Genomic DNA, 576,716 nt, shown 5'->3' with positions numbered 1-576,716 from the left:
TGAACGTAAAATCCTAGGAATTCACCTGGAATTCATTAGGTCACCTGAACCAAATCTGGTGTCAACCGTAAGAACGGTGGTTGCATAGCATGGTCAAAGACAAGACCTTGTGCCAGACCGAAAAATTATAAGGGTGAGCTTTACTATTGCTCCTACCAAGGATAGTAATTGCGTCCGACACGTTATAAACCATAATTAAAAGCATGTCAGGGGACATTGCCTTAACAATTGCTTGTTCAACGCTTTCCTTTACAACCGGACGGTAGTTTACCAAAAGGTAATATACGGAGCAAGTATACTGGACGTGTTGCTTTCCCAATACAAGGTTAGCAAGTGGGTGACACAAAACCACAAATTTTGAGCTAAAATTTTCAAATCTAAAACCCACCAAACCCACAAAAAGAATTTGCAAACACCGGTGAAGGGTTATTCCGGAAAACTTATCTAGGGTAAAAGCTAGATTTAATTTTCAAAAGATCAAATGTTTTCATAAAGATCCAATTTCCTTAAAGGATCTAAATTTTTATAGTCATGTGGGACTGTAAACCACATCGTTACTACCATTGTTTATACTGCCGTAAAGAAATCACTGATGTACAAAGTGTGAAGAATAAAGAAGTGATTCTAGTATATTTCAAGACAATATTGCTTGAGGACAAGCAACGCTCAAGTGTGGGAATATTTGATAATGCTAAAAATGAACATATATTTCCCACACTTATAGGCAGTGTACCTATGAAATATATGTTCGTTTTTAGCATTATCATATATTCCCACACTTGAGCGTTGCTTGTCCTCAAGCAATATAGTCTTGAAATATACTAGAATCACTTCTTTATTCTTCACACTTTGTACATCAGTGATTTCTTTACGGCGGTATAAACAATGGTAGTAACGATGTGGTTTACCGTCCCACATGACTATAAAAATTTAGATCCTTTAAGGAAATTGGATCTTTATGAAAACATTTGATCTTTTGAAAATTAAATCTAGCTTTTACCCTAGATAAGTTTTCCGGAATAACCCTTCACCGGTGTTTGCAAATTCTTTTTGTGGGTTTGGTGGGTTTTAGATTTGAAAATTTTAGCTCAAAACTTGTGGTTTTGTGTCACCCACTTGCTAACCTTGTATTGGGAAAGCAACATGTGACGATCGCTCCAAATCCATATGGACGAACACGTCATTCATCGATTTCATTGCGAGGTATTTGACCTCTATATGATACGTTTTGTAAACATTGCATTCTTTTGAAAAGGCACACCATAAATGAATATTTAAATCAAAGGTTTTCGACATCTGATGATTTCTACATATAGACAATCACCGTAAATAATAGTTTACAATAGTACTTCCATTGACAATGCAGTCAAAATAAGATACATGGTGATGATTTGGTGAATGCAACGTTTCCTTGATAAATATGCCATGTAAGACTCCATGCACATAGCTTGTCTAACATATAAGCAAACAGCGAAAGACTTCTAGGAACCTGAGAATAAACATGCTAACAAGTGTCAACACAAAGGTTGGTGAGTTCATAGTTTTAGTGTTTCACATAATCTGTATATAAAGGTGGATCAGAAGATTTCAATTGTTTAATCCAGAAACGTTTATCAAAATATTCTACGAAATTGAGCACCCTGGTAACTAAACTTAACGTATATATAATTTGTACCCTTTGTATAATCATCTTAATAATACACGCAAACCAACGTGTACGCTTCTCAAATAGCATACGTCCGTTAAAAGGCTAGTGCTCTAGCTCGGACGGGGATATCAAGCCCTATGGATCCATATACTACTACTCGCGCCCACCAGTTCTTATAACTGGCAGTTACTAGTTACCAAAGCTAAGGGATTTTCGGTTCAAACTCAGTATAGAATTTAGTATGTACTTGTGTCCATTGTTTAAAATAAAGTGCATGTATTCTCAGCCCAAAAATATATTGAGAAAAAGGGATCATATGAAACTCACACATATAAATATTGTATATCGGTTAATAAAGCATTTGCATGTATTCTCAGCCCAAAAATGTAGAGAGTAAAAGGGATCTTATGAAACTCACCTTAGCCGCATAAAAAGTCGTTCATCAAAATGTGACCGAAACTCGGATTACCAAATAACCGTAGATCTCAACCTAGAGAACATATGTTGGTCAATAATTGTTTATCAAGCTAGGTCAGGTCATAGTGTATCACAATCCTAATGCTCGAGATCGACATACAATAGTTATCAAAAGTTATTTCAAAAAGTCAATCTGACTCCATACAATAGTTGAATGATCATGGCAATCGAATCATTTTAATATTTCACATAGTTTTCCAATTCTTGTAAAATTAAACTATAGTTTTTATAAGGCTTTAAAATATGATAAAACAATCAGTTTTGACAATTGTTCAATAAAACGAGACGTGCCTTATATAAGATTTCAGTTACTCGGTTGGTAATATTTAAAAAATCCATTTTATCAATCTCGTAAACAAGTTGTTTATATCTTAATTGCAGATTCAAAAGCAATTTCAATTAACGTCAATCATAATTCAGTTGATCATATCTTTTAATCCGTTCATCGAAGCTATTCGATATCTAAATGAAAAGTTATTGATTTTTCGCCAGCTTTCCAAAAACATGTATATCATATACCTTTTACCAGTAATATATGTATTTAATTCGTGATTCATTATAACTGTTTAACGACGAAATTTAACTTACAAGCATGTATAAATATATATACTCGAGCACTGGACATGGATACACAATTAATATATAAAAGATAAAATATGAGTGCTTACGTATCAATATTGAGATTCAATATTGTAGGAAAGTACGTAAACGTAACGGAGATGATAAACACTAGGTTTGACTTTACGAGCATAATCCCCAAATCATACCCATAACCTCCACAGCTATAACTCATAATTTCCTTAGCTCTATCCCGCTCGAAAAACCATTTTGAAAGTGACAAGCTCATGACCTCGTCGTAGTATTTTATGTATAATATTACTAAAAATATTAAGATTAATAATAATAATAATAATAATCTTAATAATATAATAATAATAATAATAATAATAATAATAATAATAATAATAATAATAATTAATATAAATAATAATAATATTACACATGGAGTAATATATGTGTAAGAACTCGAGCAGAAACTGGACTTTTATAGGCAACTTTTTGAAATCTGATGCCCATGCGATCGCATGGGTTTTTAGTGTATTTGCCATGCGATCGCATGGCCGCCTGATCCAGCTCAAAATGTTTTTGTTTTCTTGTTTGTCGACATATTATTATATAATATATATAATATATATAATTTAAATAATTAATAATATATTATATTAAATTCATGTGCATAGTTGACTTGTAATTTTTGTTCCGATGACCCGTACGTTGTCACTCGACTTATGTCCCGGTTTCGGTTTCTCGAACGCATTTTTGTACGCTTAGAAAACTCGCAATTTACGTTTTGTGACTCGTACCTTTGTCAAAATATAGTCTTAAATTATCAATAAACTATATCATTCAAAGTGTATCTTAAACTTTCGAGTGTTTTGGTCATTTACTTCTATAAATCATTGTCTCGCTATTTGTTGATATATATATAATAACAAAGCATTTTATGACCAAGTTAATATATATTTTCAACATTCATAAACACGTTTTAAATATACGTCGCAAGTTATTCATACAATTAATATTCCAACTTATCATATATATTCAAATAAATATTTAAACCAATAAGTTTAATGTACGGTATTAAAAAATTAAAACTTTATTACGTTTTCAAGTTATAGTATATATATGTATCTATTTACATGTAATGGTTCGCGAATCATTGAGAACAACCGAAGGGTACTTGAATAGTTCAAAAATGTTGAGATTCGGTTTTACAGACTTTGCTTATCGTGTCGGAAATGTTAAATCATTTAAAGATAAAGTTTAAATTTGGTCAGAAATTTCTGGGTCATCACAGTACCTACCCGTTAAAGAAATTTCGTCCCGAAATTTGAGTGAGGTTGTCATGGCTAACAATAAAAATGTTTTTATGACGAATTTGAGTCAATAAATAGAGTTTTATCACCGTTGAATAATATGGATAAAACAATCCAATTACTTGAAGCGTATGAGAGAAGCCGTCGTAATAAAGTGAAATGGAGAATAGAGATTCATCTTAACTTTTGACGTATTAACGATTGATTTCCGGAATTTAAGGAATAGAAAATCTTCATAATCTATATAAGATTTGATTCTTAATTTGTGGAAATTAGGATTTTCTTTGATTAAATGCGTAATCTGCCTCGATTGCTATGTCTGATATTTCGCTATAAATTGACCTCTTCCGTTTCATTTCTTTCACCACTCCTACATCTTCTTTCTTATTTCATACATCCCAATAGATTGTGAAAATGCTTAATCCAGTTCTGATTCTTGATATTTTCTTGGCTATCGTATCCTTCATTCTTCTTTTTCATCTGCCACCAGAGGAGGTTATTTTCTTCTACTATTACCTTGGGGTTATAGTGTTTTTCATTCTCCCTTGTCTTTATATTGCTATACGCATTGATATACACGGTTTGTAATTTCATGTTTGTTATCGGGCTTTATATCTCCCCTTATATTTCAATGTCCCTACTTCTGTCTTCTATAATCATTGTCATTCACGGTTAATACTCCCTCTTATTTGCTGCGATTTATACTCCAATTTCTATTTCGGAGCTTTGTCCCTTCGTTTCTTCTTCTTGCGATTAGGCATCTCTTGTAATGGTCCATAATTCGTAGTTATGGAGTTTTGGATAAACATAGTTAATGTTCTAAGAAAGAAACGGTAATGGCACAATCTGACTTGTCAAATTACCAGAATATCCGGAAAAGACCGAATCATCAAGAAATATATTTTCTTGATATATTTAGAGATTATATGGAATGAAAGAGTTATGTAACATGGTTTATGATGAGGGTGGGATCTGTGAACCTTTATCAAGTTCCATTAGAAACTCAGCATGACTTACTGTAATATAATCACGTTGATCAAGTGTCATTATATTATACTAACTCATGCTTCAATTCCCAACATTACTTTAAAACATCTATTTTTCGAATTTTTTAGATTTTAGAAACTAAAATAGTTTCTTTTATGATGTAACAAAGATAGCGCGAAGAGATGAATGATTTCAGATAAGAATGGTTATAAAAAAAATATCTTCAGAAATATGGAGGATATTTATAATGGAAGATACGATGATATCTTAGAATATTTAAGATAAGATGATGATGAAGAATATTGTCCGCAAAGGTTTTAGAGTAAGGAGCAAGGTATTTGCGAAGGATTTCAGCAGACACTGAATCATTTGTATTCTTTGAAGGTAGATTTCGTTTTTGTGATTTGTCCACAGCCTCCTTCATGGTCTGCTCAATCCGTTTTCCAGTTCCAAACCTTCTCTTTTCTCAGCTTTACCACCATACTATTCTTTATCATCAAACTTTTGACTGTTAAGGTCGTTTACAGTTTTTGCTGCTTCATCAGCATTTTTCCAATATAAGGAGAACTAGTTTCGTAGTTTGGGGTGTTTTTCAGAAACTTCACATTCGAAGTATGTAAGTCTAGAAGACAGATGTTATCTATATATAACTGTTGTCGTAGAAAATGCTGCGAGATTCAAAATACTGATTGCTAATTCTCGGTGGTTGGTATGGCATTTATTGTTACAAGATGTGGATGAGTACATGATAGGGTTTCAATGAGTATAAGGATTTTTCGAAAGGTCAAGGATTAATAAAGTTATTGATAAATTTACTGCTAATGTGGTGGAACATGAAAGGTTCCCCGGTAACAAGAACGTATATGTCAAGGTTATAATAAGGCTAATCTGAAAAGTCGAAGTTGACTAGTTGGAAGTGTGATAAAACTGGATACTTAAAAAAGGGATTGCAAGATTATTTTCGGTAAAAACAACGCTAAAGGATCTTGCAAAGTTTTGAAGTCAAAGTATAGCTTTGAAAGATGTAGAGATCTAAGAATGATGTTACTAGTTCAGAGTTATGACTTGGATTCTGTTCTGTCAGAATATGTAATCAAATTTGGATGAGGATGGTTACTTTGATTTTTATAAAAGAATATATATTGTTGTGAAAGTAGTGAGTATAGTTGATGATTTGTTGAATCAGAATCGAAGAATGTAACATATTAATTGTGAATTTATATATCTCTCGGGTATTACCTACCCGTTAAAATATTCTCACCATTAACAGTTTGTATAAAAGAATTTTCTTAATTACAATCTTCATGAAAATATACCTACATATATATTTTCCTTAGATGTAATCATGGATTTAATGAGTTAACATAATATTAATCTCATCTGGTTTTTGACTAGGACTAGAATATATAATCTCTAAAACTTTTAGAAACTACATATTCTCTGCAAAATATTTCTTCGATGAAGTTATGAATCAATACTTCATCGTTTGTTGTTGTTGGTATTCCTTGGTATCTATGGTGCGTATGACGTTGATGTTCAAGGTACATATTGTGATGTTGAGGTTTGCGGTGCGGATGTTGTTGGTGGTGGTAATGGTACTGTTGGTGTTGTTGTCGGTGGTATTGTTGATGCCGGTGATTCTGCTGGTGCTTATAACCTTTGCACCATATTCTCCAAAGCCACTACCCGAGTGCGAAGCTCGTTGACTTCTTCTACTACACCGAGATAATTGTCGGTTCGGACGAGCGGATGAATAAGATTCAGAATTTGAGATAGTATATTATCGTGACGAGATACTCTGGAAATGAGAGAGAAAATAGTGCCTCGAACAGTTTCGCCAGTAAGTGCTTCAGGTTCTTCGCCAAGAGGGAAATGTGGTGAATGGAAGGGATCACCTTCTTCTTGTCTCCAATGACTAAGCAGGCTACGAACCCATCCCCAATTCATCCAGAATAGGTGATGGCTGATTGGTTGATCCAGTCCGGTTACACTGTCTTCGGAATTCAGGTGAATATCCATATCGGAATAGCTGTCAAAGTTTAAGGAATTTGAACTAGATACGGGATCCATCTTGTATAATTAGGGAGATGATTTTTGATATGAATTATATTATAGAATTTAATTTGGTATTCTTCAATACATAATTTACATATGTATATATAATACCAAATTCCATAAATCACGGAGAAATTTTCGGAAGGTGTCAGGAAAAGATTACAGTAACAGATACGCTAAGATATGAATTTTTGTCTATACATTATTTATGCAATAAATGCAGGAAAACGTGTCTAGACTTAAGAATGATAAGCATGTAATATCCGACAAGAAATGATAAGCAAAACTTTTAACATGCAGACACGGTCGAAGTCCAGACTTACTAATGCATCCTAACAACTATCAGTTAGACACACTCGTGCAAGACCTGGTTCACTAGGACCAATGCTCTGATACCAACTGTGATGATCGCTCCAAATCCATATGGACGAACACGTCATTCATCGATTTCATTGCGAGGTATTTGACCTCTATATGATACGTTTTGTAAACATTGCATTCTTTTGAAAAGGCACACCATAAATGAATATTTAAATCAAAGGTTTTCGACATCTGATGATTTCTACATATAGACAATCACCGTAAATAATAGTTTACAATAGTACTTCCATTGACAATGCAGTCAAAATAAGATACATGGTGATGATTTAGTGAATGCAACGTTTCCTTGATAAATATGCCATGTAAGACTCCATGCACATAGCTTGTCTAAAATATAAGCAAACAGCGGAAGACTTCTAGGAACCTGAGAATAAACATGCTAACAAGTGTCAACACAAAGGTTGGTGAGTTCATACTTTTAGTGTTTCACATAATCTGTATATAAAGGTGGATCACAAGATTTTAGTTGTTTAATCCAGAAACGTTTATCAAAATATTCTACGAAATTGAGCACCCTGGTAACTAAACTTAACGTATATATAATTTGTACCCTTTGTATAATCATCTTAATAATACACGCAAACCAACATGTACGCTTCTCAAATAGCATACGTCCGTTAAAAGGCTAGTGCTCTAGCTCGGATGGGGATATCAAGCCCTATGGATCCATATACTACTACTCGCGCCCACCAGTTCTTATAACTGGCAGTTACTAGTTACCAAAGCTAAGGGATTTTCGGTTCAAACTCAGTATAGAATTTAGTATGTACTTGTGTCCATTGTTTAAAATAAAGTGCATGTATTCTCAGCCCAAAAATATATTGAGAAAAAGGGATCATATGAAACTCACACATATAAATATTGTATATCGGTTAATAAAGCATTTGCATGTATTCTCAGCCCAAAAATGTAGAGAGTAAAAGGGATCTTATGAAACTCACCTTAGCCGCATAAAAAGTCGTTCACCAAAATGTGACCGAAACTCGGATTACCAAATAACCGTAGATCTCAACCTAGAGAACATATGTTGGTCAATAATTGTTTATCAAGCTAGGTCAGGTCATAGTGTATCACAATCCTAATGCTCGAGATCGACATACAATAGTTATCAAAAGTTATTTCAAAAAGTCAATCTGACTCCATACAATAGTTGAATGATCATGGCAATCGAATCATTTTAATATTTCACATAGTTTTCCAATTCTTGTAAAATTAAACTATAGTTTTTATAAGGCTTTAAAATATGATAAAACAATCAGTTTTGACAATTGTTCAATAAAATGAGACGTGCCTTATATAAGATTTCAGTTACTCGGTTGGTAATATTTAAAAAATCCATTTTATCAATCTCGTAAACAAGTTGTTTATATCTTAATTGCAGATTCAAAAGCAATTTCAATTAACGTCAATCATAATTCAGTTGATCATATCTTTTAATCCGTTCATCGAAGCTATTCGATATCTAAATGAAAAGTTATTGATTTTTCGCTAGCTTTCCAAAAACATGTATATCATATACCTTTTACCAGTAATATATGTATTTAATTCGTGATTCATTATAACTGTTTAACGACGAAATTTAACATACAAGCATGTATAAATATATATACTCGAGCACTGGACATGGATACACAATTAATATATAAAAGATAAAATATGAGTGCTTACGTATCAATATTGAGATTCAATATTGTAGGAAAGTACGTAAACGTGACGAAGATGATAAACACTAGGTTTGACTTTACGAGCATAATCCCCAAATCATACCCATAACCTCCATAGCTATAACTCATAATTTCCTTAGCTCTATCCCGCTCGAAAAACCATTTTGAAAGTGACAAGCTCATGACCTCGTCGTAGTATTTTATGTATAATATTACTAAAAATATTAAGATTAATAATAATAATAATAATAATCTTAATATAATAATAATAATAATAATAATAATAATAATAATAATAATAATAATAATAATAATAATAATAATAATAATAATAATAATTAATATGAATAATAAATAATAATAATATTACACATGGAGTAATATATGTGTAAGAACTCGAGCAGAAACTGGACTTTTATAGGCAACTTTTTGAAATCTGATGCCCATGCGATCGCATGGGTTTTTAATGTATTTGCCATGCGATCGCATGGCCGCCTGATCCAGCTCAAAATGTTTTTGTTTTCTTGTTTGTCGACATATTATTATATAATATATATAATATATATAATTTAAATAATTAATTATATATTATATTAAATTCATGTGCATAGTTGACTTGTATTTTTCGTTCCGATGACCCGAACGTTGTCACTCGACTTATGTCCCGGTTTCGGTTTCTCGAACGCATTTTTGTACGCTTAGAAAACTCGCAATTTACGTTTTGTGACTCGTACCTTTGTCAAAATATAGTCTTAAATTATCAATAAACTATATCATTCAAAGTGTATCTTAAACTTTCGAGTGTTTTGGTCATTTACTTCTATAAATCATTGTCTCGCTATTTGTTGATATATATATAATAACAAAGCGTTTTATGACCAAGTTAATATATATTTTCAACATTCATAAACACGTTTTAAATATACGTCGCAAGTTATTCATACAATTAATATTCTAACTTATCATATATATTTAAATAAATATTTAAACCAATAAGTTTAATGTACGGTATTAAACAATTAAAACTTTATTACGTTTTCAAGTTATAGTATATATATGTATCTATTTACATGTAATGGTTCGCGAATCGTTGAGAACAACCGAAGGGTACTTGAATAGTTCAAAAATTTTGAGATTCGGTTTTACAGACTTTGCTTATCGTGTCGGAAACGTTAAATCCTTTAAAGATAAAGTTTAAATTTGGTCAGAAATTTCTGGGTCATCACACAACACGTCCAGTATACTTGCTCCGTATATTACCTTTTGGTAAACTACCGTCCGGTTGTAAAGGAAAGCGTTGAACAAGCAATTGTTAAGGCAATGTCCCCTGACATGCTTTTAATTATGGTCTATAACCTGTCGGACGCAATTACTATCCTTGGTTGGAGCAATAGTAAAGCTCACCCTTATAATTTTTCGGTCTGGCACAAGGTCCCATCTTTGACCATGCTATGCAACCACCGTTCTTACGGTTGACACCTGATTTGGTTCAGGTGACCTAATGAATTCCAGGTGAATTCCTAGGATTTTACGTTCAATGGTAATGAACGCATTGAAAATGGGTTTTCAGAAAACAAATCGGTTTGTAATTTTGATCAAAATATTTTCTCGTTCAAGCTCGAGTTTAGATATCATTGAATTCCATGAATTTGTAATTCTCAATCTTTAAGGTCAATCTCTAGGATTGAGTAATATCAGGCTTAAAAGCATATTTTTGATCTTTAAAGAGATTATCCTTTCTGGAAATTTGATTCATTAGTCTTATCCAGCTAATTTGCACGGCGTCCTCCCCATTTTACAAGACAGATCCTCTCATGGTTAGGATAAATCTGACCACTTGGCGACACTGTTTAATGCTGAGGTCCGTTGATTTCCTACTGATTTTAGAGATGACTTTTCAAGATTTTTTGTCAATCTACAGCTGGTCTGGACGACAACTTCATGACCTAAATCAAGAAGCGCATTTCTTTTTCGGAAGACTTTACTTCCTTTTAATGATGGAATTGATTCATCGTGTAGATCCATCTTTCTTACAGTAAATCGGGTAAAACTTTTTAGAAATTGTCCAAAACATAAGTATCTTCAGTTATTTGTACAAAAATATGTGATATATGTTTTAAATAACTTGGTAATTTTTCCCACACTTGGCTTTTTATTTTCCTTTTTATTGTCCTCTATTCCATTTTAAATGAATTCTAACATTTTGGTTTGTTTCTCAATTTATGTCCTTTCCGAGGTAACAATAATTTCGGTGTTAACACCTAGTTTTATCGTTCATAAATATGTATAAACATGATTTTGAGTTCATTTAATTGAAAATTTTGAAAAATTTTACTAGAATTGGGTAGTCAGTATATAAGACTAGGGCTGTTCTTTATTATCAGAGAGCACTAGATTCTAATACAACTACTGCGTTACTAGTATTTTTAATGGTAACCAAGTGTTTAAATCAAAAAAATTTTTAAAATCCGAAAGAATTTAACCCCTTCCCACACTTAAGATCTTGCAATGCCCTCATTTGCAAGAAATCAGTAACAATTTAAATTATTGAGGGTGATTAGCGTAGAAAAATAATTAAATTTTACCAAAGTTTCCAAACATATTGGCGTTTGTTTGCTGAATGATAAATGGTGCACATCATTTGTTCATTCCGTCTTGTTGTTTCATAACATTTGTTTTTCGTTTTGTCGTCAAAAGTACTAGCTTTTGCTGAACTTAATGCCAGTCTTTGAAAATGCGCTGTTTTACCCTGTTTTGTACAATTGACAATATACATTCAATACAAATATAAACATGCATGACAATTTGAAATGGGACTTAAAATCCCACTTTCAAATCCTAAATGTGAAATATTAGTACACAATAATAATAAAAATGATAAAAATTACATAAATATATCCAATAACATAAGTTTAAACATGAGAAAGTAGAAAGATAAAAACTTAAAAATCATAAAAATAACCAATGGAACTAAATCACTCTGGATAGGGGTTCCAGTTCATCTCGTCAGGTGGGTTCCATTATTGGTTATAGGTGTCCTGATAGGCTTGGTTATAGTCATACCGGTTAAAGGGTGGTCGGATGTCAGGGTTGTGTGGCGGAAAATGAGCAGGTCGAGTAGGCACATAATTATTTGGTACCTGATATGATAGCTGGCTCATGATTTGGTGCTGATGAACTAACCAGCTATCGTGTTGGCGTTGCCTATAATCCTCGTATACTCGCTCGGAGTTCCACTGCTCATACATACTATGTCTGGCCGCGCTAGTCATTGCTTCCTCATCTATACGAACGTGGACGTCAAGAATAGCATCTCGAATGACATCCCTAATTTCTTCCGCTTCCTCCATTTCTTCGTCTGAACCCCTTTCTACCTGTGGATGATTACCTTCATAGGGTAATGCCTGGTTGCGTCTACTCTTCAATACCTTAGCACCCACATAAACTCGCAATCCTATGGTCTCATCCTGTTCTCTACAAATCTGCAATTGATCCCCTTGGTTCCTATCAACACCTAAATACTCTCCAATGAGAGTAACAAAAATACCTCCTCCTATTATACTCCCGTCCTGCATTCTTTCTACCATTTTAGATAAATAAAAACCAACACAGTAAGGGATATTAACAAAGCTTCTCGGGTCTCGAATACACTTTAGGTAAAATAAATAATGTAAGGTCATTTTCTCCTTATTGTGACCTCTCTGTGTAATCGAGTTAGCCAAAAATCTATGAATTACACGAAGCTAGGCTTTGTAAATATGTAAGTAGGAGTGTTTTCCTCCCAGTGTAAAAACATTATAGTTTGACATACGCCTCCAAACGGCGTTCGCGTCAAATTTCCTATCTACCCTTTCACCACGATAAATGAAACTCATACAATCGGGTAGTAGCAATTCACTAGGAGTGTAAATCTTTAATGCCCTGGCCATGTCCATCATGGACATTCTGTACATCCTACCACCAAGGATAAATCTAAGAAAACTTCTATCATCTAACCTATCTACATCTACATTTAACGCTATAGTACTTATCAACTCAACACACCATTCCTTATATACAGGTCTATGAATAGTGAAAAGACGTTCCCAATCTGTAAAAGAAGAACTGCCATACCTTTGAATCATTTTCTGTCTAACACGGTCAGCCAGATGGACCGTTTCCAAAGGATTCTAATCAATTACTCTCGGCACCTCTATCTCTTTTGTTACCAATTTAAATTCATTACTTTGATATGCCGGGTAATCTCTCCATCGTATATCGAATCTCATATTAGGATGTAACGTGTGTTTCGGAATTGTTGGGTATTCGACAAGCGGATGCGGGGGAAATACTGTGAATTCATTAGGTAACTGTAGCGGATCATAATAAGGTACGTGTTGACCAGGCTGATGTTGTGGTTCCTGTTGTGGTTGTGGTTCAGGTTCATATTGCATTTCTGGTTCTGGTTCTGGAGCTGGAGCAGGCTGTCTAGATGATGATGATCCTGAACCTCCAGTATCGGCTTTCTGCAAAACACATTAAACACAAAATTTGTGCATCCAAATATGCATTAGTGTTAACAAAATAACAACTTAAAACAATCACAATAACATGTTAAATCAAAATTAAACTTATACACACATTTTCACAATTTTTCACAATTCTACACTTTTCCAAATAAGCACATATGAAAATGTATACAAAGTTCATAAGCATTTAACTCAAATAACATGTCAAAATAGTAATTACTAACAATTAAACAAGTCTCAATTGGAAATTATATCAAATTAATCAAGTTCATGAATTTTGTACCTAAAAAGTCCACTTTAATCTTTAAAAATCATGTTTAGGATCAATGTTTAGATCATTTAACTACCTAAACATGTTACACTACTCAATTTAGCAATAATTCATGACAAAAATTGGCCATAACCTATTTATATCAAAAAGCCCAAAATTGCTCAAGAACACAAACCCTAGATTTCTAAAATTTTTGAAGTTTTTGGCTTCAAATCATGTTAAATAGCATCAATCTAGGTTATACATGCATAAAATACTAACAATTTAACACTAATTACACTAGAAATTAACAAAATTGCATTAGGTAAAATATTGGTAATTATCACAAAAACTTGGAATTTATAGAGTTTAAGGGTGTAATTTTTACCTTTTTGCTGAAGAATGAGAATCTAGGCATGATTAGAACAAAAAATTTGACGAACTACGGTGAATTTTGGCGAATTTTAGAGGTGATTTGGGAGTATTTTCGTATATGTGTGTGTGTTTATGGAGAAGACAGAACAGGCGACTGCCTTGTATCAGGCTTGATTTTTGCCTCCATGCGATCGCATGGAGGTATAATGAGAATCCCATGCGATCGTATGGGTGTCCGGCTACAGTACTTTCAGGTTTTTTTTTTTATTTTTATTTTTATTTTTATAAAACCTTATACTTAATAAAACATAAAATTAATAAAATTTTAAAAATTTGTTTCTTTTTAGGATGAGGGCGTTTCGGATCGTTGTCCTAGTCCGTCCCTCGACAAAATTTTAAAATTTGTCAATTTAAAGCGCGATTTTAAAACTAAAGATTTTTGGGTTTTTTAATGTTTTTGGCATACTTTAATTCAATAAGATTAAAAATAATGATAATAAAAGTTCCGTCCCTCCCTCGGGTAAAGTAATTTCGGTTCAATGACCTAGTCTTAAACTCACGACGAATTTTAAAAATCAAATTTTTAACTTAACGAAATAAAGTAAATTTTTTTTTAAATTCATACCAAACTTAAATTCAAAATGCATAAAATTAAAAATTCATATTAAAAATTCACACCAAACTTAAATTATATTTTTGTTTTTATACATACAAACTTATATTAAAAATATTAATTTTTCAAATATTTACAATTTTAAATATATATTAATTTTAACAAGTTTATAATATTATTTTAATATTAAATTTAAAAACAAAATAAAAATAAAATTAAAAATCTTTTTGGCTTTTATCCCACTTTAATCAATCAAATATTATCAAAAATATGCGTCCCTCTTTTCGGTAAAGTAATTTCGGTCCAATAACCTAATTTAACTCATGACGAATTTTTGAAATATTTTGGGTTGATTGATTAAAGATATTTATACCTTAAGAATAAACGTTAAATTTCGCAGTGATGTAATAAATTTTTGAATGATAACAATAATTTCGGTCGCAAGACCTAATTTTATCGAATACCAATTTAATACTTTATAGCGAACAAATTAGCGTTTATTATCAAAAGGTTAAAAATTAAAATAAAAAATGAAAACTGTACAAAATTACCTGTGAAATAGATTTCTTAGTGATATGCTCTAGCCCACTCATAAGATAGTCGAACTAATTGGTTTTCCATGGCTACATAGGCGTAACCTCAAGCATTTAACGTTTTTTCTTCTAAACATATGAACGGTCCGTCTCTGCATAAAGTAACAAATTCAGTGTTTGAATAGGTTTGATTATTTGAACATTTACCTTCGTGTGACCATTTTCCGCATTTGTGACATTTTTCAAGGTGTCGTGATCTTCTTTTCGCTGCGGATTTTGATTTTCCTTTACCAAATTGTAACTTATTATCTTCGCATCTGGATTCTTTTCTTACTCCGTCCAATTTACCTCTTATTAATGATACCAATTCACTTGAAAGTGTGTCATTATTATGTTTAGTAATCAAAGCGTGTAGCATTAGACCATGGTTTAATTCACAGGAAGTCTTCATTTCGAAAATCTAAAAAAAATAAAAATTCAGAATGGGGAGAGAAGACTAGTTCTTTAGGGTCTGCTAGGGAAAGACCATTCGGGTTCTATTTTCGAGAACTACACGAAAACAGAAAATCTAACTCTAACAGAAATACATATTATCCTTTAAAAGACTTGATTCTCCCCACACTTAGTTAGCTGTGGTGTCGCAATTGTGATTAACTTCGTTGTCAACTTCCATCGGACTATCTATGTAATGTTTAACTCTGTGACCATTAACCTTAAATTCAATCCCATTTGAATTTATTAATTCTACTGTTCCGTATGGGAAAACTCTTTTGACTATGAATGGTCCAGACCATCTTGATTTCAATTTTCCAGGAAATAGCTTGAATTGTGAATTGAAAAGAAGAACTCTGTCGCCTTCTTTAAATTCTTTTGAACTTCTGATTCTTTTATCATGCCATTTCTTCGTTCTTTCCTTATAGATTAACGAATTTTCGTATGCTTCATGTCTTAATTCTTCTAATTCATTTAATTGACTTAACCGTAGACGTCCGGCTTCATGTAAATCAAGATTACATGTCTTCAAAGCCCAAAATGCTTTGTGTTCAATTTCTACTGGAAGATGACATGCTTTTCCATAAACGAGTTTAAAAGGTGTGGTTCCAATTGGAGTTTTATAGGCTGTTCTAAAAGCCCAGAGTGCATCCTCCAATTTAATGGACCATTCCTTCGGATTTGATCCTACGGTTTTCTCCAGAATACGTTTTAAAGCTCGGTTGGTATTTTCAACTTGTCCACTTGTCTGTGGATGATATGCGGTGGAGATTTTATGAGTTACTCCATATCTTTTAAGAACTTTCTCAAGTTGATTATTCCAGAAATGAGTACCCCGATCACTTATTAAAGCTTTCGGTGTTTTAAACCTTGGAAAAAGACGTTTTAAAAAGTTGACTATAACTCGTGCATCATTAGTCGGGAGAGCTTGTGCTTCCGCCCATTTAGATACATAATCAATGGCAACGAGAATGTATAGATTATTATGAGATTTTGGAAATGGACCTATAAAGTCAATACCCCAGATGTCAAATACTTCACATACTTGAATGACATTTTGTGGTATTTCATCATGTTGACTTATTTTTCCTGCCCTTTAACAAGCATCACAGGATTTGCAAAGAAGGTGTGCGTCTTTGTAAATTGTAGGCCAATAGAATCCAGCATCATAAACTTTTCTTGCTGTTAGTTGAGGCCCATAATGCCCTCCTGTTGGTCCTGTGTGACAATGGTTTAAGATTTTACTAGCTTCCTCCCCGAATACACATGGGCGTATTATTCTATCGGGACAACTTTTAAACAAATGTGGATCTTCCCAGAAATAGTGTTTTATATCACTAAAGAATTTCTTTCGTTTTTGGTACGACAATCCTTTTTCAAGGAATCCACATACTAAATAGATTGCATATTCTGCAAACCATGAAATTTTATTATAATCTATCTTCAATAGATATTCATCAGGAAAGTTGTCTTGTATGGCCGATTCATTTAGAACTTCTAATTCGGGATTTTCAAGACGAGAAAGATGATCAGCGGCGAGATTTTCTGCTCCTCTTTTATCTCGAATTTCAATATCGAACTCTTGTAAGAGTAAGATCCAACGGATTAATCTTGGTTTAGCATCTTGTTTCGAAAATAGGTATCTAAGGGCAGAATGGTCAGTATAGACCACCATTTTAGCTAGAACGAGATATGAACGAAATTTGTCAAAAGCAAAGACAATAGCAAGGAGTTCTTTTTCAGTAGTTGTGTAATTTGTTTGTGCTCCTTGTAACGTCTTACTAGCATAATAAATAGGTTGAAATCGTTTTTCAATCCTTTGTCCTAAAACGGCTCCCATTGCAAAATCACTTGCATCGCACATTAGTTCAAATGGTAGATTCCAATTTGGAGTTATCATAATCGGCGCATTAGTGAGTTTTTCTTTAAGAATATTAAAAGATTTGATACAGTTATCTGAAAAGATGAATGGAGCATCCTTTTCTAGGAGTTTATTCATAGGAGTGGCAATTTTAGAAAAATCTTTTATGAAACGTCGGTAAAAACCGGCATGCCCTAGAAAACTCCTAACTCCTCTAACATTGGTGGGATGTGGAAGTTTAGCAATTACATCTACTTTAGCTCTATCCACTTCAATTCCTTCCTTTGAAATTTTATGTCCAAGAACGATGCCTTCTTTAACCATGAAATGGCATTTTTCCCAATTAAGTACTAGATTTGATTGTTCACATCTAATAAGCATTCATTCAAGATTAACTAGACATGATTCAAAAGTATCACCGAAGACTGAAAAGTCATCCATGAAAACTTCCATGCATTCTTCTATCATGTCGTGAAAAATCGCCATTATGCACCTTTGAAAGGTTGCAGGGGCGTTGCAAAGTCCAAATGGCATGCGTTTGTAAGCAAAAGTACCATAAGGGCACGTGAATGTGGTTTTCTCTTGGTCTTCGGGTGCTATTAGAATTTGAAAATATTCTGAAAAACCAACAAGAAAATAATAGTAACTATTTCCAGCTAATCTTTCCAACATTTGATCAATGAAAGGTAAGGGAAAGTGATCTTTTCTGGTGGCGTCATTTAATTTTCTATAATCAATACATACACGCCATCCTGTTACAGTCCTAGTAGGAATAAGCTCATTTTTCTCATTTGTGATAACAGTCATGCCACCCTTCTTAGGCACGCATTGAACTGGGCTTACCCATGGACTATCAGAGATTGGATAAATTAAACCTGCATCAAGCAGTTTAATAATTTCTTTTTTAACAACATCTTGCATATTAGGATTTAGTCTTCGTTGGCGTTGCACATACGTTTTATGACCTTCTTCCATAAGGATTTTATGTGTGCCATACGAAGGACTTATTCCTTTAATATCATGAATCTTCCATGCAATAGCTGGTTTATGAGCTTTTAGCACAGAAATGAGTTGAGATTTTTCATTTTTAGTAAGAGAAGACGATATTATTATAGGTAATTCAGATTCACCATGTAAATAAGCGTATTCCAAATGGTTTGGAAGTGGCTTTAACTCTAATGTCGGTGGTTCTTCTATCGATGATTTATATCGATATCTGTCTTCCTCTTTTAGCATTTGAATTTCTTCTGTTGTTGGTTCGTATCCATTAGCCATAAGTGTAGCTAACATTTCAGTTTCATCAATTGGTTCAGTACCTTCTCCTAAAGAACATTCTCCTGTTCCTTGTAATTCTGGAAATTCTTATAACTATTCTGCATGCGATTCTATAGTTTGAATATAGTAACATGTATCATCTGCAGATTGCGGTTGTTGCATTGCTCTATCAACTGAAAAGGTAACACTCTCTTCCTCTATACTTAGGGTCAGTTTCTTACCGAACACGTCTATCATTGCTTTAGCCGTGTTTAAAAATGGTCTTCCTAATATGAGAGGAACTTGAGAGTCTTCTTCCATGTCCAGAACAACAAAATCTACTGGAAATACTAAAGTACCAACTTTAACTTGCATGTTCTCCATTATCCCTCTAGGATATTTTACTGATCTATCGGCTAGTTGTATGCTTATTCGTGTTGGTTTCAATTCTCCAAGGTATAGTTTAGTGTATAGTGAATACGGCATTAAATTTATACTAGCACCTAAGTCTGCCAATGCTTCTATTGAACTAAGACTACCCAGAAAACATGGAATTGTAAAACTTCCTGGATCAGATAGTTTTTCTGGTATCTTATTTAACAGCACTGCTGAACAATTAGCATTCATAGTAACAGCCGAGAGTTCTTCCATTTTCTTTCTATTTGAGATTAGATCTTTCAGAAATTTAGCATATCTAGGCATTCCTGAAATCACATCAATGAAAGGAAGATTTACATTTATCTGTTTAAACATATCCAAGAATTTGGATTGCTCGCTTCAAGTCTCTCTTTTCTCATTTTACTTGGGTAAGGAAGTGGTGGTTGGTATGGTTTAACATAAGGTTTTGCCTTAACTGTGTTATCTTCATTAACCTTTTCAACTACCGGTTCTTTTTCCTTATCTTGTTCAGGTTGTGGTTCTTGTGGAGTAGGAATAGCTTCCTCAGAAATTACAGGTATTTCAGGTGGTTTAAGTGTAATACCACTTCTTGTGGTAATGGCTTTAGTTGTTTCATTCCGGGGGTTAGCATTTGTATCACTAGGTAGACTTCCCGGTTTTCTTTCACCTATTAACCTTGCTAGGTTGCTCACTTCTTGTTCCAGATTTTGAATAGAAGCTTGTTGATTTCTAAATGCTTGTGCATTTTGTTCATTCGTTTGTTTCTGAGATGTGAAAAACTGTATTTGAGATTCAACTAGCTTCGTCATCATATCTTCTAAATTCGGCTTTTTATCATCGGTTTGTGGTGGTTTGTTTTGAAAATTAGGTCTTTGCTGGTTGTAAGTATTGTTGGATACTTGTTGATTGTTACGAGCTTGTTGGTTGTTGTATGGAACATTGTGATTATAATTCTGGTTTTGATTGTAAATCGGTCTTGGCGGTTGATAATTATTCTGATAATTATTTCCAGGCCTTTGGTTTAGATATGAAACATTCTCTCTTTGTTCCATTGTTAGTTCAATACTATGACAATCTTTTGTCAAATGTGGTCCTCCACACTGCTCACAACTAATTCGTATTGAGTGAATATCTTTGGTCATCTTTTCCATTCGTCTCTCGACAGCATCTATCTTTGCAGAAATGGAATCTAAGTCATGGCTAGAATCGGCTCTAGCTGCTTTAGATGATCTAACGATATGTTTTTCTTGGTGCCACTCATGTGAGTGGGAAGCAGTGTTATCAATAATTTTATAAGCATCAGTTTCTGTTTTCTTCATAATAGAACCACCAGCTGCTATGTCGATGTCTTTCCTTGTAGTGATGTCGCATCCTTGGTAGAATATTTGTACTATTTGATAGGTGTCTAAACCATGTTGCGGACATCCTCTCAATAACTTTCCAAATCTGGTCCATGCCTCATATAGAGTTTCATTTGGTTTCTGTGTGAATGTAACAATTTCTCCTTGAAGTCTCACGGCTTTAGATGCCGGAAAGAATTGTTTAAGAAATTTTTCAACTAAAACGTCCCATGTATCAATCGCCCCTTCAGGTAACGATTTCAACCAATCTTTGGCTTCTCCCTTTAAAGTCCAGGGAAATAATATGAGATATATCTGTTCATCCTCAACTTCTCTTATTTTAAATAGAGTGCAGATCTTATTAAAGGTACGAAGATGTTCATTTGGATCTTCCTTCGGCGCACCACTAAATTGGCATTGATTAGTCACCATGTGTAGGATTTTTCCTTTGATTTCATAATCTGGCGCATTAATGTCAGGTTGAGTAATTGCGTGACCTTGGCCAGTGCATTTAGCTCTCATTCGGTCTTCCATACTTAGAGGTTCCAAATTTTCCATGATTGAATTTGTTGAATCTGAATCACTAGAGGATTCTGATTTAATGGTTCGTTCTTCAACAATCTCTATTTGAATGATTAGTGGTTCCGGAGGAAAAATTAATGGTTCAGGATCTCGAAATCGTCCCTGAATATTCTCCGGATTCTCAATTGTGAGGTCGGGTTCAAAAAATAGATTATCGGAAATTTGAATTGGAGTACTTGGTCGACTTGATGACGATTCTAAAGAAAAATCAACGGCGACAATATTTGCTAGATGTCTTGATCGAGTTACAGGTGGTGAACGTACAAAAGGTGGTGAACGTTTTGCTCGGTGCATTCACTGAATATCTTATTAGTTTTTAAAAAGAAAGAAAAATTATATAAGTTATCCAATTAATAGACTTTTCTGATTTTTCCCACGTTTCGAATAGCCAAAAGATGCAGCAGAGGGGCAGGATTCGTTTGGTCTCAATATAATTGAGTACTGTTTGGCTCCAATAACCCGGTTCACGTACAAATCTAACTATTACTACGAACCAGAAAATTTTGATGTCTATCAATTTAACCACTTAAAATAAATTTTCGTAATTTAAAGAAATATTAGATAAGAAATAGAGAAAATCCTAAGTCCTAAAAACTAGAATGGCGAGAAATAAGAAAGAAAAAGAGCGCGTCGAAAAACGTCGAAAAATAAAAGATTGAAAAATAATAGGCGTCGAAAAATAAAAATAAGAAAGTAGCGCGTCGAAACTTAAAAAGGAACTAAAAACTCAGAATTAAAAGTTGCGTCTAAAAATATTAAAGCTTACAAGGAATTCTATATCCCAAATGGCAATATCTTAAAAAGGTACTAAAAACTTAGAACCGCATCGCAAAATTCTAATGCATCTAAATCTTAGTCTAAAGAAAAAGCACTTAAGGGATTTTACGGCAAAGCCTAAAAATCTAGAAGTAAACACAAAATAACTATGGCAAAAACTATGACTTAAAACTAAATACGAGCGAAAAATACAAATATTACGCTAAAAACAAATAAAAAGGAACAAAATATAAAAATATACTTAAAGTTATAAAAAGTATAATTTTTATAAAAATATTATTTTTATATTATTTATTTTATAAAACTATTAATTTTATAAATTATTAAAACTAAATTAACAAAAAATACAAATTAAAGAATTAAAACTAAATATTATAATAATAATAACCTAGTTAGGGTTTAATTAATAATAATAATAATAATAACCCGTAATTAATATTGTTTAGGGTTTTACTGTGGCGTGTCAGGTGCCTTCATGCGATCGCATGAAGTTATGCCTTCGGGCTCATGCGATCGCATGAGATTTGATTTTGGGCCAGGTTACGGGCTGCTACAGTACGGGCCGAGAGTTTTTATTATTTTTTTTTCTGTTTTCTGTTTAATATATTTATATATATATATAAAAACTTATATATTTTTTTTACAAACTAAAATAAAATTAAAGAAACTTTATAAAACTTATATGTTTAACAAACTCTTAAACATATTTATATTTTTGTTTTCCTTTTTATATTTTCGAATTTTTAAAACGTATTTTTACAAAAGCGTAATTTTTATAAAAGTAGACTTAAAATTAATAAAAATCTTTTTTTTTTATATATTAGCGTTGCGCTTCCAGCTTTTTAGCAGAATTGTTCCCCGGCAGCGGCGCCAAAAATACTTGATGTTATGCGAGGTGTATATGAAATAGCTTATATTTTACAACGAAATACTATTAAATACGACACAATTTTACACAAGATATTTATTTATTTATAGAATGGATATACATAAACCTTGCTACAACACTTATAGGCAGTGTACCTAATCGTACAGTAGTGTAGTTTTTAGTAAGTCCGGTTTGTTCCACAGGGAATCTTTTAAACAAAGCTTAACGCTATATTAGTTTTAATTTATAAAAATACAAATATATATAAGTAATATTATTATTATAAAAGGGGAATTTTACCGTTTAATGACCGGTTTGTCGATTTTTAAAACTTTAGTCGCAGTTAAAACCTAATGTAAAATATTAAATAAATAAAAGACTTAATTTAAAGCGTAAAGTAAATAACGATAATGAAATTGCGATAAATAATAGTGCGATAAAATAAACTTGCGATAATTAAAGAGTACGATAATTAAAAGTGCAATTAAATACAATGACAATAAATAAAAATGTAATAATTAGAAGTGCAATTAAATATGAAAATAAAGGAATTATGCTTATTTAAACTTCCGTAATCATGATGTTTGACGTGTTGATTTTTAGTTTTATGCCCATGGGTTAATTGTAATTTGTCTTGGATTATTTAATATGTCCGTCTGGTTTTTGTCCATAACAGTCCATCAGTCATAAATATAAAGTGCGAGTGTCCTCGTCAAATTATTCTTATACCCGAAGTCAAATATTCCAACTAATTGGGGACTTAAACTGTAACAAGGTTTTAATACTTTGTTTAATAATTACATCAGGTTATCGACTGCGTGTAACCCAAGGTTTTAATACTTTGTTATCAATTATGCCAAGTGTCCTTGTACATAATTTCACCACTGTTTTAATAATTCTAGTGACTATTAATCCATTCCCGTGTCCGGTTAAATGAACGATTATTCGTACATATAAATATCCCGCCCATCGTGTCCGATCGAGTGTATGTGGTTATTTATAGGCACGTCCAATTGTAAATCTTTATATTAAATTAACAAACTATCATTTAATTAAACAAATATAAAGCCCATTAATAGCCCATAGTCTAATTTCCACAAGTGTCGTTCTTTTGTTCAAACTCCAATTATGGTACAAAGCTCAATTACCCAATTTTAGTAATTAGCCCAACATCATGATTACTTCGTTTTAAATAAGCATAATAATAACTTAGCTACGAGACATTAAATTAAAAAGGTTGAACATAACTTACAATGATTAAAAATAACGTAGCGTTACACGGACAGAATTTTGACTTACACCCTTACAACATTCGCTAACATATCCTTATTATTAGAATTAAAATTAAAATTATAAATATAAATATATATATATATATATATATATATATATATATATATATATATATATATATATATATATATATATATATATATATATATATATATATATATATATATATATATATACGTAAGAGGTAGATTAGAAAAATATGTGTTTTATGTTCACCAAAAATGCGAGTTGTATAGGCCTGTGACCAGAAACAGGGGCTCACGCGATCGTATGAGCTTTGCCCTTCAAGGCTATGCGATCACATGGCCAGCTGGGGAGGCTCACATGTGGTTGTTTTCTTCTGCCGACGGTTTATTAATATATTATATAATATATAAATAATTATAAGAATTATTTAAATATTATATTATATTTATGTGCATAGTTGACTTTTAATTTTTAGTCCGTTGCGTAGAGCGTTGAGAGTTGACTCTGGTCCCTGTTCCGGATTTTTGAACGTCCTTGCGTATAATTTAATATCTTGTACTTTGCGTTTCGCTTCTTGTACTCTTGTAATTTCGAGACGTTTCTTATCAATAATTGGAACCTCTTTGATTGTACTTTGTACTTTTGAGCTTTTTGGTCGTTTGCATCTTCAATTCGTCGAGTCTGTCTTTTGTCTTCACCTTTTATTATTTAAACGAATATTACTTGTAAATAGAACAATTGCAACTAAAAGCTTTTCTTTCTTGAGGGATAATGCTATGAAATATATGTTCGTTTTTAGCATTATCAAATATTCCCACACTTGAGCGTTGCTTGTCCTCAAGCAATATAGTCTTGAAATATACTAGAATCACTTCTTTATTCTTCACACTTTGTACATCAGTGATTTCTTTACGGCAGTATAAACAATGGTAGTAACGATGTGGTTTACAGTCCCACATGACTATAAAAATTTAGATCCTTTAAGGAAATTGGATCTTTATGAAAACATTTGATCTTTTGAAAATTAAATCTAGCTTTTACCCTAGATAAGTTTTCCGGAATAACCCTTCACCGGTGTTTGCAAATTCTTTTTGTAGGTTTGGTGGGTTTTAGATTTGAAAATTTTAGCTCAAAACTTGTGGTTTTGTGTCACCCACTTGCTAATCTTGTATTGGGAAAGCAACACGTCCAGTATACTTGCTCCGTATATTACCTTTTGGTAAATTACCGTCCGGTTGTAAAGGAAAGCGTTGAACAAGCAATTGTTAAGGCAATGTCCCCCTGACATGCTTTTAATTATGGTCTATAACGTATCGGACGCAATTACTATCCTTGGTAGGAGCAATAGTAAAGCTCACCCTTATAATTTTTCGGTCTGGCAAAAGGTCCTGTCTTTGACCATGCTATGCAACCACCGTTCTTACGGTTGACACCCGATTTGGTTCAGGTGACCTAATGAATTCCAGGTGAATTCCTAGGATTTTACGTTCAATGGTAATGAACGCATTGAAAATGGGTTTTCAGAAAACAAATCGGTTTGTAATTTTGATCAAAATATTTTCTCGTTCAAGCTCGAGTTTAGATATCATTGAATTCCATGAGTTTGTAATTTTCAATCTTTAAGGTCAATCTCTAGGATTGAGTAATATCAGGCTTAAAAGCTGATTTTTGATCTTTAAAGAGATTATCCTTTCTGGGGATCTGATTCATTAGTCTTATCCAGCTAATTTGCACGGCGTCCTCCCCATTTTACAAGACAGATCCTCTCATGATTAGGATAAATCTGACCACTTGGCGACCCTGTTTAATGCTGAGGTCCGTGGATTTCCTGCTGATTTTAGAAATGACTTTTCTAGATTTTTCGTCAACCTACAGCTGGTCTGGACGACAACTTCATGACCTAAATCAAGAAGCGCGTTTCTTTTTCAGAAGACATTACTTCCTTTTAATGATGAAATTGATTCATCGTGTAGATCCATCTTTCTTACAGTAAATCGGGTAAAACTTTTTAGAAATTGTCCAAAACAAAAGTATCTTCAGTTATTTGTACAAAAATATGTGATATATGTTTTAAATAACTTGGTAGTTTTTCCCACACTTGGCTTTTTATTTTCCTTTTTATTGTCCTCTATTCCATTTTAAATGAATTCTAACATTTTGGTTTGTTTCTCAATTTATGTCCTTTCCGAGGTAACAATAATTTCGGTGTTAACACCTAGTTTTATCGTTCATAAATATGTATAAACATGATTTTGTGTTCATTTAATTGAAAATTTTGAAAATTTTACTAGAATTGGGTAGTCAGTATATAAGACTAGGGCTGTTCTTTATTATCAGAGAGCACTAGATTCTAATACAACTACTGCGTTAGTAGTATTTTTAATGGTAACCAAGTGTTTAAATCAAAAAAAAATTTTAAAATCCGAAAGAATTTAACCCCTTCCCACACTTAAGATCTTGCAATGCCCCCATTTGCAAGAAATCAGTAACAATTTAAATTATTGAGGGTGATTAGCGTAGAAAAATAATTAAATTTTACCAAAGTTTCCAAACATATTGGCGTTTGTTTGCTGAATGATAAATGGTGCACATCATTTGTTCATTCCGTCTTGTTGTTTCATCACATTTGTTTTTCGTTTTGTCGTCAAAAGTACTAGCTTTTGCTGAACATAATGCCAGTCTTTGAAAATGCGCTGTTTTACCCTGTTTTGTACAATTGACAATATACATACAATACAAATATAAACATGCATGACAATTTGAAATGGGACTTAAAATCCCACTTTCAAATCCTAAATGTGAAATATTAGTACACAATAATAATAAAAATGATAGAAATTACATAAATATATCCAATAACATAAGTTTAAACATGAGAAAGTAGAAAGATAAAAACATAAAAATCATAAAAATAACCAATGGAACTAAATCAGTCTGGATAGGGGTTCCAGTTCATCTCGTCAGGTGGGTTCCATTGTTGGTTATAGGTGTCCTGATAGGCTTGGTTATAGTCATACCGGTTAAAGGGTGGTCGGATGTCGGGGTTGTGTGGCGGAAAATGAGCAGGTCGAGTAGGCCCATAATTATTTGGTACCTGATATGATAGCTGGCTCATGATTTGGTGCTGATGAACTAACCAGCTATCGTGTTGGCGTCGCCAATAATCCTCGTATACTAGCTCGGAGTTCCACTGCTCATACATACTATGTCTGACCGCACTCGTCATTGCTTCCTCATCTATACGAACGTGGACGTCAAGAATAGCATCTCGAATGACATCCCTAATGTCTTCTGATTCCTCCATTTCTTCGTCTGAACCCCTTTCTACCTGTGGATGATTACCTTCATAGGGTAATGCCTGGTTGCGTCTACTCTTCAATACCTTAGCACCCACATAAACTCGCAATCCTATGGTCTCATCTTGTTTCTACAAATCTGTAATTGACCCCCTTGGTTCCTATCAACACCTAAATACACTCCAATGAGAGTAACAAAAATACCTCTTTCTATTATACTCCCGTCCTGCATTCTTTCTACCATTTTAGATAAATAAAAACCAACACAGTAAGGGATATTAACAAAGCTTCTCTGGTCTCGAATACACTTTAGGTAAAATAAATCATGTAAGGTCATTTTCTCCTTATTGTGACCTCTCTGTGTAATCGAGTTAGCCAAAAATCTAGGAATTACACGAAGCTCGACTTTGTTAATATGTAAGTAGGAGTGTTTTCCTCCCAGTGTAAAAACATTATAGTTTGACATACGCCTCCAAACGGCGTTCGCGTCAAAGTTCCTATCTACCCTTTCACCACGATAAATCAAACTCATACAATCGGGTAGTAGCAATTCACTAGGAGTGTAAATCTGTAATGCCCTGGCCATGTCCATCATGGACATTTTGTACATCCTACCGCCAAGGATAAATCTAAGAAAACTTCTATCATCTAACCTATCTACATCTACATTTAACGCTATAGTACTCATCAACTCAACACACCATTCCTTATATACATGTCTACGAATGGTGAAAAGACGTTCCCAATCTGTAAAAGAAGAACTGCCATACCTTTGAATCATTTGCTGTCTAACACGGTCAGCCAGATGGACCGTTTCCAAAGGATTCCAATCAATTACCCTCGGCACCTCTACCTATTTTGTTACCAATTTAAATTTATTACTTTGATATGCCGGGTAATCTCTCCATCATCTATCGAATCTCAGATAGGATGTAACGTGCGTTCCAGAATTGTTGGGTATTCGACAGGCGGATGCGGGGGAAATACTGTGAATTCATTAGGTAACTGTAGCAGATCATAATAAGGTACATGCTGATCAGGCTGATGTTGTGGTTCCTGTTGTGGTTGTTGTTCAGGTTCATATTGCATTTCTGGTTCTGGTTCTGGAGCTGGAGCAGGCTGTCTAGATGATGATGATCCTGAACCTCCGGTATCGGCTTTCTGCAAAACACATTAAACACAAAATTTGTGCATCCAAATATGCATTAGTGTTAGCAAAATAACAACTTAAACCAATCACAATAACATGTTAAATCAAAATTAAACTTATACACATTTTCACAATTTTTCACAATTCTACACTTTTCCAAATAAGCACATATGAAAATGTATACAAAGTTCATAAGCATTTAACTCAAATAACATATCAAAATAGTCATTACTAACAATTAAACAATTCTCAATTGGTAATTATATCAAATTAATCAAGTTCATGAATTTTGTACCTAAAAAGTCCACTTTAATCTTTAAAAATCATGTTTAGGATCAATGTTTGGATCATTTAACTACCTAAACATGTTACACTACTCAATTTAGCAATAATTCATGAAAAAAATCAGTCATAACCTGTTTATATCAAAAATCCCCAAATTGCTCAAGAACACAAACCCTAGATTTCTAAAAATTTTGAAGTTTTTGGCTTCAAATCATGTTAAATAGCATCAATCTAGGTTATACATGCATAAAATACTAACAATTTAACACTAATTACACTAGAAATTAACAAAATTGCATTAGGTAAAATATTGGTAATTATCACAAAAACTAGGAATTTATAGAGTTTAAGGGTGTAATTTTTACCTTTTTGCTGAAGAATGAGAATCTAGGCATGATTAGAACAAAAAATTTGACGAACTACGCTGAATTTTGGCGAATTTTAGAGGTGATTTGGGAGTATTTTCGTATATGTGTGTGTGTTTATGGAGAAGACAGAACAGGCGACTGCCTTGTATCAGGCCTGATTTTTGCCTCCATGCGATCGCATGGAGGTATAATGAGAATCCCATGCGATCGCATGGGTGTCCGGCTACAGTACTTTCAGCTTTTTTTTTATTTTATAAAACCTTATACTTAATAAAACATAATATTAATAAAATTTTAAAAATTTGTTTCTTTTTAGGATGAAGGCGTTTCGATCGTTGTCCTAGTCCGTCCCTCGACAAAATTTTAAAATTTGTCAATTTAAAGCTCGATTTTAAAAGTAAAGATTTTTGAGTTTTTTTAATGTTTTTGGCATACTTTAATTCAATAAGATTAAAAATAATGATAATAAAAGTTTTCGTCCCTCCCTCGGGTAAAGCAATTTTGATTCAATGACCTAGTCTTCAACTCACGACGAATTTTAAAAATCAAATTTTTAACTTAACGAAATAAAGTAATTTTTTTTAAATTCACACCAAACTTAAATTCAAAATGCATAAAATTAAAAATTCATATTAAAAATTCAAACCAAACTTAAATTATATTTTTGTTTTTATACATACAAACTTATATTAAAAATATTAATTTTTCAAATATTTACAATTTTAAATATATATTAATTTTAACAAGTTTACAATATTATTTTAATATTAAATTTAAAAACAAAATAAAAATAAAATTAAAAATCTTTTTGGCTTTTATCCCACTTTAATCAATCAAATATTATCAAAAATATGCGCCCCTCTTTTTGGTAAAGTAATTTCGATTCAATAACCTAATTTAACTCATGACGAATTTTTGAAATATTTTGGGTTGATTGATTAAAGATATTTATACCTTAAGAATAAACGTTAAATTTTGCAGTGATGTAATAAATTTTTGAATGAAAACAATAATTTCGGTCGCAAGACCTAATTTTATCGAATACCAATTTAATACTTTATAGCGAACAAATTAGCGTTTATTATCAAAAGGTTAAAATTTAAAATAAAAATGAAAACTGTACAAACTTACCTGTGAAATAGATTTCTTAGTGATATGCTCTAGCCCACTCATAAGATAGTCGGACTAATTGGTTTTCCATGGCTACATAGGCGTAACCTCGAGCATTTAACATTTTTTCTTATAAACATATGAACGGTCCGTCTCTGCATAAAGTAACAAATTCGGTGTTTGAATAGGTTTGATTATTTGAACATTTACCTTCGTGTGACCATTTTCCGCATTTGTGACATTTTTCAAGGTGTCGTGCTCTTCTTTTCGCTGCGGATTTTGATTTTCCTTTACCAAATTGTAACTTATTATCTTCGCATCTGGATTCTTTTCTTACTCCGTCCAATTTACCTCTTATTAATGATACCAATTCACTTGGAAGTGTGTCATTATTACGTTTAGTGATCAAAGCGTGTAGCATTAGACCATGGTTTAATTCACAGGAAGTCTTCATTTCGAAAAACCTAAAAATAATAAAAATTCAGAATGGGGGGAGAAGACTAGTTCTTTAGGGTCTGCTAGGGAAAGACCATTCGGGTTCCATTTTCGAGAACTACACGAAAACAGAAAATCTAACTCTAACAGAAATACATATTATCCTTTAAAAGACTTGATTCTCCCCACACTTAGTTAGCTGTGGTGTCGAAATTGTGATTAACTTCGTTGTCAACTTCCATCGTACTATCTATGTAATGTTTTACTCTGTGATCATTAACCTTAAATTCAATCCCATTTAAATTTATTAATTCTACTGTTCCGTATGGGAAAACTCTTTTGACTATGAATGGTCCAGACCATCTTGATTTCAATTTTCCAGGAAATAGCTTTGAATCGTGAATTGAAAAGAAGAACTCTGTCGCCTTCTTTAAATTCTTTTGAACTTCTGATTCTTTTATCATGCCATTTCTTCGTTCTTTCCTTATAGATTAACGAATTTTCGTATGCTTCATGTCTTAATTCTTCTAATTCGTTTAATTGACTTAACCGTAGACGTCCAGCTTCATGTAAATCAAGATTACATGTCTTCAAAACCCAAAATGCTTTGTGTTCAATTTCTACTGAAAGATGACATGCTTTTCCGTAAACGAGTTTAAAAGGTGTGGTTCCAATTGGAGTTTTATAGGCTGTTCTAAAAGCCCCGAGTGCATCCTCCAATTTAATGGACCATTCCTTCGGATTTGATCCTACGGTTTTCTCTAGAATACGTTTTAAAGCTCGGTTGGTATTTTCAACTTGTCCACTTGTCTGTGGATGATATGCGGTGGAGATTTTATGAGTTACTCCATATCTTTTAAGAACTTTCTCAAGTTGATTATTACAGAAATGAGTATCCCGATCACTTATTAAAGTTAACTACAACTCGTGCATCATTAGTCGGGAGAGCTTGTGCTTCCGCCCATTTAGATACATAATCAATGGCAACGAGAATGTATAGATTATTATGAGATTTTGGAAATGGACCCATAAAGTCAATACCCCAGATGTCAAATACTTCACATACTTGAATGACATTTTGTGGCATTTCATCACGTTGACTTATTTTTCCGGCCCTTTGACAAGCATCACAGGATTTGCAAAGAAGGTGTGCGTCTTTGTAAATTGTAGGCTAATAGAATCCAGCATCATAAACTTTTCTTGCTGTTAGTTGAGGCCCATAATGCCCTCCTGTTGGTCCTGTGTGACAATGGTTTAAGATTTTACTAGCTTCCTCCCTGAATACACATCGGCGTATTATTCCATCGGGACAACTTTTAAACAAATGTGGATCTTCCCAGAAATAGTGTTTTATATCACTAAAGAATTTCTTTCGTTTTTGGTACGATAATCCTTTTTCAAGGAATCCGCATACTAAATAGTTTGCATAGTCTACAAACCATGGAATTTCATTATAATCTATCTTCAATAGTATTCATCAGAAAAGTTGTCTTGTATGGCCGATTCATTTAGAACTTCTAATTCGGGATTTTCAAGACGAGAAAGATGATCAGCGGCGAGATTTTCTGCTCCTCTTTTATCTCGGATTTCAATATCGAACTCTTGTAAGAGTAAGATCCAACGGATTAATCTTGGTTTAGCATCTTGTTTCGAAAATAGGTATCTAAGAGCAGAATGGTCAGTATAGACCACCGTTTTAGCTAGAACGAGATATGAACGAAATTTGTCAAAAGCAAAGACAATAGCAAGGAGTTTTTTTTCAGTAGTTGTGTAATTTGTTTGTGCTCCTTGTAACGTCTTACTAGCATAATAAATAGGTTGAAATCATTTTTCAATCCTTTGTCCTAAAACGGCTCCCATTGCAAAATCACTTGCATCGCACATTAGTTCAAATGGTAGATTCCAATTTGGAGTTATCATAATCGGCGCATTAGTGAGTTTTTCTTTAAGAATATTAAAAGATTTGATACAGTCATCTGAAAAGATGAATGGAGCATCCTTTTCTAGTAGTTTATTCATAGGAGTGGCAATTTTAGAAAAATCTTTTATGAAACGTCGGTAAAAACCGGCATGCCCTAGAAAACTCCTAACTCCTCTAACATTGGTGGGATGTGGAAGTTTAGCAATTACATCTACTTTAGCTCTATCCACTTCAATTCCTTCCTTTGAAATTTTATGTCCAAGAACGATGCCTTCTTTAACCATGAAATGGCATTTTTCCCAATTAAGTACTAGATTTGATTGTTCACATCTAATAAGCATTTGTTCAAGATTAACTAGACATGATTCAAAAGTATCACGGAAGACTGAAAAGTCATCCATGAAAACTTCCATGCATTCTTCTATCATGTGGTGAAAAATGCCATCATGCACCTTTGAAAGGTTGCAGGGGCGTTGCAAAGTCCAAATGGCATGCGTTTGTAAGCAAAAGTACCATAAGGGCACGTGAATGTGGTTTTCTCTTGGTCTTCAAGTGCTATTAGAATTTGAAAATATCCGGAAAAACCATCAAGAAAACAATAGTAACTATTTCCAGCTAATCTTTCCAACATTTGATCAATGAAAGGTAAGGGAAAGTGATCTTTTCTGGTGGCGTCATTTAATTTTCTATAATCAATACATACACGCCATCCTGTTACAGTCCTAGTAGGAATAAGCTCATTTTTCTCATTTGCGATAACAGTCATGCCACCCTTCTTAGGCACGCATTGAACTGGGCTTACCCATGGACTATCAGAGATTGGATAAATTAAACCTGCATCAAGCAGTTTAATAATTTCTTTTTTAACAACATCTTGCATATTAGGATTTAGTCTTCGTTGGCGTTGCACATACGTTTTATGACCTTCTTCCATAAGGATTTTATGTGTGCAATACGAAGGACTTATTCCTTTAATATCATGAATCTTCCATGCAATAGCTGGTTTATGAGCTTTTAGCACAGAAATGAGTTGAGATTTTTCATTTTTAGTAAGAGAAGACGATATTATTACAGGTAATTCAGATTCACCATGTAAATAAGCGTATTCCAAATGGTTTGGAAGTGGCTTTAACTCTAATGTCGGTGGTTCTTCTATCGATGATTTATATCGATATCTGTCTTCCTCTTTTAGCATTTGAATTTCTTCTGTTGTTGGTTCGTATCCATTAGACATAAGTGTAGCTAACATTTCAGTTTCATCAATTGGTTCAGTACCTTCTCCTAAAGAACATTCTCCTGTTCCTTGTAATTCTGGAAATTCTTCTAATAATTCTGCATGTGATTCTATAGTTTGAATATAGTAACATGTATCATCTGCAGATTGCGGTTGTTGCATTGCTCTATCAACTGAAAAGGTAACACTCTCTTCCTCTATACTTAGGGTCAGTTTCTTACAGAACACGTCTATCATTGCTTTAGCCGTGTTTAAAAATGGTCTTCCTAATATGAGAGGAACTTGAGAGTCTTCTTCCATGTCCAGAACACCAAAATCTACTGAAAATACTAAAGTACCAACTTTAACTAGCATGTTCTCCATTATCCCTATAGGATATTTTACTGATCTATCGACTAGTTGTATGCTTATTCGTGTTGGTTTCAATTCTCCAACGTCTAGTTTAGTGTATAGTGAATACGGCATTAAATTTATACTAGCACCTAAGTCTGCCAATGCTTCTATTGAACTAAGACTACCCAGAAAACATGGAATTGTGAACTTCCTGGATCAGATAGTTTTTCTGGTATCTTATTCAACAGCACTACTGAACAATTAGCATTCATAGTAACAGTCGAGAGTTCTTCCATTTTCTTTCTATTTGAGATTAGATCTTTTAGAAATTTAGCATATCTAGGCATTCCTGAAATCACATCAATGAAAGGAAGATTTACATTTATCTATTTAAACATATCCAAGAATTTGGATTGCTCGGCTTCAAGTCTCTCTTTTCTCATTTTACTTGCGTAAGGAAGTGGTGGTTGGTATGGTTTAACATAAGGTTTTGCCTTAACTATGTTATCTTCATTAACCTTTTAAACTACCGGTTCTTTTTCCTTATCTTGTTCAGGTTGTGGTTCTTGTGGAGTAGGAATAGCTTCCTCAGAAATTATAGGTATTTCAGGTGGTTTAAGTGTAATACCACTTCTTGTGGTAACGGCTTTAGCTGTTTAATTCCGGGGGTTAGCATTTGTATCACTAGGTAGAATTTCTGGTTTTCTTTCACCTATTAACCTTGCTAGGTTGCTCACTTCTTGTTCCAGATTTTGAATAGAAGCTTGTTGATTTCTAAATGCTTAAGCATTTTGTTCATTCGTTTGTTTCTGAGATGTGAAAAACTGTGTTTGAGATTTAACTAGCTTCGTCATCATATCTTCTAAATTCGGCTTTTTATCATCGATTTGTGGTGGTTTGTTTTGAAAATTAGGTCTTTGCTGGTTGTAAGTATTGATGGATACTAGTTGATTGTTAGGACCTTGTTGGTTGTTGTATGGAACATTGCGATTATAATTCTGGTTTTGATTGTAAATCGGTCTTGGCGGTTGATAATTATTCTGATAATTATTTCCAGGCCTTTGGTTTAGATATGAAACATTCTCTCTTTGTTCCATTGTTAGTTCAATACTGAGACAATCTTTTGTCAAATGTGGTCCTCCACACTGCTCACAACTAATTCGTATTGAGTGAATATCTTTGGTCATCTTTTCCATTCGACTCTCGACAGCATCTATCTTTGCAGAAATGGAATCTAAGTCATGGCTAGAATCGGCTCTAGCTGCTTTAGATGATCTAACGATATCTTTTTCTTGGTGCCACTCATGTGAGTGGGAAGCAGTGTTATCAATAATTTTATAAGCATCAGTTTCTGTTTTCTTCATAATAGAACCACCAGCTGCTATGTCGATGTCTTTCCTTGTAGTGATGTCGCATCCTTGGTAGAATATTTATACTATTTGACAGGTGTCTAAACCATGTTGCGGACATCCTCTCAATAACTTTCCAAATCTGGTCCATGCCTCATATAGAGTTTCATTTGGTTTCTGTGTGAATGTAACAATTTCTCCTTGAAGTCTCACGGCTTTAGATGCCGGAAAGAATTGTTTAAGAAATTTTTCAACTAAAACGTCCCATGTATCAATCGCCCCTTCAGGTAACAATTCCAACCAATCTTTGGCTTCTCCCTTTAAAGTCCAGGGAAATAACATGATATATATCTGTTCATCCTCAACTTCTCTTATTTTAAATAGAGTGCAGATCCTATTAAAGGTACGAAGATGTTCATTTGGATCTTCCTTCGGCGCACCACTAAATTGGCATTGATTAGTCACCATGTGTAGGATTTGTCCTTTGATTTCATAATCTGGCGCATTAATGTCAGGTTGAGTAATTGCGTGACCTTGGCCAGTGCGTTTAGCTCTCATTCGGTCTTCCATACTTAGAGGTTCCAAATTTTCCATGATTAAAATTGTTGAATCTGAATCACTAGAGGATTCTGATTTAATGGTTCGTTCTTCAACAATCTCTGTTTGAATGATTGGTGGTTCCGGAGAAAAAATTAATGGTTCAGGATCTCGGAATCGTCCCTGAATATTCTCCGGATTCTCAATTGTGAGGTCGGGTTCAAAAAATGGATTATCGAAAATTTGAATTGGAGTACTTGGTCGACTGGATGACGATTCTAAAGAAAAATCAACGGCGACAATATTTGCTAGATGTCTTAATCGAGTTACAGGTGGTGAACGTACAAAAGGTGGTGAACGTTTTGCTCGGTGCATTCACTGAATATCTTATTAGTTTTTAAAAAGAAAGAAAAATTATATAAGTTATCCAATTAATAGACTTTTCTGATTTTGCCCACGTTTCGAATAGCCAAAAGATGCAGCAGAGGGGCAGGATTCGTTTGGTCTCAATATAATTGAGTACTGTTTGGCTCCAATAACCCGGTCCACGTACAAATCCAACTATTACTACGAACCAGAAAATTTTGATGTCTATCAATTTAACCACTTAAAATAAATTTTCGTAATTTAAAGAAATATTAGATAAGAAATAGAGAAAATTCTAAGTCCTAAAAACTAGAATGGCGAGAAATAAGAAAGAAAAAGAGCGCGTCGAAAAATAAAAGATTGAAAAATAATATGCGTCGAAAAATAAAAATAAGAAAGTAGCGCGTCGAAACTTAAAAAGGAACTAAAAACTAAGAATTAAAAGTTGCGTCTAAAAATATTAAATCTTACAAGGAATTCTATATCCCAAATGGCAATATCTTAAAAAGGTACTAAAAACTTAGAACAGCGTCGCAAAATTCTAAAGCACCTAAATCTTAGTCTAAAGAAAAAGCACTTAAGGGATTTTACGGCAAAGCCTAAAAATATAGAAGTAAACACAAAATAACTATGGCAAAAACTATGACTTAAAACTAAATACGAGCGAAAAATACAAATATTACGCTAAAAACAAATAAAAAGGAACAAAATATAAAAATATACTTAAAGTTGTAAAAAGTATAATTTTTATAAAAATATAATTTTTATATTATTTATTTTATAAAACTATTAATTTTATAAATTATTAAAACTAAATTAACTAAAAATACAAATTAAAGAATTAAAACTAAATATTATAATAATAATAACCTAGTTAGGGTTTAATTAATAATAATAATAATAATAATAACCCGTAATTAATGCTGTTTAGGGTTTTACTGTGGCGTGTCAGGTGCATTCATCCGATCGCATGAAGTTATGCCTTCGGGCTCATGCGATCGCATGAGATTTGATTTTGGGCCAGGTTACGGGCTGCTACAGTACGGGCCGAGAGTTTTTATTATTTTTTTTTCTGTTTTCTGTTTTATATATTTATATATATGTAAATAAAGCTTATATATATTTTTTTACAAACTAAAATAAAATTAAAGAAACTTTATAAAACTTATATGTTTAACAAACTCTTAAAAATATTTATATTTTTCTTTTTCTTTTTATATTTTTGAATTTTTAAAACGTATTTTTACAAAAACGTAATTTTTATAAAAGTAGACTTAAAAATTAATAAAAATCTTTTTTTTATATATATATATTAGCGTTGCGCTTCCGGCGTTTTAGCATAATTGTTCCCCGGTAGCGGCGCCAAAAATATTTGATGTTATGCGAGGTGTATATGAAATAGCTTATATTTTACAACGAAATACTATTAAATACGATACAATTTTACACAAGATATTTATTTATTTATAGAATGGATATACTTAAACCTTGCTACAATACTTATAGGCAGTGTACCTAATCGTACAGTAGTGTAGTTTTCAGTAAGTCCTGTTCGTTCCACAGGGAATCTTTTAAACAAAGCTTAACGCTATATTAGTTTTAATTTATAAAAATACAAATATATATAAGTAATATTATTATTATAAAAGGGGGTTTTTACCATTTAATGACCGGTTTGTCGTTTTTAAAACTTTAGTCGCAGTTAAAACCTAATGTAAAATATTAAATAAATAAAAGACTTAATTTAAAGCGTAAAGTAAATAACGATAATGAAATTGCGATAAATAAAAGTGCGATAAAATAAACTTGCGATAATTAAAGAGTACGATAATTAAAAGTGCAATTAAATACAATGATAATAAATAAAAATGTAATAATTAGAAGTGCAATTAAATATGAAAATAAAGGAATTATGCTTATTTAAACTTCCGTAATCATGATGTTTGACGTGTTGATTTTTAGTTTTATGCACATGGTTTAATTGTCCTTTGTCTTGGATTATTTAATATGTCCGTCTGGTTTTTGTCCATAACAGTCCATCAGTCATAAATATAAAGTGCGAGTGTCCTCGTCAAATTATCCTTATACCCGAAGTCAAATATTCCAACTAATTGGGGACTTAAACTGTAACAAGGTTTTAATACTTTGTTTAATAATTACACCAGGTTATCGACTACGTGTAACCCAAGGTTTTAATACTTTGTTATCAATTATACCAAGTGTCCTTGTACATAATTTCACCCCTGTTTTAATAATTCTAGTGACTATTAATCCATTCCCGTGTCCGGTTAAATGAACGATTATTCGTACATATAAATATCCCGCCCATCGTGTCCGATCGAGTGTATGTGGTTATTTATAGGCACGTCCAATTGTAAATCTTCATATTAAATTAACAAACTATCATTTAATTAAAAAAATATAAAGCCCATTAATAGCCCATAGTCTAATTTCCACAAGTGTCGTTCTTTTGTTCAAACCCCAATTATGGTACAAAGCCCAATTACCCAATTTTAGTAATTAGCCCAACATCATGACTACTTCGTTTTAAATAAGCATAATAATAACTTAGCTACGAGACATTAAATTAAAAAAGTTGAACATAACTTACAATGATTAAAAATAGCGTAGCGTTACACGGACAGAATTTCGACTTACACCCTTACAACATTCGCTAACATACCCTTATTATTAGAATTAAAATTAAAATTAAAATTAAAATTATAAATATATATATATATATATATATATATATATATATATATATATATATATATATATATATATATATATATATATATATATATATATATATATATATACGTAAGAGATAGATTAGAAAAAGATGTGTTTTATGATCACCAAAAACGCAAGTTTTATAGGCCTGTGACCAGAAAAAGGGGCTCATGCGATCGCATGAGCTTTGCCCTTCAAGGCCATGCGATCGCATGGCCAGCTGGGGAGGCTCACATGTGGTTGTTTTCTTCTGCCGACGGTTTATTAATATATTATATAATATATAAATAGTTATAAGAATTATTTAAATATTATATTATATTTATGTGCATAGTTGACTTGTAATTTTTAGTCCGTTGCGTCGAGCGTTGAGAGTTGACTCTGGTCCCGGTTCCGGATTTTTGAACGTCCTTGCGTATAATTTAATATCTTGTACTTTGCGTTTCGCTTCTTGTACTCTTGTAATTTCGAGACGTTTCTTATCAATAATTGGAACCTCTTTGATTGTACTTTGTACTTTTGAGCTTTTTGGTCGTTTGCATCTTCAATTCGTCGAGTCTGTCTTTTGTCTTCACCTTTTATTATTTAAACGAATATTACTTGTAAATAGAACAATTGCAACTAAAAGCTTGTCTTTCTTGAGGGATAATGCTATGAAATATATGTTCGTTTTTAGCATTATCAAATATATTTGATAATGCTAAAAACGAGTACTTAAACTGAAATGTCCCGTTCTTATTGATTAAAAACGTTCCATAATAATTGATTTCGTTGCGAGGTTTTGACCTCTATATGAGACGTTTTGCAAAGACTGCATTCATTTTAAAACAAACCATAACCTTTATTTCATCAATAAAGGTTTAAAAAGCTTTACGTAGATTATCAAATAATGATAATCTAAAATATCCTGTTTACACACGACCATTACATAATGGTTTACAATACAAATATGTTACAACAAAATAAGTTTCTTGAATGCAGTTTTTACACAATATCATACAAGCATGGACTCCAAATCTCGTCCTTATTTAAGTATGCGACAGCGGAAGCTCTTAATAATCACTTGAGAATAAACATGCTTAAAACGTCAACAAAAATGTTGGTGAGTTATAGGTTTAACCTATATATATCAAATCATAATAATAGACCACAAGATTTCATATTTCAATACACATCCCATACATAGAGATAAAAATCATTCATATGTTGAACACCTGGTAACCGACATTACAAAGATGCATATATAAGAATATCCCCATCATTCTGGGACACCCTTCGGATATGATATAAATTTCGAAGTACTAAAGCATCCGGTACTTTGGATGGGGTTTGTTAGGCCCAATAGATCTATCTTTAGGATTCGCGTCAATTAGGGTGTCTGTTCCCTAATTCTTAGATTACCAGACTTAATAAAAAGGGGCATATTCGATTTCGATAATTCAACCATAGAATGTAGTTTCACGTACTTGTGTCTATTTTGTAAATCACTTATAAAACCTGCATGTATTCTCATCCCAAAAATATTAGATTTTAAAAGTGGGACTATAACTCACTTTCACAGATTTTTACTTCGTCGGGAAGTAAGACTTGGCCACTGGTTGATTCACGAACCTATAACAATATATACATATATATCAAAGTATGTTCAAAATATATTTACAACACTTTTAATATATTTTGATGTTTTAAGTTTATTAAGTCAGCTGTCCTCATTAGTAACCTACAACTAGTTGTCCACAGTTAGATGTACAGAAATAAATCGATAAATATTATCTTGAATCAATCCACGATCCAGTGTATACGTATCTCAGTATTGATCACAACTCAAACTATATATATTTTGGAATCAACCTCAACCCTGTATAGCTAACTCCAACATTCACATATAGAGTGTCTATGGTTGTTCCGAAATATATATAGATGTGTCGACATGATAGGTCGAAACATTGTATACGTGTCTATGGTATCTCAAGATTATATAATATACAATACAAGTTGATTAAGTTATGGTTGGAATAGATTTGTTACCAATTTTCACGTAGCTAAAATGAGAAAAATTATCCAATCTTGTTTTACCCATAACTTCTTCATTTTAAATCCGTTTTGAGTGAATCAAATTGCTATGGTTTCATATTGAACTCTATTTTATGAATATAAACAGAAAAAGTATAGGTTTATAGTGGGAAAAATAAGTTACAAGTTGTTTTTGTAAAGGTAGTCATTTCAGTCGAAAGAACGACGTCTAGATGACCATTTTAGAAAACATACTTCCACTTTGAGTTTAACCATAATTTTTGGATATAGTTTCATGTTCATAATAAAAATCATTTTCTCAGAATAACAACTTTTAAATCAAATTTTATCATAGTTTTTAATTAACTAGCCCAAAACAGCCCGCGGTGTTACTACGACGGCGTAAATCCGGTTTTACGGTGTTTTTCGTGTTTCCAGGTTTTAAATCATTAAGTTAGCATATCATATAGATATAGAACATGTGTTTAGTTGATTTTAAAAGTCAAGTTAGAAGGATTAACTTTTGTTTGCGAACAAGTTTAGAATTAACTAAACTATATTCTAGTGATTACAAGTTTAAACCTTCAAATAAGATAGCTTTATATGTATGAATCAAATGATGTTATGAACATCATTACTACCTTAAGTTCCTTGGATAAACCTACTGGAAAAGAGAAAAATGGATCTAGCTTCAACGGATCCTTGGATGGCTCGAAGTTCTTGAAGCAGAATCATGGCACGAAAACAAGTTCAAGTAAGATCATCACTTGAAATAAGATTGTTATAGTTATAGAAATTGAACCAAAGTTTGAATATGATTATTACCTTGTATTAGAATGATAACCTACTGTAAGAAACAAAGATTTCTTGAGGTTGGATGATCACCTTACAAGATTGGAAGTGAGCTAGCAAACTTGAAAGTATTCTTGATTTTATGAAACTAGAACTTTTGGAATTTATGAAGAACACTTAGAACTTGAAGATAGAACTTGAGAGAGATCAATTAGATGAATAAAATTGAAGAATTAAAGTGTTTGTAGGTGTTTTTGGTCGTTGGTGTATGGATTAGATATAAAGGATATGTAATTTTGTTTTCATGTAAATAAGTCATGAATGATTACTCATATTTTTGTAATTTTATGAGATATTTCATGCTAGTTGCCAAATGATGGTTCCCACATGTGTTAGGTGACTCACATGGGCTGCTAAGAGCTGATAATTGGAGTGTATATACCAATAGTACATACATCTAAAAGCTGTGTATTGTACGAGTACGAATACGGGTGCATACGAGTAGAATTGTTGATGAAAGTGAACGAGGATGTAATTGTAAGCATTTTTGTTAAGTAGAAGTATTTTGATAAGTGTATTGAAGTCTTTCAAAAGTGTATAAATACATATTAAAACACTACATGTATATACATTTTAACTGAGTCGTTAAATCATCGTTAGTCGTTACATGTAAGTGTTGTTTTGAAACCTTTAGGTTAACGACCTTGTTAAATGTTGTTAACCCAATGTTTATAATATCAAATGAGATTTTAAATTATTATATTATCATGATATTATCATGCATGAATATCTCTTAATATGATATATATATACATTAAATGTCTTTACAACGATATTCGTTACATATATGTCTCGTTTAAAAATCATTAAGTTAGTAGTCTTGTTTTTACATATGTAGTTCATTGTTAATATACTTAATGATATGTTTACTTATCATAGTATCATGTTAACTATATATATATATCCATATATATGTCATCATATAGTTTTTACAAGTTTTAACGTTCATGAATCACCGGTCAACTTGGGTGGTCAATTGTCTATATGAAACATATTTCAATTAATCAAGTCTTAACAAGTTTGATTGCTTAACATGTTGGAAAAATTTAATCATGTAAATATGAATCTCAATTAATATATATAAACATGGAAAAGTTCGGGTCACTACAGTACCTACCCGTTAAATAAATTTCGTCCCGAAATTTTAAGCTGTTGAAGGTGTTGACGAATCTTCTGGAAATAGATGCGAGTATTTCTTCTTCATCTGATCTTCACGCTCCCAGGTGAACTCGGGTCCTCTACAAGCATTCCATCAAACCTTAACAATTGGTATCTTGTTTTGCTTAAGTCTTTTAACCTCACGATCCATTATTTCGACGGGTTCTTCGATGAATTGAAGTTTTTCGTTGATTTGGATTTCATCTAACGGAATAGTGAGATCTTCTTTAGCAAAACATTTCTTCAAATTCGAGACGTGGAAAGTGTTATGTATAGCCGCGAGTTGTTGAGGTAACTCAAGTCGGTAAACTACTGGTCCGACACGATCAATAATCTTGAATGGTCCAATATACCTTGGATTTAATTTCCCTCGTTTACCAAATCGAACAACGCCTTTCCAAGGTGCAACTTTAAGCATGACCATCTCTCCAATTTCAAATTCTATATCTTTTCTTTTAATGTCAGCGTAGCTCTTTTGTCGACTTTAGGCGGTTTTCAACCGTTGTTGAATTTGGATGATCTTCTCGGTAGTTTCTTGGATAATCTCTGGACCCGTAATCTGTCTATCCCCCACTTCACTCCAACAAATCGGAGACCTGCACTTTCTACCATAAAGTGCTTCAAACGGCGCCATCTCAATGCTTGAATGGTAGCTGTTGTTATAGGAAAATTCTGCTAACGATAGATGTCGATCCCAACTGTTTCCGAAATCAATAACACATGCTCGTAGCATGTCTTCAAGCATTTGTATCGTCCTTTCGCTCTGCCCATGAGTTTGTGGATGATAGGCAGTAATCATGTCTAGACGAGTTCCTAATGCTTGCTGTAATGTCTGCCAGAATCTTGAAATAAATCTGCCATCCCTATCAGAGATAATAGAGATTGGTATTCCATGTCTGGAGACGACTTCCTTCAAATACAGTCGTGCTAACTTCTCCATCTTGTCATCTTCTCTTATTGGCTGGAAGTGTGCTGATTTGGTGAGACGATCAACTATTACCCAAATAGTATTAAAACCACTTGCAGTCCTTGGCAATTTAGTAACGAAATCCATGGTAATGTTTTCCCATTTCCATTCCGGGATTTCGGGTTGTTGAAGTAGACCTGATGGTTTCTGATGCTCAGCTTTGACCTTAGAACACGTCAAACATTCTCCTACGTATTTAGCAACATCGGCTTTCATACCCGGCCACCAAAAATATTTCTTGAGATCCTTGTACATCTTCCCCGTTCCAGGATGTATTGAGTATCTGGTTTTATGAGCTTCTCTAAGTACCATTTCTCTCATATCTCCAAATTTTGGTACCCAAATCCTTTCAGCCCTATACCGGGTTCCGTGTTCCCGAATATTAAGATGCTTCTCCGATCCTTTGGGTATTTCATCCTTTAAATTTCCCTCTTTTAAAACTCCTTGTTGCGCCTCCTTTATTTGAGTAATAAGGTTATTATGAATCATTATATTCATAGATTTTACTCGAATGGGTTCTCTATCCTTCCTGCTCAAGGCATCGGCTACCACATTTGCCTTCCCCGAGTGGTAACGAATCTCAAAGTCGTAATCATTCAATAATTCAATCCACCTACGCTGCCTCATATTCAGTTGTTTCTGATTAAATATGTGTTGAAGACTTTTGTGGTCGGTATATATAATACTTTTGACCCCATATAAGTTGTGCCTCCAAGTCTTTAATGCAAAAACAACCGTGCCTAATTCCAAATCATGCGTCGTATAATTTTGTTCGTGAATCTTCAATTGTCTAGATGTATAAGCAATCACCTTCGTTCGTTGTATTAATACACAACTGATACCTTGCTTTGATGCGTCACAATAAATCACAAAATCATCATTCCCTTCAGGCAATGACAATATAGGTGCCGTAGTTAGCTTTTTTTTCAATAACTGAAACGCTTTCTCTTGTTCATCATTCCATTCAAATTTCTTCCCTTTATGCGTTAATGCAGTCAAGGGTTTTGCTATTCTGGAAAAGTCTTGGATGAACCTTCTGTAGTAACCAGCTAGTCCTAAAAACTGGCGTATGTGTTTCGGAGTTTTCGGGGTTTCCCACTTTTCAACAGTTTCTATCTTTGCCGGATCCACCTTAATACCTTCTTTGTTCACTATGTGACCGAGGAATTGAACTTCTTCCAACCAAAATGCACACTTTGAAAACTTAGCATACAATTCTTCCTTCCTCAATACTTCTAACACCTTTCTCAAATGTTCACCGTGTTCTTGGTCATTCTTTGAGTAAATAAGTATGTCATCAATGAAAACAATGACAAACCTGTCAAGGTATGGTCTACACACTCGGTTCATAAGGTCCATGAACATAGCTGGTGCATTAGTTAAACCAAACGGCATGACCATAAACTCGTAATGACCGTAACGTGTTCTGAAAGCAGTCTTTAGAATATCATCTTCTTTCACCCGCATTTGATGATACCCGGAACGTAAGTCAATCTTTGAATAAACAGACGAGCCTTGTAGTTGATCAAATAAGTCGTCGATTCTCGGTAGTGGGTAGCGGTTCTTGATGGTAAGTTTGTTCAACTCTCGGTAGTCGATACACAACCTGAATGTACCATCTTTCTTCTTGATAAACAAAACAGGAGCTCCCCACGGTGATGTGCTTGGTCGAATGAAACCACGCTCTAAAATTTCTTGTAATTGGCTTTGCAGTTCTTTCATCTCGCTGGGTGCGAGTCTGTAAGGAGCACGAGCTATTGGTGCAGCTCCTGGTACAAGATCTATTTGAAATTCAACGGATCGATGTGGGGGTAATCCCGGTAATTCTTTCGGAAATACATCGGGAAATTCTTTTGCAATGGGAACATCATTGATGCTCTTTTGTTCAGTTTGTACTTTCTCGACGTGTGCTAGAACAGCATAGCAACCTTTTCTTATTAGTTTTTGTGCCTTCAAATTACTAATAAGATGTAGCTTCGTGTTGCCCTTTTCTCCGTACACCATTAAGGGTTTTCCTTTTTCTCGTATAATGCGAATTGCATTTTTGTAACAAACGATCTCTGCTTTCACTTCTTTCAACCAGTCCATACCGATTATCACATCAAAACTCCCTAACTCTACTGGTATCAAATCAATCTTAAATGTTTTGCTAACCAGTTTAATTTCTCGATTCCGACATATATTATCTGCTGAAATTAATTTACCATTTGCTAATTCGAGTAAAAATTTACTATCCAAAGGCGTCAATGGACAACTTAATTTAGCACAAAAATCTCTACTCATATAGCTTCTATCCGCACCCGAATCAAATAAAACGTAAGCAGATTTATTGTCAATAAGAAACGTACCCGTAACAAGCTCCGGGTCTTCCTGTGCCTCTGCCGCATTAATATTGAAAACTCTTCCGCGGCCTTTTCCATTCGTGTTCTCCTGGTTCAGGCAATTTCTAATAATGTGGCCCGGTTTTCCACATTTATAACAAACTACATTGGCATAACTTGCTCCGACACTACTTGCTCCGCCATTACTCATTCCGACACCATTTGTTCCTTTCGTTCTATTAACCCCTGGTTCGTAGACCTCACACTTCGCCACGCTATGACCATTTCTTTTACACTTGTTGCAAAATTTGGTGCAGAACCCCGAGTGATACTTTTCACACCTTTGGCATAGCTGCTTCTGATTGTTTTTGTTGTTGCGGTTATTATTGTTGTTGGGATGACTGTTGTAGTTGCTGTTGTTATTGTTGTTGTTGTTGTTGGGCCGTTTGTTGTAGTTGCGATTGATGTTGCGATTGTTGGGATAATTGTTGCGATTATTGTTGTAATTGCTGTTGTTGTTGTATTGGTGATTCTTATCACCGTTTTCCTCCCACTTTCTTTTGACTTGCTTCACATTGGCCTCTTCAGCAGTCTGTCTTTAATTCTTTCTTCAATCTGGTTCACTAGTTTGTGAGCCATTCTACATGTCTATTGTATGGAGGCGGGCTCGGGTGAACTTATATCTTCTTGGATTCTTTTCGGTAATCCTTTCACAAACGCGTCTATCTTCTCTTCCTCATCTTCGAATGCTCCCGGACACAATAGGCACAATTCTGTGAATCTTCTTTCGTACGTGGTAATATCAAATCCTTGGGTTCGTAACCCTCTAAGTTCTGTCTTGAGTTTATTGACCTCGGTTCTGGGACGGTACTTCTCGTTCATCAAGTACTTGAATGCTGACCACGGTAGTGCATACGCATCGTCTTGTCCCACTTGCTCTAGATAGGTATTCCACCATGTTAACGCAGAACCTGTGAAGGTATGCGTAGCGTACTTCACTTTGTCCTCTTCAGTACACTTACTTATGGCAAACACCTTCTCGGTCCACCGTTTCAATCCGATCGGTCCTTCGGTTCCATCAAATTCCAAAGGTTTGCAGGCAGTGAATTCTTTGTAGGTGCATCCTACACGATTTCCTGTACTGCTAGATTCAAGGTTATTGTTGGTATGTAGCGCAGCCTGTACTGCGGCTATGTTTGAAGCTAGAAAAGTACGGAATTCCTCTTCATTCATATTCACGGTGTGTCGAGTAGTCGGTGCCATTTCCTTCAAAATAGTCAAATGGAACAAGTTAATCATACAGAATATTAAGAGTAGTTAATAGTATTTTGTAGCATAATATGAACTCATTTATAAAAGCTTTTTCTTCATGTTAGCGTTTTATAAGTTTAAATTCGGGAAGTACCTACCCGTTAAGTTCATACTTAGTAGCTAATATACAATTCAACTACTACAATTCTATATGAAAAACTGATTATAATAATATTTCGCGTTTAAACTTTGACACAATATTTTACAAACTTACAATACCGCTTATTTTACATATAGCATGAAATATAGCACACAATAAATTTGATACAAGATGGTTGTGAAGATAATTCTAGCTAGTACACAAGTCGTTCAGCAAAGGCAATAAAGACACGTAATTCATACGTCCAGAAACAAGTCATGCATTCTGGTTTTACTAGGATTACTTCCCATCCTTGGTCTTGTGGAACATAACCGTTATGGCCGTTGATAAGACAGCGTGTTGTAACGTCGTCAAAGGGACGAGGGTTACGTAATGTCCAACAATCCCGTAACAATCTAAAAACCTCATTTCTTACCCCAATTACCGACTCCGTCACTTGTGGGAACGTTTTGTTTAATAGTTGTAGCCCGATGTTCTTGTTCTCACTTTGGTGAGAAGCGAACATTACTAATCCGTAAGCATAACATGCTTCTTTATGTTGCATGTTAGCCGCTTTTTCTAAATCACGAAGTCCAATATTCGGATATATTGAGTCAAAATAATTTCTTAACCCGTTGCGTAAAATAGCATTTGGGTTCCCCGCAATATATGCGTCAAAGTAAAACATCGTAACTTATGGGTTTCCCAATGTGATATCCCCCATCTTTCGAACGAAAGCCTTTTATAAACCAAGGAATTCTTGGAACGTTCTTCGAATGTCTTACAAACTGATCTCGCCTTAAATAGTTGTGTCGAAGAATTCTGACCGACTCTAGACAAGATTTCATCAATCATGTCTCCGGGTAGGTCTCTTAAAATATTGGGTTGTCTATCCATTTTGTGTTTTTATACTGTAAAATAGACAAGAGTTAGATTCATAAAAAAAATACTTATTAATACAAGCAATTTTTACATATATCATAAAGCATAAGCACACTATATTACATATATTACACCACACGAATAAAACTATCTTATTCCGACTCATTTGTTTCTTCTTCTTCGGTTTTGGTTCGTTTTGCCAAGTTTCTAGGGATATATGATGTTCCCCTAATACGAGCCATCGTTTTCCACATTAGTTTAGAAAAACCTGGTGGTTTAGAGGTTCCCGGGTCATTGTTACAACCTAAGGACTTCGGGGGTTGACGATACATATAAAGTTCATCGGGGTTGGAATTAGATTTCTCTATTTTTATGCCCTTTCCCTTATTATTTTCTTTTGCCTTTTTAAATTCAGTTGGGGTAATTTCTATAACATCATCTGAATTCTCGTCGGAATCCGATTCATCGAAGAATTGGTAATCCTCCCAATATTTTGCTTCCTTGGCGGAAACACCATTGACCATAATTAACCTTGGTCGGTTGGTTGAGGATTTTCTTTTACTTAACCGTTTTATTATTTCCCCCACCGGTTCTATTTCTTCATCCGGTTCCGATTCTTCTTCCGGTTCTGACTCTTCTTCCGGTTCCTCTTCGGGAACTTGTGAATCAGTCCACGAATCATTTCAATTTACATTTGACTCTTCATTATTATTAGGTGAGTCAATGGGACTTGTTCTAGAGGTAGACATCTATCACATAATATTAAACGCGTTAAGAGATTAATATATCACATAATATTCACATGTTAAAAATATATAGTTTCCAACAAAATTTGTTAAGCAATCATTTTTCAAGTAAACACGGTCGAAGTCCAGACTCACTAATGCATCCTAACAAACTCGATAAGACACACAAATGCAAAATTCTGGTTCTCTAAGACCAACGCTCGGATACCAACTGAAATGTCCCGTTCTTATTTATTAAAAACGTTCCATAATAATTGATTTTGTTGCGAGGTTTTGACCTCTATATGAGACGTTTTGCAAAGACTGCATTCATTTTAAAACAAACCATAACCTTTATTTCATCAATAAAGGTTTAAAAAGCTTTACATAGATTATCAAATAATGATAATCTAAAATATCCTGTTTACACACGACCATTACATAATGGTTTACAATACAAATATGTTACAACAAAATAAGTTTCTTGAAAGCAGTTTTTACACAATATCATACAAGCATGGACTCCAAATCTCGTCCTTATTTAAGTATGCGACAGCGGAAGCTCTTAATAATCACCTGAGAATAAACATGCTTAAAACGTCAACAAAAATGTTGGTGAGTTATAGGTTTAACCTATATATATCAAATCATAATAATAGACCACAAGATTTCATATTTCAATACACATCCCATACATAGAGATAAAAATCATTCATATGGTGAACACCTGGTAACCGACATTACAAAGATGCATATATAAGAATATCCCCATCATTCCGGGACACCCTTCGGATATGATATAAATTTCGAAGTACTAAAGCATCCGGTACTTTGGATGGGGTTTGTTAGGCCCAATAGATCTATCTTTAGGATTCGCGTCAATTAGGGTGTCTGTTCCCTAATTCTTAGATTACCAGACTTAATAAAAGGGGGCATATTCGATTTCGATAATTCAACCATAGAATGTAGTTTCACGTACTTGTGTCTATTTTGTAAATCATTTATAAAACCTGCATGTATTCTCATCCCAAAAATATTAGATTTTAAAAGTGGGACTATAACTCACTTTCACAGATTTTTACTTCGTCGGGAAGTAAGACTTGGCCACTGGTTGATTCACGAACCTATAACAATATATACATATATATCAAAGTATGTTCAAAATATATTTACAACACTTTTAATATATTTTGATATTTTAAGTTTATTAAGTCAGCTGTCCTCGTTAGTAACCTACAACTAGTTGTCCACAGTTAGATGTACAGAAATAAATCGATAAATATTATCTTGAATCAATCCACGACCCAGTGTATACGTATCTCAGTATTGATCACAACTCAAACTATATATATTTTGGAATCAACCTCAACCCTGTATAGCTAACTCCAACATTCACATATAGAGTGTCTATGGTTGTTCCGAAATATATATAGATGTGTCGACATGATAGGTCAAAACATTGTATACGTGTCTATGGTATCTCAAGATTATATAATATACAATACAAGTTGATTAAGTTATGGTTGGAATAGATTTGTTACCAATTTTCACGTAGCTAAAATGAGAAAAATTATCCAATCTTGTTTTACCCATAACTTCTTCATTTTAAATCCGTTTTGAGTGAATCAAATTGCTATGGTTTCATATTGAACTCTATTTTATGAATCTAAACAGAAAAACTATAGATTTATAGTCGGAAAAATAAGTTACAAGTCGTTTTTGTAAAGGTAGTCATTTCAGTCGAAAGAACGACGTCTAGATGACCATTTTAGAAAACATACTTCCACTTTGAGTTTAACCATAATTTTTGGATATAGTTTCATGTTCATAATAAAAATAATTTTCTCAGAATAACAACTTTTAAATCAAAGTTTATCATAGTTTTTAATTAACTAGCCCAAAACAGCCCGCGGTGTTACTACGACGGCGTAAATCCGGTTTTACGGTGTTTTTCGTGTTTCCAGGTTTTAAATCATTAAGTTAGCATATCATATAGATATAGAACATGTTTTTAGTTGATTTTAAAAGTCAAGTTAGAAGGATTAACTTTTGTTTGCGAACAAGTTTAGAATTAACTAAACTATGTTCTAGTGATTACAAGTTTAAACCTTCGAATAAGATAGCTTTATATGTATGAATCAAATGATGTTATGAACATCATTACTACCTTAAGTTCCTTGGATAAACCTATTGGAAAAGAGAAAAATGGATCTAGCTTCAACGGATCCTTGGATGGCTCGAAGTTCTTGAAGCAGAATCATGACACGAAAACAAGTTCAAGTAAGATCATCACTTGAAATAAGATTGTTATAGTTATAGAAATTGAAACAAATTTTGAATATGATTATTACCTTGTATTAGAATGATAACCTACTGTAAGAAACAAAGATTTCTTGAGGTTGGATGATCACCTTACAAGATTGGAAGTGAGCTAGCAAACTTGAAAGTATTCTTGATTTTATGTAACTAGAACTTGTAGAATATATGAAGAACACTTAGAACTTGAAGATAGAACTTGAGAGAGATCAATTAGATGAAGAAAATTAAAGAATGAAAGTGTTTGTAGGTATTTTTGGTCGTTGGTGTATGGATTAGATATAAAGGATATGTAATTTTGTTTTCATGTAAAAAAGTCATGAATGATTACTCATATTTTTGTAATTTTATGAGATATTTCATGCTAGTTGCCAAATGATGGTTCCCACATTTGTTAGGTGACTCACATGGGCTGCTAAGAGCTAATCATTGGAGTGTATATACGAATAGTACATACATCTAAAAGTTGTGTATTGTACGAGTACGAATACGGGTGCATACGAGTAGAATTGTTGATGAAACTGAACGAGGATGTAATTGTAAGCATTTTTGTTAAGTAGAAGTATTTTGATAAGTGTATTGAAGTCTTTCAAAAGTGTATAAATACATATTAAAACACTACATGTATATACATTTTAACTGAGTCGTTAAGTCATCGTTAGTCGTTACATGTAAGTGTTGTTTTGAAACCTTTAGGTTAACGACCTTGTTAAATGTTGTTAACCCAATGTTTATAATATCAAATGAGATTTTAAATTATTATATTATCATGATATTATCATGCATGAATATCTCTTAATATGATATATATACATTAAATGTCTTTACAACGATATTCGTTACATATATGTCTCGTTTAAAAATCATTAAGTTAGTAGTCTTGTTTTTACATATGTAGTTCATTGTTAATATACTTAATGATATGTTTACTTATCATAGTATCATGTTAACTATATATATATCCATATATATGTCATCATATAGTTTTTACAAGTTTTAACGTTCGTGAATCACCGGTCAACTTGGGTGGTCAATTGTCTATATGAAACATATTTCAATTAATCAAGTCTTAACAAGTTTGATTGCTTAACATGTTGGAAACATTTAATCATGTAAATACGAATCTCAATTAATATATATAAACATGGAAAAGTTCGGGTCACTACATAAACCTTGCTACAACACTTATAGGCAGTGTACCTAATCGTACAGTAGTTTAGTTTTTAGTAAGTCCGGTTCGTTCCACAGGGAATCTTTTAAACAAAGCTTAACGCTATATTAGTTTTAATTTATAAAAATACAAATATATATAAGTAATATTATTATTATAAAAGGGGGTTTTTACCGTTTAATGACCGGTTTGTCGATTTTTAAAACTTTAGTCGCAGTTAAAACCTAATGTAAAATATTAAATAAATAAAAGACTTAATTTAAAGTGTAAAGTAAATAACGATAATGAAATTGCGATAAATAAAAGTGCGATAAAATAAACTTGCGATAATTAAAGAGTACGATAATTAAAAGTGCAATTAAATACAATGACAATAAATAAAAATGTAATAATTAGAAGTGTAATTAAATATGAAAATAAAGGAATTATGCTTATTTAAACTTCCGTAATCATGATGTTTGACGTGTTGATTTTTAGTTTTATGCCCATGGGTTAATTGTCCTTTGTCTTGGATTATTTAATATGTCCGTCTGGTTTTTGTCCATAACAGTCCATCAGTCATAAATATAAAGTGCGAGTGTCCTCGTCAAATTATCCTTATACCCGAAGTCAAATATTCCAACTAATTGGGGACTTAAACTGTAACAAGGTTTTAATACTTTGTTTAATAATTACACCAGGTTATCGACTGCGTGTAACCCAAGGTTTTAATACTTTGTTATCAATTATGCCAAGTGTCCTTGTACATAATTTCACCCCTGTTTTAATAATTCTAGTGACTATTAATCCATTCCCGTGTCCGGTTAAATGAATGATTATTCGTACATATAAATATCCCGCCCATCGTGTCCGATCGAGTGTATGTGGTTATTTATAGGAACGTCCAATTGTAAATCTTCATATTAAATTAACAAACTATCATTTAATTAAACAAATATAAAGCACATTAATAGCCCATAGTCTAATTTTTACAAGTGTCGTTCTTTTGTTCAAACCCCAATTATGGTACAAAGCCCAATTACCCAATTTTAGTAATTAGCCCAACATCATGATTACTTCGTTTTAAATAAGCATAATAATAGCTTAGCTACGAGACATTAAATTAAAAAGGTTGAACATAACTTACAATGATTAAAAATAGCGTAGCGTTACACGGATAGAATTTCGACTTACACCCTTACAACATTCGCTAACATACCCTTATTATTAGAATTAAAATTAAAATTAAAATTAAAATTATAAAAATATATATATATACATATATATACATATATATATATATATATATATATATATATATATATATATATATATATATATATATATATATATATATATATATATATATATATATATACGTAAGAGATAGATTAGAAAAGGATGTGTTTTATGATCACCAAAAACGCGAGTTTTATAGGCCTGTGACCAGAAAAAGGGGCTCATGCGATCGCATGAGCTTTGCCCTTCAAGGCCATGCGATCGCATGGCCAGCTGGGAGGCTCACATGTGGTTGTTTTCTTCTGCCGACGGTTTATTAATATATTATATAATATATAAATAATTATAAGAATTATTTAAATATTATATTATATTTATGTGCATAGTTGACTTGTAATTTTTAGTCCGTTGCGTCGAGCGTTGAGAGTTGACTCTGGTCCCGGTTCCGAATTTTTGAACGTCCTTGCGTATAATTTAATATCTTGTACTTTGCGTTTCGCTTCTTGTACTCTTGTAATTTCGAGACGTTTCTTATCAATAATTGGAACCTCTTTGATTGTACTTTGTACTTTTGAGCTTTTTGGTCGTTTGCGTCTTCAATTCTTCGAGTCTGTCTTTTGTTTTCACCTTTTATTATTTAAATGAATATTACTTGTAAATAGAACAATTGCAACTAAAAGCTTGTTTTTCTTAAGGGATAATGCTATGAAATATATGTTCATTTTTAGCATTATCAAATATTCCCACACTTGAGCGTTGCTTGTCCTCAAGCAATATAGTCTTGAAATATACTAGAATCACTTCTTTATTCTTCACACTTTGTACATCAGTGATTTCTTTACGGCGGTATAAACAATGGTAGTAACGCTGTGGTTTACAGTCCCACATGACTATAAAAATTTAGATCCTTTAAGGAAATTGGATCTTTATGAAAACATTTGATCTTTTGAAAATTAAATCTAGCTTTTACCCTAGATAAGTTTTTCGGAATAACCCTTCACCGGTGTTTGCAAATTCTTTTTGTGGGTTTGGTGGGTTTTAGATTTGAAAATTTTAGCTCAAAATTTGTGGTTTTGTGTCACCCACTTGCTAACCTTGTATTGGGAAAGCAACACGTCCAGTATACTTGCTCCGTATATTACCTTTTGGTAAACTACCGTCCGGTTGTAAAGGAAAGCGTTGAACAAGCAATTGTTAAGGCAATGTCCCCTGACATGCTTTTAATTATGGTCTATAACGTGTCGGAAGCAATTACTATCCTTGGTAGGAGCAATAGTAAAGCTCACCCTTATAATTTTTCGGTCTGGCACAAGGTCCTGTCTTTGACCATGCTATGTAACCACCGTTCTTACGGTTGACACCCGATTTGGTTCAGGTGGCCTAATGAATTCCAGGTGAATTCCTAGGATTTTACGTTCAATGGTAATGAACGCATTGAAAATGGGTTTTCAGAAAACAAATCGGTTTGTAATTTTAATCAAAATATTTTCTCGTTCAAGCTCGAGTTTAGATATCATTGAATTCCATGAGTTTGTAATTCTCAATCTTTAAGGTCAATCTCTAGGATTGAGTAATATCAGGCTTAAAAGCTGATTTTTGATCTTTAAAGAGATTATCCTTTCTGGGGATCTGATTCATTAGTCTTTTCCAGCTAATTTGCACGGCGTCCTCCCCATTTTATAAGACAGATCCTCTCATGGTTAGGATAAATCTGACCACTTGGCGACCCTGTTTAATGCTGAGGTCCGTGGATTTCCTGCTGATTTTAGAGATAACTTTTCTAGATTTTTCGTCAACCTACAGCTGGTCTGGACGACAACTTCATGACCTAAATCAAGAAGCGCGTTTCTCTTTCGAAAGAGTTTACTTCCTTTTAATGATGGAATTGATTCATCGTGTAGATCCATCTTTCTTACAGTAAATCGGGTAAAACTTTTTAGAAATTGTCCAAAACAAAAGTATCTTCAGTTATTTGTACAAAAATATGTGATATATGTTTTAAATAACTTGGTAGTTTTTCCCACACTTGGCTTTTTATTTTCCTTTTTATTGTCCTCTATTCCATTTTAAATGAATTCTAACATTTTGGTTTGTTTCTCAATTTATGTCCTTTCCGAGGTAACAATAATTTCGGTGTTAACACCTAGTTTTATCGTTCATAAATATGTATAAACATGATTTTGAGTTCATTTAATTGAAAATTTTGAAAATTTTTACTAGAATTGGGTAGTCAGTATATAAGACTAGGGCTGTTCTTTATTATCAGAGAGCACTAGATTCTAATACAACTACTGCGTTACTAGTATTTTTAATGGTAACCAAGTGTTAAAATCAAAAAAAAAAATTTAAAATCCGAAAGAATTTAACCCCTTCCCACACTTAAGATCTTGCAATGCCCTCATTTGCAAGAAATCAGTAACAATTTAAATTATTGAGGGTGATTAGCGTAGAAAAATAATTAAATTTTACCAAAGTTTCCAAACATATTGGCGTTTTTTTGCTGAATGATAAATGGTGCACATCATTTGTTCATTCCGTCTTGTTGTTTCATCATATTTGTTTTTCGTTTTGTCGTCAAAAGTACTAGCTTTTATTGAACTTAATGCCAGTCTTTGAAAATGTGCTGTTTTACTCTGTTTTGTACAATTGACAATATACATACAATACAAATATAAACATGCATGACAATTTGAAATGGGACTTAAAATCCCACTTTCAAATCCTAAATGTGAAATATTATTACACAATAATAATAAAAATGATAAAAATTACATAAATATATCCAATAACATAAGTTTAAACATGAGAAAGTAGAAAGATAAAAACATAAAAATCATAAAAATAACCAATGGAACTAAATCAGTCTGGATAGGGGTTCCAGTTCATCTCGTCAAGTGGGTTCCATTGTTGGTTATAGGTGTCCTGATAGGCTTGGTTATAGTCATACCGGTTAAAGGGTGGTTGGATGTCGGGGTTGTGTGGCGGAAAATGAGCAGGTCGAGTAGGCACATAATTATTTGGTACCTGATATGATAGCTGGCTCATGATTTGGTGCTGATGAACTAACCAGCTATCGTGTTGGCGTCGCCTATAATCCTCGTATACTCGCTTGGAGTTCCACTGCTCATACATACTATGTCTGGCCGCTCTCGTCATTGCTTCCTCATCTATATGAACGTGGACGTCAAGAATAGCATCTCGAATGACAACCCTAATGTCTTCTGCTTCCTCCATTTCTTCGTCTGAACCCCTTTCTACCTGTGGATGATTACTTTCATAGGGTAATGCCTGGTTGCGTCTACTCTTCAATACCTTAGCACCCACATAAACTCGCAATCCTATGGTCTCATCCTGTTCTCTACAAATCTGTAATTGACCCCCTTGGTTCCTATTAACACCTAAATACTCTCCAATGAGAGTAACAAAAATACCTCCTCCTATTATACTCCCGTCCTGCATTCCTTCTACCATTTTAGATAAATAAAAACCAACACAGTAAGGGATATTAACAAAGCTTCTCGGGTCTCGAATACACTTTAGGTAAAATAAATCATGTAAGGTCATTTTCTCCTTATTGTGACCTCTCTGTGTAATCGATTTAGCCAAAAATCTATGAATTACACGAAGCTTGGCTTTGTTAATATGTAAGTAGGAGTGTTTTCCTCCCAGTGTAAAAACATTATAGTTTGACATACGCCTCCAAACGGCGTTCGCGTCAAAGTTCCTATCTACCCTTTCACCATGATAAATCAAACTCATACAATCGGGTAGTAGCAATTCACTAGGAGTGTAAATCTGTAATGCCCTGGCCATGTCCATCATGGACATTCTGTACATCCTACCGCCAAGGATAAATCGAAGAAAACTTCTATCATCTAACCTATCTACATCTACATTTAACGCTATAGTACTCATCAACTCAACACACCATTCCTTATATACAGGTCTACGAATGGTGAAAAGACGTTCCCAATCTGTAAAAGAAGAACTGCCATACCTTTGAATCATTTGCTGTCTAACACAGTCAGCCAGATGGACCGTTTCCAAAGGATTCCAATCAATCACCCTCGGCACCTCTACCTCTTTTGTTACCAATTTAAATTTATTACTTTGATATGCCGGGAAATCTCTCCATCGTCTATCGAATCTCAGATTAGGATGTAACGTGTCTTCCGAAATTGTTGGGTATTCGACAGGCGGATGCGGGGGAAATACTGTGAATTCATTAGGTAACTGTAGCGGATCATAATAAGGTACGTGCTGATCAGGCTGATGTTATAGTTCCTGTTGTGGTTGTTGTTCAGGTTCATATTGCATTTCTGGTTCTGGTTCTGGAGCTGGAGCAGGCTGTCTAGATGATGATGATCCTGAACCTCCAGTATCGGCTTTCTGCAAAACACATTAAACACAAAATTTGTGCATCTAAATATCCATTAGTGTTAGCAAAATAACAACTTAAAACAATCACAATAACATGTTAAATCAAAATTAAACTTATACACATTTTCACAATTTTTCACAATTCTACACTTTTCCAAATAAGCACATATGAAAATGTATACAAAGTTCATAAGCATTTAACTCAAATAACATGTCAAAATAGTCATTACTAACAATTAAACAAGTCTCAATTGGCAATTATATCAAATTAATCAAGTTCATGAATTTTGTACCTAAAAAGTCCACTTTAATCTTTAAAAATCATGTTTAGGATCAATGTTTGGATCATTTACCTACCTAAACATGTTACACTACTCAATTTAGCAATAATTCATGACAAAAATCGGCCATAACCTGTTTATATCAAAAAGCCCCAAATTGCTCAAGAACACAAACCCTAGATTTCTAAAATTTTTGAAGTTTTTGGCTTCAAATCATGTTAAATAGCATCAATCTAGGTTATACATGCATAGAATACTAACAATTTAATACTAATTACACTAGAAATTAACAAAATTGCATTAGGTAAAATATTGGTAATTATCACAAAAACTAGGAATTTATAGAGTTTAAGGGTGTAATTTTTACCTTTTTGCTGAAGAATGAGAATCTAGGCATGATTAGAACAAAAAATTTGACTAACTACGGTGAATTTTGGCGAATTTTAGAGGTTATTTGGGAGTATTTTCGTATATGTGTGTGTGTTTATGGAGAAGACAGAACAGGCGACTGCCTTGTATCAGGCCTGATTTTTGCCTCCATGCGATCGCATGGAGGTATAATGAGAATCCCATGCGATCTCATGGGTGTCCGGCTACAGTACTTTCAGCTCTTTTTTTTTTTTTTTTTTTTTTTTTTTTTTTTATAAAACCTTATACTTAATAAAACATAAAATTAATAAAATTTTAAAAATTTGTTTCTTTTTAGGATGAGGGCGTTTCGGATCGTTGTCCTAGTCCGTCTCTCGACAAAATTTTAAAATTTGTCAATATAAAGCACGATTTTAAAAGTACAGATTTTTGAGTTTTTAAATGTTTTTGGCATACTTTAATTCAATAAGATTAAAAATAATGATAATAAAAGTTCTCGTCCCTCCCTCGGGTAAAGCAATTTCGGTTCAATGACCTAGTCTTAAACACACGACGAATTTTAAAAATCAAATTTTTAACTTAACGAAATAAAGTAAATTTATTTTTATTTTTTTTTAAATTCACACCAAACTTAAATTCAAAATGCATAAAATTAAAAATTCATATTAAAAATTCACACCAAACTTAAATTATATTTTTGTTTTTATACATACAAACTTATATTAAAAATATTAATTTTTCAAATATTTACAATTTTAAATATATATTAATTTTAACAAGTTTACAATATTATTTTAATATTAAATTTAAAAACAAAATAAAAATAAAATTAAAAATCTTTTTGGCTTTTATCCCACTTTAATCAATCAAATATTATCAAAAATATGCGCCCCTCTTTTCGGTAACGTAATTTCGGTTCAATAACTTAATTTAACTCATGATGAATTTTTAAAATATTTTGGGTTGATTGATTAAAGATATTTATACCTTAAGAATAAACGTTAAATTTCGCAGTGATGTAATAAATTTTTGAATGATAACAATAATTTCGGTCGCAAGACCTAATTTTATCGAATACCAATTTAATACTTTATAGCGAACAAATTAGCATTTATTATCAAAAGGTTAAAAATTAAAATAAAAAATGAAAACTGTACAAACTTACCTGTGAAATAGATTTCTTAGTGATATGCTCTAGCCCACTTATAAGATAATCGGACTAATTGGTTTTCCATGGCTACATAGGCGTAACCTCGAGCATTTAACGTTTTTTCTTCTAAACATATGAACGGTCCGTCTCTGTATAAAGTAACAAATTCGGTGTTTGAATAGGTTTGATTATTTGAACATTTACCTTCGTGTGACCATTTTCCGCATTTGTGACATTTTTCAAGGTGTCGTGCTCTTCTTTTCGCTGCGAATTTTGATTTTCCTTTACCAAATTGTAACTTATTATCTTCGCATCTGGATTCTTTTCTTACTCCGTCCAATTTACCTCTTATTAATGATACCAATTCACTTGGAAGTGTGTCATTATTACTTTAAGTGATCAAAGTGTGTAGCATTAGACCATGGTTTAATTCACAGGAAGTCTTCATTTCGAAAAACCTAAAAAAAATAAAAATTCAGAATGGGGGGAGAAGACTAGTTCTTTAGGGTCTGCTAGGAAAGACCATTCGGGTTCCATTTTCGAGAACTACACGAAAATAGAAAATCTAACTCTAACAGAAATACATATTATCCTTTAAAAGACTTGATTCTCCCCACACTTAGTTAGCTGTGGTGTCGAAATTGTGATTAACTTCGTTGTCAACTTCCATCGGACTATCTATGTAATGTTTAACTCTGTGACCATTAACCTTAAATTCAATCCCATTTGAATTTATTAATTCTACTGTTCCGTATGGGAAAACTCTTTTGACTATGAATGGTCCAGACCATCTTGATTTCAATTTTCCAGGAAATAGCTTGAATCGTGAATTGAAAAGAAGAACTCTGTCGCCTTCTTTAAATTCTTTTAAACTTCTGATTCTTTTATCATGCCATTTCTTCATTCTTTCCTTATAGATTAACGAATTTTCGTATGCTTCATGTCTTAATTCTTTTAATTCGTTTAATTGACTTAACCGTAGACGTCCGGCTTCATGTAAATCAAGATTACATGTCTTCAAAGCCCAAAATGCTTTGTGTTCAATTTCTATTGGAAGATAACATGCTTTTCCATAAACGAGTTTAAAAGGTGTGGTTCCAATTGGAGTTTTATAGGCTGTTCTAAAAGCCCAGAGTGCATCCTCTAATTTAATGGACCATTCCTTCGGATTTGATCCTACGGTTTTCTCTAGATTACGTTTTAAAGCTCGGTTGGTATTTTCAACTTGTCCACTTGTCTGTGGATGATATGCGGTGGAGATTTTATGAGTTACTCCATATCTTTTAAGAACTTTCTCAAGTTGATTATTACAGAAATGAGTACCTGATAGTGCTCCAAATGAACATATATTTAGTAGCAATATCGTTCCAATATGTAAAGTTTTTAAATGTAATTTCCTTATTTTTAGTTGTAATAGTTAAATAAATAAGTGCGAAGACGAAAGACGCAAATCGCTCGAAAATGAAGATTTAAAGACAAAAACGAAGATTTGAAAGACCAAAACATCCAAAAAGCTCAAATGTACAAGATACAATTCAAAAGGTTCAATTTATTGATGAGAAACGTCTAAAAATGACAAGAGTACAAGTTACGAAACGCAAAGTACAAAATATCTCAGCGTACGCAAGGACGTTCGAAAATCCGGAACTGGGACATGAACCAACTCTCAACGCTCGACGCAACGGTGTAAAAATTACAAGTCAACTATGCACAAGAATAAAATATAATATTTAAATAATTCATAATAAGAATAATATTAAATAATAAAAAGTTGTTAATTGAGCATAGTTCAGGGGTCGTAAATGAAAATTTGAATTCTAATTTCCCTATAAAACGAACGATATGTTCGATGAATTAGGGAGGAAGAGAGATTTTTTACGATCTTTTTTTTTCTTTCTATCTTTTTCTTATTTATCTATATCAAATATTAATATCTATATTTATAATTCTCTATCATAATGTTAATGTAATCAGATATAACAATAATCTTAATTTTAATTTTAAATTATGATAATAATAAGATTTATGATAGAGATCGTTTGAGTGTGTAAGTCGAAATTCTGTCCGTGTAACGCTACGCTATTTTTAATCACTGTAAGTTATGTTCAACCTTTTTAATTTAATGTCTCGTAGCTAAGTTATTATTATGCTTATTTAAAACGAAGTAATCATGATGTTGGGCTAATTACTAAAATTGGGTAATTGGGCTTTGTACCATAATTAAGGTTTGGGCAAAAGACCGACACTTGTGGAAATTGAACTATTGACTATTAATAGATGGGGGGTATTGTCTAATTGAGTGACAACTCATTGGAGTCTGTCGAACCTATCTTCAAATTAATTAACCTAATAATTAATAATGATTATGGTTGTCCTATTTAGTGATGTTCATATGGAATCTGTTATAATCATTTAATTAATCAATTGGGTTGGGTAATTGATTATTCATTCTGATCAAGTGGATGAATTAATATTCATAAACTAATTAAAACAGGGGTGGATTACATACAGTGATAACTGGTGTAATTGTTGACAGAAGTGATAACTGCGCCACAGTTTAAATCCTTAATCAGTTGGAATATTTGACTTCGGGTATAAGGGTAATTTGACGAGGATACTCGCACTTTATATTTATGACCGATGGACTATTATGGACAAAAACCAGATAGACGTATCAAATAAACCAGGACAAAGGACAATTAACCCATGGTAATAAATTAAAATCAACACGTCAAACATCATGATTACGGAAGTTTAAATAAGCATAATTCTTTTATTATATTTCTCATCGTATCTTTATTTACTGTCATTTTATTACTCGCAATTTTATTTTCTGTCATTTTATTTATCGCAATTTATTTTACGCACTTTAATTTTTGTCATTTATTTTTACGCTTAAAATCGACAAACCGGTCATTAAACGGTAAAACCCCCATTTTATAATAATACTACTACTTATTTATATATATATTTTTACAAATAAACTTAATAATATAGCGTTAACTTCACCAGCTCCCTGTGGAACGAACCGGACTTACTAAAAACTACACTACTCTACGATTAGGTACACTGCCTATAGTGTTGTAGCAAGGTTTAGGTATATCCCATCCGTAAATTAATAAAACTTGTATCATATTTTGTATTAAAAATTTAATACTATTTCGTACCCTCACGCTACATCATCAAGTTTTTGGCGCCGCTGCCGGGGAGCGCTAAAACGCTATATTTTTAATTATAATAATATTGAAATAAAATATAATAATATAATAATATTGAAATAGAATATAATAATATAATAATATTGAAATAGAATATAATAATATAAAAATATTTAAGAATAAAAGTTTACGTAAAATTTAAAAAAAAAAGTCGTATTTATTAAATACTTCAGGGGTATATTATGTAACTTATAATTAATAATTGCTATCATGTCGCTTTCATGTGAATAGTAAATTAATTAATTTATTTTCATTTACTATTCATGAATAGTAAATGAATTAAAAAAAAAAAAAAAAAAAAAAATTTAAAAAAAAATTATAATTATAAAAAAATTATTAATTTTTTTAAAAGAAAAAAAAAATCGTTTTTTTTTTAAAAAAAAAAAAAAAAAAAAAAAAAAAAAAAAATTTCGTTTTTAAAAAAAAAAAAAAAAAAAAAAAAAAAAATTTGTGTAAAAAAAAAAAAAAAAATCGTTTTTTAAAAAAAAAAAAAAAAAAAAAAAAAAAGCGTTTTAAAAAAAAAAAAAATTTGTAAAAAAAAAAATCGTTTTTTTTAAAAAATTTAAAAAAAAGAAAAAAAAAAAAAAAAAAAAAAAAAAAAAAAAAAAAAAAACGTAAAAAAAAAAAAACGTAAAAAAAAAAAAAAAAAAAAAAAAAAAATTTATTAAAAAAAAAAAATATATATATATTTTTAAAATTTTGTCTATAAAAAAAAAATGTTTTTTTTTTAGTTTTATTACCTTTAGATTTTTAGACTATAGTCGCAACTTTTAGTATTAAGTTTAGTTTTGCCATAGTTATTTTTACTTCTAGAATTTTTAGGCTTTGCCGTAAAATCCCTTAAGTGCTTATTCCTTAGACTAAGTTTTAGGTGCTTTAGAATTTTACGACGCCGTATTTCGCACTACTTTCTTATTTTTATTTTTCGACGCCTATTTTTCGACCTTTTATTTTTCGACATTTTTCGACGCGCAATCTTTTTCTCTCTTATTTCTCGCCATTCTAGTTTTTAGGACTTAGAATTTTTTCTACTTCTTCTCTAAATTTCTTAAAATTACGAAAATTTATTTTAAGTGGTTAAATTGATAGACATCAAAATTTTCTGGTTCGTAGTAATAGTTGGATTTGTACGTGGACCGGGTTATTGGAGCCAAACAGTCCTCAATTATATTGAGACCAAACGAATCCTGCCCCTCTGCTGCATCTTTTGGCTATTCGAAACGTGGGCAAAATCAGAAAAGTCTATTAATTGGATAACTTATTATAATTTTTCTTTCCTTTTTAAAAACTAATAGGATATTCAGTGAATGCACCGAGCAAAACGTTCACCACCTTTCATACGTTCACCACCTGTAACTCGATCAAGACATCTAGCAAATATTGTCGCCGTTGATTTTTCTTTAGAATCGTCATCTAGTCGAACAAGAACTCCAACTCAAATTTCCGATAATCCATCTTTTGAACCCGACTTCACAATTAAGAACCCGGAGCATATTCAAGGACAATTCCAAGATCCTGAACCACTAATTATTCCTCCTGAGCCACAAACCATTAAATCAGAATCCTCTAGTGATTCGTATTCAACAAATTCAATTATGGAAGTAACGGAACCTCTAAGTATGGAAGATCGAATGAGAGCCACACGCACGGGCCAAGGTCACGCCATTATTAAGCCAGAAGTTAATGCGCCAGATTATGAAATCAAAGGACAAATTCTACACATGGTAACTAACCAATGCCAATTCAGTGGTGCACCGAATGAAGATCCTAACGAACACCTTCGTACGTTTAAAAGAATTTGTACACTATTCAAAATCCGAGAAGTGGAAGATGAGCAGATCTATCTCATGTTGTTTCCCTGGACTTTAAAGGGAGAAGCCAAAGATTGGTTAGAATCGTTACCTGAAGGGGCGATTGACACATGGGATGTTTTAGTTGAAAAATTTCTTAAACGATTCTTTCCGGCATCCAAAGCCGTGAGACTTCAAGGAGAAATTGTTACGTTCGCGCAAAATCCAAATGAAACATTATATGAGGCGTGGACAAGATTCGGAAGGATGTTGAGAGGATGTCCTCAACACGGATTAGATACTTTTCAAATAGTACAAATCTTCTATAAAGGCGTAGACATCGCCACACGAAAAGACATCGACATAACCGCTGGTGGATCCATTATGAAGAAAACCGCAACTGAAGCTTACAAGATCATTGATAGCACAGCCTCCCACTCACATGAGTGGCATCAAGAAAAAGATATCTTTCGATCATCTAAAGTGGCTAGAGCCGATTCTAGCCATGACTTTGATTCCGTTTCCGCAAAAATAGATGCTTTCGAAAGACGAATGGAAAAGATGAATAAAGATATTCACGCAATACGAATCAGTTGTGAGCAATGCGGTGGACCACACTTATTGAAAGATTGTCACATTGAACCAACGATGGAACAACGAGAGAATGTTTCCTATATGAACCAAAGGCCGGGAAATAATTATCAAAATAATTATCAACCGCCAAGGCTAAACTTAAATCGAAATCAAAACATTCTTTACAATCCAAAAGGACCCGAAAATAACTGGTATAACCAACAAGGTCCGAATAACCAACCAACTCAAAACAACACTTTCAATCAACAAAGACCTAGCTTGTATAAACCACCACAACAACCCGAAGAGAAAAAGCCAAATCTAGAAGAAATGATGGCAAAGCTGATTGAATCTCAAACACAATTCATTACATCTCAAACCCAAACGAACGAGAGGTTTGATCAGTCATTAAGAACTCAACAAGCTTCCATTTTGAATCTAGAAAAACACGTAGGTACTCTTGCTAGCATGATGAGTGAGAGGGAACAAGGAAAGCTACCGAGTAATACTGAAGTAAATCCTCGGAATGAGAATGTTAATATGGTGTCAACGAATTCTGAAAAACCAGCATCAGAAGATGGGAAGGTTTTAGATGAGAGTAACAATGAAGAAGTTACACCACCACCACCCGAGTATGTAAAGCCAGTGGTGGCACCATACAAACCACCCATCCCGTTTCCAAGAAAAGGAGTTGAGTATGAGCAAGTGATAGGTAATAAAGATTGTGATACCTCTGGAAAGAAGAAGAAGAAAAAGAATAAGAAAGTGCAAGAAACAAAAGCCGTAAATATAAACCCGGTGAAGACAGTTCCACCAAAACCTCCACCTAGGGTAGGTGATCCGGGTGAATTTATTGTTCCTTGTCTACTTAGTGATTGTGTCATGTATGATGCACTAGCAGATTTAGGTGCAAGTGTAAGTGTTATGCCTCTTTCCTTATATAAGAGATTAGGTGTAGGTAAGTTAAGTCCAACGGATATGAGTGTTCGACTCTTTGATCAAACCATTAAGCACCCAGTTGGAATTGCTGACAATCTACCCGTTCAAGTAGGCAATTTAACCTTTCTAGTCGAATTCATTGTCATTGACATAGAAGAGGACCCAAACATTCCTCTAATTTTAGGTCGACCATTCTTAGCGTCCACCGGGGCGTTATTTGATGTAGGAAATGGAAGAATGACACTTAAAAGTGGTGACAAATCGATCACCTTTATGATTCGAAAGTCTAAATCTCCACCAACCAAAACCGTTGAACCGGTAAAAACGATTGGTAAGAACCATGTGGTTTTACCAACTCCAACGGTAATACTTAGCAATAATGAAACGCCTAAGTGTGGGGAAAATGAAGTAACACCTAATGATGACATGATAACAAAGAACCCCGTTGTTGATACGAAATTAAATGATCCCGTTATTAATAGTTCAATGAAGAAACTTATTAAACGGATTCGCGATGCTAAAACCAAGGGGAACTTTAAGTTATGTAACCGGTTAGTATCCAATCTATCACCTAAAGAAAAGGAGAAACTAGTTGAAATTGTGGATATTACACAGGAATCCGACCAATGGCTTAAAGAAAAAGTCACGAATATGCAAGTTGATTATGGACCAAGAGAAATTGACGATGAAGTTAATCACAATTTTGACACCACAGCTACCTAAGTGTGGGGAGATTCAAGTGTTCTAAAAAGAAAATGCTATCTAGAGTTAGTTGTTCTGTTCTCATGTAGTTCTGAGAATGGAATCCGAGTGGTCTTTTCCACTAGCAGACACTAAAGAACTAGTTTCCCTCCATTCTGAATTTTTATTTTTTTTAGGTTTTATTTGAAATTAATATGCATTTTAATTTATGTTTTATTGTGATTTAAAAAAAAAAACAAAATTTACTTTAATTCATTAAGTTGAAAAAAATGATTTCTAAAATTCGTCGTGAGTTGAAGACTAGGTCATTAAGCCGAAATTGCTTTACCCGAGGGTGGGACGGCAAATTTTGTTATCATTATTTTTAATTTTATTGATCTAAAGTATGCCAAAAAGATATTAGACTTTATAAATTTTTGAACGTGGGGTAATATACCCAACTTCAAAAATATGTATATATATGTTTGTATTTTATATTATGTACAAAACAGGGTAGAACAAAGCACTTTCAAAGACTAACATTAAGTTCAGCAATAGCTACTGATTTTGACGACAAGAAGCAAAATATCAAATGTGAAATAACAATATGTTTGCAAACTCGGTATTTTTAATCACTTTTCTACACTAATCACCCTCATGAATTTATAATTATAGTCTGATTTCATGCAAATGAGGGCATTGCATGATCTCAAGTGTGGGGAAGGGTTATAAATTCTCTCGGGTTTGCACTTAGTTTATTTGCCAAATTTTGTGAAAATTTGAAAAATTTTCAACTAAATGAATTTAAAATCATGTTTATACATATTTATGAACGGTGAAAACTAGGTGATAATACCGAAATTATCGTTACCTCGGAAAGGACATAAATTGAGAAACACCCTAAAATGCTTGAATTCATTTAAAATGAAATAAAAGAAAATAAAAAGGCAAAGAAAGAAACTAAGTGTGGGAAGAATGTACCAAGTTATTCAATTTAAAACAAATATCACATATTTTTGTACAAGATTATTGCAGGTACTTTTGCTTTGGACGATACTAATCAGTTTTACCCGGTTTACTGTAATACATTTGAAAGAAAGATGGATCTACACGATGAATCAATTCCATCATTTGAAGGAAGTAAAGTCTTCCGAAAAAGACACGCGCTTCTTGATTTAAGTCATGAAGTTGTCGTCCAGACCAGCTGTAGGTTGACGAAAAATCTAGAAAAGTCATCTCTAAAATCAGCAGGAAATCCACGGACCTCAGCATCAAACAGGGTTGCCAAGTGGTCAGATTTATCCTAACCATGAGAAGGATTTATCTCGTATAATGGGGGGGCACCGTGCAAATTAGCTTGATAAGACTAATGAATCAGATCCCCAGAAAGGATAATCTCCTTAAAGATTAAAAATCAGCTTTTAAGACTGATATTACTCAATCCTAGAGATTGACCTTAAAGATTGAGAATTCAAACTCATGGAATTCAATGATATCTAAACTCGAGCTTGAACGAGAAAATATTTTGATCAAAATTGCAAACCGATTTGTTTTCTGAAAATCCATTTTCAATGCGTTCATTACCATTGAACGTAAAATCCTAGGAATTCACCTGGAATTCATTAGGTCACCTGAACCAAATCGGGTGTCAACCGTAAGAACGGTGGTTGCATAGCATGGTCAGAGACAGGACCTTGTGCCAAACCGAAAAATCATAGGATGATCTTTACTATCGCTCCTACCAAGGATAGTTCTAGCATCCGACACGTTAAAAGACCATAATCATCTGCATGTCACGGGACATTGCCTTAACAGTTTCTTGTTCATCGCTTTCCTTTACAACCGGACGGTAGTTTGCCGAAAGGTAATATACGGAACAAGTAAACTGGATGTGTGCTTTCCGATACCGGGATAGCAGTGGATTACACGAACCTAAATGTTTTTAGCCAAAATATTGATCCACAAATATATTTTGCAACACCAATGGTGGATCAAATCAGAAAACTTGTCTAGGGTAAAATCTAGCTTGAATTTTCAAAAGATCAAATGTTTTCATAAAGATCCAATTTCCTTAAAGGATCTAAATTTTTATAGTCATGTGGGACTGTAAACCGCCTTTCAAATGTGCACTTTGCTTTGGAAACCGAAAGTAAATCGGCTATTTGATTGCCAGTGTCGTTGACCTAAACCCGAGGCAACTGTGGATGACACACCCACCTTTAACCATCATTACTGTCATTGTTTATACCGCTATATCAAAATCACTGATGTACAAAATGTGATGAATAAAAAAGTGATTCATGTATGTTTTTATTTCAAGTTCTGTATTGCTTGAGGACAAGCAACGCACAAGTGTGGGGATATTTGATAGTGCTCCAAATGAACATATATTTAGTAGCAATATCGTTCCAATATGTAAAGTTTTTAAATGTAATTTCCTTATTTTTAGTTGTAATAGTTAAATAAATAAGTGCGAAGACGAAAGACGCAAATCGCTCGAAAATGAAGATTTAAAGACAAAAACGAAGATTTGAAAGACCAAAACATCCAAAAAGCTCAAATGTACAAGATACAATTCAAAAGGTTCAATTTATTGATGAGAAACGTCTAAAAATGACAAGAGTACAAGTTACGAAACGCAAAGTACAAAATATCTCAGCGTACGCAAGGACGTTCGAAAATCCGGAACTGGGACATGAACCAACTCTCAACGCTCGACGCAACGGTGTAAAAATTACAAGTCAACTATGCACAAGAATAAAATATAATATTTAAATAATTCATAATAAGAATAATATTAAATAATAAAAAGTTGTTAATTGAGCATAGTTCAGGGGTCGTAAATGAAAATTTGAATTCTAATTTCCCTATAAAACGAACGATATGTTCGATGAATTAGGGAGGAAGAGAGATTTTTTACGATCTTTTTTTTTCTTTCTATCTTTTTCTTATTTATCTATATCAAATATTAATATCTATATTTATAATTCTCTATCATAATGTTAATGTAATCAGATATAACAATAATCTTAATTTTAATTTTAAATTATGATAATAATAAGATTTATGATAGAGATCGTTTGAGTGTGTAAGTCGAAATTCTGTCCGTGTAACGCTACGCTATTTTTAATCACTGTAAGTTATGTTCAACCTTTTTAATTTAATGTCTCGTAGCTAAGTTATTATTATGCTTATTTAAAACGAAGTAATCATGATGTTGGGCTAATTACTAAAATTGGGTAATTGGGCTTTGTACCATAATTAAGGTTTGGGCAAAAGACCGACACTTGTGGAAATTGAACTATTGACTATTAATAGATGGGGGGTATTGTCTAATTGAGTGACAACTCATTGGAGTCTGTCGAACCTATCTTCAAATTAATTAACCTAATAATTAATAATGATTATGGTTGTCCTATTTAGTGATGTTCATATGGAATCTGTTATAATCATTTAATTAATCAATTGGGTTGGGTAATTGATTATTCATTCTGATCAAGTGGATGAATTAATATTCATAAACTAATTAAAACAGGGGTGGATTACATACAGTGATAACTGGTGTAATTGTTGACAGAAGTGATAACTGCGCCACAGTTTAAATCCTTAATCAGTTGGAATATTTGACTTCGGGTATAAGGGTAATTTGACGAGGATACTCGCACTTTATATTTATGACCGATGGACTATTATGGACAAAAACCAGATAGACGTATCAAATAAACCAGGACAAAGGACAATTAACCCATGGTAATAAATTAAAATCAACACGTCAAACATCATGATTACGGAAGTTTAAATAAGCATAATTCTTTTATTATATTTCTCATCGTATCTTTATTTACTGTCATTTTATTACTCGCAATTTTATTTTCTGTCATTTTATTTATCGCAATTTATTTTACGCACTTTAATTTTTGTCATTTATTTTTACGCTTAAAATCGACAAACCGGTCATTAAACGGTAAAACCCCCATTTTATAATAATACTACTACTTATTTATATATATATTTTTACAAATAAACTTAATAATATAGCGTTAACTTCACCAGCTCCCTGTGGAACGAACCGGACTTACTAAAAACTACACTACTCTACGATTAGGTACACTGCCTATAGTGTTGTAGCAAGGTTTAGGTATATCCCATCCGTAAATTAATAAAACTTGTATCATATTTTGTATTAAAAATTTAATACTATTTCGTACCCTCACGCTACATCATCAGTACCCCGATCACTTATTAAAGATTTCAGTGTTCCAAACCTTGCAAAAAGACGTTTTTAAAAGTTGACTACAACTCGTGCATCATTAGTCGGGAGAGCTTGTGCTTCTGCCCATTTAGATACATAATCAATGGCAACGAGAATGTACAGATTATTATGAGATTTTGGAAATGGACCCATAAAGGCAATACCCCAGATGTCAAATACTTCACATACTTGAATGACATTTTGTGGCATTTCATCACATTGACTTATTTTTCCGGCCCTTTGACAAGCATCACAGGATTTTCAAAGAAGGTGTGCGTCTTTGTAAATTGTAGGCCAATAGAATTCAGCATCATAAACTTTTCTTGCTATTAGTTGAGACCCATAATGCCCTCCTGTTGGTCCTGTGTGACAATGGTTTAAGATTTTACTAGCTTCCTCCCCGAATACACATCGGCGTATTATTCCATCGGGACAAATTTTAAACAAATGTGGATCTTCCCAGAAATAGTGTTTTATATCACTAAAGAATTTCTTTCGTTTTTGGTACGACAATCCTTTTTCAAGGAATCTACATACTAAATAGTTTGCATAGTCTGCAAACCATGGAATTTCATTATAATCTATCTTCAATAGATATTCATCAAGAAAGTTGTCTTGTATGGCCGATTCATTTAGAACTTCTATTTCGGGATTTTCAAGACGAGAAAGATGATCAGCGGCGAGATTTTCTTCTCCTTTTTTATCTCAGATTTCAATATCGAACTCTTGTAAGAGTAAGATCCAACGGATTAATCTTGGTTTAGCATCTTGTTTCGAAAATAGGTATCTAAGAGCAGAATAGTCAGTATAGACCACCGTTTTTGCTAGAACGAGATATGAACGAAATTTGTCAAAAGCAAAGACAATAGCAAGGAGTTCTTTTTCAGTAGTTGTGTAATTTTTTTGTGCTCCTTGTAACGTCTTACTAGCATAATAAATAGATTGAAATCGTTTTTCAATCCTTTGTCCTAAAACGGCTCCCATTGCAAAATCACTTGCATCGCACATTAGTTCAAATGGTAGATTCCAATTTGGAGTTATCATAATCGGCGCATTAGTGAGTTTTTCTTTAAGAATATTAAAAGATTTGATACAGTCATCTGAAAAGATGAATGGAGCATCCTTTTCTAGGAGTTTATTCATAGGAGTGGCAATTTTAGAAAAATCTTTTATGAAACGTCGGTAAAAACCGGCATGCCCTAGAAAACTCCTAACTCCTCTAACATTGGTGGGATGTGGAAGTTTAGCAATTACATCTACTTTAGCTCTATCCACTTCAATTCCTTCCTTTAAAATTTTATGTCCAAGAACGATGCCTTCTTTAACCATGAAATGACATTTTTCCCAATTAAGTACTAGATTTGATTGTTCGCATCTAATAAGCTTTCGTTCAAGATTAACTAGAAATGATTCAAAAGTATCACCGAAGACTGAAAAGTCATCCATGAAAAGTTCCATGCATTCTTCTATCATGTCGTGAAAAATTGCCATAATGCACCTTTGAAAGGTTGCAGGGTCGTTGCAAAGTCCAAATGGCATGCGTTTGTAAGCAAAAGTACCATAAGGGCACGTGAATGTGGTTTTCTCTTGGTCTTCAGGTGCTATTAGAATTTGAAAATATCTGGAAAAACCATCAAGAAAACAATAGTAACTATTTCCGGCTAATCTTTCCAACATTTGATCAATGAAAGGTAAAGGGAAGTGATCTTTTCTGGTGGCGTCATTTAATTTTCTATAATCAATACATCACGCCATCCTGTTACAGTCCTAGTAGGAATAAGCTCATTTTTCTCATTTGTAATAACAGTCATGCCACCCTTCTTAGGCACGCATTGAAATGGGCTTACCCATAGACTATCAGAGATTGGATTAATTAAACCTGCATTAAGCAGTTTAATAATTTCTTTTTTAACAACATCTTGCATATTAGGATTTAGTCTTCGTTGGCGTTGCACATACGTTTTATGACCTTCTTCCATAAGGATTTTATGTGTGCAATACGAAGGACTTATTCCTTTAATATCATGAATCTTCCATGCAATAGCTGGTTTATGAGCTTTTAGCACAGAAATGAGTTGAGATTTTTCATTTTTAGTAAGAGAAGACGATATTATTAAGGTAATTCAGATTCACCATGTAAATAAGCGCATTTCAAATGGTTTGGAAGTGGCTTTAACTCTAATGTCGGTGGTTCTTCTATCGATGATTTATATCGATATCTGTCTTCCTCTTTTAGCATTTGAATTTATTCTGTTTTTGGTTCGTATCCATTAGCCGTAAGTGTAGCTAACATTTCAGTTTCATCAATTGGTTCAGTACCTTCTCCTAAAGAACATTCTCCTGTTCCTTGTAATTCTGGAAATTCTTCTAACAGTTCTGCATGTGATTCTATAGTTTGAATATAGTAACATGTATCATCTGCAGATTGCGGTTGTTGCATTGCTCTATCAACTGAAAAGGTAACACTCTTTTCCTCTATACTTACGGTCAGTTTCTTACCGAACACGTCTATCATTGCTTTAGCCGTGTTTAAAAATGGTCTTCCTAATATGAGAGGAACTTGAGAGTCTTCTTCCATGTCCAGAACAACAAAATCTACTGAAAATACTAAAGTACTAACTTTAACTAGCATGTTCTCCATTATCCCTCTAGGATATTTTACTGATCTATCGGCTAGTTGTATGCTTATTCGTGTTGGTTTCTGTAGAGACCCGACCTAATCCATCCGGACGAAGTCCATATCGATTATAAACGATTCACAACAGTTGATTACATCGCGAGGTACTTGACCTCTATATGATACATTTTACAAACATTGCATTTGTTTTTGAAAAGACAATCTTTCATTACATCGAAAGTTGACAGGCTTGCATACCATTTCATAATATATCCAACTATAATTGACTTGATAATAATCTTGATGAACTCGAATGCAACATCTTTTGAAATATGCCATGAATGACTCCAAGTAATATCTATAAAATGAGCAAATGCACAGCGGAAGATTTCTTTCGTACCTGAGAATAAACATGCTTTAATGTGTCAACCAAAAGGTTGGTGAGTTCATTAGTTTAACATAAATAATCATTCCATAATTTTAATAGACCACAAGATTTCATATTTCCACTTCTCATAAACATACGTCCCATGCATAGAGACAAAAATATCATTCATATGGATTGAACACCTGGTAACCGACATTCACAATATGTATATAAGAATATCCCCATCATTCCGGAATCCTCCTTCGGACATGATATAAATTTCGAAGTACTAAAGCATCCGGTACTTTGGATGGGGCTTGTTGGGCCCGATAGATCTATCTTTAGAGTTCGCGTCAATTAGGGTGTCTGTTCCCTAATTCTTAGATTACCAGACTTAATAAAAAGGGGCATATTCGATTTCGATAATTCAACCATATAATGTAGTTTCGATTACTTGTGTCTATTTCGTAAAACATTTATAAAAATTGCGCATGTATTCGCAGTCCAAAAATATAAAGAGTAAAAGGGAGCAAATGAAACTCACCATACTGTATTTTGTAGTAAAAATACATATGACGACATTGAATAATGCAGGGTTGGCCTCGAATTCACGAACCTATATTAATTATATATATTTATGTGTTGGTCAATATTTGTTTAAAAAAATTAGGTCAAGTCATAGTGTACCACAATTCTAATGCTCGAGACTAATATACAACAGTCAACAAAAGTTAATTTGACTCAAAATGATTTCCAAAATTTGTACATTATTATTATTTATTATATAATTTAAATATCATCGTTTTATATTTAAATATTTTTAAAAGATTTATTATAATAATTCATTTATTAATAAGTAAAATTTTATATTAACATTTATATAATAAAATATACTTTTATATTAAGTAATAAAATTTATAAAGTTTATTTAATATTATAAAATAATACGATAGGTATTATTAATGTAATTTTATTACACGTAGTAAAATATGTTTGTATCACATATTTATTTAATAAGTAAAAGTTGTATTATTTTGTAATAATAATTATTATTATCTTATTAATAAAATATTAATATTTAAATTTACTAAAAAATGATAATATGATAAAATGATAATTTTAATTAGGATAACTTTAATATTTACAATACTTTTTAATAATAATAGTAATGATAAAGATAATAAAAATGATAATTTTATCTAATTTAATATCTTACAATATTTTAATTTCATCATGATACTCATACCCATTATTTCCTAATCGATTCATTTAATAGCTTTTAAATCGTCTTTTATATCGCGTTCATATTAATGATAATAATAATATTTATATTAATTAAGTGCTACTAATATTAATTCTAATTATAGTAATATTAATAATAATAATATTATGATGATAATACTAATAACTATTTTTAATGATTATAATAATAATAATACTAAATATACTTTTAACAAATATAACGATAGTAGTAATATTAAAAATAACAATTGTTAATGATATTGTTTTTTATTGAAAATGATAACAATAATAATAATAATAATAATAATAATAATAATAATAATAATAATAATAATAATAATAATAATAATAATAATAATAATAATAATAATAATAATAATAATAATAATAATAATAATAATAATAATAATAAAAATAAAAATAAAAATAATAATAATAATAATAATAATAATAATAATAATAATAATAATAATAATAATAATAATAAGATAAAAACTAAAACGACGATAATAACGACGATAATAATAATCATAATAAAAAATTTAATTGACAATAACTTCTAATCCATTCATCGAATTCATTCGATATCTAAATGAAAAGTTTATAGTTTTTCGCTAGCTTTCCAACGACATGCATATCTTATATCTTATCTCAATCGCATATGTAACTAATTTAAGACTCAACATATTCTATCTAAGGGCAATTTCAATAGTACAAGCATGCATAATCCTATATTCTCGAGCACTAGTCAGGGTTACACTATTAATATGTAAAAATTTATTTACGAGTACTCACGTATCAATATTGAGATTCAATATTGCAGGAACGATACGTAGACACAACGGAGATGATAAACACTAGATTGACCTCACGAGCAAAACCCCCGAACATTACCCATAACCTCCTTAGCTATAACCCATAATTTCCTTAGCCCTATCCTCCTTGAAAATTCAACTTTGAAAACTCGTTTTAGATCACTCGAGCAGCACTCCGTCGTAGTATTTTATGTATAATACTAATACTAATAATAATAATACTACTAATATTAATATCATAATAATCTTTAATAATAAAATTAATAAATAAATAAGATAAATAAGTAAATGATACAAAGTGAGATAGTTAGATGGATAATAAAATGAGAATGAAACCAGCGAACTTTAAAGACTTCATCTCACCAACTCATATTCACTACCTACTCGCTGCCGACACTCTTCATACACATATGATTTATATATTTATATTATTTAATAAATAATATATTTAATCTTTAGAATTAATTAAATATTATATTATATTTACGTGCGTAGTAAAAATATAATTTTTACAAAAATGACTCGTACGTTGTCACTCGACTCATGTACCACTTTCGGTTTTTCGAGCGCACTTTCGTACGTTTAGAAAACTAGCCTTTTACGTTACGCGACGTGTACCTTTAGTAATAGTTTGATTTATTCATCAATAAATTACTTTATAAAAATGTATCTTATAAAATTTGAGCGTCGTGGTCATTTGCTTCTATAAATCAGTGACTCTTTGTTTACCAAAATATTTTATTTTAAATTGAGACGTTTTATGACGAGGTTAAAATATATAAATACATTTTTAGAAATATAACTTTGTATCCAAAATCTTTTATCTAACAATATAACATTTAGTTTTTCAAAACTAATTATTTTCCAAAGTTTATTTTTATTTCGTTTAGAAAAATAGTTTATCGCGTAACGCTTTCATTTTACGAATTTAAGTAGATATAATTAATTTATGTTCTAATCGTTTTAAATACCAGTTGCGTCACTAGGCGAGTGTTACTACCGTATGCTTGATTTGAAAACATATATATATTTAATGAGCATGTTTTAAATACGTTACAACCAATATTCCAACTTACGTTTATTTAATCAACCGCAGTTAAGATAGCCAAGTCCTATTATATCAACCATTGGTTTCGTACAGTTGAAAATTACATTAATTGATTACCATGAAGTTCCACCGATAAACATATGAACCAATTACTATTATGTAAAGTATTTATATTAAATACTTTGTTAACGTTATCGAGCTATAATATATACACATATTCATATAGAATCATTTACGTTTGTTTAATGGTTCGTGAATCACCGAAATTTGGTCGAGGTTAAATGATTGTATGAACACAGTTTAAAACTCTTAAGATTTAACTTATCAAACTTTTATTATCGTGTCGGAATGATATAAAGATAATGTTTAAGTTCGGTCAGAAATTCCCGGGTCGTTACAGTACCTACCCGTTAAAGAAATTTCGTCCCGAAATTTGATCGTGGTCGTCATGGCTAATCATAAAAATGTTTTTATGTCGAATATGAGTTGATATATAGAGTTTTATAATTATTGAGTAATATAGATAAACAATTCGATTTCTTGAAGAGTACGAGTGAAGTTTTCTCAAAAAGATTGGAATGAAAAATAGGGCTCCGTCTTAACTTTTGACGTGGCATTGGTTGAATTCCGGAATTCAAGGGATTTAAAGAAAGTCTACGAAATCTAAAAGATTTGATTCTTCGGTGAATAAGGAAATTATGATTTCTTTAGTTAAATGCGGAGATCTGCCTTAATTTCTCTATCAAATATTTCACTATAAATTAACTTCTTACGTTCCATTATTTTTATCATTTCTATACTCAATTCCTAAATTCTAAAGATTATGAAAATGCTTAATCCAGTTCTAATCCTTGTCCTTATCCTTACTATCACAACAATTATTCTCCTTTTTCAACTTCCACCAAAGGAATCTGCTTATTTCTACTTTTCCCTTGGGGTTATAGTACTTATAGTTCTCCCGTGTCTTTATGTTGCGATAAACATTGATATACACGGTTTGTAATTTATGTGTTGTTATCGGGCTTTATATCTCCCCTTATATTTCAATGTCCCTATTTCTGTTTCCTATAATCAATGTCATTCACAGTTAATACTCCCTCCTTTTTGCTGCGATTTATACTCTAATTTCTATTTCGGAGCTTTGTCCCTCCGTTTCTTCTTCTTGCGATTAGGCATATCTTGTAATAGTCTAGAATTCGCAGATATAAGTTTCAGAATGAACATTGTTAATGTTCTAAGAAGGGAATGGTAATGGCACGATTTTGATTTGTTAAATTACCAGAATACCCTGGAAAAGACCGAATCATCAAGAAATATTTTCTTGATATTTTAGAGGTTAAAATAGAATACAAGAGTCGTGTAACATAGCGCATGATGATGTTAAGATCTGTGAATCATCACGTTCCATTAGAAACTCAGCATGACTTACTGTAATATAATCATGTTGATCAAGTGTCATTATATTATACTAACTCATGCTTCAGTTCCCAACACTACTTCAAAAACATTCATAATTCAAACTCGAATTTTAAATAAATTTAGAAACCAAGGTAGTTTCCTTTATGATGTAATATGGATAGCACGAAGAGATAAATAATTTCGGACGAGAATATTTATGAAAATATCTTTAGAAATATCGAAGATATTTATAATGATATTTTGGAATCTCTAAGTTCGATGGTTGATGAAGAAAGATTTTCCGTAAGATTTTAACATGACTTCAGAGCAGGATATTCTCTAAAGATTTTCATCGAATCCAGAACTACCTGGATTCTTTGAATATAGGATATGGTCCTTGTATTTGTCCTTGGTCTCCTTCGTGGTTAGCTCAATCCGTTTTCCAGTTCCAACTTTTCTGAGCTTTTCCAACCTAATATTCTTTATCATCACTTCCGATGATTGAGGTTGTTTACGGTTGTCTACGATTTCTGCTGCTTCATTCAGCTTTTTCAACATTCAGAGTATTGATTTATAGACTGAGTGCTTTTCAGAATTTCAGAATGAAAGATCATAATTCTAAGTGATAAATGTTATACATATAACAGTTGATGTAGCTATGCTGTGAGTTTTTAAAGTACCGATTGCTGATTCCCGATAATTGGTATAGCAATTATTGTTACAAGATGTAGATGAGTACATGATACAGTTTCAACGAACAATAATGATTTTTCGGAAAGTCAAAGATCAATGAAGTTACTGGTAAGTTTACCGCTAATGTGGTGGAGTATAAATGGTTCTTCGGTAACGATGACGAAAGGTAAACTTATATATCAAAGTTATAGTAGAGTTTACTCGAATGAAAAGTCGAAATTCATTTGCTGAAGCTGTGACAAATTTGGCTAATTTGAAAAGGAATTGCAATGTTATTTTCGGTAATAACAATGCTAAGGAGTTAGCACAGATACGTGTTAAACATTTACTCAGGTTCCGAGTGTTTTCGGAGGCATAACTATATGTATCAATCTTTTCTTCCGTAGATGTAGTGCGGTTGGTTTATCCTCTCAATTGAGGTGTTTTCAAGAATCATGAAAGGTTTGAATGCAGATTGTAATCGTCAAGTTACAAATGAGGTTTAATGATGAAATCAAGTGGCAAACTTGAAGAAATGTTTAGTTTCATATGTTATAATCAATATTTTAATTCATTTTAATTTGTCCAATATTATTAGTCCACAGTCGATAGTCCACAGTTAACAGTCCAATAATTCATATATAGTTTAATATATAATATTCGAATTAATTAATACGTGTCGTGACCCGTATACGTCTCAGACTCAATCACAACTCAATGTATATATATTATTATAGAATCAAACTCAACCCTGTATAGAGAACTCGAGCATTACTGCATATAGAGTGTCTATGGTTATTTCAAATAATATATATAGATGCGTCGATATGATATGTCAAAACCTTGTATACATGTCCCGATATTTAAAGTGCGTAAATAAATACAGAATTTAAATGACGATAAATAAAATGCGTAAAGTAAATAACAGAAATTAAATGACGATAAATAAAATTGCGAGAATGTAAATTGCGAGAATGTAAATTGCGATAAATAAAATGTAACCAGTTAAATAGGAACAGTTAGCTAGGTACAGTTAGCATGGATTCTTAACAAAATTCTTCTCATAGTTAAATTGTTTGTTTCTAACAAATTTTATTTTGTCAAATATTTTCTTCATTATGCCACTTGTTGGATTCTGATAAGTCAAAATCCAAATATGAAATCGAATGGAAATGGTTATTCTGCGGTGAACGAATACGTATATCTGTGGTTGTAAGTAGGATAGTAAATGACTATTGAATCAGATTCGAAGAATGTACAATATAACTTATTAATGTGAAATCTAAATATTCCTTGGGTATTACCTACCCGTTAAAATATTTTCATCATTAACAGTTTTGTACTAAAGAATTTTTAATTACAATCTTTATGAAGACATATATACATATATATTTCCTTCAGATGTAATCATGGATTTAATGAGTCAATATGATATTAAAATCATTTGATTTACCATTAGAACAAGAATATATAATCTCTAAAACATTAGAGATTACATAATCGCCATGTCGAGCGAAGATAAAATAGATAGAACGATACGTAGTACGATGATTATACTCGAGGTACAGAATGAGATGTTGAGGCATGGATTGTTGATGGTACTGGTGCTGTTACTGATGGTACTGTTGGTGCCGGTGATGTTGCTGAAGCTAGTACATTTTGCACCATATTCTCCAAATTTATTACTCGAGCGTGAAGCTCGTTGACTTCTTCCATTATTCCGGAATGATTGTCGGTTGGAATGAGCGGACGAGTACGGTTGAGAATTTTTGGATATCATATAATCATGACGAGATATCCTGGAATGAGAGTGAATATATTGTATCGAAGTGGTTCGCCGATAAGTGCTTCAGGTTCTCCGCCAAGAGATGAATTCGGTTGGTGGAAAGGATCGCCTTCTTCGCATTTCCATTAATTAAGTCGACTACGAATCCATCAGATGAATTGGGGACGGATGATTGGTTGATTCATTCTGGTGACGCTGCTTTCGGAGCTTAGGTGAAAATCCATATCGGAATAGCTATCGGAATCCGAGGAATTCGAACTGGTTGAGGGATTCATCTCGTACGATCAGATGAAGGATTTTCGATAAGAAATAGATTATAGGATGTAGATTAGTACACTGCAATACACAATTTACATATGCATATATAATACTAAAATCCCATAAGTTACGGAGGAATTTACAGAAATGTCAGGCAAAGTCTACAGTAACAGATATGCTAAGGTATGAATTAGCAGATACGCTAAGATACGAATTTTATCTATACACTATTCATGCAATCAATGCAGTAAAACGTGTCTAGACTAAGAATAATGAGCAGGTAATTTAATAAGGATGATAAGCAGATGATTTTCGACTAGAAATGATAAGCAAAACTTTGAACATGCAGACACGGTCAAAGTCCAGACTTACTAATGCATCCTAACGGCTATCAGTTAGACACACTAATACAAGACCTGGTTCACTAAGACCACCGCTCTGATACCAACTGTAGAGACCCGACCAAATCCATCCGGACGAAGTCCATATCGATTATAAACGATTCACAACAGTTGATTACATCGCGAGGTACTTGACCTCTATATGATACATTTTACAAACATTGCATTCGTTTTTGAAAAGAAAATCTTTCATTACATCGAAAGTTGACAGGCTTGCATACCATTTCATAATATATCCAACTATAATTGACTTAATAATAATCTTGATGAACTCGACGACTCGAATGCAACACCTTTTGAAATATGCCATGAATGACTCCAAGTAATATCTATAAAATGAGCAAATGCACAGCGGAAGATTTCTTTCGTACCTAAGAATAAACATGCTTTAAAGTGTCAACCAAAAGGTTGGTGAGTTCATTAGTTTAACATAAATAATCATTCCATAATTTTAATAGACCACAAGATTTCATATTTCCATTTCTCATAAACAAACGTCCCATGCATAGAGACAAAAATATCATTCATATGGATTGAACACCTGGTAACCGACATTCACAATATGTATATAAGAATATCCCCATCATTCCGGGATCCTCCTTCGGACATGATATAAATTTCGAAGTACTAAAGCATCCGGTACTTTGGATGGGGCTTGTTGGGCCCGATAGATCTATCTTTAGAGTTCGTGTTAGTTAGGGTGTCTGTTCCCTAATTCTTAGATTACCAGACTTAATAAAAAGGGGCATATTCGATTTCGATAATTCAACCATATAATGTAGTTTCGATTACTTGTGTCTATTTCGTAAAACATTTATAAAAATTGCGCATGTATTCTCAGTCCAAAAATATAAAGAGTAAAAGGGAGCAAATGAAACTCACCATACTGTATTTTGTAGTAAAAATACATATGACGACATTGAATAATGCAGGGTTGGCCTCGGATTCACGAACCTATATTAATTATATATATTTATGTGTTGGTCAATATTTGTTTAAAAAAATTAGGTCAAGTCATAGTGTACCACAATTCTAATGCTCGAGACTAATATACAACAGTCAACAAAAGTTAATTTGACTCAAAATGATTTCCAAAATTTGTACATGATTATTATATAATTTAAATATCATCGTTTTATATTTAAATATTTTTAAAAGATTTATTAGAATAATTCATTTATTAATAAGTAAAATTTTATATTAACATTTATATAATAAAATATACTTTTATATTAAGTAATAAAATTTATAAAGTTTATTTAATATTATAAAATAATACGATAGGAATTATTAATGTAATTTTATTACACGTAGTAAAATATGTTTGTATCACATATTTATTTAATAAGTAAAAGTTGTATTATTTTGTAATAATAATTATTATTATCTTATTAATAAAATATTAATATTTAAATTTACTAAAAAATGATAATATGATAAAATGATAATTTTAATTAGGATAACTTTAATATTTACAATACTTTTTAATAATAATAGTAATGATAAAGATAATAAAAATGATAATTTTATCTAATTTAATATCTTACAATATTTTAATTTCATCATGATACTCATACCCATTATTTCCTAATCGATTCATTTAATAGCTTTTAAATTGTCTTTTATATCGCGTTCATATTAATGATAATAATAATATTTATATTAATTAAGTGTTACTAATATTAATTCTAATTATAGTAATATTAATAATAATAATATTATGATGATAATACTAATAACTATTTTTAATGATTATAATAATAATAATACTAAATATACTTTTAACAAATATAACGATAGTAGTAATATTAAAAATAACAATTGTTAATGATATTACTTTTTATTGATAATGATAACAATAATAATAATAATAATAATAATAATAAAAATAATAAAAATAATAATAATAATAATAATAATAATAATAATTAGATAAAAACTAAAACGACGATAATAACGACGATAATAATAATCATAATAAAAAATTTAATTGACAATAACTTCTAATCCGTTCATCGAATTCATTCGATATCTAAATGAAAAGTTTATAGTTTTTCGCTAGCTTTCCAACGACATGCATATCTTATATCTTATCTCAATCGCATATGTAACTAATTTAAGACTCAACATATCCTATCTAAGGGCAATTTCAATAGTACAAGCATGCATAATCCTATATTCTCGAGCACTAGTCAGGGTTACACTATTAATATGTAAAAATTTATTTACGAGTACTCACGTATCAATATTGAGATTCAATATTGCAGGAACGGTACGTAGACACAACGGAGATGATAAACACTAGATTGACCTCACGAGCAAAACCCCCGAACATTACCCATAACCTCCTTAGCTATAACCCATAATTTCCTTAGCCCTATCCTCCTTGAAAATTCAACTTTGAAAACTCGTTTTAGATCACTCGAGCAGCACTCCGTCGTAGTATTTTATGTATAATACTAATACTAATAATAATAATACTACTAATATTAATATCATAATAATCTTTAATAATAAAATTAATAAATAAATAAGATAAATAAGTAAATGATACAGAGTGAGATAGTTAGATGGATAATAAAATGAGAATGAAACCAGCGAACTTTAAAGACTTCATCTCACCAACTCATATTCACTACCTACTCGCTGCCAACACTCTTCATACACATATGATTTATATATTTATATTATTTAATAAATAATATATTTAATCTTTAGAATTAATTAAATATTATATTATATTTACGTGCGTAGTAAAAATATAATTTTTACAAAAATGACTCGTACGTTGTCACTCGACTCATGTACCACTTTCAGTTTTTCGAGCGCACTTTCGTACGTTTAGAAAACTAGCCTTTTACGTTATGCGACGTGTACCTTTAGTAATAGTTTGATTTATTCATCAATAAATTACTTTATAAAAATGTATCTTATAAAATTTGAGCGTCGTGGTCATTTGCTTCTATAAATCAGTGACTCTTTGTTTACCAAAATATTTTATTTTAAATTGAGACGTTTTATGACGAGGTTAAAATATATAAATACATTTTTAGAAATATAACTTTGTATCCAAAATCTTTTATCTAACAATATAACATTTAGTTTTTCAAAACTAATTATTTTCCAAAGTTTATTTTTATTTCGTTTAGAAAAATAGTTTATCGCGTAACGCTTTCATTTTACGAATTTAAGTAGATATAATTAATTTATGTTCTAATCGTTTTAAATACCAGTTGCGTCACTAGGCGAGTGTTACTACCGTGTGTTTGATTTGAAAACATATATATATTTAGTGAGCATGTTTTAAATACGTTACAACCAATATTCCAACTTACGTTTATTTAATCAACCGCAGTTAAGATAACCAAGTCCTATTATATCAACCAATGGTTCGTGAATCACCGAAATTTAGTCGAGGTTAAATGATTGTATGAACACAGTTTAAAACTCTTAAGATTTAACTAATCAAACTTTTCTTATCGTGTCGAAATGATATAAAGATAATGTTTAAGTTTGGTAGGAAATTCTCGGGTCGTTACAGTTTCAATTCTCCAAGGTCTAGTTTAGTGTATAGTGAATACGGCATTAAATTTATACTAGCACCTAAGTCTGCCAATGCTTCTATTGAACTAAGACTACCCAGAAAACATGGAATTGTGAAACTTCCTGGATCAGATAGTTTTTCCGGTATCTTATTCAACAGCACTGCTGAACAATTAGCATTCATAGTAACAGCCGAGAGTTCTTCCATTTTCTTTCTATTTGAGATTAGATCTTTCAGAAATTTAGCATATCTAGGCATTCCTGAAATCACATCAATGAAAGGAAGATTTACATTTATCTGTTTAAACATATTTAAGAATTTGGATTGCTCGGCTTCAAGTCTCTCTTTTCTCATTTTACTTGGGTAAGGAAGTGGTGGTTGATATGGTTTAACATAAGGTTTTGACTTAACTGTGTTATCTTCATTAACCTTTTCAACTACCGGTTCTTTTTCCTTATCTTGTTCAGGTTGTGGTTCTTGTGGAGTAGGAATAGCTTCCTCAGAAATTACAGGTATTTCAGGTGGTTTAAGTGTAATACCACTTCTTGTGGTAATGGCTTTAGCTGTTTCATTCCGGGGGTTAGCATTTGTATTACTAGGTAGACTTCCCGGTTTTCTTTCACCTATTAACCTTGCTAGGTTGCTCACTTCTTGTTCCAGATTTTGAATAGAAGCTTGTTGATTTCTAAATACTTGAGCATTTTGTTCATTCGTTTGTTTCTAAGATGTGAAAAACTGTGTTTGAGATTCAACTAGCTTCTCCATCATATCTTCTAAATTCGGCTTTTTATCATCGATTTGTGGTGGTTTGTTTTGAAAATTAGGTCTTTGCTGGTTGTAAATATTGTTGGATACTTGTTGATTCTTAGGACATTGTTGGTTGTTGTATGGAACATTGCGATTATAATTCTGGTTTTGATTATAAATCTGTCTTGGCGGTTGATAATTATTCTGAAAATTATTTCCAGGCCTTTGGTTTAGATATGAAACATTTTCTCTTTGTTCCATTGTTAGTTCAATACCGAGACAATCTTTTGTCAAATGTGGTCCTCCACACTGCTCACAACTAATTCGTATTGAGTGAATATCTTTGGTTATCTTTTCCATTCGTCTCTCGACAGCATCTATCTTTGCAGAAATGGAATCTAAGTCATGGCTAGAATCGGCTCTAGCTGCTTTAGATGATCTAACAATATCTTTTTCTTAGTGCCACTCATGTGAGTGGGAAGCAGTGTTATCAATAATTTTATTAGCATCAGTTTCTGTTTTCTTCATAATAGAACCACCAGCTGCTATGTCGATGTCTTTCCTTGTAGTGATGTCGCATCCTTGGTAGAATATTTGTACTATTTGACAGGTGTCTAAACCATGTTGCGGACATCCTCTCAATAACTTTCCAAATCTGGTCCATGCCTTATATAGAGTTTCATTTGGTTTCTGTGTGAATGTAACAATTTCTCCTTGAAGTCTCACGGCTTTAGATGCCGGAAAGAATTGTTTAAGAAATTTTTCAACTAAAACGTCCCATGTATCAATCGCCCCTTCAGGTAACGATTCCAACCAATCTTTGGCTTCTTCCTTTAAAGTCCAGGGAAATAACATGATATATATCTGTTCATCCTCAACTTCTCTTATTTTAAATAGAGTGCAGATCCTATTAAAGGTACGAAGATGTTCATTTGGATCTTCCTTCGGCGCACCACTAAATTGGCATTGATTAGTCACCATGTGTAGGATTTGTCCTTTGATTTCATAATCTGGCACATTAATGTCAGGTTGAGTAATTGCGTGACCTTGGCCAGTGCGTTTAGCTCTCATTCGGTCTTCCATACTTAGAGGTTCCAAATTTTCCATGATTGAAATTGTTGAATCTGAATCACTAGAGGATTCTGATTTAATGGTTCGTTCTTCAACAATCTCTATTTGAATGATTGGTGGTTCCAGAGGAAAAATTAATGGTTCAGGATCTCGGAATCGTCCCTGAATATTATCCGAATTCTCAATTGTGAGGTCGGGTTCAAAAAACGGATTATCGGAAATTTGAATTGGAGTACTTGGTCGACTGGATGACGATTCTAAAGAAAAATCAACGGCGACAATATTTGCTAGATATCTTGATCAAGTTACAGGTGGTGAACGTACAAAAGGTGGTGAACGTTTTGCTCGGTGCATTCACTGAATATCTTATTAGTTTTTAAAAACAAAGAAAAATTATATAAGTTATCCAATTAATAGACTTTTCTGACTTTGCCCACCTTTCGAATAGCCAAAAGATGCAGCAGAGGGGCAGGATTCGTTTGGTCTCAATATAATTGAGTACTGTTTGGCTCCAATAACCCGGTCCACGTACAAATCCAACTATTACTACGAACCAGAAAATTTTGATGTCTATCAATTTAACCACTTAAAATAAATTTTCGTAATTTAAACAAATATTAGATAAGAAATAGAGAAAATTCTAAGTCCTAAAAACTAGAATGGAGAGAAATAAGAAAGAAAAAGAGCGCGTCGAAAAACGTCGAAAAATAAAAGATTGAAAAATAATAGGCGTCGAAAAATAAAAATAAGAAAGTAGCACGTCGAAACTTAAAAAGGAACTAAAAACTAAGAATTAAAAGTTGCGTCTAAAAATATTAAAGCTTACAAGGAATTCTATATCCCAAATGGCAATATCTTAAAAAGGTACTAAAAGCTTAGAACAGCGTCGCAAAATTCTAAAGCACCTAAATCTTAGTCTAAAGAAAAAGCACTTAAGGGATTTTATGGCAAAGCCTAAAAATCTAGAAGTAAACACAAAATAACTATGGCAAAAACTATGACTTAAAACTAAATACGAGCGAAAAATACAAATATTACGCTAAAAACAAATAAAAATGAACAAAATATAAAAATATACTTAAAGTTGTAAAAAGTATAATTTTTATAAAAATATTATTTTTATATTATTTATTTTATAAAACTATTAATTTTATAAATTATTAAAACTAAATTAACTAAAAATACAAATTAAAGAATTAAAACTAAATATTATAATAATAATAAACTAAATAGGGTTTAATTAATAATAATAATAATAATAATAATAATAATAATAATAATAATAATAATAACCCGTAATTAATGCTGTTTAGGGTTTTACTGTGGCGTGTCAGGTGCCTTCATGCGATCGCATGAAGTTATGCCTTCGGGCTCATGCGATCGCATGAGATTTGATTTTGGGTCAGGTTACGGGCTGCTACAGTACGGGCCGAGAGTTTTTATTATTTTTTTTCTGTTTTCTATTTTATATATTTATATATATGTAAATAAAACTTATATATTTTTTTACAAACTAAAACAAAATTAAAGAAACTTTATAAAATTTATATGTTTAACAAACTCTTAAAAATATTTATATTTTTGTTTTTCTTTTTATATTTTCGAATTTTTAAAACGTATTTTTACAAAAGCGTAATTTTTATAAAAGTAGACTTAAAAATTAATAAAAATATTTTTTTTATATATTAGCGTTGCGCTTCCGGCGTTTTAGCAGAATTGTTCCCCGGCAGCGGCGCCAAAAATACTTGATATTATGCGAGGTGTATATGAAATAGCTTATATTTTACAACGAAATACTATTAAATACGATACAATTTTACACAAGATATTTATTTATTTATAGAATGGATATACTTAAACCTTGCTACAACACTTATAGGCAGTGTACCTAATCGTACAGTAGTGTAGTTTTTAGTAAGTCCGGTTTATTCCACAGGGAATCTTTTAAACAAAGCTTAACGCTATATTAGTTTTAATTTATAAAAATACAAATATATATAAGTAATATTATTATTATAAAAGGGGGTTTTTACCGTTTAATGACCGGTTTGTCGATTTTTAAAACTTTAGTCGCAGTTAAAACCTTATGTAAAATATTAAATAAATAAAAGACTTAATTTAAAGCGTAAAGTAAATAATGATAATGAAATTGCGATAAATAAAAGTGCGATAAAATAAACTTGCGATAATTAAAGAGTACGATAATTAAAAGTGCAATTAAATACAATGACAATAAATAAAAATGTAATAATTATAAGTGCAATTAAATATGAAAATAAAGGAATTATGCTTATTTAAACTTCCGTAATCATGATGTTTGACGTGTTGATTTTTAGTTTTATGCCCATGGGTTAATTGTCCTTTGTCTTGGATTATTTAATATGTCCGTCTGGTTTTTGTCCATAACAGTTCATAAGTCATAAATATAAAGTGCGAGTGTCCTCGTCAAATTATCCTTATACTCGAAGTCAAATATTTCAACTAATTGGGCACTTAAACTGTAACAAGGTTTTAATACTTTGTTTAATAATTACACTTGGTTATCGACTGCCTGTAACCCAAGGTTTTAATACTTTGTTATCAATTATGCCAAGTGTCCTTGTACATAATTTCACCCCTGTTTTAATAATTCTAGTGACTATTAATCCATTCTCATGTCCGGTTAAATGAACGATTATTCGTATATATAAATATCCCGCCCATCGTGTCCGATCGAGTGTATGTGGTTATTTATAGGCACGTCCAATTGTAAATCTTCATATTAAATTAACAAACTATCATTTAATTAAACAAATATAAAGCCCATTAATAGCCTATAGTCTAATTTCCACAAGTGTCGTTCTTTTGTTCAAACCCCAATTATGGTACAAAGCCCAATTACCCAATTTTAGTAATTAGCCTAACATCATGATTACTTCGTTTTAAATAAGCATAATAATAACTTAGCTATGAGACATTAAATTAAAAAGGTTGAACATAACTTACAATGATTAAAAATAGCGTAGCGTTACACGGACAGAATTTTGACTTACACCCTTACAACATTCGCTAACATACCCTTAATATTAGAATTAAAATTAAAATTAAAATTAAAATTATAAATATATATATATATATATATATATATATATATATATATATATATATATATATATATATATATATATATATATATATATATATATATATATATATATATACACGTAAGAGATAGATTAGAAAAAGATGTGTTTTATGATCACCAAAAATGCGAGTTTTATAGGCCTGTGACCAGAAAAAGGGGCTCATGCGATCGCATGAGCTTTGCCCTTCAAGGCCATACGATCGCAAGGCCAGCTGGGGAGGCTCACATGTGGTTGTTTTCTTCTGCCGACAGTTTATTAATATATTATATAATATATAAATAATTATAAGAATTATTTAAATATTATATTATATTTATGTGCATAGTTGACTTGTAATTTTTAGTCCGTTGCGTCGAGCGTTGAGAGTTGACTCTGGTCCCGGTTCCGGATTTTTGAACGTCCTTGCGTATAATTTAATATCTTATACTTTGTGTTTCGCTTCTTGTACTCTTGTAATTTCGAGACGTTTCTTATCAATAATTGGAACCTCTTTGATTGTACTTTGTACTTTTGAGCTTTTTGGTCGTTTGCGTCTTCAATTCGTCGAGTCTGTCTTTTGTCTTCACCTTTTATTATTTAAACGAATATTACTTGTAAATAGAACAATTGCAACTAAAAGCTTGTCTTTCTTGAGGGATAATGCTATGAAATATATGTTCGTTTTTAGCATTATCAAATATTCCCACACTTGAGCGTTGCTTGTCCTCAAGCAATATAGTCTTGAAATATACTAGAATCACTTCTTTATTCTTCACACTTTGTACATCAGTGATTTCTTTACGGCGGTATAAACAATGGTAGTAACGATGTGGTTTACAGTCCCACATGACTATAAAAATTTAGATCCTTTAAGGAAATTGGATCTTTATGAAAACATTTGATCTTTTGAAAATTAATTCTAGCTTTTACCCTAGATAAGTTTTTCGGAATAACCCTTCACCGGTGTTTGCAAATTCTTTTTGTGGGTTTGGTGGTTTTTAGATTTGAAAATTTTCGCTCAAAACTTGTGGTTTTGTGTCACCCACTTGCTAACCTTGTATTGGGAAAGCAACACGTCCAGTATACTTGCTCCGTATATTACCTTTTGGTAAACTACCGTCCGGTTGTAAAGGAAAGCGTTGAACAAGCAATTGTTAAGGCAATGTCCCCTGACATGCTTTTAATTATGGTCTACAATGTGTCGGACGCAATTACTATCCTTGGTAGGAGCAATAGTAAAGCTCACCCTTATAATTTTTCGGTCTGGCACAAGGTCCTGTCTTTGACCATGCTATGCAACCACCGTTCTTAAGGTTGATACCCGATTTGGTTCAGGTGACCTAATGAATTCCAGGTGAATTCCTAGGATTTTACGTTCAATGGTAATGAACGCATTGAAAATGGGTTTTCAGAAAATAAATCGGTTTGTAATTTTGATCAAAATATTTTCTCGTTCAAGCTCGAGTTTAGATATCATTGAATTCCATGAGTTTGTAATTCTCAATCTTTAAGGTCATTCTCTAGGATTGAGTAATATCAGGCTTAAAAGCTGATTTTTGATCTTTAAAGAGATTATCCTTTCTGGGGATCTGATTCATTAGTCTTATCCAGCTAATTTTCACGGTGTCCTCCCCATTTTACAAGATAGACCCTCTCATGGTTAGGATAAATCTGACCACTTGGCGACCCTGTTTAATGCTGAGGTCCGTGGATTTCCTGCTGATTTTAGAGATGACTTTTCTAGATTTTTCGTCAACCTACAGCTGGTCTGGACGACAACTTCATGACCTAAATCAAGAAGCGCGTTTCTTTTTCGGAAGACTTTACTTCCTTTTAATGATGGAATTGATTCATCGTGTAGATCCATCTTTCTTACAGTAAATCGGGTAAAACTTTTTAGAAATTGTCCAAAACAAAAGTATCTTTAGTTATTTGTACAAAAATATGTGATATATGTTTTAAATAACTTGGTAATTTTTCCCACACTTGGCTTTTTATTTTCCTTTTTATTATCCTCTATTCCATTTTAAATGAATTCTAACATTTTGGTTTGTTTATCAATTTATGTCCTTTCCGAGGTAACAATAATTTCGGTGTTAACACCTAGTTTTATCGTTCATAAATATGTATAAACATGATTTTGAGTTCATTTAATTGAAAATTTTGAAAATTTTTACTAGAATTGGGTAGTCAGTATATAAGACTAGGGCTGTTCTTTATTATCAGAGAGCACTAGATTCTAATACAACTACTGTGTTACTAGTATTTTTAATGGTAACCAAGTGTTTAAATCAAAAAAAATTTAAAATCTGAAAGAATTTAACCAAAAATACTTGATGTTATGCGAGGTGTATATGAAATAGCTTATATTTTACAACGAAATACTATTAAATACGATACAATTTTACACAAGATATTTATTTATTTATAGAATGGATATACTTAAACCTTGCTACAACACTTATAGGCAGTGTACCTAATCGTACAGTAGTGTAGTTTTTAGTAAGTCTGGTTCGTTCCACAGGAAATCTTTTAAACAAAGCTTAACGATATATTAGTTTTAATTTATAAAAATACAAATATATATAAGTAATATTATTATTATAAAAGGGGGTTTTTACCGTTTAATGACCGGTTTGTCGATTTTTAAAACTTTAGTCGCAGTTAAAACCTAATGTAAAATATTAAATATATAAAAGACTTAATTTAAAGCGTAAAGTAAATAACGATAATGAAATTACGATAAATAAAAGTGCGATAAAATAAACTTGCGATAATTAAAGAGTACGATAATTAAAAGTGCAATTAAATACAATGACAATAAATAAAAATGTAATAATTAGAAGTGCAATTAAATATGAAAATAAAGGAATTATGCTTATTTAAACTTCCGTAATCATGATGTTTGACGTGTTGATTTTTAGTTTTATGCCCATGGGTTAATTGTCCTTTGTCTTGGATTATTTAATATGTCCATCTGGTTTTTGTCCATAACAGTCCATCAGTCATAAATATAAAGTGCGAGTGTCCTCGTCAAATTATCCTTATACCCGAAGTCAAATATTCCAACTAATTGGGGACTTAAACTGTAACAAAGTTTTAATACTTTGTTTAATAATTACACCAGGTTATCGACTGCGTGTAAAACAAGGTTTTAATACTTTGTTATCAATTATGCCAAGTGTCCTTGTACATAATTTCACCCCTGTTTTAATAATTCTAGTGACTATTAATCCATTCCCGTGTCCGGTTAAATGAACGATTATTCGTACATATAAATATCACGCCCATCGTGTCCGATCGAGTGTATGTGGTTATTTATAGTCACGTCCAATTGTAAATCTTCATATTAAATTAACAAACTATCATTTAATTAAAAAAATATAAAGCCCATTAATAGCCCATAGTCTAATTTCCACAAGTGTCGTTCTTTTGTTCAAACCCCAATTATGGTACAAAGGCCAATTACCCAATTTTAGTAATTAGCCCAACATCATGATTACTTCGTTTTAAATAAGCATAATAATAACTTAGCTACGAGACATTAAATTAAAAAGGTTGAACATAACTTACAATGATTAAAAATAGCGTAGCGTTACACGGACAGAATTTCGACTTACACCCTTACAACATTCGCTAACATACCCTTATTATTAGAATTAAAATTAAAATTAAAATTAAAATTAAAATTAAAATTATAAATATATATATATATATATATATATATATATATATATATATATATATATATATATATATATATATATATACGTAAGAGATAGATTAGAAAAGTATGTGTTTTATGATCACCAAAAACGCGAGTTTTATAGGCCTGTGACCAGAAAAAGGGGCTCATGCGATCGCATGAGCTTTGCCCTTCAAGGCCATGCGATCGCATGGCCAGCTGGGGAGGCTCACATGTGGTTGTTTTCTTCTGCCGACGGTTTATTAATATATTATATAATATATAAATAATTATAAGAATTATTTAAATATTATATTATATTTATGTGCATAGTTGACTTGTAATTTTTAGTCCGTTGCGTCGAACGTTGAGAGTTGACTCTGGTCCCGGTTCCGGATTTTTGAACGTCCTTGCGTATAATTTAATATCTTGTACTTTGCATTTCGCTTCTTGTAATCTTGTAATTTCGAGACGTTTCTTATCAATAATTGGAACCTCTTTGATTGTACTTTGTACTTTTGAACTTTTTGGTCGTTTGCGTCTTCAATTCGTCGAGTCTGTCTTTTGTCTTCACCTTTTATTATTTAAATGAATATTACTTGTAAATAGAACAATTGCAACTAAAAGCTTGTCTTTCTTGAGGGATAATGCTATGAAATATATGTTCATTTTTAGCATTATCAAATATTCCCACACTTGAGCGTTGCTTGTCCTCAAGCAATATAGTCTTGAAATATACTAGAATCACTTCTTTATTCTTCGCACTTTGTACATCAGTGATTTCTTTACGGCGGTATAAACAATGGTAGTAACGATGTGGTTTACAGTCCCACATGACTATAAAAATTTAGATCCTTTAAGGAAATTGGATCTTTATGAAAACATTTGATATTTTGAAAATTAAATCTAGCTTTTACCCTAGATAAGTTTTCTGGAATAACCCTTCACCGGTGTTTGCAAATTCTTTTTGTGGGTTTGGTGGGTTTTAGATTTGAAAATTTTAGCTCAAAATTTGTGGTTTTGTGTCACCCACTTGCTAACCTTGTATTGGGAAAGCAACACGTCCAGTATACTTGCTCCGTATATTACCTTTTGGTAAACTACCGTCCGGTTGTAAAGGAAAGCTTTGAACAAGTAATTGTTAAGGCAATGTCCCCTGACATGCTTTTAATTATGGTCTATAACGTGTCGGACGCAACTACTATCCTTGGTTGGAGCAATAGTAAAGTTCACCCTTATAATTTTTTGGTCTGGCACAAGGTCCTGTCTTTGACCATGCTATGCAACCACCGTTCTTACGATTGACACCCGATTTGGTTCAGGTGACCTAATGAATTCCAGGTGAATTCCTAGGATTTTACGTTCAATGGTAATGAACGCATTGAAAATGGGTTTTCAGAAAACAAATCGGTTTGTAATTTTGATCAAAATATTTTCTCGTTCAAGCTCGAGTTTAGATATCATTGAATTCCATGAGTTTGTAATTCTCAATCTTTAAGGTCAATCTCTAGGATCGAGTAATATCAGGCTTAAAAGCTGATATTTGATCTTTAAAGAGATTATCGTTTCTGGGGATCTGATTCATTAGTCTTATCCAACTAATTTTCACGGCGTCCTCCCCATTTTACAAGACAGATCCTCTCATGGTTAGGATAAATCTGACCACTTGGTGACCCTGTTTAATGCTGAGGTCCGTGGATTTCATGCTGATTTTAGAGATGACTTTTCTAGATTTTTCGTCAACCTACAGCTGGTCTGGACGACAACTTCATGACCTAAATCAAGAAGCGCGTTTCTTTTTCGGAAGACTTTACTTCCTTTTAATGATGGAATTGATTCATCGTGTATATCCATCTTTCTTACAGTAAATCGGGTAAAACTTTTTAGAAATTATCCAAAACAAAAGTATCTTCAGTTATGAAATGTCCCGTTCTTATTGATTAAAAACGTTCCATATTAATTGATTTCGTTGCGAGGTTTTGACCTCTATATGAGACGTTTTTCAAAGACTGCATTCATTTTTAAAACAAACCATAACCTTTATTTCATAAATAAAGGTTTAAAAAGCTTTACGTAGATTATCAAATAATGATAATCTAAAATATCCTGTTTACACACGACCATTACATAATGGTTTACAATACAAATATGTTACATCGAAATCAGTTTCTTGAATGCAGTTTTTACACAATATCATACAAACATGGACTCCAAATCTTGTCCTTATTTTAGTATGCAACAGCGGAAGCTCTTAGTATTCACCTGAGAATAAACATGCTTTAAACGTCAACAAAAAATGTTGGTGAGTTATAGGTTTAACCGATATATATCAAATCGTAACAATAGACCACAAGATTTCATATTTCAATACACATCCCATACATAGAGATAAAAATCATTCATATGGTGAACACCTGGTAACCGACAATAACAAGATGCATATATAAGAATATCCCCATCATTCCGGGACACCCTTCGGATATGATATAAATTTCGAAGTACTAAAGCATCCGGTACTTTGGATGGGGTTTGTTAGGCCCAATAGATCTATCTTTATGATTCGCGTCAATTAGGGTGTCTGTTCCCTAATTCTTAGATTACCAGACTTAATAAAAAGGGGCATATTCGATTTCGATAATTCAACCATAGAATGTAGTTTCACGTACTTGTGTCTATTTTGTAAATCATTTATAAAACCTGCATGTATTCTCATCCCAAAAATATTAGATTTTAAAAGTGGGACTATAACTCACTTTCACAGATTTTTACTTCGTCGGGAAGTAAGACTTGGCCACTGGTTGATTCACGAACCTATAACAATATATACATATATATCAAAGTATGTTCAAAATATATTTACAACACTTTTAATATATTTTGATGTTTTAAGTTTATTAAGTCAGCTGTCCTCGTTAGTAACCTACAACTAGTTGTCCACAATTAGATGTACAGAAATAAATCGATAAATATTATCTTGAATCAATCCACGACCCAGTGTATACGTATCTCAGTATTGATCACAACTCAAACTATATATATTTTGGAATCAACCTCAACCCTGTATAGCTAACTCCAACATTCACATATAGAGTGTCTATGGTTGTTCCGAAATATATATAGATGTGTCGACATGATAGGTCGAAACATTGTATACGTGTCTATGGTATCTCAAGATTACATAATATACAATACAAGTTGATTAAGTTATGGTTGGAATAGATTTGTTACCAATTTTCACGTAGCTAAAATGAGAAAAATTATCCAATCTTGTTTTACCCATAACTTCTTCATTTTAAATCCGTTTTGAGTGAATCAAATTATTATGGTTTCATATTGAACTCTATTTTATGAATCTAAACAGAAAATGTATAGGTTTTTAGTCGTAAAAATAAGTTACAAGTCGTTTTTGTAAAGGTAGTCATTTCCGTCGAAAGAACGACGTCTAGATGACCATTTTAGAAAACATACTTCCACTTTGAGTTTAACCATAATTTTTGTATATAGTATCATGTTCATAATAAAAATCATTTTCTCAGAATAACAACTTTTAAATCAAAGTTTATCATAGTTTTTAATTAACTAACCCAAAACAGCCCGCGGTGTTACTACGACGGCGTAAATCTGGTTTTACGGTGTTTTTCGTGTTTCCAGGTTTTAAATCATTAAGTTAGCATATCATATAGATATAGAACATGTGTTTAGTTGATTTTAAAAGTCAAGTTAGAAGGATTAACTTTTGTTTGCGAACAAGTTTAGAATTAACTAAACTATGTTCTAGTGATTACAAGTTTAAACCTTCGAGTAAGATAGCTTTATATGTATGAATCGAATGATGTTATGAACATCATTACTACCTTAATTTCCTTGGATAAACCTACTGGAAAAGAGAAAAATGGATCTAGCTTCAATGGATCCTTGGATGGCTCGAAGTTCTTGAAGCAGAATCATGACACGAAAACAAGTTCAAGTAAGATCATCACTTGAAATAAGATTGTTATAGTTATAGAAATTGAACCAAAGTTTGAATATGATTATTACCTTGTATTAGAATGATAACCTACTGTAAGAAACAAAGATTTCTTGAGGTTGGATGATCACCTTACAAGATTGGAAGTGAGCTAGCAAACTTGAAAGTATTCTTGATTTTATGAAACTAGAACTTTTGGAATTTATGAAGAACACTTAGAACTTGAAGATAGAACTTGAGAGAGATCAATTAGATGAAGAAAATTGAAGAATGAAAGTGTTTGTAGGTGTTTTTGGTCGTTGGTGTATGGATTAGATATAAAGGATATGTAATTTTGTTTTCATGTAAATAAGTCATGAATGATTACTCATATTTTTGTAATTTTATGAGATATTTCATGCTAGTTGCCAAATGATGGTTCCCACATGTGTTAGGTGACTCACATGGGCTGCTAAGAGCTGATCATTGGAGTGTATATACCAATAGTACATACATCTAAAAGCTGTGTATTGTACGAGTACGAATACGGGTGCATACGAGTAGAATTGTTGATGAAACTGAACGAGGATGTAATTGTAAGCATTTTTGTTAAGTAGAAGTATTTTGATAAGTGTATTGAAGTCTTTCAAAAGTGTATAAATACATATTAAAACACTACATGTATATACATTTTAACTGAGTCGTTAAGTCATCGTTAGTCGTTACATGTAAATGTTGTTTTGAAACCTTTAGGTTAACGATCTTGTTAAATGTTGTTAACCCAATGTTTATAATATCAAAAGAGATTTTAAATTATTATATTATCATGATATTATGATGTACGAATATCTCTTAATATGATATATATACATTAAATGTCGTTACAACGATAATCGTTACATATATGTCTCGTTTCAAAATCATTAAGTTAGTAGTCTTGTTTTTACATATGTAGTTCATTGTTAATATAATTAATGATATGTTTAATTATCATAATATAATGTTAACTATATATATAACCATATATATGTCATCATATAGTTTTTACAAGTTTTAACGTTCGTGAATCACCGGTCAACTTGGGTGGTCAATTGTCTATATGAAACCTATTTCAATTAATCAAGTCTTAACAAGTTTGATTGCTTAACATGTTAGAAACATTTAATCATGTAAATATCAATCTCAATTAATATATATAAACATGGAAAAGTTCGGGTCACTACAGTACCTACCCGTTAAATAAATTTCGTCCCGAAATTTTAAGCTGTTGAAGGTGTTGACGAATCTTCTGGAAATAGATGCGGGTATTTCTTCTTCATCTGATCTTCACACTCCCAGGTGAACTCGGGTCCTGTACGAGCATTCCATCGAACCTTAACAATTGGTATCTTGTTTTGCTTAAGTCTTTTAACCTCACGATCCATTATTTCGACGGGTTCTTCGATGAATTGGAGTTTTTCGTTGATTTGAATTTCATCTAACGGAATAGTGAGATCTTCTTTAGCAAAAAATTTCTTCAAATTCGAGACGTGGAGTGTGAAGCTACTGGTCCGACACGATCAATAATCTTGAATGGTCCAATATACCTTGGATTTAATTTCCCTCATTTACCAAATCGAACAACGCCTTTCCAAGGTGCAACTTTAAGCATGACCATCTCTCCAATTTCAAATTCTATATCTTTTCTTTTAATGTCAGCGTAGCTCTTTTGTCGACTTTGGGCGGTTATCAACCGTTGTTGAATTTGGATGATCTTCTCGGTAGTTTCTTGTATAATCTCCAGACCCGTAATCTGTCTATCCCCCACTTCACTCCAACAAATCGGAGACCTGCACTTTCTACCATAAAGTGCTTCAAATGGCGCCATCTCAATGCTTGAATGGTAGCTGTTGTTGTAGGAAAATTCTGCTAATGGTAGATGTCGATCCCAACTGTTTCCGAAATCAATAACACATGCTCGTAGCATGTCTTCAAGCGTTTGTATCGTCCTTTCGCTCTGCCCATCAGTTTGTGGATGATAGGCAGTACTCATATCTAGACGAGTTCCTAATGCTTGCTGTAATGTCTGCCAGAATCTTGAAATAAATCTGCCATCCCTATCAGAGATAATAGAGATTGGTATTCCATGTCTGGAGACGACTTCCTTCAAATACAGTCGTGCTAACTTCTCCATCTTGTCATCTTCTCTTATTGGTAAGAAGTGTGCTGATTTGGTGAGATGATCAACTATTACCCAAATAGTATCAAAACCACTTGCAGTCCTTGGCAATTTAGTGATGAAATCCATGGTAATGTTTTCCCATTTCCATTCCGGGATTTCGGGTTGTTGAAGTAGACCTGATGGTTTCTGATGCTCAGCTTTGACCTTAGAACGCATCAAACATTCTCCTACGTATTTAGCAACATCGGCTTTCATACCCGGCTACCAAAAATGTTTCTTGAGATCCTTTTACATCTTCCCTGTTCCAGGATGTATTGAGTATCTGGTTTTATGAGCTTCTCTAAGTACCATTTCTCTCATATCTCCAAATTTTGGTACCCAAATCCTTTCAGCCCTATACCGGGTTCCGTCTTCCCGAATATTAAGATGCTTCTCTGATCCTTTGGGTATTTCATCCTTTAAATTTCCCTCTTTTAAAACTCCTTGTTGCGCCTCCTTTATTTGAGTAGTAAGGTTAGTGTGAATCATTATATTCATAGATTTTACTCGAATGGGTTCTCTGTCCTTCCTGCTCAAGGCATCGGCTACCACATTTGCCTTCCCCGGGTGGTAACGAATCTCAAAGTCGTAATCATTCAATAATTCAATCCACCTACGCTGCCTCATATTCAGTTGTTTCTGATTAAATATGTGTTGAAGACTTTTGTGGTCGGTATATATAATACTTTTGACCCCATATAAGTAGTGCCTCCAAGTCTTTAATGCAAAAACAACCGCGCCTAATTCCAAATCATGCGTCGTATAATTTTGTTTGTGAATCTTCAATTGTCTAGACGCATAAGCAATCACCTTCGTTCGTTGCATTAATACACAACCGAGACCTTGCTTTGATGCGTCACAATAAATCACAAAATCATCATTCCCTTCAGGCAATGACAATATAGGTGCCGTAGTTAGCTTTTTCTTCAATAACTGAAACGCTTTCTCTTGTTCATCATTCCATTCAAATTTCTTCCCTTTATGCGTTAATGCAGTCAAGGGTTTTGCTATTCTGGAAAAGTCTTGGATGAACCTTCTGTAGTAACCAGCTAGTCCTAAAAACTGGCGTATGTGTTTCGGAGTTTTCGGGGTTTCCCACTTTTCAACAGTTTCTATCTTTGCCGGATCCACCTTAATACCTTCTTTGTTCACTATGTGACCGAGGAATTGAACTTCTTCCAACCAAAATGCACACTTTGAAAACTTAGCGTACAATTCTTCCTTCCTTAATACTTCTAACACCTTTCTCAAATGTTCACCGTGTTCTTGGTCATTCTTTGAGTAAATAAGTATGTCATCAATGAAAACAATGACAACTTGTCAAGGTATGGTCCACACACTCGGTTCATAAGGTCCATGAACACAGCTGGTCCATTAGTTAAACCAAACAGCATGACCATAAACTCGTAATGACCGTAACGTGTTCTGAAAGCAGTCTTTGGAATATCATCTTCTTTCACCCGCATTTGATGATACCCGGAACGTAAGTCAATCTTTGAATAAACAGACGAGCCTTGTAGTTGATCAAATAAGTCGTCGATTCTCGGTAGTGGGTAGCGGTTCTTGATGGTAAGTTTGTTCAACTCTCGGTAGTCGATACACAACCTGAATGTACCATCTTTCTTCTTGACAAACAAAACAGGAGCTCCCCACGGTGATGTTCTTGGTCGAATGAAACCATGCTCTAAAAGTTCTTGTAATTGGCTTTGCAGTTCTTTCATCTCGCTGGGTGCGAGTCTGTAAGGAGCACGAGCTATTGGTGCAGCTCCTGGTACAAGATCTATTTGAAATTCAACGGACCGATGTGGGGGTAATCCCGGTAATTCTTTCGGAAATACATCGGGAAATTCTTTTGCAATGGGAACATCATTGATGCTCTTTTCTTCAGTTTGTACTTTCTCAACGTGTGCTAGAACAGCATAGCAACCTTTTCTTATTAGTTTTTGTGCCTTCAAATTACTAATAAGATGTAGCTTCGTGTTGCCCTTTTCTCCGTACACCATTAAGGGTTTTCCTTTTTCTCGTATAATGCGAATTGCATTTTTGTAACAAACGATCTTTGCTTTCACTTCTTTCAACCAGTCCATACCGATTATCACATCAAAACTCCCTAACTCTACTGGTATCAAATCAATCTTAAATGTTTCGCTAACCAGTTTAATTTCTCGATTCCGACATATATTATCTGCTGAAATTAATTTACCATTTGCTAATTCGAGTAAAAATTTACTATCCAAAGGCGTCAATGGACAACTTAATTTAGCACAAAAATCTCTACTCATATAGCTTCTATCCGCACCCGAATCAAATAAAACGTAAGCAGATTTATTGTCAATAAGAAACGTACCCGTAACAAGGTCCGGGTCTTCCTGTGCCTCTGCTGCATTAATATTGAAAACTCTTCCGCGGCCTTGTCCATTCGTGTTCTCCTGGTTCGGGCAATTTCTAATAATGTGGCCCGGTTTTCTACATTTATAACAAACTACATTGGCATAACTTGCTCCGACACTACTTGCTCCGCCATTACTCGTTCCGACACCATTTGTTCCTTTCGTTCTATTAACCCCTGGTCCGTAGACCTCACACTTCGCCGCGCTATGACCATTTCTTTTACACTTGTTGCAAAATTTGGTGCAGAACCCCGAGTGATACTTTTCACACCTTTGGCATAGCTGCTTCTGATTGTTGTTGTTGTTGCGGTTATTATTGTTATTGGGATGATTGTTGTAGTTGCTGTTGTTGTTGTTGTTGTTGTTGTTGTTGTTGTTGTTGTTGGGCCATTTGTTGTAGTTGCGATTGATGTTGCGATTGTTGGGATAATTGTTGCGATTATTGTTGTAATTGCTGTTGTTGTTGTATTGGTGATTCTTATCACCGTTTTCCTCCCACTTTCTTTTAACTTGCTTCACATTGGCCTCTTCAGCAGTTTGTTCTTTAATTCTTTCTTCAATCTGGTTCACTAGTTTGTGAGCCATTCTACATGCCTGTTGTATGGAGGCGGGCTCGTGTGAACTTATATCTTCTTGGATTCTTTCCGGTAATCCTTTCACAAACGCGTCGATCTTCTCTTCCTCATCTTCGAATGCTCCCGGACACAATAGGCACAATTCTGTGAATCGTCTTTCGTACGTGGTAATATCAAATCCTTGGGTTCGTAACCCTCTAAGTTCTGTCTTGATCTTATTGACCTCGATTCTGGGACGGTACTTCTCGTTCATCAAGTGCTTGAATGCTGACCACGGTAGTGCGTACGCATCATCTTGTCCCACTTGCTCTAGATAGGTATTCCACCATGTTAACGCAGAACCTGTGAAGGTATGCGTAGCGTACTTCACTTTGTCCTCTTCAGTACACTTACTTATGGCAAACACCGATTCAACCTTCTCGGTCCACCGTTTCAATCCGATCGGTCCTTCGGTTCCATCAAATTCCAAAGGTTTGCAGGCAGTGAATTCTTTGTAGGTGCATCCTACACGATTTCCTGTACTGCTAGATCCAAGGTTATTGTTGGTATGTAGCGCAGCCTGTACTGCGGCTATGTTTGAAGCTAGAAAAGTACGGAATTCCTCTTCATTCATATTCACGGTGTGTCGAGTAGTCGGTGCCATTTCCTTCAAAATAGTTAAATGGAACAAGTTAATCATACAGAATATTAAGAGTAGTTAATAGTATTTCGTAGCATAATATGAACTCATTTATAAAAGCTTTTTCTTCATATTAGCGTTTTATAAGTTTAAATTCGGGTAGTACCTACCCGTTAAGTTCATACTTAGTAGCTAATATACAATTCAACTACTACAATTCTATATGAAAAACTGATTATAATAATATTTCGCGTTCAAACTTTTACACAATATTTTACAAACTTACAATACCGCTTATTTTACATATAGCATGAAATATAGCACACAATAAATTTGATACAGGATGGTTGTGAAGATAATTCTAGCTAGTACACAAGTCGTTCAGCAAAGGCAATAAAGACACGTAATTCATACGTCCAGAAACAAGTCATGCATTCTGGTTTTACTAGGATTACTTCCCATCATTGGTCTTGTGGAACATAACCGTTATGGCCATTGATAAGACAGCGTGTGGTAACGTCGTCAAAGGGACGAGGGTTACGTAATGTCCCACAGTCCCGTAACAATCTAAAAACCTCATTTCTTACCCCAATTACCGACTCCGTCACTTGTGGGAACGTTTTGTTTAATAGTTGTAGCCCGATGTTCTTGTTCTCACTTTGGTGAGAAGCGAACATTACTAATCCGTAAGCATAACATGCTTCTTTATGTTGCATGTTAGCCGCTTTTTCTAAATCACGAAGTCCAATATTCGGATATATTGAGTCAAAATAATTTCTTAACCCATTGCGTAAAATAGCATTTGGGTTCCCCGCAATATATGCGTCAAAGTAAACACATCGTAACTTATGGATTTTCCAATGTGATATCCCCCATCTTTCGAACGAAAGCCTTTTATAAACCAAGGCATTCTTGGAACGTTCTTCGAATGTCTTACAAACTGATCTCGCCTTAAATAGTTGTACCGAAGAATTCTGACCGACTCTAGACAAGATTTCATCAATCATGTCTCCGGGTAGGTCTCTTAAAATATTGAGTTGTCTATCCATTTTGTGTTTTTATACTGTAAAATAGACAAGAGTTAGATTCATAAAAAAAATACTTATTAATACAAGCAATTTTTACATATATCATAAAGCATAAGCACACTATATTACATATATTACACCACACGAATACAACTATCTTATTCCGACTCGCTTGTTTCTTCTGCTTCGGTTTTGGTTCGTTTTGCCAAGTTTCTAGGGATATATGATGTTCCCCTAATACGAGCCGTCGTGATCCACATTGGTTTAGAAAAACCTGGTGGTTTAGAGGTTCCCGGGTCATTGTTACAACTTAAGGACTTCGGGGGTTGACGATACATATAAAGTTCATCGGGGTTGGAATTAGATTTCTCTATTTTTATGCCCTTTCCCTTATTATTTTCTTTTGCCTTTTTAAATTCAGTTGGGGTAATTTCTATAACATCATCGGAATTCTCGTCGGAATCCGATTCATCGGAGAATTGGTAATCCTCCCAATATTTTGCTTCCTTGGCGGAAACACCATTGACCATAATTAACCTTGGTCGGTTGGTTGAGGATTTTCTTTTACTTAACCGTTTTATTATTTCCCCCACCGGTTCTATTTCTTCATCCGGTTCCGATTCTTCTTCCGGTTCCGATTCTTCTTCCGGTTCCGACTCTTCTTCCGGTTCCTCTTCGGGAACTTGTGAATCAGCCCACGAATCATTCCAATTTACATTTGACTCTTCATTATTATTAGGTGAGTCAATGGGACTTGTTCTAGAGGTAGACATCTATCTTATAATATCAAACGCGTTAAGAGATTAATATATCACATAATATTCACATGTTAAAAATATATAGTTTCCAACAAAATTTGTTAAGCAATCATTTTTCAAGTAAACATGGTCGAAGTCCAGACTCACTAATGCATCCTAACAAACTCGATAAGACACACTAATGCAAAATTCTGGTTCTCTAAGACCAACGCTCGGATACCAACTGAAATATCCCGTTCTTATTGATTAAAAACGTTCCATTTTAATTGATTTCGTTGCGAGGTTTTGACCTCTATATGAGACGTTTTTCAAAGACTGCATTCATTTTTAAAACAAACCATAACCTTTATTTCATAAATAAAGGTTTAAAAAGCTTTACGTAGATTATCAAATAATGATAATCTAAAATATCCTGTTTACACACGACCATTACATAATGGTTTACAATACAAATATGTTACATCGAAATCAGTTTCTTGAATGCAGTTTTTACACAATATCATACAAACATGGACTCCAAATCTTGTCCTTATTTTAGTATGCAACAGCGGAAGCTCTTAGTATTCACCTGAGAATAAACATGCTTTAAACGTCAACAAAAAATGTTGGTGAGTTATAGGTTTAACCTATATATATCAAATCGTAACAATAGACCACAAGATTTCATATTTCAATACACATCCCATACATAGAGATAAAAATCATTCATATGGTGAACACCTGATAACCGACAATAACAAGATGCATATATAAGAATATCCCCATCATTCCGGGACACCCTTCGGATATGATATAAATTTCGAAGTACTAAAGCATCCGGTACTTTGGATGGGGTTTGTTAGGCCCAATAGATCTATCTTTATGATTCGCGTCAATTAGGGTGTCTGTTCCCTAATTCTTAGATTACCAGACTTAATAAAAAGGGGCATATTCGATTTCGATAATTCAACCATAGAATGTAGTTTCACGTACTTGTGTCTATTTTGTAAATCATTTATAAAACCTGCATGTATTCTCATCCCAAAAATATTAGATTTTAAAAGTGGGACTATAACTCACTTTCACAGATTTTTACTTCGTCGGGAAGTAAGACTTGGCCACTGGTTGATTCACGAACCTATAACAATATATACATATATATCAAAGTATGTTCAAAATATATTTACAACACTTATAATATATTTTGATGTTTTAAGTTTATTAAGTCAGCTGTCCTCGTTAGTAACCTACAACTAGTTGTCCACAGTTAGATGTACAGAAATAAATCGATAAATATTATCTTGAATCAATCCACGACCCAGTGTATACGTATCTCAGTATTGATCACAACTCAAACTATATATATTTTGGAATCAACCTCAACCCTGTATAGCTAACTCCAACATTCACATATAGAGTGTCTATGGTTGTTCCGAAATATATATAGATGTGTCGACATGATAGGTCGAAACATTGTATACGTGTTTATGGTATCTCAAGATTACATAATATACAATACAAGTTGATTAAGTTATGGTTGGAATAGATTTGTTACCAATTTTCACGTAGCTAAAATGAGAAAAATTATCCAATCTTGTTTTACCCATAACTTCTTCATTTTAAATCCGTTTTGAGTGAATCAAATTGCTATGGTTTCATATTGAACTCTATTTTATGAATCTAAACAGAAAATGTATAGGTTTATAGTCGTAAAAATAAGTTACAAGTCTTTTTTGTAAAGGTAGTCATTTCAGTCGAAAGAACGACGTCTAGATGACAATTTTAGAAAACATACTTCCACTTTGAGTTTAACCATAATTTTTGGATATAGTTTCATGTTCATAATAAAAATCATTTTCTCAGAATAACAACTTTTAAATCAAAGTTTATCATAGTTTTTAATTATCTAACCCAAAACAGCCCGCGGTGTTACTACGACGGCGTAAATCCGGTTTTACGGTGTTTTTCGTGTTTCCAGGTTTTAAATCATTAAGTTAGCATATCATATAGATATAGAACATGTGTTTAGTTGATTTTAAAAGTCAAGTTAGAAGGATTAACTTTTGTTTGCGAACAAGTTTAGAATTAACTAAACTATGTTCTAGTGATTACAGGTTTAAACCTTCGAATAAGATAGCTTTATATGTATGAATCGAATGATGTTATGAACATCATTACTACCTTAATTTCCTTGGATAAACCTACTGGAAAATAGAAAAATGGATCTAGCTTCAATGGATCCTTGGATGGCTCGAAGTTCTTGAAGCAGAATCATGACACGAAAACAAGTTCAAGTAAGATCATCACTTGAAATAAGATTGTTATAGTTATAGAAATTGAACCAAAGTTTGAATATGATTATTACCTTGTATTAGAATGATAACCTACTGTAAGAAACAAAGATTTCTTGAGGTTGGATGATCACCTTACAAGATTGGAAGTGAGCTAGCAAACTTGAAAGTATTCTTGATTTTATGAAACTAGAACTTTTGGAATTTATGAAGAACACTTAGAACTTGAAGATAGAACTTGAGAGAGATCAATTAGATGAAGAAAATTGAAGAATGAAAGTGTTTGTAGGTGTTTTTGGTCGTTGGTGTATGGATTAGATATAAAGGATATGTAATTTTGTTTTCATGTAAATAAGTCATGAATGATTACTCATATTTTTGTAATTTTATGAGATATTTCATGCTAGTTGCCAAATGATGGTTCCCACATGTGTTAGGTGACTCACATGGGCTGCTAAGAGCTGATCATTGGAGTGTATATACCAATAGTACATACATCTAAAAGCTGTGTATTGTACGAGTACGAATACGGGTGCATACGAGTAGAATTGTTGATGAAACTGAACGAGGATGTAATTGTAAGCATTTTTGTTAAGTAGAAGTATTTTGATAAGTGTATTGAAGTCTTTCAAAAGTGTATAAATACATATTAAAACACTACATGTATATACATTTTAACTGAGTCGTTAAGTCATCGTTAGTCGTTACATGTAAATGTTGTTTTGAAACCTTTAGGTTAACGATCTTGTTAAATGTTGTTAACCCAATGTTTATAATATCAAAAGAGATTTTAAATTATTATATTATCATGATATTATGATGTACGAATATCTCTTAATATGATATATATACATTAAATGTCGTTACAACGATAATCGTTACATATATGTCTCGTTTCAAAATCATTAAGTTAGTAGTCTTGTTTTTACATATGTAGTTCATTGTTAATATACTTAATGATATATTTAATTATCATAATATAATGTTAACTATATATATAACCATATATATGTCATCATATAGTTTTTACAAGTTTTAACGTTCGTGAATCACCGGTCAACTTGGGTGGTCAATTGTCTATATGAAACCTATTTCAATTAATCAAGTCTTAACAAGTTTGATTGCTTAACATGTTGGAAACATTTAATCATGTAAATATCAATCTCAATTAATATATATAAACATGGAAAAGTTCGGGTCACTACAAGTTATTTGTACAAAAATATGTGATATATGTTTTAAATAACTTGGTAATTTTTCCCACACTTGGCTTTTTATTTTCCTTTTTATTGTCCTCTATTCCATTTTAAATGAATTCTAACATTTTGGTTTGTTTCTCAATTTATGTCCTTTCCGAGGTAACAATAATTTCGGTGTTAACACCTAGTTTTATCGTTCATAAATATATATAAACATGATTTTGAGTTCATTTAATTGAAAATTTTGAAACATTTTACTAGAATTGGGTAGTCAGTATATAAGACTAGGGCTGTTCTTTATTATCAGAGAGCACTAGATTCTAATACAACTACAGCATTACTAGTATTTTTAATGGTAACCAAGTGTTTAAATCAAAAAAAAAATTTAAAATCCGAAAGAATTTAACCCCTTCCCATACTTAAGATCTTGCAATGCCCTCATTTGCAAGAAATCAGTAACAATTTAAATTATTGAGGGTGATTAGCTTAGAAAAATAATTAAATTTTACCAAAGTTTCCAAACATATTGGCGTTTGTTTGCTGAATGATAAATGGTGCACATCATTTGTTCATTCCGTCTTGTTGTTTCATCACATTTGTTTTTCGTTTTGTCGTCAAAAGTACTAGTTTTTGCTGAACTTAATGCCAGTCTTTGAAAATGCGCTGTTTTACCCTGTTTGTACAATTGACAATATACATACAATACAAATATAAACATGCATGACAATTTGAAATGGGACTTAAAATCCCACTTTCAAATCCTAAATGTGAAATATTAGTACACAATAATAATAAAAATGATAAAAATTACATAAATATATCCAATAACATAAGTTTAAACATGAGAAAGTAGAAAGATAAAAAACATAAAAATCATAAAAATAACCAATGGAACTAAATCAGTCTGGATAGGGGTTCCAGTTTGTAGTGACCCGAACTTTTCCATGTTTATATATATTAATTGAGATTGATATTTACATGATTAAATGTTTCCAACATGTTAAGCAATCAAACTTGTTAAGACTTGATTAATTGAAATATGTTTCATATAGACAATTGACCACCCAAGTTGACCGGTGATTCACGAACGTTAAAACTTGTAAAAACTATATGATGACATATATATGGATATATATATAGTTAACATGATACTATGATAAGTAAACATATCATTAAGTATATTAACAATGAACTACATATGTAAAAACAAGACTACTAACTTAATGATTTTTAAACGAGACATATATGTAACGATTATCGTTGTAAAGACATTTAATGTATATATATCATATTAAGAGATATTCATACATGATAATATCATGATAATATAATAATTTAAAATCTCATTTGATATTATAAACATTGGGTTAACAACATTTAACAAGATCGTTAACCTAAAAGTTTCAAAACAACACTTACATGTAACGACTAACGATGACTTAACGACTCAGTTAAAATGTATATACATGTAGTGTTTTAATATGTATTTATACACTTTTGAAAGACTTCAATACACTTATCAAAATACTTCTACTTAACAAAAATGCTTACAATTACATCCTCGTTCAGTTTCATCAACAATTCTACTCGTATGCACCCGTATTCGTACTCGTACAATACACAGCTTTTAGATGTATGTACTATTGGTATATACACTCCAATGATCAGCTCTTAGCAGCCCATGTGAGTCACCTAACACATGTGGGAACCATCATTTGGCAACTAGCATGAAATATCTCATAAAATTACAAAAACAAAATGAGTAATCATTCATGACTTATTTACATGAAAACAAAATAACATATCCTTTATATCTAATCCATACACCAACGACCAAAAACACCTACAAACACTTTCATTCTTCAATTTTCTTCATCTAATTGATCTCTCTCAAGTTCAATCTTCAAGTTCTAAGTGTTCTTCATAAATTCCAAAAGTTCTAGTTTCATAAAATCAAGAATACTTTCAAGTTTGCTAGCTCACTTCCAATCTTGTAAGGTGATCATCCAACCTCAAGAAATCTTTGTTTCTTACAGTAGGTTATCATTCTAATACAAGGTAATAATCATATTCAAACTTTGGTTCAATTTCTATAACTATAACAATCTTATTTTAAGTGATGATCTTACTTGAACTTGTTTTCGTGTCATGATTCTGCTTCAAGAACTTCGAGCCATCCAAGGATCCATTGAAGCTAGATCCATTTTTCTCTTTTCCAGTAGGTTTATCCAAGGAACTTAAGGTAGTAATGATGTTCATAACATCATTCGATTCATACATATAAAGCTATCTTATTCGAAGGTTTAAACTTGTAATCACTAGAACATAGTTTAGTTAATTCTAAACTTGTTCGCAAACAAAAGTTAATCCTTCTAACTTGACTTTTAAAATCAACTAAACACATGTTCTATATCTATATGATATGCTAACTTAATGATTTAAAACCTGGAAACACGAAAAACACCGTAAAACCGGATTTACGCCGTCGTAGTAACACCGCGGGCTGTTTTGGGTTAGTTAATTAAAAACTATGATAAACTTTGATTTAAAAGTTGTTATTCTGAGAAAATTATTTTTATTATGAACATGAAACTATATCCAAAAATTATGGTTAAACTCAAAGTGGAAGTATGTTTTCTAAAATGGTCATCTAGACGTCGTTCTTTCGACTGAAATGACTACCTTTACAAGAACGACTTGTAACTTATTTTTCTGACTATAAACCTATACTTTTTCTGTTTAGATTCATAAAATAGAGTTCAATATGAAACCATAGCAATTTGATTCACTCAAAACGGATTTAAAATGAAGAAGTTATGGGTAAAACAAGATTGGATAATTTTTCTCATTTTAGCTACGTGAAAATTGGTAACAAATCTATTCCAACCATAACTTAATCAACTTGTATTGTATATTATGTAATCTTGAGATACCATAGACACGTATACAATGTTTCGACCTATCATGTCGACACATCTATATATATTTCGGAACAACCATAGACACTCTATATGTGAATGTTGGAGTTAGCTATACAGGGTTGAGGTTGATTCCAAAATATATTTAGTTTGAGTTGTGATCAATACTGAGATACGTATACACTGGGTCGTGGATTGATTCAAGATAATATTTATCGATTTATTTCTGTACATCTAACTGTGGACAACTAGTTGTAGGTTACTAACGAGGACAGCTGACTTAATAAACTTAAAACATCAAAATATATTAAAAGTGTTGTAAATATATTTTGAACATACTTTGATATATATGTATATATTGTTATAGGTTCGTGAATCAACCAGTGGCCAAGTCTTACTTCCCGACGAAGTAAAAATCTGTGAAAGTGAGTTATAGTCCCACTTTTAAAATCTAATATTTTTGGGATGAGAATACATGCAGGTTTTATAAATGATTTACAAAATAGACACAAGTACGTGAAACTACATTCTATGGTTGAATTATCGAAATCGAATATGCCCCTTGTTATTAAGTCTGGTAATCTAAGAATTAGGGAACAGACACCCTAATTGACGCGAATCCTAAAGATAGATCTATTGGGCTTAACAAACCCCATCCAAAGTACCGGATGCTTTAGTACTTCGAAATTTATATCATATCCGAAGGGTGTCCCGGAATGATGGGGATATTCTTATATATGCATTTTGTTAATGTCGGTTACCAGGTGTTCACCATATGAATGATTTTTATCTCTATGTATGGGATGTGTATTGAAATATGAAATCTTGTGGTCTATTATTATGATTTGATATATATAGGTTAAACCTATAACTCACCAACATTTTTGTTGACGTTTTAAGCATGTTTATTCTCAGGTGATTATTAAGAGCTTCCGCTGTCGCATACTTAAATAAGGACAAGATTTGGAGTCCATGCTTGTATGATATTGTGTAAAAACTGCATTCAAGAAACTTATTTTGTTGTAACATATTTGTATTGTAAACCATTATGTAATGGTCGTGTGTAAACAGGATATTTTAGATTATCATTATTTGATAATCTATGTAAAGCTTTTTAAACCTTTATTGATGAAATAAAGGTTATGGTTTGTTTAAAAATGAATGCAGTCTTTGAAAAACGTCTCATATAGAGGTCAAAACCTCGCAACAAAATCAATTAATATGGAACGTTTTTAATCAATAAGAACGGGACATTTCAGTTGGTATCAGAGCTGGTTTAATGCCGTTTATGAGCGGGTTAATCGTAGAGGGGGTTCTCACAGTGTTACCTGTGACGAAGCATTGGCTCTTACTCCTCGCGGTCCCTATTAGGGTTGACTGTACTGCCGAGAGGCGGGCCGTAAAATCAGTGTCTGAGGTACGCTCAGTGGTCACCAGGCGGTTAGCTGGGAAGGCACTGAGTGGGATGCGTCCCCACTGTTATTTCAGTTGGTATCCGAGCGATGGTCTTAGAGAACCAGAATTTTGCATTAGTGTGTCTTATCTAGTTTGTTAGGATGCATTAGTGAGTCTGGACTTCGACCGTGTTTACTTGAAAAATGATTGCTTAACAAATTTTGTTGGAAACTATATATTTTTAACATGTGAATATTATGTGATATATTAATCTCTTAACGCGTTTGATATTATGTGATAGATGTCTACCTCTAGAACAAGTCCCATTGACTCACCTAATAATAATGAAGAGTCAAATGTAAATTGGAATGATTCGTGGACTGATTCACAAGTTCCCGAAGAGGAACCGGAAGAAGAGTCGGAACCGGAAGAAGAATCGGAACCGGAAGAAGAATCGGAACCGGATGAAGAAATAGAACCGGTGGGGGAAATAATAAAACGGTTAAGTAAAAGAAAATCCTCAACCAACCGACCAAGGTTAATTATGGTCAATGGTGTTTCCGCCAAGGAAGCAAAATATTGGCAGGATTACCAATTCTCCGATGAATCAGATTCCGACGAGAATTCCGATGATGTTATAGAGTCGGCCAGAATTCCTCGGCACAACTATTTAAGGCGAGATCAGTTTGTAAGACATTCGAAGAACGTTCCAAGAATGTCTTGGTTTATAAGAGACTTTCGTTTGAAAGATGGGGGATATCACATCGGGAAACCCATAAGTTACGATGTGTTTACTTTGACGCATATATTGCGGGGAACCCAAATGCTATTTTACGCAACGGGTTAAGAAATTATTTTGACTCAATATATCCGAATATTGGACTTCGTGATTTAGAAAAAGCGGCTAACATGCAACATAAAGAAGCATGTTATGCTTACGGATTAGTAATGTTCGCTTCTCACCAGAGTGAGAACAAGAACATCGGGCTACAACTATTAAACAAAACATTTCCACAAGTGACGGAGTCGGTAATTGGGGTAAGAAATGACATTTTTAGATTGTTACGGGACTGTTGGACATTACGTAACCCTCGTCCCTTTGACGACGTTACAACACGCTGTCTTATCAACGGCCATAACGGTTATGTTGCACAAGACCAAGGATGGGAAGTAGTCCTATTAAAACCAGAATGCATGACTTGTTTCTGGACGTATGAATTACGTGTCTTTATTGCCTTTGCTGAACGACTTGTGTATTAGCTAGAATTATCTTCACAACTATCTTGTATCAAAGTTATTGTGTGCTATATTTCATGCTTTATGTAAAATAAGCGGTATTGTAAGTTTGTAAAATATTGTATAAAAGTTTGAACGCGAAATATTATTATAATCAGTTTTTCATATAGAATTGTAGTAGTTGAATTGTATATTAGCTACTAAGTATGAACTTAACGGGTAGGTACTACCCGAATTTAAACTTATAAAACGCTAATATGAAGAAAAAGCTTTTATAAATGAGTTCATATTATGCTACGAAATACTATTAACTACTCTTAATATTCTGTATGATTAACTTGTTCCATTTAACTATTTTGAAGGAAATGGCACCGACTACTCGACACACCGTGAATATGAATGAAGAGGAATTCCGTACTTTTCTAGCTTCAAACATAGCCGCAGTACAGGCTGCGCTACATACCAACAATAACCTTGGATCTAGCAGTACAGGAAATCGTGTAGGATGCACCTACAAAGAATTCACTGCCTGCAAACCTTTGGAATTTGATGGAACCGAAGGACCGATCAGATTGAAACGGTGGACCGAGAAGGTCGAATCGGTGTTTGCCATAAGTAAGTGTACTGAAGAGGACAAAGTGAAGTACGCTACGCATACCTTCACAGGTTCTGCGTTAACATGGTGGAATACCTATCTAGAGCAAGTGGGACAAGACGATGCGTACGCACTACCGTGGTCAGCATTCAAGCACTTGATGAACGAGAAGTACCGTCCCAGAACCGAGGTCAATAAGCTCAAGACAGAACTTAGAGGGTTACGAACCCAAGGATTTGATATTACCACGTACGAAAGACGATTCACAGAATTGTGCCTATTGTGTCCGGGAGCATTCGAAGATGAGGAAGAGAAGATCGACGTGTTTGTGAAAGGATTACCGGAAAGAATCCAAGAAGATATAAGTTCACACGAGCCCGCCTCCATACAACAGGCATGTAGAATGGCTCACAAACTAGTGAACCAGATTGAAGAAAGAATTAAAGAACAGACTGCTGAAGAGGCCAATGTGAAGCAAGTCAAAAGAAAGTGGGAGGAAAATGGTGATAAGAATCACCAATACAACAACAACAATAATCGCAACATCAATCGCAACTACAACAAACGGCTCAACAACAACAACAACAACAACAACAACAACAACAACAACAACAGCAACTACAACAATCATCCCAACAACAATAATAACCGCAACAACAACAACAATCAGAAACAGCTATGCCAAAGGTGTGAAAAGTATCACTCGGGGTTCTGCACCAAATTTTGCAACAAGTGTAAAAGAAATGGTCATAGCACGGCGAAGTGTGAGGTCTACGGACCAGGGGTTAATAGAACAAAAGGAACAAATGGTGTCGGAACGAGTAATGGCGGAGCAAGTAGTGTCGGAGCAAGCTATGCCAATGTAGTTTGTTATAAATGTGGAAAACCGGGCCACATTATTAGAAATTGCCCGAACCAGGAGAACACGAATGGACAAGGCCGCGGAAGAGTTTTCAATATTAATGCGGCAGAGGCACAGGAAGACCCGGAGCTTGTTACGGGTACGTTTCTTATTGACAATAAATCTGCTTACGTTTTATTTGATTCGGGTGCGGATAGAAGCTATATGAGTAGAGATTTTTGTGCTAAATTAAGTTGTCCATTGACGCCTTTGGATAGTAAATTTTTACTCGAATTAGCAAATGGTAAATTAATTTCAGCAGATAATATATGTCGGAATCGAGAAATTAAACTGGTTAGCGAAATATTTAAGATTGATTTGATACCAGTAGAGTTAGGGAGTTTTGATGTGATAATCGGTATGGACTGGTTGAAAGAAGTGAAAGCAGAGATCGTTTGTTACAAAAATGCAATTCGCATTATACGAGAAAAAGGAAAACCCTTAATGGTGTACGGAGAAAAGGGCAACACGAAGCTACATCTTATTAGTAATTTGAAGGCACAAAAACTAATAAGAAAAGGTTGCTATGCTGTTCTAGCACACGTCGAGAAAGTACAAACTGAAGAAAAGAGCATCAATGATGTTCCCGTCGCAAAAGAATTTCCCGATGTATTTCCGAAAGAATTACCGGGATTACCCCCACATCGATCCGTTGAATTTCAAATAGATTTTGTACCAGGAGCTGCACCAATAGCTCGTGCTCCTTACAGACTCGCACCCAGTGAGATGAAAGAACTGCAAAGCCAATTACAAGAACTTTTAGAGCGAGGTTTCATTCGACCAAGCACATCACCTTGGGGAACTCCTGTTTTGTTTGTCAAGAAGAAAGATGGTACATTCAGGTTGTGTATCGACTACCGAGAGTTGAACAAACTTACCATCAAGAATCGCTACCCACTATCGAGAATTGACGACTTATTTGATCAACTACAAGGCTCGTCTGTTTATTCAAAGATTGACTTACGTTTCGGGTATCATCAAATGCGGGTGAAAGAAGATGATATTCCAAAGACTGCTTTCAGAACACGTTACGGTCATTACGAGTTTATGGTCAAGCCGTTTGGTTTAACTAATGCACCAGCTGTGTTCATGGACCTTATGAACCGAGTGTGTGGACCATACCTTGACAAGTTTGTCATTGTTTTCATTGATGACATACTTATTTACTCAAAGAATGACCAAGAACACGGTGAACATTTGAGAAAGGTGTTAGAAGTATTGAGGAAGGAAGAATTGTACGCTAAGTTTTCAAAGTGTGCATTTTGGTTGGAAGAAGTTCAATTCCTCGGTCACATAGTGAACAAAGAAGGTATTAAGGTGGATCCGGCAAAGATAGAAACTGTTGAAAAGTGGGAAACCCCGAAAACTCCGAAACACATACGCCAGTTTTTAGGACTAGCTGGTTACTACAGAAGGTTCATCCAAGACTTTTCCAGAATAGCAAAACCCTTGACTGCATTAACGCATAAAGGGAAGAAATTTGAATGGAATGATGAACAAGAGAAAGCGTTTCAGTTATTGAAGAAAAAGCTAACTACGGCACCTATATTGTCATTGCCTGAAGGGAATGATGATTTTGTGATTTATTGTGATGCATCAAAGCAAGGTCTCGGTTGTGTATTAATGCAACGAACGAAGGTGATTGCTTATGCGTCTAGACAATTGAAGATTCACGAACAAAATTATACGACGCATGATTTGGAATTAGGCGCGGTTGTTTTTGCATTAAAGACTTGGAGGCACTACTTATATGGGGTCAAAAGTATTATATATACCGACCACAAAAGTCTTCAACACATATTTAATCAGAAACAACTGAATATGAGGCAGCGTAGGTGGATTGAATTGTTGAATGATTACGACTTTGAGATTCGTTACCACCCGGGGAAGGCAAATGTGGTAGCCGATGCCTTGAGCAGGAAGGACAGAGAACCCATTCGAGTAAAATCTATGAATATAATGATTCATAATAACATTACTACTCAAATAAAGGAGGCGCAACAAGGAGTTTTAAAAGAGGGAAATTTAAAGGATGAAATACCCAAAGGATCGGAGAAGCATCTTAATATTCGGGAAGACGGAACCCGGTATAGGGCTGAAAGGATTTGGGTACCAAAATTTGGAGATATGAGAGAAATGGTACTTAGAGAAGCTCATAAAACCAGATACTCAATACATCCTGGAACGGGGAAGATGTACAAGGATCTCAAGAAACATTTTTGGTGGCCGGGTATGAAAGCCGATGTTGCTAAATACATAGGAGAATGTTTGACGTGTTCTAAGGTCAAAGCTGAGCATCAGAAACCATCAGGTCTACTTCAACAACTCGAAATCCCGGAATGGAAATGGGAAAACATTACCATGGATTTCATCACTAAATTGCCAAGGACTGCAAGTGGTTTTGATACTATTTGGGTAATAGTTGATCGTCTCACCAAATCAGCACACTTCCTACCAATAAGAGAAGATGACAAGATGGAGAAGTTAGCACGACTGTATTTGAAGGAAGTCGTCTCCAGACATGGAATACCAATCTCTATTATCTCTGATAGGGATGGCAGATTTATTTCAAGATTCTGGCAGACATTACAGCAAGCATTAGGAACTCGTCTAGACATGAGTACTGCCTATCATCCACAAACTGATGGGCAGAGCGAAAGGACGATACAAACGCTTGAAGACATGCTACGAGCATGTGTTATTGATTTCGGAAACAGTTGGGATCGACATCTACCGTTAGCAGAATTTTCCTACAACAACAGCTACCATTCAAGCATTGAGATGGCGCCGTTTGAAGCACTTTATGGTAGAAAGTGCAGGTCTCCGATTTGTTGGAGTGAGGTGGGGGATAGACAGATTACGGGTCCGGAGATTATACAAGAAACTACCGAGAAGATCATCCAAATTCAACAACGGTTGAAAACTGCCCAAAGTCGACAAAAGAGCTACGCTGACATTAAAAGAAAAAATATAGAATTTGAAATTGGAGAGATGGTCATGCTTAAAGTTGCACCTTGGAAAGGCGTTGTTCGATTTGGTAAACGAGGGAAATTAAATCCAAGGTATATTGGACCATTCAAGATTATTGATCGTATCGGACCAGTAGCTTACCGACTTGAGTTACCTCAACAACTCGCGGCTGTACATAACACTTTCCACGTCTCGAATTTGAAGAAATGTTTTGCTAAAGAAGATCTCACTATTCCGTTAGATGAAATCCAAATCAACGAGAAACTTCAATTCATCGAAGAACCCGTCGAAATAATGGATCGTGAGGTTAAAAGACTTAAGCAAAACAAGATACCAATTGTTAAGGTTCGATGGAATGCTCGTAGAGGACCCGAGTTCACCTGGGAGCGTGAAGATCAGATGAAGAAGAAATACCCGCATCTATTTCCAGAAGATTCATCAACACCTTCAACAGCTTAAAATTTCGGGACGAAATTTATTTAACGGGTAGGTACTGTAGTGACCCGAACTTTTCCATGTTTATATATATTAATTGAGATTGATATTTACATGATTAAATGTTTCCAACATGTTAAGCAATCAAACTTGTTAAGACTTGATTAATTGAAATATGTTTCATATAGACAATTGACCACCCAAGTTGACCGGTGATTCACGAACGTTAAAACTTGTAAAAACTATATGATGACATATATATATGGATATATATATAGTTAACATGATACTATGATAAGTAAACATATCATTAAGTATATTAACAATGAACTACATATGTAAAAACAAGACTACTAACTTAATGATTTTTAAACGAGACATATATGTAACGATTATCGTTGTAAAGACATTTAATGTATATATATCATATTAAGAGATATTCATACATGATAATATCATGATAATATAATAATTTAAAATCTCATTTGATATTATAAACATTGGGTTAACAACATTTAACAAGATCGTTAACCTAAAAGTTTCAAAACAACACTTACATGTAACGACTAACGATGACTTAACGACTCAGTTAAAATGTATATACATGTAGTGTTTTAATATGTATTTATACACTTTTGAAAGACTTCAATACACTTATCAAAATACTTCTACTTAACAAAAATGCTTACAATTACATCCTCGTTCAGTTTCATCAACAATTCTACTCGTATGCACCCGTATTCGTACTCGTACAATACACAGCTTTTAGATGTATGTACTATTGGTATATACACTCCAATGATCAGCTCTTAGTAGCCCATGTGAGTCACCTAACACATGTGGGAACCATCATTTGGCAACTAGCATGAAATATCTCATAAAATTACAAAAAAAATGAGTAATCATTCATGACTTATTTACATGAAAACAAAATAACATATCCTTTATATCTAATCCATACACCAACGACCAAAAACACCTAAAAACACTTTCATTCTTCAATTTTCTTCATCTAATTGATCTCTCTCAAGTTCTATCTTCAAGTTCTAAGTGTTCTTCATAAATTCCAAAAGTTCTAGTGAATACTTTCAAGTTTGCTAGCTCACTTCCAATCTTGTAAGGTGATCATCCAACCTCAAGAAATCTTTGTTTCTTACAGTAGGTTATCATTCTAATACAAGGTAATAATCATATTCAAACTTTGGTTCAATTTCTATAACTATAACAATCTTATTTTAAGTGATGATCTTACTTGAACTTGTTTTCGTGTCATGATTCTGCTTCAAGAACTTCGAGCCATCCAAGGATCCATTGAAGCTAGATCCATTTTTCTCTTTTCCAGTAGGTTTATCCAAGGAACTTAAGGTAGTAATGATGTTCATAACATCATTCGATTCATACATATAAAGCTATCTTATTCGAAGGTTTAAACTTGTAATCACTAGAACATAGTTTAGTTAATTCTAAACTTGTTCGCAAACAAAAGTTAATCCTTCTAACTTGACTTTTAAAATCAACTAAACACATGTTCTATATCTATATGATATGCTAACTTAATGATTTAAAACCTGGAAACACGAAAAACACCGTAAAACCGGATTTACGCCGTCGTAGTAACACCGCGGGCTGTTTTGGGTTAGTTAATTAAAAACTATGATAAACTTTGATTTAAAAGTTGTTATTCTGAGAAAATTATTTTTATTATGAACATAAAACTATAACCAAAAATTATGGTTAAACTCAAAGTGGAAGTATGTTTTCTAAAATGGTCATCTAGACGTTGTTCTTTCGACTGAAATGACTACCTTTACAAGAACGACTTGTAACTTATTTTTCCGACTATAAACCTATACTTTTTCTGTTTAGATTCATAAAATAGAGTTCAATATGAAACCATAGCAATTTGATTCACTCAAAACGGATTTAAAATGAAGAAGTTATGGGTAAAACAAGATTGGATAATTTTTCTCATTTTAGCTACGTGAAAATTGGTAACAAATCTATTCCAACCATAACTTAATCAACTTGTATTGTATATTATGTAATCTTGAGATACCATAGACACGTATACAATGTTTCGACCTATCATGTCGACACATCTATATATATTTCGGAACAACCATAGACACTCTATATGTGAATGTTGGAGTTAGCTATACAGGGTTGAGGTTGATTCCAAAATATATTTAGTTTGAGTTGTGATCAATACTGAGATACGTATACACTGGGTCGTGGATTGATTCAAGATAATATTTATCGATTTATTTCTGTACATCTAACTGTGGACAACTAGTTGTAGGTTACTAACGAGGACAGCTGACTTAATAAACTTAAAACATCAAAATATATTAAAAGTGTTGTAAATATATTTTGAACATACTTTGATATATATGTATATATTGTTATAGGTTCGTGAATCAACCAGTGGCCAAGTCTTACTTCCCGACGAAGTAAAAATCTGTGAAAGTGAGTTATAGTCCCACTTTTAAAATCTAATATTTTTGGGATGAGAATACATGCAGGTTTTATAAATGATTTATAAAATAGACACAAGTACGTGAAACTACATTCTATGGTTGAATTATCGAAATCGAATATGCCCCTTGTTATTAAGTCTGGTAATCTAAGAATTAGGGAACAGACACCCTAATTGACGCGAATCCTAAAGATAGATCTATTGGGCTTAACAAACCCCATCCAAAGTACCGGATGCTTTAGTACTTCGAAATTTATATCATATCCGAAGGGTGTCCCGGAATGATGGGGATATTCTTATATATGCATTTTGTTAATGTCGGTTACCAGGTGTTCACCATATGAATGATTTTTATCTCTATGTATGGGATGTGTATTGAAATATGAAATCTTGTGGTCTATTATTATGATTTGATATATATAGGTTAAACCTATAACTCACCAACATTTTTGTTGACGTTTTAAGCATGTTTATTCTCAGGTGATTATTAAGAGCTTCCGCTGTCGCATACTTAAATAAGGACAAGATTTGGAGTCCATGCTTGTATGATATTGTGTAAAAACTGCATTCAAGAAACTTATTTTGTTGTAACATATTTGTATTGTAAACCATTATGTAATGGTCGTGTGTAAACAGGATATTTTAGATTATCATTATTTGATAATCTACGTAAAGCTTTTTAAACCTTGTTTGTTTAAAAATGAATGCAGTCTTTGAAAAACGTCTCATATAGAGGTCAAAACCTCGCAACGAAATCAATTAATATGGAACGTTTTTAATCAATAAGAACGGGACATTTCACAGTTCATCTCGTCAGGTGGGTTCCATTGTTGATTATAGGTGTCCTGATAGGCTTGGTTATAGTCATACCGGTTAAAGGGTGGTCGGATGTCGGGGTTGTGTGGCAGAAAATGAGCAGGTCGAGTAGGCACATAATTATTTGGTACCTGATATGATAGTTGGCTCATGATTTGGTGCTGATGAACTAACCAGCTATTGTGTTGGCGTCGCCTATAATCCTCGTATACTCGCTCGGAGTTCCACTGCTCATACATACTATGTCTGGCCGCGCTCGTCATTGCTTCCTCATCTATACGAACGTGGACGTCAAGAATAGCATCTCGAATGACATCCCTAATGTCTTCCGCTTCCTCCATTTCTTCGTCTGAACCCCTTTCTACCTGTGGATGATTACCTTCATAGGGTAATGCCTGGTTGCGTCTACTCTTCAATACCTTAGCACCCACATAAACTCGCAATCCTATGGTCTCATCCTGTTCTCTACAAATCTGTAATTGACCCCCTTGGTTCCTATCAACACCTAAATACTCTCCAATGAGAGTAACAAAAATACCTCCTCCTATTATACTCCCGTCCTGCATTCCTTCTACCATTTTAGATAAATAAAAACCAACACAGTAAGGGATATTAACAAAGCTTCTCGGGTCTCGAATACACTTTAGGTAAAATAAATCATGTAAGGTCATTTTCTCCTTATTGTGACCTCTCTGTGTAATCGAGTTAGCTAAAAATCTATGAATTACATGAAGGTCGGCTTTGTTAATATGTAAGTAGGAGTGTTTTCCTCCCAGTGTAAAAACATTATAGTTTGACATACGCCTCCAAACGGCGTTCGCGTCAAAGTTCCTATCTACCATTTCACCACGATAAATCAAACTCATACAATCGGGTAGTAGCAATTCACTAGGAGTGTAAATCTGTAATGCCCTGGCCATGTCCATCATGGACATTCTGTACATCCTACCGCCAAGGATAAATCTAAGAAAACTTCTATCATCTAACCTATCTACATCTACATTTAACGCTATAGTACTCATCAACTCAACACACCATTCCTTATATATAGGTCTACGAATGGTGAAAAGACGTTCCCAATCTGTAAAAGAAGAACTGCCATACCTTTGAATCATTTGCTATCTAACACGGTCAGCCAGATGGACCGTTTCTAAAGGATTCCAATCAATTACCCTCAGCACCTCTACCTCTTTTGTTACCAATTTAAATTTATTACTTTGATATACCGGTTAATCTCTCCATCGTCTATCGAATCTCAGATTAGGATGTAACGTGTGTTCCGGAATTGTTGGGTATTCGACAGGCGAATGCGAGGGAAATACTGTGAATTCATTAGGTAACTGTAGCGGATCATAATAAGGTACGTGCTGATCAGGCTGATGTTGTGGTTCCTGTTGTGGTTGTTGTTCAGGTTCATATTGCATTTCTGGTTCTGGTTCTGGAGCTGGAGCAGGCTGTCTAGATGATGATGATCCTGAACCTCCAGTATCGGCTTTCTGCAAAACACATTAAACACAAAATTTGTGCATCCAAATATGCATTAGTGTTAGCAAAATAACAACTTAAAACAATCACAATAACATGTTAAATCAAAATTAAACTTATACACATTTTCACAATTTTTCACAACTCTACACTTTTCCAAATAAGCACATATGAAAATGTATACAAAGTTCATAAGCATTTAACTCAAATAACATGTCAAAATAGTCATTACTAACAATTAAACAAGTCTCAATTGGTAATTATATCAAATTAATCAAGTTCATGAATTTTGTACCTAAAAAGTCCACTTTAATCTTTAAAAATCATGTTTAGGATCAATGTTTGGATCATTTAACTACCTAAACATGTTACACTACTCAATTTAGCAATAATTCATGACAAAAATCAGCCATAACCTATTTATATCAAAAAGCCCCAAATTGCTCAAGAACACAAACCCTAGATTTCTAAAAATTTTGAAGTTTTTGGCTTCAAATCATGTTAAATAGCATCAATCTAGGTTATACATGCATAAAATACTAACAATTTAACACTAATTTCACTAGAAATTAACAAAATTGTATTAAGTAAAATATTGATAATTATCACAAAAATTAGGAATTTATAGAGTTTAAGGGTGTAATTTTTACCTTTTTGCTGAAGAATGAGAATCTAGGCATGATTAGAACAAAAAATTTGACGAACTACGGTGAATTTTGGCGAATTTTAGAGGTGATTTGTGAGTATTTTCGTGTATGTGTGTGTGTTTATGGAGAAGACAGAACAGGCGACTGCCTTGTATCAGGCCTGATTTTGCCTCCATGCGAACGCATGGAGGTATAATGAGAATCCCATGCGATCGCATGGGTGTCCGGCTACAGTACTTTCAGCTTTTTTTTTTTTTTTTTTTTTTTTTTTTTTATAAAACCTTATACTTAATAAAACATAAAATTAATAAAATTTTAAAAATTTGTTTCTTTTTAGGATGAGGGCGTTTCGGATCGTTGTCCTAGTCCGTCCCTCGACAAAATTTTAAAATTTGTCAATATAAAGCGCGATTTTAAAAGTAAAATTTTTGAGTTTTTTTAATGTTTTTGGCATACTTTAATTCAATAAGATTAAATATAATGATAATAAAAGTTCTCGTCCCTCCCTCGGGTAAAGCAATTTCGGTTCAATGACCTAGTCTTCAACTCACGACGAATTTTAAAAATCAAATTTTTAACTTAACGAAATAAAGTAAATTTATTTATTTTTTTTAAATTCACACCAAGCTTAAATTCAAAATGCATAAAATTAAAAATTCATATTAAAAATTCACACCAAACTTAAATTATATTTTTGTTTTTATACATACAAACTTATATTAAAAATATTAATTTTTCAAATATTTACAATTTTAAATATATATTAATTTAAACAAGTTTACAATATTATTTTAATATTAAATTTAAAAACAAAATAAAATTAAAATTAAAAATCTTTTTGGCTTTTATCCCACTTTAATCAATCAAATATTATCAAAAATATGCGCCCTTCTTTTCGGTAAAGTAATTTCGGTTCAATAACCTAATTTAACTCATGACGAATATTTGAAATATTTTGGGTTGATTGATTAAAGATATTTATACCTTAAGAATAAACGTTAAATTTCGCAGTGATGTAATAAATTTTTGAATGATAACAATAATTTCGGTCGCAAGACCTAATTTTATCGAATACCAATTTAATACTTTATAGCGAACAAATTAGCGTTTATTATCAAAAGGTTAAAAATTAAAATAAAAAATGAAAACTGTACAAACTTACCTGTGAAATAGATTTCTTAGTGATATGCTCTAGTCCACTCATAAGATAGTCGGACTAATTGGTTTTCCATGGCTACATAGGCGTAACCTCGAGCATTTAACATTTTTTCTTCTAAACATATGAACGGTCCATCTCTGCATAAAGTAACAAATTCGGTGTTTGAATAGGTTTGATTATTTGAACATTTACCTTCGTGTGACCATTTTCCGCATTTGTGACATTTTTCAAGGTGTCGTGCTCTTCTTTTCGCTGTGGATTTTGATTTTCCTTTACCAAATTGTAACTTATTATCTTCGCATCTGGATTCTTTTCTTACTCCATCCAATTTACCTCTTATTAATGATACCAATTCACTTGGAAGTGTGTCATTATTACGTTTAGTGATCAAAGCGTGTTGCATTAGACCATGGTTTAATTCACAGGAAGTCTTCATTTCGAAAAACCAAAAAAAATAAAAATTCAGAATGGGGGGAGAAGACTAGTTCTTTAGGGTCTGCTAGGGAAAGACCATTCGGGTTCCATTTTTGAGAATTACACGAAAATAGAAAATCTAATTCTAACAGAAATACATATTATCCTTTAAAAGACTTGATTCTCCCCACACTTAGTTAGCTGTGGTGTCGAAATTGTGATTAACTTCGTTGTCAACTTCCATCGGACTATCTATGTAATGTTTAACTCTGTGACCATTAACCTTAAATTCAATCCCATTTGAATTTATTAATTCTACTGTTTCGTATGGGAAAATCTTTTGACTATGAATGGTCCAGACCATCTTGATTTCAATTTTCCAGGAAATAGCTTGAATCGTGAATTGAAAAGAAGAACTCTGTCGCCTTCTTTAAATTCTTTTGAACTTCTGATTCTTTTATCATGCCATTTCTTCGTTCTTTCCTTATAGATTAACGAATTTTCGTATGCTTCATGTCTTAATTCTTCTAATTCATTTAATTGACTTAACCGTAGACGTCCGGCTTCATGTAAATCAAGATTACATGTCTTCAAAGCCCAAAATGCTTTGTGTTCAATTTCTACTGGAAGATGACATGCTTTTCCGTAAACGAGTTTAAAAGGTGTGGTTCCAATTGGAGTTTTATAGGCTGTTCTAAAAGTCCAGAGTGCATCCTCCAATTTAATAGACCATTCCTTCGGATTTGATCCTACGATTTTCTCTAGAATACGTTTTAAAGCTCGGTTGGTATTTTCAACTTGTCCACTTGTCTGTGGATGATATGCGGTGGAGATTTTATGAGTTACTCCATATCTTTTAAGAACTTTCTCAAGTTGATTATTACATAAATGAGTACCCAGATCACTTATTAAAGCTTTCGGTGTTCCAAACCTTGCAAAAATACGTTTTAAAAAGTTGACTACAACTCGTGCATCATTAGTCGGGAGAGCTTGTGCTTCTGCCCATTTAGATACATAATCAATGGCAACGAGAATGTATATATTATTATGAGATTTTGGAAATGGACCCATAAAGTCAATACCCCAGATGTCAAATACTTCACATACTTGAATGACATTTTGTGGCATTTCATCACGTTGACTTATTTTTCCGACGCTTTGACAAGCATCACAGGATTTGTAAAGAAGGTGTGCGTCTTTGTAAATTGTAGGCCAATAGAATCCAGCATCATAAACTTTTCTTGCTATTAGTTGTGGCCCATAATGCCCTCCTGTTGGTCCTGTGTGACAATGGTTTAAGATTTTACTAGCTTCCTCCCCGAATACACATCAGCGTATTATTCCATCGGGACAACTTTTAAACAAATGTGGATCTTCCCAGAAATAGTGTTTTATATCACTAAAGAATTTCTTTCGTTTTTGGTACGACAATCCTTTTTCAAGGAATCCACATACTAGATAGTTTGCATAGTCTGCAAACCATGGAATTTCATTATAATCTATCTTCAATAGATATTCATCAGGAAAGTTGTCTTGTATGGCCGATTCATTTAGAACTTCTAATTCAGGATTTTCAAGACGAGAAAGATGATCAGCGGCGAGATTTTCTGCTCCTCTTTTATCTCGGATTTCAATATCGAACTCTTGTAAGAGTAAGATCCAACGGATTAATCTTGGTTTAGCATCTTGTTTCGAAAATAGGTATCTAAGAGCAGAATGGTCAGTATAGACAACCGTTTTAGCTAGAACGAGATATGAACGAAATTTGTCAAAAGCAAAGACAATAGCAAGGAGTTCTTTTTCAGTAGTTGTGTAATTTATTTGTGCTCCTTGTAACGTCTTACTAGCATAATAAATAGGTTGAAATCTTTTTTCAATCCTTTGTCCTAAAACGGCTCCCATTGCAAAATCACTTGCATCGCACATTAGTTCAAATGGTAGATTCCAATTTGGAGTTATCATAATCGGTGCATTAGTGAGTTTTTCTTTAAGAATATTAAAAGATTTGATACAGTCATCTGAAAAGATGAATGTAGCATCCTTTTCTAGGAGTTTATTCATAGGAGTGGCACTTTTAGAAAAATCTTTTATGAAACGTCGGTAAAAACCGGCATGCCCTAGAAAACTCCTAACCCCTCTAACATTGGTGGGATGTGAAAGTTTAGCAATTACATCTACTTTAGCTCTATCCACTTCAATTCCTTCCTTTAAAATTTTATGTCCAAGAACGATGCCTTCTTTAACCATGAAATGGCATTTTTCCCAATTAAGTACTAGATTTGATTGTTCGCATCTAATAAGCATTCGTTCAAGATTAACTAGACATGATTCAAAAGTATCACCGAAGACTGAAAAGTCATCCATGAAAACTTCCATGCATTCTTCTATCATGTCGTGAAAAATCTCCATCATGCACCTTTGAAAGGTTGCAGGGGCGTTGCAAAGTCCAAATGGCATGCGTTTGTAAGCAAAAGTACCATAAGGGCACGTGAATGTGGTTTTCTCTTGGTCTTCGGGTGCTATTAGAATTTGAAAATATCCGAAAAAACCATCAAGAAAACAATAGTAACTATTTTTGGCTAATCTTTCCAACATTTGATCAATGAAAGGTAAGGGAAAGTGATCTTTTCTGGTTGCGTCATTTAATTTTCTATAATCAATACATACACGCCATCCTGTTACAGTCCTAGTAGGAATAAGCTCATTTTTCTCATTTGTGATAACAGTCATGCCACCCTTATTAGGCACGCATTGAACTGGGCTTACCCATGGACTATCAGAGATTGGATAAATTAAACCTGCATCAAGCAGTTTAATAATTTCTTTTTTAACAACATCTTGCACATTAGGATTTAGTCTTCATTGGTGTTGCACATATGTTTTATGACCTTCTTCCATAAGGATTTTATGTGTGCAATACGAAGGACTTATTCCTTTAATATCATGAATCTTCCATGCAATAGCTGGTTTATGAGCTTTTAGCACAAAAATGAGTTAAGATTTTTCATTTTTAGTAAGAGAAGATGATATTATTACAGGTAATTCAGATTCACCATGTAAATAAGCGTATTCTAAATGGTTTGGAAGTGGCTTTAACTCTAATGTCGGTGGTTCTTCTATCGATGATTTATATCGATATCTGTCTTCCTCTTTTAGCATTTGAATTTCTTCTGTTGTTGGTTCGTATCCATTAGCCATAAGTGTAGCTAACATTTCAGTTTCATCAATTGGTTCAGTACCTTCTCCTAAAGAACATTCTCCTGTTCCTTGTAATTCTAGAAATTCTTCTAACAATTCTGCATATGATTCTATAGTTTGAATATAGTAACATGTATCATCTGTAGATTGCGATTGTTGCATTGCTCTATCAACTGAAAAGGTAACACTCTCTTCCTCTATACTTAGGGTCAGTTTCTTACCGAACACGTCTATCATTGCTTTAGCAATGTTTAAAAATGGTCTTTCTAATATGAGAGGAACTTGAGAGTCTTCTTCCATGTCCAGAACAAAAAAATCTACTGGAAATACTAAAGTACCAACTTTAACTAGAATGTTCTCCATTATCCCTCTAGGATATTTTACTGATCTATCGGCTAGTTGTACGCTTATTCGTGTTGGTTTCAATTCTCCAAGGTCTAGTTTAGTGTATAGTGAATACGGCATTAAACTTATACTAGCACCTAAGTCTGCCAATGCTTCTATTGAACTAAGACTACCCAGAAAACATGGAATTGTGAAACTTCCTGGATCAGATAGTTTTTCTGGTATGTTATTCAACAACACTGCTGAACAATTAGCATTCATAGTAACAGCCGAGAGTTCTTCCATTTTCTTTCTATTTGAGATTAGATCTTTCAGAAATTTAGCATATCTAGGCATTCCTGAAATCACATCAATGAAAGGAAGATGTACATTTATCTGTTTAAACATATCCAAGAATTTGGATTGCTCGGCTTCAAGTCTCTCTTTTCTCATTTTACTTGGGTAAGGAAGTGGTGGTTGGTATGGTTTAACATAAGGTTTTGCCTTAACTGTGTTATCTTCATTAACCTTTTCAACTACCGGTTCTTTTTCCTTATCTTGTTCAGGTTGTGGTTCTTGTGGAGTAGGAATAGCTTCCTCAGAAATTACAGGTATTTCAGGTGGTTTAAGTGTAATACCACTTCTTGTGGTAATGGCTTTAGCTGTTTCATTCGGGGGGTTAGCATTTGTATCACTAGGTAGACTTCCCGGTTTTCTTTCACCTATTAACCTTGCTAGGTTGCTCACTTCTTGTTCCAGATTTTGAATAGAAGCTTGTTGATTTCTAAATACTTGAGCATTTTGTTCATTCATTTGTTTCTGAGATGTGAAAAACTGTGTTTGAGATTCAACTAGCTTCGTCATCATATCTTCTAAATTCGACTTTTTATCATCGGTTTGTGGTGGTTTGTTTTGAAAATTAGTTCTTTGCTGGTTGTAAGTGTTGTTGGATACTTGTTGATTGTTAGGACCTTGTTGGTTGTAGTATGGAACATTGCGATTATAATTCTGGTTTTGATTGTAAATCGGTCTTGGCGGTTGATAATTATTCTGATAATTATTTCCAGGCCTTTGGTTTAGATATGAAACATTCTCTCTTTGTTCCATTGTTAGTTCAATACTGAGACAATCTTTTGTCAAATGTGGTCCTCCACACTGCTCACAACTAATTCGTATTGAGTGAATATCTTTGGTCATCATTTCCATTCGTCTCTCGACAGCATCTATCTTTGCAGAAATGGAATCTAAGTCATGGCTAGAATCGGCTCTAGCTGCTTTAGATGATCTAACGATATGTTTTTCTTGGTGTCACTCATGTGAGTGGGAAGCAGTGTTATCAATAATTTTATAAGCATCAGTTTCTGTTTTCTTCATAATAGAACCACCAGCTTCTATGTCGATGTCTTTCCTTGTAGTGATGTCGCATCCTTAGTAGAATATTTGTACTATTTGACAGGTGTCTAAACCATGTTGCGGACATCCTCTCAATAACTTTCCAAATCTGGTCCATGCCGGAAAGAATTGTTTAAGAAATTTTTCAACTAAAACGTCCCATGTATCAATCGCCCCTTCAGGTAACGATTCCAACCAATCTTTGGCTTCTCCCTTTAAAGTCCAGGGAAATAACATGAGATATATCTGTTCATCCTCAACTTCTCTTATTTTAAATAGAGTGCAGATCCTATTAAAGGTACGAAGATGTTCATTTGGATCTTCCTTCGGCGCACCATTAAATTGGCATTGATTAGTCACCATGTGTAGGATTTGTCCTTTGATTTCATAATCTGGCGCATTAATGTCAGGTTGAGTAATTGCGTGACCTTGGCCAGTGCGTTTAGCTCTCATTCGGTCTTCCATACTTAGAGGTTCCAAATTTTCCATGATTGAATTTGTTGAATCTGAATCACTAGAGGATTCTGATTTAATGGTTCGTTCTTCAACAATCTCTGTTTGAATGATTGGTGGTTCCGGAGGAAAAATTAATGGTTCAGGATCTCGGAATCGTCCCTGAATATTCTCCGGATTCTCAATTGTGAGGTCAGGTTCAAAAAATGGATTATCGGAAATTTGAATTGGAGTACTTGGTCGACTGGATGACGATTCTAAAGAAAAATCAACGGCGACAATATTTGCTAGATGTCTTGATCGAGTTACAGGTGGTGAACGTACAAAAGGTGGTGAACGTTTTGCTCGGTGCATTCACTGAATATCTTATTAGTTTTTAAAAAGAAAGAAAAATTATATAAGTTATCCAATTAATAGACTTTTCTGATTTTGCCCACCTTTCAAATAGCCAAAAGATGCAGCAGAGGGGCAGGATTCGTTTGGTCTCAATATAATTGAGTACTGTTTGGGTCAAATAACCCGGTCCACGTACAAATCCAACTATTACTACGAACCAGAAAATTTTGATGTCTATCAATTTAACCACTTAAAATAAATTTTCGTAATTTAAAGAAATATTAGATAAGAAATAGAGAAAATTCTAAGTCCTAAAAACTAGAATGGCGAGAAATAAGAAAGAAAAAGAGCGCGTCGAAAAACGTCGAAAAATAAAAGATTGAAAAATAATAGGCGTCGAAAAATAAAAATAAGAAAGTAGCGCGTCGAAACTTAAAAAGGAACTAAAAACTAAGAATTAAAAGTTGCGCCTAAAAATATTAAAGCTTATGAGGAATTCTATATCCCAAATGGCAATATCTTAAAAAGGTACTAAAAACTTAGAACAGCGTCGCAAAATTCTAAAGCACCTAAATCTTAGTCTAAAGAAAAAGCAATTAAGGGATTTTACGGCAAAGCCTAAAAATCTAGAAGTAAACACAAAATAACTATGGCAAAAACTATGACTTAAAACTAAATACGAGCGAAAAATACAAATATTACGCTAAAAACAAATAAAAAGGAACAAAATATAAAAATATACTTAAAGTTGTAAAAAGTCTAATTTTTATAAAAATATTATTTTTATATTATTTATTTTATAAAACTATTAATTTTATAAATTATTAAAACTAAATTAACTAAAAATACAAATTAAAGAATTAAAACTAAATATTATAATAATAATAACCTAGTTAGGGTTTAATTAATTAATAATAATAATAATAATAATAATAACCCGTAATTAATGATGTTTAGGGTTTTACTGTGGCGTGTCAGGTGCCTTCATGCGATCGCATGAAGTTATGCCTTCGGGCTCATGCGATCGCATGAGATTTGATTTTGGGCCAGGTTACGGGCTGCTACAGTACGGGCCGAGAGTTTTTTTTTTTTCTGTTTTCTGTTTTATATATTTATATATATGTTAATAAAACTAATATATTTTTTTACAAACTAAAATAAAATTAAAGAAACTTTATAAAACTTATATGTTTAACAAACTCTTAAAAATATTTATATTTTTGTTTTTCTTTTTATATTTTCGAATTTTTAAAACGTATTTTTACAAAAGCGTAATTTTTATAAAAGTAGACTTAAAAATTAATAAAAATATTTTTTTTATATATATATTAGCGTTGCGCTTCCGGCGTTTTATCAGAATTGTTCCCCGGCTGCTGCGCCAAAAATACATGATGTTATGCGAGGTGTATATGAAATAGCTTATATTTTACAACGAAATACTATTAAATACGATACAATTTTACACAAGATATTTATTTATTTATAGAATGGATATACTTAAACCTTGCTACAACACTTATAGGCAGTGTACCTAATCGCACAGTAGTGTAGTTTTTAGTAAGTCCGGTTTGTTCCACAGGGAATCTTTTAAACAAAGCTTAACGCTATATTAGTTTTAATTTATAAAAATACTAATATATATAAGTAATATTATTATTATAAAAGGGGGTTTTTATCGTTTAATGACCGGTTTGTCAATTTTTAAAACTTTAGTCGCAGTTAAAACCTAAGGAAAAATATTAAATATATAAAAGACTTAATTTAAAGCGTAAAGTAAATAACGATAATGAAATTGCGATAAATAAAAGTGCGATAAAATAAACTTGCGATAATTAAAGAGTACGATAATTAAAAGTGCAATTAAATACAATGACAATAAATAAAAATGTAATAATTAGAAGTGCAATTAAATATGAAAATAAAGGAATTATGCTTATTTAAACTTCCGTAATCATGATGTTTGACGTGTTGATTTTTAGTTTTATGCCCATGGGTTAATTGTCCTTTGTCTTGGATTATTTAATATGTCCGTCTGGTTTTTATCCATAACAGTCCATCAGTCATAAATATAAAGTGCGAGTGTCCTCGTCAAATTATCCTTATACCCGAAGTCAAATATTCCAACTAATTGGGGACTTAAACTGTAAAAAGGTTTTAATACTTTGTTTAATAATTACACCAGGTTATCGACTGCGTGTAACCCAAGGTTTTAATACTTTGTTATCAATTATACCAAGTGTCCTTGTACATAATTTCACCCCTGTTTTAATAATTCTAGTGACTATTAATCCATTCCCGTATCCGGTTAAATGAACGATTATTCGTACATATAAATATCCCGCCCATCGTGTCCGATCGAGTGTATGTGGTTATTTATAGGCACGTCCAATTGTAAATCTTCATATTAAATTAACAAACTATCATTTAATTAAACAAATATAAAGCCCATTAATAGGCCATAGTCTAATTTCCACAAGTGTCGTTCTTTTGTTCAAACCCCAATTATGGTACAAAGCCCAATTACCCAATTTTAGTAATTAGCCCAACATCATGATTACTTCGTTTTAAATAAGCATAATAATAACTTAGCTACGAGACATTAAATTAAAAAGGTTGAACATAACTTACAATGATTAAAAATAGCGTAGCGTTACACGGACATAATTTTGACTTACGCCCTTACAACATTCGCTAACATACCCTTGTTATTAGAATTAAAATTAAAATTAAAATTAAAATTATAATATATATATATATATATATATATATATATATATATATATATATATATATATATATATATATATATATATATATATATATACGTAAGAGATAGATTAGAAAAATATGTGTTTTATGATCACCAAAAACGCGAGTTTTATAGGCCTGTGACCAGAAAAAGGGGCTCATGCGATCGCATGAGCTTTGCCCTTCAAGGCCTTGCGATCGTATGGCCAGCTGGGGAGGCTCACATGTGGTTGTTTTCTTCTGCCGACGGTTTATTAATATATTATATAATATATAAATAATTATAAGAATTATTTAAATATTATATTATATTTATGTGCATAGTTGACTTGTAATTTTTAGTCCGTTGCGTCGAGCGTTGAGAGTTGACTCTGGTCCCGGTTCCGGATTTTTGAACGTCCTTGCGTATAATTTAATATCTTGTACTTTGCGTTTCGCTTCTTGTACTCTTGTAATTTCGAGACGTTTCTTATCAATAATTGAAACCTCTTTGATTGTACTTTGTACTTTTGAGCTTTTTGGTCGTTTGCGTCTTCAATTCGTCGATTCTGTCTTTTGTCTTCACCTTTTATTATTTAAACGAATATTACTTGTAAATAGAACAATTGCAACTAAAAGCTTGTCTTTCTTGAGGGATAATGCTATGAAATATATGTTCGTTTTTAGCATTATCAAATATTCTCACACTTGAGCGTTGCTTGTCCTCAAGTAATATAGTCTTGAAATATACTAGAATCACTTCTTTATTCTTCACACTTTGTACATCAGTGATTTCTTTACGGCGGTATAAACAATGGTAGTAACGATGTGGTTTACAGTCCCACATGACTATAAAAATTTAGATTCTTTAAGGAAATTGGATCTTTATGAAAACATTTGATCTTTTAAAAATTAAATCTAGCTTTACCCTAGATAAGTTTTCCAGAATAACCCTTCACCGGTGTTTGCAAATTCTTTTTGTGGGTTTGGTGGGTTTTAGATTTGAAAATTTTAGTTCAAAACTTGTGGTTTTGTGTCACCCACTTGCTAACCTTGTATTGGGAAAGCAACACGTCCAGTATACTTGCTCCGTATATTAACTTTTGGTAAACTACCGTCCGGTTGTAAAGGAAAGCGTTGAACAAGTAATTGTTAAGGCAATGTCCCCTGACATGCTTTTAATTATGGTCTATAATGTGTCGGACGCAATTACTATCTTTGGTAGGAGCAATAGTAAAGCTCACCCTTATAATTTTTCGGTCTGGCACAAGGTCCTGTCTTTGACCATGCTATGCAACCACCGTTCTTACAGTTGACACCCGATTTGGTTCAGGTGACCTAATGAATTCCAGGTGAATTCCTAGGATTTTACGTTCAATGGTAATGAACGCATTGAAAATGGGTTTTCAGAAAACAAATCGGTTTGTAATTTTGATCAAAATATTTTCTCATTCAAGCTCGAGTTTAGATATCATTGAATTCCATGAGTTTGTAATTCTCAATCTTTAAGGTCAATCTCTAGGATTGAGTAATATCAGGCTTAAAAGCTGATTTTTGATCTTTAAAGAGATTATCCTTTCTGGAGATCTGATTCATTAGTCTTATCTTGCTAATTTGCACGGCGTCCTCCCCATTTTACAAGACAGATCCTCTCTTGATTAGGATAAATCTGACCACTTGGCGACCCTGTTTAATGCTGAGGTCCGTGGATTTCCTGCTGATTTTAGAGATGACTTTTCTAGATTTTTCGTCAACCTACAGCTGGTCTGGACGACAACTTCATGACCTAAATCAAGAAGCGTGTTTCTTTTTCGGAAGACTTTACTACCTTTTAATGATGGAATTGATTCATTTTGTAGATCCATCTTTCTTACAGTAAATCGGGTAAAACTTTTTAGAAATTGTCCAAAACAAAAGTATCTTCAGTTATTTGTACAAAAATATGTGATATATGTTTTAAATAACTTGGTAATTTTTCCCACACTTGGCTTTTTATTTTCCTCTATTCCATTTTAAATGAATTCTAATATTTTGGTTTGTTTCTCAATTTATGTCCTTTCCGTGGTAACAATAATTTCGGTTCAATAACCTAATTTAACTCATGACGAATTTTTGAAATATTTTGGGTTGATTGATTAAAGATATTTATACCTTAAGAATAAACGTTAAATTTCGCAGTGATGTAATAAATTTTTGAATGATAACAATAATTTCGGTCGCAAGACCTAATTTTATCGAATACCAATTTAATACTTTATAGCGAACAAATTAGCGTTTATTATCAAAAGGTTAAAAATTAAAATAAAAAATGAAAACTGTACAAACTTACCTGTGAAATAGATTTCTTAGTGATATGCTCTAGCCCACTCATAAGATAGTCGGACTAATTGGTTTTCCATGGCTACATAGGCGTAACCTCGAGCATTTAACATTTTTTCTTCTAAACATATGAACGGTCCGTCTCTGCATAAAGTAACAAATTCGGTGTTTGAATAGGTTTGATTATTTGAACATTTACCTTCGTGTGACCATTTTCCGCATTTGTGACATTTTTCAAGGTGTCGTGCTCTTCTTTTCGCTACGGATTTTGATTTTCCTTTACCAAATTGTAACTTATTATCTTCGCATATGGATTCTTTTCTTACTCCGTCCAATTTACCTCTTATTAATGTTACCAATTCACTTGGAAGTGTGTCATTATTACGTTTAGTGATCAAAGCGTGTAGCATTAGACCATGGTTTAATTCACAGGAAGTCTTCATTTTGAAAAACCTAAAAAAAATAAAAATTCAGAATGGGGGGAGAAGACTAGTTCTTTAGGGTCTGCTAGGGAAAGACCATTCGGGTTCCATTTTCGAGAACTATACGAAAACAGAAAATCTAACTCTAACAGAAATACATATTATCCTTTAAAAGACTTGATTCTCCCCACACTTAGTTAGCTGTGGTGTCGAAATTGTGATTAACTTCGTTGTCAACTTCCATCGGACTATCTATGTAATGTTTAACTCTGTGACCATTAACCTTAAATTCAATCCCATTTGAATTTATTAATTCTACTGTTCTGTATGGGAAAACTCTTTTAACTATGAATGGTCCAGACCATCTTGATTTCAATTTTCCAGTAAATAGCTTGAATCGTGAATTGAAAAGAAGAACTCTGTCACCTTCTTTAAATTCTTTTGAACTTCTGATTCTTTTATCATGCCATTTCTTCGTTCTTTCCTTATAGATTAACGAATTTTCGTATGCTTCATGTCTTAATTATTCTAATTCGTTTAATTGACTTAACCGTAGACGTCCGGCTTCATGTAAATCAAGATTACATGTCTTCAAAGCCCAAAATGCTTTGTATTTAATTTCTACTGGAAGATGACATGCTTTTCCGTAAACGAGTTTAAAAGGTGTGGTTCCAATTGGAGTTTTATAGGCTGTTCTAAAAGCCCAGAGTGCATCCTCCAATTTAATGGACCATTCCTTCGGATTTGATCCTACGGTTTTCTCTAGAATACGTTTTAAAGCTCGGTTGGTATTTTCAACTTGTCCACTTGTCTGTGGATGATATGCGGTGGAGATTTTATGAGTTACTCCATATCTTTTAAGAACTTTCTCAAGTTGATTATTACAGAAATGAGTACCCCGATTGTGATGACCCGGGAATTTCCGACCAAATTTAAACTTAATCTTTATATGATTCCGACACGATAAGCAAGATCTGTAATGTTGAGTCTCGAAAACTTTATAACTATGCTCATACATTCATTTGACCTCGACCAGATTCCAACGATTCACGAACAATTATTTATAAATATGTATATATATGTAAATGTAAGAATATATGATAATCGGAAATAAAACAACATAATTTAAATTAATTATGTAACACAAAATAGAAAATAATTATGTTGTAATTTAAAAATGAATCTATATATAAATAGATATGACTTCTATTATTAAATGAACATTGTAATATATATAAACTATATAAATAATAAATATTCGATAAAAGTTATTATATAATATATTATGTGATTATTAAATATTACATAAATAATATATATATATATATATATATATATATATATATATATATATATATATATATATATATATATATATATATATATATATATATATATATATATATATATATATATATATATAGAACAAGTTAAAATATAGTTGTTGTAAGAATATTATTACCTTCATTACTATTAATAAATATAAATATTAATATTAATATCAGTAATACGAATATATTATTATAATATATAGATATAATATTTGATACATTTAAATTGTTAATAATATTATTGTTATCTTTATTAATACCATTATTACTATTATGTATTATTATCATTAATATAATCACTAGTATTATTAATAGGGTTATTAATATTAGTAATACTAAAATTATTAAAATTATTATATTTGTTAATATAATACAACTTATATGATTATCAGTAGTAACATAGTTATTAGTATTATTAATAGTGGTAATTTATTTATGTTTGTTAATTATCAAAAATTTATGAATTTTATATAAACAGATACATATATAAATTGTTAAATAAATAGAGATATATATATATGTATATATAATTAGAAACACAGTTGTATACATACATACATACAGAATACAGAAGTAAAATATAAATACATATATAAATATTATATATATTATTAAGGCATATATATATATAATTATATAAAGAAAAAAAATACGAAATTCTATTTCTAGTCATTATCTAAACTAAAGGTGATTGATTTTGGTCGTACGAATCTGTATAAAACATAAGAGTAATTCCAAAGATCTGTTTGCTATCACTCTCACACTTTTCTTTTATATATTTTTTTTTATTCAACTCATGACTGCCGTCGAGTGATTCTTTCAGTATACAAACAAAAATTGAGCAGTTGCTGTTTGATATAAACCAGACTTTATTCCAATACCATTACCAACCACACAATACATTTTCAATTGTAATTTATTGATGAAATTGTCGAAATATCTGAAGAAAAAGGGTTCTGTCCCCTGTTCGTGCTCTTAATATTCAATCCTTCGAATTTTTAACATTTTTCAAAATCTTTAAATGCAGTTACCTTTTAAATCTCTTAATGAAACTATCTGTAAAGTTTCATTGTCCAATTTCTCGTAACGATTGTGAATTTTGGAGTCAAACATTTAAATTGAAAAGTTAACCGATCTATTCATCCTAAAATTCGTAATCATTTTGATGTCATATGTTTAATTGAGGATTCAGAAAGTTTTCTTGGATGATTTAGAACATATTTCATGTTGGGTTCGTGAGCTAACACTTGCTTAAATTCAAAATCACGTTATGAGTTATTCATCGTGATTTTATTTTATTTTTTTCTGTTACAGTTCGAATTTTAATTTTCTGTTCTAAATTAATCAAACAATCTCTGAGGAACTTTTCTATTTAAACCTCATTATATAGAGTAGCTGTTATGATTTCCATTTGAGTTTTCGATCGACCAAATTGTTGAAGATGAAGAGGGAATTTAACAGAATTAATCGGGTTTAAATAAATATAGGGATAGAGTTTAATCAGAAAAGCTAGATTGGTCCGATGGTTTGAGGCGTGTTTGTGTTATCGGGAGGTCACGGGTTCGATTCTCGTTTGGTGCAAATCTTTTTATGAAAACCTTGGAAAGGTAGTCATTTATATTTTATTTATTATTATTATTATTATTAATTATTATTATTATTATTATTATTATTAGTAATATTATTATTGATATTGATATTATTATTGTTTTTGTTATTGATTATTATCATCAATATTAATAATTATTGTTGTTGTGATGTAAATTATTATTATCCCTAAATATAATTAAATGAGTATCATTATCACTAATATAATTGATATTATTAATATTATTGTTATTACTAGGTAACATTAGTAAGTATTGTTAATATCATTTATAGTATTGATATAAGTATTATAATTACGATTAGGATTATTATTGTTTTTATTGTATAACCAATATTATTACCCTTACTATTAATTTCACTAAATAATATTATTATTAATATTTTCATTAGTAATAAGATTGTTATTATTACTATTATCAGTAATACTAATAAAAGTTATCATTTATTATCAACACAATTAAAAATCACAATTATGACTAAAAATATTATTATCATTATTACTAACATTATTATCATTACTAGTATTATTATTAAGTAATATTATTATTAATATTATCATTAGTACTATTATAAGTATTACTAATATTATTAAACTTACCATTTTAGTAGTATTATCAATATTATGATTATGGTTAAAATTATTATTGTATTAATAAATCATTATTGTTAAGACTGTCATTAAAAATAAAATTTATATTTTTTTATATTATCATTAATAGAATTATTAATATTATTATCTTATTAATATTAAGTATTATAATTATTATCTTTTTACCACTATTAAAATTATTTTGGTATTTATATAACTACTATTATTGATATACAAATAATATGTTTAATATACATGACATAACAACAAATAATATATTTATATACAAAATGAATATATGAAATATATATATATATATATATATATATATATATATATATATATATATATATATATTATTAATATAAAAAAAAGATATAATTAATAAATCTATATGTATATTTGTTCAATTACAACTTTGTATATTAATAAATATACAATTGATATAGGTTCGTGAATCCGAGGCCAACCCTGCATTGTTCAATATAGTCATATGTATTTTTACTACAAAATACATTAGGTGAGTTTCATTTGCTCCCTTTTTAAATGCTTTCGCAATATATATTTTTTGGGACTGAGAATGCATGCGCTGCTTTTATAAATGTTTTACGAAATGGACACAAGTGATCGAAACTACATTCTATGGTTGAATTATCAAAATCGAATATGCCCTTTTTATTAAGTCTGGTAATCTAAGAATTATGGAACAGACACCCTAATTGACGTGAATCCTAAAGATAGATCTATCGGGCCCAACAAGCCCCATCCAAAGTACCGGATGCTTTAGTACTTCGAAATTTACATCACGTCCGAAGGAGGATCCCGGAATGATGGGGATATTCTTATATGCATATTGTTAATGTCGGTTACCAGGTGTTCAATCCATATGAATGATATTTTTTGTCTCTATGTATGGGACGTATGTTTATGAGAATTGAAAATATGAAATCTTGTGGTCTATTAAAATTATGAAATGATTATTTATGTTAAACTAATGAACTCACCAACTTTTTGGTTGACACTTGAAAGCATGTTTATTCTCAGGTACGAAAGAAATCTTCCGCTGTGCATTTGATCATTTTAAAGATATTACTTGGAGTCATTCATGACATATTTCAAAAGACGTTGCATTCGAGTCGTTGAGTTTATTAAGATCATTATTAAGTCAATTATAGTTGGATATATTATGAAATGGTATGCATGTCTGTCAACTTCAGATGTAATAAAAGATTGTCTTTTCAAAACGAATGCAATGTTTGTAAAATGTATCATATAGAGGTCAAGTACCTCGCGATGTAATCAACTGTTGGGAATCGTTTATAATCGATATGGACTTCGTCCGGATGGATTAAGACGGGTCCTTTCAGTTGGTATCAGAGCGGTGGTCTTAGTGAACAGGGTCTTACATTAGTGTGTCTAACTGATAGTCGTTAAGATGCATTAGTGAGTCTGGACTTCGACCGTGTCTGCATGTCAAAAATTTTGCTTATCATTTTTGTCGGAAATCACCTGCTTATCATCCTTAGGAAATTACATGTTCATTATTCTTAGTCTAGACACGTTTTACTGCATTGATTGCATGAATAGTGTATAGATAAATTTATATCTTAGCGTATCTGTTATTGTTACCTTTGTCTGACAACTTCCGTAGATTCCTCCATAACTTATGGGATTTTAGTATTATATATGCATATGTAAATTATGTATTACAGGGTACTAATCTACATCCTATAATCTATTTCTTATTGAAAATCCTTCATCTGATCGTACGAGATGAATCCTGCAACCAGTTCGAGTCCCTAAGATTCCGATAGCTATTCCGATAGTTATTTCGACAGCTATTCCGACATAGATGTTCACCTAAGCTCCGAAAACAGCGTCATTGGCATAAATTAACCAATCAGCCATTATCAATTCATCTGATGGGTTCGTAGTCGACTTAATTAATGGAAACGCGCAGAAGGCAATCCCTTCCACAAACCGAATTCACCTCTTGACAATGAACCTGAAGCGTTTACCGGCGAACCTGTTCGAGACACCATTTTCAGTCTCATTTCCAGGGTAACTCGATAAGATTATATTCTATCCACAATTCTGAACTTTATTTATCCGCTCGTTCCGACCGACAATCATCCTGGAGTAATAAGTCAACGAACTTCGCGCTCGAATAATCAATTCAGAGAATATGGTGCAAAATATACCAGCTTCAGCAACATCACCGGCACCAACAGTACAATCAATAACCGCACCAGTACCATCAACAATCCATGCTTCAATATCATCATATGTACTTTGAGTATGATCTTCGTTCTACGTATCGTTCTACCTCATTTATCTTCGTTCGACATGGCGAATATGTAATCTCTAAAGTTTTAGAGATTATTTATTCTAGTTCCAACCGAAAACTAAATGAGTTTAATATTAAGTTAACTCATTAAATCCATGATTTCATCTGAAGAAAATATATATGTATATATGTTTTCATAAAGATTGTAATTAAAAATTCTTTTGTACAAACTGTTAATGGTGAAAACATTTTAACGGGTAGGTAATACCCGAGGGATATTTAAGATTTCACATTAATAAGTTACATTGTACGTTCTTCGAATCTGATTCAACAGTCATTTACTATCCTACTTACATTCACCGATATACGAATCCGTTCACCACAGAATAACCATTTTCATTCAAATTCAACTTCATTTTTGGATTTTGACTTACCAGAATCCAACAAGTGGCATAATGAAGAAATAATGAACACAATAGAAATTGATTAGAAACAGACTAATTAACAATATGAAATTTGTTAAGAAAACACGCTAACAAGATCCTAGCTAACTGTTCCTAGCTAACTGATTACATTTTATTTATAGCAGTTTATTTATCGCAATTTAATTATCGCAATTTATATTCTCGCAATTTTATTTATCGTTATTTAATTTCTGTTATTTATTTTACTCAATTTAAATATCGGGACACGTATACAAGGTTTTGACATATCATATCGACGCATCTATATATATTATTTGGAACCACCATAGACACTCTATATGCAGTAATGATCGAGTTCTCTATACAGGGTTGAGGTTGATTCTATAAAAATATATATACTTTGAGTTGTGATCGAGTCTGAGACGTATACGGGTCACGACACGTATTAACTAATTCGAATATTATAAATTAAACTAGATATGAATTATTAGACTGTCAACTGTAAACTATCGACTGTGGACTAATAACATTAGACAATTAAAAGGAATTAAAATATTGATTATAACATATGAAACTAAACAATTCTTCAAGTCGCCACTTGATTTCATCTTAAACCTCATTTGTATCTTGATAATTACAATCTGCGTTCAAACCTTTCATGATTCTTGAAAACATCTCAATCGAGAGGATGAACCAACCGCACTTCATTTACGGGAGAAAAGATTGATGCATATAGCTATTCACCTGAGAAACTCTCGGCAACTGAGAAAACATTTAACACGTAGCTATGCTAATTTCTTAGTGTTATTATTACCCAAAATAAGTTTGCAATTTTTTTCCAAATTAGCGAATTTTGTCACAGCTCCAGCAAGTCAACTTTGATTTTTCGTTCGAAACAACCTTATTATAACCTTGAATTATATGTGTGTATTTTTATTGTTACCGGGGAACCTTTTATATTCCACCATATTATCGTCAGCGTTTATTCATCTAAAAACAGAATTCTCTTGAAATCATCTCGGATCGATAACTAATGATTCAGATATGGTAGCAGTAAATGTAGAGGAATCGACAATCAGTACTTTGAAAACTCACAGCATACCTACATCAACAGTTATATGTATAACATTTATCTTTTAGAATAATGATCTTCCATTCTGAAATTTTGAAAAGCACGCAGCCTACAAATTAATACAATGAACTTTGAAAAAGCTGAATGAAGCAGCAGAAACTGTAAATAACCGTAAACGACCTTAATCGTCAAAAGTTTGATGATAGAGAATAATATGTTGGAAAAGCTCAGAAACGTTGGAACTAAAAAACGGATAGAATTAACCATGAAGGAGACCAAGGACAAATAAAAGTACCATACCCTATATTCAAAGAATCCAGATAATTCTGGATCCGTTGAAATCTTTAGAGAATATCTTGCTCCGAAGTCATGTTAAAATCTTGCGGAAAATCTTTCTCCATCAACCATCGAACTTAGAAATTCCAAAATAGCATCATCAATATCTTCGATATTTCTGAGAATATTTTCATAAATATTCTCGTCCGAAATTATATACCTCTTCGTGCTTCCTGTGTATCATTATATTGGAAACATTCAATAGAAAATTTAGTACCAAAAAGCAGATTATGCGAAACTATGAAGAACGCCGTGGACAAATCGCAAAGAATAAGTTTGACTCCAAAGAATCCAAATGATTCTGTTTCTGATGAAATCTTTAGCGAATACCTTGCTTCTGAATCTAAACCTTTACGGATAAATCTTCTTCATCATCCATCGATATTAGAAATTCCAAGATATCATCGTATCTTTTATTATAAATATCCTTCATATTTCTGAAGATATTTTCATAACTATTCTTATCTGAAATCATTAATCTCTTCGTGCTATCAGTATTACATCATATAGAAACTGTTAGCTTCTATATTCTGTAAACTTTCGAGTTTAAAATATGAATGTTTTTGCAGTAATGTTGGGAACTGATGCATGAATTAGTATAATATAATGACACTTGATCAACGTGATTATATTACAGTAAGTCATGCTGAGTTTCTAATGAAACGCGATGATGGTTCACAGTAGATCATACCGTCATCATGCGTTATGTTACATAACTCTTTCATTCTACTTAACTTCTGAACATATCAAGAAAATGTATTCTTGATGGATCTACCGTCCGTAATGTTGATAAATTTGAAAATCAAATCGTGCTGTCACGTTCTTTCCTGCTTAGAACATTATAATCATTCGAAACACTATATCTACGAATTCTGGACCATTATTCGCTTGACTTGAAGTCGGGAAGAGAAAAACAAAAGCATAGAGCTTCGAAGTATAAGGGAAGATATAAAGCCCGATAACAACACATAAATTACAAACCGTGCATATCAATGTTTATATCAACATAAAGACATGGGAAGATTAAAAGCACTATAACCCAAGGGCAAAGTAGAAGAAAGTAGATTCCTCTGGTGGAAGTTGAAAAAGGAGAATGGTGGTTGTGATAGTAAGAATAAGGACAAGGATCAGAACTGGATTTAGCATTTTCATAAACTTTTGGGTATGAGAATTTGATATAGGAATGGTAAAAGTAACGGAATGGAAGAAGTTTAATTTATAATGGAAATATCAGACAGAGTAATCGAGGCAGATCACGGTATTTAATTATAGAGATCTTAATTTCTTTATTCGCCGTAGAATCAAATCTTTTAGTTTTCGAAGATTTTCTTTTAAATCCCTTGAATTCTGGAATTCAACCCTGACTACGTCACCAGTTAAGACAAACCTGCATTTACTAATTTCAATCTTTTATGATAGCTTCACTCGTACTCTTCGAGTAATCTAATTGTTTTATCTATATTAATCAATAATGATAAAACTCTATTTATCAGCTCATATTCGTCAGGAAAACATATTTATTGTTAGCCATGACGACCTCACTCAAATTTCGGGACGAAATTTCTTTAACGGGTAGGTACTGTGATGACCCGGGAATTTCCGACCAAATTTAAACTTAATCCTTATATGATTCCTACACGATAAGCAAGATCTGTAATGTTGAGTCTCGAAAACTTTATAACTATGCTCATACATTCATTTGACCTCGACCAGATTCCAACGATTCACGAACAATTGTTTATAAATATGTATATATATGTAAATGTAAGAATATATGATAATCGGAAATAAAACAACATAATTTAAATTAATTATGTAACACAAAATAGAAAATAATTATGTTGTAATTTAAAAATGAATCTATATATAAATAGATATGACTTCTATTATTAAATGAACATTGTAATATATATAAACTATATAAATAATAAATATTCGATAAAAGTTATTATATAATATATTATGTGATTATTAAATATTACATAAATAATATATATATATATATATATATATATATATATATATATATATATATATATATATATATATATATATATATATATATATATATATATATAGAACTAGTTAAAATATAGTTGTTGTAAGAATATTATTACCTTCATTACTATTAATAAATATAAATATAAATATTAATATTAATATCAGTAATATGAATATATTATTATAATATATAGATATAATATTTGATACATTAAATTGTTAATAATATTATTGTTATCTTTATTAATACCATTATTACTATTATGTATTATTATCATTAATATAATCACTAGTATTATTAATAGGGTTATTAATATTAGTAATACTAAAATTATTAAAATTATTATATTTGTTAATATAATACAACTTATATGATTATCAGTAGTAACATAGTTATTAGTATTATTAATAGTGGTAATTTATTTATGTTTGTTAATTATCAAAAATTTATGAATTTTATATAAACAGATACATATATAAATTGTTAAATAAATAGAGAGAGAGATATATATATATATATATATATATATATATATATATATATATATATATATATATATATATATATATATATATATATATATATAATTAGAAACACAGTTGTATACATACATACATACAGAATATAGAAGTAAAATATAAATACATATATAAATATTATATATATTATTAAGGCATATATATATAATTATATAAAGAAAAAAAATACGAAATTCTATTTCTAGTCATTATCTAAACTAAAGGTGATTGATTTTGGTCGTAACGATTGTGAATTTTGGAGTCAAACATTTAAATTGAAAAGTCAACCGATCTGTTCATCCTAAAATTCGTAATCATTTTGATGTCTTATGTTTAATTGAGGATTCAGAAAGTTTTCTTGGATGATTTAGAACATATTTCATGTTGGGTTCGTGAGCTAACACTTGCTTAAATTCAAAATCACGTTATGATTTATTCATCGTGATTTTATTTTATTTTTTTCTGTTACAGTTCGAATTTTAATTTTCTGTTCTAAATTAATCAAACAATCTCTGAGGAACTTTTCTATTTAAACCTCATTATATAGAGTAGCTGTTATGATTTCCATTTGAGTTTTCGATCGACCAAATTGTTGAAGATGAAGAGGGAATTTAACAGAATTAATCGGGTTTAAATAAATATGGGGATAGAGTTTAATCAGAAAAGCTAGATTGGTCCGATGGTTTGAGGCGTGTTTGTGTTATCGGGAGGTCACGGGTTCGATTCTCGTTTGGTGCAAATCTTTTTATGAAAACCTTGGAAAGGTAGTCATTTATATTTTATTTATTATTATTATTATTATTATTAATTATTATTATTATTATTAGTAATATTATTATTGATATTCATATTATTATTGTTTTTGTTATTGATTATTATCATCAATATTAATAATTATTGTTGTTGTGATGTAAATTATTATTATCCCTAAATATAATTAAATGAGTATCATTATCACTAATATAATTGATATTATTAATATTATTGTTATTACTAGGTAACATTAGTAAGTATTGTTAATATCATTTATAGTATTGATATAAGTATTATAATTACGATTAGGATTATTATTGTTTTTATTGTATAACCAATATTATTACCCTTACTATTAATTTCACTAAATATTAATATTATTAATATTTTCATTAGTAATAAGATTGTTATTATTACTATTATCATTAATACTAATAAAAGTTATCATTTATTATCAACACAATTAAAAATCACAATTATGACTAAAAATATTATTATCATTATTACTAACATTATTATCATTACTAGTATTATTATTAAGTAATATTATTATTAATATTATCATTAGTACTATTATAAGTATTACTAATATTATTAAACTTACCATTTTAGTAGTATTATCAATATTATGATTATGGTTAAAATTATTATTGTATTAATAAATCATTATTGTTAAGACTGTCATTAAAAATAAAATTTATATTTTTTTATATTATCATTAATAGAATTATTAATATTATTATCTTATTAATATTAAGTATTATAATTATTATCTTTTTACCAGTATTAAAATTATTTTGGTATTTATATAACTACTATTATTGATATACAAATAATATGTATAATATACATGACATAACAACAAATAATATATTTATATACAAAATGAATATATGAAATATATATATATATTATTAATATAAAAAAAAGATATAATTAATAAATCTATATGTATATTTGTTCAATTACAACTTTGTATATTAATAAATATACAATTAATATAGGTTCGTGAATTCGAGGCCAACCCTGCATTGTTCAATATAGTCATATGTATTTTTACTTCAAAATACATTAGGTGAGTTTCATTTGCTCCCTTTTTAAATGCTTTCGCAATATATATTTTTTGGGACTGAGAATGCATGCGCTGCTTTTATAAATGTTTTACGAAATGGACACAAGTGATCGAAACTACATTCTATGGTTGAATTATCGAAATCGAATATGCCCTTTTTATTAAGTCTGGTAATCTAAGAATTAGGGAACAGACACCCTAATTGACGCGAATCCTAAAGATAGATCTATCGGGCCCAACAAGCCCCATCCAAAGTACCGGATGCTTTAGTACTTCGAAATTTATATCATGTCCGAAGGAGGATCCCAGAATGATGGGGATATTCTTATATGCATATTGTTAATGTCGGTTACCAGGTGTTCAATCCATATGAATGATATTTTTTGTCTCTATGTATGGGACGTATGTTTATGAGAATTGGAAATATGAAATCTTGTGGTCTATTAAAATTATGAAATGATTATTTATGTTAAACTAATGAACTCACCAACCTTTTGGTTGATACTTGAAAGCATGTTTATTCTCAGGTACGAAAGAAATCTTCCGCTGTGCATTTGATCATTTTAAAGATATTACTTGGAGTCATTCATGACATATTTCAAAAGACGTTGCATTCGAGTCGTTGAGTTTATTAAGATCATTATTAAGTCAATTATAGTTGGATATATTATGAAATGGTATGCATGTCTGTCAACTTCAGATGTAATGAAAGATTGTCTTTTCAAAACGAATGCAATGTTTGTAAAATGTATCATATAGAGGTCAAGTACCTCGCGATGTAATCAACTGTTGGGAATCGTTTATAATCGATATGGACTTCGTCCGGATGGATTAAGACGGGTCCTTTCACCGATCACTTATTAAAGCTTTCGGTGTAAATAAATAAACGCCAATTTAGGACACCAGGTTATCGACTTTGGTAATTACATTTTTAGCATGATAATGCTATGAAATATATGTTTGCTCAAGAAATATATGCTATAAAAGATTCCCTGGTTAGTTTCTTTTGAACTAACCAGCTATCGTGTTGGCGTCGCCTATAATCCTCGTATACTCGCTCGGAGTTCCACTGCTCATACATACTATGTCTGGCCGCGCTCGTCATTGCTTCCTCATCTATACGAATGTGGACGTCAAGAATAGCATCTCGAATGACATCCCTAATGTCTTCCGCTTCCTCCATTTCTTTGTCTGAACCCCTTTCTACCTATGGATGATTACCTTCATAGGGTAATGCCTGGTTGCGTCTACTCTTCAATACCTTAGCACCCACATAAACTCGAAATTCTATGGTCTCATCCTGTTCTCTACAAATCTTTAATTGACCCCCTTAGTTCCTATCAACACCTAAATACTCTCCAATGAGAGTAACAAAAATACCTCCTCCTATTATACTCCCGTCCTGCATTCCTTCTACCATTTTAGATAAATAAAAACCAACACAGTAAGGGATATTAACAAAGCTTCTCGGGTCTTGAATACACTTTAGGTAAAATAAATCATGTAAGGTCATTTTCTCCTAATTGTGACCTCTCTGTGTAATCGAGTTAGCCAAAAATCTATGAATTACACGAAGCTCGGCTTTGTTAATATGTAAGTAGGAGTGTTTTCCTCCCAGTGTAAAAACATTATAGTTTGACATACGCCTCCAAACGGCGTTCGCGTCAAAGTTCCTATCTACCCTTTCACCACGATAAATCAAACTCATACAATCGGGTAGTAGCAATTCACTAGGAGTGTAAATCTGTAATGCCCTGGCCATGTCCATCATGGACATTCTGTACATCCTACCGCCAAGGATAAATCTAAGAAAACTTCTATCATCTAACCTATCTACATCTACATTTAACGCTATAGTTGTGATGACCCGGGAATTTCCGACCAAATTTAAACATAATCTTATATGATTCGACTCGATAAGCAAAGTCTATTAAACCGAGTCTCATTATGTTTGAACTATTTCATGATAACATTTGATCTTTAACTATTTCCGACGATTCACGAACCTTTAATTGTAACTAAGAATGTAAATATAAATAATTATATATAAAACTAATTATATTAGTATTAATGAACTATTAAGTAATTTTGTTATTATAAAAGATAACATTTAATAACTAAAGATTTTCATTTTGAATATATATAGTATATTATATATAAATGATTCAAACATATTTTACCAACGTTATCAAAATATTAAATGTACAATGTTATACTTTGTAGTTAATTGTTTAATATACATAATTAATCATCTACTCAACATTTAAAACATGATTTTATATATATGGTAGTATACATATATACATAAATATAACTATATATATATGATTTTATACATAATTATTATATTATGTATATGTAGAAATTTATAATATATCTATGATGAAATAATGTACTATTTTAATAAATATATATAATACTTACATATATAAAACATTTATATTTTTCATAATTACATACATAAGTATAATATAATTAGTATGTAAATAAATATTATAATATATTTATATTAAAATGCATAAATATATAATATTCAGTATATGTTACAATACATATTACATAATTATTAAATATTACATAATAATAGATGATATTAATAAATTAAATTTAAATACAAATATAGTTGTTGTAGTAATGTTATTTGTATCGTCAAATATCAATATTTGTATTCATAATATCACTTTATATCATATAAAGATGAAATTGGATGTATAAATTAGATTATTATTACTAATATTATTATTATCGATAAAATATTAATATTATCATAATTAGTATGGTATTATTATTATTATTATTATTATTATTATTATTATTATCATTTTTACAATTATTATTATCATTAATATTATATTTATCATTATTATTAATTTTATTAATATTATTAGATATTAATAGTATTGTTATTATATATTATTATTATTAATTAAAAAAAAACAGTAGGGATCTATATTATACGCTTGACCTCTGTATCCTTTATCTCTATTATTATTATTTTTTTTGTTTCTTTCCTGCTCCAAACTCGTGAACCTGTGTTGACATTTTCTCCATTTTTTATCAACCGATCTCTATTATTACAAAATGATTATGTATAATTGCAAATCAAATAAAAAGGAAATCCAATGGGATTAAAGAGCACAGCGATATTTTTTTTTTCTTCTTCTCTGCACGCTCCAATTTTTTTTTCTCTTAATTCAATTTCGAATAAAGTTTCAAAATCTAAAAATGCAGAAAGGTTAGAAATCTTTCTTTGAATCTATCTGCAAAATCTCAACTCTCAAATCTTTATATCGATCTTGAATTTTGAAGTCAAAGTTTAGTTTAAAAAAAGTCAACAATTGTTCTTGAGACAAATTCGCGTTCGTGTATATGTTTCTGATCAAATTGACGATTCCAGTAGTTTTTATACATGTTTAGAAAACTATTTCGTGTTATAAACATTATCTATAATGTTATCTATTATGAAATCAATTTTTTTTTGTTTTGTTCCAAGAACCGACGCTGCAGTAGGCCTTTACTGTTTTTTTTTTTTTATTTTAGAACCCAAATTATTTTTTTTTCTGTAATGTTTTGAAGCTTTAAAAGGAACCCTGATTTTTTTTTTTTTTTTTTTGGTTATTGATGTTTTGTTGAATCCATGAGACTTGTGGAGAAGAAGAGGAATAGAAGAAAAACAGTTTATATATAAAATTTAAATTCGATATTAGTATAGAGAATCAGAATTGGTGGGATGGTCGAGAGTGTTTGCGTGTGAGCATGTGGTCACGAGATCGAGTCTAGAGGACGGCAGTTTCTTTTTTTTTTTTTGAAACTCTTTTCATGTGAGGTAGTTTTCTTTTCTAATTTTATTATTGTTATTATATATTAATTATTATTAGTATTATTATTATTATTGTGATTGTTTTGATTGTTATTGTTATTGTTATTATTAGTATCATACTTGTTATCATATTTGAAAGTATTATAGACATTACTATTATTATTATGATAGGTATTAATAATATTATTATTAGTAATAAACTTATCATTTTAGTATTTTATCATCATTAGGATTATGATTATGATTATCATTATTATTATTATTATGAAGGAAATAAAAATATATTATTATCATCAATATTAGAATTTGTACTGGTTTATAAATAATAGTATCATCAGTACATTTACAATTAATAATATCATATTTATCAGTATCATCATTAATATTTACTAGTATTATTATGATTATCATTTATCATTTTATAAATATTAGAACCCTTATTATTAACATAAGTATGGTATTAGTATTAATATTATTTTAGAGTTATTATTATTAGTATCATTAACAGTTATCATTTTCATTTTTTTGCTATTAGTATTATCATTATTAATAAAATTATTATTATTATTAGTAAATCATTATTATCTAAATTATTATTTTAACAAATAAATCTTTTGTACACTATATATATACTTATGGTATATACTAGGATTGTATTAATAATTCACATAACAAACTAATAAAATTTCATAAATACAATACTAACCACAAATATATGTATATAAATATATTAATGTCACTATTTATATAAACGTAAATCATTATAGATATATATACATAAAATCGATATATATATAAAATATAACTTAAAATATAATATAAGTATACGTTTTAAAATAAAGGTTAGAATAAATTCTACAAAACTATAATATATAAATAATACATATTAATAAATGAAATTTTGTAACTTACATTATACGTATTAATATATACACAATTGATATAGGTTCGTGAATCCGAGGCCAACCCTGCATTGTTCAATGACGTCATATGTATTTTTACTACAAAATACAGTATCGTGAATTATAGTCCCACTTTTAAAATCTAATATTTTTGGGATGAGAATACATGCAGGTTTTATAAATGATTTACAAAATAGACACAAGTACGTGAAACTACATTCTATGGTTGAATTATCGAAATCGAATATGCCCCTTTTTATTAAGTCTGGTAATCTAAGAATTAGGGAACAGACACCCTAATTGACGCGAATCCTAAAGATAGATCTATCGGGCCCAACAAGCCTCATCCAAAGTACCGGATGTTTTAGTACTTCGAAATTTATATCATGTCCGAAGGAGGATCCCGGAATGATGGGGATATTCTTATATATGCATATTGTTAATGTCGGTTACCAGGTGTTCAATCCATATGAATGATATTTTTGTCTCTATGCATGGGACGTATGTTTATGAGAAATGGAAATCTGAAATCTTGTGGTCTATTAAAATGATGGAAACGATTGTTTAAGTTAAACTAATGAACTCACCAACCTTTTGGTTGACACTTTAAAGCATGTTTATTCTCAGGTGCGAAAGAAATCTTCCGCTGTGTATTTGCTCATTTTATAGATATTACTTGGAGTCATTCATGGCATATTTCAAAAGACGTTGCATTCGAGTCGTCGAGTTCATCAAGATTATTATCAAGTCAATTATAGTTGGATATATTATGAAATGGTATGCATGCCTGTCAACTTTCGATGTAATGAAAGTTTGTCTTTTCAAAAACGAATGCAATGTTTGTAAAATGTATCATATAGAGGTCAAGTATCTCGCGATGTAATCAACTGTTGTGAATCGTTTATAATCGATATGGACTTCGTCCGGATGGATTAGGACGGGTCTTCACAGTTGGTATCAGAGCGGTGGTCTTAACGAACCAGGTCTTGCATTAGTGAGTCTAACTGATAGTCGTTAGAATGCATTAATGAGTCTGGACTTCGACCGTGTTTGCATGTCAAAAGTTTTGCTTATCATTTAGTGTCGAAAAATTATTTGCTTATCATCCTTAAAGTCTAAGACACGTCTTACTGCCTTTATTGCATAGACAGTGTATAGTTAAATTCATATCTTAGCGTATCTGTTATTGTTACCTTTGCCTGACAGCTTCCGTAGATTCCTCCGTAGCTTATGGGATTTTAGTATTATATATGCATATGTAAATTATGTATTGCAGGGTACTAATCTACATCCTAAAATCTATTTCTTATCGAAAATCCTTCATCTGATCGTACGAGATGAATCCCTCAACCAGTTCGAGTCCATCTGATTTCGATAGCTATTTCGATAGTTATTCCGACAGCTATTTCGATATGGATTTCCACTCGAGCTCCGAAAGCAGAGTAACCGGAATGAATCGATCAATTAGCCATCATCTATACTGAATGAATTGGAGATGGGTTCGTAGTCGACTTAATCAATGGAAACGCGAAGAAGGCGATCATTTCCACTAACCAAATTCACCTCTTGACAATGAACCTAAAACGTTTACCGGCGAACCTGTTCGAGACACCATTTTCTCTCTCATTTCCAAAGTATCTCATCACGATCATATACTATCTTAGATTCTAAACCTCATTCATCCGCTCGTCCGAACCGACAATCATCCCGGTGTAATAGAAGAAGTTAACGAACTTCGCGCATAAGTTGTAGTCTTGAAAAATATGGTGCAAAACGTACCAGCTTCATCCAAATCACCGGCACCAACGGTACCACCAACAACCCAAATTTCAATATCACATGCCTCAACATCTCAATCTATACCTCGAGTATAATCATCATTCTACATGACATTCTACATCAGTTATCTTCGTTCGACATAGTGATTATGTAATCTCTAATGTTTTAGAGATTATTTATTCTAGTTCCAACTGAAAACTAAATGAGTTTAATATCATGTTAACTCATTAAATTCATGATTACATTTGAAGAAAATATATATGTATATATGTTTTCATAAAGATTGTAATTAAAAATTCTTTTGTACAAACTGTTAATAATAAAAATATTTTAACGGGTAGGTAATACCCGAGGAATATTTAAATTTCACATTAATAAGTTACACTGTATATTCTTCGAATCTGATTCAACAGTTATTCACTATCCTATTTACAACCACCGGGATACTTATCCGTTCACCAAAGAATAACTATTTTCATTCAAATTCAATTTCATATTTGAATTTTGACCTATCAGAATCCAACAAGTGGCATAATGAAGAAATAATGAACACAATAAAAATTGATTAGAAACAGACTAATTAACAATATTAAATTTTATTAAGAAACCACGCTAACAAAATCCTAGCTAACTGTTCCTAGCTAACTGTTAATTCCGTATTACATTTTATTTATCGCAATTTATTTATCGCAATTTATTTTATCGCAATTTATATTCTCGCAATTTTATTTATTGTCATTTAATTTCTGTTATTTACTTTACGCACTTTATTTATCGTCATTTAATTTCTGTTATTTATTTTACGCACTTTAAATATCGGGACACGTATACAAGGTTTTGACATATCATATCGACACATCTATATATATTATTTGGAATCACCATAGACACTCTATATGCAGTAATGATCGAGTTCTCTATACAGGGTTGAGGTTGATTCTATAATAATATATATACTTTGAGTTGTGATCGAGTCTGAGACATGTACACGGGTCACGATATGTATTAATTAATTCAAATATTATATATTAAACTATATATGAATGATTGCACTGTCAACTGTGGACTATCGACTGTGGACTAATAACATTGGACAATTAAAATGAATTAAAATATTGAATATAACATATGAAACTAAACAATTCTTCAAGTTTGCCACTTGATTTCGTCTTAAACCTCATTTGTATCTTCACGATTACATTCTGCGTTCAAACCTTTCATGATTCTTGAAAACACCTCAATCGATAGGATGAATCAACCGCACTTCATCTACGGAAGGAAAGATTTATGCATATAGTTATGCACCTAAGAAACTCTCGGCAATTGAGTAAAAGTTCAACACGTAGCCGCGTCAGATCCTTTGGCATTTATTAACAAAAACAACTTTGCGATCCCTTTTCAAAATTAGCCAATTTTGTCACAACTCCAACAAGTCAACTTCGACTTTTCGTACGAAACAACCTTATTATAACGTTTATATATACGCGTGCTCTTTTATTGTTATCAGGTAACCTTTAATATTCCATCATATTACCATCAGCGTTTAATCATCTAAAAACACAATTCTCCTGAAATCACCTCGGATTAATAACCGATGATTCAGATATCATAGCATTAAATGCAGAGGAAACAGAAAAATGGTAGATGGTCTAAACGGACAAAAGTTTGATGATAAAGAAAGGAGTGTTAGGAACGCTCGATAGAAAATTGGGTATTGAAAAATAGATTGAGTTACCCATGAAGGAGACCAAGGACAAATACAAGGACCAAATCCTATATTCAAAGGATTCAGGTAATTCTGGATCCGTTGAAATCTTTAGAGAATATCTTGCTCCGAAGTCATGTTAAAATCTTGCGGAAAATCTTTCTCCATCAACCGTCGAACTTAGAAATTCCAAAATATCATCATCAATATCTTTGATATTTCTGAGGATATTTTCATAAATATTCTCGTCCGAAATTATATACCTCTTCGTGCTTCCTGTGTATCAATATATTGGAAACATTCAATAGAAAATATAGTACCGAAAAGCAGATTATGCGAAACTATGAAGAAAGCCGTGGATAAATCATAAAGAATAAGTTTGACTTCAAAGAATCCAAATAATTCAATGTCTGCTAAAGTCTATAGTGAATAACTTGCTCCTTACTCTAAACCCTTGCAGACAATAGTTTCTATCATCCTCTGATCTTAGATATTCTGAGATATTATCGTACCTTTCATTATAAATATCCTCCATATTTCTGGAGATATTTTTATAACTATTCTTATCTGAAATCATTAATCTTTTCGTGCTATCAGTATTACATCATATAGAAACTGTTAGTTTCTATATTCTGTAAATTTTCAAGCTTAAAATATGAATGTTATTGTAGTAATGATGGGAACTGATGCATGAGTTAGTATAATATAATGACACTTGATCAACGTGATTATATTACAGTAAGTCATGCTGAGTTTCTAAATGAAACGTGATGATTCACAGATCATAACGTCATCGTGTGCCATGTTACATAACTCTTTCATCCTACTTAACTCCGTAACAAATCAAGAAAATGTATTCTTGATGGTTCTATCTTCCGTGATGTTGATAAATTTGAAAATCAAATCGTGCTATCACGTTCCTTCATGCTTAGAACATTATAATCATTCGAAACTCTATATCTATAAATTCTGGACCATTATTCGCTTGACTTGAAGTCGGGAAGAGAAAACAAAAGCATAGAGCTTTGAAATATAAGGGAGAATATAAAGTCCGATAACAACACATAAATTACAAACCGTGTATATCAATGTTTATCGCAACATAAAGACACGGGAGAATTAAAAATATTATAATCCCGAGGGCGAAGTAGAAGAAAGCAGATTCCTCTGGTGGAAGTTGGAAAAGGAGAATGATTGTTGCGATAGTAAGGATGAGGACAAGGATCAGAACTGGATTAATCATTTTCAGAATCTTTTGGATGTATGAACTAAGAAAGAAAGTATAAGAATAGTGAGAATAATGGAAAGGAAGAGCTTAATTTATACTGGAAATATCAGACGTAGTAATCGGGGCAGATCACCGTATTTAATTAAAGAGATCTTAATTTCCATAAATCCCGAAGAATCAGATTTTATAGATCTTCAAGATTTTCTTTAAATCCCTTAAATTCCGGAATTCAACCAAGGCAATGTCAAAAGTTAAGACGCGCCTTATTTTCTAAATTCAAACCTGACTACATCAAAAGTTAAAAACAAATCTTTGTTTCTCATTTCATCCTTTTGTGAATAGCTTCATTCGCACTCTTTGAATAATCGAATTATTTTTATCCATATTACTCAATGATGATAAAACTCAAGTTATCAACTCATATTCGTCAGGAAAACATATTTATTGTTAGCTATGACGACCTCACTCAAATTTTGGGACGAAATTTCTTTAACGGGTAGGTACTGTGATGACCCGGGAATTTCCGACCAAATTTAAACATAATCTTATATGATTCGACTCGATAAGCAAAGTCTATTAAACCGAGTCTCATTATGTTTGAACTATTTCATGATAACATTTGATCTTTAACTATTTCCGACGATTCACGAACCTTTAATTGTAACTAAGAATGTAAATATAAATAATTATATATAAAACTAATTATATTAGTATTAATGAACTATTAAGTAATTTTGTTATTATAAAAGATAACATTTAATAACTAAAGATTTTCATTTTGAATATATATAGTATATTGTATATAAATGATTCAAACATATTTTACCAACGTTATCAAAATATTAAATGTACAATGTTATACTTTGTAGTTAATTGTTTAATATACATAATTAATCATCTACTCAACATTTAAAACATGATTTTATATATATGGTAGTATACATATATACATAAATATAACTATATATATATGATTTTATACATAATTATTATATTATGTATATGTAGAAATTTATAATATATCTATGATGAAATAATGTACTATTTTAATAAATATATATAATACTTACATATATAAAACATTTATATTTTTCATAATTACATACATAAGTATAATATAATTAGTATGTAAATAAATATTATAATATATTTATATTAAAATGCATAAATATATAATATTCAGTATATGTTACAATACATATTACATAATTATTAAATATTACATAATAATAGATGATATTAATAAATTAAATTTAAATACAAATATAGTTGTTGTAGTAATGTTATTTGTATCGTCAAATATCAATATTTGTATTCATAATATCACTTTATATCATATAAAGATGAAATTGGATGTATAAATTAGATTATTATTACTAATATTATTATTATCGATAAAATATTAATATTATCATAATTAGTATGGTATTATTATTATTATTATTATTATTATCATTTTTACAATTATTATTATCATTAATATTATATTTATCATTATTATTAATTTTATTAATATTATTAGATATTAATAGTATTGTTATTATATATTATTATTATTAATTAAAAAAAAAACAGTAGGGATCTATATTATACGCTTGACCTCTGTATCCTTTATCTCTATTATTATTATTTTTTTTGTTTCTTTCCTGCTCCAAACTCGTGAACCTGTGTTGACATTTTCTCCATTTTTTATCAACCGATCTCTATTATTACAAAATGATTATGTATAATTGCAAATCAAATAAAAAGGAAATCCAATGGGATTAAAGAGCACAGCGATATTTTTTTTTTCTTCTTCTCTGCACGCTCCAATTTTTTTTTCTCTTAATTCAATTTCGAATAAAGTTTCAAAATCTAAAAATGCAGAAAGGTTAGAAATCTTTCTTTGAATCTATCTGCAAAATCTCAACTCTCAAATCTTTATATCGATCTTGAATTTTGAAGTCAAAGTTTAGTTTAAAAAAAGTCAACAATTGTTCTTGAGACAAATTCGCGTTCGTGTATATGTTTCTGATCAAATTGACGATTCCAGTAGTTTTTATACATGTTTAGAAAACTATTTCGTGTTATAAACATTATCTATAATGTTATCTATTACGAAATCAATTTTTTTTTGTTTTGTTCCAAGAACCGACGCTGCAGTAGGCCTTTAGTGTTTTTTTTTTTTTTTTTTTTAGAACCCAAATTATTTTTTTTTCTGTAATGTTTTGAAGCTTTAAAAGGAACCCTGATTTTTTTTTTTTTTTTTTGGTTATTGATGTTTTGTTGAATCCATGAGACTTGTGGAGAAGTAGAGGAATAGAAGAAAAACAGTTTATATATAAAATTTAAATTCGATATTAGTATAGAGAATCAGAATTGGTGGGATGGTCGAGAGTGTTTGCGTGTGAGCATGTGGTCACGAGATCGAGTCTAGAGGACGGCAGTTTCTTTTTTTTTTTTTGAAACTCTTTTCATGTGAGGTAGTTTTCTTTTCTAATTTTATTATTGTTATTATATATTAATTATTATTAGTATTATTATTATTATTGTGATTGTTTTGATTGTTATTGTTATTGTTATTATTAGTATCATACTTGTTATCATATTTGAAAGTATTATAGACATTACTATTATTATTATGATAGGTATTAATAATATTATTATTAGTAATAAACTTATCATTTTAGTATTTTATCATCATTAGGATTATGATTATGATTATCATTATTATTATTATTATGAAGGAAATAAAAATATATTATTATCATCAATATTAGAATTTGTACCGGTTTATAAATAATAGTATCATCAGTACATTTACAATTAATAATATCATATTTATCAGTATCATCATTAATATTTACTAGTATTATTATGATTATCATTATCATTTTATAAATATTAGAACCCTTATTATTAACATAAGTATGGTATTAGTATTAATATTATTTTAGAGTTATTATTATTAGTATCATTAACAGTTATCATTTTCATTTTTTTTTTGCTATTAGTATTATCATTATTAATAAAATTATTATTATTATTAGTAAATCATTATTATCTAAATTATTATTTTAACAAATAAATCTTTTGTACACTATATATATACTTATGGTATATACTAGGATTGTATTAATAATTCACATAACAAACTAATAAAATTTCATAAATACAATACTAACCACAAATATATGTATATAAATATATTAATGTCACTATTTATATAAACGTAAATCATTATAGATATATATACATAAAATCGATATATATATAAAATATAACTTAAAATATAATATAAGTATACGTTTTAAAATAAAGGTTAGAATAAATTCTACAAAACTATAATATATAAATAATACATATTAATAAATGAAATTTTGTAACTTACATTATACGTATTAATATATACACAATTGATATAGGTTCGTGAATCCGAGGCCAACCCTGCATTGTTCAATGACGTCATATGTATTTTTACTACAAAATACAGTATCGTGAGTTATAGTCCCACTTTTAAAATCTAATATTTTTGGGATGAGAATACATGCAGGTTTTATAAATGATTTACAAAATAGACACAAGTACGTGAAACTACATTCTATGGTTGAATTATCGAAATCGAATATGCCCCTTTTTATTAAGTCTGGTAATCTAAGAATTAGGGAACAGACACCCTAATTGACGCGAATCCTAAAGATAGATCTATCGGGCCCAACAAGCCTCATCCAAAGTACCGGATGTTTTAGTACTTCGAAATTTATATCATGTCCGAAGGAGGATCCCGGAATGATGGGGATATTCTTATATATGCATATTGTTAATGTCGGTTACCAGGTGTTCAATCCATATGAATGATATTTTTGTCTCTATGCATGGGACGTATGTTTATGAGAAATGGAAATCTGAAATCTTGTGGTCTATTAAAATGATGGAAACGATTGTTTAAGTTAAACTAATGAACTCACCAACCTTTTGGTTGACACTTTAAAGCATGTTTATTCTCAGGTACGAAAGAAATCTTCCGCTGTGTATTTGCTCATTTTATAGATATTACTTGGAGTCATTCATGGCATATTTCAAAAGACGTTGCATTCGAGTCGTCGAGTTCATCAAGATTATTATCAAGTCAATTATAGTTGGATATATTATGAAATGGTATGCATGCCTGTCAACTTTCGATGTAATGAAACTTTGTCTTTTCAAAAACGAATGCAATGTTTGTAAAATGTATCATATAGAGGTCAAGTATCTCGCGATGTAATCAACTGTTGTGAATCGTTTATAATCGATATGGACTTCGTCCGGATGGATTAGGACGGGTCTTCACAATAGTACTCATCAACTCAACACACCATTCCTTATATACAGGTCTACGAATGGTGAAAAGACGTTCCCAATCTGTAAAAGAAGAACTGCCATACCTTTGAATCATTTGCTGTCTAACACGGTCAGCCAGATGGACCGTTTCCAAAGGATTCCAATCAATTACCCTCGGCACCTCTACCTCTTTTGTTATCAATTTAAATTTATTACTTTGATATGCCGGGTAATCTCTCCATCGTCTTTCGAATCTCAGATTAGGATGTAACGTGTGTTCCGGAATTGTTGGGTATTCGACAGGCGGATGCGGGGGAAATACTGTGAATTCATTAGGTAACTGTAGCGGATCATAATAAGGTACGTGCTGATCAGGCTGATGTTGTGGTTCCTGTTGTGGTTGTTGTTCAGGTTCATATTGCATTTCTGGTTCTGGTTCTGGAGCTGGAGCAGGCTGTCTAGATGATGATGATCCCGAACCTCCAGTATCGGCTTTCTGCAAAACACATTAAACACAAAATTTGTGCATCTAAATATGCATTAGTGTTAGCAAAATAACAACTTAAAACAATCACAATAACATGTTAAATCAAAATTAAACTTATACACATTTTCACAATTTTTCACAATTCTACACTTTTCCAAATAAGCACATATGAAATTGTATACAAAGTTCATAAGCATTTAACTCAAATAACATGTCAAAATAGTCATTACTAACAATTAAACAAGTCTCAATTGGCAACTATATCAAATTAATCAAGTTCATGAATTTTGTACCTAAAAAGTCCACTTTAATCTTTAAAAATCATGTTTAGGATCAATGTTTGGATCATTTAACTACCTAAACATGTTACACTACTCAATTTAGCAATAATTCATGACAAAAATCGGCCATAACCTGTTTATATCAAAAAGCCCCAAATTGCTCAAGAACACAAACCCTAGATTTCTAAAAATTTTGAAGTTTTTGGCTTCAAATCATGTTAAATAGCATCAATCTAGGTTATACATGCATAAAATACTAACAATTTAACACAAATTACACTAGAAATTAACAAAATTGCATTAGGTAAAATATTGGTAATTATCACAAAAACTAGGAATTTATAGAGTTTAAGGGTGTAATTTTTACCTTTTTGCTGAAGAATGAGAATCTAGGCATGATTAGAACAAAAAATTTGACGAACTACGGTGAATTTTGGCGAATTTTAGAGGTGATTTGGGAGTATTTTCGTATATGTGTGTGTGTTTATGGAGAAGACAGAACATGCGACTGCCTTGTATCAGGCCTGATTTTTGCCTCCATGCAATCGCATGGAGGTATAATGAGAATCCCATGCGATCGCATGGGTGTCCGGCTATAGTACTTTCAGCTTTTTTTTTTTTTTAATAAAACCTTATACTTAATAAAACATAAAATTAATAAAATTTTAAAAATTTGTTTCTTTTTAGGATGAGGGCATTTCGGATCGTTGTCCTAGTCCGTCCCTCGACAAAATTTTAAAATTTGTCAATTTAAAGCGCGATTTTAAAAGTAAAGATTTTTGGGTTTTTTAATGTTTTTGGCATACTTTAATTCAATAAGATTAAAAATAATTATAATAAAAGTTCTCGTCCCTCCCTCGGGTAAAGCAATTTCGGTTCAATGACCTAGTCTTCAACTCACGACGAATTTTAAAAATCAAATTTTTAACTTAACGAAATAAAGTAAATTTTTTTTTTTTTTTAATTCACACCAAACTTAAATTCAAAATGCATAAAATTAAAAATTCACACCAAACTTAAATTATATTTTTGTTTTTATACATACAAACTTATATTAAAAATATTAATTTTTCAAATATTTACAATTTTAAATATATATTAATTTTAACAAGTTTACAATATTATTTTAATATTAAATTTAAAAACAAAATAAAAATAAAATTAAAAATCTGTTTGCCTTTTATCCCACTTTAATCAATCAAATATTATCAAAAATATGCGCCCCTCTTTTGGGTAAAGTAATTTCTGTTCAATAACCTAATTTAACTCATGACGAATTTTTGAAATATTTTGGGTTGATTGATTAAAGATATTTATACCTTAAGAATAAACGTTAAATTTCGCAGTGATGTAATAAATTTTTGAATGATAACAATAATTTCGGTCGCAAGACCTAATTTTATCGAATACCAATTTAATACTTTATAGCGAACAAATTAGCGTTTATTATCAAAAGGTTAAAAATTAAAATAAAAAATGAAAACTGTACAAACTTACCTGTGAAATAGATTTCTTAGTGATATGCTCTAGCCCACTCATAAGATAGTCAGACTAATTGATTTTCCATGGCTACATAGGCGTAACCTCGAGCATTTAACGTTTTTTCTTCTAAACATATGAACGGTCCGTCTCTGCATAAAGTAACAAATTCGGTGTTTGAATAAGTTTGATTATTTGAACATTTACCTTCGTGTGACCATTTTCCGCATTTGTGACATTTTTCAAGGTGTCGTGCTCTTCTTTTCGCTGCGGATTTTGATTTTCCTTTACCAAATTTTAACTTATTATCTTCGCATCTGGATTCTTTTCTTGCTCCGTCCAATTTACCTCTTATTAATGATACCAATTCACTTGGAAGTGTGTCATTATTACGTTTAGTGATCAAAGCGTGTAGCATTAGACCATGGTTTAATTCACAGGAAGTCTTCATTTCGAAAAACCTAAAAAAAATAAAAATTCAGAATGGGGGGAGAAGACTAGTTCTTTAGGGTCTGCTAGGGAAAGACCATTCGGGTTCCATTTTCGAGAACTACACTAAAACAGAAAATCTAACTCTAACAGAAATACATATTATCCTTTAAAAGACTTGATTCTCCCCACACTTAGTTAGCTGTGGTGTCGAAATTGTGATTAACTTCGTTGTCAACTTCCATCGGACTATCTATGTAATGTTTAACTCTGTGACCATTAACCTTAAATTCAATCCCATTTAAATTTATTAATTCTACTGTTCCGTATAGGAAAACTCTTTTGACTATGAATGGTCCAGACCATCTTGATTTTAATTTTCCAGGAAATAGCTTGAATCGTGAATTGAAAAGAAGAACTCTGTCGCCTTCTTTAAATTCTTTTGAACTTCTGATTCTTTTATCATGCCATTTCTTCGTTCTTTCCTTATAGATTAATGAATTTTTGTATGCTTCATGTCTTAATTCTTCTAATTCGTTTAATTGACTTAACCGTAGACGTTCGGCTTCATGTAAATCAAGATTACATGTCTTCAAAGTCCAAAATGCTTTGTGTTCAATTTCTACTAGAAGATGACATGCTTTTTCGTAAACGAGTTTAAAAGGTGTGGTTCCAATTGGAGTTTTATAGGCTGTTCTAAAAGCCCAGAGTGCATCCTCCAATTTAATGGACCATTCCTTCGGATTTGATCCTACGATTTTCTCTAGAATACGTTTTAAAGCTCGGTTGGTATTTTCAACTTGTCCACTTGTCTGTGGATGATATGCGGTGGAGATTTTATGAGTTACTCCATATCTTTTAAGAACTTTCTCAAGTTGATTATTACAGAAATGAGTACCTCGATCACTTATTAAAGCTTTCAGTGTTCCAAACCTTGCAAAAAGACGTTTTAAAAAGTTGACTACAAATCGTTCATCATTAGCCGGGAGAGCTTGTGCTTCCGCCCATTTAGATACATAATCAATGGCAACGAGAATGTATAGATTATTATGAGATTTTGGAAATGGACCCATAAAGTCAATACCCCAGATGTCAAATACTTCACATACTTGAATGACATTTTGTGGCATTTCATCACGTTGACTTATTTTTCGGCCCTTTGACAAGCATCACAGGATTTGCAAAGAAGGTGTGCGTCTTTGTAAATTGTAGGCCAATAGAATCCAGCATCATAAACTTTTCTTGCTGTTAGTTGAGGCCCATAATGCCCTCCTGTTGGTCTTGTGTGACAATGGTTTAAGATTTTACTAGCTTCCTCCCCGAATACACATCGGCGTATTATTCCATCGGGACAAGTTTTAAACAAATGTGGATCTTCCCAGAAATAGTGTTTTATATCACTAAAGAATTTCTTTCGTTTTTGGTACGTCAATCCTTTTTCAAGGAATCCACATACTAAATAGTTTGCATAGTCTGCAAACTATGGAATTTCATTATAATCTATCTTCAATAGATATTCATCAGGAAAGTTGTCTTGTATGGCCGATTCATTTAGAACTTCTAATTCGGGATTTTCAAGACGAGAAAGATGATCAGCGGCGAGATTTTCTGCTCCTCTTTTATCTCGGATTTCAATATCGAACTCTTGTAAGAGTAAGATCCAACGGATTAATCTTGGTTTAGCATCTTGTTTCGAAAATAGGTATCTAAGAGCAGAATGGTCAGTATAGACCACCGTTTTAGCTAGAACGAGATATGAACAAAATTTGTCAAAAGCAAAGACAATAGCAAGGAGTTCTTTTTCAGTAGTTGTGTAATTTGTTTGTGCTCCTTGTAACGTATTACTAGCATAATAAATAGGTTGAAATCATTTTTGAATCCTTTGTTCTAAAACGACTCCCATTGCAAAATCACTTGCATCGCACATTAGTTCAAATGGTAGATTCCAATTTGGAGTTATCATAATCGGCGCATTAGTGAGTTTTTCTTTAAGAATATTAAAAGATTTGATACAATCATCTGAAAATATGAATGGAGCATCCTTTTCTACGAGTTTATTCATAGGAGTGGCACTTTTAGAAAAATCTTTTATGAAACGTCGGTAAAAACCGGCATGCCCTAGAAAACTCCTAACTCCTCTAACATTGGTGGGATGTGGAAGTTTAGCAATTACATCTACTTTAGCCCTATCCACTTCAATTCCTTCATTTGAAATTTTATGTCCAAGAACGATGCCTTCTTTAACCATGAAATGGCATTTTGCCCAATTAAGTACTAGATTTGATTGTTCGCATCTAATAAGCATTCGTCAAAATTAACTAGACATGATTCAAAAGTATCACCGAAGACTGAAAAGTCATCCATGAAAACTTCCATGCATTTTTCTATCATGTCGTGAAAAATCGCCATCATGCACCTTTGAAAGGTTGCAGGGGCATTGCAAAGTCCAAATGGCATGCGTTTGTAAGCAAAAGTACCATAAGGGCACGTGAATGTGGTTTTCTCTTGATCTTCGGGTGCTATTAGAATTTGAAAATATCCGGAAAAACCATAAAGAAAACAATAGTAACTATTTCCGGCTAATCTTTCCAACATTTGATCAATGAAAGGTAAGGGAAAGTGATCTTTTCTGGTGACGTCATTTAAATTTCTATAATCAATACATACACGCCATCCTGTTACAGTCCTAGTAGGAATAAGCTCATTTTTCTCATTTGTGATAACAGTCATACCACCCTTCTTAGGCACGCATTGAACTGGGCTTACCCATAGACTATCAGAGATTGGATAAATTAAACCTGCATCAAGCAGTTTAATAATTTCTTTTTTAACAACATCTTGCATATTAGGATTTAGTCTTCGTTGGCGTTGCACATACGTTTTATGACCTTCTTCCATAAGGATTTTATGTGTGCAATACGAAGGACTTATTCCTTTAATATCATGAATCTTCCATGCAATAGCTGGTTTATGAGCTTTTAGCACAGAAATGAGTTGAGATTTTTCATTTTTAGTAAGAGAAGACGATATTATTACAGGTAATTCAGATTCACCATGTAAATAAGCGTATTCCAAATGATTTGGAAGTGGCTTTAACTCTAATGTCGGTGGTTCTTCTATCGATGATTTATATCGATATCTGTCTTCCTCTTTTAGCATTTGAATTTCTTCTGTTGTTGGTTCGTATCCATTAGCCATAAGTGTAGCTAACATTTCAGTTTCATCAATTGGTTCAGTACCTTCTCCTAAAGAACATTCTCCTGTTCCTTGTAATTCTAGAAATTCTTCTAACAATTCTGCATGTGATTCTATAGTTTGAATATAGTAACATGTATCATCTGCAGATTGCGGTTGTTGCATTACTCTATCAACTGAAAAGGTAACACTCTCTTCCTCTATACTTAGGGTCAGTTTCTTACCGAACACGTCTATCATTGCTTTAGCCGTGTTTAAAAATGGTCTTCCTAATATGAGAGGAACTTGAGAGTCTTCTTCCATGTCCAGAACAACAAAATCTACTGGAAATACTAAAGTACCAACTTTAACGAGAATGTTCTCCATTATCCCTCTAGGATATGTTACTGATCTATCGGCTAGTTGTGTGCTTATTCGTGTTGTTTTCAATTATCCAAGGTCTAGTTTAGTGTATAGTGAATACGGCATTAAATTTATACTAGCACCTAAGTCTGCCAATGCTTCTATTGAACTAAGACTACCCAGAAAACATGGAATTGTGAAACTTCCTGGATCAGATAGTTTTTCTGGTATCTTATTCAACAGCACTGCTGAACAATTAGCATTCATAGTAACAGCCGAGAGTTCTTCCATTTTCTTTCTATTTGAGATTAGATCTTTCAGAAATTTAGCATATCTAGGCATTCCTGAAATCACATCAATGAAAGGAAGATATACATTTATCTGTTTAAACATATCCAAGAATTTGGATTGCTCGGCTTCAAGTCTCTCTTTTCTCATTTTACTTGGGTAAGGAAGTGGTTGTTGGTATGGTTTAACATAAGGTTTTGCCTTAACTGTGTTATCTTCAATAACCTTTTCAACTACCGGTTCTTTTTCCTTATCTTGTTCAGGTTGTGGTTCTTGTGGAGTAGGAATAGCTTCCTCAGAAATTACAGGTATTTCAGGTGGTTTAAGTGTAATACCACTTCTTGTGGTAATGGCTTTAGCTGTTTCATTCCGGGGGTTAGCATTTGTATCACTAGGTAGACTTCCCGGTTTTCTTTCACCTATTAACCTTGCTAGGTTGCTCACTTCTTGTTCCAGATTTTGAATAGAAGCTTGTTGATTTCTAAATGCTTGAGCATTTTGTTCATTCGTTTGTTTCTGAGATGTGAAAAACTGTGTTTGAGATTCAACTAGCTTCGTCATCATATCTTCTAAATTCGGCTTTTTATCATCGGTTTGTGGTGGTTTGTTTTGAAAATTAGGACTTTGCTGTTTGTAAGTATTGTTGGATACTTGTTGATTGTTAGGACCTTGTTGGTTGTTGTATGGAACATTGCGATTATAATTCTGGTTTTGATTGTAAATTGGTCTTGGCGGTTGATAATTATTCTGATAATTGTTTCCAGGCCTTTGGTTTAGATATGAAACATTCTCTCTTTGTTCCATTGTTAGTTCAATACTGAGACAATCTTTTGTCAAATGTGGTCCTCTACACTGCTCACAACTAATTCGTATTGAGTGAATATCTTTGGTCATCTTTTCCATTCGTCTCTCGACAGCATCTATCTTTGCAGAAATGGAATCTAAGTCATGGCTAGAATCGGCTCTAGCTGCTTTAGATGATCTAACGATATCTTTTTCTTGGTGCCACTCATGTGAGTGGGAAGCAGTGTTATCAATAATTTTATAAGCATCAGTTTCTGTTTTCTTCATAATAGAACCACCAGCTGCTATGTCGATGTCTTTCCTTGTAGTGATGTCGCATCCTTGGTAGAATATTTGTACTATTTGACAGGTGTCTAAACCATGTTGCGGACATCCTCTCAATAACTTTCCAAATCTGGTCCATGCCTCATATAGAGTTTCATTTGGTTTCTGTGTGAATGTAACAATTTCTCCTTGAAGTCTCACAGCTTTAGATGCCGGAAAGAAATGTTTAAGAAATTTTTCAACTAAAATGTCCCATGTATCAATCGCCCCTTCAGGTAACGATTCCAACCAATCTTTGGCTTCTCCCTTTAAAGTCCAGGGAAATAACATGAGATATATCTATTCATCCTCAACTTCTCTTATTTTAAATAGAGTGCAGATCCTATTAAAGGTACGAAGATGTTCATTTGGATCTTCCTTCGGCGCACCACTAAATTGGCATTGATTAGTCACCATGTGTAGGATTTGTCCTTTGATTTCATAATCTGGCGCATTAATGTCAGGTTGAGTAATTGCGTGACCTTGGCCAGTGCGTTTAGCTCTCATTCGGTCTTCCATACTTAGAGGTTTCAAATTTTCCATGATTGAATTTGTTGAATCTGAATCACTAGAGGATTCTGATTTAATGGTTCATTCTTCAACAATCTCTGTTTGAATGATTGGTGGTTCCGGAGGAAAAATTAATGGTTCAGGATCTCGGAATCGTCCCTGAATATTCTCCGGATTCTCAATTGTGAGGTCGGGTTCAAAAAATGGATTATCGGAAATTTGAATTGGAGTACTTGGTCGACTGGATGACGATTCTAAAGAAAAATCAACGGCGACAATATTTGCTAGATGTCTTGATCGAGTTACAGGTGGTGAACGTACAAAAGGTGGTGAACGTTTTGCTCGGAATATCTTATTAGTTTTTAAAAAGAAAGAAAAATTATATAAGTTATCCAATTAATAGACTTTTCTGATTTTGCCCACGTTTCGAATAGCCAAAAGATGCAGCAGAGGGGCAGGATTCGTTTGGTCTCAATATAATTGAGTACTGTTTGGCTCCAATAACCCTTTCCACGTACAAATCCAACTATTACTACGAACCAGAAAATTTTGATGTCTATCAATTTAACCACTTAAAATAAATTTTCGTAATTTAAAGAAATATTAGATAAGAAATAGAGAAAATTCTAAGTCCTAAAAACTAGAATGGCGAGAAATAAGAAAGAAAAAGAGCGCGTCGAAAAACGTCGAAAAATAAAAGATTGAAAAATAATAGGCGTCGAAAAATAAAAATAAGAAAGTAGCGCGTCGAAACTTAAAAAGAACTAAAAACTAAGAATTAAAAGTTGCGTCTAAAAATATTAAAGCTTACAAGGAATTCTATATCCCAAATGGCAATATCTTAAAAAGGTACTAAAAACTTAGAACAGCGTCGCAAAATTCTAAAGCACCTAAATCTTAGTCTAAAGAAAAAGCACTTAAGGGATTTTACGACAAAGCCTAAAAATCTAGAAGTAAACACAAAATAACTATGGCAAAAACTATGACTTAAAACTAAATACGAGCGAAAAATACAAATATTACGCTAAAAACAAATAAAAAGGAACAAAATATAAAAATATACTTAAAGTTGTAAAAAGTATAATTTTTAAAAAATATTATTTTTATATTATTTATTTTATAAAACTATTAATTTTATAAATTATTAAAACTAAATTAACTAAAAATACAAATTAAAGAATTAAAACTAAATATTATAATAATAATAACCTAGTTAGGGTTTAATTAATAATAATAATAATAATAACCCGTAATTAATGCTGTTTAGGGTTTTACTCTGGCGTGTCAGGTGCCTTCATGCGATCGCATGAAGTTATGCCTTCGGGCTCATGCGATCGCATGAGATTTGATTTTGGGCCAGGTTACGGGCTGCTACAGTACGGGCCGAGAGTTTTTATTATTTTTTTTTCTGCTTTCTGTTTTATATATTTATATATATGTAAATAAAACTTATATATTTTTTTTTACAAACTAAAATAAAATTAAAGAAACTTTATAAAACTTATATGTTTAACAAACTCTTAAAAATATTTATATTTTTCTTTTTCTTTTTATTTTTTCGAATTTTTAGAACGTATTTTTACAAAAGAGTAATTTTTATAAAAGTAGACTTAAAAATTAATAAAAATCTTTTTTTATATATATATTAGCGTTGCGCTTCCGGCGTTTTAGCAGAATTGTTCCCCGGCAGCGGCGCCAAAAATACTTGATGTTATGCGAGGTGTATATGAAATAGCTTATATTTTACAACGAAATACTATTAAATACGATATAATTTTACACAAGATATTTATTTATTTATAGAATGGATATACTTAAACCTTGCTACAACACTTATAGGCAGTGTACCTAATCGTACAGTAGTGTAGTTTTTAGTAAGTACGATTCGTTCCACAGGGAATCTTTTAAACAAAGCTTAACGCTATATTAGTTTTAATTTATAAAAATACAAATATATATAAGTAATATTATTATTATAAAAGGGGGTTTTTACCGTTTAATGACCGGTTTGTCGATTTTTAAAATTTTAGTCGCAGTTAAAACCTAATGTAAAATATTAAATAAATAAAAGACTTAATTTAAAGCGTAAAGTAAATAACGATAATGAAATTGCGATAAATAAAAGTGCGATAAAATAAACTTGCGATAATTAAAGAGTACGATAATTAAAAGTGCAATTAAATACAATGACAATAAATAAAAATGTAATAATTAGAAGTGCAATTAAATATGAAAATAAAGGAATTATGCTTATTTAAACTTCCGTAATCATGATGTTTGACGTGTTGATTTTTAGTTTTATGCCCATGGATTAATTGTCCTTTGTCTTGGATTATTTAATATGTCCGTCTGGTTTTTGTCCATAACAGTCCATCAGTCATAAATATAAAGTGCGAGTGTCCTCGTCAAATTATCCTTATACCCGAAGTCAAATATTCCAACTAATTGGGGACTTAAACTGTAACAAGGTTTTAATACTTTGTTTAATAATTACACCAGGTTATCGACTGCGTGTAACCCAAAGTTTTAATACTTTGTTATCAATTATGCCAAGTGTCCTTGTACATAATTTCACCCCTGTTTTAATAATTCTAGTGACTATTAATCCATTCCCGTGTCCGAATAAATGAATGATTATTCGTACATATAAATATCCCGCCCATCGTGTCCGATCGAGTGTATGTGGTTATTTATAGGCACGTCCAATTGTAAATCTTCATATTAAATTAACAAACTATCATTTAATTAAACAAATATAAAGCCCGTTAATAGCCCATAGTCTAATTTCCACAAGTGTCGTTCTTTTGTTCAAACCCCAATTATGGTACAAAGCCCAATTACCCAATTTTAGTAATTAGCCCAACATCATGATTACTTCGTTTTAAATAAGCATAATAATAACTTAGCTACGAGACATTAAATTAAAAAGGTTGAACATAACTTACAATGATTAAAAATAGCGTAGCGTTACACGGACAGAATTTCGACTTACACCCTTACAACATTCGCTAACATACCCTTATTATTAGAATTAAAATTAAAATTAAAATTAAAATTATAAATATATATATATATATATATATATATATATATATATATATATATATATATATATATATATATATATATATATACGTAAGAGATAGATTAGAAAAAGATGTGTTTTATGATCACCAAAAACGCGAGTTTTATAGGCCTGTGACCAGAAAAAGGGGCTCATACGATCGCATGAGCTTTGCCCTTCAAGGCCATGCGATCGCATGGCCAGCTGGGGAGGCTCACATGTGGTTGTTTTCTTCTGCCGACGGTTTATTAATATATTATATAATATATAAATAATTATAAGAATTATTTAAATATTATATTATATTTATGTGCATAGTTGACTTGTAATTTTTAGTCCGTTGCGTCGAGCGTTGAGAGTTGACTCTGGTCCCGGTTATGGATTTTTGAATGTCCTTGCGTATAATTTAATATCTTGTACTTTGCGTTTCACTTCTTGTACTCTTGTAATTTCGAGACGTTTCTTATCAATAATTGGAACCTCTTTGATTGTACTTTGTACTTTTGAGCTTTTTGGTCGTTTGCGTCTTCAATTCGTCGAGTCTGTCTTTTGTCTTCACCTTTTATTATTTAAACGAATATTACTTGTAAATAGAACAATTGCAACTAAAAGCTTGTCTTTCTTGAGGGATAATGCTATGAAATATATGTTCGTTTTTAGCATTATCAATTTACTATGGCGTAGCAGAGCGCGATGTTACGCTACTCGTTGTTCGAGGCCAAAAGGGCGTTGATTGATGAAGCATGACCTTCGGGGTCCGCTGACTTCATCATGGTATTGATTGATTGGTGAAGCATGACCTTCGGGGTCTGCTGACTTCATCATGGTAGTACGTGATTGGTGGAGCATGACTTTCGGGGTCCGCTGACTTCATCATGAGCGTGGTGTTATATCGGTGAAGCATGACTTTCGGGGTCCGCTGACTTTATCCGGTGTTGAGATTGGTGAAGCATGACCTTCGGGGTCTGCTAACTTCATCATGGTAGTGGATCGCGTGTAGTTTCAGATTCACGATGACGCGTGTGGTTTCGGTCATCTTATTGTAGAAGTGAATCTCGTGTAGTTCGGATTCACAAATGACTCGTGTGGTTTCGGTCATTGTATAGAGGAGTGAGTCTCGTGTAGTTCGGATTCACAAATGACTCGTGTAGTTCGGTCATTCCTCCTGGATAGTGACTCTCATGTAGTTCGGATTCACTAAGGCGCGTGTAGTTCGGCCAATCCCGAGTGTTGTTGTGGTGAAGGTAGTGAGTCGCGTGTAGTTCGGATTCACTAAGACGCGTGTGTTTTCGGCCAGCCTTTATGTTGTGTGATCTATTGATCATTTTATACACCAATGGTGGGGTCGTAAGGAGCATGTCGTGTGATCTATTGGTTGTTTGATACACCAATGGTGGGGTCGTAAGGACCATGTTGTGGGAACTATCGGTTGTTTTATACGCCGATGGTGGGGTCGTGAGGACCATGTTGTGTGTTGAGTGATGCAATAGCCGTGTTTTGCTCACATGTTGTTACGAGTGTGACGATAGTCGATTTTATACACCTTGGGATCAGCGTTTCCATAGTCGTTTTGGGCGCTATCGGTTTTAGCTATTTGTTTACGATGTTATGGTAGTTGCGTATTGGTCGTATTGCGCACTACAAGGGATGTTTAGTGGTAAGTGTTATTCGTAATGGTTCGTTTGGTTCGGTCTTCATCGTTTCGGGTTGTTGACCTTAGGTTGAGACTTGGTTGCTTTTAGCGTTGTACTCGGTAAGGGTACGCTAAGGGATTGATATCTCAGTACGAGATTGGTTGAGTTTTCCCGATGTTAGGGAATGAGCATGGTTTTAGTGCTCGGATTATGGATTTGATAAATCGCGGGTGACGATTTAGTTGCTAAAGGCGATTCATTGGGAAGAATTGCTTAGGAAAGTCGGTTGGGACTTATGTTTGAGGACCGTGGAGTGTGGTCCGATTGGTTAAGTGGTGAAGATCACGAGGACTTGATCGATTTTAAGTGGGGGAGAGTTGTAAGACCCTGGATTCTGATTCTACCCAGTCGCGCGCCGCGCAGGGTCATGGTGCGCCGCGCAAATGGTCACTGGTAGACTCCTTTGTTATTTTAGAGTTTTAAAAATGGGCATTTCGGTCTTTTCGCGTTTGAGCCAGATTTGTGGACTTAACCTCATCCACCCATTTTATTTATTCATTTCTTTTTCCTTTTCTTTTCATATTTCTCTCAAGAACTCAAACACCCATTTGATTCAAAGGGATTTTTGGAAAGGAAGAAGCGGGTATTGATCTTTAGCGTAGTAGACAAGTTTGTTCTCCTCGTTCTTAGCTACACGGTGATACTAGTGGTAAGCTCTAACTCCGAATTTTGTTTTTGTGTTCATCATTCAAATTTGGGGCTTTTGATTGTATGATTCATAGATGGAACCCATTTAGTTGTTAATTGAAGATTAACACCAAGATTCGGGTTTATAAGTGTTAAAGGTGGGTTTTGGGTCGGTTAATGATTTAATCATGTTTAAGACTTGAGAATGGTGTATAATCACTAGTATTGGTGATTATTGATGATTTGGAGACCTTTAGGGTTCTTGTGGTTGACTAATTTTGACTAGAGTCAAAATTAGGGTTTGTTGATGATTATGACCCGAATGTCGATTCGATGAGGTTTATAAACTTAAAATGGATTAAATTGAAGTATAAAACCGAGTTAACTATGTTTTGGTGTCAAAACTTGTAATTGGTGAGATTTTGACTTTATGGGTCAAAATTAGGGTTTATGGACGATTTTGAGAACGATAAGTGTTTAACACTTGTGTTCGGGTTTAATTGGCATATTAGGACCATTATCACTTGTGTTAGTGATTATTGGTTAGTTTGGGCACGGTTTGTGCTTGGAAGTGCAATTGGGTCGAAATTGCACTAAATGTCGAATTGGGTTGGTTTGTAAATCCATCCTAATTGTGTTGTGGTATTTATGATAATGGAATAGGTACATTCCTTCGGCGAGTTGTGGATTATTCGAAAGCGTTCATCAAGGCAACAAGGTGAGTGTTAATATCCTATGTACATATGTATGTGTAGGATGGGTGCGGGTCGGGTGAAGTGGTTCTCGGTTTTAGAGCTCACTTCACATATAGGTGGATTTGATGGACTTGTGTGTAGGTCCAATTGGCACGGTTGTGCATTTTGGTTGACCTCCTTTTGGCGAGGTGTACACTTGTGTGTACGTTATCACATGTATTGTGATGTGGTTTTGGATAACCCCAATGCGGTGGATTTTATAATCCCGTGACCGTGGGTTTTAGTATTGGAGAAGTGAATCGCGCGTAGTTCGGATTCATGATGACACGTGTAGTTCGGTCATCTTATTGAGGTAGTAATCTCGTGAGGTTTCGGATTACTGAGGCTCGTGTAGTTCAGCCAACCTTGATGTTGTCCTTGAAGATGGTAATTTCGTGTGGTTTTGGATTACTAAGGCTCGTGTAGTTCGGCCAATCTTCCTTGTGGTGTTTTGGTATTCGGTAATGGGTTAAGGGGTTAACCTTATTCATTATATATTGTTCTATATATATTAATGTATCGTTGTGTTGTAGCTAACCCTCCGGGTGTAGCTTATTGGCGTTGTTCACATCGAGTTGGTGAACTTATACTTTGTTGATATCTTTAGCTTGTTGCTTAGAGATCGTACGGTATGCTTAGTGTAGTTGCCTTATACATGGATGCTTCAGTATGCGGTATTTGATATTTGTGTGGCGTGTCCATTTTATACATATATATGTATGTAGTATGTTATCACTCACTAAGCGTTAGCTTACCCTCTCGTTGTTTACCTTTTTATAGATTTGCATGGATGCGGTGGCTCGGGTAAGCGTGGGACAAGTGGACTTGCGTAGTTGCTTTAGAAGGCTTGCTTTTGGATTGATTAGGATTGGGTAGCGTATCCCCAGTCACCATGCTCGGCTTTATTTTGTATTAAAAGTCTCGTGGTCGAAAACTTGTATTTTGTACTTAAAGGGTAATTTGGGTCGATGTGGGCCCCACTTCGTAAAACCCTTTTTATTAATGGAACGTGTTAGTTTTACATATATGAATGTGTTGTTAAAAGTGTTTTGCCTAAATACGTCGGGAAGTGGTCAAACATTTTCATGTTTTTAACTATTTGGGACAGCAGTCTGTCCAGGCCCTTCTGCGCGCCGCGCGGGGTCTTGGCTTGCCGCGCCAATAGCTGTGCAACAAATTTTTTTTTTTTTTTGTGATATTTTAAGCGGGTTCGAACGTGGTTTGGTTTGGGTTGTTACAGAATTGTAATGCTGTATAATGTTTGATTTGGTATGATCTCATTAGTATGATGAAACGGTTGTTAGTTTTCAATTAAGGTTTTCTCAACTTAACCTGACGAACTCCTTCCGTTTGTGATCAGTGTTCAATCAACACGGCACGTCGTTATTCAGTTACTCTAAACTGATAACGAGGGTTAGAATTAGAACTCAACTCACTAATAAACCTAGTGCTTTACTAAGAATAACCTCCGATGTAACGACCCGGCTTTTTTGACTTGCTTTTGTGCTTTGTGCTTTCATGAAACTGCGTATATGTGCGTACTAAGCTAGTTTATGCTCTGGGATCTTATTTAATGATTAATTACTTTCATTAATATCTTACAACGTGCTATTAAGTGTGTAATCACTTAACTTGATCCCCGAATGCTTTTACGACCGTTGGTGTTACTTGACGTTTGAAATGAGCTATGTACTTGGTACACGTTTAACTTTGGTCATAATCGGAATATTATGACTACGAAATACTAATTGTTATTTTATAATAACAATTACTTGGGTTTTTGGATGCTTAATTACGCTTCGTAATTTACTAGAACACACTAGTTAGTCTTGTTGGACTTTCTACCTTGTTGGACTTTAGTCCACCCTACACTAGCTAATGGACTATTTAATTAGCCCAATTATTAATGACTAGTGACCCAATAATAAGTAAGACAAAAGCCCATTTATTAGAGGGAACATACTAGCATTTTTGTTAACCATAATCCATAATGTTGCATGAGATCCTAACATAAGCACCAACTTTAGACAACCATTAACCAAAAAGCAAAAAGGTGTCCCCTTGTCCCCCCATGCATACCCACGGCCAACCCACCCATTTTCCCTATAAATACCAAGCTTATCACATCCTTTTCACACTTGATCTCATTCACAAATTACACACACTTACTCTCTTATTTTCTCTCTAGTCTTTCTCACTCTAAAACTTGTAAGTTTTTAATTTTCTTCTTCTTCTTCTCTTCTCATTCAAGGAATCATCATCATCTTCATAAGATCATGCTTGTTAGCTTTTTGATCTTGTTATATCTTGTAGATTCAAACTTGAATTTGAATCCTTCAAGAACATGGAAGATTCAAGCTTTCTAGCTTTAAATCTTCACTTATTTTGTAGATCTAAATCTTTTTAGCTTTTAATCTCTTTATTTTGTTATAAAGATTCAAACTTGTGTTTGTAATCTTCATGTAACTTGAAGATCTAGCTTCATGCTTCAAGGATCTTCAAGAACACCCAAGATTCAAGCTTTCTAGCTTTGAATCTTCATTTTTTTTGTTGGATCTAAGTTTTCTAACTTATGATCTCATTATTTTGTTATAAAGATCAAAACTTGTGTTTATGAGCTTCATATAACTTAAAGATCTAAGCTTTATGCTTCAAGATCTTCAAGAACACCAAAGATTCAAGCTTTCTAGCTTTGTAATCTCATAACTTGTGTGAAAAGGATCCAAGCTCTATAGCTTAGGGTTCCATTACTTTGTTTGATCAAGTTTATGTTCATACTTGTTTGATTGAATGAAGGTTTGTAGCTTTAGTTGTAAATAGAACTTGTATTTGTGTTAAGGCTAAGAATATGATGTAACCTTGGTTCATCATCCTTCTAAAACTCTTAAGTGAGTTGTAATCTTACTTAGTCTTAATACTTTATGTGTTGAAGGTTGAATCTTGGTCAAAGTGATGCTAACACATCAATGAGTTGTACACTTGAAGCTACAAGCATCAAGGATGAGAACCGTGATGAGCATCAAGCACCAAGAATCTCACCGGAGTACTTGTTTACTGATTTTCAGGGTCTGATCAGACTCCTGGGCTTCTCTAAAGTTGATTTTCAGATATTTCGTTTCAAGTAGATGACTTTTCGTTTAGGCCTCACCTAAATCCGATATACGGTTTAGGATTTATAGCCTTTCGAAAGTCACTACACCTTTGTAACGTTGTGCTGAAGTTTCTGACCTACTCGCACTTAAACCGTCACCACGGTCAAACGAAGACGAGTTAGGTTCTGAAAATTGGTCAACAGTTAGTGGACTCACATACGGAGCCATTTCCACTGACTACGCATCTTTTCGATTTATATAGAGGTCGTAATAGCTGTCCAAAGTCAGCCTTTTGTTTCGATCTCTATACTTGTTAAACATACTTAGCTTTTATGATGATGAATGATGATGATGATGACACTTACACTTAATTTATGCACTTTTAAACTTATGGGGACAACATACTGACCTAGTGACCTTTGACTTAGGTTGACGACCTTTCGGACCAACTTACTACTTGCATATGTTTCATATCAACTTTACTGCTTATTCACTGTGAGTTATAGCTTCCCTTTTTACTTTAACTATTTTTGGGACTGAGAATACATGCGCTTTTTATGTTTTACTTTGATAACGCCAAAATTATACATGTTTAATGCCGTTATTTCGATCCAAAGTTGTTCCATTTGTATGTAATTGTTGTACGTATGTATTGTAATTCGTATATATTCATAAAAGTCCATTGTGAATGAATAAATGAAGACCAACAGCGAAAACAGAGTTAAAACGAAGATTGAACGTGTAAAACAGCCCGAAACCACTGAGACAGGTCCAAATGCGGCGCATCTCTCTTAGATGCGGCGCATCTATGCACCAAATAACTCCCGACAGTTTCAGATGCGGAGCATGAAGACTTCTGGACCAAAACAGCCTCAGATGCGGTGCATCTGAGATGGATGCGGCACATCCAAGCCAGATGCGGCGCATCTGCTCCCCTGCTGACAGTTCTGAGTGCAGAATTGAGCTGGAATCTACTGAACGTAAAGAGATGCGGCGCATCTGGTCAATTTCTGGCCATTTTACCTAACTTTTGAGCCTATTTAAGAGAGCCTTTGGTTACATACTTCATATACCTTCACTACTACGTTCTCCCTCAGTTCTAATACGATTTTCAAGGTTCAAGGAAGGCTGCAAGTCAATCTCCACTCTTTCAACATCAAGATTAAGCTAGGATCGTTTATCGCAATTGGTACTATTGTTCTATATCTTTTTAAACATGAATTCAACTTGTATTTACTATTTCATTAGTTCTACTATGATTATGTTAGGCTAAAAGCCTTGTGTGTTTGCTTCAATGTAAGATTTATGGCTTGGGATTGTTCTATACTTTGATGTTATGCTAGTAATACATATGTTTGATTGATTAAATTATCTAGTTCAACCGTAAGAACCATTGTTATGCTTGTTTAGTTCATTACTTCAATTATATAGATTGCAAACCTATTAATGTGAGTTAACTAGGAAAACAATCTATACTTCAATACACCTAGTAATCTAGATGATTAGATGCATAAGCTTAAGTGATTTTGTTATGTGTTTAATTCGATAATTGAATAAGTTCCAAAGCAACATAGTTATGAAATTACCTCAAGTGATTGTTGTAATTTAGGTTTCACGTGAGTTTAACCGGGTTGAATCTAGTTAGTTAATCAATCTAAATCACCATGTTCTTTCAAAAGATCCATAGTTGTAATCATCCTTGTATCCTAGTTCAATTATGTAAGTTATGACTTGATTTATGTGAATTTATCAAAGACCATAGCTTATACTTCAACACCTAGTGATCTAGCCACCTATATGTGAGTATAGGATGTTAATTGAACGATATTTAGGATATACAATCATGTAGTTTACTTAGAGTGATCTTAGTAAACTAGGTTTTATGTGAATTCAACCACGAAAGAATCATGTTGATTAAACATAACTCTTAAGTTTATGGAAATTGTGAAATTGATATAAACTACTCTATTGTAACTATTACAAAACGGTTTTAATTATAGAAGAACAATCCCTGTCATTTATCAAGCATAGAAGTAAACATCGCATTCTCATTCTTGTTAATTACTATATTTTTTTTACTGTTTCATTAAACGAAAATACAACTTCAAACACAAAACCCCCCTTTTAGAATAATTAATCGTGGTAAAATCTTAAAAACAAACTTCTCCCTGTGGATCGAACTGGTCAATTTACTTGCTAGTTACTGCATGATCGGGTTTTAGTTGCCTGTATTATGTGTTAATTATTAAGCATATTGTCTTCATTTTAAAGGTTACGTCTTAACACATCAACTTTTTGGCGCCGCTGCCGGGGAAGCGGTTTTGTTAAAATATTTTAATAAACTTTGAATTATTCGATCCTTTTGTAGGAATTCAATTCCTAGAAAAGTTACTTTTTATTGTAAGCTTGTGTTTTTGCAATTGGTTTGTTTGTGGTGTTGTGATTGCAGGATAAGTATTAGTGCATGAATCTACGTTCTTCCAAATCTAATTTAATTCCTTCATATCCTGAACCTGAAAGAGAACTTCACGAACGCTTAAGAGCTCAAGAAGTAGAATCTCTTGCTCAGGGTTTAGAATCACTTTCATTAGATTCTAACTCTGAGCCAATTGTTCAACCAATCATCGAGCCAGTCATTAAAGAAGAAGAAGAGATGACTGATACAAATCAAACGATGGATGCATTAATGAATGCAACAAGAACAGGTCAGGGCCACGCAATTATTCAGCCTACGTGACTGATGGTTTTGAAATAAAGGGCCAATTTCTCCACATGGTGACTAATACATGCCAATTCGGTGGAGCCCCAAATGAGGATGCTAACGAGCATCTTCGTAAGTTTGTAAGCATTTGCAAGCTTTTCAAAATCAAAGATGTCTCCGATGAAGTTGCATGTTTAAAAAATCTTCCATGGTCCCTAAAGGATGATGCAAGAGATTGGCTAGACTCATTACCGGAAGGGTATATTGAAGATTGGAATGGCATGATGGACAAGTTTTTGTCAGAATTCTTCCCTGCTTCAAAAACAGCAAAATTGCAAAGTGATATAAATCACTTCAAGCAAAAGTCTAACGAGACTCTTTATGAAGCTTGGACCCGATTCAATAAAATGCTTAGGGTATGTCCTCAACACGGATTGAATACATTCCAAAAGGTCCAAATATTCTACAAAGGAGTCAATGTGGCTACTCAAAAGGAAATAGATGTTGCAGCAGGAGGATCAATCATGAAAAAAACGCCCGAAGACGCTCACACAATAATTGCCGATATAGCAGCCCATTCTCACAATTGGCATCAAGAGATGGAGTTCTCTAGATCATCAACAGTTGCTAATGTCGAAAGCAATGATGAAATCGCTGCATTAAAAGTTCAATTGGCAAATCAAGCAAGGCAAATTTAGAAGGTAACCAAAGAAATGCACGCTATCAGGGTAGGGTGTGAATTGTGCCAAGGTCCCCATCTCACTCGAGATTGCAACCAAACGACAATGGAAGAGCAAGCAAATTTCTTAGGTTACTTGCGTAAAGGTGAAATGAATTTTGACAACTTTCCTGCGGTTGATGCAATGAACCGAAAATACCCTCCTGTCAACAGTTATCAAATAGGGGGACCTTCAAATTCAAACAACAATTACCACGGAGGAAATTCAGGTTACCAAAATAACTGGAATTTTCCAAATCAAAATTAAAGAAATGCACCACCTGGTTACAATCACATAAACAATCGTAATCAACCTCCACGAAATTACCAAAATAATTTCCAACAAAATCAACCACAACCACAACCACAAGCACATGTACAACCACAACCCGAGAAGAAATCCGTTTTAGAAGATCTTTTGAGAGATTTTATGGTTAAACACGAGCAAAATGAGGAACTTCAAACTCAGCAAATTCGAAATCAACAAGCTACGATTCAGAATTTAGAAAGGGATGTTGGAAGGATCTCACAGTTACTAGCAGAGAGACCACCTGGTGCTCTCCCCTCAAATACTCAAGTGAATCCTAGTAACAATCAAACAAGGAATGAGCATGTAAATGCTATAACTACTAGAAGTGGTTTAACCACTAACCCGGAGACCCTTAAGTCCCCGGAAGTTCCTTTGTCTCCTTCTGTTTTGCAGGTACCTGTTAATGTATATGAGCATGTTGAAAAAGAACAAGAGAAAGATGATCCACCAGAGGTCATATCGAAGAAAAGTGAAGAACCACCAGTGAAGGTGTACAAGGCACCTATTCCATACCCAAAAGCATTGAAGAAAGACAGACTCACGAGCCAGTATCAGAAATTTGCGGATATGATCAAGCAAATCAGCATTAACATGCCACTCGCGGAGGTTCTTAAGGGTATGCCCCATTACGAGAAGTTTTTGAAAGATCTCATATCCTCGAAGGGTAAATACCACGATGTTTCTGCCACATTCCTCCATGAGGAGTGTTCGGCCATCTTGAAAAAGCAAAATGTACCTCCAAAATTGGGAGATCCGGGTAGTTTTATCATCCCATGTATGATGGGTGATTCGGTAGTGTACGATGCACTAGCCGACCTAGGTGCAAGTGTTAACCTAATGCCTTACTTGTTATATTTGAAACTTGACTTAGGAGACTTGAAACCCACTCGGATGGGTATTCGATTAGTAAATCAATCATTTGATACTCCCATAGGTATAGCCGAGGATATTCTTGTAAAAGTTGGCTCACTTATCTTTCCCGTCGACATTGTTATTCTAGAAATGCAAGAGGACACAAAACTTCCTATCATTTTAGGACGTCCTTTCCTTAACACCGCAGATGCTATCATTAATGTCCAAAAAGAACAATTAAGTCTGGGTGTGGGAAACGAGAGAATAATTTGTCATATTGACAAAGCCATGAAAAGACCCACGTCCACCGATGACTCTTGTTTTCAAATTGATGTTATAAATCTTTGTATTGAGGATGAATTGCAGGAGCTACTTAAAATTGATACATCGGGGTTTGCCCCGGTAAGTGAAAGTGAGTATTTCAATATTGATGAAGCTTTTAATGAGTTGATGAAAGTGGTCACGGATGATGAGACCATGGAAGAAGAAATTCCCAAGGAAGAGGAATCATTTGAAGATATCGGAAATAAAGATAGATTCCGAATAAAGAATTCCTTGGAAGAACCACCCGTACTAGAGCTTAAGGAGCTACCCAAACACTTGGAGTATGCTTATATCGAAGGTACATCTCAATTATCGGTAATTATTGCTTCACATCTTTCCGGTAACGAGAAGGATAGGTTAATCTCAGTTTTGAAAATCCATAAAAAGGCTATATGCTGGAAAACAACCGACATTCCAGGGATAAACCCGTATTATTGTACACATAAAATTCTCCTTGAGAATGACTTCAAACCAGTAGTACAAAGACAACGTAGGCTAAATCCCAACATGAAAGAGGTTGTTAAAGAGGAGGTAGTCAAGCTTCTTGACGTTGGGTTAATCTACCCCATCTCCGATAGTCCTTGGGTTAGTCCAGTACAAGTAGTGCCCAAAAAGGGGGTACAACCGTTATTGTAAATGAAAAGGACGAACTCGTTCCAACTAGAACGGTTACCGGCTGGAGAGTATGTATTGATTACAGACGTCTCAATGATGCCACTAGAAAGGATCATTTCCCGTTGCCTTTTATTGATCAAATAATTGAACGATTAGCGGGGAAAGAATACTATTACTTTCTAGATGGTTTCTCCGGTTACTTCCAAATTCCAATTGATCCCAACGACCAAGAAAAGACCACATTCACTTATCCTTTCGGTACCTTTGCCTATCGCCGCATGCCATTTGGTTTATGTAATGCACCCGGAACCCTTCAAAGGTGCATGATGGCAATTTTTGATGATATGGTAGAGGATTGTATGGAAGTCTTCATGGATGACTTTTCCATGTTTGGAGATTCCTTTGAATCGTGTCTTTTTAACCTTGAACGTATGCTTATTCGATGTGAGAAAGCAAACTTGGTCCTAAATTGGGAAAAATGCCACTTCATGGTGAAGGAGGGCATTGTACTTGGTCACAAGATATCTCGTGCGGGAATAGAGGTAGATAAAGCTAAAATTGAAGTTATCTCTAAGCTACCTATATCGACAAATGTCAAGGCCATTAGAAGCTTTCTTGGTCACGCGGGATTCTACAGACGATTTATCAAAGATTTTTCTAAAATCGCCTGCTCAATGACCAAACTTCTTGAAAAGGATGCTCCATTTGACTTCGATTCAAATTGCGAGAATGCATTCTCCATTCTAAAGTCAAAACTCACACAAGCTCCCATTATCGTATCTCTGGATTGGAGTATGCCTTTTGAGTTAATGTGTGACGCGAGCGACTATGCCTTAGGTGCTGTCTTGGGACAACGACCCGATAATCATTTTCGTCCAATTTATTATGTGAGCAAAATGCTAACGGGAGCTCAAATTAATTATACCACCACGGAAAAGGAGCTCTTGGTGGTTGTTTATGCATTTGATAAATTTCGGTCATATTTGGTGTTGTCCAAAACCATTGTTTACACGGACCATTCGGCCCTTAGGTACTTATTCTCGAAACTAGATGCAAAACATCGTCTCATACGTTGGGTTCTTTTACTTCAAGAGTTTGACATTGAGATATGTGATAAGAAAGGAGCCGAGAATCTAGCCGCCGACCATTTATCCCGACTTGAAAACCCCGAATTAGAAAAACTCGATGATACAATCATCAAGGACACATTTCCTGATGAATCTCTAATGAGGGTTGACAAGAAATCTGAAATCCCATGGTTTTCCCATTTTGCAAACTATCTTGCTTCAAGCATTCTTCAAAAAGGACTTTCTTATCAACAAAAGAAGAAATTCTTTGCGGATTTGAAGTCCTATTTCTGGGAACATCCCGACCTATTTCGTATTGATGCGAATCAAATGATTCGCCGTTGTGTGTACTGAAAAGAGGCTCAATAAATTCTTGAGCATTGTCATCAAGGGCCCACTGGCGGTCATTTCAGACCAAACCACACTGCAAGAAAAATCCTTGACTCGGGTTTTTATTGGCCCATAATCTTTAAAGATGCCCATAATTTCGTTCGGACTTGTAATGCATGCCAACCAACAGGTAACATCACGAAAAAGGATGAGATGCCTCAAACCGGCATCCAAGTTTGTGAAATCTTTGATATTTGGGGAATCAATTTCATGGGACCATTTCCAAGTTTCCATAAGTGCAAGTACATCCTAGTAGCCGTTGACTATGTATCTAAGTGGGCTGAAGCGAAAGCTTTAACTATGAATGATGCTAGGGTGGTGGTGAACTTCTTGAAAAATATCTTCTCGCGCTTTGGAATCCCAAAGGCGCTCATATTCGATCGAGGAACACATTTTGCCAACAACCTTCTTGAAAAGATGTTGAAGAAGTATGGCGTAACTCATCATTTCTCTACTCCGTACCACCCTCAAACGAGTGGTCAAGTGGAGAACACGAATCGTGCCTTGAAACGCATACTTGAGAAGATGGTTGATAACAACCCTAAGATTTGGCAACGTAAGTTAGATGATGCGTTGTGGGCCTTTAGGACTGCTTTTAAAACACCAATCGATACCACACCATTTAGACTTGTATATGGTAAAGCATGCCATCTTCCGGTTGAAGTGGAACATAGAGCATACTGGGCATTGAAGCTTTGTAATTTAGACATGGAAAAGGCTTGTGAAAACCGATTCATGCAAATGCATGAATTGGAAGAGTTGAGGTTAGAGGCGTACGAGAATTCGAGCTCGTATAAGGAGAAAATGAAAAGGTGGCATGATACCCGATTGAAAGAAGTGAAAGAGTTTAAAACCGGTGATAAGGTTTTGGTTTTTAACTCAAGGTTTAAATTTTCTCCCGAAAAGTTGAAGTCCCGATGGACGGGACCTTATTTGGTGAAACAAGCATTTCAATCGAGATATGTTGAGTTGTTTGGAAACGGAAATACTTTTAAAGTGAATGGTCATCGATTAACAATCTATTTTGATGGAGTTGATACCACGGTTCAAGATGACATCACTTTCTCCCCCAACGCTAATTAGCTTAGGAAGGAGTCGCATGAACGACTCACTAATAAACCTCACAACGTGTACGTAGTCTCATTCATGCGTCTCGTTTCTTAGGATTGATTGTTTTTGAGTGTTTTGAGTGATTTTTTGAATTTTAGTACGAACCAAGTTGTTTAGGGACCTTCCGCAATGTTTAAAACGCGAAAAAACATCAAAAGCTGGTGCAACAGGGCCAGATGCACCGCATCTGTAGTGGATGCGCTGCATCTGAGGACAAGAAAAAATCCGACAGTTTCAGATGCGTCGAGATTAGGTCATGCGCCGCATCTGAGCCAGATGCGCCGCATCTTCTACAGATGCGCCGCATCTGTATCTGAATGTTGGAGACTGCCCATTTTTTTTGCACAAATACAGGAGTTTATCATTTTTATTCATTTTTTCACCTACAACTCCGACTTTCATCTCATTTTCTCTCAAGGATTCCATCTCTAAACACTAAATCAACCGATTAAACCCATCTTTGAGCATCTAATCCGTATATCAACATGAGAAAGGTAAGATTAATCTTCATTTCTTCATGGTTCTTGTGTTCTTCATTCTCAAATTCGGATTTAGCTTGTTCTAAGTGTGGGGATATTTAAATCTTCATGTTTTGGTCATTATATGCTTGTATTGTTGTCACTAATCCTTATTCATGCTCGAATTTCATGCCTAATTGCTCAAAAATTTACTTTAGAAATTAGGGTTCTTCATGAATTTAGGGATTTCGAAAAATTGACCATTACTTGTTTAAATTAGGATATTTTAGAGTTTAATTACTAGTATACATTAGCAAATCCGCATGAACCTTAGTTGAATTACACGATTGCACAAATTATTGAATTTTAGGGTTCTTAAAATGGAGATTTTGACTTTTATTGACTAGTAAGTGTTCTAAGTGAAATTAAAGCAATGCATTGATTATGCTAAACTCATATATGCCTTAACTTAGTGTTTGTTCCAATTGAAAAGTTTTACTTGTGAAAGTTAAGGATTGTATGTTTAGGCTTTTTGATGAAATTGTTGACTTGAGTCGAATTTAGTGTCTAAATGTATGATAACCATTGATTGCATATTGTTTGACATGCTTATTGATGAATGCTAATGGTTTCATACACTTGTTTTGGTAAAACTAATAATGCTAGATATGATTGAACTTATGAAGTGATAAAAATTATGAGTCATACTAGTACATGTTTGTTGAAAATGAGATAAGTACATCCATAATAGACATGAGAGTTTGTGTAATGCGTACGATATAACGTGTTCTACATGGTTTTGGCTTGTGCAATATGAAAGATGTTTTGAATTTCTTTAACGCTAATCAACTTGGTTTGTTGTTTTGTTTGTTTGGTTTTGTTGTGTTTTTGTAGACTAGAGCATCATCATCAAACCTAAAATCAAAGAAGCAAAAAGCCCCGGCAATTGTAGATGAGGAAACAAGTGAAGAAGAAAATGTCGTTGAAGAAGAAGAAATGGATATTGACAACCGGCAATTAAATGTCCGTGGATTAACCACTCCGGATCCATGGATCAATGCAGTTTTGAGGCATCCGGAATATCATGAACGGATGAAGGCACTTCTACACAAAGACGTATATCCGGGGAAATATATCGATTGAATACCATTAGAAGAAGCCGGCGAATATCAAAATTTTCGCAACCTTTTTCGAGTAACGTATCAAGGCCATCGAATATATGTATGAGAAAACCTATTCAGAATGCAAGAAAGAGTGTACCCACTTTTAGTCAATGAATTCGTTGGTTCACTTAGGGTTGATTACACGTCACTAACATCCGGTACCTTTATGAGATTTCGTCTTGGAGGACAAGACCGAACATTAACACTGCTACAATTTGTAAAGGCGTTGGATATCTATGAAGGTTTGCCACACCAATTGATGCAAAATTACTTTAATCAATGTATATACTATGTTTCTTCTTTTAATCATTCAGAAGCATGGCTGGACATGAGCAATAGCGCATACAATGCAAGCAAGCAGACTTGTAGCAAGCTACATACTTACCAGCATCGATGCGTCCAAAGATTCATTTCAAGTACCATAAACTGTCGAAAAGACAGTAGCGAAAAAGTTACCAACTTGGATATATGGTACATTCACGCGATAATGGATCACACCAATGTTCATATTCCACGAATGATTCTCACTTTCCTTCTCGAAGAAAGGAAAAAGATTACACCAATCATGGGCGGGCATTTTGTAACCAGGATTGCCCAACATTTTCGTATCAATACAAGTGGGTTAGAGGAGAAACATATGATTGCCTTTGATAGAGTAAGTTATACAAGGGCAAACATTTTGATGAGGGGGTCGAACGGCCTTCTAACTAGGTATGTGGATCCCGAGAACAGGCAACCAGAACAACCACAACCACAGCCAAATCCACAGTCGAATGTTGGAAGTAGTTCGGGTCCGGGAAATGACTGGGAGGCTTACGTGGCGCGACAGTTTTCAGATTTACGACTCCATAATGATCGAAACATCCAAAAGGTAATTGATCACTACGATACAGGTAACAGGGAGATGCAATATTACATTGATGTAGGGAATGATCGAACGTGGTACACTCAAGCGGGGCAGCAAAATCAACTTAACTGGATACATGAACAGACTGTATCATATGCTGCAGATCCCGCTAAATATACCCCCTCTCCTTGGCCTGCATACGAACCATGGGTTCGAATGGGTGATCCATATCCTGCGCCTTATCCTCCTCCTCCTAACCCGCCTACTGAAGACACTGCTGTCGTCCCTACTCAAGCAACTTATCAGGGGTACAACCCCTCAATATTTCAGGATGACGATGCGGGAAATCAAAATAAAGGCGAAGCTGGCCCAAGTAACTCTTTTTGGGGATTCTTCTGAAGTTGACATTATTATTGGTGAAGTGTGTGAACGGTTTGATTGATGTTGGTTTGTTTCAAAAATAATTTATCTTTATGTTTGGTGTGTAATAACTTGATAGTATTTTGGATTATTGTAATTTGAATAATTTAGATAATTATAAGTGGGGTTTTTAGTACATGGAGTACACCCCCATTTATTTGTGTGAATCGTAAGTTTGCTATGTTTGAATTGATACAGGTGAGCATTGTGCTATATGCTGCATTTTTTACAAAGACTGGCAGTAAGTTCAGCACATACTTGATTGGTGATTGTTTTGTGGTTGCAAGAAGAGGATGATGTTCTTATGCTGGCATTCAGTTCAGCGCCATCATCCCGTGAACTTCGGTTTTAGACCTTGAAAGTAATAAACTCTCTTACACTCTTTAACCCTCTTGAATTAAAAATTTTCTGATTTCATGTAACGAGGGCGATACATGAACTCAAGTGTGGGGAGGAAGTTATAAATTCTTTCGGGTTTTTGATTTTGGTTAAAAAGGCTTAAAATGGTGAAAATTTTTAAACTTTTATATTCATAAATTCAAATTTTGTTTAAAATTTGTAGATTTTAAAACTAGGTGTATACACCGAAATTATTATCACAAAACAAATTAAGAAACAACCAAATGATTGAGTTTATTTTGTTAAAAATCATAAAAATAGTAGTCATATAAAAGATATAATCATCATGCTATACCACATTCTGAATGAAAAAGAATCATCAAGTAATTTGTTGTTCTAATAATCTAATTCAATTCTCATCTATGTAATGATTGTGAAGGAAGTCAAGTCTTCCAATATGACAAACTTGCTATCTTATGTTAGAAGATGTAGTCCAGAACAGCTGTAGGTTGACGAAAAATCTTGAAAAGTCATCTCTATCATCGGCTGGAAATCCACCTCACCACAGCATCAAACAGGGTTTTTGGTGGTCAGACTTATCCTAACCATGAGATAGATCTGTCTCGTACAATGGGGGGCACATTGCAAATTAGCTTTTAAGACTAATGAATCTAATTCCCAGATGGATGATCTCCGGAAAGATCAACCGCATCTATGTTAACTGCGGCCAACATACATATGCCATAACAAATTGAGGTGTGCAAACTCATGGTTCACCGATGATATTTGGACATGATATAGTTTCTTCTAAAACTTATGCTATTTTATGAACTATATTGTGTAAAACCATTTTTAGGACATCCGGTTTCAAGTTCCATGATACTTCAATCATGGGGGCGAGTAGCTTGCTAAGCGCCGACTGAGGCTTCAGTTTTCAGTTACCCTCAACCGGACTTTGAGGTTAAAACTGGAAAACTTGTTAGTGTAAAAACTAACATGTCTAATTTTCAAAATATAAAAGGTTTTTCGCAAAGGTCCCAATTTCCCTAAGGATCCAAAATTTTTAAGAAATGTGGACTTTAAAACCCACCTTTCGACTTTGGTGTGATTTCATTTCGTGTGTGTACTCAAAGTATGTATATTATATTGTGAAATAAATAAAAGCGTGTGTACTCCAAAGGTGTGTGTGTACTCAAAACACGTGAGTTTGATTTGTGTGTGAAATAAAAGTGTGAGTGTGTATTTATTGTGACCCGAGCGTGATTTCCATATAGCGTGAGTTATTGTGTTACTAAATAACTTGTGTATCTTGTGTACTATATCGAGTGAGTGTGATTCCCATTTTTATGTTCTCAATTAAATAAGTGTGTTTACTGTAGTAAATTTCGATTTCTTGTAAGTCTTGCTTGAGGACAAACAAGGTTTAAGTGTGGGGATTTTGATAACGCCAAAATTATACATGTTTATTGCTGTTATTTCGATCCAAAGTTGTTCCATTTGTATGTAATTGTTGTACGTATGTATTGTAATTTGTATATATTTGTAAAAGTCCATTGTGAATGAATAAATGAAGACCAACAGCGAAAACAGAGTTAAAACGAAGATTGAACGCGTAAAACAGCCCGAAACCACTGAGACAGGTCCAAATGCGGTGCATCTCTCTTAGATGCGGCGCATCTATGCACCAAATAACTCCCGACAGTTTCAGTTGCGGAGCATGAAGACTTCTGACCAAAACAGCCTCAGATGCGGCGCATCTGAGATGGATGCGGCGCATCCAAGCCAGATACGACGCATCTGTCCCAGATGCGGTGCATCTGCTCCCCTGTTGACAGTCCTGAGTGCAGAATCGAGCTAGAATCTACTGAACGTAAAGAGATGCGGCGCATCCCAAAGAGATACGGCGCATCTGGTCAATTTCTGTCCATTTTACCTAACTTTTGAGCCTATTTAAGAGAGCCTTTGGTTACATACTTCATATACCTTCACTACTATGTTCTCCCTCAGTTCTAATACGATTTTCAAGGTTCAAGGAAGGCTGCAAGTCAATCTCCACTCTTTCAACATCAAGATTAAGCTAGTATCGTTTATCGCAATTGGTACTATTGTTCTATATCTTTTTAAATATGAATTCAACTTGTATTTACTGTTTCATTAGTTCTACTATGATTATGTTAGGCTAAAAGCCTTGTGTGTTTGCTTCAATGTAAGATTTATGGCTTGGGATTGTTCTATACTTTGATGTTATGCTAGTTATACATATGTTTGATTGATTAAATTATCTAGTTCAACCGTAAGAACCATTGTTTTGCTTGTTTAGTTCATTACTTCAATTATATAGATTGCAAACCTAATAATGTGAGTTAACTAGGAAAACAATCTATACTTCAATACACCTAGTAATCTAGATGATTAGATGCATAAACTTAAGTGATTTTGTTATGTGTTTAATTCGGTAATTGAATAAGTTCCAAAGCAACATAGTTATAAAATTACCTCAGGTGATTGTTGTAATTTAGGTTTAACGTGATTTTAACCGTGTTGAATCTTGTTAGTTAATCAATCTAAATCACCATTTTCTTTCAAAAGATCCATAGTTGTAATCATCCTTGTATCCTAGTTCAATTATGTAAGTTATGACTTGATTTATGTGAATTTATCAAAGACCATAGCTTATACTTCAACACCTAGTGATCTAGCCACCTATATGTGAGTATAGGATGTTAATTGAACGATATTTAGGATATACAATCATGTAGTTTACTTAAAGTGATCTTAGTAAACTAGGTTTTATGTGAATTCAACCACGAAAGAATCTTGTTGATTAAACATAACTCTTAAGTTTATAGAAATTGTGAAATTGATATAAACTACTCTATTGTAACTATTACATAACGGTTTTAATTATAGAAGAACAATCCCTGTCATTTATCAAGCATAGAAGTAAACATCGCATTCTCATTCTTGTTAATTACTATATTTATTTACTGTTTCGTTAAACGAAAATACAACTTCAAACACAAAACCCCCTTTTAGAATAATTAATCGTGGTAAAATCTTAAAAACAAAATTCTCCCTGTGGATCGAACTGGTCAATTTACTTGCTAGTTACTGCATGATCGGGTTTTAGTTGCCTGTATTATGTGTTAATTATTAAGCATATTGTCTTCATTTTAAAGGTTACGTCTTAACACATCATACTTACTAGACACGAGTACTTAAACTTTATGTATGTGTGGGTGATATAACGGCATAAACTTTCCCCTTAGCTCGGTAACATTTAGTCATTAGTTTTTGAACCGATGAACGCGAATCTTAGATATGGATCCATAGGGTTTGACATCCCCACTAGGGCTAGTCGCGCTAGCATTTAACGGGTGTTTAATACTTCGAGAACATACACACTCGCCAAGTGTACTTTTAGGGGGTGATATTTACGTTAAGTTAGTTACCAAGTACCCACGGTTAAGCATATACTTTTCATACTGATTTAAACTGCTGGTTGAAGCACTGAAATCTCCTGGTCTACATTACTATACTGATAACAAACTATAGCTCACCAACATTCGTGTTGACTTTTTAAGTGTGTATTTCTCAGGTGCTTAGACGATGTTGCTTTCGCTGTTAGACTTACTGTCTTGGTGTTATAGACTTGCTGTTATGGACCTGCTGTGTTAGATTTTCGCTGCATTACTTAGAGATGTCTCAATCATGGAACTTTTATTTTGCATTCGTAACTTTTGTTATTTTCAAACAATGTCTTTGTAACAACCTTTGGGTCACATACTTATATTTATGCTTCTATTCATAGGAAGCACGTCATCTTTTGTAAAACGCTATCTTTTTCATGAATGCAAAACTGGTTTTCAAACAGCATATAGTGTTTGACCTTGTAATGATCCTGTTGTTGATGAACCGTACACGATGATTTTGTACGGGGCATCACATTTGGTATCAGAGCATTGGTTGTAGGGAATTAGGTTGCATTAGTGAGTCTTGACCGAGTCGAGTAGGATTCGCTAATAGGACTAATCTACAACTTGCTCATTTACTTGTTTCGACGGAACTACTGCATGCTACTGTTAGATATTACTACATGTCACTGCTTATTACTACTGCATGCTACTGCTTTGTAACACCCGTTTTTCAGTTACGCATTATTTCGAACGTCATTTAAAATACGAGGCATGTAAGTGTATATTTGGATCCCAAATAAAGTTTGAGTTGATGTTTCAAAACCTTACCATTAGAAAGGAAATCTCATTACGTTTCCAACGATATTTGATTCATCGAAAACGGAGTTACGGTTTGAAAGTTACGACCAAAACAAGTTCAGAAAACTGATTCAGTTAATCTGGATGCCGTCCAACCTTTTTGGACGCCATCCAGAAGGCTTGACGGGCCAACTGTGATATTTTGAATTTTTTAAAAGAGGGTATTTTGGTCTTTTCACTTGGGGGTCGTTTGGGCCATCAAAACTGATCCAAATTCATTCTTACCCCCATTTCCACCTTCCCAAATACTCTCATCCATTCCTAGAGAGAGAGGGACCATTTTAGAGAGAGAGAGCTTAGTTTGGGGAAGAAGAAAGGTGTATCGGGTTGAGTCGCGAGTGTTAATGTTGTTCACCTCATTCACGACTACGTTGTGGTGGTGTTGGTAAGTTCTAAATCCGAATTGTAGTGTTTGATTTTCTTGTTTGAGTTAGGGTTTGTGTTAGTTAGAGTTATAAACCCATTTATTGTGAAATTTAGGGGTTTTATGTAAGATTCATGTAAGTAAGCCAAAATGGGTGACTTAGGGTTTCAATTGATGACATTGTTAGTTTGGACCTTGCATGTGTTGGTTAAACCTTAGAACACTTGTGTTGACTTTATTTTTGGGTGTAAACCCTAATTTAGGTCAAAATGGGTTAAATGGGTATTTTGGGTCAAGTAAGTTTGATTCGGTGTCAAATTAAGTTTTGAGTCGAGTTTTGGTGAATCAAGTATGTAAATACTTGATTTAGGTCTTAATTGATGTTTTGGAAATATAACCACTAGTCGTTAGTGATTATGGGGCGTTTTATGACTTTGGTCAAAATGAGTAATTTTAATTAGGTCAAAATTGAAGATGACACTAATTTGGATTAAATGAATGTTAAATGCTTTTGTTAAGCGTTAAATGATGTTTTTGGATGTAATTACTCGCGAGAAGTGATTTTGGGTTAAAATGATATTTTTAACATAAGTCAAACGTGGTCAAAAGCAATATGGGTCAATATTGCACGTGTTGGGGTTTTTGGTGTAATTGGTATTTGAAATGGTCACTACCTAAGTAGTAACCTAGTGTCGGGACCTAGGTTGGTCTAATTGGTGTTAAGTATAATTCGAGTTAAATTGTACTTTGTAGATTGGGTATGAATTACCACCCGAAGTGGTAATTGGTTTATGTCCATTAAGTGATTAAATGGGCAGGTTTTGGCAAGCAAGGTGTGATCCCTCGGCTAAGGGATGTTTGTGTCGGGTTCTCTTTTAGAGAATGGCTATTTATGTGTATATTTTTCCTGTGTGTAATATAGGTGATTACTTGCTCGGATTTGAGGACGGAGATCATGTTGTACATGACTTGTGCGGGCATTCCAAGGTGAGTGGAATAATTATACGTGTATGTATATGATGTATTTATTTGTGATAATGCTAAAAACGAACATATATTTCATAGCATTATTCCTCAAGAAAGACAAGCTTTTAGTTGCAATTGTTCTATTTAAAAGTGATATTCGTTTAAATAATAAAAGGTGAAGACAAAAGACAGATTCGACGAATTGAAGACGCAAACGACCAAAAAGCTCAAAAGTACAAAATACAATCAAAGAGGTTCCAATTATTTATAAGAAACGTCTCGAAATTATAAGAGTATAAGATTCAAAACGCAAAGTACAAGATATTAAATTGTACGCAAGGACGTTCGAAAATCCGGAACCGGGACCAGAGTCAACTCTCAACGCTCGACGCAACGGACTAAAAATTACAAGTCAACTATGCACATAAATATAATATAATATTTAAATAATTCTTATAATTATTTATATATTATATAAATAAAAAATCCGTCGGCAAGAAAGACTCCAAAGTTTGTGAGCTGTAATTTCAAACTCCGCGACTCGCGGAGTTTGAAGGCAAAAACTGCTGCGAGTCGCGGAGTATCCCTGAACTCAATTCCCTATAAAGCCAACCGAATTCTGATCATTTTTCATAACATATATCAATCTCTCTATCTATATGTAAACGTATATATATATTTATATTTTAATTTTAATTTTAATTTTAAATCCTAATAATAAGGGTATGTTAGCGAATGTTGTAAGGGTGTAAGTCGAAATTCTGTCCGTGTAACGCTACGCTATTTTTAATCATTGTAAGTTATGTTCAACCTTTTTAATTTAATGTCTCGTAGCTAAGTTATTATTATGCTTATTTAATCCGAAGTAATCATGATGTTGGGCTAATTACTAAAATTGGGTAATTGGGCTTTGTACCATAATTGGGGTTTGGATAAAAGAACGACACTTGTGGAAATTAGACTATGGGCTATTAATGGGTTTTATATTAACTAAACAATACCTTGTTAATTTAATATACAAACTTATAATTCGACGTATTTATATATAACCACATACGCTTGACTGGGTACGGTAGGCGGGATATCTATAAATACCAATAATTATTCATTTTACCGGATACGGAACTGGATTAATAGTTAATAGACTTGTTGAAACAGGGGTGAATTACATTCAAGGGTAATTGGTGTAATTGTTAACAAAGTAGTAAAACCTTGGTTTACACGCAGTCGATAACCTGGTGTATTCATTAAACAAAGTATTAAAACCTTGTTACAATTCGAATCCCCAATTAGTTGGAATATTTGACTTCGGGAATAAGAATAATTTGACGAAGGCTTTCGCTCTTTATATTTATGACTGATGGACTATTATGGACAAAATCCGTATGGACATATTAAATAATCCAGGACAAAGGACAATTAACCCATGGGCATAAAACTAAAATCAACACGTCAAACATCATGATTACGGAAGTTTAAATAAGCATAATTCTTTTATTTCATATTTAATTTCCTTTATTTTATATTTAATTGCACTTCTAATTATCGCATTTTTATTGTTATTGTATTTAATTGCACTTTTAATTATCGTATTTTTTAATTATCGCAAGTTTATTTTATCGCACTTTTATTTTTCGCAATTTCATTATCGTTATTTACTTTACGCTTTAAATTAAGTCTTGTATTTATTTATTATTTTACATTTGGTTTTAACTGCGACTAAAGTTTTAAAATCGACAAACCGGTCATTAAACGGTAAAAACCCCCCTTTATAATAATAATATTACTTATATATATATATTTGTATTTTTATAAAAGTAAACTAATATAGCGTTAAGCTTTGTTTAAAGATTTTCCCTGTGGAACGAACCGGACTTACTAAAAACTACACTACTGTACGATTAGGTACACTGCCTATAAGTGTTGTAGCAAGGTTTAAGTATATCCATTCTATAAATAAATAAATATCTTGTGTAAAATTGTATCGTATTTAATAGTATTTTCCTGCTAAAATATAATAGCTATTTTATATACAACTCGCATAACTATCAAGTATTTTTGGCGCCGCTGCCGGGGATTAATCTAGCTTAAAAGCTGGAAGCGCAACGCTAATATAATAAAAAAAAAGATTTTTAGTTTACTTTTATTAAAATTCGTTTTTATAAAAATACGTTTTAAATATTCGAAAATACAAAAAGAAAAACAAAAATATAAGTATTTTTAAGATTTTGTTAAATATTTAAGTTTTATAAAGTTTCTTTATTTTTATATAAGTTTTATTTAAGTATTTTGTTTTTATTTAAAACATATAAAAAAATATATATATATAAATCTAGTTTTAAGATTTTTATTTATAAAATTATAAAGTAGTCCTATTTTTATTCTAATTTTTAAAATATAAATTTTTATTATATAAAAATTTTAGATTATAAAACAGAAAATATTAAACAGAAAATATAAAAAAAAAAACGCGTCAAATTTAAAACTGTACCAGAGTTGAATTTTGGAACCCCGCGACTCGTGGGGTTTGCTGCCTCGACCACCGCAACTCGCGGAGCTACTCTGACACCGACAGAACCCTAATTCAGCATTAATTACGGGTAATTATTAATTATTATTATTATTAACCCTAATTTATTATTATTATTATTAGTTTTACTTTTTATTTAATTTATATTTTAGTTAAATTAGTTTAATTAAATTGTAAAATTAATAGTTTTATAAAATAAATAATATAAAAATAATATTTTTATAAAAATTTGTAACTTTTTACAACTTTTTGTATATTTTTATATTTTGTCCCTTTTTAATCGTTTTAGCGTAATATTTGTATTTTTAGCTCATATTTAGTTTTAAACTTAGTTTTTGCCATAGTTATTTCTACTTCTAGATTTTTAGGCTTTGCCGTAGAATTCTTTAAGTGCTTTTTCTTTAGCCTAAGATTTAGGTGCTTTAGAATTTTGCGACACCTTTTTAAGTTTTAGTTTCTTTTTAAGTTATTTCCATTTGGGATTTAGTTTTTCCTGTAAGCTTTAATATTTTTAGACGACTTTTACCTATGTATCAATTATCATTCCAATTAGTAATCTCAATTTGCGATTATAATTTTAAGTTAGTTGTAGTAATAAGGTTAGGTTAGTCAAGTGTTTTTAAGTTTTATAAGTTTCTTTTATTTTTCCGTCACCTTTTATTTTTCAACCATTTTTCTTTTTCGACCTTTTTCGACGATCTCTTTTTCTTTCTTATTTCTCGATATTCTAGTTTTAGGACATAGATTTTTATTCTACTTCTTATCTAAATTTCTTAAAATTACGAAAATTTATTTTAAGTGGTTAAATTGATAGACATCAAAATTTTCTGGTTCGTAGTAATAGTTGGATTTGTACGTGGACCGGGTTATTGGAGCCAAACAGTCCTCAATTATATTGAGACCAAACGAATCCTGCCCCTCTGCTGCATCTTTTGGCTATTCGAAACGTGGGCAAAATCAGAAAAGTCTATTGATTGGATAACTTATTATAATTTTTCTTTCCTTTTAAAAACTAATAGGATATTCAGTGAATGCACCGAGCAAGACGTTCACCACCTTTTGTACGTTCACCACCTGTAACTAGATCAAGACATTTAGCAAATATTACTGCCGTTGATTTTTCTTTAGAATCGTCATCCAGTCGACCAAGTACTCCAGTTCAAATTTCCGATAATCCATTTTTTGAACCCGACCTCACAATTGAGAATCCGGAGAATATTCAGGAACGATTCGTAGATCCTGAACCACTAAATTTTCCTCCGGAACCACCAATCATTCAAACAGAGATTATTGAGGAATGAACCATTAAATCAGAATCCTCTAGTGATTCCGATTCAACAAATTCAATTATGGAGAATCTGGAACCTTTAAGTATGGAAGACCGAATGAGAGCTAAACGCACTGGCCAAGGTCACGCAATTACTCATCCAGACATTAATGCGCCAGATTATGAAATCAAAGGACAAATTCTACACATGGTGACTAATCAATGCCAATTTAGTGGTGCGCCGAAGGAAGATCCAAATGAACATCTACGTACCTTTAATAGGATCTGCACACTATTTAAAATCCGAGAAGTGGAGGATGAACAGATATATCTCATGTTATTTCCCTGGACTTTAAAGGGAGAAGCCAAAGATTGGTTGGAATCGTTACCTGAAGGGGCGATTGATACATGGTTTAGACTTCATGGTTGAAAAATTTCTTAAACAATTCTTTCCTGCATCTAAAGCCGTAAGACTTCAAGGAGAAATTGTTACGTTTACACAGAAGCCGAATGAAACTCTATATGAGTCGTGGACTAGATTTGAAAAGTTGTTAAGAGGATGTCCTCAACATGGTTTAGACACCTGTCAAATAGTACAAATATTCTACTAAGGATGCGACATCACTACAAGGAAAGACATAGATATAGCAGCTGGTGGTTCTATTATGAAGAAAATCAAAACTGATGCTTACAAAATTATTGATAACACTGCTTCCCATTCACATGAGTGGCACCAAGAAAAAGATATCGTTAGATCATCTAAAGCAGCTAGAGCCGATTCTAGCCATGACTTAGATTCCATTTCCGCAAAGATAGATGCTGTCGAGAGACGAATGGAAAAGATGACTAAGGATATTCACTCAATACGAATTAGTTGTGAGCAGTGTGGAGGACCACATTTGACAAAAGATTGTCTCAGTATTGAATTAACAATGGAACAAAGAGAGAATATTTCATACATAAACCAAAGGCCTGGAAATAATTATCAGAATAATTATCAACCGCCAAGACCGATTTACAATCAAAACCAGAATTATAACCAAAATATTCCATACAACAACCAACAAGGTCCTAGCAATCAACAAGTATCCAATAATACTTACAACCAGCAAAGACCTAATTTTCAAAATAAACCACCACAACAAACTGATGATAAAAATCCGAATTTAGAAGATATGATGACGAAGCTATTTGAAACTCAAACGCAGTTTTTCACATCTCAAAAACAAACCAATGAACAAAATGCTCAAGCATTTAGAAATCAACAAGCTTCTATTCAAAATCTGGAACAAGAAGTAAGTAACCTAGCAAGATTAATAGGTGAAAGAAAACTGGGAAGTCTACCTAGTGATACAAATGCTAACCCCCGGAATGAAACAGCTAAAGCCATTACCACAAGAAGTGGTACAACACTTAAACCACCTGAAATACCTGTAACTTCTGATGAAGCTATTCCTACTCCACAAGAACCACAACCTGATTAAGATAAGGAAAAAGAACTGGTAGTTTAAAAGGTTAATGAAGATAACACAGCTAAGGATAAACCTTATGTTAAACCATACCAACCACCACTTCCTTACCCGAGTAAAATGAAGAAAGAGAAACTTGAAGCCGAGCAATCCAAATTCTTGGATATGTTTAAACAGATAAATGTAAATCTTCCTTTCATTGATGTGATTTCAGGAATGCCTAGATACGCTAAATTCTTGAAAGATCTAATCTCAAATAGAAAGAAAATGGAAGAACTCTCGGCTGTTACTATGAATGCTAATTGTTCAGCAGTGCTATTGAATAAGATACCAGAAAAATTATCTGATCCAGGAAGTTTCACAATTCCATGTTTTCTGGGTAGTCTTAGTTCAATAGAAGCATTAGCAGACTTAGGTGCTAGTATAAATCTAATGCCGTATTGATAGTGCTCCAAATGAACATATATTTAGTAGCAATATCCTCCCAATATGTAAATTATTTAGTTGTAATTGTCCTATTTTAAGTTGTAATCGTTTATATTAAATAAGTGCGAAGACAAAAGGCGAAAACGACGATTTGAAGACGCAAATGACCAAAAAGCTCAAAAGTACAAGATACAATTAAAAAGGTTCAATTTATTGATAAGGAACGTCTAAAAATGACAAGAGTACAAGTTACGAAACGCAAAGTACAAAATATCTCAGCGTACGCAAGGACGTTCGAAAATCCGGAACCGGTACATGAACCAACTCTCAACGCTCGACGCAACGGAAAAAAAAAAAAATTACGAGTCTACTATGTATATAAATATAATATAATATATAAATAATTATAAAAATTATTTATATATTATATATATTTAAATAAAAACCGTCGGCAGCCTTGGATCTTGAACTTGTGGGCTGGTTTTGGAACCTCCGCGACTTGCGGAGCTGGAAGGCCAAAATGGCCGCGACTCGCGGAGCAGTGAATTTCAGTTCTGGCTATAAAAGCTCTCGAGTTCTGCATGTAAAAAACATAATAATAATAATAATAATAATAATACTCCCTAGTATAATATAAATAAATATATATATGTATATATAGTATAGATTAGTGTTATATTAGATTAGTTTGGATTATGTAAAAGTTATTTTTACGGGTTTTTAAAGTCGGAGCTCTGTCCGTGTAACACTACGCGATAAATAATCAATGTAAGCTATGTTCTCCTTTTTAAATTAATGTCTCGTACTTAAGTTATTATTATGCTTATTTGAGCCAAAGTAATCATGATGTTGGACTAAATATTAAAGACGGGGTAATTGGGTTTTGTACCATAATTGGGGTTTGGACAAAAGAACGACACTTGTGGAAATTAGACTATGGGCTATTAATGGGCTTTATATTAAATTAACGATACCTCGTTAATTTAATATAAAGGTTATGATTTGAAGTATCTATATATAACCACATACGCTTAATCGGACACGATGGGCGGGATATTTATAAGTACGAATTATTGTTCATTTGACCGGACACGGGGATGGATTAATAGTCAATGGACTCATTAAAACAGGGGTGGATTACATTCAAGGGTAATTGGTGTAATTGTTAACAAAGTATTAAAACCTTAGTTTACACACAGTCGATAACCTGGTGTATTCATTAAGCAAAGTATTAAGACCTTGTTACAGTTCGAATTCCCAGTTAGTTGGAATATTTGACTTCGGGTATACGGTTAAATTTGTCGAGCAGTTTATAATTATGACCGATGAACTATTATGGACAAAAACCAGATAGGTTTCAAATACATCCAGGACAAAGGACAATTAGCCCAGGACAATAAATTAAAATCAAAACGTCAAACATCATGGTTACGGAAGTTTAAATAAGCATAATATATTTTATTTCATTTTTCCTCGTACTTTTATTTATTGTCATTTCAATTATTGTTATTTATTTTATATTGTTATTTAAATATCGTCATTTACTATACGCTTCGCTTAAAATATAAATCGACAAACCGGTCATTAAACGGTAAACCCCCTTTTATATATTATTATATATAATTATATATATTTTGTACAAATACAGTTGTTTAAAAATATAGTGTGCAATAAGCCCGCTCCCTGTGGAACGAACCGGACTTACTAAAAACTATACTACTCTACGATTAGGTACACTGCCTATAGTGTTGTAGCAAGGTTTAGGTATATCCCATTTGTAAATAAATAATTAAAACTTGTGTAATTTGTAACGTATTTCATAGTAAAATATAGTACTATCACGTACCCCCACGCTACCACATCACGTATTCACTATACACTAAACTAGACCTTGGAGAATTGAAACCAACCAGAATAAGCATACAACTAGCCGATAGATTAATAAAATATCCTAGAGGGATAATGGAGAAAATGCTAGTTAAAGTTGGTACTTTAGTATTTCCAGTAGATTTTGTTGTTCTGGACATGGAAGAAGATTCTCAAGTTCCTCTCATATTAGGAAGACCATTCTTAAACACGGCTAAAGCAATGATAGACGAGTTCGGTAAGAAACTGACCCTAAGTATAGAGGATGAGAGTGTTACCTTTTAAGTTGATAGAGCAATACAACAACCGCAATCTGCAGATGATACATGTTATTATATTCAAACTATATATGCACATGCAGAATTATTAGAAGAATTTCCAGAATTACAAGGAACAGGAGAATGTTCTTTAGGAGAAGGTAGTGAACCAATTGATGAAGCTGAAATGTTAGCTACACTTATAGCTAATGGATATGAACCAACAACAGAAGAAATTCAAATGCTAAAAGAAGAAGACAGATATCGATACAAATCATCGATAGAAGAACCTCCGAAATTAGAGTTAAAGCCACTTCCAAACCATTTGGAATACGCTTATTTACATGGTGAATCTGAATTACCTATAATAATATCGTCTTCTCTTACTGAAAATGAGAAATCACAACTCATTTCTGTGTTGAAATCTCATAAACCAGCCATTGCATGGAAGATTCATGATATTAAAGGAATAAGTCCTTCGTATTGCACACATAAAATCCTTATGGAAGAAGGTCATAAAACGTATGTGCAACGCCAACGAAGACTAAATCCTAATATGCAAGATGTAGTTAAGAAAGAGATTATTAAACTGCTAGACGCAGGTCTAATTTATCCAATCTCTGATAGTCCATGGGTAAGTCCAGTTCAATGCGTGCCTAAGAAGGGTGGCATGACTGTCATTACAAATGAGAAAAATGAGCTTATTCCTACTAGGACTGTAACAGGATGGCGTGTATGTATTGATTATAGAAAATTAAATGACGCCACCAGAAAAGATCACTTTCCCTTACCTTTCATAGATCAAATGTTGGAAAGATTAGCCGGAAATAGTTACTATTGTTTTCTAGATGGATTTTCCGGATATTTTCAAATTCCAATAGCACCCGAAGATTAAGAGAAAACCACATTCACGTGCCCTTATGGTACTTTTGCTTACAAACACATGCCATTTGGACTTTGTAACGCCCCTGCAACCTTTCAAAGGTGTATGATGGCGATTTTTCACGACATGATAGAAGAATGCATGGAAGTTTTCATGGATGACTTTTCAGTCTTCGGTGATACATTTGAATCATGTCTAGTTAATCTGGAACGAATGCTTATTAGATGCGAACAATCAAATCTAGTTCTTAATTGGGAGAAATGCCATTTCATGGTTAAAGAGGGCATCGTTCTTGGACATAAAATTTCAAAAGAAGGAATTAAAGTGGATAGAGCTAAAGTAGATGTAATTGCTAAACTTCCACATCCCACCAATGTTAGAGGAGTTAGGAGTTTTCTAGGGCATGCCGGTTTTTACCGACGTTTCATAAAAGATTTTTCTAAAATTGCCACTCCTATGAATAAACTCCTAGAAAAGGATGCTCCATTCATCTTTTCAGATGAGTGTATCAAATCTTTTAATATTCTTAAAGAGAAACTCACTAATGCGCCGATCATGATAACACCAAATTGGAATCTACCATTTGAACTAATGTGCGATGCAAGTGATTTTGCAATGGGAGCCGTTTTAGGACAAAGGATTGAAAAACGATTTCAACCTATATATTATGCTAGTAAGATGTTACAAGGAGCACAAACGAACTATACAACTACTGAAAAAGAACTCCTTGCTATTGTCTTTGCTTTTGACAAATTTCGATCATATCTCGTTCTAGCAAAAACGGTGGTCTATACCGACCATTCTGCTCTTATATACCTATTTTCGAAACAAGATGCTAAACCAAGATTAATCCGTTGGATCTTATGTAGTGACCCGAACTTTTCCATGTTTATATATATTAATTGAGATTGATATTTACATGATTAAATGTTTCCAACATGTTAAGCAATCAAACTTGTTAAGACTTGATTAATTGAAATATGTTTCATATAGACAATTGACCACCCAAGTTGACCGGTGATTCACGAACGTTAAAACTTATAAAAACTATATGATGACATATATATGGATATATATATAGTTAACATGATACTATGGTAAGTAAATATATCATTAAGTATATTAACAATGAACTACATATGTAAAAACAAGACTACTAACTTAATGATTTTTAAACGAGACATATATGTAACGATTATCGTTGTAAAGACATTTAATGTATATATATCATATTAAGAGATATTCATACATGATAATATCATGATAATATAATAATTTAAAATCTCATTTGATATTATAAACATTGGGTTAACAACATTTAACAAGATCGTTAACCTAAAGGTTTCAAAACAACACTTACATGTAACGACTAACGATGACTTAACGACTCATTTAAAATGTATATACATGTAGTGTTTTAATATGTATTTATACACTTTTGAAAGACTTCAATACACTTATCAAAATACTTCTACTTAACAAAAATGCTTACAATTACATCCTCGTTCAGTTTCATCAACAATTCTACTCGTATGCACCCGTATTCGTACTCGTACAATACACAGCTTTTAGATGTATGTACTATTGGTATATACACTCCAATGATCAGCTCTTAGCAGCCCATGTGAGTCACCTAACACATGTGGGAACCATCATTTGGCAACTAGCATGAAATATCTCATAAAATTACAAAAATATGAGTAATCATTCATGACTTATTTACATGAAAACAAAATTACATATCCTTTATATCTAATCCATACACCAACGACCAAAAACACCTACAAACACTTTCATTCTTCAATTTTCTTCATCTAATTGATCTCTCTCAAGTTCTATCTTCAAGTTCTAAGTGTTCTTCATAAATTTCAAAAGTTCTAGTTTCATAAAATCAAGAATACTTTCAAGTTTGCTAGCTCACTTCCAATCTTGTAAGGTGATCATCCAACCTCAAGAAATCTTTGTTTCTTACAGTAGGTTATCATTCTAATACAAGGTAATAATCATATTCAAACTTTGGTTCAATTTCTATAACTATAACAATCTTATTTCAAGTGATGATCTTACTTGAACTTGTTTTCGTGTCATGATTCTGCTTTAAGAACTTCGAGCCATCCAAGGATCCATTGAAGCTAGATCCATTTTTATCTTTTCCAGTAGGTTTATCCAAGGAACTTAAGGTAGTAATGATGTTCATAACATCATTTGATTCATACATATAAAGCTATCTTATTCGAAGGTTTAAACTTGTAATCACTAGAACATAGTTTAGTTAATTCTAAACTTGTTCGCAAACAAAAGTTAATCCTTCTAACTTGACTTTTAAAATCAACTAAACACATGTTCTATATCTATATGATATGCTAACTTAATGATTTAAAACCTGGAAACACGAAAAACACCGTAAAACCGGATTTACGCCGTCGTAGTAACACCGCGGGCTGTTTTGGGTTAGTTAATTAAAAACAATGATAAACTTTGATTTAAAAGTTGTTATTCTGAGAAAATGATTTTTATTATGAACATGAAACTATATCCAAAAATTATGGTTAAACTCAAAGTGGAAGTATGTTTTCTAAAATGGTCATCTAGACGTTGTTCTTTCGACTGAAATGACTACCTTTACAAAAACGACTTGTAGCTTATTTTTCCGACTATAAACCTATAATTTTTCTATTTAGATTCATAAAATAGAGTTCAATATGAAACCATAGCAATTTGATTCACCCAAAACGGATTTAAAATGAAGAAGTTATGGGTAAAACAAGATTGGATGATTTTTCTCATTTTAGCTACGTGAAAATTGGTAACAAATCTATTCCAGCCATAACTTAATCAACTTGTATTGTATATTATGTAATCTTGAGATACCATAGACACGTATACAATGTTTCGACCTATCATGTCGACACATCTATATATATTTCAGAACAACCATAGACACTCTATATGTGAATGTTGGAGTTAGCTATACAGGGTTGAGTTTGATTCCAAAATATATATAGTTTGAGTTGTGATCAATACTGAGATACGTATACACTGGGTCGTGGATTGATTCAAGATAATATTTATCGATTTATTTCTGTACATCTAACTGTGGACAACTAGTTGTAGGTTACTAACGAGGACAACTGACTTAATAAACTTAAAACATCAAGATATATTAAAAGTGTTGTAAATATATTTTGAACATACTTTGATATACATGTATATGTATATATTGTTATAGGTTCGTGAATCAACCAGTGGCCAAGTCTTACTTCCCGACGAAGTAAAAAATCTGTGAAAGTGAGTTATAGTCCCACTTTTAAAATCTAATATTTTTGGGATGAGAATACATGCAGGTTTTATAAATGATTTACAAAATAGACACAACTACGTGAAACTACATTCTATGGTTGAATTATCGAAATCAAATATGCCCCTTTTTATTAAGTCTGGTAATCTAAGAATTAGGGAACAGACACCCTAATTGACGCGAATCCTAAAGATAGATCTATTGGGCCTAACAAACCCCATCCAAAGTACCGGATGCTTTAGTACTTCGAAATTTATATCATATCCGAAGGGTGTCCCGGAATGATGGGGATATTCTTATATATGCATCTTGTTAATGTCGGTTACCAGGTGTTCACCATATGAATGATTTTTATCTCTATGTATGGGATGTGTATTGAAATATAAAATCTTGTGGTCTATTATTAAGATTTGATATATATAGGTTAAACCTATAACTCACCAACATTTTTGTTGACGTTTTAAGCATGTTTATTCTCAGGTGATTATTAAGAGCTTCCGCTGTCGCATACTTAAATAAGGACGAGATTTGGAGTCCATGCTTGTATGATATTGTGTAAAAACTGCATTCAAGAAACTTATTTTGTTGTAACATATTTGTATTGTAAATCATTATGTAATGGTCGTGTGTAAACAGGATATTTTAGATTATCATTATTTGATAATCTACGTAAAGCTTTTTAAAACCTTTATCTATGAAATAAAGGTTATGGTTTGTTTTAAAAATGAATGCAGTCTTTGAAAAACGTCTCATATAGAGGTCAAAACCTCGCAACGAAATCAATTAATATGGAACGTTTTTAATCAATAAGAACGGGACATTTCAGTTGGTATCCGAGCGTTGGTCTTAGAGAACCAGAATTTTGCATTAGTGTGTCTTATCGAGTTTGTTAGGATGCATTAGTGAGTCTGGACTTCGACCGTGTTTACTTGAAAAATGATTGCTTAACAAATTTTGTTGGAAACTATATATTTTTAACATGTGAATATTATGTGATATATTAATCTCTTAACGCGTTTGATATTATGTGATAGATGTCTACCTCTAGAACAAGTCCCATTGACTCACCTAATAATAATGAAGAGTCAAATGTAAATTGGAATGATTCGTGGACTGATTCACAAGTTCCCGAAGAGGAACCGGAAGAAGAGTCGGAACCGGAAGAAGAATCGGAACCGGAAGAAGAATCGGAACCGGATGAAGAAATAGAACCGGTGGGGGAAATAATAAAACGGTTAAGTAAAATAAAATCCTTAACCAACCGACCAAGGTTAATTATGGTCAATGGTGTTTCCGTCAAGGAAGCAAAATATTGGGAGGATTACCAATTCTCCGATGAATCGGATTCCGACGAGAATTCCGATGATGTTATAGAAATTACCCCAACTGAATTTAAAAAGGCAAAAGAAAATAATAAGAGAAAGGGCATAAAAATAGAGAAATCTAATTCCAACCCCGATGAACTTTATATGTATCGTCAACCCCCGAAGTCCTTAAGTTGTAACAATGACCCGGGAACCTCTAAACCACCAGGTTTTTCTAAACCAATGTGGATCACGGCGGCTCATATTAGGGGAACATCATATATCCCTAGAAACTTGGCAAAACGAACCAAAACCGAAGAAGAAGAAACAAGCGAGTCGGAATAAGATAGTTGTATTCGTGTGGTGTAATATATGTAATATAGTGTGCTTATGCTTTATGATATATGTAAAAATTGCTTGTATTAATAAGTATTTTTTTTATGAATCTAACTCTTGTCTATTTTACAGTATAAAAACACAAAATGGATAGACAACCCAATATTTTAAGAGACCTACCCGGAGACATGATTGATGAAATCTTGTCTAGAGTCGGTCAGAATTCTTCGGCACAACTATTTTAGGCGAGATCAGTTTGTAAGACATTCGAAGAACGTTCCAAGAATGCCTTGATTTATAAAAGGCTTTCGTTCGAAAGATGGGGGATATCACATTGGGAAATCCATAAGTTACGATGTGTTTACTTTGACGCATATATTACGGGGAACCCAAATGCTATTTTACGCAATGGGTTAAGAAATTATTTTGACTCAATATATCCGAATATTGGACTTCGTGATTTAGAAAAAGCGGCTAACATGCAACATAAAGAAGCATGTTATGCTTACGGATTAGTAATGTTCACTTCTCACCAAAGTGAGAACAAGAACATCGGGCTACAACTATTAAACAAAACGTTCCCACAAGTGACGGAGTCGGTAATTGGGGTAAGAAATGAGGTTTTTAGATTATTACGGGACTATTGGACATTACGTAACCCTCGTCCCTTTGACGACGTTACAACATGCTGTCTTATCAACGGCCATGTTATGTTCCACAAGATCAAGGATGGGAAGTAATCCTAGTAAAACCAGAATGCATGACTTGTTTCTGGACGTATGAATTACGTATCTTTATTGCCTTTGCTGAACGACTTGTATACTAGCTAGAATTATCTTCACAACCATCTTGTATCAAATTTATTGTGTGCTATATTTCATGCTATATGTAAAATAAGCGGTATTGTAAGTTTGTAAAATATTGTGTAAAAGTTTGAACGCGAAATATTATTATAATCAGTTTTTCATATAGAATTGTAGTAGTTGAATTGTATATTAGCTACTAAGTATGAACTTAACGGGTAGGTACTACCCGAATTTAAACTTATAAAACGCTAATATGAAGAAAAAGCTTTTATAAATGAGTTCATATTATGCTACGAAATACTATTAACTACTCTTAATATTCTGTATGATTAACTTGTTCCATTTAACTATTTAGAAGGAAATGGCACCGACTACTCGACACACCGTGAATATGAATGAAGAGGAATTCCGTACTTTTCTAGCTTCGAACATAGCCGCAGTACAGGCTGCGCTACATACCAACAATAACCTTGGATCTAGCAGTACAGGAAATCGTGTAGGATGCACCTACAAAGAATTCACTGCCTGCAAACCTTTGGAATTTGATGGAACCGAAGGACCGATCGGATTGAAACGGTGGACCGAGAAGGTCGAATCGGTGTTTGCCATAAGTAAGTGTACTGAAGAGGACAAAGTAAAGTACGCTACGCATACCTTCACAGGTTCTGCGTTAACATGGTGGAATACATATCTAGAGCAAGTGGGACAAGACGATGCGTACGCAATACCGTGGTCAGCATTCAAGCACTTGATGAACGAGAAGTACCGTCCCAGAACCGAGGTCAATAAGCTCAAGACAGAACTTAGAGGGTTACGAACCCAAGAATTTGATATTACCACGTACGAAAGACGATTCACAGAATTGTGCCTATTGTGTCCGGGAGCATTCGAAGATGAGGAAGAGAAGATCGACGCGTTTGTGAAAGGATTACCGGAAAGAATCCAAGAAGATATAAGTTCACACGAGCCCGCCTCCATACAACAGGCATGTAGAATGGCTCACAAACTCGTGAACCAGATTGAAGAAAGAATTAAAGAACAGACTGCTGAAGAGGCCAATGTGAAGCAAGTCAAAAGAAAGTGGGAGGAAAACGGTGATAAGAATCACCAAAACAACAACAACAGCAATTACAACAATAATCGCAACAATTATCCCAACAATCGCAACATCAATCGCAACTACAACAAACGGCCCAACAACAACAACAGCAACTACAACAATCATCCCAACAACAATAATAACCGCAACAACAACAACAATCAGAAGCAGCTATGCCAAAGGTGTGAAAAGAATCACTCGGGGTTCTGCACCAAATTTTGCAACAAGTGTAAAAGAAATGGTCATAGCGCGGCGAAGTGTGAGGTCTACGGACCAGGGGTTAATAGAACGAAAGGAACCAATGGTGTCGAAACGAGTAATGGCGGAGCAAGTAGTGTCAGAGCAAGTTATGCCAATGTAGTTTGTTATAAATGTGGAAAACCGGGCCACATTATTAGAAATTGCCCGAACCAGGAGAACACGAATGGACAAGGCCGTGGAAGAGTTTTCAATATTAATGCGGCAGAGGCACAGGAAGACCCGGAGCTTGTTACGGGTACGTTTCTTATTGACAATAAATCTGCTTACGTTTTATTTGATTCGGGTGCGGATAGAAGCTATATCAGTAGAGATTTTTGTGCTAAATTAAGTTGTCCATTGACGCCTTTGGATAGTAAATTTTTACTCGAATTAGCAAATGGTAAATTAATTTCAGTAGATAATATATGTCGGAATCGAGAAATTAAACTGGTTAGTGAAACATTTAAGATTGATTTGATACCAGTAGAGTTAGGGAGTTTTGATGTGATAATCGGTATGGACTGGTTGAAAGAAGTGAAAGCAGAGATCGTTTGTTACAAAAATGCAATTCGCATTATACGAGAAAAAGGAAAACCCTTAATGGTGTACGGAGAAAAGGGCAACACGAAGCTACATCTTATTAGTAATTTGAAGGCACAAAAACTAATAAGAAAAGGTTGCTATGCTGTTCTAGCACACGTCGAGAAAGTACAAACTGAAGAAAAGAGCATCAATGATGTTCCCGTCGCAAAAGAATTTCCTGATGTATTTCCGAAAGAATTACCGGGATTACCCCCACATCGATCCGTTGAATTTCAAATAGATATTGTACCAGGAGCTACACCAATAGCTCGTGCTCCTTACAGACTCGCACCCAGCGAGATGAAAGAACTACAAAGCCAATTACAAGAACTTTTAGAGCGTGGTTTCATTCGACCAAGCACATCACCGTGGGGAGCTCCTGTTTTGTTTGTCAAGAAGAAAGATGGTACATTCAGGTTGTGTATCGACTACCGAGAGTTGAACAAACTTACCATCAAGAACCGCTACCCACTACCGAGAATCGATGACTTATTTGATCAACTACAAGGCTCGTCTGTTTATTCAAAGATTGACTTACGTTCCGGGTATCATCAAATGCGGGTTTAAGAAGATGATATTCCAAAGACTGCTTTCAGAATACGTTACGGTCATTACGAGTTTATGGTCATGCCGTTTGGTTTAACTAATGCACCAGCTGTGTTCATGGACCTTATGAACCGAGTGTGTGGACCATACCTTGACAAGTTTGTCATTGTTTTCATTGATGACATACTTATTTACTCAAAGAATGACCAAGAACACGGTGAACATTTGAGAAAGGTGTTAGAAGTATTGAGGAAGGAAGAATTGTACGCTAAGTTTTCAAAGTGTGCATTTTGGTTGGAAGAAGTTCAATTCCTCGGTCACATAGTGAACAAAGAAGGTATTAAGGTGGATCCGGCAAAGATAGAAACTGTTGAAAAGTGGGAAACCCCGAAAACTCTGAAACACATACGCCAGTTTTTAGGACTAGCTGGTTACTACAGAAGGTTCATCCAAGACTTTTCCAGAATAGCAAAACCCTTGACTGCATTAACGCATAAAGGGAAGAAATTTGAATGGAATGATGAACAAGAGAAAGCGTTTCAGTTATTGAAGAAAAAGCTAACTACGGCACCTATATTGTCATTGCCTGAAGGGAATGATGATTTTGTGATTTATTGTGATGCATCAAAGCAAGGTCTCGGTTGTGTATTAATGCAACGAACGAAGGTGATTGCTTATGCGTCTAGACAATTGAAGATTCACGAACAAAATTATGCGACGCATGATTTGGAATTAGGCGCGGTTGTTTTTGCATTAAAGACTTGGAGGCACTACTTATATGGGGTCAAAAGTATTATATATACCGACCACAAAAGTCTTCAACACATATTTAATCAGAAACAACTGAATATGAGGCAGCGTAGGTGGATTGAATTATTGAATGATTACGACTTTGAGATTCGTTACCACCCAGGGAAGGCAAATGTGGTAGCCGATGCCTTGAGCAGGAAGGACAGAGAACCCATTCGAGTAAAATCTATGAATATAATGATTCATAATAACATTACTACTCAAATAAAGGAGGCGCAACAAGGAGTTTTAAAAGAGGGAAATTTAAAGGATGAAATACCCAAAGGATCGGAGAAGCATCTTAATATTCGAGAAGACGGAACCCGGTATAGGGCTGAAAGGATTTGGGTACCAAAATTTGGAGATATGAGAGAAATGGTACTTAGAGAAGCTCATAAAACCAGATACTCAATACATCCTGGAACGGGGAAGATGTACAAGGATCTCAAGAAACATTTTTGGTGGCCGGGTATGAAAGCCGATGTTGCTAAATACGTAGGAGAATGTTTGACGTGTTCTAAGGTCAAAGCTGAGCATCAGAAACCATCAGGTCTACTTCAACAACCCGAAATCCCGGAATGGAAATGGGAAAACATTACCATGGATTTCATTACTAAATTGCCAAGGACTGCAAGTGGTTTTGATACTATTTGGGTAATAGTTGATCGTCTCACCAAATCAGCACACTTCCTGCCAATAAGAGAAGATGACAAGATGGAGAAGTTAGCACGACTGTATTTGAAGGAAGTCGTCTCCAGACATGGAATACCAATCTCTATTATCTCTGATAGGGATGGCAGATTTATTTCAAGATTCTGGTAGACATTACAGCAAGCATTAGGAACTCGTCTAGACATGAGTACTGCCTATCATCCACAAACTGATGGGCAGAGCGAAAGGACGATACAAATGCTTGAAGACATGCTACGAGCATGTGTTATTGATTTCGAAAACAGTTGGGATCGACATCTACCGTTAGCAGAATTTTCCTACAACAACAGCTACCATTCAAGCATTGAGATGGCGCTGTTTGAAGCACTTTATGGTAGAAAGTGCAGGTCTCCGATTTGTTGGAGTGAAGTGGGGGATAGACAGATTACGGGTCCGAAGATTATACAAGAAACTACCGAGAAGATCATCCAAATTCAACAACGGTTTAAAACCGCCCAAAGTCGACAAAAGAGCTACGCTGACATTAAAAGAAAAGATATAGAATTTGAAATTGGAGAGATGGTCATGCTTAAAGTTGCACCTTGGAAAGGCGTTGTTCGATTTGGTAAACGAGGGAAATTAAATCCAAGGTATATTGGACCATTCAAGATTATTGATCGTGTCGGACCAGTAGCTTACCGACTAGAGTTACCTCAACAACTCACGGCTGTACATAACACTTTCCACGTCTCGAATTTGAAGAAATGTTTTGCTAAAGAAGATCTCACTATTCCGTTAGATGAAATCCAAATCAACGAAAAACTTCAATTCATCGAAGAACCCGTCGAAATAATGGATCGTGAGGTTAAAAGACTTAAGCAAAACAAGATACCAATTGTTAAGGTTCGATGGAATGCTCGTAGAGGACCCGAGTTCACCTGGGAGCATGAAGATCAGATGAAGAAGAAATACCCGCATCTATTTCCAGAAGATTCATCAACACCTTCAACAGCTTAAAATTTCGGGACAAAATTTATTTAACGGGTAGGTACTGTAGTGACCCGAACTTTTCCATGTTTATATATATTAATTGAGATTGATATTTACATGATTAAATGTTTCCAACATGTTAAGCAATCAAACTTGTTAAGACTTGATTAATTGAAATATGTTTCATATAGACAATTGACCACCCAAGTTGACCGGTGATTCACGAACGTTAAAACTTATAAAAACTATATGATCACATATATATGGATATATATATAGTTAACATGATACTATGATAAGTAAATATATCATTAAGTATATTAACAATGAACTACATATGTAAAAACAAGACTACTAACTTAATGATTTTTAAACGAGACATATATGTAACGATTATCGTTGTAAAGACATTTAATGTATATATATCATATTAAGAGATATTCATACATGATAATATCATGATAATATAATAATTTAAAATCTCATTTGATATTATAAACATTGGGTTAGCAACATTTAACAAGATCGTTAACCTAAAGGTTTCAAAACAACACTTACATGTAACGACTAACGATGACTTAACGACTCATTTAAAATGTATATACATGTAGTGTTTTAATATGTATTTATACACTTTTGAAAGACTTCAATACACTTATCAAAATACTTCTACTTAACAAAAATGCTTACAATTACATCCTCGTTCAGTTTCATCAACAATTCTACTCGTATGCACCCGTATTCGTACTCGTACAATACACAGCTTTTAGATGTATGTACTATTGGTATATACACTCCAATGATCAGCTCTTAGCAGCCCATGTGAGTCACCTAACACATGTGGAAACCATCATTTGGCACCTAGCATGAAATATCTCATAAAATTACAAAAATATGAGTAATCATTCATGACTTATTTACATGAAAACAAAATTACATATCCTTTATATCTAATCCATACACCAACTACCAAAAACACCTACAAACACTTTCATTCTTCAATTTTCTTCATCTAATTGATCTCTCTCAAGTTCTATCTTCAAGTTCTAAGTGTTCTTCATAAATTTCAAAAGTTCTAGTTTCATAAAATCAAGAATACTTTCAAGTTTGCTAGCTCACTTCCAATCTTGTAAGGTGATCATCCAACCTCAAGAAATCTTTGTTTCTTACAGTAGGTTATCATTCTAATACAAGGTAATAATCATATTCAAACTTTGGTTCAATTTCTATAACTATAACAATCTTATTTCAAGTGATGATCTTACTTGAACTTGTTTTCGTGTCATGATTCTGCTTCAAGAACTTCGAGCCATCCAAGGATCCATTGAAGCTAGATCCATTTTTCTCTTTTCCAGTAGGTTTATCCAAGGAACTTAAGATAGTAATGATGTTCATAACATCATTTGATTCATACATATAAAGCTATCTTATTCGAAGGTTTAAACTTGTAATCACTAGAACATAGTTTAGTTAATTCTAAACTTGTTCGCAAACAAAAGTTAATCCTTCTAACTTGACTTTTAAAATCAACTAAACACATGTTCTATATCTATATTATATGCTAACTTAATGATTTAAAACCTGGAAACACGAAAAACACCGTAAAACCGGATTTACGCCGTCGTAGTAACACCGCGGGCTGTTTTGGGTTAGTTAATTAAAAACTATGATAAACTTTGATTTAAAAGTTGTTATTCTGAGAAAATTATTTTTATTATGAACATAAAACTATATCCAAAAATTATAGTTAAACTCAAAGTGGAAGTATGTTTTCTAAAATGGTCATCTAGACGTCGTTCTTTCGACTGAAATGACTACCTTTACAAAAATGACTTGTAGCTTATTTTTCCGACTATAAACCTATACTTTTTCTGTTTAGATTCATAAAATAGAGTTCAATATGAAACCATAGCAATTTGATTCACCCAAAATGGATTTAAAATGAAGAAGTTATGGGTAAAACAAGATTGGATAATTTTTCTCATTTTAGCTACGTGAAAATTGGTAACAAATCTATTCCAACCATAACTTAATCAACTTGTATTGTATATTATGTAATCTTGAGATACCATAGACACGTATACAATGTTTCGACCTATCATGTCGACACATCTATATATATTTCGGAACAACCATAGACACTCTATATGTGAATGTTGGAGTTAGCTATACAGGGTTGAGGTTGATTCCAAAATATATATAGTTTGAGTTGTGATCAATACTGAGATACGTATACACTGGGTCGTGGATTGATTCAAGATAATATTTATCGATTTATTTCGGTACATCTAACTGTGGACAACTAGTTGTAGGTTACTAACGAGGACAACTGACTTAATAAACTTAAAACATCAAGATATATTAAAAGTGTTGTAAATATATTTTGAACATACTTTGATATACATGTATATATTGTTATAGGTTCGTGAATCAACCAGTGGCCAAGTCTTACTTCCCGACGAAGTAAAAAATCTGTGAAAGTGAGTTATAGTCCAACTTTTAAAATCTAATATTTTTGGGATGAGAATACATGCAGGTTTTATAAATGATTTACAAAATAGACACAAGTACGTGAAACTACATTCTATGGTTGAATTATCGAAATCGAATATGCCCCTTTTTATTAAGTTTGGTAATCTAAGAATTAGGGAACAGACACCCTAATTGACGCGAATCCTAAAGATAGATCTATTGGGCCTAACAAACCCCATCCAAAGTACCGGATGCTTTAGTACTTTGAAATTTATATCATATCCGAAGGGTGTCCCGGAATGATGGGGATATTCTTATATATGCATCTTGTTAATGTCGGTTACCAGGTGTTCACCATATGAATGATTTTTATCTCTATGTATGGGATGTGTATTGAAATATGAAATCTTGTGGTCTATTATTATGATTTGATATATATAGGTTAAACTTATAACTCACCAACATTTTTGTTGACGTTTTAAGCATGTTTATTCTCAGGTGATTATTAAGAGCTTTCGATGTCGCATACTTAAATAAGGACGAGATTTGGAGTCCATGCTTGTATGATATTGTGTAAAAACTGCATTCAAGAAACTTATTTTGTTGTAACATATTTGTATTGTAAACCATTATGTAATGGTCGTGTGTAAACAGGATATTTTAGATTATCATTATTTGATAATATACGTAAAGCTTTTTAAAACCTTTATCTATGAAATAAAGGTTATGGTTTGTTTTAAAAATGAATGCAGTCTTTGAAAAACGTCTCATATAGAGGTCAAAACCTCGCAACGAAATCAATTAATATGGAACGTTTTTAATCAATAAGAACGGGACATTTCATCTTACTCTTACAAGAGTTTGATATTGAAATCCGAGATAAAAGAGGAGCAGAAAATCTCGCCGCTGATCATCTTTCTCGTCTTGAAAATCCCGAATTAGAAGTTCTAAATGAATCGGCCATACAAGACAACTTTCCTGATGAATATCTATTGAAGATAGATTATAAAGAAATTCCATGGTTTGCAGACTATGCAAACTACTTAGTTTGTGGATTCCTTGAAAAAGGATTATCGTACCAAAGACGAAAGAAATTCTTCAGTGATATAAAACACTATTTTTGGGAAGATTCACATCTGTTTAAAAGTTGTCCCGATGGAATAATACGCCGATGTGTATTTGGAGATGAAGCTAGTAAAATTTTAAACCATTGTCACACAGGACCAACAGGAGGGCATTATGGGCCTCAACTAACAGCAAGAAAAGTTTATGATGCTGGATTCTATTGGCCTACAATTTACAAAGACTCACACCTTCTTTGCAAATCCTGTGATGCTTGTCAAAGGGCCGGAAAAATAAGTCAACGTGATGAAATGCCACAAAATGTCATCCAAGTATGTGAAGTATTTGACATTTGGGGTATTGACTTTATGGGTCCATTTCCAAAATCTCATAATAATCTATATATACTCGTAGCCATTGATTATGTATCTAAATGGGCGGAAGCACAAGCTCTCCCAACTAACGATGCACGAGTTGTAGTCAACTTTTTAAAACGTCTTTTTGCAAGGTTTGGAACACCGAAAGCTTTAATAAGTGATCGGGGTACTCATTTCTGTAATAATCAACTTGAGAAAGTTCTTAAAAGATATGGAGTAACTCATAAAATCTTCACCGCATATCATCCACAAACAAGTGGACAAGTTGAAAATACAAACCGAGCTTTAAAACGTATTCTAGAGAAAACCGTAGGATCAAATCCGAAGGAATGGTCCATTAAATTGGAGGATGCACTCTGGGCTTTTAGAACAGCCTACAAAACTCCAATTGGAACCACACCTTTTAGACTTGTTTATGGAAAAGCATGTCATCTTCCAGTAGAAATTGAACACAAAGCATTTTGGGCTTTGAAAACATGTAATCTTGATTTACATGAAGCTGGACGTCTACGATTAAGTCAACTAAACGAATTAGAAGAATTAAGACATGAAGCATACGAAAATTCGTTAATCTATAAAGAAAGAACGAAGAAATGGCATGATAAAAGAATCAGAAGTTCAAAAGAATTTAAAGAAGGAGACAGAGTTCTTCTTTTCAATTCACGATTCAAACTATTTCCTGGAAAATTGAAATCAAGATGGTCTGGACCATTCATAGTCAAAAGAGTTTTCCCATACGGAACGATAGAATTGATAAATTCAAATGGGATTGAATTTAAAGCTAATGGTCACAGAGTTAAACATTACATACATGGTCCGATGGAAGTCGACAACGAAGTTAATCACAATTTCACCACCCAAGAAAACCTTCAAAATGAAAACATAAATATGTTATCAACAACATATGAAAAATCAAAATTGGAATATAGGGAGGATTCAAATTTGAGTGATGAAGAAGAATTCCTATACAAACCTCCCATTCCAAGAAACGAAGAAAAATGTGAACAAGAAATTCAAATAGAAATGAAAGAATCAAGGAAAGAACACCCGAAAAAAGTTTACAAACCAACTCGACTTACTAAAGCAGGAGACCCGGGTGAATTTATCATTTCTTGCTTACTTAATGATGGTGCTGTATATAATGGACTCGCAGATTTAGGAGCAAGTGCAAATATTATGCCTCTTTCTTTATACAAAAGATTAGGCATGGGTAAATTAAAACCAATCAAAATAGGTGTTCAATCATTTGATAAAACCATTAAACACCCGGTTGGAATAGCAAATAATTTACTTGTTAACGTGGGAAGTTTGAACTTTGTTGCAAACTTCATAGTGATTAATATGGAGGAAAACCTTGATATTCCTCTAATTCTAGGTCGCCCATTTTTAGCAACCACCGAGGCATTCATTGATGTAAGAGAAGGTAGAATGACACTTAGGGATGGTGATACATCGATCACCTTTGTGAACCGAAAGTTTAGATCTCCACAAACCAAAACTGTTAGACCAATAAAAACGCATAAGTGTGGGGAAGATGAAGAAACACTTAATGATGATCCAATCACAAAGAATGCCGCTGATGATACGAAATTAGATGAACCCATTTTTAACAGTTCAACGAAGAAACTTTATAAACGGATTCACGATGCTAAGATTAAAGGAAACTTTAAGTTATATAACCGATTAATATCCAATTTATCGTCAAAAGAAAAGGCAATGTTAGTTGAATTTGTGAAAGTTACGGAGGAAATCAACAAATGGATTGAAGAAAAAGTCAAAGATATACAAGTTGTTGAAGATTCAATTGAAAATAATGTTAATCACAATTTCAACTAAGTATAGGGGGTTTATGTATTTCTGTTAGAGTTAGATTGTCTGTTTTCGTGTAGTTCTCGAAAATGAAACCCGAATGGTCTTTCCCTAGCAGACCCTAAAGAACTAGTCTTCTCCCCCCATTCTGAATTTTTAATTTTTTTAGGAAATGAAGACTACCTGTGAACTAAACCATGGTCTAATGCTACACGCTTTGATCACTAAACGTAATAATGACGCACTTCCGAGTGAAATAGTATCATTAATCAAAGAAAGATTGGACGGAGTTAGAAAAGAATCCAGATGCGAAGATAATAAGTTACAATTTGGAAAAGGAAAATCAAAATCCGCAGCGAAAAGAAGAGCACGACACCTAGAAAGATGTCACAAATGCGGAAAATGGTCACATGGAGGTAAATGTTCAAATAATCAAACCTATTAAAATACCGAATTTGTTACTTTATGCAGAGACGGACCGTTCGTATGTTTAGAAGAAAAAGACACTGAATGCTCGAGGTTACGCCTATGTAGCCATGGAAAACCAATTAAACCCACTATCTTATGAATGGGATAGATCATATAACTAAGAAATCTATTTCACAGGTAAGTCTGTACAGTCTTTATTTTTATTTTTATTTTTAACCTTTTGATAATAAACGCTAATTTGTTCGCTATAAAGTATTAAATTGGTATTGAATAAAATTAGGTTTGGCGACCGAAATTATTGATATCATTCAAAAATTTATTACATCACTGCGAAATTTAACGTTTATTCTTAAGGTATAAATATCTTTAATCAATCAACCCAAAATATTTCAAAAATTCGTCATGAGTTAAATTAGGTCTTGGAACCGAAATTACTTTACCGAAAAGAGGGGCGCATATTTTTGATAATATTTGATTGATTAAAGTGGGATAAAAAGCCAAAAATATTTTTAATTTTATTTTTACCATGTTTTTAAAATTAATATATAAATCTTAAATTAATATTGTAAACTTTGTAAAAACAATATATTTAAAATTGTAAATATTTGAAAAATTAATATAAGTTTGGTGTGAATTTATAATATGAATTTTTAAATTTTAAGTTTGGTATGAATTTTAATATTAATTTTGAATTTTATATTTAAATTGTGTGAATTTAAAAACAAAAATTTACTTTATCTCATTAAGTTAAAAATATGATTTTTAAAATTCTTCGTAAGTTGAAGACTAGGTCTTTAAACCGAAATTGCTTTACCCAAGGGAGGGACGAGAACTTTTATTATCATTATTTTTAATCTTATTGAATTAAAGTATGCCAAAAACATTAAAAAAACCCAAAAATCTTAGCTTTTAAAACAATCGCTACAAAAAGACAAATTTTAAAATTTTGTCGAAGGACGGACTAGGACATCGATCCGAAACGACCTCGTCCTAAATAACAAGGGAAACAAAATTTTAAAATTAATTACTTAATTGTTTTAATTAGTATAAGATGTTAAAAAAATAATAAAAAAAAAAAATACAAACTCCGCGACTCGCGGAGTTTGAAGCTTTAAACCCCGCGACTCGCGGGAGGACCAAAATACAGAAAAAAATAAAATTGAGCTGAACTGATCAGTCCACACACAACTCAAAAACACTGCGAAAATACTGCCGAAAAAACCCACAAAAACACCCCCAAAATCACAATTTTTAACCGTTAATCATCAAATCTTTTACTAAAATCATGTTGAGAAGGATGCTATCAAGGAATTACTCAAGAAAAACGGTAAATTTCTACACCTAAACACCATTTAATCTGAAAATTAGTGTTCTTGAGCAATTTTATACCCAATTTGATTTTGATGCTTTTTAGTGTAATTATGCTTAAATTGTTTATGTATTATGCTTGCATAACCTAGATTGATGCTATTTAACATGATTAGAAGCCTTAAACTTCAAATTTTGAGTAATCTAGGGTTTGTGTTCTTGAGCAAATTTGGGGCTTTTTGATATAAACAGGTTATGGCCGATTTTTGTCATGAATTGTTGCTAAATTAAGTAGTGTAACATGTTTAGGTAGTTAAATGATCCAACTTTGAGCCTAAACATGATTTTGAGAATTAAAGTGGACTTTTTCAAGTCTAAAATTCATGAACTTGATTTTTGAAAGATAATGCCATTTGAAACTTGTTTAATTGCTAGTAATGATTATTTTGACATGTTATTTGAATTAAATACTTATGAACTTGGCGAACATTTTTGTATATGCTTATTTGAAAAAGTGTAGATTTGATGAAAATATGAAAATGAGCTTAAGTTTGATATAAATTGATCATGTCATTGTAATTATTTTGATTGATGATTTTTCTGACACTAATGCATATTTGGATGCACAAAAATTGTGTTTGATGTGTTTTGCAGACTGAAAGGGGTGAATCTTCATCCCAAGCTCGCAATGCTCCTGTTGAGAATGCGGAACAACAAGAGGTGGATAACTACTACAAGCAAGATATACCTCATCCAGTCATGACATTTTCTGATATGCACTTGGAAGATTTGCACCCGAACCTGAGATTTGACAGACTTTGGATAGATTATCCAAAATACCAAAGGGGTTTGCATACTCTTCATTCTAAAGTTGTTGAGGTACCTAGAGTCATAGAATGGGGACCATTAGAAGCTGTAGAATTGGCCGGGCCAATTAGGGAATTACTTGCACAGAGGTATGGTAATTCTACTTTTAACGACTGGGTACGTTTATTCACCATGCGTAGACCTGTATATAAAGTATGGTGTGAAGAATTGTTGTGTAGTATAGAATTAAACGATCAGGTAGCTAGTTTAACCGATTGATCTTTTATTAGATTTTTGTTAGGAGGTTCGATGCGCCACATGTCTTTACTAGACATGGCTCAGGCTTTACGTATATATACGCCTGAGGAGTTAGCATCTGCCGATTGTAGAGGGTTGATACTAAATGGTAGAAAGATAGATGAAAATTTTGATACACATGGTGTATGGAGTCAAATGACAAGCCATCACCGATTCAAAGGGGGAAATTACTCTTATTTGGATATAAATAGAGCTGAATTAAGAGTAATTCATAGGTTATTAGCTAATTCGATTACACAAAGAGGTAAGAACAAGGAAAAGGTAAATGAACAGGATTTGTTTTACCATATGTGTATTCGAGACCCACAAAGCGCTGTAGGTATACCTTATTGTGTGGGTTATTATTTATCAGCTATGGTTAGGGGGGTGAGACCGCATAGCATAATAGGAGGTGGTATTTTTATTACTTTGATTGTTGAATATCTCGGTGTGGATATAATTCGGGGGGATTATTAGTCGAAGAGCCAGAACCCCGCGATACAATAGGTTTAAATGTATACCATGGTGCGAAAGTTTTGAAGAGGTGAAATAACGCCGCAGTGCAATACCATGGTAGACATCCACAGGTTGAGAGAAACCAACAGCAAGGTAATGTAGGAGGGGGAAATGAAATGCAAGAAATGCAAAGGTTTATAGCTTCACAGGAGTACGAAAATGCTAGACAGAGAGCATTTGAAGATTGGCAAGTTCATCAAAACCAAATCATAGCTCATTGCCAACATATAGGTAGAAACTATATTCCTACGCCAAAACCCATATTCCCTTCCTGGTCTATAGAGATGCAACCACCGTATCCTACGTATAACCCAGCCGAAGCATTCTATAGCACCTATGGTTATGCATGGAACCCCTATTGGTATCAGTATCATCCCTAGTCTACTTAGTTTTATTTTGTAATTTGTAATGTTGATATGTTTAATACTTATTTAATATTGTAATAGTTGTTATAATTATCTAACTTTTATTCTTAGATTTTAATAATTTTTGAATGTGGGGTAATATACCAAACTTTAAAAATATGTATATATGTTTGCAGTTTATCTTATGTACACAACAGGGTAAAACAACGCATTTTCAAAGACTGGCATTAAGTTCAGCAAAAGCAACTAATTTTGACGACAAGATGCAAAATATATGTGAAATAACAACAAGACGGAATGAACAAATGATGTGCACCATTTATCATTCAACAAACAAACGCCAATATATTTAGAAACTTTGGTAAAATTTAATCATTTTCACACAAATCACCCTCAATAATTTAAATTGTTACTGATTTCTTGCAAATGAGAGCATTGCAAGATCTTAAGTGTGGAAAGGGGTTAAATTCTTTCGGATTCTAAAATTTTTATCTTAACCACTTGGTTACCATTAAAAATACTAGTAACGTAGTAGTTGTATTAGAATCTAGTGCTCTCTGATAATAAAGAACAGCCCTAGTCTTATATACTGACTACCCAGTTCTAGTAAAATTTTTCAAAATTTTCAATTAAATGAACTCAAAATCATGTTTATACATATTTATGAACGATAAAACTAGGTTTTAACACCGAAATTATTGTTACCACGGAAAGAACATAAATTGATAAACAAACCAAAATGTTAAAATTCATTTAAAATGGAATAGAGGACAATAAAAAGGAAAATAAAAGCCAAGTGTGGGAAAATTTTCCAAGTTATTCAAAACATATGTCACATATATCTGTAACAAATAACTGAAAATACTTTTGCTTTGGACTAAACTAAACTGTTTTACCCAATGAAAGAAAAGAAGAGATGGATCTACACGATGAATCAATTCCATCATTAAAAGGAAGTAAAGTCTTCTGAAAAAGAAACGAGCTTCTTGATTTAGGTCATGAAGTTGTCGTCCAGACCAGCTGTAGGTTGGCGAAAAACCTAGAAAAGTCATCACTAAAATCAGCAGGAAATCCACGGACCTCAGCATTAAACAGGGTCGCCAAGTGGTCAGATTTATCCTAACCATGAGAAGGGTTTATCTCGTACAATGGGGGGCACCATGCAAATTAGCTGGATAAGACTAATGAATCAGATCCCCAGAAAGGATAATCTCTTTAAAAGATCAAAAATCAGCTTTTAAGCCTGATATTACTCAATCCTTGAGATTGACCTTAAAGATTGAGAATTACAAACTCATGGAATTCAATGATATCTAAACTCGAGTTTGAACGAGAAAATATTTTGATCAAAATTACAAACCGATTTGTTTTTTGAAAACCCTATTTTCAATGCGTTCATTACCATTGAACATAAAATCCTAGGAATTCACCTGGAATTCATTAGGTCACCTGAACTAAATCGGGTGTCAACCGTAAGAACGGTGGTTGCATAGTGGTCAAAGACAGGACCTTGTGCCAGACCGAAAAATCATAAGGGTGAGCTTTACTATTGCTCCTACCAAGGATAGTAATTGCGTCTGACACGTTATAGACCATAATTAAAAGCATGTCAGGGGACATTGCCTTAACAGTTGCTTGTTCAACGCTTTCCTTTACAACCAGACGGTAGTTTACCGAAAGGTAATATACGGGACAAGTAAACTGGACGTGTTTCTTTCCTAATACAAGGTTAGCAAGTGGGTGACACAAAACCGCAAGTTTTGAGCTAAAATTTTCAAATCTGAAACCCACCAAACCCACAAAAATATTTTGCAAACACCGGTGAAGGGTTATTTCGGAAAACTTATCTAGGGTAAAAGCTAGATTTAATTTTCAAAACATTAAATGTTTTCATAAAGATCCAATTTCCTTAATGGATCTAAATTTTTATAGTCATGTGGGACTGTAAACCATATCGTTACTACCATTGTTTATACCGCCGTATAGAAATCACTGATGTACAAAGTGTGAAGAATAAAGAAGTGATTCTAATATTTTAAGACGATATTGCTTGAGGACAAGCAACGCTTAAGTGTGGGAATATTTGATAATGCTAAAAACGAACATATATTTCATAGCATTATTCCTCAAGAAAGACAAGCTTTTAGTTGCAATTGTTCTATTTAAGAGTAATATTCGTTTAAATAATAAAAGGTGAAGACAAAAGACAGATTCGACGAATTGAAGACGCAAACGACCAAAAAGCTCAAAAGTACAAAATACAATCAAAGAGGTTCCAATTATTGATAAGAAACGTCTCGAAATTACAAGAGTATAAGATTCAAAACGCAAAGTACAAGATATTAAATTGTACGCAAGGACGTTCGAAAATCCGGAACCGGGACCAGAGTCAACTCTCAACGCTCGACGCAACGGACTAAAAATTACAAGTCAACTATGCACATAAATATAATATAATATTTAAATAATTCTTATAATTATTTATATATTATATAAATAAAAAAATCCGTCGGCAAGAAAGACTCCAAAGTTTGTGAGCTGTAATTTCAAACTCCGCGACTCGCGGAGTTTGAAGGCAAAAACTGCCGCGAGTCGCGGAGTATCCCTGAACTCATTTCCCTATAAAGCCAACCGAATTCTGATCATTTTTCATAACATATATCAATCTCTCTATCTATATGTAAACGTATATATATATTTATATTTTAATTTTAATTTTAATTTTAAATCCTAATAATAAGGGTATGTTAGCGAATGTTGTAAGGGTGTAAGTCGAAATTATGTCCGTGTAACGCTACGCTATTTTTAATCATTGTAAGTTATGTTCAACCTTTTTAATTTAATGTCTCGTAGCTAAGTTATTATTATGCTTATTTAATCCGAAGTAATCATGATGTTGGGCTAATTACTAAAATTGGGTAATTGGGCTTTGTACCATAATTGGGGTTTGGATAAAAGAACGACACTTGTGGAAATTAGACTATGGGCTATTAATGGGTTTTATATTAACTAAACAATACCTTGTTAATTTAATATACAAACTTATAATTCGACGTATTTATATATAACCACATACGCTTGACTGGGTACGGTGGGCGGGATATCTATAAATACCAATAATTATTCATTTTACCGGATACGGAACTGGATTAATAGTTAATAGACTTGTTGAAACAGGGGTGAATTACATTCAAGGGTAATTGGTGTAATTGTTAACAAAGTAGTAAAACCTTGGTTTACACGCAGTCGATAACCTGGTGTATTCATTAAACAAAGTATTAAAACCTTGTTACAATTCGAATCCCCAATTAGTTGGAATATTTGACTTCGGGAATAAGAATAATTTGACGAAGGCTTTCGCTCTTTATATTTATGACTGATGGACTATTATGGACAAAATCTGTATGGACATATTAAATAATCCAGGACAAAGGACAATTAACCCATGGGCATAAAACTAAAATCAACACGTCAAACATCATGATTACGGAAGTTTAAATAAGCATAATTCTTTTATTTCATATTTAATTTCCTTTATTTTATATTTAATTGCACTTCTAATTATCGCATTTTTATTGTTATTGTATTTAATTGCACTTTTAATTATTGTATTTTTTAATTATCGCAAGTTTATTTTATCGCACTTTTATTATTCGCAATTTCATTATCGTTATTTACTTTACGCTTTAAATTAAGTCTTGTATTTATTTATTATTTTACATTTGGTTTTAACTGCGACTAAAGTTTTAAAATCGACAAACCGGTCATTAAACGATAAAAACCCCCCTTTATAATAATAATATTACTTATATATATATTTGTATTTTTATAAAAGTAAACTAATATAGCGTTAAGCTTTGTTTAAAGATTTTCCCTGTGGAACGAACCGGACTTACTAAAAACTACACTACTGTACGATTAGGTACACTGCCTGTAAGTGTTGTAGCAAGGTTTAAGTATATCCATTCTATAAATAAATAAATATCTTGTGTAAAATTGTATCGTATTTAATAGTATTTTCCTGCTAAAATATAATAGCTATTTTATATACACCTCGCATAACTATCAATTTGCGTAGCGTGAGATGTGAAGTGTCGAAGTGTTAAGACGCCACATTTCACGTGATGAGTGAAGTGTCGAAGTGTTAAGACACCACTCCGGAATGTTTGACGAGTGAAGCATCGAGGTGTTAAGATGCCACTCGGGGTGAAGCATCGAGGTGTTAAGATGCCACCCGGGGTGAAGTATCGAGGTGTTAAGATGCCACCCATGAGTGAAATGTCGAGGTGTTAAGACACCACTCCGGAATGTTTGATGAGTGAAGCATCGAGGTATTAAGATGCCACTCGGGGTGAAGTATCGAGGTGTTAAGATGCCACCCGAGGGTTAGTGATACGAGGTGTTAAGTACACTAATGGATGTTGTGAACTCCGATGGTCTTTCACGGGCACCATTCCCTTACGATTGGTTAACCATGGTTATGTGTTATAGTGTAGCATATTATATTGTTCGAGTTATATGCTATTGTTTGTGCTAGCTTGCATATTGGAGATTTAGCGTTATACTTTGCGATGGTATGCTAATTATATTGCTAGCGTTTACGCGGTAATTATGTAAGTGATTGCAAGTAAGTAGGTTATATATGTATGTGTATAATTATTGCATTCACTAAGCTTTATGCTTACCCCTCTCGTTGTTTACCTTTTTATAGGAATCGTGTTTTGAAGCTAACTAGTTGTTAGACTAGATGCTTAGGAGTGCTTGGGCTCGATGGGGTAGCTTTTGGATATGTTAATGCGGATTGGGGGTTTGGTAGTCCTCGGGATTGTGCTCTTGGTATCGGGTTAGGTTGTAGAGTCCTAATCCATCTAAAGGCATAAATGGGTCGAAATCGCTACATTATTTGTAAAACGGGTCATTTTGGGGCCGGTGTTGTAAAACTTATTTTTATTGTGGAAATCTCTTAGTTTTACTTAATATGATGTGTTGTGAAAGTTGTTTCGTCTAAAAGTGTCGGGAAGCGAATTTTCCGCTCGTGTGAATTTGAAAAACTGATCAGGAACTTTTAGTTCATTTGGACACTGTCCCAAGGGCTTGGACGCTGTCCAGTCCTTCAGAGTTGGACGCCGTCTAGATAACTGGACGCCGTCCAGATGTACTGTCCCAGAAATTTTTTTTTAGGGCGTGTTTTTGGTAAAATGAAGTTTGGTTGTTACAAGTGGTATCAGAGCATAGTCTAAGGGAATTAGGTGACCTTGGAATAGGTCCCTAGTCTTAGACTTATTGACAGTTACATATTATTTGCGGGACTTGTAGGAATACGGGTCAGATTGAGATTTGTTAGTACCTTAGAGTAGGTGACTAACTAGGACTTGTGTTTGTCCAATGTGGGATTATGTGGGGCCTTACTTCGTGAGTAAATTAGTGCCTTAGATTGCTAGTGCCTAATGAAAGTAGGCGAACTTGGACGTTGTTTTAGTGATAGTCGCCTAGGTTGTAGGTTGACTTGTAGTTACGGTGTACTTGTGTATATCTATTATTATATTGTATATAGGTGTATATATACAGGTATATTTTGTGTGGTATCCTAGGGATGAATCTATTGGAGAGATTCGAATGTTTGGCGGTTTTGAGTGATCAAGTTCACGGTAAGGACTTTGGTCATTCGGGTACTAGGAGTTAATCGCGTGTTATTTTGTGTGAATGTCGTGTCAGTCTGGGTAAAGTACTTTGCGTGACCATGTGGAAATGGTAAGGTACGCATTTGTAATAATGACCGATCACCATTATTACGAAAGTGTATCTTGACACTAAGCATGACATGACAAGTACCGAGCGGAGGAAACGTGGCATGGTTGGGGTAGAACGGGACGAATTAGGAATCTTTTATTGGTTCCTAGGATATAGTGGTCTCGGGTGATGTGCTTGTTGTCACATTTGATTTGTTGTGAGTCGGAAATTTGTTACGGTGGATTTGGTTAGTTAAGGCGAGTGAGCAAACTCACGAGTTCGGCGTGTGCTTAGTCACCCTAAGTAGTGGGTGCACTGTTGAGATTGTTATCGGTTTTAGTTACCCATCGTAACTAGGATGACCGATTTACGCTTGTGTGTGTGCGACGAGGACTTAAATTCCGTAATGGAATGCGACAAGTCTAATGATTGTAGTTTTGAGTTACACTCGGTAGAGTGTGTGGTTAGAGAATCATGTTAGGATTCCAATTGTGAGTAGCCTTGGAATTGGCGAATCGAGGAGTCTTCGGGTCGTTAAACTCATGGGAGTGGGACCCGTATAACGATGATTGTGTTAGTGTGTTGTGGCTTATCAGGTAACATTCCTAATGGAATATCCCTTGTAGTAGTGGTTTTATCGAGATGTAGAAGGGTGTAAGACTTGGTGTTCCCGATCATCTCCTTAGTGTTAGATGAAGGGCCTCATTAGGCCATATCGTTTGGCTTTATGGAAATTGCGGGTAGCGTGTGATCGGTAGAAACTTTCGATAAGACGATAGACCGTGAGGTTTGTCGGGTAGGTATGACTTCGGGTCATTATTATGGAGAGATGGGTGACATCGGTTGTATGGAACCTAAAGATCAAGTTTCTAAAATTCGGTAGGTTGTGGCGGGAGTATGCATGACACTGCGTCAGGTGCCTTCTTATACCTGCTAGTGTAATGTTCAACTCCGGTGATGGTGTGATCACTTTGTGCTTAGGGTGTCCGTGAGATATCCTTGGTAGCAGTGGAGATTACAATAGTGATCGACGGGTGATAGTAATTCGACGGTTACGAAAGTCGAAGTTTAAGAGCATTGTGATGAATACTTCTTATGAAGTGACAGATGAGTGAATCTTGTTGCTCTTAAGTGATGGATGGGTAAAGATGACCGGTGAACCGGTGATGTACCTAATCTTCGGTTAGGCTGAAGATTTCAATAAATTGTTGATATTGAGGTCGACGCAATTATCGTGTCGGATTGGTCACTCTTCATCATGAGACTGAGCCATTGTTGTTAAGGGTTTCATTGAGTGGAAGGTCGGGTGATTTCGACTGAGATGCATGACTGATTAAGCGGAGTGGCATATGCCTAGGCTTAGAGGCGTATGTGGGACTTTGGTGGAGCTCGCTTTGCAAACGATTAAGGCAGTTGACTGTGAATTGTAGTATGAAGGTGTGATGTCATCGCGTGTACGACATTCTGAGCGAATGTAGATGTCGGCTCTGAGAGCTTGAAGTGAATTTGGAGTAATGTGGGGTATGTGACCAACGATGAGAATGGTCATGTGTTTCGTGGAACGACAATTTCGCGGGATGTTATCATCTTGGCGGTGAGAAATGGAGTTGAATCCTTAGTGGGGGAGTTTTTACTGCCGCCCGAGGAAGCTTCGGTGGTGTTTGTATAGTGAAATGTCAGGGTGTACCGTGCTAGGCCTCAGCAGGAATTCGAATTTCCTAACGAGGAAGAGTGACGGGTTGGTAATGTTGACTCGAGATCGTGCATTTACGATTGAGAGTTACGATTTCGGAATGATATGTGTGGAGATTGGGATGTTAGAATCGAGCGTGGTGTAAGATTTCTTATGTAAGGTGGTCGTGTGGTACCAAAGGGTGGTATGAGACCAAGTATGCAGTTGGAGACCACGGAAGTGAGAAAAGGAAGCTGTCTAGTAGTGAAAAATCTGGGTTGTCATGAAACCCGGATAGGATTAGTGGATGGGAACGAGTTCGATATTGTGGCGAATGCTGTATTTTCCCTGTCGAGAAAAGTGATCTTAGAAATTGTCAGTGGATCATTCCACTTTATGGACGATTGTGAGGCGGAGAGTGTCGGTTCTGACTGTCTCCCGTAGAGATACGCGGATGTTGTTTGTTTGCGAGAGTGTGTACCCTAGTGGTGTGACCCGTAGGTTGCATTGAAATGTCGAGGCCATCCTTAACGGACGGTCTAGGTAGGAAGGTTCACCCGGCATTGGTAAATATTCTGTGAGTCGTGTGGCGAATTGCGGAAATTTCGTGATGATAATTCGCCATTGATGGGATTCTAGTATACGATTAGTCTCCATGCTAGTACTAGGAAGCCGTCTTGTGTGGTTGTGTGGTAGGGTTTAGAGGAGGAACCCTGCGTCGAGTGTTGATGTTTTGCTCAGCACGTGTTGTATTACTGTCATCCCAGATTAATCCAGTGACGGATGGTCGTGTGCTGATCAATTGATTGAGTGATATGGTTACGAATGTAGCTTGTTGCGAGTTGTAGCAAGAACCTGAAGGGATATGTGGTGTTTTACGTATTTTCCAAAATGGAAATTCTGGACGTTGAGTGTGTGAGATATCGCTTGTTGCGGTAGTGCACGCTAGTGATTATTAGCGTGTGGTGAGATCTTAGAATTCACGGAAGATGTTATGGATGTCGGGCTTGGTTGTGTTTCGTAGGATTGAAAGGCACGACGACGATGGTTGTCGGTGAATTGCTCTACTTTTAAGACAATTGTGAAGTGTATGGTACGAGTTTGGATAATTGGCGTAGGAGCAAACGGTTGCAGTTGTTTTGACTCGAGGGTTGATTGCCCGTTATCGTTGTAATATGATGCATTAGAGCACGAAGTGAGAATTCGGAGGCGTGATTAATACGTGTGTGACTCCGCATTGGAAGCGGAAATGTTCGAGGGAGAAGTGCTTACTGCTAGTGTTGGTGCGGATCACGAGGACGTGATCCAATGTAAGTGGGGGAGAGTTGTAACACCCGTTTTTCAGTTACGCATTATTTCGAACGTCATTCGAAATACGAGGCATGAAAGCGTATATTTGGATCCCAAATAAAGTTTGAGTTGATGTTTCAAAACCTTACCATTAGAAAGGAAATCTCATTACGTTTCCAACGATATTTTATTCATCGAAAACGGAGTTACGGTTTGAAAGTTACGACCAAAACAAGTTCAGAAAACTGATTCATTTAATCTGGACGCCGTCCAACTTTTTGGACGCCGTCCAGATGGCCTGACGGGCCAACTGTGATATTTTGAAGTTTTTAAAAGAGGGTATTTGGGTCTTTTCACTTGGGGGTCATTTGGGCCATCAAAACTGATCCAAATTCATTCTTATCCCCATTTCCACCTTCCCAAACACTCTCATCCATTCCTAGAGAGAGAGAGCTTGGTTTGGGGAAGAAGAAAGGTGTAGGTCGAGTCGCGAGTGTTAATGTTGTTCACCTCGTTCACGGCTACGTTGTGGTGGTGTTGGTAAGTTCTAAACCCGAATTGTAGTGTTTAATTTTCTTGTTTGAGTTAGGGTTTGTGTTAGTTAGAGTTATTGAAATGCCCCGTTCATATACAATATAAATGATTCACAATAGTTGATTACATCGCGAGGCAATTGACCTCTATAAGATACATTTTACAAACATTGCATTCGTTTTTAAAAGACAAACTTTCTTTACGTCGAAAGTTGACGGCAAGCATACTATTTCATAATGCCTCCAACTATAATTGTCTTAATAATAATCTTAATGAACTCGACGACTCAAATGTAACGTCTTTTGAAATATGTCAAGAATGACTCCAAGTAATATCTCTAATATGAGCAAATGCACATCAGAAGATTTCTTTCATACCTGAGAATAAACATGTTTTCAAGTGTCAACCAAAAAGTTGGTGAGTTCATAGGTTTTTCATAAAAATAATAAAATTCATCATTTTGATAGACCGCAAGATTTAAATGTTGCATGGTACAAATGGGCCCGAATCCTATACCCACCTGTAATGTACATGCGATATCTTTTAAAAACAGTACACCTTTCTCGTGTATGAAATCATCTTTCATAAATCTTAGTAACCGTACACATATATCGTACACAAAATAACATACACATAACCTGTATATAAAATCATTCTCTCGATACATAACATTCACTTTTCATTGCTTTCATAGCTTAGCTTGGTATCCCCAAAACAGAACATCTCGTCTGTATAATAAGCATATAAACTTCGAAGTACTAAACACCACGCCCACTAGCCCTTCTGTCTAGTAAACATTCTGGGTGGGGGTGTTAAAGCCGGTAGCTACCTTTAGGATTCGTGTCAATTAGGCGTGCACTAATTCTCAAAATTAGTGATGTTCCCTAATTCTTAGGTTACCAAGCAATAATAATCAGGGGAAAATATTCATATCAATTGTGGCAATTATCACGTCCACATAATTCAATGGTGGCAATTATCACGTTCACATAATTCATTCGAGGAATGTTTTGCTTGTGTCTATCTCGTCAAACATTTATAAAAACATTTCATGTATTCGCAGTTCAAAATGTATTTCAAAAGAATTTAATAAAGCAATTGTTAAAGTAGCGCATGTATTCTCAGTTCCAAAAAAATGTAAAGAGTAAAAGGGAATCAAATGAACTCACAATACTGTATTTTGTAGTAAAAATACATATGACGACAATTGAACAAGTGTAGGGTTGGCCTTGGATTCACGAACCTATATCATTTGTATATTTATCAATTTACATAGTTGAAATCGAGCAAGTTTATATATTTTATTATTAATAAATACTTGTTATATTATGTGATTTAATAAGTTTATTTTGTATATTTTATATAACTACTAATTATATCATTCATTATAAGATATTAAAATTTATATTAAGGTCTATATATGATAAAAAAAATATTTTATATATTAATTGATATCTTTTATATATATAGTTTATTTAATATCATTTTAATAACAAATATATAGTGATATGTAATATTCATATTATTGTAATGTATATTTTTATATAAAAATATCAGTTTGTACTAGAACTGATAATGATAAGGATGATAGTAATAATATTAGTAATTGTAGTAATATTGAAAATGTTAATTTTAATAATAATACAGATAATAACTTTACAAATAATGTTAAATTCTTTGATACAAGTAATAGTTCTGGTAAAATGATAACTTTGAAAGTTTTTAGTCAAAATGACACTTCTAATAGAAATGATAATAATAATAATAACTTCAATAATGATAATAATAACGATATTAATAATAATAATACTCACAATAATAATGATATTAACAGTAGTTTTTAAGTAAAACGGAAAGTTCATTAATAATGTTAATGAAAATAATATTTTTGATAATAATACATAATACATAATAATAATAATAATAATAATAATAATAATAATAATAATAATAATAATAATAATAATAATAATAATAATAATAATAATAATAATAATAATAATAATAATAATAATAATAATCCTAATTATGATTATAATACATGTACTAATAATAATGATAAGGGTATTATTCTTAATTTGATTTATGATAATGATACTCCTAAGTGTTAAGGGTAATAACAATTATCATGGTAATAGTAACAATAACTAATAATAATAATAATAATAATAATAATAATAATAATAATAATAATAATAATAATAATAATAATAATAATAATAATAATAATAATAATAATAATAATAATAATAATAATAATCATAATAATAATAATAATAATAATAATAATAATAATAATAATAATAATAATAATAATAATAATAATAATAATAATAACAATAACAATAATAATTTAAAAATGGAAACTACCTTCTTAAAACAAATTCTGAAAAAAAATAGCCTACTGCAAGGCTCGAACCCGTGACCTCTCGAAAACCCGAACACCCACAAACCACTCGTCTGTTTTTCCTTTTCTGATTAAACATAGACTAGAAACTAATTAAACTTCTTTTTCTGTTTGCCCTACTTCCCCTTTTTTTCTTCAATGAATCGACCACTTCTCCTAACCCAAATTAGTCGACCAGATTACCATATACGAATTTAGAGTTGTTTTAAACTTGAAAATTAAATATAAAAGACATATAATGAATCTCTGTTGTTAAAAAAAAAATAAGAAGGCCTGCTTGTATTCAGCGACGGTTTAACCAAAAGAAACACAAAATTTGATTTTGATTTCTGGGTTGTTTTAGACCAAAGTTGTAAAATGAATTATGTTGCAAATCGATCCTAGGAACTATTGAAATCTTCAATTGAGCTTGAATTATCAAAACGTTTACAAATTTCTCGATGAACACTTCGGTTGACTTTTGATATTTAAACTTTGACTTCACAATTCATTCTTGATATTGTAAATTAATCATTGAAACTTTGAAGGTAGTTAGAATATGGGATTCCTAATAGAACCACACTTTTAGATTTTGAAATATGATACAGAATCACGAGTTGGCCCAAAAGTGGAAGAACAGGCATCGGCTTCTGTTTTAAAAAAAATTCAATTAATTTAACTGATTTAATCAGTAAAAGTTTGTTGTAATTGCTTAGTGATACTGAAAGGAAATTCCAATAGATGCCATATAATGTGAATTTGTCGATTAATACAGAGTTGCAGTCATCAGACAAATATATACGAACAAGGAATAAAAAAAATTAAAAGTGATTACGACCCTTAACTGCTTTTGGATGTTTTTGTTCATGATTGGTACTGAGTTAGAGACTTTTTCAATATCTATACAATTCGAATCAATTAAAGGGTGAAGTGGTCGACATTCCTTAGGAATCAGACAAAGAAGGAAAATAAAAAATTATATAACAGATTTAAAGGAGATTTGGATTGCTAACATAATTTGTCATTGTACTGTGATGGGATTCCTTTTAGAAATGAGGTTAGGAACAGAAGTACAATTATTGCTTAGGATATAATACTGAATGCGTGATTTATCTATATTTAATTAGGTATAAACCCTATTATATATATATATATATATATATATATATATATATATATATATATATATATATATATATATATATATATATATATATATATATACACCGTATCCGTATTTGATCTTACATCTGATGTATATCTGCATACTGAATTTTGTAGTATTACATAAATATATAAATCTATTAATAAATTTAAGAATGTTATAAATTTTTAATAAGAATATTAATACTAATAATAATAACATAAATATAGTAATAATATTAATATTAATAATAATAATAATAATTTTATAAAAATTATACCAATAATGATAAGAATAAGAGTAATTATGATATTGATAATATTATTAATGATACTACTAATAATACTAGTTAATATTATCAATGATAACATTAAATACAATAATAACATAATAATTTACATCAAATTTCATATCTATATAATAATATTAATAATACTATTAATACTGATATTAATATAAATCTATATTCTAATGAAAGTAATAATAATATTATATTTTATCTTGTAAGTAAATTTAATTTATTGATATTACATATTATTAAAGTATGTAATATATCTAATATTGTGATGCCCCGTACTAAATCGTCATGTACGGACCATCAACAACAGGATCATTACAAGGTTAAGTACTATATGCGATTTCAAAAAGAGTTTGCATTCATAATGAAAGTGACGTCATAACTAACGTCGAACGTTTTACATCAAAAGTATGCTTCACTAAGTAGAAGTAATTAATAAGTGTATGTGACCCCAATGGTCGATACAAATCATCGTTTCAAAAGTACTAAAGTTTGAATGCAAAAGTAAGCATTCATGCAGTGATATCTCTAAAGCAGCGGGTGTCTACAGCAAGACTAGTATAACAGCGGAAGCAACCTTAAGCACCTGAGAAAAACATGCTTAAAAACGTCAACACAAAGGTTGGTGAGTTATATTTTAAGTATAACAGTATGTAAGGTAGGCCACGAGATTTCAGTGCTACAAAGAGCGTTTCAAATAGTAATCCAAATCAGTATGTTTAAGTATATGCTCAACCGTGGGCACTCGGTAACTAACTTAACGTTTAATAATATAATACCCCCTGAAAGTACACTTGGCAAGTGCGTATGTTTACGAAGTATTAAACACTCGTTAAATGCTAGCGCGACTAGCCCGAGTGGGGATGTCAAACCCTATGGATCCATATCTAAGATTCGCGTTCACGGTTCAAAAACCAATGATTAAACGTTACCGAGCTAAAGGGAATGTTTATGCCGTTGTATAACCCACACATATATAAGTTTAAGTACTCGTGCCTAGTGTGTAAAACATAAAATTTGCATGTATTCTCAGTTCCTAAAATAAGTTAAAGTAAAAAGGGAATGCTATAACTCACAATGATAAAGTAGTCGTAAAGTCGAGTCGGGAAAAGTGTGCAAGTAATCGGTCCGAAAGTCCTCAACCTAAGTCAAATAGTACTAAATCAGTAAATCGTCCGAAAAGGTTTAAAAGTATGTAAATAAGGTCTTAAGGGTCATCATCATTCATCATCAAACAAAAGGCGTAAAGTAAGTTTCGTTTATGAAAGTAGTTTAAAACAAAGGCTAAATTCAGTCATTCACCACGGCCTCTACCCTTACTGAATTAAGGTGAGACTAGTGGCCATGGCTCCGTATATGAGTCCTTTAAGTGTGGTAAAATTTACAGAAGCAAACTCGTCTTTGTTTTACCGTGGCAACGGTCTAAGTGCGAGTAGGTCAGAAATTTCTTCACAACGTTAAAAGGACATAGTGACGATCGGAGGGCCATAAATCCTAAACCGTAACTCGGATTAAGATGAGTCCTATATGAAAAGTTATCTACTCGAAAAGATCTATTTGAAAATCATAATCACAACAGCCCAGGTCTGCTGGTCTGTTTCAGAAACAGCAGAACAGTAGGCTGTAAACAGAAACAGAAAGATAAATGGGTTCCGGTGGGTTTGGTGCTTGATGTTCATCATGGTTCTCATCCTTGATGCCTATAGCTTCAAGTGTACAACTCAATGATGTGTTTGCATCATATTGACCAAGATTTGACCATCATAACCCAAGTGTAAGTCTAAGACATGAAGCACAACTCACTTAAGAGTTGTATGAAGTTTGATGAACCAAAGTTACATCAAAGTCTTAGATCTAACACATATATGAACTTTAAAACTAATAATAAGTTACAAACTTGAAATAAACTTATGAAATCAAGATCTTAAGTAGTAGAACATAGTTCTTAGGTAGATCTTGAAGATCCAAGACTCAAAAGTCTAGATCTAACATAAGTGTACAAAGTTATAATTAAAAAGTTTCATTTGCATGTTCTTGTACTTTTAAAGTTACTTTTAGTTCAAGATAAATGAGATCAAGACTAACTTGTAGTACTTGACCATTTAACTAACAAACATGAAATTAAAGTGCATGATATAAAGAGATAAACTAAGTAAATAAGTAAAAGGTTCATAGTTGTTCATACTTTTAAAGATTCAACCAAAGTTTGATCTTTAAGTAAAGTAAACTTTAAGTTTACTTCAAGAACTACAAGTATGATTTCAACACATGAACTTACAATCTTTGAAACAATAAAAGTAGAACATAAACTAGTAAGTTTAGTTCTTGGGTGTTCTTGAAATTACAAGATAAATGAAGAATCAAACTAGTAAGTTTGATTCTTGAAACTAGTAAGTAAATAATAACAACAACTAACAACTACAAACAATTAACAACAAAGAACAAAGATGATGATGATATGCATGTGTGTGGTTCAGTTTTACCAAGAAAGAAGAAGAGAAAAAGAAGTCCAAGTTACTTACAAAATGAGAGAAAAGTGAGAAAGAAAGTTGCAAGTTTGAGAGTGTTTTGAGAATGAGAGAAAATGAAGTAAAATGTAATACAAAAAATGAAACTAAACCACCCTTTTACTACCCCATAGCCGACGGCTAGAATGGGTCATGGGGGGAGGGAAATGTTTGTTGGTTACTTCCATGAAAAGCTTGAAAAAGTTGGACACTAGAGGGTTGTTTATGGGAAGTAACATGTAACAAGATTCCAAGTCCTTAAACTTAACTAGTTACACATGAAAGTAATACTTACACATAGAAATGGGCTTAATAATCTATGTAAGATGTAGGGTGGGCTCTCATAAGTCTATATCATGAGTCAATAATACTAACAAGGCCCAAGTTCAAGTATTAAACAAATAAATTCAATTAAAGCCCAAGTAATTAACTAATAACTTTAGTTAATTAAAATGATTAATAAAACTAATCATGAATGTAAATAATATGTGAAAATATTATTCGTGTAAGTTTCGGGTGTCACAAAGACGTTTCGGGCAATTAAAGTCAAGTACGTTTAGTCATGGCAACATGTAAATGTAATAGCATACATTCATTTAATCACACGTATTAATAATAATAATTATTAATAAATAAACGTTGAAAAATCCAGGGTCGTTACATTACCCACCTGTTAAAGAAAATTTCGTCCCGAAATTTTAAGGAGTGACCAAACAATGGTACCGTATTCGAATAAGAAGGAGCGTATCAAAGTTCCGTGAGTCTCACGGGCTCAGAAGTAAGTTATTCACCCTGAAAGGTATTTCAGTGTATGAAAGTAAGAATAGGTATTTGTCATTAATTAAGTCTCTTGTCCTAAGAGATCAACAAATTGGTTTCGTTTCTGCTTAACATGAGTATGTTATCTGAATATATATCCACAGAAGGAAAGATGGGGTGTTTAGCCTTACAGGCATCTTTGGTAAGCTGGATGCATGAAATGCATCATGAATGTTTCTAAACTCGTTTAAAACATCGAGCGTTTTGTCGTACTAATAGTCTGACAAGTAGGATGGTAAACATGGTGATCACAACCATGCGTTTTGAAGTCTGGATAGTGTTTGCCACGAATTTTACTAACCCCTTGATTTCAGAAGGAGACCCTAGGCATAAGGAACCCGATATTTAAGAATGTTTCATTTGAGTAAGTGAATCGAAGTTTTAGCTGAAAGTGACCAACCGGACTTGCAAGCCATGATTATTTATAGTGTCTTCAGGACTGTCTGAACGAACAATGAGGAATATCACCTAGTTTACCATACTGCAGGTGAACCTATCCTTGGATGAAATGAAAACATAGTTCTGTAATGTAACTTCATCCTTTCAGTTACATGTTGAAGTTTGTAGTGACCCGAACTTTTCCATGTTTATATATATTAATTGAGATTGATGTTTACATGATTAAATGTTTCCAACATGTTAAGCAATCAAACTTGTTAAGACTTGATTAATTGAAATAGGTTTCATATAGACAATTGACCACCCAAGTTGACCGGTGATTCACGAACGTTAAAACTTGTAAAAAAACTATATGATGACATATATATGGTTATATATATAGTTAACATGATATTATGATAAGTAAACATATCATTAATTATATTAACAATGAACTACATATGTAAAAACAAGACTACTAACTTAATGATTTTGAAACGAGACATATATGTAACGTTTATCGTTGTAACGACATTTAATGTATATATATCATATTAAGAGATATTCGTACATCATAATATCATGATAATATAATAATTTAAAATCTCTTTTGTTATTATAAATATTGGGTTAACAACATTTAACAAGATCGTTAACCTAAAGGTTTCAAAACAACACTTACATGTAACGACTAACGATGACTTAACGACTCAGTTAAAATGTATATACATGTAGTGTTTTAATATGTATTTATACACTTTTGAAAGACTTCAATACACTTATCAAAATACTTCTACTTAACAAAAATGCTTACAATTACATTCTCGTTCAGTTTCATCAACAATTCTACTCGTATGCACCCGTATTCGTACTCGTACAATACACAGCTTTTACATGTATGTACTATTGGTATATACACTCCAATGATCAGCTCTTAGCAGCCCATGTGAGTCACCTAACACATGTGGGAACCATCATTTGGCAACTAGCATGAAATATCTCATAAGATTACAAAAATATGAGTAATCATTCATGACTTATTTACATGAAAACAAAATTACATATCCTTTATATCTAATCCATACACCAACGACCAAAAACACCTACAAACACTTTCATTCTTCAATTTTCTTCATCTAATTGAACTCTCTCAAGTTCTATCTTCAAGTTCTAAGTGTTCTTCATAAATTCCAAAAGTTCTAGTTTCATAAAATCAAGAATACTTTCAAGTTTGCTAGCTCACTTCCAATCTTGTAAGGTGATCATCCAACCTCAAGAAATCTTTGTTTCTTACAGTAGGTTATCATTCTAATACAAGGTAATAATCATATTCAAACTTTGATTCAATTTCTATAACTATAACAATCTTATTTCAAGTGATGATCTTACTTGAACTTGTTTTCGTGTCATGATTTTGCTTCAAGAACTTTGAGCCATCCAAGGATCCATTGAAGCTAGATCCATTTTTCTCTTTTCCAGTAGGTTCATCCAAGGAACTTAAGGTAGTAATGATGTTCATAACATCATTCGGTTCATACATATAAAGCTATCTTATTCGAAGGTTTAAACTTGTAATCACTAGAACATAGTTTAGTTAATTCTAAACTTGTTCGCAAACAAAAGTTAATCCTTCTAACTTGACTTTTAAAATCAACTAAACACATGTTCTATATCTATATGATATGCTAACTTAATGATTTAAAACCTGGAAACACGAAAAACACCGTAAAACCGGATTTACGCCGTCGTAGTAACACCGCGGGCTGTTTTGGGTTAGTTAATTAAAAACTATGATAAACTTTGATTTAAAAGTTGTTATTCTAAGAAAATGATTTTTATTATGAACATGAAACTATATCCAAAAATTATGGTTAAACTCAAAGTGGAAGTATGTTTTCTAAAATGGTCATCTAGACGTCGTTCTTTCGACTGAAATGACTACCTTTACAAAAACGACTTGTAACTTATTTTTCCGACTAGAAACCTATACTTTTTTTGTTTAGATTCATAAAATAGAGTTCAATATGAAACCATAGCAATTTGATTCACTCAAAACGGATTTAAAATGAAGAAGTTATGGGTAAAACAAGATTGGATAATTTTTCTCATTTTAGCTACGTGAAAATTGGTAACAAATCTATTCCAACCATAACTTAATCAACTTGTATTATATATTATGTAATCTTGAGATACCATAGACACGTATACAATGTTTCGACCTATCATGTTGACACATCTATATATATTTCGGAACAACCATAGACACTCTATATGTGAATGTTGGAGTTAGCTATACAGGGTTGAGGTTGATTCCAAAATATATATAGTTTGAGTTGTGATCAATACTGAGATACGTATACACTGGGTCGTGGATTGATTCAAGATAATATTTATCGATTTATTTCTGTACATCTAACTATGGACAACTAGTTGTAGGTTACTAACGAGGACAGCTGACTTAATAAACTTAAAACATCAAAATATATTAAAAGTGTTGTAAATATATTTTGAACATACTTTGATATATATGTATATATTGTTATAGGTTCGTGAATCAACCAGTGGCCAAGTCTTACTTCCCGACGAAGTAAAAATCTGTGAAAGTGAGTTATAGTCCCACTTTTAAAATCTAATATTTTTGGGATGAGAATACATGCAGGTTTTATAAATGATTTACAAAATAGACACAAGTACGTGAAACTACATTCTATGGTTGAATTATCGAAATCGAATATGCCCCTTTTTATTAAGTCTGGTAATCTAAGAATTAGGGAACAGACACCCTAATTGACGCGAATCCTAAAGATAGATCTATTGGGCCTAACAAACCCCATCCAAAGTACCGGATGCTTTAGTACTTCGAAATTTATATCATATCCGAAGGGTGTCCCGGAATGATGGGGATATTCTTATATATGCATCTTGTTATTGTCGGTTACCAGGTGTTCACCATATGAATGATTTTTATCTCTATGTATGGGATGTGTATTGAAATATGAAATCTTGTGGTCTATTGTTACGATTTGATATATATAGGTTAAACCTATAACTCACCAACATTTTTTGTTGACGTTTAAAGCATGTTTATTCTCAGGTGAATATTAAGAGCTTCCGCTGTTGCATACTAAAATAAGGAAAAGATTTGGAGTCCATGTTTGTATGATATTGTGTAGAAACTGCATTCAAGAAACTGATTTCGATGTAACATATTTGTATTGTAAACCATTATGTAATGGTCGTGTGTAAACAGGATATTTTAGATTATCATTATTTGATAATCTACGTAAAGCTTTTTTAAACCTTTATTTATGAAATAAAGGTTATGGTTTGTTTTAAAAAGGAATGCAGTCTTTGAAAAACGTCTCATATAGAGGTTAAAACCTCGCAACGAAATCAATTAATATGGAACGTTTTTAATCAATAAGAACGGGACATTTCAGTTGGTTTCAGAGCGTTGGTCTTAGAGAACCAGAAAATTTGCATTAGTGTGTCTTATCGAGTTTGTTAGGATGCATTAGTGAGTCTGGACTTCGACCGTGTTTTCTTTAAAAATGATTGCTTAACATTTTTGTTGGAAACTATATATTTTTAACATATGAATATTATGTGATATATTAATCTCTTAACGTGTTTGATATTATGTGATAGATGTCTACCTCTAGAACAAGTTCCATTGACTCACCTAATAATAATGAAGAGTCAAATGTAAATTGGAATGATTTGTGGACTGATTCACAAGTTCCCGAAGAAGAACCGGAAGAAGAGTCGGAACCGGAAGAAGAATCGGAACCGGAAGAAGAATCGGAACCGGATGAAGAAATAGAACCGGTGGGGGAAATAATAAAACGGTTAAGTAAAAGAAAATCTTCAACCAACCGACCAAAGTTAATTATGGTCAATGGTGTTTCCGCCAAGGAAGCAAAATATTGGGAGGATTACCAATTCTCCGATGAATCGGATTCCGACGAGAATTCCGATGATGTTATAGAAATTACCCCAACTGAATTTAAAAAGGCAAAAGAAAATAATAAGGGAAAGGGCATAAAAATAGAGAAATCTAATTCCAACCCCGATGAACTTTATATGTATCGTCAACCCCCGAAGTCCTTAAGTTGTAACAATGACCCGGGAACCTCTAAACCACCAGGTTTTTCTAAACCAATGTGGACAACGACGGCTCGTATTAGGGGAACATCATATATCCCTAGAAACTTGGCAAAACGAACCAAAACCGAAGAAGAAGAAACGAGCGAGTCGGAATAAGATAGTTGTATTCGTGTGGTGTAATATATGTAATATAGTGTTCTTATGCTTTATGATATATGTAAAAATTGCTTGTATTAATAAGTATTTTTTTTATGAATTTAACTCTTGTCTATTTTACAGTTTAAAAACACAAAATGGATAGACAACCCAATATTTTAAGAGACCTACCCGGAGACATGATTGATGAAATCTTGTCTAGAGTCGGCCAGAATTCTTCGGCACAACTATTTAAGGCGAGATCAGTTTGTAAGACATTCGAAGAACGTTCCAAGAATGTCTTGGTTTATAAGAGACTTTCGTTTGAAAGATGGGGGATATCACATTGGGAAACCCATAAGTTACGATGTGTTTACTTTGACGCATATATTGCGGGGAACCCAAATGCTATTTTACGCAACGGGTTAAGAAATTATTTTGACTCAATATATCTGAATATTGGACTTCGTGATTTAGAAAAAGCGGCTAACATGCAACATAAAGAAGCATGTTATGCTTACGGATTAGTAATGTTCGCTTCTCACCAAAGTGAGAACAAGAACATCGGGCTACAACTATTAAACAAAACGTTTCCACAAGTGACGGAGTCGGTAATTGGGGTAAGAAATGAGGTTTTTAGATTATTACGGGACTGTTGGACATTACGTAACCCTCGTCCCTTTGATGACGTTACAACACGCTGTCTTATCAACGGCCATAACGGTTATGTTGCACAAGACCAAGGATGGGAAGTAGTCCTAGTAAAACCAGAATGCATGACTTGTTTCTGGACGTATGAATTACGTGTCTTTATTGCCTTTGCTGAACGACTTGTGTACTAGCTAGAATTGTCTTCACAACTATCTTGTATCAAAGTTATTGTGTGCTATATTTCATGCTTTATGTAAAATAAGCGGTATTGTAAGTTTGTAAAATATTGTATAAAAGTTTGAACGCGAAATATTATTATAATCAGTTTTTCATATAGAATTGTAGTAGTTGAATTGTATATTAGCTACTAAGTATGAACTTAACGGGTAGGTACTACCCGAATTTAAACTTATAAAACGCTAATATGAAGAAAAAGCTTTTATAAATGAGTTCATATTATGCTACGAAATACTATTAACTACTCTTAATATTCTGTATGATTAACTTGTTCCATTTAACTATTTTGAAGGAAATGGCACCGACTACTCGACACACCGTGAATATGAATGAAGAGGAATTCCGTACTTTTCTAGCTTCAAACATAGCCGCAGTACAGGCTGCGCTATATACCAACAATAACCTTGGATCTAGCAGTACAGGAAATCGTGTAGGATGCACCTACAAAGAATTCACTGCCTGCAAACCTTTGGAATTTGATGAAACCGAAGGACCGATCGGATTGAAACGGTGGACCGAGAAGGTTGAATCGGTGTTTGCCATAAGTAAGTGTACTGAAGAGGACAAAGTGAAGTACGCTACGCATACCTTCACAGGTTCTGCGTTAACATGGTGGAATACCTATCTAGAGCAAGTGGGACAAGATGATGCGTACGCACTACCGTGGTCAGCATTCAAACACTTGATGAACGAGAAGTACCGTCCCAGAACCGAGGTCAATAAGCTCAAGACAGAACTTAGAGGGTTACGAACCCAAGGATTTGATATTACCACGTACGAAAGACGATTCACAGAATTGTGCCTATTGTGTCCGGGAGCATTCGAAGATGAGGAAGAGAAGATCGACGCGTTTGTGAAAGGATTACCGGAAAGAATCCAAGAAGATATAAGTTCACACAAGCCCGCCTCCATACAACAGGCATGTAGAATGGCTCACAAACTAGTGAACCAGATTGAAGAAAGAATTAAAGAACAGACTGCTGAAGAGGCCAATGTGAAGCAAGTCAAAAGAAAGTGGGAGGAAAACGGTGATAAGAATCACCAATACAACAACAACAGCAATTACAACAATAATCGCAACAATTATCCCAACAATCGCAACATCAATCGCAACTACAACAAACGGCCCAACAACAACAACAACAACAACAACAACAACAACAGCAACTACAACAATCATCCCAACAACAATAATAACCGCAACAACAACAACAATCAGAAGCAACTATGCCAAAGGTGTGAAAAGAATCACTCGGGGTTCTGCACCAAATTTTGCAACAAGTGTAAAAGAAATGGTCATAGCGCGGCGAAGTGTGAGGTCTACGGACCAGGGGTTAATAGAACAAAAGGAACAAATGGTGTCGGAACGAGTAATGGCGGAGCAAGTAGTGTCGGAGCAAGTTATGCCAATGTAGTTTGTTATAAATGTGGAAAACCAGGCCACATTATTAGAAATTGCCCGAACCAGGAGAACACGAATGGACAAGGCCGTGGAAGAGTTTTCAATATTAATGCGGTAGAGGCACAGGAAGACCCGGAGCTTGTTACGGGTACGTTTCTTATTGACAATAAATCTGCTTACGTTTTATTTGATTCGGGTGCGGATAGAAGCTATATGAGTAGAGATTTTTGTGCTAAATTAAGTTGTCCATTGACGCCTTTGGATAGTAAATTTTTACTCGAATTAGCAAATGGTAAATTAATTTCAGCAGATAATATATGTCGGAATCGAGAAATTAAACTGGTTAGCGAAACATTTAAGATTGATTTGATACCAGTAGAGTTAGGGAGTTTTGATGTGATAATCGGTATGGACTGGTTGAAAGAAGTGAAAGCGGAGATCGTTTGTTACAAAAATGCAATTCGCATTATACGAGAAAAAGGAAAACCCTTAATAGTGTACGGAGAAAAGGGCAACACGAAGCTACATCTTATTAGTAATTTGAAGGCACAAAAACTAATAAGAAAAGGTTGCTATGCTGTTCTAGCACACGTCGAGAAAGTACAAACTGAAGAAAAGAGCATCAATGATGTTCCCATTGCAAAAGAATTTCCCGATGTATTTCCGAAAGAATTACCGGGATTACCCCCACATCGATCCGTTGAATTTCAAATAGATCTTGTACCAGGAGCTGCACCAATAGCTCGTGCTCCTTACAGACTCGCACCCAGCGAGATGAAAGAACTGCAAAGCCAATTACAAGAACTTTTAGAGCGTGGTTTCATTCGACCAAGCACATCACCGTGGGGAGCTCCTGTTTTGTTTGTCAAGAAGAAAGATGGTACATTCAGGTTGTGTATCGACTACCGAGAGTTGAACAAACTTACCATCAAGAACCGCTACCCACTACCGAGAATTGACGACTTATTTGATCAACTACAAGGCTCGTCTGTTTATTCAAAGATTGACTTACGTTCCGGGTATCATCAAATGCGGGTGAAAGAAGATGATATTCCAAAGACTGCTTTCAGAACACGTTACGGTCATTACGAGTTTATGGTCATGCCGTTTGGTTTAACTAATGCACCAGCTGTGTTCATGGACCTTATGAACCGAGTGTGTGGACCATACCTTGACAAGTTTGTCATTGTTTTCATTGATGACATACTTATTTACTCAAAGAATGACCAAGAACACGGTGAACATTTGAGAAAGGTGTTAGAAGTATTGAGGAAGGAAGAATTGTACGCTAAGTTTTCAAAGTGTGCATTTTGGTTGGAAGAAGTTCAATTCCTCGGTCACATAGTGAACAAAGAAGGTATTAAGGTGGATCCGGCAAAGATAGAAACTGTTGAAAAGTGGGAAACCCCGAAAACTCCGAAACACATACGCCAGTTTTTAGGACTAGCTGGTTACTACAGAAGGTTCATCCAAGACTTTTCCAGAATAGCAAAACCCTTGACTGCATTAACGCATAAAGGGAAGAAATTTGAATGGAATGATGAACAAGAGAAAGCGTTTCAGTTATTGAAGAAAAAGCTAACTACGGCACCTATATTGTCATTGCCTGAAGGGAATGATGATTTTGTGATTTATTGTGATGCATCAAAGCAAGGTCTCGGTTGTGTATTAATGCAACGAACGAAGGTGATTGCTTATGCGTCTAGACAATTGAAGATTCACGAACAAAATTATACGACGCATGATTTGGAATTAGGCGCGGTTGTTTTTGCATTAAAGACTTGGAGGCACTACTTATATGGGGTCAAAAGTATTATATATACCGACCACAAAAGTCTTCAACACATATTTAATCAGAAACAACTGAATATGAGGCAGCGTAGGTGGATTGAATTATTGAATGATTACGACTTTGAGATTCGTTACCACCCGGGGAAGGCAAATGTGGTAGCCGATGCCTTGAGCAGGAAGGACAGAGAACCCATTCGAGTAAAATCTATGAATATAATGATTCATAATAACATTACTACTCAAATAAAGGAGGCGCAACAAGGAGTTTTAAAAGAGGGAAATTTAAAGGATGAAATACCCAAAGGATCGGAGAAGCATCTTAATATTCGGGAAGACGGAACCCGGTATAGGGCTGAAAGGATTTGGGTACCAAAATTTGGAGATATGAGAGAAATGGTACTTAGAGAAGCTCATAAAACCAGATACTCAATACATCCTGGAACGGGGAAGATGTACAAGGATCTCAAGAAACATTTTTGGTGGCCGGGTATGAAAGCCGATGTTGCTAAATACGTAGGAGAATGTTTGACGTGTTCTAAGGTCAAAGCTGAGCATCAGAAACCATCAGGTCTACTTCAACAACCCGAAATCCCGAAATGGAAATGGGAAAACATTACCATGGATTTCATCACTAAATTGCCAAGGACTGCAAGTGGTTTTGATACTATTTGGGTAATAGTTGATCGTCTCACCAAATCAGCACACTTCCTACCAATAAGAGAAGATGACAAGATGGAGAAGTTAGCACGACTGTATTTGAAGGAAGTCATCTCCAGACATGGAATACCAATCTCTATTATCTCTGATAGGGATGGCAGATTTATTTCAAGATTCTGGCAGACATTACAGCAAGCATTAGGAACTCGTCTAGACATGAGTACTGCCTATCATCCACAAACTGATGGGCAGAGCGAAAGGACGATACAAACGCTTGAAGACATGCTACGAGCATGTGTTATTGATTTCGGAAACAGTTGGGATCGACATCTACCGTTAGCAGAATTTTCCTATAACAACAGCTACCATTCAAGCATTGAGATGGTGCCGTTTGAAGCAATTTATGGTAGAAAGTGCCGGTCTCCGATTTGTTGGAGTGAGGTGGGGGATAGACAGATTACGGGTCCGGAGATTATACAAGAAACTACCGAGAAGATCATCCAAATTCAACAACGGTTGAAAACCGCCCAAAGTCGACAAAAGAGCTACGCTGACATTAAAAGAAAAGATATAGAATTTGAAATTGGAGAGATGGTCATGCTTAAAGTTTCACCTTGGAAAGGCGTTGTTCGATTTGGTAAACGAGGGAAATTAAATCCAAGGTATATTGGACCATTCAAGATTATTGATCGTGTCGGACCAGTAGCTTACCGACTTGAATTACCTCAACAACTCGCGGCTGTACATAACACTTTCCACGTCTCGAATTTGAAGAAATGTTTTGCTAAAGAAGATCTCACTATTCCGTTAGATGAAATCCAAATCAACGAAAAACTCCAATTCATCGAAGAACCCGTCGAAATAATGGATCGTGAGGTTAAAAGACTTAAGCAAAACAAGATACCAATTGTTAAGGTTCGATGGAATGCTCGTAGAGGACCCGAGTTCACCTGGGAGCGTGAAGATCAGATGAAGAAGAAATACCCGCATCTATTTCCAGAAGATTCGTCAACACCTTCAACAGCTTAAAATTTCGGGACGAAATTTATTTAACGGGTAGGTACTGTAGTGACCCGAACTTTTCCATGTTTATATATATTAATTGAGATTGATGTTTACATGATTAAATGTTTCCAACATGTTAAGCAATCAAACTTGTTAAGACTTGATTAATTGAAATAGGTTTCATATAGACAATTGACCACCCAAGTTGACCGGTGATTCACGAACGTTAAAACTTGTAAAAAAACTATATGATGACATATATATGGTTATATATATAGTTAACATGATATTATGATAAGTAAACATATCATTAATTATATTAACAATGAACTACATATGTAAAAACAAGACTACTAACTTAATGATTTTGAAACGAGACATATATGTAACGTTTATCGTTGTAACGACATTTAATGTATATATATCATATTAAGAGATATTCGTACATCATAATATCATGATAATATAATAATTTAAAATCTCTTTTGTTATTATAAACATTGGGTTAACAACATTTAACAAGATCGTTAACCTAAAGGTTTCAAAACAACACTTACATGTAACGACTAACGATGACTTAACGACTCAGTTAAAATGTATATACATGTAGTGTTTTAATATGTATTTATACACTTTTGAAAGACTTCAATACACTTATCAAAATACTTCTACTTAACAAAAATGCTTACAATTACATTCTCGTTCAGTTTCATCAACAATTCTACTCGTATGCACCCGTATTCGTACTCGTACAATACACAGCTTTTAGATGTATGTACTATTGGTATATACACTCCAATGATCAGCTCTTAGCAGCCCATGTGAGTCACCTAACACATGTGGGAACCATCATTTGGCAACTAGCATGAAATATCTCATAAGATTACAAAAATATGAGTAATCATTCATGACTTATTTACATGAAAACAAAATTACATATCCTTTATATCTAATCCATACACCAACGACCAAAAACACCTACAAACACTTTCATTCTTCAATTTTCTTCATCTAATTGAACTCTCTCAAGTTCTATCTTCAAGTTCTAAGTGTTCTTCATAAATTCCAAAAGTTCTAGTTTCATAAAATCAAGAATACTTTCAAGTTTGCTAGCTCACTTCCAATCTTGTAAGGTGATCATCCAACCTCAAGAAATCTTTGTTTCTTACAGTAGGTTATCATTCTAATACAAGGTAATAATCATATTCAAACTTTGGTTCAATTTCTATAACTATAACAATCTTATTTCAAGTGATGATCTTACTTGAACTTGTTTTCGTGTCATGATTTTGCTTCAAGAACTTTGAGCCATCCAAGGATCCATTGAAGCTAGATCCATTTTTCTCTTTTCCAGTAGGTTCATCCAAGGAACTTAAGGTAGTAATGATGTTCATAACATCATTCGGTTCATACATATAAAGCTATCTTATTCGAAGGTTTAAACTTGTAATCACTAGAACATAGTTTAGTTAATTCTAAACTTGTTCGCAAACAAAAGTTAATCCTTCTAACTTGACTTTTAAAATCAACTAAACACATGTTCTATATCTATATGATATGCTAACTTAATGATTTAAAACCTGGAAACACGAAAAACACCGTAAAACCGGATTTACGCCGTCGTAGTAACACCGCGGGCTGTTTTGGGTTAGTTAATTAAAAACTATGATAAACTTTGATTTAAAAGTTGTTATTCTAAGAAAATGATTTTTATTATGAACATGAAACTATATCCAAAAATTATGGTTAAACTCAAAGTGGAAGTATGTTTTCTAAAATGGTCATCTAGACGTCGTTCTTTCGACTGAAATGACTACCTTTACAAAAATGACTTGTAACTTATTTTTCCGACTAGAAACCTATACTTTTTTTGTTTAGATTCATAAAATAGAGTTCAATATGAAACCATAGCAATTTGATTCACTCAAAACGGATTTAAAATGAAGAAGTTATGGGTAAAACAAGATTGGATAATTTTTCTCATTTTAGCTACGTGAAAATTGGTAACAAATCTATTCCAACCATAACTTAATCAACTTGTATTATATATTATGTAATCTTGAGATACCATAGACACGTATACAATGTTTCGACCTATCATGTTGACACATCTATATATATTTCGGAACAACCATAGACACTCTATATGTGAATGTTGGAGTTAGCTATACAGGGTTGAGGTTGATTCCAAAATATATATAGTTTGAGTTGTGATCAATACTGAGATACGTATACACTGGGTCGTGGATTGATTCAAGATAATATTTATCGATTTATTTATGTACATCTAACTGTGGACAACTAGTTGTAGGTTACTAACGAGGACAGCTGACTTAATAAACTTAAAACATCAAAATATATTAAAAGTGTTGTAAATATATTTTGAACATACTTTGATATATATGTATATATTGTTATAGGTTCGTGAATCAACCAGTGGCCAAGTCTTACTTCCCGACGAAGTAAAAATCTGTGAAAGTGAGTTATAGTCCCACTTTTAAAATCTAATATTTTTGGGATGAGAATACATGCAGGTTTTATAAATGATTTACAAAATAGACACAAGTACGTGAAACTACATTCTATGGTTGAATTATCGAAATCGAATATGCCCCTTTTTATTAAGTCTGGTAATCTAAGAATTAGGGAACAGACACCCTAATTGACGCGAATCCTAAAGATAGATCTATTGGGCCTAACAAACCCCATCCAAAGTACCGGATGCTTTAGTACTTCGAAATTTATATCATATCCGAAGGGTGTCCCGGAATGATGGGGATATTCTTATATATGCATCTTGTTATTGTCGGTTACCAGGTGTTCACCATATGAATGATTTTTATCTCTATGTATGGGATGTGTATTGAAATATGAAATCTTGTGGTCTATTGTTACGATTTGATATATATAGGTTAAACCTATAACTCACCAACATTTTTTGTTGACGTTTAAAGCATGTTTATTCTCAGGTGAATATTAAGAGCTTCCGCTGTTGCATACTAAAATAAGGACAAGATTTGGAGTCCATGTTTGTATGATATTGTGTAGAAACTGCATTCAAGAAACTGATTTCGATGTAACATATTTGTATTGTAAACCATTATGTAATGGTCGTGTGTAAACAGGATATTTTAGAATATCATTATTTGATAATCTACGTAAAGCTTTTTAAACCTTTATTTATGAAATAAAGGTTATGGTTTGTTTTAAAAAGGAATGCAGTCTTTGAAAAACGTCTCATATAGAGGTTAAAACCTCGCAACGAAATCAATTAATATGGAACGTTTTTAATCAATAAGAACGGGACATTTCAAAGTTAGGGTTAATTTTAACTAGAGCAACATACAGTTGCAACCAATGAAGGAAGAAATATATAGAGTATCCACCTGAGTGTCGTAGATGTTTTAAGTAGTCTCTTCCCAAAAGGAATAACGAGATTCATAGGTTCTCAAAGTATCTTATATTACATTTCCAAATGAAAGTCGCACGAAAGGCGTAAGAGTGAACTCTTCAAGTGGTTCGTTCTGAATTTATCTGTGTACTTAAGGGGACGAGCGGATGAGAAGATACGTGAACTCTTGGTCCTAAAGAATGATTTATTCCGAGTGAAAAGAATCTCCAAAATGATTCTTGTGTCTCAACATACTGATTTATAGAGATGATGTTTACGAGGGCGTTGCGTTTAGCCGTGAAATTTTAAGGGTAGAAACTCACCTAGTGCCTGTCCTACAATGGGGTGACCACTGAGTGTACCCTGGAAACTAATTTATCGGCACGCGTTTTGTCATGTCTAGCTTTAAAAGAACATTTTATTGGTGCAGAGATTTTTCTAACAAATTTTATAAAACTGCCATCCAAAGTGGCTCAAGATTTTTTTTTTTTTTTTTTTAACAAAGATCTTAATAGGAAGTTTCATCTCTAACAGGGGGCGAGAAAAAGTGTGATCCATACATGGTGTAGTCTAATACGAAAACCTTTAATAAAATCAACCAAGGGAGTGTTGAAAATCAAACCTTTGAATGCTTGTTGTGACAACGTAAACGGAACGAAGTTCCTAGTAAATTTAGAAGTAGGTACAACGTGTACCATTTTGCTCAAAACTATTTGACTTAAGTTGAATAACTCGGTAAAGGAGCAGTTTTTAAATAATTTGAAGATATAACTTAGTATCAAAATAAGTAAGTATAAATTTATACATATATGATTTTATAAATGGTTTAAGTGACTGAAAAGTTCCTAGTACTTTCATTGTCTGTAAATCTTGTGAGGACTGCACAAATAAACAACGTGTAAATTTTTTGATAAACATAGTTTTTCGTATTTCAAAGGTTACGAGTTGAAAAGATTGGGTGAAGAAGCTTGGAATCCTTGGGTGACCAGTTACTAGGTAGTGAAAACTAATGACATAAATGCAGTTTTGATAATTATCAGGACACAGGTCTTTGGGCCAAAAATATTTACGTGCGAAGCCGTTGCTAAAAGTGGGGTACGAAGGATAAAGCACGAGGATGAGAAGTTAATGGCTTCTTGAATTTTCAAAATGTCAAACAGGTTATGACTAGTATTAAAGCCGGAATAATGATGGTATTAATACCACTAAATGAGGATCCCTTGGAATGAGTCAGGACTTAGATCTATGTAAGAAAGATCATTGTTCCAACAGGTGTGGTGAAATAAATCCATGGGGTAACGCAATAGTTTTGAATGGTTTAGGTGTTAGCGGATGCCCGAAGGCCTTGCATGACGTGGTAGTCAGTGCCTTTATCACATACACATGAATCTCTTGATTTTGACGATTATAAAGCCTTTATGATGTCTTGGATACGAATAACACGAAAAGTTTTATATAATAAGCAACGAAAGTTTTATGGAAATTGTTTATGGTGACAATGTAAGAGAAGAAACGAAGTTCTTAGTAAATTTGGGTTATGTACAACACGTACCGTTCAAAGTATAATATCTTTTAAATGAAAGATTTGATTTGTAAAAGTGAAAGTAAAGTTTCATATGTATTTGTCAAAAGTAATCATTTACTTTATTTTATATAACGGGTACGATTTCAAGGGTTTGTATGAATGGCAAATAGAATAAATTTATTTTTATAAAGCCTTGAGAGGATAGCACAGTAAAATAAGGTGTGTAAAATTTTGACAAACAAAATTTTCATATTGCGGATGTTACAAGTTGGAAAAGATTGATGAGAATCGAGTAAAAGACTTTTGAAAATTTCGAGTGATATTTGAGGTAATAAAAACCATTGAATTTATATGTGATTGACGACTATTAGCAGGGCATATGTCCTTTGACCAAAAACGCTTAAGTGTGAAGTTGTTGCTTATAAGTGAGATACGAATGGAAGAGTATGAGGATGAGAATGAACCACCCATTGATTTTTGGAAAATTTTGAACTGTTATGACTAATATCGAAGTAAAAAGGATGGTGGTGTGGTTATCATCGAATAAGAAATTCCTCGTAATCAGTTAGGATTTAGAGTTGCGTAAGAATGAGTATCAAATGAGATTCTTGGGTAATCCTTAATATAGAATTTGAATTACTGAAGTGACGGGATACAATTTCCTTTAAGTATCGTTGTGCAAGTTTGTCCATTGTATCGGTTTCTTTCATGGCTAGAAAGTGAGCAGTTTTGGTGAGATGGTCAATAATAACTCAGATGATGTCCTAACCGCATACCGTCTCCGGTAGTTAATGATGAATTTCTTCCCATTTCCATTGCGGGATCTCGGGTTGTTGTCATGTAACTAGTAAGGTTCAGTTTTCGGGCTACATCTCTCCCCATAATAGTTTCACCATTCTTGCAAGGTATTCAAATAAATTTTTCCCATTATCAATAAATTCCACTTTCATCCTTGAAAGTCAGTTCGTTCCAACTATTTCATCAAAGCTTCCTAGCTCGATGAGTATTAGGTTAATCTTAAAGTTCACCCCAAATCAAATCTTACTGTACTACTGTGAAAAGTTCTATCAATCTTCTCAAATAACATATGCCTGTACGTAGGTAACTAATCCTTTTCAACTACTACATTAAAACTCCCAAGTTTGGTTAACATGAGGTCATCTCCAAATGACCCACCTGTTAATCTTAAAGTACCACCTTAAATTATTCCTCTATCTCTGCCAGCTTACCATTTGCTGGTCCTATAGAATACATAACTCTCATGGTTATTGATGGCTTATTATTCATAACGCTAAGGTGCTTAGATATAAGGTTTCTATCATTCTAGTATTAAACAACTCCGAAAAAAAATAAAACGTTGTGATGAAACGTACCCTAACCAAATTCAGGATCCATGCGAGTTTCTATAACTGAGATAATGATTGTTCTACCATAAGTTAGTACAAAGTTTTTCCTATTTGAGAACATTTTCCTTAAATGTCCCGGGTGTCGATCTCTAATACAAATTTTCGGGTTATCAATTCTGCAATCAAGGCCCTTCTTGTATAGTATCTGGGTTACGTGGTTATTCTTTCTCTACCTTTAACAGGCTACAATGTGTATGCTCAAGTGATTCCTAACAAAATTTTCCCTGGATCACCCCATATTCCTCATGTAGTAACATTGGAACTTCTACATGATTTACTTCAATATAATCACCCTGGCCTGGCATCATTATATTGTACTAAATCGTATGTGCATTCCAATATCAATCCATATGGTCAATGTAACGTGATCACTTCCAATTATACACAATTTCCTCTAACGGTGCTTTATCTATGCCATCTCAAAATAGAATCGACATAACTAATCTCACAGTTTCTCGATGTGGGTGCGTAGGTTCCGTAGATCATGTATTAATGCCTAAGTGTCCCGAAGTTTCTTCAAAGGTTCGGATTCAGGTAACGTTGTTAGGTTCCTTCTAGATATTCACTCCAGGTCTCACGTCGGGTTGTACGTGTAGCAAGTAGTAATATGATGTGTTTGAGCATCAGTAGAAGGTACTATGACCTTGTGAAAGGAGATGTCCTCCCGACTTCTCCAATGTCCAGGGGTGTTAAGGACCTAAGTCCAGAAGTGTTGTTAGATCGTCGAGCAGTGGTAAAGAATGAAAAAGAGTTAAGTGACGGTCATGAAAGCGTACAGGGTATGTATCAACTGAACAATCTTCTAGATTGCGTGAAGAAATGTTTCGATCTCTGGAACGGTGGAACAGTAGTAATAGGTGGATTACACTACTAATTCTTAGGGTTAGACGAGCGGGAAGGTAGTTCAGGAAAACATCTGAACCGGGAAGGATAAGTTCTCCAAGTCGGTATAGCGGATAGTAGACAGGTAGCAAGAGCGTAATCAGGCATATCAACTACAGCAGCCTAGATCGTTTACAGCAGTACATAGCATGGCAATAGCAACAGTATCATACCGAGGTAACATGCTAAAGACAGATAGTAGCATGCAGTAATATAACACGGTAGCATGCAATCGAAAGTAGACAATATCATGCAGTAGTGTAAACAAGTAGCAGCATACGATATATAGTAGTAAAAGCAAGCAGCAGTATGCAGTAAGTTCAGCGAAAACAAGTAAACTAGCAAGTTGTAGATTAGTCCTATTAGTGAATCCTACTCGGGTCGGTCTTAGACTCACTAATGCAACCTAATTCCCTACAACCAATGCTCTGATACCAAATGTGATGCCCCGTACTAAATCGTCATGCACGGAACATCAACAACAGGATCATTACAAGGTTAAGTACTATATGCGATTTCAAAAAGAGTTTGCATTCATAATGAAAGTGACGTCATAACCAACGTCGAACGTTTTACATCAAAAGTATGCTTCACTAAGTAGAAGTAATTAATAAGTGTATGTGACCCCAATGGTCGATACAAATCATTGTTTCAAAAGTACTAAAGTTTGAATGCAAAAGTAAGCGTTCATGCAGTGACATCTCTAAAGCAGCGGGTGTCTACCGCAAGACTAGTATAACAGCGGAAGCAACCTTAAGCACCTGAGAAAAACATGCTTAAAAATGTCAACACAAAGGTTGGTGAGTTATATTTTAAGTATAACAGTATGTAAGGTAAGCCACGAGATTTCAGTGCTACAAAGAGCGTTTCAAACAGTAATCCAAATCAGTATGTTTAAGTATATGCTCAACCGTGGGCACTCGGTAACTAACTTAACGTTTAATAATATAATACCCCCTGAAAGTACACTTGGCAAGTGCGTATGTTTACGAAGTATTAAACACTCATTAAATACTAGCGCGACTAGCCCGAGTGGGGATGTCAAACCCTATGGATCCATATCTAAGATTCGCGTTCACGGTTCAAAAACCAATGATTAAACGTTACCGAGCTAAAGGGAATGTTTATGCCGTTGTATAACCCACACATATATAAGTTTAAGTACTCGTGCCTAGTATGTAAAACATAAAATCCGCATGTATTCTCAGTTCCCAAAATAAGTTAAAGTAAAAAGGGAATGCTATAACTCACAATGATAAAGTAGTCGTAAAGTCGAGTCGGGAAAAGTGTGCAAGTAATCGGTCCGAAAGTCCTCAACCTACGTCAAATAGTACTAAATCAGTAAATCGTCCAAAAAGGTTTAAAAGTATGTAAATAAGGTCTTAAGGGTCATCATCATTCATCATCAAACAAAAGGCGTAAAGTAAGTTTCGTTTATGAAAGTAGTTTAAAACAAAGGCTGAATTCAGTCATTCACCACGGCCTCTACCCTTACTGAATTAAGGTGAGACCAGTGGCCATGGCTCCGTATATGAGTCCTTTAAGTGTGGTAAAATTTACAGAAGCAAACTCGTCTTTGTTTGACCGTGGCGACGGTCTAAGTGCGAGTAGGTCAGAAATTTCTGCACAACGTTAAAAGGACATAGTGACGATCGGAGGGCCATAAATCCTAAACCGTAACTCGGATTAAGACGAGTCCTATATGAAAAGTTATCTACTCGAAAAGATCTATTTTAAAATCATAATCACAACAGCCCAGGTCTACTGGTCTGTTTCAGAAACAGCATAACAGTAGGCTGTAAACAGAAACAGAAAGATAAATGGGTTCCGGTGGGTTTGGTGCTTGATGTTCATCATGGTTCTCATCCTTGATGCCTATAGCTTCAAGTGTACAACTCAATGATGTGTTTGCATCATCTTGACCAAGATTTGACCATCATAACCCAAGTGCAAGTCTAAGACATGAAGGACAACTCACTTAACAGTTGTATGAAGTTTGATGAACCAAAGTTACATCAAAGTCTTAGATCTAACACATATATGAACTTTAAAACTAATAATAAGTTACAAACTTGAAATAAACTTATGAAATCAAGATCTTAAGTAGTAGAACATAGTTCTTAGTTAGATCTTGAAGATCCAAGACTCAAAAGTCTAGATCTAACATAAGTGTCCAAAGTTATAATTAAAAAGTTTCATTTGCATGTTCTTGAACTTTTAAAGTTACTTTTAGTTCAAGATAAATGAGATCAAGACTAACTTGTAGTACTAGACCATTTAACTAACAAACATGAAATTAAAGTGCATGATATAAAGAGATAAACTAAGTAAATAAGTAAAAGGTTCATAGTTGTTCATACTTTTAAAGATTCAACCAAAGTTTGATCTTTAAGTAAAGTAAACTTTAAGTTTACTTCAAGAACTACAAGTATGATTTCAACACATGAACTCACAATCTTTGAAACAATAAAAGTTGAACATAAACTAGTAAGTTTAGTTCTTGGGTGTTCTTGAAATTACAAGATAAATGAAGAATCAAACTAGTAAGTTTGATTCTTGAAAATAGTAAGTAAATAATAACAACAACTAACAACTACAAACAATTAACAACAAAGAACAAAGATGATGATGATATGCATGTGTGTGGTTCGGTTTTACCAAGAAAGAAGAAGAGAAAAAGAAGTCCAAGTTACTTACAAAATGAGAGAAAAGTGAGAAAGAAAGTTGCAAGTTTGAGAGTGTTTTGAGAATGAGAGAAAATGCAAGTAAAATGTAATACAAAAAATGAAACTAAACCACCCTTTTACTACCCCATAGCTGACGGCTAGAATGGGTCAAGGGGGGAGGGAAATGTTTATTGGTTACTTCCATGAAAAGCTTGAAAAAGTTGGACACTAGAGGGTTGTTTATGGGAAGTAACATGTAACAAGATTCCAAGTCCTTAAACTTAACTAGTTACACATGAAAGTAATACTTACACGTAGAAATGGGCTTAATAATCTATGTAAGATGTAGGGTGGGCTCTCATAAGTCTATATCATGAGTCCATAATACTAACAAGGCCCAAGTTCAAGTATTAAACAAATAAATTCAATTAAAGCCCAAGTAATTAACTAATAACTTTAGTTAATTAAAATGATTAATAAAACTAATCATGAATGTAAATAATATGTGAAAATATTATTCGTGTAAGTTTCGGGTGTCACAAAGACGTTTCGGGCAATTAAAGTCAAGTACGTTTAGTCATGGCAACATGTAAATGTAATAACATACATTCGTTTAATCACACGTATTAATAATAATAATAATTATTAATAAATAAACGTTGGAAAATCCAGGGTCGTTACAAATATACATAATATCACGTATGGATTAGTTAACATTTATATATTTTATTTATTTTGTAATATACATATAATATTAATTAGGTATAGAAACTATATATATATATATATATATATATATATATATATATATATATATATATATATATATATATATATATATATATATATATATATATATATATATATATATATATATTCATGTTAATATCAAATTAATCATTCTGTATATTATGTCACATTTTCAATCCACACGATTAAATTGTATTTTGTATATATACTTTTATTTATATATATATATATATATATATATATATATATATATATATATATATATATATATACATTTACATTTTTTTTACACACAACTGTTCGTGAATCGTCGGGGATAGTCAAGGTCAAATGATTACATGAATATTGTTTCCAAAACTTTTGAGACTCCACATTACAAACTTTACTTATCGTGTCGAGATCATATAAAGACTAAGTTTAAATTTGGTCGGAAATTCCCGGGTTGTCACAGTACCTACCCGTTAAAGAAATTTCATCCCGAAATTTGAGTGAGGTGGTCATGGCTAACAATAAAAATGTTTTCATGACGGATATGAATTGATGACTAGAGTTTTATCATCATCGAGTAATATGGATAAAACAATTCAATTATTCGAAGAGTACGAGTGAAGCTATCACAAAAATGAAATGAGAAAAGTAAGTTCCATCATATCTTTTGACGTAGATAAGGTTGATTTCTGGAATTCAGGGAATTTAAAGAAAATCTTCGAAATATTTAGGTGATTTGATTCTTCGACGAATAAGGAAATTAAAATCTCCATAATTAAATACGACGATCTACCTCGATTACTCTGGCTGATACTTCCATTATAAATTAAGCTATTCCGTTCTATTATCCTCACCATCCCTATACTTTTTTTTCTTAGTTCATACATCCAAAAGATTGTGAAAATTCTTAATCTTGTTCTAATCCTTGATATTTTTTTTCTAATTATCATTTCTGTCATCCTTCTTTTCAATCTTCCACCTGAATAATCTGTTTACTTCTACTATTACCTTGGGTGATACTATTCTTAATTATACCGTGTCTTTATATTGCTATTCGTATTAATATCCACGGTTTGTAATTTCTGCGTTGTTGTTGGGTTTTATATCTTCTCTTATATTTTGGAGCTCTTTGCCTTTTTATTCACTTCTCGGCCTCTAGTAAGGCGAGTAATAGTCCAAAATTCATAAGTATGGAGTTTTGAATGAATTTAATGTTCTAAACAAGAAAGAACGTAATCGCACGATTTGATTTGTCAAATTACCAGAATCACTGAGAATATAACTATCAAGAATATATTTTCTTAATAAGTTCATAAGTTAAGCAGAATGAAAGAGTTATGTAACATGGCACATGATAAGGGCAAGATCTGTGAACGATCATCACATTCCATTAGAAAGTCAGCATGTCTTACTGTAATATAACCACGTTGGCCTGACATCATTATATTATTCTAACTCATGCTTCAATTCCTAACACTTCTCCAGAAACCATTCATAATTCAAACTCGAATTTTTTTAAAGAAATTTAGAAACTAAAATAGTTTCCTTTATGACGTAACAGGGATAGCACGAAGAGATAGATAATTTCGAACAAAGATATTTATGAAGGTATCTTCAAAAATATCTAAGATATTTATAACGAAAGATATGATGATATCTTATAATTTAAAATATTTAAGATCAGAAGATGATGAAGAAATTCGTCAGCAAGGATTTAGAGTAAGGAGAAAGGTATTCGCTAAAGATTTCATCAGTTTTTCAAAACTCAGAAAACTGATTCATAGGCTAAGGCGCTTTTCAGAAATTCAGAATTGAAGTTGTGTAAATCCAGGAGATAGAATATATATATATATATATATATATATATATATATATATATATATATATATATATATATATATATATATATATATATATAATTGCTGTCGTAGAATTGCAGAGGAATTCGAGATTATCGATTGATGCCTCTCAGTATTCGGTATGGTAATTATCGTTACAAGATGCCGATGAGTTCATGATAAGACTCCAATAGATAAATATAGTAATTTGTCGAAGAGATTTAAGCCAATGAACAACGAGGTTGCTGGTACGTCTGCTGGTAATATGATGGAATATAAAAGGTTTCCTGGTAACAATATATATCAAGGTTATAATAAGGTTATTTCGAATGAAGAGTCGAAGTTGACTTGTGTAGTGACCCGAACTTTTCCATGTTTATATATATATTAAATGAAAATGTTATTTACATGATTAAGTGTTTCCAACATGTTAAGCAATCAAACTTGTTAAGACTTAATTAATTGAAATAGGTTTCATATAGACAATTGACCACCCAAGTTGACAGGTGATTCACGAACGTTAAAACTTGTAAAAACTATATGATGACATATATATGGTTATATATATAGTTAACATGATATTATGATAAGTAAACATATCATTAAGTATATTAATAATGAACTACATATGTAAAAACAAGACTACTAACTTAATGATTTTGAAACGAGACATATATGTAACGATTATCGTTGTAACGACATTTAATGTATATATATCATATTAAGAGATATTCATACATCATAATATCATGATAATATAATAATTTAAAATCTCATTTGATATTATAAACATTGGGTTAACAACATTTAACAAGATCGTTAACCTAAAGGTTTCAAAACAACACTTACATGTAACGACTAACGATGACTTAATGACTCAGTTAAAATGTATATACATGTAGTATTTTAATATGTATTCATACACTTTTGAAAGACTTCAAGACACTTATCAAAATACTTCTACTTAACAAAAATTCTTACAATTACATCCTCGTTCAGTTTCATCAACAATTCTACTCGTATGCACCCGTATTCGTACTCGTACAATACACAGCTTTTAGATGTATGTACTATTAGTATATACACTCCAATGATCAGCTCTTAGCAGCCCATGTGAGTCACCTAACATAGGTGGGAACCATCATTTGGCAACTAGCATGAAATATCTCATAAAATTACAAAAATATGAGTAATCATTCATGACTTATTTACATGAAAACAAAATTACATATCCTTTATATCTAATCCATACACCAACGACCAAAAACACCTACAAACACTTTCATTCTTCAATTTTCTTCATCTAATTGATCTCTCTCAAGTTCTATCTTCAAGTTCTAAGTGTTCTTCATAAATTCTACAAGTTCTAGTTTCATAAAATCAAGAATACTTCCAAGTTTGCTAGCTTACTTCCAATCTTGTAGAGTGATCATCCAACCTCAAGAAATATTTCTTATTTACAGTAAGATATCTTTCTAATACAAGGTAATACTCATATTCAAACTTTGATTCAATTTCTATAACTATAACAATCTTATTTCGAGTGAAAATCTTACTTGAACTGTTTTCGTGTCATGATTCTACTTCAAGAACTTTCAAGCCATCCAAGGATCCTTTGAAGCTAGATCTATTTTTCTCATTTCTAGTAGCTTTATCCAGAAAACTTGAGATATTAATGATGTTCATAACATCATTCGATTCATACATATAAAGCTATCTTATTCGAAGGTTTAAACTTGTAATCACTAGAACATAGTTTAGTTAATTCTAAACTTGTTCGCAAACAAAAGTTAATCCTTCTAACTTGACTTTTAAAATCAACTAAACACATGTTCTATATCTATATGATATGCTAACTTAATGATTTAAAATTTGAAAATACGAAAAACACCGTAAAACCGGATTTACGCTATCGTAGTAACACCGCGGGCTGTTTTGGGTTAGTTAATTAAAAAACTTGATAAACTTTGATTTAAAAGTTGTTCTTCTGGGAAAATGATTTTTCTTATGAACATAAAACTATATCCAAAAATCATGGTTAAACTCAAAGTGGAAGTATGTTTTCTAAAATGGTCATCTAGACGTCGTTCTTTCGACTGAAATGACTACCTTTACAAAAACAACTTGTAACTTATATTTCTGACTATAAACCTATATTTTTTCTGTTTAGATTCATAAAATAGAGTTCAATATGAAAACATAGCAATTTGATTCACTCAAAACGGATTTAAAATGAAGAAGTTATGGGTAAAACAAGATTGGATAATTTTTCTTGTTGTAGCAACGTGAAAATTGGTAACAAATCTATATTAATCATATCCTAGCTAACTTATATTGTATTATACATGTATTCTAATATATTATGTAATCTTGGGATACCATAGACACGTATGCAAATGTTTTGACATATCATATCGACCCATGTGTATATATTATTTGGAACAACCATAGACACTCTATATGCAGTAATGTGGGAGTTAGCTATACAGGGTTGAGATTGATTCTAAAAATATATATACTTTGAGTTGTGATCTAGCCTGAGACGTGTATACACTGGGTCGTGGATTGATTCAAGATAATATATATCAATTTTTTTCTGTACATCTAACGTTGGACAACTAGTTGTAGGTTACTAACGAGGACAGCTGACTTAATAAACTTAAAACATCAAAATGTATTAAAAGTGTTGTAAATATATTTTGAATATACTTTGATATATATGTACATATTTGTTATAGGTTCGTAAATCGACCAGTGGCCAAGTCTTACTTCCCGACGAAGTAAAAATCTGTGAAAGTGAGTTATAGTCCCACTTTTAAAATCTAATATTTTTGGGATGAGAATACATGCAGGTTTTATAAATGATTTATAAAATAGACACAAGTACATGAAACTACATTCTATGGTTGAATTATCGAAATCGAATATGCCCCTTTTTATTAAGTCTGGTAATCTTAGAATTAGGGAACAGACACCCTAATTGACGCGAATCCTAAAGATAGATCTATCGGGCCCAACAAGCCCCATCCAAAGTACCGGATGCTTTAGTACTTCAAAATTTATATCATATCCGAAGGGTGTCCCAGAATGATGGGGATATTCTTATATATGCATCTTGTTAATGTCGGTTACCAGGTGTTCACCATATGAATGATTTTTATCTCTATGTATGGGATGTATATTGAAATATGAAATCTTGTGGTCTATTGTTACGATTTGATATATATAGGTTAAATCTATAACTCACCAACATTTTTGTTGACGTTTAAAGCATGTTTATTCTCAGGTGAATATTAAGAGCTTCGCTGTTGCATACTAAAATAAGGACAAGATTTGGAGTCCATGTTTGTATGATATTATGTAAAACCTGCATTCAAGAAACATATGTCGATGTAATATATTTCTATTGTAAACCATTATGTAATGGTCGTGTGTAAACAGTATATTTTAGATTATCATTATTTGATAATCTACGTAATGCTTTTGAAACCTTTATTGATAAAATAAAGGTAATGGTTGTTTTAAAAATGAATGCAGTCTTTGAAAAACGTCTCATATAGAGGTCAAAACCTCGCAACGAAATCAATTAATATGGAACGTTTATAATCAATATGAACGGGACATTTCAACTTGCTGGAGTTGTGACAAAATTGGCTAATTTGAAAAAGAATTGCAAAGTTATTTCCAATAATAATAACACTAAGGGAGTTAGCACAGTTACGTATTAAACGTTTACTCATGTTCCGAGTGTTTGCAAGTGCATAACTATATACATCAATCTTTTCTTCCGTAGATGAAGTGCGGTTGGTTCATCCTCTCGATTGAGGTGTTTTAAAAAAATTGTGAAAGGTTTGAACGCAGATTGTATTCGTCAAGATAAAAATGAAGTTTAAGATGAAATCAAGTGGCAAACTTGAAGAATTATTTAGTTTCATATGTTATAATCAATATTTTAATTCATTTTAATTGTCCAATGTCATTAGTCCAAAGTCGATAGTCCACAGTTAACAGTCCAATAATTCATATATAATTTAATATATAATATTCGAATTAATTAATACGTATCGTGACCCGTGTACATGTCTCAGACTCGATCACAACTCAAACTATATATATTATTGTAGAATGAACTTCAACCTTGTATAGCTAACTCCAGCATTACTGCATATAGATTGTCTATGGTTATTCCAAATAATATATATAGATGCGTCAATATGATATGTCAAAACCTTGTATACGTGTCCTGATATTTAAAGTGCGTAAAATAAATAACAGTAATTAAATGACGATAAATAAAATTGCGATAATTAAATTGCGATAAATAAACTGCGATAAATAAAATGTAATCAGTTAGCTAGGAACAGTTAGCTAGGATTTTTGTTAGCGTGGATTCTTAATAGAATTTCTTATAGTTAATTCGTTTGTTTCTAACAAATTTTTATTTTGTCCAACGTTTTCTTCATTATGCCACTTGTTGGATCCTGATAGGTCAAAATTCAAATATGAAATTGAATGAAAATGGTTATTCTGTGACGAACGGATTCGTACTTCTGTGGTTGTAAGTAGGATAGTAAATGACTATTGAATCAGATTCGAAGAATGTACAGTGTAACTTATTAATGTGAAATCTAAATATTCCTTGGGTATTACCTACCCGTTAAAATATTTTCATCATTAACAGTTTGTACAAAAGAATTTTTAATTACAATCTTTATGAAAACATATATACATATATATTTTCTTCAGATGTAATCATGGATTTAATGAGTTAATATGATATTAATCTCATTTGCTTTACCGTTAGAACAAGAATACATAATCTCTAAAACATTAGAGATTACCTAATCGTCATGTCGAACGAAGATCAAGGAAGTAGAACGATACGTAAAACGAAGATAATCGATGTAGAACAAGATGTAGAACAAAAATTATGCTTGAGGTATAGATTGCAATGTTGAGGCATGTGATGTTGAAACTTGGGTTGTTGGTGGTACTGGTGTTGATGTTGTTGCTGAAGCTGGTAAGTTTTGCACCATATTCTTCAAATTGATTACTCGAGCGCGAAGTTCGTTGACTTCTTGTATTACTCCGAGATGATTGTCGGTCGGAACGAGCAGATGAATAAGGTTTAGAATTGTGGATAAAATATAATCGTGTCGAGCTATTCTGGAAATGAGGCTGAAAATGGTGTTTCAGATAGGTTCGCCGGTAAGTGCCTCGGGTTCTTCACCAAGAGGTGAATTAGGTTGGTGGAAAGGATCGCCTTCTTCTTGTCTCCAATGATTTAGTAGACTACGAACCCATCAGATGAATTGGGAATGACTGATTGGTTGATCCATTCCGGTCACACTGCTTTCGGAGCTCGAGTGAAAATCCATATCGGAATAGCTGTCGGAATCTGAGGAATTCGAACTGGTTGAGGAATTCATCTCGTATGATCAGATGAAGGATTTTCGATAAGAAATAGATTATAGGATGTAGATTAGTACCCTGCAATACATAATTTACATATGCATATATAATACTAAAATCCCATAAGTTACGGAGGAATCTACGAAAGCTGTCAGACAAAGGTAACAATAACAGATACGCTAAGATATGAATTAGCAGATACGCTAAGATATGAATTTTGTCTATACACTATTCATGCAGTCAATGCAGTATAACGTGTCTAGACTAAGAATGATAAGCAGGTAATTTTCGACGCAACATGATAAGCAAAACTTTTTGACATGCAGACACGGTCGAAGTCCAGACTCACTAATGCATCTAAACAACTATCAATTAGACACACTAATGCAAGACCTGGTTTGCTAAGACCACCGCTCTGTGACGACCCAGAAATTTCCGACCAAATTTAAACTTAATCTTTATATAATTCCGACTTGATAAGCAATGAATTTTAATAAATCTTGAACCTCCAGAAAGAGTTTTACACAAGCTTTTGGTCACCCTTTTATTCTGACGATTCACGAACCTCATAACTTGATTTAATTGTTTAATTGTTTAATTATTGTGTATATATATGGATTTATATATATTTAACTTGAAAATATGATAATTAAATATCTAATTAAGTATATTAACAAAGTATTATATATATATTTTCATACTACTAATTTAAAGAGTTTTCAAACAATATATATGTTACTATTTAAACGACGTAATTAACTTATGTTAAAATGTATTTACATATAATGTATTACGAGTGTAAATACATCCTTACAAGTATTGAATACACTTTATAATATACCAATACATATAAAGGATAGATATACTCGTATTTTCGTTCAATTTCCTCAAGAATTCTACTCGCATTCATACGGTATTTTTCCCCGTATTATACACAGCTTCTAGAAGTATTTACTATTGGTATATACCAATAGAAATCTGTAATTATTTGTTTAATATGTCATCCATGACCTAATCAATTTAATATGTCATGCATGACTTAATAAAATTTAACTTATCTTAGATATTTTCACTAAAAGCCAAAATTATAAGCTTATAAATAAGGACCATTTTAACTCATTTTTACTCCACATTTTCTTAAACTAAAAACACACACTTGAATGCTCTCATATCATAATTTAATCTCAGAAACTTTTCTATTCATAATCAAGGTAAAATACTTCTTAAAATCCTTGTTCAATTCCTTGTATAGTTGCTATCTTATTATACTTATAAAACTTGTAAAAACTAGAACTTGTTTTGGTGAACACCAAGCTTGTTTGAAAAACTAATCTAATCTTTCTAACATAACTCTAATAACACTTATTTATATGTATTATGATGTTATATTAAGTTAATATAAGAACTTATAACTTGTACATATGAAGAACACCTTGAAACTTAACATATATCCTTTAATCTCCATTAGGTAAAAAGCGGGCTGTTTTGGGTTGGGAATTAAAAACATATCTTAGACTTTGAGTTCGAGGCTAAGAATTTGGAAATATGTTAATATATGTAAATAAGACTTCCAGTATTTTTTTATGATTTTAGACAAAGTGGAAGTATTTTATCAAAAATCATATATTGGGTGGATGCCGGGATTTTCCAAATCTGTCCATCGACACAAAAAGAGGGTAAAGCTCTAAAATTTACTACTTGGGATGAACTTTTTGAATTGATTTTGTAAAATTTACTTTTTAAGGAATCCATAGCAATTTGATTCACTTTAAACGGAGTTGTAATGAATATTTGACGAGCAAAACAAAATCTGCTAAAATTAACGTTGTATGGACGAAATTTATATTATAAAAACTATATTAACCATATCTTTGTTAACTTTTCCTATATATATATATATATATATATATATATATATATATATATATATATATATATATATATATATATATATATTTGGACATGTTATCAGTAGTATAACAAAATATTATAATCTTGGTTAATTCTGTGATTGTATATATGTATAATAATATTCTTGGTACGTCCTAACACAATAAGTATACAATACGTTTTGATAAATCCTAATATAATTGATCATATACATGGCATTGTATATGTATATTTTATTTGCTAAAAGCCAAAGGCAGAACTACGTGAATTATAAGGCAAAGCTATACAATATTCGCTGAAAATAAGTACAGCGGTTATGTTTTCGCATTAATGCAAGACCGCGGTTTAATCCGGTGAGTTTCCGTGGATACCGCGGATATTTCGATTCCTATAAATAGGGAGCTTGTTCTCTCATTTATGGGTTGTTGATTCTCTGCCATTTTGCCTAAGCCTTTGTAATTTCCACTTGTGATCTTGCCCAAGGGATTTTTACACTGCGTAAAGGTGAATTAAGCTAATTAACAATCAAGACCGGGTCAGGGTGGTTGATCACTTGATAGTTAAAGTTAAAGACGATCATCGGGGCCCAAAATAATCATCAAACATTCCATCCTCCATTATAATCTTATTGCACTCAATCCGTAATTAAGTAACATCGCTAATTAAGGATTGATCAATTGGCGCCATCTGTGAGACACGTTTTACAAATTAACCTGAAAATTTTTTGTTTCGTGCCGTTAAACAATTAATTCGACGGTTTAATTGCAATCGTGTTTTTGTTGTGATGATTTGCAGGTGCTTTTACAATACGCAATCAGTCGATCTGCTCGACAATCATGATGACAAATGCAAAGCAAACTGGTGGTTCTGTGAATACTGATGCACTGCCTGGTGATTCGCAGAACGTTGTGATATTTCCATTACAAACAAATGCTAGTATAACCGCGGGAAAATCGGTTCAAGAACCGATCGCTAAAACATCTGCTGAAAACAATGCTAGTGACTCGCAGCCAGAAGTTGCTGCTGAAAAAATGATTGCGCGAAGAAATTTGCTGCAAAATTGTAGTGAAATAACCGCTGAAGGGAAGCGACCAAAAGCTTTGGCTGGAAAATCTAGTCTGAAGATTGACAAAATTGTTGGTACTGCAATCGAGCAAGCTAAGCGAGATGCTAAGCGTAATTGCGAATCTCGCATACCGCGCACTTACTTATGGCCATTAAATGATTCAGGATCGCAAGTTGATCGTCTAGTTATTGAGCATAATGATAGCGATAGTGATAATGCAGAAGATCACAATCATTTAAACTCTGCGTATAAATCAAAAATGGCAAAAAAGCCAAGAGAAGAGAGCAAATTTTCTGATGATTCGGACAGCGTGGAAGAGTTTGTTAAAAATCCACAAATTAAGCGAAAACGACCACCAACACCTTTCCCTCGCTATGGGGAAGAGGGCGACGCATCTGACGCTGCTCGCAGAGAAAATGCCCAGAATTTTTTGGCGGATGCTTTCAGAAGCATTGCGCCAAAGTCAATGCAACATAAGGTTAATCAGCCAAACTTTTTGCAAGACATGCTTGGCAAGTTTTGTGCGGAGAATGCAGATACTCGCAAAAAGAAGGCAACAGAAATCACTACTGTTGCGGACAAGTTTGCCCGGCATATTTCAGACTATCCAATTGTTTCTCCGCCGATCGGGCCAGCAACTTTGGGAGTCTATTCGGGTCTAACTGATCCTTTGGATTTTCTACAACGCTTCGAAGGCGTTGTGAGCACTTATAACTGGGATGAACCAGTCGCGTGTAGGGTATTCCCCATGGCCTTGCAAGGGTCAGCAAGGGAATGGTTTCATAGTTTGCAATCTCGCAGTATCGTTGGCTTTGTAGATTTGCGCGAAAATTTTTTGCTGCAGTTTCAAAATCTATTACCGCAGAAAAAGACGCACATAGAATGTCATGATATTAAGCAAGGCAACAAGGAGACTTTGAACGCATTACTTACGTGGTACATTTATGAGTGCCAAAAAATCCCACAATTGAATGAAGATCAGAAAATTTCTGGTTTTTTGCATGCTATTAACCCACAGCGACATCCTACTCTTGTGCGGAGATTGCGAAGAGACGTTCCGCCAACTTTTGCAAAAGTTCAACAGGAAACATATGATTATCTCCGCGGTGGAGAGGATAGCAATATAACCCCCGCGTGTGGATGGGGTAGAGACAAAAGTTGGCGAGATGACAATGACTCTTTTCGCGATGGTAACAGTGATAATTACCGCGGATCAGGTTTTTCGTGAAGAAATGGCGGCGGTGGATACCCGCGAAATGACAGGTTTCAAGGCCAAAATGATAACCATGGATATGGCCGCCGTGATCGCTATTCTACGCGAAATCGGAGTAATGAATCATTCAACATCATTCAGACGCTAACAAAAACGCCCAAGGAAATTTTGTTGCAAGAAAGAGTTGCTAAGTCTTTTCCTGATCTGCAGCCTTTGGGAGAAAATAGCAGGCGTGATAGATCAAAATTTTGTGTTTTCCATGACGATTACGGTCATGACACCAATCGTTGTAGAGATTTGGCGGAATTCATTGTAAAAGCATACGAGCAAGGCAAGCTGGACCATTTAATCACACAAAACACTACGAATGCGATTATAATGCCTACAGAAGCTAATACCTCGAATGCGTCAAACGCGGTTGAGCGAAAGGCTCCCGCAGTAAAAAATTTGGGAGTAAAAATGGTGAGAAAAAAAGAAAATCAGCGCGGAGTACAGGTGATCAACGTGGTAGAAGTGCAGGGCCAAACGTCGGTAATGCAAATTTCAAAGCAGATTGTTAGTTGGAAATGTCCTTCTATTGCGTTTCCTCCTGCAAGTTTGACCGCGGATGATGATAAACCTGTAGTGGTTTCATGTCGCGTTGCAAATACTGGAATAATGATAATGAAGGTACATGTAGACACTGGTAGCAGTGTCGACGTTAGGTACGAACAATGCATTAGCAAGTTGTCCGCGAACATTCAAGCTTTGATGAAACCTACTGCGGTTTCACTTGCCGGGTTCTCAGGAGAGTCATCCTGGCCTGTTGGTCAGTTGGAGTTGCAAATGGAGTTAGTTGATGACAATGATGAGTCGCTAAGGCACCAAGCTTTATTGAATCTATATATAATGCGAAATCAATCGCGGTTCAATATGATACTTGGGCGCACAGCTTTGCGCATGTTTAGCGCTATACCATCTACCATACATGGTATGCTAAAATTTTCTGCCAACAAGGGCATTGGCATGCTGATTTATGCGGAAGTGGAGCCTTTCTGCGCTATGATTATGGCAAATGCAAATTTGGGTATTGAAGGATGATCAGTTAATCCTGAATAGTGCGAAAATTTAAAAAGTTGTAATAAGATGCTAAGGCAAAATTCATAAATGCATGATATTAAGATGCGAATTTGATAGTTGTGTTTATGTTTCGAATGCGAAATAATAATGAATAAAGCAAAGTTAATTTCAGTGTTAGTAATTGTTTCTTTACCAAGCAAAAACACTGCGTGTGGCCACGCGTAGTGCTTATTTCGCAAAATGCAATTATTTGCCTTTTACAACACTAAGTTAATGTTTGTTCTGCGGATACTTTAAGTAAGGTGGCATGATTTTCGCTAAGCGTGGCCTACTTAAATGTTATAATAATGCAAGAATGCATTGTGACATAATTTGTTAAAAACAAAGTGATGAAATTGCCCACTTGTGTTAATTTGAAAATAATTGCGAAAGGGTAATACTTCCTAAGTATTTGATCTTTCCAATACTTAGATGCTTCGCAATGCTAAATTTGCCTAAGGATCGTTATGGCGGACTTAGAAGATTCATAACGTATAAGTATATACGCATAAAGATTGTTTCGCAAAAGTACACATTTATTATGTGCACAATAATAAAAGTTGGAAATTGCAAAGGACAAGTCCGTGTTATGAATATTGATAATAAAGCGCTATATAAATAAAAAAAGTTGCAACTGCGAACTGTGAAAAAAGTGATTAATATTAAGCGCGTACGCAACGCAGATTCTTACAACAAACGCAATTCGTAATTGCGAAAATACATTCAAAAACAAATTAGTTAAGGCAAAACTAAAGTTCTAATGCTTTAATATCTGCAAATGAAACGCCTTCCCGCTGACTGAGCTCCTCAAGAACAGGTATGCTAATCTTCTCAACCTCCTTCTTCGCCCTCTCGAGTATTTCGCGAGCATCATCGGTGGCGCATATTTCTTTCGCCATGTCAGAAGGAAGAGGTTGCGAAAGATCGCCAAGTTTGCATAATAAATCATACCACTCGCAGTGAGTGGCAAGCTTTGCTGCTTGAGCATATGTTTGAAATTTTTCAGTGACTGGCTCGGAGTCCATCACTTTGTCCGCGAATGTTGGGAGATACTTGACTAGCTATGCGAACTCATGTTCCGCGACTTCTGCCCTTCTTTTAAGTTTGGCGTTCTCTTCCATCACCTTTTCAAGACGCGTCTCAGCCTTTCGCACCCTTCTCTCTTGTGCATTGACAGCTTTCACTGCTTTATCATACTCGTCTGACATCTCGGTGAAGCGCTCCATGCTGTCGAGTGTCAGATAAATTGCATTGTAGCAATTATATAGTCGTTGTCTGGCAGCCTCGGGATAAGACAATTTGCGATATTGCTCCCTTGTTTCTTCAGGAACAAATTTATAAAGCCTTTGGTATAGCCTAAAGGCCCGATTTGCTGCTGTAGTTTCTTCCGCATCAGCTTCTCCTTCCTCTTCCTGGGTGGACGTTTCTGCGTCAGATGGAAGAGATAAATCTTCATTCCCGGGTTCATTAAGAACATTTGTAGGGATTCTCCCTCTAATGTTGTAAAGCGGTGTAGCTTCAGCGGATGATTCTGGAAGAATAGCTATAAACAGATAAGCAAATATAGCAAGTTTATGCTAAAAAAAAAACAATGCGTAATCAAATAAATACTGTGAAATAGCATTTGCTTACTTGCTTCTTGTTTAGAATGAGAGCGTAGACATTTCTTGCGTGGAGTGGGGGTAGTTTCTGGAACCTTGCGCTTGCCGCGGTCCTCGCCTCCAGCAATATAACATGTATTGATGATCGGTTCATCAAAAAGAATAATGTCGCCGTCGCCATTCTTTAGGCGACGGGCAGGGCTAATCCTGCTTATATCAGCGGACCTCATGATAAGGTCAAGTGCAACCACTGTAAAAATAAAAGCGCATAGTGTTATGCAAAGCGAAAATATTGCGAAAAATGTAAGTGTATTATGTTAATATACTGCGATAAATTTCAGCGGCATACCATTTTTTGATTGGTCAACCAAAAGCGCATCATGTTTGAAAGAACCCGTTCATATACATTATAAACGATTCACAATAGTTGATTTCATTGCGAGGTATTTGACCTCTATATGATACATTTTACAAACATTGCATTCGTTTTTAAAAGACAATCTTTCTTTACATCAAAAATTGACAGGCATGCATACCATTTCATAATATTCACTATCCAACTATAAATTGATTTAATAATAATCTTTGATGAACTCAATGACTCGAATGCAACGTTCTTCGAAATATGCTATGAAAGACTCCAAGTAATATCTTTAAAATGAGCAAATGCACAGCGAAAGATTTCTTTAACACCTGAGAATAAACATGCTTTAAAGTGTCAACCAAAAGGTTGGTGAGTTCATTAGTTTATCATAATCATTTATTTCCATCATTTTAATAGACCACAAGAATTTCATTTCCAGTTCTCATAAATATACGTCCCATGCATAGAGACAAAAAATAATCATTCATATGGTGAACACCTGGTAACCGACATTAACTAGATACATATAAGAATATCCCCTATCATTCCGGGATCCTCCTTCGGACATGATATAATTTCGAAGTACTAAAGCATTCGGTACTTTGGATGGGGTTTGTTAGGCCCAATAGATCTATCTTTAGGATTCGCGTCAATTAGGGTGTATGTTCCCTAATTCTTAGATTACCAGACTTTAATAAAAAGGGGCATATTCGATTTCGATAATTCAACCATAGAATGTAGTTTCAATTACTTGTGTCTATTTCGTCAAACATTTATAAAAGCGCATGTATTCTCAGTCCCAAAAATATAAAGGGTAAAAAGGCAAATGAAACTCACCATACTGTATTTCGTAGTAAAAATACATATAACGTCATTGAACAAGTGCAAGGTTGGCCTCGGATTCATGAACCTAAATTAATTATATATATTTATGTGTTGGTCAATATTTGTCTAACAAATTAGGTCAAGTCATAGTGTACCACAATCCTAATGCTCGAGACTAATATGCAAAAGTCAACAAAAGTAAATTTGACTCAAAATAGATTCCAAAAATCTATACATGATTAATATATAGTTTAAATATCGTCGTTTTATATTTTTAAATATTTTTAAAAGATTTATTAGAGTAAATAATATAATTTATTTATTAATAAATAAAATTTTATATTATATTTATATAATAAAATATAATTTTATATATATTAAGTAATAAAATTTATAGGGTTCATTTAATATTATAAAGATAATATGATAGGTATTATTAAAGTAAGTTATTACACGTAGTAAAATATGTTTGTATCAAATATTTATTTGATAAAATAATATCTATAATGATAGTAAGTAAAAGTTGTATTATTTTGTAATAATAATTATTATTATAAAAATATCAATATTTATAATTACTAAGATGACATTATGATAAACGATAATTCTAATTATGATAACTTTAATATTTACGATAATTTTTAATATTATCTTTAAAATAATAATTCTATTTAAAATAATAATAATAATAATGATATTTTATAGTAACAATGACATTTCTATTTAAAATAATAATAATACTAATTATAACTTTAACGATAGTAATAATAATAAAAAAAATAACAATTTTTTAATGATAAATCCTTTTATTGATAAAGATAATAATAATAATAATAAGATAAAACTAGAACGACGATAATAACGACGATAATAATAATCATTTTTAATAATAATACAAAAATTCGATGGACTATAACTTCAAATCCGTTCATCGAAATCATTCGATATCTAAATGAAAAGTTCTTAATTTTTCGTTAGCTTTCCAACGACATGCATATCTTATACCTTATCTCAGTCGCATATATAACTAATTCAGGATTCAACATAACCTAACTAAAGGCAATATCAAAAGTACAAATATGCATAATCCTATATACTCGAGCACTAGTCAAGGATACACTATTAGTATGTAAAAGTTAAATTATGAGTACTCACGTATCAATATTGAGATTCAATATTGCAGGAAAGGTACGTAGACGCAACGGAGATGATAAACACTATATTGACCTCACGAGCATACCCATGAACCATACCCAATCACCTCCATAGCTATAACCCATAATTTCCTTAATCCAATCCCACTTGAAAAACAATTTCAAAATCACTCGGACAGCACTCTGACGTAATATTTTTTGTATACTAATAATATCTTGAAATAATATGGAGTAAATATATATATGTAAATCGATTGAGAGAGTTTAGAGAAAAATATTTTCAAGTTTCTATGAAATAATGAAACCTATTGAATTCTATTTATAATAGATTTTTGAATTATTAAAGTGAATTATTAAAGTATGAATTATTAAAGTGAATTATTAAAGTATGAATTATTAAAGTGAATTATTAAAGTATGAATTATTAAAGTGAATTATTAAAGTATGAATTATTAAAGTGAATTATTAAAGTTAAAATAAAGTAAAAATAAAGTAAAGGTAAAGTTTAAGTATAGTAAAAGTATAAAACTATGTACGTATAATACGCGTATAAATATATATAATATTAATTTAAATCGTTATATATATTTAATAAAATAAAATATAAATATCGTTATCTTTATCATACTGGTTAAGTAATGAGTTGTCAAAAGTGGTTCTAGATATTTATAAAAGTTATATACGTTTTAATAATAAAGTTCTTTTTAAACTGAAAACATTTTTGTACGTTTGAAACTAAATCAAATAAATATAATAATTTTGTTTTCCAAAACCAAATATATTTTTAAGAATCATTTTGTTTAAAGGTTAAAATAATGGAAATCGTTATATCATAAAATGTTTTAGAAAAGTAGAATCATATATATTCATAATAGGTTTCAAGTTTTTAAATTACAGTTTGTTGGTGAAGCATGGGATAAAGTTCAAAGGTTAAATAAACGTATGAAATCATCTTAATGAAAAATGTCGAGTTACTTAACTTGTCGATATCCAACATCTAAGTTATTTACACTTCACGTTCTTACTTATAAATCACTTTACCATTTTCTGAATGTTGTCAAAAAGAATAGATTTCTTAAATCACAGTGGACCTCATAACATAGACCCGTAATCATATCATAATGTATCTGATAAATCAATCATTTGATATTATCTTCTAATTCCATCGATAAACATATTGAAACAAATACGTTCATGTAAAGTATTATACGTTTAATACTTTATTAATATTCTCAAGTTATAATATATATATACATATATATACATATTTATTTATATATAACGGTTCGTGAATCGTCGGAATTTGGTCGAGGTTATAATGAATGTATGAACACAATTTAAAATTCTTGAGATTTAACTTAACAAACTTTGCTTATCGTGTCGGAATAATATAAAGATAAAGTTTAAATTTGGTTGGAAATTTTCGGGTTGTCACAGTACCTACCCGTTAAAGAAATTTCGTCCCGAAATTTGAGTGGAAAGGTCGTGAATGATAATAAGTATGTTTTCATGATGCATACAGGCTGAAAATTAGAGTTTTATCATCAGCGAATAATTTGGATAAACAATCCATTTATATGAAGAGTACGAATGAAGCTAACATAGAAGAGTGAAATGAGTAAGTGTAGATTCATCTTATCATTTGACGTAGATATGATTGATTTCCAGATTTCAAGGGATTTGAAGAAAATCTTTGTAATAAGATTTGATTCTCCGGTAACAAAAGGAATTTGGATCCGCTTTAAATGCGATAGTCCATTTTAATTGTTCTGTCAGAGATTTTCTTATAAATTCACCTCCTTCGTTTTCTTACAACTCACACCTTCTGTTGATGCATTTTATGCAAGTCCCTAGACATCTACCCACGTCTATTACAGGTACAACAGTTTACAGGCCACCATGATCGTTCGTTATTATCCTATCCGTGTTTGTATATGGTTACAGCAACTGCAGGAATGAGATTTAGATGTTTGACTCTGTTAGACTTAGTCAGACGTCCGAGTGAAGCCTCACTCGTACGGATGATAGGCTCATACACACGGTTGATACTGAGCTAAGTCACAATTACAACCTAAATGAGAAGACACGAGTGAGTGATCACCCGTACGGCTGATGAAGCCAACTCGTATGTGTGATGGATGAATCATACGGGTGAGTCAACAGCAGGGGTATATAAAGTCTTATGTTCATCATTTTAGGTTAAGCCTCTCATTTGTTACACACACTCAGATCTGGTGAGCTCCTCTGATTCTCTCTCTGCCCAAATCACCCAGGTGGTGAATAATAGCTCTAGGTGTTGATCTAATCACACTTGATTTAGTTATGGTATGACTAAATTAATCCCAAAAAGCTTAACCTATTTACTAGAGGGTTTGATTCACTTATTCCGTCATTGTGTGAGTTAAATCTGTTGATTTCTAAGTTCCTAGTCATGTTTCATCACCTTCTATTCTTTCCCCCTCAACTCATATTTTAAAGTGTTCATCAATATGCTCCATCCAGTTCTGATTCTCGATATACTTATAACTTTCATATCGGTCATTCTTCTTTTTCATCTACCACCGGAAGAATCTATTTACTTCTACTATACTCTTGGGTTTATAGTGTTTCTAGTTCTCCCGTGTCTTTATATTGCTATATGCATCGATATATATGGTTTATAATTTTTGATTTGTCGTTGGGCTTTATATCTTCCCTTATATTTCAAAGTCTCTATTTCTATCTTCTATAATCATTATCATCCATAGTTAATTCTCTCTTTTATTTGCTGCAATTTATACCCCAATTTCTATTTCGGAGTTTTGTCCTTTCGTTTCTTCTTCTTGCGATTAAGCACCGCTTGTAATGGTCCAGAATTCACAGATATGAATTTCGGAATGAACATTGTTAATGTTCTAGGAAGGAAATTGTGATGGCACGATCTTGACTTGTCAAATTACTAGAATACCTTGGAAAAGGCCGAATCATCAAGAAATATTTTCTTGATATTTTAGAGGTTAAATAGAATACAAGAGTCGTATAACATGGCACATGATGATGTTATGATCTGTGAATCATCACGTTCCATTTAGAAACTCAGCATGAATTACTGTAATATAATCACGTTGATCAAGTGTCATTATATTATACTAACTCATGCTTCAGTTTCCAACACTACTTCAAAAACATTCATATTTTAAACTCAAAGGTTTACAGAGTATAGGAACTAAACAGTTTCCTTTTTGATGTAATACAGATAGCGCAAAGAGATAAATGATTCCAGATAAGAATAGTTATGGAAATATCTTCAGAAATATGGAGGATATTTATAATGAAAGATACGATGATATCTTAGAATTTCTAATATCAGAGAATGATGAAGAATATTATCTATAAGGGTTTAGTATCAGGAGCAAGGTATTCGTTAATGACTTCAGCAGACACTGAATCATTTGGATTCTTTGAAGGCAGGTTCAGTCTTTGTGATTTTTCCACAGCCTCCTTCATACTTTGCTCAATCCGTTTTCCAGTTCCAAAACTTCTATATTTCTGAGCTTTGTTAATACACTAATCTTTATCATCAAACTTTTTACTGCTAAGGTCGTTTACAGTTTTTGTTGCTTCATCAGCATTTCGAGAACTAGTTCGCTGTTCAGAGTGTTTTTCAGAAACTTCACATTCGAAGTATGTAAGCCTTGGAAATAGACGTTATGTATAACTGTTGGCGTCAACATGCTGTGAGATTTCAAAATACTGATTGCTAATTCCCAATAATTCGTATGGTAATTCTCGTTACAAGAGGCAGATGAGTAAATGATGAGGTTTCGATAAATATAAAGATTCTTCGGAATGCCCAAGATCAGTGAAGTTGTTGGTAAGTTTATTGCTAATGTGGTGGAATATGAAAGGTTCTCCGGTAACAAAAGGGTAATCACATATATCAAAATTATGATAAGGCTACTCCGAATGAAAAATCGAATTTGTCTTGCTGGAGCTGTGATATAATTTGCTACTTTGCAAAGGAATTGCAAGGTTATTTTTGCTAATAAATGCCAAAAGATCTGACACAGATATGTGTTGAATTATGACTTTAGTTTCGAGAGCTTTTTAAGTACATAACTGTGGGTAATATGTGGTTGGATCATCATCTCGATTGCTCATTATTTGAAGTGTCTTCAGAGATTTTCGAAGGGTTTGAACACAGATTGTAATTGTTTGTATACATTTGATGTTCTAACACACTTTTGAAGTCAAAGTATAGCTTTGAAAGATGTAGGAATCTAAAAGTGATGGTACCGGTTATATCTCGAATTGAATTCTGAGATTTTAAAATCAGAATATGTAATTGGGTTTGAATGAGTATGATTGTTTTGATTTCTATGAAAGAATGTACATTATTGTGAAAGTAGGAAGTATAATTGATAATTTGCTTAATCTGATTCGAAGAATGTAACATATTAATTGTGAATTTATATATATCTCTAGGGTATTACCTACCCGTTAAAAAATTTTCACAATTAATATTTTGTACATAAGAATTTTATTACAGTCTTTATGAAAATATATATGTATATATTCTCCTCAGATGTAACATAGATTTTAATGAGTTAATACTAAATTAAACTCATTCGATTTATGGTTGGAACTAGAATTGAATAATTCTTTGAAGGCTTTAGAGGTTACATAAGTTTTTCTTCAATAATATTGAAATTATGAATCAATACTTCGTTATTTGTTGAGATGTGATGTTGGTTTTCGTTAAATTCTTGTGAACTTCGCAAAGTACGAATGATGTTATCTGAAAAGTTTCGGTTACATCAATGATGAAGTGTAAAATCAAATATATACTTGATTTATTAGGAATTGGAATTTGTTGAATTGAGACAGAGATTGTAGTTAACGATGGTTAAGTCACGGGCGAGAGACGTACATTATTGCATATTTGTAATATGAATTAATCGAGTAGTTAAGATTCACACACAATAGCTTAGCACGGAAAGATTTATTTTTTATTTCAAAATATATATATATAAAATATATATATAATTTCTTCAGAGGGAATGAGTTAATTCTTCATAACTTGTTGATACAATATACACGTTATTGATTCGTAATGATGTCCACAGTGATTCTTGAACTGACGGAGTTTGTGATATTATAGGTGTTGTTGATTCTGATGTTGACTGTACTGACGATGCTGGTGACGTTGACGATACTGTTCATGCTGTTGGTAAAACAAGTTTAACTTGTTAATCACACACCATTTTTTCAGGGTTTCTACTCTTCCTTCTATCATTTTGGTTCGCTTAACTGATTTATGGTTAGGGCTAGATTAGATAATCTCTAAGACTTTAGAGATTATATAATCACTGCGGAATGTTTCTCCAATGAAGTTATGAATTAATACTTCGTCAGTTATTGTTGTTGGTACTCCTTGGTATCTATGGTGCGTATGACGTTGATACTAGTGGGACAGATTGTGAAGTTGAGGTTTACAACGTGGTTGTGGTTGGAGGTGGAAATGGTACTGTTGGCGTTGATGATGGTGGTACTGGTTATGCTGCTGGTGCTGCTGCTGGTGTTTGTAATCTCTGCACCATATTCTCCAAAGCCACTACCCGAGCGCGAAGTTCGTTGACTTCTTCTATTATTCCAGGATGATTGTCGGTCGGAACGAGTGGATAAATAAAATCTAGAATTTGATGTAGTATATAATCGTGACGAGATACCCTGGAAATGAGAGAGAAAATGGTGTCTCGAACAGGTTCGCCGGTAAGTGCTTCAGGTTCTTCGCCAAGAGGGCAATGTGGTGGATGGAAAGGATCGCCTTCTTCTTGTTTCCAATGATTGAAGAGGCTACGAACCCATCCCCAATTCATCCAGAATAGGTGATGACTGATTGGTTGATCCATTCCGGTCACACTGCTTTTGGAGCTTGAGTGAGATTCCATTTCAGAATCCGAGTGACTTGAACTGATGACAAATTCTATTTCGTACGCTTGGATAAAGGATTTTCTATATAAAATGATTTTTCGGCTATCGGGTGGTATTCTATTTACATAGGATATCTATATATAGATATCAAAAGATTTCATAGATTACGGAGGAATTTGCGGGATATGTCTGGCAAAGTTTAAAGTAACAGATACGATAAGATATGATTTAGCAGATACGCTAAGATATGAATTTTGTCTATACACTACTCATGCAATTAATGTAGCAAGACGTGTCTAGACTAATAATGATAAGCAGGTAATTTCCTATGGATGATAAACAGATGATTTTCGACTAGAAATGATAAGCAAAACTTTTGACATGCAGACACGGTCGAAGTCCAGACTCACTAATGCATCCTAACGACTTATCAGTTAGACACACTAATGCAGACCTGGTTCGCTAAGACCACCGCTCTGATACCAACTGAAAGAACCCGTTCATATACATTATAAACGATTCACAATAGTTGATTTCATTGCGAGGTATTTGACCTCTATATGATACATTTTACAAACATTACATTCGTTTTTAAAAGGCAATCTTTCTTTACATCAAAAATTGACAGGCATGCATACCATTTCATAATATTCACTATCCAACTATAAATTGATTTAATAATAATCTTTGATGAACTCAATGACTCGAATGCAATGTTCTTCGAAATATGCTATGAAAGACTCCAAGTAATATCTTTAAAACGAGCAAATGAACAGCGGAAGATTTCTTTAACACCTGAGAATAAACATGCTTTAAAGTGTCAACCAAAAGGTTGGTGAGTTCATTAGTTTATCATAATCATTTATTTCCATCATTTTAATAGACCACAAGAATTTCATTTCCAGTTCTCATAAATATACGTCCCATGCATAGAGACAAAAAATAATCATTCATATGGTGAACACCTGGTAACCGACATTAACTAGATACATATAAGAATATCCCCTATCATTCCGGGATCCTCCTTCGGACATGATATAATTTCGAAGTACTAAAGCATCTGGTACTTTAGATGGGGTTTGTTAGGCCCAATAGATCTATCTTTAGGATTCGCGTCAATTAAGGTGTCTGTTCCCTAATTCTTAGATTACCAGACTTTAATAAAAAGGGGCATATTCGATTTCGATAATTCAACCATAGAATGTAGTTTCAATTACTTGTGTCTATTTCGTCAAACATTTATAAAAGCGCATGTATTCTCAGTCCCAAAAATATAAAGGGTAAAAAGGCAAATGAAACTCACCATACTGTATTTCGTAGTAAAAATACATATAACGTCATTGAACAAGTGCAAGGTTGGCCTCGGATTCACGAACCTAAATTAATTATATATATTTATGTGTTGGTCAATATTTGTCTAACAAATTAGGTCAAGTCATAGTGTACCACAATCCTAATGCTCGAGACTAATATGCAAAAGTCAACAAAAGTAAATTTGACTCAAAATAATTTCCAAAAATCTATACATGATTAATATATAGTTTAAATATCGTCGTTTTATATTTTTAAATATTTTTAAAAGATTTATTAGAGTAAATAATATAATTTATTTATTAATAAATAAAATTTTATATTATATTTATATAATAAAATATACTTTTATATATATTAAGTAATAAAATTTATAGGGTTCATTTAATATTATAAAGATAATATGATATGTATTATTAAAGTAAGTTATTACACGTAGTAAAATATGTTTGTATCAAATATTTATTTGATAAAATAATATCTATAATGATAGTAAGTAAAAGTTGTATTATTTTGTAATAATAATTATTATTATAAAAATATCAATATTTATAATTACTAAGATGACATTATGATAAACGATAATTCTAATTATGATAACTTTAATATTTACGATAATTTTTAATATTATCTTTAAAATAATAATTCTATTTAAAATAATAATAATAATGATATTTTATAGTAACAATGACATTTCTATTAAAATGATAATTTTTGTTAAAATGATAGTTTTAATACTAACGATAATTTTAATAATAATAGTAATGATAAAAATAATAAGAACGATAATTTTATCTAAATCAATATCTTATAATATTTTAATTTCATCATGATACTCTTACCCATTATTTCCTAATCGTTTCGTTTAATTGCTTTTAATCGTCTTTTATATCGTGTTCGTAATAATGATAATAATAGTAATCAAAATAATTAGGTGTTACAAATATTTGTTTTAATTACACTAATATTAATAATGATAGTTACTATAACATTATTAACGATAATACTAATAATTATCTTAATGATAATATAGTAATAATAATATTAACAATAACAATAACCATTTTTAAATAATGATATATATATTAATAATGATAATAATAATAATAATACCAATAATAATAATAATAATAATAATAATAATAATAATTGGATAATAATAATAATACTAATTATAACTTTAACGATAGTAATAATAATAAAAAAAAACAATTTTTTAATGATAAATCCTTTTATTTATAAAGATAATAATAATAATAATAAGATAAAACTAGAACGACGATAATAACGACGATAATAATAATCATTTTTAATAATAATACAAAAATTCGATGGACTATAACTTCAAATCCGTTCATCGAAATCATTCGATATCTAAATGAAAAGTTCTTAATTTTTCGTTAGCTTTCCAACGACATGCATATCTTATACCTTATCTCAGTCGCATATATAACTAATTCAGGATTCAACATAACCTAACTAAAGGCAATATCAAAAGTACAAATATGCATAATCCTATATACTCGAGCACTAGTCAAGGATACACTATTAGTATGTAAAAGTTATATTATGAGTACTCACGTATCAATATTGAGATTCAATATTGCAGGAAAGGTATGTAGACGCAACGGAGATGATAAACACTATATTGACCTGATAATGCTAAAAACGAACATATATTTCATAGCATTATTCCTCAAGAAAGACAAGATTTTAGTTGCAATTGTTCTATTTACAAGTGATATTCGTTTAAATAATAAAAGGTGAAGACAAAAGACAGATTCGACGAATTGAAGACGCAAACGACCAAAAAGCTCAAAAGAACAAAAGACAATCAAAGAGGTTCCAATTATTGATAAGAAACGTCTCGAAATTACAAGAGTACAAGATTCAAAACGCAAAATACAAAATATAAAATTGTACGCAAGGACGTTCGAAAATCCGGAACCGGGACCAGAGTCAACTCTCAACGCTCGACGCAACGGACTAAAAATTACAAGTTAACTATGTATATAAATATAATATAATATATAATTAATTATATTAATTATATATATATTATATTTATATATAAAAAACCGTCGGCAGAGAAAGACTCCAAGATGTGAGCTGGAATTTCAAACTCCGCGACTCGCGGAGTTTGAAGGCCAAAATGGCCGCGAGTCGCGGAGACCCAAAATGAAAAAATGCCTATAAAGCCAACCGAATTCTGAACGCAAAATATATCCATCATCTTTTTCTTCCTCATTCATACGTAAAATTTATATTTATATTTATAATTTATATTTTAATTTTAATTATAATTCTAATAATAAGGGTATGTTAGCGAATATTGTAACGGTGTAAGTCGAAATTCTGTCCGTGTAACGCTACGCTATTTTTAATCATTGTAAGTTATGTTCAACCTTTTTACATTAATGACTCGTAGCTAAGTTATTATTATGCTTATTTAAAACGAAGTAATCATGATGTTGGGCTAATTACTAAAATTGGGTAATTGGGCTTTGTACCATAATTGGGGTTTGGATAAAAGAACGACACTTGTGGAAATTAGACTATGGGCTATTAATGGGCTTTATATTTGTTTAACTAAATGAAAGTTTGTTAATGTTAATATAAAGATTTACAATTGGGCGTCCCTATAAATTACCGTATACACTCGATCGGACACGATGGGCGGGGTATTTATATGTACGAATAATCGTTCATTTAACCGGACACGGGAATGGATTAATAGCCACTAGAATAATTAAAACAGGGGTGAAATTACATTCAAGGGTAATTGGTGTAATTGTTAACAAAGTAGTAAAACCTTGGTTTACACGCAGTCGATAACCTGGTGTATTCATTAAACAAAGTATTAAAACCTTGTTACAATTCGAATCCCCAATTAGTTGGAATATTTAACTTCGGGTATAAGAATAATTTGACGAGGACACTCGCACTTTATATTTATGACTGATGGACTGTTATGGACAAAAACCAGACGGACATATTAAATAATCCAGGACAAAGGACAATTAACCCATGGGCATAAAACTAAAATCAACACGTCAAACATCATGATTACGGAAGTTTAAATAAGCATAATTCTTTTATTTCATATTTAATTTCCTTTATTTTATATTTAATTGCACTTCTAATTATCGCACTTTTATTTATTGTTGTTTAATCGCACTTTTAATTATCGTACTTTTTAATTATCGCAAGTTTATCGCACTTTTATTATTCGCAATTTCATTATCGTTATTTACTTTAAGTTTTAATTTAAGTCTTTTATTTATTTAATATTTTACATTAGGTTTTAACTGCGACTAAAGTTTTAAAATCGACAAACCGGTCATTAAACGGTAAAAACCCCCCTTTATAATAATAATATTACTTATATATATATTTTTATTTTTAATAAAAGTAAACTAATATAGCGTTGAGCTTTGTTTAAAGATTTCCCTGTGGAACGAACCGGACTTACTAAAAACTACACTACTGTACGATTAGGTACACTGCCTATAAGTGTTGTAGCAAGGTTTAAGTATATCCATTCTATAAATAAATAAATATCTTGTGTAAAATTGTATCGTATTTAATAGTTTTTCCTAGTAAAATTAATAGTATTTTATACCCCTCTGCTTTGACATTAAGTATTTTTGGCGCCGCTGCCGGGGAACACTCTTAAACGCCGGAAGCGCAACGCTAATATAAAAATAAAAATAAAAAAGATTTTTAGTTACTTTTATTAAAAATTCGTTTTTGTAAAAATACGTTTTAATTATTCAAAAATATAAAAAGAAAAACAAAAATATAAGTATTTTTAAGATTTTGTTAAATATTTAAGTTTTATAAGTTTCTTTATTTTTAGTTTAGTTTATAAAAATATAAGTTTTATTTTAATATCTTTTATTTATTTAAAAAAAACAGAAAACAAAAAAATAAAGAAAAGAAAAAAAAAACGCGTCGAATATTTAAATCTGTCAACTGAATTTCTGAACCCCGCGACTCGCGGGGTTTGAAGCATTAAATACCGCGACTCGCGGAGACCATCTGACACACGGACAGAAGCCCTAATTCAGCATTTATTACGGATTATTAATTATTATTATTATTATTAACCCTAATTAATATTATAATTAATTTTTATTTTAATTAAATTTTATTTAATTTATATTTTAGTTTAAATTAGTTTTATTAAATTGTAAAATTAGTAGTTTTATTAAAAAAATAATATAAAAATAATATTTTTATAAAAATTGTACTTTTTACAACTTTTTATATATTTTTATATTTTGTCCCTTTTTAATCGTTGTAGCATAACTTTTGTATTTTTAGCTCATATTTAATTTTAAACTTAGTTTTTGCTATAGTTATTTTTACTCCTAGATTTTTAGGCTTTGCCGTAGAATTCCTTAAGTGCTTTTTCTTTAGACTAAGATTTAGGTACTTTAGAATTTTGCGACGCCTTTTTAAGTTTTAGTTTCTTTTTAAGTTATTTCCATTTGGGATTTAGTTTTTCTTGTAAGCTTTAATATTTTTAGACCTTTTACTATGTATCAATTATCATTCCAATTAGTAATATCAATTTGCGATTATAATTTTAAGTTAGTTGTAGTAATAAGGTTAGGTTAGTCAAGTATTTTTAAGTTTTTATAAGTTTCTTTTATTTTTCCGTCACCTTTTATTTTTCAAGCATTTTTTCTTTTTCTACCTTTTTCGACGAACTCTTTTTCTCTCTTATTTCTCGCTATTCTAGTTTTAGGACATAGATTTTTATTCTACTTCTTATCTAAATTTCTTAAAATTACGAAAATTTATTTTAAGTGGTTAAATTAATAGACATCAAAATTTTCTGGTTCGTAGTAATAGTTGGATTTGTACGTGGACCGGGTTATTGGAGCCAAACAGTCCTCAATTATATTGAGACCAAACGAATCCTGCCCCTCTGCTGCATCTTTTGGCTATTCGAAACGTGGGCAAAATCAGAAAAGTCTATTAATTGGATAACTTATTATAATTTTTCTTTCCTTTTTAAAACTAATAGGATATTCAGTGAATGCACCGAGCAAGACGTTCATCACCTTTTGTACGTTCACCACCTGTAACTAGATCAAGACATTTAGCAAATATAACGGCCGTTGATTTTTCTTTAGAATCGTCATCCAGTCGACCAAGTACTTCAGTTCAAATTTCCGATAATTCATTTTTTGAACCCAACCTCACAATTGAGAATCCAGAGAATATTCAGGAATGGTTCATAGATCCTGAACTATTAAAATTTCCTCCGGAACCACCAATCATTCAAACAGAGATTGTTGAGGAACGAACCATTAAATCAGAATCATCTAGTGATACCGATTCAACAAATTCAATTATGGAGAATCTGGAACCTTTAAGTATGGAAGACCGAATGAGAGCTAAACGCACTGGCCAAGGTCACGCAATTACTCATCCAGACATTAATGCGCCAGATTATGAAATCAAAGGACAAATTCTACACATGGTGACTAATCAATGCCAATTTAGTGGTGCACCGAAGGAAGATCCAAATGAACATCTACGTACCTTTAATAGGATCTGCACACTATTTAAAATACGAGAAGTGGAGGATGAACAGATATATCTCATGTTATTTCCCTGGACTTTAAAGGGAGAAGCCAAAGATTGGTTGGAATCGTTACCTGAAGGGGCGATCGATACATGGGATGTTTTAATTGACAAATTTCTTAAACAATTCTTTCCTGCATCTAAAGCCGTAAGACTTCAAGCAGAAATTGTTACGTTCACACAGAAACCAAATGAAACTCTATATGAGGCGTGGACAAGATATGGAAAGTTATTAAGAGGATGTCCGCAACATGGTTTAGACACCTGTCAAATAGTACAAATATTCTACCAAGGATGCGACATCACTACAAGAAAAGACATAGATATAGCAGCTGGTGGTTCTATTATGAAGAAAACCGAAACTGATGCTTACAAAATTATTGATAACACTGCTTCCCACTCACATGAGTGGCACCAAGAAAAAGATATCATTAGATCATCTAAAGCAGCTAGAGCCGATTCTAGCCATGACTTAGATTCCATTTCCGCAAAGATAGATGCTGTGGAGAGACGAATGGAAAAGCTGACTAAAGATATTCACTCAATACGAATTAGTTGTGAGCAGTGTGGAGGACCACATTTGACAAAAGATTGTCTCAGTATTGAATTAACAATGGAACAAAGAGAAAATATTTCATACATAAACCAAAGGCCTGGAAATAATTATCAGAATAATTATCAACCGCCAAGACCGATTTACAATCAGAACCAGAATTATAACCGAAATATTCCATACAACAACCAACAAGGTCCTAGCAATCAACAAGTATCCAATAATACTTATAATCAGCAAAGACCGAATTTTCAAAACAAACCACCACAACAAACCGATGATAAAAAGTCGAATTTAGAAGATATGATGACGAAGCTAGTTGAAACTCAAACGCAGTTTTTCACATCTCAGAAACAAACCAATGAACAAAATGCTCAAGCATTTAGAAATCAACAAGCTTCTATTCAAAATCTGGAACAAGAAGTGAGTAACCTAGCAAGGTTAATAGGTGAAAGAAAACCGGGAAGTCTACCTAGTGATACAAATGCTAACCCCCGGAATGAAACAGCTAAAGCTATTACCACAAGAAGTGGTACAACACTTAAATCACCTGAAATACCTGTAACTTCTGATGAAACTATTCCTACTCCACAAGAACCACAACCTGATCAAGATAAGGAAAAAGAACCGGTAGTTGAAAAAGTTAATGAAGATAACACAGTTAAGGATAAACCTTATGTTAAACCATACCAACCACCACTTCCTTACCCGAGTAAAATGAAGAAAGAAAAACTTGAAGCCGAGCAATCCAAATTCTTGGATATGTTTAAACAGATAAATGTAAATCTTCCTTTCATTGATGTGATTTCAGGAATGCCAAGATATGCTAAATTCTTGAAAGATCTAATCTCAAATAGAAAGAAAATGGAAGAACTCTCGGCTGTTACTATGAATGCTAATTGTTCAGCAGTGCTGTTGAATAAGATACCAGAAAAATTATCTGATCCAGGAAGTTTCACAATTCCATGTTTTCTGGGTAGTCTTAGTTCAATAGAAGCATTGGCAGACTTAGGTGCTAGTATAAATCTAATGCCGTATTCACTATACGCTAAACTAGACCTTGGAGAATTGAAACCAACCAGAATAAGTTGGTACTTTAGTATTTCCAGTAGATTTTGTTGTTTTGGACATGGAAGAAGATTCTCAAGTTCCTCTCATATTAGGAAGACCATTTTTAAACACGGCTAAAGCAATGATAGACGTGTTCGGTAAGAAACTGACCCTAAGTATAGAGGATGAGAGTGTTACCTTTTCAGTTGATAGAGCAATGCAACAACCACAATCTGCAGATGATACATGTTATTATATTCAAACTATAGATGCACATGCAGAATTATTAGAAGAATTTCCAGAATTACAAGGAACAGGAGAATGTTCTTTAGGAGAAGGTAATGAACCAATTGATGAAGCTGAAATGTTAGCTACACTTATAGCTAATGGATATGAACCAACAACAGAAGAAATTCAAATGCTAAAAGAAGAAGACAGATATCGATATAAATCATCGATAGAAGAACCTCCGAAATTAGAGTTAAAGCCACTTCCAAACCATTTGGAATACGCTTATTTACATGGTGAATCTGAATTACCTGTAATAATATCGTCTTCTCTTACTGAAAATGAGAAATCACAACTCATTTCTATGTTGAAAGCTCATAAACCAGCCATTGCATGGAAGATTCATGATATTAAAGGAATAAGTCCTTCGTATTGCACACATAAAATCCTTATGGAAGAAGGTCATAAAACGTATGTGCAACGCCAACGAAGACTAAATCCTAATATGCAAGATGTAGTTAAGAAAGAGATTATTAAACTGCTAGATGCAGGTTTAATTTATCCAATCTCTGATAGTCCATGGGTAAGCCCAGTTCAATGCGTGCCTAAGAAGGGTGGCATGACTGTCATTACAAATGAGAAAAATGAGCTTATTCCTACTAGGACTGTAACAGGATGGCGTGTATGTATTGATTATAGAAAATTAAATGACGCCACCAGAAAAGATCACTTTCCCTTACCTTTCATAGATCAAATGTTGGAAAGATTAGCCGGAAATAGTTACTATTGTTTTCTAGATGGATTTTCCGGATATTTTCAAATTCCAATAGCACCCGAGGACCAAGAGAAAACCACATTCACGTGCCCTTATGGTACGTTTGCTTACAAACGCATGCCATTTGGACTTTGCAACGCCCCTGCAACCTTTCAAAGGTGCATGATGGCGATTTTTCACGACATGATAGAAGAATGCATGGAAGTTTTCATGGATGACTTTTCAGTCTTCGGTGATACATTTAAATCATGTCTAGTTAATCTGGAACGAATGCTAATTAGATGCGAAAAATCAAATCTAGTACTTAATTGGGAGAAATGCCATTTCATGGTTAAAGAAGGCATCGTTCTTGGACATAAAATTTCAAAAGAAGGAATTGAAGTGGATAGAGCTAAAGTAGATGTAATTGCTAAACTTTCACATCCCACCAATGTTAGAGGAGTTAGGAGTTTTCTAGGGCATGCCGGTTTTTACCGACGTTTCATAAAAGATTTTTCTAAAATTGCCACTCCTATGAATAAACTCCTAGAAAAGGATGCTCCATTCATCTTTTCAGATGAGTGTATCAAATCTTTTAATATTCTTAAAGAGAAACTCACTAATGCACCAATCATGATAACACCAAATTGGAATCTACCATTTGAACTAATGTGCGATGCAAGTGATTTTGCAATGGGAGCCGTTTTAGGACAAAGGATTGAAAAACGATTTCAACCTATATATTATGCTAGTAAGACATTACAAGGAGCACAAACAAACTATACAACTACGGAAAAAGAACTCCTTGCTATTGACTTTGCTTTTGACAAATTTCGATCATATCTCGTTCTAGCAAAAACGGTGGTCTATACCGACCATTCTGCTCTTAGATACCTATTTTCAAAACAAGATGCTAAACCAAGATTAATCCGTTGGATCTTACTCTTACAAGAGTTTGATATTGAAATCCGAGATAAAAGAGGAGCAGAAAATCTCGCCGCTGATCATCTTTCTCGTCTTGAAAATCCCGAATTAGAAGTTCTGAATGAATCGGCCATACAAGACAACTTTCCTGATGAATATCTATTGAAGATAGATTATAAAGAAATCCCATGGTTTGCAGACTATGCAAACTACTTAGTTTGTGGATTCCTTGAAAAAGGATTATCGTACCAAAGACGAAAGAAATTCTTTAGTGATATAAAACACTATTTCTGGGAAGATCCACATCTGTTTAAAAGTTGTCCCGATGGAATAATACGCCGATGTGTATTTGGAGATGAAGCTAGTAAAATTCTAAACCATTGTCACACAGGACCAACAGGAGGGCATTATGGGCCTCAACTAACAGCAAGAAAAGTTTATGAAGCTGGATTCTATTGGCCTACAATTTACAAAGACGCACACCTTCTTTGCAAATCCTGTGATGCATGTCAAAGGGCCGAAAAAATAAGTCAACGTGATGAAATGCCACAAAATGTCATCCAAGTATGTGAAGTATTTGACATTTGGGGTATTGACTTTATGGGTCCATTTCCAAAATCTCATAATAATCTATATATACTCGTAGCCATTGATTATGTATCTAAATGGGCGGAAGCACAAGCTCTCCCAACTAACGATGCACGAGTTGTAGTCAACTTTTTAAAACGTCTTTTTGCAAGGTTTGGAACACCGAAAGCTTTAATAAGTGATCGGGGTACTCATTTCTGTAATAATCAACTTGAGAAAGTTCTTAAAAGATATGGAGTAACTCATAAAATCTTCACCGCATATCATCCACAAACAAGTGGACAAGTTGAAAATACAAACCGAGCTTTAAAACGTATTCTAGAGAAAACCGTAGGATCAAATCCGAAGGAATGGTCCATTAAATTGGAGGATGCACTCTGGGCTTTTAGAACAGCCTACAAAACTCCAATTGGAACCACACCTTTTAGACTTGTTTATGGAAAAGCATGTCATCTTCCAGTAGAAATTGAACACAAAGCATTTTGGGCTTTGAAAACATGTAATCTTGATTTACATGAAGCTGGACGTCTACGATTAAGTCAACTAAACGAATTAGAAGAATTAAGACATGAAGCATACGAAAATTCGTTAATCTATAAAGAAAGAACGAAGAAATGGCATGATAAAAGAATCAGAAGTTCAAAAGAATTTAAAGAAGGAGACAGAGTTCTTCTTTTCAATTCACGATTCAAACTATTTCCTGGAAAATTGAAATCAAGATGGTCTGGACCATTCATAGTCAAAAGAGTTTTCCCATACGGAACGATAGAATTGATAAATTCAAATGGGATTGAATTTAAAGCTAATGGTCACAGAGTTAAACATTACATACATGGTCCGATGGAAGTCGACAACGAAGTTAATCACAATTTCGACACCACAGCTAACTAAGTGTGGGGAGAATCAAGTCTTTAAAGGATAATATGTATTTCTGTTAGAGTTAGATTGTCTGTTTTCGTGTAGTTCTCGAAAATGGAACCCGAATGGTCTTTCCCTAGCAGACCCTAAAGAACTAGTCTTCTCCCCCCATTCTGAATTTTTATTTTTTTTAGGTTTTTACAAAATGAAGACTGCCTGTGAACTAAACCATGGTCTAATGCTACACGCTTTGATCACTAAACGTAATAATGACATACTACCAAGTGAATTAGTATCAGTAATCAGAGAAAGAATGGACGGAGTTAGAAAAGAATCCAGATGCGAAGATAATAAGTTACAATTTGGTAAAGGAAAATCAAAATCCGCAGCGAAAAGAAGAGCACGACACCTAGAAAGATGTCACAAATGCGGAAAATGGTCACATGGAGGTTAATGTTCAAATAATCAAACCTATTCAAATACCGAATTTGTTACTTTATGCAGAGACGGACCGTTCATATGTTTAGAAGAAAAGACACTGAATGCTCGAGGTTACGCCTATGTAGCCATGGAAAATCAATTAAACCGACTATCTTATGAATGGGATAGATCATATAACTAAGAAATCTATTCCACAGGTATGTCTGTACAGTTTTTATTTTTATTTTTTTTTATTTTTAACCTTTTGATAATAAACGCTAATTTGTTCGCTAAAAAGTATTAAATTGGTATTAAATAAAATTAGGTTTGGCGACCGAAATTATTGATATCATTCAAAAATTTATTACATCACTGCGAAATTTAACGTTTATTCTTAAGGTATAAATATCTTTAAACAATCAACCCAAAATATTTCAAAAATTCTTCATGAGTTAAATTAGGTCTTGGAACTGAAATTACTTTACCGAAAAGAGGGGCGCATATTTTTGATAATATTTGATTGATTAAAGTGGGATAAAAAGACAAAAAGATTTTTAATTTTATTTTTACCATGTTTTTAAAATTAATATTTAAATCTTAAATTAATATTGTAAACTTTGTAAAAACAATATTTTTAAAATTATAAATATTTGAAAAATTAATATAAGTTTGGAGTGAATTTATAATATGAATTTTTAAATTAAGTTTGGTGTGAATTTTTAAAATATTAATTTTTAATTTTATGCATTTCAAATTATAAGTTTGGTGTGAATTTTTAATAATAATTTTGAATTTTATATTTAAGTTGTGTGAATTTAAAAACAAAAATTTACTTTATCTCATTAAGTTAAGAATATGATTTTTAAAATTCGTCGTAAGTTGAAGACTAGGTTTTTGAACCGAAATTGCTTTACCCGAGGGAGGGACGAGAACTTTTATTATCATTATTTTTAATCTTATTGAATTAAAGTATGCCAAAAACATTGAAAAAAAAAACCCAAAAATCTTAGCTTTTAAAACAATCGCTACAAAAAGACAAATTTTAAAATTTTGTCGAAGGACGGACTAGGACATCGATCCGAAACGACCTCGTTCTAAATAACAAGGGAAACAAAATTTTAAAATTAATTACTTAATTGTTTTAATAAGTTAATGATTATAAAAAAAAAAAAAAAATACATCAAACTCCGCGAGTCGCGGAGTTTGGAGGGAAAATCCCCGCGACTCGCGGAGGTACCGAAAATCAGAAAAAAAAAATAAAAAGAGCTGAACGATCAGTACACTCCACAACTCAAAAACACAGCGAATTTCACAGCGAAAAAACCCGGAAAAACCCGAGAAAAAACCCCAAAAATCACAATTTTTAACCGTTAATCACCAAATCTTTTGCTAAAATCATGTTGAGAAGGATGCTATCTAAGAATTACTCAAGAGAAACGGTAAATTTCTACACCTAAACACCATTTAATTCGAAATTTGGTGTTCTTGAGCTATTTTTTTTCCAATTTGATTTTGATGCTTTTTAGTGTAATTAAGCTTAAATTGTTTATGTATTATGCTTGTATAACCTAGATTGATGCTGTTTAACATGATTAGAAGCCTTAAACTTCAAATTTTGAGTAATCTAGGGTTTGTGTTCTTGAGCAAATTTGGGGCTTTTTGATATAAACAGGTTATGGCCGATTTTTGTTATGAATTGTTGCTAAATTGAGTAGTGTAACATGTCTAGGTAGTTAAATGATCCAAACTTTGAGCCTAAACATGATTTTGAGAATTAAAGTGGACTTTTTCAAGTCTAAAATTCATGAACTTGATTTTTGAAAGATAATGCCATTTGAGACTTGTTTAATTGCTAGTAATGATTATTTTGACATGTTATTTGAGTTGAATGCTTATGAACTTGGCGAAAATTTTCGTATATGCTTATTTGAAAAAGTGTAGATTTGATAAAAATGTGAAAATAAGCTTAAGTTTGATATAAATTGATAATGTCATTGTAATTATTTTGATTGATGATTTTGCTGACACTAATGCATATTTGGATGCACAAAATTTGTGTTTGATGTGTTTTGCAGAATGAAAGGGGTGAATCTTCATCCCAAGCCCGCAATGCTCCTGCTGAGAATTTGGAACAACAGGAGGTGGATAACTACTACAAGCAGGATGTACCTCATCCAGTCATGACCTTTTCCGATATGCATTTGGAAGAGTTGCACCCGAACTTGAGATTTGACAGACTTTGGATAGATTATCCAAAATATCAAAGGGGTTTGCATACTCTTCATTCTAAGGTTGTAGAGATACCAAGGGTCATAGAATGGGGACCCTTAGAAGCTGTAGAATTGGCCGGGCCAATTAGGGAATTACTTGTACAGAGGTATGGTAATTCTTCTTTTAATGACTGGGTATGTTTATTCACCATACGTAGACCTGTATATAAAGTATGGTGTGAAGAATTGTTATGTAGTATAGAGTTGAATGATCGGGTAGCTAGTTTAACCGATCGTTCTTTTATTAGATTTTTGTTAGGCGGTTCGATGCGCCACATGTCTTTACTGGACAGGGCTCAGGCTTTACGTATATATACGCCTGAGGAGTTAGCGTCTGCCGATTGTAGAGGATTGATACTAAACGGTAGAAAGATAGATGCGAATTTTGATACACACGGTGTGTGGAGTCAAATGACAAGCCATCACCGTTTCAAAGGGGGAAATTACTCTTATTTGGATATAGATAGAGCCGAATTAAGAGTGATACATAGGTTTTTAGCTAATTCGATTACACAAAGGGGTAAAAACAAGGAAAAAGTAAATGAACAGGATTTGTTTTACCATATGTGTATTCGAGACCCACAAAGCGCTGTAAGTATACCATATTGTGTGGGTTATTATTTATCAGCTATGGTTCGGGGGATGCGACCACATAGCATAATAGGAGGTGGAATTTTTATTACTTTGATTGGTGAATATCTCGGTGTGGATATAAGTCGGGGGGGATTATTAGTAGAAGAACCAGAACCCCGCGATACTATAGGTTTAAATGTATACCATGGTGCGAAAGTTTTGAAGAGGCGAAATAACGCCGCAGTACGATACCATGGTAGACATCCACAGGTGGAGAGAAACCAGCAGCAAGGTAATGTAGGAGGGGGGAATGAGATGCAAGAAATGCATAGGTTTATAGCTTCTCAGGAATACGAAAATGCTAGACAGAGAGCATTTGAAGATTGGCAAGTTCATCAGAACCAGATCATAGCTCATTGCCAACATATAGGTAGAAACTATATTCCTACACCGAAACCCGTCTTCCCTCCTTGGTCTATAGAGATGCAGCCACCATATCCTACGTATGACCCTGCCGAAGCATTCTATAGCACTTATGGTTATGCCTGGAATCCCTATTGGTACCAATATCATCCTTAGTTTACTTATTTTTTTTATTTATTTTGTAATTTGTAATTATTGATACGTTTAATACTTTTGTTAATATTGTAATCATTTTTATAATTATCTAACTTTTATTCTTAGATTTTAATAATTTTTGAATGTGGGGTAATAAACCAAACTTCAAAAATATGTATATATGTTTGCAGTTTATCTTATGTACACAACAGGGTAAAACAACGCATTTTCAAAGACTGGCATTAAGTTCAGCAAAAGCAACTAATTTTGACGACAAGATGCAAAATATATGTGAAATAACAACAAGACGGAATGAACAAATGATGTGCACCATTTATCATTCAGCAAACAAACGCCAATATATTTGGAAACTTTGGTAAAATTTAATCATTTTCACACAAATCACCCTCAATAATTTAAATTGTTACTGATTTCTTGCAAATGAGGGCATTGCAAGATCTTAAGTGTGGGAAGGGGTTAAATTCTTTCGGATTTTTAAAATTTTTATCTTAAACACTTGGTTACCATTAAAAATACTAGTAAAGCAGTAGTTGTATTAGAATCTAGTGCTCTCTGATAAAAAAAGAACAGCCCTAGTCTTATATACTGACTACCCAATTCTAGTAAAAATTTTCAAAATTTTCAATTAAATGAATTCAAAATTATGTTTATACATATTTATGAACGATAAAACTAGGTTTTAACACCGAAATTATTGTTACCTCGGAAAGGACATAAATTGAGAAACAAACTAAAATGTTAAAATTCATTTAAAATGGAATAGAGGACGATAAAAAGGAAAATAAAAGCCAAGTGTGGGAAAATTTACCAAGTTATTTTAAACATATGTCACATATATCTGTAACAAATAACTGAAAATACTTTTGCTTTGAACTAAACTAAACTGTTTTACCCAATGAAAGAAAAGAAAAGATGGATCTACACGATGAATCAATTCCATCATTAAAAGGAAGTAAAGTCTTCCGAAAAAAGACACGCGCTTCTTGATTTAGGTCATGAAGTTGTCGTCCAGACCAGCTGTAGGTTGACGAAAAATCTAGAAAAGTCATCACTAAAATCAGCAGGAAATCCACGGACCTCAGCATTAAACAGGGTCGCCATGTGGTCAGATTTATCCTAACCATGAGAAGGATTTATCTCGTACAATGGGGGGGCGCCGTGCAAATTAGCTTGATAAGACTAATGAATCAGACCCCCAGAAAGGATAATCTCCTCAAAGATTAAAAATCAGCTTTTAAGCCTGATATTACTCAATCCTAGAGATTGACCTTAAAGATTGAGAATTCAAACTCATGGAATTCAATGATATCTAAACTCGAGCTTAAACGAGAAAATATTTTGATCAAAATTACAAACCGATTTGTTTTCTGAAAACCCTATTTTCAATGCGTTCATTACCATTGAACGTAAAATCCTAGGAATTCACCTGGAATTCATTAGGTCACCTGAACCAAATCGGGTGTCAACCGTAAGAACGGTGGTTGCATAGTGGTCAAAGACAGGACCTTGTGCCAGACCGAAAAAATTATAAGGGTGAGCTTTACTATTGCTCCTACCAAGGATAGTAATTGCGTCCGACACGTTATAGACCATAATTAAAAGCATGTCAGGGGACATTGCCTTAACAGTTGCTTGTTTAACGCTTTCCTTTCAACCGGACGGTAGTTTACCGAAAGGTAATATACGGGACAAGTAAACTGGACGTGTTGCTTTCCAAATACAAGGTTAGCAAGTGGGTGACACAAAACCGTAAGTTTTGAGCTAAAATTTTCAAATCTGAAACCCACCAAAACCACAAAAATATTTTGCAAACACCGGTAAAGGGTTATTCCGGAAAACTTATCTAGGGTAAAAACTAGATTTAATTTTCAAAAGATCAAATGTTTTCATAAAGATCCAATTTCCTTAATGGATCTAAATTTTTATAGTCATGTGGGACTGTAAACCATATCGTTACTACCATTGTTTATACCGCCGTATAGAAATCACTGATGTACAAAGTGTGAAGAATAAAGAAGTGATTCTAGTATTTCAAGACGATATTGCTTGAGGACAAGCAACGCTCAAGTGTGGGAATATTTGATAATGCTAAAAACGAACATATATTTCATAGCATTATTCCTCAAGAAAGACAAGCTTTTAGTTGCAATTGTTCTATTTACAAGTGATATTCGTTTAAATAATAAAAGGTGAAGACAAAAGACAGATTCGACGAATTGAAGACGCAAACGACCAAAAAGCTCAAAAGAACAAAAGACAATCAAAGAGGTTCCAATTATTGATAAGAAACGTCTCGAAATTACAAGAGTACAAGATTCAAAACGCAAAATACAAAATATAAAATTGTACGCAAGGACGTTCGAAAATCCGGAACCGGGACCAGAGTCAACTCTCAATGCTCGACGCAACGGACTAAAAATTACAAGTTAACTATGTATATAAATATAATATAATATATAATTAATTATATTAATTATATATATATTATATTTATATATAAAAAACCGTCGGTAGAGAAAGACTCCAAGATGTGAGCTGGAATTTCAAACTCCGCGACTCGCGGAGTTTGAAGGCCAAAATGGCCGCGAGTCGCGGAGACCCAAAATGAAAAAATGCCTATAAAGCCAACCGAATTCTGAACGCAAAATATATCCATCATCTTTTTCTTCCTCATTCATACGTAAAATTTATATTTATATTTATAATTTATATTTTAATTTTAATTATAATTCTAATAATAAGGGTATGTTAGCGAATATTGTAAGGGTGTAAGTCGAAATTATGTCCGTGTAACGCTACGCTATTTTTAATCATTGTAAGTTATGTTCAACCTTTTTACATTAATGTCTCGTAGCTAAGTTATTATTATGCTTATTTAAAACGAAGTAATCATGATGTTGGGCTAATTACTAAAATTGGGTAATTGGGCTTTGTACCATAATTGGGGTTTGGATAAAAGAACGACACTTGTGGAAATTAGACTATGGGCTATTAATGGGCTTTATATTTGTTTAACTAAATGAAAGTTTGTTAATGTTAATATAAAGATTTACAATTGGGCGTCCCTATAAATTACCATATACACTCGATCGGACACGATGGGCGGGGTATTTATATGTACAAATAATCGTTCATTTAACCGGACACGGGAATGGATTAATAGCCACTAGAATAATTAAAACAGGGGTGAAATTACATTCAAGGGTAATTGGTGTAATTGTTAACAAAGTAGTAAAACCTTGGTTTACACGCAGTCGATAACCTGGTGTATTCATTAAACAAAGTATTAAAACCTTGTTACAATTCGAATCCCCAATTAGTTGGAATATTTAACTTCGGGTATAAGAATAATTTGACGAGGACACTCACACTTTATATTTATGACTGATGGACTGTTATGGACAAAAACCAGACGGACATATTAAATAATCCAGGACAAAGGACAATTAACCCATGGGCATAAAACTAAAATCAACACGTCAAACATCATGATTACGGAAGTTTAAATAAGCATAATTCTTTTATTTCATATTTAATTTCCTTTATTTTATATTTAATTGCACTTCTAATTATCGCACTTTTATTTATTGTTGTTTAATCGCACTTTTAATTATCGTACTTTTTAATTATCGCAAGTTTATCGCACTTTTATTATTCGCAATTTCATTATCGTTATTTACTTTAAGTTTTAATTTAAGTCTTTTATTTATTTAATATTTTACATTAGGTTTTAACTGCGACTAAAGTTTTAAAATCGACAAACCGGTCATTAAACGGTAAAAACCCCCCTTTATAATAATAATATTACTTATATATATTTGTATTTTTAATAAAAGTAAACTAATATAGCGTTGAGCTTTGTTTAAAGATTTCCCTGTGGAACGAACCGGACTTACTAAAAACTACACTACTGTACGATTAGGTACACTGCCTATAAGTGTTGTAGCAAGGTTTAAGTATATCCATTCTATAAATAAATAAATATCTTGTGTAAAATTGTATCGTATTTAATAGTTTTTCCTAGTAAAATTAATAGTATTTTATACCCCTGTGCTTTGACATCATGACCTCACGAGCATACCCATGAACCATACCCAATCACCTCCATAGTTATAACCCATAATTTCCTTAATCCAATCCCACTCGAAAAACAATTTCAAAATCACTCGGACAGCACTCTGACGTAATATTTTATGTATACTAATAATATCTTAAAATAATACGGAGTAAATATATATATGTAAATCGATTGAGAGAGTTTAGAGAAAAATATTTTCAAGTTTCTATGAAATAATGAAACCTATTGAATTCTATTTATAATAGATTTTTGAATTATTAAAGTGAATTATTAAAGTATGAATTATTAAAGTGAATTATTAAAGTATGAATTATTAAAGTGAATTATTAAAGTATGAATTATTAAAGTGAATTATTAAAGTATGAATTATTAAAGTAAATTATTAAAGTATGAATTATTAAAGTGAATTATTAAAGTTAAAATAAAGTAAAAATAAAGTAAAGATAAAGTTTAAGTATAGTAAAAGTATAAAACTATGTACGTATAATACGAGTATAAATATATATAATATTAATTTAAATCGTTATATATATTTAATAAAATAAAATATAAATATCGTTATCTTTATCATACTGGTTAAGTAATGAGTTTTCAAAAGTGGTTCTAGATATTTATAAAAGTTATATACGTTTTAATAATAAAGTTCTTTTTAAACTAAAAACGTTTTTGTACGTTTGAAACTAAATCAAATAAATATAATAATTTTGTTTTCCAAAACCAAATATATTTTTAAGAATCATTTTGTTTAAAGGTTAAAATAATGGAAATCGTTATATCATAAAATGTTTTAGAAAAGTAGAATCATATATATTCATAATAGGTTTCAAGTTTTTAAATTACAGTTTGTTGGTGAAGCATGGGATAAAGTTCAAAGGTTAAATAAACGTATGAAATCATCTTAATGAAAAATGTCGAGTTACTTAACTTGTCGATATCCAACATCTAAGTTATTTACACTTCACGTTCTTACTTATAAATCACTTTACCATTTTCCGAATGTTGTCAAAAAGAATAGATTTCTTAAATCACAGTGGACCTCATAACATAGACCCGTAATCATATCATAATGTATCTGATAAATCAATCATTTGATATTATCTTCTAATTCCATCGATAAACATATTAAAACAAATACGTTCATGTAAAGTATTATACGTTTAATACTTTATTAATATTCTCAAGTTATAATATATATATACATATATATACATATTTATTTATATATAACGGTTCGTGAATCGTCAGAATTTGGTCGAGGTTATAATGAATGTATGAACACAATTTAAAATTCTTGAGATTTAACTTAACAAACTTTGCTTATCGTGTCGGAATAATATAAAGATAAAGTTTAAATTTGGTTGGAAATTTCTGGGTTGTCACAATGTTCGCTCCATGGCCATTGGATTGACACTCTGCCAATGTACAGTGGTACATTCGAGTATGGTCGTAGAAATATGCCTGCGTTTTTTAGTGTCTTGAGAGTGTCATTCTCAAGATCATCGAGTACAGGCCTCTCATTGAGCTCGTAGTTAAGCTCTGTACACCAAGCTTTAGGAATAGCACTGTCCAAATAGGCGATGTCCTTGATGTAAAAGAACGAACTGCGCCAATTGCCTATTGAGTCCTTGGGTGAAGTCATTATGCCAAGTTTACTGCGGAAAGAAAACCACCCAACATCTTATAGCACTAGGCTATTGCACATACGAAAAACGTTCAGCAGTAGTGGTTGGCCGGTGGCATTGCAGTACATCTCGAACAGCACAATTTTGTTAATCGCGTTAGGATGCAACTATGCCATAGCGATATTATAGTATTCGCAAACACTGCGAAAAAAGCGTGTAAGTGAAAATCGAAGGTTGCCTTGAGAAATGGCAGCCTCGTAAACAGAAATCATCCCTTTAGGAGGAGTATCGGCTCGCTGTTCTGCCGCAGGCGCGGTAGGAATAAATTGAGCAAGTGGCGGATACCATTCCTGTAGGGTTTGAAGTTTTGTTTCCGTCATATAGGAAACATAACCTCCGGGGGTATGCATAGATGAAGACGACACCATTTGCAATAAGGAAAATAAATTGGATGATAAAATTGAAGAAATTAAAGGTTGGAATTGTTAATTGCACGGTACGATTGTGATTCGACGAATTTGATTGCAGATGAAATTGAAAGAGAGAGTAAATTTTTTATGCGGATTATTGCGTTATTTATAATTGGAAGTAGGGCGAGTAAGTTGAAAAGATAATCATTGCATTTAAATGGTTGAAATTACCGCAACGTGTAAACGGTAATTTTCTAGCCGTTACAGCGTGTTGATTTGACAGATTGGCGAAAGTTACCGTTGTAATTACGCATTGAGCTTAATTAAAACAACGGTAATAAATGGGCGGTAAGAAATATTAAAGTATTGTTTGCGAACTATTTTAAGAAGCATTTCGTTATTTTTAAAGTTTATCATGATACATTAGCTTCGCGAAAATGCATCATAATAAACTGGGGGACTTGATCATATACATGGCATTGTATATGTATATTTTATTTGCTAAAAGCCAAAGGTAGAACTATGCGAATTATAAGGCAAAGCTATACAATATTCGCTGAAAATAAGTACAGCGGTTATGTTTTCGCATTAATGCAAGACCGCGGTTTAATCCGCTGAGTTTCTGCGGATAGTTTAGTAACTCGCAGACGGCGGATATTTCGATTTCTATAAATAGGGAGCTTGGCCTCTCATTTATGGGTTGTTGATTCTCTGCCATTTTGCCTAAGCCTTTGTAATTTCCACTTGTGATCTTGCCCAAGGGATTTTTACACCGCGTAAAGGTGAATTAAGCTAATTAACAATCAAGACCGGGTCAGGATGGTTGATCACTTGATAGTTAAAGTGAAAGACGATCATCGGGGCCCAAAATAATCATCAAACATTCCATCCTCCATTATAATCTTATTGCACTCAATCCGTAATTAAGTAACATCGCTAATTAAGGATTGATCAATAATACGTACACAATACGTCTTAGTTAATTCTAAGACAATACGTATATAATACGTCGCTGGGTTGATGCAAAGACAATACGTATACAATACGTCGTGGGGGTAATTCTAAGATTATATATATATATATATATATATATATATATATATATATATATATATATATATATATATATATATATATATATACCTATTATTGGACTTTTCGGACTATTTTGGACTACTAACAAAGGACTACTAACAATGGACTACTAACATAAAATGTTAAAAATTATTATATAAGTATTCTATGAACTTGCTTTATTTTATTCATATGTCGTATTATTATCTGAATCGTTATTATTGTTATAGGTTCGTGAATCCAAGGACGACGGTCATATATTTAATAAGTTGAAAACTTATTATTAATATACTTTTATTACTGTGAGTATATAGTCCCATTTTTAAACTCTAAAAATATTTTGGGATGAGAATACATGCATTTTATGTTTTACGCCATGGACACAAGTACTTAAAATATATTCTACGTTGAGTTGTACCACATTGCATATCTTCCCTAATAGCTTGGTAACTAATATTTACATGTTGTAAGAACATGTAAGCGCGAATCCTATTGATAGATCTATCGGGTTTGACAACCCCAACCGGGATAGTCGCTCTAGTATCGTAAACGGTTGCATAGTACTTCATTTTTACTACACTTGGTACAGTGTAGGAAGATTTCATAATAAAGGGAATATGCCACATTAATGGTTAAGTATGGTTACCGAAGCGCTCAACAACTTATAGAATACTTTTATACACTTGCGAGTGTACATATATTTATAACTATGAAATCTTGTGGTCTATATTTATATCGATGCTAAACCTATATATCTCACCAACCTTTGTGTTGACTGTTTAAGCATGTTTATTCTCAGGTCCTTAAGAAAGTATTCCGCTGTTGCATTATCTGAGCAAGCTTTGCATGGAGTCTCATGTTTTTGTTTCAATGAAGTGTTGCATTCAATAAAACCTTCGTCATGTATTATATTCAACTTTTATGTCACGTGTGTAGTATTTGGAAACCAATGTGTTATGGGGATTATTTCTTAAATAATTGCCCACTTGTTTAAAACATGCATTATGTATAATTATGGTGTGCTTTTTTATGAAACGAATGCAATAATTTCTAAAACGTATCATATAGAGGTTAAATACCTCGCTATGGGACCAATGAATAACGTACTGCGTTTATAGTGATATGAACGGGTCATTTCAGTTGGCATCAGAGCGGTGGTCTTAGCGAACCAGGTCTTGCATTAGTGTGTCTAACTGATAGTTGTTATGATGCATTAGTGAGTCTGGACTTCGACCTTATCTGCATATTAAAAGTTTTGCTTATCATTCTTGTCGGAAATTACCTATTTATCATCTTAAGTCTAGACGCATCTTATTGCAATTATTGCATAGATAGTGTATAGACAAATATTCATATCTTATCATATCTATCATAGTAGACTTTGCTTGACATATTACGTAAATTCCTCCGTAATCTGCGAAATCTTTTGTTCTATATATATAGATATTCTATGTAATTAGAATATTATCCAAATTCAAAAATCATTTCATATCAAAAAATCCTTTATTCAATCATACGAAATGGAACTCGCCACTAGTTCAAGTTTCTCGGATTCCGATATGGAGTTTCACTCGAGCTCCAAAAGCAGTGTGACTGAAATGGATCAACCAATTAGCCATCATTTATTCTGGATGAATTGGGGATGGGTTCATAGTCTACTCAATCATTGGAGACAAGAAGAAGGCGATCCCTTCCATCTACCACATTTCCCTCTTGGCGAAGAACCTGAAGCACTTACCGGCGAACCTGTTCGTAATACCATTTTCTCTCTCATTTCCAGAGTATCTCATCATGACTATATACTATTTCGAATTCTAGATCTTATTCATCCGCTCGTTCGAACCGACAATCATCCCGGTGTAATAGAAGAAGTCAACGAGCTTCGCGCTCAAGTAGTGGCTTTGGAGAATTTGGTGCAAAGATTACAAGCACCAACAGCAGCACCGACAGCAACAATACCACCATCAGCAACACCAACAGTATCATTACCACCACCAACAATCACATCTGTACCACACATCTCAACGTCACAATCTGTATCTCGAGCATCAACATCATACGCACCGTAGATACCAAGGAGTACCAACAACAACAAACGATGAAGTATTGATTCATAACTTCATTGGAGAAATATTTTACGGTGATTATGTAATCTCTAAAGTCTTAGAGATTATTTATTCTAATCTTAATCGTAAATCAAGATGAATGGATGAATTGAGATGATACAGGGAAAAATAGAAACCCTGACAGGAATGGTGCGTACGTTACAAAATAAACTTGTTATACAAATAGCACCAACAGTATCGTCAGCATCACCAGCACTGTCAGTACTGTCAACATCATCAGCACTAGCAGCACCTATAACATCACAAGCTCTGCCAGTTCAAGAATCACCGTGGACATCATTACGAATCAACAACGAGTATATTGTATCAATGAGTTATGAAGTATTAACTCAATTCCTCTGAAGAATTTATATGTATATCTTATATATATAAATTTTGAAACCATCATAAATCTTTTCGTACTAAGCTATTATGTTTGATTTGAAAAAGGGTAGATACTACTCAGTTAAATTTATATTACTAATATGCTATAATCCTTTGATTAACGACTTAACCATCGTTAACCACAATCTCTGTTTCAACTCAATGAATACCGTTTCATAATAAATCAAGTGTATTATTCAAATATATGTTTGATATTACACTTTCATCAACGATGTACTCGAAACTTTTCAGATAACATCATTCGCACTTTGAAATATGTCATGAATGACTCCAAGTAATATCTCTAATATGAGCAAATGCACAGTGGAAGATTTCTTTCATACCTGAGAATAAACATGCTTTCAAGTGTCAACCAAAAAGTTGGTGAGTTCATAGGTTTATCATAAAAACAATAAAATTCATCATTTTGATAGACCACAAGATTTAAATGCTGCATGGTACAAATGGGCCCGAATCCTATACCCACCTGTAATGTACATGCGATATCTTTTAAATACAGTACACCTTTCTCGTGTACGAAATCATCTTTCATAAATCTTAGTAACCGTACACATATCTCGTGTACAAAATAACATACACATAACCTGTGTATAAAATCATTCTCTCGATACATAACATTCACTTTTCATTGCTTTCATAGCTTGGCTTGGTAACCGACCTTAACATAAAATGCGCATAATAATATCCCCAAAACAGAACATCTCATCTGTATAATAATCATATAAACTTCGAAGTACTATACACCACGCCCACTAGCCCTTCCGTCTAGTGATCATTCTGGGTGGGGGTGTTAAACCCGGTAGCTACCTTTAGGATTCGCGTCAATTAGGCGTGCACTAATTCTCAAAATTAGTGATGTTCCCTAATTCTTAGGTTACCAAGCAATAATAATCAGGGGAAAAATATTCATACCAATTGTGGCAATTATCACGTCCACATAATTCAATGGTGGCAATTATCACGTTTACATAATTCATTCGAGGAATGTTTTGCTTGTGTCTATCTTGTCAAACATTTATAAAAGCATTTCATGTATTCGCAGTTCAAAATGTATTTCAAAAGCATTTAATAAAGCAGTTGTAAAAGTAGCGCATGTATTCTCAGTTCCAAAAAAATGTAAAGAGTAAAAGGGAATCAAATGAACTCACAATACTGTATTTTGTAGTAAAAATACATATGACGACAATTGAACAATTGTAGGGTTGGCCTTGGATTCACGAACCTATATCATTTGTATATTTATCAATTTACATAGTTGAAATCGAGCAAGTTTATATATTTTATTATTAATAATATACTTGTTATATTATGTGATTTAATAAGTTTATTTTGTATATTTTATATAACTACTAATTATATCATTCATTATAACATATTAAAATTTATATTAAGGTCTATATATGATAAAAAATATATTTTATATATTAATTGATATCTTTTATATATATAGTTTATTTAATATCATTTTAATAACAAATATATAGTGATATGTAATATTCATATTATTGTAATGTATATTTTTATATAAAAATATCTGTTTGAACTAGAACTGATAATGATAAGGATGATAGTAATAATATTAGTAATTGTAGTAATATTGAAAATGTTAATTTTAATAATAATACATATAATAACTTTACTAATAATGTTAAATTCTTTGATACAAGTAATAGTTCTGGTAAAATGATAACTTTGAAAGTTTTTAGTCAAAATGACACTTCTAATAGAAATGATAATAATAATAATAATAATAATAATAATAATAATAATAATAATAATAATAATAATAATAATAATAATAATAATAATAATAATAATAATAATAATAATAACAACTTCAATAATGATAATAATAACGATATTAATAATAATAATAATAATAATAATAATAATAATAATAATAATAATAATAATAATAATAATAATAATAATAATAATAATAATAATAATAATAATAATAATAATAATAATAATAATACTCACAATAATAATGATATTAACAGTAGTTTTTTAGTAAAACAGAAAGTTCATTAATAATGTTAATGAAAATAATATTTTTGATAATAATACATAATACATAATACATAATAATAATTATAATAACGATAATAATAATAATAATAATAATAATAATAATAATAATAATAATAATAATAATAATAATAATAATAATAATAATAATAATAATAATAATAATCCTAATTATGATTATAATACATGTACTAATAATAATGATAAGGGTATTATTCTTAATTTGATTTATGATAATGATACTCCTAAGTGCTAAGGGTAATAACAATTATCATGGTAATAGTAACAATAACTAATAATAATAATAATAATAACAATAATAATTTAAAAATGGAAACTACCTTCTTAAAATAAATTCTGAAAAAAATAGCCTACTTCAAGGCTCGAACCCGTGACCTCTCGAAAACCCGAACACCCACAAACCACTCGTCTGTTTTTCCTGTTCTGATTAAACATAGACCAGAAACTAATTAAACTTTTTTTTCTCTTTGCCCTACTTCCCTTTTTTATCTTCAATGAAAGACCACTTCTCCTAACCCAAATTAGTCGATCAAATTACCATATACGAATTTAGAGTTGTTTTAAACTTGAAAATTAAATATAAAAGACATATAATGAATCTCTATTGTTAAAAAAAAATAAGAAGGCCTGCTTGTATTCAGCGACGATTTAACCAAAAGAAAAACAAAATTTGATTTTGATTTCTGGGTTATTTTAGACCAAAGTTGTAAAACGAATTATGTTGCAAATCGATCCTAGGAGCTGTTGAAATCTTCAATTGAGCTTGAATTATCAAAATGTTTACAAACATCTAGTCTAACTTTTGATATTGTAAACTTTGACTTCACAATTCGTTCTTGATATTGTAAATTAATCATTGAAACTTTGAAGGTAGTTAGAATATGGGATTCCTAATAGAACCACACTTTTAGATTTTGAAATATGATACAGAATCACGAGTTGGCCCAAAAGTGGAAGAACAGGCATCGGCTTCTGTTTTAAAAAAATTCAATTAATTTAACTGATTTAATCAGTAAAGGTTTGTTGTAATTGCTTAGTGATACTGAAAGGAAATTCTAATAGATGCCATATAATGTAAATTTGTCGATTAATACAGGGTTGCAGTCATCAGACAAATATATACGAACAAGGAATAAAAAAAATTAAAAGTGATTACGACCCTTAACTGCTTTTGGATGTTTTTGTTCATGATTGGTACTGAAATAGAGACTTTTTCAATATCTATACAATTTGAATCAATTAAAGGGTGAAGTGGTCGACATTCCTTAGGAATCAGACAAAGAAGGAAAATAAAAAATTATATAACATATTTAAAGGAGATTTGGATTGCTAACATAATTTGTCATTGTACTGTGATGGGATTCATTTTAGAAATCAGGTTAGGAACAGAAGTACAATTATTGCTTAGGATATAATACTGAATGCGTGATTTATCTATATTTAATTAGGTATAAACCCTATATATATATATATATACCGTATCTGTATTTGTTCTTACATCTGATGTATATCTGCATACTGAATTTTGTAGTATTACATAAATATATAAATCTATTAATAAATTTAAGAATGTTATAAATTTTTAATAAGAATATTAATACTAATAATAATAACATAAATATAATAATAATATTAATAATAATAATAATTTTATAAAAATTATACCAATAATGATAAGAATAAGAGTAATTATGATATTGATAATATTATTAATGATACTACTAATAATACTAGTTAATATTATCAATAAAAAATTAAATACAATAATAACATAGTAATTTACGTCAAATTTCATATCTATATAATAATATTAATAATAATAATAATACTATTAATACTGATATTAATATAAATCTATATTCTAATGAAAGTAATAATAATATTATATTTTATCTTGTAAGTAAATTTAATTTATTGATATTACATATTATTAAAGTATGTAATATATCTAATATACATAATATCAAGTATGGATTAGTTAACATTTATATATTTTATTTATTTTGTAATATACATATAATATTAATTAGGTATAGAAACCATATATATATATATATATATATATATATATATATATATATATATATATATATATATATATATATATATATATATATATATATATATATATATATATATATATATATATATATATATTCATGTTAATAGCAAATTAATCATTCTGTATATTATGTCACATTTTCAATCCACACGATTAAATTGTATTTTGTATATATATATATATATATATATATATATATATATATATATATATATATATATATATATATATATACATTTACATTTTTTTACACGCAACTGTTCGTGAATCGTCGGGGATAGTCAAGGTCAAATGATTACATGAATATTGTTTCCAAAACTTTTGATACTCCACATTACAGACTTTGCTTATCGTGTCGAGATCATATAAAGACTAAGTTTAAATTTGGTTGAAAATTTCCGGGTTGTCACAGTTATAAACCCATTTATTGTGAAATTTGGGGGTTTTGGGTAAGATTCATGTAAGTAAGCCTAAATGGATGACTTAGGGTTTCAATTGATGAAATTGTTAGTTTGGACCTTGCATGTGTTGGTTAAACCTTAGAACACTTGTGTTGACTTTATTTTTGGGTGTAAACCCTAATTTAGGTCAAAATGGGTCAAATGAGTATTTTGGGTCAAGTAAGCTTGATTCGGTGTCAAATTAAGTTTTGAGTCGAGTTTTGGTGAATCAAGTATGTAAATACTTGATTTAGGTGTTAATTGATGTTTTGGAAATATAACCACTAGTCGTTAGTGATTATGGGGCGTTTTATGACTTTGGTCAAAATGAGTAATTTGAATTAGGTCAAAATTGAGGATGACACTAATTTGGATTAAATGAATGTTAAATGCTTTTGTTAAGCGTTAAATGATGTTTTTGGATGTAATTACTCGTGAGAAGTGATTTTGGGTTAAAATGATATTTTTAACATAAGTCAAACGTGGTCAAAAGCAATATGGGTCAATATTGCACGTGTTGGGGTTTTTGGTGTAATTGGCGTTTGAAATGGTCACTACCTAAGTAGTAACCTAGTGTCGGGATCTAGGTTGGTCTAATTGGTGTTAAGTATAATTTGAGTTAAATTGTACTTTGTAGATTGGGTATGAATTACCACCCGAAGTGGTAATTGGTTTATGTCCATTAGGTGATTAAATGGGCGGGTTTTGGTGAGCAAGGTGTGATCCCTCGGCTAAGGGATGTTTGTATCGAGTTCTCTTTTAGAGAATGGCTATTTATGTGTATATTTTGCCTATGTGTAATATAGGTGATTACTTGCTCGGATTTGAGGACGGAGATCATGTTGTACATGACTTGTGCGAGCATTCCAAGGTGAGTGGAATAATTATACGTGTATGTATATGATGTATTTATTTGCGTAGCGTGAGATGTGAAGTGTCGAAGTGTTAAGACGCCACATTTCACGTGACGAGTGAAGTGTCGAAGTGTTAAGACACCACTCTGGAATGTTTGAAGAGTGAAGCATCGAGGTGTTAAGATGCCACTCGGGGGTGAAGCATCGAGGTGTTAAGATGCCACCCGGGGTGAAGTATCGAGGTGTTAAGATGCCACCCTGGAGTGAAGTGTCGAGGTGTTAAGACACCACTCTGGAATGTTTGATGAGTGAAGCATCAAGGTATTAAGATGCCACTCGGGGTGAAGTATCGAGGTGTTAAGATGCCACCCGGGGGTTAGTGATACGAGGTGTTAAGTACACTAACGGATATTGTGAACTCCGATGGTCTTTCACGGGCACCATTCCTTTACGATTGGTTAACCATGGTTATGTGTTGTAGTGTAGCATATTATATTGTTCTAGTTATATGCTATTGTTTGTACTAGCTTGCGTATTGGATATTTAGCGTTATACTTTGCGATGGTATGCTAATTATATTGCTAGTGTTTATGCGGTAATTGTGTAAGTGATTGCAAGTAAGTAGGTTATATATGTATGTGTATAATTATTGCATTCACTAAACTTTATGCTTACCCCTCTCATTGTTTACCTTTTTACAGGTATCGTGTTTTGAAGCTAACTAGTCGTTAGACAAGATGCTTAGGAGCGCTTGGGCTCGATGGGGTAGCTTTTGGATATGTTAATGCGGATTAGGGGTTTGGTAGTCCTCGGGATTGTGCCCTTGGTATCGGGTTGGTTTGTAGAGTCCTAATCCGTTTAAAGGCATAAATGGGTCGAAATCGCTACATTAATTGTAAAACGGGTCATTGTGGGCCCGGTGTTGTAAAACTTATTTTCATTGTGGAAATCTCTTAGTTTTACTTAATATGATGTGTTGTGAAAGTTGTTTCGTCTAAAACTTTCGGGAAGCGGATTTTCTGCTCGTGTGAATTTGAAAAACTGATCAGGAACTTTTAGTTCATTTGGACGCCGTCCCAAAGGCTTGGACTGTGATGACCCGGGAATTTCTGACCAAATTTAAACTTTATTCTTATAAAGTTTCGACACGATAAGCAAAGTCTATAATATTAAGTCTCGAAAATTTTGAGCTGTTTCATACATTCAATTGGCCTCTGACTATTCTCAACGATTCACGAACCTTTAATTGTAACCCAAAATGTAAATATAAATAATTATATATGTAAATAATTATATTAAATATATTAATGAACTATTAAGTAATTTAGTTTTTTTTTTATGAAAGATATCACATACTATATTATGTAATTATTAAATATTGCATAAATTAATAAATTGTATAGTAATATATTAAATGTGGTTACAAGATAAAAAGCTGTTATTAAAAAATGAAACTATAGATATTTTAGGAATGATTATTATAATAGTGTATTATATTAATGTGTAAATAATAAATATTCAACAAAAGATAATATACAATATGTTATGTATTACATAAGTAATGATAAATATATATATATATATATATATATATATATATATATATATATATATATATATATATATATATATTGATATATTATTATCATATTTAATATTATTGTTATTAGTATTATTAGTATTATTGTTATTAACAATACTATGATTATTACATTCAATATTATTATTAATATTAATAATTGTATTATCAATTCTAATATAAGATATATATATATATATATATATATATATATATATATATATATATATATATATATATATATATATATATAAATATGATATGTATAAGTTGTTATATCATTATTATTATCATTAATAATATTAATATAACTAACATTATTTAGTACCATCACAAATATTATCATTATCATTTTCATTATTATTATTATATTAAATCATGATTATTATTGTTATTACCCTTATTAATATTATTATTAATATTATTATTAATTTTGATTATTATTAAATATAATTGAATTATTATTTAATAATATTATTTCTATATATATATATATATATATATATATATATATATATATATATATATATATATACGAGCTAGATATTCTCAGAATTTGTTACAGGTTATTTTCATACTGTTTTGATTGATAAAATTCGTACAAATCAAAAGCTAAAACACAGGAAAGAGTCCAAATTTAGTTAACAATCCTAATCGATTTATATTTTTTTCTTCCTGTTTTTGTCTGGAAAAGAAAGTCGACATCCACAAGCAGATTGATATATAATAATCGACCAATTCATGAGTAACTCTGTCATTCCCACTTCTTTTCATTACCTTTATCAATTATCAATCATAAATTCGAATTATTGATTTTAAACAGAAAAACAAAGGGGAAGAACACAGGTACTACTCTGTACGAGTGTTTTTTTTTAAAAAAAACCTTGAAATCAAATAAATTTCGAAAATGTACTAATGTAGTATCATCAAGAATACTCTAAAAGATCTTTCTGCGAAATATTAAGATCCAATTCACTATGTTGATTGAAAATTTTAAGAGTCAAAGTAGAATTCCAAAAAGTCAAACGGGTGTTTCAAATTCAAATTAAAGTTCTAGGCGACTTTTCTATTGAAATTAAGGATTTGTAAAGTTTTCATGAATCATTTGCAATAAAATTAGTCTTGTAAATATTGTCTAAAACAGCCTTCAAATTGAAATCAATACTTGAGTTCATATAAGTATTCTTAGCTTTTTATTCAATTATGACACTGCTTATCTAAATTTTTTTTTTTTATTCAATACACTCGTAACCAGGTTGTGTCTGTTTCAATTAACGAGTCTAAATCAAATCAATTATTCGTTGTTTATGAATTGCTCTGGTCAATCAAGTTTACGAAGAAGGAGAAGAAACAGATAATTAGTCTGTTTAAATAAATTTAAGATGAGTTTATATCAGATAATTTCGAACAGAGGGAATGGTTAAGGGTTCGTTCGGGGTTTCGAGAGGTCGCGGGTTCGAGTCCCGGCCATGGCATTTTTTAAGCTCCTCTTCAAAGGTTGTAATATTTACTATTATCATTATTATTAATTTTATTTTAATCATTATTATCACTATCATTAATATTATGATATTATTGTTACTACTAAAATTAATATTAATATCTTTGTTACTAGTATGATTATTATTATTATTAAGAATATGGTTTTTATTATTATTATTATTATTATTGTTATAGTATTAATATATGTATCATGAATATTATTACCATTTTAGTACTATCCTTAAGTATTATTATTATTGTTATTATCATAAATTATTATAAGTATTATTAATATTACTATTATTATTAATATTATCATTTTAATATTATTAACATTATTATGATTATGATTATAATAAAATTTATAATTATTTTCATTAATGGTATTATTAGTATTATTCTATAAACATTGGAATTGTTATTATAAACATAAGTATTATTGTTAATATTATTATTAGTAATAAAATTGTTAAAATTACTATTATTAAGTATTATCATTTTACCATTACAAATATTATTTAGTATTATTAATTACTAATTTCAGCAGACAAATGTTATATATACAAAAACATATTTAATATATATATAACCTAACTATATCAATAATTCTATATATAAAATGAAAATATATATAATGAAACTTATTAATTTATTATATATATATAATTACATCACTAATAATGACAATATATATACTTGTTCGATTACAATTACGTGTGTTAATAAATATACAATTGATATAGGTTCGTGAATCCGAGGCCAACCTTGCATTGTTCAAATGTCATCATATGTATTTTTACTACAAAATACAGTACAGTGAGTTTCATTTGCCTTTTTACCCTTTATATTTTTGGGCTGAGAATACATGCGAAATTTTTATAAATGTTTTACGAAATAGACACAAGTAATCGAAACTACATTATATGGTTGAATGATCGAAGCCGAATATGCCCCTTTTTGCTTGGTAACCTAAGAATTAGGGTACATCACTAATTTTGAGAATTAGTGAACGCCTAATTGACGCGAATCCTAAAGATAGATCTATGGGCCCGACGAACCCCATCCAAAGTACCGGATGCTTTATTACTTCGATGTTGTTTTATATCATGTCTGAAGGATTTCCCGGAATGATAGGGGATATTCTTATATGCATCTTGTTAATGTCGGTTACCAGGTGTTCAATCCATATGAATGATTTTTGTCTCTATGCATGGGACGTATATTTATGAGAACCGGAAATGAAATTCTTGTGGTCTATTAATATTATGAAAATGATCGTTTATGATAAACTAATGAACTCACCAACCTTTTGGTTGACACTTTAAAGCATGTTTATTCTCAGGTATGAAAGAAATCTTCCGCTGTGCATTAGCTCATTTTAAGGATATTACTTGAAGTCATTCATGGCATATTTCGAAAGACGTTGCAATCGAGTCGTTGAGTTCATCAAGATTATTATTAAGTCAATTATAGTTGGATATATTATGAAATGGTATGCATGCCATCAACATTCGATGTAAATGAAAGCTTGTCTTTTAAAAACGAATGCAATGTTTGTAAAATGTATCATATAGAGGTCAAGTACGTCGCGATGTAACCAAATGTAATGTATTCGTTCTTATAGATTAGGACGGGTCATGAAAGTTGGTATCAGAGCTGGTATAACGCCATCCATGTATGGCGGGTTAGTTGTAAAGGAGGTTCTCACAGTGTTACCTGTGACGAAGCATTAGCTCTTACTCCTTGCGATCCCTTACGAGGGTTGGCAGTAGCCGAGAGGCAGGCCCTAAAATCAGTATCTGAGGTACACTCAGTGGTCACCAGGCGATTAGCAGGGAAGGCACTGGGTGAGACGGTGGTTGTCCCCAACTGTACTACAGTTGGTATCAGAGCGGTGGTCTTAGCGAACTAGGTCTGCATTAGTGTGTCTAACTGATAAGTCGTTAAGATGCATTAGTGAGTCTGGACTTCGACCGTGTCTGCATGTCAAAAGTTTTGCTTATCATTTTTGTCGAAAAATTACCTGCTTATCATTTTTAGTCTAGACACATCATACTGCAATGATTGCATGAATAGTGTATAGTCAAAATTCATATCTTAGCGTATCTGCTAATTCATATCTTAGCGTATCTGTTATTATTACCTTTGCCTGATAGCTTTCGTAGATTCCTCCGTAACTTATGGGATTTTAGTATTATATATGCATATGTAAATTATGTATTGCAGGGTACTAATCTACATCATATTATCTATTTCATATCGAAAATACTTCATCTGATCGTATGAGATGAATCCCTCAACCAGTTCGAGTCCCTAAGATTTCGATAGCTATTCCGATAGTTATTTCGACAGCTATTCCGATATGGAGTTTCACCTAAGTTCTGAAAGCAGTGTCACCAGAATGAATTAACCAATCATCCATCCCCAATTCATCTGATGAGTTCATAGTCGACTTAATCAATGGAGACGCGAAGAAGGCGATCCTTTTCACCAACCGAATTTACCTATTGGCAATGAACCTGAAGCACTTATCAGCGAACCAGTCCGAAACACCATTTTCACCCTCATTTCCTGAATATCTCGCCACGATTATATTCTATCTAAAATCCTAAACCTTATTCATCCGCTCGTTCCTACCTACAATCAAATCGGAATAATGGAAGAAGTCAACAAACTTTACGCCCGAATTGTAGCCTTGAAAAATATGGTGCAAAACATATCAGCTACAGCAACATCACCGGCACCAACAGAACCATCAGTAACAGCAACCGTACCATCAATAACACATGCCTCAACATCTCATTCTGTACATCGATTATAATCATCAATCTACGTATCGTTCTACATTATTTATCTTCCTTCGACATGATGGTTATGTAACCTCTAATGTTTTAGAGATTATGTACTCTAGTTCTAAACGTAAGCCAAATGAGTTTAATATCATATTAACTCATTAAATCCATGATTACATCTGAAGAAAATATATACGTATATATGTTTTCATAAATATTGTAATTAAAAATTCTTTTGTACAAACTATTAATGGTGAACATATTTTAACGGGTAGGTAATACCCGAGGAATATTTAGATTTCACCTTGATAAGTTACACTGTACATTCGTTGAAGCTGATTCAACAGTCATTTACTATCCTACTTACAACCACCAATATACGTATCCGTTCACCGCAGAATAACCATTTTCATTCAATTTCGTATTTGGATTTTGATCTATCAGAATCCAACAAGTGGCATAATGAAGAAATAATGGACACAATAAAAATTGATTAGAAACAGACTAATTAACAATATGAAATTTTGTTAAGAAATCACGCTAACAAGATCCTAGCTAACTGTTCCTAGCTAACTGTTAATTTCGTATTACATTTTATTTTATCGCAATTTAATTATCGCAATTTATTTATCACAGTTTATTTATCGCAATTTATATTCTCGCAATTTTATTTATCGTCATTTAATTTATGTTATTTATTTTACGCAGTTTATTTATCGTCATTTAAATACTGTTATTTACGCATTTTAAATATCGGGACACGTATACAAGGTTTTGACAATATATATATATATATATATATATATATATATATATATATATATATATATATATATATATATATATATATATATATATATATATATATATTATTTGGAATAACCATAGACACTCTATATGCAGTATGCTGGAGTTAGCTATACAGGTTGAGGTTGATTCTACAATAATATATATACTTTGAGTTGTGATCGAGTCTGAGACGTATACGGGTCACGATACGTATTAATTAATTCGAATATTATAAATTAAATTATATATGAATTATTGGACTGTTAATTGTGGACTACCGACTGTGGACTAATAACCTTGGACAATTAAAATGAATTAAAATATTGATTATAACATATAAAACTAAACAATTCTTCAAGTTTGCCACTTGATTTCATCTTAAACGTCATTCGTATCTTAACAATTACAATCTACGTTCAAGCCTTTCATGATTCTTGAAAACACCTTAATCGAGAGGATGAACCAACGGCACTTCATCTATGGAAGAAAAGATTGATGCATAAAGTTATGTACCTGAAAATACTCGGAACCTGAGTAAACGATTAACAAGTATCTATGCTAGCTCCTTTGGCATTGTTATTACCGAAAATAACATTGCTGATCTCTTTCCAAATTAGCAAATTTTATCACAGCTTCAGCAAGTCAACTTCAATTTTTCGTTCAAAACAATCTTATTATAACCGTGATATCTAAGTTTGCCTTTCGTCATCGTTATCGGGGAACCTTTTATATTACACCATATTACCAGCAGATGTACCAGCAATCTCGTTACTCATTGGCTTAAATCTCTCCGACAAATCACTATATTTATCTATTGAAGTCTCATCATGTACTCATCCGCATCTTGTAATGAGAATTTGCCATACCAAGTACCGGGAAATTAGCAATCAGTATTTCGAATCTCGCAGCATTGCTACACCAACAGTTATGTGGATATGTATAACAGTTACATCTTAGAATTATGATTTTCAATTCTGAACTTTCTGAAAAGCATCCAGTCTACGAATCAAAACACCAAATTTTAAAAATGCTGATGAAGCAACAAAAACTGTAAACGACCTTAACAGTCAAAAGTTGATGATAAAGAATTATATGTTGGCAAAGCTTAGAAAAAGTTTAAAAATGAAAAACTGATTGAGCAAAATACGAAGGAGTCACTGAACAAATCACAAGGACTAAACTTGTACATTAAGAATCCTGATGATTCTGTTTCGGATGAAATCTTTAGCGCATACCTTGCTTCTGACTCCAAACTCTTGCGGACAAATTTTCTTCACCATCCTTCGATATTAGAAATTCCAAGATATCATCGTATCTTTCATTATAAATATCCTACATATTTCTGAAGATATTTTCATAAATATTCTTATCTGAAATCATTAATCTTTTCGTGCTATCATTGTTACATCATATAGAAACTGTTAGTTTCTATATTCTGTAACTTTCGAGCTTAAAATATAAATGCTATTGAAGTAATGTTGGGAACTGATGCATGAGTTAGTATAATATAATGACACTTGATCAACGTGATTATATTACAATAAGTCATGATGAGTTCCTAAATGGAACATGATGATTCACAGATTATAACGTCATCATGTGTCATGTTACATAACTCTTTCATTCTGATTAACTTCTGAACATATCAAGAAAGTATATTCTTCATAGTTCTATTCTCAATGATTCTGATAATTTGACAAATCAAATCGTACGATTACGTTCTTTCTTGGTTAGAACATTAAGTTCATTCGAAAACTCTGTACTTACGAATTCTGGACCGTTGCTCGCTTTACTAGAGGTCGAGAGGATAATAAAAAGGCAAAGAGATCCAAAATATAAGAGAAAATATAAAGCTCAATAACAACACAGAGGTTACAAACCATGGGTATTAATATGAATAGCAATATAAGGACACGGTAGAATTAAGAATAGTATCACCCCCAAGGTAATAATAGAAGTAAACAGATTTTTCTGGTGGAAAGATTGAAAAGAGGGATGACAGAAATGATAATTAGAAAAATATCAAGGATTAAAAATGGATTAAGCATTTTCACAATTTTTTGGATGTATGAACTAAGAAAGAAAGTATAGGAATGGTGAGAATAATGGAACGGAAAAGGTTTAATTTATAATGGAAATATCAGACAGAGTAATCGAGGCAGATCACCATATTTAATTATAGAGATCTTAACTTCCTTATTCGTCGAAGAATAAAATCTTTTAGATTTCGAAGATTTTCTTTATATCCCTTGAATTCCGGAATTCAACCAAGACAACGTCAAAAGTTAAGACGAAACTTTATCTATTCATTTCACTCTTTTGTGATAGCTTCATTCGTGCTCTTCGAATAATCGAATTTATCCATATTACTCAATGATGATAAAACTCTACTTATCAACTCACATTCGTCATGAAAACATTTTTATTGTTAGCCATGACCACCACACTCAAATTTCAGGACGAAATTTCTTTAACGGGTAGGTACTGTGATGACCCGGGAATTTCTGACCAAATTTAAACTTTATTCTTATATAGTTTCGACACGATAAGCAAAGTCTATAATATTAAGTCTCGAAAATTTTGAGCTGTTTCATACATTCAATTGGCCTCTGACTATTCTCAACGATTCACGAACCTTTAATTGTAACCCAAAATGTAAATATAAATAATTATATATGTAAATAACTATATTAAATATATTAATGAACTATTAAGTAATTTAGTTTTTTTTTATGAAAGATATCACATACTATATTATGTAATTATTAAATATTGCATAAATTAATAAATTGTAAAGTAATATATTAAATGTGGTAACAAGATAAAAAGTTGTTATTAAAAAATGAAACTATAGATATTTTAGGAATGATTATTATAATAGTGTATTATATTAATGTGTAAATAATAAATATTCAATAAAAGATAATATACAATATGTTATGTATTACACAAGTAATGATAAATATATATATATATATATATATATATATATATATATATATATATATATATATATATATATATATATATATATATATATTTATATATATATTTATATATATATATATATAGATTGATATATTATTATCATATTTAATATTATTGTTATTAGTATTATTAGTATTATTGTTATTAACAATACTATGATTATTACATTCAATATTATTATTAATATTATTATTAATATTAATAATTGTATTATCAATTCTAATATAAGATAGATATATATATATATATATATATATATATATATATATATATATATATATATATATATATATATATATATATATATATATATATATAAAAGTTGTTATATCATTATTATTATCATTAATAATATTAATATAACTAACATTATTTAGTACCATCACAAATATTATCATAATCATTTTCATTATTATTATTTTAAATCATGATTATTATTGTTATTACCCTTATTAATACTATTATTAATATTATTATTAATTTTGATTATTATTAAATATAATTGAATTATTATTTAATAATATTATTTCTATAAATAAATATATATATATATATATATATGTATATATATATGTATATATATATATATGTATATATATATATATATATATATATATATATATATATATATATATATATATATATATATATATATATATATATATATATATATACGAGCTAGATATTCTCAGAATTTGTTACAGGTTATTTTCATACTATTTTGATTGATAAAATTCGTACAAATCAAAAGCTAAAACACAGGAAAGAGTCCAAATTCAGTTAACAATCCTAATCGATTTATTTTTTTTTTATTTTCTTCCTGTTTTTGTCTGGAAAAGAAAGTCGACGTCCACAAGCAGATTGATATATATAATAATCGACCAATTCATGAGTAACTCTATCTTTCACTTCTTTTCATTACCTTTATCAATTATCAATCATAAATTCGAATTATTGATTTTAAACAGAAAAACAAAGGGGAAGAACACAGGTACTGTAGTGACCCGAACTTTTCCATGTTTATATATATTAATTGAGATTGATATTTACATGATTAAATGTTTCCAACATGTTAAGCAATCAAACTTGTTAAGACTTGATTAATTGAAATATGTTTCATATAGACAATTGACCACCCAAGTTGACCGGTGATTCACGAACGTTAAAACTTGTAAAAACTATATGATGACATATATATGGATATATATATAGTTAACATGATACTATGATAAGTAAACATATCATTAAGTATATTAACAATGAACTACATATGTAAAAACAAGACTACTAACTTAATGATTTTTAAGCGAGACATATATGTAACGATTATCGTTGTAAAGACATTTAATGTATATATATCATATTAAGAGATATTCATACATGATAATATCATGATAATATAATAATTTAAAATCTCATTTGATGTTATAAACATTGGGTTAACAACATTTAACAAGATCGTTAACCTAAAGGTTTCTAAACAACACCTACATGTAACGACTAACGATGACTTAACGACTCAGTTAAAATGTATATACATGTAGTGTTTTAATATGTATTTATACATTTTTGAAAGACTTCAATACACTTATCAAAATACTTCTACTTAACAAAAATGCTTACAATTACATCCTCGTTCAGTTTCATCAACAATTCTACTCGTATGCACCCGTATTCGTACTCGTACAATACACAGCTTTTAGATGTATGTACTATTGGTATATACACTCCAATGATCAGCTCTTAGCAGCCCATGTGAGTCACCTAACACATGTGGGAACCATCATTTGGCAACTAGCATGAAATATCTCATAAAATTATAAAAATATGAGTAATCATTCATGACTTATTTACATGAAAACAAAATTACATATCCTTTATATCTAATCCATACACCAACGACCAAAAACACCTATAAACACTTTCATTCTTCAATTTTATTCATCTAATTGATCTCTCTCAAGTTCTATCTTCAAGTTCTAAGTCTTCTTCATATATTCTACAAGTTCTAGTTACATAAAATCAAGAATACTTTCAAGTTTGCTAGCTCACTTCCAATCTTGTTAGGTGATCATCCAACCTCAAGAAATCTTTGTTTCTTACAGTAGGTTATCATTCTAATACAAGGTAATAATCATATTCAAACTTTGGTTCAATTTCTATAACTATAACAATCTTATTTCAAGTGATGATCTTACTTGAACTTGTTTTCGTGTCATGATTCTGCTTCAAGAACTTCGAGCCATCCAAGGATCCGTTGAAGCTAGATCCATTTTTCTCTTTTCCAGTAGGTTTATCCAAGGAACTTAAGGTAGTAATGATGTTCATAACATCATTCGATTCATACATATAAAGCTATCTTATTCGAAGGTTTAAACTTGTAATCACTAGAACATAGTTTAGTTAATTCTAAACTTGTTCGCAAACAAAAGTTAATCCTTCTAACTTGACTTTTAAAATCAACTAAACACATGTTCTATATCTATATGATATGCTAACTTAATGATTTAAAACCTGAAAATACGAAAAACACCGTAAAACCGGATTTACGCCGTCGTAGTAACACCGCGGGCTGTTTTGGGTTAATTAATTAAAAACTATGATAAACTTTGATTTAAAAGTTGTTATTCTGAGAAAATGATTTTTATTATGAACATGAAACTATATCCAAAAATTATGGTTAAACTCAAAGTGGAAGTATGTTTTCTAAAATGGTTATCTAGACGTCATTCTTTCGACTGAAATGACTATCTTTACAAAAACGACTTGTAACTTATTTTTTTCGACTATAAACCTATACTTTTTCTGTTTAGATTCATAAAATAGAGTTCAATATGAAACCATAGCAATTTGATTCACTCAAAACGGATTTAAAATGAAGAAGTTATGGGTAAAACAAGATTGGATAATTTTTCTCATTTTAGCTACGTGAAAATTGATAACAAATCTATTCCAACCATAACTTAATCAACTTGTATTGTATATTATGTAATCTTGAGATACCATAGACACGTATACAATGTTTCGACCTATCATGTCGACACATCTATATATATTTCGAAACAACCATAGACACTCTATATGTGAATGTTGGAGTTAGCTATACAGGGTTGAGGTTGATTCCAAAATATATATAGTTTGAGTTGTGATCAATACTGAGATACGTATACACTGGGTCGTGGATTGATTCAAGATAATATTTATCGATTTATTTTTGTACATCTAACTGTGGACAACTAGTTGTAGGTTACTAACGAGGACAGCTGACTTAATAAACTTAAAACATTAAAATATATTAAAAGTGTTGTAAATATATTTTGAACATACTTTGATATATATATATATATATATATATATATATATATATATATATATATATATATATATATATATATATATATATATATATATATATATATATATATATATATATATATATATTGTTATAGGTTCGTGAATCAACCAGTGGCCAAGTCTTACTTCCCGACGAAGTAAAAATCTGTGAAAGTGAGTTATAGTCCCACTTTTAAAATCTAATATTTTTGGGATGAGAATACATGTAGGTTTTATAAATGATTTACAAAATAGACACAAGTACGTGAAACTACATTCTATGGTTGAATTATCAAAATCGAATATGCCCCTTTTTATTAAGTCTGGTAATCTAAGAATTAGGGAACAGACACCCTAATTGACGCGAATCCTAAAGATAGATCTATTGGGTCTAACAAACCCCATCCAAAGTACCGGATGCTTTAGTACTTCGAAATTTATATCATATCCGAAGGGTGTCCCGGAATGATGGGGATATTCTTATATATGCATCTTGTTAATGTCGGTTACCAGGTGTTCACCATATGAATGATTTTTATCTCTATGTATGGGATGTGTATTGAAATATGAAATCTTGTGGTCTATTGTTACGATTTGATATATATAGGTTAAACCTATAACTCACCAACATTTTTGTTGACGTTTAAAGCATGTTTATTCTCAGGTGAATACTAAGAGCTTCCTTCTGTTGCATACTAAAATAAGGACAAGATTTGGAGTCCATGTTTGTATGATATTGTGTAAAAACTGCATTCAAGAAACTGATTTCGATGTAACATATTTGTATTGTAAACCATTATGTAATGGTCGTGTGTAAACATGATATTTTAGATTATCATTATTTGATAATCTACATAAAGCTTTTTAAACCTTTATTTATGAAATAAAGGTTATGGTTTGTTTTAAAATGAATGCAGTCTTTGAAAAACGTCTCATATAGAGGTCAAAACCTCGCAACGAAATCAATTAATATGGAACGTTTTTAATCAATAAGAACGGGACATTTCAGTTGGTATCAGAGCGTTGGTCTTAGAGAACCAGAATTTTGCATTAGTGTGTCTTATCGAGTTTGTTAGGATGCATTAGTGAGTCTGGACTTCGACCGTGTTTACTTGAAAAATGATTGCTTAACAAATTTTGTTGGAAACTATATATTTTTAACATGTGAATATTATGTGATATATTAATCTCTTAACGCGTTTGATATTATATGATAGATGTCTACCTCTAGAACAAGTCCCATTGACTCACCTAATAATAATGAAGAGTAAAATGTAAATTGGAATGATTCGTGGACTGATTCACAAGTTCCCGAAGAGGAACCGGAAGAAGAGTCGGAACCGGAAGAAGAATCGGAACCGGATGAAGAAATAGAACCGGTGGGGGAAATAATAAAATGGTTAAGTAAAATAAAATCCTCAACCAACCGACCAAGGTTAATTATGGTCAATGGTGTTTCCGCCAAGGAAGCAAAATATTGGGAGGATTACCAATTCTCCGATGAATCGGATTCCAACGAGAATTCCGATGATGTTATAGAAATTACCCCAACTGAATTTAAAAAGGCAAAAGAAAATAATAAGGGAAATGGCATAAAAATAGAGAAATCTAATTCCAACCCCGATGAACTTTATATGTATCGTCAACCCCCGAAGTCCTTAAGTTGTAACAATGACCCGGGAACCTCTAAACCACCAGGTTTTTCTAAACCAATGTGGAAAACGACGGCTCGTATTAGGGGAACATCATATATCCCTAGAAACTTGGCAAAACGAACCAAAACTGAAGAAGAAGAAGAAACAAGCGAGTCAGAATAAGATAGTTGTATTCGTGTGGTGTAATATATGTAATATAGTGTGCTTATGCTTTATAATATATGTAAAAATTGCTTGTATTAATAAGTAATTTTTTTATGAATCTAACTCTTGTCTATTTTACAGTATAAAAACACAAAATGGATAGACAACCCAATATTTTAAGAAACCTACCCGAAGACATGATTGATGAAATTTTGTATAGAGTCGGTCAGAATTCTGCGGCACAACTATTTAAGGCGAGATCAGTTTGTAAGACATTCGAAGAAAGTTCCAAGAATGCCTTGGTTTATAAAAGGCTTTCGTTCGAAAGATGGGGGATATCACATTGGGAAATCCATAAGTTACGATGTGTTTACTTTGACACATATATTGCGGGGAACCCAAATGCTATTTTACGCAATGGGTTAAGAAATTATTTTGACTCAATATATCCGAATATTGGACTTCGTGATTTAGAAAAAGCGGCTAACATGCTGTAGTGACCCGAACTTTTCCATGTTTATATATATTAATTGAGATTGATGTTTACATGATTAAATGTTTCCAACATGTTAAGCAATCAAACTTGTTAAGACTTGATTAATTGAAATAGGTTTCATATAGACAATTGACCACCCAAGTTGACCGGTGATTCACGAACGTTAAAACTTGTAAAAAAACTATATGATGACATATATATGGTTATATATATAGTTAACATGATATTATGATAAGTAAACATATCATTAATTATATTAACAATGAACTACATATGTAAAAACAAGACTACTAACTTAATGATTTTGAAACGAGACATATATGTAACGTTTATCGTTGTAACGACATTTAATGTATATATATCATATTAAGAGATATTCGTACATCATAATATCATGATAATATAATAATTTAAAATCTCTTTTGTTATTATAAACATTGGGTTAACAACATTTAACAAGATCGTTAACCTAAAGGTTTCAAAACAACACTTACATGTAACGACTAACGATGACTTAACGACTCAGTTAAAATGTATATACATGTAGTGTTTTAATATGTATTTATACACTTTTGAAAGACTTCAATACACTTATCAAAATACTTCTACTTAACAAAAATGCTTACAATTACATTCTCATTCAGTTTCATCAACAATTCTACTCGTATGCACCCGTATTCGTACTCGTACAATACACAGCTTTTAGATGTATGTACTATTGGTATATACACTCCAATGATCAGCTCTTAGCAGCCCATGTGAGTCACCTAACACATGTGGGAACCATCATTTGGCAACTAGCATGAAATATCTCATAAGATTACAAAAATATGAGTAATCATTCATGACTTATTTACATGAAAACAAAATTACATATCCTTTATATCTAATCCATACACCAACGACCAAAAACACCTACAAACACTTTCATTCTTCAATTTTCTTCATCTAATTGAACTCTCTCAAGTTCTATCTTCAAGTTCTAAGTGTTCTTCATAAATTCCAAAAGTTCTAGTTTCATAAAATCAAGAATACTTTCAAGTTTGCTAGCTCACTTCCAATCTTGTAAGGTGATCATCCAACCTCAAGAAATCTTTGTTTCTTACAGTAGGTTATCATTCTAATACAAGGTAATAATCATATTCAAACTTTGGTTCAATTTCTATAACTATAACAATCTTATTTCAAGTGATGATCTTACTTGAACTTGTTTTCGTGTCATGATTTTGCTTCAAGAACTTTGAGCCATCCAAGGATCCATTGAAGCTAGATCCATTTCTCTCTTTTCCAGTAGGTTCATCCAAGGAACTTAAGGTAGTAATGATGTTCATAACATCATTCAATTCATACATATAAAGCTATCTTATTCGAAGGTTTAAACTTGTAATCACTAGAACATAGTTTAGTTAATTCTAAACTTGTTCGCAAACAAAAGTTAATCCTTCTAACTTGACTTTTAAAATCAACTAAACACATGTTCTATATCTATATGATATGCTAACTTAATGATTTAAAACCTGGAAACACGAAAAACACCGTAAAACCGGATTTACGCCGTCGTAGTAACACCGCGGGCTGTTTTGGGTTAGTTAATTAAAAACTATGATAAACTTTGATTTAAAAGTTGTTATTCTGAGAAAATGATTTTTATTATGAACATGAAACTATATCCAAAAATTATGGTTAAACTCAAAGTGGAAGTATGTTTTCTAAAATGGTCATCTAGACGTCGTTCTTTCGACTGAAATGACTACCTTTACAAAAACGACTTGTAACTTATTTTTCCGACTAGAAACCTATACTTTTTTTGTTTAGATTCATAAAATAGAGTTCAATATGAAACCATAGCAATTTGATTCACTCAAAACGGATTTAAAATGAAGAAGTTATGGGTAAAACAAGATTGGATAATTTTTCTCATTTTAGCTACGTGAAAATTGGTAACAAATCTATTCCAACCATAACTTAATCAACTTGTATTATATATTATGTAATCTTGAGATACCATAGACACGTATACAATGTTTCGACCTATCATGTCGACACATCTATATATATTTCGGAACAACCATAGACACTCTATATGTGAATGTTGGAGTTAGCTATACAGGGTTGAGGTTGATTCCAAAATATATATAGTTTGAGTTGTGATCAATACTGAGATACGTATACACTGGGTCGTGGATTGATTCAAGATAATATTTATCGATTTATTTCTGTACATCTAACTGTGGACAACTAGTTGTAGGTTACTAACGAGGACAGCTGACTTAATAAACTTAAAACATCAAAATATATTAAAAGTGTTGTAAATATATTTTGAACATACTTTGATATATATGTATATATTGTTATAGGTTCGTGAATCAACCAGTGGTCAAGTCTTACTTCCCGACGAAGTAAAAATCTGTGAAAGTGAGTTATAGTCCCACTTTTAAAATCTAATATTTTTGGGATGAGAATACATGCAGGTTTTATAAATGATTTACAAAATAGACACAAGTACGTGAAACTACATTCTATGGTTGAATTATCGAAATCGAATATGCCCCTTTTTATTAAGTCTGGTAATCTAAGAATTAGGGAACAGACACCCTAATTGACGCGAATCCTAAAGATAGATCTATTGGGCCTAACAAACCCCATCCAAAGTACCGGATGCTTTAGTACTTCGAAATTTATATCATATCCGAAGGGTGTCCCGGAATGATGGGGATATTCTTATATATGCATCTTGTTATTGTCGGTTACCAGGTGTTCACCATATGAATGATTTTTATCTCTATGTATGGGATGTGTATTGAAATATGAAATCTTGTGGTCTATTGTTACGATTTGATATATATAGGTTAAACCTATAACTCACCAACATTTTTGTTGACGTTTTAAGCATGTTTATTCTCAGGTGATTATTAAGAGCTTCCGCTGTCGCATACTTAAATAAGGACAAGATTTGGAGTCCATGCTTGTATGATATTGTGTAAAAACTGCATTCAAGAAACTTATTTTGTTGTAACATATTTGTATTGTAAACCATTATGTAATGGTCGTGTGTAAACAGGATATTTTAGATTATCATTATTTGATGATCTACGTAAAGCTTTTTAAACCTTTATTGATGAAATAAAGGTTATGGTTTGTTTAAAAATGAATGCAGTCTTTGAAAAACGTCTCATATAGAGGTCAAAACCTCGCAACGAAATCAATTAATATGGAACGTTTTTAATCAATAAGAACGGGACATTTCAGTTGGTATCCGAGCGTTGGTCTTAGAGAACCAGTAAATTTGCATTAGTGTGTCTTATCGAGTTTGTTAGGATGCATTAGTGAGTCTGGACTTCGACCGTGTTTTCTTTAAAAATGATTGCTTAACATTTTTGTTGGAAACTATATATTTTTAACATATGAATATTATGTGATATATTAATCTCTTAACGTGTTTGATATTATGTGATAGATGTCTACCTCTAGAACAAGTCCCATTGACTCACCTAATAATAATGAAGAGTCAAATGTAAATTGGAATGATTTGTGGACTGATTCACAAGTTCCCGAAGAGGAACCTGAAGAAGAGTCGGAACCGGAAGAAGAATCGGAACCGGAAGAAGAATCGGAACCGGATGAAGAAATAGAACCGGTGGGGGAAATAATAAAACGGTTAAGTAAAAGAAAATCCTCAACCAACCGACCAAAGTTAATTATGGTCAATGGTGTTTCCGCCAAGGAAGCAAAATATTGGGAGGATTACCAATTCTCCGATGAATCGGAATTCGACGAGAATTCCGATGATGTTATAGAAATTACCCCAACTGAATTTAAAAAGGCAAAAGAAAATAATAAGGGAAAGGGCATAAAAATAGAGAAATCTAATTCCAACCCCGATGAAGTTTATATGCATCGTCAACCCCCGAAGTCCTTAAGTTGTAACAATGACCCGGGAACCTCTAAACCACCAGGTTTTTCTAAACCAATGTGGACAACGACGGCTCGTATTAGGGGAACATCATATATCCCTAGAAACTTGGCAAAACGAACCAAAACCGAAGAAGAAGAAACGAGCGAGTCGGAATAAGATAGTTGTATTCGTGTGGTGTAATATATGGAATATAGTGTTCTTATGCTTTATGATATATGTAAAAATTGCTTGTATTAATAAGTATTTTTTTTATGAATCTAACTCTTGTCTATTTTACAGTTTAAAAACACAAAATGGATAGACAACCCAATATTTTAAGAGACCTACCCGGAGACATGATTGATGAAATCTTGTCTAGAGTCGGCCAGAATTCTTCGGCACAACTATTTAAGGCGAGATCAGTTTGTAAGACATTCGAAGAACGTTCCAAGAATGTCTTGGTTTATAAGAGACTTTCGTTTGAAAGATGGGGGATATCACATTGGGAAACCCATAAGTTACGATGTGTTTACTTTGACGCATATATTGCGGGGAACCCAAATGCTATTTTACGCAACGGGTTAAGAAATTATTTTGACTCAATATATCCGAATATTGGACTTCGTGATTTAGAAAAAGCGGCTAACATGCAACATAAAGAAGCATGTTATGCTTACGGATTAGTAATGTTCGCTTCTCACCAAAGTGAGAACAAGAACATCGGGCTACAACTATTAAACAAAACGTTTCCACAAGTGACGGAGTCGGTAATTGGGGTAAGAAATGAGGTTTTTAGATTATTACGGGACTGTTGGACATTACGTAACCCTCATCCCTTTGATGACGTTACAACACGCTGTCTTATCAACGGCCATAACGGTTATGTTGCACAAGACCAAGGATGGGAAGTAGTCCTATTAAAACCAGAATGCATGACTTGTTTCTGGACGTATGAATTACGTGTCTTTATTGCCTTTGCTGAACGACTTGTGTACTAGCTAGAATTGTCTTCACAACTATCTTGTATCAAAGTTATTGTGTGCTATATTTCATGCTTTATGTAAAATAAGCGGTATTGTAAGTTTGTAAAATATTGTATAAAAGTTTGAACGCGAAATATTATTATAATCAGTTTTTCATATAGAATTGTAGTAGTTGAATTGTATATTAGCTACTAAGTATGAACTTAACGGGTAGGTACTACCCGAATTTAAACTTATAAAACGCTAATATGAAGAAAAAGCTTTTATAAATGAGTTCATATTATGCTACGAAATACTATTAACTACTCTTAATATTCTGTATGATTAACTTGTTCCATTTAACTATTTTGAAGGAAATGGCACCGACTACTCGACACACCGTGAATATGAATGAAGAGGAATTCCGTACTTTTCTAGCTTCAAACATAGCCGCAGTACAGGCTGCGCTACATACCAACAATAACCTTGGATCTAGCAGTACAGGAAATCGTGTAGGATGCACCTACAAAGAATTCACTGCCTGCAAACCTTTGGAATTTGATGGAACCGAAGGACCGATCGGATTGAAACGGTGGACCGAGAAGGTTGAATCGGTGTTTGCCATAAGTAAGTGTACTGAAGAGGATAAAGTGAAGTACGCTACGCATACCTTCACAGGTTCTGCGTTAACATGGTGGAATACCTATCTAGAGCAAGTGGGACAAGATGATGCGTACGCACTACCGTGGTCAGCATTCAAGCACTTGATGAACGAGAAGTACCGTCCCAGAACCGAGGTCAATAAGCTCAAGACAGAACTTAGAGGGTTACGAACCCAAGGATTTGATATTACCACGTACGAAAGACGATTCACAGAATTGTGCCTATTGTGTCCGGGAGCATTCGAAGATGAGGAAGAGAAGATCGACGCGTTTGTGAAAGGATTACCGGAAAGAATCCAAGAAGATATAAGTTCACACGAGCCCGCCTCCATACAACAGGCATGTAGAATGGCTCACAAACTAGTGAACCAGATTGAAGAAAGAATTAAAGAACAGACTGCTGAAGAGGCCAATGTGAAGCAAGTCAAAAGAAAGTGGGAGGAAAACGGTGATAAGAATCACCAATACAACAACAGCAGCAATTACAACAATAATCGCAACAATTATCCCAACAATCGCAACATCAATCGCAACTACAACAAACGGCCCAACAACAACAACAACAACAACAACAGCAACTACAACAATCATCCCAACAACAATAATAACCGCAACAACAACAACAATCAGAAGCAACTATGCCAAAGGTGTGAAAAGAATCACTCGGGGTTCTGCACCAAATTTTGCAACAAGTGTAAAAGAAATGGTCATAGCGCGGCGAAGTGTGAGGTCTACGGACCAGGGGTTAATAGAACGAAAGGAACAAATGGTGTCGGAACGAGTAATGGCGGAGCAAGTAGTGTCGGAGCAAGTTATGCCAATGTAGTTTGTTATAAATGTGGAAAACCAGGCCACATTATTAGAAATTGCCCGAACCAGGAGAACACGAATGGACAAGGCCGTGGAAGAGTTTTCAATATTAATGCGGTAGAGGCACAGGAAGACCCGGAGCTTGTTACGGGTACGTTTCTTATTGACAATAAATCTGCTTACGTTTTATTTGATTCGGGTGCGGATAGAAGCTATATGAGTAGAGATTTTTGTGCTAAATTAAGTTGTCCATTGACGCCTTTGGATAGTAAATTTTTACTCGAATTAGCAAATGGTAAATTAATTTCAGCAGATAATATATGTCGGAATCGAGAAATTAAACTGGTTAGCGAAACATTTAAGATTGATTTGATACCAGTAGAGTTAGGGAGTTTTGATGTGATAATCGGTATGGACTGGTTGAAAGAAGTGAAAGCGGAGATCGTTTGTTACAAAAATGCAATTCGCATTATACGAGAAAAAGGAAAACCCTTAATGGTGTACGGAGAAAAGGGCAACACGAAGCTACATCTTATTAGTAATTTGAAGGCACAAAAACTAATAAGAAAAGGTTGCTATGCTGTTCTAGCACACGTCGAGAAAGTACAAACTGAAGAAAAGAGCATCAATGATGTTCCCATTGCAAAAGAATTTCCCGATGTATTTCCGAAAGAATTACCGGGATTACCCCCACATCGATCCGTTGAATTTCAAATAGATCTTGTACCAGGAGCTGCACCAATAGCTCGTGCTCCTTACAGACTCGCACCCAGCGAGATGAAAGAACTGCAAAGCCAATTACAAGAACTTTTAGAGCGTGGTTTCATTCGACCAAGCACATCACCGTGGGGAGCTCCTGTTTTGTTTGTCAAGAAGAAAGATGGTACATTCAGGTTGTGTATCGACTACCGAGAGTTGAACAAACTTACCATCAAGAACCGCTACCCACTACCGAGAATCGACGACTTATTTGATCAACTACAAGGCTCGTCTGTTTATTCAAAGATTGACTTACGTTCCGGGTATCATCAAATGCGGGTGAAAGAAGATGATATTCCAAAGACTGCTTTCAGAACACGTTACGGTCATTACGAGTTTATGGTCATGCCGTTTGGTTTAACTAATGCACCAGCTGTGTTCATGGACCTTATGAACCGAGTGTATGGACCATACCTTGACAAGTTTGTCATTGTTTTCATTGATGACATACTTATTTACTCAAAGAATGACCAAGAACACGGTGAACATTTGATAAAGGTGTTAGAAGTATTGAGGAAGGAAGAATTGTACGCTAAGTTTTCAAAGTGTGCATTTTGGTTGGAAGAAGTTCAATTCCTCGGTCACATAGTGAACAAAGAAGGTATTAAGGTGGATCCGGCAAAGATAGAAACTGTTGAAAAGTGGGAAACCCCGAAAACTCCGAAACACATACGCCAGTTTTTAGGACTAGCTGGTTACTACAGAAGGTTCATCCAAGACTTTTCCAGAATAGCAAAACCCTTGACTGCATTAACGCATAAAGGGAAGAAATTTGAATGGAATGATGAACAAGAGAAAGCGTTTCAGTTATTGAAGAAAAAGCTAACTACGGCACCTATATTGTCATTGCCTGAAGGGAATGATGATTTTGTGATTTATTGTGACGCATCAAAGCAAGGTCTCGGTTGTGTATTAATGCAACGAACGAAGGTGATTGCTTATGCGTCTAGACAATTGAAGATTCACGAACAAAATTATACGACGCATGATTTGGAATTAGGCGCGGTTGTTTTTGCATTAAAGACTTGGAGGCACTACTTATATGGGGTCAAAAGTATTATATATACCGACCACAAAAGTCTTCAACACATATTTAATCAGAAACAACTGAATATGAGGCAGCGTAGGTGGATTGAATTATTGAATGATTACGATTTTGAGATTCGTTACCACCCGGGGAAGGCAAATGTGGTAGCCGATGCCTTGAGCAGGAAGGATAGAGAACCCATTCGAGTAAAATCTATGAATATAATGATTCATAATAACATTACTACTCAAATAAAGGAGGCGCAACAAGGAGTTTTAAAAGAGGGAAATTTAAAGGATGAAATACCCAAAGGATCGGAGAAGCATCTTAATATTCGGGAAGACGGAACCCGGTATAGGGCTGAAAGGATTTGGGTACCAAAATTTGGAGATATGAGAGAAATGGTACTTAGAGAAGCTCATAAAACCAGATACTCAATACATCCTGGAACGGGGAAGATGTACAAGGATCTCAAGAAACATTTTTGGTGGCCGGGTATGAAAGCCGATGTTTCTAAATACGTAGGAGAATGTTTGACGTGTTCTAAGGTCAAAGCTGAGCATCAGAAACCATCAGGTCTACTTCAACAACCCGAAATCCCGGAATGGAAATGGGAAAACATTACCATGGATTTCATCACTAAATTGCCAAGGACTGCAAGTGGTTTTGATACTATTTGGGTAATAGTTGATCGTCTCACCAAATCAGCACACTTCCTACCAATAAGAGAAGATGACAAGATGGAGAAGTTAGCACGACTGTATTTGAAGGAAGTCGTCTCCAGACATGGAATACCAATCTCTATTATCTCTGATAGGGATGGCAGATTTATTTCAAGATTCTGGCAGACATTACAGCAAGCATTAGGAACTCGTCTAGACATGAGTACTGCCTATCATCCACAAACTGATGGGCAGAGCGAAAGGACAATACAAACGCTTGAAGACATGCTACGAGCATGTGTTATTGATTTCGGAAACAGTTGGGATCGACATCTACCGTTAGCAGAATTTTCCTACAACAACAGCTACCATTCAAGCATTGAGATGGCGCCGTTTGAAGCACTTTATGGTAGAAAGTGCAGGTCTCCGATTTGTTGGAGTGAGGTGGGGGATAGACAGATTACGGGTCCGGAGATTATACAAGAAACTACCGAGAAGATCATCCAAATTCAACAACGGTTGAAAACCGCCCAAAGTCGACAAAAGAGCTACGCTGACATTAAAAGAAAAGATATAGAATTTGAAATTGGAGAGATGGTCATGCTTAAAGTTTCACCTTGGAAAGGCGTTGTTCGATTTGGTAAACGAGGGAAATTAAATCCAAGGTATATTGGACCATTCAAGATTATTGATCGTGTCGGACCAGTAGCTTACCGACTTGAGTTACCTCAACAACTCGCGGCTGTACATAACACTTTCCACGTCTCGAATTTGAAGAAATGTTTTGCTAAAGAAGATCTCACTATTCCGTTAGATGAAATCCAAATCAACGAAAAACTCCAATTCATCGAAGAACCCGTCGAAATAATGGATCGTGAGGTTAAAAGACTTAAGCAAAACAAGATACCAATTGTTAAGGTTCGATGGAATGCTCGTAGAGGACCCGAGTTCACCTGGGAGCGTGAAGATCAGATGAAGAAGAAATACCCGCATCTATTTCCAGAAGATTCGTCAACACCTTCAACAGCTTAAAATTTCGGGACGAAATTTATTTAACGGGTAGGTACTGTAGTGACCCGAACTTTTCCATGTTTATATATATTAATTGAGATTGATGTTTACATGATTAAATGTTTCCAACATGTTAAGCAATCAAACTTGTTAAGACTTGATTAATTGAAATAGGTTTCATATAGACAATTGACCACCCAAGTTGACCGGTGATTCACGAACGTTAAAACTTGTAAAAAAACTATATGATGACATATATATGGTTATATATATAGTTAACATGATATTATGATAAGTAAACATATCATTAATTATATTAACAATGAACTACATATGTAAAAACAAGACTACTAACTTAATGATTTTGAAACGAGACATATATGTAACGTTTATCGTTGTAACGACATTTAATGTATATATATCATATTAAGAGATATTCGTACATCATAATATCATGATAATATAATAATTTAAAATCTCTTTTGTTATTATAAACATTGGGTTAACAACATTTAACAAGATCGTTAACCTAAAGGTTTCAAAACAACACTTACATGTAACGACTAACGATGACTTAACGACTCAGTTAAAATGTATATACATGTAGTGTTTTAATATGTATTTATACACTTTTGAAAGACTTCAATACACTTATCAAAATACTTCTACTTAACAAAAATGCTTACAATTACATTCTCATTCAGTTTCATCAACAATTCTACTCGTATGCACCCGTATTCGTACTCGTACAATACACAGCTTTTAGATGTATGTACTATTGGTATATACACTCCAATGATCAGCTCTTAGCAGCCCATGTGAGTCACCTAACACATGTGGGAACCATCATTTGGCAACTAGCATGAAATATCTCATAAGATTACAAAAATATGAGTAATCATTCATGACTTATTTACATGAAAACAAAATTACATATCCTTTATATCTAATCCATACACCAACGACCAAAAACACCTACAAACACTTTCATTCTTCAATTTTCTTCATCTAATTGAACTCTCTCAAGTTCTATCTTCAAGTTCTAAGTGTTCTTCATAAATTCCAAAAGTTCTAGTTTCATAAAATCAAGAATACTTTCAAGTTTGCTAGCTCACTTCCAATCTTGTAAGGTGATCATCCAACCTCAAGAAATCTTTGTTTCTTACAGTAGGTTATCATTCTAATACAAGGTAATAATCATATTCAAACTTTGGTTCAATTTCTATAACTATAACAATCTTATTTCAAGTGATGATCTTACTTGAACTTGTTTTCGTGTCATGATTTTGCTTCAAGAACTTTGAGCCATCCAAGGATCCATTGAAGCTAGATCCATTTCTCTCTTTTCCAGTAGGTTCATCCAAGGAACTTAAGGTAGTAATGATGTTCATAACATCATTCAATTCATACATATAAAGCTATCTTATTCGAAGGTTTAAACTTGTAATCACTAGAACATAGTTTAGTTAATTCTAAACTTGTTCGCAAACAAAAGTTAATCCTTCTAACTTGACTTTTAAAATCAACTAAACACATGTTCTATATCTATATGATATGCTAACTTAATGATTTAAAACCTGGAAACACGAAAAACACCGTAAAACCGGATTTACGCCGTCGTAGTAACACCGCGGGCTGTTTTGGGTTAGTTAATTAAAAACTATGATAAACTTTGATTTAAAAGTTGTTATTCTGAGAAAATGATTTTTATTATGAACATGAAACTATATCCAAAAATTATGGTTAAACTCAAAGTGGAAGTATGTTTTCTAAAATGGTCATCTAGACGTCGTTCTTTCGACTGAAATGACTACCTTTACAAAAACGACTTGTAACTTATTTTTCCGACTAGAAACCTATACTTTTTTTGTTTAGATTCATAAAATAGAGTTCAATATGAAACCATAGCAATTTGATTCACTCAAAACGGATTTAAAATGAAGAAGTTATGGGTAAAACAAGATTGGATAATTTTTCTCATTTTAGCTACGTGAAAATTGGTAACAAATCTATTCCAACCATAACTTAATCAACTTGTATTATATATTATGTAATCTTGAGATACCATAGACACGTATACAATGTTTCGACCTATCATGTCGACACATCTATATATATTTCGGAACAACCATAGACACTCTATATGTGAATGTTGGAGTTAGCTATACAGGGTTGAGGTTGATTCCAAAATATATATAGTTTGAGTTGTGATCAATACTGAGATACGTATACACTGGGTCGTGGATTGATTCAAGATAATATTTATCGATTTATTTCTGTACATCTAACTGTGGACAACTAGTTGTAGGTTACTAACGAGGACAGCTGACTTAATAAACTTAAAACATCAAAATATATTAAAAGTGTTGTAAATATATTTTGAACATACTTTGATATATATGTATATATTGTTATAGGTTCGTGAATCAACCAGTGGTCAAGTCTTACTTCCCGACGAAGTAAAAATCTGTGAAAGTGAGTTATAGTCCCACTTTTAAAATCTAATATTTTTGGGATGAGAATACATGCAGGTTTTATAAATGATTTACAAAATAGACACAAGTACGTGAAACTACATTCTATGGTTGAATTATCGAAATCGAATATGCCCCTTTTTATTAAGTCTGGTAATCTAAGAATTAGGGAACAGACACCCTAATTGACGCGAATCCTAAAGATAGATCTATTGGGCCTAACAAACCCCATCCAAAGTACCGGATGCTTTAGTACTTCGAAATTTATATCATATCCGAAGGGTGTCCCGGAATGATGGGGATATTCTTATATATGCATCTTGTTATTGTCGGTTACCAGGTGTTCACCATATGAATGATTTTTATCTCTATGTATGGGATGTGTATTGAAATATGAAATCTTGTGGTCTATTGTTACGATTTGATATATATAGGTTAAACCTATAACTCACCAACATTTTTGTTGACGTTTTAAGCATGTTTATTCTCAGGTGATTATTAAGAGCTTCCGCTGTCGCATACTTAAATAAGGACAAGATTTGGAGTCCATGCTTGTATGATATTGTGTAAAAACTGCATTCAAGAAACTTATTTTGTTGTAACATATTTGTATTGTAAACCATTATGTAATGGTCGTGTGTAAACAGGATATTTTAGATTATCATTATTTGATGATCTACGTAAAGCTTTTTAAACCTTTATTGATGAAATAAAGGTTATGGTTTGTTTAAAAATGAATGCAGTCTTTGAAAAACGTCTCATATAGAGGTCAAAACCTCGCAACGAAATCAATTAATATGGAACGTTTTTAATCAATAAGAACGGGACATTTCACATGCAACATAAAGAAGCATGTTATGCTTACGGATTAGTAATGTTCGCTTCTCACCAAAGTGAGAACAAGAACATCGGGCTACAACTATTAAACAAAACGTTCCCACAAGTGACAGAGTCGGTAATTGGGGTAAGAAATGAGGTTTTTAGATTGTTACGGGACTGTTGGACATTACGTAACCCTCGTCCCTTTGACGACGTTACAACACGCTGTCTTATCAACGGCCATAACGGTTATGTTCCACAAGACCAAGGATGGGAAGTAATCCTAGTAAAACCAGAATGCATGACTTGTTTCTGGACGTATGAATTACGTGTCTTTATTGCTTTTACTGAACGACTTGTGTACTAGCTAGAATTATCTTCACAACCATCTTGTATCAAATTTATTGTGTGCTATATTTCATGCTATATGTAAAATAAGCGGTACTGTAAGTTTGTAAAATATTATGTAAAAGTTTGAACGCAAAATATTATTATAATCAGTTTTTCATATAGAATTGTAGTAGTTGAATTGTATATTAGCTACTAAGTATGAACTTAACGGGTAGGTACTACCCGAATTTAAACTTATAAAACGCTAATATGAAGAAAAAGCTTTTATAAATGAGTTCATATTATGCTACGAAATACTATTAACTACTCTTAATATTCTGTATGATTAACTTGTTCCATTTGACTATTTTGAAGGAAATGGCACCGATTACTCGACACACCGTGAATATGAATGAAGAGGAATTCCGTACTTTTCTAGCTTCAAACATAGCCGCAGTACAGGCTGCGCTACATACCAACAATAACCTTGGATCTAGCAGTACAGGAAATCGTGTAGGATGCACCTACAAAGAATTCACTGCCTGCAAACCTTTGGAATTTGATGGAACCGAAGGACCGATCGGATTGAAACAGTGGATCGAGAAGTTCGAATCGGTGTTTGCCATAAGTAAGTGTACTGAAGAGGACAAAGTGAAGTACGCTACGCATACCTTCACAGGTTCTGCGTTAACATGGTGGAATACCTATCTAGAGCAAGTGGGACAAGACGATGCGTACGCACTACCGTGGTCAGCATTCAAGCACTTGATGAACGAGAAGTACCGTCCCAGAACCGAGGTCAATAAGCTCAAGACAGAACTTAGAGGGTTACGAACCCAAGGATTTGATATTACCACGTACGAAAGACGATTCACATAATTGTGCCTATTGTGTCCGGGAGCATTCGAAGATGAGGAAGAGAAGATCGACGCGTTTGTGAAAGGATTACCGGAAAGAATCCAAGAAGATATAAGTTCACACGAGCCCGCATCCATACAACAGGCATGTAGAATGGCTCACAAACTAGTGAACCAGATTGAAGAAAGAATTAAACAACAGACTGCTGAAGAGGCCAATGTGAAGCAAGTCAAAAGAAAGTGGGAGGAAAACGGTGATAAGAATCACCAATACAACAACAGCAATTACAACAATAATCGCAACAATTATCCCAGCAATCGCAACATCAATCGCAACTACAACAAACGGCCCAACAACAACAACAACAACAACAACAATAACAACAGCAACTACAACAATCATCCCAACAACAATAATAACCGCAACAACAACAACAATCAGAAGAAGCTATGCCAAAGGTGTGAAAAGTATCACTCGGGGTTCTGCACCAAATTTTGCAACAAGTGTAAAAGAAATGGTCATAGCGCGGCGAAGTGTGAGGTCTACGGACCAGGGGTTAATAGAACGAAAGGAACAAATGGTGTCGGAACGAGTAATGGCGGAGCAAGTAGTGTCGGAGCAAGTTATGCCAATGTAGTTTGTTATAAATGTGGAAAACCGGGCCACATTATTAGAAATTGCCCGAACCAGGAGAACACGAATGGACAAGGCCGCGGAAGAGTTTTCAATATTAATGCGGCAGAGGCACAGGAAGACCCGGAGCTTGTTACGGGTACGTTTCTTATTGACAATAAATCTGCTTACGTTTTATTTGATTCGGGTGCGGATAGAAGCTATATGAGTAGAGATTTTTGTGCTAAATTAAGTTGTCCATTGACGCCTTTTGATAGTAAATTTTTACTCGAATTAGCAAATGGTAAATTAATTTCAGCAGATAATATATGTCGAAATCGAGAAATTAAACTGGTTAGCGAAACATTTAAGATTGATTTGATACCAGTAGAGTTAGGGAGTTTTGATGTGATAATTGGTATGGACTGGTTGAAAGAAGTGAAAGCAGAGATCGTTTGTTACAAAAATGCAATTCGCATTATACGAGAAAAAGGAAAACCATTAATGGTGTACGGAGAAAAGGGCAACACGAAGCTACATCTTATTAGTAATTTGAAGGCACAAAAACTAATAAGAAAAGGTTGCTATGCTGTTCTAGCACACGTCGAGAAAGTACAAACTGAAGAAAAGAGCATCAATGATGTTCCCATTGCAAAAGAATTTCCCGATGTATTTCCAAAAGAATTACCGGGATTACCCCCACATCGATCCGTTGAATTTCAAATAGATCTTGTACCAGGAGCTGCACCAATAGCTCGTGCTCCTTACAGACTCGCACCCAGCGAGATGAAAGAACTACAAAGCCAATTACAAGAACTTTTAGAGCGTGGTTTCATTCGACCAAGCACATCACCGTGGGGAGCTCCTGTTTTGTTTGTCAAGAAGAAAGATGGTACATTCAGGTTGTGTATCGACTACCGAGAGTTGAACAAACTTACCATCAAGAACCGCTACCCACTACCGAGAATCGACGACTTATTTGATCAACTACAAGGCTCGTCTGTTTATTCAAAGATTGACTTACGTTTCGGGTATCATCTAATGCGGGTGAAAGAAGATGATATTCCAAAGACTGCTTTCAAAACACGTTACGGTCATTACGAGTTTATGGTCATGCCGTTTGGTTTAACTAATGCACCAGCTGTGTTCATGGACCTTATGAACCGAGTGTGTGGACCATACCTTGACAAGTTTGTCATTGTTTTCATTGATGACATACTTATTTACTCAAAGAATGACCAAGAACACGGTGAACATTTGAGAAAGGTGTTAGAAGTATTGAGGAAGGAAGAATTGTACGCTAAGTTTTCAAAGTGTGCATTTTGGTTGGAAGAAGTTCAATTCCTCGGTCACATAGTGAACAAAGAAGGTATTAAGGTGGATCCGGCAAAGATAGAAACTGTTGAAAAGTGGGAAACCCCAAAAACTCCAAAACACATACGCCAGTTTTTAGGACTAGCTGGTTACTACAGAAGGTTCATCCAAGACTTTTCCAGAATAGCAAAACCCTTGACTGCATTAACGCATAAAGGGAAGAAATTTGAATGGAATGATGAACAAGAGAAAGCGTTTCAGTTATTGAAGAAAAAGCTAACTACGGCACCTATATTGTCATTGCCTGAAGGGAATGATGATTTTGTGATTTATTGTGACGCATCAAAGCAAGGTCTCGGTTGTGTATTAATGCAACAAACGAAGGTGATTGCTTATGCGTCTAGACAATTGAAGATTCACGAACAAAATTATACGACGCATGATTTGGAATTAGGCGCGGTTGTTTTTGCATTAAAGACTTGGAGGCACTACTTATATGGGGTCAAAAGTATTATATATACCGACCACAAAAGTCTTCAACACATATTTAATCAGAAACAACTGAATATGAGGCAGCGTAGGTGGATTGAATTGTTGAATGATTACGACTTTGAGATTCGTTACCACCCGGTGAAGGCAAATGTGGTAGCCGATGCCTTGAGCAGGAAGGACAGAGAACCCATTCGAGTAAAATCTATGAATATAATGATTCATAATAACCTTACTACTCAAATAAAGGAGGCGCAACAAGGAGTTTTAAAAGAGGGAAATTTAAAGGATGAAATACCCAAAGGATCGGAGAAGCATCTTAATATTCGGGAAGACGGAACCCGGTATAGGGCTGAAAGGATTTGGGTACCAAAATTTGGAGATATGAGAGAAATGGTACTTAGAGAAGCTCATAAAACCAGATACTCAATACATCCTGGAACGGGGAAGATGTACAAGGATCTCAAGAAACATTTTTGGTGGCCGGGTATGAAAGCCGATGTTGCTAAATATATAGGAGAATGTTTGACGTGTTCTAAGGTCAAAGCTGAGCATCAGAAACCATCAGGTCTACTTCAACAACCCGAAATCCCGGAGTGGAAATGGGAAAACATTACCATGGATTTCATCACTAAATTGCCAAGGACTGCAAATGGTTTTGATACTATTTGGGTAATAGTTGATCGTCTCACCAAATCAGCACACTTCCTGCCAATAAGAGAAGATGAAAAGATGGAGAAGTTAGCACGACTGTATTTGAAGGAAGTCGTCTCCAAACATGGAATACCAATCTCTATTATCTCTGATAGGGATGGCAGATTTATTTCAAGATTCTGGCAGACATTACAGCAAGCATTAGGAACTCGTCTAGACATGAGTACTGCCTATCATCCACAAACTGATGGGTAAAGTGAAAGGACGATACAAACGCTTGAAGACATGCTACGAGCATGTGTTATTGATTTCGGAAACAGTTGGGATCGACATCTACCGTTAGCAGAATTTTTCTACAACAACAGCTACCATTCAAGCATTGAGATGGCACCGTTTGAAGCACTTTATGGTAGAAAGTACAGGTCTCCGATTTGTTGGAGTGAAGTGGGGGATAGACAGATTACGGGTCCGGAGATTATACAAGAAACTACCGAGAAGATCATCCAAATTCAACAACGGTTGAAAACCGCCCAAAGTCGACAAAAGAGCTACGCTGACATTAAAAGAAAAGATATAGAATTTGAAATTGGAGAGATTGTCATGCTTAAAGTTGCACCTTGGAAAGGCGTTGTTCGATTTGGTAAACGAGGGAAATTAAATCCAAGGTATATTGGACCATTCAAGATTATTGATCGTGTCGGACCAGTAGCTTACCGACTTGAGTTACCTCAACAACTCGCGGCTGTACATAACACTTTCCACGTCTCGAATTTGAAGAAATGTTTTGCTAAAGAAGATCTCACTATTCCGTTAGATGAAATCCAAATCAACGAAAAACTTCAATTCATCGAAGAACCCGTCGAAATAATGGATCGTGAGGTTAAAAGACTTAAGCAAAACAAGATACCAATTGTTAAGGTTTGATGGAATGCTCGTAGAGGACCCGAGTTCACCTGGGAGCGTGAAGATCAGATGAAGAAGAAATACCCGCATCTATTTTCAGAAGATTGGTCAACACCTTCAACAGCTTAAAATTTCGGGACGAAATTTATTTAACGGGTAGGTACTGTAGTGACCCGAACTTTTCCATGTTTATATATATTAATTGAGATTGATATTTACATGATTAAATGTTTCCAACATGTTAAGCAATCAAACTTGTTAAGACTTGATTAATTGAAATATGTTTCATATAGACAATTGACCACCCAAGTTGACCGGTGATTCACGAACGTTAAAACTTGTAAAAACTATATGATGACATATATATGGATATATATATAGTTAACATGATACTATGATAAGTAAACATATCATTAAGTATATTAACAATGAACTACATATGTAAAAACAAGACTACTAACTTAATGATTTTTAAACGAGACATATATGTAACGATTATCGTTGTAAAGACATTTAATGTATATATATCATATTAAGAGATATTCATACATGATAATATCATGATAATATAATAATTTAAAATCTCATTTGATGTTATAAACATTGGGTTAACAACATTTAACAAGATCGTTAACCTAAAGGTTTCAAAACAACACTTACATGTAACGACTAACGATGACTTAACGACTCAGTTAAAATGTATATACATGTAGTGTTTTAATATGTATTTATACACTTTTGAAAGACTTCAATACACTTATCAAAATACTTCTACTTAACAAAAATGCTTACAATTGCATCCTCGTTCAGTTTCATCAACAATTCTACTCGTATGCACCCGTATTCGTACTCGTACAATACACAGCTTTTAGATGTATGTACTATTGGTATATACACTCCAATGATCAGCTCTTAGCAGCCCATGTGAGTCACCTAACACATGTGGGAACCATCATTTGGCAACTAGCATGAAATATCTCATAAAATTACAAAAATATGAGTAATCATTCATGACTTATTTACATGAAAACAAAATTACATATCCTTTATATCTAATCCATACACCAACGACCAAAAACACCTACAAACACTTTCATTCTTCAATTTTCTTCATCTAATTGATCTCTCTCAAGTTCTATCTTCAAGTTCTAAGTGTTCTTCATATATTCTACAAGTTCTAGTTACATAAAATCAAGAATACTTTCAAGTTTGCTAGCTCACTTCCAATCTTGTAAGGTGATCATCCAACCTCAAGAAATCTTTGTTTCTTACAGTAGGTTATCATTCTAATACAAGGTAATAATCATATTCAAACTTTGGTTCAATTTCTATAACTATAACAATCTTATTTCAAGTGATGATCTTACTTGAACTTGTTTTCGTGTCATGATTCTGCTTCAAGAACTTCGAGCCATCCAAGGATCCGTTGAAGCTAGATCCATTTTTCTCTTTTCCAGTAGGTTTATCCAAGGAACTTAAGTTAGTAATGATGTTCATAACATCATTCGATTCATACATATAAAGCTATCTTATTCGAAGGTTTAAACTTGTAATCACTAGAACATAGTTTAGTTAATTCTAAACTTGTTCGCAAACAAAAGTTAATCCTTCTAACTTGACTTTTAAAATCAACTAAACACATGTTCTATATCTATATGATATGCTAACTTAATGATTTAAAACCTGAAAATACGAAAAACACCTTAAAACCGGATTTACACCGTCGTAGTAACACCGCGGGCTGTTTTGGGTTAATTAATTAAAAACTATGATAAACTTTGATTTAAAAGTTGTTATTCTGAGAAAATGATTTTTATTATGAACATGAAACTATATCCAAAAATTATGGTTAAACTCAAAGTGGAAGTATGTTTTCTAAAATGGTCATCTAGACGTCGTTCTTTCGACTGAAATGACTATCTTTACAAAAACGACTTGTAACTTATTTTTTTCGACTATAAACCTATACTTTTTCTGTTTAGATTCATAAAATAGAATTCAATATGAAACCATAGCAATTTGATTCACTCAAAACGGATTTAAAATGAAGAAGTTATGGGTAAAACAAGATTGGATAATTTTTCTCATTTTAGCTACGTGAAAATTGGTAACAAATCTATTCCAACCATAACTTAATCAACTTGTATTGTATATTATGTAATCTTGAGATACCATAGACACGTATACAATGTTTTGACCTATCATGTCGACACATCTATATATATTTCGGAACAACCATAGACACTCTATATGTGAATGTTGGAGTTAGCTATACAGGGTTGAGGTTGATTCCAAAATATATATAGTTTGAGTTGTGATCAATACTGAGATACGTATACACTGGGTCGTGGATTGATTCAAGATAATATTTATCGATTTATTTCTGTACATCTAACTGTGGACAACTAGTTGTAGGTTACTAACGAGGACAGCTGACTTAATAAACTTAAAACATTAAAATATATTAAAAGTGTTGTAAATATATTTTGAACATACTTTGATATATATGTATATATTGTTATAGGTTCGTGAATCAACCAGTGGCCAAGTCTTACTTCCCGACGAAGTAAAAATCTGTGAAAGTGAGTTATAGTCCCACTTTTAAAATCTAATATTTTTGGGATGAGAATACATGCAGGTTTTATAAATGATTTACAAAATAGACACAAGTACGTGAAACTACATTCTATGGTTGAATTATCGAAATCGAATATGCCCCTTTTTATTAAGTCTGGTAATCTAAGAATTAGGGAACAGACACCCTAATTGACGCGAATCCTAAAGATAGATCTATTGGGTCTAACAAACCCCATCCAAAGTACCGGATGCTTTAGTACTTCGAAATTTATATCATATCCGAAGGGTGTCCCGGAATGATGGGGATATTCTTATATATGCATCTTGTTAATGTCGGTTACCAGGTGTTCACCATATGAATGATTTTTATCTCTATGTATGGGATGTGTATTGAAATATGAAATCTTGTGGTCTATTGTTACGATTTGATATATATAGGTTAAACCTATAACTCACCAACATTTTTGTTGACGTTTAAAGCATGTTTATTCTCAGGTGAATACTAAGAGCTTCCGCTGTTGCATACTAAAATAAGGACAAGATTTGGAGTCCATGTTTGTATGATATTGTGTAAAAACTGCATTCAAGAAACTGATTTCGATGTAACATATTTGTATTGTAAACCATTATGTAATGGTCGTGTGTAAACAGGATATTTTAGATTATCATTATTTGATAATCTACATAAAGCTTTTTAAACCTTTATTTATGAAATAAAGGTTATGGTTAGTTTTAAAATGAATGCAGTCTTTGAAAAACGTCTCATATAGAGGTCAAAACCTCGCAACGAAATCAATTAATATGGAACGTTTTTAATCAATAAGAACGGGACATTTCAGGTACTACTCTGTACGAGTGTTTTTTTTTAAACCTTGAAATCAAATAAATTTCGAAAGTGTACTAATGTAGTATCATCAAGAATACTCTAAAATATCTTTCTGTGAAATATTAAGATCCAATTCACTATATTGATCGAAAATTTTAAGAGTCAAAGTAGAATTCCAAAAAGTCAAATGGGTGTTTCAAATTCAAATTAAAGTTCTAGGCGACTTTTCTATTGAAATTAAGGATTTGTAAAGTTTTCATGAATCATTTGCAACAAAATTAGTGTTGTAAATTTTGTCTAAAACAGCCTTCAAATTGAAATTAATACTTGAGTTCATATTAGTGTTCTTAGCGTTTTATTCAATTATGACACTGCTTATCTAAATTTTATTTTATTTAAATTCAATACACTCATAACCAGGTTGTGTCTGTTTCAATTAACGAGTCTAAATCAAATCAATTATTCGTTGTTTGTGAATTGCTCTGGTCAATCGAGTTTAGGAAGAAGGAGAAAAATCAGATAATTAGTCTGTTTAAATAAATTTAAGATGAGTTTATATCAGATAATTTCGAATAGATGGAATGGTTAAGGGTTCGTTCGGGGTTTCGAGAGGTCGCGTGTTCGAGTCCCGGCCATGGCGTTTTTTTAAGCTCCTCTTCAAAGGTTGTAATATTTACTATTATCATTATTATTAATTTTATTTTAATCATTATTATCACTATCATTAATATTATGATATTATTGTTACTACTAAAATTAATATTAATATGTTTGTTACTAGTATGATTATTATTATTATTAAGAATATGGTTATTATTATTATTATTATTGTTATAGTATTAATATATGTATCATGAATATTATTACCATTTTAGTATTATCCTTAAGTATTATTATTATTGTTATTATCATAAATTATTATAAGTATTATTAATATTACTATTATTATTAATATTATCATTTTAATATTATTAACATTATTATGATTATGATTATGATTATAATAAAATTTATTATTATTTTCATTAATGGTATTATTAGTATTATTCTATAAACATTGGAATTGTTATTATAAACATAAGTATTATTGTTAATATTATTATTAGTAATAAAATTGATAAAATTTCTATTATTAAGTATTATCATTTTACCATTACAAATATTATTTAGTATTATTAATTACTAATTTCAGCAGACAAATGTTATATATACAAAAACATATTTAATATATATATATATATATATATATATATATATATATATATATATATATATATATATATATATATATAACCTAACTATATCAATAATTCTATATATAAAATGAAAATATATATAATGAAACTTATTAATTTATTATATATATAAAATTACATCACTAATAATGACAATATATATACTTGGTCGATTACAATTACGTGTGTTAATAAATATACAATTGATATAGGTTCGTGAATCCGAGGCCAACCTTGCATTGTTCAAATGTCGTCATATGTATTTTTACTACAAAATACAGTACAGTGAGTTTCATTTGCCTTTTTACCCTTTATATTTTTGGGCTGAGAATACATGCGAAATTTTTATAAATGTTTTACGAAATAGACACAAGTAATCGAAACTACATTATATGGTTGAATGATCGAAGCCGAATATGCCCCTTTTTGCTTGGTAACCTAAGAGTTAGGGAACATCACTAATTTTGAGAATTAGTGAACGCCTAATTGACGCGAATCCTAAAGATAGATCTATGGGCCCGACGAACCCCATCCAAAGTACCGGATGCTTTATTACTTCGATGTTGTTTTATATCATGTCCGAAGGATTTCCCGGAATGATAGGGGATATTCTTATATGCATCTTGTTAATGTCGATTACCAGGTGTTCAATCCATATGAATGATTTTTGTCTCTATGCATGGGACGTATATTTATGAGAACCGGAAATGAAATTCTTGTGGTCTATTAATATTATGAAAATGATCGTTTATGATAAACTAATGAACTCACCAACCTTTTGGTTGACACTTTAAAGCATGTTTATTCTCAGGTATGAAAGAAATCTTCCGCTGTGCATTAGCTCATTTTAAGGATATTACTTGAAGTCATTCATGGCATATTTCGAAAGACGTTGCATTCGAGTCATCGAGTTCATCAAGATTATTATTAAGTCAATTATAGTTGGATATATTATGAAATGGTATGCATGCCGTCAATATTCGATGTAAATGAAAGGTTGTCTTTTAAAAACGAATGCAATGTTTGTAAAATGTATCATATAGAGGTCAAGTACGTCGCGATGTAACCAAATGTAATGTATTCGTTCTTATAGATTAGGACGGGTCATGAAAGTGCCGTCCAGTCCTTCAGAGCTGGACGCCGTCCAGATGTACTATCCTAGAAATTTTTTTTAGGACGTGTTTTTGGTAAAACTGAAAGGACCCGTCCTAATCCACCTGGACGAAGTCATCAACATTTGGTCCCATTGCGATGATCGGCTCCAAGTAATGTCCTTATATTGAGCAAATGCACAGCGGAAGACTTAATTCGTACCTGAGAATAAACATGCTTTAAAGTGTCAACCAAAAGGTTGGTGAGTTCATAGGTTTATCATAACAATCATTTCAATATGTTAATAGACCACAAGATTTCATAATCATAAACATAATACACTCGAAAGTGTATGTAAAGCATTCTAAGTGGTTGAGCACTTGGTAACCATACTTAACATTTAATCAACGTCGCATATTTCCTTTATTATGAAATCTCACTACACCGTACCAAGTGTAGTCACCAATACGAAGTACTGTGCAACCGTTAAATACTGGTCGTCCAGTCCGGTTGGGATTGTCAGGCCCGATAGATCTATCAACAGGATTCGCGTTTACAATACCCATGTAAATAGTAGTTACCGAGCTACAGGGAAATATGCCAGTGGTACAACTCAACGTAGAATATATTTTTAAGTACTTGTGTCTATTTTGTAAACATTTATAAAAGCAGCGCATGTATTCTCAGCCCAAAAATATATATTGCAAAAGCAATTAAAAAGGGAGCAAATGAAACTCACTTTTGCCTTGAAGGTATTTAATTCGACTTGGTCTCCGATAGATATCACGAACCTAACCATATATATAATATATCAACATATTTTCTTTTTAAGTAATCGTTACATATATATATACTTTTAATACTTTTAATATTTTCTTAGTCCGTAGTTAGCAGTCCGATGTTAGTGGTCCACAATTAGTTGCTTAAATAAAATAAATGAAGACCCCATCGTATTCGTATTGATCAGAATTAATCTCGACCCATGGTACCATGTTGTCAAATGACGTGTTGCGTACATAAAGTACCGTGTTGTCAACTGACGTGTTGCGTACAATCATGAGGTCTTATGATTAATCTTCTCGTGTTGTTTACGGGTGGTCCTGAAATATATAAAATCAAATCATAAGTAATTATATATAAAATATCATATTAATTAGAAAAGATATGATTAATTTACTTTTTCTCCAAATATTTTCGCAGCTAAACTAGCTTCGGATACCCAATCTTGTTTTAGTCGTAGTTTCTTCATTACAACTCCGTTTTTGTTGGTTCAACTTGCCACTTCCTTGGATCGAGTTAAATTTTAAGAATATGAACTGAAAATACCTTAGTTTGTATTCGAAATCATAGGTTATAGGTCAAACTTTGGTGAAACTTATGAAAGTGATCATTTTCCATCATAAAAACAACATTTAATGATCATTTTTCTAAAAATACTTACACTTTGAGTTAAACCATGAAATTTTTATGTGTTAACATATTCATAAGAAATATCATTTTTCCAGAACATGAACTTCCAATTCAAAGTTCAAGATGGTTTTTAATTATCCAACCCAAAACAGCTCCCGGTTGCACTCTGACGACGTAGATTCAGTTTTTAAGATGTTCTTTGTAAAACCAAGTTATATCTTGTTAGGTTAGCATATTATTATGATATATTACAGGTCTTAAAGTGTTTTAAAAGTCAAGTTAGAAGGATCTATTTAGTTTGCGAACAAGTTTGAAATCATTCAAACTATGTTCTTGTTGTTAAAATTTTATACCACAAAATAAGATAGCTATATGAATATGAATTGAATAAGATTATGAACAAGGTTACTACCTCAAGTTACTTGGACAAAGTTATTGCAAAAGATAAGAAATAATCTTGGAATCAAAGAGTGGTGGAGTTAGATCAAAAGGTTGGAAGTAAACTTCTTTAAATGGGTGATTATTTTGATATGTTCTTGAAAGAGTTTTCTTATGGTGTTTAAGGCTTGTAATTGAAGCTAAATGATGGGGAAAATGCTTGGAGATGATCAAGTATGAAGTTAGGAGTATTTTGAGAGATAAATGAGGGTGTAGATATGAGAAAATGGAGTGAAGAAATAGTGTTCATTTATAAAAACGTTTTTAGTTTATAAAGAAAGAAAGGGATTCCTAATTTTGTTTTCTTACTAATAATTCATACTACTTGACAAATCCTAGTTACCTCATATCTAGGGCAGTAATAATGTTGATTAGGATGTTGATTTGATGTGTATATACCAATAGTAAATACGTATAGAAGCTGGATATGATACGGTTACATATACCCTAGATATACGAATAGAAATCTTGAGGAAATGAAACGAGAATTCAAATATAGCTATCTTTTGTGAATATACTTATATTGTTTTATGTATTTAAGTCCTTAAAAAGTGATTAAATACATTATATATACGATACATATATAAGCATTATAGATTATAAGTATATATATCAAAGAATGTTACGTATAGTTATCGTTTTGAAAACTTAAGTTAGTAGTTTTAAAATATACTTATAACTCATTGTCATTAGTACACAATGAGATGTTAAACCATCCTTAAATCATGTTAAATATATATAAATACATATATATACACAAACGTATAATTATCGTATGTTATATAGTTCGTGATATCATCGGTCATATTGGACGGTCAAACGTTGTGTAAAACTCCTTTCAAAAACACAAGTCTCAACAATTCGGATTGCTTATCATGTTAGTATGGTTTAATTTATGTAAATATTAATCTCATAAGTATAATTTGGTCGTAAAATTCTGGGTCATTACAAAAACGAAGTCGGGTTGTTACATGCTTACTTTTACTGCTATGTAAACATGTTGCATGCTACTGCTTATTCTCGCTACTGCATGCTACTATCTGCTTTTGTTTGCATGTTTGATATCGGCTAAAAAGTCATGTTTTTACCCCCGATATTGATTCCCAAAAGCATAATTCAAAACTATATCGGAAAAATAATCGCTTTTTCAGTTAATTTTGTAGATAAAGTAATTACGAAGACGATGCAAAAAGAATCAAGAGAAATGGAGCTAAAACGAAGATTCTAGAGCGAAAACGGTGAAAGACAAGAAATCAAGTTACGATCCAGTGAATCAAGGCTGACCAGGCACAAGAAAACGTCTTGCCATACGGATTGCCAAAGGGCCTGCCAGTATGGCAAATGGCCTCAATAAACGGCTTGCCTTGCAAACGGCCTGCCAAATACGGCCTGCCAAACGGCCTTCCAAACGGCCTGCCAAACGGCCTGCCAGCCGTTTGCAGGCATTTTTCAAATCTATTTAAAGGGCTTTTTGTCATCCAATTTACACACACCTCTCTTCACTCTCTCACTACAATACACTTTCTCTTACTAGAGCTTTCAAGGCCTTCTCACCTCCGAGCGGGAAATTAAGTACCCGAAGACGAACGCCGAAGATTGTAATAGGAGCGGTCTAGAGGATGTCAGCACTTGTAATGGTCCGGATCTCGTCTGTAAACGGTGAACGCTTTCCTTAATTTAATTATCATGTTATCTTAAGTTGCTTTCATCTTGCATGACTATCTATCTATTGCAAATGTTTATTATATGTTGAATACGTTATCTGAAACTTATGCTATTGTTATGCTGAAACCCTGACGGTTTAGAAGTTTAATTTACGGATCACCCTTTCCGCTTATTCACGTGGCTATAACCTAGTATTAGGACCTGATCAACCCTATGATACAAGGTAAGTAGTTATGTGTGCTTAACGTCACAATAGGGATATAGTACCAACGTACGAATAACCACTTATTCGTCATAAGAAGAGCTGCCCACTTAGGTTGTGATTAGAGTTAGCAACAGAGAGTTCAGTGAACACTAGCTTACTCAAAAGCATGATTCGCGTCAGAAGCAATGTTCTTGAGATATTGTAAGATGATCCGGGGTTGAATAAGTGATCGCAAAGGAGAGACCTCTAATCCAATTAACAGTACCTTAGAATATCTAAGATTGCACATATGTTGATGTTAAGGCATAGTATAGTATTAAGTGGTGGAATATTACTTTAGTCAAACCAACTAGGATTAAGAAAAGCTGAGACTTTCCTTCAAGGATATACCACTTTGTTCATGTACCTAGGATTCCTTCCATAAGGTCGTTTAAATCCTCCGGGTTAACGTTGGGAGTAGGGATATCCATCTTAGCCAGAATCTTCAAGGCCTAAACTCTTAGTGACAAATCAGTTAGGTTCATAGCCCGATTGATTGAGGTTTAGTGTTTATTCTAGGAAAACAACTCTAGTGATGATTCCCCATCAGAACCCTATTCTTCATACCTATCTATCTTTATCTTTATAGTTATACTAATATATTCGTAGTTAATCTTAATCTATCACCTCTTGTCATTAGGGCTAACTATATAGGCACTTTGGTCCCACGTTACTGAGCAAACATACAAAAATACGAACCTGATTTATATTTACCACTTACTCGTTAAAAGGAAGACAAATAGGTGAGTTATAGCTAGGAACCCCAGCTAAATATAAATGATAAAACCCATTACTGCCCTCGTGGTAGCTGATCCTGAAGCGTCGCGACCTAACGACACCGCATAAATTAAACCGTCCGTTTTGGCCATATCATGAGGGTAGTGAGTTTTTGGCGCCGCTGCCGGGGAGTTATTTTCTGACTTTAAGGTAATCGTTGATTCTGTCAAAATATCTGAGACTCTTGAGTGGTGTCTAAGAAAGAAAATTATACACGGACTTGGTTGTTGAATTTTCCGAACAGTCTCCAATTATATTGGAACCAAAAGGATCCCGCCTCTCCGTTGTCGGCCTGGCCACTTGTTTCAAAGATAAATTGATCGAAACCACACATGCTTAACAAACAGAGAGTTTGTCAGTATAGGATTTAAAGTCACCATTACAGTAAACCCTTTTTCGAAAACTATAAAAACAAAATATTAAGTATGGTCTTAATTTCTGTAGATTTTCACTTAACCGACTACGAAGAAAGTGCGAAAGGCAGTTGCTCTCCCACAACTTCGGAAACCGGCGAAGTTTTTCTTTATAAACCTAAAACAAATCTAGACCCTGATGAATCTCATCAAGATTTAATTCTTGATCCTTGTAGTCTAAGAAGCCGGATAATTTCATCTAACTTCACTACAAGAAAAACGGGCTTATAGGACCAATATTTATTTGGTCAAAAATGCGAAGGTCCTAAAAAACTATATATTAGGACCATTATTTCAGGGTCCTAACATGGTCATGGAAAGGGTCCTAACAAACTACCTTTTAGGACCTTTTAGTAATTGTGTCCTATATGTTGATTGACGGAATTTATTTAGGGTCCTAAAATGTATAACTAATAGAACACTTTTTCAAAGGTCCTATCATAACTTGTGACCTTTTTAAAAATAGTCCGATAATGGGATTAAATAGAACCTTTATTAATGGTGTCCTATATGTTGATTGACGAAATTTATTTAGGGTCCTAAAACGTATAACTAATAGAACACTTTTTCAAAGGTCCTATCATAACTTGTGACATTTTTAAAAAAGGTCCTATAATGGGATTAAATAGGACCTTTTATTAATGGTGTTCTATATGTTGATTGACGGAATTTATTTAGGGTCCTAAAAGGTTTAACTAATAGGACACTTTTTAAAGGTCCTATCATAACTTGTGACCTTTTTAAAAAGGGTCCTATAATGGGATTAAATAGGACCTTTTAGTAATGGTGTCCTATATGTTGATTGACGGAATTTATTTAGGGTCCTAAAAGGTATAACTAATAGGACACTTTTTAAAAGTCCTATCAAAACTTGTGACCTTTTTAAAAAGGGTCCTATAATAGGATTAAATAGGACCTTTTAGTAATGGTGTCATATATGTTGATTCACGGAATTTATTTATGGTCCTAAAAGGTATAACTAATAGGACGCTTTTTAAAGGTCCTATCATAACTTGTGACCTTTTTAAAAAGGGTCATATAATGAGATTAAATGGGACCTTTTAGTAATGGTGTCCTATATGTTGATTGACGGAATTTATTTAGGGTCTTAAAAGGTATAACTAATATGACACTTTTTAAAAGGTCCTATTAACTCCAACATCATGAAGTAGTAATAAACAATCAAGTATTTTATAAAAAGTGGAGCAAGAACTCGAACCCACGACCTCCTTTACATACCAACATCCTAACCATTTGACTCATTGTGTTAACCTGAAAGGTTTTTTTTTTACATAAAACCGTTAAGAAAGTTGGAGTAATTTCGAAGTTAATAGAACTCCAACAACGGGTTCTATAATGGGATTAAATAGAACCTTTAAGTAATGGTGTCGTATATGTTGATTGACAGAATTTATTTAGTCTTAAAAGATATAACTAATAGGACACTTTTTTACAGGTCATATTATAACTTGTGACCTTTTTAAAAATGGTTCTATAATGGGAAGATCCAATGACTTAATAGAACAAATAAATGGTGGATCTTAATCAGAGAATAATAGAGTAATTTATAATATAACTTCATGGATTAAAAGTTTGGTCGGAAACAATCTACATAATTGTTAATTTAAATGGTTTATTGTGCGCCAAAGCAATAACATTTTAACATTGCAAGAAACCAATTACTATTTAATAACATTTTTGTTATCTCGAGTTCAAATCTCAAGTTCAAACAACCAAAAGCAAACAACATAAATTTATTCAAAGTTAATATTACAAAGTAGTAACTAGTAATAGATTAATGGAACATGTTTAGTACCAATCAAAAACTATAACCAAAAGGACGAAGTAGTAACTAGTAATAAATTCAAATTCATTTATATCTAAAGATATCACGTGTAAGCTCAAATTAGCATACCTACACTTCAGGGAAAAGAAAACGATTTTTTCCAATTGATATTAACCGGTACACAGAAGTAGCAAATTTGACCGATTTACTTATGAAAAGCAAATGCACACTCGTTAGATATACATATACATCAGCATATTCACCATTTGCACCATTTATAAAGCTATGAATAAAAAAAAAACTAAAAAAACAAAAACCATCTATCTCCTCTGTTTAACTTCTCGTGCTCCATTATGCATGGCCAAGACAAAATCCAGTAGGGGCCTTCGAGGGCAAGCCATTGAGGAGGTTATGACATCACCGCTATCGACAGCGACATCTTGGGCGGATTGAGAATGATATGTGTTGCTAATGCTCCAAGGGAGTGCTAATATTTTACATGCTAGGACATTTAGTCATTACCTGAATATTACGAGTGCAAAGGATGCATGTTTTGTGATGCATTAAAGGCTAAGGATGGCATTTTATATACCTATATCTAAAAGGCAAAGTGAAATGAATAGTACTACTCACTTTTTTACTTTTCGCAAACTTAACCCCCAACTTTTATTAAACTATAAATCGACCCTCACTTTATACTCTTATTAAAAAACAAATCGCACCCTCACTTTATACGTATATTTTTTCTCAAATTTCACAAACTTAACCCCCTAACTTTTATTAAAATATAAATCGAACCCCCACTTTACTAACTTTTTTTTTATACTAATATTCAATTTTCACAAACTTAACCCCCTAACTTTTATTAAAATACAAATCAAAATCCCACTTTATACGTATATTTTTTTCAGATTTCACAAACTTAACCCCCTAACTTTTATTAAAATACAAATTGAACCCCCACTTTACTAACTTTTTTTTTAAATAAAACTCGAATGCTAAAAGAAGCAACTTTCACAAAAGGAACAACCCTTCAATGTTAGATGTCGAAAAAAATTCTTTTTTACAAAATAGATCAAGACTTTTTTTTTAACTCGCATTCAAAACGGAGCCCCCGGCGCAAAGCGAGGGCTCCACAACTAGTTAGATAAAATCCAAGAAGCCACTTGTGCATCAACCACACTAAGGACATCATCGAGCATTGTTGGTGCATAAATCCCGAGTTCTATTACGTTTATTGTTCTATTTGTTATGTACTTGATATTTCAGTCATATATGTACGTGGACACTTATACTTTGTGTTTATGATGCTTAGTATAATGTCGTGAATAGGTCAAGCAGTCGGTTGGATGCACAAGACCATCGACCGATGGTAGGGACCATCGGTCGAGGGACTGTCACCATCGGCCGAAGGTCCCCGACCACCGGCCGATGGTCGCTGTATTTAGTATAAATACGGGTTTCGTGGTTTTGTGTTAGGTTACACACCATAAACCCTTAGGCCGTCGTATTACTTGCTGCTAATCGTCCCAAAACCCTTACCAACCGAATACACAGTCTTAGGCATCGATTCTATCAATTATTCATTGGTTAATTCGATCCCGTTAGTCTAATACGTATTCGACTCATTCTAATTAGTGTTTCCGCCATTAATCTAGATACAACGTATGATCTAAGGTCCAAACTACATCTACAAAGTGGTATCAGAGCCTTGTGTTGCTGATCCATACGTTTTTGAGTCGAATTTTTGATTTTTGTGATTAGGGTTTGTGTCAAAACGGGTTTCAATTAAAAGGTTGGAACTTTTACGTTTAAATCCAGTGTTTTCGAGTGTTTTTGTGTTCAAAGGTGTTTTTGTGAAGTTTTCATCGGTTTTGTTTGAGTCCAGAACGTTAGAATCAATCAAAATTTGAGTTTTGGCCAAAAACCCTAGTTTTTTCTGCCCAGATACGTACGAACTACCCTCGGCCGATCGTCATTGACCATCGACCGAGTGTCTTGACCTTCGACCGATAGTCACTCACACTCGACCGATCGTCTTAAGTTGAACCGGAGGACAGTTTGTGATAACCTTGAACCGTTTGTCTAGACCATCGACCGTTCGTCCTTAGACCATCGACCGATTGTCTCAGTCCTCCGACCGATCGTCTCAGTCCATCGGCCGATCCTCTTTTAATCCAGAATAATTTAATTAATCCATAATTAATCACTTAATCAGTTAATAATGTCTGATACAAACGAGAAATTAACAAACGAATACAGTGCACTTGTTATTGCACCCGGAATTCAAAGACTATTATTAAGCGAAAGTGAATCAGGATCTAACAATAAAGTTCCGAGGCTTGAAAACTTAAAAGACTTTTTAGAATGGAAAGTTAGGTTTGTGATTTACCTTAATGGACAAGATTCTCGACTTTGGGAGTGTATTGAGACTCCTTTTGTTTGGCCATCAGGGGCTGACGGTGAACCTAAAGAAACTCATGATTTTGATCCCGCAGAACGCGAAGGGTATAATCTTGAGTGTCGGTGTTATGCTCAGTTAACGCAAGCCTTATCTAAGGAAATCTTCGGTCAGTTTAAGAACCGTTATAAGACGTGCTATACTCTTTGGCAGGCTATTGTGTCCGCAACTGAGGGTACTGCTACTTATAAAGCAACTAAAGGTAAAGTGTTGAAGGATGAGTGGAAGGTGTTTGCAGCCCTTCCAACAGAAACTTTGAGCCAGACTTTAGAAAGGTACAGGTTATTGGTTGCCGAGATGACGGATTATGGGATTGAGGTAAAAGATGATAAGGCAATAAAAGTGTTGGCACTTGGTCTTCCTGAGAAGTGGGATTATGAAGTAGAGAAGATCCAAAACCTATATGTTGCTTCTGGACGTCCTTTGACATTGACTGCATTTACTTCAAAGTTAATGGAGAAGGATATTCAGGTTGAGGCCAAAAGGAAAAGGCTTGGTACTGTAGCAGCCAATGTCACATCTAGTGCTTCTTCTTCTGGTCATGCTCCATTGCAGACAGCGTACATCATAGCAAATGCAAATCAGATATCTGCACCAAAGCCACAATCTGGTTACTTTAATGCCAAAATACAGAACTCTACAATTAAGATGATTGAGGACGTTCCGACTCAGCAGACTCAGATTCCACCTCAGACTCAGACTCAGAGTCCTATGTTTCAAACTGACAATATCAGGAAAAGATCTATTGAGTCCATTCAGGAGGACATGGCTTTAGCTGCTATCGTTGTTAACTCTTACAACGATATGATTAGTGGACAGGTTCTTAACAATCATCTCGAGAATGAAGATTATGATCAGATCGATGAAGATGAGCTAGAGAGGATGGACATTCTGTACTGTATGGGTAGCATTGTTAGGCGTGCAAGGAAGTATTTAAAGAGAACTGGTCAACGATCTTTGAGTTTAAACAGGGATTCTAAGTTTGGTTTTGACATGGCGAAGGTTAGATGTTACAACTGTGATGAACTTGGTCACTTCAAGAAGACTTGTACTAGACCACCAAAGGCTGGTTATCATGATCCTTTTCTTAGTACAACCATCTCAGTGACTCCCCAACACGTCATTGTTGAGAAGGAATCATCTGGTTCTGCTCAACCTAAAGCCTTAACTGGTTCCACAATATATCCTGATGAAGTTTGTGACTGGTCTATTCCAGTTGATGCTCAGAAAGCTAATGTTGTATTTGTGGGAAAGAGTCCGGCTGAAATTGAGGAAGAAAGAGTAGTTCGAAGAAGAGCAGGTTGTAAGGGTAAAGATAATCCAAACTGCACATGCTACGTGTGCAAGTGTGATGCAAGGTTAAAGAGAGCTGAGGAGCTTATGAAATGGTGTTTCAGAAAGAGGGTTAAGGAACAGCTGTATGATAAGTTCCGGAAAGCCAAGGATTTGTCAGACATTGAGTTTACTACTGATCCATCCGATGAAGAAGAAGGTAAAAGTTGTCATGAGGGTACTTGGTTCAGAGAAGAGTTGGGTCATTTGCTCAACCGTGATTTTGTGAGTGGTGATAAGAAAGTTGTGACGGTTCAAAGTCAAGTTAGTTCAGATAATAGTGAGGGTAAGGAAGGTTATGAAGCTGATTATTCGGACAGCACAAGTTCGGAGTACGAATCAGAGTCAGATGCAGAATCACAGGATGGAAGGAATAACTATGCTTTTATGGCTAATACTTCCAGTAACGATAAGGTATGTATTGATTCAATTTCTAAATGTGCTTATTGTTTTGGTTATGAACAGGAAATTGAAAGACTTGAATGCGTTATTTCTAAGCTAAGTGAAATACATGTTACTTGTGAGACCTGCCCTAAACTTAGGACTGACCTTAAGAACCTAAGCTTAGAAAATCAGACCAACAAGAAGAACTATGAAGATGCCCTTTTCTACCTTAACAAACAGAAAGAATATGTTGAGGTGATTAAGTCTCTAGAAAACCAAATAGGTCACATGAAATCAACCATTAGAGATGATGAAAAGGTGATCACAATGTATTTGGGGCAAATAGAGACTCTTAAGGCTGAAAAGGATTCTTTTAAGTTAAAATATGAGTCTGAGAAAGCTAGAATAGATAACTGGCAGAGGATGTCGTATGTGACTCAGACTTTTAATCATCCTAAACGGGAGGGTCTGGGATATTCTGAGGTTGCACCACCTCTTATGGGTGAGTATGTTAATAAGCCCGTAGAGAAGTTTAAGGAACCAATGGTGGAACCACCATATGGTAAACCTAAGGAGACCCCAGTAGTTAGTGCTAGTAAGGTTGTTGATTCTAAGAACCCTACAGAGGTTGTTTATGAGACTGAGTCTGATACTGACATAGACACTGAGAAAGATAGCAAACCATTTGTGCCAGTGACTAAGCCAGTTACGATTCTTAAGAATCCAAAACACAGTGAGAATAGGAGTGAGAGTCTTAAGACGCCGACAAAGAGTGTAGAAAGGCCCAAACAGAGTAAGAAAAAGACCACTTTGTCTACTCCTATTAAGTTTGTTAAAGAAAATAATTCAGGAAAACAGCAGGTTAGTGTTCCTAAGGTAGAACAACCACCTAAAGGTGGGAATTCTAATTCTGAGAAAGTGTCCAAGTATGTTCCGCCTAGTCGGCGTCAGACTGTTGAAAAACAGGTTTTGACACCCCCTACGATTAGACAATGTACTGAACAGCCTAGACAGTTTTCACCGATTAGACGCAGGTTGTTTAACGTTAATGATTTTGATAATGTTAACTGTTTCAAATGTGGGAGGGTGGGACACAGGGCTGTGGATTGTGGACCCATTAGACAGACACCCCGCAGGAAGATTGATCTCAGACCAAATCGTTCTTTTTATAGAAGATCATCTTCTCCTGTGCACAATTCAAATGTGAACGTAATTGATTCAAAGGTTTTTAAACTAACGATTATTATAGAAAACCATTGCCTAAAAATACAGTTTGGAGACCAAAATCTGAGGTGAAGGGTGTTCAACGTCCTGCAGGTCCTTCGGGATCCAAGGGACAATGGGTGGAATTGCCAGTTGTTGGCATTGACGGGAAACCCACTGCCATTAGGGCATGGGTTGCCCTTTCTAACTAATCCTCTTACTTTAATGTGCAGGTCGCCTACAATCCACGCTGCAGTACATGGAATGTTGATAGTGGGGCGTCCAGGCACATGACAGGGAACTTGTCCTTACTTTCTAATGTGAAAACAGTGGATGGTGGACCGGTTTCTTTTGCTGGTAGTGAAGGAGGGTTTATTACTGCTCAAGGTGTAATCGCGAATGAAAATGTCAGCTTTGATAAGGTTAATTTTGTGGAGCAGATGTCAAACAATCTGCTTTCAGTCTTTTAGGTTGCTGACAAGAAGTATACAGTAGCATTTGATGATAAACAATGCTATATTTTGAAGAAAGAATTTGTTATTCCGGAAGACATGATTCTGATGACTGCTCCCAGATGCAAGGATCTCTATATCCTTGACATGCGTAAGGCTCATGTAAAGGAAGCTACTGGCCATCAGGCTTTCGTTTCTAAAGCTACTGAACAAGAGTCTATCATATGGCACAAGCGTATGGGTCATTTGAGTCTGAGGAAGATGAACAATCTAGTCCACAATGGATTAGTTGAGGGTGTTAATCTTAAAAGTTTTCATATTCCTGATGTGTGTCTTCCATGTAAACAGGGGAAACAAACGAAAAAGTCACATGCTACCAAAAAGCATCATTCTGTTAACATTCCTTTGGAGCTGTTGCATATGGATCTCTTTGGTCCAGTCAACTGTAAAACTCTCACAGGAGAATCCTATTGCTTGGTAGTTACTGATGAATATTCACGTTTTTCTTGGGTGGTGATGTTGAAGAATAAGTCGGATACTTTTGAGCATATTAAGGTGCTGATTCTAAAGTTCGAAAGTTTATATAAATTGAAAGTGAGAAAGATTCGTACTGATAATGGTACGGAGTTTAAGAACAATCAGATGCTGCAGTTTTGTAACGAAAATGGGATACAACAGCAGTTCAGTCCTGTTTATACACCACAGTCAAATGGTGTTGCTGAGAGAAAGAACAGGACTTTGATTGAGACCGCAAGAACAATGTTAGCTGATTCATGTCTTCCGATTGCCTTCTGGGGTGAAGCAGTGAGTACAGCGTGTTATGTTATGAACAGAGTTCTCGTGGTGAAGCGTCATGGTAAAACTTGTTACGAGCTGCTGCATAAGAGAAAACCTAATATTAAACATTTCGAACCCTTTGGCGCACCTTGTACTATTTTGGTACGTGATGCTGGAGGAAAATTTAATTCAAAGGTTGTTTCTGGTATCTTCTTGGGTTACGGGAATCCGAACAAGCGGGTGTACAACAATGCGACAAAACGTCTGGAAGAACAGTTTGAAGTTGATATTCAGCGCAATGCACCGCCTCGTGTCAGTAAAGGTTATGCATGGCAGTTTAAGTATGATAAGCTTTTTGATTCATTCAATCTTCCACCAGGTGCTACAGAGGAAGAACTTCTGACTCAGATATTGTTTGATTCTCGGAATTCTTCAGAAAATGTTATCACTATTCCTACGCAGGTTTAGAATCCGGTTTCTAGCGTGCAACCAAGTCCACAAAGTGTTCAAGGTAATCTTGAGTCTAATGAGGACGGGGTAGTTGATACAGATGAAGATAGTGAGTTAGATGATGATGTGGAACGTACAGTATTGACAGAGAGACATCTGAATCCTCTATATAACCAACCATCTACTGTGACTGATCCAGAACAGATAGCAGATGCAGGAGGTGTACGGAGATCGAATCGTGTTATTCTGCCACCAAAGCGTCTGGCAGACTATTATGTGGATACAAGAGGACTGCCTAGTGTCAATCCTCCTCAAACTACTACATCTGGGGCATCCACGTCAGGAGTTATCTCTACATCCGAGGTTCCCGCGGTTACTGAAAATATGACTGCAGTTGAAGATGTTCAAAGTGAAAGTGCAAATTTGGTGACAGCTTTTTATTCATCATTGAACAAGACAGGGAGAGTGTTTGTTCATGCCCACTCGTGTTATGTGTGTCAAATCGAGCTGGAAGATGTATACGAAGCTTTAAAGTACGATGAGTGGGTAAGTTCTATGCAGGAAGAGCTGTTGCAATTTAAACATCTTAAGGTTTGGAGGTTAGTCAATCCACCGCATGGTTGTGTACCCTATGGTCTTCGTTGGGTTTTGAAGAATAAGAAAGATGAGCAGGGTATAGTGATTCGTAATAAAGCTAGATTGGTGGTTAAGGGATATCAGCAAATCCCGGAAATTGACTATGATGAGGTTTTTGCTCCAGTTGCGAGACTGGAGGCTATTAGGATTTTTTTGTCCTTCGCGTCCTATATGGGTTTCAAAGTTTATCAAATGGATGTGAAGAGTGCGTTTTTGTATGGTGAGATAAACGAGAAAGTGTTTGTTGAACAACCGCCTGGTTTTGAGGATCCGCATTTCCCAGAAAAGGTGTATCGACTAGAAAAGGCGCTATATGGTCTACACCAAGCTCCTAGAGCTTGGTATGCAACGTTGTCCAACTACATGCTTGAAAATGGTTTTCGGAGAGGTGTCATTGATCAGACACTTTTCATCAAGAAGAAAGGACAACATATTATGTTAGTGCAGGTCTATGTTGATGATATTATTTTCGGGTCTACAGATCAAAGTATGGTTGATGAGTTCGAGAAGGTTATGCAACAGAAGTTTAAGATTGGTTCCATGGGAACTATTAAGTTTTTCTTAGGTTTGCAGGTAGCTCAAACGGATAAAGGCATCTTCTTACATCAGACGAAGTATGTTGCTGATATCCTTAAGCGCTTTCAGGTAGATACAGAGAGACCAGCTAAGACTCCGTTGTCGGTTAATCATGGGATTTCACCAGATAAGGAGGGTGCTCCAGTGGACCCTACTTTGTACAGGGCTATCATAGGTTCTCTAATGTACCTAACTGCTTCTAGACCAGATATAATGTTTGCGGTGTGCCTGTGTGCTCGTTATCAGGCAAACCCTAATGTTCATCATATGTTAGTGGTCAAGAAGATTATGAGGTATCTAAAAGATACTCCCAGCTTAGGGTTATGGTATCCGTGTGAGGATGGTTTTGATCTCACAGCGTACAGTGATTCAGACTATGGAGGTTGCAAGAAAGATTTCAAGTCAACATCAGGAGGGTGTCAATTTCTTGGTAGCAAACTAGTAACCTGGCAGTGTAAGAAGCAGACAGCAGTGGCTCAGTCCACTTGTGAAGCAGAATATATTGCCGCGGCCAGCTGTACATCATAGGTTATCTGGATACAACAGCAACTACGTGACTACGGTTTGAAAATCTCTAACACTCCTATTTATGTTGATAATACTGCTGCCATAGCTGTCACTAAGAATCCCGTAAATCACTCTAAAACGAAACATATAGGGATTAAATACCATTTCATTAGAGATTGCTATGAGAAAAAGTTAATTGATGTAGTGCAAATTGACACTACAGCCCAAAGGGCTGATCTCTTCACAAAAGCTTTTGATAAACCACGTTTTGAATTTCTATTAAATGAGATAGGTGTTAAGTTGCTTCAAGATGTAGTTCCTGAAACTGAAATTCCTGAAACTGAGGTTCCTGACACAGAGGAATCTAAGCCTGAGACTGAGTTGTGAATGGTTAGAAACTGCTTGTAGAGTTTGAATAGTTTTGCATGATAGCTTCTAGATCATTTGCATTTTTCGTTTGCATGATAGATTAGTTTTTACTGAAATTTGCATGTTTGCTTATGTTTTTAGATAGTTTTATGCTTTTGTACAGAGAAAATCAAAAAGTCATAAAAATTGAAAAACCAGAAAAACAAATAAAAATTAGAAAAATAGAAAATCCATAAAAAGTGAAAAATCAGAAAATGAGTTGCTTGTTATGTTTGTGGGGAAGTGATTGCAATACTGAACTGACATGTAAGTTGTGAAAAACAAGTAATACAGGATGATTGATAATATGTTGGTAAACTTTATTGATCTAATTCTAGATAGAGATGATCACACTAATAACGCGTAAATATCATGATGAGGAAATCGTGGAAAGGTTTACAGCGGTTGAGGGTAGTCACCTACTTATCACTGAATATGTACCGAGAAATGATTGAACAGAAACTCGACAGACGGTTGAGGTCTCCCCTACTACGATTTATACTCGATAGCAAAAGGATAATTTTGTGAGTCCCCAAGGTGAGCATATTTTGTCTAGGATGCATACTTGTTTCTATTTACCTTTATTACTTGGACCGAAATCCAACAACATACATATCGGGTACCCAAAGGGAGGTGTTTTCTCTAAAAGGGTTGAGAAGTGCAGTTTTGTATCACAGACACAGAATGATTTTTGAAAGGCAACATCATCGGGTTCTAGATTTCCACATACGAAGATTGGTTTTCTGTGCAGTTATAACAAATGTCAAAGACAGTGGTGCGTCATCATCATGTTTAGTTGTAATCATTTATTTATTTATTTTGTTTATTGTAAGGAGAAAATGCAACATCAGAAAATCCAAAAAAAAAAAAAAAAAAAAATTGCAAGTTATGGATTGTTTATGTTTATATATGTATTTATTTCAATTTGTAAATAACATGATGCACTACATAGCTGCAAGAGAATCATGGATCAAGAATTGAACAGAGTTTCAGAGATTCCTCGGTTATCAATGTTTGAGACAACATACATTCCAATCGGAGACTTATTTGAACGATTTCGTTATCTACATCCGAGGGGGAGAATTTATCAGATCATCAGATATAGAGAACTTAAATCATTTAGTTCACATCTCAATTAGTGAACTTTACATCTTTTGTCTGTGATATGGGATTGTGCCTATTGACCTGGATAGAGGGAATATCTTCTGGAAGGTATCTTAGCGTTCCATCACTCAAATATATATATCACTTCCATCCATCCAACACCATACATCATACTATTTCCGTTTAAGTATGGGGTTTATAGCGGCCGGTATGCGTCCTTAACAGAGTATGCAATAAATTTGAGATTAACAATGTTATCTGAAATGAAAGGTATAAGTTTAAGGTAGAAGCCAAAGGCTGATAGGGTTGCTAGAAACATCGTGAGATGGTTCTGTTCAATAGAATCGAAAGTACATTGATGTGATAAGAGGACAGCGTCAACAGGTTTGTGCTCAATTGTTCTACCCGAGAAATCGTGCGATCTCAAACGAGGACTGACTTTGTGATGTAAATCTGACATTGAAAAATGTTAAAGTAATTAATCTAACGTGATCATCGAAGTCTAGGGTGAAAGTTGATGAATGTTTATTGATATATTTAAAGGTTGTTCTGTATATGCTTTAATGAATAAGTTCGTGAATGAACTATGGAATAACATGTCAATATAGTTCAGTTCTGATCCCCGAATCAAAAAGATTCAATCAATTTTATATGCCAACTCACAAAAAGATATGTTATTCTTCTGGAAGTGTGACTGATGATAAGCAGTATTATTTGTTCCTATGCTGATAACATCATGAATTTGTTAATGTTAATGCTTTATGAAACTGATGTTAAAGGTTTATTATCCACATATCAAAAAGGTTAAATGTTACTGATTATATCTGTTATTATATTGCTGATCATGATACACTTGATCTTGTACAGTTATTTGCTTTGTGTATTTGCATGAGCATGCATTTCTGAATTAGTTTGCATTCATGTGTTAGTTGCATGTGCATTTATATTTCATCTTTTAAGTCCACAACTCAGTTCTGGGTAAGGTTTACTGTGAAAGGAACCTTAGGTTTCTTATTGTTTTGAATATAAGTTGTTTTGAGCTTAAAGGAACAAAGCGTGATGTTTTTTATTGTGGAGATCAGTCCCAGGGGGAGTTAGTGTAAATGGGTAAAAGTCTGATATTGAAAAGTGTTAAGTTTTAAAAGTTTTCAAATGTCAGACCACCGGCCGAGTGTCAAGACCATCGGACCGACGGACTTGACCATCGGCCCGAGTGCCAAGACCATCGGACCGACGGACTTGACCATCGGCCGATGGTCACTGATGAAAGGACCCGTTCATATACATTATAAACGATTCACAATAGTTGATTACATTGCGAGGTATTTGACCTCTATATGATACATTTTACAAACATTGCATTCGTTTTTAAAAGACAATCTTTCTTTACATCGAAAATTGACATGTATGCATACCATTTCATAATATCCAAACTATAAATGACCTAATCTGTCATTTACTTAATAATAATCTTTAATGAACTTCAACGACTCGAATGCAACGTCTTTTGAAATATGTCATGAATGACTCCAAGTAATATCTTTAAAATGAGCTAATGCACAGCGGAAGATCTCTTTCAAACCTGAGAATAAACATGCTTTCAAGTGTCAACCAAAAGGTTGGTGAGTTCATTAGTTTATCATAATCATTTATTTCCATCATTTTAATAGACCACAAGAATTTCATTTCCAGTTCTCATAAATATACGTCCCATGCATAGAGACAAAAATAATCATTCAAATGGTGAACACCTGGTAACCGACATTAACAATATGCATATAAGAATATCCCCTATCATTCCGGGATCCTCCTTCGGACATGATATAAATTTCGAAGTACTAAAGCATCCGGTACTTTGGATGGGGTTTGTTAGGCCCAATAGATCTATCTTTAGGATTCGCGTCAATTAGGGTGTCTGTTCCCTAATTCTTAGATTACCAGACTTTAATAAAAAGGGGCATATTCGATTTCGATAATTCAACCATAGAATGTAGTTTCAATTACTTGTGTCTATTTCGTCAAACATTTATAAAAGCGCATGTATTCTCAGTCCCAAAAATATAAAGGGTAAAAAGGCAAATGAAACTCACCATACTGTATTTTGTAGTAAAAATACATATAACATCATTGAACAAGTGTAAGGTTGGCCTTGGATTCACGAATCTAAATTATTTATATATAATTATGTATTTGTCAATATTTGTCTAATACATTAAGTTAAGTCATAGTGTACCACAATCCTAATGCTCGAGTCTAGTATGCAAAGGTCGACAAAAATTAGTTTAACTCCAAATGATTTCAAAACTTTATAAATGTTTTATTATATAATTTAAATATCGTCGTTTTATATTTTTAAAATATTTTTTTTTTTTTAAAGATTTAATAAAGTAAATAATATAATTTGTTTATAAATAAAATTTTATATTAAAATATACTTTTATATATCTTAAGTAATAAAACTTATAAAGTTCATTTAATATCATAAAAATACTGCGATAGATTCTATTAAGGTAGTTATATAATTTGTATTACATTTCTAGTTAATAATATAGTATTGATAATAATAATAAGTAACAGTCGTGTTATTTTGGAATAATAACAATTTGATAAAAAAAATTAAGACAACGATATTAACGACGATAATAATCATTTTTACGAAATTTTAATTGACTATAACTTTTAATCCGTCCATCAAATCTATTTGGCATCTAAAGGAAAAGTTCTTAATTTTTTTCTAGCTTTTTAAGGACATGCAAATCTTATATCTTCCTTCAACTATAATATAACAACCTTTAAGATTCGGCATAACCTATCTAAGGGCACTATCAAATTTACAAGCATGCATAATCCTATTTTCTCGAGCACTAGTCAGGGATACACTATTAGTATGTAAAAATTAAATTAGGAGTACTCACGTATCAATATTGAGGTTCAATATTGTAGGAAATGTACGTAGACGCAATGGAGGTGACAAACACTAGTTTAACCTCACAAGCATACCCATGAACAATACCCATCACTTCCATAACCATAACTCATAATTTCCTTAGCTCTATCCCGCTCATAAAACCCGTTTTGAAATAACTCGCCCATGACCTCGTCGTAGTATTTTATGTATAATAATACTAATAATAATAATAATAATAACACTAACAATAATAATAATAAATATAATTATAGAGAGAGTGTGAGAGATAGATAGTTAGAAAACAATTATGATCGATCCTATATATATAGATTTATAAATAATATAATAATATAATATAATATTAATAAAAATTAAAAACATGTTGCATAGTGAGCCGCCACCAAAATATGTCGGCACAAGATTACACGTTTCGTGTAGATAGGTACACGATTCGTGTATGGTGTCTTCATGAAAGTTGTAGATTTTTGAGTTACGGTCGTTTGGACACCGGAATCACCCTTTTTCGAGTCAGTATGATTTAGTTATGATTTTTCTCGTGCAAGTGCGCAGGTTTAGTGATTTCCAACATTTTAACTTTCAATCTTGTGATGAAATGTTGTAGTCTTTTGGTGCTCATTAGAAATCTTTATTTTATATTTATTTTTATTTTTATATCATTGAAAATCCATAAAAATATTTTATAATCAAATTCTATTATATCGAAAAAAAATGTGTTTGTACCAAATTGAATAAATATAATTTAGTTTTCCAGAATTAGTTATATTCAAAATCATTCTTTAAAAGGTTTCATCTATATCGTAAAACGTCTTCAATATTAAGAAAACTAAATAATTAACCTACCAAGTGACACAAGTCAATCATTGCAAGGTACGCTTTTGATAATTAAACGAGACTCTCCGCTAACCTCTGTCTAATCCTCAATAATAACACTTTTGTTCTTACATGGAATCACTTTACTAAATATTCCGAATACCGTTAAAAGTAAGAGTTTTCTAATTCAAGTGGACCTCATAACAAAGACTCGTAATTATAATTCAATGTACCTGATAAATCAATCACTTGATATTATCTTTTAATCTCATTGATAAACTTACATCGAACAAATACGTTCAAGTAAAGTATTATTCACTAACTACTGTGATAGCATTTCTATGTTCATAAAATAGATCTCGTAGCTTATATTCATATCAACTAATTCGTTCAATGCTTTCAAGTCACATAATAATCTCATAATCTATTTTTGTATCACCAAGCTCTTAAATGTTTTATCAATATTTCTTAGCTTAAAAAAAAATACACATATGTACATACACATACATTTCTATTTACACATTTTTGTTCGTGAATCGTCAGACATGGTCAAAGGGTAATTGATTACATGAATATAGTTTTCAAACTTTTCGAGACTCAACATTACAGATTTTGCTTATCGTGTCGGATACATATAAAGATTAAAGTTTAAATTTGATCGGAAATTTCCGGGTCACTACAACTGACAGGGTATAAAAGGACCCAGCGACGAACGGGTCAGTCACTCTGGCCAAAATTGTGTGATTTTACCCTAATTTTCTGAAGTTAAGGAGAAAGGTTTTGATCCAGTTTTTATTATTCATCTTTTCTTTGTGATCTTAGCGCCGTAAACAAGGTAACATAACTCTTAATCGTTTGTTTGTAATCGATGATTTAGTGTTCGAAGTATAAACTTTAAATCGGATGAGTTTTATTTGAGATCTGTTGAAATTAATGTTTGATGTATGATAAACGGCCCCTTTAGCATCTGTTATAACAGGAATTTGAACTAGAAACGTCAAATCGGACGATTTGATCAATTTCGAGTCACAGATCTGATGAACTACCTCCGGCCGAGGGTCTCTGACCATCGACCGATGGTGTCCATCGATCGGCCGGACATCTTGTCACTCGGCCGAAGGTCGTTATTTGACCAGTGTGTGTATGTGGTTAGACCATCTGCCGTAGGTCTAGACCATCGGACCGATGGTCATTCTGTTGGACCGATGGTAGATTATTTTGATTAATTTTAATTGAATGATTGGTCTCTGATAATTTCTGTGATGCCCATCTAATGCTAGTGCTTGTAGTTTGTATTAGAATGTCAGGTGGCTCATTTATTGGTCAATGGATGTTCAACATCGACCGTAGGAGAATCCTAGCTAGATATCGACCAATCTTAGTAGAACAAAAGGTCATTGCGACTCGACAGACTTATAGTCCTTGGGAACAGATTGGGTGTCAGGCTTTCATAGATATTGGGGATTATTACTGTCCTGCTCTACTTAGAGAATTTTACGCCAATGTTGCTTTAGAGGATGGTAAGAAGAAGTTTGTACACTCGGGTCTATTTAATCAACAGTATAGGTGGACTTTAGAGGAATTCTCAAACCTGTTAAACGTTCCTCATACTGGGGTTAAGATACTGTACCCTAGCAAAGATATCAGAAAAATTCCCAGTAGATTCAGATTGTCAGATGTTATTGTTAGGATATGCAAGCCAGAGAAGGTAGTGTATACTGGTAGAGTTGAGGTTAGTGATGAAGATATCTTGCCACAACATGAGATACATTTGAGAATCATCAAAAGAAATGTGACTTTTAGGAGAGAAGGAGATCATTTGCTGTCTGGTACTGAAGTCTTGTTTTTATATTGCCTACTAGAGGGTATTCAAGTGAATGTGGGACACTTTCTCATTCATGTGATGAAAGATTTTCTTGAATCAGAAGAACCATTCCCATATGCAGCTTTACTGTATAACTTGTTTGAGAAACTTGGTGTGATTCAACATGAAGAAAAGTTAGTGCCAGAGGATCCCATAATGGGATGATTGATTCTGATGTTATGTTTATGTTTGATTATTTTCAGATTATTGTGTAATTTGATAATGCTAGCCTGTTAGCATTGATACGGTATCTTATGTCTGTAATGATCTAACTTTGAACATGTGATTATGTAACCATGATTGTACTAATGTGATATGTTCTGTGATGATAAATCAGTGATACTTAATTAATCATGAATTTAACGCTGATTAAGAATTGTGTTTGCAGTTTTTGTTAATCATGTCAGGTGCACAAATGGATCAAGAACAAGCTGTCCACAGTTCTGAGACTGAATCATCAGGAGGACCCACATCTGCTAGTCTTCCAGGGTTGAAGGCGAGCCCTAACTCTAATCTGATGGCGTGTCTAAATGACAAAGGTCCAAATGCTAGCAAGTACAAGACTGTGATTGAATTCTTGAAGCGTTCAAGGATATTTGATGCGGTGTCAATGCCATGTACTGCTTATTATTCTCATCAGAGAGAATTCTGGGCTAACGCTAGAGTGGAAACTGTTGATAATAAGCCTGTGATAGTAAGTCGAGTATGTGATCAAGAGGTTAAGATATCTGAGTATACTATTTGGAACACGTTTTTGTTTGAGGATGATGAGAAAATGCCCAAGAGACTGTCGAAGACTAAGATTACTGGATGTGTGCTGAGATGTGAGTATGCTGGTGATATTACACGTGCTACGATCAAAAGAAGCGGATTCACTCCACCGTACAGATATCTGTCTTTAGTGATTGTTAAGTGTTTGAGTACGTTACAAGGCGGATTTGATGAGCTGAGTGAGATTTATCGGGGAATGTTTGCTGCCTTGATTCTGAAAGCTGATTTCAATTTTTCGGGTGTTATCTTTGATCTGTTGATGGAGAATGTTACGAGCCAACAATACTTGATTTATCCGAGGTTCCTGCAGATAATGATTAATGCTCAAACTATGGATCTACCGAGATCAAAGAAGGACGTCATCGAGCTGAAACATATGACTGATCTTACGTTTAATCGATTAAATCAGAAGAAGAGTGCTAGTGATGGAAAGCTGGTGTGTCATCTTGCGAGGGAAGATTATCAATGTCCACCAGGCAAGAAGTGGAGGAATGAGAACAGTCTATCTGGTCATGAGCCTGATTTTGAGCTAGCAAACAGTGATGAAGAGGTTGATCAGCCGATGAATACTCAGGGTACAGGTGGTTCTGGTACTGGAGGTTTGGCTGATGAGCCCGTTGATGTTAATACTGGTATTGGTGAAGAAGCTCCTAGAGGTGAGAGGAGACGTCTGGTAGAAGATGAAGGTTCTCAGGTTTCTACAAAGATGAGACCGAGCAAGAGGTTTAAGTTGGTTTTGAAGAATCCAGGTGGTTCTGCTACAGGTGCTACACAAAGAACTGCACCTACTCAAGCACAAAGTCAACAACAGCAACAAAGTCAGCCACGGCAACAAACTCAACCGCAACATCAATCACCGCCAATTGTTCAACAATTGTCTCAAGAGACTGTGTCTACTCCAACTCCGGAGGCACCACATACAGGAGCAGAAGGAGGAGTTAGTTCATCTGCTCTTCAGAATTTGAATGATTTGTATGTTCAAGCTATGGCTGATAATGTGAGAATGAAGAAGGATATGGATGCGAAAGTGGAGGAGTTGAGAGAAGAGAATCGTGTGAAAACTGAGGATGTTACTAGGTTGAGAACTCAGGTTGATTTGTTACAGAAGAAAGTTGGTGATCAATCATTGTTGTTAACTGCTGCAAAGAAAGAAGCTTCTGAAGCTAGAAAGGTGGCAGAGTCGGCTTTGGCTAAGATTACTGCTTGGGAAGAGAAGTTTGATCTGGTTGAATTGCCAGAGGGAGAAACTGATGTTCAAATGGTGGTGGCTCCTGGTACTTCAAAAGAAACAGCACTGTCAGTAATTCCTTTACAAATTGATTATAGTTTTAGTGAATTCTTTTCTAAACAGGATGAGCTCAAGCATTCTGTTGTTTATGATGATTTAGAGGAGGGGGAGATCCCTCACAACTTCACCAGAGCTGAGCTGGACGAGCTGGTGCGTCTAGAGCAAGAAGAAGCTAAAGCTGCTGACGCACAGTCCGATGATCCTCCATCAGAGGATGATTCTTTTGGCCCTGAGATTTCTAAGGATATCGATGATGGGGAAGTTGATGGTTTAATGGAAGATGTTACTTTTGAAGAATATCCTACGTATATGAATGATAGGAATGAAGATCTTCCTGGTTTTGAGGAGTTGTTTAGAACAGATGACGAAGTTTTGAATCGAAGGTGTAAAGAGAAAGAGAGAACTGAGGTTTTGCCTGAAGGGTTCTTGCCAGTCAAGTATAATGATGAGGTTGCTGCGAAGTTAGAAGCTGACTGGCGTGATATTTTGAGGATTCGAAAGTATTGTGAAAAACCGAAGCTTGAGCCAAAGTATTTGAAGATGATAAATTTGAGGAAAGGTGCGAAAGGAAGGATCTTGGCCTGGGCATACATTGAAGAATTCAACATGTTTGCAATTAAACGAGAGTTTGGAGTTGACTACATCAAACATGGTCATGAGTTCAAGTCACTGCCGTATTTTGAGCTTATGCAGATTGCCAGGTTAAAGATGTTGTATTGTGGAATGAACGATCGCTCATCATTGTTGGTTAAGAAAGTTCGAATCGCGTACAATTCGAATAACTGGAAGGATTTTAGACCACAGTATCCGAGGATTAAGTACAGGGTTGATCCTATTAATGGAGTATCTCGACAAATTTTGAAGTATAAGCCGGCAAAGACTATGAAGAAGGTTCCGTTAAGAAAATTGCCGCAGAATTGGAGTCAGAGATTTCGTTGGTGGTTTTATGATGATCGTTCTGAGGAAGCTGTGATTGTTTTAGATAAGCTGAAGGAAGATGATATCGATTGTATTCGTGTGTTGGATCCGATCTGGTTAAGGAACTGTACCGAAGCTGATATTTTTACTTTGTACTATAACCGTATGCTTTATCGTCGTGAAAACAGGGTACAGGCTGAACAGTATGTTAAAGTGGCTAAGCTGTGCTACTTGAACAACATGGTGATCGATCCGTATGATGACTGAAGACTTATGGAATAGAACTAGGTCTTAGGGGGAGTTTGTTGGTGCATAAATCCCGAGTTCTATTACGTTTATTGTTCTATTTGTTATGTACTTGATATTTCAGTCATATATGTACGTGGACACTTATACTTTGTGTTTATGATGCTTAGTATAATGTCGTGAATAGGTCAAGCAGTCGGTTCGCTGCACAAGACCATCGACCGATGGTAGGGAACATCGATCGAGGGACTGTCACCATCGGCCGAAGGTCCCCGACCACCGGCCGATGGTCGCTGTATTTAGTATAAATACGGGTTTCGTGGTTTTGTGTTAGGTTACACACCATAAACCCTTAGGCCGTCGTATTACTTGCTGCTAATCGTCCCAAAACCCTTACCAACCGAATACACAGTCTTAGGCATCGATTCTATCAATTATTCATTGGTTAATTCGATCCCGTTAGTCTAATACGTATTCGACTCATTCTAATTAGTGTTTCCGCCATTATTATTAATCTAGATACAACGTATGATCTAAGGTCCAAACTACATCTACAAGCATGACTAATTCAGATCCATGGTATACAACCCCGTTCTTATCCATATGTATATAAATTTACAACGCAGAATAGGTAACCACTAACACAATATCTTAAAATGCTATTTGCAATGAGAATTGACTAGGTATTGACACCCGGCAAGGCCTAGACGAGCCTTTTGTCCACCTGACAGGTTTAATCCTTTTTCTCCAATATACGACATATCACCTCCAATCATAAGTGAAACAACTGTGTCAAGTGCACATGCCTTTAAAACAGCAGAATATCTGTACAAGAAAAATAGATCCAACTTGGTATATTATGCACATGCCATTATTGAGATTCTCGAGCCTTAAGTACTATTTATGTATGAACTATAGACAATATATGTAACTTGGGATATACAAATGATATTATTGTTAGATTATTTTACATGGTTTTCGACTAATCACGTTTTTATTTATTTGTATATACTTCCATTTAAAACTATTTTAGTATTAAATGTAGTTATATATAAATAATCATAATGTAAGCTCATTAAGCTAGCGATCAGATCTTGAGCTAGAGCTCGGCTTGAATCGCTTGCAGCCCTACATGAAACTATTGGCCAAGTATATACCTTCTACCATTATTGAGTCAAATGATACAAGTTCTTCAAAAATAGGAAAGTTTCAAACTTATTGATGAGGTACATGATAACTTTCCTTCCCTGCATACGATATAAATGTCTGAAAGTTATAGCGTTCTTCAAAAAGTAAATAAATAAATAAGTGAGAATAACAACTTACCAAATATGTTTGATTTCAATGAAAATCGACCCGTTGATCCCTTCGTTTTCAGATTTTTACTTTGCTTGCCTGTCTTAGTTTTCTCAATTTTAGCACGACCATTACTACTTTCTCCCTGCAACATCGCAACTCCTTTCTTCACCTTTTCATGATACACAGTTGGCGGTGCAAGCTTCAATTGTGGCATAATATCTACTTGGACCATCCTCTTGCAACAACCAATATTCTGATTAATATTATCAGAATATTCTAAAAAATCTGACCCTTTTGACACCCATGACCCGTTTCGACCCCTTAACCAACGCAACCCATTTGGACCCATTTAACGATCTGACCATCTGACCCATGACCCATTTCAACCATAAACTGTCTTGACCCGTTAACCAAACCGACCCAACCTGACCCGTTTGCGATGTATATGTGCAACATAAGAGAGAAAAAAGAAACTAACCCTTGTTATTTGTCGCTCATTCTCATGTAAGTGAGCGTTACTCGTCACTTGTGATGACTTATGTTTGGGTAAAGGTTTACTCACCAACCCATTCTCAGTAGGACCCGCACCCTTCTTCTTTGGCATACAAATGGGACAACCTGTAGACAAACCTCTATTTGAGGCGGGTAAATCGCAATGCAAATGACTTGCATGCCCGCAGTTGTAAATTCGTATCTGGTTGTAAGCAGACAATTACATATACAACGTAAAACGCTCCGTGGGCCGTGAACATGAGAAGCTCCCCAAAACGTTCTAATAAGAAAGCAGCAGCATCTATAATTCCATATTCTTGGCACAAGCGTAAACAATGGTCTACTCTATAGCTTTCACAGGTCTCGAGGTAATGGAGTACAGAATTGGGTTCGTATTGACACAGCAACTGCACAAAAAAACCAACACACTTTAGATTCAAGTCTAACAGATTAAGACGACTCTGTAGTATAATCTGGAAAAAGGGTAACGGTCAAAAAGCACCATCTTTAGTTTGACTCCATTTTAAAAATTACAGTTTGACACTTATCATTCAACACAGGTTTAACTTGCAATTACAATTACAACTGCAGTTTGACTTTTAGCTTAAATCAGTTTGACTTGCAATTACAGCAGTTTGAATTCATAACAATTACAGCAGTAGCAGGTTTTACTTGCCAAAATTAACAATTTGATGACATATTAAGAAATTTTCAGACTATTGGTAATTCTAAAATCAAGAAAAGAAAAAAAAAACAAAATTCATTATGATTAATTATAAATGATCTATGTTTATACACTACACACACCACCAATACAAGTGACTTACAATAGGTAAGAGTCCACCAACTTTTAACGCAGGGTTCAAAGTCATTTCATGAAGTAGTTGACCTACAAAAAGCTAGTTAATTTAGTATAATGAGCTAAAAATGCATGAAGAGTTAGCTAGTTATGCACTAATAGATGAAACAAAAATTGAATGACATCAATAGTTACAAACAAATCCGGTAGACTATTTTGACTTATTATCCATACTAGTTACAAACAATACATGAAACAGTGAAATGTAATAAACTATTAAGTACCTTGAATAATAAATGATAAAGATTACAATAGCATTTCAGACTTTCAATTTTATGAAAATCAAATGATAATAGAAAATTAGTGAGTCCTGTTTCTTATTATAATCTACCCATTTTGCACCTCAAGAGAAGAATAACAGAGTAAAATTTCTACTATAACCGACTCACCAAAAATCTGTGCTGTAAACGTGCAGGCATTGGCTGAACAGAATTTGCATGGACATGTACAACATCAGCCTGTTGTCGCAAACGAATTGCATATGAATATTTTGAAATCAATAACAAACAAGTATTATATTTATTTATAGAAATTATGAACTATTTCAGCAAACCTTAGTCCACTTCTGCTGTATACAGTCAAATTGAAACCGTCTATGTTGAGTAGCTTTCGAAGAAGGCTAACTTGTTGTGAAGAATTAAACATGAAATCAACCTAAAAAAATTATAATCAAATCAGATGCTAAATTACATTGCATCTATCATGTGTAAATTAAATAGCATCACAACCACCATATTAGTTAAAAAAAAATTAAGACACTAGTTCATTCAAGAACCCAAAAACCCTAACTTTCAATTTCCATATTTTAGCCAAATCAACAATCAATTAAAATAGTTTTACATTAGAGATTAGTTACGAGTAAAATAGATTCGAAAACAAACTTAACAGCTGAGTTATTGTTTAAGTGATGAATGAATTCCACTACTGTTCTCCTCAGATCCCACGAACATTACGATGATGGTGTTAACCAACAATTGAAACCCAAATCCTGTAAGTCGACTATGTTTTGCTGTGATGTATCGTTATGATTTGTGAATTGAACGAGGAGTGACTGACTGAGTGAGTAAATCTTGTAAACTCAAACTGAATTTGAAACAAAGTGTTTGAAATTGATTTTAACTTTGAGATGCAAATTTTAGTGAAATAAAAGGCGGGTTCTCTTTAAATTTGTAGAAATTTTTGAGGATTGTGAATTTTGTGTGTAACATTTAAATTCTTTATAATTAATTTATTAGTTATATTCTAGATCGATCAATAAAAAAAGCTTAACGCTGGTGGTGGGTGGTGGTGAGTGGTGGTGGAGGGTGGTGGTTGTGGTGGCGGCAGGTGGTGGTGGTGGTGGTGGTGCTTGGTGGTGGTGGTGGTTGGTGGTGGTGATTGGTGGTTGGTGGTGGTGATTGGTGGTTGCGAATCAAATCGGTGTGGTTGTAATGAGTTCGAGAGAAACGATATTGATGTTGCTGTGGTTGTACTTTGAGGTTCGGTAGCGGTTTTTTGTTGTCTAGTGGTGGTTCGTGTAGTGACCCGAACTTTTCCATGTTTATATATATTAATTGAGATTGATATTTACATGATTAAATGTTTCCAACATGTTAAGCAATTAAACTTGTTAAGACTTGATTAATTGAAATATGTTTCATATAGACAATTGACCACCCAAGTTGACCGGTGATTCACGAACGTTAAAACTTGTAAAAACTATATGATAACATATATATGGATATATATATAGTTAACATGATACTATGATAAGTAAACATATCATTAAGTATATTAACAATGAACTACATATGTCAAAACAAGACTACTAACTTAATGATTTTTAAACGAGACATATATGTAACGATTATCGTTGTAAATACATTTAATGTATATATATCATATTAAGAGATATTCATACATGATAATATCATGATAATATAATAATTTAAAATCTCATTTGATATTATAAACATTGGGTTAACAACATTTAACAAGATCGTTAACCTAAAGGTTTCAAAACAACACTTACATGTAACGACTAACGATGACTTAACGACTCAGTTAAAATGTATATACATGTAGTGTTTTAATATGTATTTATACACTTTTGAAAGACTTCAATACACTTATCAAAATACTTCTACTTAACAAAAATGCTTACAATTGCATCCTCGTTCAGTTTCATCAACAATTCTACTCGTATGCACCCGTATTCGTACTCGTACAATACACAGCTTTTAGATGTATGTACTATTGGTATATACACTCCAATGATCAGCTCTTAGCAGCCCATGTGAGTCACCTAACACATGTGGGAACCATCATTTGGCAACTAGCATGAAATATCTCATAAAATTACAAAAATATGAGTAATCATTCATGACTTATTTACATGAAAACAAAATTACATATCCTTTATATCTAATCCATACACCAACGACCAAAAACACCTACAAACACTTTCATTCTTCAATTTTCTTCATCTAATTGATCTCTCTCAAGTTTTATCTTCAAGTTCTAAGTGTTCTTCATAAATTCCAAAAGTTCTAGTTTCATAAAATCAAGAATACTTTCAAGTTTGCTAGCTCACTTCCAATCTTGTAAGGTGATCATCCAACCTCAAAAAATCTTTGTTTCTTACAGTAGGTTATCATTCTAATACAAGGTAATAATCATATTCAAACTTTGGTTCAATTTCTATAACTATAACAATCTTATTTCAAGTGATGATCTTACTTGAACTTGTTTTCGTGTCATGATTCTGCTTCAAGAACTTCGAGCCATCCAAGGATCCATTGAAGCTAGATCCATTTTTCTCTTTTCCAGTAGGTTTATCCAAGGAACTTAAGGTAGTAACGATGTTCATAACATCATTCGATTCATACATATAAAGCTATCTTATTCGAAGGTTTAAACTTGTAATCACTAGAACATAGTTTAGTTAATTCTAAACTTGTTCGCAAACAAAAGTTAATCCTTCTAACTTGAATTTTAAAATCAACTAAACACATGTTCTATATCTATATGATATGCTAACTTAATGATTTAAAACCTGGAAACACGAAAAACACCGTAAAACCGGATTTACGCCGTCGTAGTAACACCGCGGGCTGTTTTGGGTTAGTTAATTAAAAACTATGATAAACTTTGATTTAAAAGTTGTTATTCTGAGAAAATGATTTTTATTATGAACATGAAACTATATCCAAAAATTATGGTTAAACTCAAAGTGGAAGTATGTTTTCTAAAATGGTCATCTAGACGTCGTTCTTTCGACTGAAATGACTACCTTTACAAAAATGACTTGTAACTTATTTTTCCGACTATAAACCTATACTTTTTCTGTTTAGATTCATAAAATAGAGTTCAATATGAAACCATAGCAATTTGATTCACTCAAAACGGATTTAAAATGAAGAAGTTATGGGTAAAACAAGATTGGATAATTTTTCTCATTTTAGCTACGTGAAAATTGGTAACAAATCTATTCCAACCATAACTTAATCAACTTGTATTGTATATTATGTAATCTTGAGATACCATAGACACGTATACAATGTTTCGACCTATCATGTCGACACATCTATATATATTTCGGAACAACCATAGACACTCTATATGTGAATGTTGGAGTTAGCTATACAGGGTTGAGGTTGATTCCAAAATATATATAGTTTGAGTTGTGATCAATACTGAGATACGTATACACTGGGTCGTGGATTGATTCAAGATAATATTTATCGATTTATTTCTGTACATCTAACTGTGGACAACTAGTTGTAGGTTACTAACGAGGACAGCTGACTTAATAAACTTAAAACATCAAAATATATTAAAAGTGTTGTAAATATATTTTGAACATACTTTGATATATATGTATATATTGTTATAGGTTCGTGAATCAACCAGTGGCTAAGTCTTACTTCCCGACGAAGTAAAAATCTGTGAAAGTGAGTTATAGTCCCACTTTTAAAATCTAATATTTTTGGGATGAGAATACATGCAGGTTTTATAAATGATTTACAAAATAGACACAAGTACGTGAAACTACATTCTATGGTTGAATTATCGAAATCGAATATGCCCCTTTTTATTAAGTCTGGTAATCTAAGAATTAGGGAACAGACACCCTAATTGACGCGAATCCTAAAGATAGATCTATTGGGCCTAACAAACCCCATCCAAAGTACCGGATGCTTTAGTACTTCGAAATTTATATCATATCCGAAGGGTGTCCCGGAATGATGGGGATATTCTTATATATGCATCTTGTTAATGTCGGTTACCAGGTGTTCACCATATGAATGATTTTTATCTCTATGTATGGGATGTGTATTGAAATATGAAATCTTGTGGTCTATTGTTACGATTTGATATATATAGGTTAAACCTATAACTCACCAACATTTTTGTTGACGTTTAAAGCATGTTTATTCTCAGGTGAATATTAAGAGCTTCCGCTGTCGCATACTTAAATAAGGACAAGATTTGGAGTCCATGCTTGTATGATATTGTGTAAAAACTGCATTCAAGAAACTTATTTTGTTGTAACATATTTGTATTGTAAACCATTATGTAATGGTCGCGTGTAAACAGGATATTTTAGATTATCATTATTTGATAATCTACGTAAAGCTTTTTAAACCTTTATTGATGAAATAAAGGTTATGGTTTGTTTTAAAAATGAATGCAGTCTTTGAAAAACGTCTCATATAGAGGTCAAAACCTCGCAACGAAATCAATTAATATGGAACGTTTTTAATCAATAAGAACGGGACATTTCAGTTGGTATCCGAGCGTTGGTCTTAGAGAACCAGAATTTTACATTAGTGTGTCTTATCGAGTTTGTTAGGATGCATTAGTGAGTCTGGACTTCGACCGTGTTTACTTGAAAAATGATTGCTTAACAAATTTTGTTGGAAACTATATATTTTTAACATGTGAATATTATGTGATATATTAATCTCTTAACGCGTTTGATATTATGTGATAGATGTCTACCTCTAGAACAAGTCCCATTGACTCACCTAATAATAATGAAGAGTCAAATGTAAATTGGAATGATTCATGGACTGATTCACAAGTTCCCGAAGAGGAACAGGAAGAAGAATCGGAACCGGATGAAGAAATAGAACCGGTGGGGGAAATAATAAAACGGTTAAGTAAAAGAAAATCCTCAACCAACCGACCAAGGTTAATTATGGTCAATGGTGTTTTCGCCAAGGAAGCAAAATATTGGGAGGATTACCAATTCTCCGATGAATCGGATTCCGACGAGAATTCCGATGATGTTATAGAAATTACCCCAACTGAATTTAAAAAGGCAAAAGAAAATAATAAGGGAAAAGGCATAAAAATAGAGAAATCTAATTCCAACCCCGATGAACTTTATATGTATCGTCAACCCCCGAAGTCCTTAAGTTGTAACAATGACCCGGGAACCTCTAAACCACCAGGTTTTTCTAAACCAATGTGGATCACGACGACTCGTATTAGGGGAACATCATATATCCCTAGAAACTTGGCAAAACGAACCGAAACCGAAGAAGAAGAAACAAGCGAGTCGGAATAAGATAGTTGTATTCGTGTGGTGTAATATATGTAATATAGTGTGTTTATGCTTTATGATATATGTAAAAATTGCTTGTATTAATAAGTATTTTTTTTTATGAATCTAACTCTTGTCTATTTTACAGTATAAAAACACAAAATGGATAGACAACCCAATATTTTAAGAGACCTACCCGGAGACATGATTGATGAAATCTTGTCTAGAGTCGGTCAGAATTCTTCGGCACAACTATTTAAGGCGAGATCAGTTTGTAAGACATTCGAAGAACGTTCCAAGAATGCCTTGGTTTATAAAAGGCTTTCGTTCGGAAGATGGGGGATATCACATTGGGAAATCCATAAGTTACGATGTGTTTACTTTGACGCATATATTGCGGGGAACCCAAATGCTATTTTACGCAATGGGTTAAGAAATTATTTTGACTCAATATATCCGAATATTGGACTTCGTGATTTAGAAAAAGCGGCTAACATGCAACATAAAGAAGCATGTTATGCTTACGGATTAGTAATGTTCGCTTCTCACCAAAGTGAGAACAAGAACATCGGGCTACAACTATTAAACAAAACGTTCCCACAAGTGACGGAGTCGGTAATTGGGGTAAGAAATGAGGTTTTTAGATTGTTACGGGACTGTTGGACATTACGTAACCCTCGTCCCTTTGACGACGTTACAACACGCTGTCTTATCAACGGCCATAACGGTTATGTTCCACAAGACCAAGGATGGGAAGTAGTCATAGTAAAACCAGAATGCATGACTTGTTTCTGGACGTATGAATTACGTGTCTTTATTGCCTTTGCTGAACGACTTGTGTATTAGCTAGAATTATCTTCACAACCATCTTGTATCAAATTTATTGTGTGCTATATTTCATGCTATATGTAAAATAAGCGGTATTGTAAGTTTGTAAAATGTTGTGTAAAAGTGTGAACGCGAAATATTATTATAATCAGTTTTTCATATAGAATTGTAGTAGTTGAATTGTATATTAGCTACTAAGTATGAACTTAACGGGTAGGTACTACCTGAATTTAAACTTATAAAACGCTAATATGAAGAAAAAGCTTTTATAAATGAGTTCATATTATGCTACGAAATACTATTAACTACTCTTAATATTCTGTATGATTAACTTGTTCCATTTAACTATTTTGAAGGAAATGGCACCGACTACTCGACACACCGTGAATATGAATGAAGAGGAATTCCGTACTTTTCTAGCTTCAAACATAGCCGCAGTACAGGCTGCGCTACATACCAACAATAACCTTGGATCTAGCAGTACAGGAAATCGTGTAGGATGCACCTACAAAGAATTCACTGCCTACAAACCTTTGGAATTTGATGGAACCGAAGGACCGATCGGATTGAAACGGTGGACCGAGAAGGTCGAATCAGTGTTTGCCATAAGTAAGTGTACTGAAGAGGACAAAGTAAAGTACGCTACGCATACCTTCACAGGTTCTGCGTTAACATGGTGGAATACCTATCTAGAGCAAGTGGGACAAGACGATGCGTACGCACTACCGTGGTCTGCATTCAAGCACTTGATGAACGAGAAGTACCGTCCCAGAACCGAGGTTAATAAGCTCAAGACAGAACTTAGAGGGTTACGAACCCAAGGATTTGATATTACCACGTACGAAAGACGATTCACAGAATTGTGCCTATTGTGTCCGGGAGCATTCGAAGATGAGGAAGAGAAGATCCACGCGTTTGTGAAAGGATTACCGGAAAGAATCCAAGAAGATATATGTTCACACGAGCCCGCCTCCATACAACAGGCATGTAGAATGGCTCATAAACTCGTGAACCAGATTGAAGAAAGAATTAAAGAACAGACTGCTGAAGAGGCCAATGTGAAGCAAGTCAAAAGAAAGTGGGAGGAAAACGGTGATAAGAATCACCAATACAACAACAACAGCAATTACAACAATAATCGCAACAATTCTCCCAACAATCGCAACATCAATCGCAACTACAAAAAACGGCCCAACAACAACAACAACAACAACAACAACTACAACAATCATCCCAACAATAATAATAACCGCAACAACAACAACAATCAGAAGCAGCTATGCCAAAGGTGTGAAAAGAATCACTCGGGGTTCTGCACCAAATTTTGCAACAAGTGTAAAAGAAATGGTCATAGCGCGGCGAAGTGTGAGGTCTACGGACCAGGGGTTAATAGAACGAAAGGAACAAATGGTGTCAGAACGAGTAATGGCGGAGCAAGTAGTGTCGGAGCAAGTTATGCCAATGTAGTTTGTTATAAATGTGGAAAACCGGGCCACATTATTAGAAATTGCCCGAACCAGGAGAACACGAATGGACAAGGCCGTGGAAGAGTTTTCAATATTAATGCGGCAGAGGCACAGGAAGACCCGGAGCTTGTTACGGGTACGTTTCTTATTGACAATAAATCTGCTTACGTTTTATTTGATTCGGGTGCGGATAGAAGCTATATGAGTAGAGATTTTTGTGCTAAATTAAGTTGTACATTGACGCCTTTGGATAGTAAATTTTTACTCGAATTAGCAAATGGTAAATTAATTTCAGCAGATAATATATGTCGGAATCGAGAAATTAAACTGGTTAGCGAAACATTTAAGATTGATTTGATACCAGTAGAGTTAGGGAGTTTTGATGTGATAATCGGTATGGACTGTTGAAAGAAGTGAAAGCGGAGATCGTTTGTTACAAAAATGCAATTCGCATTATACGAGAAAAAGGAAAACCCTTAATGGTGTACGGAGAAAAGGGCAACACGAAGCTACATCTTATTAGTAATTTGAAGGCACAAAAACTAATAAGAAAAGGTTGCTATGCTGTTCTAGCACACGTCGAGAAAGTACAAACTGAAGAAAAGAGCATCAATGATGTTCCCGTCGCAAAAGAATTTCCTGATGTATTTTCGAAAGAATTACCGGGATTACCCCCACATCGATCCGTTGAATTTCAAATAGATCTTGTACCAGGAGCTGCATCAATAGCTCGTGCTCCTTACAGACTCGCACCCAGCGAGATGAAAGAACTATAAAGCCAATTACAAGAACTTTTAGAGCGTGGTTTCATTCGACCAAGTACATCACCGTGGGGAGCTCCTGTTTTGTTTGTCAAGAAGAAAGATGGTACATTCAGGTTGTGTATCGACTACCGAGAGTTGAACAAACTTACCATCAAGAACCGCTACCCACTACCGAGAATCGATGACTTATTTGATCAACTACAAGGCTCGTCTGTTTATTCAAAGATTGACTTACGTTCCGGGTATCATCAAATGCGGGTGAAAGAAGATGATATTCCAAAGACTGTTTTTAGAACACGTTACGGTCATTACGAGTTTATGGTCATGCCGTTTGGTTTAACTAATGCACCAGCTGTGTTCATGGACCTTATGAACCGAGTGTGTGGACCATACCTTGACAAGTTTGTCATTGTTTTCATTGATGACATACTTATTTACTCAAAGAATGACCAAGAACACGGTGAACATTTGAGAAAGGTGTTAGAAGTATTGAGGAAGGAAGAATTGTACGCTAAGTTTTCAAAGTGTGCATTTTGGTTGCAAGAAGTTCAATTCCTAGGTCACATAGTGAACAAAGAAGGTATTAAGGTGGATCCGGCAAAGATAGAAACTGTTGAAAAGTGGGAAACCCCGAAAACTCCGAAACACATACGCCAGTTTTTAGGACTAGCTGGTTACTACAGAAGGTTCATCCAAGACTTTTCCAGAATAGCAAAACCCTTGACTGCATTAACGCATAAAGGGAAGAAATTTGAATGGAATGATGAACAAGAGAAAGCGTTTCAGTTATTGAAGAAAAAGCTAACTACGGCACCTATATTGTCATTGCCTGAAGGGAATGATGATTTTGTGATTTATTGTGATGCATCAAAGCAAGGTCTCGGTTGTGTATTAATGCAACGAACGAAGGTGATTGCTTATGCGTCTTGACAATTGAAGATTCACGAGCAAAATTATACGACGCATGATTTGGAATTAGGCGCGGTTGTTTTTGCATTAAAGACTTGGAGGCACTACTTATATGGGGTCAAAAGTATTATATATACCGACCACAAAAGTCTTCAACACATATTTAATCAGAAACAACTGAATATGAGGCAGCGTAGGTGGATTGAATTGTTGAATGATTACGACTTTGAGATTCGTTACCACCCGGGGAAGGCAAATGTGGTAGCCGATGCCTTGAGCAGGAAGGACAGAGAACCCATTCGAGTAAAATCTATGAATATAATGATTCATAATAATCTTACTACTCAAATAAAGGAGGCGCAACAAGGAGTTTTAAAAGAGGGAAATTTAAAAGATGAAATACCCAAAGGATCGGAGAAGCATCTTAATATTCGGGAAGAGGGAACCCGGTATAGGGCTGAAAGGATTTGGGTACCAAAATTTGGAGATATGAGAGAAATGGTACTTAGAGAAGCTCATAAAACCAGATACTCAATACATCCTGGAACGGGGAAGATGTACAAGGATCTCAAGAAACATTTTTGGTGGCCGGGTATGAAAGCCGATGTTGCTAAATACGTAGGAGAATGTTTGACGTGTTCTAAGGTCAAAGCTGAGCATCAGAAACCATCAGGTCTACTTCAACAACCCGAAATCCCGGAATGGAAATGGGAAAACATTACCATGGATTTCATCACTAAATTTCCAAGGACTGCAAGTGGTTTTGATACTATTTGGGTAATAGTTGATCGTCTCACCAAATCAGCACATTTCCTGCCAATAAGAGAAGATGACAAGATGGAGAAGTTAGCACGACTGTATTTGAAGGAAGTCGTCTCCAGAAATGGAATACCAATCTCTATTATCTCTGATAGGGATGGCAGATTTATTTCAAGATTCTGGCAGACATTACAGCAAGCATTAGGAACTCGTCTAGACATGAGTACTGCCTATCATCCACAAACTGATGGGCAGAGCGAAAGGACGATACAAACGCTTGAAGACATGCTACGAGCATGTGTTGTTGATTTCGGAAACAGTTGGGATCGACATCTACCGTTAGCAGAATTTTCCTACAACAACAGCTACCATTCAAGCATTGAGATGGCGCCGTTTGAAGCACTTTATGGTAGAAAGTGCAGGTCTCCGATTTGTTGGAGTGAAGTGGGGGATAGACAGATTACGGGTCCGGAGATTATACAAGAAACTACCGAGAAGATCATCCAAATTCAACAACGGTTGAAAACCGCCCAAAGTCGACAAAAGAGCTACGCTGACATTAAAAGAAAAGATATAGAATTTGAAATTGGAGAGATGGTCATGCTTAAAGTTGCACCTTGGAAAGGCGTTGTTCGATTTGGTAAACGAGGGAAATTAAATCCAAGGTATATTGGACCATTCAAGATTATTGATCGTGTCGGACCAGTAGCTTACCGACTTGAGTTACCTCAACAACTCGCGGCTGTACATAACACTTTCCACGTCTCGAATTTGAAGAAATGTTTTGCTAAAGAAGATCTCACTATTCCGTTAGATGAAATCCAAATCAACGAAAAACTCCAATTCATCGAAGAACCCGTCGAAATAATGGATCGTAAGGTTAAAAGACTTAAGCAAAACAAGATACCAATTGTTAAGGTTCGATGGAATGCTCGTAGAGGACCTGAGTTCACCTGGGAGCGTGAAGATCAGATGAAGAAAAAATACCCGCATCTATTTCCAGAAGATTCGTCAACACCTTCAACAGCTTAAAATTTCGGGACGAAATTTATTTAACGGGTAGGTACTGTAGTGACCCAAACTTTTCCATGTTTATATATATTAATTGAGATTGATATTTACATGATTAAATGTTTCCAACATGTTAAGCAATTAAACTTGTTAAGACTTGATTAATTGAAATATGTTTCATATAGACAATTGACCACCCAAGTTGACTGGTGATTCACGAACGTTAAAACTTGTAAAAACTATATGATGACATATATATGGATATATATATAGTTAACATGATACTATGATAAGTAAACATATCATTAAGTATATTAACAATGAACTACATATGTCAAAACAAGACTACTAACTTAATGATTTTTAAACGAGACATATATGTAACGATTATCGTTGTAAATACATTTAATGTATATATATCATATTAAGAGATATTCATACATGATAATATCATGATAATATAATAATTTAAAATCTCATTTGATATTATAAACATTGGGTTAACAACATTTAACAAGATCGTTAACCTAAAGGTTTCAAAACAACACTTACATGTAACGACTAACGATGACTTAACGACTCAGTTAAAATGTATATACATGTAGTGTTTTAATATGTATTTATACACTTTTGAAAGACTTCAATACACTTATCAAAATACTTCTACTTAACAAAAATGCTTACAATTGCATCCTCGTTCAGTTTCATCAACAATTCTACTCGTATGCATCCGTATTCGTACTCGTACAATACACAGCTTTTAGATGTATGTACTATTGGTATATACACTCCAATGATCAGCTCTTAGCAGCCCATGTGAGTCACCTAACACATGTGGGAACCATCATTTGGCAACTAGCATGAAATATATCATAAAATTACAAAAATATGAGTAATCATTCATGACTTATTTACATGAAAACAAAATTACATATCCTTTATATCTAATCCATACACCAACGACCAAAAACACCTACAAACACTTTCATTCTTCAATTTTCTTCATCTAATTGATCTCTCTCAAGTTTTATCTTCAAGTTCTAAGTGTTCTTCATAAATTCCAAAAGTTCTAGTTTCATAAAATCAAGAATACTTTCAAGTTTGCTAGCTCACTTCCAATCTTGTAAGGTGATCATCCAACCTCAAGAAATCTTTGTTTCTTATAGTAGGTTATCATTCTAATACAAGGTAATAATCATATTCAAACTTTGGTTCAATTTCTATAACTATAACAATCTTATTTCAAGTGATGATCTTACTTGAACTTGTTTTCGTGTCATGATTCTGCTTCAAGAACTTCGAGCCATCCAAGGATCCATTGAAGCTAGATCCATTTTTCTCTTTTCCAGTAGGTTTATCCAAGGAACTTAAGGTAGTAACGATGTTCATAACATCATTCGATTCATACATATAAAGCTATCTTATTCGAAGGTTTAAACTTGTAATCACTAGAACATAGTTTAGTTAATTCTAAACTTGTTCGCAAACAAAAGTTAATCCTTATAAATTGAATTTTAAAATCAACTAAACACATGTTCTATATCTATATGATATGCTAACTTAATGATTTAAAACCTGGAAACACGAAAAACACCGTAAAACCGGATTTACGCCGTCGTAGTAACACCGCGGGCTGTTTTGGGTTAGTTAATTAAAAACTATGATAAACTTTGATTTAAAAGTTGTTATTCTGAGAAAATGATTTTTATTATGAACATAAAACTATATCCAAAAATTATGGTTAAACTCAAAGTGGAAGTATGTTTTCTAAAATGGTCATCTAGTCGTCGTTCTTTCGACTGAAATGACTACCTTTACAAAAACAACTTGTAACTTATTTTTCCGACTATAAAACTATACTTTTTCTGTTTAGATTCATAAAATAGAGTTCAATATGAAACCATAGCAATTTGATTCACTCAAAACGGATTTAAAATGAAGAAGTTATGGGTAAAACAAGATTGGATAATTTTTCTCATTTTAGCTACGTGAAAATTGGTAACAAATCTATTCCAACCATAACTTAATCAACTTGTATTGTATATTATGTAATCTTGAGATACCATAGACACGTATACAATGTTTCGACCTATCATGTCGACACATCTATATATATTTCGGAACAACCATAGACACTCTATATGTGAATGTTGGAGTTAGCTATACAGGGTTGAGGTTGATTCCAAAATATATATAGTTTGAGTTGTGATCAATACTGAGATACGTATACACTGGGTCGTGGATTGATTCAAGATAATATTTATCGATTTATTTCTGTACATCTAACTGTGGACAACTAGTTGTAGGTTACTAACGAGGACAGCTGACTTAATAAACTTAAAACATCAAAATATATTAAAAGTGTTGTAAATATATTTTGAACATACTTTGATATATATGTATATATTGTTATAGGTTCGTGAATCAACCAGTGGCCAAGTCTTACTTCCCGACGAAGTAAAAATCTGTGAAAGTGAGTTATAGTCCCACTTTTAAAATCTAATATTTTTGGGATGAGAATACATGCAGGTTTTATAAATGATTTACAAAATAGACACAAGTACGTGAAACTACATTCTATGGTTGAATTATCGAAATCGAATATGCCCCTTTTTATTAAGTCTGGTAATCTAAGAATTAGGGAACAGACACCCTAATTGACGCAAATCCTAAAGATAGATCTATTGGGCCTAACAAACCCCATCCAAAGTACCGGATGCTTTAGTACTTCGAAATTTATATCATATCCGAAGGGTGTCCCGGAATGATGGGGATATTCTTATATATGCATCTTGTTAATGTCGGTTACCAGGTGTTCACCATATGAATGATTTTTATCTCTATGTATGGGATGTGTATTGAAATATGAAATCTTGTGGTCTATTGTTACGATTTGATATATATAGGTTAAACCTATAACTCACCAACATTTTTGTTGACGTTTAAAGCATGTTTATTCTCAGGTGAATATTAAGAGCTTCCGCTGTCGCATACTTAAATAAGGACAAGATTTGGAGTCCATGCTTGTATGATATTGTGTAAAAACTGCATTCAAGAAACTTATTTTGTTGTAACATATTTGTATTGTAAACCATTATGTAATGGTCGCGTGTAAACAGGATATTTTAGATTATCATTATTTGATAATCTACGTAAAGCTTTTTAAACCTTTATTGATGAAATAAAGGTTATGGTTTGTTTTAAAAATGAATGCAGTCTTTGAAAAACGTCTCATATAGAGGTCAAAACCTCGCAACGAAATCAATTAATATGGAACGTTTTTAATCAATAAGAACGGGACATTTCAGTTCGGTTGGTGGCATGGTGGACTATTTCAACGGTCGTGTGGTTGCCCGGTGGTGGTCTGGTTGTCCGATGGTGGTTCGGTGGTGGTATTGTTTGGATAGTAGAGTAATAGACCACAACCATACCAACAAACCAAAACCGGACCACTGAACCTCTAGACCAAACCAATGAACCACCACCGAATAACCAAACCACCACATTTCCACTAGTGTATAATTGAACCACCACATGTCCGGCCACTAGTGGACAACTGAATCACCACCGGACAACCGAACCACCTCCGGACTACCATCGAACAATTAAACCATAACCAACCCACCATTGAACAACCATCGGATTAACCAAACCCCACTGAATGACCAACGAGCCATTACCGGACTAACGGACATTCGATACTGCATACTCTAGCATTCAGTGTTGAACCACTCAGAGTTAAAACACTGTATTAATCATTAAACATCTTGTCATCACCTTGCTAATTTGGAAGATTTAAAGTTGTTATTTGTAAAGACCCGTCCTAATCTATAAGAACGAATACAATAACATATGATTACATCGCGAGGTATTTGACCTCTATATGATACATTTTACAAACATTGCATTCGTTTTTAAAAGACAAACTTTCTTTACATCGACAATTGACACGCATGCATACCATTTCATAATATCCACTATTCAACTATAATTGACTTAATAATAATCTTGATGAACTCAACGACTTGAATGCAACGTCTTTCAAAATATGTCATGAATGACTCCAAGTAATATCTTTAAGATGAGCTAATGCACAGCGGAAGATTTCTTTAATACCTGAGAATAAACATGCTTTCAAGTGTCAACCAAAAGGTTGGTGAGTTCATAGGTTTATCATAAAACAATAAAATTCATCATTTTGATATACCACAAGATTTAAATCCTGCATGGTACAAATGGGCCCGAATCCTATACCCACCTGTAATGTACATGCGATATCTTTTAAATACAGTACACCTTTCTCGTGTACGAAATCATCTTTCATAATCTTAGTAACCGTACACATATCTCGTGCACAAAATAACATACACATAACCTGTGTATAAAATCATTCTCTCGATACATAACATTCACTTTTCATTTCTTTCATAGCTTGGCTTGGTAACCGACCTTAACATATAATGTGCATAATAATATCCCCAAAATAGAACATCTCGTCTGTATAATAATCATATAAACTTCGAAGTACTAAACACCACGCCCACTAGCCCTTCCGTCTAGTAAACATTATGGGTGGGGGTGTTAAACCCGGTAGCTACCTTTAGAATTCGCGTCAATTAGGCGTGCACTAATTCTCTAAATTAGTGATGTTCCCTAATTCTTAGGTTACCAAGCAATAATAATCAGGGGAAAAATATTCATATCAATTGTGGCAATTATCACGTCCACATAATTCAATAGTGGCAATTATCAAGTTCACATAATTCATTCGAGGAATGTTTTGCTTGTGTCTATCTCGTCAAACATTTATAAAAGCATTTCATGTATTCGCAGTTCAAAATGTATTTCAAAAGCATTTAATAAAGCAGTTGTAAAAGTAGCGCATGTATTCTCAGTCCCAAAAATGTAAAGAGTAAAAGGGAATCAAATGAACTCACCATACTGTATTTTGTAGTAAAAATACATATGACAATAATGAACAATGCAGGGTTGGCCTCAGATTCACGAACCTATATCATTTGTATATTTATTAATATACATAATTTGTAATCGAACAAATATATATAAATTTATTAGTTATACCCTTTTTATATTGATAATATATATATATATATATATATATATATATATATATATATATATATATATATATATATATATATATATATATATATATATATATATATATATATAAGTTTCTTATATTCAATTTGTTATATATAAAAATATTAATTTTTGTTGTGTTATATGTATTAAATATATTTTTGATATATATAAGTATATCATTTGTATATTATTAATAATTGTTATATAAACTATTAATATAATTATAATATATGTATTAAGTATATTTTAGGTATAAAATATTTATTTGTAACAAAAATGAAAGTTTTGATAATAATGATTGATTAATAATAATAACTTTCTTGATATGAATAATACTAATAATAATAACGATATTGTTAAAATGGTATTTATGTTAATAATAATAATAATAGTAGTACTAATAATTACAAAAATGATATTAATACTAATATTAGTGAAAATAATAATAACTTGTATTATTTTTTATAATAACAATAACAATGATCCTAATCATAATCATAATAATAATGGTAGTACTAAAATGATAAATTAATAATAATAATAATATTAATAATACTTTTAGTAATAATAACAATATTCGTTATAACACTTATTATGATACTAGTAATAACTAATATATTACATGTAATAACAATCATAATAATAACAACAATATTAATAATCATAGTAATAACACTAATATCTATAATCATAATATAATAATAATAATAATAATAATAATAATAATAATAATAATAATAATAATAATAATAATAATGATAATAATAATAATAATAATAACTTTGAAATTGAAATTACCTCTTTAAAAAAACGAAATCCAAAAAAAAAAAAAATATGCCACTGCAGGGCTCGAACCCATGACCTCCCGATTACCCATCAACACCCTAACCATCCATCTGCCATGTGTTTTTCTGATATACATATCTAGCTTAATATATATAAAACCCGTAATTATTTTCTGTTTAATTCCTTCTTCATCTTCAATAATCACACGATCGTAATTTAAACGACAACCATAATAGTTACATTATATCATGAAATTTAGACAGGAACGTTCCTCAGAGAAAGATTAATTTATTTAAAACAGGAAAATCAGATTTGAGCTGTAACAAAATAAAATAAATAAAAATATATCACGATGAACAAGTCATCAGGTGATCTTGAATTTAAAAGGGTTTTAGCTTTCGATTTCTACATGACTTTGGTTCTAAATGACCCCTAGAAACTTTCCACATCATCAATTTAACCTGAATAACAACATAGAACTCGAATTTAATTGAAGAACATCGTTTGACCTTTTTTGAGTTTAACACTTTGACTTTCGAAATTCTAACTCGAGAGATGAAATTAGACCTTGAAACTTTGCAGTTAGATTAAATGAAAGTTTTCTAACTTCACTGCATTAATGGATTTTAGAATTTGTTGAAAATTCGAAAAATTTAATAGAATGTACATGAAACATAGGACGGTTGTGTTCTTCGAACTTCCTGTATTAAATTTGATTTAATAAAGAGCTGTGAAGGTTGTTTTTGATTAATAAAAGTAGTAGTAGGTTGAGTGAGGTACAAATCAACTGAATTGATTAATTAAATAGGGGATATGGTTTTCGATTTCTCCATCAGACAAAATAAAACAGAAATTAAAAAAAATTAAAAAAAAAATAAACGAATCCAGTTGATTATCTGATTTGTACTGATGATTTGGATGTTTAACAACTAAAAGTAATCAAACAAAAATCAGGTATAGTAATTGATTAAGATGGCAAACTGATTTTGATTTATTTTACGTACACATGATATATAAATAATTATAATTATATTAATAATTAAATTTCTAATAATATTAATAGTAGAATTTGTAATAATAATATTTATATTATTAAATAATACTAAAAATGATATTAATAATATTATTAATGATAAATATCGTAATCTGTATTATTTTCTCATAACTATAATAATAAAGATAATAATAATTTATATAAATAATAATAATCCTTAATAATAATGTTTGTAATATCTAATAATAATAATTATGTTAATATTAGTGATATTAATAATAGTATTAATGTCGATAATCATACTAATAATAATAAATAATCATAATAAAAATTATAATAGTAATGATATTAATAATTATAATAATAATATTAAATGTTATTAGTGAAACTAATAATAATACTAATTATCATAATATCGATATTATTATGATAATAATAGTAATAATAACAATTTAATAATTTATACATCTTACTTTTCATATCTGCATATTATGTTTTATAATAATATTAATAATTCAAATAATAATATTAATATTGATATTAATAATAATATTAATGAGAGTAATAACAATAATATTGATATAATACTATATCTATAAATCATAATATCTAAAATTAAAATTTTACTACCAGTTACAATAATAATGTTATTAACAGTGATAATAATAATGTAATAAATCAACTGTATCAAATTTCATATAATGATATTGATGTTAATATTAATATTAATATAATGATAATGAAAGTATTAATACAACAACTATATTTTAAATTGTATTATATATTATTAATTATGTAATATAATCATGTATAATATAATAATCTTTATTGAATATTTACTATTTATAAATTATATATATATATATATATATATATATATATATATATATATATATATATATATATTACAATATACATGTAATTAGTCATAGAATTCATATACATTTGTATATAGATTTATATTTACACTTAATTATTTTGTATTCTATTTTGCATATTTAATTTCTAATGCTTAAATTATATTTTATAATTTCAAATTAATATACATATACTTACATTTATATATACGTATTTATTTTCAACAATTGTTCGTGAATCGTTGGGAATGGTCAAAGGGCAAATGTAATTCATGTAAACTGTTCCAAAATTTTCGAGACTTAACATTACAGACTTTACTTATCGTGTCGGAAACTTATAAAGATCACGTTTAAATTTGGTCGGAAATTTCCGGGTCGTCACAGTACCTACCCGTTAAAGAAATTTCGTCCCGAAATTTGAGTGAGGTGGTTATGGCTAACAATAAAAAATGTTTTCATGACGAATATGAGTTGTTAAATAGAGTTTTATCACTATTGAATAATATAGATAAAACGATTTTATTACTCGAAGCGTACGAATGAAACTATCACACAAGAGTGAAATGAGTAAAGGTAGATTCGTTTTAACTTTTGACGTCGTCAGGATTGAATTCCGGATTTCAAGAGATTTAAAGAAAATCTAGGAAATCTATAAGATTTGATTCTTCAGCGAGTAAGGTAATTAAGATCTCTATAATTATATACGGTGATCTGCCTCGATTACTCTGTCTAATATTTCCATTATAAATTAAACTCTTCCGTTCCATTATTCTCACCATTCTTTTACTTTCTTTCTTAGTTCCTACATCCAAAAGATTGTGAAAATGCTTAATCCCGTTCTAATCCTTGATATTTTCCTAATTATCATTTATGTCATCCTTCTTTTCAATCTTCCACCAGAAAAATCTGTTTACTTCTACTATTACCTTGGGGTGATACTATTCTTAATTCTACCGTGTCTTTATATTGCTATTCGTATTAATATCCACGGTTTGTAACCTCCGTGTTGTTATTGGGCTTTATATTTTCTCTTATATCTTGGAGCTCTTTGCCTTTTTATTATCTTCTCGATCTTTAGTAAAGCGAGTAACGGTCCAGAATTCGTAAGTATGGAACTTCGAATGAACTTAATGTTCTAAACAAGAAAGAACGTAATGGCACGATTTGATTTGTCAAATTACCAGAATCACTGAGAATAGAACTATCAAGAATATACTATCTTGATGTGTTCAGAAGTTAAGCAGAATGAAAGAGTTATGTAACATGGCACATGATGACGTTATGATCTGTGAATCATCACGTCCCATTAAAACTCAGCATGACTTACTATAATATAATCACGTTGATCAAGTGTCATTATATTATACTAACTCATGCTTCAGTTCCCAACACTACTTCAAAATCATTCATATTTTAAACTCGAAGGTTTTAGAATTTAGAAACTAAAATAGTTTCTTTTATGATGTAACACAGATAGCACAAAGAGATAACTAATTTCGGATAAGAAGAGTTATGAAAATTTCCTCAGAAATATCGAAGATATTTATGATGATATTTTCAGAATTTCTAAGATTGAAGGTTGATGAAGAAAATCCTTTCACAAGGATTTAGAATAAATAAGGAGCAAGATATTCGCTAAAGATTTCATCAGAACTAGAATCATCAGGATTCTTTATGTACAAGTTTAGTCCTTGTGATTTGTCCACTGCCTCCTTCATGGTTTGCTTAATCCGTTTTTCAGTTTCAACTTTTTTGAGCTTTTCCAACATACTATTCTTTATCATCAAACTTTCGACGGTTAAAGTCGTGTATAGTTTTTGCTGCTGTATTCAGCTTTTTCAGAATTTCAGAATGAAAGATCATAATTCTAAGAGGTAAAGGTTATATGTATACATATAGCTATTGTTGTAGAATTGTTGCGAGATTCAAAATACTAATTGCTGATTCCCGGTAATTGGTATGGCAATACTCGTTATAAGATGCAGATGAATATATGATAAGGTTTTAATGAACAAATATAATGGTTCTTCGAAGAGACTTAAGCCAATGAGTAATGAATTTGCTGGTAAGTTTACTGCTAATGTGGCGGAATATAAAAGGTTCCCCGACAATGATGACGAAAAGCAGACTTATATATCAAGGCTATAATAAGGCTAATCCGAATGAAAGTTGAAGTTGACTTGCTGGAGCTGTGACAAAATTGGCTAATCTGTAAAGGAGTAGCGAAGTTATTTTCGGTAATAACAATGCCAAACGAGGTAGTACAGATACGTTTTAAACGTTTACTCAGGTTTCGAGTGTTTTCAGGTGCATAATTATATGCATAAATCTTTTCTTCCATAGATGAAGTGCGGTTGGTTCATCCTCTAGATTGAGGTGTTTTCAAGAATCATGAAAGGTTTGAACGCAGATTGTAATCGTCGAGATACAAATGAGGTATATGATGAAATCAAGTGGCAAACTTGAAGAATTGTTTAGTTTCATATGTTATAATCAATATTTTAATTCATTTTAATTGTCTAATGTTGGTAGTCCACAGTTAGCAGTCCACAGTTAGCAGTCCACAGTTAGTAATTCAATAATTCATATATAGTTTATAATATTCGAATTAATTAATACATATCGTGACCCGTGTACATGTCTCAGACTCGATCACAACTCAAACTATATATATTATTGTAGAATCAACCTCAACCCTGTATAGCTAACTCTGGCATTACTGCATATAGAGTGTCTATGGTTATTCTAAATAATATATATAGATGCGTCGATATGATATGTCAAAACCTTGTATACGTGTCCCGATATTTAAAGTGCGCAAAATAAATAACAGAAATTAAATGACAATAAATAAAATTGCGAGAATATAAATTGCGATAAATAATTTGCGATAATAAAATGTAATCAGTTAGCTAGGAACAGTTAGCTAGGAACAGTTAGCGTGGATTCTTAACAAAAATTTTCTCATAGTTAATTTGTTTGTTTCTAACAAATTTTATTTTGTCTAATGTTTTCTTCATTATGCCACTTGTTGGATTCTGATAGGTCAAAATCCAAATATAAAATTGAAGGAAAAATGGTTATTCTGTGATGAACGGATTCGTACTTCTGTGGTTGTAAGTAGGATAGTAAATGACTATTGAATCAGATTCGAAGAATGTACAATGTAACTTATTAATGTGAAATCTAAATATTCCTCGGGTATTACCTACCCGTTAAAATATTTTCACCATTAACAGTTTGTACGAAAGAATTTTTAATTACAATCTTTGTGAAAATATACTTACATATAAATTTTCTTCAGATGTAATCATGGATTTAATGAGTTAATATAGTATTAAACTCATTTGGTTTACCGTCAAAACTAGAATACATAATCTCTATAACATTAAAGATTACATAGTCTCCATGAAGAACGAAGATAATTGATGTAGAACGATACGTAGAACGATGATTATACTCGAGGTACAGAATGAGATGTTGAGGCATGGATTGTTGGTGGTACTGGTGCTGTTACTAATGGTACTGTTGGTGCCAGTGGTGTTGCTGAAGCTGGTAAATTTTGCACCATATTCTCCAAATTGATTACTCGAGCGCGAATTTCGTTGACTTCTTCTATTATTCCGGGATGATTGTCGGTTCGGACGAGCGGATGAATAAGATCTAGAATTTGAGATAGTATATAGTCATGACGAGATACCCTGGAAATCAGAGAGAAGATAGTATCACGAACAGGTTCGCCGGTAAGTGCTTCAGGTTCTTCGCCAAGAGGTGAATTCGGTTGATGGAAAGGATCACCTTCTTCTTGTCTCCATTGATTAAGTCGACTACGAACCCATCAGATGAATTGAGGATGGCTGATTGGTTGATTTATTCTAGTGACGCTGCTTCTGGAGCTTAGGTGAATATCCATATCGGAATAACTGTCGGAATAACTGTCGGAATGACTATCGAAATAGCTTATCGGAATCCGAAGAATTCGAACTGATTGAGGGATCCATCTCGTACGATCAGATGGAGGATTTTTGATATGAATTAGATTATATGATGTAGATTAGTATCTTGCAATACATAATTTACATATGCATATATAATACTAAAGTCCCATAAGTTACGGAGGAATCTACGGGAGCTGTCAGGCAAAGGTAACAATAACAGATACGCTAAGATTTGAACTTATCTATATACTGTCTATGCAATAGAGGCAGTAAAACGTGTCTAGACTTTAAGGATGATAAGCAAATAATTTCAACACTAAATGATAAGCAAAACTTTTGACATGCAGACACTGTCGAAGTCCAAACCCACTAATGCATCTAAACAACTATCAGTTAGACACACTAATGCAAGACCTGGTCCGCTAAGACCACCGCACTAATACCACATGTAAAGACCCGTCCAGATCCATAAGAACGAATACAATAACATATGATTATATCGCGAGGTATTTGACTTCTATATTATACATTTTACAAACATTGCATTCGTTTTTAAAACACAAACTTTATTTACATCGACAATTGACAGGCATTCATACCATTTCATAATATCCACTATTCAACTATAATTGACTTAATAATAATCTTGATGAACTCAACGACTCGAATGCAACGTCTTTCAAAATATGCCATGAATGACTCCAAGTAATATCTTTAAGATGAGCTAATGCACAGTGGAAGATTTCTTTAATACCTGAGAATAAACATGCTTTCAAGTGTCAACCAAAAGGTTGGTGAGTTCATAGGTTTATCATAAAACAATAAAATTCATTATTTTGATAGACCACAAGATTTAAATCCTGCATGGTACAAATGGGCCCGAATCCTATACCCACCTGTAATGTACATGCGATATCTTTTAAATACAGTACACCTTTCTCGTGTACGAAATCATCTTTCATAAATCTTAGTAACCGTACACATATCTCGTGCACAAAATAACATACACATAACCTGTGTATAAAATCATTCTCTTGATACATAACATTCACTTTTCATTTCTTTCATAGCTTGGCTTGGTAATCGACCTTAACATATAATGCGCATAATAATATCCCCAAAACAGAACATCTTGTCTGTATAATAATCATATAAACTTCGAAGTACTAAACACCACGCCCACTAGCCCTTCCGTCTAGTGAACATTCTGGGTGGGGGTGTTAAACCCGGTAGCTACCTTTAGGATTCGCATCAATTAGGCGTGCACTAATTCTCAAAATTAGTTATGTTCCCTAATTCTTAGGTTACCAAGCAATAATAATTAGGGGAAAAATATTCATATCAATTGTGGCAATTATCACGTCCACATAATTCAATGGTGGTAATTATTACGTCCACATAATTCATTCGAGGAATGTTTTGCTTGTGTCAATCTTGTCAAACATTTATAAAAGCATTTCATGTATTCGCAGTTCAAAATGTATTTCAAAAGCATTTAATAAAGCAGTTATAAAAGTAGCACATGTATTCTCAGTCTCAAAAATGTAAAGAGTAAAAGGGAATCAAATGAACTCACCATACTGTATTTTGTAGTAAAAATACATATGACAATAATGAACAATGCAGGGTTGGCCTCAGATTCATGAACCTATATCATTTGTATATTTATTAATATACATAATTTGTAATTGAATAAATATATATAAATTTATTAGTTATACCCTTTTTATATTGATAATATATATATATATATATATATATATATATATATATATATATATATATATATATATATATATATATATATAAGTTTCTTATATTCAATTTGTTATATATAAAAATATTAATTTTTGTTGTGTTATATGTATTAAATATATTTTTGATATATATAAGTATATCATTTGTATATTATTAATAATTGTTATATAAACTATTAATATAATTATAATATATGTATTAAGTATATTTTAGGTACAAAATATTTATTTGTGACAAAAATGATAGTTTTGATAATAATGATTGATTAATAATAATAACTTTCTTGATATGAATAATACTAATAATAATAACGATATTGTTAAAATGGTATTTATGTTAATAATAATAATAATAATAATAATAATAATAATAATAATAATAATAATAATAATAGTAGTACTAATAATTACAAAAATGATATTAATACTAATATTAGTGAAAATAATAATAACTTGTATTATTTTTTATAATAACAATAACAATGATCCTAATCATAATCATAATAATAATGGTAGTACTAAAATGATAAATTAATAATAATAATATTAATAATACTTTTAGTAATAATAACAATATTCGTTATAACACTTATTATGATACTAGTAATAACTAATATATTACATGTAATAACAATCATAATAATAACAACAATATTAATAATCATAGTAATAACACTAATATCAATCATAATAATAATAATAATAATAATAATAATAATAATAATAATAATAATAATAATAATAATAACGATAATAATAATAATAATAATAATGATGATGATAATAATAATAATAATAACTTTGAAATTGAAATTACCTCTTTAAAAAAATGAAATCCAAAAAAAAAAAATATGCCACTGCAGGGCTCAAACCCGTGACCTCTCGATTACCCATCAACACCCTAACCATCCATCTGCAATGTGTTTTTCTGATATACATATCTAGCTTAATATATATAAAACCCCTAATTATTTTCTGTTTACTTCCTTCTTCATCTTCAAGAATCACACGATCGTGATTTAAACGACAACCATAATAGTTACATTATATCATGAAATTTAGACAGGAACGTTCCTCAGAGAAAGATTAATTTATTTTAAACAGGAAAATCAGACTTGATCTGTAACAAAATAAAATAAATAAAAATATATCACGATGAACAAGTCATCAGGTGATCTTGAATTTAAAAGGGTTTTAGCTTTGAATTTCTACATGACTTTGGTTCTAAATGACCCCTAGAAACTTTCCACATCATCAATTTAACCTGAATAACAACATAGAACTCGAATTTAATTGAAGAACAACGTTTGACCTTTTTTGAGTTTAACACTTTGACTTCGAAATTCTAACTTGAGAGATGAAATTAAACCTTGAAACTTTGTAGTTACATTAAATGAAAGTTTTCTAACTTCACTGCATTAATGGATTTTAGAATTTGTTGAAAATTTGAAAAATTTAATAGAATGTACATGAAACAGAGGACGGTTGTGTTCTTCGAACTTCCTGTATTAAATTCGATTTAATAAAGAGTTGTGAAGGTTGTTTGCGATTAAGTAAAGTAGTAGTAGGTTGAGTGAGGTATAAATTAACTGAATTGATTAATTAAACTGGGGATATAGTTTTCAATTTCTCCATCAGACAAAATAAAACAGAAATTAAATAAAATAAAAAAATAAAAAAATCCAGTTGATTATCTGATTTGTACTGATGATTTGGATGTTTAACAACTTAGAGTAATCAAACAAAAATCAGGTATAGTAATTGATTAAGATGGCAAACTGATTTTGATTTATTATACGTACGCATGATATATAAACAATTATAATTATATTAATAATTAAATTTCTAATAATATTAATAGTAGAATTTGTAATAATAATATTAATATTATTAAATAATACTAAAAATGATATTAATAATATTATTAATGATAAATATCGTAATCTGTATTATTTTCTCATAACTATAATAATAAAGATAATAATAATTTATATAAATAATAATAATCCTTAATAATAATGTTTGTAATATCTAATAATAATAACTATGTTAATATTAGTTATATTAATAATAGTATTAATGTCGATAAACATACTAATAATAATAAATAATCATAATAAAAATTATAATAGTAATGATATTAATAATTATAATAATAATATTAAATGTTATTAGTGAAACTAATAATAATACTAATTATCATAATATTGATATTATTATGATAATAATAATAATAATAATAACAATTTAATAATTTATACATCTTACTTTTAATATCTACATATTATGTTTTATAATAATATTAATACTTCAAATAATAATATTAATATTGATATTAATAATAATATTAATGAGAGTAATAACAATAATATTGATATAATACTATATCTATAAATCATAATATCTAAAATTAAAATTTTACTACCAGTTACAATAATAATGTTATTAACAGTGATAATAATAATAATGTAATAAATCAACTGTATCAAATTTCATATAATGATACTGATGTTAATATTAATATTAATATAATGATAATGAAAGTATTAATACAACAACTATATTTTAAATTGTATTATATTTTATTAATTATGTAATATAATCATGTATAATATAATAATCTTTATTGAATATTTACTATTTATAAATTATATATATATATATATATATATATATATATATATATATATATATATATATATATATATATATTACAATATACATGTAATTAGTCATAGAATTCATATACATTTGTATATAGATTTAAATTTACACTTAATTATTTTGTATTCTATTTTGCATATTTAATTTCTAATGCTTAAATTATATTTTATAATTTCAAATTAATATACATATACTTACATTTATATATACATATTTATTTTCAACAATTGTCTGTGAATCGTCGGGAATGGTCAAAGGGCAAATGTAATTCATGTAAACTGTTCCAAAATTTTCGAGACTCAACATTACAAACTTTGCTTATCGTGTCGGAAACTTATAAAGATCAACTTTAAATTTGGTCAGAAATTTTCGGGTCGTCACATTATTAAACTCGTCAGTACTTAATGATCATCCAGATTAATGGTTTAGGGTATATGGTTTAGGGTCTAGGGCTTATGGTCTAGGATTTAGGGCCTAGGGTTTAGGGTATATGGTTTAGGGTATAGGGTTTAGGGTCTGGGGTTTAGGGTTTAGGGTCTGGGGTTTGGGGTTTTGGGTCTAGAGTCTAGGGTTTAGGGTATAAGGTTTAGGATCTAGGGTTTAGGGTTTAGGGTATAGGGTTCTAGGTTTAGGGTCTAGGATTTGAGGTTTAGGGTCTAGCGTTCTAGAGTTTAAGGGTCTAGTATTTAGGGTTTATGGTTTAGGGTGTAGGGTCCAGGGTTTGGGATCTGATTACCAAATCCGTCGCATATTTATAAACAACTACTCATAAGACATTTAATTTTAGGTTGTTTCATAAATTGTGGTTTTTAGATACAACAAATTAAGACGGAGAGAGTATTATTTAAATTATATAATCATATACTTGTGGTGAGAACCAAAACCAAACCAAATTTTTTAAAACCAAACCAATCCAACCAAACAAAAAATAGGTTTTTTTGGTTCGGTTCACCGTTAAACCAGATTAAAAACTCAATCACTAATAATTTAGACAATTCTTCTTCTATCCAAAAATAAAGACAAGTTATTTCTCCACCCACAGTGAAAAACACTCTCAAAAGTAGAGAAAGTCATCCATCCCTCTATTCGACGGATAGAGAAATTGCTTCTAAGTGGACCTCTGACCAATAAGCAGGAATCTTTTTTTAAAATAATAAAATAAAAAATAAAATAAATAAAATTGGATAAATAATTAAATAACCAAAAATTATAAAGCATAATAAATATATAGATAAAAATAAAAATGAGACACCATGAAAATGGTAGAATCAAATTTTCATGAGTTTACCTTCTGCCCGATTCAATTTAGGCTCTAAGCGTCAGTCAAGACGACAATGAATCGACGCTTGCTATTGCCTCAATCAGTAGAGCCAATAATAAATAGGATTTATCGTAAATGAAATAACCTTCTTTTTTCATCTTATTAACTGTATATCAAAACTCTTTCATCGAATCTTTATTCGCATAAACTCGAAACATTACACCATAAATGAATGAACTCGGTTGAAACACTAAATTTTTAAAAACTTAAATGAAGAAAGCAGATGCCTTTTTTGAATCTTTTGATAGTTTTTTATCAATACATACATAAAAGATTCTTCTTTAGTAAACTCAAACTTTGACTTTAACCCTTGTTCTAAGTTATTAGACAAGTAACTAGTGGCAAGGTGGATACAGCGGTGGCGGCTGCCATTGCGGTACCCTAATAAAATATTTCTTCCATTGATTTCAATTTTGAATGTACAAAGCTGATAAAGTTAATGTTTAGATTCATCGTACTGATGATTTGGATGTTTAACAACTTAGAGTAATCAAACAAAAATCAGGTATAGTAATTGATTAAGATGGCAAACTGATTTTGATTTATTATACGTACACATGATATATAAATAATTATAATTATATTAATAATTAAATTTCTAATAATATTAATAGTAGAATTTGTAATAATAATATTAATATTATTAAATAATACTAAAAATGATATTAATAATATTATTAATGATAAATATCGTAATCTGTATTATTTTCTCATAACTATAATAATAAAGATAATAATAATTTATATAAATAATAATAATCCTTAATAATAATGTTTGTAATATCTAATAATAATAACTATGTTAATATTAGTTATATTAATAATAGTATTAATGTCGATAAACATACTAATAATAATAAATAATCATAATAAAAATTATAATAGTAATGATATTAATAATTATAATAATAATATTAAATGTTATTAGTGAAACTAATAATAATACTAATTATCATAATATTGATATTATTATGATAATAATAATAATAATAACAATTTAATAATTTATACATCTTACTTTTAATATCTACATATTATGTTTTATAATAATATTAATAATTCAAATAATAATATTAATATTGATATTAATAATAATATTAATGAGAGTAATAACAATAATATTGATATAATACTATATCTATAAATCATAATATCTAAAATTAAAATTTTACTACCAGTTACAATAATAATGTTATTAATAGTGATAATAATAATAATGTAATAAATCAACTGTATCTAATTTCATATAATGATACTGATGTTAATATTAATATTAATATAATGATAATGAAAGTATTAATACAACAACTATATTTTAAATTGTATTATATTTTATTAATTATGTAATATAATCATGTTTAATATAATAATCTTTATTGAATATTTACTATTTATAAATTATATATATATATATATATATATATATATATATATATATATATATATTACAATATACATGTAATTAGTCATAGAATTCATATACATTTGTATATAGATTTAAATTTACACTTAATTATTTTGTATTCTATTTTGCATATTTAATTTCTAATGCTTAAATTATATTTTATAATTTCAAATTAATATACATATACTTACATTTATATATACATATTTATTTTCAACAATTGTCTGTGAATCGTCGGGAATGGTCAAAGGGCAAATGTAATTCATGTAAACTGTTCCAAAATTTTCGAGACTCAACATTACAAACTTTGCTTATCGTGTCGGAAACTTATAAAGATCAACTTTAAATTTGGTCAGAAATTTTCGGGTCGTCACATTATTAAACTCGTCAGTACTTAATGATCATCCAGATTAATGGTTTAGGGTATATGGTTTAGGGTCTAGGGCTTATGGTCTAGGATTTAGGGCCTAGGGTTTAGGGTATATGGTTTAGGGTATAGGGTTTAGGGTCTGGGGTTTAGGGTTTAGGGTCTGGGGTTTGGGGTTTTGGGTCTAGAGTCTAGGGTTTAGGGTATAAGGTTTAGGATCTAGGGTTTAGGGTTTAGGGTTCTAGGTTTAGGGTCTAGGATTTGAGGTTTAGGGTCTAGCGTTCTAGAGTTTAAGGGTCTAGTATTTAGGGTTTATGGTTTAGGGTGTAGGGTCCAGGGTTTGGGATCTGATTACCTAATCCGTCGCATATTTATAAACAACTACTCATAAGACATTTAATTTTAGGTTGTTTCATAAATTGTGGTTTTTAGATACAACAAATTAAGACGGAGAGAGTATTATTTAAATTATATAATCATATACTTGTGGTGAGAACCAAAACCAAACCAAATTTTTTAAAACCAAACCAATCCAACCAAACAAAAAATAGGTTTTTTTGGTTCGGTTCACCGTTAAACCAGATTAAAAACTCAATCACTAATAATTTAGACAATTCTTCACCTATCCGAAAATAAAGACAAGTTATTTCTCCACCCACAGTGAAAAACACTCTCAAAAGTAGAGAAAGTCATCCATCCCTCTATTCGACGGATAGAGAAATTGCTTCCGAGTGGACCTCTGACCAATAAGCAGGAATCTTTTTTTAAAATAATAAAATAAAAAATAAAATAAATAAAATTGGATAAATAATTAAATAACCAAAAATTATAAAGCATAATAAAGATATAGATAAAAATAAAAACGAGACACCATGAAAATGGTAGAATCAAATTTTCATGAGTTTACCTTCTGCCCGATTCAATTTAGGCTCTAAGCGTCAGTCAAGATGACAATGAATCGACGCTTGCTATTGCCTCAATCAGTAGAGCCAATAATAAATAGGATTTATCGTAAATGAAATAACCTTCTTTTTTCATCTTATTAACTGTATATCAAAACTCTTTCATCGAATCTTTATTCGCATAAACTCGAAACATTACACCATAAATGAATGAACTCGGTTGAAACACTAAATTTTTAAAAACTTAAATGAAGAAAGCAGATGCCATTGTTGAATCTTTTGATAGTTTTTTTATCAATACATACATAAAAGATTCTTCTTTAGTAAACTCGAACTTTGACTTTAACCCTTGTTCTAAGTTATCAGACAAGTAACTATTGGCAAGGTGGATACAGCGGTGGCGGCTGCCATTGCGGTACCCTAATAAACTATTTCTTCCATCGATTTCAATTTTGAATGTACAAAGCTAATAAAGTTAATGTTTAGATTCATCGTACTGATGATTTGGATGTTTAACAACTTAGAGTAATCAAACAAAAATCAGGTATAGTAATTGATTAAGATGGCAAACTAATTTTGATTTATTATACGTACACATGATATATAAATAATTATAATTATATTAAAAATTAAATTTCTAATAATATTAATAGTAGAATTTGTAATAATAATATTAATATTATTAAATAATACTAAAAATGATATTATTAATATTATTAATGATAAATATCGTATACTGTATTATTTTCTTATAACTATAATAATAAAGATAATAATAATTTATATAAATAATAATAATCCTTAATAATAATGTTTGTAATATCTAATAATAATAACTATGTAAATATTAGTGATATTAATAATAGTATTAATGTCGATAATCATACTAATAATAATAAATAATCATAATAAAAATTATAATAGTAATGATATTAATAATTATAATAATAATATTAAATGTTATTAGTGAAACTAATAATAATACTAATTATCATAATATTGATATTATTATGATAATAATAATAATAATAACAATTTAATAATTTATACATCTTACTTTTCATATCTGCATATTATGTTTTATAATAATATTAATAATTCAAATAATAATATTAATATTGATATTAATAATAATATTAATGAGAGTAATAACAATAATATTGATATAATACTATATCTATAAATCATAATATCTAAAATTAAAATTTTACTACCAGTTACAATAATAATGTTATTAACAGTGATAATAATAATGTAATAAATCAACTGTATCAAATTTCATATAATGATACTGATGTTAATACTAATATTAATATAATGATAATGAAAGTATTAATACAACAACTATATTTTAAATTGTATTATATATTATTAATTATGTAATATAATCATGTATAATATAATAATCTTTATTGAATATTTACTATTTATAATATATATATATATATATATATATATATATATATATATATATATATATATATATATATATTACAATATACATGTAATTAGTCATAGAATTCATATACATTTGTATATAGATTTATATTTACACTTAATTATTTTGTATTCTATTTTGCATATTTAATTTCTAATGCTTAAATTATATTTTATAATTTCAAATTAATATACATATACTTACATTTATATATACGTATTTATTTTCAACAATTGTTCGTGAAGCGTCGGGAATGGTCAAAGGGCAAATGTAATTCATGTAAACTGTTCCAAAATTTTTGAGACTTAACATTACAGACTTTACTTATCGTGTCGGAAACTTATAAAGATCACGTTTAAATTTGGTCGGAAATTTCCGGTCGTCACAGTACCTACCCGTTAAAGAAATTTCGTCCCGAAATTTGAGTGAGATGGTCATGGTAACAATAAAAAATGTTTTCATGACGAATATGAGTTGTTAAATAGAGTTTTATCACTATTGAATAATATAGATAAAACCATTTTATTACTCGAAGCGTACGAATGAAACTATCACACAAGAGTGAAATGAGTAAAGGTAGATTCGTTTTAACTTTTGACGTCGTCAGATTGAATTCCGGATTTCAAGAGATTTAAAGAAAATCTAGGAAATCTATAAGATTTGATTCTTCAGCGAGTAAGATAATTAAGATCTCTATAATTATATACGGTGATCTGCCTCGATTACTCTGTCTAATATTTCCATTATAAATTAAACTCTTCCGTTCCATTATTCTCACCATTCTTATACTTTCTTTCTTAGTTCCTACATCCAAAAGATTGTGAAAATGCTTAATCCCGTTCTAATCCTTGATATTTTCCTAATTATCATTTCTGTCATCCTTCTTTTCAATCTTCCACCAGAAAAATCTGTTTACTTCTACTATTACCGTGGGGTGATACTATTCTTAATTCTACCGTGTCTTTATATTGCTATTCGTATTAATATCCACGGTTTGTAACCTCCGTGTTGTTATTGGGCTTTATATTTTCTCTTATATCTTGGAGCTCTTTGCCTTTTTATTATCTTCTCGATCTTTAGTAAAGCGAGTAACGGTTCAGAATTCGTAAGTATGGAACTTCGAATGAACTTAATGTTCTAAACAAGAAAGAACGTAATGGCACGATTTGATTTGTCAAATTACCAGAATCACTAAGAATAGAACTATCAAGAATATACTATCTTGATGTGTTCAGAAGTTAAGCAGAATGAAAGAGTTATGTAACATGGCACATGATGACGTTATGATCTGTGAATCATCACATCCCATTAAAAACTCAGCATGACTTACTATAATATAATCACGTTAATCAAGTATCATTATATTATACTAACTCATGCTTCAGTTCCCAACACTACTTCAAAATCATTCATATTTTAAACTCGAAGGTTTTAGAATTTAGAAACTAAAATAGTTTCTTTTATGATGTAACACAGATAGCACGAAGAGACAACTAATTTCGGATAAGAAGAGTTATGAAAATATCCTCAGAAATATCGAAGATATTTATGATGATATTTTCAGAATTTCTAAGATTGAAGGTTGATGAAGAAAATCCTTTCGTAAGGATTTAGAATAAATAAGGAGCAAGATATTCGCTAAAGATTTCATCAGAACCAGAATCATCAGGATTCTTTATGTACAAGTTTAGTCCTTGTGATTTGTCCACTGCCTCCTTCATGGTTTGCTTAATCCGTTTTTCAGTTTCAACTTTTCTGAGCTTTTCCAACATACTATTCTTTATCATCAAACTTTCGACTGTTAAAGTCGTGTATAGTTTTTGCTGCTGTATTCAGCTTTTTCAGAATGAAAGATCATAATTCTAAGAGGTAAAGGTTATATGTATACATATAGCTATTGTTGTAGAATTTTTGCGAGATTCAAAATACTGATTGCTGATTCCCGGTAATTGGTATGGCAATACTCATTATAAGATGCAGATGAATATATGATAAGGTTTTAATGAACAAATATAATGGTTCTTCGAAGAGACTTAAGCCAATGAGTAATGAAGTTGCTGGTAAGTTTACTGCTAATGTGGCGAAATATAAAAGGTTCCCCGACAATGATGACGAAAAGCAGACTTATATATCAAGGCTATAATAAGGCAAATCCGAATGAAAATCGAAGTTGACTTGCTGGAGCTGTGACAAAATTGGCTAATCTGAAAAAGGAGTAGCGAAGTTATTTTCGGTAATAACAATGCCAAACGAGGTAGTACAGATACGTTTTAAACGTTTACTTAGGTTTCGAGTGTTTTCAGGTGCATAATTATATGCATAAATCTTTTCTTTCATAGATGAAGTGCGGTTGGTTCATCCTCTCGATTGAGGTGTTTTCAAGAATCATGAAAGGTTTGAACGCAGATTGTAATCGTCGAGATACAAATGAGGTATATGATGAAATCAAGTGGAAAACTTGAAGAATTGTTTAGTTTCATATGTTATAATCAATATTTTAATTCATTTTAATTGTCTAATGTTGGTAGTCCACAGTTAGTAGTCCACAGTTACTAATTCAATAATTCATATATAGTTTATAATATTCAAATTAATTAATACATATCGTGACCCGTGTACATGTCTCAGACTCGATCACAACTCAAACTATATATATTATTGTAGAATCAACCTCAACCCTGTATAGCTAACTCCAGCATTACTGCATATAGAGTGTCTATGGTTATTCCAAATAATATATATAGATGCGTCGATATGATATGTCAAAACCTTGTATACATGTCCCGATATTTAAAGTGCATAAAATAAATAACAGAAATTAAATGACAATAAATAAAATTGCGAGAATATAAATTGCGATAAATAATTTGCGATAAATAAAATGTAATCAGTTAGCTAGGAACAGTTAGCTAGGAACAGTTAGCGTGGATTCTTAACAAAATTTTTCTCATAGTTAATTTGTTTGTTTCTAACAAATTTTATTTTGTCTAATGTTTTCTTCATTATGCCACTTGTTGGATTCTGATAGGTTAAAATCCAAATATAAAATTGAAGGAAAAATGGTTATTCTGTGATGAACGGATTCGTACTTCTGTGGTTGTAAGTAGGATAGTAAATGACTATTGAATCAGATTCGAAGAATGTACAGTGTAAGTTATTAATGTGAAATCTAAATATTCCTCGGGTATTACCTACCCGTTAAAATATTTTCACCATTAACAGTTTGTACGAAAGAATTTTTAATTACAATCTTTGTGAAAATATACTTACATATATATTTTCTTCAGATGTAATCATGGATTTAATGAGTTAATATAGTATTAAACTCATTTGGTTTACCGTCAAAACTAGAATATATAATCTCTATAACATTAAAGATTACATAATCTCCATGAAGAACGAAGATAATTGATGTAGAACGATACGTAGAACGATGATTATACTCGAGGTACAGAATGAGATGTTGAGGCATGGATTGTTAGTGGTACTGGTGCTGTTACTAATGGTACTGTTGGTGCCGGTGGTGTTGCTGAAGCTAGTAAATTTTGCACCATATTCTCCAAATTGATTACTCGAGCGCGAAGTTCGTTGACTTTTTCTATTATTCCGGGATGATTGTCGGTTCGGACGAGCGGATGAATAAGATCTAGAATTTGAGATAGTATATAGTCATTACGAGATACCCTGGAAATCAGAGAGAAGATAGTATCACGAACAGGTTCGCTGGTAAGTGCTTCAGGTTCTTCGCCAAGAGGTGAATTCGGTTGATGGAAAGGATCACCTTCTTCTTGTCTCCATTGATTAAGTCGACTACTAACCCATCAGATGAATTGGGGATGGCTGATTGGTTGATTCATTCTAGTGACGCTGCTTCTGGAGCTTAGGTGAATATCCATATTGGAATAGCTGTCGGAACGACTATCGGAATAGCTTATCGGAATCCGAAGAATTCAAACTGGTTGAGGGATCCATCTCGTACGATCAGATGGAGGATTTTTGATATGAATTAGATTATATGATGTAGATTAGTATCCTACAACACATAATTTACATATGCATATATAATACTAAAGTCCCATAAGTTACGGAGGAATCTAAGGGAGCTGTCAGGCAAAGGTAACAATAACAGATACGCTAAGATATAAACTTATCTATACACTGTCTATGCAATAGAGGCAGTAAGAAGTGTCTAGACTTTAAGGATGATAAGCAAATAATTTTCGACACCAAATGATAAGCAAAACTTTTGACATGCAGACACTGTCGAAGTCCAAACCCACTAATGCATCTAAACAACTATCAGTTAGACACACTAATGCAAGACCTGGTTCGCTAAGACCACCGCACTGATACCACATGTAAAGACCCGTCCTAATCCATAAGAACGAATACAATAACATATGATTACATCGCGAGGTATTTGACCTCTATATGATACATTTTACAAACATTGCATTCGTTTTTAAAACACAAACTTTCTTTACATTGACAATTGACATGCATGCATACCATTTCATAATATCTACTATTCAACTATAATTGACTTAATAATAATCTTGATGAACTCAACAACTCGAATGCAACGTCTTTCAAAATATGCCATGAATGACTCCAAGTAATATCTTTAAGATGAGCTAATGCACAGCGGAAGATTTCTTTAATACCTGAGAATAAACATGCTTTCAAATGTCAATCAAAAGGTTGGTGAGTTCATAGGTTTATCATAAAACAATAAAATTCATCATTTTGATAGACCACAAGATTTAAATCCTGCATGGTACAAATGGGCCCGAATCTTATACCCACCTGTAATGTACATGCGATATCTTTTAAATACAGTACACCTTTCTCGTGTACGAAATCATCTTTCATAAATCTTAGTAACCGTACACATATCTCGTGCACAAAATAACATACACATAACCTGTGTATAAAATCATTCTCTTGATACATAACATTCACTTTTCATTTCATTCATAGCTTGGCTTGGTAACCGACCTTAACATATAATGCGCATAATAATATCCCCAAAACAGAACATCTCGTCTGTATAATAATCATATAAACTTCGAAGTACTAAACACCACGCCCACTAGCCCTTCCGTCTAGTGAATATTCTGGGTGGGGGTGTTAAACCCGGTAGCTACCTTTAGGATTCGTGTCAATTAGGCGTGCACTAATTCTCAAAATTAGTGATGTTCCCTAATTCTTAGGTTACCAAGCAATAATAATCAGGGAAAAATATTCATATCAATTGTGGCAATTATCACGTCCACATAATTCAATGGTGGTAATTATCACGTCCACATAATTCATTCGAGGAATGTTTTGCTTGTGTCTATCTCGTCAAACATTTATAAAAGCATTTCATGTATTCGCAGTTCAAAATGTATTTCAAAAGCATTTAATAAAGCAGTTATAAAAGTAGCACATGTATTCTCAGTCTCAAAAATGTAAAGAGTAAAAGGGAATCAAATGAACTCACCATACTGTATTTTGTAGTAAAAATATATATGACAATAATGAACAATGCAGGGTTGGCCTCAGATTCACGAACCTATATCATTTGTATATTTATTAATATACATAATTTGTAATCGAATAAATATATATAAATTTATTAGTTATACCCTTTTTATATTGATAATATATATATATATATATATATATATATATATATATATATATATATATATATATATATATATATATATAAAGTTTCTTATATTCAATTTGTTATATATAAAAATATTAATTTTTGTTGTGTTATAGGTATTAAATATATTTTTGATATATATAAGTATATCATTTGTATATTATTAATAATTGTTATAAAAACTATTAATATAATTATAATATATGTATTAAGTATATTTTAGGTACAAAATATTTATTTGTAACAAAAATGATAGTTTTGATAATAATGATTGATTAATAATAATAACTTTCTTGATATGAATAATACTAATAATAATAACGATATTGTTAAAATGGTATTTATGTTAATAATAATAATAGTAGTAGTACTAATAATTACAAAAATGATATTAATACTAATATTAGTGAAAATAATAATAACTTGTATTATTTTTTATAATAACAATAACAATGATCCTAATCATAATCATAATAATAATGGTAGTACTAAAATGATAAATTAATAATAATAATATTAATAATACTTTTAGTAATAATAACAATATTCATTATAACACTTATTATGATACTAGTAATAACTAATATATTACATGTAATAACAATCATAATAATAACAACAATATTAATAATCATAGTAATAACACCAATATCAATCATCAATCATAATAATAATAATAATAATAATAATAATAATAATAATAATAACGATAATAATAATAATAATAATAATAATAATAATAATAATAATAATAATAATAATAATAATAATAATAATAATAATAATAACTTTGAAATTGAAATTACCTCTTTAAAAAAATGAAATCCAAAAAAAAAAATATGCCACTGCAGGGCTCGAACCCGTGACCTCCCGATTACCCATCAACACCCTAACCATCCATCTGCCATGTGTTTTTCTGATATACATATGTAGCTTAATATATATAAAACCCGTAATTATTTTCTGTTTAATTCCTTCTTCATCTTCAAGAATCACACGATCGTGATTTAAACGACAACCATAATAGTTACAATATATCATGAAATTTAGACAGGAACGTTCCTCAGAGAAAGATTAATTTATTTAAAACAGGAAAATCAGACTTGATCTGTAACAAAATAAAATAAATAAAAATATATCACGATGAACAAGTCATCAGGTGATCTTGAATTTAAAAGGGTTTTAGCTTTCGATTTCTACATGACTTTGGTTCTAAATGACCCCTAGAAACTTTCCACATCATCAATTTAACCTGAATAACAACATAGAACTCGAATTTAATTGAAGAATAACGTTTGACCTTTTTTGAGTTTAACACTTTGACTTCGAAATTCTAACTCGAGAGATGAAATTAAACCTTGAAACTTTGTAGTTAGATTAAATGAAAGTTTTCTAACTTCACTGCATTAATGGATTTTAGAATTTGTTGAAAATTCAAAAAATTTAATAGAATGTACATGAAACAGAGGACGGTTGTGTTCTTCGAACTTCCTGTATTAAATTCGATTTAATAAAGAGCTGTGAAGGTTGTTTATGATTAATTAAAGTAGTAGCAGGTTGAGTGAGGTACAAATTAACTGAATTGATTAATTAAATAGGGGATATAGTTTTCGATTTCTCCATCAGACAAAATAAAACAGAAATTAAATAAAATAAAAAATAAACAAATCCAGTTGATTATCTGATTTGTACTGATGATTTGGATGTTTAACAACTTAGAGTAATCAAACAAAAATCAGTTATAGTAATTGATTAAGATGGTAAACTGATTTTGATTTATTATACGTACGCATGATATATAAATAATTATAATTATATTAATAATTAAATTTCTAATAATATTAATAGTAGAATTTGTAATAATAATATTAATATTATTAAATAATACTAAAAATGATATTAATAATATTATTAATGATAAATATCGTAATCTGTATTATTTTCTCATAACTATAATAATAAAGATAATAATAATTTATATAAATAATAATAATCCTTAATAATAATGTTTGTATTATCTAATAATAATAACTATGTTAATATTAGTGATATTAATAATAGTATTAATGTCGATAAACATACTAATAATAATAAATAATCATAATAAAAATTATAATAGTAATGATATTAATAATTATAATAATAATATTAAATGTTATTAGAGAAACTAATAATAATACTAATTATCATAATATTGATATTATTATGATAATAATAATAATAATAACAATTTAATAATTTATACATCTTACTTTTCATATCTGCATATTATGTTTTATAATAATATTAATAATTCAAATAATAATATTAATATTGATATTAATAATAATATTAATGAGAGTAATAACAATAATATTGATATAATACTATATCTATAAATCATAATATCTGAAATTAAAATTTTACTACCAGTTACAATAATAATGCTATTAACAGTGATAATAATAATAATGTAATAAATCAACTGTATCAAATTTCATATAATGATACTGATGTTAATATTAATATTAATATAATGATAATGAAAGTATTAATACAACAACTATATTTTAAATTGTATTATATATTATTAATTATGTAATATAATCATGTATAATATAATAATCTTTATTGAATATTTACTATTTATAAATTATATATATTACAATATACATGTAATTAGTCATAGAATTCATATACATTTGTATATAGATTTAAATTTACACTTAATTATTTTGTATTCTATTTTGCATATTTAATTTCTAATGCTTAAATTATATTTTATAATTTCAAATTAATATACATATACTTACATTTATATATACATATTTATTTTTAATAATTGTCTGTGAATCGTCGGGAATGGTCAAAGGGCAAATGTAATTCATGTAAACTGTTCCAAAATTTTCGAGACTCAACATTACAAACTTTGCTTATCGTGTCGAAAACTTATAAAGATCAACTTTAAATTTGGTCAGAAATTTTCGGGTCGTCACATTATTAAACTCGTTAGTACTTAATGATCATCCGAATTAATGGTTTAGGGTCCATGGTTTAGGGTATATGGTTTAGGGTCTAGGGCTTATGGTCTAGGATTTAGGGCCTAGGGTTTAGGGTATATGGTTTAGGGTATAGGGTTTAGGGTCTGGGGTTTAGGGTTTAGGGTCTGGGGTTTGGGGTTTTGGGTCTAGAGTCTAGGGTTTAGGGTATAAGGTTTAGGATCTAGGGTTTAGGGATGGTTTAGGGTATAGGGTATAGGGTTCTAGGTTTAGGGTCAAGGATTTGAGGTTTAGGGTCTAGCGTTCTAGAGTTTAAGGGTCTAGTATTTAGGGTTTTTGGTTTAGGGTGTAGGGTCCAGGGTTTGGGATCTGATTACCTAATCCGTCGCATATTTATAAACAACTACTCATAAGACATTTAATTTTAGGTTGTTTCATAAATTGTGGTTTTTAGATACAACAAATTAAGACGGAGAGAGTATTATTTAAATTATATAATCATATACTTGTGGTGAGAACCAAAACCAAACCAAATTTTTTTAAACCAAACCAATCCAACCAAACAAAAAATAGATTTTTTTGGTTCGGTTCACCGTTAAACCAGATTAAAAACTCAATCACTAATAATTTAGACAATTCTTCTCCTATCCGAAAATAAAGACAAGTTATTTCTCCACGCACAGTGAAAAACACTCTCAAAAGTAGTGAAAGTCATCCATCCCTCTATTCGACAGATAGAGAAATTGGTTCCGAGTGGACCTCTGACCAATAAGCAGGAATCTTTTTTTAAAATAATAAAATAAAAAATAAAATAAATAAAATTGGATAAATAATTAAATAACCAAAAATTATAAAGCATAATAAAGATATAGATAAAAATAAAAACGAGACACCATGAAAATGGTAGAATCAAATTTTCATGAGTTTACCTTCTGCCCGATTCAATTTAGGCTCTAAGCGTCAGTCAAGACGACAATGAATAGACGCTTGCTATTGCCTCAATCAGTAGAGCCAATAATAAATAGGATTTATCGTAAATGAAATAACCTTCTTTTTTCATCTTATTAACTGTATATCAAAACTCTTTCATCGAATCTTTATTCACATAAACTCGAAACATTACACCATAAATGAATGAACTCGGTTGAAACACTAAATTTTTAAAAACTTAAATGAAGAAAGCAGATGCCTTTTTTGAATATTTTGATAGTTTTTTATCAATACATACATAAAAGATTCTTCTTTAGTAAACTCGAACTTTGACTTTAACCCTTGTTCTAAGTTATCAGACAAGTAACTATTGGCAAGGTGGATACAGCGGTGGCGGCTGCCATTGCGGTACCCTAATAAACTATTTCTTCCATCGATTTCAATTTTGAATGTACAAAGCTAATAAAGTTAATGTTTGGATTCATCGTTTGAACAATATTGTGACACTAAATTATTACCTTATAAAATCAAAATCAAATTTTGAAAGGGGTTAACATGTTGCTGCAAATATCAAAAGTGTTTACTGATTTAATCATGAAAGGGGTTAACAATTTAGAAATATGCTTGCTAAATAAAGTTATTCATACTAATTTTAGATATGAAACGAGTTTTCATATTTGTATCTACTAAATCTAAGTATCTAATCTAATCTTATAGCATAATAAATCAATATTTCAATAATTTCTAAAGTATGAAATTTTTTATATCCAAAATGCATGCCGATACAACTAACACAAAATTCAAAACCTCAATTCCTTCCTCAAATTTCATCCCCCCGCCTTTTATCCCAAAATTCCCCACCACAAAAATTAAAGGAGTTTCAAACTCTTTTTAGGTCTCCATTTCCCAATTTCTTTAAACTTACTGGATCTCAATTTCTTTAAACTCGATACATAAAATACATAGTACCAATTCACCTCTCCCTTCATCAATTTCTTCAAATTTTTTGGGCTTTAATCGTACGGAACCGCTACCACCATCACTCACCTTCGTCACCATCCACCATCGCTCACCTTCCGTTACCATCCACCAACGACAGATTGTCGCCACAATCGGTCCCCACGAATTTCCACTGATATGCAAATTAGGGTTAAAATGATTGATTGATGTGAAATTGAATCAGGCAAGATGTTACGAAAGCAGCAATGAAGGCTTGTAGGGAAGCTATTTCTTTTATTTCAATTCCTGCTTTTCGTAGATGTACTTACTTATTCGAATAATGACCCTGGTTATGATCAGCACGGGTTATTCAATTTCTTTGCTTTTGTGGAATGATTGAACATGTTGACATCATCAGGTGGTTTTCTCCAATCTCATATTCTTATAAATTGTTAATTAGTGATAAATTTCAATATTTGTTTAATTTGTTACAAAAAATAGTTGTTTAAACTTTTTTTGTCAAATAGGGTAGCATAAATTTTAATATAAAAAGTACATGTTACCTTTACTATAATCAAATTGAATATCTTAGTCTTCTGTTATGCAACGTGATCTTTGTCTAGTTAGATCTTTTTCAAGTTTTATGTTAAGTTGTTTTTATATATGTTCTTCATATGACAGGAGGAGGCCGCTAACCATCTAGAGAGTCATGGTAGGATCTGTTTTTACTTAGTGCAACCTACGAAAGTTATTGATGTTCATCTATATAATACATAATGGCACCTAATCGGACTACACTAACAATAATGGTTGTGTGATTAGGTGGGAAGAATGGCATGCCAATGCGCTAAACCTGAATCATACTCATTTGAAGAGAAAGATGGGGTTAAATTACCAACTTAAAGAGGTACACACTTTCAGGTGTAAATTATATATATACACCCACGAATATATATACACTTTCAGTTTTAAATTATGTATTTATATGTATATTTTGTTTTTCTTACAAGTAAATTGTTCATAGACAAAAGATATTGGCTGATAATGTAATACTATAATTTCCTTATATACTAACAGCAACCTGCATGTTTGAAGTTCTGACTTTTTTCTGCTGTTTGATCGTTATCCTTGAAGTTGTTTTTTTGTTGGGGATTTTGTTGTTCGTTGCTCTAATCTGATTTTCTATTTTGGCAGCGTATTCAGGTAAATTGCTTTTTTGAGTACGGTAGTTTTTTTTTTTTTTTGCATTTTTCCTTTCGTATTGTCAAGTGCAGTTGTTTTTCACTTTATACATCTGATTATGGTTTGTTTCTTAGCTTTGGGTTTTTTTTTTAATATCTTATTTATTGGTTATAATATTTATTTGTCCTTGGATTTTCGTATACATGGAGTCTTTTGTGTTGTTATATGCGGTTGTTTTTTGGTATCTTCACCGTGTGGAATTGATGGTGCAAGTGTCCCCCTTGCTTAAGTTCTTCGACCGCGAAAAGTAATCTTATTATGAAGTCGTTTGTTACACATTGTAGTAATGTTACTGGATTTGTTTGTCACGACCCGGAAAATTTCGACTAATTTTGAACCAAACTCTCGATACGATCTAATATCTTTAACACGATAAGCAAAGTCTGATAATCTGAGTCTCAAAATTTTTGAACTGTTTCTTATATTCAATTGACCTTCGAGTGTTCCCAATGATTCACGAACCATTGCTTGTAAATATGTGAATATATATATAAATTTGTGTATATATAAATACATGTATAATATATAATAACATGAACATTAATAAATTATTATATAAATTTATTGTTATAAATAAATAGGTAAAATAAAATACATGATAATAACAACTACTATTTTATATATAATATATGTATATTTCTAGTATATATATTTTGTTTAATTATTTAATATATATTTAATTGCGTAGCAAATTTTATTATTTAAAACTGTTTATACATATACATAGTGTATATTAAATATAATTAATTTTGAGCTTAAATGATAAATATCAGTAACTTTCGGTTGACGTTTAATTATTTTTAAAATAGGTCTAATATATATATATATATGAAATTTTAAAATAAATGTTGGTCTAAAATTTGATTAAAAAAATAATAGTTTTGATAAATATTTTTTTTACCTTTTAAATCTACGTTTTTGTACTCCGTACATATAAATTGGAACAGAAAATAAATAATCATTGAATTTTTTTGATCAGGTTTCAAACAGTTAATAAGTGAAATAATTAAATATATTTAATTTAAAAGTTTGGGATTTTTAGGAACACTTTTATATATTAACTGTTTAGTAATGGGCACGATATAACACTTTATGGGGAAAGTGTCGGTAGAATGATCCATAGTACATGGCTGCTATACTATTTGTAAATATCAATTGATCATATGCACGTTTCTTTCATTCATAAAGTTGCATTGAAATTTAAAAAAAGGGTGACTATGATGTTTATGCATGTGAGAAATAAATTAATACATATCTATCTCTGTTTTATTTTTATCACAGCACATCACTAGCTTTCTATACTAGCCTACTACATTTTACTGTTTTCTTTGATCATCTCAATAATAGATATATGCATCGAATATATATATACATATTACTCCTTCATGGCATGGACACACATACAACTTGTTATCATTCTCCTTCTATGCTACTAGACTACCCTTTTGATTCTACTAACCTTCTGCCCAACACCACCAAGACTATCACCTTTATAATCTATTTGGGTTTCTGTTTCCATTTAACTCGTAAACCCACTACTACACTCTTGAAACAAACCACTATGATTGAAACATGTATCTGTTGTATCTATCTTTGTTTCGAACAGACTCAAAAGCGAACATCAACACCCTTGTTCACTATTTTCCGTTTTCTTTGATCACTAACATCACCATTTACGACTTCTTTACAAGAGTACTGCTGCCTTTGCCTTGTCGATCACCAACGTAAACCATGAACACACCTGCACCTCGTAAACGATTGTTGGCTACTCCTGTTCTGATCTATACTCGACCCAAATTAAATCAACACTTCATCACCTCATTTGAAGCACCACCACTACCATTTCTGCTTCTTGTTTCTTCGTTAACCTATCACCATAACCATCATGGAACCACCCCTCAAGAACACCCAAGAGCTACTGTTTTAACTTGTCATCAACACCACTACAACCTCCGTTGGATGCTACTGTTGTTCGGAGACCCAACCCACTTGAATTACTATTACTTCTATTCGAAAACATCATACAACCCATCGAATACACTAAAATTTTCCTCCATTTACAACTCAATTGGAAACCACAAACCTGCAACTACATAATTGCTACTACTATTCATCGTCTTGTTCAACCCAAACCCACCCTGCAACTCATTCTAATTTCTATATTTATTTTTATTTTATTCGAAACCCTAATCATAACAACAACTATCATCACCACCGCAATACCCTAAACACTCATTGCTGCTTTTACGTGTTTCTGTCTCGATTAAAGAAACTACAGCTGTAGCTACTGTTCTATCTCTTATTGTCAAACTCGAACACAAACCAAGCACCATCGTGGTGCTACTATCTTGCTACTGCTACAGTTGTGATCCCTTTTCCGTTTATTTTTTTTAATAAGAATGATGATGATTGGGATGCAAACAATGAAGTGAGTCACGAGGTTGTTGATGATAATTTCACATTTCCTTTTCTTGTTCCTTAAGTGGCAGACAAACCCCACAACATCTCACAATCAATCGAGCTTCTTTACAATTAAATTGATATTGGATTAGGTAGCTTAATGATGGTTGCATTGGGCTATCATGATTCTAGTTTTATATTTGGGCCGTAAAACTTTTTTGGGCCGGAGACTTGTTGGATCACGAATTTCAAACTTATATGTTTCTGTTTTCTTATTCAACGATAACACACACATACACATTATTTAAATGACGATGATGATCATGATGTATATGATGATGACGAAATGAAATATGGTGATCTCGATGGAGATTTTAGGTTATGTATGTGTATGATTTGATGATGATTCAAGATGATTATGATTGTTTTTGCTTGGGTCGATTAGATGATTGAAGAGGAAGAAGATCACAGTTAAAGGGGTTAATAGATTTAATTTAGGAGTTAGATCAGAAAAGTTGAGACAGTTAGATGGTTTGGAGTGTTGATGGTTAACCGAGAGGTCTCGGGTTCGAGCCCGGGCTGGGATAATTTATTTTTTTGAGCCATATTCCTTTAAAAGGTAGTATACTACTCTAATTAATATTATTCTTATATAAGTAATATGGTTATGGTTATTAGTATTAATATTGTTAATATTATGATTAGTAATAATAAGTATTATTAAGTATCATTTTAAAATTCTTATTATTATTATTATTATTATTATTATTATTATTATTATTATTATTATTATTATTATTATTATTATTATTATTATTATTATTATTATTATTATTATTATTATTATTATTATTATTATTATTATTATTATTATTATTATTATTATTATTATTATTAGTGTTATTGTTACTATTATTATTAATATTAAGTATTAAGTATTATTATAAAAAAAAATATTATTTTCATTATTATTGTTATTAAACTTATCATTTTACTAAAAAAAAAAATTTCATTTTTATTAAAGTCATTATTTTTATCATTATTATTAAGAGTATCATTTTTATAAAAACTATCATCTTTGTTATCATTACTATTATTATTATAAAATAAAACAATTTATTAGTTATTATTATCAATATTATTTTATCAAATAATTGTTAGTTATGTAAAACTATCTTTACTACAACTAAAATAACTATATTAAAATTTATATTAATAAATATAATTAATTAAGTTATTAATAAAACACCTAATTAAAATAACAATTAAATCACTAATAATATATAAATTTGTTCGACTATCATTATATGTGTTAACATATATAAATGATATAGGTTCGTGAATCCGAGGACAACCTTGCATTGTGTATTATATTGTCATATGTATTTTTACTACAAAATACAATATGGTGAGTTTCATTTGCTCCCTTTTTAATTGCTTTTGTAATATATATTTTTGGGCTGAGAATACATGCGATGCTTTTATAAATGTTTACGAGATAGACACAAGTACTTAAAATATATTCTACGTTGAGTTGTACCACCCTGCATATCTTCCCTAATAGCTTGGTAACTACTATTTACATGTGGTATTGTAAACGCGAATCCTGTTGATAGATCTATCGGGCCTGACGACCCCAACCGGACTGGACGACCAGTATTCAACGGTTGCACAGTACTTCGTTTTGTAGGCTACACTTGGTACGGTGTAGTGAGATTTCATAATAAAGGGAATATGCGACGTTGATTAAAAGTTAAGTATGGTTACCAAGTGCTCAACCACTTAGAATATTTTTATTAAAACGTTTGTGTATATGAAATTTTGTGGTCTATTTAGATATTGAAATGATTGTTATGATAAACCTATGAACTCACCAACCTTTTGGTTGACACTTTTAAGCATGTTTATTCTCAGGTATGAAAGAAACCTTCCGCTGTGCATTTGCTCAATCGTAGGATATTACATGGAGTCATTCATGGCATATTTAGGTCAGCACCTCGCTATGGGACCAGATGTTGAAGACTTTGTCCAGGTGGATTAGTACGGGTCATCACAGGTGGTATCAGAGCGTTGGTCCTAGTGAACCAGGTCTTGCATTAGTGTGTCTAACTGATAGTTGTTAGGATGCATTAGCGAGTCTGGACTTCGACCTTAGTTGCATATTATAAGTATTGTTTATCATTCCTAGTGGAAAAATTTCCTTCTTAGCATTCCTAAGTTTAGACACGTCTTACTACCTTTATTGCATAGATAATGTATAGACAGATTCATATCTTAGCATATCTGTTACTATAACCTTTGCCTGACAACTTTCGAAGATTCCTCCGTGACTTATGGGATTCTAGTATTGTATATACATATGTAAGTTATGTATTGAAGCATACCAAACTAAATCCTATAATCTATTTCCTATCGAAAATACTTTATCTGATCGTGCAAGATGAAACTCACCACTAGTTAAATCCCTCGGAATCCGATATGGAGTCCCACTCCAGCCCCAGAAGCAGCGTCACCAGAATGAATCAATCAATCAGCCATCCTCAATTTATCTGATGGGTTCGTAGTCGACTTAACCAATGGAGACAAGAAGAAGGCGATCTTTTCCACCCACCAACCTGCACTCTCGGCGAAGAACCTGAAGCACTTACCGGTGACCCTATCCGAAACACCATTTTTAGCATCATCTCCAGGGTAACTCATCACGATTATCTTCTATCTAAAATTCTAAACCTTATTCATCCGCTCGTTTCGACCGACAATCATCCCGGAATAATAGAAGAAGTCAACGAGCTTCGCGCTCGAGTAGTGGCTTTGGAGAATATGGTGCAAAACTTAACAGCTCCATCAACATCACCGGCACCAATAGTACCACCCACATCGACACCAGTACCACCAGCAACCCAAGTTTCAACATCACATGCATCAACATCTCATTCTGTACCTCGAGCGTAATCATCGTTCTACGTATCGTTCTATCTACTTTATCTTCGTTCTACATGGTGATTATGTAATTTCTAAAGTTTTAGAGATTATGTAATCTAGTATTATCGATAAATCAAATGAGATTAAAGTCATATTAACTCATTAAATCCATGATTACATCTGAAGAAAATATATATGTATATATGTTTTCATAAAGATTGTAATTAAAAATTCTTTCGTACAAACTATTAATGATGAAAATATTTTAACGGGTAGGTAATACCCGAGGAATATTTGGGTTTCACATTAATAAGTTACACTGTACATTCTTCAAATCCGATTCAACAGTCATTTACTATCCTACTTACATCCACCGATATACGTATCCGTTCACCGCATACTAACCCTTTTCATTCAATTTCATATTTGAATTTTGACTTATCAAAATCTAACAAGTGGCATAATGAAGAAAACATTTGACAAAATAAAATTTGTTAGAAACAAACGAATTAACTAATTGAAATTTTGTTAAGAATCCACGCTAACTGTTCCAGCTAACTGTTCCTAGCTAACTGATTACATTTTATTTATCGCAATTTAATTATCGCAATTTTATTTATCGTCATTTAATTTCTGTTATTTACTTTACGCATTTACTTTATCGTCATTTAATTTCTGTTATTTATTTTACGCACTTTAAATAACGGGACACGTATACAAGGTTTCGACCTATCATATCGACCCATCTATATATATATTTCGGAACAACCATAGACACTCTATATGTGAATGTTGGAGTTGGCTATACAGGGTTGAGGTTGATTCCAAAATATATATATGGTTTGAGTTGTGATCAATACTGAGACCGGTACACGGGTCACGATACGTATTAAATAATTCGAATATTATATATTAAACTATATATGAACTATTGGACTATTGGACTCTGGGACTATCAACATTGGACAATTAAAAAAGAATTAAAATATTGATTATAACATATGAAACTAAACAATTCTTCAAGTTTGCCACTTGATTTCATCTTAAACCTCATTTGTATCTTGACAATTCCAATCCGTGTTCAAATCTTTCATGATTCTTGAAAACATCTCAATCGAGAAGATGAACCAACCACACATCATCTACGGAAGAAAAGATCTATGCATATAGTTATACACCTGAAAAACTCTTGAAACCTGAGTAAAGGTTTAAAACGTATATGCGTTAGCTCCTTTGGCGATGTTACTACCGAAAAACACTTTGCAATCCCTTTCCAGAATAGCCAAATTTTGTCACAGCTCCAGCAAGACAGCTTCAACTTTTCACTCAAAACAACCTTATTATAACCTTTATATATATATGCGTACTATTTTATCATTACCGGAGAACCTTTCATATTCCACCATACTACCATCAGCATTTAAACATCTCAAAACGCAATTCTCCTGAAAACACCTCGGTTTAATAACCGATGACCTAGATCCGTTAACTTTAAAAATGCTGACGAAGCAGCATGTAGTAAATGGTCTTAATGGCCAAAAGTTTGATGATAAAGAATGGAATATTGGAAACTTCTGTAAAGTCTAAGTATAAATTATGAATGAATTGTGGAGAAGTGTTGGGAACTGAAGCATGAGTTAGTATAATATAATGCGCTTGGCCAACGTGATTATATTACAGTAAGTCATGCTAAATTTCTAATGTAACGTGATGATGATTCACATAACTTATCATCATCATGTGCCATGTTACACGACTCTATCATTCTACTTAATTTCTAAGCATATCACGGAAATATTACCTTGATGTTTCTGTTCTTCCGTAATTCCAACAGTTTGCTAATAAATCGTGCTATTTCATTTTCTTTCTGATTAGAAGATTTTCTTTAAATTCCTTGAATTCTGAAAATCAACCTTGACTATGTCAGAAGTTAAGACGAACCTCTAATCATTTCATTTCACACTTTTGTGATAGCTTCACTCGTATGCTTCGCATGATCGAATCGTTTTATCCATATTAATAAAAAATGATAAAACACTATTCATATTCGTCATGAAAAACATCTTTTATTGTCAACCATGACGATCTCTATCAAATTTCGGGACGAAATTTCTTTAACGGGTAGGTACTGTCACGACCCGAAAAATTTCGACTAATTTTGAACCAAACTCTCGATACGATCTAATATCTTTAACACGATAAGCAAAGTCTGATAATCTGAGTCTCAAAATTTTTGAACTGTTTCTTATATTCAATTGACCTTCGAGTGTTCCCAATGATTCACGAACCATTGCTTGTAAATATGTGAATATATATATAAATTTGTGTATATATAAATACATGTATAATATATAATAACATGAACATTAATAAATTATTATATAAATTTATTGTTATAAATAAATAGGTAAAATAAAATACATGATAATAACAACTACTATTTTATATATAATATATGTATATTTCTAGTATATATATTTTGTTTAATTATTTAATATATATTTAATTGCGTAGCAAATTTTGTTATTTAAAACTGTTTATACATATACATAGTGTATATTAAATATAATTAATTTTGAGCTTAAATGATAAATGTCAGTAACTTTCGGTTGACGTTTAATTATTTTTAAAATAGGTCTAATATATATATATGAAATTTTAAAATAAATGTTGGTCTAAAATTTGATTAAAAAGATAATAGTTTTAATAAATATTTTTTTACCTTTTCAATCTAAGTTTTTGTACTCTGTACATATAAATTGGAACAGAAAATAAATAATCATTGAATTTTTTTGATCAGGTTTCAAACAGTTAATGAGTGAAATAATTAAATATATTTAATTTAAAAGTTTGGGATTTTTAGGAACACTTTTATACATTAACTGTTTAGTAATAGGCACGATATAACACTTTATGGGGAAAGTGTCGGTAGAATGATCCATAGTACATGGCTGCTATACTATTTGTAAATATCAATTGATCATATGCACGTTTCTTTCATTCATAAAGTTGCATTGAAATTTAAAAAAAGGGTGACTATGATGTTTATGCATGTGAGAAATAAATTAATACATATCTATCTCTGTTTTATTTTTATCACAGCACATCACTAGCTTTCTATACTAGCCTACTACATTTTACTGTTTTCTTTGATCATCTCAATAATAGATATATGCATCGAATATATATATATACATATTACTCCTTCATGGCATGGACACACATACAACTTGTTATCATTCTCCTTCTATGGTACTAGACTACCCTTTTGATTCTACTAACCTTCTGCCCAACACCACCAAGACTATCACCTTTATAATCTATTTGGGTTTCTGTTTCCATTTAACTCGTAAACCCACTACTTGAAACAAACCACTATGATTGAAACATGTATCTGTTGTATCTATCTTTGTTTCGAACAGACTCAAAAGCGAACATCAACACCCTTGTTCACTATTTTCCGTTTTCTTTGATCACTAACATCACCATTTATGACTTCTTTACAAGAGTACTGCTGCCTTTGCCTTGTCGATCACCAACGTAAACCATGAACACACCTGCACCTCGTAAACGATTGTTGGCTACTCCTGTTCTGATCTATACTCGACCCAAATTAAATCAACACTTCATCACCTCATTTGAAGCACCACCACTACCATTTCTGCTTCTTGTTTCTTCGTTAACCTATCACCACAACCATCATGGAACCACCCCTCAAGAACACCCAAGAGCTACTGTTTTAACTTGTCATCAACACCACTACAACCTCCGTTGGATGCTACTGTTGTTCGGAGACCCAACCCACTTGAATTACTATTACTTCTATTCGAAAACATCATACAACCCATCGAATACACTACAATTTTCCTCCATTTACAACTCAATTGGAAACCATAAACCTGCAACTACATAATTGCTACTACTATTCATCATCTTGTTCAACCCAAACCCACCCTGCAACTCATTCTAATTTCTATATTTATTTTTATTTTATTCGAAACCCTGATCATAACAACAACTATCATCACCACCGCAAGACCCTAAACACTCATTGCTGCTTTTACGTGTTTCTGTCTCGATTAAAGAAACTACAGCTGTAGCTACTGTTCTATCTCTTGTTGTCAAACTCGAACACAAACCAAGCACGATCGTGGTGCTACTATCTTGCTACTGCTACAGTTGTGATCCCTTTTCTGTTTATTTTTTTTTAATAAGAATGATGATGATTGGGATGCAAACAATGAAGTGAGTCACGAGGTTGTTGATGATAATTTCACATTTCCTTTTCTTGTTCCTTAAGTGGCAGACAAACCCCACAACATCTCACAATCAATCGAGCTTCTTTACAATTAAATTGATATTGGATCAGGTAGCTTAATGATGGTTGCATTGGGCTATCATGATTCTAGTTTTATATTTGGGCCGTAAAACTTTGTTAGGCCGGAGACTTGTTGGATCACGAATTTCAAACTTATATGTTTCTGTTTCCTTATTCAACGATAACACACACATACACATTATTTAAATGACGATGATGATCATGATGTATATGATGATGACGAAATGAAATATGGTGATCTCGATGGAGATTTTAGGTTATGTATGTGTATGATTTGATGATGATTCAAGATGATTATGATTGTTTTTGCTTGGGTCGATTAGATGATTGAAGAGGAAAAAGATCACAGTTAAAGGGGTTAATAGATTTAATTTAGGAGTTAGATCAGAAAAGTTGAGACAGTTAGATGGTTTGGAGTGTTGATGGTTAACCGAGAGGTCTCGGGTTCGAGCCCGGGCTGGGATAATTTATTTTTTTTGAGCCATATTCCTTTAAAAGGTAGTATACTACTCTAATTAATATTGTTCTTATATAAGTAATATGGTTATGGTTATTAGTATTAATATTGTTAATATTATGATTAGTAATAATAAGTATTATTAAGTACCATTTTAAAATTCTTATTCTTATTATTATTATTATTATTATTATTATTATTATTATTATTATTATTATTATTATTATTATTATTATTATTATTATTATTATTATTATTAGTGTTATTGTTACTATTATTATTAATATTAAGTATTAAGTATTATTATAAAAAAAAATATTATTTTCATTATTATTGTTATTAAACTTATCATTTTACTAAAAAAAAAATTTCATTTTTATTAAAGTCATTATTTTTATCATTATTATTATGAGTATCATTTTTATAAAAACTATCATCTTTGTTATCATTACTATTATTATTATTATTATAAAATAAAACAATTTATTAGTTATTATTATCAATATTATTTTATCAAATAATTGTTAGTTATGTAAAACTATCTTTACTACAACTAAAATAACTATATTAAAATTTATATTAATAAATATAATTAATTAAGTTATTAATAAAACACCTAATTAAAATAACAATTAAATCACTAATAATATATAAATTTGTTCGACTATCATTATATGTGTTAACATATATAAATGATATAGGTTCGTGAATCCGAGGACAATCTTGCATTGTGTATTATATTGTCATATGTATTTTTACTACAAAATACAATATGGTGAGTTTCATTTGCTCCCTTTTTAATTGCTTTTGTAATATATATTTTTGGGCTGAGAATACATGCGATGCTTTTATAAATGTTTACGAGATAGACACAAGTACTTAAAATATATTCTACGTTGAGTTGTACCACCCTGCATATCTTCCCTAATAGCTTGGTAACTACTATTTACATGTGGTATTGTAAACGCGAATCCTGTTGATAGATCTATCGGGCCTGACGACCCCAACCGGACTGGACGACCAGTATTCAACGGTTGCACAGTACTTCGTTTTGTAGGCTACACTTGGTACGGTGTAGTGAGATTTCATAATAAAGGGAATATGCGACGTTGATTAAAAGTTAAGTATGGTTACCAAGTGCTCAACCACTTAGAATATTTTTATTAAAACGTTTGTGTATATGAAATTTTGTGGTCTATTTAGATATTGAAATGATTGTTATGATAAACCTATGAACTCACCAACCTTTTGGTTGACACTTTTAAGCATGTTTATTCTCAGGTATGAAAGAAACCTTCCGCTGTGCATTTGCTCAATCGTAGGATATTACATGGAGTCATTCATGGCATATTTAGGTCAGCACCTCGCTATGGGACCAGATGTTGAAGACTTTGTCCAGGTGGATTAGGACGGGTCATCACATTTTTGGACAAGACACTTGAAATAAGGACCTGGTAGCTTCTGCGTCTGATGTATCAATGTTTGACCCTGGCATGTCTATCTATTTCATATTTGCTTATTTATATTGAATTGTCTCTCATAGTTCTTTAGTAATTGTAATTCTGTATATCTTATGTTTAGTTCTATCGTCTACATTTAGTGTGGCTTATTCATTAAAACCTGCGATTACTTTTGAAGGTACTTTCGTTGTTGTTTTCTCAACTTATGGTTACGTGTGGTTGTAGTTATTTGTTATGGGTAAGTTAGACATTAGTAGTTATTTGTGTGTTATCATTTTTCTAATGCAGTGAAAGGACCCATTCATATACATTATAAACGATTCACAATAGTTGATTACATCGCGAGGTATTTGACCTCTATATGATACATTTTACAAATATTGCATTCGTTTTTAAAAGACAAACTTCCTTTACATCAAAATTTGACAGGCATACATACCATTTCATAATATCCACTATCCAACTATAAGTTGACTTAATAATAATCTTTGATGAACTCAATGACTCGAATGCAACGTTCTTCGAAATATGCCATGAAAAACTCCAAGTAATATCTTTAGAATGAGCAAACGCACAGCGGAAGATTTCTTTAATACCTGAGAATAAACATGCTTTAAAGTGTCAACAAAAAGGTTGGTGAGTTCATTAGTTTATCATAATCATTCATTTTCATCATTTTAATAGACCACAAGAATTTCATTTCCAGTTCTCATAAATATACGTCCCATGCATAGAGACAAAAATCATTCATATGGTGAACACCTGGTAACCGACATTAACAAGATGCATATAAGAATATCCCCTATCATTCCGAGAAATCCTTCAAACATGATAAAACAACTTCGAAGTACTAAAGCATCCGCTACAACGGATGGGGTTTGTTGAACCCAATAGATCTATCTTTAGGATTCGCTTCAATTAGTAGACTGGTTTACTAATTCTTAGCTTAGCAAGTAAAAGGGGCATATTCGGCTTCGATCATTCAACCATATAATGTAGTTTCGATTACTTGGGTCTATTTCGTAAAACATTTATAAAAGCAGCGCATGTATTCTCAGTCCCAAAAATATATATTGCAAAAGCATTTAAAAAGGGAGCAAATGAAACTCACAGTACTGTATTTTGTAGTAAAAATATATATGACGATATTGAACAATGCAGGGTTTGGTCTCGGATTCACGAACCTATATCATTCATTTATATATTAAAACATATACTTGCAATCGAACAAATTTATATATTATTATTATTATTAATATATTTGTTATATTATGTTATATAGATAAATTTAATATATTTAATTCATACATTGTATTTGATTAATACTTATCATATTAAATTTTAATATAATTTAATTATTACCATTTTATTGATAAAATATAGTATTAAGTAATATTAATGTAATGATAATGTGTTTTTATATAAAGTTTTATATTTGTAATAATAACAATAATAATAATAGTGATAGTAATAATAATAATAATAATAATAATAATAATAATAATAATAATAATAATAATAATAATAATAATAATCTATTTTAATCTTACATATAAATTTCATAATAACATTGGTATTTGTATTTATAGTTTTCATATTTATAATCTTAACATCACCTTAAAAACTTTTATTTTCATAATCATATTAGTTTTTATAATAATGATATTGATAGTAATAATAACATAGTTGTAATAATACTAATAATGGTAAAAGTAATAATAATGATAATAATAATAATAATATTTGTAATGACCCGGAAATTTCCGATCAAATTTAAACCTTAATCTCTATATGTTTCCGACAAGATAAGCAAAATCTGTAATGTTGAGTCTCGAAAGTTTTGAAATCTTTATGTAATCAACTAACCATTGGACTTTACCCTACGATTCACGATCAATCTATAATTTAAAACTCGAACCCGTCATGATTTATATTTGAAATGATAAAAATTTACTACTCCCTCCGTCCCTAAATTATTGTCCAGTATTCCATTTTGGGATGTCCCAAATTAATTGTCTACTTCCATAAATAGAAAGGAAAGGAGATATTTCATTGGTGAATTTGGAGAGAGAAGATATTTCATTGGTGGAGAAATAAAGTTAGTGGGATTTCCTAAAACTGTGTGTTTTTTGTCTGAGGACAATTAATCTGGGACGGAGGGAGTATTAAACGATGCTATTTCAAATTAAAATTTTATATATTAAGTCATTTTATTTTTATTTTTTTTATGATATAATTTTTGTAATTTTTTTTTAGAAACAAAGTTAAATTAAAAATGTACAATTTTTAAAGCACAACGTACAACAACGTGTAGCTTAAATAGTTGAATTGAAATTAATTCATTTACTATTCATATGAATAGTAAATGAAATGAAATTAATTAATTTACTATTCACATGAAAGTGACATGATAGAAATTATTAATTATAAGTTACATAATATACCCCTAAAGTATTTGAGAAATACCACTTTTTAAATTCTAAAGATTCGTAAGATTTAAAATTGAATTATTATATATTATTTATTTTACACGTTTTAAAATTTTATATTATTATATTATTATATTATTACTTTATTTTAATTATTATATTATATTTATATTATTATATTAAATATATATGTATATATATATCACACGACACAAACACGTATCTCGAATTCATTTCATTTCATCTTCTGTCTCTCAATCTCTTTCTTATATATTCATATATTATTATTATTATTATTATAATTATTAAAATTATTATTATTATTATTATCTATATTAAGATTAATATTATTATTAATCTTGAGATTAGGAGTACCATTAGTATTAAAATTCTATGACGGGGTTCTGCCCAAGTGTTCCAAAATTAGTGTCATGAGTGGAATAAAATTAAGGAGATTATGGATTATAGCTATGGAGGTTATGGGTAATGATTGGGGGTTTTGCTCGTGAGTCAAACTAATGTTTATCATCTCCTTTGCGTCTAAATACTATCCTGTAATATTGAATCTCAATATTGATACGTGAGCACTCAAAACTTGACTTTTATTTACTTTTAGTGTGTCCCTGACTAGTGCTCGAGAAATTAGGATTATGCATGCTATTATATTTATTTTTCACAAAATATATCCTAGGATAGAATCTGAATTAGTTACCTCTGCGGTTAAGATAAGGTATATGATATATATGTTTTTGGAAAGGTGGCGAAAAACTATAAACTTTTCATTTAGATTTCGAATGGATTCAACGGACGGATTTGAAGTTATAATCAATTGAATTTTTGTGTTAATTATTAAAAATGAATATTTTTATTACGACGTCATTAAAATCATCATTAAAATTATTTGATTATTATTATCATTACTATTATTATAATTATTATCAAAATATTATTATATTTGTTATGATTATTATTATTTAAAAATAATTAATATTTTTTTTATCAAAAACTATTAAATTATCATTTTGATCATTATTATGGTTAAAATTATCAACTTATTATTTTTATTATCATTAACACAAAAATTATCATTTTTAATAAAAGTATTATTTTTAATGAAAATATTAATATTATTATTATGATTATTATGATTATCATTATAAAAAAAAAATTAATTAAAACAAATAATATTTTTATCAAAGATTATCAAATCATTATTTTGATTGAACTATTAATTTAATATCATTATTAACATTAAAATTAATATATATTTATTGAAAGTATAATTTTAAATAAAAATATTATTGTTATAATAAAAAAATGTCATTTTTATTATCATTTAGTAAATATATATATATAAAGTTTTATGTGTTAACAAATAAATTATAATATTATTTACTCTAATAAATTTTGTAAATATTTAAAAATATAAAATGACGATATTTAACTATATTTAATTATGTACAAAATTTTTGGAAATCATTTTAAGACAAATGAAATTTATATTAACTTTTGTAGATTAGTCTCGAGCATTAGGATTGTGGTACACTATGACTTGACCAAAAATTGTTAGACAAATATTGACCAACATATAAATATATATAATTAATATAGGTTCGTGAATCCGAGGCCAACCTTGCACTTGTTAAATGACGTTATATGTATTTTTACTAAGAAATACAGTATGGTGAGTTTCATTTGCTCCCTTTTATATATATTTTTGGGACTGAGAATACATGCGCTGTTTTTATAAATGTTTTACGAAATAGGCACAAGTACTAAAACTAATTCTACGTGGGTTTAAACCAGAAATATACCCTTAGCTTGGTAACATTAAACTACTTGTCTATGTACGGTAGGCGCGAATCCTAAAGATAGATCTATTGGGCCTGACAAACCCCATCCTGACTATGGGATGCTTTAGTACTTCGAGGTTATTTTAAACACACCTGATCTGGTGTACTTCAGAGGGTAAAACATGAATGTTAAGGCTTGTTACCGGGTGCCTACAACTTATAGAATACTTTTATACACTTGCGAGTGTACATATATTTATAAACGGAAATCTTGTGGTCTATTAATATATTGAAATGATTGTTATGATAAACCTATGAACTCACCAACCTTTTGGTTGACACTTTAAAGCATGTTTATTCTCAGGTATTAAAGAAATCTTCCGCTGTGCATTAGCTCATTTTAAGGATATTACTTGGAGTCATTCATGGCATACTTTGAAAGACGTTGCATTCGAGTCGTTGAGTTCATCAAGATTAATATTAAGTCAATTATAGTTGGATGTAATATGAAATGGTATGCATGCCGTCAATTTTTGATGTAAAGAAAGTTTGTCTTTTAAAAACGAATGCAATGTTTGTAAAACGTATCATATAGAGGTTAAATACCTCGCGATGTAATCAACTATTGTGAATCGTTAATAATGTATATGAACGGGTCCTTTCAGTTGGTATCAGAGTGTTGGTCTTAGCGAACCAGGTCTTGCATTAGTGTGTCTAACTGTTAGTTGTTTAGATGCATTAGTGGGTCTGGACTTTGACCGTGTCTGCATGTCAAAAGTTTTGCTTATCATTTCTAGTCGGAAATCACCTGCTTATCATCCTTAGGAAATTGCCTGCTTATCGTTCATAAGTCTAGACACGTCTTACTGCATTTACTGCATTGATAGTGTATAGACAAAATTCATATCTTAGCGTATTTGTTACTGTAGAATCGCCTGACACATGTCGTAAATTTCTCCGTAGCCTACGGAATCTTTTGATATTCTATGAAGTTAGAATATCATCCTATATTCGAAAATCATTTCACATCGAAGATCCTTTTTCATCCGCTAAATTGCCTTCTTAGCAATGAATCTGAAGTACTTACCGTCGAACCTGTTTGAAACACCATTTTCTCTTTTATTTCTAAAATAGCTCGTCACGGTCCCATATTTCGAATCTTATTCATCTACTCGCTTCAACCGTCAATCATCCCGTAGTACTAGAAGAAGTTAACGAACTACGCGCTCGTGTGACGACTTTGGATAACCTGGTGCAAAGGTTACAACAGCAGCACCAGCAGCATAATCAGTATCACCATCATCGACGTCGACAGTACCCTTATCATCCCTAAACCATAATCACGTCGTAAATCTCAACATCACTATCTGTACCTCGGATATCAACATCACACGCCTCAATATCATCGTATAATCCTCGTTATATATATCGTTTTACATCGATTACTTTCGCTTTATGTAATGTTCTACCCCATATATCTTCGTTCGACATGGTGATTATGAAATCTCTAATGTTTTAGAGATCATGTAATCCAGTATTAACGATAAATCAAATGAGTTTAATATTTTATTGACTCATTAAATCCATAATTACATCCGAAGAAAATATATATGCAAGTATATTTTCATAAAGATTGTAATTAAAAATTCTTTCGTACAGACTGTTAATGATGAAAATATTTTAACGGGTAGGTAGTACCCGAGGAATATTTAGATTTCACATTAATAAGTTACACTGTACATCCTTCGAATCTGATTCAACGGTCATTTACTATTCTACTTACAACCACCAATATACGTATCCGTTCACCACAGAATAACCATTTTCATTCAATTTCATCTTTGGATTTTGACTTATCAAAATCTAACAAGTGGCATAATGAAGAAAACATTGGACATGATAAAATTTGTTAGAAACAAACGAATAAATTAATTGAAATATTGTTAAGATACCACGCTAACTGTTCCTAGCTAACTGTTCCCAGCTAACTGATTAACATTTAATTTATCGCAATTTACATTCTCGCAATTTACATTCTCGCAATTTTATTTATTGTCATTTAATTTCTGTACTTTACATACCGTCGGGACACATGTATAACAATACGTCGGATTAATTCTGAGACAACACGTTGTATACTGGGTCATGATATATATTTATTTATTTTACGTATTATAAATAACGGGACACGTATGCAAGGTTTCGACTTATCATATCGACCCATCTATATACATACTTCGGAACGACCATAAACACTCTATAGTTGACTATACAGGGTTGAGGTGGATTCCAAAATATATATATGGTTTGAGTTGTGATCAATACTGAGACCGGTGCACGGGTCACGATACGTATTATTTAATTCGAATATTATATATTAATTTATATATGAATTATTTGGACCATTGGACAATCGGACTATTGGACTGCTAACTTTGGACAACTGAAATGAATTAAAATATTGACTATAACATATGAAACTAAATAATTCTTCAAGTTTGCCACTTGATTTCATCTTAAATCTCATTTGTATCTCGACAGTTACAATCTGCGTTTAAATCTTTCATGATTCTTGAAAATCCCTCAATCGAGAAGTTGAACTAACCGCACTTCATTTACGGAAGAACATATTTATGCACCTGAAGAACTCTCGAACTCAAAGTTACAGCTTAACACGTACCCGCATCGAATTCTTTAGCATTTATTAGCAAAAACAACCTTACGAATTTTTTTCAAAGTAGCCAAATTTTGTCACAGCTTCAACAAGTCAACTCCGACTTTTCATCCGAAACAACCTTGATATATATGCGTACTCTTTATTGTTACTGGGGAACCTTTTATATTCCACCAAATTACCATCAGCGTTTAATCATCTAAAAACACAATTCTCCGGAAACCACCTCGGTTTGATAACCGATGACCCAGATCCGTTAACTTTGAAAATGCTGACGACGCAGCATGTAATAGATGGTCTTAATGGCCAAAAGTTGATGATGAAGAAAGGAGGGTTAGGAACGCTCGACAGAAAATTTAGTACCGAAAAGCGGATTATGCGAAACTATGAAGAAAGCCGTGGACAAATCATAAAGAATAAGTATGACTTCAAAGGATCCAAATGATTCAGTGTGCGCTAAAATCGTCGGCAAATACTTTATTCCTCATTCTAGACCTTCATAGACAAATGTTCCTTGTTATCCATCGATGATAGAAAACCTAAGATATTATCGTGTCTTTCATTATAAATATCCTCAATAATTCTGAAGATATTTTCACAACTATTCTTATCTAAGATCATATATCTCTCCGTAATATCTGTGTTACAACATAAAAAAAAACTGTGTTAGTTTCTACAATTCTAAAACCTTCGAGTTTAAAATAGGAATGTTCTGAAGCAGTGTTGGGAACTGATGCATGAATTAGTATAATATAATGAAACTTGATCAACTTCATTATATTACAGTAAGTCATGTTGAGTTTCTAATGGAATGTGATGATTCACAGTACCATCATCATGTACCATGTTACACGGCTCTTACATTCTATTCAAAATTCTAAAAATATCAAGAAAATATTTCTTGATGATTCGGTCTTTTCCAGGATATTCTGATAATTTGACAAATCAAAATTTTTCCATTACCATTTCTATCTTAGAGCATTAACAATTTTCACTCCAAAATCCATATGTGTGAATTACGGACCATTACAAGAGATGCTTGGTTGAAGAAGAGGAAAAGAAAAAGAATGAAGCTTCGAAATAAAAATAGTAGTAAAAAAAAAAAATCGTAGTAAATAGAAAAGAGCATTAACTGTGAATGACAATGATTATAGAAGACAGAAGCAGGAACAATGAAGCATAAGGGAAGATATAAAACCCAACAACCACTCAGAAATTACAAACTGTGTATATCAATGCATATAGCAATATAAGGACACGGGAGAACTAGAAACACTATAAATACAAGAGTATATCAAGAACCAGGATTGGATGGAGCATATTAAGGAATGAGTAGAAAGGGAAAGAATAGAAGGTGTGGAGAATAAGAAAAACGAAGGGGTAGATTTATAGTAAAATATCTGACAAAGAAATTGAAACAGATTGTCGCATAAAATCAAAAAAGATCCCGATCGTCGAAAAATCAAATCTTATTACGTAAGATTTTCTTTAAATCCCTTAAAATCCGGAAATCAATCATAATCACGTCATCGGTTAAAACGATTCCATATTACACATTTCATTCTTTTGTGATAACTTCACTCGTACGCTTCACGTGATCGAATCGTTTTATCTATATCTCTCAATAATGATAAAACTCAATTATTACCTCATATTCGTCATGAAAACACCCCTATTGTTATCTATGACAACCTCTATCAAATTTCGGGGACGAAATTTCTTTAACGGGTAGGTACTGTAATGACCCGGAAATTTCCGATCAAATTTAAACCTTAATCTCTATATGTTTCCGACAAGATAAGCAAAATCTGTAATGTTGAGTCTCGAAAGTTTTGAAATCTTTATGTAATCAACTAACCATTGGACTTTACCCTACGATTCACGAACAACCTATAATTTAAAACTCGAACCCGTCATGATTTATATTTGAAATGATAAAAATTTACTATTAAACGATGCTATTTCAAATTAAAATTTTATATATTAAGTCGTTTTATTTTTATTTTTTTTATGATATAATTTTTGTAATTTTTTTTTTAGAAACAAAGTTAAATTAAAAATGTACAATTTTTAAAGCACAACGTACAACAACGTGTAGCTTAAATAGTTGAATCGAAATTAATTCATTTACTATTCATATGAATAGTAAATGAAATGAAATTAATTAATTTACTATTCACATGAAAGTGACATGATAGAAATTATTAATTATAAGTTACATAATATACCCCTAAAGTATTTGAGAAATACCACTTTTTAAATTCTAAAGATTCGTAAGATTTAAAATTGAATTATTATATATTATTTATTTTACACGTTTTAAAATTTTATGTTATTATATTATTATATTATTACTTTATTTTAATTATTATATTATATTTATATTATTATATTAAATATATATGTATATATATATCACACGACACAAACACATATCTCGAATTCATTTCATTTCATCTTCTGTCTCTCAATCTCTTTCTTATATATTCATATATTATTATTATTATTATTATAATTATTAAAATTATTATTATTATTATTATCTATATTAAGATAAATATTATTATTAATCTTGAGATTAGGAGTACCATTAGTATTAAAATTCTATGACGGGGTTCTGCCCAAGTGTTCCAAAATTGGTGTCATGAGTGGAATAAAATTAAGGAGATTATGGGTTATAGCTATGGAGGTTATGGGTAATGATTGGGGGTTTTGCTCGTGAGTCAAACTAATGTTTATCATCTCCGTTGCGTCTAAATACTATCCTGCAATATTGAATCTCAATATTGATACGTGAGCACTCAAAACTTGACTTTTATTTACTTTTAGTGTGTCCCTGACTAGTGCTCGAGAAATTAGGATTATGCATGCTATTATATTTATTTTTCACAAAATATATCCTAGGATAGAATCTGAATTAGTTACCTCTGCGGTTAAGATAAGGTATATGATATATATGTTTTTGGAAAGGTGGCGAAAAACTATAAACTTTTCATTTAGATTTCGAATGGATTCAACAGACGGATTTGAAGTTATAATCAATTGAATTTTTGTGTTAATTATTAAAAATGAATATTTTTATTACGACGTCATTAAAATCATCATTAAAATTATTTGATTATTATTATCATTACTATTATTATAATTATTATCAAAATATTATTATATTTGTTATGATTATTATTATTTAAAAATAATTAATATTTTTTTTATCAAAAACTATTAAATTATCATTTTGATCATTATTATGGTTAAAATTATCAACTTATTATTTTTATTATCATTAACACAAAAATTATCATTTTTAATAAAAGTATTATTTTTAATGAAAATATTAATATTATTATTATGATTATTATGATTATCATTATAAAAAAAAAATTAATTAAAACAAATAATATTTTTATCAAAGATTATCAAATCATTATTTTGATTGAACTATTAATTTAATATCATTATTAACATTAAAATTAATATATATTTATTGAAAGTATAATTTTAAATAAAAATATTATTGTTATAATAAAAAAATGTCATTTTTATTATCATTTAGTAAATATATATAAATATATAAAGTTTTATGTGTTAACAAATAAATTATAATATTATTTACTCTAATAAATTTTGTAAATATTTAAAAATATAAAATGACGATATTTAACTATATTTAATTATGTACAAAATTTTTGGAAATCATTTTAAGACAACAAAATTTTTGGAAATCATTTTAAGACAAATGAAATTTATATTAACTTTTGTAGATTAGTCTCGAGCATTAGGATTGTGGTACACTATGACTTGACCAAAAATTGTTAGACAAATATTGACCAACATATAAATATATATAATTAATATAGGTTCGTGAATCCGAGGCCAACCTTGCACTTGTTAAATGACGTTATATGTATTTTTACTATGAAATACAGTATGGTGAGTTTCATTTGCTCCCTTTTATATATATTTTTGGGACTGAGAATACATGCGCTGTTTTTATAAATGTTTTACGAAATAGGCACAAGTACTAAAACTAATTCTACGTGGGTTTAAACCAGAAATATACCCTTAGCTTGGTAACATTAAACTACTTGTCTATGTACGGTAGGCGCGAATCCTAAAGATAGATCTATTGGGCCTGACAAACCCCATCCTGACTATGGGATGCTTTAGTACTTCGAGGTTATTTTAAACACACCTGATCTGGTGTACTTCAGAGGGTAAAACATGAATGTTAAGGCTTGTTACCGGGTGCCTACAACTTATAGAATACTTTTATACACTTGCGAGTGTACATATATTTATAAACGGAAATCTTGTGGTCTATTAATATATTGAAATGATTGTTATGATAAACCTATGAACTCACCAACCTTTTGGTTGACACTTTAAAGCATGTTTATTCTCAGGTATTAAAGAAATCTTCCGCTGTGCATTAGCTCATTTTAAGGATATTACTTGGAGTCATTCATGGCATACTTTGAAAGACGTTGCATTCGAGTCATTGAGTTCATCAAGATTAATATTAAGTCAATTATAGTTGGATGTAATATGAAATGGTATGCATGCCGTCAATTTTTGATGTAAAGAAAGTTTGTCTTTTAAAAACGAATGCAATGTTTGTAAAACGTATCATATAGAGGTCAAATACCTCGCGATGTAATCAACTATTGTGAATCGTTTATAATGTATATGAACGGGTCCTTTCAATATTACTTATGGTAACAATAATAATAATAATACTTATAAAATAATACTAATACTAATATTAATAATAATATATTTTTATTATTTTTATAATGATAATAATAATGATATTAATCATAGTCATGATACTAATAATACCTATACTAGTAAATAAATGATAAAATTATGTTCTACATGGTATTAATAATAAGGTTACTATTAATAATACTTAATAATAATAATGATATTGATAATAATTACTAATACTTAATACTAATAATAATAATAATAACAATAACAATAATAATCACAATAATAACAATAATACTAATAACAATAATAGTAACTAAAATCATAACAATAATAATGATAATAATTATAATAATAGAAATTAAAATAGAAGTGTATACCCTTGTAGATGTTTTTTCTAAAAAAAAGATGCCCCAAATGAGGCTCGAACTCGCAACCTCCCGATCACCTGTCACTCCATTTAACCAGCTGGGCTGTGCCCATTTTCTGTTTTATAACCCAATCCATATGTATATAACCCGTATAATCCTGTTCTCTAGTTTCTTCTTCTTCTTTTTCCCAACATATAACTCGACTGAACTAATACATTCATAACCACTAACTACTTTAATACCTTAGGTTCTTTCATTGAAAAGAAACGATTTAATTTACAGTTCAAATTTAATAGAAAACGAAAAAAATTAAAAAAAAATAAGTAACTGCTACTGCAGTTTCGTGAAGAACAAAAAAAATAAATTATGATTTTTGAGTTCGAGTCCGTTTTAACTAAAAATCATAACATGAAAAAGATTGTAAATCCTTCCTAGAAACTATTTCAAACCTCAATTGATCTTGAAACATCATCACGAACTCAAATTTAATCAAGAACGATTGTTTGACTTTTTAATTCAAAAACTTTGTCCCAAAAATTCTAATTCGTTTTGATGCATTGAAATTTTGATATTTTACAGAAAGATTGAATGAACAATTACTAACATATCTGCATTATTACTTTTTGAAATTTAATTCGAAGTTGAGTAAATTGAAAATGAAACAAGAACAGAGAAAAGAACTATCTTCTTTATTTATTTATTTTTTTTTTGTAAAAATTCGTTAAATTGCAAGCTATAAAAGGTATTGGAAATTGATAGTTGATAAAATAAGGTGGAATGGATTATTTAACACCAGAGTTAATCGATTTTATATACTGATTAAGATGTCGACTGGATGTATTATCAAAGACAGAGGGAAAAAAAATAAAGAAGAAAAATAAAAGGTGAATCAATTCCTAACTGAATTTGTCACAATGTATAAAAGTTTCATCGTGATATCTAATGATTTGGAGACAGAAGACAAAACTAAATGAGGCTAGATGGTGATGTCCAACAGAAACGATTTTTTTTATTAATCAGTATTCTAAATAATAATATAACTATTTTAATAATAATAATTCTATTAATATTAAAAATAATAACTGGTAATAATAATAATAATAAAGGTAATAACAATATGAATATAATAATAAGGATGATGATACTTTTATTTACTAACAATGATAATAATAATATATATGATAATAATATTCCTATTATTATTAATAGTAATATTATATTATTAATGATAATAATAATATCATCACTTTTACATATCAAATTTGATACATGTATATATATACTTTATTTTATAAATATTTGATATTAATAATATAAGTATTTATTATTAACAATAATGACAAAGTAAATAATGATAGTAATATTAATATAACAATTATATATTCAAACTTATAATTATATTTAGTATAATAATACTACATATTATAAATTATGTAATACTTATATTACAATATAACAATATTGAATATATATATATATATATATATATATATATATATATATATATATATATATATATATATATATATATATATATATATATATATATATAATTAATTGTGTACTGAATTCATGTATATATTTATATATATTTATTCTACTAACATCTTTATTATTTTACATATTATTTTCAAATGATTAAATTGTTTTCTTTATTTCAATTTATTATATATATATACTTATATTTATATTTACATATTTATTTACATACAATTGTTCGTGAATCATCGGGAGTAGTCAAAAGGGCAATTGCATTTATGTAAACTGTTCCAAAATTTTGAGACTCAACTTTACAGACTTTGCTTATCGTGTCGGAGGTACATAAAGATTAAGTTTAAATTTGGTCGGAAATTTCCGGGTCGTCACAGTACCTACCCGTTAAAGAAATTTCGTCCCGAAATTTAAGTGAGGTGGTCATGGATAACAATAAAAATATTTTCATGACGCATATGAGTTGATGAATAGAGTTTTATCATCATCGAGTAATATAGATGAAACAATTCGATTACTCGAAGCGTTCGAGTGAAGCTGTCACAAAAGATTGAAATAGGAAAAGTAAAGATTTGTCTTAACTTTTAACAGAGTCAGGGTTGAATTTAGAAAATAAGGTGCATCTTAACTTTTGACGTTGTCTTTGTTGAATTCCGGAATTCAAGGTATTTAAAGAAAATCTTCGAAATATAAAAGATTTGATTCTTTGGTGAATAAGGAAATTAAGATCTCTATAATTAAATACGGTGATCTGCCTCGATTACTCTGCCTGATATTTCCATTATAAATTAAACTCTTCCGTTCCATTATTCTCTACCGCTCCTATTTTTTATACTTTACTTCATATTTCCAAATCATCAGTCAATATGCTTCATCCAATTTTAATTCTGGATATAATCCTAACTTTCATATCAGTCATTCTCCTTTTTCATCTACCACCGGAGGAATCTGTCTACTTCTACTATTACCTTGAGGTGATACTATTCTTAATTATACCATGTCTTTATATTGCTATTCGTATTAATATCCACGGTTTGTAATTTCTGAGTTGTTATTGGGTTTTATATATTCCCTTATATTTTGATGTCTCTGCTTCTATCCTTCTGTAATCATTGACATCCACAGTTAATACTCTCTCCAATTTACTGTGATTTATACTCCCATTTTCTATGTCGGAGTTTCATTCTTTCGTTTCTTCTTCTTGCGATTAAGCACCGTATGTAATGGTCCAGAATTTCGTAGGTATGGATTTCAGAATGAACATAGTTAATGTTCTAAGAAGAAAATTGTAATGGCACGATCTTGATTTGTCAAATTACCAAAATATCATGGAAAAGACTGAATCATCAAGCAAAATATTTTCTTGATATGTTTAGAGGTTAAATAGAATACAAGAGTTGTGTAACATGGCACATGATGACGGTATGGTCTGTGAATCATCACGTTCCATTTAGAAACTCAGCATGACTTACTGTAATATAATCACATTGATCAAGTGTCATTATATTATACTAACTCATGCTTCAGTTCCCAACACTACTTCAAAAACATTCATATTTTAAATTCGAACTATTCAGAATTTAGAAACTAAAATAGTTTCCATTTATGATATAACACAGATAGAGTGGAGAGATACTTAATATTGTACAAGAATATTTATGAAGATATCTTCATAAATATCGAAGATATTTATGATGATATTTTGGAATTTTCAAGATTGAAGATTGATGAAGAAAGATTTTTCCACAAGATTTAACATGACTTCGGAGCAAGATATTTGCTGAAGATTTCATTGGATCCAGAATTACTTGGATTCTTTGAATATAGAGTTTGGTCCTTGTATTTGTCCTTGGTCTCCTTCATGGTTAGCTTAATCTGTTTTTCAGTTCCAACTTTTCTGAGCTTTACCAACATACTATTCTTTATCATCAAAATTCCGACGATTAGGGTGATTTACAGTTGTCTACAGTTTCTGATACTTTAGTAAGCTTTTTTAAAAGTTGGAGTTTCAATTCGTAAACTGGGTGCTTTTCAGAATTTAAGATTGGAAGATCATAATTCTAAGAGATAAATGTTATATGTATACATATAACCGTTGATGTAGAATCACTGCGAGATTCAAAATACTGATTACTGATTCCGATAATTGGTATGAAAATTCTCGTTATAAGATACGGATGAGTACATGATAGGGTTTCGATAAAGATAATGATTTTTCGGAAAGTCAAGGATCAATGAAGTTGCTGGTAAGTTTACTGCAAATGTGGTTGGATATAAACGATTTTCTGATAACAATGACGAAAAGGGTAATCGTATATATCAAGATTATAATAAGACTAGTCCGACTGAAAAGTAAAAATTGACTTGCTGAAGCTGTGATAAAATTGGCTAATTCGAACATGAGTTACAAAGTTATTTTCTGTAATAACAATGCCGAAGGAGCTAGCACAGATACATGTTAAACATTTACTCAGATTCCGAATGTTTTCAGGTGCATAACTATATGCATCAATCTTTTCTTCCATAGATGAAGTGCGGTTGATTCATCCTCTCGATTGAGGTGTTTTCAAGAATCATGAAAGGTTTGAACGCGAATTGTAATCGTCGAGATACAAATGAGGTTTAAGATGAAATCAAGTGGCAAACTTGAGGAAATGTTTAGTTTCATATGTTATAATTAATATTTTAATTCATTTTAATTGCCCAATGCTAGTAGTTCACAGCTAGTAATTCAATAGTTCATATATAGTTTAATATATAATATTCGAATTAATTAACATGTATCGTGACCTGTGTACATGTCTCAGACTCGATCACAACTCAAATTATATATATTATTGTAGAATCAACCTCAACCCTGTATAGCTAACTCAATCATTACTGTATATAGAGTGTCTATGGTTATTCCAAATAATATATATAGATGCATCGATATGATATGTCAAAACCTTGTATACGTGTCCCGATATTTAAAGTGCGTAAAATAAATAACAGAAATTAAATGACGATAAATAAAATTGTGATAATTAAATTGCGATAAATAAACTGCGATAAATAAAATGTAATCAGGTAGCTAGGAACAGTTAGCTAGGATTTTGTTAGCGTGGATTCTTAACAAAATTTTGTCATGATTAATTTGTTTGTTTCTAACAAATTTTATTTTGTCCAATGTTTTCTTCATTATGCCACTTGTTGGATTTTGATAGGTCAAAATCCAAATATGAAATTGAATGAAAATGGTTATTTTATGGTGAACGGATTCGTATCTCTGTAGATGTAAGTAGGATAGTAAATAATCGTTGAATCAGATTCGAAGAAGGTACAATGTAACTTATTAATGTGAAATCTAAATATTCCTCGGGTATTACCTACCCGTTAAAATATTTTCATCATTAACAGTTTTGTACGAAAGAATTTTTAATTACAATCTTTATGAAAACATATATACATATATATTTTCTTCAGATGTAATCATGGATTTAATGAGTCAATATGATATTTAAATCATTTGATTTACCATTAGAACAAGAATATATAATCTCTAAAACATTAAAGATTACATAATCGCCATGTCGAGTACGATGATTATACTCGAGGTACAGAATGAGATGTTGAGGCATGGATTGTTGATGGTACTGGTGCTGTTACTGATGGTACTGTTGGTGTCAGTGATGTTGCTGAGGCTGGTAAATTTTGCACCATATTCTCCAAATTGATTACTCGAGCGCGAAGTTTGTTGACTTCTTCTATTATTCCGGGATGATTATCGGTCGGAACGAGTGAATGAATAAGGTTTAGAATCTGAGATAGTATGTAATCATGACGAGATATTCGGGAAATGAGGGTGAAAATGGTATTTCGGGCTGGTTCACCGGTAAGTGCTTCAGGTTCTTCGCCAAGAGGTGAATTTGGTTGGTGGAAGGGATCGCCTTCTTCGCGTCTCCATTGATTAAGTCGGCTACGAACCCATCAGATGAATTGGGGATGGCTGATTGGTTGATTCATTCGGGTGACGCTGCTTCCGGTGCTTAGGTGGAAATCCATATCGGAATAGTTTTCGAAATTCAAGGAACTTGAACTAGTGGTGAGTTCCATTTCGTATGATTGAATAAAGGATTTTTTGATATAAAATGATTTTCAGATATTGGATGATATTCTAATTATATAGAATACCTATATGTAGTACAGAAGATCCCGTAGATGACGGAGGAATTTTTCGGAAGCTGTCAGGCAAAGTTTACAGTAACAACTACGCTAAAATATGAATTAGTAGATACGCTAAGATATGAATTTTGTCTATACACTATTCATGCAATTAATGCAGTAACATGTGTCTAGACTAAGAATGATAAGCAGGTAATTTACTAAGGATGATAAGCAGGTAATTTTCGACAAAAATGATAAGCAAAACTTTTGACATGCAGACACGGTCGAAGTCCAGACTCACTAATGCATCCTAACGACTTATCAGTTAGACACACTAATACAGACCTAGTTCGCTAAGACCACCGCTCTGATATAACTGAAAGGACCCTTTCATATACATTATAAACGATTCACAATAGTTGATTACATCGCGAGGTATTTGACCTCTATATGATACATTTTACAAATATTGCATTCGTTTTTAAAAGATAAACTTCCTTTACATCGAAATTTGACAGGCATGCATACCATTTCATAATATCCACTATCCAACTATAAGTTGACTTAATAATAATCTTTGATGAACTCAATGACTCGAATGCAACGTTCTTCGAAATATGCCATGAAAGACTCCAAGTAATATCTTTAAAATGAGAAAACACACAACGGAAGATTTCTTTAATACCTGAGAATAAACACGCTTTAAAGTGTCAACTAAAAGGTTGGTGAGTTCATTAGTTTATCATAATCATTCATTTTCATCATTTTAATAGACCACAAGAATTTCATTTCTAGTTCTCATAAATATACGTCTCATGCATAGAGACAAAAATCATTCATATGGTGAACACCTGGTAACCGACATTAACAAGATGCATATAAGAATATCCCCTATCATTCCAGGAAATCCTTCGAACATGATAAAACAACATCGAAGTACTAAAGCATCCGCTACAACGGATGGGGTTTGTTGAGCCCAATAGATCTATCTTTAGGATTCGCGTCAATTAGTAGACTGGTTTACTAATTCTTAGGTTACCAAGTAAAAGGGGCATATTCGGCTTCGATCATTCAACCATATAATGTAGTTTTGATTACTTGTGTCTATTTCGTAAAACATTTATAAAAGCAGCGCATGTATTCTCAGTCCCAAAAATATATATTGCAAAAGCATTTAAAAAGAGAACAAATGAAACTCACAGTACTGTATTTTGTAGTAAAAATACATATGACGATATTGAACAATGCAGGGTTTGGCCTCGGCGTCACGAACCTATATCATTCATTTATATATTAAAACATATACTTACAATCGAACAAATTTATATATTATTATTATTAATAATATATTTGTTATATTATGTTATATAGATAAATTTAATATATTTAATTCATACATTGTATATGATTAATACTTATCATATTAAATTTTAATATAATTTAATTATTACCATTTTATTGATAAAATATAGTATTAAGTAATATTAATGTAATGATAATGTGTTTTTATATAAAGTTTTATATTTGTAATAATAACAATAATAATAATAGTGATAGTAATAATAATAATAATAATAATAATAATAATAATAATAATAATAATAATAATAATAATATATTTTAATCTTACATATAAATTTCATAATAACATTGGTATTTGTATTTATAGTTTTCATATTTATAATCTTAACATCACTTAAAAACTTTTATTTTCATAATCATATTAGTTTTTATAATAATGATATTGATAGTAATAATAACATAGTTGTAATAATACTAATAATGGTAAAAGTAATAATAATGATAATAATAATATTACTTATGGTAATAATAATAATAATAATACTTATAAAATAATACTAATACTAATATTAATAATAATATATTTTAATTATTTTTATAATGGTAATAATAATGATATTAATCATAGTCATGATACTAATAATATAAAATTATGTTCTACATGGTATTAATAATAAGGTTAGTATTAATAATACTTAATAATAATAATGATATTGATAAGTCATGATACTAATAATATAAAATTATGTTCTACATGGTATTAATAATAAGGTTAGTATTAATAATAATTAATAATAATAATGATATTGATAATAATTACTAATACTTAATACTAATAATAATAATAATAATAATAACAATAACAATAATAATCACAATAATAACAATAATACTAATAACAATAATAGTAACTAAAATCATAACAATAATAATGATAATAATTATAATAATAGAAATTAAAATAGAATTGTATACCCTTGTATATGTTTTTCTAAAAAAAAGATGCCCCAAACGAGGCTCGAACCCGCGACCTCCCGCTCACCAGTCACTCCATTTAACTAGCTGGGCTGTGCCCATTTTCTGTTTTATAACCCAATCCATATGTATATAACCCGTATAATCCTGTTCTCTAGTTTCTTCTTCTTGTTCTTCCCAACATATAACTCGACTGAACTAATACATTCATAACCACTAACTACTTTAATACCTAAGGTTCTTTCATTGAACAGAAACGACTTAATTTACAGTTCGAATTTAATAGAAAACGAAAAAAATTAAAAAAAAATAAGTAACTGCTACTGCAGTTTTGTGAAGAACAAAAAAAAAAAAATTAAATTATGATTTTTGAGTTCGAGTCCGTTTTAACTAAAAATCATAACATGAAAAAGATTGTAAATCCTTCCTAGAAACTATTTCAAACCTCAATTGATCTTGAAACATCATCACGAACTCAAATTTAATCAAGAACGATTGTTTGACTTTTTAATTCAAAAACTTTGACTCAAAAATTCTAATTCGTTTTGATGCATTGAAATTTTAATATTTTACAGAAAGATTGAATGAATGTTTACTAACATATCTGCATTATTACTTTTTGAAATTTAATTTGAAGTCGAGTAAATTGAAAATGAAACAAGAACAGAGAAAAGAACTATCTTCTTTATTTATTTATTTATTTATTTTTTTTTAAAAATTCGTTAAATTGCAAGCTGTAAAAGGTATTGGAAATTGATAGTTGATAAAATAAGGTGGAATGGATTATTTAACACCAGAGTTAATCGATTTTATATACTAATTAAGATGTCGACTGGATGTATTATCAAAGACAGAGGGAAAAAAAATAAAGAAGAAAAATAAAAGGTGAATCAATTCCTAACTGAATTTGTCACAATGTATAAAAGTTTGATCATGATATCTAATGATTTGGAGACAGAAGACAAAACTAAATGAGGCTGGATGGTGATGTCCAACAGAAACGATTCTTTTTTTTTATTAATCAGTATTCTAAATAATAATATAACTATTTTAATAATAATAATTCTATTAATATTAATAATAATAACTGATAATAATAATGATAATAATCATTATTAATAATAATTTTTAATAATAATGATAATAAAGGTAATAACAATATGAATATAACAATAAGGATGATGATACTTTTATTTACTAACAATGATAATAATAATATATATGATAATAATATTCCTATTATTATTAATAGTAATATTATATTATTAATGATAATAATAATATCATCACTTTTACATATCAAATTTGATACATGTATATATATACTTTATTTTAAAAATATTTAATATTAATAATATAAGTATTTATTATTAACAATAATGACAAAGTAAATAATGATAGTAATATTAAATAACAATTATATATTCAAACTTATAATTATATTTAGTATAATAATACTACATATTATAAATTATGTAATACTTATATTACAATATAACAATATTAAATATATATATATATATATATATATATATATATATATATATATATATATATATATATATATATATATATATATATATATATATATATATATTACAACATACATATAAAATTAATTGTGTACTGAATTCATGTATATATTTATATATATTTATTCTACTAACATCTTTATTATTTTACATATTATTTTACATATTCAGTTCAAATGATTAAATTGTTTTCTTTATTTCAATTTATTATATATATATACTTATATTTATATTTACATATTTATTTACATACAATTGTTCGTGAATCGTCGGGAGTAGTCAAAAGGGCAATTGCATTTATGTAAACTGTTCCAAAATTTTGAGACTCAACTTTACAGACTTTGCTTATCGTGTCGGAGGTACATAAAGATTAAGTTTAAATTTGGTCAAAAATTTCCGGGTCGTCACATGCAGCCCTTTACTCCATTTTAGGTGACAGATAATTGATTTTTAAGAACTTGAAAGAAGTTATATGTTGTGTTTTTATCTTGGTAAACATGAAAGCGCCATATTTCATTGGGTCAGAGCCAAGACAAGAGTTGTAAAGGTACATCTAAAACCTCTGTTAGAATTACCATCTCAGCTGTTGGGCTAATATTACCATCTCAGTCAAAAAGCCTAACTCTTAGAAGTAAATAGTTATGTTGATATATTGGGAGTTGTATATTGATTGATAAATGCTGTACTAAATCACTTGCATGACTTTCTATTGTTTAGCTGATAGCGACCAGCTGTTGGACGTGGATGATTCTGCTGCAAAATTAGCTGTAAAGGAAGACGTTTTCGTCTTCTATATTTTGGACCACAAGATGTATTGCAGTTCGTCAAAATTGTCAAAGAGGCGCCCCAAATGACTGCTTTATTGTACTGGTAAATGCTGCCTATCAATGCAATAGTTTCAAAGCAAGCTATTTCAAGTCCAATGGACAAGATGTGATTATCTCATTAAATTAATTTTTCTTCACAGCGCTGACTTGAGACGGTTGTAATTATGCAGACGCTTCATGTTTTTGTTGCTTTTTATTGATCATCAAAAATACTTTTATGTTTGTTTTTAATAGTAACTAATGGTGTATCCTATCGTATACACACATAAAAGGCATAATAGTTGCATAAAAATAGCATCAGGAAGGCTGGAAACAACAGTTTTGTGGAGATTGTCCGTCCAGCGTTCTCCGCTGTACAGGCTGCTCCGTCATGCGTAAGCCCTGAAGGCCGCCTAGCGCATAAGCCCTGGCCGGAGAGCGCCGCATTTAGCATAAATTTCGGAGCACATGTAATAGAACGTATCATCATTTGACACGTGTCCCCAAACAAATCTGGTAGATCTGACACTATAAATAGACCCCTTGGGTCGTTATTTTACACAAGTTCAGATATTCTGACAACTTTGAGAGCTGAGACGTCACTTCTATTTCTCTCTCTACTTTCTCTCATTAGAAGTCATCCGGCTAGCACTCTTACGCTCTACGGACGACAGATTGATTAAGCCACCCCACAAGTTTCTACACTTGTGAACCGGGTCTGCAGGGATTATTTCCCGAGGGTAAAAATCAATCGGCAACACTCCGCTCTCCTAAAGCTAGATCACTTCTAGTCTCTTATTGACATACTAAGCCTTACCTCATAAGGAAATAGGTGTTAACAATGGCGCCATCCACTAATGCAAAGAACACACGAAACGGAAAAGGAACGAAAGCAGCTGAAGCTCCATTTGTACTTGAAGCAGTCAACAATCCATCAACTGACGACATGGTCACTGTTGAAGATGTACCTAATTCACCACTAGATGGTACGATTGAAGAAACAGTTGCTGAAACTACAGAAAGGCTTAAACATTTGGCAACTAATTAGGAGAAAAGGCCAGTAATCGAAGAAGCGACAGCTAAAAGTGCAGAAAGACTTCCAAATTTTGTTACTAATCTAGAGCGACGACCATTGATGCAACCACGACGATGTCCGTCATTTATACCTTTTCGGCGGATGGCGGATGGCAAAGACAAGCAGATAATGAAAAGGCAATCTATATCAAAGTACAAGTTATCCAGGCAACTTGACAAGCTGGGCAGTCTTATTGATGATTCTGGGGATGATAATGACCTGAGTTGTGATAATAATGACTCTGATGATGAAATTGACAAAGATGAGTTCATGTCAGAAAAGCAGGCAGTGTTGCTTTTAAATGACATTCTTAAGCAGACAGCTCCAGCAAAATACAAGCAACGCTTAGCGCATCCTGCCGTCCGTGCTGTGGCTGTGGATAACTTTTTTGCCCTCATTACTGGAGAACAAGCCACCAAGCCACCAGCGATGGCAGAATCAACGCAGTATTTCATTGATCGAATTGCTAATTATCCATTGCCCAGAAATCTTGCTATACCAACAATTGGAGTTTATGATGGCACAACGGATCCGGAAGACTTTTTGACAATGTTTGAAGGCATTATGAGGTTGCAGCATTGGGAGGATGAAACTGCGTGTCATATGTTTCCTATGGTACTGCAGAAAATGGCATGTGAATGGTTTGCTGGTTTGCCGCCAAGGAGTATTACCAGTTTTCTCGATTTGAGAGCAAAATTTGTGATGCAATACCAAAATCTTCGGAGCTGTACTCTGACTCATCTTGATGCACACGAGATCACAATGCATCATAATGAATCTTTGAGCAATTTTATGAAATGTTATACACTTGAAGCACAGAAGATCCCTGATTGTCCAGAATCACAGCTTGTATCTGGCTTCATTTTTTGTCTGGACCAGTGACGATTTAGTGCACTTGTTCATGCGTTACGTTATGACTTGCCAAAAACATTGCATCAGGCGTTGGAGGTAGCACAGAGGCATGTTCGAGCTGGTGAGCGTGGGTTAAACAAGTTTGAAACTGGTGGCAGTAGCAAGCCGCACAACGGAGAACGGTATTTTGACAGAAATCAGAGAAGGAATGATAATTCAAATGGAGGATGGAGAGGAAACAATCACCCTAATGATTTCCACCACAACAGAAGGCCAATCGAAAGGCACCCGTTGATAATGGCGCTTACTAAAACGCCGAAAGAGATCCTTTTCACTGAACCAATTCGGACCACTTTCAATGCTCCAGCACCTATGGAAGAGAGGGAGGGTCCAAAGAGTGAGTTGTGGTGTGATTTCCATGAGGCTTGGGGCCATGATACGGACAATTGTAAATCTTTGATGAGAGAAATTATAGCGAAAATCAAGGCAGGAGAACTGAATCATTTGTTTCCTGGCAAACAGTACAGGAGGAATGATCCTCACAGGAAATTTGCGTGGCAAAGGAATGATGGTAGCAGAGGACGCCGTGGAGAGAACAAAAGAGAGCAGCATGGCGGAAGAGATAATCGGAACCAACCGCAGTACGGAGAACGGATCATAGAGCGTGAGACAACTCCAGAAGTTGTAATCAGGATGGTTTGGATTAATGATGGTCATTATGAAGAAGGTGAATCATCAAACAGCAATTTGGACAGCTGGAGATATGCCCCAATTATCTTTCAGCCAATTCAGAATTGGGCATTGTCCGTCCAACCAGTGATCATTTCAGCAGAGATAGCAAATAAGTTTGTCAATTGTATCTATACAGATACAGGAAGTGAAGCTGACATCATCTACTGGCATTGTTTGAGAACTTTTCCAAGGCATGTGCAGAGCAGAGCTAGGCAAACGAGGTTGAAAGTTTCTGGACTAACAGGAGCACCGATAAATGCCATGGGGCAGATTCGTTTGGAAGTTGTTATGGGCACATTCCCATTGTTGAGAACAGAAACAATTGATTTCACAATCATAGATGGCAATTCTCGTTTTAATGTCCTTTTTGGAAGAACAGCTTTGGCTAAGTTTGGAGCAATAACATCGACGGCCCATGCAGAGGTCAGATTCCCCACTCCAAATGGAGTCGCAGCCATACATTCACAGTATGTGCAGCCAACAAGGGAAACATCAACGTTTGCAAATGGGCCAGAAGGCAGAATGAACCAGAGAAGGCGTGATAGGTTATTCAGTGAGGAAGAAGTTCAGGAGTTTTTCATTCCGTAAGCAAGTGTGAAGGCCGGACAGCGCTGGGCGCTCGGCATATGAAGAAGCAATTTGTCAACAAGTTATCAAGAACAGTGTTTATGTTTTCAATAAAGAGCATTTTCATTTAGCATTTCAATAAAAGCAGTCTTTTACAATCGTTGTACTCATGCCTGTTTGGCATTTGAAGAACACATTTCAAATTATATGATGAAGCAGCGTTTATCAAACTTACTGTGAACCATTGTGGTTATATTGCAGTGCATACATTAGCAATTGCATACATTAAACATTTATGACGTACTAATTAGGCTTGATCCACCTAAAAGTCGTCATCAATCGTTTATGTACTGCACAGTATTGAACAATAATTTTATATTTTTCTTAAACAAAGTGCTGCCCGTGACAAATGTAAAACATTACATTTATAACCTGCCCACAGAAGGATCGTATTTTTAAATACCTCCGATGGCGGAAGCTTTTGTGTCGGCCAGTAAAGGCACAAGAGATCGGCTAGAAAACGTTTAAGTTTTACTAGAACGCACCGAGGCATGATACAAAACTCAGATACTTGTCATGACAAATATTATAAAAAATTACTTCACAGAACGAAGTTATATATTTTATGTATGAAGGCAAAATAATTAGCAATTCTTCCTCATATACTTTATGACGGAAGGCGTAAGACGGAGAGTTTATTGATTTATAGTCATTCTTCTAAACACTTCATAATTCTTCCTCATTAATTTTATGATGGAAGGCGTAATCAGACATCGTATTCTTGATACTGCAAGGCATTTACATATGAGTTACCTTATGCACTTTTCAAAATGATTTGCTCAAATTATACACTGTACAATTGTGTATAGAAATTTTATGCTCAGGTGCATAATTGATTAGTTTTAAAGCGTTAAGCATAAAAATATTTGCAACAAGCATATAAGCACACATAGTCATCACAATAAAGTCAGTATATATATATAATGTTAAACTCAGTAAGAAATTTATTACAAAACATTGTTTGAAATTTTTACAAAGATCAATTAAACTGCATGCCAAGCACATCTTGAGCAGAAGAGTCTTCTTTGCTGCATACTTCATCATAAACATTTATCTTCAGATTTATCAATTTGTTCTTGGCCTCATCAACTTTTTTTTGAGTACCAGGAGGCATAAGTTTGGCAATGGCAGCAGAAGGAGTTTGGTTGGGAGCAAGGCGTTTGAACAGCTTGCCGGTCACATCAGTAATAGCATGGGCGCAGGCAGCATCAACATAATCATTGTAGGGATTCCCTACAAGACTGGATCCAACCACCTTAGCTATCAGACCTGGCATACCTTTCTTAAGCTCAGAAAAATTGCCCTCGCCTTTTTCCGCCCTCCGGAGTAGCTCAGCAGACTTCTCTCTCTCTGCACTCAGCTGTTTCTCCAGCTCACCCACTTTCACCTGCTCAACATCCTTTTCCCCTTGCAGAACAGCAGCAACATCTTGAGCACTTTTTAACTCAACTTCTTTAGCCTTTATTATTTTCTGCGCATCATTTAAGGCACGCTCAGCATCAGCAGCTCTTTTACGAGCATTTGCACTTTCAGCTATGTCTTTACGAGCAAAGGCAAGAATAGACTCTTGATGTTCCTGCAGTTGCAGCATAGAATCCAGGTGGTTGGTTAGTAGTACATGAGCTGCCATAGTTGATTCCCAGAGTTGATGAGAACGGAGAGCCGAGAATTGGGGTTTCAGCTCAGGAATAACACAACCCTGTACATCAATAAAATTTTATGAGTTATTTCAAACAGCTCACATCAATAAATTACAAGCATATATATGCAGAGGGTCTTATCGTTCATACCTGAATAAGAGTTGCAAATTCTTTATCTTTAGTGGCGGGGTTTGCAATGATGGCTTGCAAAGCCCTCACATGAGCAGGAAGAGTTAGCTCTTGAACATTGGAGGAGGTGACATCAGGATTAGTGATATTAGGAAGAGGAGAATCATAAGCAGAGTTGCCTTCAGGCCTATTTTCATGAAATTCAGATTCATCGAAGGGAGCAAAGTTTGGATCAGGCATTTTCAGGCCCTTCTCTCCTTCACTTTCAAGATTCCTCTCCGGCCTCCGGTCACCGCCCTCCGTAGCCTTCCCTTGGCTATCACCTGACTCTGCTAAAATTACTAACAAAAACAAATTAGTATTATGAACAAACATAACAGGTATAAGCAAAAACATGTGCATTTTCAAAAGAGAGCAGAATGGACATACTTCTCCTACGTTTTTGCTTTTTGCCCTCCTCAGTACTCTTCACCCTTTCAGAGCCTATGCTCTTCTTTCTTGTCTTTTGGGTTGGAGGAGGAGTAGGGTTGGTTTCACCCGTGATGTCAATTAATGCCAATGTTTGCTGATCGGCGGTGGTGGTGTCATCCGTTGTCCGCTCAGTGTCTGTATGATCAGACCCGGATTCGCTGTCTGAGCTGCTCACAGCAATTTCTTTCCCATTTTCAGCATCAGCAGCAGCTTTAGCTTCAGCTGCAACTCTCTCCGCCTCAAGCTCTTCAACAGTTTTGTCACGAGCAGTGACCTCCACATCATCATCAAGATCAGGGGATAAAAGAGCAGAGCGGACCTGCATCACGGAGTTGCCTGCAAAGATTACATATTAATAGCAATATAAGTACACATGACAAATAGTAGACAAAAATCTATATATATAATAGGATGATCATATCACATCCTACCCTGTTTTTTCTCACGAAGTACTGGCACAGAATTGCTTAGCCATTCTTGGCTCACTTTGCACAGCACAAGGATTCCCTCATACCTTTCGTATGATCTGGGTGGAATACGGAGTCCTTTCAAGCTATTTACTATCCACTATTCTGCGGGAGAAATTTTAACACCCTTTCCTATGCCAGCATCAATAGCACCCCACTCCCGGACAACGGAGTATTCTTCCGGAATAACAGTTTCATCAACAAAGAAAAATGGACTTTTCCAGTCCTTCAAGTTTGAAACTCTATTTAGACCAACAAAATGATTATTTTTCTTACTATCAATAGTAAGCCAACAATTGCTAATCGTGCGGATTCTAAACAAAGAGATAAAAACATTAATGCGAGGCTTTATATTAATAGCATTGCAGTACATTTCAAAAAGGATGATTTTTTGAAGACCATGGGGATGTATCTGACTAAGACAGGCCCCGTAATATCTAAGAAGGCGAAGAATAAAGTTACTAAGGGGAACACAGAGGTTGCCGTGGGTAATTTGTAAAGAGTATAAAGTAATTTTCCCCTCAGGAGGGTTGTCAGCAGTTTGTCCGATGGTGGGAAGAACAGGGTTGTATTGATTGAGATGGCGAAAGGCAATCTTTAATCCATCTAAATATTCACTAGTCAATGATGAAGCCATCGTGCTAACTTCTGGAATGTCATCAGTATTTGATGAAGAAGGCTTGGCGTGTTCTTGGCCAGTACTCCGTGAAGAAGCCATGATAATACAGTAACAGATATCAACAAGAAGAAAATAGCAGTAAGATGAAGTGTACTGACCTTGGAAGACGGTAAACCTTAAAAAGTTGAAGATTGAAGAAGGCGATGAAGATTTGGGAGAAATATGCTTTTTGGATCTTGGCAAAGGTAAAAAAGTGATGGTAACAGGGTTATGACGGTTTTTATAAGGGTTCATCGGTGCAATTTTTATGGTCATGATTGAGACACGTGTATGGGTGAGTTTAAACGAAGGGTGCAAGATAACACTTTTTACAGCTGGAGGCGCGTGGATGATCTTAGCCGTAAAAAAGTAATCATAACAGTGTCAGTAAAATTCGTCTGCATTTAATGCCTAAAATGTTATCCCCGATGCAAGTGGGCAATGAACAGGCTGGTTTGGCATGCGTTATCAAAAGTTTAACAACTTAATCATTTTTTAAATGCTTAAGTCCTTAAACTGGGGGGACTTAATGGTGTATCCTATCGTATACACACATAAAAGGCATAATAGTTGCATAAAAATAGCATCAGGAAGACTGGAAACAACAGTTTTATGGAGATTGTCCGTCCAGCGTTCTCTGCTGTACAGGCTGCTCCGTCATGCGTAAGCCCTGAAGGCCGCCTAGCATAAGCCCTGGCCGGAGAGCGTCGCATTTAGCATAAATTTTGGAGCACATGTAACAGAACGTATCATCATTTGACACGTGTCCCCAAACAAATCTGGTAGATCTGACACTATAAATAGACCCCTTGGGTCGTCATTTTACACAAGTTCAGATATTCTGACAACTTTGAGAGCTGAGAATTCACTTCTCTTTCTCTCTCTACTTTCTCACACTAGAAGTCATCCGGCTAGCACTCTTACGCTCTACGGATGACAGATTGATTAAGCCACCCCACAAGTTTCTACACTTGTGAACCAGGTCTGCAGGGATTATTTCCCGAGGGTAAAAATCAATCGGCAACACTCCGCCCTCCTAAAGCTAGATCACTTCTAGTCTCTTGTTGACATACTAAGCCTTACCTCATAAGGAAATGGTGTTAACAGTAACTTATTTATGTTTAGTGTTATTTGAATCATAATTATGTATCATGTATTATGTAGGAACTAGAGGGGGGGGGGGGTGAATAGTTCCAAAAATCGATTTGTTAAAACTTTTTCGGTTTAGGATATCCTACGTTTGACCGTAGATGCGACCGTGGATGTTTTGTTCAATAATGATGTTGTTTTCAAGTCCAAGGAACTAGTTTTAACAAAATAGTATGTTTGTTTTTGTTAGACTATATATGAAATGAAGTAAAATGCACAAACACAAGGATTTATAGTGGTTCGGGTGGATGTTAACTAATCCACCTTAATCCACTCATCAATTCTACGAATTGAGAGTTTTCTTCACTATGATACGCCAAACCCGGTGGAGTGTCTGGATACAACACTAGCTCCTCGATAAGCCGCTACTTATGAACCCTTACGTCCCTTTGAAGAATTTACAATCACCATATGCTCTTACCACAAGATTCAAATGCTCTAGCCTAGTGAAATCACAGCTACCTTATAGATCCCTTTAAGAAGATAGCTTACAAGTAAACTTATAGCTAAGCTTACAATCACTCATAGTTCTTCAATAGGTCATACCAACTTAATTCCTAATGGAATTGATCAACTTCCTAGATCCCTTTAAGGAAGTTGAATCATTAAGCAAGATGGTGTTTCCTACCATAAGAACTATCTAACTTCCTTGATCCCCTAAGGAAGTATCTTACAAAGTAAACTTAAAGATACAATGATAAGCATAAAGTTTACATTTCAATTCTACTTAGTGTAAGTAGAATATCTCTTTCTCTCTTATAATCTCTCCATAGATGTGTGCTTGAGGCTTGGGAGATTAGTTGATATGACTTTGAAAGTATGTTGAAAGAGGTGGTCTTCAAGTGTCTTCAAGCCTTGTTTAAATAGGCAATAGAAATGCAAGTCTTGTTTCTTCATAAAGTTACTTACACAAAGATTCTCTTTGACTTGGAAGTATTCATTGATTATAACCCATCAATGCATGCGTCAACATTTGATCTTGGAAGCATGCATATGATACTTGCCAAATAGCAATCTTCCAAAATACTTCTTGTAAGCATGCATGTGATATTCAAGTAAGTACTTGACAAGTAGCAACCTTCCAAATTCTCTTTGTAAGACTTATATGCATGTGTCAATATCTAATCTTGTGACAAACCATAATACTCCAAACTTCATATCCCAAGACTTCAATAATTTGTCAATACATGGATGGAAGTATCAAGCTCCATTGGTTGCTTGCAATTGAGGAACGCATCTTCTCTTGAGACTTTTGTCATTGATTCTAAAAGAGGTAAATGCTGAATTTTGCTCCATGACAATTAAAAACCATCCAAAATTCATAACCCATGACTTTAACCATTTGTCTTTTCTTTGGTGGAAGTATCTAGCTCTTTAGAACCTTGTTACATCTTAATTGAACTAGTTTGGATCTAGTTGGAACTTAATGATCCTTGTTACAACCTTGACTAGCTTGAACTAATTACATTTACATACATACAATGATACTTAAAATTAATGGGAGAGCACCTCTTTAATTGGGACTTTAATGACCATTATTAGTATGTTTAAATGACATTATGTAATAGGATAAAAGGATATAACACTTGTGTGTTTAATCTTATTTCAAGTATAAAATGTCATTAAGATGTCATTAGGTGTGATTAGTAAAAATTAACATTCTTTGGTTCAAAACTCTTTTAGAATCAAAGAAGGCAACTATTATAAGCATGTTTAAAAAGGTTTTCTAAATTATAGATGTCGGGAACTAGTCAAACTTTATTTGGTCAAAATTGGTAATAGATAAATCTGCGGTCGGGCTGCGATCGTCCGTAAAGTCAGCCGTAGATTTATAGTTTCAGAAAAACTTAAACTCGTTGGTACAGGATACACACGGTTGGATTCATGGTCGACCGTAGTTCAGCCGTGTAACATTTTTACCAGGTTAATTATTTATGTATTGGTCTTTTGCTAGAGATAGTGCAGGCTTATGAACTCACATCGTCTTACATATGATTAAGCACTTATCTTTTTTATGTCATCATCAAAACAAAGTGATTAACATTTGAATATTATCATTGGATCATTAACCAACATTCTCCCCCTTTTTGATGATGACAAACATATAGGTAAGTGCTTAGTTATGTAAGCCGACATAAGTGTTAACGTCACTTACCATACACTTTCTCCCCCTTTTGTCGAAGCAAAAAGGTTAGCTCCCCCTGGAACTAAGCGCGCCCTAGAGTAATGCTCCCCCTTAAATGTTACATAGCGGTAGATGATATAGCTCCCCCTTGAAATGTACAATATAAGACTCATAGAAAAGTGGATTAGTCTACACATAAGTCATAATATTAAGTAAGGAGTGATATGAACTCAACGAGCTGGATAAACCTTCAATCAAGGGTTAGTGCACACACATAATAATATATAGCAAGCATAAGAATCATTGTGTGTCATAGATAACAAAGATAGTGGAGTGAGCATTAAAAGTGTGTATGAACCACCACATATCAGAGTTAATGAATAGTATATCATGCAAACATTATCATTAAGTACCAACATTACTCCACTAGTTCTACCTATTTCATGCATGTATAGAAGCAAGTAGGTTTAAGTATGCATGTAAAACCATATAGCATAGCATGGTATACATATTGCACATAGCACAATGTGGAAACATAAGTGAGAGTAGCATGCAAAAGCTAATATACATTAGATCAATTGTCACACAAATAGTCATGCATAACAATCATAATTTATAAGCTTAGATGCTAGAGCATGAATGAAAGAAAGTAGGTTCAAACAGGCATGCTAAAATACAAGCATAACATAGCATGGAAAACAAGTAAGAGCATCACACGTAATCATATCATGCAACACCATAGATACTAACATAGTAGTTTCAACAAGCATGCAAGGACACAAGCATGTCATACATATGGAACATATCATAAGCATAGCATGTCAAGCAATAGTGATCAATAAGACATATATGATAAGTCGAAACGTTATCCACATGATAAGTTATCACTAAAAAAAATCATACACTATGTTTCAAGTTATTTAACTAGGAGCATATCTCTTTGTATACTTAGTGATGAGCATATGTATAACCTAAACATGTAGAGCAGGGTAATATTTTACTTGTAATGATCAAAGCTAAATTGGTGTTCAAATAATGACTTATTAGGTAGACTGTCTAAACTTTAGCAAGAGGATGCACACATATATGAGTTTCTAAGAAGTGGTACCTTAATCGAGGGAAGTTTGTTTCATCCATAAGCCTTGAGCACATGATATTTCAATTGCTATATACTCGAATTTAGTAGAGAGAGAGCTACAAGAGTTTGTTCCTTTGAGAGCCAAGAGGTTATGCATAAACCAACTAATGCACATACACCACTCTTTTAAATAGTAGCTATCCATCATATCCGAATCTCCAAGGCACATGATGTTCATGATGCATAGAACTCTTTAGATTTCTCTAAAGATCCTTTTAATGGCTCGAAAGTGTGACATATTTGGACTTTCCATTACGTGGGTGATGAGCATAATAGTGCATTTGAAGTCTCACAAGCATTGTTAGAAATATATGCATACATAGAACTCAAGAATAAATATAGTAAGTATGTATCACATCAAAACAAGCAATCATGCATAATAAGCTCAATTAGAATTCACACTACAAGTAACAATCATGCATAACAAGCAAATAATCATGATAATCAAATAGAGGCATGTTCCATAGCATGAATTTTGGTGAGCATATTCATAACCTAAATAACTAGACCGGGAAGGCATTTAACTCGCAATTCATATCAAAATACGATATACGTTAAATCACTACTTATTTAGTTATCTTTTCGAATATAGCCCCATAGTGCTCTTAAATGATATAACATAACAATCAATCACAGAGTTCATGGCAAGCAAGCTAATATCCAATTACTTATCAGGCACTCAACAATTATGATCTAAGATAATTATCATCATGTCAACATATCTTATTAACTTGACTATGAATAATGTTAACCATTTGGAGTGTTCTATGAGCACAAAAATATCCAAGCATAATTTTTCAACATGTTAATAAATCATAAGCATGTAAGCGCATAAGCATGATGAAAAATATATAGCATGTTAGATGTAGCAAATATTAAGCACAATGTCCTCACAAATAAAATTCAATTAGTATGTTGATGATCCTTAAGTGTGTAAGGTAACATCTTTCAAGGTGATTTCAAGCAACATAGGTTCGAAAGAGATAACTCAAGTTGTCAAGTATGAAGATCATGTGAGTATTACAAATAGATTTGCATATATAAGAACATGTAAGCATACAAATATGGCAGGTAGATGTTGCACACACACTTATACAAGTAATGAACATATATATGGCACACGTGAGAGATAAAGAGAAAGATTATGCAGTTTACACCTAACGTATAATGAGTGGAAGCCTAGAGTTAAGTCTAGAGTTGTAAAGAGTACCATAAAACATTCAAGTTTCTCTATCAAGTATATTTCAATCTTATCATTCATGAGTTCAAAGAATTTGTTACAAGGAAAATGATTAATTGGATCAATAACCAAGTCATTAACATTTTATTCTCATGCTTCTTAAATAATGTATTTCCAAATTTTACCATTTCACACACATGATCAAGCAAGTATGTCTTAAGTCTATCAAGGTTTTCAAGATTCAAAGATATAACCTTTTTATGTATATTCGATTAATCCTTAAGGCTACTCGGACATCTATTTAGACCTAGTTAGGTTTTGCTTTTGAAAGAGTATCCTAGAGACGTACCTACCTTTAGAGTCACACCTATACCTTTGAGTGATAATCTAGCATTGATTTTCATAGGTGTGTCTAATGCCTTAGTACTTATCTACAAGTTTAGTGAAACTTTTCATTTCACTTGTTTGTTCTAGGTGTTCGTTCAACGTAAACCTAATCCTAGTTTAGAAAATAAGAGCATGAATTATTCTTAAAACTTTCTAACCTCAAAGATTTAGAATCATCCGTCCTAATATGTGTAAGTGTGTTTTAGATATTTTAACAACTGAACAAACGCTTATACGTTTAACTAACAATTTTTATCAATGACTACTACACTAGCAAATTATACAAGAATAATATCATTTAAGTTTAGCCTAGAATGAGTTCTTTCATCACAAATGTATCTCATTAAGCATAGATCATATACAACCCCTTTAGTTAAGACTACAAACTTAAACTTTGGAAATCTACACTATACCTAGAAAACAGAAAACTTAGACTACACACTTAAGATATAATTTGTCTCCTATTGATGTCTCCTAAGATTTGTTTCTTATGATTCTTTTTATCCTCTCTTAATGCTAGCATCTTTTCTCGAGTATTTGCTTTGTTGAAGTGATTTAATGAGAATGATCTTTTTAACTTTTTAGCTCACTTAGTGATCATAATAAATTACATTTAGGTAGACCTCTAATGATTAGTTTCATGGTCATGTGATCTAATCTTATATGCCATCAAATTGAAAACATTTATTGATGCAACGCATATATTGACATGTTTTTATCTTTCACTAATTTCACTTGCAAGTATATAAGACATTCTACCTAATTGTAACATATTTCTACTTTCAAATAAGTTGTGACCTAACTAGAATATTAAGATATATTCACATAGCAAGCTAGAATTCAAGTAACACATTTATTTGCAAGAAATGTTACCTCTACCGATAATGGTTCTTCAAATATGTCCAACAAACATTACATCACCGTCATCATGTTCTTTGTGCTCGGTGTGACATGTGTCTTGAGTACTTGTGATTACATCGTCTTCCACCACATTTGTTAACAAACCTACAACTTATTAGAGACACAAAACGTGGTACCCAATGTTTGTTGGGTCCGAGATTGTTAGCATCAAATACTCTCACCCTAACCAATTTTAGTACCTTTCTCAAACACTAGAGTTTATCCTTTTAGACATGTTTGTATTATAAGATTTGATAAACCAAGTTCATGTCTTGAGTGAGAATAATTTATTGTGTACACTTATAGTTGTTTGGGAATCACTATCATTTATATAAACAAGTGTCATTTGATGACAATAAATAGCTTTACATTTAAAAAGTGTTTAAATCTTTCCAATAAACAATGTAAAACTAATGTTATAACCAATTTACAAAGAATCAACATCTAAAAGTATCAAATCATGGCCGATCTTAAGATTGCAAAAGCACATTTTGATCAGAGCCTATGCGGTCGATCCACGGCGACCGTAGGCTCGACCGCCGACTAGTTTGGCACTATTTTGAGTTTTATGAAGTGTGTTTTCAAAAATCATGTGATAGGTTTACTCAAGTTTTCTTTTATAGCCAAGTATTAGTTTATCATTTGGAATCTTTGACTTTAAAAATCACTTCTACTATATCACCACTTTTTATCATTTTTGAAGAAAGGTAATTCTTTTTCTTTTTCAAAATAGTCACAAGCTAGTGATATTCAAGTTATAATTACCCCTAAGTAACTTTTTATTCGAGAACACTTATTTAGATGGTTAGAGTCTAATCTTAGATATTATATCTATCACTTAAGGCTCTAAGTTGTGTGACAATCTAAGTATTTTGGCATGTAAGATCAACTAATCAAGCACACATCGAGCAATAACTCATGCAAGGATTCAAGGCACAAGTAATTTCAATTATCCTATACGTTGCATTGACCTAAGTTTCATGGAAAGTTTCAAGGTGCTTCTATTGTGTACTTATAGTTGTGATTTTGTCTCAAACCCACAATTTTCTTTACGTACTTAAATGGAATCGGGTGTGATTTTACAAAAATTTGAACAGAACAGGATCCCATAGTGGTATGGTTGAGATCCCATAGTGGGATTAAATTCAGTTTTTTTTTTAAATATTTCTTTGTTCAAGCTTTTCTTTTTAATCATGGTTTTATTAATTATCACAATATTTAGAGGACGCAAATATTAAATAGACTAAAAACAAGTAAGCTTACCACACCATGTGAATGGTGGTATTTTCCCTCAATGTAATTGGATGTAGGTTTGAGCATTCGGGTTCGATCCTTGAATTCACATACCGCAAGTGTCTTGAAGTTGCTTCTCATATGTAAATTTTCATCGTGATTCAAGACTAAATCATCTAAGATCTCTTTTGCATTCTCCAAACAAGTAGAGTTTAGTTCCAAGATCTTTTACTCGGGTTTTTGCACAAAATGTTTTTTTTTACTCAAGCAAAAACGTTTTAGAGCAAAGATTCGAGCAACTGCTCTGATACCAATTGTAGGAACTAGAGGGGGTGAATAGTTCTAAAAATCGATTTGTTATAACTTTTCCAGTTTAGGATATCCTACGGTCGACCGTAGATGCAATCGTGGATGTTGTGTTCAACAATGATGTTGTTTTCAAGTCCAAGGAACTAGTTTTAACAAAATAGTATGCTTGTGTTTGTTAGACTATATATGAAATGAAGTAAAATGCACAAACACAAGGATTTATAGTGGTTCGGGTGGATGTTAACTAATCCACCTTAATCCACTCCTCAATTCTACGAATTGAGAGTTTTCTTCACTATGATACCCCAAACCCGGTGGAGTGTCCGGATACAACACTAGTTCCTCGATAAGCCGCTACTTATGAACCCTTATGTCCTTTTGAAGAATTCACAATCACCATATGCTCTTACCATAAGATCCTAATGCTCTAGCCTAGTGAAATCACAGCTACCTTCTAGATCCCTTTAAGAAGATAGCATACAAGTAAACTTATAGCTAAGCTTACAATCACTCATAGTTCTTCAATAGGTCACACCAACTTAATTCCCAATGGAATTGATCAACTTCCTAGATCCCTTTAAGGAAGTTGAATCATTAAGCAAGATGGTGTTTCCTACCATAAGAACTATCTAACTTCCTTGACCCCCTAAGGAAGTATCTTACAAAGTAAACTTAAAGATACAAATGATAAGCATAAAGTTTACATTTCAATTCTACTTAGTGTAAGTAGAATATCTCTTTCTCTCTTATAATCTCTCCATAGATGTGTTCTTGAGGCTTGGGAGATTAGTTGATATGACTTTGAAAGCATGTTGAAAGAGGTGGTCTTCAAGTGTCTTCAAGCCTTGTTTAAATAGGCAATAGAAATGCAAGTCTTATTTCTTCATAAAGTTACTTACACAAAGATTCTCTTTGACTTGGAAGTATTCATTGATTATAACCCATCAATGCATGTGTCAATATTTGATCTTGGAAGCATGCATATGATACTTTCCAAATAGCAATCTTCTAAAATACTTCTTGTAAGCATGCATGTGATATTCAAGTAAGTACTTGACAAGTAGCAACCTTCCAAATTCTCTTTGTAAGACTTATATGCATGTGTCAATATCTAATCTTGTGATAAACCATAATACTCCAAACTTCATATCCCAAGACTTCAATAATTTGTCAATACATGGATGGAAGTATCAAGCTCCATTGGTTGCTTGCAATTGAGGAAAGCATCTTCTCTTGAGACTTTTGTCATTGATTCTAAAAGAGATAAATGCTGAATTTTGCTCCATGACAATTAGAAACCATCCAAACTTCATAACCCATGACTTTAACCATTTGTCTTTTCTTTGGTGGAAGTATCTAGCTCTTTAGAACCTTGTTACATCTTAATTGAACTAGTTTGGATCTAGTTGGAACTAAATGATCCTTGTTACAACCTGGACTAGCTTGAACTAATTACATTTACATACATTCAATGGTACTTAAAATTAATGGGAGAGCACCTCTTTAATTGGGACTTTAATGACCATTATTAGTATGTTTAAATGACATTATGTAATAGGATAAAAGGATATAACACTTGTGTGTTTAATCTTATTTCAAGTATAAAATGTCATTAAGATGTCATTAGGTGTGATTAGTAAAAATTAACATCTTTTGGTTTAAAACTCTTTTAGAATCAAAGAAGGCAACTATTATAAGCATGTTTAAAAAGGTTTTCTAAATTATAGATGCCGGGAACTAGTCAAACTTTATTTGGTCAAAATTGGTAACAGATAAATCTGCGGTAGGGCTGCGGTCATCCGTAAAGTCAGTCGTAGATTTATAGTTTCAGAAAAACTTAAACTCGTTGGTACAGGACACACACGGTTGGATTCACGGTCGACCGTAGTTCAGCCGTGTAACATTTTTACCAGGTTAATTATTTATGTATTGGTCTTTTGCTAGAGGTAGTGTAGGCTTATGAACTCACGTCGTCTTACATATGATTAAGCACTTATCTTTTTTATGTCATCATCAAAACAAAGTGATTAATATTTGAATATTATCATTGGATCATTAAGCAACATATTATATTTATTTGTTGATAAATGAAGTTCATCTTTTTAAATGTTAATATTCATTTCCATAATTGTGCTATATATATATATATATATATATATATATATAGTTAAGATATTAGGACCTTTTTAATGGATCCTAATATATGTTTTAGGATCCATTTATAATGTAATAGGACCCTAAAAAGGGTATCATCATCTTAGTTAGGATATTGGGACCTTCATTAACAGTCCTAACATGTGCTTTTTAGGACCTTTTTTGTGTGTTTTAGGACTCTATCGAAAGGTCGCAATATAGTATTTAGGACTCTATTCGTGTGGTCCTTAATTATTTTATAAGACCCTATTTATGGGTTTCAAAAAAATTTTAGGACCCTTATTCACGGGTTTCACAAACTTTTTTCAGCTATTAGGACCCTTTCTAAAGATCCTGATATGTTTTTAGGACCCTTAAATAAAGCCTTCATATGTTCTAAAATATTAGAAGTCACATTATATGACCCTATAATAAGGTCCTAACATGCTCATGGGACCCTTCCTAACGGTCCTTAATGATATTATAGGACCCTTATTAATGGGTTTCATAAACGTTTTTCAGCTATTAGGACCCTTTTTAAAGATCCTCATATCTTTTTTAGGACCCTTAAATAAAGTACTTATATGTTTTGAAATATTAGATGTCGCATTATATGACCCTAGAATAAGGTCCTAATATGTTCATGGGACCTTTCGTAAGGGTTCTTATACATTTTTTAAAACCCTTTTCTAATAAGGTCCTAAAATGTTGTTAGGACCCTTATTAGGCTATTGGGACACCACTGTGGGAGGACCAATTCGTTAGTGGTCCTATCAGCTCAAAGGTCCTATTAGAGTATGTAATAGGACCTTTGTGGAGGTCCTATAAGGCCATTTTTCTTGTAGTGCTTAGAGATTTCATTGCTTTTGGATAAGTTTTACTCAAATGAACCAGGATTCGACCCTCTTCACGATCCAAAAGGGAGGCTCAGTCTTAACGAACTCCTAATTATGGAAGATGAAATACGGGAAAAATACCCAACTATTTTCAACTATCCAGACTTGTTTGAATTTAATCCCAAAAAGATACGACACCCTGATAAAACAAAAGCTCCGTTTATTGGAAATCTGTTAAATCCTAGTAGAAGGTTAGACGTCTATAGAGCATTCATTAGGCACCTCTATTCCTCAAACTTCCCATTTTCAACATTTCAAATCAATCTGTTAAAAGAGCTGCGTTCTCAGATTCGTTCTCTTCAAAAACTGTTAAAAGAATGTGGGGATGACCTATCCGTCAAGTACTGAGATACAGAAATTGATTTCAAATTCGATTTAGAGTCATTCGTCAGTTTTCTTCCTCACTTCACCAATAAGGAAATTTCTCCAACTCATATAAACCGTTATGTCGCCGCAATGATCTCTGAATTAGAATTTTGGATTGAAAGCAAGAAACCTAACCCTATTTCGAAATATGGAAATCGAGATTTCTTTTACTTTGACCCATCCTCATTTCTCATCAAAAGATTAATTGAAGTCTTTCTGGATTCTACTGAGGAAAGAATACATCAGAATTTCTTCACAAAAAGAAAGGAAATATATTCAGAACTCGTGCAAATCCTCACTATGTCAAAATTTCCATTTACAACTCCGCAAAGGAAGATCATTCGGGAAATATCCACAAATTTTAAATTTACTATCGGTGATCCTGACTGCGCGGAAGATCTTTTATTTCAAGACACAGTGTCAAAACTTCTTTTTGAGCTTAATTATAGATATACTGGACCAAGGGACGGGATCTCAAACACCAAAAAAGTAAAAAGGGCTTTGGTTAAACTTATGGACGACATCAGAGATTTACAAAAGCGCGAGCGTAAAATGCTAAGTGATTTTGAAATATTTTAAGTACACTCCGCTGATTTACTCTGGATGGTCAAAGAAGCTTTAAACTTATCTTTCTTTCCGCGTCATTTCTGGAACTTAGTTGTGGAACTTGTGTAATTTGAATTATTAATAAAATGAAATATTTTAATTTTGTCTTTGTCTTTATAATTTTAGTTTAATAAAAATATATATATTAATAACCGGATTAAGATCCGAAGCAAATTTTTATTTCCCTCTTATTAATATAATTAAAATGTTAAAAGTTGAAAAATATAAAAATTTGCGAGTCGGGTCGGGGAAATATGCCCGCGAGCCACACGGGCCAATTTTTTTCTCCTTTTTCTTTCCCTTCTCTTTCCTTTTTCTCTTTTCTTTTGATCTTCTTCTCCCCACCCTGGGAGCTTCGGCCGTCGCACCCCAACACCACCACCATCCTCAAATCTTCATCATTTTTAGCGATTCAAAGCTCAAATCCTATTCTCTCGTGCCTCCTAAACGTATTTCCATCATCAATTCGGAGTAAAATGTATTCTTTCTTGGTTAAAATTCGAATTCTCTTCAAAAGTCAAATTTTTGACTTTTTAGAACAACTTTGTTTTTGACCCAATCTTAGATTTCTTTTTGCTTAGATAGATAATGTGATTGCTATGTGTTAGTTTTTAGGTTCGATTGAAGCATTTTTGATAGCTTTTAGCTCTCGATTCGCTAGTTGAGGTTTTAGGGTAGAAAATGGTAAACGTTTTGGGAATTTGATGTTTTCCTAGCCTAATTTGGTTTAGTGATTCATTTAGAATGCTTAGAAACTAATTTTGGAACAAAACATGTTTGATTGCTTGAATTTGACATTTTGACCAAACTACACGTAATTAGGATTAAGGTTTTTCCTATAGTTAAAACATTTTTAAAACTTAGGATTACCTTTAAACTAGTTCAAATAATGATATCATTGATTTTCTCGTGAAAATGTAGCTTAATCCTTGAATTTTCTTATTTTGTACGTTTTGAACAAAATGAATATTTTTCGGTAAAACGGCTTTAATCTTTGATTTGAAAATGTGATAGCTCAAGTTTGGTGATTAAAAATATTTAAGGTAATCAAAAATGGTCATTAGAATCGTTGCATGCTTAAAAGTCATCACGTTTGGTTCAAAATTGCTTATTACGACCAACTTGCTCTAATTATTATTTTTAGCGTTATTTATTCTAATCACGGGTACACTTTGGATTCTGCTTAAAAATGAGTTTATAGTTCGTTCAGATATTGTTTGTGGTAATTTTGACCTTATTTGTAACAACCCGACCTCGTTATACCAAAAACACACCTAATTTTTTTTTTCTGGGTCAGTACATTTGGACGGCGTCCAGTACTGAAGACTTGGACGCCCAAACAATTGGGACAGCGTCCCAATGAACTGTCAAGTTCTGATCTCGGGTTCCAAAATACACGAGCGGAAATCCAGCTTCCCGATACTTTCAAACGAAAACCTTTTCACAACATGTTATAATAAGTAAAACTAAGAGATTTCCATCATCAAAACAAGTTTTACAAAACTGGGCCCACAATGTTCCGTTTTACGAATTTCATTCAAAATACAAGTTTCGAACACAAGAGTTTAATTTCCAAACGACACCTAGAGTGTTTGGGGTTAAACTTGTGACGACCCGAGAATTTCCGACCAAATTTAAACTTAATCTTTATATAATTTTGACACGATAAGCAAAGTCTGTTAAACTGAATATCAAAAATTTTAAACTGTTTTCATATATTAAATTACCCTGTGACAATTCTCGATGATTCACGAATCTTAAATCATAAATAAATAAATAAATAAATAAATAAATAAAAATATATATATATATATATATATATATATATATATATATATATATATATATATATATATATATATATATATATATATATATAATTATGTAGGTAACTATGTATATATATTAAAGTAAACTGTTATGTGATTTAGTTACTACGAAAGATAAATTAAGATATTTTAAAACTTGATAGTTTATTACAAAGAGTATATTGAATATAAATAATTTTGAATATAAATTGTCAACGTTAACAAAATATTAAATTAATACTTTGAATTAATTTGTTTCAAAAGATATAATTAATATAGTTACCTACTTACTATTTAAAACATGATTGTATATATAGTAATATATAATTATGTATATGATTTCTATATATATAAATATTGATTGTATGTATAATTATTAAATATTCAATAAATGTTATCATATAAGATATATAGTTAATATGTAATATAAAATTTTAATATGTAAAATTAATATATTAAATTTAAATTATCAGTTGTTATAATAATATTAATATTAAATATCAAAATTTGTATCATTATAATATATAGATATGAAATATGATTAATGTTAAAGCAGGGGGTACGAAATAGTTATATTTTTGTTGCGAAATACTATTAAATACGATACAATTTTACACAAGTTATTTATTTATTTATAGAGTGGATATACATAAACCTTTCTACAACACTTATAGGCAGTGTACCTAATCGTACAGTAGTGTCTTAAGTCACAGTTAGAACCTAATGTAAAATATTAAAAATAAATATAACTTAATTTAAAACGTAAAGTAAATGACAATAATTAAAGTGCGATAAATTAAAGTGCGATAAATAAAATAACGATAAATAAAATTGCGATAATTAAAAAGTACGATAATTAAAAGTGCAATAAATAAAATGACAGTAAATAAAAATGCGATGAGATATAAAATAAAGGAATTATGCTTATTTAAACTTCCATAATCATGATGTTCGACGTGTTGATTTTACTTTATTACCATAGGTTGATTGTCCTTTGTCCTGGATTATTCGATATGTCCATACGGTTTTGTCCATAATAGTCCATCAGTCATAAATATAAAGTGCGAGAGTCTTCGTCAAATTATCCTTCTACCCGAAGTCAAATATTTCAACTAATTGGGGATTCGAATTGTAACAAGGTCTTAATACTTTGTTTAATGAATACACCAGGTTATCGACTGCATGTAATCCAAGGTTTTACTACTTTGTTAACAATTACACCAATTACCCTTGAATGAATCCATTCCCGTGTCCGGTAAAATGAACGATAATTCGTATTTATAGATATCCCGCCCACCGTACCCGATTAAGCGTATGTGGTTATATATAGATACGTCAAATTGTAATCTTTATATTAAATAAACAAGGTATCGTTTAGTTAATATAAAGCCCATTAATAGCCCATAGTCTAATTTTCACAAGTGTCGTTCTTTTGTCTAAACCCCAATTATGGTACAAAGCCCAATTACCCCGTCTTTAATATTTAGTCTAACATCACGATTACTTCGATTTAAATAAGCATAATAATAACTTAGCTACGAGACATTAATTTAAAAAGGTTGAACATAACTTACAATGATTAATAATAGCATAGCGTTACACGGACAGAATTTCGACTTACACACTTACAACATTCGCTAACATAACATTATTATTATTAATCTTAAATTAAAATTATAATATATATATATATATATATATATATATATATATATATATATATATATATATATATATATATATATATCGTTAGAGAGAGTGGATAGAAAAAGGTGTATGTAATTCGGCCAAAACACGCAAAATTTATAGGACCTCAGCTGCTACAGTGATCCATGCGATCGCATGGCTTTTGTGCTTCCTGGCCATGCAATCGCATGGCCCCCTGGGACAGCTCACATTACTTTGTTTTCTTGTTTGCCGACAGTTTTAATATATAATATAATATATATATAATTTTAAGAATTAATTATATATTATATTATATTCATGTGCATAGTTGACTTGTAATTTTTAGTCCGTTGCGTCGCGCGTTGAGAGTTGGCTCTGGTCCCGGTTCCAGATTTTCGAACGTCCTTGCGTACAATTTAATATCTTGTACTTTGCGTTTTGTGGCTCGTACTCTTGTAACTTTTAGACGTTTCTTATCAATAAATTGAACCTCTTGGATTGTACTTTGTAATTTGTAATTTGTACTTTTATAACTTTAAGTTTTATTTTTATATTTGTATCTTTTTAATCGCTTAATTCGTAATTTGTAATTTATCGTTCGTAATTAGTTTTAAGATATAGTTTTTGCCGTAGTTTACTTTTATTTCTAGATTTTTAGGCTTTGCCGTAAAATCCCTTAAGTGCTTTTTCTTTAGACTAAGATTTAGATGCTTTAGAATTTTGAGACGCCGTTTTAAGTTTTAGTGCCTTTTTAAGTTATTGCCGTTTTGGATATAGAATTTCTTTAAGCTTTAATACCTTTAGACGCAACTTTTAGACTTTTAAGTTTTGACGCTACATTTTATTATTTTTCGACACTTATTTTTCGCCTTTTTATTTTTCGACGCGCTCTTTTTCTTTCTTATTTATCGACGCTTTAGTTTTTAGGACATAGAATTTTCTATTTCTTCTCTAAAATTTCAAAACGAAAAATTATTTAAAGCGGTTAAATTAATAGTAATAGTTGGATTTGTTAGTGGCGAGTTGTGGGCTTCCGATTTAAAGGGTCCTGGCTACCTGCTGCATCTATTGGCTATTCGAAACGTGGGCAAAATCAGAAAAGTCTATTAATTTGATAACTTATATAATTTTTATCTTTTATAACTAATAGGATATTCAGTGAATGCACCGAGCAAAACGTTCACCACCTTTCATACATTTACCACCTGTAACTCGATCAAGACATCTAGCCAATATTGTCGCCGTTAATTTTTCTTTAGAATCGTCATCTAGTCGACCAAGTACTCCAATTCAAATTTCCGATAATCCATTTTTTGAAACCGACCTCACAATTGAGAATCTGGAGGATATTCAGGGACGATTCAGAGATCCTGAACCACTAATCATTCCTCCTGAACCACAAATCACTCATCCAGAAATTGTCGAGGAAGAAACCATTAAATCAGAATCCTCTAGTGATTTAGATTCAACAATTTCAATCATGAAAAATCTGGAACCTCTAAGTATGGAAGACCGAATGAGAGCTAAACGCACTGGCCAATGTCACGCAATTACTCAACCAGACATTAATGTGCCAGATTATGAAATAAAAGGACAAATCCTACACATGGTAACTAATCAATACCAATTTAGTGGTGCGCTGAAGGAAGATCCAAACGAACATCTTCGAACCTTTAATAGGATCTGTACTCTATTCAAAATCAGAGAAGTGGAGGATGAACAGATCTATCTCATGTTATTTCCCTGGAATTTAAAGGGAGAAGCCAAAGATTGGTTAGAATTGTTACCTGAAGGAGCGATTGATACATGAGATGTTTTAGTTAAAAATTTTCTTAAACAATTATTTCCAGCATCTAAAGCCGTGAGACTTCAAGGAGAAATTGTTACGTTCACGCAAAAGCCAAATGAAACATTATATGAGGCATGGACAAGATTTGGAAAGTTATTGAGAGGATGTCCGCAACATGGTTTAGACACTTATCAAATAGTACAAATATTCTACCAAGGATGCGACATCACTACACGCAAAGACATCGATATAGCAGCTGGTGGTTCCATTATGAAGAAAACTGCAACTGAAGCTTACAAAATTATTGATAACACTGCTTCCCACTCACAAGAGTGGCATCAAGAAAAAGATATCGTTAGATCCTCTAAAGCGGCTAGAGCCGATTCTAGCCATGACTTTGATTCCATTTCCGCAAAGATAGATGCTGTCGAAAGATGAATGGAAAAGATGACTAAGGATATTCACTCGATACGAATTAGTTGTGAGCAGTATGGAGGACCACATTTGACAAAAGATTGTCTCAGTATTGAACAAACAATGGAACAAAGAGAGAATGTTTCATACATGAACCAAAGGCCTGGAAATAATTATCAGAATAATTATCAACCGCCAAGACCAATCTACAATCAAAACCAGAATTATAACCGAAATGTTCCATACAACAACCAACAAGGTCCTAGCAATCAACAAGTATCCAATAATACTTACAATCAGCAAAGACCTATTTTTCCAATTAAACCACCACAAACCGATGATAAAAAGCCAAATTTAGAAGATATGATGTCGAAGCTAGTTGAATCTCAAACGCAATTTTTCACATCTCAGAAACAAACCAATGACCAAAATGCTCAAGCATTTAGAAATCAACAAGCTTCTATTCAAAATCTGGAACAAGAAGTAAGCAACCTAGGAAGGTTAATAGGTGAAAGAAAATCGGGAAGTCTACCTAGTGATACAAATGCTAACCCCCGGAATGAAACAGCTAAAGCCATTACCACGAGAAGTGGTATTACACTTAAACCACCTGAAATACCTGTAATTTCTGATGACTCTATTCCTACTCCACAAGAACAACAACCTGAGCAAGATAAGGAAAACGAACCGGTAGTTGAAAAGGTTAATGAAGATAACACAGTTAAGGCTAAACCTTATGTTAAACCATACCAACCACCACTTCCTTACCCGAGTAAAATGAGAAAAGAAAGACTTGAAGTCGAGCAATCTAAATTCTTGGATATGTTTAAACAAATAAATGTAAATCTTCCTTTCATTGATGTAATTTCAGGAATGCCAAGATATGCTAAATTTCTGAAAGATCTAATCACAAATAGAAAGAAAATAGAAGAACTCTCGGCTGTTACTATGAATGCAAATTGTTCTGTAGTGCTGTTGAATAAGATACCAGAAAAATTATCAGATCCAGGAAGTTTCACAATTCCATGTTTTCTGGGTAGTCTTAGTTCAATAGAAGCATTGGCAGACTTAGGTGCTAGTATAAATCTAATGCCGTATTCACTATACGTTAAACTAGATCTCAGAGAATTGAAATCAACACGAATAAGCATACAACTAGCCGATCGATCAGTAAAATATCCTAGAGGGATAATGGAAAACATGCTAGTTAAAGTTGGTACTTTAGTATTTCCAGTAGATTTTGTTATTCTGGACATGGAAGAAGATTCTCGAGTTCCTCTTATATTAGGAAGACCATTCTTAAACACGGCTAAAGCAATAATAGACGTGTTCGGTAAGAAATTGACCCTAAGTATAGAGGACGAGAGTGTTACCTTTTCTGTTGATAGAGCCATGCAACAACCGCAATCTGCAGATGATGCATGTTATTATATTCAAACTATAGATTCACATGCAGAATTGTTAGAAGAATTTCTGGAATTACAAGGAACAGGAGAATGTTCTTTAGGAGAAGGAACTGAACCAATTGATGAAGCTGAAATGTTAGCTACACTTATGGTTAATGGATATGAACCAACAACAGAAGAACTTAAAATGCTAAAAGAGGAAGACAGATATCGATATAAATCATCTATAGAAAAACCACCGACATTAGAGTTAAAGCCACTTCCAAACCATTTGGAATATGCTTATTTACATGGTGAATCAGAATTACCTGTAATAATATCGTCTTCTCTTACTGAAAATGAAAAATCTCAACTCATTTCTGTGCTAAAAGCTCATAAACCAGCTATTGCATGTAAAATTCATGTCATTAAAGGCATAAGTCCTTCGTATTGCACACATAAAATCTTTATGGAAGAAGGTCATAAAACCTATGTGCAACGCCAACGAAGACTAAACCCTAATATGCAAGATGTTGTTAAGAAAGAAATTATTAAACTGCTAGATGCAGGTTTAATTTATCCAATCTCTGATAGTCCATGGGTAAGCCTAGTTCAATGCGTGCCTAAGAAGGGTGGCATGACTGTCACCACAAATGAAAAAATGAGCTTATTCCTACTAGGACTGTAACAGGATGGCGTGTTTGTATTGATTATAGAAAATTAAATGACGCCACCAGAAAAGATCACTTTCCCTTACCTTTCATTGATCAAATGTTAGAAAGATTAGTCGGGAATAGTTACTATTATTTTCTTGACAGTTTTTTCGGATACTTTAAAATTCCAATAGCACCCGAGGACCAAGAGAAAACCACTTTCACGTGCCCTTATGTTACTTTTGCTTATAAACGCATGCCATTTGGACTATGCAACGCCCCTGCAACCTTTCAAAGGTGCATGATGGCAATTTTTTACGACATGATAGAAGAATGCATGGAAGTTTTCATGGATGACTTTTCAGTCTTCGGTGATACTTTTGAAACATGTCTAATTAATCTTGAACGAATGCTTATTAGATGCAAACAATCAAATCTAGTTCTTAATTGGGAGAAATGCCATTTCATGGTTAAAGAAGGCATCGTTATTGGTCATAAAATTTCAAAGGAAGGAATTGAAGTGGATAGAGCTAAAGTAGATGTAATTGCTAAACTTCCACATCCCACCAATGTTAGAAGAGTTAGGAGTTTTCTAGGGCATGCCGGTTTTTACCGACGTTTCATAAAAGATTTTTCTAAAATTACCACTCCTATGAATAAACTCCTGGAAAAGGATGCTCCATTCATCTTTTCAGATGAATGCATCAAATCTTTTAATATTCTTAAAAAAAACTCACTAATGCGCCGATCATGATAACTCCAAATTGGAATCTACCATTTGAACTCATGTGCGATGCAAGTGATTTTGCAATGGGAGCCGTTTTAGGACAAAGGATTGAAAAACAATTTCAACCTATCTATTACACTAGGAAGACGTTACAAGGAGCACAAACGAATTACACAACTACTGAAAAAGAACTCCTTGCTATTGTCTTTGCTTTTGAAAAATTTCGTTCATATCTCGTTCTGGCTAAAACGGTGGTCTATACTGACCATTCTGCTCTTAGATACCTATTTTCGAAACAAGATGCCAAACCACGATTAATCCGTTGGATCTTACTCTTACAAGAGTTCGATATTGAAATCCGAGACAAAAAAGGAGCAGAAAATCTCTTCGCTGATCATCTTTCTCGTCTTGAAAATCCCGAATTAGAAGTTTTAAATGAATCGGCTATACAAGATAACTTTCCTGATGAATATCTTTTGAAGATAGATTATAATGAAATTCCATGGTTTGCAGACTATACAAACTATTTAGTATGTGGATTCCTTGAAAAAGGGTTGTCGTACCAAAAACGAAAGAAATTCTTCAGTGATATAAAACACTATTTTTGGGAAGATCCACATTTGTTTAAAAGTTGTCCCGATGGAATAATACGCCGATGTGTATTCGGAGATAAATTTAGTCAAATCTTAAACCATTGTCACAGGACTAACAGGAGGGCATTATGGGCCACAACTTACTGCAAGAAAAGTCTACGACGCTGGATTCTATTGGCATATAATTTTCAAAGACGCACACCTTCTCTGTAAATCCTGTGATGCTTGTCAAAGGGCCGAAAAAATAAGTCAACGTGATGAAATGCCATAAAATGTCATTCAAGTATGTGAAGTATTTGACGTTTGGGGTATTGACTTTATGGGTCCATTTCCAAAATCTCATAATAATCTCTACATTCTCGTTGCCATTGATTATGTATCTAAATGGACGGAAGCACAAGCTCTACCAACTAACGATGCACGAGTTGTAGTCAACTTCTTAAAACGTCTTTTTGCAAGGTTCGGAACACCGAAAGCTTTAATAAGTGATCGGGGTACTCATTTTTGTAATAATCAACTTGAGAAAGTTCTCAAAAGATATGGAGTAACTCATAAAATCTTAACCACTTATCATCCACAAACAAGTGGACAAGTTGAAAATACCAACCGAGCTTTAAAACGTATTCTAGAGAAAACCGTAGGATCAAATACGAAGGAATGGTCCATGAAATTGGAGGATGCACTCTGGGCTTTTAGAACAGCCTACAAAACTCCAATTGGCACCACACCTTTCAGACTCGTTTATGGAAAAGCATGTCACCTTATAGTGGAAATTGAGCACAAAGCATTTTGGGCTTTGAAGACATATAATCTTGATTTACATGAAGCCGGAAATTTACGATTAAGTCAATTAAATGAATTAGAAGAATTAAGTTATGAAGCATACGAAAATTTGTTAATCTATAAAGAAAGAACGAATAAATGGCATGATAAAAGAATCAGAAGTTCAAAAGAATTTAAAGAAGGAGACATAGTTCTTCTTTTCAATTCACGATTCAAGCTATTTCCTGGAAAATTGAAATCAAGATGGTCTGGACCATTCATAGTCAAAAGAGTTTTCCCATATGGAACAATAGAGTTAATAAATTCAAATGGGATTGAATTTAAAGTTAATGGTCACAGAGTTAAACATTACATACATGGTCCAATGGAAGTTGACAATGACGTCAATCATAATTTCACCACCCAAGAAAACCCTCAGAATGAAAACATAAATATGTTATCAACAACATATGAAAAAAAAAATTGGAAGATGGGGAAGCTTCAAATTGGAGTGATGAAGAAGAATTCCTATACAATCCTCCCATTCCAAGAAACGAAGAAAAATGTGAACAAGAAGTTCAAGTAGAAGTAAAAGAACCAAGAAAAGATCACCCGGAAAAGGTTAACAACCCAACTCTACTTACTAAAGTAGGAGACCCAGGTGAATTTATCATTTCTTGCTTGCTTAAAGATGGTGCTATGTATAATGGACTCGCAGATTTAGGAGCAAGTGCAAATGTTATGCCTCTTTCCTTATATAAAAGATTAGGTGTGGGTAAATTAAGACCAACCAGAATAGGTGTTCAATTATTTGATCAAACCATTAAACACCCGGTTGGAATAGCAAACAATTTACTTATTAAAGTGAAAAGTTTGACCTTTGTTACAAACTTCATAGTTATTAATATGGAGGAAGACCTTGATATTCCTCTAATTTTAGGTCGCCCATTTTTAGCAATCACCTAGGCGTTCATTGATGTAAGAGAAGGTAGAATGACACTAAGGGATGGTGACAAATTGGTCACCTTTGTGAACCGAAAGTTTAGATCTCCACCAACCAAAACTATTGAACCAATAAAAATGCCTAAGTGTGGGGAAGATGAAGCAACAACCAATGATGACCTGATAACAAAGAACCCCGTTGTTGATACGAAATTAGATGAACCCGTTTTTAACAGTTCAACGAAGAAACTTTATAAACGGATTCAAAAGGCTAAGATTAAGGGGAACTTTAAGTTATGTAACCGATTAGTATCTAATTTGTCGCCTAAAGAAAAGGCAATGTTAGTTGAATTTGTGAAAGTTACAGAGGAAATCAACAATTGGCTTGAAGCAAAAGTCAGAGATATACAAGTTGTTGATAATCCAATTGAAAACGAAGTTAATCACAATTTCGACACCACAGCTAACTAAGTGTGGGAAGATTCGAATCTTTTAAGGGTAATATGTATTTCTGTTAGAGTTAGATATTCTGTTCTTGTGTAGTTTCCGAGAATGAAATCCAAATGGTCTTTCCCTAGCAGACCCTAAAGAACTAGTCTTCTCCCTCCATTCTGAATTTTTTATTTCTTTTAGGTTTTACGAGATAAAGAATTCCTTTGATCTGAACCATGGTCTACTACTACACGCTATGATTACTAAACGTAATAATAACATCTTCCTGAGTGAACTGGTATCCTTCATAAGAGGAAAGATGGATGAAGTGAGGAAAGAACTCAGGAAAGATCATCATAAGATACATTTTGGTAAAGGAAAATCAAAATCCGCAACCAAAAGAAGAGCACAACACCTTGAAAGATGTCATAAATGCGGAAAATGGTCACACGAAGGTAAATGTTCAAACAATCAAACATATTCAAATACCGAATTTGTTACTCTATGCAGAGAAGGACCGTTCATATGTTTAGAAGAAAAGTTATTGAAGAATCGAGGTTACGCTTATGTAGCTATGGAAAACCAAATCACACGACTCTCCTATGAGTCGGCTAAAGCAGGTCTCTGAGAATTCTATCTCACAGGTAAGTATGTACAGTTTTTATTTTATTTTTATTGCTTTTAACCTTTTGATAATAAACGCTGAATTGTTCGCTATAAATTATTAAATTGATATTCAATAAAATTAGGTATGCGAAACCGAAATTATTGATATCATACAAAAATTTATTACATCAATGCGAAATTTACCGTTTATTCTTAAGGTATAAATATCTTTAATCAATCAACCCAAAATATTTCAAAAATTCGTTAGGAGTAAAACTAGGTTATGGAACCGAAATTACTTTACCGAAAAGAGGAGCGTATATTTTTGATAATATTTGATTGATTAAAGTGGGATAAAAGACCAAAATATTTTTAATTTTAATTTTTACCTTGTTTTTAAATTAATATTAAATTAATATAGTAAAATTTAAAATCAATATATTTAAGTTTTTAAATATTTTAAAAATTAATATTTTCAATATAAAGTTTGTAAAATTAATGTATAAAATATTAATAATATTAATATGAATTTTTAATTTTATACATTTTAAATTTAAGTTTGGTGTGAATTTAAAAACAAAAATTTACTTTATTTCATTAAGTTAAAAATTTGATATTTAAAATTCGTCGTGAGTTGAAGACTAGGTCGTTGAACCGAAATTGCTTTACCCAAGGGCGGGACGAGAAATTTTATTATCATTATTTTTAATTTTATTGATCTAAAGTATACCAAAAAAAAAAGGTAAACATACCGAAACTACCTAAAGTAAAAGGAAACAAAATTTTAAAAAATTATTCATTTAAATTGTTTTAATAAATAAAGATTTTATAAAAAAATTAATAATAATAAAAATATTATGTATGTCTGTAGTTTATCTTATGTACAAAACAGGGTAAAACAACATACTTTCAAAAACTGGCATTACGTTCAGCAAAAGCAACTAATTTTGACGCAAAACGAAAAATAAATGTGATGTAACAACAAGACTGAATGAACAAATGATGTGCACCATTTATCATTCAACAAATAAACACCAATATGTTTGGAAACTTTGGTAAAATTTAATCATTTTTCTACGCTACTCACCCTCAATAATTTAAATTGCTACTGATTTCTTGCAAATGAGGGCATTGCAAGATCTTAAGTGTGGGAAGGGGTTAAATTCTTTCGGGTTTTTAAATTTTTTGACTTATACACTTGGTTACCATTAAAAATACTAGTAACGCAGTAGTTGTATTAGAATCTAGTGCTCTCTGATAATAAAGAACAGCCCTAGTCTTATATACTGACTACCCAATTCTAGTAAAATTTTTCAAAATTTTCAACTAAATGAACTCAAAATCATGTTTATACATATTTATGAATGATAAAACTAGGTGTTAACACCGAAATTATTGTTACCTCGGAAAGGACATAAATTGAGAAACAACCCAAAATGTTAGAATTCATTTAAAATGGAATAGAGGAAAATAAAAAGGCAAAGAAAGGAAAATAAAAGCCAAGTGTGTGAAAAATTTACCAAGTTATTTAAAACATATATTACATATTTTTGTACAACTAATTGAAGATACTTTTGTTTTGAACAATATTAATCAGTTTTACCCAGTTTATTGTAATATAAATGGAATTTAAAAGAAAGTAAAGTCTTTCGAGAAAGAGACACGCGCTTCTTGATTTAGGTCAGGAAGTTATCGTCCAGATCAGTTGTAGAGTCTACGAAAAACCTTGAAAAGTTTTCTCGAAAATCAGCTGGAAATCCACGGACCTCATCATCAAACAGGGTCGCCAAGTGGTCAGACTTATCCTAACCATGAGAGGATCTGTCTCGTACAATGGGGGGGGGCACCGTGTAAATTAGCTTATAAGACTAATGAATCAGATCTCCGGAAAGGATAATCTCCTTAAAAATCAAAAATCAGCTTTTAAGACTGATATTACTCAATCTTTGAGATTGACCTTAAAGATTGAGAATTCAAACTCATGGAATTCAATGATATCTAAACTCGAGCTTGAACGAGAAAATATTTTGATCAAAATTACAAACCGATTTGTTTTCTGAAAACCCATTTTTAATGCGTTCATTACCATTGAACGTAAAATCCTAGGAATTCACCTGGAATTCATTAGGTCACCTGAACCAAATCGGGTGTCAACCATAAGAACGGTGGTTGCATAGCATGGTCGAAGACAGAACCTTGTACCAGACCGAAAAACTATAGGGTGATCTTTACTATTGCTCCTACAAAGGATAGTAATTGCATCCGACATGATATAGACCATAATCAAAAGCATGTCACGGGACATTGCCTCAACAGTTGCTTGTTCAACGATTTCCTTTACAACCAGATGGTAGTTTACCGAAAGGTAATATACGGAGCAAGTATACTGGACGTGTTGCTTTCCTAATATAAGGTTAGCAAGTGGGTGACACAAAACTATAAGTTTTGAGCTAAAATTTTCAAATCTGAAACCCACCAAACCCACAAAAGCATTTTGCAAACACCGGTGAAGGGTTATTCCAGAAAACTTGTCTAGGTTAAAATCTAGATTGAATTTTCAAAAAGATCAAATGTTTTCATAAAGATCTAATTTCCTTAAGGATCTAAATTTTCATAGTCATGTGGGACTGTAAACCACAACGTTACTATCATTGTTCATACCGCCAAATCGAAATCACTGATGTACAAAGTGTGAAGAATAAAGAAGTGATTCTAGTATTTTTATTTCAAGACTATATTGCTTGAGGACAAGCAACGCTCAAGTGTGGAAATATTTGATAAAGCTAAAAACGAACATACATTTCATAGCATTATCCCTCAAGAAAGACAAGCTTTTAGTTGCAATTGTTCTATTTACAAGTGATATTCGTTTAAATAATAAAAGGTGAAGACAAAAGACAGATTCGACGATTTGAAGACGCAAACGACCAAAAAGCTAAAAAGTACAAATTTTTTATAAAAATATTATTTTTATATTATTATTTTATAAAAGTATTAAATTTATATAATTAATTAAAACTATAATAAACTTAATATTACAATTTAAATAATAAAATTAAAACTAATATTAAACTTTAACTAATTAAACCCTAATTAGGGTTAGTTAATAATAATAATTAATAATACTCCGTAATTAATGCAGTACCAGAATCAGACTAGGCGTGCTAGACAACCTCATGCGATCGTATGAGGTTTTCGTCTCTGGGCCATGCGATCGCATGGCTTCAGATACCAGGCCAGGTCTTGGGCTGCTACAGTAACAGGCCTGAATATTTATTTATTTTTTTGTTTTTAATTTTATATAAAATATTTATATAAATTAAATAAAACTTATATTTAAAAACTAAAATAGAAATAAAAATACTTTATAATTTTATATATTTTGAACAATTCTTAAAAATATATATATTTTCTTTTTATATTTTTGTATTTTTAATATTTAAAACATATTTTTACAAAAAGAAATTAAAACTTAATAAAAATCTTTTTTTTATTATAGCGTTTCGCTTTTGGTTCCCCGGCAGCGGCGCCAAAAGTACTTGATGTTAAAGCAGAGGGGTACGAAATAGTTATATTTTTGTTGCGAAATACTATTAAATACGATACAATTTTACACAAGTTATTTATTTATTTATAGAGTGGATATACCTAAATCTTGCTACAACACTTATAGGCAGTGTACCTAATCGTACAGTAGTGTAGTTTTTAGTAAGTCCGGTTCGTTCCACAGGGAGCTAGCCAAGTTTAACGCTATATTTTTAAAAACTATATTTGTATAAAGATATATATATATATATATATATATATATATATATATATATATATATATATAAGTAGTATTATTATTATTATTATTATTATAAAAGGGGGTTTTTACCATTTAATGACCGGTTTATCGATTTTATGTCTTAAGTCGCAGTTAAAACCTAATGTAAAATATTAAAAATAAATATAAATTAATTTAAAACGGAAAGTAAATGACAATAATTAAAGAGCGATAAATTAAAGTGCGATAAATAAAATAACGATAAATAAAATTACGATAATTAAAAAGTTCGATAATTAAAAGTGCGATAAATAAAATGACAGTAAATAAAAATGCGATGAGATATAAAATAAAGGAATTATGCTTATTTAAACTTCCGTAATCATGATGTTCGACGTGTTAATTTTAGTTTATTACCATGGGTTAATTGTCCTTTGTCCTGGATTATTCGATATGTCCATACGGTTTTGTTCATAATAGTCCATCAGTCATAAATATAAAGTGCGAGAGTCTTCGTCAAATTATCCTTATACCCGAAGTCAAATATTCCAACTAATTGGGGATTCGAATTGTAACAAGGTCTTAATACTTAGTTTAATGAATACACCAGGTTATCGACTGCGTGTAATCCAAGATTTTACTACTTTGTTAACAATTACACCAATCACCCTTGAATGTAATTCACCCCTGTTTTAATGAGTCCATTAACTATTAATCCATTCCCGTGTCCGGTAAAATGAACGATAATTCGTATTTATAGATATCCCGCCCACCTTACCCGATTAAGCGTATGTGGTTATATATAGATACCTCAAATTGTAATCTTTATATTAAATTAACAAGGTATTATTTAATTAATATAAAGCCCATTAATAGCCCATAGTCTAATTTCCACAAGTGTCGTTCTTTTGTCCAAACCCCAATTATGGTACAAAGTCCAATTACCCCGTCTTTGATATTTAGTCTAACATCACAATTACTTCGATTTAAATAAGCATAATAATAACTTAGCTACGAGACATTAATTTAAAAAGGTTGAACATAACTTACAATGATTAATAATAGCGTAGCGTTACACGGACAGAATTTCGACTTACACATTTACAACATTCACTAACATAACCTTATTATTAGTAATCTTAAATTAAAATTAAAATTATAAATATATATATATATATATATATATATATATATATATATATATATATATATATATATATATATATATATATATATATATATATATATATATATATATATATCGTGAGAGAGAGTGGATAGAAAAGGGTGTATGTAATTCGGCCAAAACACGCGAAATGTATAGGACCTTAGCTGCTACAATGATCCATGTGATAGCATGGCTTTTGTGCTTCCTGGCCATGCGATCGCATGGCCCCCTGGGACAGCTCACATTACTTTGTTTTCTTGTTTGCCGACGGTTTTAATATATAATATAATACATATATAATTTTAGGAATTAATTATATATTATATTATATTCATGTGCATAGTTGACTTGTAATTTTTAGTCCGTTGCGTCGCGCGTTGAGAGTTGGCTCTGGTCCCGGTTTCGGATTTTTGAACGTCCTTGCGTACAATTTAATATCTTGTACTTTTCGTTTTGCGGCTCATACTCTTGTAACTTTTAGACGTTTCTTATCAATAAATTGAACCTCTTGGATTGTACTTTGTACTTTTTAGCTTTTTGGTCATTTGCGTCTTCAAATCGTCGAATCTGTCTTTTGTCTTCACCTTTTATTATTTAAACGAATATCACTTGTAAATAGAACAATTGCAACTAAAAGCTTGTCTTTCTTGAGGGATAATGCTATGAAATATATGTTCGTTTTTAGTATTATCAATGATATATATATAAATTGTTATATTATTATTACTAATATTATGATCCCCATTAATAAACATCTTATTTATCATCATTATTATATTTATTGTCATATTATCATTATCTTTTGATAGGTCAGATCATGTTGAGATTGAGAGAAATGATAAGATAGAATGAGATTCTGTATATAAGAAGGAGACTCGGTACTAGAGAGAGTCGGTACAAATTAAATTCCACAGCTTCTAGAACTCGGTTACAATACAATGGCTATCTAATTAGGACTACATAGGTTCCTTATATAGCCCTCTTCTAAGGAACCTTCATTTAAGCTTAATTCACATTAACACTATACAACTTCGGGGTCCTAACAATCTCCCCCTTAGTGTTAAATGTGAACTTTACAATATAATCCTATCCTATTGTGAAATCTTGAGAGGTCCAAACGTTAGTTTCCATCGTGAGCCATCTGGTTTTGAAACTTCTACTTGATTTTCTGAAATTTGCTTAGAAGTTTTCCAGACTCCCCACGTTTTTCTTGGATCTCCCTCATGTAATGGATATTCATCCATTTCCTTGAAATACCTTCTCTTTCTCTAGCCACGAAGAATCTCAAACTGTCTTGTACGGATTCAGAGCTTTAAACGATCTCTGATATGCTTTATAAACTCTCCAAGACCCATTTTTGTATCAAAGTCATCAACCTTGCTTTGACGAATTTTAAGATACTTCAGTGCAGCCTTAAGTGTTCCATCTGAATATTTGTTCAGCTCTTCAGTATGAATGAACACCTTTTCCTTTTGAGAATTTACAAATACAGACCCTTCGGGTTCGAATTGCAATTGAAACATTCTCATATCCTTCAGTCCCTCCGTAAATTGATTCGGACACGTTATTTGAATCTTTTTCCTATTTTCTTCGAGACCTATTTGAAAATCTCCACGTCTCATCAGTTCAATTGTCTCCATCATATATCTTTTCACAGCTTCCAAAGCTTGAGCTTTAGCAAAAGGTCGAATGGTGATGATACTGAGGTAGTTGTAGATGTGAATGATGTCAAGCATATCAAGATTATGAAAATTTGCTTCTGTGAACTTGTACTCTTTCTCATCTTCTCTTATAACATGGAACTGACTGATGATGTATTTCATTTCACTTATCTCTACTCCGACTCGAGCAATATTCAACACTTCTGAAATACGATATTTTCTTTGAAGCCACAAATCATCTTCATCTTTGTTGATATGTTTCCTCCACATAAACTCATACCAATTCCTTTCACTTGCTGGAAGCAATCGTGAACCTATATAAGTAAACCTTTTACTCCTTGGTGTATCTTTGATGCGAAAGATCTTGTAAGCATTTTCTTCGATGAATGTGTTTCATAACGTTATAAAATCATGTTCAACTCCCAATAACAATCTTTGTTCCTGATTCTTAAAGAATATTCCATGGTTGTATTTGAATCTGGAATTTACTGTTTCACTTGATGTAGATGTACCAGAAGTTGAGCTTTCATTAGTATTTGTTGGATGTGAACTCGATGAAGGTGTAGAATTCGATGAATGATCAGTAGGATTTGTTGCATCATCATTTGGAACATCATCATCTTCAATATGATCAAAGATATCATCTTCATTTGGATCAACATAAAGATTGTCTTCATCGTCATCAGAAGAATCCATTTCATCATCACTTTCTATTACTGGATCAGGATTCCCTTCATCTACAATCTCTACATCTTCCGGAATTGAAGATACTGAAGATAACTTGCTTAAGATGACAAACCCATCATCATCCGTCTGTTCAAGATAAAAATCACTTAAGTTCAAATCCTCATCTACTGGTCCACTATCAGCCTCTTTATGAACAATTGGAATTATAACTTGCTCAGGCTCCTTATCATTAATTTCATCATGTACAGAAACTATTTCTGATTCCGTCTGAACTCGTTGAGCTTGTGAAGCTGATGAAGATCTCACATCACTACCCTTGGTTGAAATGTTCACCGATAGATATTCTCCATCTACTCCTATCTCCCCCTCATGGCTATTCTAAGGATCAGAATCGTCATGTTCATCATCACGATGAGGACTTAAAGAAGAAGAGCAAGAAGTAAGTGGATATCTAACACGAGCATGAAACAATGCTTGAAGCGAAGTACGTCGAAGAACATCAAGATTGACTCTAGAAAACATACGACTGAAATATTCTTGCTCCAAAGCATCATAGAAACGTGGTAAATGAGAGGGTGATGATGGAAAAGTAACAATGGGAACAGCTGCTGCAGCAGTATCTGTTGAAGGCGATGTCGATGGAAGTGTGTGAGTTGCCGTGAGGGCAGGTAAGGATGATTGTGCGGTATTATTCTTATATGTAGGGCTGTACATACTACTAGTCAGATTCGTGATATCCCCTTCTGATGGAGGTTGGGTAACAACCGGAGTTGTCACCAGCGAAGTTTCTTTCGAAGCATCAGCCTCCATTACTTTGGTCTCATGGGACTCTGACAAAGTAGCAGAACTACCCGTCGGTTTAGCTCTCGTAGAGATATTGCTATCTCCGACTCCTGAAATCATTGATATACCATGAGGTGGTAAATCTCTTTCAGTTAAAGACTCTTCTTCCAGACCTTGAGATTCAGAATCCGGAAGAGAAGTGGTGTGATCCAATGAATCACTTTCATGAATCAAGGGATCAGTCTGCTGGAAGTCTGATAAATATCCCAAAGGATTATCATGTTGACTCGTTTCCATGGGACGCGGCAGATCTTCCTCATCAAGATAAGCCAGACCTCGAGACCCTATTGTACGTTGAGGCATAGGAGGATTTCTAGCCGATACGCAGGGTGCCTTTTCAAGACTTTTCGGCTCCCCTTCGGCCGTTCTGGACTTCAATGATTGAGTTTCCTCAATCGATTAAGTCAACACAGACTTTACTGCAGAGGAAGACTTTACTTCCTTAGATGCCGAAGCACCTTGCTTTGTAGGATTTATTATTAAGTCCTGTTTAGGTTGGATGGGCTTAGTGGCCTTTTTACCATCTGTGCGTTTAGATCTCTTGCCTACCAAAAATTGCACTTCATTTAGCGTGGGGCTTACTGTTATTATTGGATGTGATACGGAGATGGGTGAGGGTGACTTAATTGGTTCTAGGTCTTGGTCCGTATCACCAACGGTAGTAGTAACTGTTTGGCGGACGATAGGTGTCGAAGTCTTAGATCTAGTTACTCGTTGGATTGGCTGAGTCTGAATCATCTCATCAGGTATATATTGAGTTCTCTTAGGAGAATGTTCGGGAGACAATTCAGATGCTGTTGCTGAAGTGTCGGTATCACTGCTCACTTCGGGTGTTGTGGAAAGGGTTGGTTCAATCCTAGTTGGACTAGGTTCCCTGATCCTCACGGGTTGAGCTTGGTGCGCTGCCCTAGATCGTTTAAGGTTCATCCTAAGTGGAGGATTAGCTGGCCCGGGTGGTTGAACTACAGGTTCCCCTACAACCTCTGGGGCTGGAACCGCGGCAGGTTCAACTTGTTCTTGTTGTACCGGGTTCGGAAGAGGTATTCCTACAGCCTCAAAATAAGAACGCATACGAGCGTCTTGGGGTTCAGCTAGCCTCACTAGCCAATTTGGAATTGGCGTAGTGAATTGATTATCAGACACCATCGGGGTATTCATCTTCAGCTCCCCAAATCGTTTCATCTGTAATCCATGTGTACCTGGTACAAATATATTTGCATTTCTGCAAGCATTATATAGCATCATGGATAAAGATACAGAAAAACCTTTCGCAAGGGATGTATGAACCCCTTGGCTTATCAACTTGAGCTTGAACCAAATCCCATAAAAGCTCAGCATAGTCAGGAGCCTCTACTCTTATGAAAGAGTAGAATACTTTCAGCATTGGCACAGTCAAGCTATCAGATCCGTTCCTTGTCATCAGCAAGCATCTGTTGATGATTGAGAAGATCACATACCACCTTGAGTGCAGATATTTCTTCTGAAACTTAGCTGGTGGAACATTGGTAGCTCCAACATGTAACGACCCGCACTTTTTCGATCATACTATACTTATAAGATTAATATTTACATAAATTAAACCTTGCCAACATGATAAGCAATCCAAATTGTCGAGATTTATATTTCCGAAAAGAATTTTACACAACGTTTGACCGTCTAGTTTGACCAATGATATCACGAACTATACAATATATGATAATTATACGTTTGTGTATATATATGTATATATACATATTTAACATGATTAATGAATGTTTTAATATCTCATTTTGTATTAATAACAACAAGTTATATGTGTATTTTGAAACTACTAACTTAAGTTTTCAAAACGATAACAATACGTAACGTTATTTGACTTAAATACTTAAGACTATAATGTTTATACATATATTGTATAAGTAATGTATTTAATCACTTTTAAGAACTTAAATACATAAAATCATATAAGTGTATTCCCAAAAGATAGCTATATTTGAATCCTCATTCCATTTTTCACAAAATTTCTATACGTATATTTAGAGTATTTGTACTCGTATCATACCTAGCTCCTATACGTATTTACTAATAGTAAATACACATCAAAATCACCACCTAACCAGCCATTATTCATGCCCTTAGAGCTAGGTAATTACTTTTGGATGATTACTTGACTAATTAACAAAATACAAACTAGAATTTTGTCATGTTATCCTTAAAGATCACATTTTTAGGAGTATATATGTATCATCATTTTTGATTCATTTTTACTTCAATCTCTTAACTAAAAACACACACTCTTTCTTACTCTCTAAACTCCATAACAATCCAGCAAAGTTCCATAAAGATCTAGCTTCAAAAACCATACTAAAACACCATAAGAAAACCATACAAAAACACTTCAAGAAAAACCCTCCAAGAACACCAACTTACTACCAATCTTTCATCCACTTCTATCACCCTTTTGATTCTAGCTTCTTACTTCTCTTTTACAGCAAACTTATCCAAGGAACTTGAGGTAGAATCTATGTTCATAACCTTATTCGATTCATATATATATAGCTATCTTATTTTGTGGTACAAAAGTTTAACAACAAGAACATAGTTTGAATGTTTTCAAACTTGTTTGCAAACTAAATAGATCCTTCTAACTTAACTTTTAAAATACTTCAAGACCTGTAATATAACTTATGTATATACTAATTTAACAAGGTAAAACTTGGTTTTTCAAAGTATAAGTATTTTTAGAAAAATGGTCATTAAATGATTTTGTTGTAACAAAAATGTTTAACTTCATATGTTTCACTAATGTTTCACTTATGCCGTATGATTTTGAATACAAACCAAGGTATTTACAGTTCATAGTCTTAAAGAAGAACTCGATCCAAGAAGATGGCAATTTGAATCAACGAAAACGGATTTGTAACGAAGAAACTATGACCGAAACAAAATTGGTTATCCTAGATCATTTCAACTACGGGATCAATTGGAAAAAAATGATATAAATCACATATTTCTAAGATAACATGATATTTTATATATATGTACTTATAATTCAATTTTATATGGTTCAGGATCACCCGTAAACAATACGAGAAGATTAATCATAAGATCCCGTGTTTGTACGCAACACGTCATTTGACAACACCGGTACTTTATGTACGCAACACGTCATTTGACAACACCGGTACCATGGGTCAAGATTAATCTCGACCAATACATATACGATGGGGTTTTATTTATTTCGTTGGGGGTTTTGTTTATTGCGGGTATATTAAACATCTAAAAATGAACCATTAAAAATTGAATTACTAACATCGGAATGCTAACTACGGACTAAGGAAATATTCAAAATATTAAAAGTATAACAAGTATATATATATATAACGTTTGTTTTAAAATGAAAACATATTGATATATTATATATGGATAGGTTCGTGATATCAACCGGAAGACCGAGTCAAAATATATATATCATCAAGACAAGAGTGAGTATATAGTCCCACTTTTAAACTCTAAATATTTCGGGATGAGAATACATGTATTTTATGTTTTACGATATGGACACAAGTAACTGAAAAATATGTTCTACGTTGAGTTGTACCACTGGCATACTTCCCTGTAGCTTGGTAACTAATATTTACAGCGGTATTGTAAACGCGAATCCTGTTGATAGATCTATCGGGCCTGACAACCCCAACCGGACTGGACGACCAGTATTCAACGGTTGCACAGTACTTCGTTTTGTGACTACACTTGGTACGGTGTAGTAAGATTTCATATTAAAGGGAATATGCGACGTGAAAATGTTAAGTATGGTTACCAAGTGCTCAACCACTTAGAATATTTTTATTGAAATGTTTATATACGAAATCTTGTGGTCTATATATATATATTGCTGCGCACTAAACCTATATCTCACCAACTTTATGTTGACGTTTTTAAACATGTTTATTCTCAGGTGATAATTAAAGCTTCCGCTGCATTATGTTGAATCTAAGCAGGATCATGCGTACTCATATTTGTGTCAAAAATAAAACTGCATATCCGAGGACGTGTGTTGTAAAATATGCTAGAAATCGTGTTGTTATTATCATTTGTAAAGTTTGTAAGTCGAAGATTATCGTTAAACGATAATCATCTTTTTATTGTCTAAAGCTTGTAACAAAAATAATGGTTTGGTTTGTAATGTATAATATATGCAGTTTTCCTTTTTAAAAATGTCGCATATAGAGGTCAATACCTCGCAATGAAATCATACGTTATCTAACACGTTCTTATGGTTAAGGACGGGTTATGACATGTGGTATCAGAGCGGTGGTCTTAGCGAACCAGGTTTGCATTAGTGTGTCTAACTGATAAGTCGTTAGGATACATTAGTAAAGTCTGGACTTTGACCGGGTCTGATTTAAAAAAAAAAAAAACCATTGCTTATCACTGTTGGTTAAAATTTATATGTAAATATTATATAAGTACTAATGGGTTAGTTGTTGTGTGATAGATGTCGAGCTCAAAAATTGTTATCACAATCAACGACTCCGAATCAGAATCTTCAGATGGCGTTCCAGTCATTAACCTGTCCGATGACGAAAATGATATCCTTGGGGAAGACTCACAAATTCCGGATGAACCAACTATAAAGAACCCGGAAAGTGAACCCGAGGAGGAAAGTGAACCCGAGGAGGAAAGTGAACCCGAGGAAGAAATACAGGAAATTACAAAAGACGAGTTCGAACTAGGAAAGAAACGAAAGGCTAATGAATTAGAAAATCCAAATCCCGAGTTTAATGAGAATGATGTGGCACCAATTCCACTCAACACTACCACCCCTATCCCCGCTATTCCTATTCGTTCTGTCCCGGCATCCAGTTCTTCAGTCCCACAGCCAAAATATAGGCAGACCGTTAGGATAAGCGTTAAGCAAATCTTTGTGTCTAAACGTCCTAGAAAATAGATCAAACGATGCGCTGCTGTGTCAAACCATGGAACCGAATAATGTTTTGTATAATATTAATAGTGTGGTTTGCTTAATGTTCAATGTAAGATAAGCATATGTAAAATATTGAAGTATGAAATGCAATAATTTTCCATGGTTAAGTATTATTTAGATTGTAGTAATTGATTCTGTACTAAGCTATTAAGTATGAACATTAACGGGTAAGTACTACCCAAGATATAATTATAAAACGCTAATAAGAAGAAAAGGCTTTTATAATAATACCTGGTTCATATTATTAACAAGCTATAAATGTACTATAAATACACACTACATCTATAATATTCCATGTGAATAATTATTTTCTTTCATTAGGAAATGGCGCGATTGAACCGAATGACGGAACAAGAAGTCGAGAACTTCATCAACCAGCGAGTCAACGATAGAATGCTATGGGTCGAAGCTGCAAGAGCTACTGCAGTTAATCCAAATCCTCGTGTAGGATGCTCCTACAAGACGTTTCAAGCTTGCAAACCTTCATCATTCAGTGGAACGGAAGGACCTATCGGTTTAACCCGATGGATAGAAAAGATGGAGACGGTGTTCAAAATCAGCGGTTGTGATGAAAAAGACATGACCAAGTATGCATCGTGCACTTTACAAGATAGTGCACTCACATGGTGGAAGAATTATGTGAAGGCGGTAGGAGGAGATGTAGCTTATGATACTCCATGGGAAGAATTCAAAGCAATGATAATCACCGAGTATTGTCCAAGGAATGAGGTTATTAAGTTAGAAGATGAGTTACGAAGTTTGAAGGTGGTTGGTACTGAAATCACCAACTACAACCAGCGATTCATGGAATTAGTTTTGCTATGTCCTGAATTGGTTCCAACCGAAGAACGGAAGATTGAAATGTACAAAGCTGGTTTGCCCAAAAAGGTCAAGGCAAATGTTACAGCATCGAAACCTAAGACAATTCATGAAGCTATAACCATGGCGAACGAGCTAATGGATCAGGTCATTTTGGACAAGAAAGCATTCAATACTGAGGTGAAGGTATTGGGAAACAAGAAAAAGTGGAATGGAAGTTATGATCGAGGTAACCAACAACAACCTTATAAGAAACAAGAAACCACAAAAGGTGCGAGTAGTGGTTCAGGTTTTGGTTATAAAGGACAAAGTCCTTTATGCAACCGTTGCCACAAACATCACTTTGGTTACTGTAGTGTGTTATGCACCAAGTGTAATCGACAAGGTCATCTTGCGGAAGATTGTAAGGCTCTCGTTACAAATGGCAACAAGACTCCTGCCACCAACGCAAATAGAACTGCTTTGGCTACCATTACTTGTTTTGGTTGTGGAAAACAAGGTCACTATAAGAGTCAGTGCCCGAATCAGAATGGCGGACCTGCACGTGGAAGAGCGTTTGTTATTAATGCTAGAGAGGCACGAGAAGACCCGGAGCTTGTTACGGGTACGTTTACCATTAATAACTTATCAGCATCTATTTTATTTGATACTGGCGCCGATAGAAGCTACGTGTGTATAAATTTTTACACTAAATTGAATTGTTCATCATTACCTTTAGATGCTAAGTACTTGATTGAGTTAGCTAATGGTAAACTAATTGAAGCCGATAAAATTTGTCGTGATTGTGAAATAAATTTAGCCGGAGAAACGTTTAAAATCGACTTAATACCCGTAGAATTGGGAGGTTTTGATGTAATAGTCGGCATGGACTGGATGTCCAAAATAGGAGCGGAAGTTGTTTGTGCTAAGAAGGCAATTCGTATTCCTGGTAAGGATAAAATACCGGTGATGATTTATGGAGAGAAGGGTAATTCAAAGCTAAAACTCATTAGCTGTTTGAAAGCCAAGAAGTGTTTAGAAAAGGGATGTTACGCTATTTTAGCACATGTTAATAAAATCGAAAAGAAAGAAAAGTGCATCAACGACGTGCCTGTGGCAAGAGATTTTCCTGAAGTTTTTCCGGAAGAATTGCCGGGATTACCTCCATTTAGATCGGTAGAATTTCAAATAGATTTAGTACCAGGAGCTGCACCAGTGGCTCGTGCGCCATATAGACTTGCACCGTCCGAATTAAAAGAACTTCAAAGTCAGTTAAAAGAATTATTGGACCGTGGATTCATACGACCAAGTACATCACCGTGGGGAGCTCCAATTTTGTTTGTCAAGAAGAAAGACGGATCTTTCCGAATGTGTATAGATTATCGTGAATTAAATAAGTTAACTATCAAGAATCGGTATCCACTACCGAGAATTGATGACTTATTTGATCAATTGCAAGGATCATGTGTTTATTCGAAAATCGACTTAAGATCGGGCTATCATCAACTACGCGTTAAAGAAGAGGACATTCCGAAAACTGCTTTTCGGACACGTTATGGTCATTATGAATTTTTGGTTATGCCGTTTGGATTGACGAATGCGCCAGCTGTATTCATGGACCTCATGAATCGAGTTTGTAGTCCGTATTTAGATAAGTTTGTTATCGTTTTCATTGATGATATTCTTATCTATTCCAAGAGTGAGCAAGAGCATGAAGAGCATTTAAGGTTGATACTGGAGTTGTTGAGAAAAGAACAACTTTATGCTAAATTTTCTAAGTGTGCTTTCTGGTTGAAAGAAGTACAATTTCTTGGCCACGTTGTTAGTAGCAAAGGAATTCAGGTTGATCCAGCAAAAATTGAAGCCATTGAAAAATGGGAGACTCCTAAGACACCAACGCAGATACGCCAATTTTTGGGTTTAGCCGGTTATTATAGAAGGTTTATTCAAGATTTTTCCCGAATAGCTAAACCGTTGACAGCGTTAACGCAAAAAGGGAAGAAATACGAATGGACCTCGGAGCAGGAGAACGCATTTCAATTATTGAAGAAGAAGTTAACTACGGCGCCTATTTTATCGTTACCTGAAGGGAACGATGATTTTGAAATATATTGTGACGCTTCGCGACAAGGTTTTGGTTGTGTTCTTATGCAACGGAAGAAAGTTATTGCATTCGCATCCCGACAATTGAAGATTCACGAGCGAAATTATACGACGCATGATCTAGAATTGGGAGCAGTCGTGTTTGCATTGAAGATGTGGAGACACTACTTGTATGGGGTTAAATTCACTGTGTTTACTGATCATAAAAGCCTTCAACATATTTTTGATCAGAAACAATTGAACATGAGGCAACGTAGGTGGGTCGAGTTAATAAACGACTATGATTGTGAAATTCGTTATCATCCCGGGAAAGCGAATGTGGTGGCTGACGCACTAAGCAGAAAGGAACGAGAACCAATTCGAGTACGAGCGATGAACATAAAAATTCGCATGAATCTCAACTCACAAATCAAAGAAGTTCAACGAGAAGCACTTACTAAAGAAAATATAGGAAATGAAATAATGAAGAAGTATGCGAAGCAACTCGTTATGCGGGAAGATGGAATTCGATATTTTGCAAATCGTATTTGGGTACCGAAGTTGGGTGGATTAAAGAAATTGATATTGAACGAGGCACATAAGACAAGATATTCGATACATCCTGGAGTTGGAAAGATGTACCAAGATCTTAAGACGCATTATTGGTGGCCTAATTTGAAGACAGACGTTGCAACATATGTTGGGGAATGTTTAACTTGTTCCAAAGTCAAAGCAGAACATCAAAAGCCGTCAGGGTTACTTCAACAACCAGAAATCCCAGAATGGAAATGGGATGGTATTACCATGGATTTCATCACGAAGTTACCAAAGACTGCCTGGGGATACGACACCATTTGGGTGATTGTTGATCGTCTCACCAAGTCTGCACATTTCTTGCCTATAAAGGAAACAGATAGAATGGAGAAACTATTACGATTGTATATAAAGGAAGTTGTTTCAAGGCATGGAATACCTATTTCCATTATATCCGATCGTGATAGTAGATTTACCTCAAAGTTTTGGCAATCACTACAGGAGGCACTAGGAACTCGGTTGGATATGAGTACCGCATATCATCCACAAACCGATGGACAGAGTGAAAGAACGATTCAGACTCTCGAAGACATGCTCAGGGCATGTGTGATCGATTTTGGAAACGGATGGGATAAATATCTACCGTTAGCAGAATTCTCGTATAATAATAGTTATCATGCGAGCATTGGAGCTGCGCCATTCGAAGCATTGTACGGAAGGAAGTGTAGATCTCCTATCTGTTGGAATGAAGTAGGAGATCGACATTTAACTGGTCCCGAGATCATACATGAAACGACTGAGAAGATAGTGCAAATCAAGGAGAGATTGAAAACAGCCCGTAGTCGCCAAAAGAGCTACGCCGATGTTCGAAGGAAACCATTAGAGTTTCAGGTCGGGGACATGGTTATGCTAAAGGTGTCACCTTGGAAAGGTGTAATACGTTTCGGCAAAAGGGGTAAACTGAACCCAAGGTACGTAGGCCCGTTCAAGATCATCGAACGCATTGGACCGGTAGCTTATCGACTCGAGTTACCGCAACAACTCGCTGGAGTACATAATACCTTTCACGTCTCAAACCTGAAGAAGTGTCTTGCAAAGGAAGACCTCACCATTCCTCTTGAAGAAATTCATGTCGACGAGAAACTACAATTCGTCGAAGAACCAATCGAAATCATGGACCGTGAAGTTAAACAGCTCAAACAGAGTAATATACCAATTGTTAAGGTTCGTTGGAATGCTAGAAGAGGTCCCGAGTTTACTTGGGAACGAGAGGATCAGATGAAACGAAAGTATCCGCATTTGTTTCTCGATGACGCAAAATAGGTACAATTTTAAAATTTCGGGACGAAATTTATTTAACGGGGAGGTAATGTAACGACCCGCACTTTTTCGATCATACTATACTTATAAGATTAATATTTACATAAATTAAACCTTGCCAACATGATAAGCAATCCAAATTGTCGAGATTTATATTTCCGAAAAGAATTTTACACAACGTTTGACCGTCTAGTTTGACCAATGATATCACGAACTATACAATATATGATAATTATACGTTTGTGTATATATATGTATATATACATATTTAACATGATTAATGAATGTTTTAATATCTCATTTTGTATTAATAACAACAAGTTATATGTGTATTTTGAAACTACTAACTTAAGTTTTCAAAACGATAACAATACGTAACGTTATTTGACTTAAATACTTAAGACTATAATGTTTATACATATATTGTATAAGTAATGTATTTAATCACTTTTAAGAACTTAAATACATAAAATCATATAAGTGTATTCCCAAAAGATAGCTATATTTGAATCCTCATTCCATTTTTCACAAAATTTCTATACGTATATTTAGAGTATTTGTACTCGTATCATACCTAGCTCCTATACGTATTTACTAATAGTAAATACACATCAAAATCACCACCTAACCAGCCATTATTCATGCCCTTAGAGCTAGGTAATTACTTTTGGATGATTACTTGACTAATTAACAAAATACAAACTAGAATTTTGTCATGTTATCCTTAAAGATCACATTTTTAGGAGTATATATGTATCATCATTTTTGATTCATTTTTACTTCAATCTCTTAACTAAAAACACACACTCTTTCTTACTCTCTAAACTCCATAACAATCCAGCAAAGTTCCATAAAGATCTAGCTTCAAAAACCATACTAAAACACCATAAGAAAACCATACAAAAACACTTCAAGAAAAACCCTCCAAGAACACCAACTTACTACCAATCTTTCATCCACTTCTATCACCCTTTTGATTCTAGCTTCTTACTTCTCTTTTACAGCAAACTTATCCAAGGAACTTGAGGTAGAATCTATGTTCATAACCTTATTCGATTCATATATATATAGCTATCTTATTTTGTGGTACAAAAGTTTAACAACAAGAACATAGTTTGAATGTTTTCAAACTTGTTTGCAAACTAAATAGATCCTTCTAACTTAACTTTTAAAATACTTCAAGACCTGTAATATAACTTATGTATATACTAATTTAACAAGGTAAAACTTGGTTTTTCAAAGTATAAGTATTTTTAGAAAAATGGTCATTAAATGATTTTGTTGTAACAAAAATGTTTAACTTCATATGTTTCACTAATGTTTCACTTATGCCGTATGATTTTGAATACAAACCAAGGTATTTACAGTTCATAGTCTTAAAGAAGAACTCGATCCAAGAAGATGGCAATTTGAATCAACGAAAACGGATTTGTAACGAAGAAACTATGACCGAAACAAAATTGGTTATCCTAGATCATTTCAACTACGGGATCAATTGGAAAAAAATGATATAAATCACATATTTCTAAGATAACATGATATTTTATATATATGTACTTATAATTCAATTTTATATGGTTCAGGATCACCCGTAAACAATACGAGAAGATTAATCATAAGATCCCGTGTTTGTACGCAACACGTCATTTGACAACACCGGTACTTTATGTACGCAACACGTCATTTGACAACACCGGTACCATGGGTCAAGATTAATCTCGACCAATACATATACGATGGGGTTTTATTTATTTCGTTGGGGGTTTTGTTTATTGCGGGTATATTAAACATCTAAAAATGAACCATTAAAAATTGAATTACTAACATCGGAATGCTAACTACGGACTAAGGAAATATTCAAAATATTAAAAGTATAACAAGTATATATATATATATATAACGTTTGTTTTAAAATGAAAACATATTGATATATTATATATGGATAGGTTCGTGATATCAACCGGAAGACCGAGTCAAAATATATATATCATCAAGACAAGAGTGAGTATATAGTCCCACTTTTAAACTCTAAATATTTCGGGATGAGAATACATGTATTTTATGTTTTACGATATGGACACAAGTAACTGAAAAATATGTTCTACGTTGAGTTGTACCACTGGCATACTTCCCTGTAGCTTGGTAACTAATATTTACAGCGGTATTGTAAACGCGAATCCTGTTGATAGATCTATCGGGCCTGACAACCCCAACCAGACTGGACGACCAGTATTCAACGGTTGCACAGTACTTCGTTTTGTGACTACACTTGGTACGGTGTAGTAAGATTTCATATTAAAGGGAATATGCGACGTGAAAATGTTAAGTATGGTTACCAAGTGCTCAACCACTTAGAATATTTTTATTGAAATGTTTATATACGAAATCTTGTGGTCTATATATATATATTGCTGCGCACTAAACCTATATCTCACCAACTTTATGTTGACGTTTTTAAACATGTTTATTCTCAGGTGATAATTAAAGCTTCCGCTGCATTATGTTGAATCTAAGCAGGATCATGCGTACTCATATTTGTGTCAAAAATAAAACTGCATATCCGAGGACGTGTGTTGTAAAATATGCTAGAAATCGTGTTGTTATTATCATTTGTAAAGTTTGTAAGTCGAAGATTATCGTTAAACGATAATCATCTTTTTATTGTCTAAAGCTTGTAACAAAAATAATGGTTTGGTTTGTAATGTATAATATATGCAGTTTTCCTTTTTAAAAATGTCGCATATAGAGGTCAATACCTCGCAATGAAATCATACGTTATCTAACACGTTCTTATGGTTAAGGACGGGTTATGACACAACATAACCAAGATCAAAGACAGAAGTCATCATTTGCGAAGTAGCAGGAAAAGCAGGAGCATTCTGCACAACAGGAAGTCTGAATATCCTCCTGAAATCAGCTTTAGTGATACTCCTCCTCCCTTGAACTCCTCTCAGTTGAAATTCAAAACGAGATTGTGTTCCCTCTGGATTTTTAGTAGTAGGTTGTGTAGCTTCCACAAACCTAATTGTTCTGTTAAGTAACTTCAGATATGTTACAGCTACACTGGCAGTAGTACTGAGAGCAGGCCACAGTGTGTGCCTCTCTAGAATTGATGTCCAGTAGTTGTAGGGAATACTGGTTTCAGAGTTGATGAAGTGATTGTTCGCCATTTAGCTGTACAAATAAGAAATAGAAGACCACAAGATATTCAAAAAGCATATATCTCTATTTTTATTTGTCTTTGAAATCCTTTGTATATGTTTTATCTTTTCTATTTTAAGATTTTTATGGTTTTTCAAAAATATAAAAATCTTTTAATCTCAAATATGAACAAACAAATGACAATCATGACATTCATATGATATTCATCACAATACAAATTTATCATGCGAAGTCAATTATACTACACAAAGAATCAGAACAACACTTAGTCAATTTTTAAACACATTTCAAGCAGATTCAGTAGTCATGAAAACTTGAGATTCTGTAACCAAATAAGCTTGAGTTTTCAGATCAGAAAGATATAGAATAAACAAGTTAAGTGTTTGAAGATAAAAATCAGAAATTTTCAAGGTACCAAAAGTCAGATTCGGTATCAAGAGAAGAACAGATTCAGTATCTCCAAAATTAACATAAAGACACTCTAACATGCATATTCTATCATGTAAAATCACAACCATAATCAATTAACCAATCAATTGAAGCATAAAAATATCTTAATTGTATGAACAGACTCGGTACAGTAGATAGAACATATTCGGTAGATACAGAATCCATCAAACAATCAATTAAACATGTAATCAAGCATAGTCAAATGATAGATCAATCAATATAACTCAGATTAGACAAGAATTCATGTTAATTAACCAAATCAATTGAGTTTAATCAAGGATTAATAGAATACGACTCAGACTAGGTAAAATCAACAGAATTTCAAAATTGAGAGTTAAAATCCAGTTATTTTGATCTTCTCTGGTTGATAAACACATAAATATCTCTGATCTATAAGTATGTTAATTAAAATGAACATTTACCCAAGAATTTGAAGATACAGAGAGACGGACTCGGTAGATTAGGCAGATTCGGTATAATCAAGCAGGCTCGGTAGGTAATTAACAATAGTAAGTGAGTAAGTTTGACTTTGACCCTCCTTTTATAGATACCGAAGGTAAAATACCGAATGGCCTTTACAGAGTGGGCCTATTATACCGAATTCAGTCCAATTTTCAAAACTTTATCAATTTAACTTCAAATCTTGACAAATTGACTTTTTCTCTCAATATTCATTTCAATCTTTTTATGAAAAATATTTCTGAGACAATTTTGAAAACTTTGAACTTACCGAATCTGTACTGTTGGATGTCAGATTCGGTATAATGCTATTAATAGCATTTTATCCAGTAAAAAACAAATATTTTTGGATTTTATCTTTTCCAATTTTTATGAATTTTCCAAAATAAGATTTGTACTTAAAAGAACTTTGAATTTTGAGAACAAAGTACAAATCTTCAGTGATACCAATTGTTAAAACGGGTTGCATACTGAGATGTATACAAGCCTTAGTGAATTATTTCAGATATAAAACAAAGAATTTATGAATTCACTTTTTAAAAATAATATTTTTGAGTAATTTTCTCATTTTCTCCCTTTTTCTCCCCCTCAAAATGTGATATACAAGAACGTAAATCAGCATTTTGATAAATTACCCTAGAAAATGAATTAACTCCCCCTTGAAATATGATATCAATGAGTTACCTCCCCCTTACGTAACCATTGAACAATTATATCCAGGAAGTTATCATAAATCTAATGGCTTCCCCTTAAAAGATGATATCCAAAGCATATGAAAGTAGTTGCTCCCCCTAGAAAGTATCTACTCCCCCTAAACACAAGATCTCAAGAATAAGTCCCAACAGATCTAAGGAATATCAAGCACTAGACTCTACCATGCCAATCTCTTTGATCAAGAATTTTAGCCTAAGTTCATCTAAAGGCTTAGTGAACATGTCGCCTAATTGCACTTTGGTAGGCACAAAGTATAACTCTACATCTCCTTTCTCTACATGGTCCTTAATGAAATGATGGCGAATATCTATGTGTTTAGTCTTAGAATGCTGGACTGGGTTTCTTGTAATTGCAATAGCACTTTGTGAATCACAGTAAATCGGGGTCTTAGAAATCTTAAAGCTATAGTCTAAAAGTTGAGTTTGCATCCACAAAACTTGTGAACAACAATGAGCTGCAGCAATGTACTCAGACTCAGCTGTTGATAAAGACACACAGTTCTGCTTTTTGGATGACCAACCAACTAGCCTATTCCCCAACATCTGAATTGATCCAGATGTGCTTTTTCTATCAACATGACAACCGCCATGATCCGCATCAGTGTAAGCAGTGAGATTGAAATCGGATCCATGAGGATACCAGATCCCAAGGTTAGGTGTACCTTTAAGGTACTGAAAAATCCTAACAACTGCTTTGGAATGAGATTTCTTAGGGTTTGACTGAAAGCGGGCACAGACAGTTACAGCAAGTGTAATGTCGGGTCGACTTGCAGTCAGATACATTAAAGAACCAACCATGCTTCGATAAAGTGTAACATCAAAGGGTTCCCCATTAGCATCAGCATCCAGTAAAGTCCTCATTGGGGTTGTCATTGGTTTTAAAGCAGTCATTTTAAAACATTTTATCATATCATTGATATACTTTGCTTGACTGAGAAAAATCCTGTTTGGTAATTGTTTTACTTGTTACCCCAAAAAGAAATTTAACTGGTCAAGCATGCTCATTTCGAATTTGTTGGCCATAAGATCACCAAATTCTTTGCATAAGGCCGGGGACGTGGAACCAAAAATAATGTCATCAACGTAAATTTGAATCAAGAGAATGTGACCGTGGTTTTTACGGATGAATAGCATTGTATCAATCGTTTCACGAGAGAAGCCGTTGTTCAGCAAGTACTTTGTTAAGGTCTCGTACCATGCACGCGGTGCTTGCTTCAGACCGTATAAAGCTTTCTCCAAGTAGTAGACGTGATTTGGATGAATGGGATCGACAAAGCCTTCTGGTTGATCGACATAGACTTCCTCTTGAAGATGACCATTCAGAAAAGCAGTTTTGACTTCCATTTGAAACACCGTGAACTTCATATGAGAAGCAAATGCAAGGAAAAGACGAATAGCCTCAATCCTAGCAACCGGAGTAAACGTTTCATCATAACCAATACCCTCTTGTTGTCGATATCCCTTGGCCACAAGACGTGCCTTATTCTGAACCACAATTCCATCAGAATCCTTCTTGTTCTTAAAAATCTACTTAACCCCTATTGGTCGTTGACCAGTTGGTCTTGGAACCAATCGCCATACTTTCAACCGTTCAAATTGATTGATCTCTTCTTGCATTGCAACCACCCAGTTCGGATCTATTAAAGCTTGAGCAACCGTTGTTGGTTCAATCTTACTAAGAAAGGCAGTGTATAGACACATATTCCAAGTAGCCCTTCGAGTTGAGACTGGAGCAGATGCATCACCAATAATAAGATCTATTGGATGACTTTTAGTCCATCGGTTGTGTGGAAGAGGTTGTACATCAGTGGTATCCATTAAAACATCAACCGTTGTTGACATTGAGCCTTGATCCGCTTGATCTGATGTAACGTTATCTAATGGATTCAACTGAGTATCTGGAGAAACAGCTGGAGTTGTATCAACTGATGAATCTTGAATTGGTTCAAGATTATCAGTAACAGGAGGTGGTAGGGAGGATGAAGAAGCAACAAGTGAATTAGTTGGTGTTGTATCTTCATCAAAAAGACTTTGTTGAGTCTCCACAGTAGTTGACTGTGACGGTATAACCGGTACGGTTTGAACATTTGAAATCCATTGAGTAGCATAAAGACTATCAAACAAGATATCCAGTTCCTCTGATGTAACCGTAGGAACACCCTTCGTCGAGAAAATTGAGTTTTGCGCGGAAGAAGAAGTAGCCAGGTTAGGATCGGGTTTTGAACTAAGTTATTCAAAAGCCATTCCCGAAAATTCATTGAACTTGACATTAATGCTCTCTTTAATCGTTTTTGTCCGTTTGTGATAAACCCGATAAGCAACTTTGTTGGAAGAATAACCGAGAAATATGGCTTGATCGCCATTTGGATCAAACTTTCCTAGGCTGTCAAAATCGTTAAGCACATAGCATATACAACCAAAGACACGGAAATATTTGACATTCGGGCGTCTACCATATAATAACTCATATGGAGTTTTATCAAAACATTTATTAACAATACAACGATTTTGGGTATAGCATGCAGTTGAAATGGCCTCCCCCCACATTTTTGGAGGTAGTTTGGAGTAAGCAAGAATCGTTCGAGCTGCTTCGCATAACGTATGATTACGTCGTTCGACTACTCCATTCTGTTGGGGTGTTCGAGCAGCAGAGAACTGATGTTGAATGCCTTGGTCTTTCAAATAACTATCAAGCAGGTCATTCTTAAATTCCGTCCCATTATCAGTTCGAATGCTCTTAACATGTTTGTTAAAAGAGCGTTGAGTCTTTTTAATGAACTCAATGATAATGGCGGGGGTTTCTGACTTAGTTCGCAGAAGAAAAATCCATGTAAAACGAGTATAGTCATCGACAATGACAAGCACATGTTTCTTGCCACCGAGGCTTGAAATACGCATGGGTCCACATAAGTCCATATGCAATAGTTGCAAAGACGATGAAGTACTGGGGTTTTGCTTAAGCGGATGATTAGTCCGTTTTAGCTTACCCATCGCACATGATGAACACACATGATGCTTATCATAGTGAAAGGTAGGAATACCATCAACTAAGTCTTTAGAGACTAGTCGATTGATACCCTTGTAATTCAGGTGTGACATCCGATGATGCCATAACCATGAATTTTCTTTGGTAGAACGAGTGGACAAACACATGGTTGTATGTGAAGGTGCATCATTGAGGTCAATAGTGTATAGTGAAGCACAATGTTTACCAACAAGAAGATCATTTCCTTCGGTGGATTGCACCGAGCATTGTCGAAGTTCAAACAGAACTTTAAGATCTCCATCGCAGAATTGACTTACACTAAATAAACTGCACCCCAAACCTTCAACATATGAAACCCGTTTGATTGTTATGCCATTTTGCACAAAATCTCCGTAACCCGTTATCGCTGCAATTTCATCATTTCCAAAAGTAACCATTCCTAGGAATTTGTCAATGAAGTTGACAAGCAAGGATTTATCGCCCGTCATGTGTCGAGAACAACCGGAATCGATATACCAAACACAGACGTCGAAACCCTGTAAATGTGAATTTCTAGAGTTTAGGTACCCAAAGTTTCTTGGGTCCTCTACGGTTAGTACCAACAATAAACTTTGGATCAACGACAACATAATCACGTAAAGCATCATGCAGTTTAGACAATTAATCATCATTTAAAACCACATTACATGAAGCATCATACGCAATATCAAGTTTTACATCGTTATCAGAAGTCTTAACACACAACTTATTCCAAGTAGATGTTTTGTTCACAGACGAAAATTGAAAAACATGAGATGATTTCCTAGGCCGACTTGCAGATTGCGTTGGTTTGGTTGCTACTTTCTTAGTCGTGGACTTAGGAACCCATACAGATTTGTAATTCAAGTTTGGATTATGACCCGTGACACGAGAAACACCTTTTTTAGTTAGACGTCCAAACTCTTCAGTTGACACATGAGATGATTGATTTTGCAAAATTTCCAATTTGATTTTACGTTCTTTTGCATCATACTTACTTAAATCAGGTTTAGGACTTGTGTGGACTTAACTGATGTTGTTAAAAGACTCGCTTTTGAAGTTTTTGTCATTGGAATCATAGGAATCTTTTCAGTTGACACAGAACCATCAGGAGAATGAACCTTTTTGACAACAAATTGAGTTGTAGAAACAACTTTTGAACCACGATTGCCAAATTGAGAAAGGAGAGGATTTTTAAGAATTGTAATGGATTTTACATCCTTAGATGTTGACATTCCCTTTCCCTTCTTAGTAATCCCACCAATACATTCAAGCACATTGGTTTCAACATTAGACGATTGCTTAAGTGTGTTAGCCTGTTTTAGTTGAATTATCTTTTGTTTTAAGCTTTTAATCTCAAGACATAATTCTTCAGCAGAAACTATCACTTCACCGTCCTTAAAAGCATAGGAACATTCTTTCTTAGGCAGTGAAGGCAATTTATCACACATGTCAAGCATTTGTTCTAATGATTGGCACTTAAGTTGCAAGTCAATATTCTCCTTTTCTAGTTGAGCTACTATACGATTCAAATTCCGTACAGCAGGTAAATGCAAATCGTGCAAAGGATCAAGTTGACTTTCAAAATCTATCAAAGGTTCAATGATCGGTTAAGTATGAGATTCTACTTTTTCATCTAAAGAATTTTGACCTAGAGATTCTGTCTCAAAGAAAACAGTTAGTTCATGTGCTAAGTCTTCATGAAAAACATTATCAGAACATGCAGGTAAAGCAGGTAGAACTGGTTTCACATCAAAAGTTGGTTCATCAAACACCTCATCTATGTTAACAATGCTAGAACTAGGTTTGTTAAACACATCATTCTCAAGCATTAAAATGTATTTCTCTAGCATGAGTGTAGGAATATAAACCAATCTACGTGTCAGCACATAATTAGCACATTGCACATTCTTTTCATTTTCAACAAGTTCCTTCAAGAAAGCAGGATTTGATTTACCCATTTTTGCATTAATTTTCTCATACATTAAGCTAATTTGATGGTATTTTTTAGATTTGCGATTAACAATAATATCATCAAAATCAACATCAGAAGAATGCACAAAATGCGGTGGTAAACCAGCTTGAAAGTAATCAGAATGATATAATCCTGGAATCTTTTTAGAAGCTCCATCTAAGATCTTAGGATCTTCAAAACCCAACCCCCACTTTTCACCATGAATCGTTTTTTGTCTATTCATGAAAATCGTTTATTTTGAAAGTTCCATATCCATGATAGCTTTGGATTGCTCTGTTCGATAGAGTTTTTCCTCATATCGAGCAAGTTGAGATTTCATTAGAACAGACTCTTTTGACAATGAAGAGATTTCAGTGTCTTTTTCAATTATTGCGTTTTCCAAATGAATAATTTTCTGATTTAGCTTTGAAAGTGTGGGTTCATGTTGGTTTTTTAAATCAGAAAGATCTTTTTCTAAGAATTGAATTTTTTCTGCAAGTCGTTCAGATTTTAAACGATAATCAGTTCGTTCGACTTTAATCGGATGAATTGTCTTTTTAAGATCTTCCAACTCAGATTCCGAGGAGCTGAGTTGGACGGTCAACTTTTACAATTCCGATTGTAATTTGGATGAAGATGGTTTGGTCTCAGAAAGTTTGATTTTGTCTTTTAAAACCTTGTTTTCAGATTTTAAGCCTTTGACTTCTTTTGACATGGAGACCAGATTCTTCATCAAGTCATTTTGCATTTTTATAAAATCAGGTGAGATTTCAGTTGATTGTACCTCATCATCGTCAGATGTTGAGTCAGAATTCTTCAATGCTTCCTTAGCTTTGATGAGCTTGGTCACCTTGCAAACATTTGCATGTTCCACCTCTGAGTCTGAATCATCAGTCCAGTTAAACCAAGTATCATCAACCGGTTTCAGCTCTCCCTCAGTTTCCACAATCTTAGCCATCAACATTTTCTTCTTGTAGTAAGCTGCGTCCTTCTTCTTAGGCATTTTTCACTCACGAGAGTAATGACCAGCTTTGCCACAATTGAAACAGATTGAATCTTCCTTCTTGGAATCATCAGCACGTTGTTGTTTGGATTGATCAGCTTTCTTGTAGTACGAGGAAGATGATGAGTGTTTGCGTTGATTGCTTGATTTGCCTTTAAACTTGTGTTTGTTCAAGGCGTTTGTGAACATGGCTACCATATTGACTAATTCAAGGTGTGAATCATCAACATTAGAAAGATTCAACACTTCAGAATCAGTTGATTCTTCAACAAGCACTTTCTTGGACAAGCTTTTGGAAAATGATTTGCTCTTCTTTTTGGCAATTAGAGCAAGAGGATCACTTGGAGATGACTCTTTCCTTCCTTCTTGAAGTTTAGACACCTCAGGTTGGTAATGCATAAGAACTCCAACAAGCTCATGAATAGTCAACTTTTCAATCTCTTTGGTAGATCGAACAATGGTTCCATAAGGAAGCCAATCAGCATTGAGCTTTTTGAGGAATTTCATGTTGACTTCAGCATGTACTTTTACAATCTTACACCTTTTCAACTCATTGAGAACACCATTGAAATGACGGTAGGTATCCTTAAGTAGCTCTTCTGGTTCCTGCTTGAAATCTTCATACCATCCCAGAGCCTTATTCAATTTAGTAACGTCTGACATGTCATAACCTTCTTGTTGTCGTTTGATCTCATCCCATATATCTTTTGCAGTATTGTTGCTATCAATATTTTCAAATAGCTCATATGGGATAGCTTGTATGACAATATTCTTAGCCTCTATGTCACCCTGCGCTCTTTCACATTTATCACCAGAAAGTTCATAGACTGGAATTAGCATACCAGTATCTGGATGAAAATCAACAACTGGACCATCTCTAAGAGAAGCCCAAATATGTTTAGCTTTCTCACCATTATAGTCTATGTACTGAGTAATACAATGAAGCCACTGAGTGTACTTTCCATCAAACAACACTGGAGGTCGGGAATCTGCTCCAATGATAAGAGTATCTTGAGTAGACATCTTAAATTGAGGTAGATTCGGTATAGATTCGGTATTACACATAATATATGATCAGGGTTCAGTATAAAATCTAACAAGAATGTCAGATTCGGTAAAAATTCGGTACAGTAGCAGATTTGGTAAGTGGTTCGGTACTGTAGCAGATTCGGTAACAATTCGGTATACCAGATTCTGTATCAGAAACTGATAAGAATCACAAGTAACACACCCAAATTTGGTATGGATTCGGTAACCACACAACTTGAAGCCTCAGAATACTTAAAACCAATGGATTAAGTGATACATAAAACCAATGGATTCGGTAACCGTACTAGTGAGGCTTCACTCGTACGTCTGACTAAGTCTAACATAATCAAACATCTAAATCTCATTCCTGCAGTTCCTGTAACCACATACAAACACGGAGAGGATAATAATGAGCAATCATGGTGGCCTGTAAACTGTTGTACCTGCAATGGACGTGGGTAGATGTCTAGGGACTTGCATAAAATGCATCAACAGAAGGTGTGAGTTGTAAGAAAATGAAGGAGGTGAATTTATAAGAAAATCTCTGACAGAACAATTAAAATGGACGATCGCATTTAAAGCGGATCCTAATTCCCTTGATTACCGGAGAGTCAAATCTTATTAAGAAGATTTTCTTCAAATCCCTTGAAATCTGGGAATCAATCATATCTACGTCAAATGATAAGATGAATCTACACTTACTCATTTCACTCTTCTATGTTAGCTTCATTCGTACTCTTCATATAAATGGATTGTTTATCCAAATTATTCGCTGATGATAAAACTCTAATTTTTAGCCCGTATGCATCATGAAAACATACTTATTATCATTCACGACCTTTCCACTCAAATTTTGGGACGAAATTTCTTTAACGGGTAGGTACTGTGACAACCCAGAAATTTCCAACCAAATTTAAACTTTAATCTTTATATGTTTCCGACACGATAAGCAATATTTGTTAAGTTAAATTTCAAGAATTTTAAACTATGTTCATACATTCATTCAACCTCGACCAAGTTCCAACGATTCACTAACCATTAAACGAATATGATTATATATGTATATGTGTATATATATTATAACTTGAGACGTAAACAAAATATTAGATTAAATACTTTATATGATTGTATTTGTTTCAAAATGTTTATCAATAGAATTAGAAGATAAGATCAAATGATTGAATTATCAGATATATTGAATTATGATTACAAGTCTCTGTTGAAAGGCCCACGTTGATTTGAGAAATCTTTTCATTTTAACAATATTCGGAAAATGGTAAAGTGATTTATAAATAAGAACAAATTGTCAGTCATTGAGTTCATCAAAGATTATTATTAAATCAATTTATAGTTGGATAGTGGATATTATGAAATGGTATGCATGCCTGTCAATTTTCAATGTAAAGAAAGTTTGTCTTTTAAAAACGAATGCAATGTTTGTAAAATATATCATATAGAGGTCAAATACCTCGCAATGTAATCAACTATTGTGAATCGTTTATAATGTATATGAACGGGTCCTTTCAGTTGGTATCAGAGCGGTGGTCTTAGCGAACCAGGTCTGCATTAGTGTGTCTAACTGATAAGTCGATAGGATGCATTAGTGAGTCCGGACTTCGACCGTGTCTGCATGTCAAAAGTTTTGCTTATCATTTTGTGTCGAATATTAACTACTTATCATCCTCAGGAAATTAACTGCTTATCATTTTTAGTCTAAGACACGTCTTGCTGCATTGATTGCATGAATAGTGTATAGACAAAAATTCATATCTTAGCATATCTGCTAAATCATAACTTATCGTATCTGTTACTTTAAACTTTGCCTGACATATCCCGCAAAGTCCTCCGTAATCTTAAAAATCTTTTGATCTATATATATATATATATATATATATATATATATATATATATATATATATATATATATATATATATATATATATATATATATATATATATATATATATATATATATATATATATTCTATGTAATTAGAATACCATCCGTTAGCCAAAATCATTTCATATCGAAAAAAAAAATCCTTTATCCAATCGTACGAAATGGAATTCGTCATCAGTTCAAGTCACTCAGATTCCGAAATGGAATCCCATTCAAGCTCCGAAAGCAGTGTGACCGAAATAGATCAACCAATCAGTCATCACCTATTCTGGATGAATTGGGGATGGATTCGTAGCCTCCTCAATCATTGGAGACAAGAAGAAGGTGATCCCTTCCATCCACCACATTGCCCTATTGACAAAGAACCTGAAGCATTTACCGGCGAACCTGTCCGAAATACCATGTTCTCGCTCATTTCCAGAGTATATCGTCACGATTATATATTACATCAAAATTTAGATTTTATTTATTCGCTCGTCCGAACCGACAATCACCCCTGTGTAATAGAAGAAGTCAACGAGCTTCGCGCTCGGGTAGTGGCTTTGGAGAATATGGTGCAGAGATTACAAACACCAGCAGCAGCATCAGCAGCATAACCAGTACCACCATCATCAACGCCAACAGTACCATTACCACCTCCAACCACAACCGCGTCGTAAACCTCAACTTCATAATCTGTCCCACGAGCATCAACGTCATACGCACCATAGATACCAAGGAGTACCAACAACAATAACTGACGAAGTATTAATTCATAACTTCATTGTAGAAACATTCCGTGGCGATTATGTAATCTCTAAAGTCTTAGAGATTATCTAATCTAGCCCTAACCATAAATCAGTTAAGCGAACCAAAATGATAGAAGGAAGAGTAGAAACCCTGACAAAAATGGTGTGTGATTAACAAGCTAAACTTGCTTTACCAACAGCATCAACAGTACCGTCAGCGTTACCAGCATCGTCAGTACAGTCAACATCCGAATCAACAACACCGATAACATCACAAACTCCGTCAGTTCAAGAATCACTGTGGACATCATTACCAATCAATAACGTGTATAATATATCAACGAGTTATGAAGAATTAACTCATTCCCTCTGAAGAAATTATATGTATATTATATATATATATATATATATATATATATATATATATATATATATATATATATATATATATATATATATATATATATATATATATATATATATATTGAAATAAATCTTTCCGTGCTAAGCTATTGTGTTGTAACAACCCAAACCAACACCCGACAAAACCTTGTGAAAATACGAAATAAAAAAAAAATTTCTGTTGCAGACCATCGGCGCGCCGCGCCATATGGCCCGCGCGCCGCGCCATATCTGGCTGTCCCCGGGACTTTTAACCGCGAAAAGATTGACTAGTTCCCGGCACTTTTAGACAAAACGCTTTTTACCATACAACCAAATATGTAAAACTAACATGTTTCAAACATAAAATTAAAGTTTTACAAGCGGGGCCCACATCGGCCGTTTTACGAGTTTAATACAATTTACGAGTTTCGACCACCAAAAAGTTTAAGTTCCAAACTACACAATGAGCATGGCGTTTGGGATTAAACTACCCAACTATCGGTCAAACTCCAAGAGCTACTAAAGCCAAAAGCGTCCCCTAGCATCAAGCGGGATCTTTAGTCCAAAACGATGCCCTTACCCTTGTCCAAAACCGAACCTATAAAATGGTAAACAACGAGAGGGTAAGAAAAGCTTAGTGAATGCAATAATCATACAAATACATATATAATTATACCTACTTGCATACACTTACACAACCGCAAACATGCTAGCAAACAACATTAGCTTATCGTCGCAATATCAAGCTATAATTCTCCCATACCACAAGCTAGCATAACAATCGCATATAAATATAACTCGAATAATATAATATGCTTACAACACAAATAACCATGGTTAACCAATAGTACAAGGGAACGGCGCTCGCGAAAACGCCATCGGTGTTCATAACATCCGTTAGGGCACTTAACACCTCGCACCACTAACCCCTAGGGTGGCACCTTAACACCTCGGCACTTCACCCCGAGTGGCATCTTAACACCTCGATGCTTCACTCATTATTTTACGGAGTGGTGTCTTAACACCTCGACACTACACTCCTAGGTGGCATCTTAACACCTCGATGCTACACCCGAGTGGCATCTTAACACCTCGATGCTACACTCTTCACGTGAAACGTGGTGTCTTAACACCTCGACACTACACCTTTCACGCTACAACAAATAGATACATTATATACATACGCATATAATCATTCCACTCACCTCAAAGTCTTGTGAAAAGATACCCGAGCTTGCGAAACCTCAAAGTAACGTACCTATCACATTATACATATTATCAAACGCAAACTCAAGTCGGTCAACCAATTCTTTCACCCTTCCTAAGTCATTTTGACCCAAAGTACAATTTCAACCCATTTGCACCCTTAACCCTACATTGGGTCAACACACACCCAAAACCCTAATCCTTCGTCAAGATGGGTTTAAAACACATTTAGGTCACAAGGCTAACTCGTTTTCATAATTACTAGGCCACTTAGGTCATTAAAGACCCATTTGACCCATTTCAAGGTCAACACACCCATTTGGGTCATCCATGCCCAATTAACACCCATTTACATATCATTGAAGTGTTCTAGTACTTTAACTAACTAATTAGGTTCATAAACATAAATTAACACTTTGAAAACCCTAATTAGTTACCTTTGAGTCTACATGACCCAAATTCACCCAAAACCCCCCAAATTACTAGCAAGTGGGTTTTGTGTGCATCACTAACCCAAACCCTAACCCTTAATGCAATTAAAGTAAGAATCTAGGTTTTAGGACTTACCAACACAATCACTACGTAGCTAGCGACTAGATGAACGACTTTAGAACTCGCACTAAGACCCAATTCAACCTCTTTCACCCTTTGATGGAGCTTTCTCTCTCAAGGATTGCACTCTCTCTCTAGAGTTTAATTGGAGAAGATGGGGTTGTTGTGGGAGTAGTAAATGAGCTCCCCAAAACTGATCTAGGGTAATAAATTCGGCCTCCAAGTGATTTTACCAAAATACCCTCAAAATATCTAATTTAAAAGAAAGAGAGAATCTGTCACAGACAGATGGCGCGGCGCGCCACCTAGCCGCGCGGCGCGCGGCCCTCCCAGTTCAGCATCTTTTGTCTTTTTAATTATGTGCAACAAAACCCCAAACTTGAGTAACTCAAATACACATATGTACACTACGAATATTTGGGTCTTACAACTCTCCCCCACTTATTCGGATTGCATCCTCGCAATCCAAACCGCATGACACGAGGGAAGATAAACCAACACGAACTCTTCGGGTTCCCAAGTGAACTCGGAACCTTTACTTCGTCGCCATTGAACCTTGAAAGTTCTCACCTCTTTATTTCTCAACTTTTTCACCTTCTCGTCAAGGATAGGAATTGGTTCCTCGACATATTCTAACTTGTTGTTTAGCTCGATCTCGTCTAAGGGCATCCATGAGGAATCATCCGCAAGACACTTACGGATGTGGGAAACATGAAATGTATTATGGATCCCTGCAAGCTCTTCGGGTAATTCCAATCGATATGCAACTTCACCAACACGAGCTAAAACCTTGAATGGCCCAATAAACCGAGGAGCTAACTTTCCCCGTTTTCGAAATCGAATAATACCCTTCCATGGCGAAACCTTAAGCATCACCATATCGCCTTCTTGGAACTCAATCAATCGCCTACGTCTATCGGCATATGACTTTTGCCTATCTTGAGCCTTCTTCAAATGTTCCCGAATCAAATCGATCTTGCTATTGGTCTCTAAAACCAAATCGGTACTCCCGATCTCTCTTTGACCCACTTCTCCCCAACAAACGGGAGTTCGACACCTACGCCCATAAAGCATTTCGTAAGGTGGCATCCCGATACTAGTATGATAACTATTATTGTACGAGAATTCCACCAAAGGAAAATGCTCATCCCAACTACCACCGAAGTCAATGATGCACGCTCGTAGCATATCTTCCAAAGTTTGATTCGTACGTTCGGTTTGACCGTCCGTTTGAGGATGATATGCCATGCTCAACTTCAATTGCGTACCCATATCTTCATGAAACTTTTCCCAAAACCGAGATGTAAAACGGGTATCTCGATCCGAAATCATAGATATAGGAACCCCATGTCGCGAGACCACTTCCTTGATAAACAACTTAGCCAAGGTCTCCGACGATATAGCTTCTTTAATGGGAAGAAACAAAGCGCTTTTTGTCAATCGGTCAACTATAACCCAAATCGAATCGAATTGGGTTCTCGCCGTTTTAGGTAACTTTGTAATGAAATCCATGGTAATGTGCTCCCATTTCCATTTCGGGATTTCTAACGGTTGCAACTTACCATACGGCTTTTGGTGTTCGGCTTTTACTTGTAAACACGTGACACATTGCTCAACATACTTCACAACATCACGTTTCATGCCCGGCCACCAATAATCATTCTTCAAGTCAAGGTACATTTTCGTCGCGCCCGGATGAATGGAGTATTTTGACTTATGTGCTTCATCAAGTAGCACTCGTCGGTAATCACCCATCTTAGGCACCCACACCCTTCCTTGAAAGGACAACAACCCACGCGGACCCATAGTAATAAACTCTGATTGGCCCACGATTCGCTCCGTATGCTTGTTGTGAACATAAGCCTCTATTTGAATCTCACCAAGCTTTTCAAGAAAATCGTTGGTAATAATCAAACGTAACGACCCCACTTTTATCGCCGGATGTTGACTCTTTCGACTCAACGCATCCGCGACCACATTCGCCTTACTCGGATGATAAAGTATTTCACAATCGTAGTCTTTCACCACATCCATCCACCTACGTTGGCGATAATTCAAATCTCGTTGATTAAAGAGATGTTTCAAACTCTTATGATCCAAATAAATCGTACACTTGACACCATACAAGTAATGGCGCCAAATTTTCAACGCATGCACTACCGCCGCCAACTCAAGATCATGAGTCGGATACCTCGTTTCATGTTCCTTTAATTGTCGAGAGGCATAAGCGATAACCTTACCTCTTTGCATTAGAACACACCCGAGACCATTTAAGGAAGCATCACAATAAACCACCATGTCTTCAACACCTTCCGGTAACACTAACACCGGAGCTTGACACAACTTCTCTTTTAACAATTGAAAAGCAATTTCTTGCTCGTTCTCCCAATTAAACCTAGCATTCTTTCTTGTCAACTTCGTCAATGGAGAAGCAATCTTAGAAAAGTCTTGGATAAACCGACGATAATAACCGGCCAATCCGAGAAAACTTCGGATTTCCGTAGGCGTAGTCGGTCGTCCCCAACTCTTCACCGTTTCTATCTTCCCCGGATCTACTTGAATACCGTTTTCGTTCACGATATGACCAAGGAATTGAACTTCCCTTAGCCAAAATTCACATTTAGAGAACTTTGCATACAACTTCTCCTTTCGTAGCGTCTTCAATACTTCACGCAAATGACGTTCATGCTCGTTCATACTTTTCGAGTAGACTAGTATGTCGTCAATGAACACTATTACCGACTTGTCCAACATAGGTTGGCACACTCGGTTCATAAGATCCATGAATGCCGCCGGTGCATTCGTAAGACCAAAGGGCATAACTACAAACTCATAATGCCCGTAACGCATTCGAAAAGCTGTCTTCTCTATGTCTTCCTCACGGACCTGCATTTGGTGATAGCCGGACCGTAGGTCGATCTTAGAGAAATACGTTGCACCTTGAAGTTGATCAAATAAATCGTCAATCCTAGGTAATGGATAACGATTCTTGATCGTCACTTTATTCAACTCATGGTAATCAATGTACATACGCATACTACCATCTTTCTTCTTCACAAATAACACCGGAGCGCCCCATGGCGAAGCACTCGGTCGAATAAAACCCTTCTCGAGCAACTCTTGGGTTTGATTTAACAACTCTTGCATTTCTGTTGGTGCTAAACGATAAGGAGTTTTAGCAATGGGAGTAGCCCCCGGAACCAACTCAATGCGAAACTCGACTTGTCTTTCCGCCGGAACACCCGGTAACTCATCCGGAAAAACGTCTTCAAACTCATTAACAACCGGAATTTCACGAATAGGTGGTGACTCATTACGAGTATCAACAACATGAGCAAGGAAAGCCATGCCACCGGTAACAACGGAACGACGCGCCCGTGCAAAAGTGCATATCGGCACCGTTCTTCTTCTCTTATCACCATGAATAATCATTTCTCCCCCACTTGGGGCCTTAACACGAATAAACTTGTCATGGCATGCAATATCGGCTCTGTAATGATCGAGCCAATCCATACCAACGACAATATCAAAATCGCCCAAGGTCATTGGAATGAGATTAATTTTAAATGTTTCGGAACCAAAAACAACATCACAATTTTCACACACATCAACCACTAGCACCGTATTGCCGTCCGCTATTTCGACTTCTACCGGACGACTTAACTTAGCTAACGGTCTATCCAGTTTAGGCATAAATTTAGGAGAAACAAACGACAAATTTGCACCGCTATCAAAAAGAATTTTCACCGGATTAGAATTAACCATAAAAGTACCTGAGACAACTTCGTTCGATTGTTTGGCTTCATCATTAGTCATCAAATAGTTGCGACCCCTAGCCGTACCCGCCGCCTTCTCTAAACGCTTAACATTATCGTTGCGCAAATCGGGACACTCCGGCTTCTTATGCCCTTCTTTACCGCAATTAAAACAAGTGAGCTTGTTTCCGGAAGATGGTTTTGGACAATCACGAGCCATATGACCCGCTTGCCCACAAATATAGCACATAAAAGTAAAACCACCGGAAGCGCCCTTCTTCACGCTATTGACACTTTCGGAACTTTTCTTGTTCTTTTTGTTCGAAAAGTTTGAATAGCTCGAACCTTCACTTTTTCTCTTGCCAAAAGTAAAACCACTCTTTCTTAAGATGAGCGACTCGAAACCTTTGGCCATGTCAAACAACTCATCAAAGCTTTTCACTACGTTCACACTAATCTTATCTTGATAGTTGTCGTTCAAGGTTCCATAGAAATCTTCCTTCAACATTTTATCATTCCCGACGTACTCCGGGCAAAATTGGGTCTTGGACAAAAACACGGATTTGAGAGTGTTCAAATCCATCGACCCTTGCCTCAAGGGACGTAACTCATCCTTAAGCCTAGTAAGATCGGCCGAAGTTCGGTATTCCTTGAAAAATTCGGACTTGAATTCATCCCAAGTGAATTCCATGCATTGCTCTTCACCATAAACTTGGAGCTTTGAGTCCCACCACAACTTGGCATCGCCCCTCAACATACTACACCCGTACCTTGTCCTCTTATCGAGAGGACATTCACAAGTACAGAAGGCCTCCTCCATATCGGAGATCCAACGGGCGCTCTTAAGAGGATCTCTTTCACCATCAAAAGAGGGAGGTTGAGAGTCCTTGAAATTCTTATAGAAAAAGTCCCGTCTTCCCACATTATCTTCGCGAAGAACGGCCTTAACTTGCTCCTTTACCACATTAACTAATTGCTCGTCAATCGTATCTAGGAACATCTTCTTAACGTCCTCGAGAAAAGCTTCATGATGCCTTTTCAAAATGGCCTCAACCTTGGCCGTAAACTCGACTTCTTCACTAGTACCTCCGCCGTTGATATCATGCCCGTTTCTCATCTTCATTCTATAAGACGGAATAGATTAAACAATGAGACGAGAAGGATTTAACACATAAGTATATACATATACACCACACTACCCCATCTTGCTCAACAATCGTCGTACATTGCTCGTTCGACACGATTTGCGCCCGTAACAATGGTAGCTAATCATTGTTACGCGAGCACGTCGCATTAACTTGCTAGTACAACGTCCATCTCGCTCGATGCTCGCTAAACATACATAACAAATAGCACATGATTAGTTTACATAAACCTATGCACAAACCAATCCCGATCCGACCCAAAGTCCTACAAGTCCCGCATAAACGCGCACACAAAAAGTCTAAGTCTAGGCGCCTATCTCAAGTCACCTAAATCCCTTAGACCATGCTCTGATACCACTTGTAACAACCCAAACCAACACCCGATAAAACCTTGTGAAAATACGAAATAAAAAAAAAATTTCTGTTGCAGACCATCGGCGCGCCGCGCCATATGGCCCGCGCGCCGCGCCATATCTGGCTGTCCCCGGGACTTTTAACCGCGAAAAGATTGACTAGTTCCCGGCACTTTTAGACAAAACGCTTTTTACCATACAACCAAATATGTAAAACTAACATGTTTCAAACATAAAATTAAAGTTTTACAAGCGGGGCCCACATCGGCCGTTTTACGAGTTTAATACAATTTACGAGTTTCGACCACCAAAAAGTTTAAGTTCCAAACTACACAATGAGCATGGCGTTTGGGATTAAACTACCCAACTATCGGTCAAACTCCAAGACCTACTAAAGCCAAAAGCGTCCCCTAGCATCAAGCGGGATCTTTAGTCCAAAACGATGCCCTTACCCTTGTTCAAAACCGAACCTATAAAATAGTAAACAACGAGAGGGTAAGCAAAGCTTAGTGAATGCAATAATCATACGAATACATATATAATTATACCTACTTGCATACACTTACACAACCGCAAACATGATAGCAAACAATATTAGCTTATCGTCGCAATATCAAGCTATAATTCTCCCATACCACAAGCTAGCATAACAACCGCATATAAATATAACTCGAATAATATAATATGCTTACAACACAAATAACCATGGTTAACCAATAGTACAAGGGAACGGCGCTCGCGAAAACGCCATTGGTGTTCATAACATCCGTTAGGGCACTTAACACCTCGCACCACTAACCCCTAGGGTGGCACCTTAACACCTCGGCACTTCACCCCGAGTGGCATCTTAACACCTCGATGCTTCACTCATTATTTTACGGAGTGGTGTCTTAACACCTCGACACTACACTCCTAGGTGGCATCTTAACACCTCGATGCTACACCCGAGTGGCATCTTAACACCTCGATGCTACACTCTTCACGTGAAACGTGGTGTCTTAACACCTCGACACTACACCTTTCACGCTACAACAAATAGATACATTATATACATACGCATATAATCATTCCACTCACCTCAAAGTCTTGTGAAAAGATACCCGAGCTTGCGAAACCTCAAAGTAACGTATCTATCACATTATACATATTATCAAACCCAAACTCAAGTCGGTCAACCAATTCTTTCACCCTTCCTAAGTCATTTTGACCCAAAGTACAATTTCAACCCATTTGCACCCTTAACCCTACATTGGGTCAACACACACCCAAAACCCTAATCCTTCGTCAAGATGGGTTTAAAACACATTTAGGTCACAAGGCTAACTCGTTTTCATAATTACTAGGCCACTTAGGTCATTAAAGACCCATTTGACCCATTTCAAGGTCAACACACCCATTTGTGTCATCCATGCCTAATTAACACCCATTTACATATCATTGAAGTGTTCTAGTACTTTAACTAACTAATTAGGTTCATAAACATAAATTAACACTTTGAAAACCCTAATTAGTTAACTTTGAGTCTACATGACCCAAATTCACCCAAAACCCCCAAATTACTAGCAAGTGGGTTTTGTGTGCATCACTAACCCAAACCCTAACCCTTAATGCAATTAAAGTAAGAATCTAGGTTTTAGGACTTACCAACACAATCACTACGTAGCTAGCGACTAGATGAACGACTTTAGAACTCGCACTAAGACCCGATTCAACCTCTTTCACCCTTTGATGGAGCTTTCTCTCTCAAGGATTGCACTCTCTCTCTAGAGTTTAATTGGAGAAGATGGGGTTGTTGTGGGAGTAGTAAATGAGCTCCCCAAAACTGATCTAGGGTAATAAATTCGGCCTCCAAGTGATTTTACCAAAATACCCTCAAAATATCTAATTTAAAAGAAAGAGAGAATCTGTCACAGACAGATGGCGCGGCGCGCCACCTAGCCGCGCGGCGCGCGACCCTCCCAGTTCAGCATCTTTTGTCTTTTTAATTATGTGCAACAAAACCCCAAACTTGAGTAACTCAAATACACATATGTACACTACGAATATTCGGGTCTTACATGTGTGTGAATCTTAACTACTCGGTTAATTCATATTACAAATATGCAATAATGTACGTCCTTTGACCGCAACTTAACCAGCGTTAACTTCAATCTCTATCGCAATTCAACAAATTCCAATTCATAATAAATCAAGTATATATTTGATTTTACACTGTCATCATCGATGTACCCGAAACTTTTCAGATAACATCATTCGTACTTTGCGAAATTCACAAGAATTCCACGAACCGAACATCATACATTAACAAATAACGAAGTATTGATTCATAATTTCAATGTCATTAAAGAAATACTGTGTAAAAGTTATGTACTTTTTAAAGCCTTTAGGGATTATTCAATTCTAGTTTCAACCGTAAATCAAATGAGTTTAATTTAACATTAACTCATTAAATCTATGTTACATCTGAAGAAAATATACATATATATATTTTCATAAAGACTGTAATAAAATTCTTTTGTACAAAATATTAATTGTGAAATTTTTTTTTAACGGGTAGGTAATACCCGAGAGATATATAAATTCACAAATAATATGTTACATTCTTCGAATCTGATTCAGCAAATCATCCATTATACTCCCTACTTTCACAACAATATACATTCTTTTATAGAAATCAAAACAACCATACTCATTCAAAATTTAATTACATATTCTGATTTTGAAATCTCAAAATTCAACTCGAGATATGACCAAAATCATCACTCTTAGATCCTTACATCTTTCACAAGCTATATTTTGACTTCAAAACTGTGTTAGAACATTAAATGTATGTTAACGATTACAATCTGTGTTCAAACACTTCGAAAATTTCTGAAGACACTTCGAATGATCAGCAATCGAGATGATGATCCAACCACATGTTACCCACAGTTATGTACCCGAAAAACTCTTGAAACCAAAGTAAAAGTTTAAACAGCGTATCCGCGTCAGATTCTTTGGCATTTATTAGCAAAAATAACTTTGCGACTCCTATTCAAAGTAGCCAGTTTTGTCACAGCTCCAGCAAGTCAACTTCGACTTTTCAGTCAGACTAACCTTATTATAACCTTGAGATATACACCATCGTTACCAGGGAACCTTTTACATTCCACCACATTATTAGCAGATGTACCAACAACTTCATTACCCTTTGACTTTAGCCTCTCCAAAAAGTCATTATAATTATTTTTTGAAACCCCATCATTTACTCATTCGCATCTTGTAATGAGAATTGCCATACGAATCATTGGGAATTAGCAATCAGTATTTTGAAATCTCGCAACATGTCTACGCCAACAGTTATATATGTATATATAACGTCTATCTTCTGGACTTAATTTGAATGTGAAGTTTCTGAAAAACACTCCGAACTAAGAATTGGTTCTCCGAAAATGGAAAAAAATACTGATGAAGCAGCAAAAACTATAAACGACTTTAAACGGTAAAAGCTGGATGATAATGATGAAGTGTGCTTGCAAAGCGCAGAAAAAGAGAAGTTTTGGAACTGGAAAACGGATTGAGCAAAGTAGGAAGGAGGCTGTGGACAAATTACAAAGACTAAACCTGACTTCAAAGGATCCAAATAATTCAGTACCTGCTGAAGTCATTAACGAATACCTTTCTCCTGACTCTAAACCCCTGCGGACAATATTCTTCATCATCCTCTGATATTAGAAATTCTAAAATATCATCATATCTTTCATTATAAATATCCTCCATATTTCTGAAGATATTTTCTTAATTTTTCTTATTTGAAATCATTTACCTCTTCGCACTATCTGTATTACATCATAAAAGAAACTATTTTAGTTTCTAAATTCTGAAACATTCAAGTTTAAAATAGGAATATTTTGAAGTAGTGTTGGGAACTGAAGCATGAATTAGTATAATATAATGACACTTGATCAATGTGATTATATTACAGTAAGTCATGCTGAGTTTCTAAATGGAACGTGATGATTCACATATCATAACATCATTATGTGCCATGTTATACGACTCTTGTATTCTATTTAACCTTTAAAATATCAAGAAAATATTTATTGATGATTCGGCCTTTTCCAAGGTATTCTAGTAATTTGACAAGTCAAGATCGTGCCATCACAATTTCCTTCCTAGAACATTAACAATGTTCATTCCGAAATTCATATCTGTGAATTCTGGACCATTACAAGCGGTGCTTAATTGCAAGAAGAAGAAACAAAAGGACAAAACTCCGAAATAGAAATTGGGGTATAAATTGCAGCAAATAAAAGAGAGCATTAACTGTGAATGATAATGATTATAGAAGACAGAAGCAGAGACTTTGAAATATAAGGGAACATATAAAGCCCAACGATAAATCAGAAATTATAAACCATATATATCGATGCATATAGCAATATAAAGACACGAGAGAACTAAAAACACTATAAACCCAAGAGTATAGTAGAAGTAAATAGATTCTTCCGGCGGTAGATGAAAAAGAAGAATGACCGATATGAAAGTTAGAAGTATATCGAGAATCAGAACTGGATGGAGCATATTGATGAATACTTTAAAATATGAGTTGAGGGGGAAAGAATAGAAGGTGATGAAACATGACTAGGAACTTAGAAATCAACAGATTTAACTCACACAATGGCGGAATAAGTGAATCAAACCCTCTAGTGAATAGGTTAAGTTTTTTTTGATTAATTTAGTCAAACCACAACTAAATCAAGTGTGATTAGATCAACACCTAGAGCTATTATTCACCACCTGGGTGATTTGGACTGAGAGAGAATCGGAGGAGCTCACTAGATCTGAGTGTGTGTAACAAATGAGAGGCTTAACCTAAAATGAAGAACATAAGACTTTATATACCCCTGCTGTTGACTCACCCATACAATTCATTCATCACACGTATGAGTTGGGTTCATCAGCTGTACGGGTGATCACTCACTCGTGTCTTCTCATTTAGGTTGTAATTGTGACTTAGCTCAGCATCAACCATGCGTATGAGCCTGTCAGCCGTACTAGTGAGGCTTCACTCGTACGTCTGACTAAGTTTAACATAATCAAACATCTAAATCTCATTCCTGCAGTTCCTGTAACCACATACAAACACGGATAGGATAATAACGAGCAATCATGGTGGCCTGTAAACCGTTGTACCTGCAATGGACGTGGGTAGATGTCTAGGGACTTGCATAAAATGCATCAACAGAAGGTGTGAGTTGTAAGGAAATGAAGGAGGTGAATTTATAAGAAAATCTCCGACAGAACAATTAAAATGGACGATCGCATTTAAAGCGGATCCTAATTCCCTTGATTACCGGAGAGTCAAATCTTATTAAGAAGTTTTTCTTCAAATCCCTTGAAATCTGGGAATCAATCATATCTACGTCAAATGATAAGATGAATCTACACTTACTCATTTCACTCTTCTATGTTAGCTTCATTCGTACTCTTCATATAAATGGATTGTTTATCCAAATTATTCGCTGATGATAAAACTCTAATTTTCAGCCCGTATGCATCATGAAAACATACTTATTATCATTCACGACCTTTCCACTCAAATTTCGGGACGAAATTTCTTTAACGGGTAGGTACTGTGACAACCCAGAAATTTCCAACCAAATTTAAACTTTAATCTTTATATGTTTCCGACACGATAAGCAATATTTGTTAAGTTAAATTTCAAGAATTTTAAACTATGTTCATACATTCATTCAACCTCGACCAAGTTCCAACGATTCACGAACCATTAAACGAATATGATTATATATGTATATGTGTATATATATTATTACTTGAAACGTAAACAAAATATTAGATTAAATACTTTATATGATTGTATTTGTTTCAAAATGTTTATTAATGGAATTAGAAGATAAGATCAAATGATTGAATTATCAGATATATTGAATTATGATTACAAGTCTCTGTTGAAAGGCCCACGTTGATTTGAGAAATCTTTCCATTTTACCAATATTCGGAAAATGGTAAAGTGATTTATAAATAAGAACAAATTGTCAGTCATTGAGTTCATCAAAGATTATTATTAAATCAATTTATAGTTGGATAGTGGATATTATGAAATGGTATGCATGCCTGTCAATTTTCAATGTAAAGAAAGTTTGTCTTTTAAAAACGAATGCAATGTTTGTAAAATATATCATATAGAGGTCAAATACCTCGCAATGTAATCAACTATTGTGAATCGTTTATAATGTATATGAACGGGTCCTTTCAGGTACTAGAGAGAATCGGTACAAATTAAATTCCACAGCTTCTAGAACTCGGTTACAATACAATAGCTATCTAATTAGGACTACATAGGTTCCTTATATAGCCCTCTTCTAAGGAACCTTCATTTAAGCTTAATTCATATTAACACTATACAACTTCGGGGTCCTAACATCTTTATTACTAATATCATTATCAATATTATTATTAAAAATTATTGTTATTAATATATTATTAAAAGAAGTATCAATATTATTATTAATATTATGAATTATTATTATTATTATTGTAATTATTAATAGTATTAATATAATATCAAGAATGATTATAGATATACAAGGAAAACAAATTTACAGTATACAGATATATATATAGATTAAGTATACAGTTAAATAAATAAATAAATTCGTATAAATAAACAGCACAAACCGTAATCTGTTTGCAATCGTTATCGAGCTGTAGTAAATTTTGCTTTATGTTTCCAAACCAGTACCAATTGATTCCATGTATTTCAATAACAAACAAATTAAGTTAAGGGTCGTTATCAGTTTTATTTTTTTTATTTTCTTTTCGTACCTGGTGAACCAAGCCTGTCGACCACCATTTGATAAATCCATGGAATTGTACCTGAATATTAACACAAATAATCAACTTCACATCCTCACTATCAGTCATCACTTATATCAGTCAAATTTTGGCAAAATTAATTAAGAAAAATGAAGAACAGCAGGTATTTACTCTGTTCTTACTACATTTATTAAAAAGCTCGATTTTGATCCTAATTTTAAAAATCCAAAAAATGCAATTGTGTTTGGAATTCATTTATCAAACTATCTGTAAATTTACAAGTTCCAATTTTTCATATTGATTATTAAATCATGAGTCAAAGATATTGAATAAAAAGTTAAACCGTATGAATTTGGGTCAAATTCGAGCTACCTGTTATAATTCAAATTCAATTGAAGACACCGAAAGTTTAAAGGAATGATTTTAGACCTATTTCATGTAGAAATTATAAGACAAAAGTGTCTAGATTTTAAAATGAGGATTTGAGTTCATAAATTACAAAAACGAACGTCTGTGAATTTTTTTTATATATTTAATTTTTCTTTTCTGATTAATCGATTCAACAAACGATTGATTAGTTTTGTTTCATTTATATATTTTGATTCAAATTCTAAACTAACTGTTAGGGGTTCGTTTGATTCTGATTGAGTTGAATCCATGAGGAAGAAGGATATGGGAACAGAAAACCGCTTAAATAAATTAGGAATGAATAAAAATCAAAAAAAGCATTACCAGCGTATTGGTTGGGTGTTGGTTCGGGTTAGCGAGTGGTCTTGGGTTCGAGTCCCTGATGAGGCAGTATTTTTTTTGGGTGATTTTCTTGAAGGTAGTCTACTTTCTTTTATTTTTATTAATATTATTATTATTATTATTATTATTATTATTATTATTATTATTATTATTATTATTATTATTATTATTATTATTATTATTATTATTATTATTATTATTATTATTATTATTATTATGATTATTATTATTATTATTAATGTTACTAGTATTATTGTAATTATTACCATACTTATAATAATTATTATTATTACTACCACATTCATAGGTGTTATAATATTTACTATCATTAGTATTAGTATGAGTATTATTTATATAATTATTGTTAATTTTATCATTTTAAGCATCGTTATTAATATGATGATTAATATTATTGATGTTGTTGTTAAGTATTATAACTATTACTATTAATAATAATATATTTATATTTATAAGTATTAAGAATGATATTAACATTAGTATATTTATAAGTATTATTGAGTTTATTATAAACTGTATCCTTTATATATTATTATTATTATTATTACTTTTAAGAAAATAATAAAACTTATTAGTATTTTCGTTAATACTAGTAGTAGTATCATTTTAAAATTATTAGTATTATTAATATTGATGTAAGTATTATTATTAATATTACCACTTTCGTTAACATGAATATCATTAACAAGTACTATTATTATTGAAAATTAATATAATTATTACTAAAAGTATCATTACTTTAAATCTATATTTTTATAAAAACTATTATTAATACTATCATAAATATTATTAGTACTATGAAAATTATTATTATTATCAGTATAATTATCCTAGTGCTATTATAACTAGTATTTTTTAAACAAAAGAGTAATTACATAAAGGTATATTTAATATACATAACTTAACTATAATAATATTTTTATATACAAAATGAATACATATAATTAAATAATGAAATATATATAAGTTATTAATATAAAAATTATATCACTAATAATAATATATATTTATTCGATTACGATTATATATATTAATGAATACACAAATGATATAGGTTCGTGAATCCGAGGCCAACCCTGCATTGTTCAGTTTCGTCCTATGTATTTTTACTACAAAATACAGTATTGTGAGTTTCATTTGCCTTTTTACCCTTTATATTTTTGGGATGAGAATACATGCGCAATTTTTATAAATGTTTTACGAAATAGACACAAGTAATTGAAACTACATTATATGGGTGAATGATCGAAGCCGAATATGCCCATCTTGCTTGGTAACCTAAGAGTTAGTAAACCGATCTACTAATTGACGTGAATCTTAAAGATAGATCTATTAGGCCTAACGAACCCCATCCAAAGTACCGGATGCTTTAGTACTTCGATGTTGTTTTTATCATGTCCGAAGGATTTCCCGGAATGATAGGGGATATTCTTATATGCATCTTGTTAATGTCGGTTACCAGGTGTTCACCATATGAATGATATTTTTGTCTCTATGCATGGGATATATATTTATGAGAACTGGAAATGAAAATCTTGTGGTCTATTAAAATGATGGAAATGAATATTTATGATAAACTAATGAACTCACCAACCTTTTGGTTGACACTTGAAAGCATGTTTATTCTCAGGTATGAAAGAAATCTTCCGCTGTGCATTTGCTCATATTAGAGATATTACTTCGAGTCATTCATGGCATATTTCAAAAGACGTTGCATTCGAGTCGTTGAGTTCATCAAGATTATTATTAAGTCAATTATAGTTGGATATATTATGAAATGGTATGCATGCCGTCAACTTTCGATGTAATGAAAGATTATCTTTTCAAAAACGAATGCAATGTTTGTAAAATGTATCATATAGAGGTCAAGTACCTCGCGATGTAACCAAATGTAATGTATTTGTCCAGATGGATTAGGACGGGTCGTTAGAGTTAGTATCAGAGCGGTGGTCTTAGCGAACCAGGTCTTGCATTAGTGTGTCTAACTGATAGTTGTTTAGATGCATATGTGGGTCTGGACTTCGACCGTGTCTGCATGTCAAAAGTTTTGCTTATCATTTAGTGTCGAAAATTATTTGCTTATCATCCTTAAAGTCTAGACACTTCTTCCTATCTCTATTGCATAGACAGTGTATAGATAAATTCATATCTTAGCGTATCTGTTATTGTTACCTTTGCCTGACAGCTTCCGTAGATTCCTCCGTAACTTATGGGATTTTAGTATTATATATGCATATGTAAATTATGTATTGCAGGATACTAATCTACATCCTATAATCTATTTCTTATCAAAAATCCTTCATTTGATTGTACGAGATGAATCCCTCAACCAGTTTGAGTCCCTCAGATTTCGATAGCTATTCCCATAGTTATTCCGACAGCTATTCCGACATGGATATTCATCTAAGCTCTGAAAGCGGTGTCACCAGAATGAATCAATCAATCATCCATCCCCAATTCATCTGATGGGTTCGTAGCCTCCTTAATAAATGGAGACGCGAAGACGGCAATCCTTTCCACCAACCAAATTGCCCTCTTGGCGAAGAACCTGAACCACTTACCGGCGAATCTATCCGAAACACCATTTTCAGCCTCATTTCCAGAGTAGTTCGACATGATTATATTCTATCCACAATTTTAAACCTTATTCATCTGCTCGTTCCGACCGACAATCATCCCGGAATAATAAAAGAAGTTAGCGAACTTCGCGCTCGAGTAATCAATTTTTAGAATATGGTGCAATATTTACCAGCTTCAGCAATATCACCGGCACCAACAGTACCATCAATAACAGCACCAGTACTATCAACAATCCATGCCTCAATATCACCATCTGTACTTCGAGTATGATCTTCGTTCTACGTATCATTCTACCTCATTTATCTTCGTTTGACATGGCGAATATGTAATCTCTAAAGTTTTAGAGATTATTTATTCTAGTTCCAACTGAAAACTAAATGAGTTTAATATCATATTAACTCATAAATCCATAATTACATCTGAAGAAAATATACATGTACATATGTTTTCATAAGGATTGTAATTAAAAATTCTTTTGTACAAACTGTTAATGGTGAAAATATTTTAACGGGTAGGTAATACCCGAGGAATATTTAGATTTCGCATTAATATGTCACACTGTACATTCTCTGAAGCTGATTCAACAGTCATTTACTATCCTACTTACAACCACCAATATACGTATCCGTTCACCGCAGAATAACTATTTTCATCCAATTTCGTATTTGGATTTTGATTTACCAGAATCCAACAAGTGGCATAATGAAGAAAACATTGGACAAAATAAAATTTATTAGAAACAAACAAATTAACTATGAGAAAATTTTTGTTAAGAATCCACGCTAACTGTTCCTAGCTAACTGATTATATTTTATTTATCGGAATTTATTTTATCGCAATTTAATTCTCGCAATTTTATTTATTGTCATTTAATTTCTGTTATTTATTTTACGCACTTTAAATATCGGGACACGTATACAAGGTTTTGACATATCATATCGACGCATCTATATATTATTTGGAATAACCATAGACATTCTATATGCAGTAATACGAGAGTTAGCTATACAGGGTTAAGGTTAATTCTACAATAATATATATACTTTGAGTTGTGATCGAATCTGAGACATGTACACGGGTCACGATACGTATTAATTAATTCGAATATTATATATTAAACTATATATGAATTATGGAACTGTTACTGTGGACTAATAACATTGGACAATTAAAATGAATTAAAATATTGATTATAACATATGAAACTAAACATTTCTTCAAGTTGCCACTTGATTTCATCTCAAACCTCACTTGTATCTTGACGATTACAATCTGCGTTCAAACTTTCATGATTCTTGAAAACACCTCAATCGAGAGGATGAACCAACCACACTTCATCTACGGAAGGAAAGATTTATGCATATAGTGATGCACCTGAAAACACTCGAAACCTGAGTAAACATCTAACACTTATCTGTGCTAACTCCTTTGGCATTGTTATTACCGAAAATAACTTTGCAATTCTTTTTCAAATTAGCCAAATTTGTCACAGCTCCAGCAAGTCAACTTCGACTTTTCAGTCGGACTAGCCTTACTATAACCTTGATATATATGCGTGCTCTTTTATTATTACCGGGGAATCTTTTATATTCCACCATATTACCAGCAGATGTACCAGCAACCTCGTCGCTCCTCGGCTTAAATCTCTTCGACAAAACACTATATTTATCTATTGAAGTCTTATCATGAACTCATCCGCATCTTGTAACAAGAATTGCCATACCAATTACCGGAAATCAGCAAATCTGTATTGTGAGTCTCGCAACGTTTCCACAACAACAATTATATGTATCTATATAACATTTATCTCTTAGAATTATGATCTTCCATTCTGAAATTCTGAAAAGCACCCAGTCTGCGAATTAATACTCTGAATTTTGAAAAGTTGAATGAAGCAACAAAAACTGTAAACGACCTCAACAACCAAAAGTTGATGATAAAGAATTGTATGTTGGCAAAGCTCAGAAAAAGTTTGATTCTGAAAAACTGATTGAGCAAACTACGAAGGAGTCTCTGAACAAATCACAAGGACTAAACTTGTACATTAAGAATTTAGATGACTCTGTTTCTGATGAAATCTTTAGCGAATACCATGCTTCTGACTCCAAACTCTTGCGGACAAATTTTCTTCACCATCCTTCGATATTAGAAATTCCAAGATATCATCGTATCTTTCATTATAAATATCCTCCATATTTCTGAAGATATTTTCATAACTATTCTTATCTGAAATCATTAATCTCTTAGTGCTATCAATGTTACATCATATAGAAACTGTTAGTTTCTATATTCTGTAAACTTTCGAGCTTAAATATGAATGTTATTGAAGTAATGTTGGGAACTGATGCATGAGTTAGTATAATATAATGACACTTGATCAACGTGATTATATACAGTAGGTCATGCTGAGTTTCTAATGGAACGTGATGATTCACAGATCATAACGTCATCATGTGCCATGTAACATAACTCTTTCATTCTGCTTAACTTCTGAACATATCAAGAAAGTATTTTCTTGATAGTTCTATTCTCAGTGATTCTGGTAATTTGATAAATCAAATCGTGCTAATACATTAGTTCTTATTTAGAACACGATATTTATCCGAAATTCCATACTTACGAATTCTGGACCGTTACTCGCTTTCCTAGAGGTCGGGAGGATAATAAAAAGGCAAAGAGCACCAAAGTATAAGAGAAAATATAAAGCCCAATAACAACACGGAAGTCATAAACCGTGGATATTAATATGAATAGCAATTTAAGGACATGGTAGAATTAAGAACAGTATCACCCAAAGGTAATAGTAAAAATAAACAGATTTTTCTGGCGGAAGATTGAAAAGAAGGATGACAGAAAAGATAATTAGAAAGATATCAAGGATTATAAAAGAGATTAAGCATTTTTCACAATCTTTTGGATGTATGAACTAAGAAAGAAAGTATAGGAATGGTGAGAATAATGGAACGGAAGAGCTTAATTTATAATGGCAATATCAGACAGAGTAATCGAGGCAGATCACCGTACTTAATTATAGAGATCTTAATTTCCTTATTCGTCGAAGAATCAAATCTTTTAGATTTCAAAGATTTTCTATAAATCCCTTGAATTCCAAAAATCCACTGTGACTACGTCAATAGTTAAGACGAATCTTTATTTACTCATTTCACTACTTCGTGATAGCTTCACTGGTACGCTTCGAATAATCAAATTGTTATATCCATATTACACAATGATGATAAAACTCTATTTATCAACTCATATTCGTCATGAAAATATTTTTATTGTTAGCCATGACCGCCTCACTCAAATTTCGGGACAAAATTTCTTTAACGGCTAGGTACTGTGACGACCCGGGAATTTCTGACCAAATTTAAACTTAATCTTTATATAATTTGGACACGATAAGCAAAGTCTGTTAAACTGAATATCAAAAATTTTGAACTGTTTTCATATATTAAATTACCCTGTGACTATTCTCGACGATTCATGAATCATAAATCATAAATAGATATATATATATATATATATATATATATATATATATATATATATATATATATATATATATATATATATATATATATATATATATATATATATATATATATATATATATATATATATATATAATTATGTAGGTAACTATGTATATATATTAAAGTAAACTGTTATGTGATTTAGTTACTACGAAAGATAAATTAAGATAGTTTAAAACTTGATAGTTTATTATAAAGAGTATATTGAATATAAATAATTTTGAATATAAATTGTCAACGTTAACAAAATATTAAATTAATACTTTGAATTAATTTGTTTCAAAAGATATAATTAATATAGTTACCTACTTACTATTTAAAACATGATTGTATATATAGTAATATATAATTATGTATATGATTTCTATATATATAAATGTTGATTATATGTATAATTATTAAATAATCAATAAATGTTATCATATAAGATATATAGTTAATATGTAATATAATATTTTTAATATGTAAAATTAATATATTAAATTTAAATTATCAGTTGTTATAATAATATTAATATTAAATATCAAAATTTGTATCATTATAATATATAGATATGAAATATAATATATATATATATATATATATATATATATATATATATATATATATATATATATATATATATATATATATATATATATATATATATATATATATATATATATATATATATATATATATATATATATATATATATATATATAAATTGTTATATTATTATTACTAATATTATGATCCCCATTAATAAACATCTTATTTATCATCATTATTATATTTATTGTCATATTATCATTATCTTTATTACTAATATCATTATCAATTTTATTATTAAAAATTATTGTTATTAATATATTATTAAAAGAAGTTTCAATATTATTATTAATATTATGAATTATTATTATTATTATTATTGTAATTATTAATAGTATTAATATAATATCAAGAATGATTATAGATATACAAGGAAATCAAATTTACAGTATACAGATATATATATATATATAGATTAAGTATACAGTTAAATAAATAAATAAATCCGTATAAATAAACAGCACAAACCGTAATCTGTTTGCAATCGTTATTGAGCTGTAGAAAATTTTGCTTTATGCTTCCAAACCAGTACCAATTGATTCCATGTATTTCAATAACAAACAAATTAAGTTAAGGGTCGTTATCTGTTTTAATTTTTTTTTTATTTTCTTTTCGTACCTGGTGAACCAAGCCTGTCGACCACCATTTGATAAATCCATGGAATTGTACCTGAATATTAACATAAATAATCAACTTCACATCCTCACTATCATTCATCACTTATATCAGTCGAATTTTGGCAAAATTAATTAAGAAAAATGAAGAACAGCAGGTATTTACTCTGTTCTTACTACATTTATTAAAAAGCTCGATTTTGATCCTAATTTTAAAAATCCAAAAAATGCAATTGTGTTTGGAATTCATTTATCAAACTATCTGTAAATTTACAAGTTCCAATTTCTCATATTGATTATTAAATCATGAGTCAAAGATGTTGAATAAAAAGTCAAACCGTATGAATTTGGGTCAAATTCGAGCTACCTGTTATAATTCAAATTCAATTGAAGACACAGAAAGTGTAAAGGAATGATTTTAAACCTATTTCATGTAGAAATTATAAGACAAAAGTGTCTGGATTTTAAAATGAGGATTTGAGTTCATAAATTACAAAAACGAACGTCTGTGATTTTTTTTATATATTTAATTTTTCTTTTCTGAGTATTCGATTCAACAAACGATTGATTAGTTTCGTTTCATTTATATATTTTGATTCAAATTCTAAACTAACTGTTAGGGGTTCGTTTGATTCTGATTGAGTTGAATCTACGAGGAAGAAGGATATGGGAACAGAAAAATGCTTAAATAAATTAGGAATGAATAAAAATCAAAAAAAGCATTACCAGCGTATTGGTTGGGTGTTGGTTCGGGTTAGCCAGTGGTCTTAGGTTCGAGTCCCTGATGAGGCAGTATTTTTTTGGGGTGATTTTCTTGAAGGTAGTCTACTTTCTTTTATTATTATTAATATTATTATTATTATTAATATTATTAATATTATTAATATTATTATTAATATTAATATTATTATTATTATTATTATTATTATTATTATTATTATCATTATTATTATTATTATTATTATTATTATTATTATTATTATTATTATTATTATTATTATTATTATTATTATTATTAATGTTACTAGTATTATTGTTATTATTACCGTACTTATAATTAATTATTATTATTATTACCATATTCAAAGGTGTTATAATATTTACTATCATTAGTATTAGTATGAGTATTATTTACATAATTATTGTTAATTTTATCATTTTAAGCATCGTTCTTAATATGATGATTAATATTATTGATATTGTTGTTAAGTATTATAACTATTACTATTAATAATACCATATTTATATTTATAAGTATTAAGAATGATATTAACATTAGTATATTTATAAGTATTATTGAGTTTATTATAAACTGTATCCTTTATATATTATTATTATTATTATTATTATTATTATTATTATTATTATTACTTTTAAGAAAATAATAAAACTTATTAGTATTTTCGTTAATACTAGTAGTAGTATCATTTTAAAATTATTAGTATTATTAATATTGACGTAAGTATTATTATTAATATTACCACTTTCGTTAACATGAATATCATTAACAAGTACTATTATTATTGAAAATTAATATAATTATTACTAAAAGTATCATTACTTTAAATCTATATTTTTATAAAAACTATTATTAATACTATCATAAATATTATTAGTACTATGAAAATTATTATTATTATCAGTATAATTATCCTAGTGTTATTATAACTAGTATTTTTTAAACAAAAGAGTAATTACATAAAGGTATATTTAATATACATAACTTAACTATAATAATATTTTTATATACAAAATGAATACATTTAATTAAATAATGAAATATATATAAGTTATTAATATAAAAATTATACCACAAATAATAATATATATTTATTCGATTACGATTATATATATTAATGAATACACAAATGATATAGGTTCGTGAATCCGAGGCCAACCCTGCATTGTTCAGTTTCGTCCTATGTATTTTTACTACAAAATACAGTATTGTGAGTTTCATTTGCCTTTTTACCCTTTATATTTTTGGGCTGAGAATACGTGCGCAATTTTTATAAATGTTTTACGAAATAGACACAAGTAATTGAAACTACATTATATGGGTGAATGATCGACGAATATGCCCCTTTTGCTTGGTAACCTAAGAGTTAGTAAACCGATCTACTAATTGACGCGAATCCTAAAGATAGATCTATTGGGCCTAACGAACCCCATCCAAAGTACCGGATGCTTTAGTACTTCTATGTTGTTTTTATCATGTCTGAAGGATTTCCCGAAATGATAGGGGATATTCTTATATGCATCTTATTAATGTCGGTTACCAGGTGTTCACCATATGAATGATATATTTGTCTCTATGCATGGGACGTATATTTATGAGAACTGGAAATGAAAATCTTGTGGTCTATTAAAATGAGGGAAATGAATGTTTATGATAAACTAATGAACTCACCAACCTTTTGGTTGACACTTGAAAGCATGTTTATTCTCAGGTATGAAAGAAATCTTCCGCTGTGCATTTGCTCATATTAGAGATACTACTTGGAGTCATTCATGGAATATTTCAAAAGACGTTGCATTCGAGTCGTTGAGTTCATCAAGATTATTATTAAGTCAATTATAGTTGGATATATTATGAAATGGTATGCATGCCGTCAACTTTCGATGTAATGTTTGTAAAATGTATCATATAGAGGTCAGGTACCTCGCGATGTAACCAAATGTAATGTATTCGTCCAGATAGATTAGGTCGGGTCGTTAGAAAACTACCCACATCTTGGCCGAACTTCCAAAAGCTAACCCAAAAGCATCCCCTATCAAAAAGCGGGAGACCACTAATCCAATCGAATACCTTTGCGTTTGTCCACGCCGGAGCCTAAAAAGGTAAACAATGAGAGGGTAAGCTAAAGCTTAGTGAGTGCAACAATTATACATACATATATATATAACCCATCTACTTGCAATCGCACCCACCAAATACCTCTTACGAAAATATAAATCAATAGCATGCCTTCATACTCATAATGCTAACAACTCATACACTAACACAACACCACATTAGCATATACTCAATACAATATATATATATATATATATATATATATATATATATATATATATATATATATATATATATATATATATATATATATATATATATATATATATATATATATATATATATATATAGCATGCTTATCCAATGTTCAACAACATAATATGGTTAACCATAACGCTATGGTGCTATCGGCATGTGGTTCACACCATACGCATTTGAGTCCCACTCTTTTATAGTGCTACCGGCACGTGGTTCACATTTTGGCGCTACCGGCATGTGGTTCACGCCTCATTTTATAGTGCTACCGGCACGTGGTTCACACTTGATGCTACTGGCACGTGGTTTACATCATAATACCCGTCACATACATGTTATGGTACTACCGGCACGTGGTTCATACCATAACATTCACAAATAAATACGCCATATACATGTACGCATAATTATTCCACTCACCTTAAAGTCTTTGTGAGAGTTAACCGAGCTTGCAACCTTCAATGTAACATACCTATTACATTAGGCACATAATCAATCATACAATCGAATTGGTCAACCTACTCACTCACCAAACTAGCGTCATTTTGACCCTTGGTGCAATTTCGACCCATTTGCACATTTAACCCCAAGATTAGGTCAACTTCGCCAAAACCTTAACGCTAGCCCATTATGGTCTTAATAAACTTTATAATCACAAGTTTAGTGTGTTTTCATACTCATTTAACAACCTAGGTCGCCCAAGACCCATTCGACCCATTTCAAGGTCAACACGCACATTTGGGTCACCCATAACCCAAATGACACCCACTAATATTAACTACAAGTGTGCTAGTGATTTACTAAGCCTTTAAGACCCATTTACACACTTTGACTTTTCAAAAACCCTAGGTTAGTCATCTTTGAGTCTTCATGACCCAAACTTACCCAAGAACACCCAAAACTACCCAATATGGATATTATGTTCATCTATAACCCAAACCCTAACCCTTAAACAACATAAAATAAGGAAATTAGGTTTAGGACTTACCACTACTATCACAATGTAGCTAGGAAGTAGATGAACAACTTTAAAACACGCGTTTTGGCCCGAAACTAGCTTCTTCCTCTATGGATTGAGCTTTTGACACTAGAACCCTTTTTTCTCTCTAGAATTGAAGTGGAAGAGGATAAGGTAGATGAAGTTAGTGTAATGACACCCACCAACTGATCCCTAGGCCTTTAAGTCGTCCCCCAAGTGAAATTACCAAACTACCCCTTTAAATATCTAAAAGTGAGACAGCTGGTCCGCCAGTCCATCTGAACGGCATCCAAACTGCTGGACGGCTTCCAGTCCTTCACACTTGGACGGCGTCCCACCTGTTTGGACGGCGTCCCAACCAACTAAGGAAAACTGGTTCTTACAACTCTCCCTCACTTGAACCAGATTGCGTCCTCGCAATCCAAGCCGCATGACAAGAGGGAAGATACACCAACACAAACTCTTCGGGCTCCTAAGTGAATTCAGAACCTTTACTATGACGCCATTGAACTTTATAAGTTCTCACCTCTTTATTCCTCAACCGTTTGACCTTCTCATCAAGTATCGCAATTGGCTCCTCAACATACTCTAACTTGCTGTTTAGCTTAATTTCGTCTAAAGGCGTCCATGAAGAATCATCCGCAAGACACTTACGGAGATGGGAAAATGAAATGTATTATGGATCCCCGCAAGCTCTTCGGGTAATTCCAAATGGTACGCAATTTCACCAACACAAGCTAAAATCTTAAATGGCCCAATAAACCGAGGAGCTAACTTTCCCCATTTTCGAAACCGAATAATACCCTTCCATGGCGAAACCCTAAGCATCACCATGTCACCTTCTTGGTACTCAATCAATCGCCTACGTTTGTTGACATACGACATTTGTCTATCTTGAGCCGTTTTCAAGCGAGTTCGAATCATATCAATCTTGCTATTCGTCTCTAAAACCAAATCGATACTCCCGATTTCTCTTTTACCCACTTCACCCCAACAAATCAGAGTTCAACACCTTCGCCCATAAAGCATCTCGTAAGGTGGCATCCCGATACTAGTATGATAACTATTATTGTACGAGAATTCCACCAATGGTAAGTGTTCATCCCAACTACCCCCGAAATCAATAATGCACACCCGTAACATATCCTCCAAGGTTTGATTCGTACGTTCGGTTTGACCGTCCGTTTGAGGATGATACGCCGTGCTCAATTTCAATTGTGTGCCCATATCTTCATGAAATTTATTCCAAAACTGAGATGTGAAACGGGTATCTCGATCCGAAATAATAGATATAGGAACTCCATGCCTCGATATCACCTCCTTGATAAATAACTTAGCCAAAGTCTCCGATGATATAGCTTCCCGAATGGGAAGAAACAAGGTACTTTTCGTTAATCGATCAACTATTATCCAAATCGAGTCAAATTGGGTTCTCTCCGTTTTTGGTAACTTTGTGATGAAATCCATTGTAATGTGCTCCCATTTCCATTTCGGAATTTCTAACGGTTGTAACTTACCATACGGATTTTGGTGTTCGGCTTTTACTTGCAAACACGTGACGCATTGTTCAACATACTTAACAACATCACGTTTCATGCCCGGCCACCAATACTCTCTCTTCAAATCAAGAAACATTTTCGTCGCACCCGGGTGAATGGAATACCTTGACTTATGTGCTTCATCAAGTAGCACTCACTGATAATCACCCATTTTGGGCACCCACACTCGTCCTTAAAAGGATAACAAACCATGTGGACCTAAGGTAATAGACTTTGGTTGTCCCACGATTCGTTCCTCATGCTTATTGTTAACAAAAGCTTCAATTTGAGTCTCGCCAAGATTTACAAGAAAATCGTTAGTAATAATCATGCGTAACGATCCTACTCATATCGTCGGATGTTGACTCTTCTGACTTAACGCATCCGCGACCACATTCGCCTTACCCGGATGATAAAGTATTTCACAATCATAGTCTTTCACCACATCCATCCATCTACGTTGACGATAATTCAAATCTCGTTGATCGAAAAGGTGTTTCAAACTCCTGTGATCTGAATAAATCGTACACTTAACACCATACAAGTAATGGCGCCAAATTTTCAACGCATGCACAACCGCCGCCAACTCTAGATCATGAGTCGGATATCTCATTTCGTGTTCCTTTAATTGTCGAGAGGCATAAGCAATGACTTTACCCATTTGCATTAGAACACACCCGAGCCCATTTAAAGAAGCATCACAATAAACCGTCATGTCTTCCACCCCTTCCAGTAACACTAACACCGGAGTTTGACACAACTTCTCTTTTAACAATTGAAAAGCAATTTCTTGCTCGTTCTCCCAATTAAATCTCGCGTTCTTTCTTGTTAACTTCGTCAATGTAGAAGCAATATTGGAAATGTCTTGGATAAACCGACGATAATAACCGGCCAATCCGAGGAAACTTCGGATTTCCGTAGGCGTAGTCGATCGCCCCCAACTCTTCACCGTCTCTATCTTCTCCGGATCTACTTGAATACCATCCTTGTTGACAATGTGGCCAAGGAATTGAGCTTCCCTTAGCCAGAATTCACATTTGGAGAATTTAGCATACAACTTCTCCTTTCGTAACATCTTCAACACACCTCGCAAATGATGTTCATGTTCCTTCATACTCTTCGAATAGACAAGTATGTCGTCAATGAATACAATTACCGACTTGTCCAACATTGGTTGTCACACTCAGTTCATAAGATCCATGAGTGCCGCCGGTGCATTTGTAAGAACAAAAGGCATTATCACAAACTCAAAATGCCCATAATGCGTTCGAAAAGCCGTTTTCTCAATATCTTCCTCATGTACCCGCATTTGCTGATAGCCGGACCGTAGGTCGATTTTAGAGAAATACGTTGCACCTTGGAGTTGGTCGAACAAATCGTCAATCCAAGGCAATGGATAACGATTCTTGATCGTCACTTTATTCAACTCCTGATAATCGATGCACATCCGCATACTACCATCCTTCTTCTTTACAAATAAAACCGGAGCGCCCCATGGCGAAGCACTCGGTCGAATGAAACCCTTCTCAAGCAACTCTTGGGTTTGATTTAACAACTCTTGAATTTCTGTTGGCACTAAACGATAAGGATTTTTAGCAATGGGGGTAGCCCCCGGAACCAACTCAATGCGAAATTCTACTTGTCTTTTCGCCGGAACACCCGGTAACTCATCCGGAAACACGTCTTCAAATTCATTCACCACCGGAATTTCACGAATGGGTGGTGGCTCATCACGAGTATCAAAAACATGGGCAAGAAAAAGCCATGCCACCACTAACAAGAAAACGACGTGCCCGCACAAAAGTGCATATCGGCACAAGTATTCTCCGCTTATCACCATGAATAATTGACTCTCCCCCACTAGGGGTCTTCACTCGAATAGATTTTTCATGGCATGCAATATCAGCTCTATTATGATCGAGCCAATCCATACCAACAACGATATCAAAATCACCCAAAGTCATCGGGATGAGATCGATTTTAAAGTTTTCGGCACCAAACACAACATTACAATTTTTACATTAATCAACCACTAGCACCGTCTTGCCATCCGCTATTTTGACTTTTACTGGACGACTTAACTTAGCTAACGGTCTATTAAGTTTAAGCACAAATTTTGGAGACACAAACGACAAATTTGCACCGCTATCAAATAGAATCCTTGCCGGATTAGAGTTAACCATGAAAGTACCTGAGACAACTTCGTTGGATTGCTTGGCCTCCTCATTAGTCATCAAATAGTTTCGCCCCCTAGCCGTACCCACCTCCTTCTCTAACTGCTTAACATGATCATTATTCAAATCGGGACATTCCGGCCTCTTGTGCCCTTCTTTACCACAATTATAGCAAGTAAATTTGTTCGGGGCATTGGTACAATCACGAGCCATGTGTCCTTTTTGTTTAGAATTGAAACACGTGGGTCCGAAACCCCCGGAAGCACCCTTCTTCACACTATTAACACTTTCGGAGCCTTTCTTATTTTTCTTGTTGGAAAAGTTCGAATGACTTGACCCCTCAAACTTCCTCTTAGAAAAAGCGAAATCACTTTTCCTTGGAACTTCCGGCTCGAAACCCTGAGCCAATTTGAATAACTCTTCAAAAGACTTAGCCATTCCCCGACTAATCTTACCCTTTAATTCATCATTCAAGGTACTGTAGAAATCTTTCATCAACTTGTAATCGTCACCAACATATTCCGGACAAAAACGAGTCTTTGCCAAGAAGATAGACTTGAGAGTAACCAAGTCCATTGGACCTTGTTGCAAATTGTGCAACTCGTCCTAGATTCTATCAAGGTCGGAAGAAGTTCGGTATTTTTTAAAAAATTCTATCTTAAACTCCTCCCACGTCAAGCTCATGCATTGCTCTTCACCATATAATTGGATTTTATCATCCCACCACAACTTCGCCTCTTCTCGTAACATGCTAGAACCATACCTCGCCTTCTTCTCGGGAGGACATTCCGCGGTACAAAAAGCTCCCTCGATATCGGAAATCCAACATGTGCTTTTTAACGGATCTCGTACCCCATTAAACATCGGGGGTGGACCATCCTTGAAATTTATGTTATGGAAGTCTCGCCTTCCATAACCACCATTACCATCACCCCCTTCATCACGAGGATGAATGTTTCTAGCTTCTAATGCCTCCTCGATTGCGGCATTCATTCGCTCATTCATCATTTCGGTTACTTGCCCATCAACCGATTCTTGGAAAACCTTGCGGACATCGTCAAGAAATTCCGTTTTTAACCTTTTAAAGATGGCCTCAACCTTGGCCGTTAGTTCAACGTCCTCGCTCATGCCTCCTTCATTGGTATCATGTCCATTTCTCATCTTCATTCTATAAAACGAAGTAAATTAAATAACGAACGAAAAGATATGACACAATATACATGAACACCTCACCGCCCCATCTTACTCAACAATCGTCGTACATCGCTTGTTCAACACGATTTGAACCCGTAACAATGGTAGCTAATCATTGTTACGCGATCACGTCGCATTAACTTGCTAGTACAACGTCTATCTCGCTTGATGATTGCAAAAACACAACACAAAACAATTATTTCATAGTTAGTTCACCTAAAACTAGGCACTAACCAATCCCCGGTCCGACCCGTCTCCTACAAGTCCTGCATGACGCGCATACACAATAAAGTCTAAGTCTAGGCACCTATCTCAAGTCGCCTAAATCCCTTAGACCATGCTCTGATACCACTTGTAACAACCCGACCTCGTTATGCCAAAAACACACCTAAAAAAAAAAAATTCCTGGGTCAGTACACCTGGACGACGTCCAGATTCCTGGACGGCATCCAGTACTGAAGACTTGGATGGCATCCAAACAATTGGGACGGCGTCCCAATGAACTATCAGGTTCTGATCTCGGGTTCCAAAATACACGAGCGAAAATCTCGCTTCCCGATACTTTCAAACGAAAACCTTTTTACAACATGTTATAATAAGTAAAACTAAGGGATTTCCATCATCAAAACAAGTTTTACAACACCGGGCCCACAATGTTCCGTTTTACGAATTTCGTTCAAAATACAAGTTTCGACCACAAGAGTTTAAATTCCAAACGACACCTAGAGCATGGTGTTTGGGGTTAAATTACCCACATCTTGGCTGAACTTCCAAAAGCTAACCCAAAAGCATCCCCTATAAAAAAGCGGGCGATAACTAATCCAACCGAATACCTTTGTCTTTGTCCACGCCGGAGCCTAAAAAGGTAAACAACAAGAGGGTAAGCTAAAGCTTAGTGAGTGCAACAATTATACATACATACATATATATATATATATATATATATATATATATATATATATATATAACCCATCTACTTGCAATCGCACCCACCAAATACCTCTTACGAAAATATAACTCAATAGTATGCCGTCATACTCATAATGCTAACAACTCGTACACTAACACAACACCACATTAGCATATACTCAATACAATATATATATACATATATATATAGCATGCTTATCCAACGTTCAACAACATAATATGGTTAACCATAACGCTATGGTACTACCGGCACGTAGTTCACACCATACGCATTTGAGTCCCACTCTTTTATAGTGCTACCAGCACGTGGTTCACACTTTAGCGCTACCGGCACGTGGTTCACGCCTCATTTTATAGTGCTACCAGCACGTGGTTCACACTTGATGCTACCGGCACGTGGTTCACATCATAATACCCATCACATACATGTTATGGTACTACCGGCACGTGGTTCATACCATAACATTCACAAATAAATACGCCATATACATGTACGCATAATTATTCCACTCACCTTAAAGTCTTTGTGAGAGTTAACCGAGCTTGCAACCTTCAATGTAACGTACCTATTACATTAGGCACATAATTAATTACACAATCAAATTGGTCAACATACTCACTCACTAAACTAGCGTCATTTTGACCCTTGGTGCAATTTCGACCCATTTGCACATTTAACCCCAAGATTTGGTCAACTTCACCAAAACCTTAACGCTAGCCCATTATGGTCTTAATACACTTTATAATCACAAGTTTAGTGTGTTTTCATACTCATTTACCAACCTAGGTCGCCCAAGACCCATTCAACCCATTTTAAGGTCAACACACCAATTTGGGTCACCCATAACCCAAATGACACGCACTAACATTAACTACAAGTGTGCTAGTGATTTACTAAGCCTTTAAGACCCATTTACACACTTTGACTTTTCAAAAACCCTAGGTTAGTCATCTTTGAGTCTTCATGACCCAAACTTACACAAGAACACCCAAAATTACCCAATATGGATATTATGTTCATCTATGACCCAAACCCTAACTCTTAAACAACATAAAATAAGGAAATTAGGTTTAGGACTTACCACCACTATCACAACGTAGCTAGGAAGTAGTTGAACAACTTTAAAACACACGTTTTGGCCCGAAACTAGCTTCTTCCTCTATGGCTTGAGCTTTCTCACACTAGAACCCTTTTCTCTCTCTAGAATTGAAGTGGAAGAGGATAAGGTAGATGAAGTTGGTGTAATGACACCCACCAACTGATCCTAGGCCTTTAAGTCATCCCCCAAGTGAAATTACCAAACTACCCCCTTTAAATATCTAAAAGTGGGACAGCTGGTCCGCCAGTCCATCTGGACGGCGTCCAAATTGCTGGATGGCATCCAGTCCTTCACATTTGGATGGCGTCCCACCTGTTTGGACGGCGTCCCAACCAACTAAGGAAAACTGGTTCTTACAATATTTGACTATAACAGGAATTTAGAAAATGCCATTTTTAAAGAACTCATTTTGAATTTTTTTTCCAAAAAATATATGCATTTTTGGATTCTAAGTCTTAATTTTTGGAACATAACCTATGTTACTTGATTTTTGCAGATGGCTAATTGTTTACCACACGAATATGAGTTGCCCCATTATCTTCTCGGGCAGGATGATCCTGCAGATAATGAGCCGGTTATGAGAGTTTGGATTAATCGGCCAAAAGGGGGTAACAAGTATATCAACTGGACGATAATGGAATAGTGTGGATGGGCTGACGAGCTTAGGACAATCTTGAACTTTCAAGCAAATGGTAGGACACACAGAGTCTGGAAACACTTGTTTGAGATGAATGAAACAACATACAACGAGCCATACGCGGAATTTATAGCTACTTGGAGTTTTGATTCAGATGTTGATCAAGAAGATTATAATGATTAAGAATGTATCCACTTTCGCCACCAAAACCAGACATATCATCTGACTCTCGCACGGTTCGCTAGGTATTTGGAGTTGTACAAACCGTCACAACTCACCAGTGCTATATTCAAGAGGGGATTCACCACCTTGAATCACATAGATCACCAAGCTTTCTGGCACGAGTACACCACCGATAATGAGCCTTGGAAATCAAGTATAAAGGCGTTAAAATTAACCAATCCCGTACACTGAATCCTCCACCACCTCATCCCTAAAACCCTTTACCCAAAAGCCCAACATGGCGGCGCTGTTACTGTGACGACCCGGATATTTCTGATCAAATTTAAACTTAATCTTCATATGATTTCGACACGATAAGTAAAGTCTGTAATGTTGAGTCTTGAAAATTTTGAACTGCTTTCATATATGCAATTACCATGTGACTATTCCAGACGATTCACGAACCTCGATGTATAAACAGATATGGTATATATATATAATTAATAAATAGTAAAGATACAGTAAATTATGTAATTGATAGATAGTATATAATAAATGGAAACATATTAAACTTAATTACAAGTTGAATATAAATTATTATATTAACACTATTATCATTACTAGTATTATCATTATTAAGCAATATTATTAATAATATTATTAAATAGATTGTTATTACTAGTATATATATTGTAAGATATAAATATTAAATATTAATTGTGTGTTATTACATAACTAATAAATTATAATATTAAATGTAATTACAAAATTAAATTTGATATATATAAATTGATATAGTATTATTATTAATATTATTGTAATCGGTATTATTGTTGTTATACAATTTATAGTAATTATTATCATTATCAATGGTATTATTATTATTAATATAATTGTTGTTAGTATTATTGATATTATCATTAATAATATTAGTATTTTTATTACTATTATTATTAGTATATTTATCAAAATTAATAATATTAATGGATTTTATTAATAAATTAATATCAATAAATTTATCCAAATATTACAATTATGTAAAACAAATATACACCGTATATAACGTTATATACAGAAATATGATCAATACAGTTATGATTTTAATTATGTAAAACAAATACAGATATGATCAATATTATTTAGATTATTATTATTAATATAAATTTTAATTATTAATTATTTATAATTATATAAACACAAACATATGAGTCCAATTCTGTTTCTTTTTTTTTTTGTGGTCGTATCATATTTCTTTTGCGATTGAAGATTCGACCCAGCAAAATTCAACTGCACGTCTCCATCGAACTTTTTTAATTTTTGTTGCCTTGTCTAAATCTGTTACCCATCCCAATCGAACGTACAGCTTGTTGAAAATCCATTAAATGTTATAATTTTTTTATTATTTACGTGGTTACTGCCAAAATGCTTGTCGACCCATTTGAGCTATCAACCCTTCAATTTGTTCTGTAATATTAACTGACTCATCCAATTCTTTCATCACCATTATCAATTAGCAATTGAAACAGCTTTTAATTGTTAAATAAATAAATAAAAAGATGAAGAACCCAGGTTACACTCTGTTCGTGCTTTGTTTTTACAAAAACCTCAAATTCGAATTGTATTTCAAAAACCATAAATGCTGTGGTGTTAGAAATCATTTATATAAACTACCTGTAAAGTTTTAAACTTCAATTTTATCTATCAAAACCTAATTTGAGAGTCAAACTTTTAAAACAAAAAGTTAAACGTCATGTTCTTAAAGAAATTCGAATTAATGTTTGTGTTCCAGGTTAAATTGAAGATTCCAGTAGATTCTATGAATGACTTTAAACTTAATTCGTGTTGTAACAATTGTCTAAAACTTCTTTAAAATCGAAATCAATTTTTATTTTTTACCCATCGACGAACAGTAGCTGGTGTTATTATTTTTTTTTTTTTTTTTACAGTTAATCACATAATCTTGTATCTATGTTGGATATTAAATCCAACAAATCAATGTAGTTACATGATAATAGAAGAACTTGAACTCTGGATCGATTTGTATTGAGAGGAAGAAGAAGATTATGAAATAGAAATTATAACGGGTTAAACATAATCGGGTTTCAAATGTTTCAGAAAAAAAGAAAACGGTTGAGTGGTTGAGGGGTTGTCGGGTTATCGAGAGGTCTGAGGTTCGAGACCCAGCATGGTCGCTTATTTTTTTGAGACTTATTTCATTAAGGTAGTCTTTCAAATACTTTTATTATCATGTTATTATTATTATTATTATTATTATTATTATTATTATTATTATTATTATTATTATTATTATTATTATTATTATTATTACTAAATATTATTATTATCATTATTATTAGTATTGTTACTATAAGTTGGTATGATTATTACAAGTATTGTAATGATTATTATTATATTATGTACTGCTAAGATAAGTATTAAATATGAATCAATATTATTATTATGATTACAATAACAATTATAATTAATACTAATAATATTAACGTCATTTAAAAATATGATTTTATCCTTTCATTATTAGAATAAGTATTATTATCATTATCATTATTATGATTATGATTATGATTAAAATTATTATTTTGAAAATTGTTGATAGTATTAATATATAAGCGAGTATATTGTTATTATTATTGTATTTTTAACAATATCATTATTATTATTTGTATTATCATTATCAAGAAAAATCATTAATATTAGTAAATCATTAATACCAAAACTATCATTTTTAAGCCAATAAATATTTTGTACATAAAATATATTTGTTACATATACTATAATTATATTAAAATTTCACAAAAATTATATATATCAAACCTATTAATATTATTTATATAAATATATACAAATAAAAAACCATTGATTTTTAAATATAACATTAAACAATTATATATACAAATATGGATATATTATTATAACTATATAAATATTAACCATTATGAATATATACATAAAAATTTAATATATAATATATAACTTAAGATATAATAAATAAACTTGTTTGATTACGATTATATGTATTAATAAATATACAAATGATATAGGTTCGTGAATCCAAGGCTAACCCAGAATTGTTCAATATAGTCATATGTATTTTTACTACAAAATACATTAGGTGAGTTTCATTTGCTCCCTTTTTAAATGCTTTTGCAATATATATATTTTTGGGACTGAGAATACATGCGCTTTTATAAATGTTTTACGAAATAGACACAAGTAATTGAAACTACATTATATGGGTGAATGATCGAAGCTGAATATGCCCCTTTTGCTTGGTAACCTAAGAATTAGTAAACCGATCTACTAATTGACGCGAATCCTAGAGATAGATCTATTGGGCCTAACGAACCCCATCCAAAGTACCGGATGCTTTAGTACTTCGATGTTGTTTTTATCATGTCCGAAGGATTTCCCGGAATGATAGGGGATATTCTTATATGCATCTTGTTAATGTCGGTTACCAGGTGTTCACCATATGAATGATTTTTGTCTCTATGCATGGGACGTATATTTATGAGAACTGGAAATGAAATTCTTGTGGTCTATTAAAATGATGGAAATGATTATTTATGTTAAACTAATGAACTCACCAACCTTTTGGTTGACACTTTAAAGCATGTTTATTCTCAGGTATGAAAGAAATCTTTCGCTGTGCATTTGCTCATTTTAGAGATATTACTTGGAGTCATTCATGATATATTTCGAAAGACGTTGCATTCGAGTCGTTGAGTTCATCAACATTATTATTAAGTCAATTATAGTTGGATATATCATGAAATGGTATGCATGCCGTCAACTTTCAATGTAATAAAAGTTTGTCTTTTAAAAACGAATGCAATGTTTGTAAAATGTATCATATATAGGTCAAGTACCTCGCGATGTAACCAAATGTAATGTATTCGTCCAAATGGATTAGGACGGGTCGCTTCAGTTGGTATCAGGGTGATGGTATTAGTGAACCAGGTCTGCATTAGTGTGTCTAACTGATAAGTCGTTAGGATGCATTAGTGAGTCAGGACTTTGACCGTGTCTGCATGTCAAAAGTTTTGCTTATCTTTTTTGTCAGAAATTGCCTGCTTATCATTCTTAGTCTTGACACATCTTATTGCATTGATTGCATTAATAGTGTATAGACAAAAATTCATATCTTAGCGTATCTGCTAATTCATATCTTAGCGTATCTGTTATTGTTACCTTTGCCGGACAGATTTCGTAGATTCCTCCGTAACTTATGGGATTTTAGTATTATATATGCATATGTAAATTATGTATTGCAGGGTACTAATCTACATCCTATAATCTATTTCTTATCAAAAATCCTTCATCTGATCTTACGAGGTGAATCCCTCAACTAGTTCGAATTCCTCGGATTCCGACAGCTATTCCGATATGGAGTTTCACCTAAGCCCCGAAAGCAGTGTCATCAGAATGAATCAACCAATCATCCATCCCCAATTCATCTGATGAGTTCGTAGTCGATTTAAACAATGGAGATGAGAAGAAGGCGATCCTTTCCATCAACTGAATTCACCTCTTGGAGAAGAACCTGAAGCACTTACCGGCGAACCTATCCGCAACACCATTTTCACCCTCATTTCCTGAATATCTCACCACGATTATATATTATCTCAAAATTCTGAATCTTATTCATCCGCTCGTCCAAACCAACAATCATCCTGGAGTAATACAAGAAGTCAACGAACTTCGCGCTCGAGTAATCAATTTGGAGAATATGGTGCAAAACTTACCAGCTTCAGCAACATCACCAATACCACAAACAACCCAAGTTTCAACACCACGTGCCTCAACATCTCATTCTGTACCTCGAGTATAATCATCGTTCTACATGACGTTCTACATCATTTATCTTCATTCGACAGGGCGATTATGTAATCTCTAATATTTTAGAGATTAAATATTCTTGTTCTAACGGTAAATCAAATGAGTTTAGTATCATATTAACTCATTAAATCCATGATTATATCTGAAGAAAATATATATGTATATATGTTTTCATAAAGATTGTAATTAAAAATTCTTTCGTACAAACTGTTAATGGTGAAAATATTTTAACGGGTAGGTAATACCCGAGGAATATTTAGATTTCACATTAATAAGTTACACTGTACATTCTTTCAATTCCGATTCAACAGTCATTTACTATCCTACCTACATCTACAGATATACGAATCCGTTCATCGCAGAATAACTATTTTCATCCAATTTCATATTTGGATTTCGATTTATCAGAATCCAACAAGTGGCATAATGAAGAAAACATTGGACAAAATAAAATTTGTTAGAAATAAACAAATTAGATATGAGAAATTTTGTTAAGAATCCACGCTAACTGTTCCTAGCTAACTGTTCCTAGCTAACTGTTAATTCCGTATTACCTTTTATTTATCGCAATTTTTTTATCGCAATTTATTTATCGTAATTTTTAATTCTCGCAATTTTATTTATCGTCATTTAATTTCTGTTATTTATTTTGCGCACTTTAAATATCGGGACACGTATACAAGGTTTTGACATATCATATCGAGGCATCTATATATATTATTTGGAATAACCATAGACACTCTATATGCAGTAATGCTGGAGTTAGCTATACAGGGTTGAGGTTGATTCTACAATAATATATATAGTTTGAGTTGTGATCGAGTCTGAGACATGTACACGGGTCACGATACGTATTAATTAATTTGAATATTATATATTAAACTATATATGAATGATTAGACTGTTAACTGTGGACTATCGACTTTGGACGAATAATATTGGACAATTAAAATGAATTAAAATACTGATTATAACATATGAAACTAAATAATTCTTTAAGTTTGCCACTTGATTTCATCTTAAACCTCATTTGTATCTTGACGATTCCAATCTGCGTTCAAACATTTCATAATTCTTGAAAACACTTCAATCGAGAGAATGAACCAACCGCACGATGTCTACGGAAGGAAAGATTTATGCACATAGTTATACACCCAAAAAACTCTCGAAAACTGAGTGAGCATTTAACCAGTAGCAGTGCTAGTTCCTTTAGTGTTATTATTACCCAAAATAACTTGGTAATCCCTTTCAAAAATAGTAAATTTTGTCACAGCTCCAACAAGTCAACTCCAACTTTTCGTCCGAAACAACCATATTATAACCTTGACATATATGTGTACTCTTTATTGTTACTGGGGAACCTTTTATATTCCGCCATATTACCATCAGCTTTTGATCTTCTAAAAACACAATTCTCTTGAAACCACCTAGGATTGATAATCGACAATTAAGATATGGCTACATTAAATGCAGAGGAAACAGTAAAATTGTAGATGGCCTAAATGGCCAAGAATTTGATGATAAAGAATGGAGTGTTGGGAACGCTCGATAGAAAATTTGGTACTGAAAAACGGATTGAGCTAACCATGAAGGAGACCAAGGATAAATACAAGGACCAAACCCTATATTCAAAGAATCCAGGTAATTCTGGATCCGATGAAATCTTTAGAGAATATCTTCCTCCGAAGTCATGTTAAAATTTTGCGGAAAATTTTTCTTCATCAACCTTCGAACTTAGAAATTCCAAATTATCATCAAGAATATCTTCGATATTTCTGAGAATATTTTCATAGATATTCTTGTCCGAAATTATATACCTCTTCATACTATCTGTATTACATCATATTGAAAACTGTTTTAGTTTTCAATATTCTGTAACATCTAAGTATAAATTATGAATGAATTCTGGAGAAGTGTTGGGGATTAAAGCATGAGTTAGTATAATATAATGACATCAGGCCAACGTGGTTATATTACAGTAAGTCATGTTGAATTCTTAATGGACGTGATGATGGTTCACAGTAGATCATACCATCATCATGTGTCATGTTACATAACTCTTTCATTCTACTTAACCTCCGAACATATCAAGAAAAATATATTCTTGATAGTTCTATCTTCTGTAATTCTGGTATTTTAACCAATCAAATCGTGCTATTACAATTCTTCTGCTTAGTATATTATTATCATTCAAAATTTCATACATATGAATTCTGGACCATTATTCGCTTGACTTAAAGTCGGGAAGAGAAAACCAAAGTATGAAACTCCAAAATATAAGGGGGAATATAAAGCTCGATAACAACACATAAATTACAAACCGGGTATATCAATGTTTATCGCAACATAAAGACACGGGAGAATTAAAAACATTATAACCCCTAGGGCGAAGTAGAAGAAAACAGATTCCTCCGGTGGAAGTTGGAAAAGGAGAATGATTGTTACGATAGTTAGGATAAGGACAAGGATCAGAACTGGATTAAGCATTTTTACAAGCTTTAAAAGTATGGATTAAGGAAGAAAGTATAGGGATGGTGAGAATAATAAAACGGAAGAAGTAAATTTATAATGGAAATATTCGACAGAACAATCGAGGAAGATGATCGCATTTAATATCAGAGATCTTAATTTCCTTATTCACTGAAGAATCAAATCTTTTAGATTTTGAAGATTTCCTCTAAATCCCTTGAATTCCGAGAATCAACCGTGACTACGTCACCGGTTAAGACGAACTTGCATTTATTCATTTCATTCTTTTGTGATAGCTTCATTCGTACTCTTCAAGTAATAGAATTATCTTATCCATGTTACTCAACAGTAATAAAACTCTATTTATCAGCTTATATTCGTCAGGAAAACATTTTTATTGTTAGCCATGATGACCTCACTCAAATTTCGGGACGAAATTTCTTTAACGGGTAGGTACTGTGACGACCCGAAAATTTCTGACCAAATTTAAACTTAATCTTTATATGATTTTGACACGATAAGCAAAGTCTGTAATGTTGAGTCTTACAAATTTCGAGCTGCTTTCATATATGCAATTACCATGTGACTATTCCAGACGATTCACGAACCTCGATGTATAAACAGATATGATATATATATATATATATATATATATATATATATATATATATATATATATAAATAGTAAAGATACAATAAATTATGTAATTGATAGATAGTATATAATAAATGGAAACATATTAAACTTAATTACAAGTTGAATATAAATTATTATATTAACACTATTATCATTACTAGTATTATCATTATTAAGCAATATTATTAATAATATTATTAAATAGATTGTTATTACTAGTATATATATTGTAAGATATAAATATTAAATATTAATTGTGTGTTATTACATAACTAATAAATTATAAAATTAAATGTAATTACAAAATTAAATTTGATATATATAAATTGATATAGTATTATTATTAATATTATTGTAATCGGTATTATTGTTGTTATATAATTTATAGTAATTATTATCATTATCAATGGTATTATTATTATTAATATAATTGTTGTTAGTATTATTGATATTATCATTAATAATATTAGTATTTTTATTATTATTATTAGTATATTTATCAAAATTAATAATATTAATGGATTTTATTAATAAATTAATATCAATAAATTTATCAAAATATTACAATTATGTAAAACAAATATACACCGTATATAACGTTATATACAGAAATATGATCAATACAGTTATGATTTTAATTATGTAAAACAAATACAGATATGATCAATATTATTTAGATTATTATTATTAATATAAATTTTAATTATTAATTATTTATAATTATATAAACACAAACATATGAGTCCAATTCTGTTTCTTTTATTTTTGTGGCCGTATCATATTTCTTTTGCGATTGAAGATTCGACCCAGCAAAATTCAACTGCACGTCTCCATCGAACTTTTTTAATTTTTGTTGCCTTGTCTAAATCTGTTACCCATCCCAATCGAAGGTACACCTTGTTGAAAATCCATTAAATGTTATAATTTTTTTATTATTTACGTTGTTACTACCAAAATGCTTGTCGACCCATTTGAGCTATAAACCCTTCGATTTGTTCTGTAATATTAACTGACTCATCCAATTCTTTCATCACCATTATCAATTAGCAATTGAAACAGCTTCTAATTGTTAAATAAAAAAAAGATGAAGAACCCAGATTACACTCTGTTCGTGCTTTGTTTTTACAAAAACCTCAAATTCGAATTGTATTTCAAAAACCATAAATGATGTGGTGTTAGAAATCATTTATATAAACTACCTGTAAAGTTTTAAACTTCAATTTTATCTATCAAAACCGAATTTGAGAGTCAAACTTTTAAAACAAAAAGTCAACCGTCATGTTCTCAAAGAAATTCGAATTAATGTTTGTGTTCCAGGTTAAATTGATGATTCCAGTAGATTCTATGAATGATTTTAAACTTAATTCGTGTTGTAACAATTGTCTAAAACTTCCTTAAAATCGAAATCAATTTTTATTTTTTTACCCATCGACGAACAGTAGCTGGTGTTCTTTTCTGTTTTTATTTTTATTTTTATTTATTTATTTTTTTACAGTTAATCACATAATCTTGTTTCTATGTTGGATATTAAATCCAACAAATCAGTGTAGTTACATGATAATAGAAGAACTTGAACTCTGGATCGATTTGTATTGAGAGGAAGAAGAAGATTATGAAACAGAAAATATAACGGGTTAAACATAATCGGGTTTCAAATGTTTCAAAAAAACAGTAAACGGTTGAGTAGTTGAGGGGTTGTCAGGTTATCGAGGGGTCTGAGGTTCGAGACCCAGCATGGTCGCTTATTTTTTTGAGACTTATTTCATTAAGGAAGTCTTTCAAATACTTTTATTATTATGTTGTTGTTGTTGTTATTATTATTATTATTATTATTATTATTATTATTATTATTATTATTATTATTATTATTATTATTATTAAATAATATTATTATCATTATTATTAGTATTGTTATTATAAGTTGGTATGATTATTACAAGTATTGTAATGATTATTATTATGTAATGCTAAGATAAGTATTAAATATGAATCAATATTATTATTATGATTACAATTACAATTATAATTAATACTAATAATATTAACGTCATTAAAAAAATATGATTTTATCATTTCATTATTAGAATAAGTATTATTATCATTATTATGATTATTATTATGATTAAAATTATTATTTTGAAGATTGTTGATATTATTAATATATAAGCGAGTATATTGTTATTATTATTATTGTATTTTTAACAATATCATTATTATTATTAGTATTATCATTATCAAGAAAAATCATTAATATTAGTAAATCATTAATCCCAAAACTATTATTTTTAAGCAGATAAATATTTTGTACATAAAATATATTTGTTACATATACTATAATTATATTAAAATTTCACAAAAACTATATATATCAAACCTATTAATATTATTTATATAAATATATACAAATAACAAACCATCGATTTTTAAATATAACATTAAACAATTATATATACAAATATGGATATATTAATATAACTATATAAATATTAACCATTATGAATATATACATAAAAATTTAATATATAATATATAACTTAAGATATAATAAATAAACTTGTTTGATTATGATTATATGTATTAACAAATATACAAATGAGCAAGATAACATACACCACCACTCTCGAGAAAACGTCGCGCCCATGCATAAGTGCATAATGGTAGGAGTCTTCTTCGTTTATCACCATGAATAATCAACTCTCCCCCACTTGGGGTTCTCACACGAATGAATTTATCATGGCATGCAATATCGGCTCTATAACGATCGAGCCAATCCATACCAACAACAATATCAAACTCACCCAAATTCATCGAAATGAGATCAATTTTAAACGTTTCGGTACCAAACACAACATTACAACCTTTACACACATCAACCCCTAGCACCGTCTTACCCATCCGGTATTTCAACTTTTACCAGATGACTTAACTTAGCTAGCGGTTTGTTAAGATTAGATACAAATCGAGGCGTCACAAAAGACAAATTAGCACCGCTATCAAATAATATCTTTGCCGGATTAGAGTTAACCATGAAAGTACCTGAGACAACTTTGTTCGATAGCTTAGATTCGTCATTGGTCATCAAATAATTTTGACCCCTAGCCGTACCCGCCGCCTTCTGTAGCTGCTTAACATTATCATTGCGCAACTCGGGACACTCGGGACTCTTGTGCCCTTCTTTACCACAATTGTAACATGTAACCTTGTTTGGTGCATTTGGACAATCACGAGACATGTGTCCTTTTTGCCCACAAGTATAGCAAGTGACTACATGACCACCGGAACCACCCTTCTTTATGCTATTAACACCTTCGGAGCCCTTCTTGTTCTTTTTGTTAGAAAAATTCGGTTGACACGAATTCTCGAACTTCCTCTTACCAAAAGTAAAACCACCCTTTCTTAACACGAGCGCCTCAAAACCTTTGGCCATATTGAACAACTCGTCAAAGATCTTCACCACATTCATGCTAATCTTATCTTGATAATTATCATTCAAGATTCGATAGAAATCTTCCTTCAACATCTTATCATTCCCGACATACTCCGGGTAAAATTGGGTCTTGGACAAAAACACGGATTTGAGAGTGTTCAAATCCATCGACCCTTGCCTCAAGGAACGTAACTCGTCCTTAAGCCTAGTAAGATCGGTCGAAGTTTGGTATTCATTGAAAAACTCCGCCTTGAACTCGTCCCAAGTAAAATCCATGCATTGTTCTTCACCATAGACTTGGATTTTTGCGTCCCACCATAACTTAGCATTACCTCTTAACATGCTACTACCATACCTCGCCTTTTTATCAAGAGGGCATTCACAAGTTCGAAAAGCCCCCTCCATATCGGAGATCTAACGGGCACTCTTAAGTAGGTCTCGTTCACCATCGAAGGTGGGAGGTTGAGAGTCCTTGAAATTCTTATAAAAGAAGTCCCGTCTCCCCACATTATCCCCTTGTAGAACAAGCTTAACTTGTTCCCTAACCACATTAACTAGTTGCTCGTCGATCGTATCTAGAAACATCTTCTTAACGTCTTCTAGAAACTCCGCTTTTTGACGTTTAAAGATGGCCTCAACTTTGGCCGTGAATTCGGGGTCCTCTCTCGTGCCCCCATTATCGGTGTCGTGTCCATTTCTCATCTTCATTCTATAAAACGAGAGAGTTTAAACAATGAATGAAAAGACATGACACGCACATATATGCATATTCATCATACCGCTCCACCTTGCTCAACAATCATTGTACATCGCTCATTTTACACGATTTGCACCCGTAACAATGGTAGCTAGTCATTGCTACGCGAGCATCTCGCATTAACTTGCTAGTACAACGTCTATCTCGCTTGATGGATTTCAAATACATCACAAAACGAATAGCGCAAGGTTTGTTCACATAAACCTATGCACTAACAATTCCCCGATCCGACCCGAAGTCCTACAAGTCCCGCATAAAGCGCATACACAATAAAGTCTAAGTCTAGGCACCTATCTCAAGTTGCCTAAATCCCTTAGACCATGCTCTGATACCACTTGAAACAACCCAACCCGTATTCCATACGATAAATTTTTTTTTTAAAGTAATACATATTTACGCGCCAATTAAATATATAAGCCATTCCACAAGTTCCATTTAAAACGTACAGCAATTTAAATGTTTACGAAAGGCACGAAGGCCATTAATTAAGTTTAATACAAGTTCGACCCACTACAAATGATAGTTTATAATCCAAACGACACTTCGAGCATGGTTTGGGACTAAACTACCCAAAACGTTAGGCCAACTTCAAAGCCCCAACAAAACATCATTAAGGGACACCTAACGCCCGATAACCCCTTTGCCCTTATCCACACCTGCATCTAAAAAGATATACAACGAGAGGGGTAAGCTAATGCTTAGTGAATGCAATAATTATGCATGTTCATATATAACCTACTTATTTGCAACCACTTACGCAACCCCGCATACAAGCTAGCAATACGACAACCATGCAAACATCTTGCATAAACTACTATCCACAATTCACAAGAAGCTAGCAACACCAATAGCATATAGTTCAATATTAAATATGCTAATACCAAATTCACACAACCATGGTTAACCTATAGTAAAAGGAATTGTACTCGAATTTCCCATCGGTGTTCATAACAACCGTTAGTGTACAACATATATATCACTAACCCTTGGACAACACATATCCGTTCATAAGATCGTTAGTGTACAACACATATATCACCAACTTGGACAACACATATTCATTTATAAAACCGTTAGCGTACAACACATATATTGCTAACTTGGACAACACATATCCGTTCATAAATCGTTAGTGTACAACACATATATCACTAACTAGGACAACACATATCCTTACGTACAAATAAACACATCATATATGAAATGTCCCGTTCTTATTGATTAAAAACGTTCCATATTAATTGATTTCGTTGCGAGGTTTTGACCTCTATATGAGACGTTTTTCAAAGACTGCATTCATTTTTAAAACAAACCATAACCTTTATTTCATAAATAAAGGTTTAAAAAGCTTTACGTAGATTATCAAATAATGATAATCTAAAATATCCTGTTTACACACGACCATTACATAATGGTTTACAATACAAATATGTTACATCGAAATTAGTTTCTTGAATGCAGTTTTTACACAATATCATACAAACATGGACTCCAAATCTTGTCCTTATTTTAGTATGCAACAGCGGAAGCTCTTAGTATTCACCTGAGAATAAACATGCTTTAAATGTCAACAAAAATGTTGGTGAGTTATAGGTTTAACCTATATATATCAAATCGTAACAATAGACCACAAGATTTCATATTTCAATACACATCCCATACATAGAGATAAAAATCATTCATATGGTGAACACCTGGTAACCGACAATAACAAGATGCATATATAAGAATATCCCCATCATTCCGGGACACCCTTCGGATATGATATAAATTTCAAAGTACTAAAGCATCCGGTACTTTGGATGGGGTTTGTTAGGCCCAATAGATCTATCTTTAGGATTTCTCGTCAATTAGGGTGTCTGTTCCCTAATTCTTAGATTACCAGACTTAATAAAAAGGGGCATATTCGATTTCGATAATTCAACCATAGAATGTAGTTTCACGTACTTGTGTCTATTTTGTAAATCATTTATAAAACCTGCATGTATTCTCATCCCAAAAATATTAGATTTTAAAAGTGGGACTATAACTCACTTTCACAGATTTTTTACTTCGTCGGGAAGTAAGACTTGGCCACTGGTTGATTCACGAACCTATAACAATATATACATATATATCAAAGTATGTTCAAAATATATTTACAATGCTTTTAATATATTTTGATGTTTTAAGTTTATTAAGTCAGCTGTCCTCGTTAGTAACCTACAACTAGTTGTTCACAGTTAGATGTACAGAAATAAATCAATAAATATTATCTTGAATCAATCCACGACCCAGTGTATACGTATCTCAGTATTGATCACAACTCAAACTATATATATTTTGGAATCAACCTCAACCCTGTATAGCTAACTCCAACATTCACATATAGAGTGTCTATGGTTGTTCCGAAATATATATAGATGTGTCGACATGATAGGTCGAAACATTGTATACGTGTCTATGGTATCTCAAGATTACATAATATACAATACAAGTTGATTAAGTTATGGTTGGAATAGATTTGTTACCAATTTTCACGTAGCTAAAATGAGAAAAATTATCCAATCTTGTTTTACCCATAACTTCTTCATTTTAAATCCGTTTTGAGTGAATCAAATTGCTATGGTTTCATATTGAACTCTATTTTATGAATCTAAACAGAAAAAGTATAGGTTTATAGTCGGAAAAATAAGTTACAAGTCGTTTTTGTAAAGGTAGTCATTTCAGTCGAAAGAACGACGTCTAGATGACCATTTTAGAAAACATACTTCCACTTTGAGTTTAACCATAATTTTTGGATATAGTTTCATGTTCATAATAAAAATCATTTTCTCAGAATAACAACTTTTAAATCAAAGTTTATCATAGTTTTTAATTAACTAACCCAAAACAGCCCGCGGTGTTACTACGACGGCGTAAATCCGGTTTTACGGTGTTTTTCGTGTTTCCAGGTTTTAAATCATTAAGTTAGCATATCATATAGATATAGAACATGTGTTTAGTTGATTTTAAAAGTCAAGTTAGAAGGATTAACTTTTGTTTGCGAACAAGTTTAGAATTAACTAAACTATGTTCTAGTGATTACAAGTTTAAACCTTCGAATAAGATAGCTTTATATGTATGAATCGAATGATGTTATGAACATCATTACTACCTTAATTTCCTTGGATAAACCTACTGTAAAAGAGAAAAATGGATCTAGCTTCAACGGATCCTTGGATGGCTCGAAGTTCTTGAAGCAGAATCATGACACGAAAACAAGTTCAAGTAAGATCATCACTTGAAATAAGATTGTTATAGTTATAGAAATTGAACCAAAGTTTGAATATGATTATTACCTTGTATTAGAATGATAACCAACTGTAATAAACAAAGATTTCTTGAGGTTAGATGATCACCTTACAAGATTGGAAGTGAGCTAGCAAACTTGAAAGTATTCTTGATTTTATGAAACTAGAACTTTTGAAATTTATGAAGAACACTTAGAACTTGAAGATAGAACTTGAGAGAGATCAATTAGATGAAGAAGATTGAAGAATGAAAGTGTTTGTAGGTGTTTTTGGTCGTTGGTGTATGGATTAGATATAAAGGATATGTAATTTTGTTTTCATGTAAATAAGTCATGAATGATTACTCATATTTTTGTAATTTTATGAGATATTTCATGCTAGTTGCCAAATGATGGTTCCCACATGTGTTAGGTGACTCACATGGGCTGCTAAGAGCTGATCATTGGAGTGTATAT

General features: G+C 32.7%; 1 protein-coding gene, 1 long non-coding RNA gene and 1 other non-coding gene across 7 annotated transcripts; 1 reads left to right on the top strand and 2 right to left on the bottom strand.

The window, feature by feature from the left end:
- Positions 1 to 383,174: 383,174 nt before the first annotated feature.
- On the bottom strand, positions 383,175 to 386,767 carry LOC139870245 (uncharacterized). Of its 5 annotated transcripts, none has more exons than XM_071858082.1 (8): positions 386,227 to 386,767; positions 385,894 to 385,994; positions 385,730 to 385,798; positions 385,309 to 385,380; positions 384,468 to 384,888; positions 384,017 to 384,242; positions 383,848 to 383,937; positions 383,175 to 383,515 (listed from the first exon to the last, which is right to left on the bottom strand). In XM_071858082.1, the coding sequence occupies exons 5-7, from the start codon at positions 384,591 to 384,593 to the stop codon at positions 383,906 to 383,908; spliced, it is 384 nt and encodes a 127-aa protein (XP_071714183.1). In that variant the 5' UTR covers positions 384,594 to 384,888; positions 385,309 to 385,380; positions 385,730 to 385,798; positions 385,894 to 385,994; positions 386,227 to 386,767; the 3' UTR covers positions 383,175 to 383,515; positions 383,848 to 383,905. The 5 variants fall into 5 exon arrangements, with proteins under 5 accessions (XP_071714183.1, XP_071714180.1, XP_071714200.1 ...); XM_071858079.1 differs by having other exon boundaries at positions 385,309 to 385,370; XM_071858099.1 differs by having other exon boundaries at positions 384,017 to 384,224; positions 385,309 to 385,370.
- Positions 386,768 to 428,544: 41,777 nt separating this feature from the next.
- Positions 428,545 to 435,098, top strand: LOC139870239 (uncharacterized). The gene is made up of 4 exons (XR_011766531.1): positions 428,545 to 429,063; positions 429,468 to 429,552; positions 429,780 to 429,848; positions 434,202 to 435,098. It is a non-coding gene; the product is annotated as an uncharacterized lncRNA (long non-coding RNA).
- A 53,009-nt stretch (positions 435,099 to 488,107) lies between these two features.
- Positions 488,108 to 488,214, bottom strand: LOC139887350 (small nucleolar RNA R71). Its single transcript, XR_011773185.1, has one exon. It is a non-coding gene; the product is annotated as a small nucleolar RNA R71 (small nucleolar RNA).
- Between the last annotated feature and the right edge of the window lie 88,502 nt (positions 488,215 to 576,716).

This window comes from Rutidosis leptorrhynchoides, chromosome 1 (genome assembly GCF_046630445.1).
Source record: "Rutidosis leptorrhynchoides isolate AG116_Rl617_1_P2 chromosome 1, CSIRO_AGI_Rlap_v1, whole genome shotgun sequence".
In the NCBI taxonomy this organism is placed as follows: Eukaryota; Viridiplantae; Streptophyta; class Magnoliopsida; order Asterales; family Asteraceae; genus Rutidosis; species Rutidosis leptorrhynchoides.
The sequence above is the reverse complement of the archived record's forward strand: the minus strand, read 5'-3'. Positions and strand labels throughout refer to the sequence as shown.

Coding starts and splice junctions, on each gene's coding strand:
- LOC139870245 (XM_071858082.1), bottom strand. CDS start 384,593: ATGCCAAAGAAGAAGGGTGCGGGTCCTACTGAGAATGGGTTGGTGAGT. Junction 384,243..384,467: donor ATGAGCGACAAATAACAAGG/GTTAGTTTCTTT, acceptor AATATTAATCAG/AATATTGGTTGTTGCAAGAG. Junction 383,938..384,016: donor ATTGAAATCAAACATATTTG/GTAAGTTGTTAT, acceptor TATCGTATGCAG/GGAAGGAAAGTTATCATGTA.